Source organism: Prenolepis imparis, unplaced genomic scaffold (genome assembly GCF_030444845.1).
Source record: "Prenolepis imparis isolate NDT839.2.m4 unplaced genomic scaffold, iyPreImpa1.0 SCAF_1, whole genome shotgun sequence".
Classification (NCBI taxonomy): Eukaryota; Metazoa; Arthropoda; class Insecta; order Hymenoptera; family Formicidae; genus Prenolepis; species Prenolepis imparis.
The window spans coordinates 23,164,521-23,741,236 of record NW_028141159.1 but is presented as its reverse complement, the minus strand read 5'-3'; the positions used below and the strand labels follow the sequence as shown (position 1 = coordinate 23,741,236).

At 30.0% G+C, this 576,716-nt stretch overlaps 22 protein-coding genes and 2 long non-coding RNA genes across 67 annotated transcripts in view; 12 read left to right on the top strand and 12 right to left on the bottom strand.

Moving 5' to 3' along the window:
- The window catches only part of LOC145936913 (uncharacterized), a 111,775-nt gene extending 69,330 nt beyond the window's left edge, over positions 1–42,445 (top strand). For 3 of the 4 annotated variants that reach the window (XM_083039587.1, XM_083039594.1, XM_083039577.1), the window contains 6 exons: positions 13,435–13,559; positions 16,823–16,901; positions 24,601–24,693; positions 25,880–26,184; positions 27,613–27,886; positions 39,873–42,445. In XM_083039587.1, coding sequence (XP_082895713.1) covers positions 13,435–13,559; positions 16,823–16,901; positions 24,601–24,693; positions 25,880–26,184; positions 27,613–27,886; positions 39,873–40,077 — 1,081 coding nt within the window. In that variant the 3' untranslated portion in view covers positions 40,078–42,445. The remainder of the gene's footprint in view (positions 1–13,434; positions 13,560–16,822; positions 16,902–24,600; positions 24,694–25,879; positions 26,185–27,612; positions 27,887–39,872) is intronic. The other variant, XM_083039569.1, reaches the window with a different exon arrangement.
- Positions 42,446–43,287: 842 nt separating this feature from the next.
- Positions 43,288–46,502, top strand: LOC145939839 (major facilitator superfamily domain-containing protein 6-like). Its single transcript, XM_083044465.1, has 10 exons — positions 43,288–43,380; positions 43,448–43,593; positions 43,993–44,294; positions 44,481–44,817; positions 44,970–45,160; positions 45,298–45,434; positions 45,550–45,665; positions 45,791–46,036; positions 46,166–46,312; positions 46,410–46,502. The coding sequence occupies exons 2-10, from the start codon at positions 43,536–43,538 to the stop codon at positions 46,478–46,480; spliced, it is 1,605 nt and encodes a 534-aa protein (XP_082900591.1). The 5' UTR covers positions 43,288–43,380; positions 43,448–43,535; the 3' UTR covers positions 46,481–46,502.
- Positions 46,503–57,475: 10,973 nt separating this feature from the next.
- LOC145936870 (uncharacterized) lies at positions 57,476–62,006 on the bottom strand. Its single transcript, XM_083039528.1, has 9 exons — positions 61,860–62,006; positions 61,361–61,494; positions 61,045–61,190; positions 60,619–60,781; positions 59,950–60,208; positions 59,542–59,682; positions 58,176–59,422; positions 57,965–58,054; positions 57,476–57,839 (listed from the first exon to the last, which is right to left on the bottom strand). The coding sequence occupies exons 1-9, from the start codon at positions 61,882–61,884 to the stop codon at positions 57,789–57,791; spliced, it is 2,256 nt and encodes a 751-aa protein (XP_082895654.1). The 5' UTR covers positions 61,885–62,006; the 3' UTR covers positions 57,476–57,788.
- A 3,016-nt stretch (positions 62,007–65,022) lies between these two features.
- LOC145936890 (uncharacterized) lies at positions 65,023–68,645 on the bottom strand. 2 transcript variants are annotated; one of them, XM_083039561.1, is made up of 3 exons: positions 68,516–68,645; positions 65,934–68,208; positions 65,023–65,841 (listed from the first exon to the last, which is right to left on the bottom strand). In XM_083039561.1, the coding sequence occupies exons 2-3, from the start codon at positions 67,614–67,616 to the stop codon at positions 65,605–65,607; spliced, it is 1,920 nt and encodes a 639-aa protein (XP_082895687.1). In that variant the 5' UTR covers positions 67,617–68,208; positions 68,516–68,645; the 3' UTR covers positions 65,023–65,604. The 2 variants fall into 2 exon arrangements, with proteins under 2 accessions (XP_082895687.1, XP_082895686.1); XM_083039560.1 differs by having other exon boundaries at positions 68,497–68,636.
- Positions 68,646–68,736: 91 nt separating this feature from the next.
- Vps51 (vacuolar protein sorting 51) lies at positions 68,737–85,879 on the top strand. 2 transcript variants are annotated; one of them, XM_083039542.1, is made up of 12 exons: positions 68,737–68,866; positions 70,351–70,525; positions 70,928–71,062; positions 71,161–71,382; positions 71,482–72,074; positions 72,935–73,148; positions 73,564–73,788; positions 74,086–74,417; positions 74,589–74,766; positions 75,374–75,486; positions 75,570–75,700; positions 85,869–85,879. In XM_083039542.1, exons 2-11 carry the CDS (start codon positions 70,442–70,444, stop codon positions 75,676–75,678), a joined length of 2,205 nt encoding a protein of 734 aa, XP_082895668.1. In that variant the 5' UTR covers positions 68,737–68,866; positions 70,351–70,441; the 3' UTR covers positions 75,679–75,700; positions 85,869–85,879. The 2 variants fall into 2 exon arrangements, with proteins under 2 accessions (XP_082895668.1, XP_082895677.1); XM_083039551.1 differs by lacking the exon at positions 68,737–68,866 and adding an exon at positions 68,957–69,138.
- Positions 85,880–101,829: 15,950 nt separating this feature from the next.
- On the top strand, positions 101,830–104,325 carry LOC145936859 (uncharacterized). 2 transcript variants are annotated; one of them, XM_083039515.1, is made up of 6 exons: positions 101,830–102,046; positions 102,136–102,336; positions 102,413–103,036; positions 103,103–103,230; positions 103,306–103,519; positions 103,581–103,756. In XM_083039515.1, the coding sequence occupies exons 1-6, from the start codon at positions 101,936–101,938 to the stop codon at positions 103,614–103,616; spliced, it is 1,314 nt and encodes a 437-aa protein (XP_082895641.1). In that variant the 5' UTR covers positions 101,830–101,935; the 3' UTR covers positions 103,617–103,756. The 2 variants fall into 2 exon arrangements, with proteins under 2 accessions (XP_082895641.1, XP_082895633.1); XM_083039507.1 differs by having other exon boundaries at positions 101,831–102,046; positions 103,597–104,325.
- A 2,231-nt stretch (positions 104,326–106,556) lies between these two features.
- LOC145936763 (uncharacterized) lies at positions 106,557–155,221 on the top strand. 16 transcript variants are annotated; one of them, XM_083039303.1, is made up of 39 exons: positions 106,557–106,853; positions 107,368–107,587; positions 108,371–108,548; positions 108,676–108,867; positions 109,149–109,382; positions 109,575–109,821; positions 110,079–110,196; positions 110,515–110,708; positions 111,553–111,791; positions 112,317–112,803; positions 114,075–114,336; positions 115,736–117,196; positions 118,241–118,402; positions 118,955–119,081; positions 119,262–119,476; positions 121,021–121,145; positions 123,936–124,745; positions 128,038–128,182; positions 128,512–128,615; positions 129,248–129,881; positions 130,101–130,277; positions 130,425–130,637; positions 131,157–131,441; positions 132,201–132,686; positions 133,577–133,740; positions 136,298–136,441; positions 138,192–138,540; positions 139,064–139,251; positions 139,361–146,837; positions 147,932–148,372; positions 148,485–148,770; positions 148,882–149,108; positions 149,197–149,414; positions 149,511–149,882; positions 150,025–150,375; positions 151,377–151,942; positions 152,468–152,933; positions 153,682–153,864; positions 154,465–155,221. In XM_083039303.1, the coding sequence occupies exons 2-39, from the start codon at positions 107,437–107,439 to the stop codon at positions 154,555–154,557; spliced, it is 18,771 nt and encodes a 6,256-aa protein (XP_082895429.1). In that variant the 5' UTR covers positions 106,557–106,853; positions 107,368–107,436; the 3' UTR covers positions 154,558–155,221. The 16 variants fall into 16 exon arrangements, with proteins under 16 accessions (XP_082895429.1, XP_082895491.1, XP_082895448.1 ...); XM_083039365.1 differs by having other exon boundaries at positions 107,368–107,593; positions 119,262–119,341; XM_083039322.1 differs by having other exon boundaries at positions 107,368–107,593; positions 123,945–124,745.
- Positions 155,222–157,675: 2,454 nt separating this feature from the next.
- Positions 157,676–193,247, bottom strand: Efa6 (Exchange factor for Arf 6). 5 transcript variants are annotated; one of them, XM_083039458.1, is made up of 14 exons: positions 192,392–193,246; positions 175,835–175,901; positions 174,145–174,198; positions 170,191–170,533; positions 168,829–170,020; positions 168,501–168,745; positions 167,590–167,783; positions 167,220–167,412; positions 166,762–166,934; positions 166,421–166,637; positions 164,742–164,886; positions 163,835–163,978; positions 161,913–162,106; positions 157,676–158,008 (listed from the first exon to the last, which is right to left on the bottom strand). In XM_083039458.1, the coding sequence occupies exons 1-14, from the start codon at positions 192,545–192,547 to the stop codon at positions 157,978–157,980; spliced, it is 3,348 nt and encodes a 1,115-aa protein (XP_082895584.1). In that variant the 5' UTR covers positions 192,548–193,246; the 3' UTR covers positions 157,676–157,977. The 5 variants fall into 5 exon arrangements, with proteins under 5 accessions (XP_082895584.1, XP_082895566.1, XP_082895558.1 ...); XM_083039440.1 differs by lacking the exon at positions 157,676–158,008 and having other exon boundaries at positions 161,376–162,106; positions 168,841–170,020; positions 192,392–193,247; XM_083039432.1 differs by lacking the exon at positions 157,676–158,008 and having other exon boundaries at positions 161,377–162,106.
- LOC145939829 (putative tubulin polyglutamylase TTLL9) lies at positions 179,447–188,493 on the top strand. The gene is made up of 6 exons (XM_083044461.1): positions 179,447–179,635; positions 181,992–182,281; positions 185,545–185,729; positions 186,836–187,159; positions 187,872–188,086; positions 188,236–188,493. Exons 1-6 carry the CDS (start codon positions 179,447–179,449, stop codon positions 188,488–188,490), a joined length of 1,458 nt encoding a protein of 485 aa, XP_082900587.1. The 3' UTR covers positions 188,491–188,493.
- Positions 193,248–194,704: 1,457 nt separating the features above from the next.
- On the top strand, positions 194,705–197,422 carry Cisd2 (CDGSH iron sulfur domain 2). Its single transcript, XM_083039492.1, has 4 exons — positions 194,705–194,857; positions 195,014–195,108; positions 196,462–196,578; positions 196,918–197,422. The coding sequence occupies exons 1-4, from the start codon at positions 194,761–194,763 to the stop codon at positions 197,005–197,007; spliced, it is 399 nt and encodes a 132-aa protein (XP_082895618.1). The 5' UTR covers positions 194,705–194,760; the 3' UTR covers positions 197,008–197,422.
- A 655-nt stretch (positions 197,423–198,077) lies between these two features.
- LOC145948863 (uncharacterized) lies at positions 198,078–201,001 on the top strand. Its single transcript, XM_083058412.1, has 4 exons — positions 198,078–199,033; positions 199,447–199,907; positions 199,967–200,110; positions 200,190–201,001. The coding sequence occupies exons 1-4, from the start codon at positions 198,242–198,244 to the stop codon at positions 200,356–200,358; spliced, it is 1,566 nt and encodes a 521-aa protein (XP_082914538.1). The 5' UTR covers positions 198,078–198,241; the 3' UTR covers positions 200,359–201,001.
- A 702-nt stretch (positions 201,002–201,703) lies between these two features.
- Positions 201,704–205,733, bottom strand: LOC145936850 (STAM-binding protein-like A). The gene is made up of 8 exons (XM_083039479.1): positions 205,349–205,733; positions 204,658–204,756; positions 204,260–204,481; positions 203,694–203,864; positions 203,292–203,598; positions 203,000–203,112; positions 202,717–202,819; positions 201,704–202,313 (listed from the first exon to the last, which is right to left on the bottom strand). The coding sequence occupies exons 1-8, from the start codon at positions 205,465–205,467 to the stop codon at positions 202,248–202,250; spliced, it is 1,200 nt and encodes a 399-aa protein (XP_082895605.1). The 5' UTR covers positions 205,468–205,733; the 3' UTR covers positions 201,704–202,247.
- A 2,232-nt stretch (positions 205,734–207,965) lies between these two features.
- On the top strand, positions 207,966–210,292 carry Ercc1 (DNA excision repair protein Ercc1). The gene is made up of 5 exons (XM_083039269.1): positions 207,966–208,407; positions 209,096–209,211; positions 209,380–209,574; positions 209,793–209,978; positions 210,081–210,292. Exons 1-5 carry the CDS (start codon positions 208,326–208,328, stop codon positions 210,273–210,275), a joined length of 774 nt encoding a protein of 257 aa, XP_082895395.1. The 5' UTR covers positions 207,966–208,325; the 3' UTR covers positions 210,276–210,292.
- Positions 210,293–210,981: 689 nt separating this feature from the next.
- On the bottom strand, positions 210,982–226,932 carry LOC145936747 (uncharacterized). Of its 3 annotated transcripts, none has more exons than XM_083039247.1 (6): positions 226,559–226,932; positions 220,014–220,376; positions 216,533–216,653; positions 215,960–216,141; positions 215,508–215,588; positions 210,985–213,300 (listed from the first exon to the last, which is right to left on the bottom strand). In XM_083039247.1, the coding sequence occupies exons 1-6, from the start codon at positions 226,623–226,625 to the stop codon at positions 213,224–213,226; spliced, it is 891 nt and encodes a 296-aa protein (XP_082895373.1). In that variant the 5' UTR covers positions 226,626–226,932; the 3' UTR covers positions 210,985–213,223. The 3 variants fall into 3 exon arrangements, with proteins under 3 accessions (XP_082895382.1, XP_082895373.1, XP_082895363.1); XM_083039237.1 differs by having other exon boundaries at positions 210,988–213,300; positions 215,502–215,588; XM_083039256.1 differs by lacking the exon at positions 215,508–215,588 and having other exon boundaries at positions 210,982–213,300.
- Positions 226,933–231,265: 4,333 nt separating this feature from the next.
- Positions 231,266–233,511, bottom strand: Vps24 (vacuolar protein sorting 24). Its single transcript, XM_083039222.1, has 4 exons — positions 233,354–233,511; positions 233,239–233,299; positions 232,544–232,938; positions 231,266–232,361 (listed from the first exon to the last, which is right to left on the bottom strand). The coding sequence occupies exons 1-4, from the start codon at positions 233,396–233,398 to the stop codon at positions 232,197–232,199; spliced, it is 666 nt and encodes a 221-aa protein (XP_082895348.1). The 5' UTR covers positions 233,399–233,511; the 3' UTR covers positions 231,266–232,196.
- A 1,322-nt stretch (positions 233,512–234,833) lies between these two features.
- On the bottom strand, positions 234,834–240,443 carry LOC145948800 (uncharacterized). Its single transcript, XM_083058379.1, has 3 exons — positions 235,367–240,443; positions 235,119–235,295; positions 234,834–235,039 (listed from the first exon to the last, which is right to left on the bottom strand). The coding sequence occupies exons 1-3, from the start codon at positions 240,441–240,443 to the stop codon at positions 234,834–234,836; spliced, it is 5,460 nt and encodes a 1,819-aa protein (XP_082914505.1).
- A 6,734-nt stretch (positions 240,444–247,177) lies between these two features.
- LOC145936718 (uncharacterized) lies at positions 247,178–258,696 on the bottom strand. Its single transcript, XM_083039183.1, has 11 exons — positions 258,503–258,696; positions 257,918–258,060; positions 256,351–256,533; positions 255,930–256,137; positions 255,522–255,646; positions 255,153–255,286; positions 254,557–254,825; positions 253,193–253,340; positions 249,570–253,126; positions 248,517–249,234; positions 247,178–247,713 (listed from the first exon to the last, which is right to left on the bottom strand). Exons 1-11 carry the CDS (start codon positions 258,682–258,684, stop codon positions 247,309–247,311), a joined length of 6,072 nt encoding a protein of 2,023 aa, XP_082895309.1. The 5' UTR covers positions 258,685–258,696; the 3' UTR covers positions 247,178–247,308.
- Positions 258,697–259,524: 828 nt separating this feature from the next.
- Positions 259,525–473,631, bottom strand: Cpx (synaptic transmission protein complexin). 3 transcript variants are annotated; one of them, XM_083039196.1, is made up of 5 exons: positions 473,250–473,631; positions 416,547–416,643; positions 294,093–294,256; positions 282,640–282,769; positions 259,525–279,825 (listed from the first exon to the last, which is right to left on the bottom strand). In XM_083039196.1, the coding sequence occupies exons 2-5, from the start codon at positions 416,599–416,601 to the stop codon at positions 279,752–279,754; spliced, it is 423 nt and encodes a 140-aa protein (XP_082895322.1). In that variant the 5' UTR covers positions 416,602–416,643; positions 473,250–473,631; the 3' UTR covers positions 259,525–279,751. The 3 variants fall into 3 exon arrangements, with proteins under 3 accessions (XP_082895322.1, XP_082895328.1, XP_082895337.1); XM_083039202.1 differs by lacking the exons at positions 416,547–416,643; positions 473,250–473,631 and adding an exon at positions 315,554–315,649; XM_083039211.1 differs by lacking the exons at positions 416,547–416,643; positions 473,250–473,631 and adding an exon at positions 315,286–315,442.
- A 3,415-nt stretch (positions 473,632–477,046) lies between these two features.
- Positions 477,047–488,273, bottom strand: Put (activin A receptor type 2 punt). Its single transcript, XM_083039173.1, has 9 exons — positions 487,510–488,273; positions 485,793–485,986; positions 485,008–485,185; positions 484,757–484,893; positions 484,297–484,676; positions 483,989–484,175; positions 483,774–483,911; positions 483,112–483,243; positions 477,047–482,653 (listed from the first exon to the last, which is right to left on the bottom strand). Exons 1-9 carry the CDS (start codon positions 487,556–487,558, stop codon positions 482,468–482,470), a joined length of 1,581 nt encoding a protein of 526 aa, XP_082895299.1. The 5' UTR covers positions 487,559–488,273; the 3' UTR covers positions 477,047–482,467.
- Positions 488,274–489,768: 1,495 nt separating this feature from the next.
- Positions 489,769–492,029, bottom strand: Slu7 (Pre-mRNA-splicing factor Slu7). Of its 2 annotated transcripts, none has more exons than XM_083039161.1 (2): positions 491,881–492,029; positions 489,769–491,808 (listed from the first exon to the last, which is right to left on the bottom strand). In XM_083039161.1, exon 2 carries the CDS (start codon positions 491,770–491,772, stop codon positions 490,015–490,017), a length of 1,758 nt encoding a protein of 585 aa, XP_082895287.1. In that variant the 5' UTR covers positions 491,773–491,808; positions 491,881–492,029; the 3' UTR covers positions 489,769–490,014. The 2 variants fall into 2 exon arrangements, with proteins under 2 accessions (XP_082895287.1, XP_082895279.1); XM_083039153.1 differs by having other exon boundaries at positions 489,770–491,805.
- Positions 492,030–494,851: 2,822 nt separating this feature from the next.
- Positions 494,852–517,549, bottom strand: Wnk (Wnk kinase). 9 transcript variants are annotated; one of them, XM_083039113.1, is made up of 21 exons: positions 517,050–517,424; positions 515,165–515,695; positions 514,791–514,933; positions 512,893–513,154; positions 512,455–512,722; positions 511,196–512,373; positions 510,100–510,272; positions 509,636–510,014; positions 507,512–509,391; positions 507,205–507,433; positions 506,406–506,603; positions 505,504–505,578; positions 502,102–504,548; positions 501,423–502,002; positions 500,783–501,139; positions 500,352–500,381; positions 500,183–500,279; positions 499,950–500,038; positions 499,759–499,823; positions 499,426–499,592; positions 494,852–498,426 (listed from the first exon to the last, which is right to left on the bottom strand). In XM_083039113.1, exons 2-21 carry the CDS (start codon positions 515,390–515,392, stop codon positions 497,726–497,728), a joined length of 9,546 nt encoding a protein of 3,181 aa, XP_082895239.1. In that variant the 5' UTR covers positions 515,393–515,695; positions 517,050–517,424; the 3' UTR covers positions 494,852–497,725. The 9 variants fall into 9 exon arrangements, with proteins under 9 accessions (XP_082895239.1, XP_082895258.1, XP_082895212.1 ...); XM_083039132.1 differs by having other exon boundaries at positions 500,183–500,381; positions 515,165–515,282; positions 515,363–515,695; positions 517,050–517,423; XM_083039086.1 differs by lacking the exon at positions 517,050–517,424 and adding an exon at positions 517,445–517,549 and having other exon boundaries at positions 500,183–500,381.
- Positions 517,550–519,597: 2,048 nt separating this feature from the next.
- Positions 519,598–541,228, top strand: Rh50 (Rhesus blood group-associated glycoprotein Rh50). 6 transcript variants are annotated; one of them, XM_083039019.1, is made up of 13 exons: positions 523,062–523,268; positions 524,151–524,258; positions 527,053–527,188; positions 527,459–527,521; positions 531,951–532,137; positions 533,236–533,386; positions 533,783–533,930; positions 535,835–536,053; positions 536,980–537,062; positions 538,859–539,002; positions 539,963–540,128; positions 540,720–540,918; positions 541,024–541,216. In XM_083039019.1, the coding sequence occupies exons 3-12, from the start codon at positions 527,056–527,058 to the stop codon at positions 540,881–540,883; spliced, it is 1,458 nt and encodes a 485-aa protein (XP_082895145.1). In that variant the 5' UTR covers positions 523,062–523,268; positions 524,151–524,258; positions 527,053–527,055; the 3' UTR covers positions 540,884–540,918; positions 541,024–541,216. The 6 variants fall into 6 exon arrangements, with proteins under 6 accessions (XP_082895181.1, XP_082895145.1, XP_082895161.1 ...); XM_083039035.1 differs by having other exon boundaries at positions 524,134–524,258; XM_083039028.1 differs by having other exon boundaries at positions 523,062–523,273.
- Positions 541,229–542,518: 1,290 nt separating this feature from the next.
- On the top strand, positions 542,519–543,207 carry LOC145939813 (uncharacterized). The gene is made up of 3 exons (XR_014425907.1): positions 542,519–542,680; positions 542,844–543,018; positions 543,136–543,207. It is a non-coding gene; the product is annotated as an uncharacterized LOC145939813 (long non-coding RNA).
- Positions 543,208–543,730: 523 nt separating this feature from the next.
- On the top strand, positions 543,731–545,040 carry LOC145939808 (uncharacterized). The gene is made up of 3 exons (XR_014425906.1): positions 543,731–543,872; positions 543,940–544,113; positions 544,208–545,040. It is a non-coding gene; the product is annotated as an uncharacterized LOC145939808 (long non-coding RNA).
- The last annotated feature ends 31,676 nt before the right edge of the window (positions 545,041–576,716 follow it).

The window sequence follows — 576,716 nt, the reverse complement described above, 5'->3', positions numbered from 1 at the left end:
TATACATAATTGACGATATATTCAATTAATTTCTTTTATGTTTTTTATTCAGAACGAAAAGTTATTTTAATACTTTTACTTCCATCATAAATACGGGAGATTTAAAAATAAAAATATTGCGAGCAAAACTCGTCTCAATGATGGCCATGAGATATTTTTTATTTAAAATACCAAAAAGAAATTCAAGCAATTCGGATAATTAAATTTTCGATGATTTGGACGTATAAACGTATAAATGCATAATTGAAGATGTTCAATTAATCTCTTTTATGTTTTTCAGAACAAAAAGTTAATTTAATACTTTTGTTTCCATCACAAATACGGGAGGTAAAAATAAAATTAAAAATAAAAATATTGCGAGCAAAACTCGTCTCAATGATGGCTGCGAGATCCTTTTTATTTAAATTATTTTTAAAAAATTTAAGCAATTCGAATAATTAAATTTTCGATGGTTTTTGGACATGACAATGTGTGGGATATTGAATTGTTTTATATATAAATTTTTATTTTATATCTATCTATCAATTTATAAATAATCTGAGGAAACACACAAAACGTATAGGTATAATTGAAGATGTTGAGAGAATAATCTCTTTTACGTTTTTTTCTCAGAATAAAAAGTTATTTTGACTTACTTTTTTTCCATCAAATAGGAGATTTAAAAATAGAAAAACTTAAAAATCAAAAACATGTTTTCAGCTTTGCAGAGAGATAAAAAATTATTAATAGATTTTGTACACTAATACCTATTTTTCTCGCATCACGTTTCTTAAATGTTTTATTTTCATTACGAATTGTTTTTATGACACGCGCATCAACAAACACATCATACACACAACATATACAATATTCATATTATATGTAGGTATATATATTTTCGATTTCACAAAAATAACGTTAAGGCTCCTGGCTCCTTGCCGACCATGTCGAAATCGTGACGTCAGAGGCGAGAAAACACACGCTAAAATTTCTTAGATGCCATTTCGAAATAAAAAAATATTTCGATGAAACAGCACTTCAGATGGCTTTAGCACACTCTTAAAAAACCCCGAAAACTATCCTTTCCCCTTTATAATCAATCAACAGCTGTAAAATGTAATATTATGAAGCCCAGTCCGTCTGGTCTTTGCACATGCGCAGTCATTCCGCATGTCAAAATCTGATATCTCCATCATTTTACAGATGTTGATTGATTATAAAGGGAAAAGGATAGTTTTCGGGGGTTTTTAAGAGTGTGCTAAAGCCATCTGAAGTGCTGTTTAATCGAAATATCTTTTCATTAAAAAATGGCATCTAAGAATTTTCAGCGTGTGCTTTCTCGCCTCTGACGTCACAATCCAATATGGCTCCGGTGAGCACCCAGGAGCCTTAAGTAATATTGTGTAAATTGTCTTCCCAATATTCTACTTTTTCACAAATTCACTCCAACGCAAACAATTTGCAAATATTTTAAAGAAACAAACGAAATTGAAATATACTTTTTAGAAAACCATTGTGTTATAAATGTGTGTGTTCCATATAACTAAAATATAATATAAAATATAATTCTATATAAGAATGCAATTAATATCGGCTACAATCGGTTAGTAAAGAAAAGTTTCTATGAAAACTAAAAACAAAATTGGGGAAATAATGGAAGTAAGAAAGAATATTTACATATTGCATCCTTTACTTATACCTAGCATTTAATAAACCTGTTAGTAATATCCATACCTATATATTTTAATGTAGATTAAGAAAAAGGAATTATTTGCGACATTAAAGCATATTTTTTTAAAAATAATTTAAATATGTTTTTGCAAAAACACTTTCTCCTGTCATCTGAATTCACCTGTTCGCGACCAAGTTATAGTAGTTGAATTATTTCTCCGAGAGAGAATGGCAAACTCTCCTCTCACGTTTGTATATCGTATTTCCGTCATTAACAATTCTCATGTGTGTGTCTTTGCATAAGTGTGTGTATATATGGTACTTGGGATGCATGAGTATATTTGCATCTGCAATTGCACACGGAAAGAAACTGCACTTTTATTCATTTTCAAATTTATTAATCTGTTATTAGCATAAATATGATTTTTATAGAAATAAAATAACTTATTGTTGCCGTTCAATTATGTCGACTTGTATACAGTTTTTTGTGTTCAATTGCGCTAATGATGGGAATATTAACACAACTATTATGCCATTTTGATTGCTTATTATTTAATTTCAGATTTTATGCGCAACATTTATTAATTTTAAATATACTTCATAAGATACTTTTTCGGTATTTTTTTACAGTTAGAATTTTCTTCTCGGTATTTAGTATTTATTATTATCCACATTATATATTATTATATCATATTACATATATTGCATTAATATAATAATAACAATTATTATTATTACTATTTTTATTATAATTATTATTAGTGTATGTATTTATAACGCTTTTAATGAAGTAAGTATTCTACGGTTTATCAGTAGAGTCCGTATATTTATAGTACGATACGAGCCATTGCTAATGATGTAAGTTATGGTAAATCAGGATAATTAAAATGGCTGATAAAGTCGGTCAACGTTAATAGTGGTTGACTAAATACTTTACCACAATTCACGTTCTAAAGTAGATGCTATGCTTCTATGAGCATAATTTCATATACTTGATCTATATAAGCTATAATCCTATTGTTTCGTTTAAATAAATTATGTATATATATATATATATATATATATATATATACACATATATACACACATATATTTGTGTCTTCTGATTTTTTGTAGGAAGATAAATTCAAGAAAGTACCCGGTTTTGCCCCACTTTCTCCTATACAGGGTGATTCACGTAACGGTCGCCACGATTTTTGGGACATTTCCGCCAGTTTAAAAAAAAGTTTATACAGTGAAAATCAATCTGCTTTACGCGAGCTTTAACATGCAATAAAAAATTTAAAAAAAAAAAATTTTTTTTATAAACAAATCAATATCACCTTGAATTTTTTAAACGGAACCATCATATTTTTTTTATATAAATTGATTCCTCACAATATTCTGGATAAAAAATTATAAAGGTAGGATGGTCAAAAAGTGAATAATTTACGAGATATTTTATATTTTAATCTTATAAAGGTGGTTCTCGTAACGATCGCCACGATTTTTGGGGTACTTACATAATCTGACAAAAAATGTCATTAATCAGAAATTTACCAATTTGTAACCGTCAACAAATTTAACAATAATTTAATGATTGCATACAATGTTACTTTATGTTACATTTTAATTATGTTAAATTATATGTATATATATATATATATATATATATATATATATATATATGTATGTATATATTATACAAATTGTTTCTAAATAACATTCTAAATAAGTGGGAAAAATTTTAGGAGATGATTCTTTGTCGAAAATCAAGGGGGGTTTTTCATATAAACATATACTCCTACATATATCTCTTCCTGAGGAGTTACATTTCTTCAAAGGAGGAGGTGAAAATGAAGTTTTTATTTTTTTTCTTGAAAACTATTGATTTTACGAAAAAAGAAAAAGAAATAAAAAAGTTTCTAAAGGAATCAAGCTTTCTAACGCATATTTTTAGATGGTCACATTCCGGTTGGTTAAAAAGTTCTAATAAAAAATTGAATAGCGGTTGTTAGTTTCATCCCCTTATAACGATACGGGGGAAGATTAAAAAAATATTAATGAATATCCTTTTTTACTAGTGGAAATCCACCAAATTTCATTTTTTTAATTTGTCCAAAATTTGAAAGAAATTAAAAATCTAATTTTCATCTCCCCCTTTGTAGGAGTGTAATTCTTCAGGGAAGGATATAGAAAGGAGTATGTTTATATAAAAAACCCCCCTTAATTTTTGACAAAGAATTGTTCCCTAAAATTTTTCACACTTATTTAGAAACAATCTGTATATGCATGTATTTATGTATGCATGTATATTTGGAGCTGATATATAAAATTTATTGTAGCTTAATAGAACTTATATTTTAACATCAATTTTTTTGCGGTACGAATTGAGGGGGCATATCGAAATATTTCGAAACGTTCGGTACATCGAAGATAGAATCCGCGAATCGAGGAAGTGACATCTCAGAAATCCGCGATTCGCTATTGATATCCTTTTACGGGATTGATATTCTCTCCGATGGCGTTGTGGGGCGATCTTTCCTTCCTCCGTTACGAGATCACGTGAGAAAGTGCATCGAATGCATTATGCATCGCGGCAGCGACCGAACGGACATCGGACTTGAAAATCTCTCGACGTGGACCACATTATTTTCCACAAAAACTAGATAACATTGCTTTATTCTTTATTCGGATAAAAAATTATGTGATAAAATTTTGCGTTGTTGAATTTCGAGAAACCATTACTATATAATTACAATTTTATATATTAATACTTTATATTTTATTATATTTAATAAGATCTTTTTTTATAAGAAGAAAGAGTAGCTCGCTAAGTATTATATGAATTAATATATTATTTACGATATGTAACCCCCTTCCCTATAATTATATTAATTTATAATATTTATTATTATTATTATTATTATTATTATTAATTTGAGTACATAAATAAGTTGAATTATTAATTCGTGTTTATATTAACATTATTTTCTAAAAAATTGGATAAAATTGCATTATTCAGATAAAAAGTTATGTGAAATTTTGCGTTATCGAATTTCGGGCGCTATAGTGATGCTCCCCCTATACAGGGTGTCCTATTTTAATCGATCAAAATGTTTCAAATGAAAGTTGCTTGATTTAAAAAGGGACAGAAAATGATCCTACTGCCTTTTTTCTAAAGAGCACTTTTCAAGGTTATTTGAAGGTCATTTAAAGGTCATGTTTCTTTAAATGGAACCACCATATCTTTTTTTATATAAATCGATTCCTCGCAATTTTTGACATAAAAAGTTATAAAAGTAAGATGACTAAAAAATAAAAGTTTACGAGATATTTTATACTTAAATTTGACATAATTTTATATAAATTATAAAATATCTTATAAACTATTCATTTTTTGCCATCTTACCCTTATAACTTTTTATGCCGAAAATTACGAGGAATCGATTTATTATAAAAAATTATAGTAGTTCCATTTAAAAAAACACAAATGACCTTTAAATAATCTTGAAAAGCGCTCTTTAGAAAAATGTCAGTAGCGCCATCTTCTGTTCCCCTTCAAATCAAACAACTTTTGTTTGAAATTTTGTTGTACAATCAAAAATAAAAAAGTTTTTGGAGGTGATTAATTAAAATGGGACAATCTGTATATAATTACAATTTTATCGATACTTTATATATTTATTATATTTAATAAAACCTATTTTTTTATAGAAAGAAAGAGTAGCCCGCTTTATATTATGTTATTGATGATGTATGCACTGTGCAATAACTTGTAATTATATTGATTTATAATATTTATTATTATTATTATTATTATTATTAATTAATTCGAGTACGAAAATAGTTGAATTATTGATTCGTGTTTATATTAACGAATTACGCTGGGGGGGGGGGGAGAAGGGATATGTACAGTGCACAATCTCGCTCGCTTTCGTTCTCAATATGCACGCGATCGCTAATGCAATTTCACGGGCGTATACATGTGCAATAACGAAGGCTTAGGTCAGCCTTTCATGTGTACACTGCTGCGACTGATTACGTCTTGTCCACACGCGATTCGATTAATTTGGTTTACCGCTTATACATATATTTTTGCATACCTCATCGTTCGCATTTCCGCCTCTAATTCCATTTCCGCAGTTTCCGAACGTACGTCTCGAACGTAGAAGCGAAGAGTAAATGAAGGATTGGTTATTTCGTCATAATATTATTCAATTATCTAGTTGTTCTTTTCTTTTTTACTCAAAAAGTCGGAGGGGGGAATCTAAAAATCCAGAGAGAGATTCATGATGGATTTGGGAAAACTAGAGAAGCTAAGGAAAGAAGAATCTAAGTATCCTAGCGAATCCAATAATACTATCGGTAGACACCTCTCGTTTCTGGGCTAATTTCGGGATCGCTACGCGTTATACATGAGAACCAGACTTAAGACTCAGTCTCGACAGAGTTCCCGACATCGACATCGAGAAAGGAATAGGACGACAGAATGAGAAGGGTGGCAGAAGGAGGGGAGGAAGAAATCGCGGATTAGTTTCGCTCGCACGTGTGTTCGCCGAGAACTCAATCTAGAGATTCGGTTTGTAGCTCAGAGAGACAGAACGACGTTGCGACGACGTCGTCGACGTAGACGACATCCCGAAAGGAAGGGTGGGAGAGAGTACTCTAATCATGAAATCCCTAATCAGCCATCACGCGCATTTGTCCGTGTAGCTTCAAAAACTTCTGAAACTTCAGATTTTAATAATTGATAATTCTTTGATCAGACACAAGATAACACTAGTTTATAAAAAATATATTTTTTTATTGTTTTAAACCAGACAAGGTGTTTCTTTGATTTTTCGATGCGAGCCAGTTTTCACTAGCATGTCAGGTTTTCGAAATAAATGAGGTTTATGCAAAAAATTGCTTTTTTGCGAAAAAGGTTAGGGTATCCGGAAATTATGATCAGGTGTCATGAATGTATCTTCATTCCCTATAAAATGCATTTTTTTTATTTCGATATCTTTCTTTTTAGTCGTGTTAGGAAGGATTTAAATGCAGAGTTTTGCTGAGATAGCAAATATGCTGCCTATGATGATGAAGTCATATAATTTTACTCATAATTTGTAGTTTAAGGCTATCGATACACTATATAGTGTAACTTATCGTGATAGATTCCACTAAATGTATATTTATTGTATATATGCATGGTGTCTCATTTTAATTGCCCGCCTTGAATTTTTCGAAAAAAAAGTCCAGACAAAAGTTGTATGATTTAAAGGGAGATAAATAATGGTAAAATCAAAAAATAATTTTTTCCAAAAATCTTTTTTTTCAAGAGCATCTCCATATGAGAAGTAATTCCCAGCTTTAATCTTTCATAACGTGGCTAAAAAGTAAGATATTAAAATTAAAAAAAAAATACATTTATAAGGGATGAACATTCATGATATTTGATCAACCTTTCCAGATATGTTAACCTTTTTTACAAAAAAAATCTTAAATATCGCCAAAAAACCATTTTTTTTATATATTAAACCTTAATTATTTTGGAAATCTGACGTGCTAGTGAAATTTGGTTTGCGACATCGTTTTCAACACCCAAAAATCTATAAGAAACATTTTGTCTGGTTTAAAATAATTTTGACTGTAAACTAGTGTAATAGTTAATCGAAAATTTTTAATAATAAACTCAAATCTCTCTCTTTCTCTGTTTTTAAAATTTATTATTTTTTGTGACAAATACAACCCTGTACTCAAAAAGCGAGGGACTTGATAAGTCATAAATATATTATAATTGTATACTATAATTATACTGTACTTTTATATATTCTGATTTTGATTATCAGTTACATTTAAATATAATATTTAAATTTAAATATAATGTTATTTTTGAAATACAATTAAAATATATTTTATTTTAATTTATATTGATAAACTGTATTAATATTGGTACCCTACTTTTATACTTTAAATTGCACATATACAATATTAATTTTTCGTATTAAATACATATACTAAATATAGTATTTAAATTTCAATATAAAGTTTTTTTTTTAAATAATTAAAATAATTTATATTGATAAAATTAATTAATTGATTAATTAATTGATAAAATTAATTAATTGATTAATTAATTGATAAAATTAATTAATTGATTAATTAATTAATTGATAAAATTAATTAATTAATTGATATACAGTATTTAAATTTTAATATAAAGTTTGTTTTTTAAATAATTAAAATAATTTATATTGATAAAATTAATTAACTGATAAAATTAATTTATATTGATAAAATTAATATTTTTACCTTAGTTTTATGTGATTTATTTTAAACATACATACATATATATATATATATAATCATTTTTTTCACATTAACATACTAATAATAAACTTGTTTTATTAATATAATTTTAGTTTTATTAGATAGATATAACTAAAATTATATAATAAAACAAATTTTTTTATAATTAATTTATGTATAAGAAGAGATGTGTGTGTGTATGTGTGCGTATGTATGTATGTATGTACGTATGTATGTACAATTTATTCTCGTTTATATCGCAAATTGCACTTGTTTTTATTCTCTCTTTTATTTTTTCACATGATTCTACTTTTTCACACGAAGTTTTGATAGATGGATTTGATATAACAATTTTGGACAATTATTTGTTTTAATGAACACAGCTTGGATGACCTTTGATTTTTAATATTGACCATGATCCCTATGAAGATCAATAATCTTGATTTTAACCGTTGATCGCGTATTCTTAAAAAATTATGTGATGTCATAGAAATGATCAAGTATATAAAAATATCAAGTTTATCAAATGACGTTTATTCGTTATCATTTCCACCTTGTAACACATACTATTTTGTAATAACGTTAAAGATAGCATTTAACTTACATCCATTGTTTGCTGTTATCTAAATAAAATTGTATAGATGATCATCTAGATGAAATTTTGGCGTTATCTTATCTTTATATAGATAATAAAAAAATGTATTATCTATATCTGCATCTTAGATAAAAAAAAGTGTTATCTTTACTAAATTATCTAAAATAATATTCAGATAATTTGGTTTAGAGTTTCATAGCACATGAAAATATTTTAAGTAATAGAACTTGAGCAGTAAACGATAAAAACTTATAAAACTATAAATATATTTTTATATCTATAATTTTTATTTTTTTATTTTACATTACATTTTTATTTATCTACATTTTTTAACTGTTTACATAAGCGATTTTAAAAATAATATTATCTTGAAGTTATCTAGATGAATCGTCATATAATTTTATCTTTTATCTATATATATTTAAAATAAAATCATCTTTATCTTATCTAAGATGAATTTATATATTTTTATCTCATCTTTATCTAGCTAATTTTAAAATCATCTAAGCACAACACTGCTTACATCCAACCTACTTACGTTATTATTCACATAATTACATCCTTTATGTGAATAATAATGTTTAACCAAGAACTTAGTTAATATAATTTTTATAATGATATAAACAAATGTACCAAACTTTTAAATTTCGCCATAATCTCTCTCCCTATATTTTGAATGTCACATTATGTGTCAGGAAAGCACGAAGCAAAGTCCATTTTACATTGCCCGATGCTTTCAGTATGATGAGGTCTATAATTATATGATTCCATATGAGTTTTCAACTTTTAATCCAAAGCGAGATTTACACGTGCAGAAAAATAAATCTCTAACATATGTAGAAAGTTACAGTTATCCACCGACAACTTTTATCTAGGTTTAAATTAGGTTTATTCACTGAATTTTGTTCGGCTTGATATATGTATAAAAAATTATTAGAAAATTATTTCACTTTATGACGTCATAATTTCTTTTTTTTTTAGAACCGCCGCTAACGTCATTGATATTCATGAGAATCAACTTAAGATCCAAGTAAAGTCATTTTTAAGTGTGTGTGTGTGTTTAAATCAAAATAATGACATTAAGATTACACGAGACGTCATTGACAAATGTTTACTACGCACAAATATTTGTGCTATAAAATATAGTATTATACATTTGTCTTAATATTTTTTCGTAACATCATCGTTTTCCATAAGTAGATATATGCTCTGTTATTAAATTTAATTATTATTAAAATAAAAAAATATATAAAAATATAAAATAAAATATGAAATAAAATATAAAAAATATATAAAATAAAAATATTTTATAAATATTAACAATATTGAACTGAAAATATAAAAAAAATATATATTTATAATAAATATAAAATACCTTATTTTATAAATTACAATATTGTTAAATACATCTAGTGTTGCAATTTAAAATTAAACAATGATATATACATATATATACAATATATACACATGTATATGTATAACTGTTAAATTATTTAATGAGTGAGAATTGAAAAATATCAAATTATTTTTTATACATTTTAAAATTATATTCTCTCTTTCTCTCTCTCTCTCTCTCTCTCTCTCTCTCTCTCTCTCTCTCTCTCTTTCGTTCTTTCTTTCCCTCTTTTGTGACGATGAAAAATCCGTGTCTAGAAGTATCATATCAACTTTTCGTCTTCAAGAAAGATGAAGAAGCATCATAGCAAAATCCTTGTGGCATACTAACTACGGCAGCAGGATCTCTTCCTTATTTTTAGGCCATCATCTAGGTCTAAACGATTTTGTGAATTATAATACTGAAGAGAAATTAAATTGTAAATATATATCAAAATTGAGAAACAAAATTAATTTTAAAAAAATAATAAAACAAATTTATTTATTTAGTTGACATTAGATTAATTTTATATTAATTTCATTAAAAATAAAGAAATTGATTAAAATAAATTGATATTATAATAAGAATATAGTGATATAAATGTGAATGGATATCATTAGCAATATAAAATTAATATACACTTTATAATCTTTTTATACACATCTAACAAATCAAAATTAGAGAATAAAAGTATATTCTTTTAATTATAAATCTATCTGCGCATTTTTCATTGAAATTCGATGGAAACATCGAAAAATTGGAACGTGGCTGAAAGTTTCAGCAACTCGACGATATGATGATTTATTTAGCGAAAGTGGTGGATTTTTATTGGAAACACGTCGTAACTGGATATCGACAAGTGTTCAGATTTTAGGTTGGAGGTGAAAATGGGATTGGAGGTAGGGGGATGGCAACGAAAAGGCCATGAGATGAATTTTAATAAAAGACTGCCGATGTGCTGGCAGTAAATTAATCGATTTGAGATTGATGCCGTCGAAAGTTTTCTCTACGAAAAGAATTTAATAACAAATTTTGCAAAATAATTATTTGTAATTTAATAATAATTTATAATTCAAAAATTTTATATATAATTTAATCATACAAAATGCATTTAATCATATTTTTTATATTTAACGCTTTATTATATATATATATATATATATATATATATATATATATATATAGGGAAAAGTATGCTAAATCGTATCCCCTGTAAGGTAAACATTGCAATAAAACTATCAAAAAAATAACAAAATTTTTTTATTCATTTGAAAGTATGGTTTTTTTTGTCAATGACATACATTAACACAAATTTATCATTGTTTTATATCGTAAATTAAAAATGAAAAAAGTAGTATTTGGTACGATTTACAATACCGGTTTGCTAAATTGGAATTTTTAAATCGTACCAACTAACAATAAAATTAAAAAATTATAATAAAAATGAAGTTTCATTTTCTACAAACGTTCTCAGTAACAAAACTTATCTATAAGAATGTTATATTTATAATCATAAATTCTCTTCAAAAATTTAACAAAAATACTTTTTGTATCACACAAAAAATATAAATATGTAAGTATTATCGATACGATTTAGCATATTTTCCCTTATATATGTTATTATGCTGATATTTGATTATATTAGTGAATTTTTTACACACACATTGATATATCTCTTTCCCATTAATTTGCATACATATTTAAAAATAAAAACAACATTAGGATGGGAAAACGCGTGTCGCGCATGTATATAAGAAGATAACAAAACGATATCTTTCTCATATCGGATAAGGGCTTCCTTACCCTTAAGACATAAAACGAAAGTCGAAGGCCATCGTCGTCGTGAACGCCATTCCATGCATTTTGAAATGGCCAAATGACGTCTACGAATTATGTTTTCGCGATCGTCCCTTCCATCTCTCTTTGCCATCCTGTGTAAGAGCTCAATATTGCGTCATAAAATTCTGATGACTATTGTCGTAGGAGATCTTATCTTGGCAAAACAATTGTGAATAAAGTATCAAATAATACATCCGATATCTACTTTTATTATTCTTTTATATAATATTAAGTGTATTGATATATATGTATATGAGACACATCTATAAGTATGTAAAAATATGATACATATAAAAAATATGTTTATATAAGAGCTTTCGGCTTAAAAAATTAAAAAATTGAAATTTTACCTAAAAAAATTAAAAAATTGAAATTTTAATAAAATAAGAGAAAATTTTGTCTTGTAGCTCGTGAAAGTATTTTTTAGATAGGTTTGTTTTAGAAATATTGACATCTAAACATGTAGTTGAATAAACTGTCTTAAAAATAATGAGTAATATAAAAAAGCAGTATAATTTTTATGTGGTAATTTTATTTGTTTAATAATTAATAAGAAAATTTTAATTTTATTTAAATGTTTGGAATGTTGATTTACTCAAATACTAATAGTATGCACTTTTGCTTGACTGTAACAATCTTATGCGGAATTTGTGTTTGCCTGATGCATAAAATTAAAATGTTATTTTACTTTTATTTCAGTTTTAGAATATTTTATCCGCTTGATTATAAATATTACTATCTCTACAATACAAAACATTTGCGAGGATGTTTCTAGATAATTTTTTTTTGTTTCAACGCGACATTAATTCAAATGTTAAGTTTAACAATTTAGAACATGAATACCTTGCATTTATGTATATAAATAGTATTATCATATATAAATGTATGCACATTGTATATGCATTGTATATGATAATCCCATTATATAAATAATATTTACATTATATAAATAATATTTAAAATTATGACATTGTATTAAAATTAAAATTAAAAAAAAATTTTTAATTTAAAAAATATTTTTTTCTTTTCCAATTTTCTGAAAAATTTAAGAAAATTAAAAGAATGAGAAATTTTTTCTTATCTTTCAAAAATGTTTCATATTTTCTGACATATAATAACTTAAAAGTACAAACTTTGCTAAATTATGAAGAACACAAAGCAATTTTGATATATTTTTATGTATTTATGATCAGATTTATTTAAGGCACTTGTAATATTATCTATACACTTTACTGTGCCGTTCCTTATCTTTTTCTTTTATCTTGTCACATCGAGAAAAAATGACAACGGGAATTGCATTTTTATCGTTTTGTCCTCGTTCGCACGGAAATATTTGCCGAGAATTTTTCCAACGTTTCATAAACGTTTCTAGAATTGATACCTGTATCGATTGGCATTCGATCTTTTTTTCATAACGAAATGTTATTGTCAATTTGTTGTTAAAATGTTGCGATCAGTAAAATAAATTGTCGAGTTTTGAAAAGCTTATTTACTTCAAAAATTATTTTACATCACAAATCTATATTTTAGAAAATTAAAGCTGTTAGGAGAGATTTCTAAAAAATCATTATGATTATTAAGAAGCATCATGTAATTGCTAAGAAGAAGCAAATTAATTTTTATAGTATGATACATACGTATAATATATTTTTTTTACGTTAAAAATACGTTGAATGTGGATGCAAATATTTTTTTATCGCAGAAAAAATGGCACAACCTTGGAGAAGTTTCATCTGCAGATCTCAAGATTAGAGTTATATCCTAAGAACTCGAAATACGTGGACCAGTTGCTCCACGAGATGGCGACTAAGCCGATTCTTCATGTGGGTGAGTATAATACTATTATAATTTAATTATATATTATAATTAATTGAACAGTTTATAATTCTCAAATAGTGTCTTCTATAAAACAATTATTTTGTAATTTTTTTCCGTTCAAAAACTTTTTTAATATTATTAAATTATATTAAAATATATTAAATTATATTAAATTATTAATTATATTAAATTAATTATATTAATTATATTAATTATATTAAATAATTATATTAAATTATATTTTATTTTCTAATATTATTTATTGTATGTCATTTAAGTTAAAATATTACTTATTCTTTTGCATTTTAATTGGAATTATATTATTATATATATTATTTGATATTATTATTGAGTTTATTGTGATATGCATAATATTTTTATTTATGTTAGTTAAAATATACGGGATTGTTTCAAAGGATAATATCTGCTTTATAAAATCGAATGCTCTATAAATTCACATGGCGTAATAAATCTTGGAATAACAATAATAACGAAATTATGAAATTAAACGAAAGAAGACGAGGAAATAAAAATTATAGTAAGACAAATGAATATAAAACTTTCGCCATAATAATTGAAACTCCGCTCCAATTCGATTGAGAATAACGAAGACTGTATTTAATTAGTCATGGTAATTAGTCTAATTATTCCACGATGGCGGCAATTATACATAAGTTGACACACCGTCACTAAGTCGTGAGATATATTTGACTGAATAAACAGAAAAGTGGTACAAAAGAATTATAAGCTGCTGTCTCACAATATGATATTAAATTATTTCCTGAATTAATTGCTAAATATTCTAATTTGGAATTTATTTTTCATTATTAATATAAAACCATAGTTAACACATTTACTATATACAATTATTTCGCAATAATAAGTTGTAAAATACAAATACATTGAAATTAGATAAAGCAATGTCCAAATTTATTAATATTTTAAATAATATTAATATTATTGATATTATTATTTCATAATATTAACAATATTTCAAAAAGTAATTATTACGCTCAATTTCACTTTATTCTTAAAACAAATTTTTCATAAAATAAAATATTTTATAAAATATTTAATAAACAAATTAAACAAATAATTAATTTTGAAAACTTGTAGAATTTTCGAGAAATTTGTTTTACTGTTAAAACAAGTTTGTATGAAATATCATATAAAGTGGGAATTTTTAATTCTTATATAATTAATTTAAAGAATTATGTATAAATCTTTAGATTATTATTTATGTTAGAATTCTCTCGCTTTATGATATTTTATATATTATATGATATATGTAGATATATATGTATAATTATTAACTCTATAAATATTGTATTAAATATTTCAAAATTTATCTATAATTTCTACAATATTTTATATGCATCCTCAGTGTTTGCTGTTATCTAAATAAAATTATATAGATAATCATCTAGATGAAATTTTGGCGTCATCTTATCTTTATATAGATAATAAAAATATGTATTATCTATATCTGCATCTTACAAGAATGAAAAGAAGTGTTATCTTTACTAAATTATCTAAAATAATATTCATATAATTTGGTTTAGAGTTTCATAGCACATGAAAATATTTAAGTAGAACTTGAGCAGTAAATTATAAAAACTTATAAATAAAAGTATGAATATATTTTTATAATTTACATTTTTTTATTTTACATTACATTTTTATTTATTTACATTTTTTAACTGTTTAAATAAGCGGTTTTAAAAATAATATCATCTGGAAGTTATCTAGATGAATCGTCATGTAATTTTATCTTTTATCTAGATATATTTAAAACAAAATCATCTTTATCTTATCTAAGATGAATTTACATATTTTTATCTCATCTTTATCTAGCTAATTTTAAAATCATCTAAGCACAACACTGTGCATCCTATTACATAATATGTGATGTAAATATGTGATAATATAATAATGAAAATGATAATATGGTATATGTAGATGATGTAACAATGTCACAGTTACACTATACTATTACATAATATATTAATTACTACCATACTACATTACTACATTACTGCAAAAATAAGTAAGCAATTAGTTATACAAATAAAAAATTTGTAATAAATTTGGAATTAAAGCAACAAATTAGCATTTATAATTATATTTGATTAAGCCATATGTTTGATTTCTCATGGTAGAAATATGCCAAGTTAATAGAAATAAAATTGTTAGAAATATTCTGTGTGTATGTGTGCGTAAAATATGCAAACTCTCGATTGGTCGATTTATGTTGACTGAATTTATAAATCGCCCTGATGACATTCCTAATCATAGAATCACGAATAGTCGCGAGTTTGCATTTGTTTATTAACACACTATCGCAACGCGCGACATTTCAGAATAAATCTGGTTCCATTTTCCACCGAATATATCGATTTCGCGATATCGATTATGTCAATTTCTTAAATGTTATACACTCTAAATTCGGAGATCGTAAACGACGGACGTTTTATTATTTGGTCGCGACGATTTATTACCGCTTGATAAAAGTCGATTTGTGTTTTATTTAAAGCTATTAGTTGCGAGAGTTAAATAAATCGCTCCATCTAATCGCGATTTATAATATTAAAATTGTCATAATTACTTTATAACATTTTAATTGATCCAATAGATACCACGAATAAACAATATTGTACGTACATTTTATAAAATGTATTCTTAGCAGGTTCATTTATTAATGTATAGTAAATCGAATGGACGGTGGAGGGACTCTGTCCCCCCCAAAAACTAACTTAATCTCACCTATTTCCAAGTGAATCTTTATTTTAATAATTTATCCCTCACAATCAGATATACATAGGTCAGGTTAATTTTTTCGGAGAACTTCCCCCGCTTACATGTTCGATTTATTGCGCATAAATAAATGAATGTATAAAGTATATTCAAATTTTTTGTTTTCTTTGAATAGATTTTTAATTAAAAAATGATAATAAAGAAATATGTTGATGTGTGTGTTTACATAGTTTATGATTTTTGTTCCAAATGAAATATTTTTGTTAATTTTTCCCATTTTAAAATTCAAATTTTATACTTTGTAAAATATTCATATTATTGCTATATTTTGCAAACTATTCCTAGAATTTTTTTATTATGTTTCCTTGCTAAAAATCTCTTCGAAAATTACTTTTAGAGATCATACCATTATTATTATACTAATTTTTATATGAGAAAGTTTTAATTTTTTATTTAAATTTTAATCAAATATATGTATTATTTTGTAATGTAAAGATTTATCGATTGTCTTGTTACAGTTCAAAAGGACGGCGGCACGCAGCTAAAATTGATCATTGATTATGGCGATAACATGCAAGCACTGTTTAAACCAATGCGGTAAGTACGCCATTGACGCATGTATAAGAACATATATACATATATACATATATTTAACTATATTGTGATTTTTTTATTTTATATCTCTCTCTTTAGAGAACATTCTAGGGTGTCTCATTTTAATTGACCCCAAAAACTTTTTTATTTTTGATTGTATATACAACAAAATGCTTCAAACAAAAGTTATTTGATTTGAAGGGGGACAGAAGATGGCGCTACTGACTTTTTCTGAAGGTCTTTCAGGTCATTTAAAGGTCATTTATGTTTTTTAAAGTAGAATTACTCTAATTTTTTTATATAAATCGATTCCTTGCAATTTTTGGTGTAAAAAATTATAAGGATAAGAGGACCAAAAAGTGAATAGTTTATTTAAATTTGACATAATTTTGCATAAATTATAAAATATCTCGTAAAATATTCATTTTTCGACAATCTTACTTCAATACTTGGTAAATATGCATAATAACGGACCCAGCCCCAATCACCTTGACCTTGACATATGTTGTCAAGGTCATAGGCCTGAGTAACCTCCAACAAATTTTAGCCGTCGCTTGTTGTTTAATAAAAAGTTATTAACAAAAGAAGTTGCAAAGAAAATATAAAATATCAGAAACGTATGTGCACACACACACACACACACACACACACACACACGGGAGGGTGCAAGGGGGGCCTTTGGCCCTCCTCCCGCACCCTCCCCGCCAGTAGGGGACGCATTGCGAAGAGTTCTATTACAATGGACACATGCTGTAAGTTGTAAAGCGAGGTCCACCCTGCCTACCAGCGGGGAGGGTGCGGGAGGGGGGGCCGAAGGCCCCCCTTGCACCCCCCCCCCGTGTGTGTGTGTGTGTGTGTGTGTGTGTGTGTGTGTGTGTGTGTGTGTGTGTGTGTGTGTGTGTGTGTGTGTGTGCACATACGTTTCTGATATTTTATATTTTCTTTGCAACTTTTCTATATATAATGGAAAAGTATTTATTATAATGTTATTATAATGTCATTACAATGGATATGCTTTGCTCATTATATCGAAGAAAGCATCGAAACGCTGTTTATTGCAGGTTAGATTTATAAATTCGTAAAGCAACATTTTCCGTTTAATTTCTATCTAGCCACCAAGAATGACGCAAATCAACTGAGAGGGATTTGTTATGATATGTCTTGTTATGATTTATCTTGAAGGGCATAGTATTATTATATGTAGTAAAGTAAACGCGTGAGCGGGGGAGGGGCGGAGCCCCTCCCCCTGCACCCACTCCCCACAGTACATTCACTGTACAGTATATTTAATGTATATGGTGTCACAAATATTGGTTTTATTTAGTAAACTTTTTTTGTTAATAACTTTTTATTAAACAGCAAGCGACGGCTAAAATTTGTTGGAGGTTACTCAGGCCTATGACCTTGACAACATATGTCAAGGTCAAGGTGATTGGGGCTGGGTCCGTTATTATGCATATTTACCCAATACTTTTATGCTGGTCACAATTAAAATGGGACGCCCTGTTTATATGTATATTCAAATTAAATATGTATAAGAAAGTGATATATCAAATATAAAATAATTTTTCGCGTGTGCTGTATAAGCAAATGGCGCTAATTAGTGGTGATCGTGTGCAAATTACGAGGAAGAGGTCAGCTTCCATGACTTTCGCGAATAAAGACAGACCACTGAGTGTCGAAAAGTTTTTGGTATATCTTGGAGTCGCAGGCAGGCAACGTGCGAAATTACTTTGGCAGTTTGTCTCAATGGGCGTCGCGACACCCTACCATGGGACATAGTTTCGATAGCGCCTACATTAACGCTAAGATATACAAGGTGGCCCACGTAAAATGTTACAAGTCAATTACTCAAAAAATATTAGTCAAATCAAAAAGTTGTTCATGAAAAAGTTTCATGTGTATTCCAGGTGCTTTTCTAACTACGTAAACATATACTAGTCGCCCGCCCTTTTCCCCTTCAAGAGAGGAGTAATTTTATAATGTCAAATGGATACCCCTATAAATTATATATTTGGATTCTATGGAAAAAGAACAAGTAAATTTTATTTGGAACATTTCTTGGAAAAATGCTTATATCAAAAGTTGTAAGCATTTAAACTTTAAAGTAGAGTTAGCATAATGATAAAATCGTAAGTTAAATGAAAAACTTTATAGTTTTTGTTTTTTTGTACTTAATATTATATATTTTACTTGATAGAAAAATTAATATATTATAAAATTTTTTAAAAATGTATACCAGGTATCCCATTTTAAAGGACCCACTCAAATATCTCATTGTCAGAAACACTGCGTTAAATCGAAAAATGTTTCCTACAAAAGTTGTAGGGTTTCGAGGGAGACATAACATAGTAATATTCATTTGACCTTGGGCGGCATCTCCAAGGTCAAGTGAAGGTGAGAATTTGAAGGTGAGAAGGTGAATTTTGAAGAAAATAAAAAAATGCTTCAGATAAAAGTTGTTCAAATTAATTAGTAGAAAAAGATGTTATAATAAAAAATTATAACATAAAAAGTTATGTCCCCCTCGAAACCCTACAACTTTTGTAGGAAACCTTTTTTGATTTAACGCAGTGTTTCTGAGATATTTGAGTGGGTCCTTTAAAATGGGACACCCGGTATATTATATATTTTATATTATATATTTTTAAAAAATATAAAATTATATTAATTTCTAGGAAAATAAAAAAAATTAAAGCTTATTTTTAAGAAAAGTAAAATAAAATTATTCTTAGTAAATTAAAAATATTTTATTTAATATAAAATAATTGAAATTAAAAGTTAAAGAAATTAAAATTAAAATCTCCTTTCACGAGATCTTTTTCACCTTATGACCGTATTGTGTGCAATTTTTTCATTTTTTAATGATTTTATTATTAATTGCGTTCTACTTTAAAATACTTATAACTTTTGATATAAGCATTTATTAAACAAATGTTCCTAATAAAATTTACTTGTTGTTTTTCCGTAAAATTCAAATATGTAACATTTTATAGCGGGATTCATTTGAAATTATAAAGTTACACGCCTCACTTCTCTTGAAGGAGGAGCAGTGACTTTATATTTACATAGTTAAAAGGCTCCTCGAATACATGGAACTTTCTCTTGAACAACTTTTTGATTCGACAAATATTTTTAGAGTTATTGGCTTTTAACATTTTTAGGTGAGTCACTCTATATATACGAAATTTCTCTCTTTCTCTCTCTCTCTCTCTCTCTCTCTCTCTCTCTCTCTCTCTCTCTCTCTCTCTCTCTCGACCGGAAAGATTTTTATAATTGGAATTTAAGTAATTGTAGTAAAAATTCTAAAAAAATATCTGTGCACCGTTCTGACTCTTTCGAGATTGATAAATTCCGATAAGCGGACACACATATATATATATTTATATATTTATATACATATAATCACTTCTCTTGTCTGGGTTTTTTTTCCACTGACAAAATTACGCGAATTCAGTTACGAGCGCAATTATATAAATGGTATCTTGAACGTATCCCCCTCACATGAGAGCTATGAGAGAAACACTTTCGAGCAACTTCACAGTTTCCTTTCGTCATGTTCCCTCTTCTTTTTCCATTCTTCTTTTCCCTTCGTACCGTTTCTCTCGTCAATGATACGTCACACACTCTATTGTTACCGAGAGCGTGTCTTTTTGCCTGATACTTTATCAAATGCGACGAATTCAACTTTAATTGATGTTTCATAATTCATGATATTGACAATTCAAATTTAATTAATATTTTATTTCCGACCATTTTTATTTTAAATTATAAATTACGCTGTGTAATTATTACTTCTAATATTTTTATATATATATATATATATATATATAATATTTTACATATATATAGGTGACTTTGTCGTTTTCTTATTTTTAAATCAATATTTATATGAATAAAATAAAATATATTTTATTTAAAATAAAGAAATATATATATATATGTATATATATATATATATATATATATATATATATATATGTATATATATCTCTGTATGTATATGCATGTGTGTATATAAAATGAGAGATAGAATAAGGTCCTTTAAACAAGTTAAATATACAGGGTATATCATAGTTACACCCTATCTCTGGAGAATGAATCAAAGTCAAAATAGGTCGAAAATAAAGAATGACGAAATGACGTTTGAGCCTTCTTTCAAGAATTTACAATAGAAAAATTTATTTGGATTATTATTTTTATTGGAATTAAAAGTTTGTAAATTGCTTTGATAACAATAAGTTAAGAACCATAATATTAATTAATTAACAAATAGACAGTGAGGTTAGAATACAGAAAGTATTCAAATAATATCCACCATTATTGTTTGTGACAGAATCTCCAGATAAACATTTAAAAACACATTTTTTTATTTTGATTGTAATTCTCTAAAGAAAGCTTAAACGCGTAATTTCGTAATTGTTTATCTTCGACTAATTTTGACTTTGTCGATTCATTCTCTAGAGAGATAGGGCATGATTTATAGCCAGTGTTTGCTGTTATCTAAATAAAATTATATAGATGATCATCTAGATGAAATTTTGGCGTTATCTTATCTTTATATAGATAATTAAAAAATGTATTATCTATATCTGCATCTTAGATAAAAAAAAGTGTTATCTTTACTAAATAATCTAAAATAATATTCAGATAATTTGATTTAGAGTTTCATAGCACATGAAAATATTTTAAGTAGTAGAACTTGAGCAGTAAACGATAAAAACTTATAAATAGAAAACTATGAATATATTTTTATATCTCTTTTATAATTTCCATTTTTTTATTTTACATTACATTTTTATTTATTTACATTTTTTAACTGTTTACATAATCGATTTTAAAAATAATATTATCTGGAAGTTATCTAGATGAATCGTCATATAATTTTATCTTTTATCTAGATATATTTAAAACAAAATCATCTTCATCTTATCTAAGATGAATTTACATATTTTTATCTCATCTTTATCTAGCTAATTTTAAAATCATCTAAACACAACACTGTTTATAGCACACTGTATATGTAATGTGTGTCGCACATTGCGTTTTTTTTTTTTAGATCCTGAATAATGTAAGTATAATAAAGAATAACTATAATGATGATCATTATTCACACATAATTACTTTTATCTTATAATAATCAACATCCGGAAAAATTTTTTTGTGACACGCCAAAAGTGGAGAATTTAGGGATGGCGCAATATCTAGAAAGGTCGAGAAGAATTTTCGGACAAGCCTGATATTACTTATATCTATCTTCTCTCTCGTTCTTCTCTTTCTCCTTCCCTTCCCATCTCTCTCTCTCTCAATGATCCACACGAGTCCAGAACCCTTTAAACTTTCAGTGGGCCGAAGATTTCACGATAAGTGGCCGCCGCTCGCGCGCGGCTTAAACTCCGGTAATAAGTTCGCCAATAAGTTCCTCCGAAAGTTTGCGACCCGTGAGTGAGAAAGGAAGAGAGCAGTAGTAGCGAGAATTTTGGGGCCAGGCTTGGTCGCAATAAGCTCTCGTTACTCGCTTGGACAAAATTTACTCCATCTAAAGGAAGAATAAAAACACACATTTTCTCTTTACGGTATATACTATATTCTTTATGTGCGATTTTTTTAAATCTATATATTTTATAAGATAATTACACATTTCACATAATAATCATTGTATATTATTGAATTGTCGCATCAGATTTTCTAAAAGCGGCAGCTTTATGTGGAACACTTATGTATGAAGCAACGACCCATATATATTTTAGAGTCTAGGTTTTAAGCGTCTCCCTTTGTAACATTTATAATTTAATCTTGAGAATTTAGAAAGTTATAGGTCGAAGTTCCCTTTATATATAGAATATATTAAATTAACTGTTCGAATGACCCGATTTCTTAGATTTTTCTTTCCCTATTTCCTAGAGATTGATCAGATCTCACTTGCGCGCGTGTGTGTTTTGTGTATGTGTTTATTGTCCTATCTCATGTGTATACATATATGTATATATGTATATACACATATAACGCGCGGCTCGTAAGCCCGCACTAAGATCATCGAGTAAATATTTGATCGTGCTCGAGTTTGCGGAACTCCTGAAGCTCTCTCTTTCTCTCCTCTCCTCCCTCTCTCTCTCTCTCTCTTTCCTCTTCCTTCCTTCCTCTTTCGTCCTTCTTTTCCCTTCCCGCTCGTCTCGAAAGAAATTCTCAAGAGAAACTCGGGGACCAATAAAAGCCCCAGCTTTCGCATTGTCCCTTCGCTGCACTTCCCCGGCGAATAATTTTGATTTTTCTTTATCATACGATGTATTCCGCACGACTGCACGTTGCACAATTTGAAATTTATCATTCCAGGATGATAAAATATTTGACTGACTGAGAAGATATGTAAATATATATAGATATAATATTACAAGATAAAGAAGCTATCCCAAATAGCAAACTGATGTCATTTGACGTTAAAATGACGTACGCTTGCTACCTGGGACACAGAAGAAGTTTTTATTTTTCTAGATAATATTTATTTATCACGGAACAGTTTTTTTTTCATTAATTTAAATGTGCAATCCTGTATATTTTTGATAATGTCCTTATTTAGCTATCAATGTATATGAGATAATTATCAAATATAGCCAGCGATTGATAACGAGCATGGATTTATAATAATTGGATATTAGGATACTGATACAAATATATATATACACTTGTTTATGTGTTGTACAATTATATTAATTTATCTACTAAATGAATAATTACAATGTGTAGAATCTACAAGTTATTAATAGAAACGAGATATAATTAAACGTAATAAATAAATAAATAAATCCTTTTACAATATTTAAAGAAGTATTAAGAGAAGAAGAAAGATCTCTTTTGTTAATTTTAATAAAGAGTTTTTTATTTAAAAACAAAGTTATTTTGTTAATGTAAAATTAAATAATTTTGCAGTTTATTTTGTATAATATTTAAGAGATGACAATCTAGTAAATACAATTATATGTGTATACATACATACATACATACATACATACACACACACACACACACACACACACACACACACACACACACACACACACACACACATACACACATACACACATACACACATACACACATACACACATACACACATACACACATACACACATACACACATACACACATACACACATACACACATACACACATACACACATACACACATACATACATACATACATACATACATACATACATACATACATACATATACACATATATCTATAGTATGCATACATATATATAATTGACATGATTATTGAATTATGCAATATACGAGGGCAAGTCACCAAGTCACGCGACAGATATCGATCGATTGATGCCGCAATTCGCTGTAATCTTCCGTAATATAGCAATTTCGGATAATCCCTGCAATATTACGCACGCGAGCTCTCTTTTGAGCACGTTCGTATATCTCTTCGTCGATTACATAAGATGTTTCAAAGCAAAAAACTATTTTGTATGGATTTTCTAAACTCTCTCAGAGCCATAATTAACGTGGTAACAAGAATTTTAATTAGGACTTGTTTTTTTTTATATTTTTTAAAATAATTTCTTATCCTGTTAAATCGTAGGGAACTTATAGATTCTAAACTCTCATCAAACTCTGTCTTTTTTTTTAAATATGACGATAACCATAAGTATATATAAGTATATATAGATGAGTCATTATCATGCACAGATTTCCGCGAGAGCAACAGACTTTGCCGAATCATTTCTACTTCACGGACTTTGAAAGACATACAGCTGAAATCGCCTCCTTCCATCTAGACAGGTATTGTTACATTACTTCTTTTTTCTTTGCACAAATACATATGTTGAGATCAAAATTTTATCTGATTTTATACCAGAAAAAGAGAGAGAATAAGAATGTAAAATCAATTGTTTTAGAAAAAGAACAATAAAAAATCTCAATTGCCTATAAAACATTAAAAATATAGATAAAATATATATAGAAAAAAAATTCAAAGATATAATTCACAATATACTGTAAATTAATTGTATTAAATTGAATCCAATAAATATTATAAAAATTTATTTTCTCTCTCTCTCTCTCTCTCTCTCTCTCTCTCTCTCTCTCTCTCTCTCTCTCTCTCTCTCTCTCTCTCTCTCTCTCTCTCTCTCCACATACATATTTTAAAAGAATTTCAGTTGAGTCAATTTGTCAAGACAAATCTATAGTTTTGGCTATCTAGAGAATAATATTTAGAAAAATTAATTTTCTTCGTGATCTAAAAGATTGAAGGAATTTTGCATTTTGCGGAATGGACCTTTTTTGGTTTTAAAAGCTTTTAAAAGCGAAGCTTTTAAACTAATATTAATATTTAAAATTTAAAATTAATATTAAAATTTTTTTTAATATCTTAAAAATCAAATAATATTTAATCAGTAACATTAGTTTACAAAAAAATTTTTTTTTCATTATTTTAAACCAGACAAATTGTTTCTTATCAATTTTTAGATGCTGTTACAAGTTAATTTTCATTAGCACGTCAAGTTTTCGAAATAATTGAGGTTTAATATGCCAAAAAATGGCTTTTTTGCGATATTTAAATTTTTCTTGTAAAAAGGGTCAACGTTACTTTGAAATTCTGATCAGAATTTTATAAGGGATAAACAATACATTCATGATATTTGATCAGACTTTTCAGATAACGTTAACCTTTTTTATAAAAAAAAATCTCAAATATCGAAAATAAGCCATTTTTTTACACATTAAACCTCAATTATTTTGGAAATCTGACATGCTAGTTAAATTTAGTTTGCGGCATCCAAAAATCTATAAGAAACACTTTGTCTGGTTTAAAATAATTTTTGCTTGTAAAGTGTAATATTCATCTAGTGTAATATTCATTATTTAAAATCAAAAGTTTAATATTTAATTTTATAATCTAATTTAATTTTGTAATTTTTTCAACGCAAAAAAAGAAAGATCTCATGGGTTTTTTTTTTATTTACAGGCTTTTGGGGTTCCACAGAGCGATGCCGGTAAGCGGCCGAACTCTGAATGTCACTACAGAAATTTATCAGATTGCGGACGGCGAGCTGCTCAAGACGTTCTTTGTAAGTCCAGCCGGCAATCTGTGCTTCCATGGCAAATGCAGTTACTATTGTGACACCGCACACGCGGTTTGCGGTAGTCCCGACACCCTGGAGGGCAGCTTCGCCGCCTTTCTGCCCGACAAAGCCTTCGCGGCCAGGAAAGCTTGGCGACACCCTTGGCGTAGGAGTTATCACAAGCGGAAGAAGGCCCAATGGGAAGACGGTGAGAGACGCCGAGCATTTCATTTCTTGAAGAATTCTGTTCTAAGAGATTCTAAGGATTACAAAAGAAAACATAAGATGTCTTTTTTTTAGCTGTATTATCTTATATTCAAAGTAAATGACTCACTTTTTCATTGCACCTTACTCAACTTTATTTATTACTATTTATTTGCTTCAACATCCTTTTTCTATTTTTTGTGTGTGTTATTATCATATTCTTATTGATAATAATCTTTTACCTTTTGATTTTACCTTTTACAAACCTTTTACAATCCAAGTAACAAATTGACGTCATTTTGACGTCTAGTGACGTCATTCGACGTCAAAATGACGTATATGCTTGCTACCTGGGAAATTTTCTCATCAACTGATTCCTTTTATTATTTTATACATAAAAGTATTGAAATAAGATCATCGAAAAATGAATATTTTTTGAAAACATAAATAACCTTCAAATGACCTTGAAAAGCGCCCTTTAGAAAACAAATCAGTAGCGCCGTCTTCTGTCCCCCTTCAAATCAAAGTCTCATTTAGTTCGAAAAGTTTCCTTCTGAAACTTACAAGTTTTGAGATATTTGAGTGGATAAATTAAAATGAGCCACTATCTGTATACATATACAAATATGTATACAGGGTGTCCTATTTTAAAAGTGACAATTAAATATTGAAATGACGGGGTTTTAGAAAAAAATGTATCAGACAAAAGTTGTAGGGTTTCGAGAAAGACATAATATCGTGACTTAGAATTGCTTTTGGGTGATGTTTTTAAAGTTCAATTTAGTTTCTTTAATTAGAATCATCCTGGTTTTTTCTATATGTATAAATCGATTTCTCGCAATATTCATAAAAAGTTATAAAGATAGAATGTTCAATACTTTTATGTACAAAATAATAAGAGAGATTGACTGCGGTGTAAAGAAAACATATAGTTGTTTGTAAGAAAAAAGTATGTAATTTGCAACTAGCAGCTACATTTTTTTTTTTTAAACAACTGTGTTTTCCCTATACTAATTGATTTCTCTCATTATTTTGTCCATAAAAGTATTGAAATAAGATCATTGGAGAAGAGATATTTTACGAGATAGTTTATGTAAAATTATGTTAAACTAAAGTATAAAATCTCGTAAGCTATTCACTTTTTGGCCATCTTACCCTTATTTTGCATAATGAATATTGCGAGAAATTAATTTATATAAAAAAAAATATTATATGACTGCACTTAAAAAATTTAAGATAATATTGTCCAAGATCAAAGTGTTAAGATCAGTAAATAGATATTTTAAAACTACAAATTTTTATCTGAAACATTTTTTTTTAATGCATTGTTTTATGACTTATTCAACTGTTTTCGGATTTTTGAACCACCCTATGTATGTCTTCGTTGCATCGAATTTATTAATAAATAAACTTTTTTTTTGCAAACTTACAGATTCCGATTATTGCTCGCTGGTAAAAGAAATCTCACCATACGACGAGGGTCGAAGATTGCTCGATCTGATGGACATGGCGGTCTTCGACTTTTTAACGGGCAATATGGATCGCCATCATTACGAGACTTTTAGGATTTTTGGAAACGATAGCTTCACGTTGCATCTGGACCACGGAAGAGGTTTTGGAAAACCCTTTCACGACGAGACATCTATTTTAGCACCTCTCTTACAATGCTGCATGATTAGGCAGACTACTTTAAGTACTCTACTTCGGTGAGTCACATTTTTATTAATATTGTAAAATACTTGCATGCTGTGTAATGTGTAATATAATAATAGTGCACAACAATTCGTGCGATTAATTATTCTAATTTTATATCTTTTTAATGTCAAATCTTTCCATAAATTGTTAAAAATTATTATCATACAACTATAGCTACGCTAAATATGAAATACATGTATACATATATGTATTATGTATAGATATAAAAATATATGATATAATAATAATAATAATAATATAAAATTATAATATTATAATATTATATTATTATATTATAATGTTATAATATTATAATATAATAATATAATATATTATAATTTATATATAATATATTTTATACTAATATACATATATATTTTATATTAGTATAAAAATTGTAGCGTTATTATTGTAAAATAATGCGTCCATAATTCTTTTTAATCTTTTTCACAAGAGTATCAAATGTTCCATGTTCCATTAATCATTAAAAAGCGATTATCGAATTTATCGTTACGAAATGTGGTGTAGCAATCACTCCGATAACATACAATTTAATCTTCGAAGTGTCAAATGAATGTGTGTGTTTTGATGGCGAGGGGGGGAGGGGGGGGGGGAGTATTTCATGATTAGAGTAACTAGATGGATCCGATAACGCGGAAGCGAACGCGATTTGATTAGAAGCGTTTTAATCTGATATCCAGAGTGTTAATCTCGCGCTTGACATTATTTATCGATTTTCCATTTTCGATACTTTGCGTGCGTCCGTGAAAATTCGGTCGGCTGAGCAACGAATTTATCGCGCGGCCCCGTAAAAACGCGGCGAATCGGCGAATCAAAGCGAAGATTCACGAGCGTGCCCCGACAATTCTGGATAAAACGCAGATTGGCCTTATCGCCAAGTTTTTGCCGTTTTCTTGTTTTTTTTTTTTTTTTTTCCGATAGGATCGAATTTATAGCGTCGAATCTACTCTGTCGACGACTATTCTGAATTGGAAATTCGGCCGATCGACAGACACCGTCTATCACGCGCGAAAAATTCGACGACTCGAAATAATTGCTCTTATATTTCTATATCATATATGTATGAAATTTCAACTTTCTTCGAGAGGAGGAGGCGTGGAGAATACAAAATTTCTTTAAAAATATATACAGGGTGTCCCTAAAGTCCTGCAACAGTCAAATATCTCGAAAACAAAGGCTTTTTGAAAAAAGTGTTTCAAATAAAAGTTAAAGGACTTTAGATGGCGCATTAAATAATAATGTTAGTGTGACTATAAATAGCATTGTTAGAACCATGTAAAACTTACTTTGAAATTTCTAAATGGAAATCTCTATTTTTGATTACATTTTCAAAACATATATAATAAAGTTTCTTTCCATTAAATATTTTTCGAGTCATGAGGCTTGAAAGATATAGTATTTTTTTTACATAAAATACAGAATATCTTGTAAAACATTCAGTTTTCAATAATCTCACCTTAATACTTTTATGCATAAAATAATTAGGTTGTAAAGAAAATACATAGTTATTCTTGAGAAAATGTATACAATTTGCAACATATTTTTTCTTATAAATTATATGCGTTTTCTTTATACCAATTAATTGGTCTCATTATTCTGTGCATAAAAGTATTAAGATAAGATTATCGAAAACTGAATGTTTTACAAGATCTTTTGTATTTTATATGAAAATACTATATCTTTCAAACCTCACAACTCGAAAAATACTTAACAAAAAAATACTTTATTATATGTTTTGAAAAGCTTTTAAGACAAGCTACATGAAATGATGTAATCAAAAATAGGGGTTTACATTTAAAAATTTTTAAGTGAATTTTACGTGGCCTTAACAATGCTATTTATAATCACACTAATATTACTACTTAATGCGCAATTTAAAGCCCTACATTTTTTATTTGAAACATTTTTCTCAAAAAACCTTTGTTTTCGAGATATTTAATTGTTGCAGAACTTTTGGGACACCCTGTATATTATTGCGCTATATATGGAAGACTGTTTTTAATGGTATATATATTAAGTTCTTTAATTCTTACACGCACACATATAAGTAAATCATATATGTAACATTGTATAAATCATAGAAAACTATCGATTCCTTTTTAAACTCAGCATTTCTACTAAGATTGTTTGAGAAATTTATACGATTTTTTGTGTATAATTTTGTCAAAGAGATAGTGCACTAAATTTGGACATTTAAAATATTGTTTGACAAACTTCTATTGTATTAATAATCTTATAAACTTATATTAATAAACTTATATTATTATATTAATTATATTAAGTCATTAGCTAACTGTTATTTTTTAACAGGAAGGAAGATTGATTTTTTCATACTTCTCACATTCAAAATGCTTATTAATGGGTTGCCTTATTTTTTAGTTATTATACATATAATATGAATGCATGAAACTATATTTTTATCTCTTGCGTTTTATCTACGTTATACTAAAAATTACTGTTATTTTTTCTAACAATAATTATTTAATAACAGAAAGAGAGAGAGAAAGAAAGAGAGAGAGAGCTTTTAAAAAATCCTAAAAATTATATCATATGAGATAAGATTAATAGAACAAAAATATTTTACAAATTGGTCTTTAAATAGTTGCTGCTAACAATAAGGATTAAACTATACATGTACTTATTTAAACATCTTAAATGTCCAAGTAGTAGTCGAGAAATAGAAACACATACACATATACACAAACACATAACAGAATTAAAAAAGCCCACACGTCTATTAAGCGCGTTATTGCAGGATAATTGCTTCCTGCTATACTTGTATCGTGTCGCATGAACTGCTGATTGTGACTTCTTCTCTATTAGTTCTTTTTTTTTCTACATTTTGTGCCCGGCGACCGATCGCTCGATCAACCAACGTAATTACGGTAACAATAAAGCGAAATTACTTGCTTGCTTCGCGCTGGCTATCAATTAAAGGGTAGTAAATTTTCAGAACGGTAAAAATAATTGAAGAAGAAAAAAACGCTTTCTTTAAATCAATAATAGGTTATTTCTAAATTGGCAAATCGCGCTAGTATATAGCGACGACTGAAAATAATTTTCTAATTATTAATTAAACATACATTCTTCAAGAAAACAATATTGAGAGTTGGAAGGTTTTTCGGGATTGATAATAGCCTGGAGATGCTTTTCAGAGTGAACGTGGGTTTTTAGATCAACAACCAGGCGGTTGGAAGCTTTCAGAACGATAATGGAAGCCTCCTGGAAGGGTTGGTTGGGACTGCCAATGAATAAAGTATCGGCTTGAGCAGACACTCGACTTGGGCTCTCTATTTATACGAGGTGACACACACACACACACACACATATGCGCGCGCATACATATACGCACACAACGTGGCGCGTCACGTTGGATAAAAGTAGACTCTCTCTCAAAGTACTTTGCTTTGCCACCGGTTGGCTACTCACCGGGGAGTCCTCGGGAGAGGACTTTCTTTCAGGATTAAGGAGGAAGGATGAGCCTCGAGATCGAATAACCTTTTCATCCCGAGACTTTTGTTTATCCGGTTGCTCTCATTGTCAATGCGAGAGTTTACACATGTATAAAAAAAATTTAACTTACATATTTTACAAAATTATTCTACAAGATTATAAAAAGTGTCGTTCTTCGCGTATTTTAATAACAGACGTTTCTCTGGTCGATTTAAATCGATTTATCTTTGGCAAAAATGTCAAATATATATATATATATGTATATACAGGGTGTCCCAGAATTAGTAGTACATCTGTTAATGGCAGATTCCTGGGATCATTTGGAGACGATTTTTCCTCAGCGAAAATGTCGAGAGAGGCCATCATTTTTTGCTTTTGCCATCATGTATCTTTGTAACTAAATAAGTCTTAAGGCTCCTGGGTGCTCACCGCGGCCATATTGGAATCGTGACGTCAGAGACGAGAAATAACACGTTGAGATTTCTTAGATGCTATTTCTAAATAAAAACATATTTGCATAAAATAACACTTAAGATCTCTTTAATACATTTCTAAAAAACCCCGAAAACTATCCTTCTCCCTTTATAATCAATTAACAGCTGTAAAATGATCGAGATATCAGACTTTGACATGCGGAATGACTGCGCATGTGCAAAGACCAGACGGACTGGGCCTCATAATATTACATTTTACAGCTGTTGATTGATTATAAAGGGAAAAGGATAGTTTTCAGGGTTTTTTAAGAGTGTGCTAAAGCCATCTGAAGTGCTGTTTCATCGAAATATTTTTTTATTTCGAAATGGCATCTAAGAAATTTTAGCGTGTGTTTTCTCGCCTCTGACGTCACGATTCCGACATGGTCGACAAGGTACCAGGAGCCTTAAATTAAAATTCTGTTAAAGTAAACTCTACTTGAAATTAATTGAAGAATATGGTTTTGTTAATATTTTATTTTCACAAGGCTTTTGTTAGTTTGCGGAAAACCCTTTATTTACAATCGCTTATAATTCGAAAATTATTGGTGCCTCGACATTTTTACTGAGAAAAAATCGTCCCCAAATGATTCCAGGAATCTGCTATTAACAGATCATCCGCTAATTCTGGAACACCCTGTATATATACATATAACTACATACAATAATAACAATTAATAATTTTTTAAATCATAGGTGAGCATAGAATTATTTGAAAATCGATTAAAAAAAGTTTTTTTTAAATTAAATTTTACAAACTTGATAGTTATATTAAACTTTACAAATAGTAAAATTCAATAACTTAGATTGTTTTTTATTAATTAGGTAATTATTTTTTCAAATGCACAAATATATTAAATTTTTAATACATATTTTTATATTTTTAATATTATAATATATGTATATAATATATGTATATTTTATATAGTGTGTGCATATAATTTTCAGTAAATATATATGCAAAAACATAAATATTTTGGACAAACAGATATATTTCTCGTCCAATTGCAAGATTTAGTTTATTACAACTTTAATTTGAAACTTATTATTTATGAAAATATGAAAATATATGGCATTAAAAATTGAAAAATAAGGATAAATGATAATCTTGTTTTTCTTGAGAAAAAATAGATTTCAAATCACAATTTTAAATATCCAAAAAATTTTCTATCATTAAAAAATAATGTACGAAAAATGCAATACTCTGATATTAAAAAGAAACAGACAGACAGACAGATAGATAAATAGATAGATATAGATAGATAGATGGATAGATAGATAGATAGATAGATAGAGAGATAAAGAGATAGAATGATAGATAAAGAGAGAGAGAGAGAGAGAGAGAGAGAGAGAGTGCTGATTATTTTCGATATTATCTCGCTTCAAATAAAATGACAGTCCTTCAAAAGAAACTTTGATCATTTATAAACATGCATACTTTGCTCGAAACGATTTTAGACAATCATTCATCTGTAAAAAGATTCTATAAATAGATTCAAATATCATCACCACTTAAACAGCTATTGTTTTTTGCATGTATACATTTATATATTTATTGAAACATTTATTGATGCATATATGTATAATTTATTGAAGATTATACGTATTATTATGTGAAATACATAAAGCGTGTATTTAAAGAAATAATCATTTAATTAATATAAAAATGTAAATTATTAAAAGTCAATCAATTTGAAATATTTTTCCGAAAATAAGAAAAATATGTATGTGTGTGTTTTTAAACAAAATCAGATAAAATATATATCTTTGTATACCTAGATATGGGGCAAATTTCATGTATTTAAATTGAATAATCTTAAATATAGTAAGAGTAGTTAAATAGTAAATAGTTTGTAAGATAAGATATATGTATAGGATGTCCTATTTTAACTTTCACATTGAGACTTTTCGAAAACCATACATATTCATTTTTCGATAATCTAATCTTAATAATTTTCTGCATAAAATAATGAGATAAATCAATGGTGGAAAAAAATTATAGTTATTTCAGAAAAAGTATACAGTTACACATTACAAACTGAAAATTTCTTTTAATCACAGGAGTATGTTTTCCTTACACCGATTGATTTATCTCATTATTCTATGCAGAAAATTATTAAAGTAAGATTATCGAGAAATGAGTGTATTACGAGATATTTTATATTTTTTGTCACAATGTGTCAGAATAAAGCATAAAATATCTCATAAACCATATACAGGGTGGCCCCGAACGTTCCAGCCAGACTTTGAGATCTTATAGGAAATTTAATTCTGAACAAAAAATTTCCTATAAACATGGGTCGAAAAATGCTTCCTTAAGAAGTTATCGCTCAAAAACCTCTGATAAAGGAAGAGCAAAAGGTGAAAAGAAAATGAAATAAAAAGAAAATGAAACTTAAAAGGAAGAGCAAAAGGTGAAAAGAAAAGAAAATTTAATAAATTTCTTGAAAAAAACGATAAAAATAGAAAATAAAAATTTTTTTCTTTTATGAAAATAAAATTAATTTTTTTAAACTAAAATAGCACGTAATAGTAGAAAATGAATAAAGACGTGAAAAAACTAACTGTTCTCAAAATGTCCCCCCCTAGCTTTAATACACTTTCGGCATCGAGTAATGACCGATCTAGTCGCTTTACGGATTTCCTCCCGATTCAACCTCAATCGATCAAAAGTCGTATTTATTTGTTGGATCAGATGTTCACGAGACTCGATTGGCGTTGAGTAAACTTCATTTTTCACTCTTCCCCACAAGTAAAAATCTAAATGGAAAAATGTGTAAAATAATCACGATTTCAGAGGTTTTTGAGCGATAACTTCGTAAGAAAGCATTTTTCGACCCATGTTTATAGGAAATTTTTTGTTCAGAATTAAATTTCCTATAAGATCTCAAAGTGGGCCACCCTGTATATATATATATACACACACACACACACATATATATACATATATATTCTATCTGATTTATACATGCAAAAACATTATATAGGAGAAAGTATTATATGGGGCAAAACCGGGTACTTTTTTAAATTTCCTACAAAAAATCAGATGACAAAAGAAATCTACTGACCGTTAGTAGTGTTAATAAGTGAACCTTAAACTGCGAGAAAATAAGGCTAGAGTTGCTGAAAAAAAATATTTGCTTACCAAAGACAACAAGATTTTTCGAAGTAATCAAAATACCCGGTTTTGCCCTACCGGTAGGGTAAAACCGGGTACTCATTTAAAAGCGTGTAAATTACCGTGCAATAACGAAATCTTGATTTATTTAAATCATAATACAATACAAAAATGCACAGAGAGAATTTTCTCTTAGAATTTATCCTAAAAATCATGGTAATCATGGGACAATATGGTATGAAAAGAATTTTATGAGAATTTTTCTGATTAATATTTATCACAATAAAAAATAATAATATCTATCACAATAAAATATAAAATATGTTTGATTAATTGTACTAAAAGTATAGTTTCACTAAAAGTATGGTAAAATTAAACAAACATATCTTTAAAATTCTTTCCATACCATATTGTCTCACGATTACCATGATTTTCAGGGTAAATTCTAAGAGAAAATTCCCTCTGTGTGTATTCTATAAACAAAAATCACAAAAAAGCAAATATCTTGCTCTACATAGCTGCAGAACTCGTGGACCCACTCTTGGCATGTAATGCACTGTAACCAGCCTTCGATTGATGTTAAGTACAAATTATTGCAAAAGATGCAGGCCACATCTTTTTTTTTCTTCTAAAGATAAACTGTCTTCTTGTTTTTTTTATTATTTAATTTTTTAATCCTATATTTTTTGTACCCGGTTTTGCCCCACACGTAGATACCCGGTTTTGCCCCAACACGAGGAAAATAATAAACACGGCTGTATATTCCAACGTAAAAGAAACGATGGCAACTAATACGATCTATATTTTCTGATATGTACAGAATTCAGTTCTGCATTTATCAAAATAGATGCTTTTGTGTCAAAATAGAAAAAATCCTCGACGACTTGATATCGTTGCTCCGATATCGATCTTTTTTGTTTCGAAAACTTTAAACTTCTCTCAAAAAAGAAGTATCGTGTATACGTGGACACGGTTCATCTCAGAATAATAATGGCGTCAATTTACAACTAATAACACGAATTGGTCACAAACGACAATACTTATCACGAAGAAATAGGTACCCGATTTGTGACCCGCCTACCCGGTTTTACCTTACTTTCCCCTATATACATATATATACATATATATACACACATATATATATATATATAAAATTATATATATAATATATACCGGGTGTCCCATTTTAAAGGACCCACTCAAATATCTCAGAAACACTGCGTTAAATCAAAAAATGTTTCCTACAAAAGTTGTAGGGTTTCGAGGGGGACATAACATAGTAATATTCATATGACCTTGGGCGGCGTCTCCAAGGTCAAGTGAAGGTGAGAATAAATTTTTTAAATGGAAACCCATATTTTTTATTATAATATCTTTTTGTACTAATTAATTTGAACAACTTTTATCTGAAGAATTTTTTTATTTTCTTCAAAATTCATTCTCACCTTCACTTAAGATTAACCTTCACTAACCTTGGAGACGCCGCCCAAGGTCAAATGAATATTACTATGTTATGTCCCCCTCGAAACCCTACAACTTTTGTAGGAAACATTTTTCGATTTAACGCAGTGTTTCTGACAATGAGATATTTGAGTGGGTCCTTTAAAATGGGACATCTGGTATATAATATATATATAATATATAATATATATATATAAATAATAATATTATATATATATAATAATATTATATATATATATAATATTATATATATTATAAATATTATATATATATAATATATATAATTTATTAATTATGTTAAATTATATAAAATTATGTAAATTATGTAAAAAAAAAATAAATTAAAAAATAAATAAAAATAAAAAACATACATATATATATAAGAATAGGATCAGATAAAATAATATATTTTTGTGCTTCATCAAATCAATTGAATGCTATATTATATGAAAAGACTTGTAAACTTACCGTTATCCAAATATCTCTCTCGATTCAATAGCAATCATCTACTACAATCATTAATACAGCAATCTCTCGATGATCCTCGATAGTCTCATGACATTGCAATGTTTGATTACCATTTACAATTCATGCAAAACATACAGAATATATTATATAATGCGGATACGTGTGCGCAAATACATTTCCTTAAAGAAACGTTATTATCGAGGTATTGATTGTCGATTGCAATTAAATTGACAATTAAAAAAATACAAAATACATAAATAAGTGGGATTGCATAAATTAATTAGCATACTAATACTATTTATTTCACATTTCCGACACGCATTATTTCCAACGCGCTCTCGCATCCGATACTCTCATCCGAAAATTCGAAATGTCAATACTATAATATAATGGCAAATGCGAGCGACGACTTTATAAATACAGTAAACACGCGTGAATTAATCACTCTCATCGCTATTGATCTCAGTGCTTTGCTTGCAGAGTTTTATTACTATTCTGAGTTTCACTCATAATGTTCATTGAAGATTAAATGATTCGAAGCAGTTTATCACGCAGCGACAATTATTAGTTATTAATTAACTACAAAAAACTACGAATATTATTTACATAGATTAATTAATATCCAAAGGTTAACTGCTGATTAAGGTAGTCAAAATGTGACCTCATCTTTAAAAAAAAGCATATATGTGTATATACTAACAACTAAATTTTCTATAACGTCCCTCCACCACCTTTCCTTCCCTCATCTCCTCTCCAATAACGCAAAAAATCACTAAGAAGAGTGTCAAATTTGAGTCGATTTCTGTCCATCAGAAGTAACTTTAGTAGACAATAAATTTACATTATATTAGGTTATCTCTAATATACAAAAATCATAATTATATCACTGCTAGCCCGTGGGAACATTTTAAAAATCGCCCTGTTATATAGTCCAATAATAATTCGCTGATATGCGTTCTCTATGACTTATTTCTCATTCGATATTACAAAAATTGTTACAAATATAATTCAATATTCTTCTTTTAGAGGTTTCCATTTGAATTTATAAGATAATATGAATGTTAATTGCATATATAAGTCAGAAAGGTGAAGACTCCGCGTTGTTACCTCGTGTATTTATAAATTGCAAATACTTTATTCTCGATTATGTCTGGGAATAGGAATAAATTACAATTGAATATGTCAGTAAATATATTTTAGGAACACTATTGAATCAATGGAATAATATTATTATAATTGAGATCGTAATGATTGAATCTGAGAAATAGAGGTATAAGAATCCCATTTAAAGACTCAAAATCCTTTCTACTTTCGATTATAATTGGAGAAACAATTAATTATCATTGACTAAATCTGTAAATATTTCAGTTTCTGAAATCCAAAAACATTAAAATTCATCATAAAATAAAATTCAGAAATTTAGAAATTTCTTTAAATTCCACATGGTTTCGCGCTGAAAGCACGAGATGATGGACCTCGTTTCGCGTGAAAAGTCGCAAACCCATGTTGAATTTCGCAAATATAGACCTCGTTTCGCACTGAAAGCACGGGATGATGGGGGCCCATACAGCACACAAGTTTGCAGCAACATTGCAATATTGTATATCGCATTGCAATGTTGCAGAAATATTGTATAGGCATAAATTTGCAATATAGTTTAAACAATGTTGCAGTAACATTTCAAAGTATGTATATATTCATAATATATATATGTGTACATTTTTCGCTTAACAAAACTCTACGTGCCGTTAGTGTCGGTCTTCAAATGCAGTCTCAAGACACCGACAGTAACAGCACGTAAGTTTGTTAAGCAAAAAATGTACATAAATTCACGCGAAAAATATTATTAGGTACAGAACATTCAGTCCGATCATGTATTGACACATTTCCAATAATCCAATAGTAATATTGCATATATATTTTATTGCATTATTGCTGCAATCTCTTATATAACAATATTTCTAAAAGCGGACATTTTCCCATTGCTGCAATCTTGCATCAATTCTGCAGCAACATTTCACAATGTTTATGCAATGTTGTAATATTGCAATGAAATGTTGCCACAATGTTGTTGCAATCTTGTGCTGTATGGCGGTGGACCTCACTTCGCGTGAAAAGTTGCAAACCCACGTGGAAATTTTGCAAATATAGACCTCATTTCGCGCTGAAAGCACGGGGTGATGGGGGTGGACCTCACTTCGCATGAAAAGTTGCAAATCCATATGTATGTACATGATATCAGAAAAATTACGTTTTATTTAGTAAACTTTTTTGTTAATAACTTTTTAATGAGCAATGAGCGCCGGCTAAAATCTTTTGCATGTTACTCAGGACAGTGACCTTGACAAGGTCATGTCAAGGTCACAACCCTATCTCGTTGCTCCGTTCAACATAACATTTACCCATATTTTTTCTTAAAAACAATTATGCGTTTTCTTTACACCAGTTGATTGGTCTCATTATTCTGTGCATAAAAGTATTACCGAAAACTGAATGTTTTACAAGATATTTTATATTTTGTTAAAACACTATAGCTTACAAGACTCATAACTCGAAAAATACTTAACGGAGAAAACTTTATTATAGTGTTTTAAAAAGCTCTTAAAATAATAAGCTACATAAATAATCAAAAATAGGGGTTTCCACGCATTTAAAAATTTCGAAGTGAATTTTACGGTTTTACGTGGCCTTAACAATGCTATTTATCACTAATATTACTATTTAATGCGCCATTTAAAGCCCTACAACTTTTATTTGAAACATTTTTCTCAAAAAGCCTTTGTTTTCGAGATGTTTAACTGTTGCAGGACTTTTTAGGCACCCTGTAAAATGTATTATATATGTGTGTGTATACACACACAAAAAACACAGACACACACATATATAATTTAATAGTAAATCTGGTTGGCACAATCAGATTTATGTGTGAACCTACCATACTGTTTTTTCCGTGTACATACATACATAAAACTTTGTCGGTACAATTTTTAATTTTGATTGCAGCTTTCACAACAGTTCTACGCGGCTCAGCACCGCTATGCGACAAAGCATGGCGAAAGATCCCGTGGCTCCTGTTTTATGGGAACCCCATCTAACCGCCTTGGACCGACGGATAGGCATCATCCTGCAAGCTGTCCGCGGTTGCATCGCGCGTGAAACCTCTTCGCAACAGGTTATTCGCAGTGACGAAATCGACACGAGATTATAGTCTTTGATTATCGCGATTGAATAATTAATTGCGATGTAAAAACGTGTAAAGAAATCTCTTTTTGTAAAAGCTTTGATTGAATTTCGAGAAGAGGATTTAATTCAATTTTTGCTTTTGTATTTGATATCTCGAATATTTTTTCTCGGTAAATATGCATCAAAGCTCACCGATTTAATCACCACTTGCAATTAGATATGTTGTAGGTGGCAGTGTTTTGAGTAATTCTCTGGAAGAATGACAATTAAATCGGTGTGACTTTTTATGAAGAGATTTACCTTTTCCTCTATCAATTTATAGATAGAATTTAAATTAAACCGTTTCTAGAAATTAAATTAAATCGATTGAACCAAATCAATCAGACAAATAAGTTGTACAAATCAGGTTTCATCAAAGTTTATTTTTAATTTATCAATATAAGATTTGCATTTTTAAATTATTTTTTATTTATTTTTTTTTTTCTTCCGATTGAATCGGTGAAAATTATACCAAACATTTTAATTTATTCAATCATCAAAAATTATACAATATTAAATTATATGTTAAAAATTATATTCTATACTTTTTCTGGAATTAAAATTAATTCAATTTTATTTTAATTTAATTCAGAGGTTATTACATTTGCTACTGTCTGTATTTACTAATTCTCAAAAAAATTGTATCGTTTTTTCAAAGATTTTAGCGTTGTTATATATTAATATTTTAATATATTAACTGTTATAGAATCGGAAATACGATTAATTAATGTTGGTTGTTTATACATACAATATGTTTTTTTGCCTCAGATAAAATTATGATGGCGCACAAAAAAATTAATAATATTTATTAGAAATTTTTAGTTTTGTTAGACATAGCATTAATATCTGTTAATTACTAATTACTTAACCGTTAATGTTTTAACAAAATGTTGCTCAATAATGTACCAAAAATAATAAAAATATAAACATTGTGTCTATAACCGATTAAACAAATATTAAACAAATATATTCTTTACATCTTATATATTCTTTATAAAGAGAATTATAAATAATTATTTTATTGCAGTTAAATTAATATTTTTAAATTATGATCTTTGTAGCTTTTATTACATATGATTAGAAACAAAAAATACATAATTTTATATAATAGAAAAAAATTATTTACAATTATTTAAGAAAAAATTTAAAAGAAAAAACTAATATGCATTAAAAAAGGATATTTAAAAACAAATAAAAATTCTTGATATCTGTCGTCTTTAAATTTTATCTTAAGTAATTGAATAATTGTTCTCAGAATAGTTGTTCTTATATTTATTCTTTTAATTACTTTTAACAAGAGGAAATAATAATAATTTTATGTACTTTAAATAAGTTGAATTGTTGTTAATTATCTTTTGAAAAGAAAAGAGAATATTCAAACATATCATAAAAATCTTGCTAAGATTATTAGTTTCATTTTGATAAGAAAATTTTTAATGTACAAAGAGGCTATTATACATACTGTGTGTGTTGTATATGTCTAAGTATGTGTATACATGCATAATACTTATAAATATACAATTTACTCATATATGCGATATATATGTATATATTCATATTTTGATTGCAATTTAGCGATAATCAAAAAAGGTTTTGTCAGCGCATGCAATAAATGTAAGTGTAAATAACTTTAAATGGCAATGTTAGAAAATTAATCTATATATATTATCGGCCAAAATTCCATTTTTAAAACAAAGATTTTATTACTTATATATTTTTTATATATTATAAAAAAATAATATATAAAATAAAAATAATTAATTGATAGACATTAATAATTTATACATAAATAATGATCTAATAATAATAACTTCAATGATTTGATTACTTTTGTATTAATTAAAAACTTTTAAAAAGTAAAAATAATTGTGATTATATATATATATCTATATATATATATATGTATATATATATATATATATATATATATGTTTGTATGTATGTTTGTATACATGTATGTGTAGAGGGAGAGAAAGAGAGAAAGAAAGAGAGAGAGAAATAATTATGTATAAAAATGATTAATAACTATTAGTTACTAATTATTATCAACGCAATTATCAATAATTGTTAATTATTATAATAATTATAAAAAATTGTTGAAAATTATTAAGTTATTTATATTATAATTTATATGACTTGCGTAATAAGTTAACAATAAGTATAACATTTTTGTAAATAAAACAAATTAATTGAGAGCGTGGATGGAAGGGGAGTGTAAATGTTTATATCATCCGCATGAGCGAAATGTATATAAATGCATAAGAGAGCTTTTGTAAATCACTTTCCATGTTTTACTTTCCCTGCATACGCACTTGTACGCGAAAATAAATGCATTAAAATGAAAAATAACACTAAGACTAGGCATTATTTTGAATTAATTATTTAATTAATATTCCCTTTTCTATTCCTCAAACAATGGAAATATGCGCGCGCACATACACATATGCCACTAATATGACACATATACAAGGTTTTCCATTTTAAATGAGCCAGGCAAATATCTAAAGGCTAAAGCTTCGAGTATCGCGACGCGGGCATGTGCTCGACGCGCGATCAAGGAACGACATTATGCATAAAAACGAAACACGAATCATACCACGTTCCGCGTGATCTCCAAAACAACAGAATCCTTCCGAATTCCATCGCGCGGCACGAAACGGGCACTCTTACAGCGACGCTCGAAGCGTGAGATTCACCTGACCACGGAAAGTAGTCGTGGATTTTCATAGTTGTTCGCGTCGTTCGAGGCTAATGTTTCTTTCGGTCTCGCGAAGGAAGTGACCGGTACATTTTATATCTCGAGCGACTCCGTCGTGATCGCTGCGGCAAACGGAATTCTCGTCGATACTTAACGTTTCGTCGAGCACGTGACTCTCGCGACGCGACACCGACTTCGTGCAAGAACTGCACGCGACACGATCGCTCAATCCAGTTGTGTAAGTCTACGAAACCGACAAGAGGACGATCTACGCTACAACGAGCGATCCCGATATTACCAAAAATAAACGATTATTTTTTCTCAAAAGTGACACGCCCGTGCTCATTTTCTTCCGTCACCGATCCTTTCAGCGGATCTTCGGATCCGCGCAACCCACCGTTCTCGCGCTCAACGCTGAGTGGATCCCGGCATCTCTATCTCGCCCGTGCGTGACGATCTCGTCGAGATTGAAACCCTGTCGGGCGCGAACAGATATACTGTGAATCGAGACGATATAAATGGCGACAATTCAAATTCAAATGCATACGTGATATATATGAAATATATAATTTTCACGGAAATGCCAAATACGTTTGTAATATTTTCTTATCATATGTAATATATTTATAGAAAATTTTACATGAGATTATTTTTACAGGTAATGTTTATTTTGATGTAATTTGAATTTCGCATTCAACATTGCCAGATTGTAATTAGGCACATCAGTATCTTCTTATCCGAATATCATGAAAATCAATTATAAGCAATTGCCTGTAAAGGCGCATTATTTCTTTTTTATGGCAGGTAAATAATTATTTTAAAATATATAATATATATTTCAAATATATCTTAAATATACCTATATAATATATATATTTGGCTTATATACTAAAAATTCTTATTTAATTTGAAAAACCTCTTGTATTCTTCACATAATACAAAATATAAAAAGAGACACATTTATAATTTGAATAATAAATTATATAAATATATAATATAAATTTAATATATAAGGGAGATCTTTAAAATACACCTTATATAAATTAACTTATATAGAAAATATATATACTATATATATTATTTGTGCATATTATAACAATCTTTAAAATATTGAAAATTAATTATTAATAGTTTAATCAATTATTATTAATTATCTATATATATATTGCAAGAAGATAATAATAATAATTTTTCTTATTTTAGCTATGGGCCCTATTTTACCATTTCTTTCAGTTTATGGCAAACAACTGGGTGTTTCACCATTAATTATGGGTAGCATAACTGCGATTTTACCTCTGCTATTTCTGATCGCAAAACCAGCATTCGGTTTTGTCGTAGACTATTTTCGAGCCTGGAGAAAATTAATATTTATAGCATTGCTGGCTATAACGAGTGGCTGTTACATTTTGATGTACTTTCTACCAATATTGCCGGGTCCGATGCTACCAGATCATCAGTTTCAAAACATCTCGTGCGCATCCTTGCCGTCGTGCGATATAGATTATGTAAGTTTTAATTTTTTATAATATATTTTTTTGTTAATAACACAATAATAGTAAAATTCCTATTATGAAATATCACTTGTTAAAAAAATTTTACTTACATGAATTTATAAATTTATTTTTATACATCTAAACATATTTCAGACATTTTTAACTACGTTTTAAAGTATTATTTCTTGTTTATTTAAGCATAGTTCAGCAATCGTATCGTGTAACGGTACAAAAGATACTACGTGTCATTGGATATGCAAGGATACAAATTTTTCCACGCGACTATCTTTTTATGCAATTAGAGGAGAAGCATTCATCTCACCGGATACTACATGTCTATTAAATATCAACGAAACGTCATCGTGCCAACGAAATACATCAAATAATTGCAATGTTACCTGTGATAATTTCGAGGATACTCATTGTCTATATACTTCCATTACTTTCTGGGGATTTGTCCTCTTAATGTCTCTTGGAAATATCGGTTTTAATGTTGCCAATTGCGTAAGCGATGCAATTTGCTTTGATATACTGGGTAAGTGTTTTTGTAGTATATTTTAAGTCCAAAGATATTATCTGCATGTAATTTGCAATAATTTTGTAATAATTAGTTTTGCAATTCTATACATTTAATATATCACAAAAAAGGAGACATATTTTTCTCATTAAATTTATATGCGCTCTCAGGTGAAGGTGGACAAATGGGATACGGTAGGCAACGAGTATGGGGTACAATCGGTTTTGGTGTCACAGCATTTCTAGCCGGCTACACGGTAGACTTGTGGTCGCAAGGAGATATCTATAAGACTTATACGCCAGCGTTTCTTCTTGTGCTTGCATTTACTTGTGCCGATTTAATCTGCTGCAGAAAACTGGAGGTAATTATTATTATTCTATAGGCATTATGAATTAAGAGAATAAATAGAAAAAAAGAAACAATAAAGAACAAAAAAGAGAGAAAGAGAATTTCATACATATATTAAATTTCATGTCTCATTATATGTTTTTGTTACAGCTGCCACTCATGTCAAGTTCGACAAGTATATTGAAGGATGTATGTGCGCTTTTGAAATTGAAACCTATCGTTATATTTTTGTGTTTTGCTACCCTCGCTGGTATTCTTGATAGCTTCATGATTTACTTTTTATTTTGGTAAATTTTTATTTCTATCAATTTGTTTCATTACATTTTCACGTCTTTTTGCTGTTATTTAATAGAAATATAAATAGAATTATAATTATATTATTTTGTTTCTTTTTACTTCTAGGTATTTAGAAGATCTTGCAATGGCAACTGGTTATATGGGTGAAATTAAATTAATAGAGGGTTTAACAGTAGCCGCAGAAACTCTTGGTGGCGAGATAATATTCTTTTCATTATCTGGTAATGTAAAAAATTTTTGTATTTTTGTATTATAATGTTTGTACACTACGTAAATGACAATTGTATAATTGAATTGTACATATTTTACGCTCATAAATATAATATGAAATTTCTTCTTTCCTCAGGTAAAATATTGAAGAAATTTGGATATGGTTACACCTTTACATTCTGCTTTGTATGCTACGCATTGCGTCTAGGATTAATATCTCTTGTGCCAACGCCATGGTGGGTGCTTCCAGTGGAATTTTTCATGCAGGGACCAACATACGCGCTCTGCTACACGACAATAGTAGCGTACGCGAGTGCAGTTTCACTACCCGGTACGTCAGCTACTGTTCAAGGAATTGTGGCAGGGATGGACGACGGTTTTGGTAAGAATTTGTTGTACTCATTGTCAATTATACATCGAGAATTGTTTTATAACATAAATTTTTTTCCAATAATATGGATTTATATTTTCGCAGTTTTAATAATTCTTGAAATATTTTATATTTTTTCAGGGTTTGCGGTTGGTAGTTTAATAGGAGGTATCTTGTACAAGAAAGTCGGTGGTGCAATCACTCTAAGAATATTTTCAGCGCTCGCAGCATTTTCCGCATTAATGTATCTCATTCTTCACAATCTGTACTTAAAACATAAAACACCAGGTAAAGATATGATTCATAAGTAATTTTTAAATCGCCAAAATGTGTTCAAAATATTGCGAAAAAAGTGACAGAGAAAGACTCTTATCTTTTATTATAGACACACGAAATAATGTTGAATGGAGAAAGCCTGATGATGCACAGAGACATTGTGATGTAGCAGAAACGTAATCCTTTATACAATTTTTTGTTTAAATAATTTTATAAATATAAAAAAAATAAGAAAAACATTTATTTTCTTACATAATATATATTATCTTAAGATAACGTTTATTCTTCAAATTTATTTCTACATATCTTAAGTTAAGATACTTAACGCAGGAGATATTAGGATTATTAAAATGTGAAAGTAATCTTACAAAATTAATTATGTAATAAATTTTATTTTTTACTTAATTAGTGACTATCAATAATTATACGCAGCTTGAGCATTGATTTTTAAGTAGTTTAAAAGAAAAATATCTACTATTATCCATATGTGCCTTTTGAAGCACGTGTGTGATTCCCCCCCCCCTCCCTCTTTTATTATGGCATGACGTAAATCTAAAAAAATATGAAAGATTTGGAAAAACGTTTCAGACAAAAGTTGTTTGGTTCGAAGGGGGACATAAGATGGTGCCATTGATGTGACCTTGGATAATTGTTTGAAGGTCACATAAAGATCACTTTCAATTTCTTAAATGGAAACTCCTATTTTTCAATGCATATTCTTGCTTGTAGCTTATCTCGAAAACTTTTTAAAACACTATAATGAAGTATTTTTTTATTCAGTGCTTTTCAAATTATAATGCTTGAGGTTTACAGTATTTTTTGACATAAAATACAAAATATCTTGTAAAATATTTAGTTTTCAATAATCTTATTTTAATACTTTTTTATGCATAAAATAATTAGACAAATTAATTTAATTGGTGTAAAGAAAATGCATAGTCGTTTTTAAGAAAATGTATACAATTTATTGCAACATATTTTTTCTTAAAAACAATTATACGTTTTCTTTACACCAATTGATTTGTCTCATTATTCTGTGCATAAAAGTATTAAGATAAAATTACCGAAAACTGAATGTTTTACAAGATATTTTGTATTTTATGTCAAAATATTGTATCTTTCAAGCCTCATAATTCGAAAAATACTTAACGGAAAAAAACTTTATTATATAGTGTTTTGAAAAGCTCTTAAGATAAGCTACAAAAAAATATGAATATGCATTGAAAAATAGGGATTTCCATTTAAGAAATTGAAAGTGACCTTCAAATGATTATCCAAGGTTACATCAATCGCACAATCTTATATCTCTCTTCGAACCAAACAATTTTTGTCTAAAACGTTTTTTCGTATCTTTCATATTCTTTGAGATATTTGCTTAGCTCATTTAAAATGAGACACCCTATATGTATGTACGTGTGTGTGTGTATGTGTGTAAAATCATAATATCGATCAGTCGCATTATTAAGAAGCAAGGAAGAAAACGCTGTTTATTGATCCTCTCAGAAAATCCATCGTTAACGTCTCCTCGAAGGAAGTTTTCTCCTGCGAGGAGAAGAGGAGCAAAGTTTAAGCCTTCGCTAAAGGCGAATAAAAGTTACGTGGAACCACAAATTCCCAAGTACAACAAACGCAGAGATCCGGCGGATACATCAAGGCGCGAAAAGTCGCGCAAATATTTAATGAAGTGCGAACCGATAGAAAACGCGAATGGGAAATTAATTCGTCGATCGCGCTTTACTTATTCTAATATAACCAAAAATAAACCATCAATTTTGTAATAATTAAATTAACAGAGTAATTAATATTTTTGTAAAATAATATTTGAAAAATTTTTTTTCCCACACGTTTATTTTATCGAGATTTATAAATTTAATTTTCTCTCTCAAGATTTGCAAAATAAAATTGCAGAAACCTGTTACAGATTTAGATAAATTGCACGTGTCTGGATTTTTCTTTTATTTCAAAAAGTATTATATAATTAATAAATATTTTCTATATTTATTATAAATATTTTATTATTATAAATATTATAATTATTATATTTATTATAAATTATTATATAATTAATAAATTAATTGTTTTATTTTTCTACATTCACTTGCAGAATGAAAATTTCAAGACTGAGGATTTTTCAACTTTTGGATGAATTTGCAATGATAATAAATATTAATAATTTCATCAATGATAATTACTTTTTTATATATTTTTTGTTGTCAATATATTTTTATAAATTATTAGTATAATTATGGATATTGATTTATTTTTATTCATAATAAATTTTTCTCATGAACGAAAGATCGAAGTATCAACACTATCATAATAATCGATAATTTTTTAGTCAAAACTAATTGATATATATTTTCGTAAATTAAACTTCGGAGAGAGAGAGAGAGAGAGATAAATATATTGCACGAAAGTTTATTCCTTATTATAAATTTTAAATAGATCACTGCCATCAAGCTAATTTGTTCATTAACGTCAGAATAATGAAGATAATATGCACGTCAAATTCATTTTTGATGCCACTTCAACATCGCGAATCTCGCGAATCTCGCGAATTCGCGCTTTTTTCCGCGCTGGCAGATTTTTCCGATTTTCGTGGTTGTAGCTGACAGACGAGGTGGAGATTTCCAGATCGCGAATAAATTTCGCAGGCCTGTCTATCTCGCAAACAAATGTCCGCGGATCGTGAGACTCGAGCCCATGATTTTTCTCATAAATTTATCGATTACACACGCTGTTTTCATCTATTGTACAACTTTTAAATATAATAAAGAGCATTTATTATAGTAGCCAAAATAATGAAAATTAAAAAGAAATAAAAAATAATTGAAAATTAAAATATGTGAATTACAATACATATTTGACAATATAAATTTTCATAATGATCAAAAAATACAATACAAATGTTGTGATTGCTAACTTAAAAATTGAATATCTCGGAAATTATATATTAGTTTTGGAGTATATGCATTTTAATACTTTTTTTCCTTAAAAAATTTGCCATTCTATTTATATAATTCTGTCGTGAAAAAAATTGTCATTTAAAAAGTTACGATATTTCGTTTATAGGTAGAATTAACCATCCTTATATATGTATAAAGGTCTCACATAAAGTATTATAACCTATTTTCTCCACCGCTGCTACAGATATTAACTTAATTTTTTTGTAATTAAATGGGACAAGGTGCCTTTGATGGATAAAAAAAAATGTTGAAGACTTTTAAGAAATAAAAGAAGATTCCCCTCTTTATTTTTTAATATAGAACCACTATAATATTTTCATATTATGTGATTCTTTGCAATATTTAGCATAAAAAGTTATAAGAGTAAGATAACTATAAAAAGTGAGTTTACGAGATATTTTGTACTTTAATGTGGCATAATTTTACATAAACTATAAAAATATTTCGTAAAATATTCATTTTTCGATGATCCTATTTCAATGCTTTTATGCACAAAATAATGAGAGAAATCAATTGGTGTAAAGAAAACACATAGTTGTTTGTAAGAAAAAATATATGCTAGCTACTATAATTGCAAATTACATATCTTTATAAACAACTATGTATTTTCTTTACACCAATTGATTCCTCTTATTATTTTGTGCATAAAAGAGAGTATTGAGATAAACGAAAAATGAATATTTTATAAGATATTTCATATAGATGTATAAAATTATGTTAAACTAAAATATAAAATAACTCGTAAACTATTAATTTTTTTACTATCTTACCTTTATAACTGTTTATAGTGAATATTACGAGGAATTGATTCGTATAAAAAAATTATAGTTTCATTTAAAAAAAACATAAATGACCTTTAAATGACCTTGAAAATTGTCCTTTAGGAAAAAGTCAGTAGAGCTAACTTCTTTCCCCCTCGAAATCCTACAACTTTTGTCTTGAAACATTTTTCTCTAAAATTGTTCAAGAGATATTTTTCTGTGTAAGTTAAAATGGGACGCCCTCTGTATATAAGATTTTACTTATATATTTATATAAATATTACACAAACACACACACACACACGTTAGCACCTTCGAGCTAATAAATCATTTTTTTAACCCAATATTACACGATAGCATATTTTATCAAAGATCAAGGGATAAGAATTGTTATTTTGGACTGGTTGTGAGATTACACGATAGAATCTTATTGCGATTTATGGATCGGAAGACAGGAAGACAATTATTATTAATTGCCCTAATATAACGCGAAAAGCAACTCAATCTATCTGTCAAGGAACAGACGTTCTGTTCAAGACGTCTAACGTCACAAGCAAATTCGAGATCGTAATTAACAGGATATACGCTCTCTCACCCACGCCGCCCTCCCGCATGCCAATCCGTTCCTTCAAAGGGAGACTGGCTCTGATTCTGTTGCTGTCGCAGACAGGATCAGATTCCGGACTGCTAATATCATGGAAGATATTCGTCAAACACACAATATTCGTCCGCTGTGTATATATTCGTAAATCTCACTTATTAATTCTGAGAATTTCATGGTGAAGTACGAAGAATTATGATATTTGCCTAAAAAGACACGTTTAACGTGAAAGGATATACGAGAGGTGACCCACGTAAAGTTATGTTATTACAAGTAGTGTTTGCTATTATCTAAATAAAATTATATAGATGATCATCTAGATGAAATTTTGGCGTCATCTTATTTTTATAGATAATAAAAATATGTATCTATATCTTATTGTTAGATGAAAAAAGTGTTATCTTCACTAAATTATCTAGAATAATGTGTTTAGATAATTTGGTTTAGAGCAGGGTTTGAAAAAACCCGGGTTTTTTTTAAAAAGCTCAGTCCAGTGGGTTTTTTGGAGTTTATTGGGTTTTTTTGGGTTTTATTGAGTTTTTTGGGATTTTGTTGGGTTTTTTAATTTTTTAAATTTAATTTTTTATAATTCGCTAATGATTAAGAAAATTGGCTATTTAATTGGCACAATTCCTTATTATGAATTAATTTTTATTTAATTTTTTTTATTTATTAATGTAATAGACCTTCTATTACATTAATAAATAAGAAAAATTAAATAAAAATTAATTAATATTAAATACTTCATTTATAATATTATTAAATTTTTAGCATTTTTGGATGGGTTTTATAAATGGGTTTTTAAATAAGTTTTTTAAAGTGGGTTTAACCCAATAAAACCCGGTGGGTTTTATTGGGTTGGGCCCACTTAGTCAAACCCTGGTTTAGAGTCAGCACATAAAAATACTTGAGTAGTAAAACTTAAGCAGTAAGCGATAGAAACTTATATATAAAAGTATGAATATATTTTTATATCCTTTTTATAATTTACATTTTTTGATAACTGTGTTTACATAAGCGACCTTAAAAATAATATTATCTGGAAGTTATCTAGATGAATCGCCATATAATTTTATTTTTTATCTAGACATATTTAATACAAAATTATCTTTATCTTATCTAAGATGAATTTACATATTTTCATCTTATCTATATCTAACTAATTTTAAAATCATCTAAGCACAACACTGATTACAAGCTATAATAATTCTAAAAATATTTGTCGATACAAAAAGTTGTCCATGAGAGAGACTTTCATTTATTCTTTTTAACTACGCAAAATCAAGCAAATAAAAGGTGAAATAAAAGGTATAACTTTATAATTTTAAACCCTCCCCTGTAACTCTCCCCCCTCTATAAAATACATATTTGGATTTAACGGAAAAAACAAGTAAATTTTATATGAAATATTTACATATTTGAAAAATGCTTCTATGAAAAGTTATAAGCGTTTAAATTTTAAAAAGTGTATTTTTCAGTGCAAATTAATAATAAAACCATGAAAAAAATATAAAAAAGATCTCGTGGAAGATTTTAATTTTAATTTCCTCAAGCTTTTAATTGTAATTTTATTATAATTAGATATAATTTTTTAATCTTCTAATTTTATTTTATTTTTCTTAAAAATAAGTTTATTTTAATTTTTTAAATTTCCCTAGAAATTATATGTAATTTTATTTTATATTTTCTAAGAATAGTTTCAATTTGATTATTAAAATTTCCTAAAAATTTAAAAGTTTTATATTAATTTTTTTGTTAAATAAAATATATAACATTAATTTTAAAAAAACGAGAAGAAAAATTATAAAATCTTTTATTTAATTTATCTCTCTCTCTCTCTCTCTCTCTCTCTCTCTTATTAGTTTAAATAATAACTCTACTTTAAAGTTTAAATGTTTATAATTTTTGATAGAAGCATTTTTCAAACAAATATTCCAGATAAAATTTACTTGTTTTTTTCCGATAAATACAAATATGTAATAGTTTTTAAAGGGGTTTTATTTGAATTTATTAACAACAATTTTATGTTTATATAATTAGAAAGGTCTCTTGAATACATGAAACTTCTTCATAACAATTTTTTAATTCGCAACACATTTTTAGAATTATTAATTGGCTTGTAGCATTTTATATGGGTTATCTGTATATTATAGTATTTGCCTAAAAATCTTTTTCTTCAAATGTAATACATTATCTAAATTGTGACAATATTTAGTAAACAATAAAATAATTATATAATTATATTCATAGGTTTGTGAATAAATAAAGATATTTTTATAGAAATATTTTTCTCAAATCACATGAAAATGCGAGAAATTGAGAACTCAAGAAAAATTTGCTTTATCAGCACAGGAAGAAGTTGTAGAGAGCGATCTGTTTCCCCGAATGATTCATATATGATAAAAATTACGTAAAAACTTATGTTAGTTGGAGAGCGGATATATATTTATTTGAATGCTGTAGATTTCTCTTGTGCACTTTTTGCCATAAGTCAACTCTCGATTGCCATCATCTCTTTATGATTCGACTTTCTTCGTCTGCAGTTTTGCAGACGAAGAAAACTTGAATGAACATTTAAAAAGTTTCGTCATGCTATATATCCATTCTCGTCGATATGTATTTTTTTCGCGAAAAATCGCGAGATATTGACAATGACGATTCGAAGACTCGATAAAAAAAGGATCGTGAATATAAAGAAAAAAATAAAAACAGCCCTATAAGAAAAGCTCTGTACAGATTTATAATATATACGAATGTCTCACTACGCATATATTCTTTATACTAAATCTAACAATAAGTCTCTAAGAATATACATATGTATTTTGAATTTTTACTTATTTGACTGAGAAAATAATTTTTATATTTTTATGTTTCTTGAATTGTCTGGAATTTGCTTAGCTTATATAAAAATTTGCTTATAACAAAAATTGTTTCATTAGATGATAAGAAAAGTTCGTGCATTCTCTCTAGCATAAAAATCACATAAACTTTTTTGTTTTATCTGATATATTATATATATTGTTTATTTATTAATATTACTGCTAACATATTTAATAATAATTTATTTATACAAATAATAATTTATTAGAATTTATTATTATTATTAATAAAGCATATTATCACTAACATAAAAAATAATAGTTAAAAATTTATAATTTTATTGTATTTAACAAGAAAATTTGCATTACCAGTGTCTTCTTTGAGACAGACATTCGCAGTCTTTCGTCGTAAACAAATTTCTCTACGAGGAAAAGTCAGTCGTGGGAAATCAGCCAGCATTTCATAGACAATCTTTTGTACAACTCGGCAAAGTTTCGAGCAAGAACTTTCTTCGAGTCGCTAATCGAAGCTCTTCGGTAAACAAACATTAAAGCACAACAGCTGGCCTTAACCGAAAGGTGAATCGAGGAAAAATCTTTCTTGTGCCTATTATCAGTAGCAAAATAGCAGTTTTCTCGGCAAAAAAATAAAATTTTTTCAAAAAAAATGTTTGTATGTGTGTAAAGATAATATATATGATAAATAAGTATATGTATATATATGTGTGTGTGTGTAATTTATATAATATATAATTATAATATATTAATAAATATTAAAAATATATATTATAAAAATATTACTACTACCAGATGGCTCACAGAGTTATAATCTAAAAAAAAGATAATAAAATAATAAGATATATTGAATGTTATATATGTATACACATACATACATATATACATGCGCGAGTATAAATAAATAGAACATTCTATAATTTATACTGTTTGTACATTATATTTTAACATTTATACATTATTAAAAATTATATTAATTAAAAAAGAGAGAAAGTGAGAGAGAGAGAGAGAGAGAGATTTGATATAGCAACACAATAAATATGTGGCGATGTATTATATAAATACGATTGATTTACGGTGCATCGTAAAAACTATATATTTATACACGATCGCGTGTACATTAGCGATGCAATTGCAGACAATGAATTAGGAGATGGGAGAGTAAACCACAGGCGTAAATGTAAAAGCGTCACGACGCCGCCTTTCGTGTCATCTTTCGCCGAATAGTCGGAGATTTTGATAGAATGCATTTTAATGCGAAATTTGCATAATCGCTTGAATTCACGTGCGCATCGTACGTGATGCAGCTGAATAAAGAACCTGAACTAAAGTGAAGCTTTCTTCCGCCACATTCGTTTCCACCCTCTGCAAAAAAAACCTCTCGATTCTCTCTCCAAGTTATTCTTTCATTAGAAAAATAGAGGTCAACTCTGATTTATAGATCCGCAATTGTTAGAATTTATATAACAAACTAAATAACTGTACACAATTAAACCTTTGTTATTTTGATTAATATTTTTACTATTATTACTGAGTGAGTATTGAAAAATACTTGAGAGTTGGAAATTTAAATGGATGTAATACATAAGATAAAGATAGAATTTTCATGTATGTAACACATGTTTTATTATACAGGGTGTCCCAAAAGTCTTGCAATAGTCAAATATCTTGAAAACAAAGGCTTTTTGAAAAAAATGTTTGAAATAAAAGTTATAGAGCTTTAAATGGCGCATTAAATAATAATGTTAGTTATAATAGCATAATTTATTTTGAAATTTTTTAATGAAAACCTTTATTTTTAATTACACATTTTTGTAGCTTATCTCGAGAGTTTCAAAACGCTATAATAAAGTACTTTTCCATTCAGTGCTTTTCGAATTCACTTGAAGTTTACAGTATTTTTTGATATAAAATACAAAATATCTTATAAAATATTTAGTTTTCGATAATCTTATTTTAATACTTTTTTCTATGCATAAAATAATTAGACAAATTAATTGGTGTAAAGAAAATGCATAGTTTTTAAGAAAATGTGTATACAATTTGCAACATATTTTTTCTTAAAAACAATTATGCGTTTTCTTTACACCAATTGATTTTGTCTCATTATTCTGTGCATGAAAGTATTAAGGTAAGATTACCGAAAACTGAATGTTTTACAAGATATTTTGTATTTTATGTCAAAAAACACTATCTTTCAAGCCTCATCATAACTCGAAAAGTACTTAACGGAAATAAACTTTATTATAGTGTTTTGAAAAGTTCTTAAGATAAGCTACATGAATTACTATTTAATACCTTATACTTACAATTAAAGTTTTACAACTTTTATTTGACAATTTTTCTTAAAAAGTCTTTGTTTTCGAGATATTTAACTGTTGTGGATTTTTGAAACACCTTCCCAAGGAGAACAAATAAGTCAAAATGATGTCAATTTGACGTCATATTGACCAAATTTGGACATAAATCTGATGACAATTGTATATATATTATATATAAGTATCAATATCTTGTAATAATTTTGAAATATTATTTATTTTCTTTATTTCTATACCTTTTTATATATAACAACTTCTATTTTTGCCACGAGTGTCAATTAATCGCAAAAAATCGAGTTGTTTATTACTACGATGTTCTAAAAATGGTGACAAAGCTCGATTTAGCAATCGCAGACATGATTCACTATCTTATTCAGAAATAGCAGTATTAAGCTTCACAAAAAAAGAACGCTTACAAATACCGAAATAGATTTTAAATAGGATATGTATGTAGATACAGATTTCAAAATACATTTTTCGTGTAATTTATTTATTTGAGTATTCGTGTATTTATTCAAAACAAGAATCGAAGTGACAATAATCCAAATTATAATAATTATCATTTCGTTACGATCTCTTTATTGCTCTTTAATCGATCGCGACAATTAATTTTGTAAAATTTGCAGAATTTGAGATATAATTTTTAGAATTAACAATTTTTGAAGAATATTTCATTTTAATAAACGATATTTATACGATAACAAACTTGGTAGGGTTTTAAAATTATAAAATTTTTCTTAATAAAAATTTCTTAAAAATAAAATAATTAAAATTTTTTAAATAAAAGATAAAAAACTTATTTTATAAAATTGTTTATTATTTATTTTATAATTTTATTTCTTTACAAATTCTTTTATAAATTCATGCAAAATATATATGTGATAACTCATATTCTCTAATTTTATTATATAATTTATTTGAAAAATAACATACATATATATACACACATATATAATTTTGTGCTATTTTTTATTTTTTCTTCTATTTTTTAATTTAATATTTGAAGGCGTGCTTTATACACTCATATTCAAGACATACGATTTATGACGATGATATTGATTTATGATCCATAAACAAGCAAGCGTTCGTCTTATTACGACAGAATTTATACGACGATACAGTTTCGTTATTCAAATTCGCTTATCGCCATCTCCCGTAACAATAATTAATTTAATTTAAAAAAAGTATCAAGAGTTTCTCACTGCGGCAAAAAATTATTTTCAAAATTGATAACTCTGATCAACAAAGTCAAATATGTTTTATGTAAAAATACGTATCTTTCTTTTACAAAAGTAGAAAAAGCTGTAGATTACAAAATCAAAGTAACGTCTTGTCGCATAACTTTTTATAAATAAAATTAATACATGATTTTATACAAATTTTTATTTGGTATTAAGCATTATATATAAAAATATCACAAAAGAGGAACAAAATATATAGTATATACATTGTTAAAGTTGTTATATAAAATTCTTAATATACGTATATTATTTATTTATTCAGAAAAAGAACTTTTTTCTCAAAATATTTTAAAATGCTATATCGCCCTATAATATCAATTCTTATGTAATTTGTTGAACTTTTTTTACGTTATTTTAAAAATATTTTGAAAATAGAAAAGTATATATGATGTTTAGATATTATATTTTTTATAAATAATTTGAAATAATTAAAAACCATTCTTGTGCGCGCGCACAATTTCAAGTTCCAATTAAAATGAGACTTATACATATAAATAAAAAACAATTCAGATTTATTTTTAAAGTAATAAATTCAATTTTTATTATATTATTTGTATTATTTTTGATATGTATTTAAATATTTTAAATGTTTACATAACATCTGCATTTAATACAGATACATTTATGCCATTATACAAAAATAAATTTTGAAAATATATTTAAATATTTTTAAAGGAATGTCTTCAATTATTTTAATATCTATAGTATTAAACTCTTTCGTTGTAGAAAATTATGTACTTGAATCATAAGAGGAATCATAAGATGAATCATAAGAAGTCGTTCGCCTTCAGTATCTTCTCAGGAATCATAATGGGCTTCTAAATTAATTAAAAAATTATTAAATCTTACATAGATTACTTACTTTTTCAGTATATTATATATGTATATATTATACATATTTTACATTCTACATTAAGTATCGTAGGATAAGATTTTTACAAACCTTTGTAAACCTTTTGCCACATGGTATGTCTTTCCTCAGTATTTCGTCCGTAAATTCTTGGTTTAGATATCTTTCGTACCAATTAGCTCCCTATAAACATTATATTTTATATTATAACATTATATTTTATAAACATAATGGCAACATTTTAGCCATAATTAATTCAATTATTATTTCAATTAATATTACTTTCAATTATTATTAAACTCACTTTTCTTTGAGGCTCTTCCTTTCTCTTATAATTTTGTATTTTACTTTCTTTTACTTTTTGATCTTCTCGATTACTTTCAGATTTGCCGACTGAATCTAATTTTGATTCTTTCAATGAATTCTGCGATTCTTCAACTGTAAAACAATTTTTTCCCGATATACTTTTTTTCTTCTCTCGTCGTATATACATTTCATTGTTATCAATTTTCTCTATCGATACAATTCGTGGATGTTCCAAGTTTTTAGATCTTTCCAATCTTGCACTTTCAGATTTATCATTATTATCGTTTAAATTATCATTTTCAACATTCAAATTTTCTTTACAATTCAAATTACTATTCTCAGAAGTCGAATTATTATCTTTGTTCGTAAACGTATTTCCCAAATGCTGGTATTTATTTTCTTCTAATATATCTTTTCTTTTATTATTTTTTCCAAGAACAGAATTATTTTCTACAAAAACTTCCTTTTTTTGCAATTTAATATTTGTTTCTTTTTCCACAAGATTGCTTACAATATCTTTTTCCTTAAATTTACAAGTGTCGAAAATAATGTGAGCTTGCTTATTATTGCTTTTATTAGAAAAAATAGTATTCGCACTTTCTTCTGAAGAACAGCAACTCTCGGGAATAATTTGAGATTGTTTAGTGATCTTTTTAGATACAATATCGCTCTTGTTGTTATTAGAAATATTACTTTGGCTTTCATTAGAACAATTAATATTTTCTAAATTATTTTCGTCGTTTTGAATTTTCACCGCAGTGTTATCTTTACTAATGAAAATATTGCTTTGCTCATTTTCGTCGGAAAAGCGAATTTTTTTCGAAATGTGCTCATTTGTTTCATTGTGGGAACCGCAAGTTTCGGGAATTATTTTGCGTTTGTTTTCTCTATCATTCTGCTTGTCTTTTATCGTAATATTACTCTTCTTAGCGTTATATATACTTCTTTCCTCGCTCTCGTTAGGAAAATAAGTCTTTTTTGAAACAATATTATTTGGAGAATCGCAAGTTTCGGGAATAACATTTCTTTTTATTTGCCTCTTAGCAGTATTATTATCAGCAACTGCGTTTTGCGTATCCTCGACTATTATTAAGTCGGATGGAGAAAATATTTGCGTCTTTAATTTTACAAATGTAGCAAAGTCGAATTTAGGATTGCAATACATTTTCGTGGTGCAATATAGAATTGCGAGAGGAATTTCCGTATCAGAAACTATTCTACGTTTGACAGCTTGCAACTTGTTATCTACAATATTAAAAAGTTATTATTAACCTTGTGTTTTTACTATTATTAATCTTGTGTTTTATTTTTTCTCTCTCTCTCTCTCTCTCATTTCTTTCTTATAATAATATTCAATCACTCACAAATGATTGGATAATCAACTGCGAAAACTTGAGTCAATTGCGAGGAATCATTAGCAGGTTGTTGTATAACAATAGCATTTTTTGCAGTGAGATCTCGAGGAGTCAAGGGTCTCTTCGTAGGATACACGCATGACTTGCCACCTAAAAATATACATATATAATCCCACTTTTAAATATTTATATAAATTAAAATGAGAAAATATTAAGCATGGTAATAAAAATATAAATATCAAAAATTAAATTGATTAAAAAGAAAAAAATTTGAACAATAAAAAGAATATATCTAATATTATTATGTTATATAACACACTATGTTGTTTATGTATTTTTTTCTTATATTATTATGTATTTTCTATATGCAAAGTTTTATTTTTGTATACAAACTTCAAAATTAATAGTATTCATTACCTGCCGCAGCAATTAACTGCGCATATGTGAAATATTGCTTCGCACAAAAATGTACAAAGGACAGGCCCTTGAATAGTGTTTTACGTTTTTCATTCGGTAAAAACAATCTCGGACAAACTTTCAGCCAATCTTCTTTTACGCTCGGTAGAAAGTCCGATTCAATTTTTGGTAATTCCTTGGATTCTTTGACAGCTATATTTACTGCTTCCCAATACATAATTGTGACAATAGACTTAGCAGAGGCCAACGCACAAGCCAACTAAACATAATATAAGTGCAAGTGTAAATTGATAAAGAAATTTGTTTTTCGCCTAACTTTTGTTATAAAATGTCTTGTAATTTTCTGCTCAATATAAGAAATCACACAACATAGAATTAAAAGTAAAACTCACAATATAATATCATCAAAACTAATAACAATAACGTCAAATGAAATATTTTTTAAGTGCATGCTTTTTAACTATGCAACAAATTTAGTTGTATAAATAATAAAACTATACTTTTGTAATAAATTTTTTAGCCTGCAAAAATTCTTTAATCTCTACTGCTCGAAAAATGTATGATATAAGAATTTATAAAACAGAATTATAAATAATACAAACAATAAACCTATTAAATTATAATTTTCAATAATTAAAAGGATCTATGTAAAATTGTATAAAATTTTACTTTTGTGGTAAATAGAACACTTTCAGCTACTGTCAAGTGTGTGCAGGAATTATCCCAAGTTTCAGATAATCTTCCCCCAAAATAATCCGCAATATTCCTCAATCTCTCTGTATCCTCTTCATTTAAACCAGATTTTACAATAACAAATAAATGGCATATTACACTGCGAAAGAAAGTTGTTATAAAAATAAATCAGTTAGATTAAAAACAAATATTAAGTAAAAATGAAGTTTTAAATATTATGTAACAACTGTTCAACTATAACAAATTATATATGACAAATATTATTACTAATTAATATTTAATATTATTACATATACACATGCATGTATGAGTAGAAATGTAAATAAAAGTTTATAAACCTAAATAAAAAAATTGTATAAAAAAAATATTGCTTATACACATATATATATACAACATTCTTACACAAAAGTATACTTCTGACCAAATTGCACTATATCACCAGGTCTCAAAGTAAATTTGTCACTTCCAGATAGTTTTTTCTTCTTCTCATCTCTTGCAATAACTGTTCCATATTTAGATACATTGCTGATAACACATTTATATTGTATCTAAAAGAAATTTAACATTCTTAGGCTACATTACAAAATTCACTGGAATTTATAATATATGTAATGTGAGCTACAGATTTATTGGCAGCGAATATTTTGAAACGCAGCCTTAATAACGATATATTTCTAAAAGAAATAGAATTGAAGATCATTAATAAGAATAGATTTACGCCTGATTCTCTTGTCGATTCCACAGAAACCACTGCATGGAGTTCACTAATTGTGGTATCTCTTTCTAGCTTGATATCACTCTGTGATTTGCCAAAGGATTTTTTCTCATTTGGCAAGATGTAGACGCAAAGACCTACAAAAATAAATTATCATGTTTCAACATTTGTTATTAATTGATAAATGCATATGCAATAATCATCATAAAATGATAAAATTGTAAAATAGAGAGCTAGAATCTTTCAAATTATACACACATATATATTGGTAATTTTAATTAATTTACCATTTCACTTTTTATCCTTTACAAAACTGAAAAAATTTGTGCTTATTGTATTTAATTCGTTATTATACATATTTGCTTATTTCTTTAGTTTAAAAAATAGATACTTGATTATATTAATAAAAAAATCAAGATTTTAATAAAGTATAAAATATAACCTATAAAAATATAGAATTTAAAAGTAAAAAACATTTTTTTATTCGTAATCACATATATACCTTCGTCCGCTTTAAGGCACCACATGTTGAATATAATTTAATTTATGTCCGCAATTAATTAAACACGCACACAAAATAGAAACTAATATATTTTAATTTTATGGAACATTTTCTTTCAAAACATCGTCGACTACCCGCGACAATAAACTGATACACATTAAAGTTAAAGCCTGGTCCACAATAAATGATAAGTCTTAAGAAATTGACCAATCACAGTCGAATATTCTCCTCATACTTGACTGTGATTGGTCAATTTCTGTTAAGACTTAAATCACCTATTGTGGATCAAACCTTATTCTTCTCACATTCAAAAAACTTATATTTTTTATATAGATAATAATTTTTAAAAATTATATTTAAGGCTCCTGGGGTACTCACCGCGGCCATATTGGAATCGTGACGTCAGAGGCGAGAAAACACACGCTATTTTTTTTAGATGCCATTTCTAAATAAAAACATATTTGCATAAAATAACACTTAAGATCTCTTTAATACACTTCTAAAAAACGCCGAAAACTATTCTTTTCCCTTGATAGTCAATCAACAACCCTAAAATGATCGAGATATCAGACTTTGACATGCGGAATGACTGCGCATGTGCAAAGACCAGACGGACTGGGCCTCGTAATATTACATTTTACAGCTGTTGATTGATTATAAAGGAAAAAGGATAGTTTTCGGCGTTTTTTAGAAGTTATTAAAGAGATCTTAAGTGTTATTTTATGCAAATATGTTTTTATTTAGAAATGGCATCTAAAAAAATTAGCATTTATTTTCTCGCCTATGACGTCACGATTCCGACATGGTCGGCAAGGTACCAGGAGCCTTAATAAAACATATAAAAATATAACTTTTTTAAATATTATATATTTATATACAGAATGTTTCCTAAGTAAGCACAAAATTGATAAGGGGATATCCTTGGCTTATTTTACTTATACCAGAGGGTGTCCCATTTTGATCTATCACCCCTCGTAACTTGCAGGAAGCGATCGTAGAGATCATATGTGTGTTTTCTCTTTACACCAATTGATTGGTCTTAATATTCTGTACATAAAAGTATTACAGTAAGATTACCGAAAAGTGAATGTTTCACAAGATATTTTATATTTTGTCAAAATACTGTAAACTTTAAGTCTCAAAGTACTTAATAAAAAATAACTCATATATAGGAAAGCTCTCGAGGTAAGCTACAAGAATATGCAATGAAAAATAGGGGGTTTCATTTAAGAAATTGAAGGTGACCTTCACATGACCTTTAAATGACTATCCAAGGTCAAACCAATGACACCATTATCTTATGTCCCCCTCAAAGTCAAAAAACTTTTGATGAAACATTTTTCTCTACGATCGCTTCCTGCAAAGTTACGAAGGGTGATAGATTAAAATGGGACACCCTGTATAGTAATTTTTTGAATTTGTATTAATATTTTTTTATCTCGTTACAATTTTTATTATCTATTAAAATCCGTTTTATAAATACATAATAAAATAATTTTTTATATAACTAAAACTAATATGTATGTACATGTGTGTGTGTGATATGGAAATCAATTTCTTTCTTCTTTTACAGATTTAAAATGCTAATGGAACGCGCGCGCGCCTATGTGAAAATAATTATTATAATTTTAATTATAATATATAATATGTGTGTGCATATTAGAAAGTTATATTATGTAATCATTTTTTTGCATACCTATAATAAGTAAGCTAAATATGCAAATATAATTCTAAAATATTAAAACTTTATTATAAATCATTAATAAACAAAGATTTCACTATTTTAATATTTACATTAAAATTACAGTGAATATTAGGATCATAATATAAATATTAATTAATAAACGGGCCGAACATAAAATATAAATGTTTTTATAAATAATGATTGTGATTTTATCAAACATCAATAATTAAATCATGAAAAGTTTTATAATTTCCTAATAAATCGCAAAGAGATAAATCTCTATACTACAATCCAACTTCACTAATTTTTTTAAAATTCATATATTTTATATATTTCGAAAAGCCTAGAAACTGAATATATGTATGTGTATTAGAATTGATTTTTTTAAAGGCAATAATTTTACATACATAACATACATTTTTTTTTTTAAATAAATACTAAGATTTATAAAGAGAAAGTATTCATCTCTATTAATAAAGTAACATTTTCATGCTTCAGTATATATATATATATATATATATATATATATAAAGTAATGTTTTTTATTATTTTTATATATTTCTTGCAACAATTTTATTCTCTCTAAAGTATAATATCATATTATTGTGTTCTAAATTTGAGTAATAAATATATACTGTTTAAGAAGAGACAAAGAGAAAGCTATTTCAAAATTTCATGAAATAATATTCCTTATTTCTCTTTGAACACTGCTTATATTCATTGTCAATGCAAAAAGTCTCTGCTTTTAAAATTTGCAAAGGAGTAATTTTCTCTTTCTTCCCCTTCCCCCTCTTTCTCTTTGTTTCTTCCTAACATCAATAATTCTATACTTTTGAAATAAATAAAGTATACGAATTTCAAAAAATTGATAAAAGTCTAAAGGCTAAACATATTAAACATTTATCCAGAAGAGTATATTTTTCTATTAAACTTTCTTTTTTTTTTAAGCTATTTCAATATTTTTTAAATTGATTTCTAAAAAAAATTAATTTTTTCGATATTTTTGAAAACTGATCAACTGATGCAATTAAAGAATTTTCTTAATAAAAATTCTTAATAATGCCTTAAAAATTCTTAAAGTAAAGAATTTTCTTTCGCAAAATTAAATATTTTTTTATAATTAGAGATTATAAATTAAGATTTATGAAAAGTTATGAAAAATACTAATTTCAAAAGATAAATTCAGTTTTTTCTTTTTAATATTTTAAATTTTCCACAATAATCAAGACAAAAATTTGTTGCTAAACTTCCAAAATGATTAATAGGAAGTATAAGTTATAAATAATAGTTACTATAAATTATATCATGAATTACTAAAATAAATAAAAATTGTAGAAAATTTTTCAATATAAACATTTCAAAACTTTAAATTAATATTTTGGAAAATATTAAATGACCAATTAAACAATTTCAATCAAATAATATAATAGTATATATAATATATAGTATAAATAATAATATAATAGTAGAATTCCTATTCTGTCTCTCACCATTCACTTATATAACAAATTAGAATTTTCTTATGTTATTCTCCTCTATTACACATATTTACATATTCCTAATTAATTTCATGTAATTCTATGTAATTCATACATTTTTCTATATAATTTACATATTATTTTTAAGTGAAAAAAAATTCAGTTAAAAACAGAAAGCGCCAATTACAGTTTTATTCTACGAATAAAAAACTGTTTCCAAAATAACGCGAGACCTCGACCATTCCAAAATAAAGGAAAAATTCAAATTTTAACGTAACATAATCGATTATAGTACCAATTTTCATAAGATTATATATAAAATTAGCGGAAATTTAAATTGCAATAACTTTTAAATGAGTTAGTGAATTAAATCCAAATTTTTTAACAATAATTTTAGTATCAAAGTAGAAACGATCTATATAATTTTTATGAATTTTGTACCATTTTTAGATGTCTCCCATACATCCTTAAAAAAAAATTGTATTCTTCGAATGTTTACTAATCAGTCGAGAAGGAATTCCAAATCTACAAAATAAAATCGTCAAAAAAATCCTCAAAAATTTCCAAAATACACTTTACAGCTTCAGAGCTGATCGATCACCATGTTAACAATCGACAGTTTTAACGTCGCTCTGGCCTGCGTCGGTAATCGATGCATCAGTGGTGCTAATTTTCTCAAGAAATGTCTAATCTCACTTCCGATGGGTAACATGGTCCTTCTCATGGTTCCTGTAATTTTCTTCCGTCGTCTTGCTTTCTTCCTCTTCATCATATTTTTCTTCAAACCTTCCAATTCTTCAAAATACTGTTCCTTTTTTACCTGCAATATTGAAAGTTATTTGTGAATAAATAATTATTACTTACAATATAAATAATTATTACATACAATATATTCTGCCCAACTTTACTGACCTGCACTCCATCTTCGTCCTCAAAAATCTCCAAAGAGTGCGGAAGCGTTATTTCTTTCTGCATTTCTTCTTTATTAGAATTTAAAATCTCCTGGGTAGATTCTGTAGACATCGACAAAATTTCCATTAAACTTTTGTCCATGTTCTGCTTCGTTTTTTGCAAGATAACAGAGCTTTGATTGTTCTTTTTCGCCCAAATTTGTTGTTGTTCACTCGAACTACTCGTAAAGCTTTTCGTCTTGCTTTGTTTTTTTATCTTCTGAGTTTTCTGAAGATTTTGTTGCTGTTGTTCCTGCTCCGGCAGATTGATTTTGATCAACAGTCCCGGAGGAATGCTCGACAAGCTATGAACTGGTATCGGGGCGCCAAGCGTCGATATATCCCCGGTAAACGGCACTATAATCTTCTTGATTCCTCCCTGAAGATTATTCGCAACGTTATTTGAAACGACACTGTTAATCGCAATCGGTTGAAATTGATCTCCCAACTGGATCTTCCAGTTGCTCGTGGGCGGAAGAGGTAGTTTCTTGTTCATTTGGTTCTCCACATTGTTAGGATCGAGTCTAGGAATATTGATAGAGGTTGGTCTTCGGGATTTCCCGCGTTTCTTCGCCAATGGCGCGGGTTTATTGTCAACCTTGGGCTTCTTGCTAGACACAAGTGGCCTGGAGACTTGTTGGCGCTTGTTACAAACCTTGGAAGGGTCTTTATTATCTTCTCCAAGATACTGATCATCCTCATTTTGCTCGAAAATATCTTCACATTCTGAGATATCCTTTATCGTGGGCACCGCGTCGCACGGGCCGACCTTGTCGAAGCTCTGCTTAGCCTGAAAGTGCTTGGAGCACAACACGAGCTTGCGTATCTGATTGGGCGACATCTTGAGCAGGTCCTCCCGGCCGAGAAACTGGCACCAACGTAAGCAACGACCTATCTCGTACGCCGGGAACGGGTGAAACTTGTAATGTTCAACCTTATTTCTCGGATCGGATCTCAACCGACCGCAAGCTGCGCAAGCCTGACTCTCCAGTACTTCGGTAGGCAACGGTTCCGGCTTCTTGCACTTGTCTGGAAAGCTGAAGAGTTTCGATTCAGCCTGCGAGTCGTTGACAGATGACTCCGATTGGTCCAGTTGGTCTACATCGCGATACTTAGGAATAGCATTTTCCACTAGTCTTCCCTTGAATCCTGGAACAAACTGGGAACGATCAAAATGCTTGGAACAGATGTAGCAAAAGAGGATTTCCTTCCTCGTTAGTCTGTAATAAGAGTCTACGCCAACGAAATCCAGCCATTTGAGGCAGCGGAACTCTTCCCCAGGAAAATGATGGAAGGTCGTTCCGTCGTAATCCGCAGCAGATGGATCTCTTCGCGTTCTTCCGCAAAGAACGCACGTTATATTGTACAAGCTCTGCTTAGGGTCGTACACTGATGGTACTGCGGTAGAATTTAAGCGGTCCAGATACTCGTTGAGAAAGTCTTGAGGCTGGAAATGCTTGGAGCAAACCATACGCTGAAGAAGTTGTTTCTTTGTGAGTTTATAAAGGTCCTCACGACCACAGAACTCGAGCCAGTAGCGACAACGAGCCTCGTCGTTCACCGGAAACCCAAAGAACATATACTCTTCCTCGCGATTGTTAGGGTTCATGCGCGAACGACCACAAACAACACAAGGATGTGGCATATTTGTGATATTGTAGCTCTTAAAAATAAGGTGAACCTATAGTTTCATACTTCAAAACTAAAGTTATACATTTCAAAGATCAAATAGTCTTTGTATCCTTCATCCTCGTAATCCTAGCTTAAGAGAGAAGCTGTAACTCTTTTAAATTCTTCTTCTTCATAATTAAATTAGTTGACTTTGAATATAAGAGAGTCTTCCTTTCCATGATTTGTTGTAGTTGATGCTGTACTTTTCAAAATAGAAATAAACATATAAAAATCTTCTTTTTAAAAATTCAAAGTCGAAATTATAATTGTCGAGTAGCTTTTGAACATTCGCTTTTCATAACTTAAGCTTGAAATCGTAGCTGTCTTATTCTTCCTCTTCATAATTCATAATTAAAATTATAATCCCTGAATGTCAAGAGATTTTTAAATTCTCTTTTCTTCATAGTTTACATTGAAATTGTGATTTTTCAAAGATCAAACCGTCTTCAAGTTTTTCCGCTTCACGGTGCAATTTAACGCAACAATTAACTCATAATTTTAGAAATTTTTATAAAGGTATATTTTATATATCTGCATCCTTCTTTCGAAATATCCTTTTAATACAGCTGAAAAAAATTGAAGATATGTTAAAGATATGTTAAAGATATTTACAACTAATTAAACTAATTGAATTTATTGATAATTAATAAAAGATGGGAAAAAGAAAGTTATATATATATATATATATATACTTTTATATATTTATATTTTGAAATAAATTTAATTTTATCTTCTTGTTTATTACACCTGGAAGAGGTTAAGTTGGAAAAAAAATTTAATGAAATTTATTGACAGATGATATTGATAGCAACGAGTTAGATTAAATTTAAAATCAATTGTATTATTTTTCTTACAATTGTATAAAATATGTACTTATGACGAAATTCCTGTCAGATCACTTGGTCACACTTTCAAGTACTTTGAACGAGCAAACGACGTGTAGCAACATAAATTTTAAAATCTTTCGAATGACGAATAAGATTGAAAGAGCGCTTAAAAATTGTATTTTACTGGAATTCACAAAATGCTTGAATTATTGAGAAGATATTGTTGAATTTATTCAAGAGTTGTGGATGTACTTGTTGCGATGACGAGTGAGGTTATGTTGTTCTGCTCGGAAATCTAACCTTCAAATCGTCACTGGACAACTTGACGGCAGAAGTGACAGATAATTTTAATTGTCAGCGCGGTATGAAAATAAAGTAAAATAATATAATAAAAATTGTAAGTAGAAAAATTAATATTGTTTAAAGTAAAATATTGTCAAATAATAATAATAATATTAATATTGTCAAAAGTAACGAAATACGAGGGCAGTTCGATAAGTCAGTGACTTTTACAAGATATGGCACTCAAATCGCAATCTAATTTTATTTCTGATATTTACCATCTTATTTAAGTATACACACCAAGTTTCAAGTAGATCTGTCAAATAGAAATTTTTTGACAGCGTTCTAAAGCGGATAAGTTTGTGTTTTTTGCTAAAATGGAAAAAAGTGAATTTCGTGTGCTAATAAAACATTACTTTTTGCGTGGAAAAACCATTAAGGAAACTGAAGAAAAGCTAAAAAAATATTATGGGGACTCTGCTCCGTCGCATGGAATTTTTGTTATATTTGTTTAGAAAATTATATCAAAATATTATTAGTTTTATAATAGAAAATATATAATTATATACATAAATAATTATACAAAAAAATTATATACATAATCTGTATTTTTAGAAAATATTTAGGTTAAAAGAGTTTTATGTGTATAATAAGTAGGGCAACCAAAAATAAGCAGTGAAAATCTTGTTTTAAGCGCTTAAAATATGCTCCATAAAATAAAAAAAAAAAACTCTAAAAACAGAGAAATATGCTCTTAAAAAATTACAATTTAAATTAAAATTAAAATAAACTTAATGAAAAATTGTTTACATTGTATATATTCTTATTTTTAGATTTATTAATTAATTCCATTGAATTTATAAAAAACACAAAGCACATACATTTAAATTAACGCATATAAAAACGCATAGTCATATTAAAGTCAAAAGTTTAACTCTTTTAATTTATATTTTGATTACAGTAAATAATAAACATTTCACTTAAGTTTTCAAACAAAAAGCTTTGCCTATTTGCTCGCAGAACATTTTTATACATTGAAAAACTTGGTTCGACATCAACAGAAGTTATAGGTGCATATTTAAATGCCAAGGTTTCTTGAACGCTGTACTTGTCCGTTTTTGTAGTATCCATATTATCAGATTTTCCAATCAATCGTGCTGAAAGTTCCTTTAAAACAGTAAATCCACTATTCTTCGCAATAACGTTTGCACATTTTTTCTTAATAAAATTCGCTGTCTCGCCGTTTACATTATTAATTGCTTCCATAGCATATGTTACAACTTCAATCTGCACACTAAGTAAAATAAAAAAATATAAAAAGTAAAATAAGCAAAAATATATGCACTTATAGCTAAAATATGCAAAAATAAGTACTTACGACTAAAATATGCAAAAATCTGCTGTTACATATAGGGTTTAAAATGCATAGTTTCTTCCGAAATAAATTTATATATAATCTATTTCTTTATTAATCAAATTTAAAAAAATATGCTCTAACATATTTTGGTTGCCCTAATAATAAGTGTGTGTATAAAATAACTCTTTAATTCCTTCATCAAATATTGTAATAACTTAATATTTGTATTGTTTTTTTGTTAGCAAAGAATCCAATAAAAATTAGCAGTCACAAAGACGAATCAAGAATTAAATAAAATTTCTTATATTGTTTCTTGGAAAAAATACTTAAAAAATGGCAGAAAGTGCCAATAATAATCCATATGATATTAATGGACAAAATTTCAATGTCGATATGTATTTTCAAAAGCTATTGAAGGTGAGTTAATTTTAAATAAATATGTTTAAGGAATAAGTTAAAAATGAATAAATGACAAAACTAATTATTTATAATATCATTAAGATACAAATTAAATAAAACTTTTAATTTAAATTAAGAATTATTTTAATCAATTATTTCTTTTTCTTCAATTACAAAAAAGTTTTTGTTGTATATAAATAATTATATTTTACACAGACAAGACACGAAATAATACATACTATTTACATCTTTCTATATATTATAATTATTGATATACAAATTAAAATATGTTCACCATATTATGTGTTTTTATTTGCTAATTATAAATTTTTATACATAATTTAGTTTTTTCTAATTTTCTGTTTCATAATTCTTAATTTTTAAAAATGTATTATTTTTATTCCTTTTTTTTTGGCACAGGAATGTACACTGAAGCAAATTATGGATCACGAAGCTGAAATTATAAAAAATACCCAGATTTTACATTCAGATATGCAGACTTTGGTATATGAAAATTATAACAAATTCATATCTGCTACCGATACCATTCGTAAGGTAAGCCTATATTAAAAAAAAAATTAGATATATTTTTAATTTTAAATACTATTTTGAATAATTATTTTTAATTATTTTTAATTTTAAATTTGATTTAGATGAAAGCAGACTTTAAGGAAATGGAGGACAGTATGGATCTTTTGGCAAAGAATATGGATAGCATCACTTCTTTTTCAGAGCAAATCTCTTCAACTTTACATGGAACGAGACAACAAATTGCTAAGTTATCTTCTGTGCATACTCTGTTAAAAAAATTGCAGTTTCTTTTCAAACTGCCTGGAAATCTCAAGGATAGAATGAATGAAGAAAATTACAAACAAGTATGGATTTATATAAAATTTATTTATACCCGAATATTTAAGATATAATAATATTATCTATTTTATATATGAATTTTTAAACGAGCCATTTATTTTCAGGCAGTTAAGGATTACGTTCATGCGCAAAGAGTTTTAAATCAATATAGTAATATGCCATCCTTCCGAGGTATTCAGAAAGACTGCGAAGACATTTTAGAAGAACTCAAATCCAAGCTCAGATTACAATTTCAGAAAAGAGACACTTCCATTAAAGCTTTAGCCGAAAATGTCGAGCTTTTATTACAATTAAAAGAACCAGCTGATTCTTTATGCGTTGAATTCTTGATGCACACCGAAGGAAGATTAACGGAACAATTAGAAATCCTGAAAGATATGTGCGAAAACGACATTATAGAATTTATGGACATGGCTTCTTCGGGATTTCTTAGTGACTTGTGTCTTATCGTGGCTTCCTACAACGATATGTTCATAAATCGATTGCTGGACGACAATGATTTAGTTGATGATTTTGAAACAAAAGCTACAAATCATTTGAATAAGTTTGTTGTGAACAATATGAAAAAATATTTTGATTTAGTAGGCAAACGAGTAGAAGATGTCAGTGATACAGCACTTTTGGTGAGAGCTCTTGACAGATTTCATCGCAGGCTGCAAGCAATGAATATATCATGCAAGGAAAAGGACTTTGCCAGGTGATGAAGAAAAAGGAAAACATATTAAAATAAATTAAAAGTAGTTTTTGGAATAAAATAATAAATAAAAATCATATATATATATATATATATATATACAATATATATGATTCTTTTAGTTAAATTGCCCTAAACTTAAAATGTGAATTAAATGACAAAATAAGAAATTTATTAATAGTATATATACCAGGTGTCCCATTTTAAAGGACCCACTCAAATATCTCATTGTCAGAAACACTGCGTTAAATCGAAAAATGTTTCCTACAAAAGTTGTAGGGTTTAGAGGGGGACATAACATAGTAATATTCATTTGACCTTGGGCGGCGTCTCCAAGGTTAGTAAAGGTTAACCTTAAGTGAAGGTGAGAATGAATTTTGAAGAAAATAAAAAAATGCTTCAGATAAAAGTTGTTCAAATTAATTAGTAGAAAAAGATGTTATAATAAAAAATATGGGTTTCCATTAAAAAAATTTATTCTCACCTTCACTTGACCTTGGAGACGCCGCCCAAGGTCATATGAATATTACTATGTTATGTCCCCCTCGAAACCCTACAACTTTTGTAGGAAACATTTTTTGATTTAACGCAGTGTTTCTGAGATATTTGAGTGGGTCCTTTAAAATGGGACACCCGGTATATATAAAGTAGTATAATAAGTACATTTTGTTGCAACATTTTTTATAAAATCAGTCTTTACAAAAAGATTTTATAAAGTACCGAATTTTTTATAAGATAATTTTATAAAAAATTAAATAATTATCCATAAAATCTGCAATATACACACAAATCAATAAGTGTATGTGTATAATATAATAAGGTAATATAATATAGTAAAAATAATTAAACTAATTATTTTACAGAATTGGGACTGATATTGTTATGAACGCTGGCCGAAAGCAATGTCGCAATCATTTGCACAGTCTGAAGCAACACTTGAGCGAGACTTTAGTAAAAGTGAGGCAAACATTGGCTACTAAACTTACACAGAATAGCGATGGGAACCTAGCGGAACTTCAAGCGATGCTCATTATGCCTATCATTGAAAAAATTAAAGGAGTTTTGCAGGATTTATCGGTTTGTATATCTTCTTCCTCCTTCATTTATTTATTCAGCTCTTTAGAATTTTTATATTATTTAGTGTACCTTCAACCTAATTTTTTAGTCAAATTCTTAAGTACATTTTTTCATTCAATCTTAATTTTTAATATATATTAAAACATTTTTAATATATTATAGATTACAATTTTTAATATAATGTAATTCTTAATTATGCATTTTTTGCTCTTTATTTTAATTGTTTTTGACATGAAATAAAATTTTTTCTGAAATTCAAAAAGTACTCAAAAAATAAAAAATTTTATTTTATTATTTATATTTTTTTTTATTAGAGTAGAAAATTCAAAAAGTACTTTTTTTCTAATCTATTAATATATAAATAATAATAAATGTGGACAATAAACACTCAAATTAATTACAATTGTTCTTTTAGGTATTTTTACAACTGGACTTGTCGTTCAGTTTAAAAACACAGTTTCTGGAAAGTTTTTGTGTAGATGAAGTGAGAGAAGGATTAGTGATCGGTTTCTTACATCATCTTACAGCTACAGCAGCTGGATTCTGCAATGGATCTGATGTTCCAAAATTTCCGCCGACCCTATTACTTTTGCTTAGTAAAATGTGCATTGATTATAAAGAGAGCAATGTTCGCTATTTGGTATATTTTAAGAAATATTGTAGTTAACTATATATAATAATATATTATATAATAATATATAATATAATATAAAAAATATAATATAATATTATATAATATAATATAATATTATATAATATAATATATTATTATATAATTATATAATAATAAAATATAAATATATACCGATACTAAAATTAAAATATAAATATATACCGATACTAAAATTAAAATATAAATAAAATAAAAATAAATAGTAAATAAATAGTAAATAATATATAAATAAATAATATGTTAATATATTTGTATACTTTGCAGCTGACGACCACCGACGAGAGTTTCAATATTGATCAATATGCGAATTCAGAAAACATAACTTCCGCATCAGAAATGTGCAATCACTTTCAGGATGCTGCTCAAAATCTGTTGAATCATTATGTGCGAATTCAAGGACTAGCAGTTTCTCAAATGTTAAGGAAATCCGTAGAAACCAGGGATTGGTTGCACACAATTGAACCTAGAACCGTGAGAGCCGTGATGAAAAGAGTTGTCGAAGATGTAACAGCTATTGATTCCCAAGTTGCTGCTCTATACGATGACAATGATGGTCAAGTAGATAGAAGTAGCGACAGCAGTAGGAAGACTCATAGGTAAAAAAAACTGAGGCTTTTGTTCAATTAAATACATCTTATTTTTTTGGAAATTATATCTGACGATTAATATACATGCATATATCTCTGAATTTTGAAATGTTTTTTGAATTTATTATTTCTGAAACATTAAATTTTTAGATTTGAGATAAATAATCCAATTTTTTTTAGCATTAATATCTCCAGACATCAGTACAGATCAAACTGGTCGTCCTATACACCCAGTCACATCGATTCCTCTCTGGTGTCGAATATTCATAAACTATTCTCTGAACGAATCGAGATTTTTTCGTCCGTGCAATTTAACAAGGCGTCTATTCTAACAGGAATCATCAAAATAAGCTTAAAAGTAATATTAACAATAATATATTACTCTTTAATAAATATTAAGGAAATTTTTTTAAGAATATTAAAAATGATAATAATATAAAATATAATATCTAATTTAATATAAGAATTTAATACTTGACTTTCAATCTATGTAATTATTGATATTTCGATTAAATTTCTCTTTATATTTTATTTATTATTCACTAAATCATTAATATATTTGTTATTTTAGTTCATCTTGTGCATTTATTTATTTTTTAATTATTTATTCATGTATTCCTTTATTTTTTGCGTATTAAATAATTATTTTTTTATTATATAGAGTGATAAAAATTCTTCTGGATTAATACTTTTAGCAAGTAATGTACTATGACATGATCGCGCGCTCAGGTGCAGAGTGGTCACAATGATAAAATAGCACAGCTATTATCCAATTTGCAAAGTCGATTCATCTTTTCAACTTTGCCATTGTTCACTAATAATACGCAGTATATGTTTCATGGTTTTGCCGTTGTTTACAACTATAAAAAAATTGTTACTTAATAAATATCCTTTTTAATGACAATTTTTTATAATAAAATATAATATTTTTTAATAAAATATATCTTTCTTTTTTGTATATATAGACTTTCTTAGAATGCGTGAGATTGCGAACGTTCAGTAAATACGGCTTGCAACAAATCCAGGTGGACACTCATTATTTGCAGCTCTATCTGTGGAGATTCGTGTCGGATGAGAAGTAAATTTTTTACATCTAATTCTTTCTCAGGATAAGTAAAAAGAATAGTTTTATATTTACGCTAATATTTTTTTTTTTTATAGCGTGGTCCATTTTCTACTGGACGAGATTTTGGGTAGCGCAGTGCACAGATGTCTGGAACCAGTTTTGATGGAGCCCAGCGTGGTGGATATTATTTGTGAAAGGGGCTAAATTATGAATAAAACTGCAAATTATTGTACAAAATTGCATACATACTATATAATGTCGTAAATGATAAAAAAAAAAAAAATATATATATATATATATAATTTATAAATATAAATATAGATAATTTATATAAATATTTAAATATGATATTAACAATTATAATATGAGTATACATATGTATAATAAATAAATAATTATAGTATATATAATAATAATTATATGTGTGTATATATATATATATATAATTAATATAATTATATAAAAATAATTATATAATTATATAAATATTATTATAAAAGACAAATATACACTTTTATAAATAACGAGATAAAATATATATCATAAATTCTCTATTTTCAATAAATTGGTAATTTGTATAAATATTGTATATATTATATTTCTCTATTGTATTAATTAAAGCTTAAATTATTATCGCAATAATATAAGGGTCTCAATTTCACATACTGTTTTTATCATTTTCCATTGTACTGTGTGTAAAGCCGGTTTGCTATTTCTTTCTTTTCTGTGGTCCCCACCTATATCTTGCTCAAAGCATAAAGCTATTAAGGTTTAGTGCACAGTAAGAAGCAGCACAGGGTCAAACGATTTTAATAAGTCTTAATTCTTCCTCGCCACATTCTGTACTTTCGAACTGTTCCGCTCATCTCACTTCTTTGTTTTTTTAAAATTCTTTTTTCAATTTTTTTTTTATATATATGTATATTTTATAAATAAATTAAAATTAAAACTAATAGATTTTTTATATACTAACATATTTAATATATTTTAATTTTTTCTATAACTTTTAAATTTCGTTTATATTCTCTCTCATTTCTATTTATTTTTATTATAATTATATACTTTTTACTTCTGTATTTATTATTGATTTAATCTTTCGCGTCTTTTTTATTATTTATTATTTTACAACTATTTGATACGCAATATATTATAGATATACTATTTTTACTATATAACGACCTGCTGGGATGTGATCGATCAATTAAGAGATGAACGGGGTCACGATAAGTTCATATATTGTATGGGATATCAGGGAGAACTTGGTTGTAGCCCCTTGACAGTGGCTACTCTCAGCTTAATTCAGACTTCCTCTCTCTTGGGATGAGATTCATTCGGCGAGTATCCGGCCTGGGCCCACGCATCGCATTCTATCCAATTTAATAATATTTGCTCCTGTGAATTTTGCTCTTGGCAAGCCATGACATTGTTGAACTTCGATTTTGAGTTTTATCGAAAATATTTTTTTTCTAATAATTATTGTATCTTAATATATACATTATATATTAAATATATATATAAATATATTTAGTCTTAATATTAATATATTTTATTATTTTATAGTATTTAGTATCAGATGAGTGTTTGCTGTTATCTATAAATAAAATTATATAGCGATGGTTCATCTATAGATAAAATTTTGACGTTATCTTATCTTTACATAGATAATAAAAATATATTATTATCTATATCTGCATTTTAGATAAAAAAAAGTGTTGTTTTTACTAAATTATCTAGAAATTATCTAGATAATGATCTAGATAATTTCTAAATAATGTTCAGATAATTTGGTTTAAAGTTTTATAGCACATAAAAATACTTAAGCAGTAAGCGATAAAAACTTACAAATAAAAATGTGAATATATTTTTATATCATCCCTTTTATAATTTACATTTTTTCTTATAACTGTGTTTACATAAGCGATTTTAAAAATAATCTGGAAGTTATCTAGATGAATCGTCATATAATTTTATATTTTATCTAGATATATTTAAAACAAAATCATCTTTATCTATCTAAGATGAATTTACATATTTTTATCTCATCTTTATCTAGCTAATTTTAAAATCATCTAAGCACAACGCTGACTATATATAGTATATATGTATATCCACACAGAAGATGTAATATATATATTATATACAGAGTTGTTTAAATGTCAAAAACGGTTGTTTCTTATATGTCAAAAAATCAAGGGGTGATTCCTGAGATCATTTTATGAAAATTTATACTTCTGATGATTTTTCGAAAATCGCTTTGTTTCGAAGATATACAGAGCGATAAAAATTTACATACAATATTTTTATTATATTTTTATTTTTATTAATACAATATTTTTATTCTGGCATCACTGATAATAACAAACAAGTTCTTTGAACACAATACATTATAATAACTTTTTATTTATGATATTAGGCCCGATTGCACCAACGTTATTTTGGCTTTAAGCGGGACTGAAATATGTGTCTATCTTTATCTTTCTTTCTAAATAAATAAAGACAAACACATATTTAAGTCTCGCTTAAAACCAAAATAACGTTGATGCAATCGGGCCTTAATTATTTTCTTATAAATTTTTATTGCCATGTATCTTAAAACAAAGCGATTTTCAAAAAATTATCAAAGGTATAAATTTTCATAAAATGACCCAAGGAATCATCCGTCCTTAAATTTTCGACATATATTTAAGAAACACCCTATATATTTCATATTATTTTTATAATATTTAGCCGTGGAATTTTTTTTTTGCACATAAAATGTCACATTTCAAAATTTTCAAAGTATATAAAATATACATTCTTATTTATAAAGTAAACGATTTTCAGTAATCGATTATTACATATATATAATTATTAATACATATATAACATGTTGAAATGTGCATAATTGTAAGTAGTAAAAATATCACTTTTTCTAATTAACTTTGTCAAAGAAATATCTTAAATTGAAAAAAATAAATGATATCTAAAAATTAAACATCTGGAATATTGCGAAGCTGCAATTGTGTTTTTTATTTTTAGTTTTTACCATATTTAAATTTCTTACATATTAAATAAAATAAAATATAATTATAAAATTCTGCTTTCTTATTAAAAAATATGAGAAACGTTATCGAAATATTTATATATAAATTATTTTTTTTAGAACTTATTTGAAAATCATTCATACGAGAGATTGACATTTTACAACAATATATATACCTATATATATATGCAGGGATGTGCATTATTTGAAATAGATGCATTTAAAATAGAAATATAAAATACTAATTTTGTATTTTGCATTTAAAATACATGTTTTCAAAAACTATTTTACACTTATATTTAAATGGTTTTTATTACTCATTTTTTATTTTAAATGCATTTTTCTTGCAAACTAAAAATTAATCGAGATATCAATATATGTATGTATAACAATCAAAATTGTTATTAAAGAAATCATTAAGTAAATGTCTATAACAGTAATAAACATTTTTTGTTCCACATGTAAATGTACTTATGTAATTTTTTCTTTTTGTTTATATTAAAAATATATAAAGTTTATAAAAGTTTAAAGAATTCATATTAAAGTTTATAAAAATTTAATATAGAAATAAGAATTTAAAGTTTTTTAAAAATTATAAGTAATAATTGTGTGCGTGTGTATAAGAAGTAAAAATAATAAAAAATAAAAATTTAAATATATATATATATATGTAAATATTAGAAAAAACCATTTTTATATTTTAAAAAACCATTTAAAAAATGCTTATTTTCCATTTTCTATTTTAAATGAGTGTTTAAAAAGCATTTTGTATTTTGCATTTTCAAATGAAAAGCTTAACTATTTTGCATTTTCTATTTTAAATGGGTTGTAACATTTAAAATAGACACCCATTTTGCACATCTCTTATATATACAGGGTGTCCCATTTTAAAGTTTACAGTGCTATATATATCTCGCAAATCAATGATTTTATGGAAAAATGTTTCAAACAAAAGTTGTATATGGCTTCAAGGAGGATATAAGATAGTGGCAAAAATTTGACCTGGATAGTCATTGACGTTGGATTGACGTTTGAAAGTCATATGAAGGTCACCTTCAATTTCTTAAATAGAACCTACTATTTTTCATTGCATATTCTTGTAATTTATATCTCGAGAGCTTTTCAAAACACTATAATAAATTATTTTTTAAGTTTTAAGGCTCCAAGTTAACAATTTTTCTACATAAAATGTAAGATATCTTAAATATATTTATAGTTTTCGGTAATCTTACCTTAATACTTTTATGTATACGGAATAATAAGACCAATCAATTGGTATAAAGAAAACACATAGTTGATTTTAAGAAAAAATACGCACAGGTGCATGTTGCAAATTATATATATATGTATATATTTTTTAAACAAATCTGTTTTCTTTACACGAAAGAATTGGTCTCATTATTCCGTGTATAAAAGTATTAAGGATAAGATTACTGAAAACTGAATGTTTTACAAGATATTTTACATTTTGCATTTTACATATGTAAAAAAATTGTTAACTTCAAGCCTTATAACTCAAAAAGTACTTAAGAGAAAAATAATTTATTATAGTGTTTTGGAAAGCTCTCGAGATAAGCAAGAATATGCAATGAAAAATAGTAGGTTCCATTTAAGAAATTGAAGATGACCTTCACGTGACCTTCAAACAACTATCCAAAGGTCAAATCTTTGCCACTATTTTTATGTCCTTGAAGCCATACAACTTTTGTTTGAAACATTTTTCAATAAAATCAGTATTTGCGAGATATTAGCACACTGTAAACTTTAAAATGGGACACCCTGTATATGTATAATGTGTACATGTATATGCATAATCATATATTTTACAAAAATAATGCAAGACTAAAAAAAATTTCATAATTGAAAGATTATTTAAATTATGCTATTTGAGGAAACGGTGGGAGAGAGACATCGAGCAAATAGAGATGATATCAATAAAGATAGAAGTGACAGACAGACATATGTGGCAGCAGATACACGCGATATCTTAAGAAACACCTGTGCATGCGTAATTTGTCTGAAATTTCCCGTGGCATTCCGTCTGAAACTGCTGCCACATATCGATATCAAAACGCATCGTCCTCCTACGTGTCAAAGTGAATCGTTTAGTTATGTGTGAATAAATGTTCGTGTCAAGATTGAAGGGATTGGGAGGGAGGAAATAAGCTTCCAATTTATAAATTATTATCTACGCGTAAGTATTTTTAATATAATGTATGTACATATATGACATATATACATGGGACACATATATATATATATATATATATTTTAGATATACACGTTTCATTCTTTGAGAACAATCAGAAATATTTTGATTTTTGACTTTCTAAACTTTATCTTTGACAATTTTTTAAAATTGATATTTCGCACATAAGAGTATGAATTAATCATACACTCGAATAAAAAATGATAAGTGTAGAAGAAAGAACACTATTAGGAGGGAATAATCGGTACTTGTGTAGTAATAATCGCTTCATTGAGGTAAAATAAGCCCGCATGGGAAAGCCATGGCAGCATAAAATTATAGCATTTCAAAGTGTCTGAATATAAGGGCACAATATTAGAGTTTTTATCCTTGTATAATCTTGTTTAAAAAAAAAGATAAAATTTTATGTAAACCTTATATTTATTTCACACACATATCATTTCATTGTCACAGTAAATAAAATTACCGCATATTCTTTTTTTATCACGCTTAACTTTACAATGAGATAAATATCACAATGAGATTACATGCAATTATATTTTTTTAAATAAATTAATAAATAATTTAATACATTAATTTACATGTTCTAAAAGTATATATTTATTTTTATATGTAAAACTCTTAATTTATTATTATTATTATTATTTGAATTTAATCTTTTTCAGATTTTTAAAGAAGCAACATCAATTATCATGGAAATTGCAATAAGGATATTTTAATTTGTGACCGTAACAATGGGCGAATGATTATTTAAATGCTCGTTAGTACGTTCACAAATTTAACTATCTCTTTTACGTCTGCTAATATTATAACTGTATATATTTACAAAAAATAACAAACACATAAAAGGGAAGAAGGCAAATCTGATTAAAATTAATTCAAAAGTCTTGATATTTTCTACAAATATGCTTATATACTTTTAAGTAATTAATGTGTATAATTTACAATATACGTATACATATATATAAATTTATATATAATACATTTACATATATATGTATAAATTTATATTTTTTATTTCAAGACATTTTATTTTGAAATATAAACTGTGACAAAAATACATATAGAGGAAAAGTATAAATTATTTTATTTTATTTATTTTATTCAAGATAAAAATAGATATATAAACTTTTGTAAATCTCATCTCTCTTTTGATCTTGAAAATATAATTTTACAAAATATTGTATAAAATTTAGAAAATTCTGTCAACAAAAATATTATCGCTTTAAATTAATAAAATTTATTTTGTTAATTTTTTATTTCTTTTTAATATTTTTTATTTTTATTTCTATTTATTCTTTATATACATATTTATTACATAACTTGCATATTTTATTTAATATTTTTCTCACATTTTATCTATTATTTCTATGTAGTAGTATTTATCGAAATCTTCTATTACAATGTTATAACAATAACAGGGATTTTGAGAATGCGTATTTTCGGGAAAACAATCTTTATTCTTTTTGTATAAAAAAACCATATTGAGTATTCAAAAGCAATCAATCGATTAAACTGATGTAGTTCACATTAATAAAGTAATTTGAAAAATTTAAGTTTTGCAGCTTATTTGCATGATAAGTAGTAGTGCCGTAGGTGATAATCTACAAAATTCACTTCGACACGATTACTTTACATGCTAGTAGGCGCGATCAACGTGGAGTTTTACGAAATTACAACATTTGAAATTAAAATCTCTTATGAAGAAAGCTGGAACTAATATTATTCTTGGTAAAAATGTCAAGGTAATATATTTATTATATAATTTTTAAAAAATTTTAAATTAATTTTTAATTAATTATATATAATTTAATTATATATTAAAATTTAATATTTTATATTTTAATTAAATTATCATTTAATTAGCAAGTAGATTTATTAAATTAGTTTAAATTAAAAATATATTCATAATTTATAAATTAAGAAACTTTAATATATAACTTTAACATATACATATACATATGTATATAATAAGTTAAATTATCATTTTTTTCAATTAGTATTTAATTATGAAATATATGAAACCTGTTTTAAACTATATATTTACTCATTTGTTTACACTACCTTTCTCTGTCTTCACATTTTTTTCTTCTTTTAGAGAACTTTAAATAACTTTTAAAAAATAAAAGTATTAAATTTTTGAAAATATAAAACTTTTTAAGTCTTAAATCAATTTTTCCAATAAAATTAATTAAAGATGTATACCAATTAATAAAAGGTAACAATAGAAAATAAATTTTTATTTTAAAAATATAAATAAAAATTTTATTTTTTTCTAAATTAAATGTTTAAAAATTTCTGATTTATTTTTTAATTCCTGAATTAAATTTATCGAAATTTATTCTTTTTTTATTTCGGTTTTGATTAATGGGATTATGCGATTTAATTTGCGATGAGAGCGCGCAATCTTATCGCAAGATTTGAATGAGGGCCTTACCGGACTGGTGAATAGTTTGATTGATAACAGCTACCCTCTTGACGGGAAAAGAGAGGAGAGACAGGATCATTTGCCGTCGGTTGGTGGACTATTCAGTGCCGTGACCGACACTGATTTCAATTGGTAAATTGATTCAGAACGAGTGGGAGAGAAAAAAATGGCGGCACGGAGTGACCGACGCGATGACGTTGCGGAAGTAGGGAGAAACAGTGGCGTAATTAACACCACAAAGAATGTTTAAGATTTTAAAAATATAAAATTGTAATATCCAAACACTATATTAATATTTTTGTCAATTGAGTAAATATTTATGTATTGATTAAAAAGTAAATGGATTCCTTTATTTATATATATACACCCCCGCAGAAAGAAAGAGAAAAATTTTTTTATTATCTTGCTTAAAAAATTCCAAATCTATCATTATGCCGCTAATAAGAAGAAAAGAATTTTGGATCTAGTTTGAGAAGACAACGCGAGGCAAGATGGCAGAAAACACTGTCAGAGAATAACGTTCGCCGTAGCTGTCTCCTCTCTCATTATCGGGCAGTTGGTTAATAGGCAGTGAACGCTGTTTGAATGCTTAATGCGGCGCGCATTCTAGGATTAAATTGACCAATCATTTCCCGCGCAGCACACCGCGGAGCCAATTGCGCCGCGCGCTTGCGCGCCCCAACTATATCAAGCCAATCAACGACACTTAGCGGTCAGTTGCCGTCGCGCCGCCGCGTAATACACGTCGCGGATAGATAGTGCTGTGTGAATACTTGCTACTACATCATCTAGTCAATCAAGGGCATACAACGCTCGGTCGCTGCGCGTTTCATTAGTGGAATTTGTTTCTTTTTTTTGCTTTCGTCGCATGAAACCGCACGCGCGAGAATAAAGCTGCGATTCAGCGCATATTCAGTGAACGAATAGACAGAACGAAGAAATGCACATGAGAAAAGTTGCGGTTATATTAATTTATAATGAGTAAGAGAAATTGTTCTATTGGCGCTCTTGAGAAAAAATATTATATATACTCTTATAAAATTTATAGTAATTTTGCTGTAGAAAAAATATTATAAAGACCTCGATTGATTCGGAGTTTCTCGAGATGTTGAATCCTTGAAGTTTTACAATCAAAAATCCATTAACAGAGTTATATTTAATCGAATATCCTTTTGTTTTCTTTAAATTAATTTTTAAGATTTTTCAGATTAATTACAGGATTAATTTATAATATGATTGATGATTTATATATAATAAAATAGAGTTAATATACAATTTAAAAAATTTAGAGATTAAAAATTAAAACACTTGTTATTTAAAAAAATATATGAGTGAAACTCGCAATATATATATTTATTAAAAATATTTAAAGTTTAAAGTTAATTAAAACAAATTATTAAGTAATTAAAAATTGGTATATGTAGATATAGATATATAGATTAATTAAAACGTAGATATATATATATTAATTAATATTTTAATATACATATATACTGGGTGTCACTTAAAGACCGCTCACTAATTGTAAGTACATAGCGTTATTCCTTATCAAAAAATAAGTCGAAAAGTCCTGAACAATTTTTCTTTTTGAACACTTAATAATGGAGTAATAATTCAGTAAATCCTGATAATGTGTACTTACGCACACTGTGCGACTCACTGATGTGCGCGAGGATAAAGTTCGGCGTTGTTTGGCCGTTACTTTATTGAATTATTACTCTATTATTAAGTGTTGAAAAAAAAAAAATTGTTCAGGACTTTCCGACTTATTTTTTGGTAAGTTTTTAAGTGACACCCTGTATATAAACGTCTACAAAATTAATCAAAGACGATAAATTAAATGCACTATGTAATAGTATTTCATCAAAATTTTTATTTATCTTATATGAACATAAATTATATATTAACTTTGTTAAAATTTTTATTTATTTTTCTATTATATTAATAATTTTGTAATTATATACATAAAATTATTCTTATCATAAAATTATTTTTCTTTATACGTTATCTGAAATATCTTATTTACATTCCATGTATGTAAGAATAAATCTATAAAATAGATTGATAGATACATAGATACAAAAATAAATAGAACGATAAATAAATATATAAATAGATAAATAGATAAATCGATAGATAGATGGATAGATATAGGTAGAGAAAGAGAGAGAGAGAGAGATAGGGGGGAGAGAGGGAAAGAGGGGGAGAGAGAGAGAGAGAGAGAGAGAGAGAGAGAATGATGAATAAAATAAAGATTTTAAAAAAATACAAAGCTTAGAATATATATTAATAAACAATAAAAAGTACAAGATGTGTATGTAATAATATAAATTATGTAAAGATTATAGAAAAGTCTAAAATATATTAATATTAATAATTAATTTATATATTTAATATACTTTTAATACATATATATAGCTTTATATATATTTTTTTTTCTCTTTCTATATTAAAATAAGTAATATATTTTATAGATAGAGTAAACTAAAATATCTATCGTTCTATAACCCAAGGAGAACAAATAAGTCAAAATGATGTCAATTTGACGTCATATTGACCAAATTTGGACATAAATTTGATCCAAATTTGATCAATATGACATCAAATTGACATCATTTTGACTTATTTGTTCTCCTTGGGAATAATATCTATTAAATCAAATATAATAGATATGTCTATTTCTTTTATATATATACATTTGTTGAAAAATTTTGATTATAACAGAAAATTAGTACGCATACATACAATGCGGATGAAACGGGGCGAAGGTTGCTTACGATTTCCTGTGATTGTTTCGACAAAAATGCTACATTATTGAAATTTATCATGGAAAACAACTGTTAATTTATGAGGTAATAACAAAAGTTTAAATTAACGATTTTTAAAATTAACGAATTTTTTTCTTATTTGTTATTAATAAAATAAAATAAATTAAATTATTATAATAATTATTTTGTTACTTATATAATTATTATTTAGAGTTCTATTTAGATACTTTTGCATTTATAGTGAATTTATAATGAATTAGCGAAGTGGTGTAAAAGCACATATGTACAAATCTTGAAATCTTGAAAAAAATTAATATACCTTTATTGTATTAATATTAATGCATTAATATTAATTAATGTAAAACTAGAAAAGAAATATATACATATATATGTTACTTGACATTATAATAATAAGAAAAAAAAATTATATTTTTACATTCTTAATTAATTTGTACTTCTTTTTTACTTTCTTAATTTTATTTTCTGTTTAATTAATCTTAATTTCAGAATTAATCTCTTAAAAATTTCCCGCTTTATAATTTCTAAATAATTAATAATTTTATTTAAAAGATATTTTTAGAATTCCTTTTTTATTTATCTCTCTTTTATCTCTCTCTCATTTCTTAAATTTTAACTCCTTTTGTTTAAACTTTTATTTTGAAGAAAACGAGAGTTTTCAAATTGGAGAAGGTATTTTGTAATTCTGAAAATATAATATACTCTGCTCTCTTCATGGCTCTTCGCTTTTTATCACGATGACTTCTTGACCTCGCATGGACGATAGCATAATGTATGAAACACAAGAGAGAGGAAAGATACGAATTATAGGGTTAAAATATCAATAATACATTTTATGAGGAATAGGTGTGAATGAAAAGAAGTGACATCAAAATATTATCTTTTTAATAATTATTCTAAATGCGCCAATCAACTCAATTGCATAATATTTATTGATTTCTTTCTAGTTATTCTTTTTATTTCAAATTAAAAATTGAATATCAATTACATAATATTACTTATTTATCATATTTATTAAGATGAGCAAAAAACTTTTATTTCTTATATATCTTCTCTCTCTCTCTCTGCAAGATTAAAATTTTTTTAATACTGACAGTAACAATATTGAGTTAATATTGACTAAATTGCGCATATGTTCTCCAACTAACTTTATTCCAATAATACTAACATTGAACAATTGCTGTTATTCAATTATTATTAATTCGAATGCATTATTTTGTTGCATCAAAATGTCAAGTGCGTTGCATGAATTATATTGTAAAAAAATAATTAAATAAATTAATAAAATTAATAAGTTAAAATTACATTAAAATATATAATTACCCATTACAGAAACACTTATGAATATATAATATTCTATGGAGAAATTTCTTGTTATAATCAAAATAATTATGCTTATTGCATTATTTTTAAATAATTCTTAAAGCATTCAAGATAAGAGAATAAAAAAATTAGAAATCTTTAAATATTAATTAGAATTAATGAAAATTTATAAAGTTATAAAATTATAATTATTGTGCAATTAATTAGTCAATTTATTAATTAGAAGAAAACAAAATTAATATTTTTATAGCAGTCATTCTTCTCATAAGTTTATTTCTGTTACACATCTTTTCTATCATAGAATTTTTTAATGTATTTATAAACATTGATATCATTGTTAAATGCTCTCACAAAACCAAATGAGATTGACAGCTTTCGAGGAAAATCGATAGAAATTATCATTATTAGTGAAAATTAACGTTAATAATTGATAATCCCCTTCACCCCTTTTCTTATCTTATTTTACTGTTTTTTATCAATCTTTTTTTCGCATTTTTGGCAATCGCTAGCACCACAAAACTAACTATTTCGTCTACAAGAATATTTTCATTAATATTCGATAAATTTAGAATAAACATTTTTTATAGAAAAAAATTTGCCGAACAAAATTTTTTTAATAGAAAAAAACAAGGAAAATCTTTTAATTATTAAAGAGTTATATAATAATATCAAGATTAAATTAAATCAATTAAATCATGAGATTAAATAAAATCAAGTTTAAAAGTATTTTTTGGTGGGCAAATTTCTTGACATTTTTTTTGTATTTTTAATTTTCTGAGGGGTGTGTGTGTGTGTGTGTGTGTGTGTGTGTGTGTGTGTGTGTGTGTGTGTGTGTGTGTGTGTGTGTGTGTGTGTGTGTGTGTGTGTGCATATAATGCATATGACATGCTATACATTGCAATTAAATCTGCAATGGCAATCATTTCTAATCCTCTTTAGAGAATAATTAAAATTTAATCCGAACGACGTAAAAAGATAATAAAAGCAACATAGCGTGTATTGCTTTATTAACCATTTCATTATATATACATGTGTTCTATTATGTACATGTGTTTAAAAAACTGAAAACTTATTGGAATTATAACTCTATCATAATTTTTTTCTTGTTAAGTTATCAATAATGAATAGTAGGATTATTGATAAAACGAGAAATACAATTGTGTGTGTGTGCCAAGCAAAAAATTCAAAAATTTAATTCAATTTTCGTGATATTATACATGCGTTATATTATACATATATCTCATATATAACTTATTTATATTCTTTATCTTTTTTAAAAAAGATATTTATATACGACATGTTATTCTATTATTTTAGATATATTTTTGTAAATTTAATATATTATTCTTAATATAAAAAAACAGAAGATTTAGAAAATAGGATGTGAATAAGGTTTAAAGATAATTTGGTAATCGAAAAATAGCTTTTGTATTTAGATAAGAACGCAATAACTTAAAAATTTTTAAAGGCAATGAGGGTGAAAGAGGAAAGGAAGGACTTGAGAAGAAAAGAGGAATACAGTAGGCAACTCTTTAATGAGCTCTCGAGGTTATTTCAATAAAATACGACTCTGTCTACCGTTGCATCATCGCTATATACCGGGTGTACTGCTAATAATAAGTTTCTTAATAAATTAATAGATTATTTTCCTTCAGAGAAGATATGATAAAAGATTGTATTTTTATTTTATTAAAAAAATTTTTGTAATTATTTTTATCATTTTTAAAAGTTACACATTACACAAGTTATTATTTTCTTAAATATATTATTATTATTATTAAAATATTGAGATATATTTATTATGTAAATATAAAATGTTATAATTTTTGTTGTTACTTTATAATGTTTATTTTAAGTAAAGACAATAATCAGAGAGACGCAGGAAATCCTAATTAATCCTAATAAGTCCACATATTGTCGGTAATATTTGGCGAGATTAGATAATTGGCGAAGGAACTCAGTAATACATGTTGCGTGATATGCTTTCCTTTCATTATTTCTTGAAAAAAAACCTTATATAAGAATATATTCCGCTATTATCGTATGTATTGTTAATGACAAATGTGTTAGTAATGAAACGTATAATGATATATGTGTTGCAAAAATTGTTAAAGGAGATTTTGACGGAAAAGTAACACAAGATTTATGTGTCGTGTGTGTGTGTGTTGTATTCTATTTTTAAACTTTAAAAACTATTATTTTATATTTCACTCAAAAAAAAAATTCTATTCTTTAATAGTTCCTTCTCAATGTTAGAGGATTTTCCTCTGATATACAGTCTCAAGAAGATACTCTGCGAAATTTAGAGGAATATCCTCTGATCAAAAGATACTGAATTTAAGATTATAATTCTCTTAAGGCTCCTGGGTGCTCACCGCGGCCATATTGGATTGTGACGTCAGAGGCGAGAAAGCACACGCTGAAAATTCTTAGATGCCATTTTTTAATGAAAAGATATTTCGATTAAACAGCACTTCAGATGGCTTTAGCACACTCTTAAAAACCCCTGAAAACTATCCTTTTCCCTTTATAATCAATCAACATCTGTAAAATGATCGAGATATCAGACTTTGACATGCGGAATGACTGCGCATGTGCAAAGACCAGACGGACTGGGCTTCATAATATTACATTTTACAGCTGTTGATTGATTATAAAGGGGAAAGGATAGTTTTCGGGGTTTTTTAAGAATGTGCTAAAGCCATCTGAAGTGCTGTTTCATCGAAATATTTTTTTATTTCGAAATGGCATCTAAGAAATTTTAGCGTGTGTTTTCTCGTCTCTGACGTCACGATTTTGACATGGTCGGCAAGGAGCCAGGAGCCTTAATGCTAGAGCATTTTCTCTTGTTATGAAACTAATATTATTCTTATTTAAAAGATTTATAACAATAATTTAAAACTAGAAATCTATTAGCGAGAGAGCAATTAGCCATATCTATGAGATATAATGCGGGCCAGTAGTCGCCTAAATGTGCTTCATTTAAAAATTTGTTAACTTCGTTCATTTTCTTTCGAAGAATACTGCACTGAAATTTGTCACGACGTGATATGTGATGGCGCATACGCGTACGTGGCGCAAAATAAATGACAATAAAATTTTTTTATAAATGATAATCATTTTCTAACAAATACACAAGTCGTGAGTATCTTGCATATCCTCTTATTTCAAGAGACTATTCATGTTACTGTAGTGGAATTTCCTATAGAGGAATTTATTCTTGATCATAGCTCACACATCCTTTTTTTATAGATAGATATATATCTATGTATTAAAGAGGAATATGCTTTCTGTAAAATTTTCTGCTTAGAGGAAATGTTAAGAGGAATTCCCCGCTTGTACGAGTAGAATATTTTTTTTGGGGTGTTATATTTATACTATATTTATATTTTTTATGAATATTTTTTATTTTCGCAGAAAGATGCTGAATAACGATCTTAAAGAATTTTTTATTTTCGTAGAAAGATGCTGAATAACGATCTTAAAGAATTCACGATAGAATTTATATTTAAACTATATATTTACTATATTATTTTATATTTATATTTGCTATATTTATATATTCTTTTTATGAATATTTTTAATTTTCGCAAAAAGATATCTGAATAACGTTCTTAAAGAATTCACGATAGAATTTATATTTATACTATATATTTACTATATTATTTTATATTTATATTTGCTATATTTATATATTCTTTTTATGAATATTTTTAATTTTCGCAAAAAGATATCTGAATAACGATCTTAAAGAATTCACGATAGAATTTATATTTATACTATATATTTACTATATTATTTTATATTTATATTTGCTATATTTATATATTCTTTTTACGAATATTTTTTATTTTCGCAAAAAGATATCTGAATAACGATCTTTAAGAATTCGATAGAAAAAACAAATGACTTTTGTTCTACGTCTTCGGGAAAAAATAGTTTATATATAATTAAGGTAGTTTGGCCAAAAATAATGAATATACAGATTTTATTTAAACTTGCAGCAAAACTAATTTAGATATTAATACGTATGTGTGTTAAATTTGGATTCAATTTACCGTATAGTTTCCGAGATATAATCGTTTAAAATTGACTGTTTTTCTATATTTGACATTACGTTTAAGTAGAAAAATTAATACTTGGACATGTATTTGTTAGTAGCAAAGAACCTATAATAATGATTAAATCGAAAATTTGAGCAAAATTAATTGAAGTTTTAAACAAGTGCATATTTTAATTTCAGCGACACTGACCGTACGGTATCAGAGTACGATAAATCCAAAAAATTAAATTTGGTTGATTTTTTTCATGCGCGGCCAAAATATAATAATAATAATATAAATATAAATAATATATGTTCTCTTCGAGGTTTTCTTTCTCTTGTATACTCTTTATCCATTTATACAGGAATATAATATAATAATAAAAATATAAATTAAAAAATAAATTAAAATATATAAATTAAAAAATAATTAGAAGAGAATAATTTTCGCATTGTTTTTTTTTTTTTTTCCAGAAAAAGTAACGTTTTTCAACAATTCTTCTTATTATTTTTCCTGTACGGACAGAGAGAAGATAATATAAGAAAAAGAGAAAACATATATGACATAATATACATCTATAAATATAATAACACAGTAACACATATATGTATATAAACATATTTTATATGTAGAATAATTATATATATTTATTTCTGATTATAATAAATTTTATTTCTATTTTACTCGAAATTCCAATCAAATTTTAAATAATAAATTGGAAGTTTTATAAATCTTAATTAATTTTTTCTGTTTTATCATTTATATTTTGTTCTTTATATTATGCACTTTATTTGCAGAAGGTGTTGAGGGACGATCCTTGAAGCTTTAATAAGGAATGGGAAGATTGAGTTCTGTCCTGTTCCTAAGTACTAGTGCCGCAGGAGTGATTAGGCTGGGCAAGACATTACCATATCTCCTGCTGCTCAAGTGCTTATCAACAGGTCGGGACACGTGTCAACTTTTGTTTGATATAAAACGAGGGAAGATTTTTGGAGACTTTTCCTTAATTCGATCTTATATTGGAAACGTTAATCTAGAGCACATTTTTAATAATATAATATGTAATAATTATATGTACATGCACACATATATCAAGTAACCAAAGTTCGGTTTTCGGCAGAAGTCACTGTAAAAAATTATTTTATTTTGTAGTAATTTGCAAAGCGCAACATTTTATGTTATAAGCACCTATATATATATGCATAATGTTTGCTGTTATCTAAATAAAATTATATAGATGATCATCTAGAATCTAGATAAAATTTTGGCATCATCTATTTATATAGATAAATAAAAATATGTATTATCTATATATCTGCATCTTAGATGAAAAGTGTTATCTTCATTAAATTATCTAGAATAATGTTCAGATAATTTGGTTTAAAGTCATATATAGCACATAAAAATAAAAATACTTAAGTAGTAGAACTTGAGCAGTAAGCGATAAACTTACAAATAAAAGTATAAATATATTTTGATATCCCTTTTATAATTTACATTTTTTTTATATAACTGTGTTTACATAAGCGTTCTTAAAAATAATATTATCTGAAAGTTATCTAGATGAATCGCCATATAATTTTTTATCTTTTATCTAGATATATTTAAAACAAAATCATCTTTATCTTATATCTAAGATAAATTTACATATTTTTATCTCATCTTTATTTAGCTAATTTTAAAATCATCTAATTGTAAGCACAACACTGTCTATATGCATCAAATCAATCGGTGCACTTTTTAATGTCTATTCTTTTTTTTTTTATGAAATTAAAAGCCTTTTAAAATGTCAGTTGAATCTGGTGTAATTCAGGCTTGTTTGCTTTGTTAATTTAAATTCGATTCAAAAGTTGTAGAGGCCTATCGTAAGATGTGTATGACATTTGGAGAAGATGCGGTAAAAGAACGTATTAGTCACACTCGAAGTAGACAATTTCGGAATAAAACAGAGATTGAAGCGGAGGTTAATTCTAAAGACACAATGTTTTTTTTTATAAAAATGCCGGGATTTATAAATTTATATATCGTTAGAAAAGGATTATTGATTGTAAAGGTGATTATTTTAATGAATAAAACATTTTATGAAAATTTCTGCACTTGTTTAATTTTTAATATAAAAAATCGCACAAACATTTTTTGTTATCTTTTGGTTAATATATATATATATACATGATTTTTATTATATATTATATGGCAAAATATTTAATAAATATTATAGTTCATAATTAATAGTTTAATTATAGTTCATAATTAATATCTCTAATATATTATATATAATCTATCTTATTATCCCAAATAGCACAGATGATCATTATGAGCTCAACTTTATGAATTCGCGTAATCTGTTCGAAAAGGACTCAAAAAGGATTTAACATTCTTATAGAGTATAAAATGAATTTTATATGCATTTGAAAAAGGACTCAGAATTGGTGACACATAAAAATAATGAATTCTCTGTGCTATCTGGAATAATATATTAAAATTATCAATAAAAATGTTGAACTACTTAATGTAAAATTCATATATTATTTGTACAATGTACTTATTTTTTATCTTAATATTGTATATATTAATAAAAAAAATTATATTATTCTACAGTAGAATATCATCTCTATTATGAAATATATTGAAATTGAATTATGTCTCTATTCTAGAATCTCCCCAGACAGCACCATGTCCAAAATTGGAGCATAAGACTTTCGGACCGATATTTTTATCGCCTACATCTCTTTAGGGGGGTCAGAGGGGATCATCGGAATTAAAATCTCGAATTGAGATTATTCCGAAAAAGTCTTGGCTGTGTACCAAGCAAAATTCGTGCCCCGTGCACAAGTATTTAATTCCAACGAAAAATTAAATTTCGTTGGAATCGACGCACCGACATCCGCGTACGGCTCTTATAGCCAATTGATTTCTAAATATTTATATTTAATATAGAAGAGCCTTTAAAATTTCTTAGTGGAGCATAAGATATCTTTAAGAAATCTTTAAGACATCTTTAAGTCTTATGATATGATATCCAAAAGACATCTTAAAAATATCTTAAAGATATATATCTTATGCACCGATTTTGGAGATGGTGCTGTCTGGGTCCACTCAATCTCTATATTACTTAATCGTTTTTACCAATGTGGTTTAAACCTTTAACTCGTCGATTAATTTATGGAATCAAATATTTAAAAATTCAACGATACAAATTATGGTATATATATATTGCAATAGAACTTTTTTAAAATACTTTTTAATGTTTTTATTCAACAAATTAACGATTAAATTTTTATTCAGCAAATCAACGATTAAATTTAACCCACAATGATAAAAATGGGTATTAATTGATTCATTTTTATAGAACAATATAATCAATATATATTAGTGTATAGAATTTAAGAATCTATATATTACATATGAGAATTAAATCGTTAAAAATTTTTATATTGATTATCTTGTAAGTTAATCAATGATTAAGTTGATCTCGTGTAGACAATAAAATGACTGTATATTATTGTTTAACGTTTTGCTTCTTATTAATATTTATTGGAGGACTTAAAAAATTAAGCATTTTAAGATACGTAATATATGGACAGATATATTATATTATTATAAATAAAGAATAAAGAAATTTATTGTGTCCTCTATAATTTCACAGAGCTATATGTTTATTTTGATCTTTATTCAAAGCAGAAAAAGATTCCCGTCACTATATAGAGAAAATGACAAAGCCGTTAAGCTGACTTTTCATGGGCAGTAAAATGCAGATGAGCAGCAGCGAACAGCAGTTTAATAATTTCTAGATACAATTTGATGATTTCTACGCTAAATCAAAGAAATCACCAAATTGTATCTAGAAATTAGTAAACTGCTGCTCGCTGCTGCTGCATTTTACTGCCCATGAAAAGTCAGCTTTACACCGACCGCGTTCATTGAAACTAGATCATATATGAATTTGGGGTTCTCTATTTATAATCAAAACACCATAATTCGATTAATAATGTAATAATGTGAGATTTTATAGAATTATTTTTATCTCTTGAAACGAAACTTAATTCTTATTAACAAATTATTATTAAAGGAAGATTCCATAAATCATAATTATAGTAATTTCAAGCAATGCAATATATAATGCACCTATATATAAGCAACCAGAAAATATATAAGACTACAACTTATCAAATTCTATATTTATACGAAACCCTGCTTTTACGATATAATTTTTATACAATATATATATATAATCAGAGTTGGAGATTACATTGATAATTTCTTGAATAAATAATAATCATGCTTATAGAATAAGGATTCTGTAAATGTGATTGGGACGACACATATATATTATCATATACTTTTAAAGTGTGTTATTTATATAAATATTAATTTTATTCAAAGAAACAAAAGTCTCAATATTGCATTAATAAAATTATGGAATCATAATTTATAATAACTTAGAAACCTTCATTATTATTACGAATAATTAGAGATGAGTATTTATTATTTAAAATCTGTATAATAATAAATATAAATCGATTATTTTAACGATTTCAAATCTTCGCACAATATGAAGGGATGATTCCATAAAGTTTAATTAATATATTATTAATATACATATAATTATATGTATTCTTTAAAGTATTAATAAAAAACACAATATCTATACTTTTACGTGTAAACATTTGCAAAAGATAATCGAACGGTATATTTTAGTAATAAGTAATAAAAGAATAGAATTGCGTCATCTAGAAACAATTAACGGGCGACTTGTTCTCTTTGTTTGCGCCGCGAAGACTGATATCTAATAAATTGCCGAGCTTCCGCGAATTGACAACAGACATCCGGATTGAAAAACATATGAAGAAATCTCTGGCATTATTTTAACTTTAAATTATAAATTATAATGTATTGCATCTTGTGATCTTTATTCAACTTTTAAAGCTATAAAATTAATGCTTAAAATAAACTGCTGCTATAATAAGGGTATTGTATATATTAGCTCGAATCTTTTTGCAAATTATTATATCCCAGGTAGAACATAAACTCATAATGATGTCATAATGACGTTATTATGATTTTATTCGTCACTTAAAAGTTATCTCTGGACAAAAATGATTTAAAGATGACAAAAGTAATCATAGATTTAAAGCCCCTTAATATAAGATAATTGCACTATATGACTTTCAAGAAATTTATGTTGCTTGAATATTGCTAGAATATGTGTGAACAATAGAATAAACAAATAATAATATTGTAATATATAAAAAAATTTTTCCAAAATCACTTTTAGGTGTGTGTGACGTCATGATGTCATATTATATGAGTTTTATGTTCTACCTGGGATTGGATACATTTTGTAATATTATAAAAAATAATTATTATAAAAACCATTACGGTATAAAATATTATTATAATAATTACTTATTTTGGATTCTAAAATTTTGCAAAGAAATTTATACATATTAGCATGCATGAAGCATGTAATATAACTTTTATTTATTATAATTTCAAATTCTAGTTCTGCAAAAGATGTGCATTTTGCAAAATTATTGTAAAGGTATTCATCTATCTGGGCGGCATCTTTTATTAATAAGATCATATGTCACAGCTAATTTCGCCGCTGCCGAATTGCAATCTTCGGAATAAGATAATTTAAAATTCTTAGAAAAGCTACGTTCGATTAAAAGAATTATCTGCACACGACGTTTCAAAGAATATATAAACCGCAAATTTTGCGCTCTGAAGGATTATATATTGACTGACTATACTCAATAAGAGAGACTTGTTCAATTAAGGTATTTAACTGCGAACTATGTTGGTCGTCCGATTTCTTTGCTTTTTCGATTTCTCGCAGCAATAATGCTTTAAATTCATCTATTTTCTCTTGTAATAATTTAATTGTGTGGTTCTTTAATATAGATTAAAGATGAATATCAACGTGTCGCGCTCACAAAGGAGAAGTAATCATCAAAAAAGATTCCCAGTGACTCTGGAAATCAACTTTACTTTAGATGTAAGTAACTTCTTACATTAAATTACAATGTACTCATTTGGAAGTATGTATATGTATTATATTAGAGTCACGTTGCATGTCGCGCGTGTTTGATTTATAAATATTGACTCGGGATGAATTAAATTTATAGATGTATATTATTATTAGCATTTCTATTATATTTTATTAGTATTTTATTATTATATTTTATTAGTATTTTTATTTTCTTTATAATTTAAATAGGATAATTTAAAATTAGATGTAAGTGCGTAGCGTTACAGAACCCAAGGAGAACAGAAAGTCAAAATGATGTCATTTGACGTCATATACTGACAAAATTTGAACCAAATTTGTCATAAATTTAGTCAATATGACGTCACTTTGGTCAATATAACATCAAATTGACATTATATTTTGATTTTCTGTTCTCCTTGGGAATTTTTTGCGCTTTCTTTTCCTCTTTTGTGTATGTGTGTGTGTGTGTGTGTGTTTTATAACGATAGGATTAATTAATTTTTATTTCTCTTTCTAGCCCAGTGCCCTGCCTGAAGTGAGGAGATATATTGTATACGAATATCAGACATTGGAAGAAAGGGAGGCTCGGCGCGAAGAAAAACAACACCAAGAAAGCTCCTTTGGGAGGAGGATATATGCGGCCGATATTTTCGGTTTCAATAGATAACTGTTTAAGGCTCCTGGCTCCTTGCCGATCATGTCGAAATCGTGACGTCAGAGGCGAGAAAACACACGCTAAAATTTCTTAGATGCCATTTCGAAATAAAAAAATATTTTGATGAAACAGCATTTTAGATGGCTTTAGCACACTCTTAAAAAACCCCGAAAACTATGCTTTTCCCTTTATAATCAATCAACAGCTGTAAAATGTAATATTATGAAGCCCAGTCCGTCTGGTCTTTGCACATGCACATATTAGTCATTCCGCATGTCAAAGTCTGATATCTCGATCATTTTACAACTATTGATTGATTATATAAAGGAAAAAGGATAGCTTTCGGGGTTTTTAAGAGTGTGCTAAAGCCATCTGAAGTGAATCTCTGTTTAATCGAAATATCTTTTCATTAAAAAATGGCATCTAAGAATTTTCAGCGTGTGCTTTCTCGCCTCTGACGTCACAATCCAATATGGCCGCGGTGAGCACCCAGGAGCTTTAAGGAGCTCGAAGGCGATGATCTATTGTTGTGGGAAAGGTTCGAGGTTCGAGATATCAGAGAAGATATATGTTTAGGATCGAGTAAGCTTCCCTTTCAATTTTCACGATGCAGTACATTGGATTATTGTAAGTGATATTGTATTAATATGCAATGTGTTCTTTAATTCAGATGAATCCTATGAGAGTCGTCCCGAAGTGCATCTCCTTTTGGAGCCCGGATGAGTTGGGGAATCGGACTGGGAGCACGACATGAGAGTCTTCGAGGAAGTAAAATATTGGGATGGACCACGATCGAGATGAATGTATTGTATATTATTAGCGAGAGATGAAGTTATTGTTAAAGTATTTGACAGACAACTATCATATGTATAATAGAAAGTAATATATAAATCTTCACCAAAATGTATATGTTATTATATATATAAGAGGCCACTTCGACCAACTCATATCCGATTAACTTAATTTATAACCTCTATGGTTAAACTATTACGCTGGGTCCACAATAGATGATTTAAGCCCTAAGGGTGCCGTCACATGGGGCGTTACTTGCGTAAGCGTAACCAGCGGATCGCCAATCACCGAGTTATTCCGATAGAGCTCGACGAAGGGCTCTATCGGAATAACTCGGTGATTGGCGATCCGCTGGTTACGCTTACGCAAGTTACGCCCCATGTGACGGCACCCTAAGCCTTAAGAAATTGATCAATCGCAGTCAAGTATGAGGAGAAAACTCGACTGTGATTGGTCAATTTCTTAAGGCTTAGGACTTAAATCACCTATTGTGGACCTACTGTTACGCTGGGTCCACAATAGGTGATTTAAGCTCTAAGCCTTAAGAAATTGATCAATCGCAGTCAAGTATGAGGAGAAAACTCGACTATGATTGGTCAATTTCTTAAGGCTTAGGACTTAAATCACCTATTGTGGACCCAGCGTTAGGCCGGATCTACAATAGATGTAGTTAGCCCTAAGCCTTAAGAAATTGACCAATTACAGTCAAGTATGAGGAGAAAACGTGACTGTAATTGGTCAATTTCTTAAGGCTTAGGGCTTATTACACCTATTGTAGATCCGGCCTTACGCTGGGTACACAATAGGTGATTTAAGTCCTAAACCTTAAGAAATTGACCAATCACAGAGTACGTTTACACGTCACCCTAATGCTGGGTCCACAATAGGTGATTTAAGCCCTAAGCTTTAAGAAATTGATCAATCGCAGTCAAGTATGAGGAGAAAACTCGACTGTGATTGGTCAATTTCTTAAGGGTTAGGGCTTAAATCACCTATTGTGGACCCAGCGTTAATCGGGTTTAATAACATCCGTAGTTCTAAAACTGGCCAATCACAGCCATTCCTCTGAAGAATGTAACGGCTGTGATTGACCAGTTCTAGAACTACGGATGTTATTAAACCCGATTAAGGGTGTAAACGTACTCACAGTCGAGTTTTCTCCTCATACTTGACTGCGATTGATCAATTTCTTAAGGCTTAGGGCTTAAATCACCTATTGTAGACCCAGCATAACGCTGTTATACCTTTCTCTTTTCAGATACGTTCTTAAGGCTCCTGGGGCTCGATTCTTGAATTCATTCGCAAGAGAAACGTATGCGCAAATTCGGCTCTTACAAAAAAGTTGCAAGTTGATTGGCTAAAAGCTATGCGATAGCTTGTACCTTGCCGACCATGTCGGAATCGTGACGTCAGAGGCGAGAAACACACGCTAAAAATTTTTAGATGCCATTTCTAAATAAGAATAGAGATAAGGAGGCCGAACTAGAGATACTATAAGAGAGATGAGACAAGATGTCGTCGTGGGGTAAAACCGGATATCGGATATAACGTTTTCGATGGCGCTTTATTTTGATTGTTGAATAAATGCAAGAATTTTAATTCGAAGTTATTGATATTTTTTCATAAAAAAATGTGAATAATGAATATTAAAACACAATATATTTAAAAAAAAGGCTTACAAACATATATATTTCATTACTTTTCCCATGTAAGGTTAGGTAATATAAATTGACTATTAAGAAATTATATATTGTCTATATATTATTATATATTTACATTATGTATTATTATAAATATAATTTAAGCATTGTATTTAGACTCGTAGAAAAATGTGCAAATTCTAGAATAACAAATTGCAATATTCATAAAAAATATGTGAACAATTTATTTCTCATTAATTTTTGAATGTTATTTTTATATACAATTGTTTATTACTTATTTCTTGTCGTTTTTATTTACTTATGTATAATTACCTTATAATTTGTACAAATGTTAACACTACTTTCACTTTATATTGACAGGTGACAGGTTAGGGTCGGGTAGGCTTTCTTTGTTAGTTATATATATCTTTCTCTCTCGCACTTCCGGTTATACCCCAAGCGACGGAGCCAATCAGAAATCGTTACCGCACTGTCTCATCTCTCTTATAGTATCTCTAGGCCGAACTAGCATTGAGGAATTATCGAAATGTGCGACCAAATGTCGAGCCTAAGGGTGCCGTCACATGGGGCGTAACTTGCGTAAGCGTAATCAGCGGATCGCCAATCACCGAGTTATTCCGATAGAGCCCTTCGTCGAGTTCTATCGGAATAACTCGGTGATTGGCGATCCGCTGGTTACGCTTACGCAAGTTACGCCCCATGTGACGGCACCCTAATTGTAGTTTATCAATGCTCCGCAAGGTTGCGCTTTCGTCTCACGGGACTCTCACATACACATAACTTCTCTCTGCACCAGTGTTAGGATCCGTACGATAATTATCGTATATGTACAATAATTTTAGCCATTGTACGATGTACGATAGCACTTTGGTATCGTACGTAAATTTACGATAATTTGAGAAAATTATAGAATTTTTCAGCTGACAACACAAATTGACATATGGCTCCTGTACACAGGACGCGGTAAAACTTGCTGCGCGGCAAGAAGCGACGTGGGCTGCGTTCGGAAACGTCACCCGAGTGCATTCCCTCTCTTTCTATATCACTGAGAGAGTAGTGATATAGAAAGAGAGGGAATCCACTCGGGTGACGTTTCCGAACGCAGCCGTGGTGGCCAATCGAAAGTTGAATTCAACTTTTCTCGCGCGGCGGAAGTTATTTCCGAAATAGCAAACATTTCATATTCACACACACACATATATGTATGTGTATGAATTTAAAGAATAAATAAAATATAAATAAATAAAAATTTTTAAGAATAAAGATTTTTTTCCAGCGTCTAATATTGATAACGAACTTATTTGCGATTATCTCTAATATAAGAAATAATATATAAATGATTATTTTATTAATATTTTTAAAAATACGATAATTTTAGTTCAAATACGATAATTTGGCGCCACGCATACGATAAGCGCCCTCTCGGGACCTGGGGCTGCTCTGCACGTACACGGTGGACTTTTGTATTAGTTGTTTTGGTTTTCGTTCCTACGTTGCAGTTTCTCCATTATTTTTCGATAAATTGTGAGTTTTTATTAGTGCAAAGAAAAATGACAAAAGTGTGTGCATATCCTGATTGCAAATCAGGGAGAGCCTGTGAAAAGAAAAAAAATAAATTGCTTAATATATGTAATAAAAGTTTGTTTAAATTCCCAAACAAGGTTCGTACTTATTTTAATATTGAATTATATTTGTATCGAATTCTTTGGGAAGAAAGATCACTACAGAACACTTTCCCAATTTTTATTAGAGTCTTCCTCTTCGGACAAAATGGGAAAAAGTTATCGGTCGTGCAGCCAAAGATTCTGATGTCCTTTGTGAACTTCATTTTCGTGAAAAGGATATCATAAAAAAATATGAAACAATTTTACCAGGTGGAATAAAACACGTCATGAGTCGTGGCAAAATTACTTTAAAAACCAATGCGATTCCATTTGCACACATTCCAATTGTAAGTATAAACTTGCTGTATCACTTTGAATGATACTGCAGAATTTCACTCTACTAATATTTTCAATATTTTTCAGAACTCATCAACACATGAAATTCTTGATGAAAGAGACATCAATTCCTTAAATGACAGACAGTCAGATATGTCAAGCAGTGAAAAAAGAGAACGCCGAACCATTTTCATTGATGAAAATGGAATCACCAACAATATGTCTGATAGTCACAAAGTAACAAAGAAATCATGCACTTATGAATCAACTGATAAAAATGTGATAGTTTCATCAAAAATTCTTAAAGAAAGAGACGTATGTCTCATACCACATGTAACAAAAACATACAAGTCTGATACTAGAAAGACTATTTTGGAGATTGTTTCAACAGATGAAAATCCAACTGACAATGTTCTTAATCCAAAAACTAAGGAAGGATGCATTCATCCATCATCTGACACAAATGTCAACGTTTCAAAAGAAATACCAATAATAAATCAGAACGTTTCGTGGACAAGTAGGATCTCACAGGAGAGTGAAACGTCAAATACTTTTACCATAAAATACATGTATAAACAATTGGAAGCAAAAACTTTACCGGACAATTGGAGTAAGGCTCTTTTGAACAATGCTTTAATGATTGGACACTGGGGCTCTTTTGTTAGTCCACCGAAGAAACAATTTTATATCAACAAAGATGGATCCATTGAGGTAAGTTTGTGATTACTAGAAGACGAACTGGTACCAAATTCCCTAATTCTTTTCATTTACTGTCAGGTTTTCATAAATGGACATTCTACATCTGTACCCGGGTTGAAACCTGGTACGACTGTTAATAACATATTAAAGAACATAGAACTCCTTCAAAAATTACTTATATGCGATGGCACTGGATTGAAAAACGGGTAATTTTATGAAAAACTTTGTTTACTTTGTGAGTATGCATTAAAAATATTATTGTTATTACGGTAATGTTATAGGTATTCCAATTTGTGCACCAGATACGTTCAGCCTAAACAAATGCATGTAAAATATGATTCAGTTCGATGTATTTTTTGCACAAAATTTCGAAAGAGAATTGTTAGCAACAAACAAAAGGCATTTAAACGAGCACACAAACAAAAAATTCGAAACAAAGAGAAGCAAAAAGTGATAAAAAATCAAAAAGCTAAAAATGAAAGGCTAAAGAAAAAGGTACAATATTTTTTCACTTATACGTAGTATGTGGATTTCAATTATATAATCTTATGGATAGTTTTTCGCTGTTGCAGTTAACGAAGCTCACTACTGAACTGGCTAAGAAAAGAAAAAAGTGTGCCAAAGTAAAACAAGCAATAATTGATGAAGAAATGTCCAAATTACCTCCAACTCAACAAGAAGCCTTCAAGGCATGCTTTAATGCCGCAAAAGTTCCTGCTCAAGGTCGAAGGTACACACAACAGTGGATCTATGAGTGTCTATTGATGAGAATCAAAAGTAAAAAGTTGTATGATCACTTAAGGTCACATAAAATTTTATCATTACCTCACGAAAGTACCCTAAGTAAATAAATATTTGAAACGTATAGGGAGTGCCTATGGATTTAATCCCACGACATTCCACTTATTGAAAAAACAATCAGAACAAAAGAAACCTGCAGAAAGAAGAGGTAAAACAATGTCATTGGAAATAATGAATCAAAATTTTGAACATATGGAATTCTTGACGAAGTCCGTAGTTAGTTTTTACATAATAATTCGTGCTGAGTTTTTAGCGAAACGTTTTAATAAACTAAAATCTGCTAGCAGATTGAAAACTCAAAATCGAAAAAACGCCAAACTTTGAGGACTGTTAACATTAATAACTTTTTATATTAGACATTTAATAAGATGTGATGAGTTTGAAATGTAATTAATATAGTGCAATAATATAGTGCAATGAAATTTATTATTAATATTTTATTGTTTTTAGTTTCGAGAATATGAAAATTAAATATATCTCAAACATTTATTGATAATATATATAAATTGTATGAAAGGAAAAAAAATATAATAACAGATGTTTATTTAAATCCTCATAGTTCTTATTACAATTTTAGTCCTTCTAACAAATGTATTATCCCTGATATATCTTCAAGCGCTTTAATTCTATCAAATACTATCCAGGATATGAACTTATTATTATAAAATATATTAATTTGTAAAGTGTTCATTATGATAATTTTTATACCTTCTTGGCGATTCTCTAATATTTCTACGAACGAAACGCACTTATCATACCTAATGTCTGCCCAGTTACATGGTTTTTTTATAGCTTTTATATTATTATATAAGTCAGTGAAAGTGAATTTTTTAAGAATGGAATTGTCCTCTGAGTACGTACAATTATTATCCATAGTCCTTAACTATTGAATATAAATAATCGATTATCAAATAATTAAATAATAAAATATATGTATAATGAGTGGTAGAGACTACAGAACGTTACGCTACAATACATTTGCAATTATAGAGTTATTATTTACAATTCAAATATTATGCACGTACAATTTTCATTTGGAAATTCTTAAATATGGGCAATTCAATGAATTAGATTTTATTTCTCATACGACTCATATATCAGCTGACGGAAAAAAAAAACATTCTGCTTCAATTCCTCACTGAACTTTACACTCAAAAACTATCATTAACAATACTAACAAATCATGTATTGTAAGGGATTTTCTGGAGCCGCAATTTACTTAAAAAAAGCTACGCTACTGCTCCAGACCCCCACCTGGTCCCCGGCTCTACTCCCACCGATCGACGGCTCTCGCGCCCTGGCGCGAGGATACGGAGAGCGCGGATCGACATCGACTCGACACTCGATTTACGGTAGTTATAAGCAATTGACATATATTTTCGGGAATTTAGGCAAGATCGTGTTTTTGAGAACTTTGTTCGTTTGGCCGATACTTCGCATTCGTTCCGGATATTTCGAACCTATTGTTCAATTTGAAACTATTATCTTTATATTGGATTTGTACATCTTTTCTTATCTTTTCTTTTCTTTTGTAAAACTTTTACAGTATCGACTCAGTTGAGTCGAATACAAATTAAATATTAATCCATTAAAATGTATCTCTGCTTTCTTTAGTAATAAACCTTTCAATTTATAAACTATCCTGATTCGGGAATATTATCACAAAGTATTTCTTACAGTATCGAGATTATTGTCATTTAGGAGTCTTCTAGGCTCGTCGGAGATAAACATCTTTTTTGGAACAACTGTACTTTTTCCATTTGAATACTGAAAAAAAAAACATTGGCCGCGTTCAGCAGAAAAAGCAGCTTTGCAACTGTTGTAAAATTCGTGAATCTGATTGATGTATTCTCTTAGGTTCAGCTAAGATGAAGAGAATACACCAATCAGATTCACGAATTTTACAACAGTTGCAAAGCTGCTTTTTCTGCTGAACGCGGCCATTTACTATAATTTGAATAAGTTTAAAATAAAATTTGTACGTAATATTACGCAATAGAGAACAAAATGTACCAGTTGATATACTATTCCACAAAGTTTCAATAGATATAATAATGTACAAAAATATATCAATACTAACCTCATGAACCAACTGGCTTTCTTTACTTCATTTATATCGACAATCTCTTTATTCTACTCATGAAGAAGTACAGAATCTCTCCTCCTCCTCAGGGTTGCGTTAGGAAACGTCACTGAGTGCATTCCCTCTCTTTCTATATCATTTCTCTCTCAGTGATATAGAAAGAGAGGGAATGCACTCGGGTGACATTTCCGAATGCAGCCAGGCCATCAGGCACCTTGTGTTTACAACGCCACCTATAGGTACCTATAGGTACTACTATCGGGCCTCGGTTTTGGTCGCACATCCCAAACACATAGTTCGGCCTCCTTATCTCTATTCTTCCTGGGACTCGATTCTTGAATTCATTCGCAAGAGAAACATATACGCAAATTCGGCTCTTACAGAAAAGTTGCAAGTTGATTGGCTATCGCATGGCTTTTAGCCAATCAACTTGCAACTTTTCTGTAAGAGCCGAATTTGCGTATATGTTTCTCTTGCGAATGAATTCAAGAATCGAGCCCCTCGTCACAATCAAGTCGACCAATCGCAATTCAAGCCTTCTCATTACGTCACGAGAATCCTCAACCGCGATTGGTCGATCGTCGATTTGATCGCCCAATAAACTCTCTCCATCGTAATTGTCACTAGGACTAGAATTCTAGGGAGAAACGTCGCGACGGCCTGTCCACCCATATCCGTTTCTCTCCGCGATCTTCTAGTGCGTTAGTTCGCGTTGCGGTTGTAATCTTTCGTTCGCGCAGAGAGAGAGACCTTGTCCGCGTACGGATCTCCTCCGTCTCTGTGTGTATGTAGCGATTTTTTTCCACCATCCGATCATTCGCCCTGGCTGCAACATGTTTACCTGGCTGGATCGCCGCCGCCACGATTACCAGCAGTCCGCCGTTGATTCTACCATGACGCCCAGGTCATCGCCTTATCAGCGGCGTTAATTCTCTCTCTCCTCAGGTAACGTGGATCCGAACGCTGCTCTTCGGTGCCGAGGCCGAGGGCGACCCGCCAAGGGCAGGCGACGCGCCCTCACGGGTCTCTGTGTTTACGTAGTAATGGCGAACGTTATCCTATCCTCATCATCGCCGCCGACGCCGATCCTCCTTTTCCTCCCCCTCTCGTTCTCTGTAAAAGGCTCTCGGTCGAATGAGAGGAGAAAATCCGGTATTTCAAATTTTATTTCTCCCCTCGAATTAGGTACGCGATTGTCAAAATATTCGATTATTTGACACCAGAGGGAAGGAGCCGTGTTTTTGTCAACGAAATTCTCTCAACTCTGTTGTAGTGATATTTTGACAATGTAGTTTTCTGCAGTTTTGTGAATGTTTCGTAATTGGGAGATTTATTTTATTTCGTTGAATCAATTCTAATTTTATTTACCAGAATTGAAAAGTAGAATTTTTATATGGATATGATATAATAAGAGTTTTATGTCGAAACATTGTATAATTTTTTTATATATTTCTTTTAGATCAGTATAGAGTAAAGTGGGTGGAGACAGAGCGAGAGAAAGAGCGAAAGGAAGAGAGAGAGAGGTGCCATGGATGATGAAGTACGTCTTGAGGGTGAGGAAGAAATGGAGTTGGATGAAGCTTCCGAAGGCGAGGACGAGGATGAAGAGACTACAGGGATCCCGGTGTCTCCAGCCAATTCGGACCAATTGCTTGGGCAAGCTACTCCGACAACACCTGGTAACAGTTAGTACCTACATATTGACAATTTCAAAATTGTTTTACCTCTTTTTTTGCTATTTTTGGAATAAGAAGCGTTACAATTTGTAAGAATTATTTATTAAACTAATATAAAGTTAATTATAAACCGATTACAAATGTATTAAAATATAAGTATTAAAATTTTCAGATTTGAAACATTAGAAAAAAGATAAAATTGATAACAAAAATCGAAAGAATTGAAAAATTGATTGAAAAATAAATTTAGTAATTTAAAAATAAATAAATTATGTAAATTTATTAATGTAAACTATTTTTTTATTCGATTATATAATTTTTTTTCTTTTAGTTCAGCTGTGTTCTATTACTAGATTAATTTTCAGATTAAATTATAGGTTATTAATTTTGTTTTAAAATAAAATTTAGAAAATGTAATCTTAAATTTATATTTATAAAATAATCTTAAATAATTTAGTTTATTATGTATGTATATAATATGTATGAGTGTGGATTTAATTGTTATAATATTTATATTATATTTATTATTAATTAAAACGTAAGGTCTTGCATTTTAAAATTTTTTAAAAACAATATAAATATTATATACTTGTATATTCAATTTATTCAATATATATATATATATATATCAGTACATTGAATAAATTTATATATGGAACTCACACACATTAAACATATATGTGTTCTTTCATTAATCTTTTTAAATTATTTCTTGTATTTTTATTCAATATTTTCTTTCAAAGCTTATATTTCTGTTGATATTTATTTATTTTTTTCTTTTATTAGTCACACCAGATGAGGCTTTTCATGATCCATTGCGGTATCAGAAATTCCCATTGCCTGGTGGAAAGCCTTTGAACATTCGTCGCGGACCTGGCAGACCCCGGAAAGAACGACCTCTTGGTATCACTCGTGGAGGTGGCAACAGAAGACCTTTTGGAAGGGGCGGTGCCAGAGGCAAAGGGTTTGTGTTTAAGTATTATAATTGTTATTAATTATGACGCTATGTATAGTATATGAATAGTATATGTATAGCATATATGTATATGAATTGTTTTATAATATTTTTCTGCATTTTATTGTATTCATAGACTAGGATATGCAAGAGGTATACCGCGTCGTACCAAAAGCAAAGACGATGATACACACTCAGAGTCGCCAAGTCCTTTACGCACCAGCGGGATGGACGACCCTACTATCGACGGTAATGGCGAATCGGGAGGGAATATAACTGAGAGGTCGATGCCGGCACCAGAGGAGCCTCCTTATTTTCCTGAACAATGGTAAAAAAAACTCCGCGTAACTCTTCCTTAATTATTATATCCAAGTTTAAGTAATAATTATGTACTGTTCTAAAACTTACAACTTTTTTTTACAATTATTTGCATATCATTGTATTTTTTAAAAAGCGTTCTTTATTAATATTTTGCAATATAATATCATCTCTCAATGAGTTAAACATGAAACAATTTTTTTTTGAATTTTCTAAAAAATAAGAAAAAATCTAATGTGAATTTAAGTATCTTATAATTAATATTTAAATCACAATTATAAATATTTCCAGGCCGGGCAAGGCATGCGTATTATGTAATTTAGGCGAGAGGAGTCAGCTGGGCCAAGGTGAACTTTTGCGCCTAACGTGTCCGCCGGGCTTTACTCCCGAAAAGTCAACAAACCGCGATGAAACAACTACCGATCGTCTTATTGACATTACTGTCGCTGGAGATAAAAGTCCGAGAGCGGCTGGACCTGGAGCTGCTGTTACCTGCCGTAGACAGAAGAGTCTGGCCAAATGCAGGTACATAAGAATTATATAAATATTAAATACCTATGGATTATCCACATACACTATATTTTATGTTAAAAATTGTGTGTGATACATCTTTAATGCTAAAAAATATGTAAGCAATGTCGATCACTTACAAAAAATCCACAAGTAAATTAAAAAGTTTATATATATATATATATTTTTTTTTTTAATTTTTTATAGGAATACTAGTCTAACAAATTTTACGGAGCCGGTAGAAGAACTGACAATAGTGGGCTATTTGGAAGAGCCAGAAGTTGGGACTTTGTTTGAGCCATTAACCGGCCATTACTACGTTCATCAATCGTGCATTATTTGGTCCAGCAACAGTCAAGATTTGGCACCAGAATTGACATGTCGCACAGTCTTGCAAGCTTCCTGCAGACGTTGCGCCTACTGCTCACACTATGGTGCTGGAATTCCTTGCAAAGTAAGTTTTTTAACTTAATCATCATTATATCATTAATAAGTTATTGATATGAAATCTAATCAAGAGATTTAATATAATAGAAATAAAAAATATAAATAGTATTTATATTTATAAAAAATTACATATAAAAGTAAATAATAATTATTATAAAGATTAAAATTAAAAATTCACGATTTTTTTCTCTTATTTCAAAGTATTTACACACACACACACACATAATTGCATTTTCTTGATTATAACCAATTGCGATTCGACAGGTGGCATCGTGCAATCGTTATTTTCATTTCCCGTGTGCAGCAGCCAATAGTTGCTTTCAGGATACGAAGAGTCTGTCACTTTTTTGCAGCCAGCATCTTGGTCAAGTTCCGCTCTTGCGTAAGTTCTTCATTTTTAAACAGTTAAAACAAAAGTTTTATTCTTATCATTTAATCTTTAGTCAATCTAAATAACAAAAGAGAAAGCAAATATTATAGTGATAATGTAACTATAATAAATAGCAGAAAAAATTAATCGTTACATATAAACAAAAAATCATTTAAATAAATTCAGGCAATTTTTATTACTCTAATATCACCGAGTAGCATAAGAAGAGAATCTAATTTTACAAGAAAAAAAGCAATTGACTCGAAATAAAAATAACTTATTAATTTATAATCTTGTGATTATTAATTTCACTAAATCTTGCATTTGCAGTGAATGGGGAAGTGACTTGTGTGCAATGTTATGGAATGGGCGATGTATCAAATTTAGTGATGTGCTCTGTATGCGGCCAGCATTATCACGGCAGTTGTGTCGGCTTAGCCTTGCTGCCTGGAGTACGTGCTGGATGGCAATGTGTGTCTTGTCGCGTGTGTCAAGTCTGTCGACAACCTGAGGATGTCTCTAAGGTTACAAAAATCACAAGTCTTAAGGTCATAAAAGAAAGAAAATTAATATGCTGAAAATTTTTAAAAATGCAGGATATAATTATGTGAGAAGAAAAATTTTAAATATATTATTATATATATATAAAATATGACTTTTATATATATATTACAGTAGGCTTGTTTAAAATTTTATAGAAAATTTCAATTACGATTATTATAATATAAAAAAAAATTGTATTTGTAAAAAGTTATTTTTTAAACTTTAATGCATTTAGTATTTAATATTTGTAAAAAAGCATTTATATATGTAAAAAGTAGTAATTAATACTGCAATTGTTCTTATTTTAAAATTTGTTAATGCATTTGGTAAAACTATTAATGGAAAAATAATTACTGAAAGTTATTTTTTAAATGTCTTATATTAAAATAATTTATTAAATAGATATTTCAAAAGAAAAATGTGCTTTTTACACACTAATTATGCTTTTAAATTACAATTTTCTGAAAAAATTAATATTAGAATTGGTTAATACTAAAATTATAAATTATTTAATTATTCAATTAATTAGAGATTGATTTTTAGCTAATTGATTTGTTAGCTAAATATGTTTTTAGCTTATTAAAATTTTTAAAGATTTGTTATTAGATTTATATATATTTCATATTTTCATTACATGTATCTCATAAAAATGCATTGTGTAATCAATATTTTTAATTTGATTTAATGTGTACACATACACATACATAATTGTAATTGTATATGATTATATTTTTTTGTATTTATCAATCTTGTATTTATTAATTTTTTTAATTAATATTTTTATAAAATGATTTTTACAATATATATGTATGAATGAATATATAGGTGATGCTATGTGAACGATGCGACAAAGCTTATCACCCCGGCTGTCTGCGACCTATCGTCACTTCCATTCCGAAATATGGCTGGAAATGTAAATGTTGTCGCGTGTGCACCGATTGTGGTTCACGTACTCCTGGAGCCGGACTCTCTTCCAGATGGCATTCTCATTATACTGTCTGTGATTCGTGTTACCAGCAGCGCAATAAAGGTTTTTCTTGTCCACTCTGCAGAAAGGCTTACAGGTAATTGGAGAATATCTTCATTATTTTTTCAAATATTTACATTGTACATGCTAGACAAATTTTGATAAAAATATAAAGTATAATATATATTATAATTTTTTATATAAAATAAATAATATATAATATAATTTTATATAAAATAAATTTTATATATTATAATTATATATAAAATGTATAATCTCAGATATAATTAATATGTCTTGAGATATTAATAGGAAGAATTGAAAATAATTATGTAAATAATAAATACGCGATTATTTATTATAGTTTTCAAAAATATTATTAAAATTAAATAAAATTGCCAAATATAATAATAGACGATTAAGCTTTTAAATTCTTGTGTCTATAATTTTCATCATAATTTATTAATTTCTTATATGATATTATGCAATTTTATTATAGGATTTATATATTTATGTTACATTAGATATATTACATTAAGAAATCAATATTATTTTTTTTCCTTTTCTTAGATATTAAATATTTCATCAATGTCTGTAAATATTTATTATTTATTATTTGCAGAGCCGCAGCGTATCGCGAGATGGTGCAATGTTACTCCTGCAAGAAGTTTGTACACGGCACGTGCGACTCTGAAGCCGATCCGCTCATCTATCAGCAGCGCAAAGAAGCAAAACCCGATTACGAATATATATGCCTTCACTGTAAAAACATTGCCATAGTAGCCAGACGAAAGGACAGTATCGACGAAAACGATTTAAATCTAAGTGCTTCTCAAGAGAGCCTCGACGGCGAATCCTCCGAATTAGATTATCAGGGTGGTAGTTCCGAGGAAGCTCTTTATTCGGTCGGATTAGGGAAAGGAAAACCATTTTGCGCCACAAAAATTGCGAAGAAAAGATTGGGGATTAGTGCTGGGATTCTTGGTAGGCCTAAAGGAATCGGTAAACTGGGCTATCAAAAGAGGCAGAAGATGACGGAGTTTGGTAGAAAGAGAGGACCGAAGGCGAAAATGAGAGGACTCTTCGGGTTGCCCGAAGTGGGCTTGCAGGTATATACAGTAAAATTGAAAGTTTGTAATATTATATTATACAGGATGTCCCAAAAGTCCTGCAACAGTTAAATATCTCGAAAACAGAAGCTTTTTGAGAAAAATGTTTCAAATAAATAAGTAGTAATATTAGTGTGACTATAAATAACATTGTTAAGGCCATGTAAAATTCACTTTGAAATTTTTTAATAGAAACACCTATTTTTGATTATATGTATATTCATGTAGCTTATCTTAAGAGCTTTTCCAAACACTAATAAAGTTTTTATAAGTTAAGTATTTTTCGAGTTATGAGACTTGAAAGATACAGTATTTTTTGACATAAAATACAAAATATCTTGTAAAACATTCAGTTTTCAGTAATCTTACCTTAATACTTTTATGCACAGAATAATGAGATCAATCAATTAGTGTTGATTAGTGTTGAAAAAAAAAACGCATAATTGTTTTTAAGAAGAAATATGTTGCAAACTATAAATTTTCTTAAAAATAACTATGCGTTTTCTTTACACCAATTGATTTGTCTAATTATTTTATGCATAAAAGTATTAAGATTATCGAAAACTAAATATTTTAAAAGGTATTTTATGTCAAAATACTGTAAACTTCAAGCATTATATATATATATATATAATTCGAAAAACATTGAATGAAAAAATACTTTATTATAATGTTTTGAAAAGTTCTCGAGATAAATTACTAGACTGTGCAATCAAAAATCGTGATTTTTATTAAAAAATTTCAAAGTAAATTTTACATGGCCTTAACATTGTTATTTATAGTCACCCTAACATTACCATTTAATGCGCTCTATAATTTTTATGTAAAATATTTTTTCAAAAAGTCTTTGTTTTTGATGTATTTGACAATTGCAAGACTTTTAGGACATCCTATATACATTTATATTGAATTTTTTTTACTCTATTTTGTACAATGAGTTTTGTAATTTATTAGTCGAAAAAAAAATTATTTTATTATTTATATCGATAGGAAATTGATTTATTAATAAGTATTATTTTATTTTATATTTCTTTTTTTTCTTCTCAAATTTGTTAAAAATAATTTTAAAAATAATAATAGAATTTTTTTATAGTAAAATTATAGTTTTTAAATATTTTAATAATGGAATGTATAAATGAACTGAATTAAGAATAATGGAATTTAATATTGAATTTTCAATTTATTGTAACACATATATTTAAAAAATATTTTTTAATCTATTTTCTGTAAATAAATAATAAATTAATTTCTTTTTTTTTCAACTGTTGTAGAGTCCTGTATTAGATTCGTCTGCATCAAAGGAGGAGGAGCCTGGAGGGGAGAACAAATTAATTCTCTGCTCCGCTAAGGATAAATTTGTTCTAACGCAGGATATCTGTGTGATGTGCGGCGCGATCGGCATCGATTCAGAAGGTTGTCTGATCGCGTGTGCACAGTGCGGTCAATGCTATCATCCATACTGCGCTAGTGTCAAAGTGACCAAGGTCATCTTGCAGAAAGGCTGGCGATGCCTTGATTGCACCGTCTGCGAAGGTATTGAAAAATTAATTAAAATATATTAATTATTTAGATAAATAAGTGATAACTAAAATGTTAAATATTTGGCCAAATTTTATAATGCTTTTAACAAAAATATGGACACTTCACATATTGATAAATATAAAAATTAAGATTATATTAATGTAATTAAAGATTTTTTTTATGAAAATAATTTATAAAATTCTGCTAATACCAGAAAGTATAAATTTGTGTTATATATAAGGTGTCCCAAAAGTCCTGTAACAGTCAAATATCTCGAAAACAAAGGCTTTTTGAAATAAATGTTTCAAATAAAAGTTGTAGGGCTTTAACTGACGCATTAAATAGTAATATTAATGTTAAATAGTAATATTAATTATAAATAGCATTGTTAAGGCCATGTAAAATTCACTTTGTAATTTTTCAATGGAAACCCTTATTTTTGATTATGTCTATTTTTGATTGATATTTATGTAGCTATTTCAAGAGCTTTTCCATTGAAAAATTTCAAAGTGAATTTTACGTGACCTTAATAATGCTTTTTATAGTCACACTAATATTACTACTTAATGCGCTACTTAAAGCCCTACAATTTTTATTTGAAACATTTTTCTCAAAAAGTCTTTGTTTTCGAGATATTTAACTGTTGCAGAACTTTTGGGACACCCTGTATATAAAACTTCTGTATACTTCAAAACTGTAATAATAGTGCCACTTTATACAGCATAATATGAGACTCCTCTTATCACATTATGTGAGTTATGTTAATGAACAATATGGTCCCTCTTATCATTAATGCATATTCTGTGTGACTAATGCATATGCTATGAATCTTGGGGTATCCAAATTAATTCAAATTATTATTCAAATTTTCCTATTTGTGTATGTGTGTGTCCTCGAGATGCCTAATAGCTTTCTGATTAATAAAATTATCATATATCTCGCCGTAATATCAGAGAAAGTTGCATTGCTACTGTTGTATGGGGCGCATTTTTAAAGTAAAGTGCGTTTTAAAATTAAAAAAGATCTTAACACATATAAAAATAATTATAGTCAAGAAACTTCTACAAGCTTACTTTATTTTTCCACATAATCACCATTGACTTTCACCATTGACTTTATTTTTGATATTGTTTCAAGCTTCCTAATTCCATTGTCGTAAAAGTCCGCCGCCTCTGTCTTGAACCGGTTAGAAGCTTGTAGAAGAGTTTTGGCAATAATAAATTATTTTTATATGTTAAGATCTTTTTTATTTTATTTCAAAACAGACCTTACTTTAAAAATGCGCCTCGTAAAAATCGAATAAATCGAATTGATGTACGCTTTTAGATTCATCCAAGATTAAGACATCTAAAAATTTTAAAAATAAATCCATCAAGCACATTTTCTAATTGTTATTTTCTATTTCTTTAAGGTTGTGGCGAGCGAAATGATGAGGCTCGATTGATTCTCTGCGACGATTGCGACATCAGCTATCATATCTACTGCATCGACCCGCCTTTGGATCACGTGCCTCACGGGACCTGGAAATGCAAGTGGTGCGCGCAGTGTCAAACTTGTGGCTCTAACAATCCCGGTATTAATTCGTCCTGGCAGAAGAGTTACACTCAGTGCGGACCCTGCGCTTCCCATACCGCTTGTATAGCGTGTCAAGAGGCTTATCAGGAAGGCGATCTCATTATTCAATGCGTACAGTGCGAGAGATGGCTCCATTGCAGTTGCGATTCGATTAAGAACGAAATAGAGGCTGAACGTTGCGCCGCAGAGGGTTACATTTGCCTCCTCTGTCGTCCGAGAGACGTTCCGCCTCCTCATCTTCTCTCGAAACCTTCCCCGAAATTTGCTAGGTCGTCCCCTCCGCCGCAAAACCGAAGTCCGGAATTGTTTAAATCGTCTTCTTCGCAGCAATATCTCTTAGACGGAGTTTATCTTTCCGAAGCTGGAATGAATCATATTAAATCCTTGACCGCGGAACATCAGCAAACGAGGAAGAAAAGAAGAAAACTGCTTCCAGTAGTGGATAAAGAGGCAGATATTATGGCGACTATCGAATCTGTCGTTGCTGGAGGAAGTTTGGACAATTCTTTAGAAGAGAATAACAAAATGGAACTGATGGATGTTAAAGATGAACCGGAAACGGTGCTGAAGGAGGGTATGGTATGGAATCAGCCGCCTCCCGAAGGCTTCAGTATCTGCACTTCGGAAAGTGGACTTCCCGTTTTGCGAAGAAAACGTCAGAGAAATCTGCAAAAGTTGGGAATTGGAGGATTTATCGTAAGATTGAGGGGTACTAGAAAGGACAAAGAAGAAGAGGGAGATGCGGAAAAGTCCGGAGAGTCTTCGATGGGAGTCGGAATGGGGGATGATAAACCCCGAAGAAAACCTCAAAGAAGGAAGCCAAAGACGAAACTGGCAGAATGTTTTCCCCTTTATATGCAAGAAGCGTTTTTTGGGAAAGATTTGATGGACACGACGAAGGAGAAGGATCTTGAAAGCAGCAGCGAGTCTGAAGAGGAACGCAAAACTCCTGGAAACGCTAATACAATTCAGTTATCTCAAGACGAATTAAAGGCGATGGAACAAATTAAAGCGAAACAAGGAAAGGAAGACGTAAAGGGTCAAGAGCAAATCAAACAAGAGGAAATTGTGGAGGATGATGGTAGCGATACCGAAGCGCTTGGTGATATTTTACCAATTTCCGGGGATTTATTGGATAATGATCTAGTGAATACGATAATGAATGAAAACGACGAGGATTTGGCAAAAGCTAGTGAAGCGTTGGATGAGTTGGATGATACTCAAGGTGGAAATAAGGATGAATTGACGGATATTTTGAGTCCACACTTTAATTTGGAATCGATGGTCAGAGACACTGGTAAGTTCTTATAAATAAAGAATTCATTATAAATTGAGAAGTAAATATATTTAATTTTATATTTATATATTATATATTATATAATATATTAAATATATAATATATATTAAAGAAACAATGAAATTATTCGACCAAACTGGTAAATAGATATTTTTTATTTAATTGAAAATCACGACGTTTCGACCATATGGTTGTGGTCCTTATCAGGTGATATAAACTGAAATAATATGAGTAATGAATAGCGCTTAACAGTTTGAAATAATATAAACAAAAATAAGCGAATAACATTTAGAAATTATACATACAAAATTTAACAATACAATCAACTTACAAAAGGACACAGAATTTAAATAACATTTATGACAAAATAATAAAGGTCGTCCAGTCCTTTTAGTTTACTATAGACATTTTTCGACGAAGTGGCATATTGACACGTTTTCTCTCTTTCAATTTGACAAATTTAATCTTTAATCGTTTGATCTCGAATATGCATAGATTCCCAATTGTTAATTTACCCAACGCAAGTATGTAATTTGTAAATGTTATTCGCTTTTTTTTGTTTATATTACTTCAAACTGTTAAGCGTTATTCATTACTCATGTTATTTCAGTTTATGTCACTTGACAAGGACCACAACCATATGGTTGAAACGTCGTGATTTTCAATTAAATAAAAAATATCTATTTGCTAGTTTGGCAAATAGAATAATTTCATTTGTTTCTTTAATTTTTCTACTGGCGAATTTAATGAATTCCAATTATTAATATTTTATATTTATTATTATATTATATATTATATTTTATATTATATATTATCATATATTATATATTATATTATATATTATATAATATATATTATATATTTTTTATATTTATATTAAAATATAAAAATTTTATATATTAAAATTGTGTGTATATATAATTTTAACTTGTGTTATATATACATATTATTAGATATATATTATTATTGTTACTGATGTTATTAGAGAATTACAATGTGGTCAAATAACTATAAAATTAAAAATGTTATGTATTTTTTTTAAAGGATTACCAAATATGGACAGTAAAGATATCGAGGAGATATTTAAGGGCGTTTTGACTGACGAATCTCAAGAGTCTCAAGAATCATCAGTGTTTTCTGTTCAAGCTCAAACTTCACACCCTTCTTCGTCTACTACCCCCTTAGTGTCACCCTCTCCCCATCCTGGTAAGTACATAATTGCTGAGCATATTAATAATTAATGAAAATATAATTTAATCTACAACATTAAAGAATTAATATAAAAATAAAACACAAAATGCTAACAAAAAAAATTGAATATAGTAATTAACAATATAAAGTGAATTTATGTGATATATACTTGAATATATCATTTTGTTATAAAAAAAAAAAAAGAATAAAAGTCAAATTATTTATTTCTAAGAAAAATTATTCTCTAAAGAAAATTAATAAAAGGTTTTAAAAAATTATTTTAAATATTATTCTTTATATTTATTCATTATTATATTCATTATATTTCTTTTCTACTATTATTATTCTATTCTAATCTTAAAAACAATTTAAATATTTTAAATTGTTTTTAAGAATAGAGCATCACAAGAATGAAAAATTAAAATATATGCTTAAATAAATTATACATGTACTATAAAGATTGTCTTTCTTAAACACATTTTATATTTTATAATAAAAAAATTGTATACAGATATGTACTTTATAATTCTTATTCCTTTTACTTTATTGAATAAAATTCTTTTATAGGTATTCAAGCAGCAATGCCCTTGGTGAGACCTCAAGTACCTGGTAGCCTGCCTTCAGTTGGTCAATCAACCTTAAACTCTCCGATGAGTTTTCCACCGCCTTCACCATATCACTCCGAGTATAGCAAGTAAGAATGAATAAATAAATAAATTATATATATAATATAAATAATAAAGCAATATCAGAAAAATAATATCAAAATTAAAATGTCAAAAACTACGTAAAATATGTGTATATATGTATATGTACTATTTTGTATATGCAATCTCAATTTAATATTAATTTAATCTTAATTTTGATTTTGCAGCAGTCCGCAATTTAGTCCAGCGTTTTCAGAGCCACCTAGTCCATGGGTAAATTCCGAAGATGAGGGAAATACGACAACAGGTAATGCTACTATCTCATATAATCAAAGAAACAGTCCTAAAATGGAGGCTGACGAAGCATTGGGTAGTGGAGCTACGATGTCAATGGTGCTCTATGCCAATCTCAATCATCCCGAATGGAAAACCGAATATCCAGGTGGGAGACTATGGGGTGGGATCCGTTTGACCACGTTGATATTGACCACGAAGCCTTTCCGGGTTGGTTAATGTTAGCAAAAAACCCTAAGCACCGGCTATGATTGGTTGTGTGTCAATATCAATGTGGTCAATCGAGACACTCCCCAGACTATGTCCTCCAATAGATATTTCTAACATTCTTTTTTTACCTTGCGATTGTTACTTTTATTAGAACTTCCAAGTATTTCTCTCATCTTTTCCGTTGATGCAATTTGTATGCAAGAAACAGTGTGCAAATTGCAACAGTTTGCAGTAAGCAAGCTGGTTTTTCAAGTTTTTGGCTTTCTCATAGAAGTAAAATTATGATATGAGGAAGGAATGTGCAAATTTCTAATTTGCACAATTTTTTCACATAAAATATTTTTTTAAAAATTTTCAAAAATTTATACATTTAAAAAAGGAAATAAAAATTCAAAATTTTATAATAAACCCTTTTATCAATTTTTACCAAATTCTTTTTACCAAAAAAGAATACCAAATATTTATTTGATAATACTCTATATTCGAGTAAAAAAATTTACCTCGGTATCTGAAAATTTGCGAACGTCAAAAAGTGCACATTTCTCAAAAAATTTAAAATTTAAATATTGAAACATAAGAAATGAATCCTTTCACCGATCCTCACCAAATTTCAACAATCTTTTAATAACATTCTATTCAAACTGTAGCTCAAACAGTTCTTGAGTTATAGACGTTTGAATCTTTGAAAAGTGGACACACACAATGGGACATTTTTAAAAAATGTGGTTTTTCGATGTGTGATTTTGGAACATTCTGAACACATTGGCATCTGATTGGCATCTGATTGGCATTGAAATTTGAAAAAAAATTTTCACCACAAAATTAAAGCTTCAAAATTCTGATTCGTAATTGAGGCCATTAATGGAAAAAGGGTACATAGGCTTTTGTGCCCTTTTTCCATTAATGGCCTCAATTAAATCGTCTAAATCAACTCAGGTATGTTATATTTATAATATACAAAGGACATGTTTACTTTTCTAATGTAACAATATTATATATTATAATATTATATAATAAATAATATATAATATTATATAATAAAATTATATATATAATTAAATGTGTGCATATATATTATAATATTACATAATTTTATTTTAATATTTAAACAATATATAAAAAAGTTATGTAAATTAATTATATTTAATTAAATAATTAATTATATTTAAATAAAAAAGATCACTTTTTTATGATTTTACCTCATTTATGGAAAAAGAGCACATGAACCAATTTTTTTAAACTCATAATAAAAATAAATATTATCTTCAAATCATGACCTCTGCTTTCAAAATGTTTGAAAGACATGTTACACCTTTAAAAAAAATGTTAATTGCATTACTTTTCATTAACAATAAGTATAATATTTTAATGAAAACTTTGAAGCCGATTTTCTCGAAATAGCATATATGCCCTTTTTTCATCAATGGCCTCAAATGCCTCAATTTCTATTGGTTTAATGAATGTTGCTTTCAATTTGCGCAGCGTGGGCCGACAGGTACAAGCAGATCGCGAAGAAGTGGCGGACTCTTCCGAACGAGATAAAGGCTCCGTATTTGAATCAGGCCCGAGAGAATCGAACCGCCTCTCGCATGAAGAAAGCGCAACAGGTAATTGACATATGTACATATACATACATATATCTCATAGTGAAAAGAAAAATGCGGACTTCAATTATTATCGCACTAGTTTTTTTTTTGTTTTTTTTTTCATGCGTTAATTCCTCCAGCAAAGATTTATATAGCTAAGAAAACGCGATAATTTATTGGGATATCCGTATTTCTGGATCTTTTATTGGGATTTTTATTTGTCTTCGAACGTGTCTTGTGCTAACATTCAAGTGAGACTAACAGCTCGAGTTCTGTGTGTCGCAAACTATGTTCCTACTATGAACTTTAAGATTCTTAAAGCATTATTATGGTTAAAATCTCTGACGACTAAAACGAAATAATATCTATACTTTATAAAGACTTGATTATATATTTGCATTGTTTGTTTTTGCTATATATAAATGTTTGGAGATAAATACTAAATTTAAAATAATAATGAAAATAATTAGATAGATAATGATTTTAAAATAATTTTTAATTAGAATTATAAAATAATGGGCACATATTTATACTTATATGCACATTAATTCCATTATAACATATATGTATAAACATGCATTTTATTGTGGAACGATGGAATTTGATGTCACAGATGATCATGCTTTATAAAAAAAAGAGCAAACCGAGAAATGAATAAAAGTAAGAAAAATTCTACAACGAAAATGAAAATAAGTAAACATCTCAGGGTTAAAATTTCTTTAAAAAAAAAATCGAGATTTCTTAATCTTTGCAAAATATTGTAATTAGTGAATCCTTATTTACATCAAGTTCTTGCGATAAAAGATATATATTGTAAGCCACTAGTGATATAATGATAGATCCGACTCACGCTCAAAAATACATAGAATTGAACGTGAACGGGCCTGTATGTAATGGGCCCAAATGAGGTGAAAAGGGGGGCGGTTTATAAATTTTCAATTTTTTTTCTTCCTGTATAAAAATTCAAAATAGAAATATTCACACAATTACTCGTAAAGGTATTTTCCAGACTATGCACACATGAGTTTAAGAAAAAAGAATAATACTATTATATACACAAGTTCGATTTTAATAGTAGATCTATATATATTCAGATATGGATCTATAAAATCGATTTGTGTGAGTTTATAATTCATATAAATTTATAGATTTGTAAGTGTAGATGAATGTTATTCCTTCTGTCCCTTTATCTGATAAATTAAACACACACACACACACACATATATGTACGTATGTATGTATATACATAATATATACAGGGTGTCTCATTTTAAATGAGCCAGGCAAATATCTCAAAAAATATGAAAGGTACGGAAAAATGTTTCGGACAAAAGTTGTTTGATTCGAAGGGGGACATAAGATGAGGCCACTGATGTGATCTTGGATAGTCGTTTAAAGATCACATGAAGGTCACCTTCAATTTCTTAAATGGAAACCCGTATTTTTCAATGCATATTCTTGTAGCTTATCTTAAGAGCTTTTCAAAACACTCACAAAGTTTTTTCCCGTTAAGTATAAAGCTTGAAAGATACATATTTTGACATAAAATACAAAATATCTTGTAAAACATTCAGTTTTCGGTAATCTTATCTTAATACTTTTATGCACAGAATAATGAGACCAATCAATTGGAGCAAAGAAAACGGATAATTGTTTTTAAGAAAAAATATATTTAAAAAATTATATACATTTTCTTAAAAATAATTATGCGTTTTCTTTACACAAATTGATTTGTCTAATTATTTTATGCATAAAAGTATTAAAGTAAGATTAACGAAAACTAAATATTTTACATGATATTTTGTATTTTATGTCAAAAGATACTGTAAACTTCAAGCATTATAATTCGAAAAGCACTGAATAAAAAAATACTTTATTATAGTGTTTTGAAAAGCTCTCGAGAGATAAGCTAAGAATAGGGAAAAATAGGGGTTTCCATTTAAGAAATTGAAGGTGACTTTCATGTGACCTTCAAACAATTATCCAAGGTCACATCAATGGCATCATCTTCGAAAGGTCCCCCGTCGAACCAAACAACTTTTGTCGGAAAGGTTTTTCCGTATCTTTCATATTTTTTGTGATATTTGCCTGGCTCATTTAAAATGGGACACCTTGTATATAGTTATATAAATATATAGTATTATAAAATTATAACCAGTAAATATATATACGACATATTATTTAGATATTTATTTAGATATTTATCTTTAGATAGACATCCAATAAAAATCCTCACAGAGGTTCATGAATCCGCGGATCCATAAATCTACACAGAAAATCCATATATCCTGCTTCTATGTGTCTTTTATGTATTCCGTATAAATACAAAAGTGACAATGTCATATACGTTAACGATCGAATTTCATATTGAACGCGTTCTTATATCGCCTCGTTCGGGCCCATTATATCATTTTTTTACGTATAGAGTGTTTCTTCTCGCGTAAAGCTTATTACTACTATATGTACTATATGTTATTATAGAATTCTATTATATAACATTCATGTTTAACTCAATCACATTTTTAGTTTCATTATTATTATTATTATATTATCATATCATCATAAAAGAAATTCTTGCTTAGACTTATAATGTAAATTATTTTATTAGAATTTATTAATATTAATTTTGTCTTTTTAGAGAAGATATATTGAACGATACGATTTTACAAGTAACAATTGTTGAGTGTGTTTTTGCAAAGTGTTTGTTCCTGTATGAGATATACATATATATAGCTTCGTGCGACGAGACACTCTTATATACGTAATATACCGCATCGTGTGACCGCGAATCGCCCGGTGTTGATCCGACAGTTTCCCAAGGAGACACCACCAAGCACCACCAATACTATCATCACTACCAATATAACCACCACCAACACCACCACCATCAATATGACCATCACCACTACTACTACCGCCATGACCAACACCAAACCCGTCGCTATGACGGCCCAGCAGCAGCAGCAGCAGCAGCAACAGCAGCAGCAGCAGCAGCAACAACAACAACAACAGCAACAGCAACAAGCAGTGAGCCTGAAGCCTATGGAGAAGCAGTCAGGAATGTTGATGACCAGTGGAATAACGTCAACCGGCAGTAATCAGCATCAGGAGGTGTGTGGGGTGCAGGAAACCCCGCCTAGTCCTTCCCTCTCTCCCGAAGATGCTCCCAGAAACCTGCAGTCATCTGCCTCGCAATCTTGCACAACAGCAGCTTCTTCCTCCTCTATGTCTTCTTCTTCTTCGTCTTCTTCTTCTTCGTCTTCTTCTTCGTCCTCCTCCTCCTCTTCTTCTCTTTCTCATTGCAATAATTCGGGTGAAGGGCAACAACAACAACAACAACCACCACCACCTCTCCAGCAACAACAACGCCCACCACCCCCGATTGTCGTTAACAATAGCGGCGGGAGTGGTAGCGTAGATCAGCATCAGATACGAGTGCTCACTCCATCCGAGATCATGCGCACCCTCCCGTCCCTCAGCCAGGAGCACTACGACCCCCCACCCCCGCCACCACCACCACCACCCAGTGCAATTGTTCACACTGTACCTCCCGTACAGAATCATCACCAACACCACCACCACCACCACCACCACCAACACCACCATCCGAATAACGCCATGGTGAGAGCCTCTGTAGTGTTTTCTCTTACCTTTGTGTCTAATCGAGACTTAGTGTTCTCCCTATATATACGCATGCACGCGTGCGAGCGCGTGTGTATGTATGTAATATGTACACGTGTATGTATTTTTTATATATTACATTTATATATATTTGAGCGAAATTTTTTTACATATCTCTCTAAAGTCTCCAAATGAGGCTTCAGTTATTTAATTACTTAAGCATATAGTCATTTGCGACTGATATACAGAATGTCCAATTTTAATCGACCACCCCCAAAAACTTTTTTGATTGTACAATGTTTTAAATAAAAGTTGTTCGATTTGAAGGGGAACAAAAGATGGCGCTACTGACTTTATTCTGAAGAGAACTTTTGAAGGTCATTTGAAGGTCATTTAGTTTTTTTAAACGCAACTATAATTTTTTTATATTAATCGATTCTTCGTCATTTTTGGCATAAAAAGTTATAAGGGTAAGAATCCATAGTTTACGAGATATGGCCAAAAAATCTCAATAGTTTACGAGATATTTTATCACAATACTTTCATGCATAAAATAATGAAAGGAATCTATTGATTTAAAGAAAACACATTGTTGTCTGTAAGAAAAAATGTGTAATTTGCAACTAGTAGCTGCATACTTTTTCTTACAAACAACTATGTGTTTTCTTTGCATCAGTAGATTCCTTTCATTATTTTTTGCATGAAAATATTGCGGCAAAACCGTCACAAAATAAATATTTTACGAGATATTTCATAGTTTATGTACTTTAGTGTCATATTAAAGTATAAAATATCTCGTAAACTATTCATTTTTTGGCCATCTTACCCTTATAACTTTTTATGCCAAAAATTATGAGGAATCGATTTATTTAAAAAAAATAATGGTGGTTTCATTTAAAAAAACATAAATGACCTTCAAATGACCTTGAAAAGTGCTCTTCAGAAAAAAAGTCAGTAGCGCCATCTTCTGTTCCCCTTCAAATCAAACAACTTTTGTTGGAAACATTTTGTTGTACTATCAAAAATAAAATAGTTTTTGGGGGTGATCGATTAAAATTGGACATCCTGAATATGAATCGTATTATATATATTTTGTATTTGCTATCTTCAACATATTATTAATGTTTGCATTATGAAGAAGAGTTAATTTAGATACGTATCAATTTTTTTAGTTAATTTGGACTGGTGTAGATACAATTTTTTATTTTGCGTGTAATTACATATTGTTGGGATAATTATATAGGTTTTTTTTTTCTTATATATTTTTATCTCTCTGTTAACATTTCTTTTATTTAAATATAAAATATTGAACTTTTTTGTTAGATTATTGCTGTGACAGAGAGTATTATGGTGGTAATATTTTGCATTACAATCTAGATTTCAATGCATGTTTATTATGATTGGCAGAGTACATATTGTTCAAATCCGTTGTTTATTTATCCTCTTCTTTCCTATGAATCCTAAATTATAAATTATCATCATTGCTTGTCCTTTAAATCCACCGATATTGCTTACAATTTTTGTGCTGTCGTTTTGGGTGATAGATCAATATATTGGAGTATATATTGTTGTATAATTGTTTCGTATGCAATAGTGTTTAGTTACTAATTTTATTACTTTATATTCTTTGAGAGACTCTTTCCTCATAAAATTATTACAAATATATAATTCGAGTTTTGTTGAATTGTTTTAGTATAATTTAAAATCTTTTCTCACTTTTCTTACACATTTGTCTTAAAATTAAATCTGTTTAAAATAAAAATCGTGTAAATTATTAACATGAAGAGAAAGAGATATAAAACAAATAGAAATAAAATATATGCTAGACATTTATTAAACAAATAGAGATACCAATTCTTTCTACTTTCTCTGTCGAAACAAGATCTTGTATCTTATGTCTCTTTATTAACTAATACATGTACAATTTTTAACATATATGTTTGTTTGTGTGTATGTATAGTTATTATTGTATTTTGTTACTGTAATGGATTAGATAGTTGGAATTATTAACACTGATATGTGCATGGATGTGAAATTGTTAATTTTTGATTATGAGATTATGGTGTTTTGATTTTTGTGGATGGATGAAAATTTTCTTTGAATGAATTAATTTGTATATATGTGCTGTATGTAGGATGTATGTATGTATATAAATGTTAGTATATTTGTATGTATGTATATAATTATATACTATATATAATAATTATACTCTAATATATATTATAAATTAATTTTTTTAAATTAATCGATGATGACATAATTGCTTTAGTGTGTTTGCACATATATATATACGAGATTATACAAAATCGTATCAATTATTATTAATTTAGCGGCGCCACAATGTTGTTATTTTTAAAAATATTTATGCAAACTTTATATAATATCGACCAAGAGTCTGAAAAAAATTACGTTTGTTTTTTTCTTATATAGAATGTCTTAAAATCATCAAATGTTCTTTGAATGGCAGATTCTTTGATTAATTTGTGAAATGATTTTTCCTTATTGAAAACATTAGAAGCAATAATTTTCGAGTTATAAAATTTTGAAAAAGAAGGGTTTTTCACAAATGCAACTTTATGGAGTTAATAGATTAACAAAACTATATTTTTCAATTAATTTTAGGTGGAGTTTATTTTAATAGAATTTTAATTTAAAGTTTAGTTACAAAAATATTGGATGGAAATAAAAAATAACAAATTTTTACGATATTTTTGCTAAGGAAATATTTTAAATTATACAAAAAAATCTACTACTAGAAGAAGATTCGATGATTTTGGGATACCTATATAATAGAAATTATGAGAAATTATAAAGAATAAGTATATTTAAATATTTTTGTGTTTTCTGTTTTCAAAGTTTTCAAGACTTATTGTAATTTTTGTTTTACTTTTAATATTGCTTTTTGTGAAAAAACAGATTATATTTTAGGATTATTTGATTTATTTATAATTAGTGTAACATTTTATATGAAGTTTATATATCATATATAAATGTACATGGAATTATAAATTGTAAAAACATTTTTAGAAATCTCTTGAATATATGTTTATTAAATCTTAATTGAATTTGTAAATGCAATTAATATTTAACAAAAATAATAATAATAATGTTTAGTCGGATTTATTTTAATTAAATACAAATTTAATAAGAGATTAAATAAAAATCTAATAAAATTAACCATTTTAATAGTAGTTCTAATGAAAAGTATTGTTATAGAAAGGAAAGGCTATGTTAAATATAATAAACTTTTTTAATAGTGATTTGAAAGTTATATCGAATTGATTTTTGACAGGAACAGGATAGACTTTCGAACAGAGATCGGTCCAGCAGAGAGGCTGAACAAGAGAGACAATGGAAACAGCTGCAAGCTTTACGTCAGCATCAAGCGCAAATGCAGCAGCAAGTTATTATTGAGCAACGCGTGCATGGTACATCCGGTATACTAAATTTTTATACAGCTTAATTTTTTTTTTTTATTATAAGGAAAGCATCCTACGTGTGTTTACAGTTAAAAAAACTAATATAAAATTATATTAAATTCAAGTGAACAGAGAAAATAAAAAAAATGTTTATGATTTTATTGCGATTTTTATGAATAAAAACACAAAAATTAATTTATCAATTCATTGCAAAATAAGTGAATGCATTGATAAAAATTGATAAATTTTTTTGTTTTAAATTAAAATGTTATTTAACTATCATTTATGTAAAAAAAATTTTTTTATTGTATTCTAAAATTTTTATATCTTTTCTCTTTTGTTAAAAGCGATTGCCAGAGTACACAGACAGATCAGTGAGGAAAATACACCTCAACTGAGCGGCGATATTACTTCCGGATTGACAACACAATTACAAGTTTCCACGGCACAAGTAAGTATCATAATCTATTTAATCCCTTTCCGCTTAGATCGTAATCTAAATATTAATATACACTATAGAGTTTTTCCAATCTATAGATTACACTAGTTTGTGTGCAGCCAAAAATTATTTTAAATCAGACAGTGTTTCTTATAGATTTTTGGGTGCCGAAAACGATGCCGCAAACTAAATTTTACTACCACATCAGATTTCCAAAATAATTGAGGTTTTAATGTGCAAAAAATGACTTTTTTTGCAATATTTGAGATTTTTTTGTAAAAAAGATTAACGTTATCTGGAAAGTCTGATTAGATATCATCAATGTATTGTTCATCTCCTATAAAATGCATTTTTTTTATTTTAATATTTTATTTTTTAGTCATGTCAAGGATTTCACAAAAAAAATTTCAAAAATATCGCAAAAAAGCAATTTTTTTGGAAACTTGACGTGCTGATGAAAATCGGCTTACAGCATTGTTTTTCAGCATCCAAAAATCTATAAGAAACGCCTCGTCTGGTTCCAAATAATGAAAAAGGGGGGGGAAAAAAAATTTTTAACTAGTGTTTTATATATATATATATATACATATATATATATTTACTAATATCAATAAATATAATAATATCCTAAACTCTTATTGCAGGATACGAGTCAACTGACCTCTCTAGCCTCCCCTTCTCCAGGTTCCCGCAGCACCTTTGCTACGCCTTCGCTAAAGGCTCCACGTGGCCTCACGCCTCAATCTCCCCATCATCAGTCCATAGTACGTCTTCCCGCGCCAACCCCTTGCCGAGGGGTACGCCCGGGGTTTCCTCAGCCGCCGTCTCCGTTCTCGCCGCAGGCGCCCCAGTCGCCCCACGACTTCCCTCAGTCTCCTGCGTCCTCTCAGCCCGCTCAGGAACCCCATTTCCAGCGGCAATTCGAAGGCAACGTCGGTTCGACCCCCGCGTCTCCCTACTCGTCGCCTCAAACGCCAGGTACACCTCGCGCCGCCTCTGTATTTAATCCACCGCGGCCCCCCGTTTACGCTCCCCCTCCTTCTCCTGCAACTTCGCGAACTCCTGATCCTTACAGTCAACCACCTGCTACTCCCACGTCCGCCTCCACGGCTTCTGGCTATTCGTCGCCGAGGAGTTCCGAAGCTCGTACACCTCAGGAGCAAGAAGTGACCTTTGGACAGCAAGGACCGGAGGTTAACAGACAGCTAAGGGATTTACTGCAGAGGCAACAGTTTACCAAGAAGATTGAGGGAGTCGGTACGGGTAATTGGAGCCAAGGTATTTTAATCTTATATATATTTCTTTTTATAAATATAATATCTCAAATAAAGATACATTATATTCAATAGTATATAATATTTAATAACACGTACTATTATTTTTATATATTTATAATAGGAATAATATACAAGTCACATTAAGAGTAAAGAAAGAAAAGAATATACATATAAAGTCTTAAATTTGATTAAAACTAATTCTTTAAATTTTGTGATTTAGATGGACAGAATAATACAGAGAATAATCAGCACTTCGAAGCGAGCCATGTGCCTCTTCAGCAACATTCTCAAATACCGAGTAATACTGGTGAGGGTACATTCAGACATCCGCTTCCGCCGGGCATCATCAGGCCCAGATTGCCCATCCAACCGAACATCTTAATCAGAAATTCCATTGGTAATACTAGAGTTTGCAATATTTTTGGTATATATTATTTTTATATATTACGTAGAAATTTAAAAAAAAAAGTTAATTTATTTTATTATTAATTTTTTTGATAAAGCCCTTGATTTTTACATAAAATTTCCGTATATTCGAATCCAGGAATAAGTCCACGACATCCTGTAGCAGGGAATATTCAGGGTTCGATCGACCATCGTACCAAAATGTTGCTGCAAAATAGGCCCCAAATAACCACCAATATATCACAACAGCATTTTCAAGGATCTCAAAGCTTACAAACGCGAATGCCAATAGTGAGAAATGCCATTCCCGAGCCCTACGATATTTTACAGCAACAGCAGAGACAATTTACAGGTAAATTAATACAATTTTGAGAGAGAGAAATATTATTTTTTTTTACCACTTTTTTTTTTTAACACTTTAAAAAAGTGAAGATATTTTATAAGATTTAATCTTATACACACATCTTATACGTATTACTCTCTTTTATTTCATTTTATTTTAATGCAATATCAATTTTGTTTTATTGTAGAATATTGTAGATAATTGAGTAAAAAAGAAAAAAGAAAAGAGTATATTTTCTTTTTCTGATTTCGGCAAAAAAAATCAGGATTTTTAAATTCCAATTTCTTATATCAGTATTTCTTTTCTCACAAACATACAATAATTCTTATATTTTTTTATATAAATTTTTAAAATTTTATAAATTTAATAAATATGAAGACACTTTTGAAGGTTTTGGTAGTTTTAAATCATAATAATTGCAATTATTTTTTTTATTAGATTAGTTTTAGGGTTTTATAACTTATAATCTGAAATGTTGAAGACGTGCTCAAATTTTAATATTTTAACAAAACCAAAAAAATTGTTTAGACACAAACCAAGGGCAGAATCTGAACCAGCGCATTGCGCGGACGACACCGGACAATTTGAATCAAAGTATTCGCATGTTGAATACCGTCCCGATCCGTGCACCTCTCATTCCTACAACGATAGGCGACACCGCAGGAGTGACTACTTCCGAGGCGTCCGAGATCCCTGATAACGTCACGGCCGAACTGGAGAAGCTGGAGCAGGAAGGGGCCGGACCGATGGTCGAGGTCGAGGGTGTCAGTGCAATATTAGGAGATTTAGCAGACGATGATGACGAACTGCTTGGTAAGTCGTATGTTATGAAGCAAGTAAGAAATCTTATACAGGGTGTCTCATTTTAATTTATACTCCCCCCTCCATAAAAACTTTTTTATTTTTGATTGTATAACAAAATTTGTAGAAGAAAAGGTATGTAATTTTGCAACTAGCAGCTACATATTTTTTCTTAAAAATAACTGCGTTTTCTTTACACCGATTGATTTTTTTTATTATTTTATGCATAAAAGTATTGAGGTAACATTGTCGAAAAATGAATATTTTACGAGATATTTTATAGTTTATGTAAGATTATATTAAACTAAAGTATAAAATATCTCGTAAACTATTCATTTTTGGCTATCTTACAATTGTAACTTTTTATGCCAAAAATTGCTAGGAATCGATTTATATAAAAAAATTATAGTAGTTCCATTAAAAATATAAATGACCTTCTCAAATGACCTTGAAAAGATGTAATCTTTTTTCTTTCAAAAAATGTCAGTAGTGCCATCTTCTTTTCTTCTTCAAATTAAACAACTTTTGTCTGAAGCACTTTGTTTTACAATCAAAAATAAAAAATCTTTTGAAAGGGGGAGGTAAATTAAAATGCAACATTCTGTATAGTAAGATAGAATCGAAAATGTTACCTCTATAGCAATGTAAAAAAAAAAAAAAAAATTGTATAAATGAATTAAAGTTTAAATAAATTACTATAAAGTTTAAAAATGTTGAATTGATAAATAATGAATATGAATTAATAAAAAAAAAATTTTTTTATTTCTGAAGCTGAAATGGGAGCGGATTTCAACATCCTGGAATACGCTGATCCTGAGTTAGGCACGATTACGGGCGGGGAGAAGACCAACATCCTTGATCTGGATCTCGAGCAGGTTGAAGTCGATCCCAAAGACGAGAAGCAAAAGAAGGAGACTAAAGACGACGATCAGAAACCAGAAATACCCACTCCGTCCGCTGAGATGTCTGCTGCCGATTCCTGTGCGACGAGCACGAGTTTGACCTTAACGGAAAATTCCAATGTGCCGACGATAACGTCGACGCAGGCGACGTCGCAGGCGATACAGGCGCAGGTGATGCAGCAACAGATGCATCAGCACGTGCAACAAGCGGCGGCGATGGGTCGGCCGATGCCACCGGGAACGAAATTACTGTCGCCGGATGGGGCGGTAGGAGTGGTGACTTCCACGAATACGGTAACCGTGAGTTATCCGACGAACTTTCCTGGACATCAACAGAGAATCTCGCAAATACAAGGTAAGTGATTAAAAACATGTATATAGTATTATTTTTTATATAAAGAGCATTGTTTTTTTTATATAAAGACACTTTGAATTTATAATAATAATTGTGATATAATAATACTAGTTTACAGAAAATTATTTTTTTTTTTATTCAGATTTAGGAAGACGTTTCTTATAGATTTTTGGATGCTGAAAACGATGTCGCAAGCCAATTTTTACCAGCACGTCAGTTTTTCATGAATGTACTGTTTATCCCCTATAAAATGCATTTTTTTTAAATTTCGATATCTTACTTTTTAGTCATGTTATGAAAGATTAAAGCTAGGAACTACTTTTCATATGGAGATGCTCCTGAGGGAAAAAAGATTCCTTCTTTATAAAAAAATTTCAAATATCGCAAAAAATCTACTTTTTTATACATTAAGGCTCCTGGATCCTCGCCGCAGCCATGTCAGAAGCAATTTGTCATGCGCGAATGACTGCGCATGTGCAAAGATTAAACAGACTAGACCTCATATTATAGTCATTTTACAGCTGTTAATTGATTAAAAGGGAAAAGAATTGTTACCGAGGTATTTTAAGAGTGTTCTAAAGCCATCTGAAGTGCTGTTTCATCGAAATATCTATTTATTTTGAAATGGCATCTAAGAATTTTTAGCGTATATTTTCTCACCTCTGACATCACAATTCCAGCATGATCGGCGAGGCGTCAGGAGCCTTAAATCTCAATTGTTTTGGAAATCTGACACGCTAGTGTAATTTGGTTTGTGGCATCGTTTTTAGCACTCAAAAATTTATAAGAAACACTGGTTTATACAATAATTTTTGGCTGTAAACTAATGTAATTTTATAATAATTATAAATTTTTGCGTCTATATAATAAGTCTGCCTCTCTTATCGTAGTCTCGCAGCAACAACGATTGGGGATGCGAGTAGCAGGAGTGCCAAATAGACTGGTCGCCGTAAATCATATGGTCGGTACTCGAATGCCGCTTGCTCCGCCACCCCCTCCCCCTCCGCCGCCACCGTATCCGGGACCGCCACCACCGTATCCTGGACCGATACAGGTAAGCACTAAATCTTTACATTATACTTTTAAAAATTTATTATTTATTATTATTTATTATTTTTAATTATATCTTTTAAAATGTACGCTTTAATATTTAATATTATATGAAAAATTATTCGAAGATTAAATTATTAAAAAAACTTAAATAAAATACTAAAATTTATTAATGAAAAAAAATTAAATTTGTGGATTAAATTTACTGAAGTATTATTATTACATTTTTTAAAGATAATTAAGTATGTAATTTATGAAAAACATTTTAAGATACATAAACATACACGTACATATACACACAATATGCATATTCACATACGCATTTAGAAAGAATAATAATGATTTACAAAATAGAAAACTCAAAAATTTGTAAATGAATGAGATAAAATATCGATAACTTTGCTGATGATATTAACGTTGATAATAATGCTATAATAAAATTTGTCGAGTGACATTTGTTTAATTATATAACACGGTTTGCAAGATGTATAATTAATAAAATGCTTCATGATTGCATGTATAATATTTGTGTCAGTCAATATCTCAGGTTTTTGCTAAATTTATTTCAAAAATATTTTGCGCGGTTGCAGTTTCAGATATACACGAAATAATGTTGCACAGTTTGTTGGGCTGTATAATTTTAAAATTATATATTATATTTTTGAAACTTATGCGCGCGCTAAAAAGTCTTTATATATAATCTAATGAGAAAAATAATGTATTTTTACACTGATGATGATAATTATTTTAAATTATACAAATTAAAGTTTATTTAATAATAATAATTTCATTTAAAGATATATTTACAAGTTGCATATTAATATTTACGAGAATTTTTATTTTATTACATATTATGAGATATACATATAATATATAATTATATAAATTGGAAGAATATTAAAATTGGGGGGAGTAAAATATACAGAAATAGATTATTTAAATTTAAATAATATATATTTTTATTATATAGATATATATCCATACAATAATAGAATTATTTTGTAATAAAATAATATTTTAAATACTTTATCTTGCTGTGATTTGACCAGAAAGCGAAACCAAAATTTGTTGTGATTGTAGCAATATTAACACTTTCAGTGCCAAGAAGAATGTTTTTTTAATTTAAGTTACAAATAATTACAACGTTTTTTTGTTACGAAACAGATTTTTTATTCAGTTAGAAGATAGCGAATTATTCTTTTATTTTTCGAGCAGACGAGTCGTAAACTTTATCTGAAAACCTATAAATAATTAATTTATTTAATAAAAAATTTTGCTTTATTTTACTTATATTCTCATTCTTGTCTTATTTTTCAGTCGAGCTGTCAAGATTTATGTGACATTTTCTAGAAAAAAGTCTGTAATCTATAATAAATAGTGGTCTTAAACAAATTTTGTAATCAAGAGAAATTTTTTTAATATATATATATAATACATATATATAATAATATTATTACAATAACAATTGAGAGTTTAATTAGATATATTTTTTCATTTTAATATATCTTGTTTACCGTTGTATGTTGTTCTTCCATAACAATTGTTGTAAACATAAAATAATATGGAGAGCTTTTTTAATTAAAATACTATTACTAAGAAATAACTATTTTTTAAATCACATAGTCTCTAAACGGAGATATTTTTTAATTTTATTAATATACATATATATATACATTAATAAAACATTCATTTTATTAATATTTTCTTTGCAATTCAATGGATTATCAAAAGAAATTTCAGTATACAGGGTGTCCCATTTTAAATGAGCTAGGCAAATATCTCATAAAATTGAAAGATATGGAAAAACGTTTCAAACAAAAGTTGTTTGGTTCGAAGGGGCATATAAAATGGTGCCATTGATGTGACCTTGGATAATCATTTGGAGGTCACATGAAGTTCACCTTCAATTTCTTAAATGGACCCCGCCTATTTTTCAATGCATATTCTTATAGCTTATCTCGAGAGCTTTTCAAAACACTATAATAAAGTATTGTTTTATTCAGTGCTTTTCGAATTATAATGCTTGAAGTTTAATTAGACAAATCAATTGGTGTAAAGAAAATGCATAGTTGTTTTTAAGAAAATGTATACAATTTACAACATAATTTTTTCTTAAAAAAGAATTATGCGTTTTTTTTTACACCAACTGATTGGTCTCATTATCTTTTTCATAATTCGAAAAATACTTAAATGAAAAAACTTTATTATAGTGTTTTGAAAAGCTCTCGAGATAAGCTACAAGAATATGCATTGAAAAATAGGGGTTTCCATTTAAGAAATTGAAGGTGACTTTTATGTGACCTTCAAACGATTATCCGAGGTCACATTAATGGCACCATCTTATATCCCCCTTCGAAGCAAACAACTTTTTGTCTGAAATGTTTTTTCATATCTTTCCTATTTTTTTGCAATATTTTCCTAGCTCATTTAAAATAGGACACTGTTAGATCTAGAAAATATTGAAATGGTACTGAAAGGGTTGCGATAAAAATATTGGCTGGTGTTTTTGGCCTGGGTGTGCAAGTTTGCAATATGCATTTGGTGTTGGTGCATGTGTCTAGATGGGGCTGTGCCCAGGTGGTGGTGGTAGTGGGCGAGGTATGATACGTCCCCCGGTCCATATAACGGGGCACCAGGTGCCGGTGGCGGGCCCATCGATGGGCCCCGTGATGCCGCACCCTCACCGAAGACCCTTGCTTTTGCAGGTGAGCAAGATTCGGGTCATTTCATTAATATTAAAATAGAATAAATAAATTTGAAATATATATAGACAAGAGCTTCAGTTTTTTTGAAACTAAGTTTATGAAAGACTTATTTCTTTTCTATGGAGATAAGAATATTTTTAATTTCTTTTTTTTTTTTTAAGCGAACATTTTTTGCCAAATCATTTTCCATAATATAATAAAATCAAGACGAAAAATATATATTTGATTAAAAAATTTAGTTATATTAGAGAAAAAATAATATAATTCTAAATAAAATAATATATAAAAATAATATGTTCTAAATAGAATGATAAATTAATTAAATAACATAGAAAGAATATATTTACTTATTTAATTAATTCATTTATGTTGTAAAATATGATATATACTGCTGGATATTAAATGCAGTGTTGCAGTTTTAATGGCCAGTAGTATTATATCTCCTATCAATGGAAAATTATTTAAACATTGAGTATTTGATTATATAATACTAATTGAATTTAAAAAATTAAATGTTTATATTATGTTATACTGTGGATTAGTTTCATTATCCTACTGTAAAAGTGAAAACAAGTCATTAACACCTGCACTTTTTATTCCCTCTCCTCTATTTACTTTATTATAAAATTTAATGCACTTTTAAATATGTTTGCATGTATATTGCATGATCTTAATTTTATAAATATTGAGTAAAAGAGTTTTTACCAAATTTTGCTGAATTTTTTTTTATTCCAAAATATCAGAATATCGCTTTTTTTATGATTGGTATATCATTAAATGTGTTCAAACCGTTTTGCATGCGTATGCGAGTGCGTGTATATGTACACATATATGTACAGGGTGTCTGGAAAGATAAGGTCAATCGAATAGGAGGTGAAAGAGGAGCATGAGTAGAACACATAATGTAAATAAAATTTTTTCGTATTCGCTATGGTTTAGAAAATACAGCGCATTTTCGAGAAAAATGTTTTATACAAAAATTGTAGGGTTTTAAGTGAAGCATTACACAGAAAAATTAGTATGACCTTGAATAGCGTTCTCAAGGTCACGTAAAGATAACCTAAAAATTTTTAATGGGTATCCTCAGTTTTTATTGCATATTATTGTAGCTTATCCCGAGGACTATTCAAGGTCATACTAATTTTTCTGTGTAATACTTCACTTAAAACCCTACAATTTTTGTATAAAACATTTTTCTCGAAAATGCGTACTTTTCGAAATATTAAGGGCTTTCAACACTTTTTATGCACCCCTATAAAGCGCTGTATTTTCTAAAATTCTAAACCATAGCGAATACGAAAAAATTTTATTTACATTATGTGTTCTACTCTTTCACCTCCTATTCGATTGACCTTACCTTTCCAGACACCCTGTATATGTGTGTATGTATGTATGCATAAATGTTTGTGTGTGTGAATGTGTATTACTAATAGATCATACATAACAATTTTTTTTTTATATTTATATATAGTAAAAAGTAAATAAAAAAATTTTACTGCGTTAGAAATATTGTTATTATTAATATAAACCAATTTATAATCCAACATAAAGTTGCATTTTTCTCAATTATCACATGTATTCTTTTTTGCGCACATTGCACTCAACTTTTTATATATATGTATGTTACACGTACACAATTTTACCTGACTTCGCAATTCACAAACTATTTGCATTCTATTTGCAATCGCGATCTTAATTCCTGAATTCCGAAGTAGCATCCCTTATATCCGAAATCGACTTTGACTGGCAGCAGTCGTGTTCGCAGGAGCAGCCGTTGTTGTTAGAGGAGTTGCTGGAGCAGGAGAAACGAGAACAGGAGAAACAGCAGCAACAGCAGCAGCAACAAACCGAAAGTGCCACCGGGGGTAGTATTTTGAGCGACAGCGATTTCGAGAGATTCAGAGCTGACGTTTTGGGCGCCACGTCACCTCCTCAGAATATGGTGCCGGTGGCGAGGCCGCCTTGCGTAGTTAGACAGGCGTCTTCGGGGTCTGATACCAATTGGCAGCAGGGTGCTGTGGCTGCTGATGGGACGGCAAAGTTGACAGCGGCGCAGGTGGGAGCGAGACAGCCGATCGCTACGCAGACCCCGCCTGAATGTTAGTAATCTTCTATTATCTATGTTTCTCGATTCATTACACTAGCTACTTTACAGCCAAGAATTATTTTAAACCAGACAAAGTGTTTCTTATAGATTTTTGGGTTCTAAAAATCATGTCGCAAACCAAATTTCACTAGCAGATTTTCAAAATAATTTAGGTTTAAGGATCCTGACTTCTCACCATGTTGGAATTGTGACGTCAGAGATGAGAAAAGTGCTTTCTCACCTCTGACGTCACAATCTAACATGGCCGCGATGAGGACTTAAATTGTAAAAAAATGACTTTTTGCGATATTTGAATTCTTTTTTTTTTTTTTTTTTTTTTTTTTAAGATTGCAGTGTTTTATAATTTAATACTCTATTATATGTATTTAATATTCTATCTAAAAAATTTTCATTATTGATATATTATTTGATGTTCCCTTTAGTATTTATAATGAGAAAACAAATGTATGAGATTTATTCCTCCTTAAAGACACTATGCATTCTTAGTTTATCTCAAAACTGTGTTATTTATTTAGCGAGGGTAGCTACGTTCAACGTTCCTCAGTTACCAGCACCACCAGTTCCACCAGAAAATATAGTTAACGAACAAGATCGACAGATACAATTGCAATATGAGCACTGGCTTAATAATCAAGATCAAGTATTGAAGCAGCAGTTACATTTTTATGAAACAGAAATCCAAAAACTTCGCAAAACAAGAAAGGTAAATAAAAATTAATTAGTTTCTATACATTAAATAAGTAAATATTTTTACACACAAAATACTGAATCGTTTTAACTTCTCATCTCATGTAATTTTTAACTCTTTCCAGTCTCTCAATAGCAAGCAACGCCAACTTCGAAAATCCGGCAATGAATTGACAGAGGCGGACGCTGCCGAGCTGCAACGGGTTACCAGTGAACAGGCTATTTTACAAAAACACTTGGATCAATCGCGTAAACAAGGTCGTCAACACAACATGACGATCCAGGAATATCAAAGCAAGCAACAACAACGACAAGCTCATGCCCAACCAAACGAACCCTGTTCTCCACTGATGTCACCTTCTCAACATTCCCCGATGCATTCTCCAGCGGCCTTAGTTTCTCAGAGTCCTGGTCCTAACATGATTCAACATTCACCAGCGACTCCGTCAATTGTACAGCACAGTCCAGGTACACCGCTGCTTCAGCACAGTCCAGGTAATTCTCAGTCAACCAATCTGGGAACAATGTCACCTCATAATGTTCAGCAACAGTCGCCGAGAATTGGAACTCCTCATTCTCAAGGTGACGAAAGTCCCTTTAGTCCTGGACCAATGCCTTCTCCGGGTTTATGCAATCCCAATACTACGCGGATGACATCACCGCAGCACAGAGCCATCATTGGTGGAAGATTAGCGACTTCTCCTGGTGCCTTTACGCCAGAAACGCGAAATCCGCAACAAATGATGGCCGATCAGAGTGTGAGAGTTCATAATTTGGCTCAGAGATTCGTTAGGCCGCCAGAGGGGGCGCAGAGAAGGGGCGGCATCGTTTACAGTCCCCAACCAGGACAGCAACAGTTGCTGAATCAGCATCAACAATTATTGCAGAGGCAGCAAATTATTCAGCAACAACAGCAACACGAAAATATTGCTCAGGATCAGGGACAGAGCGCCATTGCGCGAGGGACATTGCAGCGGCAGCAGGTTTTCACTCAGCAACAGCAACATGAAAGCATTTCTCGACAACAAATTCTTCAGCAACAGCAACCACAACAACAGAGTGATATTTCTCAGGATGGACAGAATATTATTGCTCAACGAAATTTGCAGATGGCTCAACAGAGGCAGATTCTTCAACAACAGCAGCAATCAAATGATGTTGTTTCTCAAGAAGGACACAATGCTGTTGTTCAAAGAAATTTACAAATGGCTCGGCAGCAAATTATCCAGCAGCAACAGCAAGAAGGAATTTCTCAGGATGGACAGAACATTATTGTTCAAAGATCGATGCAAATGACTCCGCAAAGACAACAAATTCTTCAACAGACGGAAAATGTTGTTCAGGAAGGCCAAAATTCTATTAATCAAAGAGCACTGCAAATGGTTCCACAACAGCAACGACAAGTTCTTCAGCAACAACAGCAACAGAATGATATTATTTCTCAAGAAGGACAGACTGTTGTTACTCAAAGAAATTTACATCTGATGCAGCAACGACAGCAGATTCTCCAGCAACAACAAATTGTCCAACAACACGAAGTAATGCCTCAAGGCATTTCTGCAGAAGGACAAAGTTCGATTGGACAAAGAACAATGCAAATGGCGCAGCAACGACAGCAAATTCCTCAGCAGCAGCAGCAACAGGAAGATACTTCTCAGGATATGCAAAATGTTGCTGCTCAAAGAAATTTGCAAATAGTGCAACAACGACAAATTCTTCAACAACAGCAGCATGAAGGGATTGCACAGAACGTTTCTCAAGACGGACAGAACATTATTCAAAGAACATTACAAATGACACAGCAGCGTCAACAGGCCCTTCAACAACACGAAAACATTTCTCAAGATGGACAGAGTGTTGTTGCTCAAAGAAATTTGCAAATGGCTCAGCAACGACAACAAACCCTTCAACAACAGCAACAAACCCTTCAACAACAGCAACAAATTCTTCAACAACAAATTCAGCAACAACACGAAGATGTTCCTAAAGATGGACAAAGCACTATTACTCAGAGATCACTGCAAATGGTTCATCAACGACAACAAATTATTCAGCAGCAACAACATGAGAATGTTTCTCAGATTATTTCTCAAGAGGGACAAAATTCTATTGCTCAAAGATCATTACAATTGGTGCAACAACGACAGCAAATTCTTCATCAGCAGCAACAACATGAAGCCATTTCTCAAGAAGGACAGAATTCTATTGTTCAAAAATCTCTTCAAATAGCTCAGCAACGTCAGCAGCTTCTACAGCAACACGAAGGTGTTTCTCAAAATATTCCTCAGGAAGGACAGAATACTATCGGTCAAAGATCACTTCAAATGGTTCAGCAACGACAACATATTCTTCAACAACAGCAACGACAGCAGTTTTTGCAGATGCAACAGCAACAACAACAAAAGCCGCCCAACTCACCGATGATGTCTCAACCAGCTAGTTCCCCAAGTCCGCAGCTTCATCAACAGCTTCAACAAGGTTATAGTCAACCTCCAAGTTCACCCATGGTGCAACAGGTGACGATGGGGTCTCCAATGCTTCAGCAGCAACTGAATCCGATTTCACAGCCTCCCAGTCCGATGAATAGGATTTCGCCGATGCTTCACGGTGGTCATCACCATTCTTCAACAACAAATCAACCACCTAGCTCGCCTATGATGCCTAGAAGTCCTATGGTAGCCGGATCTCCCATGCAGATGCAACGAAGACAATCTACAGGAAGTAGTCCGGCTATGCCAGATAGACCACAAAGCGTGGAAAATCCTGGAACACCAAGAACACCCCATACACCTCATAATTTTATTCAACAGAGTACTAATTTAACTACGACTTCAAATGATCAAATGCAAATTCTTCAAGATACATCCTCTTTAGCAGAAAATTCTTCTAGAGGTGGAGGAAACCCCAATAATCCTTTAAATCCAATTCCTTTTCCTAATTTTGGAAAGTCTGGGTATTTTAAATTAGGGTTAAGAGGCGGCTCGCCAGGTTATCAGCAACAAGTTTTCCAAGAACGAGTTTGTTTATTAGAAAATACTACTATGAATAATAGTGAAAATCACAATAAGCTCGCAAAACCAATGCCATTTTTTGGAAGATTTGGATACTTTAAATTGGGTCTAAGAGGTGGATCGCCTATGTGGTCGAGCAAAGCGGAAAGCAGCAAAAGCGGCAAAGAGTCAGAAATATCTCAGACGAAGAGAGAACAGCCCGTAGAAGAAAAAGCAAACATTTCTGTGAATCGGAAAACCGCCAGGATTGGCTCATTAGTTTGCGCTGATTACAACGACTTCGACGATGACTCGCATACTCCGCCGCAGGCTTCGCCGACGACTTTGGAAGTGAAACCGGCTGGTCAAAACCCTTCCTTCATCTCTTCAACTTTAGACACTGAACCTTTAGTTTTGGAAAGTCCTGGAGTAAAATTGGAACAGCTTCCAGACACGACAGATTATGATGATGATAAAACTATAGTAAACACCGAGGTAACCTTGAGCTCCGCAGCTCAACGGGATAGTGATGATATCACCGTCATTGAACAGTTCGGTGACTCGGAGCTTGGTGATGTTATTTCAGGAAGTCTGGAAGGGGATATGCAAGAAGCATTTATTCTCTTTGAAACTGAAATGGGTCTTTCTCCCGTTAGTAATGATTCACTTTGTCAAGCTTTAGTAAATAACGCTGGTCAAGGTCACGATCTAGCGCAGATTTTGCAGATTGAAAATACCGAATCACAATCAGAAGAACCGATTTTGAGTGACGAAGATCTAATTCCGTCTCACTTGAGGAACAAAAAGGGTCTTAGACTCGATATAGTGAGAACCCTGCAAGCTGGAAAGAAGCTAGTTGCCGTTACTGATGATACTCCAGAATCTCCGGATCAAGAGGAACTCCGGGTAAGTCCTTCTCCGGGTTCTTACTTGGCTCAATCTCTCGATCAAGCGCTCATGGTGTCTTTAGTAAATGAATCCGAAGTAGTTATTATCGACCCTACGACAAAATCTCCTGAAGATAATCTCTCTAAAGGATCAGGCGATGAGGACGCTGAGAAAATTGATTCCAACGTACAAACTGACGTTTCTAAGGAGAATACAACTAACGAAGGCTCGATAGATGATCAAAACAAGTTGAAACAAAACAAGAGTCCCACGAACTTTGTTTTTTCAGATAATAAAACTTTTCATAATAAAATTTCACCTTCAACTATGCATCAAACAAATATTAGTACAATAACGATCTCAAATTCAGCGACTTCTTTAGCAAATACTGCAATTTCTTCAAATTCAAGTACGATTCTAGCTTCTATCAGTTCCGATTCTCAACTGAACCAAATCTCAATTCAGCCAGTTGCTACAGAAACGAAAACGATAGATCAATTTGACTCGAAGAAAGCTTCTTCAAGCTCTTTCATCAGTAATAAAAAAGATTTCGCATTATCATCGACGATGGCAAGCATTGTGGAGGACGCAAAGATTGCTGCCAAACTTAGTCAAACCGCTATAGTCTCCAACCCTCAGCAAAGTAAGTTAGATCTGAAAATCGGGGTATTCGCTGCCGAAACACCTAAAACATTATCTATAGTAAGGCCTTTGATAACTTCCTCGGATTTACCGACGAGCAAAATGGAATCTTTAAGCAATCCTACGAAATTAGTATTAAGCGTGCAACCAACTTCTGTTACGCTGCTGACTCCGAAAATGTCAATTCCGGATTTATCGAAGAAAAAGGGTATTATGAAAAATAAGGAAAAACAAGTGGAGGATCAACAAGGTGAAATAAAGACAGAGAAAGAAGAAATGCATGGTAAAATAAAAAACGAGAGCAAATCTTCGGAATTAATTGCCGAAGAGAAGAAGATCGATCCGTTAAATACTACAGATGAGCTCGAGAGCATGCTAGAGGCTATTCACAATCCTGCGGAAAATGCCGAAAATAAAAATGATACTCCAACGACGACTCTGAAAAGGATGTCACCCGTCACCGACGATTTATCGCTCGTCAACATCTTGGAGAACGATTCTGAATTAGTGGAAAACGACAAAGAACAGATTTTATCAAGCTCCGAGGTGCAAAAAGGTGCCAACAAATCGAAAGAAACCGAAAAAAACAATGAAGAAACTAATAATGACAAAAATACTCTTTCCAATGACAAGAATAATCAGAAAGAACTGAGCGGGACCGAAGTGGAAAGTTCTAAACCATTTCTTCAACATTGTTTGAGCGAAGAAAAAAGTTTGATGGAGGAATCGTCAGAAGATATTTTAGATATGTTGCACAACATCATCTCATCGAAGCCGGAAATGGCAGACAGCGGCGATCTGAAACCAAGTCTTATCTATCAGATGCCAACTCCGCTCGATACTTTGCCCTTGAATATTCTTCAGGACTCATTGATCGATGTGGAGCAAGAAAATCTGGAAAATGATCAACTTTCTTCTTCAACTGAAACTAAAAATCAAGTGAAAGATCAAAGTTCCGAAGTGAAAAAGAGTCCTCCAACGACGAGCAGTCAAGCTTCTACTTTAGTCAGCACTGTGGCACAATTACAGAAAAGTACGACGACAGTTCCTCACTTGTCGCCACTCTCAAAACCAACTGAATTGACCTCCAACGTGGCCAACGTGTCTCATCAGCTAAGATCATTGCTATCGTCCTTGCAAAGCAATCAGAATACGGTGAATCAAACTGGAGTAGTCGCCTTGCTATCTTCAGAAAAGACTGGAAACGTCTCGTCTGCTTCTAGCATCCTGTCAACCTTAAATTCGTCATCAAATATCGTTGCTCAAAGTGGAGTTTCGATTTCGACGAGATCAGATCAAAGTCGCTCTCAACCCAATACGATCAATAATGTTATTAAACACTCGGAATTAACTATGAAGGAACCGATGAAAGAATCTAGCGGAATGATTACTGCGAAGATTAGTAATGGCGAGCAGGTTTTCAGAGTGACTTCTTCAGCTACAACTATCCAGTCTACACCAGTTTCTAATTTTTCCAGCACTACTTCCGCAATGATAAGCACTAGAACCATTACAACTTCAATCTCCATCAGTTCGAACGCCATGTTAAACGCCATGCTGGCCGATACTACTTCTTTGAAGCCTTCAGTCGCTGGTCATGGTAGAAATAACACGGTGCCAACCCAATCTGTCAATTTTTTTAATTCCGTCTTGCCATCGACTTCGATACAACGCTCGCAAAGTCTTCAAGCGATTCTACAAGTCAGTTCAGGATGCTCCACACCCGCTCGAGTACAAGTAAATACCAATTCAGCCGTAACTAGCTCAATGCAGTGCGTTAGGGCCATCGTATCACCTTTAGCGACCTCCAGCGGAATCTCTGGTACCTCTAGCATCCTTCAAACAACCTTATCACAAGCTCCAAACCATCTATTGACTCCTAATCAAAGTCAGTATAAATCTCCTGGTCTTCTACCCATCGATAATAAAAATAACGATCTTGAAAATCAATCTACGACTTTGGTGAAGGATTCTGAAGAGTCCAAGGTACAAGAGAAGAAAGAAATAGATTCTAGCAAGAATTCTAGTTCATTGAGATTGGAGGAATCCCAAAATGTATTATTGAAACAACTGTTGCAAAATACAAATATGTGTTCTACGACCTCAGTACCACAAAACCCCAGTCTACCAATAGTTTCTTCGTTGGAGGCTCAATTAGCCCGGCCATTCGTACCCACAGCGCCATCTTTGGTTCCTCAATTGGTAAACGAGACACCAACACCGAAACCAGCAATAAATAAACAAGTTCTTACGAGGGAAACTTCCTTCTTGTCGCACTCGGTGCCACACATGAAGATTCAAAGTTCACCAGTCATTAAGGAAGAACCTTCTAAACCTTCTCCTCCATTATCCAGCTCGATCCCGATAACGTCACAAAGAAGCCACGCGGAAAGCTTCAAACAGCAAACAACAAAATCAATTCCTACTCCCTCGGGAAGTTCCGTGGTAACTTCTTCAGCAAATTCTTCGGCAAAACAACAGTCAGTTTCTTCGACAGTAACGACGACGAGGACGTCTCCGGACATTTCTACGAATCAGCAAGAGACTCCTGGTCAGGGAAAGCCGGGGACCGATGTCGACGAAGAGCCTCAGACACAGCAATGTGTCGCCGGTTCTATTCCAAAAGTTAATTTGCAGAGTAAACCGTTGGTGACTTCCGGGATGACTTCGAAGAACGTTCAACCGCCGATAACTAATAGCTCCGGTAACGTTCCTGGACCTCAGATCCCGCAACAGAGCCAGCAGGTTCAAAATCAGATCCAAGTCTCGCAAAAACCAATAGTGGCCCAACAAGTTTCTTCTTCGACTTCCTCCGTTCATCAACAATCTATTCAACAAGTGCCTCAACATAGCCACGGAACTATCGCGGGGCTACCACAGGCTACTATTACGGGTCCAGCTGTAGCTCCGTCAGGTTCCAAGATAGTGCCTTTCGAGGTCGAGGTGAAGAAGGAGCTTGGTCTCGAGGAAGTTTTAACCGCTACTGGTACAACTGGTACAACCAGCCACTTGCAAACTGATACCAAAGATTTTCTTACTGCCAAAGAGGAGCCCGTAGACAGCGCGATAGACGATAAAACTGGTGAGTAACATTTGGCAACAGTTTTAGTTTTTTTAAAGGACAATCAATCACAAGTTTATGAAAATTTTTTTATTCAGAGCAGATCAGAATGTTGGGACTTACTAGTATTGCTGAGATTTTTAAAAAGCTATAATTTAATTGATCCTTTTCTTTTTTTATGGAATATACAGTGTCTTATTAAGATTAACCATCAAGGGAAAAGAATAATTTTCGAGATATTTTAAAAGTGTGCTAGAGCCATCTAAAAATAGTGTTTCATCGAAATATTTTTTTATTTAAAAATGGCATCTAAGAATTTTCAGCGTGTGCTTTCTCGTCTCTGACGTCACAATCTAACATGTTCGCAGCATAGACATATTAATATAGACTGCTCATAAGGTGGGGGGGGGGGGGGGTTCTCCTGAAGGAAAAAGGCAGCACGAACAGTTTTGGCTTGCTGTCTTCTTCTAATGGTATACTGCGCATACTGGTGCGCAGATTACGTCATAAGCCACGTCCGCTAGAAGAAGACAGCAAGCCAGGATTGTTCGTGCCATCCTTTTCCCTCAGAGGAGGACGCCACCACTTCCGATTCCACTGCCTCATGAGCAGTCTATACTAATATGTCTATGGTTCGCAGCGAGGACTCAGGAGCCTCAATTAAAATTTTAAAATTGAAATTAAAATTTTTTAATAATTAAAATACTTTTGAGTCGCTAGTCGAAGAAAAAATAAAAGGTAACAAAATTAGTCGACCAAACTAGCAAGAAATATATTTATTTGAAAATCACGACGTTTCGACCATGTGGTTGTGGTCCTTATCAAGTGACAATAAATTTCGTGTAGAATTAGTATTGACGAATATGTTAAACAATATGACAGTTTCTCTCTTTCAAATTTGACAAATTAAGTCTTTTAATAATGGACATTTATGATAATTGATTTGTGAGCTTTATATTCTACACGAAATTTATTGTCATTTGATAAGGACCACAACCACATGGTCGAAACGTCGTGATTTTCAAATAAATATATTTCTTGCTAGTTTGGTCGACTAATTTTGTTACCTTTTATTAAAAATTTTTTACTCTATATTTATGTTATATGCTTTTCAGATCAGAAGAAGTTGAAGAGAAGGCAGTACCAGCAGAAACGAAAGCAGAGCCAGGGAAAGGACGCTATGACGGCACCTCAGAAGAAACGCTCCCGCAAAGTCTCGCGCCTCGACGAGGATTACGAGACCTTTGTGGAGAACTTGATGACGCAGTTACGTCAGCTGCAACCGATGGTGGTACTGGAGCCTCTGCTGGGACGCAATTACGGAGTGTGTCCGATCTTTGGATGCGGGGATCTCGCCAAGATTGGAAGTCAAAAGGATTATAACACGAGAACTGGCGATTTGATCGGAAATTACGGATCGGCCAGTTTACCCGGAGTTTCCGATCATTATAATACGCAGCCTTTTGGAGAATTAAATCCTCTGTCACCTCAGCAACCCGCGACCACGCAGAGAGGATTTTACGAGCAGGAATTTCCGCCTTTGAAACTTGATGATTGTGAGCAATCATTTATTTTATTACAAATATTTATAATATAATATAATATAGCAAATATTTTATAATAATAAATATAATTTTTAAAAATTATAAAAACACTTATTAAATAAAGATGCTGTTTTAGCTGATGATAAGAAGGAGACTATGGCGACAATTCGCGATGTAGACTCTCCTGATACCATCGTGAGTTCATCCTCGCCTGAATGCGTTATACCAGAATTTATGCACCATTTCCCCGGATTGCGATTGATTGAGGAAGAATCTGACGAGGAGGCGGACTGGTTAAAACGCGTATCACCCGTTATACCTTTGATCTCGCCAATTCCAATCAGGCTAAAGCCTGCTTACTCGAAAGACGCAGCTAAACAACAAGACAAAGAGAACTTGGGAATGCCCAAGTATGTACATTTATTAATTTCTATTATTATTATTAGATATGTACATTAGATGTTATTATATTATTTGTTATTATTTAAGATATTATTATTTATATGATATTATCTCTTCAGACTTGGCAGATCTCCTCCGATTCCTTTACGGGAAAACGGAAACGTCACCGTCACTTTAACCCTGAATAGTCAGGCCGCCGATGATATAATGGGCGTACTCAAAGATCTTGCAAATATTTTAAACATAGCACCACCTACTGGCTATCAAATAGTCGAACGCACTTCCACTCCTCCTAGTCAGAAGTTAGGATTGTACAGAACGAAGGGGAAAGATGGCAAAGAAGGTGGTACGTAGTTAATAAAAAAATCTATCATTAAAAGCAGTTTTTTAATAAAATTTATGAATTGAATATCGATTCCAATTTGTTTTTTCAGCTCCAGTCGATATACAAAGTATCCTGAATGGTGCAGCAAAATTTTGTCGTCATTGCGACGTCGTGATTCTCAACAGTCTGATCCGGAAGAAAGTATCAGATCTGCCGTTCTTCAGCAAGGAAGAAGCCGAACCCGGCGACGAACTTTGCTTCTGTTCAGCGGCTTGCTATATGCAATTTGCTCTCATTCATCGAACACCTTCAAATACTCAGGATAAGGTTTGCATACAATACAAATACATCTTTCTTATAAGAGAGTTTAAGTAAATATATACATATCTAAGTTATATGTCGGATTTTTTTATTACTTTGCAGGCTGCGGCGATAGTGGATCATCTATGCCATAAAGCAGGAACAAAATTATTAGACGACGAGATGAAGGGTTTGAAAAAGTTCTCCATCAAGCAACAACAGCAGCAGCGTATGGAAAGACACGGGAGCATGGAAATTGATAATGAATCAATAACTGAGATTAAGATAAAAACTGAAAAGTTAGATAACGCGGAGATTGCGGAGAATGATGAGAAACGGCCGAAGAAACACTCGATTGCCGATGAAAGTGGTGAAATTACCGAGTCCCAACCACCTGCGAAGATATACAAAGGTGTGAGGTATAAAACCTGGTCGATGGGAACCATACAACCCGGTACCAAGTTCAAAAAACCCACTGAGAGAGAAATTACCGAGGTAAAATGTTACAATTTACTTATTCGATTATTTAGGAATTTATATACATGTAAATAATTCTATAATCAACATCAAAAACATCAAAATTTAATTAATGAATATAAATTTACGAAAAGCAAATATATCAAATCTCTTCTTCTAGATGTTGTTTCGCATGGGAGTCACTGTGGCCCCTGCAAAAACCGAGGACAGTCGTCGTTGCATATTCTGTCAGAATCAGGGCGACGTGACAGCCGATGGACCAGCCCGACTGCTCAACTTTGACGTGGACAAATGGGTGCATCTCAACTGCGCATTATGGTCCAATGTAGTATACGAGGTGCAGAGTGGCGCACTTATGCACCTGGACGATGTGCTGCAAAACAATCTCATGCAAATTTGTATCGTTTGCGAAAAACCTGCTGGCACAATCAAGTGCTACAAGCCGAGATGTACTAATTGCTATCATCTGATGTGTGCTATCAAGGATAACTGCGTTTTCTACAAAGACAAGGTAATTGGAACTATTTGTAACATTGTTATTTATTCGTCCTCGCGTCGTAAGACTATGCTTGCGTCTTACAACTTTTGTACGAGACATTTTTCAATGGAAACCTTGGTTTTCGAGAAATCTCAATGCGAAAGTTGAAATGGGACACCCTGTATATTAGATTTAATGATTTAAAAGTATACAGGATGTCCCATTTTAAATGAGCCAGGCTAATATCTTAAAAAATATGAAAGATACGGAAAAATGTATTGAATGTGACCTTGAATAATTATTTGAAGGTCACATGAAGGTCACTTTTAATTTCTTAAATGGAAACTTCTATTTTTCAATGCATATTCTTGTAGCTTATCTCGAGAGCTTTTCGAAACACTAATAAAGATTTTTTCATTCAGCGCTTTTATAATTATAATGCTTGAAGTTTACAGTATTTTTTGACATAAAATACGAAATATTTATCCTGTAAAATATTTAGTTTTCGTTAATCTTAGCTTAATACTTTTATGCATAAAATAATTAGGCAAATCAGTGTTGTAAAGAAAACGCATAGTTATTTTTAAGAAAATGTATTACAATTTACAACATATTTTTTCTTAAAAACAATTATGCGTTTTTTTTTACACCAATTGATTGGTCTCTTATTAAAAAAATACCGTATCTTTCAAATCTCATAACTCGAAAAATACTTAACGGAAAAAGACTTTATTATAGCATTTTGAAAAGCTCTTAAGCTACAAAACTACGCATTGAAAAATAGGGATTTCCATTTAAGAAATTGGAGGTGACCTTCATGTGACCTTCAAACAACTATCCAAGATCACAACAATGGCATCATCTTCGAACCAAATAACTTTTGTCTGAAACGTTTTTCTATATCTTCCATATTATTATAGATATTTGCTTAAAATGGGGGACACCTCCTATATAACTAGATTTTCAGAATTCTCTTAATTCTCTCTCTATAAAATTTCCTTACAATCTTTCTGAATTTTCAATTCTTCTTCCAGACCATGTATTGTCCTCAACATATTCTGAAAAATGAAAAAGATAAGGAATTGCTCACGCTATCCGCTTATCGTCGCGTTTACGTGAATCGCGATGAAAATCGTCAAGTTGCCGCGGTGATGCATCATTCCGAGCACAATCATCTGCTCCGCGTGGGTTCCCTCATTTTTCTCAGCGTCGGCCAACTGCTTCCTCATCAGCTGCAGAACTTCCATACGCCGAATTACATCTATCCCGTGGGCTATAAAATCGTGCGCTTCTACTGGAGTATGCGCAGACCCAACAAACGCTGCCGCTACGTTTGCTCGATCCATGACGTTTCCGGTCGTCCAGAATTTCGCGTCCTGATTCAGGAGCCTCTTCAGGAGGATGTCGAACTGAGGGACGCTACTCCGCGAGCCGTTTGGAGCCGGATTTTAGAGCCGCTCGCGGAATTGAGGAGAAGCACCAATTCCGTTCAGTTGTTTCCGAGATACGTCTCGGGAGAGGATCTATTTGGTCTGACGGAGCCGACGGTGGTTAGGGTATTGGAGAGTTTGCCTGGGATTGAGACTCTGACTGACTACAGGTAAGAACTTGTGATTCTCAAAGTGGCTCCTAATTTCTTTTTTTGCTTCCTCATAGAGGAAGCTTTGTTTTCGTGAAAAAAATTGGAAATTTGCACATTGCTTCCTCACCAATCTTATTTCGTTCATTGATGGTTTTTCAATTATGGCTTCCTCATAGAGAAAGCTTAAATTTTATTTCGCTCATTGATGGTTCTTCAATTAGGCTTCCTCATAGAGAAAACTTTATGAGCGAAATAAAATGGTGAGGAAGCAATGTGCAAGTTAAGCTTCCTCTATGAGGAAACCATAATTGAAAAACCATCAGTGAGCGAAATAAAATGGTGAAGAACCAATGTGCAAATTTCCAATTGCACAATTTTTAATTAATTTTAATTTAATTCCTAATCTTGGAATCTTCCATTCTAGATTCTTATAGTATCCCAATTCCTGTGATCATGAGACTCTCTTCTGGTCTTCCTCATCAGTTTGATAAACGTCAAGCTTCCTAAAACTAGAGACAATAGCTAATTTCTCTCTATTTCCAGATTTAAATACGGTCGTAATCCATTGCTGGAGCTACCGCTGGCCATCAATCCGACCGGAAGCGCGCGAACGGAAGCGCGCCTGCGCAATCAATTGCCGTGGAAGCGTCCGCACACGCAGCGTACAGGGGGATTCACGTCACGCGGGGTACCATTCGGACTGTCGACGTGCAGCGTCGCCGCCGCGATGGGTGGCGGAGTTTCCTCGACGTTGGTTGCCGCCGCCGCCGCGGTTGGCGAGACAGCTTCCTGTCCATATTCCAAGCAATTTGTACACTCGAAAAGTTCGCAGTACAAGAAGATGAAGCAAGAATGGCGCAACAATGTTTATCTGGCGAGATCCAAGATTCAAGGTTTGGGTTTGTACGCGGCGAGGGATCTGGAGAAGCACACGATGGTGATCGAGTACATCGGGGAGATCATTAGGACGGAGCTGGCGGAGACGAGGGAGAAACAATATGAGGCTAGAGTAAGTGTCTAAGTTTATAATCGTAATTTTATATTAGTATTATTCAAAAATAGATTGCTATTAATAAAATATTTAATTTTTTTTAAATTGGACTTTTCTCTAATAATTTTTTGAAAATAGAAAAAACGATTAGATAGAGAAAATATTGTGTCTTCAAGAAGTTATTAGAGAAAATTCCAATTAAAAAGAATTAAATATCTTTAAAGAAATTGATTCTCTGTTAATAGTGATATATTTTTTAATAATACTTTTAATATAGAAAAATAATTTATTATATAAAATGTATATAAAAATGTGTATAAAAATTACATTAGTTTACAACCAAAAATTATTTTAAATCAGACACAGTATTTCTTATAGATTTTTTTGTAAAAAAGGTTAACGTTATCTAAGAAGTCTGATCAAATATCATGAATGTATTGTTCATCCTCTATATTTGAGATTTTTTTGTAAAAAAGATATTTGATCTTTTCCAGATAATGTTAACCTTTTTCACAAAAAAATTTCAAATATTGCAAAAAAAACCATGTTTTGCATATTAAACCTCAATTATTTCGCAAACCTGACATGCTGATGAAAATTGGCTTGCGGCATCGTTTTCAGCATCGTTTTCAGCATCCAAAAATCTATAAGGAACATCTCGTCTAGTTTAAAATAATGAAAAAAATGTTAGGTTTTTTTTGTAATTTAGTTTTATTTATCATTCTCTGCCCTTATTTATTAATTATTTAATATTACTTGTTTGCAGAATCGCGGTATATATATGTTTCGATTGGATGAAGAACGTGTAGTGGATGCGACTTTATGTGGTGGTCTCGCTCGTTACATCAACCATTCTTGTAATCCTAACTGTGTCGCTGAAATCGTCGAAGTTGAGCGCGATCTCAGGATTATCATTTTTGCCAAGCGTCGAATCTCACGCGGTGAAGAGGTAATTATATCATAAAAGTCCTTTTTAAGGCTCCTTTGTTTTCGCCGCGATCATGTTGGATTATGACGTCAGAAGCGAGAAGATACACGCTGAAAACTTTTGCGTGCCATTTTTAGATAAAAAGATATTTTGATGAAACACAACTCCAGATGGCTTTAGCACACTTTTAAAATATTCCGAAAACTATCCTTTTCCCTTTATAATCAATCAACAGCTGTAAAATTACTGTAATATGAATCCCAGTCCGTCTGGTTATTGCGCATGCGCAGTCATTCCGCATGACAACGTTTGATGTTTCAATTATTTTACGGTTATTGATTGACTATTAAGGGAAAAAAATAGTTTTCGGAGAGTATTTTAAAAGTGTGCTGAAACCATCTGAAGTTGTATTTCATAAAAAATATCTTTTTATCTAAAAATAGCACGCAAAAATTTTCAGCATGTATCTTCTGACGTCATAATCCAACATGGTCGCGGCGAGGACCAAGGCACAAAATCATCCTTTATTTTAAAATCCTTCCTCTTTATCTTTTGTGTCAAATCCACTCTAAATCTTGGATATTGTTATATTTATCTATATTTTTTCTTTTTCTCTTCCAGTTGGCATACGATTATAAGTTTGATATCGAAGATGATCAGCACAAAATTGCATGTGCCTGCGGCGCGCCCAATTGTCGCAAATGGATGAACTAAAAAGAAAAAAACTCAGGACCAAAACAAGATGAAACAAAAATATGTGAAGGAAAACTTAGGACTCTTTCTATCCTGTCTATTGTTATTATTGTTGCTGCGTTATACAAAAAATAGGAAGTTATATAGAGCTAGTTTTCCACATAGGAAATGAAGAAGAGAATAGCAAAATAAATTCTATGTATAAATATATAAATATAAGAAAACAAAAAATTTATACATATTATATAAATAAACACACATATACACAACATAAACACAAGATTAACAAATAAACCGTTGTAATTTAATTTACATAAAGTGCCATCGCGCAATATTATAATTATAATACCGGATTTATTATTATTCATTATTTAATAATCCACGAAAATATAATTTAATAGTTGTGTGTATGTGTGTATGCGCGCGTGTGTGTGAGTGTATATTAAATTATGTAATAAAATTATACAATAATTCTCTCCTCTTAAAGGGCTCTACAAAAGTTTGTACATTCTTTATTTATATTCTTGTACATATAAATATATAATTTTTTTTTACTTATTAGATCTAACAAGGAAGGAAGTATAAAACTAAAGAATGAATTATGTAACAATATGTCTAAAAAAAGGATCTACATAAAACAAACTAAAAAAGAAGAGAAATATATATTATATAATATAAAAATATACACATCTCTGTTTTTGTTAATTAATTAAGCAACCAATATTTTTATTTTCTACTTAATAATAAGTTAATCAATTATATATGCATAAATTTACTCATTCTTCAAATTCTAAATGTTACACTTAGAGAGAGAGAGAGAGAGAAAGAGTTACGATGGTGTCTTCTTTTCCTTTGTTCGTAAGAGTAATTCAGGATCTAATTAAGAATTAATCGAAGAGAAGAATGGTGCTCATCTCAGAGATGCCATCACATTCCTCCAACGTGTTGTACAATATATATGTTATAATTGTCGTTATATATATATAAAAAAAAGAGAATGACAAAGAAAGAAAATAGGTGTGTATGTATATGAGAAGAAGAGGAAAAATTTTGTAACGGATGATATTTTGTTGTAATATATCGTTCATTGCATTATTATTATTATTATCATTATTATCATCATCATCACATCAAAATTAATTATGATATAAATATTACACAGTGTACACTGTGTTTTTATGTATATCTATATATATGTATGTATCTGTGTATGAATGTATATGTGTTTGTATATACATATATATATACACATATAATACGAAATAGTTATTTTTACGAATAGTTATATTTGCGATATCCTATATATCTATGTGTAAAGCCGAATTTGATATCTATCATTTGGAAGAATTATATAGAATTATTATACCGATTTCATTACCGAGTTATTCTTTCAATAATAATCTTACTTTTCTTTCTGTTGTTTTAGCATTCTTAATTTTCAGTTATATATTGCATATATAATTATTTAAAAAATATTTATACGATAAAATATATACAGTAAAGCTATACATATATAAAATAATATTATATAATTTTTTATTTTTATATCGATAATCTCATTTTTGTGATAAAGATACATAATAATAAGAATACATAAATAATATAAAAGGTCATTTCTTTAATATTAATATTAATAATGCAACACTATACACAACACATGCATATATAGGCTGTTCCAAAACCATATAGGATGTCCTTTTACTTTTTAACAGATTATTTGACTTGAAGTCGATTTTTCTTCTCAAAGTTATTGAGCAGTAAACAATTAAAAATAAAAAGTTTTTTACAAACTACACTTTTGAGTCAGATAAAACTATATTCTTCAATTACTTTGAGATAAAAGTAAATAATTTAATAAAATAATAGTTTAATAAAATTTTTATTTGAAGATTATTGCGAAAATATACGATGGAAAAAGTTGGAAACTTTTAATATATAAATATATAATATATTAATAATATATACAAATATCATTAATATATAAATATATTGATGTATAATACATAAATGATTTTTCTCGATATTTTCACTAAACAAAAATTAATTCCTTCAATTATAGTCAAAAAATTTGCTATTAAAAGAACAATTTACAATGTTTTTGGGATATCCTGTACGTATATATTATATGTATACACACACACACATACACGCAAATACAGACATATACATATATGTATATATAAAATAATGAAAAAAAATCGATATTTACAAATATATATTTACAACTCGGTAATAAACCAAACTATACAAATTGTTTTCACTTTTAATTTATATCTGGATTACTCGACAAATGAAAAAACTATGCTATCTTAATAAGTTTCAACAAGATACAAACTTATGCCAATATACTATATATGAATATGAATATAAAAATTGTAAAGAATATGCAAAATTTATAAAAGAGATGACATATTTAACAAAATGTATATAAATGCAATTCTTAGGCCTCTTTTTTTGCAATTTCATTCAACGAATTTATTATATACAATTTGAAAATTACAAGAAAAAATGATTAATTTTAATAATTTAATATTTTTATTGTGTTTAACACAAACACACATACTAAAGAATTAATAATTCTTATCATCATCATTGTTATGTTAAAACTACTTTTTGTGTCCTGATAATTTCCTTTTAGGAGAAGGAGGATTCGATACATCGAATATATATTATGTTGTAATCAGTCTTAAATAATGCAAATACTTGTGTAAATACAGAAAAATTTTAGCGTAATTTAAATTTATATCAAGTATTATCATTTTTGCTAGGAAACAAAGAAATTATTTAAGCGGGGCGAAATGCTTCGTCTATTTATTTTTCTCATTTCGAAATATTTTCTACAAAACGTTTACCTAATTACTCTCTCTCGTTTTACTTTAAAAAATTTTATGTAAATAGAAAGAATGAAGATTGTTAAGATTAACATTTGTTGTTGGTTATATCTTCTTTATACACATTAATGTAAAAAAATTTTAACATTGTAAAAAATTCACAAATTAATTTTATTTATTTTAATTTAAATTTATATAAACTGACATATATATATATATATATATATATTAATTAAAAAGGAATTATATTAATTATTTAATATCAATATTAATACCAAGCAAGGAACATTAAATTAAAATTAAAAATTATAATCCCGAATTATTTAACAATTAATAGTTTAACTATTATATATATTTACATACAGACATATAAATAATTATAAATTCTATGGAAATATTACTTGCAAATTATAAATTTGTTTCAAATAATTAACTAATACATGAGATTTGCCAACACACAATCTTCATTCTTCTAAATATAAATCTTTCGCTGGAAAATTCGGGTAATAACGAATTGTCTATTTCTCATTTCATATTGATTATTTCGTGTAAAAAGAAAACTTTCCTGAGTATCATCCTGAAAACTGGATAATAATCTTGCCCATCTTGTCTACGTTGTTTCATTTGTTGATAGGTCGACTCTATTACATGCAACAAATAAAGATGATTTTTTTAACTAAAAATTCTTTCAATATTTACAAAAATTTATGCGAAAAAATAGATTAATAAAGAAAAATAATTTCGACTTTTTTTAACAAATTATTTCATTGAGTTAAAAAAATCCAAAGCTACCATAAAATTAGTAATAAAAAATTGAATCATTATTATTATTTATTTATTATTACCTATTATTTTTTTTATTATTACCATTTTTATGATGTTATTGATAATGAGTCATCAAAACATTATACATATCAAGCGATTATTTACCAATACATGCAACACATGCATTTAATTACCAATTTAAAAAACCAAAATAAAATATAAAAAAATAAAATAAAGAAAAATAATTTTATAAGAACAAGCAAAAACAAATAATAATTAACCTATAATTACAATAAAATCTCGATTCAATCTTACAATAACAAATAATGATTAATTGTGTACTAATAAAATTAATTAATATAATATTAACATTATGTTGATATCTTTTATATATAATAAATATCAACAAAATGGAAATAAATAAATATATATTTATATATCATATTAATTTTTTTATTTATTTCCATTCATTAACATAAATACCAAAGCATGCAAAACTAAAAACTACACAAAAGCTAAATCATAAGATATTTTTATATTATATAATATATACACACGTACATTTTTGTAATTATTTTTAAATAAAAACAATTATTTTGCATTGTATGTGTATGTAAAAAATAATTGGGGTATTCTCATAAAAAATCGATTTTACAAGTGAGATTTGAAGATCGTTGATCTTTATTATTATATTATATGTACTTTATAATAAGTATTTATAAGGTAAGTATCCACATATATTACAATTTTATGTACAAAGAGTTTACTATAAACTATTAATGGGATAGTAATTTTCTCTAAAAAAAATTAGAAACGAGAAAAGAAATAAATAAAATAAGAGAAACAAAAAAAACAAAAAAGAAGAGAAAAATAGAATGAAAAAGATTATTAAATGTAAAAAGTTTAAGTGACAAAAAATAGTGCCTATAACCATGGTAAATAAAAAGAAAATAGAAAAAATAAGATTATCTTTAATAAAAAAATAAAATTAAATAAACCAAATTGCTTTATATTTTTCCATTAAGTTAAAAAAAATGTCTACATAAAAAATCCGCCTGTATATTTGCACATATTCATATATCCGATGAAACATTCGTATGTTTAATTCTTACATGATGATTTATTTATGTAATAATTTCTATTATTTATAAGTTTTTATCTCTCGATCTATATAATTTCGTATATGACACTATATAGTATATAAATCACTATATAATTTCTATAAATTCAGAAATTGCTATAATTATATTATCTTTATCAACTTTCTTAATTGTTAACCAAGTCGTTTCGCTTATATAATAGGGTCCTGCTTGTTATAATTAATTTTTTTAACCGAGGAATTAATTTTATTCACACTTAACAATCTTTAATCAAAAATTAACTCTTATTATAAAAATAAATGTTTATTGCGGATTTAAAATGGGGTAATGTTTGTACACACAAAGAATGTTGTAAATCTCAATCATACATCAAAAGTAATTTATTATATGTTATGTGAAACTTAGGAAGGCAAAAAATTTAATTATATATTTAAATAAAACAATTTTATATCTATTATTTAAATATATATATATATATATATATATATATATATATATATACATAATACAATTAAATATTTAATAATTAAAGCAAAAATTTATATTTAACATAATATATAAATAATTATTACAAAGATATTTCATTAAGAATAAAAGAATAACAATCTTATTGTTGTATAAAAATTAGGAAGACAAAGGAATTTTAGTTATATGTTAAAATACAAAATATACATTTTATATATAACTAATATGAATATATATTATATTAAATATAATCACACAGTTTAAATAAAAAATATGATTTGCTTAATCATGCTTATATTTTATAAAATAAATTATTCTTTAATTGATATATTTCTCTTTAAAAGAAAAAAAATATTATAATTATCCACGATGTTTATAAAATTTAATAAAATATCATTAAGCACATATTGTGTACAATAAATAAATTATTAGTCAAATATAATATAAAATCACGAGGAAAATGTATAAACCTAAATTTTAATTTAATATTTGCATAAAATTGTTAATAAAGAAAAAATTTGTAAAAAATTTGTAAAATTTGTTCTTCTAATCACAAAATGGCTGACATTTTCTTCAACTCTATATGACAGCAATTTGAAACGCGAAAACTTTTTTTTATCCAGTCTTAACAGGCTCTCAACTTTTATATAATATATTTTTCTTAGTTTGCATAATTAATATTTGTACGCAAACTAACAATATGATGAAACAGCGAAATATGTTTACTGTCTAGTTAGATATTCTCTTTTTACCTCTTTCTTTACCCCCTTTTATCTATTATTACTTTCGATAATGAAATTAGATGCTTCCTATAATAAAATAAAATCCGCTCTCTAAAGAAAAAAAAAGAAGAAAAAGAAAAAAGAGAGAGAAGGAAGAAGAGGAAAAAAATAGAAAAATAAAGATTTAAAAAATCATTCAGAATTATATCCTTATCTCGATTTAAAAATTTTTTATAAATTAAAATTTATAATAAAAATTTAATTGTGAGATGTGTTTAGCAATATATCATTTTTTTAAAATATTTAAATATTTAATTTTCAAACAATTGTTAACTAAATTATTAAGTTGTCAATTTTAATGATTCTAGCTTGAGATCTTTAAAAAATAAAACTACTCATGTGTGTATGTGTGTATATAAAATTAATCATACATCATTGTATTTTTTAAACACTAAAACTTTAGACATAAAATACATTACATCACATGAGAAATAAAGTATGATAAGAAGAATCAACAAATATAAATCAACAAAACAAAAATTTGTATCAACAGAAATATAAAATTGAAACAGTAAATATTAATTTTGTACATCACAAAAAATTTTATCAATATTAATAAAAATTATAATAAAAAGGTTGAATCTATTCAAATAACTGCAATTAAAAGATACAAAAACAATATAATATAATAAAATTGGTGATGTAATTCCTATTAAATGAAAAAAAAATATAAGAAACAATTTAAAAGTTGAGTTCTTTACTCAATTATATAAATTTAAAATATGAACCTTTGTGAATCATGTGAATTAATACTTTCAATGTACAAATGTTTATAAACTTTTTTCTCAATCAAACAAATATCTATAAAATATTTTTTAAGATCTCAAATTCGATTAAAAAATTCTAATTATTTATTTATATTTTAATTCTACTTAGTTTTTTCAAATAAAATAGAAAAGAGCTATCTTCACATTATTTAGAGGCTAAAAATGTATAAAATTCTGTTATAGAAGTTTCAAAATTTCGAAAAAATGGAGAATCAATCCTGTAAATATTAAAGTGAAAATAAAAAGTATCAATTAAATTTAACATTATTCGTATTTATAAATTATCTTAATAATACCTCATATACTTCTTATTGAAAACTCAGTTTAGTTATTATATATTTTATCAGTTCGGTATGATTTTCAACAATTTTGCGCCGCAGAATATATCACTTAATATACCATTAGATAGTATATATGCGCGATGCGCCGTCAGGTATATCGTTAGTTTGCGTCACCCTTGTCTATATTGTTAATCATCAACGTCATCAGCAACACCAACACCAGCACCAGCACCTGGGTCAGACCAACCCGCACCACCCGAAAGCGTCGCGTCAACCAATGTTACCACCAGTTGTGTTATAGTCTTGATGACCGCCGTTCAACATATTGCGACCACCCGGACCAGCGCCGCCGCCCCCGCTGTAAATAGCGGTCCGATAACTATACCTATTGGCTGCCGTCGAGCGTTCCGGAACCGGCGGTGGCACCAGAGCCCCCTCCGCATTTATCATCGCCCCGGATCCGAGAAGAGCGCCCTCGTCCACCTCGCCGATGCTGCTCTCCACCAGCGACGGCGGCTCCACTTCGCTGAACGCCAGTCGGGAACGCAGGAGATAAGAATACATCTTGTACCGCTTCAGCTGGAACGAGCACCGTATGGGTTGCTCTGTAGAGTATGATGAAGTGAAGGATAGTGGTTTCAGATGAAAGAGAAGAGAATTAAATTTCTTTCTTTAATTTAGAACGGAAAAGGTCATTATTGAGAGAATATCCTAACTGATAACTTTTGAGGGTAACCCAAAGATCTTAATTGGGTCGTTATAAACATGGATTAGTAAATCCTTTATTTTTTTATATTAATGAATGATTACACTAAAAGATCCCGCATCAAATACATAGAATTTTGGCTTTCGGTGGAATTGATTTTTTTTTTCATATATTGTAGCTTATGTCCTGCTGAACAAAAGATGTAATAGCTTCAAAGCTAAATATTGGATAGTTATTGAGTTATAGCCAGTCAAACAACTCGTAGAGCTCAAGTTTTTCGTATTTGACTGGCTGTAAATCAGTAACTATCTGTTACTTAGCTTTGAGCCTATTTTTTGTTCAGCAGATCTGCTACAACATATGAGAAAACCAGCTGATCTAACCAAGATTCAATTTTATATGATTAGTACGCGGTTTCTGAACCTATATAAAATTCCTAGATGAAATTAAATCCTGGTAAAATTAGTTGATTTTCTTACATATTGTAACTTATGACTTGCTGAACAAAAAATGTAATAGGCTCAAAGCTAAATAATACATGGTTACTGATTTACAGCCAGTCAAACACGAAAAATTAGGACTTTGCGAGTTGTTTGACTGACTGTAACTCATCAGTAACTAATGAATATTTAGCTTTGAGGCTGTTATATTTTTTGTTCAGCAAGTCATAAGCTACAACATATGAAAAAAAAACAGCCAATTTCATCGAAAGTTAAAATTCTATATATTTGGTGCAGGGTCCTTTACAGCCAAAAATTATTTTAAACCAGACAAAGTGTTTCTTATAGATTTTTGAGTGCTGAAAACAATGTCGCAAATCAAATTTTATTAGCACGTCAGATTTCAAAAATAATTGAGGTTTAATATGTAAAAAATGGCTATTTTTGCGATATTTGAGATTTTTTTTTTTTTTTGTAAAAAAGGTTAACGCTATCTGGAAAGTCTGATCAGATATCATGAATGTAATTCACCTCCTATAAAATGCACAATTTCAAAATAACGTTAACCTTTTTTACAAAAAAATTAAATATTGCAAAAAAGCTATTTTTTTGCATATTAAACCTCAATTATTTTGGAAATCTAACGTGCATCGTTTTCAGCATCCAAAAATCTATAAGAAATACCTTGTCTGATTCCAAATAAAAAAAATTTTTTTTGTAAACTAGTGTTATGTATTGCGTGTAAAGAAACGAAGGAAAAATGATATTATTAACAAAATTATGAATTGATTAAGATAGGAATTTTAATCCTAGGTGAGAAAAAAAACGAATTTTTTTTTAATAGTAAATTTGTGTAGAAAAAAAACTTTCGCCATTTATATGCAACAAATCATTATTTTATTTATAAATTCCCAAGTAGCAAACTGACATCATTAAACGTCAAATGACGTCATTTTAATATCTGATGACGTCATTTTGACGTCTAATGACATCATTTTGACGCTTAATGACGTCAGTTTGCTACTTGGGTTGTTACAAAAATTTTCATTATTTAATTTTATGTGTATGTGTGTGGGGGGGGGGGGAGAGAGGATACTATAATTTTAGTTTCCGAAGTTACAAAGAGACTTGTATTTCACACTTTGATTGCTTAAAAATTACCTCGTAATGTAAATACGCGTCTTTCTCCTTATAATTCTGTACAGTGAGAGCTTTCGCGCCTCTTTCCGGAGGATGTCGTCTGTGCTCATCCAATTCCGCTTCCAGTCTGCTAACCCTATCTTCATGGTCCCGCAACTGCTCTCTCTATCAACAAATCAATTTAACTCTCTCTATCTTCACTTCAACTTTAACAAGTTGAATATAAAAATATTATCTCAAAATGTCGTTATAATTTCAATATTCCAAAATAGATGAGCAATATATTAGATTAAATGCCATAATTATTCGTCACATATAAAAAGATATCAGAGATAGAGAGAGTGAAAGAAAAAGAAAAAAAGGAAGAAGAAAGAGAGAGAGAAAGAAAATTATAACGCTCTATTTTTAATATTCTTTCCTCACAAATTTACGGTGCGAGGAATTAAAACCTATTATTTTTAAAAAATGGATTTAGTATATAAATATAAATTGATTCTCTTAATCATGTTAATATTTCAAGGGATAAATATAGAATCCAAAACAAAAGAGAAATATTATATCAACATCAGTCATATGTCATTCAAGTTTTCCGAAGTAATTGATCTTAACATATTAATTTATATATGTATGTATGTGTGCATATATAAATCAATCTATGTTAGAATCAATCACTACTTATGATTTAATTGGCAGGATTTACACAGATAGTTTATCTTATCATAAAGCTTTTTATCCCTCTCTTATAGTGTTTTCGAACATAGCAGATTTGTTCGCTCTGAGAGCGATTTCTCTGAAGAATAAATGGCTGTGATTGGTCAATGACGTCATTAATCGCTCTCAGAGCGAGCAAACCTGCTATGCTCGAAAACGCTATTATTAAACTCTCTTGTATGCTTAAAGAAAACTAAAAAAATGGGATAATACTCACGGAATTTAATTTAGTATGGCTACATGGCAGCAACGGACGCTGGAACTTGCGCTGAGAGCCGACAGCACCTGCTAGTGGTTGACACGAAAAACTGGCGCACACGAAATTGATCGTATCTATCCACGATTGCAGCTCCTTCGAATCACTGTGTAGATATATATCAATAAATTATATATACATATATTCATCTCTTAAAATCATATAAAATTAAAAGTCAAACTGAATTATAATCAGATTACGATTACACAATTACAAATATAGATATAAAAATAATTATACAGAGTGTCCCACAAATCCTGCAACAGTTAAATATCCCGAAAACAAAGGCTTTTCGAGAAAAATGTTTCAAATAAAATATAGTTATAGGGTTTTAAATGGCGCAATTAAGTAGTAGGTAATATTAGTGTGACTATATAAATAGCATTGTTAAGGCCACCGAAAATTCACTTTAAAATTTTTTAATGGAAACCCCTATTTTTTATTACATATTCATGTAACTTACCTTAAGAGCTTTTCAAAACATTATAATAAATTATTTTTTCATTCAGTGCCTTTCGAATTATAATGCTTGAAGTTTACAGTATTTTTTTGACATAAAATACAAAATATCTTGTAAAACATTCAGTTTTCGGTAATCTTAATATTTTTATGCTTAAAATAATTAGACAAATCAATTAGTGTAAAGAAAACGCATAGTTATTTTTACTATGCTACAAGAATATGTATTGAAAAATAGTTTCCATTTAAGAAATTGAAAGTGACCTTCATGTGATCTTCAAACGATTAGCCAAGGTCACATCAATGGCACCATCTTATGTCCTTCGATCAAATAATTTTTGTGTGAAACGTTTGTCTGTATCTTTCATATTTTTTGAAATATTTGCCTAGCTCATTTAAAATGAGATACTCTGTATATTCGTCTCTTAAAATCATATCAAATTGAAAGTCTTTAAATTAAATTAATTTAAATTTAAATTAAAACAGAAACTGAATTATAATCAGAGAAAATTACGATTATACAATTATACAATTATAAATATACGTATAAAAATAATTATATAATCAAGCACAATCATTATAAGATAACCAATCCTAATCTCTGATATAGTCACAATTCAATTCAATTTAAAATTTCATTTAATCCTCTGCTATAAATATTTTGCATATTAAGGCTCCTGGGTGCTCACCGCGGCCATATTGGATGTGACGTCAGAGGCGAGAAAGCACACGCTGAGAATTCTTAGATGCCATTTTTTAATGAAAAGATATTTCGATTAAACAGCACTTCAGATGGCTTTAGCAGACTCTTAAAAAACCCCGAAAACTATCCTTTTCCCTTTATAATCAATCAACATCTGTAAAATGATCGAGATATCAGACTTTGACATGCGGAATGACTGCGCATGTGCAAAGACCAGACGGACTGGGCTTCATAATATTACATTTTACAGCTTGATTGATTATAAAGGGAAAAGGATAGTTTTCGGCGTTTTTTAAGAGTGTGCTAAAGCCATCTGAAGTGCTGTTTCATCGAAATATTTTTTTATTTCGAAATGGCATCTAAGAAATTTTAGCGTGTGTTTTCTCGCCTCTGACGTCACGATTTCGACATGGTCGGCAAGAAGCCAGGAGCCTTAACGTGTAGACATTTTTTTTTTAAATCAAGAAAGTATATTGACCTCGTCTGAAAAAGGTACTCGGCCTGGTCGGCCGTTTGCAATCGGAAGACATGCTGCTTCTTCGTGTAGTCGGTCGCTTTGGTAGCCAGCGCATGATGAATACGTATGGCGTTGTGTAAACTGTCGTTACGGAAGCCATGCTCGTCCTTGTGTAAGTATAGCACGAGCTCGCGCAGTGTACAATAGTACATCTTCCAGCCTCGTTTGCCAAATGGAGCTGCAACATTTGTTTTATGTAAAAAAAAACAACGTACGAGATTATTATATACGAGCAGCGTTTCGAGTGCTTAATATTTTGTTATAAAAAATAAATAAATTTAAGAAAAAATGCGTATATGTACTTTTTTTGCCGTTGGAGTCGTAACAACATTTGCGCATAACGTAACCCTTTTTGAATTCCGTGGCACCCGTTACATTTGGCACATCGAGGAACGGATTTCCGGTACCGACGATCGCCGTCGTACCATCGCCCTGCTGAATCATCTGGTTCGTCGTTTCATCCCCCTCTTCGTCCCTAAATTAATAGAAAAAAGTAAAGTTTATTTGAAAAATAAGTTAAAATCCCAAAATTTTAGTTATTCTCACTTTCTTTAAAAGATATAAATATATAATATTATAGATATAAATATATATAAAATATTACATTATATAATATTTATTATTTCTCAATATCCCACGAGAAATTATTTGGAACTTAATCGCGCCGAAGAATGTAATTAATTATTATTTTAAACGAGACAAATTTATTATGTAATAAATTATATTAAATATTTTATATATGCGCTTCTTAATTGCTTACAGGGCCCATTCGAGAGGAAAGGACTTGATGGCATTGTAGAGCTGCTTAAGAACCTCGCGCGGAAAGTTATCGCCGTCATTGAGCGCCGATAAATTATCGATAAAATCCGAGCAAGACATCTTTCGGCCGATATTTTGACCATGCAGATCCGTGTTGAGCAGCATTATCGCGCAAGTCAATGTGTGAACCGCATCTAAATATCAAATATTATTTAATAATTTTAATCTATAAGCTAAAAGAGTGTATTATTTAATATTTCTCCATAAATATTTAATATTTGTTTAATAATATTTTATCTCTCTCTTTTACATAGGAGACAAATAAATATATCTAATTATTTAATAATGTAATATTCCAAAGCATATTTTACCTTGAGAGTTGAAACTACCGAGATTGCAGTCCAGATATCTTTTGGAAAAATGTACCAAGACTCTCTCCCTTTCCTGGGTTTCTCCCATCAGAGAGAATTGAGCGAGAAACTTTCTGAGAGCTACATCCAACGTGTCCCTTTCAAAGTTGAAATAGCGCAGATATTCCTCTGCCACAGCTCTGCTAAAATCGTTGCTACAAACACAGAAAAAAATATCACGTATTCATTATCAAAATTGAAAGGTCCTTCGAAAGGATCTCGCACTAATTCAAAATGGAAAATGGCTGAATTGGCTGAATTTTTGATATGTTTTGTAGTTTAAGGCATTCTGATCAAAAGATGTAGTAGCTTCAAAGTTAAATAACGGACAGTTACTGAGTTACAACCAGTCAAACAACTCGCAGAGTTAGAGTTTTTCGTGTTTGACTGGCTGTAAATCAATAACCATCTATTATTTAGCTATGAGCCTATTACATTTTTTGTTCAGCAAATCATAAATTATTACAACATATGAGAAAACTAGTTGATCTTACCAAGATTCAATTTTATATAGGATTAGTGCAGGGTTTTTTGAACCTATATAAAATCATTAGATGAAATTGAATCTTGGTGAGATCAGCTGGTTTTCTCATATGTTGTAATTTACGATCTGCTGAACAAAAAGTGTAATGGGCTCAAAGCAAAATAATAGACGGTTACTAATTTACAGTCAATCAAATACGAAAAACTCGAGCTCTGCGAGTTGTTTTTCATGTTTGACTGGCTATTACATCCTTTGATCAGAATACCTTAAATTACAACATATTAAAAATTCGACCAATTCGACGGAAAGCCATTTTCCATTGAATTAGTACGGGGTCCTTTGATGTTTTATGTGCCAGAATCCTATAAGATACGCGTAGAAAGCTTACTTTTTGCTTAAATGCCTAGAGACGTCGGATTTTTTGAAGCCGTCCAGAGAATAAAGGCGTTTGGCTAGTCGGACAGCAGAGGGTAGGTCTACTGCTTTTGGGCTGTAGTGAAAACTGTGCAGACTCTCGATGTCACTTTCTTCATCAGCCGACTGCGGAGGCGACGCACCTCCGTGTCCCTTTTGTTCGTCGTACGTGAGTCCACTACTCAGGACCTCTTTCTCATCTTCGCACTCCTTCAATTCCTAAATTTTCGATGATAAATTAATAATAAAATATTATACACACACTAAATAATATACCTATAATAATATACTAAATAATATACCTGATAACCTACGCATTCGGGTGCTACAGATCCTGCAGTGATATTAGGGATCCCCGGAACTCCGGATTGATTTCTTTGCAGGTTTTGGGATGTAATAGGCGGCACCAAATCCCCGACAGGGTTTCCTCTTCTCCTTGCCTGTCTAGGACTCGTATTCCTTGGAGTTTCCTTATCGGGCCCCTTTACCTGAATCACTATCCTATGTTCCCCAGCATCCTGAGGATTAGCTTTTAGTCTCCTCTGAGGTGGTTCACTCGCCAAGATGGTAGAATCGCTATCGCTGGGGTCGCTAACCATCATGATATCCCTCGCGCTAAGAATATCCATCGTTTCTTCGTCATTGTAATCCGGGCTAGACATGTTGCTGATGGCCTCCGACTGACTGAGATCGCCATTAGCGGGAAGATGACCTCCTGGAGCGCCGGAGATCCCAGGAATTGTCTGCACCAGCGGAAACCTGCGGGAGCCAGAGTTGGAGGACATGACAGAGGACGAGACGGAGGTGGGAGAGGCGGGGGATAGAGAACGCTGAGGGCTCGTCGAAGAGGATGAAGAGGAGGAGGACGAGGATGAAGAACCGCCGTTTTGACAACAAGAGGCGACTGGTGAGCTGACGGGCGCGTTGTACGTCCAGACGATACGTTCATTCGGCATTAGGCCTTCCGGCCGCGGGTCTAACAGCGTATTCAAGCTCGAGGTGACATCGTCGTCGATGTCGATGTCCACGGCGCTCATCGAGGGATCTTTCTGGAACTGTAGATGATCCTCCGATCGTGATGTACGGACGAAACCGAAGCTCGAAGGAGTATTCTTGCTAGGATCGACCTGGACCAGGGCTCCCGAGGTGCTCTGCATTCCGTCACGCCTGGCGGCGCTCACGGGTGACGTGCTGGCCGAACTGGAAGCTTTATAAGCGCTTCCTCGATGATGATGGTGATACTGATAAGCCAGCTGAGTCTCATTGGGACTGCTGGGTACTGAGTTGTGATGGCGATGATGGTGATGGTGATTGTGATTATGATGAATACTGGTGGTGGTGACGGTGGTGCTGGTGGTATGTTGGTGACTGGGTTGGTTGTACCTAAGAGAGTCGATCTTGCGCTGCTGATGCTGCTTGGGTAGAAGATTACTGCTTTGTTGAGTGCGCGAGAGATTCAACATTAGGTCGCCGGTCATCATGTATGCCTCGAACCTGATAAATGGATAATGATGCGTCTTATTACTGGCACGATATATCAGTACCATCGAGTTTCCTTAATTTCATATATATAAATAGGATATTTCTCTTAGTTTTGATCGATTCTTCTCTTTCTTCACTTATAAGTAAAATAAAATGCGTGTATAATCATTCTAAATTGATACCTAGGCGTATTTTTTTGCCGAGGAAATTTCTCAGCGGAGAGGGGCTCCCATTGGGTTCTCTCCTCTTCCTTAAAGTGGTCCACGGGCGGCAAGAGAGCCTCCAATTCCGACGAGATAGAGGCATCGCTGTACGAGCCGTTGCTTCTCGTCGATGCTACCGGCATCGACGACGAGTCCGCAGACATTTCCGGCGTCTTGCCGAACTCCTTGCTCTCTACATTGCCGGAAGATGCGGCGTTCTTGGGGTTATTCGTCAGGATAGCGTTCGAGGATTCTGTGTCCTCATCGTTTGAGGGTTGCCCGGGAGAAAGAAGGCGACGGACGTGCGCCTTCACCGCAGGATCTATGTAATTTTTCTTTTATATACATATATGCATACATTTGAATACATAAATGCGCGCGCGCACATACACATACACACAAAACACACTTTCAGTATTTGCTGTTATCTAAATAAAATTATATAGATAATCATCTAGATTGATAGAGTTTTATCGGCATCATCTTATCTTTATATATAGATAATAAAAATATGTATTATCTATATCTGCATCTAAGATGAAAAAAAAGTGTTATCTTTACTAAATTATCTAGACGTATATGTTCAGATAATTTGGTTTAGAGTCATAGCACATAAAAATACTTAAGTAGTAGAACTTAAGCAGTAAGTGATAAAAATTTATAAATAAAAGTATATGATTATATTTTTATATCCCCCTTTTATAATTTACATTTTTTTTATAACTGTGTTTACATAGCGGTCTTAAAAACAATATTATCTGGAAGTTATCTAGAGATGAATCATATAATTTTATCTTTTATCTAGATATATTAAAACAAAATCATGTTCATCTTATTTAAGATAAATTTACATATTTTCATCTCATCTTTATCTAGTTAATTTTAAAATCATCTAAGAACAACATTGCACACTTCTAAAAATCTTTACATTATATACAGTAATGGCAAAAAATTCCGTAATGGTCAGATATCTTGGAAAATAATGACTATGGAAGAAAATGTTAAATACAAAAGTTTTAGAAAATCAAATGGTCTATTATGTGGCTATATTGATATAACTTTCACGTGACCTTGAAGGACCCCGTGAAAGTTATAAGGGGATGAAACTAACAACCTCTATTCAATTTTTTATTAGAACTTTTCAACGGAGATCGAAATGTGATCATCTAAAAATATGCGTTAGAAAGCTTCATTCCTTTAGAAACTTTTTTATTTTTTTTATTTTTTTCGTAAAATCGATAGTTTTCAAGAAAAAAAATAATCTAATTTTCACCTTTCTCTTTGAAGAAGTGTAACTCCTCAGGGAGGGATATAGGAGTATATGTTTATATAAAAAAAACCTCTTAATTTTCGACAAAGAATCATCTCCTAAAATTTTTCGCACTTATTTAGAAACACCCGCTGTATATGTATAATGTTATTATATTTATATTACATAAGGAATACTAAACGTATATATTCTGTCTAAATAGATTTCGCGATTTTTTATATCGGTATTTTCTTAGCAAAAATATCAAATAATTTTCCAATTATATTTTTATAATCGGATCACAAATTCAAATTCTATTAAAGTTTATTTAAAATTAATTGTAAAATATTTAAATATCTCTTCACTCTGATAATTAAAACTTAGTTTGCCTTAGAATAGTTCTTCTTTTATCTCAATCACTTGTAATTAAAAAAAAACATGCCTTGGAAATTTTGCTATAGATTTGATTAGAAATTCATAAAAAAAATATAATATTTAGTAAAATCATTAAAATTAATCACCATTATTGTCAATAATAATACCATTATATATTACAAAATATATTACATTGATAATATTACATTAAAATTATTATTATATTATTTTACAAATTAATTTATCTAATAAAAATAATAATGTAATAAAAACTTTTATGAAAACTGCAACAAAATGCGAAAAACTTAATAACAAGATCTCTCCGCTCATTATCTGACAAATAATTATTGTCAATAAAAATTCAAATTAACCAATTTTAATAAATCTGCTTCAAGCTAATTGAATAAAATTAATGCAGATAATATAATATAAGAATAAAATATTCTATAGAAAAAATTGCAGGAAAAAAAGACATGAAAAAGAGAGCATCTCTCGAGGGATCGATGTACTCGTCTGGCAGAAAATCATTTATCACTCTCACGCATCGATTGAAGGTCGTCTATGCGGATAATCGCGCGCCTTTGGTCATCGGTCATCCCATTCCCTTCCACAGGGTGGGCGCGTTAACTTCCTCCGTTTATCGCATTAACCGCGACAGTTGTTACAACATTAATTCTATTATTATTACGGTGTCAGGTTCAAGAACACGTCGCGACGGTGTGTAATCTATCATTAGATCGCTCTCTCGATCACGAGACAGTTCATCAGCCTCTCGTGATGCATAGTGTTTGTTTTTATTTTATGTTTGGTTTTATTGTAATAAACAGCGTATGTGTATTTGCATGATATACGTTAAAAAGAAATTTTATAAAATAAGAGAGAAATATACAGGGTGGCTCATTCTAAATGACGCAGGCAAATATCTCGAAAAATATAAAAGATACGGAAAAACGTTTCAAACAAAGTTTGTGGCAAATTACATACTTTTTTAAAAACAATTATCTGTTTTCTTTACACCAATTGATTGGTCTCATTATTCCGTGCATAAAAGTATTAAGGTAAGATTACCGAAAACTGAATATTTTGCAAGATATTTTACATTTTATGTCAATAAATTGTTAACTTCAAGCCTTATATAACTCAAAAAGTACTGAGAAAAATATTTTATTATAGTGTTTTGGAAAGCTCTCGAGATAAGCTACAAGAATATGCAATGAAAAATAGTAGGTTCCATTTAAGAAATTGAAAATAACCTCCACGTGACCTTCAAACAACTATCCAAGGTCAAATCTTTGTCTTTATCTTTGTCCCCCTTGAAGCCATACAAATTTTGTTTAAAACGTTTTTTCCTTATCTTTCATATTTTTCGAGATATTTGCCCGCGTCATTTAAAATCGGCTACCCTGTATAATATTATATAGGAATAAGTATAATATTCACCTTTACACGATCAGGCCCAAAAGACTTCCGGCTGTCATATGTTGGTAAGGCCACGATCCTGAATAATCTTTAAAAAAATTTTAGCCGTCGCTGATTGTTTATTAAAAAAATTACTAACAAGTGAAAATTTAGCCATTTGAGTGAATAAAAAAAAAAATAACTGACAAACGAGATCTGTAATTGTATAGTTTACAAGCCACATAGAGATTTGCAATTATTACACGCAAAACATATTATTACGTCAAATGATATAGAATGAACCTCGTTTTCCGATCGAGAGCCGGGATTTTTTCTTTTCGGCCTGATTGTCTAAAGATAAATATTTATCGAGAAAAGTATTATATAAAAAGATAATGAAATATTAGATAAAGAAGAAAAATTCTTATTTACAGAATAAAGTTATACACACATGCGAATATAATATATATATATATATATATATATATAAAATAATATAAAAAAAATTATATTAATTTATTAATATAATTTTTTTATATTATTATATTTTATATTATTATATAATTTTATTATATATATATATATTATATTATATTTTTTATAATATAATATATATATTATATAAAAAATATTATATATATATATACATATATATATGTATATAAAATATTTAAATAATATAATTTGAATTTTAATATGAGATATATTAGCAGTTTTAATATATAGCATACACACACACACACACACAAATTAATATAATTATATGTCAATATAATTAAATATAGTTAAATTAATATATATGGACATATTAATTATTTATATATCCGTAGACAAATTATTTTGCCGTATAATAAAAAAACTAAAAGCTTCCTTAAATCGTGATCGAGTGTTATTCAAGAATTCTGACTTACCCCTTCGTAGTTTTAGAGTGACGGGATCCGAAGAGAGCCGCAAACATTTCAATACTGAAACAGATCAACAACAGAAAATGGAAAACAACTTTCAAATCTAAATCTACATTTATATACTTTTCCTCTCCTTCTCTTCTTTTTTATATTTTATGTCTTATTTTATGTATGCAAATGTGTGTTTGCGCACGTGTGTGTTATTTTAAAACATTAATAACAATTTATTTCTTCCATTAATAAATAATGTTATTTAGTAATAATATATGATCACACATTCTTACCAAATTCTATTAAATATTTATGTTGAATTATTTTCAGCAGATAATGTAAGAAAGTTTATAAAATAAAATTTATTTTGTAACAAAGACAATTTATAAGTTATAGATAATTTAAGACTCTGTATCATATATATTGAATACAATATAATAAATACAATTATATATAATATAATATAATTATTCAGTAATTAAACGAAATTATATGTTTAACAAATTATCTTACAAATTCTATTTTCTGACGTATTATCAAGTTCGATTTCGATGGTCATGTCACGATTGACGAGACTAAAATCTTGATTAATTCATTATCGTTTATATTGTATTATGTCAAATTGTGTTTCATGAATAACGTCTAATTTATGACAAAATATAAACGCAAAAAAGAAGATGGCTCTCAAAACATGCATGAAAAGATCGCATCTAGAGAATACCAAGAGTGTCCCAAAAGTACAGCAAAATAAATTTATGAAAATTTACTTATTTTGTATTATATTATTGAGACGTAATAATAATAAAAATAACAATGTTTTTCTTCAAACTTTCCTTTGATAAAGTTTTAATATAAAAGTCATTTGACAAACACAAAAATCAACATATTACAATTTGTTTTTGAGTTCTAAAACTTCAATTAAAAGTTATATCTGTAAATATATTTTTTGTTAATAATTGCTTTCTATCAAATTGTGACAGTTTTGAAATATTTGTTTCATTAATTTTTTATTTTTTGGAAAACGACTATTTTTAAAAAGCTGACGAAAATATGGTACAAAACGGTAATAAAAAGATTGGAAAGAAGATAAAATAGATTTAGAAGCACATATGTATAAATTTTTTTACGTAAAACAAAATAATATTACGAAAAAAATATTCCGCGATTGTAGTTATTTATAAATAATATTATTTGCAAAAAAGACTATCGAGGTTCAAGAATTCTTTATTCAAGCCGATTTAACAAATAGCGAAATTACAAGCATTTTAAGAAATTAGCTGGCTTGCTATCTTTTTTCGATAAATTATCATATCAATATTACATATCTATCAATATTAAAAATCTTTTAATTATATTATCTTTCTGTATTAAATAATTTCCATTGTCTGATTTTAATAATAATTAGTAATTATTTTAATTATATATTATAATCTTATTTTCATTTAATTATATATATTTATAATTAAAAGCAAAAAAAAACACGATACCAAATTTATATTAATTGCTGTTCTATATATTATAAATAATAATAAAAGAAATAATAATATTGATGCGATTCAGACACAATATTTAAATAGCAAGTAAATTTGTGTATCTTATATGTACAGGAAAAAAATTGATAATAAAATAACAAAAATTAAATTAAAAATGAATAAATTTTTATGATTTAGAGATCAATCATATAGATTTATTATAATGTTCTCACCTTCTTTCGTACTGAATCGGTTGACATCGACTTCGTTCACCCTGAGTATGACGTCACCTGCTTCAACCTGAAAATCAAGCAAAAAACAATCTTACAAAAGAGATACGTTATAAGTACATGCAATTAATGACTGCATTTATTTAATTCGATTTGCTCAACATCAATCTGTTATTATTCAATTGAGTTTATTGAAGTAATTAACAGTAATGATATTATGTTCAGTAATAATAATAATATAATAATTAAGGCTCCTGGCTCCTTTCCGATCATGTCGAAATCGTGACGTCAAAGGCGAGAAAACACACGCTAAAATTTCTTAGATGCCATTTCGAAATAAAAAAATGTTTCGATGAAACAGCACTTCAGATGTCTTTAGCACACTCTTAAAAAACCCCGAAAACTATCCTTTCCCCTTTATAATCAATCAACAGCTGTAAAATATAATATTATGAAGCCCAGTCCGTCTGGTCTTTGCACATGCGCAGTCATTCCGCATGTCAAAGTCTGATATCTCGATCATTTTACAGATGTTGATTGATTATAAAGGGAAAAGGATAGTTTTCGGGGTTTTTTAAGAGTGTGCTAAAGCCATCTGAAGTGCTGTTTAATCGAAATATCTTTTCATTAAAAAATGGCATCTAAGAATTTTCAGCGTGTGCTTTCTCGCCTCTGACGTCACAATCCAATATGGCCGCGGTGAGCACCCAGGAGCCTTAACTCTGATAATATCCCTGAATATAATAACGTACAGATATTTCTTCACATTCGTCATCAATATCTTATTATGAAATATATCCGACTACAAATGCATGCGCGTGAAAGTTTACAACCAAAGCGAGTCAAAAAAATTTAGCGAAAGGACTTTAGGACTTTATTTGCACTACCAGTTTATTTCTCTTACCACAGTTCTGTAAGATTTGTCCAATCTATAATATATACTATATACAAAAATATTCTACATTATTGCACATGAAATTATTACATACAAATATTATATAAGAAAAATAATACGTGTAAAAAAAATTAGATGTTTAATTTTTAATAATATATAGTAACTCTTGTAGAATATTAAAATAATTCAATTTTTTAAATTAAATTAATGTGTAAATTAAATAGATGTGTATACAGGGTGTCTTATTTTAAATAACGCGTTATGCTATTTTTCGGAAACCAAGGTTTCCGTCAAAAAACGTTTCATATAAAACTTTGAAAAATGAATAGTTTATTTTATCCTACATTCTGACAAACACATTTAAACAAAAAATATGAAATAACATGCTTTTGTGATAAAAAAAATTTCAATTTGCAATGTGCAACTGCATACTCTTTTTTAAAAAAAAAAAAGTAATTATGTTTTTTTACACTAATTGATTTATTTCATTATTCTATGCAGAAAATTATTAGATCACATTAACGAAAAATATTATATTTCATATTTTGTTAAAATGTGTCAAAATGAAACATAAAATATCTCGTAAACCATTCGTTTTTCAACTGTTTACTCTGAAAAATTTGTATACCAAATATTACGAGGAATGAAGTTATGTAAGAAAATTATGGTTTTGTTTAAAAAAATAATAATAATCTCAAAATCTCAAAAATATTTAAAATAAGATGCCCCCTTAAAATCAGTTTTTGTATGAAACATTTTTCGATGAAAGCCTTGGTTTTCGAAAAATAGCAGTGCGTTATTTAACATCTTGGGACACCTGTATAGGATTATAAAATGTTAATAGTATGATAAAAAATTTAAAAAAATAACAAAAGATAAAAAATAGATAAAAAAATAATTCTACAAAAAAACAATAATATCTAATACGTATCCATAATAATAACAAAGGAAATATTTTTACATATAACGTATTCATTTATATACATATAATTGTTATGTTTATTTCTTTTATTGTTACGTAAAATTTTACATGAACTTTTACGAAGTGTTACAAGAGAGATTCACCTGATAGAGCGGTATATATTCGATGTAATCGTATCTATCGTTCCGAGAGTATTTTCCTAAGAAGAAGTTAAGAGGTTGCAAGCAACACGACAGACAAAATGCGAATTTGGGCATTCAAAACACCTTCGATACACCTTACAGAACGATTTTAAAGTCTACAATCTGTATTTGACACTGAAAGTGCACCGACGACTAGAGATGGACAAAATGCGACTAATTGAATGCGAGTTGGAAAATACAGGATCTCGGCCAGTGGCCAATTATATTTTCAGACTCGCAATGACATTGACTTTCCTTAAGCCAATCTCCAATGAGCTATGAGTGAGTTATGTATATGAATATACAGGGTGAACAAAAATTGTTGAAGCCTCTTAAAACTATGCATTTTCAAAAAATGTGACAGACAAAAGTGCGGTTTAAAAAGGTTTATTTATTAAGTTTATTAGTTTGACCTCGAATGACCGCCAAGATCAGAACAAGGTCTTGAATTTTTTAAATGGAACCACCCTATTTTTTTTTACATAAATTGATTCCTCGTAATATTTGGCATAAAAAGTTATAAGAATAGGATGGCCAAAAAGTGAATAGTTTACGAGATATTTTATACTTTAAGGCTCCTGCATACTCGATTGCCAAGTCCGTAAAATTTGTACGACAGCGCCACATTTGGCAAAACTATAAACTATAAAACGTGAAAATGACATAAATTATTCTTGCGACTTACAGCGTCATTTATCATTTTAGTGCAGTGTTTCTATTTTTAAAATATTTGTTATAGTGTTAAAATATACCGAAGACTCTCGTTTTGTTATAATTTAATTTGTAAAAGCAAATATTTATTTAATTTCGATACCTGTCAAACAGCGGGTTTTCGTCCTTGATTAGGCTCAATTCAATTCGAGATATACAATGTTATTTATTGCTTACCCAAACAAAAGGTAAGTTTTCAGTATATTTTACAAGTCGGTTCTATCGGTTACAAACCCTATTTTATTGAAAAACATTTTTATTTTAGCGTAAGTCGCAAGAATTTTCATCGTATATTTTCTCGCTTCTGACGTCATCAATTCAAGATGGCTGCAGTGAGTATGCAGGAGCCTTAATTCGACATAATCTTATATAAACTATGAAATATCTCGTAACATAATTCATTTTTCAATAATCTTATCTCAATACTGTTTTATGTACAAAATAATGAGAGGCTCAATTAATGTAAAGAAAACACGTAGTTATTTTCAAGAAAAAATAGGTAAATTGCAACTAGCAGCTTTTTTTCGAAATATGTGAATTGCAACTATGTAGCAGCTTTTTTTCGAAAATGTAGTTTTCGTAAAATTAAGGGGTTTCAATAGGGATTTTTGTGCATCCTGTATACAGGAATCAATTAATAAAATGTTTTGGAATTAAAAATTTATAATTAAAAAGATATTATAAAATTCTTGGAAAGATCGAATTAATATATAAAATAATATTAATATATTATATTATATATTAATTCGATTATATATTAATTCGACCCAATATTAATATATAAAATAAAAATTTGAATTTACAATTTAAAGCACAAAGACGAATCGAATTTCTCGAGACACGCTATATTAACGAATAAATGCGAATCATTCTCAATATGTCTAAATAAGTTCTTCCGACAAGTCATGAATAACAGACAGGAAATACCGGAAAAACTGCGAGTTATTTCCTCGGGGATGACCAAATTATCCCGTAAAGAAAAAAATTCTTGTGACTCAAAGAAGAAGCAGGACGATGAAGACAAAATCGTCAAATTCCGCTGTGATTTCTCTTCGACTCAGCTCAAGGTGATGTTGGCAAGAGGTTGGACCCAGGTAATTTAATCAAGTTTTTAATGTACCCCATAGAATCTATTTCATTCAATAAAAAGAGAAAAGAAATAGAGAGAAAGAAAAGAGACATTTATTAAAAACATGTGCGGAGGAATAGAAGAGGAGAAAAGATTTTAACATATTAGTTTATTTTATATAAGGAATTTTAACCTTTTTATTTATTGCATTATTAATTACACAATTATAGTCTTTTAGACTAGGGCCATCCTCATATACAGAGTGTCCCATTTTAAATGAGCCAGGCAAATATCTCAAAAAATATGAAAGATACGGAAAAACGGTTCAGACAAAAGTTGTTTGGTTCGAAGGGGAACATAAGATGGTACCATTAATATGACCTTGGATAATCGTTTGAAAGTCACATGAAGGTCACCTTTAATTTCTTAAATGAAAATCCCTATTTTTCAATGCATATTCTTGTAGCTCATTTTAGAAGAGGAGAAAAGATTTTAACATATTAGTTTATTTTATATAAGGAATTTTAACCTTTTTATTTATTGCATTATTAATTACACAATTATAGTCTTTTAGACTAGGGCCATCCTCATATACAGAGTGTCCCATTTTAAATGAGCCAGGCAAATATCTCAAAAAATATGAAAGATACGGAAAAACGGTTTAGACAAAAGTTGTTTGGTTCGAAGGGGAACATAAGATGGTACCATTAATATGACCTTGGATAATCGTTTGAAAGTCACATGAAGGTCACCTTTAATTTCTTAAATGGAAATCCCTATTTTTCAATGCATATTCTTGTAGCTCATTTTAGAAGAGGAGAAAAGATTTTAACATATTAGTTTATTTTATATAAGGAATTTTAACCTTTTTATTTATTGCATTATTAATTACACAATTATAGTCTTTTAGACTAGGGCCATCCTTATATACAGAGTGTCCCATTTTAAATGAGCCAGGCAAATATCTCAAAAAATATGAAAGATACGGAAAAACGGTTCAGACAAAAGTTGTTTGGTTCGAAGGGGAACATAAGATGGTACCATTAATATGACCTTGGATAATCATTTGAAAGTCACATGAAGGTCACCTTTAATTTCTTAAATGGAAATCCCTATTTTTCAATGCATATTCTTGTAGCTCATTTTAAGAGCTTGCCAAAACACTATAATAAAGTTTTTTTTCGTTAAGTATTTGAGTTATGAAGCTTGAAAGATACAGTATTTTGACATGACATACAAAATATTTTGTAAAACATTCAGTTTTCGGTAATCTTACCTTAATGCTTTTATGCACAGAATAATGAGACCAATCGATTAGTGTAAAGAAAATGCATAATTATTTTTAAGAAAAAATGTAAATTGTATACATTTTCTTAAAAATAACTATGCGTTTTCTTTATTGATTTGTCTAATTATTTTATGCATAAAAGTATTAAAGTAAAATTATCGAAAACTGAATGTTTTACAAGATATTTTATATTTTATGTCAAAATACTGTAAAAGCATTACAATTCGAAAAGCTGAATGAAAAAATACTTTATTATAGCGTTTTGAAAAGCTCTCGAGATAAGCTACAAAAATGTGCAATCAAAAATAGAGGTTTCCATTAAAAAATTCAAAATAAATTTAACAATGCTATTTATAGTCACACTAACATTATACTATTTAATGCGTCACTTAAAGCCTTATAACTTTAATTCGGAACATTTTTCAAAAAGCCTTTGTTTTCGAAATATTTGACTGTTGCAGGACTTTAGGGACACCCTGTATATTTATTACATTGTTTTTAGGAGGAATATAAATACCGTGAAGTTGATATATTTTATTTTTTCTTTTTAAGACAATATACAGGGTGTTTCTTAAACATATGTCAAAAATTTAAGGGATGATTTCTTGGGTCATTTTATGAATAAATTTATATCTTTGATGATTTTTTGAAAATTGTTTTGTTTTGAAGATACAAGGCGATAAAAATTTATAAGAAAATAATTAATATCTGTAAGAGTTATTAAATGTAGTGTTCAAAGAACTTCTTTATTGTCGTTATCAGTGATGCCAGAAAATATTGTATTGATAAAAATTAAAAATATTGTATTTCTTGTAAATTTTTATCGCCCTGTATCTTCGAAACAAAGCGATTTTCGAAAAATTATCAGAGGTATAAATTTTCAAAATGACCTCAGGAATCACCTTTTGTATTTTTGACATATGTTTAAGAAACACCCTGTATACGTATATACATATATTAAAGATTTTTTAGAAGGGTGAGATAGAGAGAGAGTGAGGGGGGGGGAGGGGTAATCTTATTAAAATCATAAATTAATTCATATGCACAATGAAAGAGAGAGTAACTGGAGTGTTGTTTTTCTTTGCTTTTCGAGATAGTCGATTCCGAAGATATCAGCTGGCATCTGTGGTGGTGCGATACGGGCGACGTCTTACGACAGGCTTTGGACGGCGAGCGGAAAAAACTGCTTCCTCACCAGCGGGTACCGCATTTCCGCAACCATTATGAGCTCACGCGTAAAAACTACTTGTGCCGCAATCTCAAACGTTACAAGAAAGCCCTCACGAGGGCCGGAAAAATAGCCGAGGCTCGCATCTGCGAAGTTATGCCTGTGACCTTCGAGCTGCCCAGCGATTATCGGATGTTCGTCGAAGAATATCACAAGTAGAATTACTTATTCTATGATTTATTATTAATTAAATCTTAATTAATCACCATTAATTTTGATTTATTTCAAATTTGATTATTAATTTTAATTAAAAATATCCTATTCCAACTAATTGACTTTAATTTAATATCCTCTTTTTATCTTAATATTATATCGTATTAGAAACTTTTGTTTTTTTGTTCTAAGAAATGGATGGAAAAAAACAGAAAATGAGTAGGTATTGATATTATTCGTCTATAATAAAGTATCAAAATAGATATACACGTATGTAGATAGATTAGATAGAAACGCATGTTAGATAAGCTTTTTTATCGCTTAAATATTTATTTCAAAAATATTATAATATTTTTTTATATATATCTCAACTGCATAAATTATTTCTATAATAATTTTTTTCTGCTATAGCATCAAACGCTTTCATAGTTGTATATTTGTTACATAACATATATATTCATATTTAAAAATCATAGGAAAATCATAGAAAATTTGATTTACAATATTACAAAAATTGTAAATCAAACTTTCCATGATTTTCCTATAATTTTTAAATATGAATATATATGTTATATAACAAATGTAAACAAATATACAACTATGAAAACGTTTAATGCTATAAATAGAAAAAAATTACCTACAGAAATAATTTATAAAATTACAATTTCATATTCGTATTCAAATAATAAATAGAAAAAAAATATTCAAGACACATAAATAAGATTGTCAAATTTTGTGATTTAAATACGAGATTATAATCAGTGTGATAAAAAAATCGCAGGCAACGCGGGGCTATATGGGCTTAAATATTTATTTCAAAAATATTATATTTTTTTATGTATATCTCAACTGCATAAATTATTTCTATAATAATTTTTTTCTGCTATAGCATCAAACGCTTTCATAGTTGTATATTTGTTACATAACATATATATTCATATTTAAAAATCATAGGAAAATCATAGAAAATTTGATTTACAATATTACAAAAATTGTAAATCAAACTTTCCATGATTTTCCTATAATTTTTAAATATGAATATATATGTTATATAACAAATGTAAACAAATATACAACTATGAAAACGTTTAATGCTATAAATAGAAAAAAATTACCTACAGAAATAATTTATAAAATTACAATTTCATATTCGTATTCAAATAATAAATAGAAAAAAAATATTCAAGACACATAAATAAGATTGTCAAATTTTGTGATTTAAATACGAAATTATAATCAGTGTGATAAAAAAATCGCAGGCAACGCGGGGCTATATGTTATGTAACAAATATACAACTATGAAAGCGTTTGATGCTATAGCAGAAAAAAATTATTATAGAAATAATTTATGCAGTTGAGATATACATAAAAAAATATAATATTTATTTCAAAAATATTATATTTTTTTATGTATATCTCAACTGCATAAATTATTTCTATAATAATTTTTTTCTGCTATAGCATCAAACGCTTTCATAGTTGTATATTTGTTACATAACATATATATTCATATTTAAAAATCATAGGAAAATCATAGAAAATTTGATTTACAATATTACAAAAATTGTAAATCAAACTTTCTATGATTTTCCTATAATTTTTAAATATGAATATATATGTTATGTAACAAATGTAAACAAATGTACAACTATGAAAACGTTTAATGCTATAAATAGAAAAAAATTACCTACAGAAATAATTTATAAAATTACAACTTCATATTCGTATTCAAATAATAAATAGAAAAAAAATATTCAAGACACATAAATAAGATTGTCAAATTTTGTGATTTAAATACGAGATTATAATCAGTGTGATAAAAAAATCGCAGGCAACGCGGGGCTATATGGGCTTAAATATTTATTTCAAAAATATTATATTTTTTTATGTATATCTCAACTGCATAAATTATTTCTATAATAATTTTTTTCTGCTATAGCATCAAACGCTTTCATAGTTGTATATTTGTTACATAACATATATATTCATATTTAAAAATCATAGGAAAATCATAGAAAATTTGATTTACAATATTACAAAAATTGTAAATCAAACTTTCCATGATTTTCCTATAATTTTTAAATATGAATATATATGTTATATAACAAATGTAAACAAATATACAACTATGAAAACGTTTAATGCTATAAATAGAAAAAAATTACCTACAGAAATAATTTATAAAATTACAATTTCATATTCGTATTCAAATAATAAATAGAAAAAAAATATTCAAGACACATAAATAAGATTGTCAAATTTTGTGATTTAAATACGAGATTATAATCAGTGTGATAAAAAAATCGCAGACAACGCGGGGCTATATGGGCTTAAATATTTATTTCAAAAATATTATATTTTTTTATGTATATCTCAACTGCATAAATTATTTCTATAATAATTTTTTTCTGCTATAGCATCAAACGCTTTCATAGTTGTATATTTGTTACATAACATATATATTCATATTTAAAAATCATAGGAAAATCATAGAAAATTTGATTTACAATATTACAAAAATTGTAAATCAAACTTTCCATGATTTTCCTATAATTTTTAAATATGAATATATATGTTATATAACAAATGTAAACAAATATACAACTATGAAAACGTTTAATGCTATAAATAGAAAAAAATTACCTACAGAAATAATTTATAAAATTACAATTTCATATTCGTATTCAAATAATAAATAGAAAAAAAATATTCAAGACACATAAATAAGATTGTCAAATTTTGTGATTTAAATACGAGATTATAATCAGTGTGATAAAAAAATCGCAGGCAACGCGGGGCTATATGGGCTTAAATATTTATTTCAAAAATATTATATTTTTTTATGTATATCTCAACTGCATAAATTATTTCTATAATAATTTTTTTCTGCTATAGCATCAAACGCTTTCATAGTTGTATATTTGTTACATAACATATATATTCATATTTAAAAATCATAGGAAAATCATAGAAAATTTGATTTACAATATTACAAAAATTGTAAATCAAACTTTCCATGATTTTCCTATAATTTTTAAATATGAATATATATGTTATATAACAAATGTAAACAAATATACAACTATGAAAACGTTTAATGCTATAAATAGAAAAAAATTACCTACAGAAATAATTTATAAAATTACAATTTCATATTCGTATTCAAATAATAAATAGAAAAAAAATATTCAAGACACATAAATAAGATTGTCAAATTTTGTGATTTAAATACGAGATTATAATCAGTGTGATAAAAAAATCGCAGGCAACGCGGGGCTATATGGATCGTCAAACCAGCAGCGAGGTCTCGAGGCAAAGGCATCTTTTTGTTCAGGAAGCTGAAGGATCTGGCAGAATGGAAAAGTAGAGAGACCAAGTCGCAACAGTCGGGAACTCCAACTGAGATTTATGTTGTTCAGAGATATATAGATAATCCTTATCTCGTCGCAGGTTTGAGTTTAAATCTTCTAATGCGATATTATGTTTCATTAATATGTCAATATGTTAATTGTAATAATTATAACTTTAACACATATCCTGTGTGTGTATGTTTGTGCACATGATAATTTTTTTAATATTATATTAAATATGTGCGTGCATGTATTTTTTTTCTCATCAAATTGCTCTAATAATATAATAAATATGTAAATATACATAATATAAATGCTCTAATATAAATAAATATCTAAATAGAGCAGATAAGATACTGAAAAAAACATAGCATACTTTAATTTTTAATTTTATTTTGCACAATTAATGGTAAATGTTACTAATTAAGTCTCAAGATTGCCACTAAAATGATTTTAAACATTGTTAATTGTATTATCGATATTATTATCGATCATTACAAATTAATTTTAAAAATTGCATTAAGTTCTCAAGATTGTGAAAAATTACTTAATTGATATTAATATTAAACTGTTTCAATTTGATTTTATTTGTCTCAGAACTTTCAAACATTATTGTTCTACATATAAGATGTTTCTAAATAAATGCGAAAAATTTTAGATGATTTTATGAAAAAATAAAAGAAATAAAAAAGTTTTTAAAGGAGTCAAGCTTTCTAACGCATATTTTTAGATGATTACATTTCGGTCGATTAAAAAGTTCTAATAAAAATTTAAATTAGGGGTTGTTAGTTCCATAGGGATTGTTAGTTCCATTCCCTTATAACGATACGATTAAAAAGTTCTAATAAAAATATAAATTAGGGGTTATTAGTTCCATAGGGGTTGTTAGTTCCATTCCCTTATAACGATACGGGAAGATTAAAAAATTATTAATAAATATCCTTTTTACTAGAGAAAAATATCCACTAATTTCATTTTTTTAACTTGTCCAAAATTTTAGAAAAAAAATTGAAAACCTAATTTTCACCTCCCCCTTTGGAGAAGTGTAATTCTTCAGGGAAGATACAGGGAGAAATATATGTTTATATGAAAAACCTCCCCTTAATTTTCGACAAAGAATTATTTCCTAAAACTTTTCGCATTCATTTAGAAACACCCTGTATATCATCTCCATTCAACAACGGAGAATAAATTTTTTGATTTTAGGGCGAAAATTCGACTTGCGTATATACGTGTTAGTGACTTCATTTCACCCTCTGAAGGTATGGTTAGCTAGAGAAGGTTTTGCTCGTTTATGTAGCCGATTATTCGATCTGGAAAATATTGAAGACAACAGAGTACACTTGACGAATATGGCGATACAACTGAAGGCCGGTCAAAATGTTGAAAATGTCCCTTTAATAGAAAATCAAAATGGGAAATGGGATGATAAGTGGGATGGTTGCAAATGGGCTTTATGCAAACTCAAAGATTATTTAATAGCTGAACACGGAACGGAGGTAGTTGAAAACTTGATGCAACGTATCACAGGTAACTCATAGTGATATTATTTTGTTATAAAGAAAATATGTAATAATTATAAAATAATAATCTATAAACAAATTATAAAATTACTAATATAATAATATTTTATAAATATGTGTATCGATCGTTTTATATTATTCATCCCGTATATTTTCGAAAAAAAAAAAAAATATTTCAGACAAAAGTTAGGTTCAAAAAAGTCTATTTACTAGGCGTATCAGTCTGACCTTGGATGACGCCATCAAGGTCACCTTGATTTTTTTTAATGGAACCACCCTATTTTTTTTTATTACATAAATCGATTCCTCGTAATATTCGGCATAAAAAGTTATAAGGGTAAGATGACTAAAAAATGAATATATTTTTATGTATACCCTTAGTGTCAAATTTAGGTATAAAATATCTCGTAAACTATTCATTTTTTGGTCATCTTATCCTTATAACTTTTTATGTCGAATATTACGAGGAATCAATATTTATGTCCAAAAGATTAGTTCCATTTAAAAAATTCAAGGTGACCTTGTCCTGATCTTGACGGCGTCATCCAAGGTCAAACTGATAAGCCCAGTAAATAAACTTTTTAAAACCCTATAACTTTTGCCTAACATTTTTTCGAAAACGCGTAGTTTTCGTACAACTAAAGGGTCACTACAACTAAAGTTTCAACGCTTTTTTGTGTACATTCCATATATTTCTACTTGTATTTATACCTATTTAGGCGTAATAATGGCAAGCCTACTGGCAGTGCAGCCAGCCATGATGCAGGATCGCAACTGTTTCGAGCTCTACGGCTACGACGTGTTGCTCGACGATGATCTGCGACCTTGGCTGCTGGAAGTCAACGCGTCCCCCGCCTTAACAGGCACCGACAACGAGGACCACCGCCTCAAGTTCGACCTGATCGACGACGTCCTCAACGTCCTCGACTTTGAGGTACAACCAATTTTTTTACAATGGAGAAAAAAATTGCGCGTATGTGTGATATAAAAACATTTTGTTTTAATAAAAATATTTTTATATGAAAGTCTTAACGAAAAGAAGGATATTTTGCACAAATAAATCGATAATTCTTCTCTGGGAAGGGTCGCTTCAGCGGTCGCGAGACCAGAATCGGAGGGCTAGATCTGCTCTGGGATGACGGGCCAGTTTGGACCAGCTGTCCTTATTTCGAGGTTCACACGGAAACGATACTTAACGAGGCTCTTAAGAGGCTTAATATCTTCCTCGGAACGATTAACGATCGTCAAAAACAGCTTTCTTTATTAAAGAGTCAGCTGATCGAACAACGTAAAACGAACCAAAATCAGTCTTCTATGGTGCAATATTGTTTGAAGTGAAATAAAGATAAACAAGTTTTAAAAAGCGTCAATGTTTTTTAATTAAAAAATTAATTTTATAATTTACCGCTTTAATTAAGGCTCCTGGCTCCTTGTCGACCATGTCGAAATCGTGACGTCAGAGGCGAGAAAACACACGCTAAAATTTCTTAGATGCCATTTCGAAATAAAAATATATTTCGATGAAACAGCACTTCAGATGGCTTTAGCACATTCTTAAAAAACCCCGAAAACTATCCTTTCCCCTTTATAATCAATCAACAGCTGTAAAATGTAATATTATGAAGCCCAATCCGTCTGGTCTTTGCACATGCGCAGACATTCCGCATGTCAAAGTCTGATATCTCGATCATTTTACAGCTGTTGATTAATTATAAAGGGAAAAGGATAGTTTTCGAGGTTTTTTAAGAGTGTGCTAAAGCCATCTGAAGTGCTGTTTAATTGAAATATCTTTTCATTAAAAAATGGCATCTAAGAATTTTCAGCGTGTGCTTTCTCGCTTCTGACGTCACAATCCAATATGGCCGCGGTGAGCACCCAGGAGCCTTAATTAATTTTTCTAATTTTATTTTTCTCTAATATCTGTGTCTAAATATTTTTTAAGTGTTCCCAATCTTTCGTAACATTACTGGTGGACGCATTTTTATTAAAAATTCATAAAATTGAGGAATTAATATTATAAATAAAAAATTTTTTCATACACTTTATAGCAACTAAATTTAATTTCATATTTTTGACAGAAATTAATTTTAATTTACTGTTTCAGTTATTCAAATTGTGTCTCAATTTCTCTCTCTGCGAAAAATTATTTATAAAACTTTTGATCAATTATTAAAAAATTATTGCCAAATTATTCGCGAAACTGTGTCGCCATGCAGAAAGAATGCAGCTGGTGCAGCTCTTGCTTTTATATACATCGTTCATCTCTTGCCTTCGTCATTTTTTCTTCGTTTCCAACGTCAAAACTAAATTTAGCCAAAGACTAAATGTGCAACTTCATAATCCCATTTTCCATTCCATCGTATCAAAATATTCATTTAGTTAGGTATTCATTTGTTTATTTATAATGATAGAAAGTAGTCGCGTATTTAGTTACGTTTATTAATCTATTTTTCCTGCATTTAATAGAAACGTTTGGTAATTATTTTAAGTTTGTTATTTTAAATTTATATTTATGTGTCATTTTCCGTCATTTAGAAATTTTTTTAAAAATTAATTATTGAATATTGCTAAGTAATGTTATCAATTTAGTAGAAACTTTATTTAAGGCTCCTGGTACCTTGCCGATCATGTCGGAATCGTGACGTCAGAGGCGAGAAAACACACGCTATTTTTTTTTAGATGCCATTTCTAAATAAAAACATATTTGCATAAAATAACACTTAAGATCTCTTTAATACACTTCTAAAAAACGCCGAAAACTATCTTTTTCCCTTTATAATCAATCAACAGCTGTAAAATGTAATATTATGAGGCCCAGTCCTTCTGGTCTTTGCACATGCGCAGTCATTCCGCATGTCAAAGTCTGATATCTCGATCATTTTAGGGTTGTTGATTGACTGTCAAGGGAAAAGAATAGTTTTCGGCGTTTTTTTAGAAGTGTATTAAAGAGATCTTAAGTGTTATTTTATGCAAATATGTTTTTATTTAGAAATGGCATCTAAAAAAAAAATAGCGTGTGTTTTCTCTGACGTCACAATTCCAATATGGCCGCGGTGAGCACCCAGGAGCCTTAAGAATTGAGAATTTTATTCGAAAAATAAAATTCTGTGTAAATATAATAATTTTATTTAAGAGAATATAAAAGCAGAAAGCTTTTAGTTTTTAATATTAATTTAAATTGAATATTTATAAAAAAATTAATATAATATTTAAAAAATTACAAACAAATAATTCTCTAAATTTCTCAATTTTTTAGTAAACTCCCGAGCAACAAATTATACGAAAATTGATAAAAATGCTAGTGTAACAAATATTGTTAATTTACTAATTATATTATATTAGGGATTTATTACATAAAGGATAAAAAATTCAAGGAAACGTAATAAAGCAATATTGTATTGTAACAGAACGTCGAGTTTAGAACCGAAATATATAACGCAAAGCATTTTTTCCCCACTCAAGTATCGTTGATTGTTTAGGATGTACTTAGGACTGATCGATTTTTATCCCTGTGTATCAAGCGTGTTTTAAAGAAGAACAAATCGAAGAACAGCATCGTGTCGTCCTCTTGAAAAGTGCCAGAGTGCACTCTTTACATTCACACACTCTTTCTCTTTATAGATGCATAGTGTTCCGAAGATACATAGCCGCAATCAATACTCGCGATGCATTCCAAGGATACTCTTTTAAAAAAAAAGAAAAAAGAAAAAAGGAAACAGGATTATTCCATCAGCTGATCGAACTGTCAATTTTCTAGTCGATATTAATGTATTTTAACATTAGCGAGAATAACATTTTCTCTTAGATCAACATAATGTCACTTTGTAGAATTCGTCTTTATGACAACTTAATTTTTATCTTTTTTTTTTATTTGTTCAATCTTTTACTTCAAATTTCTTTATTTTAATGCTCAGATTTGTTTATTTTTAAGATTTTCAATACAAATTAATATCCTACATTATACTTATATTATAATTGTGTTTTTATTTATATTATATATTTATAATATGTATAATATACAGGGTGTCCTATAGTATTGCAACAGTAAAATATCTCGAAAACAAAGACTTTTTGAAAAAGTAATGTTAGTGTGACTATAAATAAATAGCATTGTTAAATTTACTTTGAAATTTTTTAATGGAAACCCCTATTTTTGATTGCACATTCTTATAGCTTATCTTTTCAAAACACTATAATAAAGTATTTTTTTCATTCAGTGCTTTTCGAATTATAATGCTTGAAGTTTACAGTATTTTTTTTTTGACATAAAATACAAAATATCTTGTAAAACATTCAGTTTTCGGTAATCTTAATATTTTTATGCTTAAAATAATTAGACAAATCAATTGGTGTAAAATGCGCATAGTTATTTGTAAGAAAATATATATTACAATTTGCAAACATATTTTTTCTTAAAAACAATTATTTCTTTTACACATTGATTGGTCTCATTATTCTTTGCATAAAAGTATTAAGATAAGATTACGAAAACTGAATGTTTGACAAGATATTTTGTATTTTATGCCAAAATACTGTATCTTTCAAGCTTCATTATAATTCGAAAAATACTTGACGGAAAAAAAAAATTATAGCGTTTTGAAAAACTCTTAAGATAAGCTACATAAATAGGGGTTTCCATTAAAAAATTTATTATAGTCACACTAATGTTACTATTTATTTATTTGAAACATTTTTCTCAAAAAGCCTTTGTTTTCGAGATATTAATTGTTGCAGGACTTTTGGGACATCCTGTATATACAATATACATATTATATATATTTGTTTATACATATATGTAATATATATTATTTATATACTTATAAGAATTATTTCTCCTCTCTCTTGTATCATATGCACGAAATCAACATCACGGAAAATTACAGCTTTTCGTTGACCATTTGCAATTTAATTTTCTCATACTAAAGTGACAAAAACAACTTTATTAAATCGTTTATTGTTAAGAGTCAATGTTTTTGTCGAAAAAGTGTGCGACAGGTAACTAGCAAAATCGCATCACGAATTTCATTCATTCGCCGGATAATCTTTCAACTATGGACACACACAACCCTCGGAAAAAAAAAAAAAAAACACATGCGCGCGCGAAGATCGATCTTACTCGAATTGTTTATCCGTACGGATCAATTTCCTATACGTTCGTTAAATGAAAATCGACCTTACGGCAAAAAAAAAAAAAAAAAAAAAAAAAAAATACTGGACTCTCTCGATCGCTCCATCTTACCTTGCCGCTGTTGGCAGCCGGTGAATTCTCGACGATGTCGTAGATAACGTGGGCGGCCGGCAGCCCCGCCGACGCCGAGGTGCCGAGCAACGAGAAGCCGAACGAGCCACCGGAGTCGCCGCGGCACAGGGTGACCAGCAGCTCCTCCTCAGCCATCGCGGCACATTGATCCTCACCTCCTCCTCGCTGTCATCTGCCCGTGCGTCACGTTTCTTCTCCCTGTCTCGCACTCACTCGCACTCACTCGGCCGCACTCACTCGCGAGAGAAGAAAAAGAGATCCGAATCGCGCGAGGGATCTTTTATTCCCCCGGATAGTCCTCTCCGCCGTTCTGTCACTCGGCGACGACGACGGCGACGTACCTATCCCTCGGGCGCACGCACACCCACGCGCGGGACGGGGAGGCGCCCTCCCCCCTTCCTCGCGCCGCACTGCGAAACGATCGTCGGCCGCGTTCGTTCTCTCTCGCTCCCATTCGACGCCGAGGAGGGAGGAAGGGAGGGAAGAGGAAGGCGGAGAGACGATAGCGCCGCTCGAGGTAGAGAGGTTCACACTGTTCGCGCGGACGATACGTCGTTTCCTCGGAAGAGGAGATTGAAATAATCGAGGCGAAGGGTACGGATGGATGGGGTACGTCGGTTACATATTTTCCAGTGAACCAACGACACGAGAGACGACGCCGCGAAAGATAAAGAGAGAAAGAGAGGCAGAAGTGTGTATCGGAAACAAATCTCTCCCCGTCTGGCCGGCAAATACCTCGCGACTGATTGAACGAACGTGGCGGCGCCACTTTCGCGCGAACCACCGGTCCTTCACCTCGTTACCTCCGTATCTATATCCTCGTTACGAATCGTCGCGCCATCTATCAATGACAGGAGTTGTATTGAACTGCGTTAGAATGAAAGTTCTGCTTTACCGACTGACGGTAAGTACACTATTGACTGATGATAACACTAGTTTACCGCCAAAAATTATTTTAAACCAAAGTGTTTCTAAAGGTGCCTTTTCATGCTGACGCTCGACGCTCATTTTTAGCGTCAAAAGACGTCACGTGACCAAAAATAAAGATACCAATTCGTCAATTTTGGTCACGTGACGTCTTTTGCCGCTAAAAATGAGCGTCGAGCGTCAGCATGAAAAGGCACCTTTATAGATTTTTGAGTGCTGAAAACGACGCCGTAAACCAAATTTTACTAATACGTCAGATTTCCAAAATAATTGAAGTTTAATGTGTAAAAAATGGCTTTTTTTTGCGATATTTAAGAATTTTTTATAATAGAAAAGTTATCTGAAAAGTCTGAATAAATATATCATAAGAATGTATTATTCATCCCTTATAAAATGCATTTTTTTATTTCAATATCTTTTTACTATCTTATGAAAGATTAAAGCTACGGGAACTCATATATATGGAGATGCTCATCCTGATAAAAAAAGATTTTTTGGAAAAAAATTTTTTCGAAAATTGATTTTACCATTATTTGTCCTTCTTTAGATCATACAACTTGTTTATTTGGGACATTTTTTTCGAAAATGCATTTATTTCGAAAAATTCAAGGTGAGTAATTCAAATTTTTAGTGGAATCTATCACGATAAGTTACACGTACTATATGTGTATGTGTATCGATAGTCCTATTAAACTATATATGACTTCATATCATCGCATAATAAGCGGAATATTTGTTATCATCAGCAAAACTCATATCTGTATTTAAATCCTTATTCTTTTATAATAACACACACATGACTAAAAAGTAAGATATCGAAATAAAAGATATGCATTTTATATAGGAGATGAAAAATACATTCATGACATCTGATCAGAATATTTCTAGATAACGTTGACCTTTTTCACAAAAAAAATCTCAAATATATCGCAAGAAAAGCTATTTTTTGCATATTAAAACCTCATCAATTATTTCAGGTTCTGATGATGTGCTGGTAAAAATTTTGGCTTGCGGCATCGTTTTCATAAAAAAACATTGCCTTGTCTGGTTTAAAATCATGAAAAAAAATTTTTTTTGTAAACTCGTGTAATTTGATAAATTGATGTTCATTAGATGCGATGATATATATTGAATCATAAATATACACAAATTATTATCTTATCACGATGGGTATCATCCCGTGATTAATCGTACATAATATATATGTATGATATTTTTTTTATAATTCTGGATTCTAATTATATAATTTTTTCGAATTTTTTAATAAGTGAAAATTGTTACAATAGAATTTTGAAAATAAACAAAAATTATATTCTCTCTCTTTCTATCTCTATCTCTCTCTCTCTCTCTCTTAAACTTTGCCCTACATTATTGTTGGCAGATACTGGCGATTGGTGCCGTCTCCAGTCAGCCAAGCGAACATGGAGTCGATTTCACATCTCGTCAAAGTGTCCGTCCCGAATTATTTGGCCGGGCTACCGATTCCAGGTTCCATAGGCGGATGGTTTCGTTTAGGAAGTAATTTCCACGTTATACTTTTTTTACGCTTTAATCTCACAGCACGATTAATTTCACATTCCATGCTCCGACATAACCTGTCAACATTTAATGTATTGCGAAATTCTTACTGATGACAAGTCATTATTTTTTTCCTTTTTTTTTTTTTTATATCAGTACGAGATTGGCTCGCCCTTGTGCCACCTGCCGCCCTTCTCACAGGATTGGGATTTATGTCCTATAGAGCCTTCTGTCCTCACGGTAGACCCGCGGTGAGTATTTCGTGCTTATTCGTTGTAGAAAGTGTCACGAGGTTGATAAGAATAATCTGCGAAGTATCCATATTACATTTATGTATCGAATTCGGCGAGTTATTACTTCCAAATGTTGTCCTTTCTTTTGGAATTCGCTTCAATTCATGTCATTTTGAAGTTTCTCCTAACTATAAATTTGCCGTTAATCTCTTCACTAACCGAATCTATGATAAGTCGATAATTTCAAGTGTGTACATTTTTATTGCACTTTCTGCACTTTTTGCTTCGCTCTAATTTCTAAGCAATGCCGTAACTAGCCTGCCTTGCGCCCTTCTCCTCCCCCTTATATATTTACAGTGTTGTTCTTACAATTAGATGAGAGATTTTAAAATTAGCTAGATATAAAGATGAGATGAAAATATGTAAATTTATCTTAGATAAGATAAAGATGATTTTGTTTTAAATATATCTAGATAAAAGATAAAATTATATGGCGATTCATCTAGATAACGATTCTTCCAGATAATATCAATATTATTTTCAAAACCGCTTATATAAACACAGTTATAAAAGAATGTAAATTATAAAAAGAATATAAAAATATATTTATACTTTTATTTGTAAGTTTTTATCGCTTAGATTCTACTACTTAAGTATTTTTATGTCCTATGACTCTAAACCATTTATCTGAACATTATTCTAGATAATTTAGTAAAGATAACACGTTTTTTCATCTAACAATAAGATGCAGATATAGAATAATACCCAGGTAGCAAGCGTGTACTACATCATTTTGACGTTGAATGACGTCATTAGATGACAAAATGATGTCATTTTGATGTTTAATATCAGTTTGCTACTTGGATGCATATTTTTATTATCTATATAAAGATAAAATGATGCTAAAATTTTATCTAGATGATCATCTATATAATTTTATTTAGATAACAGCAAACACTGTAATAGAAAAATCAAACTATTGAACTAGAAAGGACGTTTATTTACCGCAAATAAATATATTTTTTTCAAACTTTTCTTTTATCGTCTTTCTAAAGCTTGTACCCCATATAGGGGACACCAATGTTTATAACATATTTATATGTATGTACATTTAAAAAATGTAAAAAACTTACATCTTGATATGGATCGGCAATTGCTCTACATATGTAATTTTTGCATTAGAAGCAGTATATGTTATAGTTTATGAAGGACACTCATAAAGAGAGAAGTATTATTTTTCTCTCTTCAACCTCCATATATTATTAGACATAGCTTATATTCTTCATTGTATCGTTCATATCTATAATGTTTCATAACATAAACTTTATTGATAAAAGCAATAAACATATTCTTATATTACTTTTATTGCAGCCATGTGGACGTGTTAATGTCAAAATAAAGCAGGACGTCCCTAAAGTGGTAGATGCTGTTGATATTGAAGATATCTCTGAAAAAGCTGTGTTCTGTCGCTGCTGGAAATCCGATAATGTAAGCTCTTTTATTATTTTTAAAATTAGTGCAAAGAAGTAGTTTTAAAAATATAATTTTAAAATTACAAAAATATATTACAATTTTTATATACGTAAATATATAAATTTTTTTATAAATATATTAATATTTATATTTATAACGTAAATACTAAATATTTTTTTATGTAAATTTGAAAAAAATTAAAATTATAAGAGTTGTGTAAGAATAATTATGGAAGATGTACAGTTATATTTATATATGGATATTTTTTTACACACAGTTTTATCTCTTATGTTCTAACAATAAGTATTTTATATACATATATATATAATTTTTTAAAACACTTTTCATATACAGTGGCCCTACTGTGATGGTACTCATGGACGTCACAACAACGAGTTTAAGGACAATGTGGGTCCACTCATTGTTACAAACAAGAAAGACTAATCTTTACATTGGTCGCTGTAAAATATTTACACCCTATATATTGTAGATAAATATATGTATAATGAGAGCTCACAATTAGATAAATAAATTTATCTAACCCTTTGTAGATAAATTTTATGAAAGAAGAACACACTTTTGTGTTGATCAATTTGTTTTTTAAAAATATCTTGATTCTAAGTGCGAAATTTTATAAATAAATAATTTCTGAAATATATATGTATATATATTCCCCCGATAAAATTTTAATATATATTCTGGTGGGTTTTTTATTGTAATGAATAATTCTTATCTATCAAGCAATTAATAACATAAAATTGACAATAAATAGCTCCATTTGCAATATATTCGATGTTAAATTTGATAGTGATTTGGTTTCCAAAATGTTATTTTTTTAATAAAATTGATATATACAGAACTTCTAACAATGTAATTTTAATCAATATATTTATATTTTTATAATTTATTATGTTAACATATTCTTAATAAAATATATATAAACCGCAAGAAATAATTCTCTAAATTGTGTCTCTAAATTGATAGAAAATAAATATTAATCTAGTCATTGAAATCTACATGTATTTTTGCAAGTATATAGTATTTATAAAAATAGTCTAATAATTTTAGTAATATACATTTGATTAATATAAATATAAAAATAAAACGTGTTACTATTGTACAAGAATTAAAAAAATTTTTTACTTTATTTAATTATCAAAAAATTTTCAAAAATATATATTTAATTTTTTACAAAAATTTAAGATAACATGATAATGAAACTATGCATTATTATAAAATATATATATTTAGATATATAGATATATATATAATATAATTATAAGCGAGATGTATGGATGGAGAAAGAAAAGTGGAATCGGTGGAAGTGAAGGAGATACGGAGAACGAAGTAGTAATGGGAAAATGGATAGAAGAAAATTTTGGAGTAGCTGATAGAAAGGAAGAGAAAGGCGTGATGTGGCAAAGAAGAGGATGGAGAGGGCGCTGGATAGTGGCAGAGAGTGTTCAGGAAAGAGATGGAGTAGAGGGAGATGGCGCCACGGAGGAAGAAGATAAAGGGCAGGTGATAGCATGGTTTTGGATCTCTAGGTTTGGAAAAGGATCGACAAGTGCCGGATCGATGTCGATAGATAAGGCGAGTAGAGGTTAGAGACAGTTAGAGAACCTGTAACAGCTGAGAGATAAAGAAGTTAGAGAAAGTGAAAGCGGACAGTTAGAGAATGTGTGGTAAGAGAAGGACGATGGAGGTAATGGAGAGGAAGGAAGGAGTAAAGGAATTAAGGGAGATAAAAGAGTTACTGAAAAGGATAATGGATTTATTGGAAGGAATGACAGGAAGGAGGTTAGACGGATCGAGAGAGAGGTATAGTAGCGCAGAGGAAAGGAAGGCGGAGAGAAAGGATAAGATAGTTGCAGGAGATGAAGGAGGAAAGGAGAATAAGAAGAAAGAGGTGCTGGATGAAGTGACTGGTAGGACGAAAGAGGAGAGGAAGGAGGAAAGACAGGGGGACGAGGAAGAAGAAGAGAAGATGGTCGAAGGTAGGAGAAAGAAGGAAGAGGCGGATCGTAAGAAGGAAGTTTACATGCTGGGAGCAGCAGGAGAGGAGACGTCGGAAGAAAGTCTGGAAGAGTGTACGGAAGGGTTATACAGACAAAGGAAGGAGAGGGTTAGAGAGCGGAAGAAGATTCGAAAGGAGGAGGAAGAGGAAGTGAAAGGGTTAGAAGAGACAGAGGAGGCGAAGTGGGCAGAGAGGAATGAGAAGAAAAGGAGGGAGGAGAAAGGGGCAGAAACTGGCAAGAGGAAAGAGATCAGAAAGAAGGAAGAGGAAGGCCGGAAGGTAATTGAAGAGAAGAGTGGAAGAAGGTGGGACCCAGAGAGGGAAGAGGAAGAAGATGAGAAAGGAAGATTAAGGCAAGGAGCTAGTGTGAAGAGGGGGATGGAAGGGGTGACAAGGGGTAAATGGTCAGAAGGAAGCTGCGGAGAGGAAGAAGAGGAAAGGGAGAGAGAAGGGGCTCAATGAAAAGGCATACAAGAAGAGAGGGGACAAAAGATGGAAGGTCGAAAGCAGAGAGGAAAAAGGGAGAAGATGGAAGAGAAGGAAGGAAGAAAGGGGAAGGAGGGAGAGAGGAAGAGGTAGTTCGATGGGGGAGCTCAGAGGAGGAACTGGGGAGCAAGGAGGAGAGTGAAGAAAACGGGGGAAGAGGAAGAGAGAAGGAGGAAGGAGAAGAGGAACGGTGGAGGTTAATAGAAAAAGAAGAGAAAAGGAACGACGGGGAAGAAAGATGGAACGTGAAGGAAAGAAGAGAGAGTGAGGAGAGAAAGGAACAGATAGATAAAGGGGGAACCAGAGAGGAAAGAAGAGAGAAGGAGCAGAAAAAAGAAAAGGGGGGCGAAAAAGGAAAAAAAATGAAGATATGGAAAAAGATAGAAGAGAGAGAAGAGAAGTGGAGGAGGGAGACGGAAGAAAGGGAGGAGCAGGAAAGAAGATGCAAGAGAAGAAGAAACTTGATATGGAAACGAGTAGATGGAGAGGACCAGGAAGAGAGGAGGATTTTTGTTGAGGAAATTGTAGGACGAGTGTTAGGGAAGGAGGCAAGGATAGAAGGAATAGTGGAAAGGATAGGAGAGGCGGGAACACGGGTGCTGATTGTGGAAATGAGGGAGGAGAAGGACAAAGAGGAGATGCTGGAAAGGTGCTGGGAGATATATTGGAAGTGGAAAGTCCGTATAGATGAAGATCTGACGATGGAGGAAAAGAGTGCAAGATGGAGAATAGTGGAGAAGGCAAGGATAGAGAGAAAGAGAGGGAGAACAGTGGTAATAACGAACAGGAAGATTCGGATAGACGGAAAGGATGAGTGGACGTGGGACGTAGAAGGACGGAGGTGGATAGAACGGCAGAAAGAAGAATAGAGGAAGAGGAAGAGGATGGACTACGGAGATGAAAGACGGAGATAGGGGGGAAAGATGGAAGGAAGAGAAGGAGGGAAGAGCAAGGCAAGGGGCTGGTGAGAAGGGACGACGGGGACGAATTGGTTAAGAAAGAAGTTGCAGCGACGAACAGACGAGGGGCTAGAGGAGAGAAGAGGTTCGTGAAAGGGAGAGGAAGTGGTTAAGGAGAGAGAGGTAAATAAAATGGATAATAATTATTGTTTTATCTTTGTAAGGGAACCGACAGGGAAGGTGGAGAGAAGGGAGGTCAAGCTGGAGAAGACAGAACAGGACGAAAGACGGGAGAGAAAACGAGTAGAAGGAAGGACGGAGAGCAGAGAAAGGGAGAGAGAGAGGAGAAGAAAAGGGAGAGAAGGTGGATTACATGTACTAGTCAAATTGTGAGGTCGCTTATGGCCAGGTTGAGTGGAGAAGGGAGGATTGTAAAAGGTTTGGGAATGCTCCTTGAAAAAGCACCTTTATAACCCTGAGGGGAATAAATATCTTTATCTATACAATAATTATAAACGAAGTTTGTAAGTTTGAAATCTTGACACTTTATTTCAAAACTCTATTATATTACATTATCAGAAACAACATAACAAATTCTCTTTCTCTCTCTCTTCCACTATTATTTTTTAAAATAAATGTTTATTTCTAATTTAAAAGTAGGGAAGAATGTAGAATACAGTTAATAATTTATTAATTTATTTATAATTACAATTATATTGTGTATATGTACCTACACACATATACACATAATATATACACTATATTTGAAGTTACATGCGCATGACTAGCATATACTACTTACATAAATGTATGCCTCAAAAATCTCAAAAAAATTTGTTTAATGACTACTTATAATCTGCATCATTGATCCCTATATCTTGCTGCTTTTTTCCTTGCACAATTTTCATTGCAATATATAGTATAATATAGTACATAAATATATACTTAATAACATAATAAATGTATAGCTATTTAATGCAATATGTAATATATAACTCTCTTATTAATAATAAATTTATATATATATTCATATAATAAAAATTTTATCTTAATTACAAAGCATTTAATGTATCTTCATAATTATAGAATGATTATGCTCTATATCTCTATATATATTTGCATATTTTAAATTATTATTAATTATTATTAGTAGAGAGAGTGCAACATTACAATATCATTAGAATGTAACATTTTTGAACACTCTTCTTTTCCTCAAAAAGGCACGATAAATTTTATATAAGCAATTTTTATATTTAAAAAATTAAGATATTTATCTTAGCTTTAAAGTTTCTAATTATTTAATTTACCAATATGTATCTTATTAATGGAGAAATTGAATAATTTTAACAAATAAATTATTTATATTAAATTTGACAATATAAAAACTTATCCATATATCATAGAAAGATTAATATTTAAACTAATTTAATAATTAATAAGTTAAAGTACTTGAAAACAAAGTTATATTTTTTGATCAGTTATAGGATTATATAATGCTACTATTCTTTGATTATTGTTGAATGTTTTGAGCGTAATATAAAAATTTGAAAAATCTAAAATAATATTTCATATTTTTTGAAATATCTGCTTTAAATAAAGAGGATTATAAAACATTATGAAAGTAATAAAATTAAAATAAAAATAATAAAATTGAAATTATAACAATTTATAACAAATAAAATTATAACAAAATCAAATATTAATATAACAAAGTTTGTACGACATACACAAACAATTTAATTTTGTTTGTTTGATAATATTGCAAATGTAATTACAGATAAGATATAATATAATAAGATTATAAATTATATAAACGTTATAAAAGATAAGATTAAAGATAAATACAATAGCGCATTTATATTTATACTTTTACTGTTATTATTGATTATAAAATAAATATTTTTTTTCTTGTAAGATTTGAAAGTTAATAATTATTTAATTAATAATAATTATTCTTCGTAATGACTCTTTTGGTATAATAATAATGATCTCCCTTTTAATTCTTCTCTTTAATTCTTTATCATTGTCTTCCGTCTGCAGAAATAATATATATTATAAATTTTTTACCGTAAGTTTTTTTTTAGATTATTAATATAATTTATATATTTTCAACATAATTATATAAATTCTTCAATGATTGTGCATTTTATCATTAGCGCATTTATGCGCTAATCATGTAACATGATTCGCGCATAATTTTTATTGTAAGTTGCATCTGTAAAAACTAAAAAAATTTTTTTAATTATTTTTTTCAAATATAATTATCCCGCATCTGACATGTATCATTTTCTTTGTAAGTTTATGACTTCGATGAATGCAGTTACATCCAATTTGCAGTGTCCTGCTTTCTGAAATAATAAAAAGGTAAAATAAGTATTTATACACATAATGTTGTAAACAAAAGTGACGTTAATTGTCATTAAAATTATATTATCAATTATTATTATTTATGTTTTAATATATTAATGTTTATTTTATATTTTCTTTATATTCTCTCTCTATAGAAATTTTATATATGTATATATGCATATATATATATATATATATTTATATAATAAATGAGAGCGTGATCCTACAATAGACTTTTGATCCTTATGTAGGTTACTTTTCAATTTTTTTTTAAAAACTTTAGTGGATCTTTTATACATATATATAGACACAACATTTGATTATTTATTATTAATTGGTCAAATTAATTATCTATTGCTTAAAATGTTATTATTGTATTAAATAATTGTAATATATATCTACCATATATAGTGGTGGTTCAGTAGGATGAGGATGAAATCCCGTTTCCCTGCAATTTGCGATAAAATCCAAGCCGTAATCTGGCGTTAACATAAAGAATCCTGTTCTGTAAAGAATCCCATTCATAATAAATCACAAAAAATCAAGATAAATTCTTAGTTTTAAGTTAATAATGCAAAAAATTATTTCAATTTATTTATTATTGCAATTTTTAAATATAATTAATAATATATATATATAATTTTTCTTTTTTCTATTTTTTCCCCAGTTATTTTTATTTACTTACTCATCATATTTGGGTGCACAGACTATGGCTATCGCCTCGGCCATCATAAGCTGATAAGCGCAGTGCGTGTGCAGATCCACGCTTGATAAGAATGCAGTTTGCGTAGGGTGTGTCTATAATATATATAACACAGAAAATATAATAATAGTTATAAAATATAAAATAATATAATATAAAAAAAATATAATATAGATAATATAAAAATAATATAAATATAAAAAGAATTTTTGTAATATTTTTCTAGCAATTCTTTTGAAGAGAATTAGAAACAAATAAGTGAGAAATTACATACGTGAATCCAACCAAGGGTGATAAGATTGTGCTGATCCTGATAATCAAAGATATCCTCTTCGTTGTGTGTTGTGCAGGAGTCAGGAGTGCCAGTTTGTTCTGGAATCAGTAGATGTGTCACCAACAATTTATTTCGTTCCAATCTGCCAGCCAGAATACCGCATGTCTCTTTATTGCTCATCGTGTTGGTAAAGGCGAGTTTCAGAAAGTCGTGCATTAATTTATTTGGCAGGATGACATCGCGCAAGGATAATCCGTCGCTTGTCAATAAGGATGGTTTTGTAGAACGATCGACCATCGGCCTTTTTCTAAATAAAGTTTTAAATTTATTTTTATCACTGTCTCTACTTAAATTTAAAACTATAGAATTAATTATATTGATAATCATTTTAACAAAACTTACATGTCTTTGAATACTTTATCATTTCTTATAGGACTTCCATTCTTGGATGTTATGGAAGGCAGCTCTTTCACATCCTCTGGCATGACCATATTTACACTGACTGCAGCTTTCGCTGCTTTAACAGCAGCCAGAGCAGCCATTTTATTTCTTTTTTCTTCCTCTTCCTTTTGTCTGAGCAAAAATGTTATACTAACATTTAATTCCTCGTAATAAAAATTGGAAAAATAAAATAAAAATATAAGAAAAAAATTATTTAATTATTTATTTGAATTAATTATTAAAAATATAATATTGAAATTTTTAATAAAACAAATTAGAAATTAAAAAAATAAATATAATAAGCTATATTTTAGAAGAAGAAATTTGATAAAACATTTTTATCATAGAAATTAAGATTTCTTATATACAAAAAATACTTTTTCTTCTCAATTAGTTAATTATTTATTTATTATAATACTTAATCATATATATATATATATATATATGCAAATACAGTAGTATATCACAATTATATTTGCATATAATTATTTTAATTTATATATAAGAAATAAGTAAAAAATATATACCTTTGAAGCTCTTCTTGTCTCAAACGCTCTTTTTCGATCTTTTCTCTCTCTTTCACGTCTTCCAAATACTTGCCCAATTCTGCCTGATATTGCTCCAGCAATTGTTTTTTCAATTCTTCAGCTTTAGGAATGACAGTTCTTAAAGCATGCTTATTCATCATTTTATCTTTGGCTGGTATACTGCCATATTGTGGATGGCTCCTTATTTTGTCTACAAAAAGCCTATCATAACATAAAAATATTGAATATGATTATTATACTTAATATTTGGTAATATAATTTTATGAATAGTATATATATACATATTATTAATATGTAATAATTTATTAATAATTTCATAAATAAAAAGGGAAAAATAAAGAAATGGAGTTGAATGGTTCTAATTAATTATTACCTACGTTATAAACTTCATGTATAATATGAAGGCGTTCTCGTAGTTGCTATCTTGCATATTCATGTTTGCCAATCTAACCATTTCCACTCCAGTACGATAATACCTCAAATTTAAAAATAGAATCAAAAAATGAATTACATATTAATATAAAACTGTTATGTAATATTAAATCTAATTTTTTTAGTTAAATTTAAGTAAATTTAATAAATGTTATTTATAATTGTATATTACGTTCACTGTGTGTATCCTGAATATTTTATAAAATATTTTTTAAATGTGTATTTACATATAATGAAATATATTAAAATATTGAAAATTAATATCAAACTTAAAATGTAATAAAATATTAAACAATTAGTTTAATTTGTGATTTGATGATAAATTTTGAGGCCTATTTTTCTTACGTTTCTGCTATTATTTTCTCAATCTACAGGACATCGTGTATGCGCATGATTTTTCAATCGAATGGCAGGTTTTATTATAGAACATAAAAATGAAATGAGCAATTTTAATTTGACAACAAACACAATTTCGAGCAGAACTTTAATTTTAAAACTGATAGAGGTGAAACATTTTAAAAAGATTGTAATTTCTCGTGGATTATCTTTAAAAAAAAATTTTTTTTCAAATTTTATGGAGTTTCAAAGTACCATTTTATTAATATATTTTATGATTCTATATAATGAATTATTTACCTTCCAGGTGGAATATTGGGATCAATTTCCACCTTCGAAGCGTGTTCAGAAAGAGCCTTGAGCCTTTCCTTGGGATCTACAATACCCGTTTCCTTCCAAAATTGCTTGTTCTTGTCCATTTTTAGGTTATACAATTATCCTGCCAATATTGACAGGCGTTTGTGAAGAAAAAAAAACACATTCACTTTCTCCAAATTTTCTAGTCTCGAAGAATTTTTCAGATATCTTTCACGGTGTCATTTTCATGCTCGAGATGGGCAAAAAATAATAATTGCTCGAATTCTCTCTCCGATCGAGATTCGCCATACTTGACAATACTTATGTATATATAAATGGTAATTTGAGTCGGGTTGAAAGCACAGTATATCCAGTAGCGCAACTCTCTGTCGGCGCCTTTGAAGTAGGGAAGCGCGATATTGACCGATTAATCGAAACGTCCGATTTTTTTTTGTCGATTAATCGATTTTTAACTGCCGATGTTTTGAGGTCCGATATATCGATTTTTGATATTTTTTGGTGAATATCGATGAGCACAGCCTCAGGCCGTATTACTAGATACAATTTGGTGATTTTTGTGCTAAATCAAAGAAATCACCAAATTGTATCTAGAAATTACTAAACTGCTGCTGCATTTCACTGCTCATGAAATTTCATCTGAAGGTAACCACAGTAACCACACGCATAGAATGAGAGGCAAATAATATAGATCACTCTTTCTAATAAAGTCTGATTGGTTAGCAATGAATGCTGATTTTTTGCCAACCAATCAGGCTTTATTAGAATGAGATGAAAGGTGAAAGTAATCTACATATATTATTTGCCTCTCATTCTATGCGTGTGATTACCTTTTCCACTGCCATTAGTCCATTCTATATGTCAATAATTGTAAATGCGTTCTAATGTTGGTTGCATTCTGAATTTCACTGTCCTTATGTAAATTTAATAATTTAATAATTTAATATTAAAAAAAAATTATAACAGTAATTAGATTTCAAATATTAAAAAAATAATGAAACTGATATATCGATTTTCCGATTTTTTTTTTGCAATAATCGATTATTTAGTATCGGTTTTTTTTATTTTTATCGATTCTTTTCGTATCGGTTTTTTTTTTCAAAATCGCGCATCCCTACTTTGAAGTTAAGCCCCTTGCACAATGCTAAGCGATAGCGATAACGATAGAAAAATATCTATTCTCTGTTCTTATTGGTGGAATAAAAAATATTTACCAATAGGAACAGAGGTTAGATATTATTCTATCGCTATCGCTATTCCTATCGCTATCGCTTAGCATTGTGCAAGGGGCTTTAGTGTTGGCCAAAATGGAGTGCGCATGCGCGAGATAAGCGAGTTGCGCAGTAATGCCATCTGAACTTTTCTCTCGCTCACTCTTGTTTGTTCTCTCTCTAACTATTGCCGCCAATTTCTGCCATCAAATGTACACATAGGCCGGTATTCATAGTCCGTTCTTATATTTAAGATCGTCTTAAGACCTCGTTTAACCAATCAAATGCTCGCATAGCATCTCTTGATTGGTTGAACGAGATCTTAAGACGATCTTAAATATAAGAACGGACTATGAATACCGGCCATAAACATTTAAAGAGAGCATTTAAATGTGTTGAAGCATTTAAATGAGACTGAGAGAGACCGAAACAAGTAAGAGTGAGTGAGAGAGAAGTTCAGATGGCACTACTGGGCAACTCGCTTACTTCGCGCATGCGCACTCCATTTTGGCCAACACAAAATCGAGAGAGTTGCGCTACTGGATATACTGGAGAAGCCTTCATTTACGCACAGTACAATTGCACACGTTGCAATTGCACACCGTGCTATTAGACAGATAAAGTTGCGCACAGTTCTTTTGCCCACAGTTCTTTTGCGCACAGGGGCTCGATTCTTGAATTCATTCGCAAGAGAAACGTATGCGCAAATTCGGCTCTTACAGAAAAGTTGCAAGTTGATTGGCTAAAAGCCATGCGATCGCCAATCAACTTGCAACTTTTCTGTAAGAGCCGAATTTGCGTATACGTTTCTCTTGCGAATGAATTCAAGAATCGAGTCCCAGTTCTTTTGCGCACCGTTCGTTTGCACACCGTGCAATTGGACACGAAAATGCGTGACACATACTCTATTCACACACACACACACACACACACACACACACACACACACACACACACACACACACACACACACACACACACACACACACACACACACACACACACACACACACACACACACACACACACACACACACACACACACACACACACACACACACACACACACACACACACACACACACACACACACACACATATATATATGCGCGCGCGCGCGAAGGGGGGGTTGCAAGGGGGGCCTTCGGTCCTCCTCCCGGCCCCTCTCCGTCGGTAGGGGTGCCAACCTGCACGGTGCGCAAAAGAACAGTGGGCAAAAGAACTGTGCGCAAAAGAATTGTGGGCAAAAGAACTGTGCGCAACTTTATGTGTCTAATAGCACGGTGTGCAATTGCAACGTGTGCAATTGTACTGTGCGCAAGTGAGCCTCTCCCGATATACTGTGTTGAAAGTCTATTCTCATTTCAGTCAGTAGGGTAAAGTGACGTTTAATTGACCAATCGGGACAAAAGGAGCAGAGACTTCTTTGTCCTGATTGGTCAATCGAATGCTACGTCACCTGATGAGCAGGATTTTCGAACGCACCCCTAAAGTGAATTCTCTCTATTCTAAAGTCCCCTTATTTTGAGATCCCCCTTATCTTAAGTCAGCTGTTTCGACCAAATTCCCTCTAAAATTATATTTCGGTCTATTCTTCTGTGTATTGTGAATTGTGTATTATTTGCGCTTATTAATTTTTTTGTTCGACGTAAACATGGAAAGAGAGGGAGGGAATTAAATTGGGAATAATGAATTAAATAGAAGTTTTTTATTGTAAGCAATTCTGCTAGTTGAGTTAATATAGAGAGATTATGAGTGAACCTATTGCAGAAATTACAGAAGACCAGAATGATGTGTCTCTACCAAAACAAGCTAGAACTACATCTTTCCAATGTAAATTATATCTGTTTATACAATTTTATATCATTATTTAATCTATTACAATTTATCTATAAATTATAATTTATAATTTATCTATAATTAATAAGTTATAAGTGTTATAATTTATTTATAATTTATATATGTCTTGTAAACAATGTTGTGCTTAGATGATTTTAAAATTAGCTAGATAAAGATGAGATAAAAATATGTAATATCATCTTAGATAAGATGAAGATGATTTTATTTTAAATATATCTAGATAAAAGATAAAATTATATGACGATTCATCTAGATAACTTCCAGATAATATTATTTTTAAAATCGCTTATGTAAACAGTTAAAAAATGTAAATAAATAAAAATGTAATGTAAAATAAAAAAATGGAAATTATAAAAGAGATATAAAAATATATTTATAGTTTTTTATTTATAAGTTTTTATCGTTTACTGCTCAAGTTCTACTTAAAATATTTTCATGTGCTATATGAAACTCTAAATCAAATTATCTGAATATTATTTTAGATTATTTAGTAAAGATAACACTTTTTTTTATCTAAGATGCAGATATAGATAATACATTTTTTAATTATCTATATAAAGATAAGATAACGCCAAAATTTCATCTAGATGATCATCTATATAATTTTATTTAGATAACAGCAAACACTGCTTGTAACTTTGCTTTTTCTTTTTTTGATCAGCTGCTTTCAGTAACTTGAAGAAATCCGAGTTTTTCAAGGAACAATTGCCAACTCCTGAGACTTCCTCAGCAACAATTTCCCATAGAACACATACTATTCTAGTCAGTCCAAAGCAGGTAATAGTAGTTTTACTAGAGTCAATAAAGTGTTTTTTTTTAATTTAACTGGAGTCAATAAAGTGTTTTTTTTAGAGTAAATTAATTGACAAACTTTAAGGCAATTATTAAAATTTATAAATAAAATTAAAAAAATTTATTAAAGAATATTATTAATGTTTTTTGCAGAAAGGTAATCCATTGCTGAAGTTTATAACAAATGTCTCATGGGAGTATTCCGATATTGTACCAGACTACGTAATGGGAAAAACTACATGTGCTCTTTTTTTATCAATTCGTTATCATCAGCTCAATCCTGATTATCTTCATGAGAGACTCAAATTGTTAGGCAATGCTTACAATTTGCGTGTACTTCTTGTACAGGTATATATAATTTATGTATACATATGTATGTGTGTGTGTATAATTTTTTTATAATTTTACTAAATATAAAAATATAAATATAAGTGTATATATAATTATATTATTCAAATACAAAATTACATAATTCCTTGAGTTTTGCACATGTATATAAATTAAATAGTTTGTAATCTTCTGTTATTAAAATTAAAACTATGTTAATTTTTATATTATGTAATTAGATTGACGTCGCTGACCCTCATTATGCTTTGAAACATCTAACAAGAATATCCATTCTGGCAGACATGACAATAATGTTAGCATGGAGTGCAGAGGATGCAGGAAAAATTATTGAAACTTACAAAATATACGAGGCTAAACCTCCTGATGATATTATGGAACGCAGTAATACAGCACCTCATCAAAAAGTAATTATTTTATATTTTTATTGTAGTAAAAAAAAAAAATGATATATATATATATACATATATATGCTTAGTAAAAAAAAAATATATATATATTTGTTGTAGTTGGTTAATGCTTTAACGGCAGTAAGATCTGTCAACAAAACTGATGCAACAACTCTTTTAACAACTTTTGGCACATTAGCTGATATTGTGAAAGCACAACCCAATACACTGGCCTTATGTCCTGGATTTGGATTACACAAAGCTCAGAAACTTCATAAAGTTTTGCATGAATCTTTTCTACGTACCACAAAATAAATAATATCAATATATATATATATATAGATATTAGATATTATTATATATATATATATTATATATATATATTATATATATATATATATATATATATATATATATATTATATAAAGAATTTTATTGATTGAAATTTGTACTGATTAAATAATAATTAGGTATAGTCACAAAGAGATATTTAAATTGTATGTAACATTTTATACAAAAATCATACTGAAAGTAGTTCATAATAATTTCAATCTTAAATTTACTTTATAAATTATGAAAAAAATGAGATATATAAGTAATTTTAATCTTAAATATTTTATATTAAAATATGAAACTTGTTTAAAATTGAAAATTAAAAAAAATAGTTTTGAAGAATTAAAAAATATTATTTAAGGAAAAAAAGGACCAATTTATATGAAAGAGAGATAGCTATATTCTTTTTCTTCTATATTCTTTTTTCTTAAAAATATATATATGTATGTTTTTTATGGAATAAAATATATTTATATTCTTATTTAAATTATTTTTTTTTTTTTAAATATTTCAATTGAGATATTTTTAACTAATTTCTTAATTTCTTAATAGACAAGCATTGGAGGAGAGGAGTGAGGAGGAAAGAGGGGGGAAGAAAATAACTGTTAAGTATTATTATTTTGGCAATATTATTCGATTGCTTATATATGCACATTTGAATACAATAAATTCAATGTTATTTACATCATTTGTAAAAATACGACTTATAAAGATACAGAATTTTCAGTTATGTTTATATGATAAAATTGTCTTCCAAGTTCTTATATACAATTGATCGTCAATTAACAATTATAAAAAATTATAATAACAAATGTATTACATTCCATTTTACGCACGCTCTTTAATAGTTCTCTAATATTAAATATAAAAATAAACTGAAATAATTTATATTCTTATATTTTATATTAGGAATAATTTATTCAACCATACACACATAATATATATGCGTACATTCCTTATTTATGTTTTTTATATTTTTTTAGATTTTTAAAATCTTATTTATATATATATATTTATTCATTATTATATATATTATTGTGACAAAAAGCGTTCTTTGGTATTTTAATATAAAATATAAAAAGTATGACATATAGTCTATATATGTGTGTGTATTTACGTGTTGTGTATATGTATGTATATATATGTATATGTGTGTATATATAGATAGACTACTATATATTCTTTTATATTTTTCATTTTTAAGCCTCCTGTTTTCTTATTGCAGTCATATGGAAAATTATGACATTAGAAATTATGTAAATCTTTTTCCCACATTTTATGCATAAAATTAAATTAGTTTTGTCCGTATTTTCACACATGTTTAATAATATATAGATTATATACTGAAAGCATCTTTTTTTATATTAGTCTGCATTAATAAATATGTATAATTCAATCTGTCCTACATTTTAGCGAAAATAACTTTATAACATTTAATTAAGATTTATAATTATATTTTTAAGAAATATTTTTATCGGCTCTCAGTATTTAATAAATAAATAAATATGATTTTTTAAAACGACCAATAGAGCCAAGCACGAAATTTATAATTATATATTAATTCATCAACCGGAAAAAGGGTTCACGATATATCTTACTAATCTATGCTATCGAACGTGCGTACGAGAAAGAGAGAGAATAATGGTATAATTACACGAAAAAAAACTAATTTAATTTGCAAGAGAAAGAGATTCACTTCAAAGATTGATTTCTTGCCTGAGACGAAACGTCACGAATCAATAATATGACTGCAGTAAAGAACTCAGGAGCTTTATAAATTAGATTTTTATAAATTTATTATTATTATATGTTATCTTCTCTCTAAATGCAAAAGGATATTTAAATTAGTACGAGTCGTGATATACTCATACGAGGCCTAAATGTAATAACAATAATTGTTCATGTTAATACTTAAAATACGTCATTTGTAGTATTTTTAGAATTTGTTCCAGCAGTACAGAATCACTTTTGACTCGAGTCTTCTCTAGCCTTCATCTTTATTGATTATTGCTACTGTTGATTATAGTCAATAATTGGCTAAAGAGGACTCCGGCAAAAACTAAAACAGATTCTATCGTTGAAGGTGAATTCTGAAGATATTACAAGTGATGTACTTTAAATATTATATAAAGGGTATATATATATGGATATCTCTCTCGCATCTCTCGTACTGGTCCAAAGATCTTCATTTAAATTCTTTTAAGAAAACGAGTCTATCCTTTACTTTATAGATTTTTTACAATATACAAAAAAAAAATGATTAAATATACACAATCATTTATTATGTATATATTTTTTATATTTTACATTAGATTTCTTTTAATATGTTTCACATGTTTTGTTTCGCCTCAGAAATCTTACAAGCTTAGGCCGCAACAATAAAATTTTTCACAATATTCATCATTTTATAAATCAATCAAATTTTAATTTTTAATTTTATTTTCAAATCTGTGAGGCGAACAAAAAGTCACGTAACAAGATGTTTTATACATTTGTGGAAGATAGTTTTCTTTTGTTTTTATATAAATACTCTCAATTAAGGAATATTAATTCAACCGAATTTTAAGTATTATTTTGCAGTCATATCTTTTTCAAATTTAATTCTTGTTTCACTTTTTATGAAAGCTAAAAAAAAAAATATTTTAAATTTATATATTTTTAAATCAGAGAAAAACTACGTCTCTCTATATTTTAAATATTTTTTTTCTAATTTTGAAAAACTATGTGGAAAATTTATGTGGAAAAAAGACATTTTTCAATAACACATAATCTCTATTTTTCAAAATTATGACTAGAATATATATTATAAAATATTTTAGAAACATGCGCGCGGTTTAGAAAATTCATAAATTACAATTTGGAATATATCGTTATTTCCTAAAAGTCATCGAAGTCCAATGTCGATTTAAACTTACCTATCGATTGCATTATTAATGAAACAGAATAAGAATAGCCGAATGTATCAGTAACAGGATAACATTGATCGATGCGCACTCGACGAAGTTGCCTACAATTAAATTAAAATATATATTATATTAGGTCAAAAAATATTCTTATATATATATATATATATATGTACCTGTTTTAAAATAGTTTTGTATTATTCTCTGTCTTTTTCTCAATTTCTTTTGAAGTATAATCGATCTGAATTATATACACACACATATATACATATATATATATTTTTTATATATATTATATATATAAATATATTTATAATTTATATTATTTATATATATAATATATATGTATATATATATATATATATATATATATATAAAATAATATATATCCCAAGTAGCAAACTGATGTCAGTAAATGACATCATTTTGACGTCTGATGATGTTCATTCGACGTCAAAATGACGTATACTTGCTACCTGGGTATATTATATATATATATATATATATATATATATGTATATAAAATATATAAAATTTAGATCGATTTTACAATAAAAAAAAATTGAGAAAAAGAGCAGAAGTAAAACCGAATGCAATATTGCACAATGTTTACAAAACTATTTTAAAATACGCAATTGCTACAACACAAAGTAACAGCAAAAATTAAATCTCTTTTGATTTACTATTAATTTTATAAATTATTATATTTATTATTACATTTTTGTTTTGTTGTATATTTTATTTTTGTCTCCTTGTTAAGTGATAAAACAAACCGAAAGTGACAATGAAATGTTACGTTCTATAATATTGATTATATAATAATATACAATATGTTAATGCTTCCGTTTCCCCCCCCCCTTACTCTTTTTCTTTCTGCTTTTTCGAATATATCACATATATTGTAATATAATGAAAAATGTTTTCCGCGTTTGAGGATTTTTGTAAAATTAATGGGGCCAATAATTGAGCGCGTTACAACGGCCGCGGGTAAGTTTCATAAATATGCATAACCATAATGAAAGCCACTTGAGCGGAATGCATATGCATTAATGCATAGACATTAGTATATGTATATGAGGGATGCTAATATTGCGCGAGGATAATTCTCCGCTGAAAGGTATAATACTAATGGGCTTTCGCCCGTTTTGACTTTCATTGGATAATACATGATATATCCGAACGATATTAAGTGTCAAGAAGAGAAGAAGAAAATATGATAGAATGTGAATAATTAATTGAATTCTCTGCAATCATTGATATCAAATAGAAAAATTAATAAGAGCTCATCGGTGTCATATATATATATTCCTCTACGCAAAAAGATGATAATTTAAGAAATGTATAAGAAGAAATACTTTAATTTTTATTAACAAATAACAAGTAATAATTCGATAAGAGTCAAATAATAAAGAAAACAGAAGAAGATAAAAAATAGAATAAAATGTGAATAATTTATTGAGTTCTGTCATAAATTCTGCAACGTATCATATATCATTGATAAGAAATAGAAAAATTAATAAAAGGTCTCATCAGTGTCATATTCCATTACGCAAAAGATGAACGTAAAGAAACATATATAAGAAATGTAAATAAGAAAAAATACTTGGATCTTTAATAACAAATAATAATTCGAGAACTTTCATAAGTGCCAAATAATAAAAAACGAGAAAAAAAGAAACTATAAATATCATAAAAAAGTAATGATTTCCTAAAAATCCATTCGTGCATGCTATCATAGATTTTCGTCTGTTTTAACTTTTTATTGGATAATACATAATATCCAAATAATATTATTAGTGCCAAGAAGAGAAGAAAAAATAGAATAACAAAATTGATAAAAAAATATAATAAAATGTGAATAATTTATTGAGTTCTGTCATAAATTCTGCAACGTATCATATCAAATAAAAAAAAGAACAATTAATAAGATCAGCGTTCCTTATTACGTAAAAGATGATAAGAAAATATAAATAAAAGAAAATACTTCGATTTTTAATAACAAAGAAATAATTTGAGAACTTCCATAAAAGAGTAAAATAACAAAACGAGAAAAAAACTAAATTAATGTTAAAAATATGATGGTCCTAAAAATCCATGCGTACATGCTATCAATTGATAAATAAATATAAGAATCGATGGGTTCTTTGAAGTACAAATTGGGCATATTTGTTTAAAAACGAGCATGAAATGAATACACAGGTTTCGAAAAATTCTAAAGATCTTCGATCAAAAAAATGGTGGTTAATGGTGATGATTTTTTTGGTGCCAAATATGTATTTTTAACAAAATTTACGATTGATCTCACCATTACCGGAGTTTGAGCTGTCTAGGGCCTGGATATCCATTTTATGCTGCGGTATCGTTGTAACAGATGAAGTAGTAGTAGCCGTTCCTGTACAACACAAAACCAAGCATAGACATTTCTACCTAAGCGTAGAGATTGATTAGATAACAGCCCAAATAGCAAGCATACGTCATTTTGACGTCGAATGACGTCATTTGACAGCAAAATGCTGTCGTTCGACGTCAAAATGTCGTAATTCGACGTCAAAATGTCGTCATTCGACGTAAAAATGCAGTCACGACATCAAAATGACGTCATTTTGACGTTTAATGACGTCAGTTTGTTACTTGAGGGTCCAATAATTAAAAAAAAAAAAAAATTTCGATTATTATGCATTACTATATATATAAAAAAAAAAGTCAACATAAATCGGCAGTGTGTTAGTGGAAATATTTAAAGCGTAAAAATACACAACTAACTGGAATAGTATATGGTTTCTCGAGACACAGTGTAGTTTGCTCTCGGGATGTCGAGAGTACATCTAAGTTCTGCAGCTTCTGGTAGTTCCTCGTCTAGCAAATCTACTCGTGATAAGATGTTATACAATCCATCTTCACGAAGTATTACTGTGGGTCTTGAAGTTTGTTTCTCTGGAAAATCCCTGTAAATATTATCCATTATTATACATAATAAATTTGTTATAAGAAATCTTTTCCTTTGTTGGATAAAAATTTTTTACCTTACAAATTTCTTACGAAAGATTTTTTCTTGAAATTAAAGAAATTTAATAAATTCAAAAATTATAAATTAGATTGATAACAAAATTTAACAGATTTAAAGAAAATTATAAAGTGTAAATGTTATATTTAGTAGTATATAATTGATAAAAAAAAAAAAAATATTTGAAATTTTAATTTTTTAAACAAAAGTTGTGGAACAATACGCTAAACAAAAATAATGTGCTAATCTGGAATAATGTACACAATTAATTATAATGTAAATCCTTGAGGCATCGATAATTGGAAATCTCTTATTTTTGTAAAAATACTTACTTGACTGAAATATCGAGAATTGGCTGAGGATAAACACCTTCGGCTACACATGTCGCTTCCAACCCGTCTTTGTCATCTATACTCTTTCTTTGATGTTGAAAATCGAACTTTTCCTCCGTTGCTAAAACAAAAATCATATATGTAACGTTGACATATCACATATTATATTGAAATTATTTTTTGAGGTAACATTACGATTTATTTTTTTTATACTATTACATTTCATATTATATAATTATTATATTTATTATCACACAAGTTATATATTACATTATACTTTTTATATTATTTTTTCTTCATATACAGAATATTTAATGAACAATTTAACATTTATTAATTTACTTTGCAGCAACTGATCTCTTTTTATTCATTTAATTAAAAACATATTTATCTCTGCTATTTTTTTTACCTTAAAAACATATATTTTCGAAATATGAGAAAATTATGCGAGGTGAATATTTTGTGAAATTTAAATGCCTCGTGTTATATATATACACATAAATTATTTGTATTTATATAGATTAATATATAAGTATATATATTTTTATACATATATAATATATAAATAAATAAATAAATAAATAAATAATATATAAATATTATATATATATATATAATAATCACATAAATTAATAATTTATTATTAATATATTTAGTATATTCAATAAATAACTTTAATATATTTATATAATAATATATTAATTATTATAATAATAATTTATATGATAGTAAATAAATATAATATATTTATGTAAATAATATGTATTGATTAATATTTATATATAAATTAATTTAACATAAATTGTAGGAAATACAGAAATAAAATGTTTCGCAAAATATAAAAAAATAAATAATAACACAAATGTCACAGAAGTAAATGTATTTAATAAACTATGGAAGAAAAATAAAAAAAAAATAATGTGCGAGCACAGCGTTAAAGCGTTTGCTCTAAAAAGGGTGTGGAAAAGAAAGTACATACTCCGCTTTACCGCGTAAATTGAAACCTGAGCGTAAAACAGGAACCACGTAAATAAAAAGCGCCCGGCGCAAATTGAAGGATTTGCGAACGCATAAAAGTGGAACAACACCAAAGAAAATTTACGCTACAACGTGAATTGAAAAACGGGCATTTAGAGAGAAGTAAAGCCGTCTGATTTTTTAAATCAACGATTTTTTAAATCCTGTATATTTATTTTCTATATTTCTATTATAGGTATATATACGAAACAGTTATTTTATCGCGTTAAAGTGTAGAAGCATAATTATATTATAATAATAATATGGTGTAATGCATAATAGTAATAAATTATGTGCGCGCGCGCGCGCGTAAAATGTGATTATCTATACAGCTAAACTAAATTGCAAATTAAAATGAAAACTCAAATTAAAATAAAATAACTAAAAACATATACTCGGGAAAGATATGGAATAAAGGGAGAATAAAGAGGGTGAATAGGGGGAGTTAAAGTGGATTGATGGAGTCGTGGAGAATGTGTATAAAGAGTAGGCTAGAGGAAAGTGGAGAATGCCTCTGCTTAAGACAGAGATAAATGGAGAAGTATCGTCCGGGGCGAGATACTTTGAGATCAACGGCGAGATCAACGTTTTACGATAGATAAAAAGATTACCAAAAGCGCAATAATCCCATGTGAAATAATGTTAAAACGTAATAAATATTAAAACAATTAAAATTCTGATAAATTGTACCTACATACATTTGATAATTTTCGTTTGTACATTAAGTTGGAATTTTAATACCATCAAAGTATAATTGAGAAAGAGAAAGAGGGGGAGAGAGAGAGAGAGAGAGAGAGAGAGAGAGAGAGAGAGAGAGAGAGAGAGAGAGAGAGAGAGAGAGAGAGAGAGAGAGAAAGGGAGGAGAAGGGAGAAAAGTAATTAAATTCAATAGTGCATTATAAATGACATTAAGAATAATAATAATAAAATTAAAAACATTGTTTTCAATCTATGTATTAATTTGAATTTTTTATTTTTAACAATGACCAAAATTTTTACAAATAAAATTTGATTAAAATTATTTCCACGCAATATATATTATAGGAGAAAGCATGCTAAATCATACCCCCCTAAGGTAAATATTAAAATTGCAATAAAACTATCAAAGAAATGACAAAACTTTTTTATTTATTTGAAACTATATATGGTTCTTTGTCAACGCGATATACGCTAAACATTAACTCAAATTTATCATTTTGTTTCATATCGTAAATTAAAAATTTTTTTAAGTAGTATTTGGTACGATTTATACAATACCGGTTTGCTAAATTGTACCCATGAGTTTTTAAATCGTATTTCTAACAATAAAATTAAAAAAATTGTAACAAAAATGAAGTTTCATTTTCTACAAAAGTTCTCAGTCTGCAACAAAACATATCTATAAGGATGTCATATTTATAATCATAAATTCTTTTCAAAAATTTAACAAAAATATCTTTTGTATCACATAAAAATATAAATAAGTATTATCTCAATATAATTATAAAATTTGATAATATTTTCTTCGGTTGTCTACCTAATAAATATATAAAGAAAAAAAACTAATGCCTGAGTAAACAAATTAATTCAGTAAATCGTACCAGTACGATATAGGAAAAAGTTAGTGGTACATTTTACCGAACTTCCATTGCTTTGTCAAATTTGTGAGTGAAAAAATAATCTTAAAACATTTTGCCGATTTTTCAACGCTTCCATATACAGAATTAAAAATAAGATGAAAATAGCTGCGATACAACAGCGTTAATAAGGCTCCTGGGTCCTCGCTGCGGCTATGTTAGATTGTGACGTCAGAAGTGAAAAAGCACACGCTGAAAATTCTTATTGTTAGATGCCATTTTTAAATGAACAGATATTTCGATGAAACTATTTCAGATGGCTTTAGCACACTTTTAAAATACCTCGAAAACTATTTTTTCCCTTGACAGTCAACAATCGTAAAATGATCGTGATATCAGATTTTGTCATACGGAATAAGCGTATGTGCAAAGACCAGACGGACTGGGGGGGCCTCATATATTACAGTCATTTTACAGCTGTTGATTGATTATAAGGGAAAAGGATAGTTTTCGAGATATTTTTAAGAGTATGCTAAAGCCATCTGAAGTGCTGTTTCATCGAAATATATCTTTTTATTTCTAAATGGCATCTAAGAATTTTTAACGTGCGTTTTCTCGCTTCTGACGTCACAATTCCAAAATGGTCGGCGAGGAGCTAGGAAGCTTATATTAACGCTTTAAAATATTTTAATTCTGTTTAAGAAACGCAGTAGAGGTACGATTTAACGAACGGTATGATTTAGCATATTTTCCCCTGTATCTATTGCAAAACATGATTTACATATGCAGTATGCAATTATATTTCTTTTATAAATGAATAAATTATTTTATTGATAAAAATAATGTAAATACATTGCGACACACACACACACACACACAAAACAAATAAATTAAAAAATAATACTCACAGTAAATTATCATGGAGGTGTTTGCCGTCTTCTCGTCCTCAAACGTCGATATCACGCACGTGTAATCGCCCGTTAGATCGATCCCCGGCTTATCCAGCTTCATGGCTCGATACTCTGTGAAAGGATCATCGCTCGCCTTATATGTCAGATCGATATATTTCCCAGCCGGCTCGTCAGCTAAGGGATGCCTGCCGTGAATCCACTGGTAGACCACTTGGTCGTCGTTGAAGAACCACTTGACCACTAACCCTTGGCTCGAGGTGTTCTCCAGATCGTAGTCGCAGTCGAGGATCACGTGATTGACGTCGCCGACCTTCACGGCGGAGGGAACATTGATGCTCTTGATGACGAGTTGTTGGGATTCTGCGATAAAGGATATCGAAAAGCGATTTATTTCACTTTCTTTCGACACCTTATTTATTTTTTTGTAAGTTAAATTCTCTTTTGTGTTGATATTGAGGGACAGAGAGAGAGAGAGAGAGAGAGAGAGAGAGAGAGAGAGAGAGAGAGAGAGAGAGAGAGAGAGAGAGAGAGAGAGAGAGAGAGAGAGAGAGAGAGAGAGAGAGAGAGAGAGAGAGAGAGAGAGAGAGAGAGAGAGAGAGAGAGAGAGAGAGAGAGAGAGAGAGAGAGAGAGAGAGGGAGAGAGAGAGACTCTCTTATCTAAAGGTTTTTGGGAGATATGAATTGTATATTTCATTCTCTTAAAAATAATATTACACAAATTATATATTTTATAATATACAGAGTGTTCCAGATCTACCGTATAATCTGTTAATGGCAGATTTCTGGGATCATTTGGAAACGATTTTTTCTCAGCAAAAATGTCGAGAGAGGTCATCATTTTTTACATGTTCCCAATTTTTGTCATCATGTATCTTTATAATTAAGCCTTAAATTAAAATTCTATATTAAAGTAAACTCTATCTGAAATTAATTGAAGAATGTGATTTTGTTAATATTTTATTTCCACAGGGCTTAGTTTGTGAAAAACCTTTATTTTCAATCGCTTATAACTCAAAAATTATTGGTGCCTCGACATTTTCGCTGAGGAAAAATCGTCTCCAAATGATCTCAGGAATCTGTCATTAACAGATTATACGGTAAGTCTGGGACACCCTGTATAATACAAGAATTCACATTTTATTATTACGAACAAACATATATGTTGAAGATTCATAATATATTTCTTGAAATATACTATAATTTTCGGAACATATATATATTCTTAAGAAAATGATTTACAAAGAGAATAATAATGATAAAACGAATTATTGCTGCATAATCAATATTTAATTATAATTAACATTGTATAGTAGTTGCGATAAATGGGAATAAATGTGATACGAATGTCGTCATTACTGTAATAATACGATAATATGGTTTTGCATTTCCTGTACGCGCAGTTTTGCCTGGTCAACACACAGAGGCTGGACGCTGGTGTATAACCATGGGGTAAATCCGACCCTTAGTATTACACATGGACATGTGTATAGAGAAATGCACACAACACCGGTAACGAGCGAATAGCGAATAAACATTGCGGGTACACAACGAGAGCGCCGTTAAATAATCACGTTAATTGTAGCGGATTCTCTACTCTCTGTAATGCAACTGCAATTGCCTGCAATAGTACGCTTGTTCTACTCTGTAAACGATATCGACCAGGCCACTTAACGGAATTATCCAATTCTCGCATGCGACGACTAATTGATAAACTTATTTCCAAAGATTGTCTTAAAATTACATTTCCCGAAAAAAAAAAAAAATAAAGATTGTACGTCATAAAACTATCGTGTTGTTTTTACATTTTATATATACACAGTTGAAAAATTTGTGTTAAATTTAACAAATATCACATGTCCCAAACGGTCCACAGAAATTTTTGTGTTAATTTAACATAATATGTTAAATGATGACACGAATATTGTGTTAATATTTTAACATAAAATAAAGTAAACTTAAAATAAATTTTGTGTTAAATTAATATAGTTTTAATGTAAAAATTAACTTAAAAAATTGTTAATTTTACATTTTATCATCCCCACTTATATTATTAAGTAAAATTAACATTTTTTTCTGTAAATTTTAACAGATAAATCTTGTCACTAATAATATCGAACATATTTATTGTGTAAAATTAAAAGTAAATACACATTGTGTTATTTTTACACTTTTTTTCAGTTATTTTAATAATTTAACATTTGAGTTCAATTAACATAACAGCAATATGTTAATTTAACACACGAATGTGTTAAATATTTAACACAAAAATTTTAACGGGGACCGTTTTTAACAAGAAAACACAAATTTTCCAACTGTGTACGTATATTGTATAATCTATATATACAGGATGTTTCTCTGAAACTATGTCAGAGATTTTAAGGGTGTATTAGGGGTTAAAATAAGATAAAAAGTTCCTATAAACATATATAGGTCCAAAAATGCTTTCCCTCCGAGTTATAGCCCCTTTTAAAGTTGTGGAAAAAAATCTAAAAATGTATTGTAACTCTCGGAGACTTTTTCACTGTATATATATATATATATATATATATATACAGGATGTCCTGCAACAGTCAAATATGTCAAAAACAAAACTTTTTGAAAAAAATGTTTCAAATAAAAGTTGTAGGGCTTTAAGTGGCGCATTAAATAGTAATGTTAGTGTGACTATATAAATAGCATTGTTAAAGCCACGTAAAATATACTTTGAAATTTTTAAATGAAAACCCCTATTTTTAATTGCACGCAGTCTTGTATAGTTTATCTCGAGAACTTTTCAAACCACTATAATAAAGTATCATTCAGTGCTTTTCGAATTATAATGCTTGAATTTTACAATATTTTTTTATATAAAATACAATAAAAAAATATAAAATATAATATCTTGTAAACTATTTAGTTTTCGATAATCTTACCTTAATACTTTTATGCATAAAATAATTAGGCAAATCAATTGGTGTAAAGAAAACGCATAGTTATTTTTAAGAAAATGTATTACAATTTGCAACATATTTTTTCTTAAAAATAATTATGCGTTTTTTTTTACACCAATTGATTGGTCTCATTATTCTTTGCATAAAAGCATTAAGATAATATTACCGAAAGATAAGATTATACCGAAAACACTAAGTGTTTTACAAGATATTTTGTATTTTATGTCAAAAAATACTACTGTATCTTTTAAGCCTCGTAACTCGAAACTTTATTATATAGTGTATTGAAAAGCTCTTAAGCTAGATGAATGTGTAATGAAAAATTTAAAACATTTTTCTCAAAAAGCTCTTTTTTTATATTTGACTGTTGCAGGACTTTTGAGACACCCTGTATATATGTAGTATATGTGTGTATAAAATATTATATTTGACACATATACACACACATGTATAATATAATTCGAATTTAAAAAATATTTTAAAGTCTCTTTATTTGAATTTTTAATTTTATCAGGTTCCATCTCTATATATATATAAAATGGAATATAGAACTATAGATTTTCACGTAAATTTAACCGACCGACCAACGAGAATATTTGACCGTTATAATATTCATTCAAATTCCAACTTAATTGCACATCTGTGAAATTTTTCACTTGGTTTAAGCTGATTCTTCCGACTAATGACCAAGCTCTTTGCACATGATGCACATTAGAAATTTGCACTTTGAACTTAAAAGACCTACTGAGAAGCGAAAATGCACGCAGTTTTAAATACGCGTGTAAATTTCAAAAGAAAAAGGAAGGAAACCTAACCGGTATCCTGTATATGCATATACAGTTCTACAACCAAATAAGCAAGTGACCCACTTTGTACCTCCTTTGTAGATCAGCTTCAAATGCAAGCTTTATACGCATTTTCGCTACTCGCTTTTTTTACCCTTTTTAATTCCAACTGTTTGTACATCGTATAGTGAATGAGAAATATATATACATATATATATATATATATATATATATATATATATGTATATAACTGTGATTTATTTTTATTACAGTCGTTTTTATATATGAGTTATGATAATTTATATTATTATTTTGCATAAAAAACTATTGTTTCATCTATTTAATTATGTAATATATATATACATATATGTGAGAATTTTCTCTTAGAATTTACCCTGAAAATCATGGTAATCTTGGGACAATATGGTAGGGAAAAAATTTTATGAGAATTTCTCTGATTAGTATTTATCACAATAAAATATAAAACATGCTTGAGTAATTTTACCATGCAGTTTGGTAAAATTAATCAAACATATTTTATATTTTATTCTGATAGATATTATTATTTTTATTGTGATAAATACTAATCAGAGAAATTCTCATAAAATTCTTTCCATACCATATTGTCCCACGATTACCATGATTTTCAGGGTAAATTTTAAGAGAAAATTCTCTCTGTGTAGTTATATATGTACATATAATTGATATATATATATATATATATATATATATATATATATTATTTATCACAAAATTAATTTTTATTATTATTTTTTGTTTTACTTTTTATATGAAACAAAATTTAATAAATATTTGATTCATTTATTTATATAAATATAAGTAATATACACATTTTTGATATATTTATATATACACACACACATACTTTATTTATTAAAATTTATTTTATTCGAATTTGTTTACTTGAATACTTTATTATTCGATATTTGCTTTTCACAATATTTTTTATCATCCTTATTAGGTGTATAGTATCCTTTTTTATTTTCCTTTACATAACTTAATTATTATAATGTTTGCAATTATCTTTCAGCTTCTGTTGCAGAAACCTCGTCTCGCAACAAAGTGCACTTCATTATGCAATATTTGGAACCGAGCTCGTTAGCGATGTCGCGGAAAACAAGCTCGCGGCAAGTAATCGAACAAAGGATGAAAGTTTACAGTATACGAGAGAATCGTTGAAGACACAGAAATCAGAAATTCCGACGAGGAAAGATAAGATTGTCAATCTGATAAGAATGAAAATTGGAAAGAGCAGAGCGATAATTCTCAAGCTCGAGCTTTCGTTGAAGTTTCGATTATCGCAGATGATTGTAATTATATTGTCGCAAGGAATGCAAATATATTGGACTGCTATATAAAGTATCGGATTCCGAAAGTTTTAACTTTTTACATATTGCGTTAAAGTGACAGGAAAAAAATGCACTTTGCAGAAATGTCAGCGATTTTTGGCGTAAAAATTTTCCAGTAAATTTGCGCAAAATGTAGCCACTGGAAAAATTTGCATTAACGTTAGAATTTTATCGGAAATGATGTTATTGATGAAACAATTCCGCTGTGTTCCGCATATTGGAATGCTGCAAAAAAATAGTTTAAAGAGGATCATCTGCGATCTCTATAAATACTTTAGTCGCATATATATACTTCAAATTCGATCTGTTCAACACGTGTTGCACATGTCGCGGAAAATTTCGAGCTTAAAAACAGGTCAACTCTGACGAAAAACCGATACCAATATATATATTTTCAAATGCGATTTATTATTTAAGTAAAGATATAATAAAAAGTCAAAAATTAATAATTTATTGTTTTCTTTTTTATAATAAAAAAGAGAAAATAATCCAGAACTTATCGAGACATTACATTGCTCATTTATTTGTTTAATTATTTTCAGATTTACATTATACACGAATAAATGCAAGTATATTATTTTATATACAACACGTGTTATATATATATATATATATATATAGTAAATTCCGATCCAACTAGTTAACAATTAACACTTGGCTGCGCTCTTAAGCCACTCATCATCATTAAATTTGTATTACGAATAATTTCATTAATATTAATTCTAATTGTACATCACAAGCTTTGCGCTCGTAAGTTCAAAGCTTACTAGGTAAAGATAAATTTGCAAACATTTCGCAGAGAGTCGCATATTTCAACAGAAATATCATCATTTTCAGGAACGCGTTCATTTTGTTCCACGCATTTCGCAAATATTTCGTAACTGCATGCACAAATAGATAAAAGGCATCTCTGCGCCTCTCCGTGTGCGTCTCTCTAAATTTTCCTTCGATTATAAAAATTCTAGATTTAATAATAATTTTGGAAAAATTAGATATCTATTTTTTATAACCGCGTTCATAATATTAAACATTAACCAAAATATATGTACTATTGGCAAGTAAATGCCGTAATAGTATTATTACAAAACACACGTAAGCGCTATATTAAGCGACCAAAAGTACTGGGTCAGAAATAGTGCACGTGGACAGGCTCACCGATATACAGGGTGATTCGGAAAGAAACACATGTAGAGGATATATTATTTGCCGGATATTATGAGTTTTAGCGATAAACAATCTCTATAAATTTTACGTGCAATTTTTGCTAAACTAGTTTTTCTTTCGTTAATTTTACGCGGGCAAAGGCAGAATTTTAAAAAGAAAAAGAAAGAAAAGTCGTTGGTGACAGATGGAGTAATAAAGTACTTTCAAATATCTCATCTCCAATTATATACAAATGTATAATAATATATAATAAATCGTAAACTATATATATATATATAATATAAATAACAAACCTAGAATGCATCCGAATATTAGCAACAACGATACCAACAGCATCCAATGATATTTCGTCGTTGTCATGATTATCCATCCACGACAAATTGTTAGATTTACTCCAAAAAGCGAGCAATAAACGGAGAGATTATCGCGTTTTCCACTTTCTTTTTATGTCACTCTTTTTTTCCCTTTTACGTAACAAAACGAAAGCGAAGTATAAACTTTTGTGTAACGAATTTTTTTCCCTTCTCTTTGAACGACACACGGATCACGATGAAGACAGCATAGAGAGACCAGGTGAGGAAGGAAGTCGGAAGTGGAGGGTGTCTCCCGGGGGGAAATATAGCACCAAGGGGATGCGAAGCGTGACTTGGCGCAAGGTCGTACAAGAGCAAACTGAGCCAGAAGTAACTCCCTCTCCGAGTTTCTATCAAACTCCCCACCCAGTCACCCTTTTATACACAGGGTGTTCCGTTGTTATCGGTGTGTGTGTAAGCTGATTATTATTCTATATAAGAAGAAAAATATAAATCGACATAGTGTGTTTGTTGTTCTAAATAAAATTGAATAGATTAAATATTAAATAGATAATTTAATAGATTAAAATTAAATATCTAAATAAAATTATATAGATGATCATCTAGATGAAATTTTGGCGTCATCTTACATTTATATAGATAATAAAAATATGTATTATCTATATCTGTATCTTATTGTTGGATGAAAAAAAAGTGTGTTATCTTTACTAAATTATCTAGAATAATGTTCCGATAATTTGATTTATAGAGTCATAGCACATAAAAATACTTAAGTAGTAGAACTTAAGCAGTAAAAGTGATAAAAATTTATAAATAAAAGTATGAATATATTTTTATATTCCTTTTATAATTTACATTTTTTTTATAACTGTAATTACATAAGCGGTCTTAGAAATAATATTATGTGGAAGTTATCTAGATGAATCGTCATATAATTTAGATATATTTAAAACAAAATCATCTTCATTTTATCTAAGATGAATTTACATATTTTCATCTCATCTTTATCTAGCTAATTTTAAAATCATCTAATAACACTGTAAATCGAGAATATATTTCGCGTGAGAAAACTTTTTCGTCACACAGATGGAAAATTTGTGTTTTCTTATTGTTCAAAAAGGTCCCCCGTTAAAATTTTTCTGTTAAATATTTAACACATTCATGTGTTGATTTAACATATTACTGTTATGTTAATTGAACTCTCAATAAATGTTAAATTATTAAAACAACAAAAAAAGTTTAAAAATAACACGATGTGTATCTATTTTTAATTTTACATAATAAATACGTTCCGTATTATTAGTGACAAGATTTATCTGTTAAAATTTACAGAAAAATAATGTTGATTTTATTCCATAATATGCTCTCTCTCTCTCTCTCTCTCTCTCTCAAACTGAATAAGCGAAAACGTCGTCGATTAAAGCAGTAACGAAATTTCATGGAATATCAGTAAGTAAATTATTGATATTCAATGAGAGAATATCTATATTTTGCTTCTCCGTCTTATGTTTTACTAATTGCGGCAAGAAGATTTCGCTAAAAAGTCTTTTGATTCTTGTCGGTGCGATATTTCTTGTCGTGTTATATACTTATAATTCAAAGCACTGCTCAAATACGATTTTATTTTATTAAAAAAAAATACATAATATAAAAGTTAAAATTGGACAAGATAAATTTTATTTACTATGTAAAAATAATTTTATAATTTAAGTTCTTTGGCTGTAATCACAATTTCAAATATTGAGAAGCTTACATATTTATAATTATGTTTCTCTGTTATTCTTATATCTCTGTTTAATCCTTTATAAAATTTAACTCGCGAGAAAAGAGGATTCTTTTCTGAATTACTTTTCTCTTTCGGTTAATTAATAATTATTTAAAAATTCGATATAAAAGTTGCATCTTGAGAAAGTTAGAATTATAATTAATAATCGCGAAAATCATTGATTCTCGAATATTTTCATTAAGGACACCCTGTAGGCTAAATGAGAGACAGCGAGAGATTTCGAATGTCCCTCTTTCGATAAATCAGGGTGGATAATTACTTTCGAGGCTCACCTCTCATTTCACTTCTCATTTCTGCAAGAGGCATTAAAGTCGGGGTTTCTGACACCCTAAAATCCATAAATAAAATCGAGATATTTAACGATCTACAGCCGTGCTACTGACAGATTTAAATTCTATTCTTATCAAGCTTCTCAGCAAATGCCATAAATTTTATTAAACTTTTAGTATTACTATGCACTATATACCATATATCAATGTTAGTCTTAGATGATTTTAAAATTAGCTAGATAAAGATGAGATGAAAATATGTAAATTCAACTTCCAGATAATATTATTTTATTTTTAAGACCGCTTATGTAAACACAGTTATAAAAAAATGTAAATTATAAAAGGGATATAAAAATATATATTTATATAGTTTTATTTTATAAATTATTTTTATCGCTTACTGCTTAAGTTCTACTATATATTATATACTTAAGTATTTTTATGTGCTATGACTTTAAACCAAATTATCTGAACATTCGTCTATATATAAATAATTTAGTAAAGATAACACTTTTTCTCATCTAGATGCAGATATAGATAATACATATTTTTATTATCTATATATAAAGATAAGATGATGCTAAAATTTTATCTAGATGATCATCTATATAATTTTATTTATAGATAACAGCAAACACTGACTATTCCCATAGATAGCCACATACAGTAATTATTATGATATCATTATATGACGTCAAAATGACGTAATTTAACGTCAAAATGACATCACAATAATTCTGTAGCTATCTATGGGTTATGTATATATATATATATATATATATATATATATATATATATATATATACGAATAAGGTCTATGTATATAGTCAAAAGCGGTGTTCTTATCATTTTATATGTATATATCTATATTTATTGTGTGTATTTATATATACGACTTATTTTTATTAATTAATTATATTTTTTAATTTTATTAATAAATATATATGATTAATTTTATATATATATTAATTAGTGTGTATGTTACATTTCTCTATATATTTCCTGAAACATTGTTCTATGAATTTAATTTTCCTTCTGTGGTATGCTTTTACAAGTTTGTGATATGCGATTATGAATAATAGTCCGGTTGTCACCATATTTGAATATTCTAAATTGAATATTCCGCTTTTGCTACTAAAATATATATACATATATATATATATATATATATAGTTGTGGCTCCAAGTGGAACCGGTGAAAAATGTTTCTATAAACAACAATTGGAATTATATTCTATGAATAGAAACAAAAAAAAAAAAAAATACGCGACATGTTTTAAAATTAAATATATCTAAATTAACTGTAAATTTATAATTCCACTATAAAAGTTCAATATCATTTATTTCAATATATATTCCTCTCAACATTATATTTAAGAAATAAAATAATTCTTTACATTTTATATATATGTATATGTATATATACATATACCTTGTAAAAAACTGTTACCTCTTTTAACTTGTTGCACGTTTTATTATAATAACTTTTTCAAAACTTATTTAAATGCAATATTAGTCTTACACATATAACATTTTTTTAGATACGCTGTTTCTTAAGGCTCCTGGCTCCTTGCCGACCATGTCGAAATCGTGACGTCAGAGGCGAGAAAACACACGCTAAAATTTCTTAGATGCCATTTCGAAATAAAAAAATTTTTCGATGAAACAGCACTTCAGATGGCTTTAACACATTCTTAAAAAACCCCGAAAACTATCCTTTCCCCTTTATAATCAATCAACAGCTGTAAAATGTAATATTATGAAACCCAGTCCGTCTGGTCTTTGCACATGCGCAGTCATTCCGCATGTCAAAGTCTGATATCTCGATCATTTTACAGATGTTGATTGATTATAAAGGGAAAAGGATAGTTTTCGGGGATTTTTAAGAGTGTGCTAAAGCCATCTGAAGTGCTGTTTAATCGAAATATCTTTTCATTAAAAAATGGCATCTAAGAATTTTCAGCGTGTGCTTTCTCGCCTCTGACGTCACAAACCAATATGGCCGCGGTGAGCACCCAGGAGCCTTAAGCTGCGTCCGTCTTGACGTTGAGTTTGACTGACCAATCAGAATAAAGAAATTTTTGCCCCGATTGGTCAATCAAATGCTTTATATACATACTTACAGATTCAAGACGAATGCCAGCTTTTATATTAAATTTTTATTGTAAATGCTGTCATATTTAAAATATATTTTTTATATTTTTTCAATTTTACATGAAGTCAAACTTGTATTATAAATCTATAACTGTAAAATCAGCGAACAATTAAATCTAAAAAAATAAATTTTAATTAATCGTTAATTTTTTTATACAGCATGCTATGCAAGATAAGTAAATAATTAAAGAAGTAACTTGATAATTAATTTTTAATTAACGATAATATAAATATAATTATTAAAAATATTAAAATAAAAATAAATTTAAATTAAAATAAAAAAAATAAAAATATTAATATAATATATATGTATATAACTAAGAATATATATTTGGTATAATAACAGTAATATATTGATACATTTTTAATAATATATTAACATTTTTGGTAATATTAATTAGTACTAATATATATAATATTAGTATTTTTAATAATAAATACTGATTTCAATAATAACTACTGATATATATTATATATTACAATTTATTTATTTGTGTTAACAATATTCTTCAACGTAAAATATATTCTTCATTCTTTGCTACCCTGGGTAACATTTCATTGCAATTCTACTGTAAAACTGCGCGAAAAGTCGTCTTCTTACAGCAGACTGCTGCAATAGTACAGTAAGTACTCGTTTAATAACAGATATTATGCACCTCTGTCGCAATTTGGACTGTTTTTTTGCGCACTTCTTCGGGACGTATCTGAACTATCAGATTGTGTTACCAGGGTAGTAGTTACTAAAATACTGTAAATTGAAAATTGTTTAAATAATTAACAGCAATTAATAATTATCAACACTGTATCGAGTTTGTTATAATTCTATATCTTTTCTCCCTTTTCTTTCAAAAATAGAATTGGAAAATTTAGTATAAATAGTTGAATACTATATAAATTACAAAAAGGAAAGTACAAAATAAGGATGGCACATTTAAAGCCATACAAGATAAATCTTTTTATTATATTTATAAATATAAATTTGTGTGAAAGTTATAACAAAGTGCAATAGCTAAAAGTTATTTGAAATTTTGAATTTCCAATTATTTCTATAATCTTTTGATAATTAAACTGATAACTTTTTAAAATTTTAATTACATATCACTATGTGTTTAATTTGTTTTACATAATATTTCTTAATTTAAATAATAATTCAAATTAGAGTTATAAAGAAAATTATTATTTAGTGATATGAATGTAAAAATAGATATAAGCGTTTAAGTACTCTACAAAGCAATAGTACATACAATATTTACATATAAATAGCATAGCAAAATAACACATTATAATAAATAGGCAAACGCTATTTATATAATTTGTGTTATTATTTATTTAATAATTATGTTATTATTATGATACTTATTTTTCCCTGACATTTAGCGCAAATATATTTAAATTATTTAGTTGCACATCTAACTGCGAAGGCTCTGCAACCTGTTTTTCATTTCTTCAAGTTCTTTATCATCATCTTCTACTACTTCTTCTTCTGCAGATGTAGAGGCTGCAATTGATTCAGGATTCTCTGTGACAACTGCAGGAGCTGTACCCAACTGACCAGCTGTCACCTCCCATAAAATCTATACAGAGAAATTTTATTATACAATTTATATAGAATATTTTATAATTTATACAGAATATTTATACAGATTACTATTTACAATAAAAAATATCTAAGAAAGTATTCACCAGAATTTTCTCAAAGTACTCATAATTTGATCCGTAACTATGAAATATAAAGTAAAACAAAAAAATGATCTACCTTATCAACTTCTTCGTCGGCTTCATCCTCCATATCCTCAGAATCCTCGATAGAATCCATTGTTTCATCTAACATCTCTTCGATAATTCCTGCTTTCATCATTTCCTTCGACATTTCTCTCATAGTCGCAGCTACTTCGGGTACTCTTACCAAAGATTGCATCGCTTGCATCACTTCCGTAGACTTTGAAACTGAACCGGCAACTCTGATTGTTGCCAATTGATTTTTCATTTGTAACGATACAGAATTTAGGTGTGCCTTGGAAGTATAAATTTTGTTGCAGGCTTTATGAGCCCTTATAATCTCCTTTGCAAGGATCTTGCACACATCTTTATCTCCTTTCTTTGCTGCTTCTTTTAAGGAACGTTTTACTTTCTCCTCCTCTCTTTGAATTGCTGCTCAAAGAAAACATTGATTATACAAAACTATATTTAGAATAAATGTAAAAGAAGAGAAATGAAGAAGATATTTAAACTGAGGTTAAAAAAATTTTTTAATTTATTAGAATACTAAGAATGTTATAAGAATATTCCTAAAATCTTTTAGATTTTTTAAACTCTCTTTCTTTTCTAAGATTAAATTCTAAGTTGAAGAATTTAGGATAAAGATTAAGATTTTTGTTGATTATAAATAAATCAATTATATTTCTTACGGTCTGAAAGGTCTTTCTTGAAAATTTTCCTTTTCAAACTCACCTCTAACCTGTCTGTCAAGCTGATAACCTTCCTTCCTTAATTTGTGAGTCCATTCTTGAACCTGCAAAATGATTAATGTTAATGATAAGTCAAACTACACTTTCTAGAGACTCACCATTTCTTTCGGATTCTTTTCCTGCGATTTTCCAAACAAACCCATGTCCGAATCCTCTAGATAGAAACGTCAAAGCATTCAATCTCTGGTTAACATAACCTTACTATCCTTCGTTAAGTCAATTTTTCGAGGTTATGTTGATGCTTCATTTATGCGTCACTCAATAAATTCTATAGTATATGAATACTGAAGTAAGACCTACCTATATTATACTATAGAAAATCGAGATATGAATTAAAAAGACAGGTATATTTTTGATTGTCTCTGTCTCTTCTTATCGAAACTAAAACATTTTGCATCAGATATTTAACAATAAAAGCGATATATGCAGTTTCTAGGAAATGTTTTTGGTTTTATTTATGAATTTAAAATATATATATAGTGAAGTATTTTGGAAATGTGTGGTTGAAAATGATTTTTTTTCAATTTGTAAAGTATAATTAAGTCAATGTTTTTGAATATATATAATACTATAATAAATATATCAACCAATCAGGTAATTCTTGACAAAGATGGCGATCCCTCAAATAATAATATTCTATTAAATTAATATGTTATTTATTATATAATTATTAAATTATGATGTGAACACATTGTCTGAATTTAATTACATATTGTATAATTATAATACATCACGGAGTATGCAGTTTATTTAAAAATTTTATAATTACATATACCAGGTGTCCCATTTTAAAGGACCCACTCAAATATCTCATTGTCAGAAACACTGCGTTAAATCGAAAAATGTTTCCTACAAAATTTGTAGGGTTTCGAGGGGGACATAACATAGTAATTTGACCTTGGGCGGCGTCTCCAAGGTTAGTGAAGGTTAACCTTAAGTGAAGGTGAGAATGAATTTTGAAGAAAATAAAAAAATGTTTCAGATAAAAGTTGTTCAAATTAATTAGTAGAAAAAGATTTTATAATAAAAAATATGGGTTTCCATTAAAAAAATTTATTCTCACCTTCACTTGACCTTGGAGACGCCGCCCAAGGTCATATGAATATTACTATGTTATGTCCCCCTCGAAACCCTACAACTTTTGTAGGAAACATTTTTTGATTTAACGCAGTGTTTCTGAAATATTTGAGTGGGTCCTTTAAAATGGGACACCCGGTATATATATACATATATATATATATACATATATATATATATATATATATATATATATATATATATATATAGTTAAAAAGTGGATTATTTTTGTATTTTATATCTTTATACTAATATTAATATAATAAATTTTTGATATTTTTCTATAAAAAAAGAGATCTACAAGAAAAATTTATAAGTTAAAGAAAATTTTAATAATGTTCAAGAATATTTTAGAGAAAATCTAATTAAAAAAAGCAAATTTTTAAAAAATTTATAAAAAGTAATTTTATATAAAATGAATTTATTGATACTTGAAAAAATTAATTTTATTTTAAGAATAAAGATTTTCAAAGCTTATTATCATTTCATTATCCTTGTGATTTATTTATCTAAGAGAAGGCCTTTAAGCCAATAAAGCACAGATTTCACTAATTCTACTCTTTTATTTGCGACGTTATTCGCATTTCGCTGAGATCGATATGGCTTTTTACTATCTTCTTCAGCAATTTTAATTCTTGGAACATTCTGCTTATTGTCCATCATATACACTTTATACTCCTTTTTCTTTTTTGTATGATAAACGTTTTCTAAAAATAGTTCATTAGAATTGTTCATTATTGTTTATCATATTTTATTTACTTATCAGCTTTAATAAGTGATTATTACCTTCTCCAATATCTGTTAATTCATCCCAATTTGTTTCTTCGCTTTCTTCGCTTTCTTCGATGTTGTTCTTGTTTCTGGAAATAATAATCCTCGAAATAGGAATTCTCTCGTGATTTTCAGATCCTATCGTTTGTCGAGGTTTCTTTTCTTTTTTCTTCCTGAAATCTTTAATATTTCCTAAAATAGAATTTTATTTGCATTCTTCTAACATTTTGATTCTTTTATTATAAAGTTTATATGATAATTACCTTTTTCGACATCTGCTATTCGGTATTTATTCGATTTTATTTCTTCAGTCTTCATTTCAGTGTCTTCTTTAGAACTATTATTAATTCTTTTTAAAATAGGATTTCTTTTTTTATTTTTAGAATTTATTTTTCGTTGAGTATTTATATTTTGAATGTCTTTTTCAGTTTCCGATTTACGCAATTCTTCAGTTATTTCAAATCGATTTGCTTTGGAATTTTTCTTCCGTGATTCAATTTCTATCGAATTCTCCGAATTATGAAAATTTCGAGAAATTGAGGAGGATCTTGGGAAATTTATGCTCAAGGTATCTTTTCTCTCCCGAAAATTTACCGAATTTTGTAAGTTATCCGTTGCATCTTTAATTTTACTCACAAATTCATCCTTTTCCTTCGTTTCAAAGATATCATTGAGATTTCTCTTTTCTAACTGATCATTATCAGATTCTCCGACTGACTCCATTAATGACTCATCATAGTTTTGCATTATTTCAGTTTTGTTAGAATCGAGCAACAGATATTTCTTCGCAAAATCAATGACTGGCATCAAAATCGTTATTAGATTATTATCATTCAAGTTTCGCTTCGAAAGATCGTGCGCCCTTATTCTTTCTTCTTCTTCTTCCTCTGATTTTTGCACTCTCAAGGCGTTTTTCCCCGTAGTCATCAAAGTCATCATTACGCTAGGCGATTCAGTCGAATGATAATTTTTTTCACCATTCTTCATATCTTCTCGATCTGAAGTCATCATATGTATATCTTTTTGGTCTTGATTTTTGTTACACGATAGAATCAAGTGTCCTTGCAGTGGCAGACAGCAGGAACATTTTCTTTCCAGAATCTGCTCGCATATATTTTTGGTGATTGACAAGGCGTAAGAATCGTCTTTCAATTTTTCGATCTCCACTGGCAGTTTTATACTATCTGAGGGAAATAGCTGAAGAGGATAGATATTGCCGAGGAAACACGATTTGGGGCATGAAATAGTTCTTTGTTTATTTGTTTCCGTATTATCGGTGTTATACATCTTATTACCAATTAGATTGTCATTATAATTATCGCTATTCTTGTCCTTATTATCGTTGCTATTTGTGTCAGCATAAGTCGATAGAGACGAACTGATCCTTCTTGGACTATCGTCAGAAGAAGGCTTTACCTTGAAGTACGTAGTTTTTGTGTAGGTTCGTTGAACTTCCGTAGTAACTTGGTGGATTTTGTCAATAATGTTTCCTTTTGTTATAAAATTATGCTGCTGAGAATCTAAAATATCTTTATCCATCGAGGGAGTGATTTCGGATTCGTAATTTCCATAGTCTACATTTAGAGGTGAAATTACATTATCGGCTGAAGTAGTCAATATTTTGTCATTTAATTTTATTACATCGTCCGACATTTGTGTATAATCGGGAGAAGTTTCTTGCGTAAAACTTGTCGTTGTAACTTGAACATTTATATCATCATTATCATTATTATTACGATGACTTTTTATGTATTTTAAAATCTCTGGCGAATAATATTTTATTGGCGATAAATTATGTTCGATTCTTTCCAATATTATCGCCGGATCAATTTCATCCGTCGAAGAAGCGATTTTTAATTTTTCATTTTGATATTTTACGTTCGTAGGTGACATGAAACTGTCAGTTGACTTTGTCAATATTTCGTCATTAAAAATATATTTGTCTCCGATATCTTCCATCATGTTTTTTGAAATTATGCCGTTCGATGTCTGCGCGAAATTTGGTGAGGTTTCTTGTATAAAGTTCGAGGGTATTGTTGTAACTTGGATATTTTTATCATTAGTACGATAATTTTTAATGTATTTCAAAATTTGATTATCTAGTGAATAACGAATTATTGACGATTTATTATTGTCATTGATGTCCTTTATTCTTGGCGTCAGGTTAACCATATTTCTTTCTCTTTCGTCAAAATTTTTAGTCATAATCGATGAAATTGTAGTTGTCAATACATTTTCTTCTTCTTCATTTAATTCTTCAACTTCTGTTAAATTTGGTTCTACAGAAATTGCTGATATGAGATTATTTTGTGAAATAGCTTTGTGATATGTCACTGCAATTTTCGACGGTTCAGCTAATTTTAATTTCACTTCATCATCTTGCATATCCATCTTCCGTATCCCATTCAAGATTTGATCTGTGACATTTTCATTAATTTTATAAATAGGCATGTTCTTATTGTCTATTTCTGTATTGTTTTCTATGTCAGCAGTCTGTTTATAGATTGGTATTAAATTGCCAATATTTATTCCTTTTTCATAATTGTCTGCTGATATTTTTTGCGGAAAAGTCACTTTTTCATTATCAATAAATCTATTTTTTCCCAAAACGTCCATATCTTCCGAATCTTTTGATGTCCGAAGTATATAATTCAACTCATGTATTATCGAATCTTCTATTTCTTCTTGTTTGTCTTTAGTCAAACTTTTCACGCTCTGCACAATCATGTTTCGCACAACGTATTGATCTATCTGCGATGCGATTGCTGAAGAGTTTAGAAGGTTTCTGATGCTTTCCCGTAAGTTTTCCGGATTTGCTAATGATACTTTCCTGTCTGGAACTGGTGCTAAGATTACCGAATTGATTATCCATTGTTCGTTCTTAAATTGATGATGCTCCTCGACCGTCGTCGGTGGGAATTTTCCGTGAAAACCTGAAGAAAGAGCCTCTAATATGCTACGAAAAGCGTTTCTGATCACGTCATGCGACCAATCATTCGTGAAGTGTCCTCTGGAAGTAGCTGCGATATCGGATAGAACATCTTTTACCTTTTCCACGATCGTGTTTTCTATCTGCGGAATTAACAGGATACTCTCGAGATTCGGAATTTGTAAGATTTCTGGTAGTAAATTGCTACCTTGTATATGAAGAATATTTTCGTCAAGATCTTTTGTCTTGGCTGAGGAAGCATTCGATGCGAAGTCGTTGATGACCTTTCTGATGGAATTTAAAAGTAAAGTGTTGTCGTAGAATGGTAATCTTTCCGATGACGAATCGATGATTTCGAGACTATCGGTGATATCTTCTTTATTATTTAAATAATCCATTCCTTCGTGATCAAGGTATTGCACTTCGAGTTGTTCTTGAAAAATCTTATCTCCAGGATTAACGGTTTTTATTCCTAATATATTATTTTCAGTTACTTCTTCAGCGTCATATTTGGTGTTAGAATCAGAACTGATTGGTATAATTTCTTCGTTAAACTGTTTTTGAAGTATTTCTTGTTCAGGATCAAAATCGGTATTTAATTTTTTCAAATCGTGCATACTTTCTTCCTCAAAATTATACATTGCTTTAGAATCATGACTGATAGTTGTAATTTCTTTGGATTGTTCTTGAATTTTCCTCTCACGAGAAGTATCGAGCCCTGATTTACTCAATCTATTTATGATTTCCTCTTCAAAATTATGTCCGGTTTCAGAATCGTAACTAATAGTTGTAGTCTCTTCTTTACGAAGAATGCTTAAAGTTGGAGTTGTTTCCTTATTATTTAAACTTAACAATGATTCATCTTTATGACTCTTACCCTTTCCTAACTGTGTATTTCTTGCAGCCTCCATAGTCTCATCAGTTATCCGATCCATCAATTCTTTCTTTGGAATAAGCGTATTTTCTTCAGAGTTAAATAATTTATTCTCATCATAGTCGTCGTTTGGTTCATCAGTGTGTTCGATAGATCCTGCATAAAATTCTTGTGAAAAGTTTTCATCATCATCAATATTTAATTCCGTACTTGTTGATTCGAGATACTCATTCGAATCAACATTTGACGTTTCGATTCCATTAGTGGACGACTTCGATTGTACGTACGTATCGGTTGTTCCGAGTTTATCCGAATAATCGACATTATTTGACGTTGTTCCTTCTTTAGCGGACATTCGTACGATATATTCCGGAATTTTAATCGTGGAATATTCATTTATATTCTTTTGTGCCTCTTTTGAAGGTACTTCTGGTGACGCACTGAGTACGCACACGTCGCGACCGAATAATTTTATACACTCTTCCATGTTTATCAATTTTTCATCATGCATGATTGATGGATAGATGACGGATGGTGTTCCGCTTCTATCGACATAATTTGTGGAGGATGACATTAGCCTAGAAAAATCGTCACCTTGATTTCCATCGACGCTTTCTGTAGAATCGTCTAATTTATCCATTGTTTCCGAATTGGAAAAATCAATAGTGCTGCTCTCTTCACCTACATCATTCGAATAGTTCGGATAAAAATTAGTTTCCATTTCTGAATCAATTGACACGTCTACATGATCGGTCGAAGTTTCTGTAGTTGGCTTGAAAAAATCTTCTTGATCTTTTTCAGTCGTTGATTCAAGGTCACTTTCCGTTTGTGTAATAGTTGTTGATATGACGGGACTTCCAACTCGATTTTCTTCCATTTTACGTGGACAGGGATTTGAATTTTGACGAGTGAGCGGTCGATATTGATTGTAATCGTTACTTCTGGCTAGAAAATTTGGTCTGTTCTCAAATGTAGTAAATGGAACTCCGATATTGACAACTTTTTTCTCGTTTTCTACCATGTGAGGCAAAATATTCGGTGTTTTTCCATACAGAATTGATACACGGGGGATATTGCGTATTTGATAAAATCGTTTCGGAAAAGAATTGATTAAACTAGGAACGCGTAATTCGTGACGACTCTTATGGCATAATTTTGGCGATGTTTGCTGTAGGATATTTGATTTTGTGTTTTCCTCTTTAGCTAGTCTCTGATGATTTGTCTTTTCAGGATTGTCTTTTCTGGAAGAACTTAATAATTCCGATGAACTTTTCATTAATGATTTAGATGCACAGTTCTTCTCTTTACAATAACAAATACAATTTTCCTTATCACTCTTCTTTTTTCGAGATTCTAAATTTTCTGCATTCAAGTTATTCTTACGGGCTTGTAAAAAGGTATTTTTATGTGTTTCAACTTTCATTCTGTTTGATGTTGCAGGATTTTCCTGCAAATATTTTACGTCTTTTCCGAGAGTACGGGCATTTGAATTTTGCTTGGGAATTTTGATATTTCTATTAAGGCTTCTTGTATTCATCTCTGCTTTGTTAGAATCTTCCTTTCTCGTTAATGAGGAAAATCTGTTTTTCCGAGGCAACGATCCGCAACGCTTCGTTTTTTGGCTTATTTCTTTTGGCTTTTTGTATTCATCTCGTGTCTGTGATTGTATTGATAAATAGAGCGATCTCTTTTCGTTATCCTTTGTGAGATCTTGATTATTTTGAAATGATAAGTACGGGAGAATTGTCGATAATCTACAAGTAATTAAGTATTCGGTCACAAAAAACTTGCTATTAAGAGATTAGATATTTCAAATGTACATAATTTGACAATCAAGCTAAAAAAGTACGCTAAAAATTAATTTACAATTCAATTTTATTTGCACAAATTAATTTAAATAAGTACAAAACTATAGATAATTTTTCTCTATGAAACATATTATATTTCTATTCTATTTTTAAATCATATGCATGTGTTCTACAAACGTTGTTCTGTAAGTAATAATCTGACAACCTCAAAGTTTTCAATTCAGCAGTTTGTTGTGTGCACGTAATAAAAATGATTAACGATGTGCTGACATAAACAATTAAGCAATTAAGATTAACATACTTTTAGACTCTTTAAAGTTGAATAAAGTCCCAAAAATCAAATTCGGAGTATATCACATTTAGATCCCAAAAAAGTTTCAATATTAATATATATATTTATATTTTTATATATTTGTTTGTCAATCAATATATACAAAAGGGATATCATTTAAAATATGTTTGATAAAATCAGATTTAATGAAAAAAAATTTATAGAATTTATTTAACTAATATATTAAGAATCTAGATTCATTTTATTTAGAATTTCTATTCATTATACTGAATTATAAGGATCTAACATTTTTCTATAATTAAAATTCTTAATTTATTAATTAATTAAGAGTTTTTAATTACCTTAAATTTAAGAAATTTGTTTGCGTCGCATTCTTGGCAGAAGTTTCCTCCGAGCAGACAATCACAAGTAACATCAACACGATCAAAATTATTTTCTTATACATATTGATCACATTCACTGTTAACCACTTCTTGATGTCATTATGCTCCTTGATTTTGGACACAAAATTTTTATTTTACATCCAAAATATAATATTTATAATAGTAAAAATATTATTTATAATATCCATTAGATAGTAATTCTTTCTCCTTTCTACTTTTATAAAATTAAATATAATTAATAAAAAATTAAATACTAAATTTAATTTTTAAATAGAAAGATATAAAAAAGAGAGAAGAGAATAGAGAACAGAGAGGAAAATATTATATAAAATAAATAAAATTTAAATATATATAAAAATAAGTTAAATTGTTAAATAATTAATAAATTAATTTTAATTTTAAAATACAAAATTAAATATTAATAGTTGAAAAATTATTAATTATAATCAATATATATTAGATCGAAATTTATATACTTTGTTCTCTGCTGTCTCTAAAGACGAACTGAATTCAATCGTGATCGAAAGCGCACTAAATAATAATTTAGCGATTCATTGATTACATATATCTCTTGTCATCACATCGTTATGAAATTTAGCTCGTCCATTATGTCGTAATGATATGTGTATATATATATATATATATATGAGCAGCTTTCGATTCAATTCATTAGTGACCTCATTGTTTTAAGAATCTCTTGCGGTTATAATTTCTCGTGATGCTATGAATATAAATATATTTTTAATTGTTATGCAATTATAAATATCTATATATATGCAATTATAAATGTATTTAATCGTTATGTAATTATAGTGCAAAGCTACTTGCATTTGTATTTAAAACAATTTAAAATACGACAGATTTAAACAATAATGCAGACAGAATAAACGACTTTTTTTCAATGTACCGCGCGTACCGATATTTTCTAAATAATTTGCACTTGTGATCGATGACTTAAACTTTAATTTGTATATGTATATTTGTTGATTTAACACAGTCGCTAAAGATAATTCAAAAATTGGAACCAAAACGTTTGACGTAATAAACAATTTTAAACAAAAAGGAAATTATTGGTGCACTTTTTATCATGTCTTGCTCTCAATTTATCTCATCAATTTATACACACTAAAAAAAAATTACGACTAATAATCTTCAAATAAAAATTATCATGACAATTCACAATTATTTCGTAAAGAACGTGAAATTTAAAATTTATAGTATTCAAAGTGTAATAATTTACTATTTTTTGCGCGCTAGATACACAGAACATGTGATACACAAACGTTTATCTTCTTTTTTAACATCACGTTTATTATAAACTCTAGCGTTCAAAATGTTTCATACTTAATTCGTATTATTATTATTTCGGGAAATTATTATTTTGGGATAATCGGGTTAGCCGTATCGAAATCGCAAGAGGTAATAATATATTTTAAATTTATATTTATATTTATACTTATACTTGCGTATTTGTACCTATACTTGTATCTGTACTTGTATTTGTATTTATATTTATATTTATATTTATATTTTTAATTATTTATAGATAATATTAAAGGAGAGCTCCGTCCTCTCCGATTTTATTAAAAATTTTATAATATTGTGTACTTTTGTGCGTAAAATACAAATCTATAAATTAAAATTGTCGCTCTCAAGTAGGAAAAAAGTTACAGTAGGTTCCGCCTCCCTACACGGGGGAGGGAGGCTCCACTTCTGGAAGATATGACCTCTAACTATGCAAACCTATTTTTGATTTAAAACTAAAATTTGGTTTGAGTTAGGTTACATCTTCCGGAAGTATGTATCACGTATGTACTTTGAATACATACAGGATGTCCCAGAATTAGTGGTACACCTGTTAATGGCAAATTCCTGGGATTATTTGAAGACGAATTTACCTCAGCGAAAATATCGAGGCATCAATCATTTTTGAGTTATAAGCGATTGAAGATAAAGGGTTTTTTGCAAACAAAGTCTTGTGGAAATAAAATTTAGATACATGACAAAAATTGGGAACTTGCAAAAAATGATGACTATTCTTCCCGATGATCATTAATAGGTGTACCACTAATTCTGGGACATCCTGTATATATAATATTTTAAATTTTAATTACATATATACAACAACAAAAGAAGAGAGCGACAATTTTAATTTACAGATTCGTGTTTTACGCATAAAAATACACAATATTATGATTTCGGAGAGGAGAGGATGGAGAGCTCTCATCTTTCTCCTATTACTCCGAAAACAATATATAGCGATACTTTTACGCGGTGACGCGGGATATTAAATATAATTCGGCATCTCGACAAATAGATTTGCGTTCTATTATTAATACGTCCTATTATTACACTCGCAAAAGGTCTTTATCTTTGATTTCTTTTTATCTCTTTTTATATATGTAAATCGTTTATTAATTGCAATGCGTATATTATTAATTTTTTATACTTGAAGTTAAAACGATGTAACCCAGACAGCATCATGTCCAAAATTGGAGCATAAGATACCTTTAAGAAATCTTTAAGACATCTTTAAAACATCTTCAAGAAGTCTTATGATATTCAAAAGACATCTTAAAACTATCTTAAAGATTTCTTTTGCACCGATTTTCGACATATAGTGCTATCTGGGAAGAGAAGAGAGAAGGGGAAATTATGCTTAGAAAGGTAGAAAATACAGCTCGGAAGAATAGATTTTGCTACAACTTGTATCACGAAAGATCTATGCGAATGAAAAAAACAATTAACAATTACACGAATCATCGATACGATGAGACCCAAGTAGCAAAGTGACGTCAGAAGACGACATTATGACGTCTATTTTTAGTCATTTTTGGTCCATGACGTCAGTGACTAATATAATGGACGTTTATAAGACGTTATTTTTTAGATCAACTACAGACGTTATTTTGAAGATGTCTTAAGACGTCTTAAATTCGTCCAAATTTAGTTCTTTCATTTATCGTATTTAATTTATTATTATCGTATTTAAGTTTTAGTCATGGAATTATATAAAGCTGGCAAACAACTGCTATTAAAATTAAAAGTATCATGTAAGTACCAAGTACCTCTAACTATAAGGTACACTTGGCAACAGAAGAATGCCTTTTTAACAAATAAATTTAAGTATGCGCGTAAATTTATTTGTTAAGGCTTTAATTTGTTAAGAATTTAATTCTTCTGTTGTCAAATATACTTAAAACTTTTATATTCTAATTGTTTAATTTATCGAATATGTAATATATTTATCGAATGATTTATTCTTACTGGGCTAAAACTGATGCCATGTATTAATTGTTAAAATATCGAAGTTTTGTCAATCTTAAGTATTATATTCGTCATATTATGTCGTCAATAAGAAGTCAGAAAATGACGTCTTGTGGATGTGACATATCGACGTCATTTTCGGATCTTATAAGACCTAATTAAGACGTCTAATCGGTCTTTTTGTGATCAAAATTTACCGTCATTATGACGTCATTTTGCTACTTGGGAAATAACGTGACGTTTGATATAATAAAATCGAAACAATATTCTCGTTTCAAATAGAATATCTCAATTAATATAAATACAGTACAAAATATTACACACACAACGCGAATTAATAAATAAAGTAATTTACTCACGATGGATAACTCAAAAGCGATTCGTAAATGGCGCCATATATTACGAGAGAAACTTGAGGGTTGCGTTCGGAAATCCGTCCGTCAAAGTGCAGAATTTGACCGACCAATCGGAGACCGAGGATCTCTTTGTCCTGATTGGTCGATCGAGCGCTTCACCCTAGGTGAATATATTTCTGAACACAATTTAGAATGCTGCCATCTGGTGCACTTTCGCATTGTTCGCGGCCAACGTTCGCGCGCTCATCGCCGGTCTGTCAAAGCATACACGAGTGTGACTATTATTAATTAGTGTCTTTACGTCGTTAATTGTCGTATAAATCGCGCCGCATGTACTGACATCATAATCGCGATCGCACGCGCGAGATTGATCTCGTCGACCGTGAATCTCCCTCAATAATCGTTCGTTCCTCCGAAAGCGGGTGACGCCACAGCTCCGACTCGAGCCGCCGAAGTTCGCGCGCGCGAATAAGCTCTCGCGATGATTCTCGCGTTTTACCGAAACGCGTGGAAAACGAAAAAAAGTAACGCGAGTGCAAGTGTTTCGAAGCTTTCATGCAATGAGTGCGCGTCATATGCGACTAACGTCGGGAGTGCCGTGCAAATAAATGCCGCGCGATCGTAATATTCTCGTGATTAGAGTACGCGCGAAGTTGTAATAAACTATTAGCGTTTTCGCGAGTGAATTTCGCGTGTGAGTGCCATAAGGGAACAAGGAGGAAAAAGAGAGGAAGAGATGAGGAGGCCCGGGGTGGCATTGGGCAACGGTGGGACAACTATATATGGTGAATAATTTCTTTATTATTTATTTTATTATATTATTATTTATTTCTTATTCTTTATTTAAGCTTAATTAAATAAATCTCATATTTGTGCAAGGTATATTTTTTGTACATTATTTTGTAATATATAGAGAGAGAGTATTTTATATATATATAATATTTGCTTGTTTTATTTTTAAAAAATGTTTAAAATTATTTGTGTTTAATATTTATGGATTTATAAAATATTTTTATATATATTTATAAAAGAAATTATTATTCAGATTATTTATAAAAAATTAAATTTTTATTGACCAAATTTTATAGAAGTTTATATCTAAAAAAAATTTTGATAAAAATAATGTAATATTTTTAATTAAATATCTATTTAATAAATTGAATAAAAAAATTAATGTAAATAATAATTTTATTTTTCGAAATATTAATTATTTTAAATTTGACTATATAATTTCCATATTTTTTTATTTTACAGTTTACAACTTTGCTGCTGCGCATCGTATATCGGTGAGTCTCATCAATTTTTACTTAAATTTTGGATAATAATTTGGTGAAAATCATGTATGAGAGAGAGAGATGTGTATCGCAAACAATATGAGATTGCAAGTCTTGAAAAAAATGAATATAAACTCTCATACATAATCGTGATCGAGCATCGAAAATGTCGGAAATGATAAGAAATAAAGTATCGCTAATGTCGAGAAAAAATATTAGGCAATTGTTATATGAATTGTTGTAATTGTTTTATTGCAATCGAAACAAATATTTCGTAATAAACAAAGTTTTCAATAACGAAAATGATAGTATTTTGTAGTTATTGCAATGACAATAATTTCGTTTGATATAAAAAAAATAATCAAAGCCATAAATATCAGCATTTTAAAAAAATGACTCTTTTGGTTTGAAAATAAAAATAATATATGATACATCTTACAATTAATACAAGAATCGTTTGTAATGGTTTGCAATGATTTTTTTTTTATTTGTAATTTCACTATTTAAAAGTTATAGTACAGAAAAAATTATAGTACATATAATCGGCGTTAAATATTTAGAATATAATATGTACACTCTATATATATATATACTATATAATTATATATATATATATATATGTATATATATATATAATACAATTTGAATATACATATACTACAATATATCAGATAAATCTTTTTTTTATCAATTTATCGTCAAATCTTTTTAATCTTTTTTTATTTAAGATTACTTAAGATTTATATAAATAAAAATATATAAAACAATTTATATTAAATATAATACAATAAAATTACAAACAATAAATTATAATTTCTGAATTATAATTAATATAATAAATTATATGATAAAATATATAATTTTATATAAAGAATTGATAAATTCCTGACAAAAATGCAATAAATCTTTTTATACTTATAATCGCAATGTGAAAAGGGTTGCCGATAGTTTCGGAAGTTTTACTTTTTAAATACTTTTCTTCATCCGAAGCCAAAACAGTCTTGTTGAATTTCTCTTCGAAATTATCGACAAACGGTTCTACGAATTTCGTGAAATTTTGCGTGTTTTCCAAATCGTCGATAATCGCATTTTGTAACTTTGGAGTTACTTTTTCTAATCATAAAAGATGGTAATTCTTTATCGTTCTGCAAGATATTGTTTTTTACATTTTTATCTTTTTCTTTGTTCTTCATGAAAAAGGTTTTCTTTTTATTTGAGTAATTCTTCTGATGAGTTTTTATAAAGTCTTCAAGCAGATCGTCATGATTTCCTTGGTCTATTTGAGTCTGTGAAAAAGTTTCTGTATTTTTTTCCGTTATTAGTTTTTCTTTTTCTTGTTTATCAATATTGTTTTTATTTGAAGAATTTTCGATCTTTTCGTCTTTGATATTATCAATCAAAGAAAATTTATTTGATTCTGACTGCATCTGATAAAAATAAAATAATATTTATTAAAAATTTATTAAAATAGAACGATACTAATATTATAAAGAAATATATTATAGCAACATATTATAGCAAAAAAATGTACATAATATAATTATCGAGAAATAGTAATTACCAAGTTTCCAAGCTATATTAATTTATAGCTTGCTAATATAAGTTCTCTGACATTAGTATAATTTATAGCTTTTAGCTCATATTGAGAGAATCTATTTTATATAATATATTGCCTGATAGTTACGTAAAACATGTCTTTTTTCATCTAAAGATAAATCGCATTTTCAACAGGTTGTTATTGCGTTAAGGCTCCTGGCTCCTTGCCGACCATGTCGAAATCGTGACGTCAGAGGCGAGAAAACACACGCTAAAATTTCTTAGATGCCATTTCGAAATAAAAAAATATTTCGATGAAACAGCACTTTAGATGGCTTTAGCACATTCTTAAAAAACCCCGAAAACTATCCTTTCCCCTTTATAATCAATCAACAGCTGTAAAATGTAATATTATGAAGCCCAGTCCGTCTGGTCTTTGCACATGCGCAGTCATTCCGCATGTCAAAGTCTGATATCTCGATCATTTTACAGATGTTGATTGATTATAAAGGGAAAAGGATAGTTTTCCGGGGTTTTTAAGAGTGTGCTAAAGCCATCTGAAGTGCTGTTTAATCGAAATATCTTTTCATTAAAAAATGGCATCTAAGAATTTTCAGCGTGTGCTTTCTCGCCTCTGACGTCACAATCCAATATGGCCGCGGTGAGCACCCAGGAGCCTTAAGAGAATATTTACCTCGCCTCCTATTTGATTTATGCCTTCATTGATTCTGTTTCTGATCTCTCTTCGCTGTCTTGTTCTCTCGTTTTCTCTCCAGGGAAATAATAAAAACATTCCACATTTATCAGATGATATTTGATTTTTCATTTCTAAACATTTGATTTTTTCGTTTTTATATTGCTCGTCTTCCATTTCGGATTCACGATTAATTTCAACATCTTCGACATCTACAGAAATATCTTGCATACTTTCCGACGAGTAAGCTTTTTTATCTGAAGTATTTTCTGTACTCTCATTTACCAGATCCGAGAGACCTTCATATTCTTCTGAAGATTCATCATCTGAATATCTGATTATCGAATCTGATATCTTTTGTGATAAATATTGACTCTCGGAATGAGGAATCTCGAAACTTTCTAACGAATCGTCAAAATCTTTCACTTCTAACATTTTATACGAATTCTCATTCTTAGTCGGTATAAAGACGATATACTTTGGTGACTTGTATTTTTTCTCATCTTGCTGATTGATTTCCAAGTCTTTCTTCGAGGAGGCCAAGTAGGTTTTTAATTTCCGTAACAGGATGGTGTTTAATAGCGATTCATCTTTTTTTGTCAACAAATAGAGCGGGATTTGCTGTTCGCTAAATATTTCCTCTGATTGTGAGTCTTCTGTCAAGGAATCGTACATATCAGAATTTGATTCGTCATTTTGTGTATCTTCTCTCGTTAATCTAAAGATCAAAAGAATAGATTCAATTAGTACTATAATAATAAGCATAAAAAAAGAAAAATTTTAACACTAATTGTGAAATTTCGAAAATATTTATGTTTTTTGTCACTAAATTAGTAAATATGTAATTGCATATATAAGTTAGCATTTAATTGCTCTATAATTATAAACTTTATAATTATAGAGCAATTAAATTGTGTGTGTCGACTTATATAAAAATAATAAAATAATTATATATATAATATGCATAATTATTTATTATTTTTTAATTATACATACTATATACATATAAAAATCTTATTTAATAAAAAAATAAATAACAATAAAATACGTTACAGAGAATGTAGCAGGTGCTTTAAATATTTGTCTCTCCTTTGTGTATTAACGTCTCTTTGTTTTCTTGCATTTCTTTTTCCAAATTTGCTTAATTTAACATCGTTTCCAATAATTTTTTCAACATTTTTGGTTGCTTTATTGTTGTTAGGCATCTCTATATTTATATTATTTTGTATCTCCTTATTTGAATCGTAAGGTTTAATAATTTCTCGAGAATCTTTAGCTATTTTATATATATCATCCGCTATATTCTTTCTCTTATTATTCAAATATTTCGCTCTATATTCTGACTCTGTAATATGATTGAATCTTTTTATATTTAACATTTCTTCTTTATCTGTACCAATATTTTTAGGAATCATATTTTCTTCAGTTTTTTTAATATTCAATTTATCTTCTTTTTCATCATGATAATTGACAGATTTTTCATTTTTTGTGTATTTTTCAATTCTCGCATCTTTTGTCAATTCCATATTTTTATCTGTTATAGACATGTCTGAGCTATCATGTTTCGCTTCAAGATTTTTGTTAATATTATTTAAGTCAGCTTCTGTTTTATTATTTACAGTTTGATTGATATTCTGTCGATCAAGAGGATTTTGTGCAAATCTCGCGAGATCATTCGGTCGATTATTTTGTCTTTGTGTCTTGTCAATGTATACGACATTAGCATTTCCTTTCTTCATGTGTTCTTGTAACTTGGAAGCTCGATGTTGATCTTCGCTAGAAGTCGATTTCGAAAGAACTTGATAGATTTTTTCAAGAATCCATCTTGGAATTTGATTTAGATTTTCCAGTTTAATCTTTGAATATTTCGAAAGTTTTGAATGCTTTTTGTGCAATTGTAATATCGGTTCGCCGCCATGATATGTTGAAGGATCGATTGCAAAGATCCTACGATCATCAGATTTGGAAGTTTCATCTGATTCTCGCTCATCTTCAATCATATCTGCGGAATCTTGATTATGTTGATGATCCGAAAATCTAGACGCTTCTGCCAGTTCTTGTTCGTCTTTGATCATTTTTGGCAGATGCTCATAATGTTTATGATATTTGATTGATTCTCCGTCATCTTCAATTACTTTTAAGTATCGAGGAAACTGATAAACTTGATTATATTTCGGATAACGTACTTCTTTTACAAATTCAATAGGAATTTCATAATTTTCATTATTAGTATCTTTGTAAAGAACTTTGTCGTCATCGATCAAAATTCCAATAAACTCTCCCTGATCGGTCAGATGACGAGAATCATCGTTTTCCCAAGTTTCTCTTCTCTTCAGATTCCGCTTCTCTGCGTCGACAGTCTTCATTAATTCATCGTAATACCGTTGCAACAGCCTCTTCACGAGCCTTTTGTTCAGCTTGCTCATCTGCTCGTGCTTATTTAAGTTCTTCGCATATCTGGCGTGTCCTCCTTTGCGAAATATGGTTTTCAATTTCTTCGCGTCGATATTTTTCTTTGACTGCGTCGAAGCTTCGGATTCAGTATTTCGATCATCTTCCACATTCTGTTGTACATTATCATTTGATTTCATCGAATTGTCAATTGTTAGCTTAGGTAAAATTGTTTCCGTCGTCGTCTGCTCTTCGGCGATTCTCCTCGTTGTTTCGAGAGAACTCATTGACTTCCTCAATCTAATTTTATCGTTATTGTCGCGCCATTCTTCGTCCTCTTGCTTTTCGGTGGCTGTTGGATAACTTGTACTATCGGCTTTTTCCTCCTTGCTGATGAGGATTTGCGTTTCCTCGCGGGTTGTTTCCTGTGCGATCTCAGTCGCGGAGGAAACAACAAGTCCCTGACGATCGCTTTTATTATTAGTCGAATAAATCTTAGACACAATTTGGGAAGGATCATACGTCGTTGTCTCGACGTCCGATGGGTTTTCGGCACGAAAAAACATTTCTTTTGTTACGTCATTGTTGGCAATATTTTTATTCGAATCTTCTTCATTGATTGGAGAAAATTCCGAATTCACGAACCTCTTGATGTTAGAGTTGTTTATATTATAATGCTGCTCCGAAATATCATTTACTTCTGAATTATCCATTATTGGTGTCGAACTTGCATCGATCGTCTGCGTTTCATAGCTTGGTCTATATTTCAACGTGCTTGACTCTGTGGTTATAGTTTCTGCAGTCGTATCACGTTGCTCATAATCGGATTCGATGGAATTAGTTATGGAGTTAGTTACGGTACTGGAGAGTATCTCTCCCGCCATAATTTTCTCGTATTCTTCTTTTGTCAGCATAGAATCTTCAATATTTCTCCTCGATTGCGCGCTTTCTATTTCTGAAGAAGAATCCGCGAAGATTTCACTATCGCGTTTTGCGCGACGAAGCTTCTTCGACAAGTGGGAAGCTCGGTTGATTCTGCAATTTTTCGAATTTTTCTCGTTTTCTTTAATTCTTTCATTAGTAAGAATTTTTTGAATCTTTGCCTCGGAATTACTTCTTTTAGCTCTTCTATTGTGAAGAATGGGATATTGGATTTCGTGAATAGAATATTCCGTATTTACGTCAGCAGGTCGAGAAAGTTTGATCGTTTCTGTATTAATATTGTCTCTACCGTTTGATATATTCACGTCAAAAATCTCCTCTTTATTCGATCTGTTTTCCTCATGTTGAGGAGGTTGATAGAAGAAACTCGGAGCTCCTGATTGCATTTTCAGTTTTCTTTCTTCGGCTTTTATATTCGACGCTTGATGATTGATATAAAGTGGGGTTTCGATAACTTGACTCGATGGCATCGAAGATCGTCTTAAAGCATGATTTTCGTATTTTGTATCTTGTTCTTTGGAATCGTAGTAATTAATCAACTTTTGCATCCCTTTTTCTACAGCTCGTTCTTCTTCTTTCTCGACAGGTAGCTGTTCTTGAAGAACTCTGCTATTTTCTTGAGGGAAAATTTCTGCTTCCCACAGATCGCTATAATTTTTCGGCTTTTCTTGGATTCTTGCATTCAACACCTTGACATTTTCAAAGAACTCATTCGGTATGTAATCATTTTCCATTTCCAACCATGTATCATCTTCTGTGTGTTCCTGCGTCAATTCTTTTCTACGTTGCATATTCTTCTTTGAATCGTTCTCGTTGCTTTCATCCTGAACGTAATGGTAATCTTTGTTATTTTGCTCCAACGATGAGTCTCCCGTGGTGATAAAAATGTCGCTTTCGGGAAATCCTTTGATAGGCTCGCGTCGAAAGAAGCCGTAGAAAGTGTTCTCGCCGCTGTCGGTGGTCCTTGGATTAGATGGTATCAATAACTCATCCCTTCTAGAATCATCCCTTCGCTTCGTCTTCCTCTCATTTGTATCTTTCACGTCGAGTCTCGAACGTTTCTTGAGAACATTGTCCCTTTTCAGGCCTATCTCGACTAATTTCTGGCCGACATCTCTCTTCATTCTTCCAGATTCTTGGACTGAATGCTGATGATTGTCCGTGTCATTAATCTTCTGTTCTTGATTGTCTTGCCGGATGATATTTTTATGTCGTTTCGATAATTTCTTTTTCGTCATATTCTCGGTTTCCTCCTCAGGATAAACGCAAGCTTTTACCTATTAAATTGATAGTATTTCAGTTATTTTTAAATTTGATAAGCGAAATATTTTATTATAGTTTACCTTTGCATTAGGTATCACCCAGAAACCTATGTTCCCAGAAGATAGTTTTAATTCCAGGTCGTCAGGCTTGATAACGATTTCTGGATTTAGATTAGGTAATTTCTTATCGTTTATTAAATCGAGCGGTTCGTTATTTAATAAGACTTTCCTGAAAAATAATGTTTTTTGAAATTTGTCACTACACATCTACAGTAGATAAAAAATTTTAAGTCAAGACAAAATTTGCATAATTTATTTATTTTTAAACAATTAAAATAGAAAAAATATTTTTATTACAAGTGTTAATGCTAGAAAATGCAAATATTGCTCTCTCTCTCTCTCTCTTTCTCTCTAAATAACGATTCATTTTTTCATTCTCTCTTTCTTTTATCTGTTATTAGTACATTAAATAAAGCATTTGATAATAAATTTTTTTTACATTAATATTATTATTATTGATATCATACGTTAATACATATACACGGTGTACAAAAAGTGTCGAAGCTTCTTTATTTTACGAAAACTACGCATTTTCGAAAAAAATGTTTTATACAAAAGTTATAAGGTTTAAAAAGATTTATTTATTAGCCTTATTAATTTGATCCTGGGTGGCGTTTTTCAAGTTTATTTTAAGTGTTTTATGTAAATAAATTCCTCGCAATATTCTGCATAAAAGATAATAAGGATAAAATAGCCAAAAATTAAACAATTTACGAGATATTTTATATTTTAATCTGACATCTTTTCAATATAAAATACAAAATATCTCGTAAAATATTTAGTATTTAATAATATAAAATACTCTTACCTTAATACTTTTATGCATAGAACAATTAGACGAATCAATTAATGTAAGGAAAACGCACAGTTGCTTTTAAGAAAAAGTATGCAGCTGCATGTTATAAATTGCATACTTTTTCTTAGACCAATTAATTTGTTTAATTATTCTATGCATAAAAATATTAAGAAAAGATTATCGAAAACTAAATATTTTACGAGATATTTTATATTCTTCTTTATCAAAATATGTCAGATTAAAATATAAAATATCTCGTTCAATTTTCTGCTATTTTACCCTTATAATTTTTTATGTAGAACGTTACAAGAATTCTATTTACATAAAACACTTAAAGTAGTTCTATTTAAAAAAATCGAGTTGATTTTAAAATGACCTTGAAAAACGTCACTTAAGATCAAACTGATAAGGCTAATAAATATACCTTCTTAAATCCTATAATATATTTTATATGAAACATTATTCTCGAAAATGCGTAGTTTTCGTAAAATTAAGAGGTTTCAACAATTTTTGTACATGTATATAATATTATTAATATTTAAAAAATCTTACTGTATTATATACATATACGTTATAAAGTTATACTTACTCTGATAACATTTTGTTGGCAGTTTCGAAATCTGGCGACAGAATATATTTGTGAAGCGTTTTAATTTTGAGGCCTTTTAGATTAGCAGTCACTTCCCTCGGTGTCAAATTTACACCAAAAATCGTAATAGCTCCTTTATCGTACAATGCAGATGGTTTCGTGCATTGGCTGTACAAGTGTACGTAACTTTCGTTGTTTTGTGATTGAAGTTTTAGTCCCAAAACTTGGCGCCCCACCAAAGTCTTGTGCAATAAAGATACCCAATAATCCTGATAAAAAGTGATATTGTTAATAATGTCTTATAATTTTATTTATTTTATCTTAAATACGTAAATCCATCTCACATACAATTTTTGATATATAAAATTCACACTTTTTTACATCAATTACTACAATATATTAAATTATAGTTAGATTATTGTGTGATTGTTTTTGATAATTATGTGCCTATATGTATGAGACAATTAAAATTGTAGTCCATATTTAATTTGGAGAATACTTGAACACATTTCAATTAAATATTGAATACATATCGAATATATATCCAATACATATCACATATATTATCAAAGATATTTATGACGTAAACGACTTACAGGAGTTGCCTTATAAAAGTTTGATGGTTGTCTCATTACAACTTGTATGCCGAGTTTTGCAGCATTTCCGAGTCTAGTTGTCCAAATAAGCGCTCCTAGATATTTCTCTTTAAACTCTTCGGGTTTTGATTCCGCTATCATATAAAACAATTTTATATATAATAATTTTATATTTAAATATATAAGACTATAAATTATATATACACACACATGTACATATAAAGTCTATGTAATATAATATTTAAAAATTAGATAAATATAGCATATAAATATAAAATTTTAGAGTATACACAATATATAAATATAATTATAAAAAAATAAACTCTTATAAACATTATTTGTTTATTTAAAACTTTATAATGTTCTTACCAATCCATAACGGTTTTTTGTCCACTATACGATTGATAATTTTGTACAGTTCGTTCTTCTCAGCAGCCATATTATCGTAAGGCATGAAAATGCTGTCATTGTTTAAAGAGATACTAGCAAAATCGCTGAAATAATATTAAATCCATTGAAAAAGTTTGATGATTTTCGTTTGTGTTTCTCATTATTTTATTTATGTTATATTTTTATGATATTTAATTTAATTTATTTTAATTTATTTAGTTTAATTTATTTATATTAAAATGTGTGTGTGTGTTATGTAGTAGTTTTATTATATAATTATCATAAACTATAAAAATGGAGAAAAAATATATTTATCAATTTAATGCAAATTTCTTATAGAATTTTTATGTATTTAATATATTCATAAGATTAAATAAAACAACTTACGGATGCCATGTAATCGCTGAAAGCGCAACATCTGCCGAATTTAAATAATCTTGAAGATATTTCTGTTGTTGCGCTGTTTCATATGCCACAATATCTGGTCCTGTGATTAAACTATTTGAATATCTCGGGAAAATCTTCAGCATTTCGCGGAAATTTGCGACATATTGTCCTAGATCTTCACCGGATAGATTGCATTTAGCTTGGCATTCTGTGAAAAAATATTTTATAACAATTAAAAATTAGACATATTTGAAAAATATGTTGTATTTTTTATAGAGCAAACTTTCGTAAACTCAAATATATTTAAAAAAATTTATTTTTCAAAAATATTTCAAAAATATTAAAAATTATCATTTTATCTCTTTTAATTCAATCTTATTTGTCATTGTTTTGAAAATATAAGGTTTTTAGAGATTTTCACCATAACCCAATTGCCAGCTGACGTTGTATCCCATGAGATCGCTAAAAGGAAGAAGCTCCGTCATGTTTATCGAATTTTTGGAATGCAGTTTTGATTCATTCTCGATATATCGAGGTGCGATGCATACAATTAGATCTAGTCCAACGTTTTTCGCCCATTGATATATTAATGTCCATTGCTTTTCTGCAAAATTCAAACTTAGAACGATCTTAATAGAGAATAGTGATAAGCCTAAACACACACACATCTTATATATAAACTTATTATCATCTTTATATTAAATTATCTTTTTACGAAAAATGTAATTGACAATATCCTGAAATATGCGTGGTTTTCGAAAAAAAGGTTTTGTATGTACATCTTCAATATTTTTCAATTAATTTTTTGCAACTTTTCTACACGCATGCAAGACAATAAAAGTTTAATTCATATTTAATACAAAATATACTCGTGAATAATGAATGATTTAAATATTTTTTTTATAAATTTGCAAATATTGTAATTGCAAGTATGATCGTAATAAATGCAATTGGATTAATTAAAACAGAAAAATTTCTCCTCCAAATAAATTAGCTACTTAAGAAATAATTAATCTAGTTATTTTCTACATGCAGCTTTAGTTTTTTAAACGAAAACTTTTAATTAAAATAGAGAGAGAGAGAGAGAGAGAGAGAGAGAGAGAGAGAGAGAGAGAGAGAGAGAGAGAGAGAGAGAGAGAGATTAATAAATAAAAATTTATAATGATTAACCAATAACTTATCAAAAATGATTTTATATTTGCAATTGCATCAGCAAATGATTACTTATTCAACACCGCTTTATGTATAATATTTTATTTGAAATCACAACTCGCCAGGCACTGTATATTGCTTTCTTAATCTGTATAAATATCAATTGATTCGTTACATCACAGCTATATCATTACCCATGTGTAATAATTTAAATATTACATCGACGCTTTTGCAACTCGGGATCATACTATTATCTCGGAGCTTGTCGACGTTGCATTATGACACTCGCTCTTGCCATCAAGGCTAATGGACGTGCATATAATTACTGGCAACCTCAAAATGAATTAATGACATTAGCATTACGTCACCGCGCCATCGTCCTCATCCATTGACATCGTCCTTGCTATCCTTTCAGTCTGTTCGCCACGATTAGTCATGTGATGAGCAAATTAGAATATTGATATATCCATTAAAAACATATTGACACAATTAATCTTTAATTTTTTGTTTCAAGATTTTATTTATCATTGTGTTTATTTTTGTAACGCAATTTTCGGTGCAATCGCTTAGTCTTGCTTTTTTCTTATATTTACATAAAGCATACTATTGCATTAAATTATGTAATAAAAATATTTATTTTTATAATATTTTTCTTATAGTATGATATATAAGTTTCATTGTCACATAGTTATTTTTAATTAACCTGTGATAGAATATCATCTTTTCTTAAGAGATTTATAGATTAATTAAGATCTACAGAGAATCTCTCTCTCTCTCTCTCTCTCTCTCTCTCTCTCTCTCTACTTAAGATAGAATACTTTAATATAATACTTTACCAAAAAACGTGTCCTTTGAATCGATGTCAGCGTCATGCGAATACGCTTGTTCGAAGATATAAGAGTTGCTTTGTGTTCCTCCAAGACGAATGTAAGCAGGCACCAAACCTCGAGCCATATTTGTGCTTCTCTCGATATTCTTGCTGAATGATTAATACAGATTGTGTGATAATATACATTTCTTTTTTCATACAAACGTTCAATTATAAAGAGAAAGATATAGATTATAATAAAATATAATTCAAACTTTATGATTATAGTTGCATTATATTGTGACTATATATAGCAATACTATATATGACAAAAATCCTAAAAAATTGATATTTTGTTGGCAGCAATTAAAAACTTTTAATAGTACTTTTCTATGTTTAGAATATCTGATGAAAAATTAAAATTTTAATTAATAAAATTGAGAAATTTGTGAAAAATTAATTTTTTTTCAACAGATTGACAAAATGTTAACTGAAATTTGATTATCAATTCAATAAAATATCAATTCTTGCAAAATAAAATGATTATTTTCAATTAGTATCTTTTTAATGCGTTTGTAAATTTTTTTTGTTTTTAATTAATTAAAATACTTACGTGAGTTCGTCGATGTTATGCAGCAACGTTGCCGGATCCAGTGTAAAACTGAGAAACGCATTGCTAGTTACGGCAATTGGCTTTTTGTAATTTACATTAAGTATTAAATTTTCCGCGAGGCAATTCGCGATGAAATAAATTACTTGCAAAAGCAAGCAAATATATCGTCGGTGTGAATTCATCTTTACTTTCAGTTGCTTGTTACATTTAATTAATCTTGATTCTTATTCTACTCCGCGTATTAATTTGACACAATTAAAAATATGTTGCCTTTTTTTGGCCAGGTCTTACATTTTTCTTAAATATAAAAAAATATTTAAGATATAAAAAAATCAATGCGTATTAAACTGTTAAATAATTAAGAAAATTTAAAAAATATAAGAAATATATAAAAAATTGAAAAGTGTGTAAAAATTTCGATTATGTATTCGTAAAAGTTCACGTAATATGCGCGTAAAAAATCAACACAGTAATTCGAGAGACTTTGTGAGTACTGAGATGTCAGATGCGGGTAAATTCGATATTTCTGAAATTGTGTCACGATGAAAATTGCTTAGCGCAAGTTTTGTAATTGGAATTTGATCGCATAAACAGATAATGCGCACACACAGCAAACATGCGCTAATTGTATTTCGATGAAATTCTCAATTTCAGCAATACAATAATATTATTATTTAAGCCTTTTTTGACAAGTATCTCTAACGTGCTAAAATTTTTAATTCTAATCTCTTAAATTCATGTTCAAGAGTTGTGACTTAAAAAAAGTAAAATTTATAGTGCGTACAAAGTTGAAAAAGTCTAATGAGAGTTTTAGGTATAATTATATATGTATAGTATCTAACTATATAGTAAAAAACAAAATATAAGGCTAAACATTTTCACTTTGACTTTTTAAAAAATAGTTTATCGAGAAGAAAGATGTATTATAGAGAGCTCATTGAAGAGAAGAATATTTATTTTTAATTTTTGTCACAAATGTAGGATCTGGTGAGGGAAGTATTGGATGAAATAAGAAAATAAAATGCGTTTAGTTATATATATTTTCGCTTTTTATTAATTTTCAACAAATATTTCGGATTAGAATCGCTAGAAAAAAACAAACGTAAAGTTTACTCGAGCAGTAAGCGTCTCCTCTACTGGGATACATTTTTTTTCGAGACACCCTGTATATCCTGCGAGAGTGTATACTTGTGTGGGTGAATGTTGGGTGGTTACTTAATACCTAAGAGTTATATACATACATACATACATATATATATGTATATATACACATATATGTATATATATATAATATATATATCTAACAACAATATAATATTATCATCGTTTGCCTCCTTCTTTTCTCCTTTTTTTTACTTTGTTTTTTTTTTAATGTTACATAATACATTATTATTATATTCAACAATAAATCCGTTTGTGTCATTCCTTTATCGATTAGATTAGCCGCTACGCACTGCTACTTTATACAAGAGTTTTACTCCTCTGCTATTTCATCTTTTTTGCTTTGCTTTCCTTTGTTCACGCGAGCGCTCTCTGTTCTTTCTTCAATCTTCTTTTCTTCATCCGCAAAATAATTCTCTGACGCGATAATTTCAGAATTTCTGGTCTTTTATAAAGCAAAAGATGCACACAAGTTATGAATGATCTAACAATTAAATTTGTATAAATAGAATTCATTTAAATTTTAATACAATTTATTCGTTTACATTAATACTATTTTGCTCAAAGTAAAATCCTTCTCCATCTACATATTTATCCGAGCGATGTATTTGATGGATTCTTGGAGAAACACTCGTATTATTGGAACTTTTCGATTAAAATATTATTGAAAATAAAAGATAGAACATTAACACGTATGCATTTAATTAAATTACGTATTTTGTTCTGTTTTTATTACGCTCTTGTATATTTAAAAAATAAAATTTCTTTTTAAATTCAATTGCCAGATATCACATGAATACAGATTCGAATAGGCCATCAGAAAGTTATAAGTGAATTTAATAAAATCACAGTTTCTTAATATTTTTTACCAAGATATTCAATACGTTGCAGATTCTATAACAAAATATAAGATTTGGTTTACCAATTAAAGTTTAAAATATGTCAGCAATTAAAGATTCATACATTTCGGAACTCGATTATTAATTTTATGATGCAAAAAACCCAAGAGATTGAAAAAAGTGTAGGGAAACACGATGGCGAAAGGTTCTACAAACCGATGAGTTTGTTCGCGAGTTTCCTAAAAGTCCAGGCTTTTTAGATCATTCACGACCTTCCCATTCATACTCCGAGCAAGCTTCGTGCGATTCTCGTTCATTTCCTTTTTTCTCACTCTCTACTCGATGCTGCTAAAATTCCCAAACAATTTTATTCTAAATCGTTCTAATTTAAGGGCACCTTTTCGCAGATATCTGCTAATAAAAGAACATAAGCTCAGATTTACTTTTAAGATATCTCAAGTTACAGGTTAGATTAACCCAAGCTTAATCTTTTATGCAATTATCTCTTCATTTTTTCTCTCTCCTTTTATCATAACATTTCTGAAATAAAATATTCAGTTTTGTTTTGCGGAGATGTTATAGATCTCTCTCGCTATCTCTCTCTCTCACTCTCTTTCTCTCTCTCACTCTCTCTCTGCGAAAAGTTGTCACGAAAGTTTTCAGATTTTTCGCTGTTAATCCTAGAATTCTAGTTTCTCTCTCAATATATAATAACCAATATAATATTATAATTTAAAATACTATTATAATATAAAATATTATTTTTCTCGAGAGAGATATACCGGGTGTTCCATTTTAAAGGACCCACTCAAATATCTCAGAAACACTGCGTTAAATCAAAAAATGTTTCCTACAAAAGTTGTAGGGTTTCGAGGGGGACATAACATAGTAATATTCATATGACCTTGGGCGGCGTCTCCCAGGTCTCTCCAAGGTCAAGTGAAGGTGAGAATAAATTTTTTAAATGGAAACCCATATTTTTTATTACAACATCTTTTTCTACTAATTAATTTGAACAACTTTTATCTGAAGCATTTTTTTATTTTCTTCAAAATTCATTCTCACCTTCACTTAAGGTTAACCTTCACTAACCTTGGAGACGCCGCCCAAGGTCAAATGAATATTACAGTGTTTCTGACAATGAGATATTTGAGTGGGTCCTTTAAAATGGGACACCTGGTATATCTATACATATATACATACATACACATGTTGCGTATGTGTGTCTATGTATATATGTATGTATGTTATGTGATAAAGTATTATAATGTTAAATTATAATTTTGTTTCTCGTTATATATATATTTTAGAGTGAAATGTGTCTAATAGTTTTTTATAATATGAAACATAAAACATGAAAGCAAAGTTGGTCAATAACCTCGTATTAGAATCCCGGAATGAGGTTGATCATTATTTACTTAAGCACTCGATTGATAATAGTAATTGTAGGCATCGATAGTATTGCTTCTCGGTTTAAAGAAATGACGAAGAGTCTGGTCCGCAATAACAATATCGAACATACGCTACCGTCAAGAACAAATACGACAATTATTAACATTGAATAAGGCAAAAGATTCTATTAAAACCGTCAAAGAAGCTTGTCACAGTTTTATAACCTGTTGAGGATCCCTATATCTCTCATAATTTTATTCTTTATTATACTTTATTATACTTCAAAATGTTGCGCATGCGCGCGATAATGTTCAATTCTAAAAATTAAAAGAGAGAGATTACCCTCCCCCCCATTTCTTAATTTCAATATTTTTTGCTATACTTTTAGCATCTCCTTTCTCTCTCTCTCTCTCTCTTAAATTCCTCTTCATCAAATTTGTTTGTTAAATAAATTTCTCCATCTTTTTTTTTATTCCACAATTGTGACAACTTGTTTGATGGTTCAGCACTCCAATAGGTTATAATAACAGAAACATACTAATATCAATCAACATTAGACAAGTTTTTAATCTAAAACAATTTATACAATCTTCAAACATTTGAATTGTACAGTTCAAATGTTTGTTGTACAATATTACGAAGTTAATATAATAATTTCACGCATTTAAGAAGTGATCACGTTTACAAAAATGCGATTTTTAATATAATAATAATAATAAATTCTAAAAAGTAAGTGCAACGTTCAACAATATACAGGGCGATCTTAGATCAATGACATTTTCTTTTTGACCTAATCATCGATTTTATTGTTAATATTAAATTAATTTTGGCAAACATTTAGCAAGCAATAATATCAAGGCATCAATATATTTTTTTTTATATAAGCAATCGAAAATAAATCTTTGAAATTGCTGTTAGACGACAAAAGTTTATTTCATATTTACATTTAAACAATTTTGAATAGTCTTTAAGCTTAAATCAAAAGCTTTAATTTGAAATGGATTTTGAAAAGGTTTGGTTATTTATAATATTGAAAAATTTTTTTATAATATATATTATTATTTTATAATATATATTTTTTATAATATATTATAATATTATAATATCATAATATTTCAATATTATAATATTATAATATTATAATATTGAAAATTTTGAAAATTATAGAAAGTTAATTTGATATTTGAGGATAAGGAAATATAATGTTAATTAAATTAAATTCTTGAAATTATAATCTGAAATTATTCCCATAAAAATTCTACAAATCGATAAAAATGCGATTGATCTAGCTATCTTGTATATACGATTCCGATGACAGCGGCAATAACAATAACTCGTTTCCTACAAACATCGCACAAGTTCGCTCGGACATGTTGGTATAACGTATCATTCCTAACTCGAATGGCAGTCGAAAAATGCGGAGTCTTTTTAATACTTTTCCTTTCGCAATTCATTCATCAATCAATTAATCTCTCTCTCCCTCTCTCTCTCTCTCTCTCTCTCTCTCTCTCTCTCTCTCTCTCTCTCTCGTTTCCATAAATATTCTCTTAGCACTCTTTTATATATAAATCTAAAGTACCTACTAACCTACTCATCTTAACCACATTTGGTTTGTTAATTTCATTCTTAATGATGTATCTTGTTTAACGCCTAACTTTTCTAGTTACAAGTGTCCCTGAACTATCATGCTTCTCATAATTTTAGAGAGAAAATGGAGGAGAACGACTCTTGTTTGAATGTCGGGAGAGAGAAAGGATGGGAGGGAAAAAGGGGAAAGAGGAATTTTCATTCAAACATTTGTACATAGTACCTTCTTGTCCCGCTAAAATCGAGAGAAATGTGATAGTTGGTGGACAAACCTGTACAAAATGATCATCATCGTCATCACCTTTCGCGATGTGAGTGATCGTATATAGTATAATCGATTAACGTTAATTATCATTATTACTTTATAATGCGTTGTGTCGTTGTCTCTGAATAGCCAAGTCGGTGTTGGCGAATTTCCCAAACGTTCCTCGAGATCCCATATCGATCAATTTAAGAAAACAATTGATTTGTTCAACGAATAAATTATAACTTTCGAATAGTGTAATACTAATATTTCGGTTGACGAGATTAATTGTGACGAAAAAAGTTTCAATATATCTTGAAATCTGTGTTATATCACAGAATCTAAAACTTGACGAATCCTCGGATCTAGGAATTCGAGGATCTATATATAAATCCTATGAGAGAGAGAGAGAGACGCGCATGCGCGAATATCTAAGAGTTTAACAATCTACATTTCCAAGGATATAAGAATTCGTAGATCCGAGAATTCGCTTAAGATTCAGATTTAGTAATAGGATTTAATATACCGGGTGTCCCATTTTAAAGGACCCACTCAAATATCTCAGAAACACTGCGTTAAATCGAAAAATGTTTCCTACAAAAGTTGTAGGGTTTCGAGGGGGACATAACATAGTAATATTCACATGACCTTGGGCGGCGCCTCCAAGGTCAAGTGAAGGTGAGAATGAATTTTTTAAATGGAAACCCATATTTTTTATTATAACATCTTTTTCTACTAATTAATTTGAACAACTTTTATCTGAAGCATTTTTTTATTTTCCTAATATTTTTTCTTCTTTTCAAAATTCATTCTCACCTTCATTTGACCTTGGAGACGCCGCCCAAGGTCATATGAATATTACTATGTTATGTCCCCCTCGAAACCCTACAACTTTTGTAGGAAACATTTTTCGATTTAAGGCTCCTGGGTGCTCACCGCGGCCATATTGGAATCGTGACGTCAGAGGCGAGAAAACACACGCTATTTTTTTTAGATGCCATTTCTAAATAAAAGCATATTTGTATAAAATAACACTTAAGATCTCTTTAATACACTTCTAAAAAACGCCGAAAACTATTCTTTTCCCTTGACAGTCAATCAACAACCGTAAAATGATCGAGATATCAGACTTTGACATGCGGAATGACTGCGCATGTGCAAAGACCAGAAGGACTGGGCCTCATAATATTACATTTTACAGCTGTTGATTGATTATAAAGGGAAAAGGATAGTTTTCGGCGTTTTTTAGAAGTGTATTAAAGAGATCTTAATTGTTATTTTATGCAAATATGTTTTTATTTAGAAATGGCATCTAAAAAAAAATAGCGTGTGTTTTCTCGTCTCTGACGTCACGATTCCGACATGGTCGGCAAGGTACCAGGAGCCTTAACGCAGTGTTTCTAATAATGAGATATTTGAGTGGGTCCTTTAAAATGGGACACCTGGTATATTTGTGTCGAGAGACCTATATATATCAAAGACCTATGTGTGTGTGTCAAAATGTTTCTAGGGTCCTCGAAGTTTATTTAAGGCTTTATCTATGACCTAACAGGACCTATTTAGGAACTTTTTCCTTCAAAACACGAATGTCGCGTCTCGAGGAAGTGAGAAACCCGCGCGTATATTGTAAACTTCCCTTTTGTCGTATTCGCTCTCTGTTGCGGTTTCATTCACGATAAAACTATTATTGTAAAAACGATAACGAGTTAAAATGTAAGTCGAGATGTTTCCTAGAGAATTTATATACATGAGAAAAACATAACCGTCTGCCGCCTTGATCCTTAAAATTTTCGCCGCTATTTGCGACTTAACGAAGTTATTTCTTCTTTTTTTACGAATTATTAACTGTTTTTTCCATCCTCTTAACAGTTGTCTTGATTATTAAGAAGGATTCGTATCTGTTTATTAGATGCACGAAGAAGACGGAGGAACGGAATAAGTGACGATTTGCATTTAAAAAAATTCAAGTCTTATCGAAATTTCAAATTTGTTAACAAGAAAAATAATTGGCACTTTTTGTGTAGGTTGATTAAATTATTCAATTATTTAACTTTTTTATCGAGTATATATATATTTTGCACTCGATAAAAGTTATTATATTTTTTTTACATATTATTATATAATTTTTTTACATATTATTATTTAATATATTAATTTTATATATATATATATATATATATATATATATAAAATAATATATTAAATAATAATATGTAAAAAATGACATATAGGAAATTGTTTATGATATTAAGATCGAATGCTGAAATTTCAAGATTTTTAAGATTTCTCTGAAATATAGATATAAATGTGTAATGCAAAGTAAACTTGTTCAAGTTTATTTCGCTATTCCATTCCTCCTTCCTATTTATTCTTCGACGAACCAATCACATTTGAAATTTATCCGCTCTATCGTCAATCTATGATCGGCATGGAATCGTTCCTTGAACGACTTTAACATCGACGGAAACAATTGATTCGAGGAACGATCGAGCGATCAACGAGATTCCGTAGTCTACGATCAGTGAAGGGGAGTTAATTAATGGCCTCGACGCTTCTTGCGTGACTGCTGAAGTTAAATACGATTTGTATTTAGTCTAAGTACAGCGTAGAAAATTCGAAATATCACCGTGTCCGTGTATATATGTATGTACGTAATGCGAGTAGACAAGTGTATAGAAAGTAGTAGCTGCATTGTTTTCTTTCTTCTTTCTTTTGTAAGAAAGAACATACCCACCCCACGTTCTATTACTTGCCTACTTTGATCGTACATATAAGCCATAATTTTTAGATATTCTCTACGTCGGCGTTTGTACTAACAATAAGTAAATGCAATGATAATCGTTAATTAAATTTGCTGGATTATCTATATTATTCTATATAATCAATCATCTGCGCGTTTATGTTCCCTCCAAGTCACGAAGTGAGACAAAAACTAACTTCACTTCACGGTAGATCAGCCGATAGATGGATCGTTTTATTAGCTAAATATTCAGTACGTCGAAGTATTTGCGGGATGAGCCTTGCATTATATATTTTTCGAGAGTATTTCGTTTTTTTCTTCTTCTTTCACATCACGCGAAAATCTACGAAAAACACGAATCATCGAGTAAGCTTAACTCGTTTCCCCTTCTCTTTCTGTATCTTCTCCTCTTTTTTTTTTGACATGTATGTATATAGTATATATATCACGTGCCACGTGCCGCGCGAAATTGGCTTAGGGTGGCTGAAGGAAAAAGGGGGCGAAAAGTGTTAGATTCTTTAGTGTGTGGAAAAGTTATGCACTTGTTTTGTAAGTAGATACTACATGCTATGCAGCACGCACGGGAGACAAATTTAAAGATTAATTTGAGCAAGTCCGAGAGTATTTCAGAGATACAAGTATGGCCATAGAGAAAAAGACGCAAACTTTTCTGTTCTTTTTCTTTTTTGAAAATGTCAGAAAATTACGATTAAGAAATAATGACAGAGGAATAGAAATTAATGATCAAATTTAAATAGTATAATCTATTTTAAGTATTAAACGTGCGTAAAAGGTATATTAGGAATAAAGAATAAAGATTTAAAATAATGGCAATAGTAGTCATGTATGTGTTTAATTTATGCTAGATAAATATAAAGATCTGACTTTTGTTAATTCTATTCTAAAGTAACAATACTTGATAATAATTTAATAAAGAAAATATATTTTAAAATTAATAAAAGATCAAACGTGAGATGGAAGGTAGAACAATGAGATTCAATTTTATGTTAATAAAGCTTAATATAAGCGATTGTTAGCGAGTAATAAAACTCGACACAAATTTCAATGTGATAATTTGTGAGTTCTATGTATATGAGTTTCTAATTTTTATTTCTAACCGCTTCTTCTAATCTCTATGTTTGCAATTCATAATAAATCATGATTATAATTGAAGCGACAGATGATTATAATTAATGAGATGGATAAATGAAGAGAGAGAGACGCAAGATAATAATGTGAGATGCGTCAGGATTAAGTTTTTTTTTTTTTTTTTTCATTTTCACTGTTTAGTACATCAAGCTGTCGTGCAGAAAATTTCTTCGAATTGCAGAAATTTTCCGACGATTCTTTCGTATTAGCGACATGGCGACGAGCATTATTATCCCTAAACAATATAACATTTACAATTTAATTGTAAATTCTATTCTAATAATTTATATTATAGACATCTGATTTCATTGACCTTTTTTTTTCAAAGAAATTATTTTATTACTTAACATAATTAGATTTGATATTAAACGAATAATATATCTTTATCAATTATAATAATAAATACATAATAAGTATTAATATTTAATAATAATTTATAATTAACGTTTTTATATATTTTTATATATTTTTATATAGAGTTTGTAATATTCTTGGAGAAATAACAGTCTTATATTGTTTAGGGTTAATGTTGATTATTAAGAAATAACAACGACACACGACATTAGTCAGCAGTAACATCAGCATCAGCGATAACATCGACACTCCGATGTTTCTCTACTTTACACGCGCCATATTTTCCTCTATTTCACTACATAGATTATTAGGTATAGAATAGAGAAATAGGGTGCAATGCACACGACATATATACGCGTTACATGTAAGAGTAATTATATATCATAAGTGATAGTATACTACTAGAGAAGTCACAGAGATAGCTAAATATTTAATAAAGAAGAAAGTACACTACATTGCATCTCATTTCCAAGGAATTGAGAGAAAGAGCATACGATTTTTCCATTGAACAACGATATTTCGATGTAAGCAAGATATTTTTCGCCCTCGAGATTCCAGACTCCTTCAACAGTTATCGTGAAACGATTCGCTGTATATTGATATTTTTCGTAAAATTTTATGAATTTTATTTTTCTACTCGTAAATGTTGCGCGAGTTTACTTATTTATCTGACAAATTAATTATCAGTTTATCATTGTAATTCTCTGATAATTAAATAATTAATATTTTTCAAAATTAGTCAAAATATATATATCTCGAGGGTGAAAAACAATTTTTATTTTATATTACTTCGAAGAAAAGTTGGCGAATGCATCAATCAGTTTAGCAAAATTTATTTAAACTTTGCACTTGACGTATAAAATTCAAATTGTTTTAATTTAATCACGTTTTAGATTTAATTAAATGAATCATTTCCAAATATTTTTAATATCAAAAATGTCAGAAAATATTAATCCAATGAAACAGCTTTCCTCGGCTTTTGGCAACATTACTTACAACGGAACACGATATATTTCATATCTATTTCTTTGATATCGAGCTTAATACTTTTTTAGTAGCTTAAAGAAGCAAAGCAAAACCGATCAAGAGAGAAAAAAATATTATGTACTTGGTACATGATAATATATATGTGTGAAATTCGGATAAGTGCAAGTACATTAGTTGATCGATGCATTTCACTCAGGTTTACATTCATGTTCTTTGAATAGCAACAATGACATATCGTTACGACATACGAAGATTGCATGCATATCACACACATCTTACGTAATATGGGAATCAAAAATTGTGAAAATTGTTCATTCAATTTTAAATCGAAGTATCAATTAATATGAAGTAAGCGAAAATTTACATTAATAATAATAATTGTAAGATTTCTTATTAAAAACATGTAAATCTCATATTTCTCTTCATGATGATTTAAAATTAACAAAAAATAAAATATAATTAAAAAGGAAAGGTAACGCATTAAGTAGCAGAAATCTTAATTTTCTTCTTATTTTTAGAGAGAAATGGAAAACAAATACATTTAATCATACATTCTATCACAATGTTTATTCCCATATTTTTAAATGCTATGTAGAGACACAGTTTTCTAGAACGATAGCAGCTAAGAAATTAGTACACAGAGATTAATGCAGGGTGATTACGATTAGAGGAGAGTAAGTCGCGATAAGTGAGACGAGAGAGAGCGATTAAGCAAAATATTTTATGTCACTGTTAATTACTGCGGTTTAAGTGGTCATTACAATTAAGTAGATCAAGGATAACGTCTCATTGTCAGTCATGATGAATCTATCTATTTTTTTCGTTAGAAGATTTAAATTATTGGGTGTGTTGACGTGGTTTTAATTACACAATCCGCTTTTAATTGTTGATTAAAATTTGTTCCGGGGAACATTCCTGGTCCTTTAAGTGTATCGCCGCATCTCTTTATACAAGCGAGAGCATTAAAATTTCAATTCTAAGAAATTTCAATGTTCTAATGATTATTAGAAATACACCGAAATTTTTAAATTTTTTATTAACCGTTTTGTTTTTAATAAAATTATAATTTAACGAATTTGTCTCAGAATTTTAATCTCTCCGTTCTTCCTGAACTTGTAATAACTTTTTAATGTAATTTTCATAATAACTTCTATTATTATTACGTCGATCATTTTATATATAAGTCATTATAATGACTATAAAATGGAAATAATATAAAGGATAATAAATCTTAAAATTTTATTTAATATATTTTATATTAAAGTATAAATATAAATATAAATAAGAATTATTTTAATATAAATTTTGATATATTAGGAAAAATTAATGCTCGCGCTTGCACAATTTTTAATCAATTCCATGGATATACTTGTGTGGTTCACACATCTATAGCGGATAAATACATAGTATGTATCGAAAATTATACGAGAAAAACTATGCATATATCTTCCATGAATCGATTTACATTGAGTATTTAATTGACTTTGAGTATAACATCGCTTCGGATAAAATCTGAATCTGCACATCGCGAGGATGTTTGAAGAATATAATAGCGATATCATTGCACACACACACCATATACCGGTGTCCTAATTCAAAACTCATAACTACACAACTCCGAAAATTCGGAAAATATTATTTAAGCTTATAAATCAATAAAATCTTTTATAAAAAAAATTGTTTTCGCAAATAAAAGATTTCCACTTCAGCTTGAAAAATTTGTTCACTTGCACGAAACGTTTTTGTGCATAATTATATATATTAAAATTGCGGATTCTGAAATTTTTCGGGATGTGGAAAATTGAAAGAAAATATAATCTAGCCAATGTTATTAATTTGACGATAAAATAAAAATATAATTTTTTTTATCGTATGTAGTTATGAGATTTAATTAGGGTAATTAAACGTGCAAGATGATTTATAGAGGAAAGAGCATAAAGTTCGGCCGAGATCAGATCTTCGAAAATGATCTCATTGTCCGTTTGTTTCTTTATCTCTGATAACAAAATATTTAGATATATGTGTATATGTACGTACACACACTTGCACATGCATATTATATATTATACATACACGTACACATATATGCATGCGATATCTTTTTGTATATATATACATATATATTTTTTCTCTTTGATTATATTAATCCGTATCTTTTAAAATTCTAAAAGGCTGACGAAAATTCAGAAAATTATAAATTTTTTGTAACAAAAATATATATACATATATATATATATATATATATATATATATATATGACGATTCTAAAATACTATAATACTAATAATGACAATAATGATAATAATACTAAGTACGTATTTAAATTATTTTATGACTCAAATAAGCTTATAAATAAAATTAATAATATAGAATTATATTAATAAAGCAGATTAAAATGAAAAAATATATTATTTTTGTTATATATTTATTTTTTATATATTTTATATGATAGAGTTATTATATATACTTTTTATTCATAATTTCACGAATAAATAAAATACAATGTAAAAGAGAGAGAGTTGTACACGGGAACTATAGCTCGAATAAAACGCACGACAAATTTTAGTGTGTTTTTGAAATTGTGGTAGACACATCATATATTATACATATATTGATTGCGCCATTTGAGATTAATTGCGGAACGAATTACCCATCACAGGATAATTTTCGAAGATCTTTAGCTAGACAAATAGTAAGACGAGAGAGCGATAAGCTGTGCGACGAAGATGACCAATCAAACAGCGACATTGATGAAGAAGAAGACACGATAAGTCGAGCAAAGATTCCACATGCACATCGATAGATACATGAAAGAGATTACATATCGAATGCACGTCAAGAATATATTGTAAAAAATAATTTCTTGTTTTTTCTCTGCATTCTGGATATTATATCGTCCATTGATTCTTGTGCGTGAATCGTTGGAGATTAAATTGCCATTTGACATTTTTCTTGCATTATTAAAAATTAAAAAATGGAAAAACAGTATATAACAGGAGAGCGAGCGAGCCAGCGAGCAAGAGAGCGAGAGCGAGAGCGAGAGCGAGAGAGAGAGAGAGAGAGAGAGAGAGAGAGAGAGAGAGAGAGAGAGAGAGAAATATTATAAATAAAAAATAGTTTTAATTGAACTAAAATATATGAAGAACACTTTTGCGATCTGACACAGTTAATTTCACAATTAATTTCCTCGTATTTAAATAAACTCGCATTTTATGAAATGATATTAGCATTTAATTTAAATAAGAAAATATTAATTAATTAAATATAATATTAATTACTAAATAATTAGCTGATGATAATACAATATTAATAATGAACTAATAAAATTGATAATTAATAATGAACTAATAAAAATTTTAAACAAATAAAAAATATAATATATTAATAAGAGTAAATTAATATCAACTAAAGTGAAGAAAAGAAAATTTGTTCCAGATTTTTGTATGAATTTAATGAGAAGTAAAATTTGCTACAAATTTTGTGCTAATATAATTTCCTGTCTATGACATTTTATTACAAATATAATCACAAGCAATTGCTTGATCATCCCTTATGGTATTATGTATTCAATAATCTTTTGAGAAAGGATTAATTTTTTTCATCTATTAATCTGTGATTGGACATCAATCACTCTCATTGAAAATGCGCCTTTAAAAATTGCAAATCAAATTTTTACGTGAAAGCTTTAATGAAAATACTTATCCGTCTCCCAAGCAAAACCGAAAAGGGAATAGGGGTAAGTCAAATGCTGAAGGAAAAGTTTTTCGTTTGCTTTTCGCGGGCAAACAGCTGCGGAGTCGCATCGAATGACGGACTTTTCTTCTCTAAAAATCATGAGAGAGAGAGAGAGAGAGAGAGAGAAAGAGAGAGAAAGAAAGAGCTGAAAGGGATAAAACTGAGAGGAGGAAAAAGGAAGAATAGTAGCGCGTTGTCAGCGATTTTTCCGAAACTTTTGACCGCCATCAAACTTCGTGATCTTCAAAAAAGGTGATTTTGTTGTTTCGGCGAATTGCGGGAGAAAGTTCGCGGTCTTTCGCAATGAAAGTATAGAATGAATGTGCAGAGCGCGCGAAATGTCCTCCTGACTATTTATGCTCGTAAAATAGTGCTGTGTTTATTTAATGATAATTAATCCACGGATAGCAGCCCCGTCTTTTCTCGGATTTATATTTTTTATATAAGATCAGATTCTTTTAGAATATTCTCTTATTTTAAAGACATTCTCTTATTTTTATTAATTGATTTATTTGTATACTTGGTTTTATTTTATTAATTTTTTAAAAAACATGTTTTTTAAAAGAAGAGTTTAAAGAAACACAATCAAAAATCAAAATCAAATTGTTTGTTAAGCAAAGAGTTTACTAAATATTTACTATGGATTTTATTGGTTTTGGAAAAAAAATTATTGATATCCCCTCCCCCTTTATTCTCTCTCTCCCTCTCTCTCTCTCTCTCTCTCTCTCTCTCTCTCTCTCTCTCTTTCTTTCTCTTTACATGAATAATACAGTTAAAACACAATATGAATATAATTACAAGATTAAAATATAAAATATGAATAAGAAGAAAAGATAGAAAAATAGGTAAAGAGATAACAGCGAAACAAGTAAAAGATAAGAAAGAGAAAGATGTGAAAAAAATAAGAAATATAGAATGCAAATAAAATTAAAATAATTTAAAAATTCCTAAAATGTTAGAAATTTATTTATTTTGCCAATAGAAAGTAAAATTTCTGTAATATCGAGTTTGTAAGCGGAAACATTAAGTAGTAAGAAAGTTTAAGTTTAAGAAGAAGATAGAAAGTGGAGTTAAATTGAATGATTATACATCTCTAGAATAGATGATAATTTAAAATAATTATTTTTAAAATTATAAGCCAATAGAATAACATTCAGCTGATCTGTAGTCATTTCTCTATTTTATTATTAAATTTTTCCGATTTGTCACGTCTTATGAAATCTAACTTTTGTATCGAGTTAATTCAGATAACAAACTTTTTTCATTTCATTTTGAGTTACATAATAAAAAACTTGAAAGTTATCCACAAAATTCCATTATCGATTAAGTTCGAAAAATTAGAAAACGTTTAACAAGATGATTAAAAAACCAACACATTAAAATTGAAAATAAATAAATACTTGTCATAAAATTACTTTGATATTGTCTTATCAAAACTGTGTTTGTTTCAAACAAATTTATCGCGTTATTATTTGTCATTTATTATTTACGAAACGAATGCATTAATTTATTATCTTACTATCTTACTTCCGTCAGGATTAAGAAAACGATGTGAAAAAAATTTAACGTTTCCAAATAAGAAAATACATCTTGCTTCTCTCCGTCTCCCGTACAAAAATTGTTCTATAATATGTATATATTAAAACTTCTTTCCCTCTCTCGCTTTTTATATATATTCCCATTTCTTGCCGCACACAAATTTCATATGTATTTCGAATGTATATATATATATATATATGTATATGTATGAATGGTACAAGACAGTTCTATAATTATTGCGCTCTAAATATATAAATTTAAAGCCTTTTTAATTCTTTTAAAAAAAATTATATTAGAAAAAATTTTGAAGATATAATTTTCAATATTAAAAATTAAATAAAAGATATTTAACAATGATAAAATTAAATGCAAGTTAGATATTTAACATCAAAAATTGGATGCAGTTTGATGTATCAAAATTCTCATGATGTATGCGGATGTATATATGTGTGCGTATGTATATATGCGCGTGCGCGTGTAAATTGAAAAATACACAATAGATGCGGAAAATATAGAATTCTGTATGATGATAGAATTGATTGATGCAAATTAAATTTACAAAGTTTCCAGTTTCGATAAGTGAGAGAAGAGTATCACATAAATATGTATATCCTTAAGTCACACATTGATTGACGCTTGCAGTCAATGCTCTGTTTAGCTTATCAATTGTCTATACACTCATATTTAATATAAAAATAAGAATCTAATAATATATAGGAGTCTTAACTATCTAATAAAACATATAAAATATTAAAAGAGATTTGGTGTATAAAATTTGTTCTGATATAGAAAACAGAAACAAGGATTCAAAGATATTTTAACGTTAATTATTAAGCAGTGTAATTAAATAAATTTGATTTACAATTAAATATTAAATTAATGCGATAAACTTGGAGAACAATAACTCTTATATTTAGAGATTATTTTTTTATCACAAACATTAAATTATATATAACGGAATGTTTAAAAAAATATAAGAAAAGATTCTATATAAAAAAATTTCAAAAATTTAGAAAACAAAAACAAGTCCAATAACCCTCTCCTGGCTTATATGTATTGGTTTTCTTCTTCCTGGTTTCTAAATTTAATAAAATTTTATGCGATCTTTTCTTGATATTGTTTCTTGTTATTTGATTTCTTTAATTAATTAAATCTTATTCAGCTTTTGAATAGCAGAACAATGTCTATAGTTATCTTCCATGGTTTGCGATAATCGTTTCCGTGGCGCTCTCGAAGTTTTGCCTTTAAATATCGGCTCGTAACAATAATTAGAAGAGAGCGTATTACTAATAATGACAATAACAATATAATAAGAACTCTTCCTTTCGTCATATCGCCCTCTTCTCTTAAGTACAGTTAAAACAGTCGTCGAACGAAGTTCTAGCAACTATATAACTCACACAACTAGTTATTATTATTTATTTTTTTTTCACTATCTCAATAGTTCTTCTTTCTAAAAACTTAACGTGCTAGCGTACGTTTCTTTTTTTGCTTCTTTCGTCTTTTTTTATTTATTTACCTACTTTATTTATGTGTGTATATATATATATATAAATATTTATGTGTATATATATTTATTTATATATATATGCACGTAAAGATTTATCGTCATTATGACGAGCATAAGAAGCTACACTTTCTGCATCTTGCGTTTTCGAGCACGTGATATTTGCAAGCATATACAGGGTGTCCCAGACCTACCGTATAACCTGCTAATGGCAGATTCCTGGGATTATTTGGAGACGATTTTTCCTCAGCGAAAATGTCGAGGGAGGTCGTCATTTTCTGCATGTTCCCAATTTTTGTCATCGTGTATCTTTGTAATTAAGCCTTAAATTAAAATTCTATTAAAGTAAACTCTACCTGAAATTAACCGAAGAATATGATTTTGTTTAAATTTTATTTCCACAAGGCTTAGTTTGCGAAAACCCCTTTATTTTCAATTGCTCGAAAATTATTGGTGCCTCGACATTTTCGCTGAGGAAAAATCGTCTCCAAATGATCCCAGGAATCTGCCATTAACAGGTGTACCACTAATTCTGGGACACCCTGTATTTGCTCCGAGAGCCGTATGCTGCGCGACCAGGTGATGCTATGCATTGTTATTGGATCTTCGAGATGCTAAAAGGGTCCTAACTTTTGACCATAAAACGTTGCCAACTACTAGCGAAAATTAAAAATTTCTTTGCTGATTTATTTGTCGATTAAAGAGCATAACTGCATAATTAAAAAAAAAATTTGTCATTGACAGATGTTACTTTATCATCTTTATCTCTTTCATCGTTAATCTATTTCATATTTCCTGTGCAAGTCAGATCAGCAGATTTAAATTTCAAATTTGTTATTTAACATTGATGAATCATGAACTCGACGTAAGTCATTCGTTGATATCTGTCTTCGATGTTTATTGCAAAAGAATTATGGAGAAAGAGAAGATGTAATGTAGAATGAATGTCAGGCTAATAAAAGCAGGAGCGCAGAAATCAAAGCGCTAATATATATATATTCAATGTAGTTTAAATAAAACGTTTCGTTCTCGTTTCGGGCCATCTTTAGCAAATGTCAAAATTTACATAAAATTAGAACATTAATTTTGAAGTGAGAGATAGTCTGAAATTTTTAACGTTAATGTTCTAATTTTATGTAAACTTTGACATTTGGTGAAGATGGTTCGAAATAGAATCGCGAAATCTATTTGTATAATTAAACTATACTGAAGATAAACTTTTGAGTTTTCTTCATTTTGACTCTTATTTGCCCGATTTGTTCTATATTGTATAAATAGAGAGCTATATCTATTATTGATAAGATATAATGTTCCCAGAAATTCATTGGATATATAATTATATAATAAGATAAGATTGATTTTTCAAATAATTAAAAAATTAAGTTATAGTTATGCCAATATTGATATCAATCCTTAAAATGTTAGGATTAAAATTCTCTTCATATATAATTTTTGCAAATTTTACCTTTAATTTAACATTTTTATTAGTATCACATTCTAATATCAAGATTTTTTACATCCAGCCATTATTATGCGTGATGTTATTATACATCTTGTCTTTTTACATCATGATGGAAGTAATTTGCATAACTAGAGAGAAAGCCGTCGTTTTATAGTCAAAAGCTGCGACAATTACTGTCTAAATGAGAAGAGTTTATAAATACCATAAAAAGATACATAGCAGATAAATCAGAGATAATTAATTCAGATTGTATATGTGTGTAGCGGTATAAATGTCAGTATACAGTTTTTTTTTTGCATGAGACGAGTACGTTTTTGAGCTGTTAATTGACAATCTAAAATAGGGAAGTTTTGAGGTTTATATTCCAATATCCGACTGGGTCCGATATTTTCTTTTATATTTGACAGCCAAGTAGATCCGATTTACTAACCGTAGCGAGTTCCTAAAAATGCCATTACATTTCTTTTCGCACGAATAGTATTTATCGAATATACCTGCGCCGAAACGTGTTATTAGTTGTCGGAAATTTAAGAAGCCTCGATGATTCCCCTCCCCGGAAAATTTTGCAAAGACGTTCCAAAATTATTTCGCCTCGGAAATGTTATGTATGATAATAACCATCATATATCTTTATCCGAGACTGCTATTCGTCAGGATTTCCCCTATGGAACGTAAACGTCGCGCCATTTCTCTTCGAGAGAATCAATTAACATGCCTGAAACGTTCGTGGTGTGTACGACAATCGATCTTAGAGCATAGAATAACTAGATATTCCATAAAATATCTAGAGGGAAAAAGAAACCGTCTGATATAATCATTAAACGATAAATCTCTCATTAATTTCCCCCAATAATCAATGGTTGATTATATTCAAACCACGGCCAAATTGCGCCAAAGATTCTCTGTAACTGTAGAATACCTAGACGAACTATAAATAGAAAATAACTCATCAGTATCTACAGTTGGATACTTCACTCCTGCCATACCAGATTTAATTGATTCGCGTTATAAGCTACACTACGACTAAACACATTCTACAGAACACCTAATTATCCTATATAAAACGTCATTTCGCACTTGGTTTTATATAACTGCAACAATTACATAAAAAACTCACACTCTGGTCGAGCCAGCATTCTCTCCCTTTCTCTCTTCGTCATCATTTACATCATCATCACTCTTGTCTTCTGAATTTTTTTTTTCCATCACAATATTTCGATCGTATATATCTCGCTCTCGCTCTCCTCTGGAAGTCTTTTTCCGTCTTCTCGTCACGCGGTTTGCTGATTCTAATCATGATGAGATTTAGATTTTGAGATTTCTAATTCCTTTGACACTAGTTGGTCTATATATGCAATCTTCTCTTCTTCCTTGTTCTTTCAAGAAACATATTTCTCACTTATTTCGTGCTTCTTCAAGGCGGCAAATCATCAATTGTGTGTCGATTTTTCTCTAATGATTTTTGGCTTTATTTTTTTGTTCTTCAATGTCGTCAATGCTTGCGTCTCTTCGTGCACTAGACAGGGAAATATCAGGATATTCATCGAGAATTTTTTTATGTCCATCTTTCTTGTGGATTCTGGATTTATAGTCGTTTATCGTGAGAAAGAATTAATCTTGATATATTTTCTTAACAAGTCTCTCTTTCCAATCTCATTCTTTTCTCATTCCGTTGATTTATATAAAGATTTCTTCCTAATTTGTTTTATTTACTGTATAAATATACATCAGCAGTTTATTCGACTATTTGATTAATTGTCTTTGTTGAAATATTTATAATTGTTATTTATTTAAGGTTATCTTCCAAGATTTTGCGTTTTTTAATTGATACTTTGTGTTTATTAATTTTATTAGTACTTATACTTTCTCTTGTTAGATTTTGATACTTCTTGAGAAGCTTTCTTTCTCTCCAGTATTGCATTCTTCCTTAAGTGTTAGTTTTTTATTTTTAGTTTGTAATTTTCTTTCACAATTCTAGTTACCAACATTCTTTCAAGTTTCTTTCAATTTCTCTTTTTTTTTTAGTAAATTTATAATTTTCTCAATATCTTATAACTTTTAATCTTCCTTGTATGCGAGAGAGAAACTTCATTCCGTATTTCTCTGCAAAAATAATATTTTTCTCCCTCTCGATTATCTCTGATCCGGTAATTTTCATGCAAGACGGAATTCTCAACAGAATCATCATCGTCACTTTTGATTTCTAAAGGCTGCATCCAAACGTGACGGCAATGAAAAAAAAAAAATCCTTTAGGAATCTCCTGAAAATCTCCGCGGGAAATAAATATCGTCCTCGTTCATTTTGCTTTTGGAAAAAACAACGATCGACTAATCGATTGCTGGATCTGGAATCAATTTATGATTGGTCGACACGGCGATGTGTCCAATGCTGATGACTACTCGGCATCGTATCGTTTCTCTTTCTCCCATCTTTTTTGTTACCACTCCCTTTTTTATTCCTTCCGGCAGCAGGGGATGACAGACGGACGCGATTCCGACGACGACGTACGGCATCGTCGTCATCTTTCTCGCAAACCGCGCGATACGATAGGCTCATTGGAGGCTACACTTACTTTCGATTTGCGATTTGAGCTCGTTCACCTGCGTTTCTATCGTATTTCTCAATTCTGAAACAAAAGGGGAAAAAACATGCCTAACAAAACATAGTACAGTAAAGACTTGAATGGAAAAATAATGGGAATAAGATATAAAAGGTCGAGGTAATTATTTACATTAAGGCCGATTTCGCAGATCTCAATGATCTTGATATATATTATTAAGGACGCGATCCTAAGCAACTATCGAAAGGTTTTAACCGTCGCTTATAGTCTATTAAAAAGTTATTAACGAAAATTTAATTAATATAGAACGTAATTTTCTGACATTAAGGCTCCTGGGTGCTCACCGGAGCCATATTGGATTGTGACGTCAGAGGCGAGAAAGCACACGCTGAAAATTCTTAGATGCCATTTTTTAATGAAAAGATATTTCGATTAAACAGCACTTCAGATGGCTTTAGCACACTCTTAAAAAACCCCGAAAACTATCCTTTTCCCTTTATAATCAATCAACATCTGTAAAATGATCGAGATATCAGACTTTGACATGCGGAATGACTGCGCATGTGCAAAGACCAGACGGACTGGGCTTCATAATATTACATTTTACAGCTGTTGATTGATTATAAAGGGAAAAGGATAGTTTTCGGGGTTTTTTAAGAGTGTGCTAAAGCCATCTGAAGTGCTGTTTCATCGAAATATTTTTTTATTTCGAAATGGCATCTAAGAAATTTTAGCGTGTGTTTTCTCGCCTCTGACGTCACGATTTCGACATGGTCGGCAAGGAGCCAGGAGCCTTAATACTAAAAAGTACACGCATACAAACACACACAATATATACAGGGTGTTTTTAAATAAGTGCGAAAAATTTTAGGAAATGATTCTTTGTCAAAAATTAAGGGAAGTTTTTCATATAAACATATATTTCTCCCTATATCCTTCCTTGAAGAACATTCTTCTAAAGGGGGAGGTAAAAATTAGGTTTTTAATTTTTTTCTCAAATTTTAGACAAGTTAAAGAAATGAAATTTGGTGGATATTTTCCACTAGTGAAAAAGATATTTATTAATATTTTTTTAATCTTCCCGTGTCGTTATAAGGGGGTGAAACTAACAACCTTATTCAATTTTTTATTAGAATTTTTTAACGAACCGGAATGTGATCATCTAAAAACATACGTTAGAAAGATTGATTCTTTTAGAAACATTTTATTTCTTTTATTTCTTTTTGTAAAATCAATTGTTTTCAAGAAAAAAAATAAAAACCTAATTTTTACTTCCCCTTTTGAAGAAGTGTAACTTCTCAGGGAGGGATATAGGAGTATATGTTTATATGAACCTCCCCCCCCTTAATTTTCGACAAAACTAATCATCTAAAGTTTTTCGCACTTATTTAGAAACACTCTGTATATGGTGTATAAATTCCCTTCACCTCTCTCTTAAAAAAATTCTAACTTATATATACAACCCAAATCTAATTTTAATTTAAAATTAGAAATGAGTTAGGGGGGTTAAAATTTTTTGAGATTAGGTTAGGGACGCAGAGGAGGAACAAAACCCCCAAATTATATATTCTTTTTTAAGCGTACATAATGTCAAAAAAATAATTATACTTTATTCTAGTGAAATGTGTGATCTGCTCTAATGTAAATAATTACCAAGTCGATGAAAATTTGTTTGTCTAAGGTTGACCTATTTATCGAATAAAATATAAAGAAGAAAGAAAGAAGAAAGAGAATAAAGAAAGAAAAAAAAAGATTACGTTCTAATAGAAACAAAATTTTATTGAAGAAAATTGTTGATTTGAAAGATTATAATTCTTTCCATATGCAATCTTTACAAAGAAAAAAGAAAAAGAAAAACATATGACGTATATTTACATGGCAATAATGTTATACATATAGGAAAAGAGTAATTATGCACAAAATTTATTTTTTGCGAATTTTAAAAATTGTTACAATTAAACATTTATATGATAGAAATGAAAATAATAATTAAAATTGTCGTTATACGAATTACAAATAAAATAGAACGCACTCGTACATATATACATATTGAATAAAATTCTTGTAGAAGAAAGGTCATCTTATAATGTGGCTTTGATAAGAAAAAAATGATATTGATTTTTATATTTTTAAAACTGATTTTTCTAAAAGTTTGCAACAAATATCTTGTTTATATGTATATAAATATGTATATGTATCACATATACATTAGGTGTATGTGTATGTGTGTATGCACGTGCGTCATAATAAATAACAATTTATTAACTATACATAATTAAATATATTTGAACGTTACATATTAATACGAAAATGATTCAACATTCTCTCAGTGCCTACATAAATAATAAAATGGAAAATAGTTGCAGTGTCGTATTTGCAAAATTAGAACAAGTTTTATTTTTACAGAGAGAACTGTATTCCACATATGCGCAGAAAATCAATAGATTGACATAGTTGCAAACTTTTATATAGGTTTTAAGAAACATGTAATTTTTTCAGTTTGAATTACATCCCCGTGAAACATACTCTTTTATTCGTGATATTATTCATATGTAATCAAATGTTTCTAAAAGAAACTTAAGACAATTTCTTCTGAAAGAGAAAAAGTAGAAATTCTTGATATTCTTGTTCATATCGCGCTAAGTAAATTTCCAAGTAAAAGTATAATTTTACTGCAAAATGATTAAATAATTATGATATAACAAAGAAGAAAATGATTTTTCATGAAAAAAATAAATCGAAAACTAGTAAAATATTAAAATATAAATAGTAAAATATTTTTACGTTTCTTTTTAGTTTAAACGATTTTTCTAATTTGTTTTATTAAAATAGTTTTATTAGATATATGTCGAAATGAAATTATGTGTGAATATTACATACTGGTGAATTCGTCCTCATCCTCGGCTTCGGCCTCTGCCGCTAGTTCTTCCGGCGTTTTCTTCTTTCGCATCAGAGGATTAGGCTCTTCTTGTGGCATCTCCTGTATTTCTTCCCGTTTCTTTATGTTATACTGTAAACCAAAGAAAAACAATATCAAGCGAGATAATAAAATTTCATTCGATGTTGAAAGTAATCAAATATTTGATGTGTAGTTTGTGTTACAAGAGAGACTTTGTTAGGTAAGTTTAGAAAGCCAAGGTCCAATAAACAGTAATAAAATAAAAAAATATTACTCTCTCAGTATATGCTACAATATATCTCTTTTGAAACTTTAGTAATTCAACATATATATATATCTGATATACATTATATATTATTTACAATAGAAACTGCTATTCTCGCATATATATATTATCAGTTTTGTACTCTGGCGACAAACAATAAGCTCGATTTGCGGTGCAAGCCGGACATGACATTAGTCGTACAAGTACTGCTATCGTATGTGTATGTATATACGTGTATGTATATATGTATAGGTATTACCATTATCTGTGAAATACGCGCATCGTGATTATACCACTGACCAAGACCTCATTAATTATTAGTGCCTTTCAGTAAATGATTTGTTTTGCAACGAATGATAATGCACAATTAATTTCCCGAATGTCTTTGCTTGTTCCCGAATTGTCGGTGTTTTGAAAAATAAATAAATAAATAAATAAATTATATATCCGTATTATTCACAATTTGAAAAAAACAGGACACATTTAAAATCAATATTCAATGATATTTAATATATAAAATATATTATGTTTACGAGTTTGTGTGTATAATGTATCGTGGTGATTGTAAAATTTATATGATTTTCCTACCTTTATTGTTTATTCTATAATTCGTTTAACTAAATATATGAATTGTCAAATTGAAATTATATCAGACAGAATTATACATTTCAAATCTGTAAGTGTTTATTAAATTTATAAATATATTTTTTCTCCTATTCTCTCTCTCTCTCTCTCTCTGTATATGTATATATGTATACATGTATTACAAGTATTTATTAAAAATTTGTTAAAAACAATTTCAATTATTTCAATTATTTCATTATTTCAATGAATTCGCATTTCAATTATTTCAATTCCGGGAATGATTCTAAAAATAGAAACATTACTCGAATATGTATACATATAGATGAATCCTTATTTGTTTGTATACAATCTTAATTATTTGATCACACGTTCGGTCATAGAGCGCTCACTTTCATTCAACTCTCAACTCAATTTCTCAATATACGTGCCGAGGAGACAGAGCAAGGATAAATGAGCACTGTTTCTCACGGCACAGCGTCAAATCTGATGCTCTGATTCTGACATTAATTAATGTCCCCTCCCGAACGCACGTACGCAACATGTGCATTCTCCTGCATCTAGGTGTCTGCACTTCTGTCCATTCATGTTCGAAATTATGAGAACATTATACGTCGGATTAGGGCCGCGTAGCGATTTATCATGCGCCGCTTTTGACTGACGTACCTTCGCACAAACTTGTTTTGAAATAAATCGGACAATTAAAATAAAAGAAAAGAAAAATTTGCGCGAGAATAAAAAATGGAGAAAGGTCAACATATATATACCAGGTGTCCCATTTTAAAGGACCCACTCAAATATCTCATTGTCAGAAACACTGCGTTAAATCGAAAAATGTTTCCTACAAAAGTTGTAGAGTTTCGGGGGGACATAACATAGTAATATTCATTTGACCTTGGGCGGCATCTCCAAGGTCAAGTGAAGGTGAGAAGGTAAATTTTGAAGAAAATAAAAAAATGCTTCAGATAAAAGGTGTTCAAATTAATTAGTAGAAAAAGATGTTATAATAAAAAATATGGGTTTCCATTTAAAAAATTTATTCTCGAAACCCTACAACTTTTGTAGGAAACATTTTTTGATTTAACGCAGTGTTTCTGAGATATTTGAGTGGGTCCTTTAAAATGGGACACCCGGTATACTCGTAAATATTTGCGATCAAATGTACGAATCCTTCGAAATATTATATTAGAAGGGCGGAGGGGGGGGGGGGATAACATTTATCGTGTCTTAGAACTTTTTTTCTTTAAACATACATATATGTATAAACGAATAATAATTATACTTCAAGAAACGACTACGAATGTCGGTACAACATAAAAATTTGTTGCTGCAACATAAAATTTTCAATCATAGACGTATAATATAATCACATCTATTGATAATGATGATTGATGAATTAATTATCTTACACTACTTGATTATTTCAACAATGTTTTATAATATAATATGCTGCTTTTTCATGAAACCCGCAAAGTGACTCGCACTGCGACGTTTTTAAAGCCTGCATCCTTTCACATGCGATTCTCATTTCTATGTATTTTTCATCCTTATATAACTATTCTTATATATTATATAAGATTGCGCAAGAATGTTCCCTCTTCGCCTTCTTTATTAGCTATTAATATCCGAAAAAGTTATTAAATAGACAATTTTTTTAATAACTAGATGATTTTTTAATATATCTGATCGAATCTTTTAAATATGGACAATTTTGTATTTCGCGAAAATATTTTAGCAATTGGATAAATTTTGTATTTTCAAAATTCGGTGAAGTCTCGAAATATCTACGACTATTCACCATTATATTATATATACATATATACAGGGTGTTTCTAAATAAGTGCGAAAAACTAAAATGATTTTTTGGTGAAAATTAAAAGGTGTGTGTGTGTGTTTTCATATCACCATATACCTCCTCCCTATATCCTCCCTATAGGGGGAGGTGAAAATTAAATTTTTAATTTTTTTCTCAAATTTTAGACAAGTTAAAAAAATGAAATTTGGACTTGGAAATTTGGATGAAACTAACAACCCCTATTCAATTTTTTATTAGAAACTTTAACGGATCGGAATATGATCATCTAAAAATATGCTAAAAATATGTCAGAAAGCTTGATTTCTTTAGAAACTTTTTTATTTCTTTTATCTTTTTCGTAAAATCAATAGTTTTCAAGAAAAAATAAAAACCTAATATTTTCACCTCTTTCTTTGAAGAAGTATAACTCTTCAGGGATATAGGAGTATATGTTTATATGAAAAATCCCCCCCTTTTAATTTTCGACAAAGAATTATCTCCTTTTTTTCGCACTTATTTAGAAACACCCTGTATAATGTGTGAATGTAAGCATTTATTAGTTTGCATTATAACGTTATATAATATATTAGGGAACATTATAAATAATATAATATATATTATATATATATATATATATATATATGTATATAGTATAATATATATAATATATAATATATAATATATAATATATAATATATAATATATAATATAAAATAATATATTAGAGTAAAAGAAATTGCGATATTCGACACTTTTCCCCCCTCGTGTGCATTATAAATTTTGTCGATGCTATAAATAGATTGTATATTTGATACGGTGTCATCTTATCGCCGTGACAGGAAGATTGGAATCCGAGATCTCTGTCGGGATTTGGAATTGTAGAAGGTTTTAAAGAACATATATATTGCGTTATGATCGATATCCTCTTTTCAGCATCTATTTTATATAAAAATTAAATTTTTTATTCACAGATATATACAAATATAATTGTTAAATCACGGATCACATATTCTGTAAAGGATATTAAAAAATATGTTTTGGACATATAAGACTATTATATAAATTTTTTAAGCTTTTATTTTTGATTATGATTTGTGTACTGATTTAAATTGATATAATTTATTATATATCACGTATCAGACAGACTCAATCAGTCCCATCACATGCGACATTTTCGACTATCACGCTGTTTTCCATAAATCTGTAGATGTGGATCGCTCGCGACACTTTCATCTCAATATTATTAAATTAACTAACGCTTTGTAAATTAAGTGGCCTTAACTTCGTTTAAAGCGTACGCTCTTAAGTACTTCCTCGAGACGGTTCCTCGTCTGGTGAACGTCTTAAAAGGAGTCAGCCTGACTCTATTAGGAAGTCGCCATATTGAATGCAGGGACTCCCTACTAGAGTCAATTTGACCCCAGTTAAGTTCAATCTTCACTCTTCCTATTTCGCTTCCTCGTCGTCTCTTTTTCTTCTCACCTCCGTTGTCTCTCCTTTTGATGCCTTTCTCCCTCGAAGATTATTTATTACAGTATTTAATAGAAATGGATTAATCATCTAGATGTTAATTGCGACATTACAATTGACGTTATTTACGTGATTATGGCTGCTCTGTTTTTTTATCTAATAATAAATAGACTTTACACATAAAACAAATATTCCGATAAAATCAATTTATTATTATTGTTATGTATCTCTATTTATTATTATAGTTATAAGTTATAATACTATTTGTTCGTATTGATTTAACGTGTAATGCTTACTTATTGTTAGTGCGAGACACACAAATACCTACATATATGCATTATTATTGATTCTTTTTTATGCAATTTACGAACATGAATTTTTTCGATCTGAAAAATGTGAAAATGTTGCGAAACTGGATATGGTTTGATTTATGTTTTGGTTGCATTGAAATTTTTGTCGAAATCACTAACAATAAGTCGGTAATAAATTATTTTTATAATCCTTATCATTTTTATCATCTTGACTATTTTTTTCAAGAACTTTGAGAGATATTTTTCTGTTTCTTTAGAATATTATTCGATTATTCAGCGCATTATTCAGTACATTATTAATATTAATTAACTTAATTACATGTTTTAGTAAAGACGATTATTTACATATTTTGTCACATTTTTTAAATGTTGTCAGTTAAAAAAGATATATATATATATATATATATATATATATATATATACACAATACAAATTTAATATACGAATTAAAGAAATATGTATATATAAAAAAATTTAATTATCAGACCTCATACTTTTTATAATTATTAAATTTTATATGAATCACTACTATAGTATTATCGAAAAACAAAAGTATGAAAGAAATGATTAAGGAATAAAAAATAAAAACTATATGAAAACACACAGAAGACGAACGATGATACATACAACAATTCGATAAGTATAATAGATACGATAAGAGAGTACAATATTGTTGCGACAAGAACAATGATAGAAGAGGGGGGGGGGGGAGAGGACGGGAATTTATCACGACAATATGTGCAATAATGTCGTTTCTTCAGCAATTTTTCGTCAATATATCGCCAAAGACCAAGAACAGAACGATTGATGGACGAGAGAAGAGGCGGAAATAAAGTACTTGATGTAATATCGAGTAATATTTTCTTCGAGATATATCGTGTGTGTATATATATATATATATATATATATATATATATATAATTTATTAAAATTTAATTGCTTAGTTTGAGCAAATTTAAAGAAACCAGTAAATCGTAAAATAATACTCACAAAAAGTCCAGTTGAAAGTTAGACAGATGTAATAACGAAGAAATCGAGTTTTAGCAGTTTCATTATTCTGTGAAATCCGGATAAGAAGCGACAGTATTCAGATTTTTCATCTTCTTGCTGTTTCATGCGTAAAGCAATAAGATTTTGACAGAATATATTATATATATATGTATAAACACAAGCGATATTAAGTCGATAGGTGAAATTTCGGATGGATTTTTTTAGAAATCTCTCTCTTTTTCTTTCTCTATTATCTATTTCGCATTAATCAATATCTGCTTTTTAATATAATTTTTTTGAATTGTTATATAGTGATAATATATGCTTAGAAATGGTTCTAATCGATAATTCTGCTAAATTCGCGATGTGCTCTATCAATCTTTCTTGATTTTCTTACTTTTCTTTCACATTATCTTACATTCTCTTTTTATCGTGATTTTTTTTGTAGGAATAGTTTACTAAACATTATTTATACCAAATATGTGTCAACATTTAAATGTTTTAATTATTTTCAGTATAATGAAAAGAGATATATATTCAGTGTTTCTTTTATGCTTTTTTTTAGGATTTGCATACTTTATGCAAGCTAATATTATTTCACAACACAATTCTCTCTATTTTAAAAATTCTACAAACCGATTGTTTAGCAACGTCAGTAGAAATGTAGCAATTGCACATCATGGGTATAAATGCTCTTAGTGGATATTAATCGGATTTAGTTTACTACTGGTCTGTAGCTTTGTGGTATATAGTAATATTTACATTAATAGAATATTCATATATAAAATACTACGTAAACATATATAATGCAATATATAATAAATATAATAAAATAATAACAGTAGATTATATATATATATATATATATATATATATAATTTTTTATATATACACAGTTGAAAAATTTATGTTTTCTTGTTAAAAACGGTCCCCGTTAAAATTTTTGTGTTAAATATTTAACACATTCATGTGTTAAATTAACATATTGCTGTTGTGTTAATTGAACTCAAATGTTAAATTATTAAAATAACTGAAAAAAAGTGTAAAAATAACACAATGTGTATTTACTTTTAATTTTACACAATAAATATGTTCGATATTATTAGTGACAAGATTTATCTGTTAAAATTTACAGAAAAAAAATGTTAATTTTACTTTATAATATAAGTGGGGATGATAAAATGTAAAATTAACAATTTTTTTAGTTAATTTTTACATTAAAACTATGTTAATTTAACACAAAATTTATTTTAAGTTTACTTGAAGTTTGCATTTATTTTATGTTAAAATATTAACAATATTCGTGTCATCATTTAACATATCCGTATTATGTTAAATTAACACAAAAATTTCTGTGGACCGTTTGGGACATGTGATATTTGTTAAATTTAACACAAATTTTTCAACTGTGTACATATATATACATATATATATATATATATATATATATATATATAATTTATATGTGTACAGCTAGATATGTTGCTTCTCTCGACGAGCTCTGAAGATTAGTTTCTAAATAAAGCAACAAAGAATATTTTTAAATTGCACAGGGACCTTTCTATAACAAAGTCCCACTTGGTTCATTAGTCGAGATAGAAAATCGGATTTGATCTGACCCAATGCGATTACCATGCGAAAGCCTCTTCCACTACCACGCAGAAACAGTGTATATGCTCTATTCTCACGAGAGATCACGCCGTCTCAATTTTTCCGCTCGTTTTCGAAGAATCACGTTTCCTCTCGACGAGGAAAAGAAGGATCCGATGTAGCTCTTCCTCTGCTTACGACGAAGCAGCCATTAGTGTTAATTATATTCTGAAATCTTCCTTGTTTTACGTATGAAACCGCAGAAGGATGAAAAATCTGAGGAATACTGTCCGTTCCTTATCCGAATTTCGCAGAATAATGAAACTCGATTTCTTTCGTTATTACATCTGTCCAACTTTCAGCTAGACTTACTTTTTACTATTTTAAGATTTAATGGCTCCTTTCAAATTTGCTCAAACTAACAAGGGAACCTTGCGGAATCCGAAAATTCTGATCTTGATGAAACTTTACACATGTAGGGGATAAATTGATGAATTTAGAAATTTTTAGTTATGGCTCAAAAATAATTCTAGAGGATAAAATCATCCCTCATAAGCGGCTCTTTACTTTTCTCGAGATATCTTGAAAAATATTCGAGATATAAAAAAATATTTTATACAAAAATTTCATGGTAAAAATTATCTTTATTTAATCACATTAATAATATTTTGAAAAAATAATTTTTAAGATTAAAAAAAAAAAAAATTTTTTTTTTCAAAAGTAGAGATCTCAAATAATTATTTTAAATGTTTTAAAAATTACTCTTAAATATTATTAATATGCTTAAATAAATGCGTTCTTATCATGAAACTTTCCTATAAAATATTTTTTGATATCTTGAATATTTTTCAAGATCGAGAAAAGCGAAAAGTCCTTCAACATATAAGGAGTGGTTTCACCCCTTAAAATCGTTTCAGAGCAGCAAGTAAAAATTTCTAAATTCATTTATTTATCTTTATACGTGTGTGTAAATTTTAAATTTTGATATCGATTTTAGTGCTTCTATTTCTCTAGTCTAGATCTTTACACATTTTATGTGTTCTTTGATTTCAATGTTTTGTGATATTTTATTTAGAGAAAAAGGGAAGGGGAGAAAAAGGGATTAAAAGTCCTCGACTCGATCGTTAAATCCAATTTCGTTGAAGCCCATGCGAATTATCAATTTAATGATCCAGTTGATCCAAGATATCTCCTCTATATTCGGTTCGTTATAATGTCGCTATAATAGTTACAACATTCGACCACTCGGCGACCATTTCCGCATGTAGAATTACAACTGCAGCAGTGCGGTCGGTATGGCCCACACACGAACACGTAAACGCATACATGTGCACGCGTGCACGCACACAAATCATTAAACTGCATCCGACAACGTCGAATTACGCGTTTAGTACCTTCAACGATATCATTTCCTGTTTACGTGCGAGAGATAATCGCGTTTCCACTCCAATAAACGTCACGCAAAGCTCAACGTTACTAACCTAGTTGGACAAATGTCGGTGAAGGAAAATGTTAATCAACTGTCTATCCTTTCGCCCAATAATTTTTACGATTTTATTTATATAAAATAGAAAAGTGCAGAGAGAACCATCGTACTGGTATAATTTATTAAATTAATTTTTTTACTTAGGCATTCGTTTTTTTCTTTATATTTAGACAATTGAAGAAAATATTATCTAATTTTTTTTATTGACATAATACTTATTTATATATTTTTGTGTGATACAGAAAGTATTTTTGTTAAATTTTTGAAGAGAGTTTATGATTATAAGTATAACATTCTTATAGATATGTTTTGTTCAGGGTTTGACTAAGTGGGCCCAATCCAATAAAACCCGGTGGGTTTTATTGGGTTAAACCCACTTTAAAAAACTTACTTAAAAACCCATTTATAAAACCCATCCAAAAATGCTAAAAATTTAATAATATTATAAATGAAGTATTTAATATTGATTAATTTTTATTTAATTTTTCTTATTTATTAATGTAATAGAAGGTCTATTACATTAATAAATAAAAAAAATTAAGTAAAAATTAATTCATAATAAGGAATTGTGCCAATTAAATAGCCAATTTTCTTAATCATTAGCGAATTATAAAAACGAATTCATATATTTAAGAGGCCAACTTTTCGAGCCATTATTAGGGTGTTATATTAAACTCAAGTTTATTCAATTTATTATACAAAACATAATAAAATATAAATGGAAAGTATAAACGTTTCATTATGTTTTGTATAATAAATTGAATAAACTTGAGTTTAATATAACACCCTAATAATGGCTCGAAAAGTTGGCCTCTTAAATATATGAATTCGTTTTGAACATTACATGAGCGTAGAAGACTTTCTCATTTGAATCATAAAAAATTAAATTTAAAAAATTAAAAAACCCAACAAAATCCCAAAAAACTCAATAAAACCCAAAAAACCCAATAAACTCCAAAAAAACCCGGTTTAAAAAAAAACCCACTGGGCTGGGCTTTTTAAAAAAAACCCGGTTTTTTCAAACCCTGGTTTTGTTGCAGACTGAGAACTTTTGTAGAAAATGAGACTTTATTTTTGTTAAAACTTTTAAATTTGATTGTTATAGGTACGATTTAAAAACTCACGGGTACAATTTAGCAAACCGGTATTGTAAATCGTATCAAATACTTTTTTTAATTTTTAATTTACAATATGAAACAATGATAAATTCGTGTTAATGTTTAGGGTATATCGTTGACAAAGAACCATAGTTTCAAACGAATAAAAAAATTTTGTAAACAAATTTTCAAAATTTTTTCTATTGCAATTTCAATATTTACCTCAGAGGGTACGATTTAGCATACTTTCCCCCTAATATAAAAATTATGATTACAATAAACGCGAGGAATTGTTATTAATTCTTGAATCAACCATTATTAGAGCCGATCCGATCAGAGTTGTTCCACTTGACATTTTTTCTGAGGAACAATACAATCGGGGGATGAATCACTTAGAAAATAAAATCCGTCGAGGCATTGATCAGACGGGATAGAACAATGTACGCCAACGGTATTTCGCAAAAACTTCCAACGCATTCACTAGTTTTGCGGGAAACAAACGTGTGGATGAAAAGAGGAAATAGAGGAGGAAAGGGACTAGAGGAGAGAGAGAGAAAGAGAGAGAGATGTAAAATGCATGCTGGATCGCGCCATTATCAATCCTGATGTATTGTCCTGTCAGGACAGAGTCAACGAGGCTGACATGACCCAGATGAAATCGAGGACTCTCGTGGAAAATACGTATGGCAATATTTCTAGATTTGCACTCTAATATTTATAAAACAGGAATAAAACCCGCCTGCAATTAACTGGAAGTTATGCAGTTTTCAAATAACGCTAACTAACGGTAAAACCATGTCCAAATTACAAGCAATTTCCGGTTTCAGCCGAAAAATTGTTTGTAAAACACTTTTTGAAATATTTGGAATACCATCTCATAATGTGTATACAAATTAGATACACACACACACATATTATAAAAGATATTATATTATATATACATATATAAAATATAGGTCGGGAAACAAAAAGATTGATTTCTCACTATATGTTTCCTGAGCCATATGAGCCATCCTTTGTATATATACATATTATCAGTAAAAACGTTTATGGATAAAATTTTTAAATTCAGAATTATGACATATTTTTTGCAATTAATAGCATTTTCGATTGAAGAGAGCGAACTTTAAATAACTACAAGAGCCATTAATGGCGATTGTAAATCTATCTCTGATTAAAAAGCAAAAAAAGAAACATGAAATATATATATTGATATATATAAATAGATGTTGTTTGATCTTTATTCTTACCTTAGAATTTATCTTGAGAAAGTAATGATTTGAGAAATAATTATGCATTTCTTTATACAAGCTGTTTACGAAATATTTGGACAAACTTCTAAAACGTTTTCCTCAAAATAAAGAAAAATTAAATATATTATAGTATATATTAAATATATTAAATATATACATATAAAATTAAATATATTAAACAAATTTAAATATATTTATAGTAAAATATAAGTGGTTGCGAAGTTATAATAAAAGAAAGTTTATGTTAACATTATTATTAAATATAATCATAAGTAAGAAATATCCAAAATGATCATTTGATTGAAGACAGCCGGATTTTTATCTTCAGGGACATTTAATATTATTATATAAATTATTATCTAATAAATTATATATAAACTCTTTTTCCTTTATAATACACCCTAGAAGTTTATATCCAAGTACTTCGTAAACATCCTGTATATCTATTAAGAAATTAGTATGACAGATATAAAGAAATACATTTCTAGTCAAATATGAGCTTATAAAAATTACACTTAGTCACATTCTTCTATAAAGCAATTTAAAAAAAGTGCGTCTGGATCGAAAATATTATGACATAATTATCATCATTAACCTTGTCTCTGATCTCTTGTCGCATCTTCTCCCGTTCTTCTTCCATTTTACGATGTTTCTCCTTTCTTCGCTCCTCAGCCTCCCTAATAGCCTCCAGCCTCTCTCTCTCGGCTTCCTCTTCCTTCTCCTTGTCATCCTCGTCACCGCCTTCTCCGCCTACTGCTCCTGTAAAAATAAAGAAAAAAACGTTTATTTATAAAGCCTTTCTTCGAGATGTGTCCTATTGCTATTACAATTAGCAATAAGCAATGGCTATTACAATTAGCAATAAGCAACGGATTTTTTGCAACTCTCAAATTTAATTCGATGGTCTCTAGGCACACTTTCATTTCAAAGTCCCCTTATTGCGACTGATGGAAAATCTGCCACTGGGATTGAGACTACCATTGATATTGATAACTTAATGTTCAAAATTGAATTTTTATAGTAAAGAATCAAAAAATTGAAAAATCCTAAATAATTCGTTGAAATTTGTAATTATTTGATATTTATTAATTGATACTATTAATATATCTCTATTGATATCTTTAATGCAAACATAATTGAGAGATAGATTTAAATAAACAATTAGCACATAATTATTTACGCAGTGAAGAGATAATAAAGATTTCGAGAGAAAATGAATTATTTTGATGCATTTCGAACTTATTAGGCCAGCAGAAAGAGATACATATTTTTAATTTAGAGTATATGGTTTAATTTCTCGAAAATCAAAAATTTACTTTCCGTGTGTAAATGTTTAAATTTTAATAAAAGTCCATTCATTCAGTCTGATTTTCTGTGACTGGCGAAATTGGTTACGTTATGGACAAAGGAAAGAGAGTAAGAGTAAGATTTCAAAAGAGAGAAAGAGAAGCTGAAAATGATGCTGCGGAATCTCCGCGTACTTTGAGAAAATTAATACTACTTCTCTATCCCAGTGTTAATTCACCGTTTTCTCTTTCTCTCTCGTCCTCTTTGTCTTCATGCTGACGCGTATTTGCGCTACTTTTCGCGAGTTGCAAAAGGTACTTTGAAGTTCGATCTATCTTTCTGCTTTAATCCTGTTCTGTTCTTTACTCATCGTCAACTAAAATTCCGACTTTGGCGAAAAAAAATGACGGATCCGCAATATATACTTTAGCTAATATTCGATAGAAATTGCACAAATGGAATAATAATTAGCGACAGCGCATGTAATACCATAATAGCGATAAATAATACATTACCGACAATGTCGATCGAATCATCAATTGCCAATATCAATTAATTAGTCATTATTAGATTTACAATAGGGTACAATACATTATATACATGCAAGTCGTACAATATACTGCATTTATATGCTTAAGGCTCCTGGGTGCTCACCGCGGCCATATTGGAATCGTGACGTCAGAGGCGAGAAATAACACGTTGAGATTTCTTAGATGCCATTTCTAAATAAAAACATATTTGCATAAAATAACACTTAAGATCTCTTTAATACACTTCTAAAAAACGCCGAAAACTATTCTTTCCCCTCGACAGTCAATCAACAACCGTAAAATGATCGAGATATCAGACTTTGACATGCGGAATGACTGCGCATGTGCAAAGACCAGACGAACTGGGCCTCGTAATATTACATTTTACAGCTGTTGATTGATTATAAAGGGAAAAGGATAGTTTTCGGTGTTTTTTAGAAGTGTATTAAAGAGATCTTAAGTGTTATTTTGTGCAAATATGTTTTTATTTAGAAATATGGCATCTAAAAAGTTTTAGAGTGTGTTTTCTCACTTCTGACGTCACGATTCCGACATGGTCGACAAGGTACCAGGAGCCTTAATGCGAGTCCTAAAAAAATCACACATGTTTTCTCTCCTTTTCTCTCTCTTAAAGGCATTTGGTTTATTTTATACATATAATCTGATTTGATGTATTTTTTATATTAAAAAATATTATACTTAAGTAAAAAAATAAATTGAAGAAAAATAAAATTATAGATAAAATTAAATAGTGAAGTTAATTAAATAATTAATTAATTAATTAAATAAAACACATGTGTAAATTTAAAAATTATATTAGAAATATATAGTTGAAAAATCAACTAAAGAAATATTTGTACCAATTTCTAACATGGACTGGTAACATTGATATTCGGCTAGTGGTTGACATTTCAAGTTTAAAGGAACTATTATATTTAAAAAGGTAACATCATAAAAAGGGATCGCTCTTCGAAATTTCGAGAAGCTCAAAGGAGTTTTGCATCTATGAAGAAGTTACGTTTCCGGCGAATCTAATCACATCGAAAAGTAAGTTCGCGGATGAAAAAGTTCTGCGTTTAGCACAGAAGCCTCGAAAACAAAGTCTCGGTTTAGCAGAGCGAGTCTCGAAAACAAAGTTTATCCGCTCAAGTTTTTCACAAGAGAGAATAAATTCTAAAGTCAAATGAAAATATTATCCTAAGGGAACATTATGAATTCGTAAACATCTCTACGGTCAACTTTGCAGCCGGCACCACCTTTTTGAGACCGCTACCAACTTTTAAACGCCTGTTGTTTGTGCGATACAGAAAATTAATTTCAATGTCCTTCTTTTATTTAAATATTTCATTTTGTTTCTGGAATTAACGAGATCTTGCGAATGTTTAACTCGCGAATTAAGGAGAGAATAACGCGATAATAGATAAAGAGAGGTGTTTCTGTTTGGATATATTTTTAAAAAATCTTGCTAGGCTGGCGAGAAAATACTCGGCATATTTGAAAATTGCGTGCTAGAACACGTTCCGTTTTGTCTCTGAAAAAGATTAATAACAGAATTCCTGCGGCTTTTCCTCTTCCACTCACTCCTATGTCCGGCAAAACTGTCCACGGACAAGTTTTATTTGACAAAATGAAATTCTCCGGTGGTTATCCGGAGAATTTCATGACGTCGCTAGCCAGAGGTAATGTACAGACCATTTTATCACAATGGACGAGAAAAAAAATTTTTTTTACGAATTTCAAGCTTCTTCTTAATGTCATTGCATCATTTTAACTACTCTCGAATTTTCAACATAAAATATTTTCAACATAGAATCTGTTATCTATAATCGTAAACACATATAGGGGGAAGTATGTTAAATCGTACCTCGTAAGGTCAATTAAAATTGCAATACAACGATCAATAAAATGACAACATTTTTTTATTCATTTGGAACTATGATTCTTTGTCAATGATATAAATATTAACACAAATTTATCATTGTTTTATATTGTAAATTAAAAATTTTTTAAAGTAATATTTGGTACAATTTACAATATCGGTTTGTTAAATTGTACCCATGAGTTTTTAAATCATGTCTCTAACAATAACATTAAAAAATTGTAACAAAAAGTTTTATTTTTTACAAAAGTTCTCAGTCTGCAACAAAACATATCTATAAGAATGTCATATTTATAATCATAAATTCTCTTCAAAAATTTAACAAAAATACTTTTTGTATCACACAAAAATATAAATAAGTACTATCTCAATATAATTATAAAATTTGATAATATTTTCTTCGGTTGTCCATCTAAATATTAGGTTGGCCAAAAAGTAATTGCGTTTTTTTTCCAATAATGGATATACATGTCTTGAAATGTAACTAACTTTATTTTAAATCGCAAATTCATTATGTAAATTGAAAACTGACAGTTCAAGCTTGTTTTAGAAAAAGAAAGTGCACGATTTCGTTAACAATTGTTTGTTTGCCGTCAATTTTAAAATGGAAAATCGAAAAGAACATTTTTGTCATATTTTGTTGTATTACTTCCGAAAAGGAAAAAACATTGCAAGCTCATAAAAAGTTATGTGATGTGTATGGTGAAGATGCCTTAAAACTACGGCAGTGTCAGAATTGATTTGCTAAATTTCGGTCTGGAGATTTTGATGTTAAAGATGCATCACGTTCAAGAAAGCCAATCGAAGTTGATGATGACAAAATTAAGGCATTAATCGAATCCAATCATGAAGTTGCCTGAAAGATTGGCAAAAGATAATCGAACAAAGTAGATAATATATTATTTAATAAAGTTTTTGTTTCCCATAAAAAATTCGCCTCTCATTTACATAGAAAAAAATGCAACTACTTTTTGGCCGAGTTACGATTTAACGAACGGTATGATTTACTTCGTAATTAATCTCTTATATCCCTCGACTGCATTTCAAAACATTTTATTCCGTTGATATGGAAAAAAATATTCTCAGTAATTTTGTTTAGCTAATAAAATATCTTTCTGCAAAATATCAAGTAATATTTTCAAAGAGCGGAAAAAAAATATTTTTATTAAAACATGCTGTGAGATGATCAATTGTTAAAGATGTCAAAATATATTTTACGAAGATGCATTTATGGAGAGAAGAAATGATGCACGTTGTTGCTTCTAATTGTAAGTCATACATGGGCATCTGCCAAGTTGAAAAAGAAATTGCAGGTAGAGTTGTAAGTTTCAAAAGAGAGTGCTTGTAATAATAGAACTGGAATAAGCCTAAATAAATTCAAAGGGATGGTATTTTGACGAGAATTAATTTAAACAAGCTCGCATTCGAGCTCTAAATCGTTTTGTCTACAAACTTGGTTAGACTATGTCTCGTATCGTAAACCGTAATCCTATAAGGGTTAATGGTATGACAACATCGTACACAACTATCCATGCTCATACTGTGTGTTCCTGGTGGGAAAATAACAAGTGTGATGATACTTGCATGTGTATCTCCGAGTCTGACATCTCAGATCCTGCATTAAAGGACTTTAGACAACAACGACTATCTATATCCATCAAGTATTATTCATAAGTTTATGAATTGGTGTGACAGGAAATCAAATCATTGTATATACACCTATGTATGTTAAAAATATAGGTAAAGTTTAAAATAAAATTGAAAAGGTCTCGCAAATTTTTCTATATAGTCATTTCAAAACACTGAAGCTTTTTTCACCATTGAAATGCAATGAAGGCCTCTAATTTGCCAGGATTTAGCTTGACGAATGAGCTGCTTTCATTATTAAAGTTTACAACATAAAAGAAGTGATCTCCCTCCGACATGCATATAAATTTGAACATAATGTGTTTGCTGTATTTTTTTCAGTTTACGCACAAAGACGTACATTAAATGAGAAAAATGTAGAGATGTACATTGTCGGGAATAGTGGCGCATCCTCCTCGAAAGGAAGGTCGGAATAATCAATAATAGAAGTACGATGGCGATTGTTGGAAACGCGTTCCGTGTAACGCGGGTCCGAGTGAATTTTCCAACCAATCGCTAGTAGTAAATACCATTTCCGAACACGGAGAACTGGTCGTTGGAAACACCTGCGGCCCAGTGTCACGAACATTCGCTGCTCTACTCGGCATCGTCATTGGTATTTAATTGAATCTGCATTTCGCAGCACAAATTGCTAACGACCTCTATTACAAATGGGACCGGGAAATTAAAATGTCGCTTGTGAGCGATAAACAAATGCGCCGCGTTATGCGGGATATCCGTAGGAAATCGAGCAATAAGCGGTAAGCAGATGCGCGATTTGTCCGTACAGATCTCCGTCAGAAAAATATATCTTCTTGCTTCATCCAAACGTTATGTCGGATTTTATTCATCAGACGATACCAATCGGACACTTTTCATTATATATTATGATAAATATTAATCATTAGCTATATCACAAATGTACATCTCTTATTATGTATATATCTTCTTATTTTAGCCAAACATTATATTGGGGATTTTACTTGTCAAACTATACCAATAGGACACTATTTATTTTGTCTGTCGAATATTTTTCATCATATATTATGAACATTTTATTTATTAGCTATATCAAATGTACATCTCTTATTATGCATGTATCTTCTTATTTTCAAGCACACCTAACTTAATCCAAACACCTAACTTAACCCAAACATTATCAATAGGACACTTTTCAATGTATCTGTCGAATATTTTTCATCATATATTATGAACATTTTATTTATTAGCTATATCAAATGTACATCTCTTATTATGCATGTATCTTCTTATTTTCAAGCACACCTAACTTAATCCAAACACACCTAACTTAACCCAAACATTATCAATAGGACACTTTTCAATGTATCTGTCGAATATTTTTCGTTATATATTATGATAAATATTAATCATTAGCTATATCAAATGTATATCTCGTAATTTTGCGTAATGTAGAGAAAACGGATCGGAGGGAATAATACGGTGTCGTTTGTTCACCAACTCGATTTGATCAACATCTCTGTTTTGCGTTGAAATTTTATTTCCCTCGAAGGAATGTAATTTTATATATCGCGTTTCGGTCGCGAAGTGTGCATGCCAAGCGTGTCTTTATTCGAAGGGACTGATAGAATCTGCATTTTAATTGACTTTTATAAGAACAAAATCGCTTCATTCCGACGCGGACAAGCCGTGAAAGAGAAAGTCCCCGGCCCTTTCCCGACCCTTCTCCTAAACCCGCTGCTTCATTTCATTCGCCCACCCACGAGTTGGATACTAACGCCGCTTCATCGAACAATCCGCCGTCCAATCACCACCGTGCAGATGTTGAGGAAACGAGTTTACTGCGAGATTTCAAACGGATTGTCGTATCGATGCAGTCACCTCGTCTCCGCATTTCTCTCATTGGACCGCGATCGTGTATTGGCTGTTTCACCGGTTGAGTAAAAAAAAAAAAAAAGAAAAATGAATAACCATCTGAAATGGACAGATTATCCGTTTGCATACAAATGCTTCTCTCGTTGCGAGGATAGTGAGCACAAAATTCTATACGAAGTATATTCTATCGCCGCATATATACGGTCGATCATAACAACGATAATACGATCCGAGAACTGGATTTGCTAGAATTTTTATTCCACAATTGGAATTAATTTTCGATTGCCGTCATTGTGTGCGCAAAGTTAGGATAGAAACGATTGTTGCACGTATCATATAAATAGAGAAAGGTATGCTAAATCGTATCTACTAAATATTAAAATTGCAACAAAACTATCAAAGAAATGAAAAAAATTTTTTATTTATTTAAAACTATGTTTTTTTGTCAACAATGTACTCTAAATATTAATACAAATTTATCATTTCATATAATAAATTAAAAATTAAGAAAGTAGTATTTGGTACGATTTACAATGCCGGTTTGCTAAATTGTATAATCCCTAACAATAAAATTAAAAAAGTGTAACAAAAATAAAGATTTTTATTTTCTACAAAAGTTCTCAGTCTGCAATAAAACATATCTGTAAAAATATCATATTTATAATCATAAATTCTCTTTAAAAATTTAACAACAATATTTTTTGTATCACACAAAAATTTAAATAAGTATTATCTCAATATAATTATAAAATTTGATAATATTTTTTTCAGTTGTCCATCTAAATATAAAGAAAAAAACTATGCCTAAGTAAAAAAATAAGTTTTAAATCGTTCCAGTACGATAAGAAAAAGTTAGTGCGGTACCGAACTTCCATTGCTTTTAAATTTCTGAATAAAAAAATAAATCTTAAAACATTTTGCCGATTTTTCAACGCTTCTATATGCAGGGATAAATAAGAAGAAAAAATGCTTTAATAACAAGTTGAATTGCTTATCCTTCTCAATGATAGCTTAGGCACGGGGTGGCGAATATTACATGAAAATCGCACAAAATAAATTTATAACGTCACTCATTAATGAGTCGGTTGAGAAGAAAACATTTAGCATACTTTCCCCTATATCGTACAAATATGATTATTGTCTAATACACAAAATATAGTAAAAAAAATCTTATGATTTTATAAGCACATTTATTGTTTAACTTACTTTATCTTGTAAAATAAAGCAATCTATTGCGATATGGAGATATAAATATGTACAATTGTCGTTTCTATAATTACTGTCGAATACTTTTGTTCAATTATATCGAAAAGTTTTTCAGATTTGCATACAAATCGCAATAGAGATAAATATTTAATTTGAACTCATTTTCAAGGAAAATACTATTACGTTTATTTTAATCGATACAATTTTAATGTTTTTTTACCCGTGTTCTCCTATCCTTATTTATATTAGATCAATATTGTATCGAGAGAAATGTTTCAACGTGATGTGTTTTATAAAATTAAAAAATGCTTTATAATGCGTATCGAAAGAAATTTCTTATAATTCTTGATATGCAACATGATAGAAATTACATCACATATTTTTTCTTAAACTTTCCAGCTACCTTAATTAAATTAACAAAATGACCTATATTATCGATAAAATATTTCGACTTGAAAAATGTTGAAAAAAAAATACTTTCCTTGACATAGATGCATAATATGTTTCGATAACGTGGTGCCACGCGTTCAGAATTGCATACAAGTATTCTCATTTGTTGACATTCTTCGTGCGAGCTTAGGTTCGGCACAATTGCGGTTTTGTAGCACACTACGATAGGATCTCTCTCTTTTATATAGGCTCAAGGATGCCTCGCGTGCAAGTAATGCATGCGCAAGGTAGACGACTGCAATTCTCTGCTATCATTCTACGTAGTAGGTTTAATATTTTTATCGAATTTCATAGAAAGGAACTGTCTATATATTTTTTTGACGTAACAAAGTTTCACAATCGCATGCTGTGCATTTTAAAAACTGTAAATATTGGAAAGAGTCGAGTTCAGACATATATTTTTTCCTCCTAATCCTATATATTAAATATGCTTTTAATATTTTGTCGAAAAATATATATTCTGTTTTTCGCGCGGCTCTTTGTTCCTTGAGAAATTTCGAAATAATTGAATCGCAGATATAAAATATTGAATGCACATTTAAAAGCGCTATTAATTCTTCATACACACCGGAGTCCGATGTCTATTTGCATTATCATTCAACAATGGATGCCATGTTTTATGCATGAACGCAAAAACGTTTGGACAATTTGCCCGGCGGATCAATCTACAACGCTTTCTCCGTCCTTTTCGGTTCTCCCGTTTCTCTGTCGAGATTGCACATTGCGACAGAAAGAGAACAGAACAGAGTATCAATCCCAGGTGCGTCGAAATAATTCGCGAAATCGGCCGCGGTCTCAAAAAAAGAGAGACCGCTTCCAGATTTTACCTTTCGCGGGATCCGATTTGCATGCAAATCTCTCTGAATCCGGATCCATGCCTATTCACACGATTATATTGGCGCAAATTTGTATTGTCCCTCTCGAGATTTTAATGCGTGAAAACTTACCGCTTTAAGAGGGAAGAGAAAGTTATACTACAAAATTAGATATTTTTACAAAATTTCAATATATTTTGATTAGAATATTATTGAGTAGAATATTGGAAGATATAATGATATAATATAATTGTTTTATGCGTTTTGTTTTTACAAAATAACTGTGAGATTTTATTTTATATAATATATATTTTATTTATACATATAACATACACATATACAGGGTGTTTCTAAATAAATGCGAAAAACTTTAGAAAATGATTCTTTGTCGAAAGTTAAGGGGGGTTTTTCATATAAACATATACTCCTTCTTAGATCCTTCCTTGAGGAGTTACACTCCTTTAAAGGGAAAGTAAAAATTAAGTTTTTAATTTTTTCTCAAATTTTGGACAAGTTAAAAAAATGAAATTTGATGGATATTTTTTACTAGTAAGAAGGATATTTATTAATATTTTTTTAATCTTCCCGTATCGTTATAAGGAGATGAAACTAACAACCCCTATTCAATTTTTTATTAGAACTTTTTAACGAGCCGGAATGTGATCATCTAAAAAAATGCGTTTGAAAGCTTGAGTTCTTTAGAAACATTTTTATTTCTTTTATTTTTTTCATAAAATCAATAGTTAAAAAAAAAATAAAAACCTAATTTTTACTTTCTCCTTTACAGAAGTATAACTCCTTTGGGAGGGATATAGGAGCATATGTTTATATGAAAAACTCCCCCCTCCTTAATTTTCGACAAAGAATCATTTCCTAAGATTTTTCGCGCTTATTTAGAAACATCCTGTATATACATATGTATATAATTATATATAATAATTATATAAAATACTAGAATAACACAAGCGCGCCATTCTTCGGTTTTGTGTTAAAAAAATGATGCTTTTAAAAAACTAATATAAAGTTTATTTAAACTCGATTAATATTTTTTCACAGAAATTAGCTGATTATAGCGTTAATTTGCTAATTAAATTTTAAAATAATAATATGTTAAAAAATTAAAATAGTAATATATTGTAAATAATATGTTATATCTTACTCTTGATTAATATTTTTTGACAGAAATCAGCTGATAACTGTCAAAAATATTAATCGAGTTTTAAGTATAACATATTATAACATATTATTTAAAACATATATTATTTTAATTTTTATAACATATTTTAAAAAGTAATTACCAAATTAACGCTTTAATCAGCTGATTTCTGTCAAAAATATTAATAAAGCGAAAATTTGCTAATTAAATATTTTAGCTTACATATTTATATTTATATTGTGTATGTTATAATGCGAAATAATAAGATTATTCTAATATTCTAATATATGTATGTATTTTATTTGTTACAGGTAGCATTGCGATTCACGCGTCGTGTCGGGAGTGCCGTATAAAGTGTCGGATAATCGTAGTTATTCGTATTTTGGCGAGTGTCGTGAGTGCTACGAAGGAGCAATAACTGTGTACTACAACTCCGCTATTGTACGTATCGGTGAGTGAGAAATTGTTTATTTTATAACATTTTTCTATAGCGGTAATGGGAGTGCATATAATATGTATGAGAAAATATTAAAATATTAATATATTTTATATAATATGTTATAATATCTTATCCGCGATTAATATTTTTTGACAAAAATCAATTGATAATTGTCAAAAATATTAATTGAATTTAAAATATTATAACATCCCTTTCTAAAAGAAGGTATGTTAAGTCGATTCTCGCGAGTATTGTTGCATCTTTTCCGCGACGCTGATTGACTGTTTCGATTCGCATTGTGCGTTACATTCGTAGCATCGAGAGGCTGTCATCGCGAGAGTTAGCAGTTTGATAGTATGTTCAAAATAAAATAAAATAAAATAATATGTTTGAAATAATATGTTATAATACTTTATCCGCGATTAATATTTTTTGACAGAAATCAACTGTCAAAAATATTAATCGAGTTTAAAGTATTATAACATATTATTTAAAACTAATATTATTATTTTGAACAAACTGTCAAATTGTGATAACAATAAAAAGCGATAACAATAAAGTTCGATATATGCGAGTATATATCGATATATCGACTTTACATATCTTTTTTAAAAAAGGATATTTTATAATGTATATAATATTTATAATTATATATACATATATATACATATATAAAATAAAACTTATACTTCTTTATTAATTTTTAATTTATTATTTTTATTTTTTTAATGTTACTTTAAATAAAGATAGAATTAAACATTACTTTATAATAAGGTTTTTTCCTTGAAAAATGGTGTCTCTCTAATAGATAATTCCTTCCATTTTTATATCTGTCTTAATTATTCCGTTTTTTGTTTTTAATCTTTCACACAAAGATACATTGTTACGAAAAGTAATAAAAAGGAATGATATGCAAAAGCAACGAAATTCCAATCTTACGAAGAATAATTTTTTCGTATAATGGCATTATTCGCAATATTGTGTAGATTAAAAAGGAAATTGCTTTGAGAACGACAGTAATTAATTGTTCTTTATTAAATAAAAGATATTGTATGAGTAATTTCTCTCTTTCTCTCTCTCTTTTGAAACAAAAAATAATATTTAATAAATAAAAATGTAATATTTATAACTTACGTAACTATAATCTCACATTATAATAAAACTTAGTTTGAATAAAATTAACTTTGTTAATAATTGAATATTCAGAGAGATTGAATATAGTATAATTTAGCACAACTTTTCGCATACACACATTAACACATTTATGCAGTCTACTTGTAAACCAGTTATGCTCGTTACGCTACTTGTAAGCATAACCAGCATCTGATTACCATGAGCTTAGAGTGGCTTAATCAAGTAGTCTTGATTAAGCTACTCCGACATAATTGACTGCATCGCCAGAAATCTGCTTTTATCGATACAATTCAGTTCGATTGTGAACATCCATCACTTAACATGTTGTTGCAATTTGATTCGATCATCGAGAGTGTGTCGCATATTACGATTAATTTTTATTATACGATTAATTAAATATTATAATCTTAATATTTTATGATTTAAAGACTTCCTCATTTCTAAATATGATAAAAGAATCAATATTATAAAAAAAATATTCCAATTTTAAATTAATACATATTTTAATAGAGTTGAAACTAACACAAAGATTCTTGACGTTTAAGTTTTGAGATTGCAATTATTTTATAATTAATTTACAAGTCTTTCTCTCTCTCTCTCTCTCTCTCTCTCTCTCTCTCTCTCTCTCTCTCTCTCTCTAATTACTGAAATTAACTCTAAAATAAGGCTAGCTTCTTTTCATCCCATATCAGTTGGCAAGCGAGGCCATAAAGTGAAGGCTCTCGAAAATCGGTTCTCGAGCGGCACTTGGTTGTTCATTTCCGGTATGGGTTAAGATGGTCGTATCAGTGCTTCCTCCGCGTGGTGGAAGTGTCATGAAGGAGAGCGAGGGTTCTCGTGTTAGAAGTTGATTGTTCCGGTCTTGCGCGGTATGTAAATCTTCCCAATATGAGCCAGAGATTCTCTCTCACTCTTGCCCCCTTCCCTCTCTCTCTCTCCCCCTTCTTCTCCCTAGCACCCTCTTTCCTTTCATTTCTTTCTCTCTTTTTTTTTTCTCTTCTGAAATTCCACAACCTTCTGCTACTTCAGACTCTTCAGCTTTTTTTCCTTCATCAAAATTTTTTCCCCGCAATTTACCGACGTCGAGAATTTTCGCTATGATATTGACGTGGAATTTCTCCGCTTAGTGAGAGATTTATCGCGTGTTAAGATTAATGATCGTGGTCATACACACTTAGGTAAATGTTAAAGGGGACGCACATTTAAATGGTTATAAAGAGAGGGGCCAAACGATTTTTCTTTTTACAGAAATTTGATAAAAATTGCAAACGCAGTGTGATATAAATTTTACAACTTAATTTAATTATTTGTTCAATATGAATGTATATATATAGTTCTTTTTTCAAACTAATAATTGTAGTATTAAATATACAACATATATAAATTAAAAAAAATATAATAGAAAGAAAGTAAAAAGAAACAAATCACTAATGGACGCAAAATGAAATGTTCAATTTTTAAAACATTTTTTATCAAGATATCTCACAACACACTATATGTGAAAATATTCTGTTCTGTTTGAGAAAATTGATAAAAACACTAATTTACAAAAAAATATCTTTTTCATTATTTGAAATCAGGCAAAGTGTTTCTTATAGATTTTTGGATGCTGAAAATAATGTCGCAAGCCAATTTTCACCGGCACATCAGGTTTCCGAAATAATTGAGGTTTAATATGAAAAAATGGCTTTTTTGCAATATTTAAATTTTTCTTATAAAAAGGGTCAACGTTATATTTTGAAATTCCGATCAGAAGTCATGAATGTATTGTTCATCCCTTATAAAATGTATTTTTTTTTTATTTCGATAATTTACTTTTTAGACATGTTAGGAAGAATTTAAATACAGAGTTTTGCTGAGGTAGAGCAAATATTCCAAATATGATGATGAAGTCATATAATTATACTCATAATTTGTAGTTTAGGGCTATCGATACACATACACAATGTAACTTATCGTTATGGATTCCATTAAATGTATATTTATACATATATAGGGTCTCATTTTAATTGCCCATCTTGAATTTTTCGAAACAAATGCATTTTGAAAAAAAATGTTCCAGACAAAAATTGTATAATCTAAAGGGAAACAAATATAATGATAAAATTTTGGAAATATAAATAAAAAATAATTTTTTCCAAAAACCTTTTTTCCTCAGGAGAATCTCTATATGAAAAGTTGTTGCCAGTTTTAATCTTTCATAGCATGGCTAAAAAGTAAGATATTGAAAAAAAATGCATTTTATAGGAGATGAACAATACATTCACGATATCTAATCAGACTTTCCAGATAATGTTAATCCTTTTTACGAAAAAAATCTCAAATATCGGAAAAAAAAAAAAAATTTTTTTATACATTAAGCCTCAATTATTTTGGAAATCTGACGTGCTAGTGAAATTTGGTTTGTGGCATCGTTTTCAGCGCCCAAAAATCTACAAGGAACACTGTCTGGTTTAAAATAATTTTTGCTACACTAGTAAACTAGTGTAATTTAAAATAAAGCTTAACTCCTGATTTATTAACCGATCTTTCAGGATTATCCGGAAAAAAATTCATTGCTATAACATCCATATTCTGTGTTTAGCAGTTATTTTTATTTTTATCCTTGCTCTTTTATAATAAGCTCGTTACGGTTAAGGTATTCCGTACAGAATTATGTAACTCTATTGATTATTTCTTTAATAGTAATAGCGTGCATTGATTCGAGCTCATTTTAGATTATACAATGGGGAGGTAATTTCTCTTGCAGTTAAACCGTAGCATAGCAAGTTCACATCGCACGTTTGAAGTTACTTGGCGAAATTGTCGAGTCGCACGACAACCTGCTTCGAGCCGCGATATCTACGCTTCGTGAGCCGATCGTGATTGTCTCGAGAAGCGAAATGAGAGGAGTATTTCAATGGCCGCCAGCTTTTGTGCAGTTATCGCATAGTGCTTAACCTTTGTCTGAAACGTACAAGGCATAAGCTTGGCAGTAAATTGTATAAAATGATTTATTTAACAAATAAACGATTTATAATAAAATAATAAAATAAATTATAATAAAATAATAGAATAAATTATAATAAAATAAATTATTAAATTCATAAAACTTACGAAGAAATGTCTGACGAAAATGAAGAAGAGTAAAAGAACATATTCATATTTATATTATAATGAAAATTTTGTCAGCTTCGAGTATATTTAACGAGCTTAATATAAAGAGTAACAATAAAAATAAAAATAACTGTTAAACACAAGATAAATAATGGATAAATAATAAATATTGAATTTTATAAATATATTTTCCTCAGCAAATAAATTGCGTAAATTCCTTCATTTGTTGCGATATGTAATTATCACTGAGACGGAGCTGAAAATATTACGTAATACGTGATATTAAATTACGTGTCTTGCAATCGAACATTGATCTTTCACTTGAATTATTTCAGAGATTGTTTTTGATTGTCGAAAAAATAAAAGACTCGCAAACAAGATATTTGCAACAGATTTTCGAAGCGATCCCTCTTTAATATTCTCTTTGAATTTAAAGCATTGAACTCGTCTTTTTAAACCGTCTGATAAGTTACTTTCTGCAAGATTAATTACGTCGAGATAAGTTTTTAGCAAGTTCGCTTAGAAGATGAAAGTTTTGATGAATGTTTTTTCAAAGAACGAAAAAAAGAAAAAAAAAAAACAGATTAGGAGAGAGCTTCGGTTAAAAAAAAAGTTATCTGTATTCTAAGGGCACACATAGCATTCGCAGAAAGCATTGCTATTTTTACAAACGGAAACACCGCCAGAATAAATGTATAAGCACACAGAGGAGTTCTACTTTGAAATAAATAGCTTATTTAGACGAATGAGTTGTATTTGAATTTAAATGTATCTTTTCTACGAACGAACTCTCTATTCTCTATTTCTTTCTCCTTTTTCTCTCTTTTTCTCTCTTTCTTTCTCCTTTTTCTCTCTTTTTCTTTCTCTCTTAATATCGTCAAAACCATGTACGATCGGGTGTGCGAATATTTGTATACGTGGCTGTTTTGCCTTGTAGCTCGTTGTTAGTATTGTAATGGGTGGCCCCATCACACAATCACACACCACACACGGCAGATTGCTGAGTATGTAAGAACAGATTTGTCGAATAAGCGAAAAGAGGGAAGAACGAAGGAACACTCAGCAATTTTGCACGTTGCAATTGCATTTCATTTAGGCGTGTCACAGCCGTGTATAATATTTCCATGAAAAGTGTCCCTCAACAATCCCACACATCTTTTCAAGATTCATTTTTAGAGACATCATCGATATTTTAGGCAAAAAAAATATTGTAGTTGAAAATTAAAGAATTAAAAAAAATATAAGCATAATATTTCGAAAGTTTAATGCATATAGTTGAGGTATATTTAATTATAAATATGTTTATTTATGTGACGTGTAAATCGATTCCTGCTTTATAAACGGAAGATTGAAGCACAGCTAACTTATAATGAAAAAAATTATAGAATATAGCACCTTTTATCGGCCATATTTGTGTAAGAGAGAAGAGATAGAAGAGGATGTAGTTTCTCTTTGGTTTCCAGAAGCGCAATAATTTACAACGAGCGTTGTTAACATGTATGTATGTACATATATGTTATCCGCTTCCGACAGGAAGGTAGGAAGGTGTCAGACTGTTTTGTCAACGCGTTATTTATGGCTGTGCTAGTAGTGTATTATATTGATTTGCTTATGCGATTGACTTCCCTTCTTAATTTCACATACGCTTATGCATGCATTCTCTTCTTAATTAAAAATTTGAAAGAATAACGATAAATTAGTCTATATATTTATTATGCAGTTACTCGTGAAATTGATGAAATATTTCGATAATTTTAACAAATTATTTAGAAAAATATATTACTTTAAAAAAATCTTTTTTATTTGTATATCTGCCTCTGATATTATGTAAATATGCAAACCATGAAAGTTTATTTCTATATATATTTGTTCCTTTTTCCTTTTTTAATTATATTTAAATTATATTTTGTATTTGTTATATTTTTTATTATATTTTATTTTTTATACATTATATTATATATATTAATTTTATAAAATTTTTTACAAAACATTTTATTACAACCGAGTGACTGTAACTAATGCAGAAGGAAGATATCATAATAAATAGAGCAGGAAACAAATAATTCAACATGAAAAAAATTAATCGGAAATAAAGAAAAAATTCTGGTTTCTTTACCAGATGCACTATAAATTATATTAAGTTTGACATCTTGAAATTATTACCTTGGGTTGTCAAATTTATGTAAAGGCTAATGCGCGCTTGATATTTATTTTAATCATATTAATCCGAAATCAAATTTCTCTTAATAATATATAGTACAAAATTTTGTATCACTAGAATATTGATAGAAAATCAATATAAGAAAATATTGATGGTGTAAAATTAATTTTTTTTTGTCAAATTAAACTTTATGAATACATTATATGTAAATAACTAGGAAAATGTTTCTTCTTATGTTAAAAATGTATTTGATCATGATATGGTCACTAAGCTACCACCATATATCTAACAATAATAGAGCCATCTCTAAACGACTCCTTCGAGAGTTCAGAAATATAAATTCACAATGTGGACTCTCTGTCTCTTTTCCCTCTCTTTCTCCATCTACTTTTCTTGGCTGGACTTTATCGCCTGGCAGACAAAGCCAAGAACACGAAAGTGGCATAGAAAAGTTTCTGTTTGAGATAGAAAGCAGGAACGATAATGCTGTCGCGTTCAATGTTAAATAATCCTCGCAGATGGAAAACGTTGCGGTGTAAAATGTCTAATAAGATTATGTTTGTGCTATATTTTACAAATTTTTTGTTTTATTAACCCAAGTCATCTGGTATCCACAGAAAGAATAGTTAAATATGAATTTTTGAAACATTTCATTATATCCATCGATTTTAATATGTATATTAATCAATATTTTCTAGTTTTATTATATTTTATATATATTTAATATATTAAATATAATTTATATATTAAATATATTATATATTTAATATATATATTTAATATATTAAATATAATTTAATATATATTTAATATATATATTTAATATATTAAATATAATTTAATATATATTTAATATATATATTTAATATATTAAATATAATTTAATATATATTTAATATATATATTTAATATATTAAATATATTAAATATATTTAATATATAATATTTAATATATTAAATATATTTTATATATATTAAATATGCGAAAATTCAATTTCTTTTATATAATTCGTAGTTCTTAAGGTAATATATACCACATATCACTGCTTTATGCGGAAGATGTTTTGTCGGATCGAAAGAAATTGTGTTCGCTAAACATTGGAAGTTCTCTTCTCTTCTCGTGGAGATTGATACTTTGATGCTCGGTTAAACAAGATCGTTTGCGAGAATATTAGTTTCGTGTTCGTACAGCGCATGCCGCAATCAGTCGCCCTTTTACTTCGACATTTCCATCCTTGATTTCGTTTACCTTGAATAGAAAGGTTCAGAGAGCCGTGTCTGTTCTATTGAAATTTTAAAGTATCAAGGGAACACGGAACATCTCAAAAGCATACAGTCTTGAAACTATTTGGAATTGACTTTTTAAGAGAACAGTTTCAATTGACGATTTTATTCTTTTTCTTTCTCTCTCGTCCTTCTTGTTTCTTCTTAATTTTTGATTTTATTTTTATTACATTGTTTGTCGGTTTAATTGCAAATAAGTACAATTATATAGAAATCTCCAGTGTATTTCCGTCGCAAGTAGATAATTGAATATCTGAACTACAGAAAAATATAAATAATTTAGTAAATAGTAAATCGATTTCGTAGAAAGATTATTTAAATTCTACATTTTATTCACCTTTCTATTTTCTATAAACTTATCTGTTTTTTTTTTAAATTTAGGGATCGCGTAAAATAAAAAGTAGGTCGAGTAACGATATGACCCTTACAAAAAAAAGATGCAAGGGCAGGTTGTACTCATTAAAAGGTGAGAGGCCGAGCTTATTTAGAAGCGGCAGAAGGGGAGGGATGGGGGCTCCTAAGTCGATGATGTGAAATTCAATTATTCTTCCGGTGTCTGGAAGAGAATTATCTCGAAAACGATCTCGACACTCAAGATTTTCTTTACAAATTGAGTTACAGCGGAATTTCAATCTCCACCATCGATAATCGAATTGTAATCGCAATGGAGATGATGTGAGAGAGTCCGTTTTGCTAATAAAGATGTTTCTCCCTGTGTAATAAATATAAAGATTCCGGGTGATTTTATTACGTCAGGGCACCAATCAGTCAAATAATATGGATAAATATTAATTTCTAGATTAAAATGTATTATTGGTAGAAATCTGATAAAAATCTGATGATATGTAATTATAATATAATAGAAAAATATTTTTGTTATTGTGCAAACTCGTATTTTTTTCAGTGCGCGAATAAGAATGTTGTAGAACATGTACGTACATGTATTTACTCATTCTCGTAAAAAAAAGTTTGAAAACTAAACGCTGTGATTTTGTTTCTTTCTCCCTCTTCCCTCCCCCCATTTTTCTCTATCTTTCATAGAAAATTAACGCGTATTTTCGTCGAAAAATTGTAAAAAACTAGATTGTGCGACTGTGTTTTTGTTTCTCTTTTACAGAAAAAAAAGTAATATATCAATGTTTTCACAAAAACAACAATAGACGACTGACGCGGATGAATAACCGCAGTTTGTAGAACACAGTTTTATTCCCCATACACACGTATATATTTTATATTCAAAAACTGGTATTTTGTATCTATTAATATTTTTAATTCAAAAAACCGCGTACACACAGAATATTTCTTATCGTAGACAACGTTGCGTCTGTCGCATCATAGAGGCACATCATTGCTTTTTTTATTGTAAGAGTGAAATATGTTCCTATTTAAATTATTCTTTATTGTCCATTCAGTGTCCCACATGGACGACCTTATTCGAAAATCTGTATCAGGGATTAATTTTATTTTTTAAATAAAAATTAATTTTCTTTTATACAAGTTTTATATATCCTATAGGGGAAAATATGCTAAATCGTACCTCTACTGTATTTCTTAAACAGAGTTAAAATATTTTAAAGTGTTAAAGCTGTTGTATCGCAACTAGCCTCACTCAAATGCGCAATGTTTGTTTCCTTCTCAAGCGATTCGTTAATGAGTGACGTTCATAAATTTATTTTGTGTGATTTTCATATTCGGCACCCGGTGCCTAAGTTATCACATTGAGAAAGATAAGCGATTCAACTTATTATTAAAGCATTTTTTCACCATGTTTAATTCTGTATATAAAAGCGTTGAAAAATCGGCAAAATGTTTTAAAATTGGTTTTTATTCACAATTTGACAAAGCAATGGAAGTTCGATAAAACGTACCACTAACTTTTTTCTATATTGTACTGGTACGATTTACTAAATTAATTTGGTTACTTAAGCATTAATTTGTTTTCTTTATATTTAGATGGACAGCAAAAAGCATTTTTGTTAAATTTTTGAAGAGAATAATTATAAATATGACATTTTTATAGATATGTTTTGTTGCAGACTGAAAACTTGTGTAAAAAACTTCATTTTTGTTATAATTTTTTAATTTTATTGTTACAGGTTTAAAAATTTATTTTTGTTATAATTTTTTTATTTTATTGTTATAGAGATTTAAAAATTCATAGATACAATTTAACAAACCGGGATTGTAAATCGTACCAAATATTACTTTTTAAAAAATTTTTAATTTACGATATGAAACAATGATAAATTTGTGTTAATGTTTAGCGTATATCGTTTGAGAAAGAACTATAATTTCCAATAAATAAAAAAATTTCGTCATTTCTTTGATAGTTTTATTGCAATTTTAATATTTACCTTAGGGGGTATGATTTAGCATACTTTCTCCTATATAGTCTTATATATTTGTGTATAGGAAAATGTAAAAAATTTAACAAAATTTCTAAAAGTTTCTTAATAAAATAGTTCCTTCTCTTTGTAATTATAAATGATCTTTCGATGTAGACGTATCTCTCAAATAGATTATATGATAGATATTTTTATAATAGCGAATAGCTTGTTCTGTCTTTTACTGCACGATGCGACAACGCATGCGGTTATCTTATCTTGTTGTTATATCTATAAGAACCAAGGCAGACTAAACACACTTATACATATATAGAAATTTTAATTTATATTTTACATATATGTATATATATATATAATATGTATATGTATATATATATATATAATATGTATATGTATATATATATATATGTATATATACATAATAAAAAAAGTCCGTTTGCGCGCGAAAAGATAAAGAAGAAGAAGAGGAACACAATCAATCTCCCATAATTTTTGAGACATTTTTCCCCCGTTCCACTCATAATACCTTAATCCTTCGATGCAGACGAAGATTCGCACGATTAAAAAGGGGGTCGGAACCAACCAGTCCCACCAACACTCGCGTTTTTTTTCTTTTTAAAGCACGCGGTCGCGTTTAGAACGTTTCTTTCTTTCTCGCAAAATTCCGCAAAGGTGAACAGCGGCTCGAGAGATTGTCGAAATCGGACGAACGACGTATATCGAACCAACTACCAGGATCGATAGGCAGCGACTAAGTAGAGTGTAGTTTAGCTTGGCTTTTGAATAGGACATACCCAGTATGTCCATGACTGAGTCCCGTGATGACCTGCGCTCGTAATAGTGGCGACAGTAGTACTGGTGCCGTATCGGTCAGACTTGGCCACGGAGACTTCGCCACCACCACTACCGCAACCCTCCCCCTCTCCCTCCCCCCACCTCCGACGACTTCTGCAAGGCGCGCACACACCTCCCACCCCTGCCACCGGGATGGGCGTGGAGAGAGTGAGAGGGGGGGAGGGAGGGAGAGGGAGGGATTGGAAGAGGGAGTTGGAAAAATGTTCAGTTCCTCTCTGGAAGTACCGTTAGTTCCCTCTTCCTCTTCCACCCCCTATCTCTCTACTGCCGCGCAATATTTTTCCTGTCCCTATAACCGACATGATCGGCCTTTCTATGGAATAGGACAGGATGAAACGCGACACGGACGCCTATATATCGATATATAAAGAACGAAGAATGGAATGTCAGGGGGAGGGAGGGTAAGCGACGTCAAAAGCTTGTACGGACAGTTAAAACAGCCTCGACTAGGTCACCGGGAATGAAGTGCTGGTGTATAAACGCGTGCGGTGTGCCGGGATTAAGAGGTGTGGAGTACTGATTTAGAGTTTCGCCTAATAACGATCTCTCTCTCTCTCTCTCTCTCTCTCTCTCTCTCTCTCTCTCTTTCGCAATTGCAGTGAAAATAAGATTTTGCAGCAATCGCGAAGAAATTACAGGAATGTTGGGGCATTGAATTTATATACGAAGGGAAAAGATGGGGTACATTTCATGTGGTGCTATTATTTCTAACTATAAGCATAAGCAATACAATAAGTGTGTGTTGAGTTGAACAAGAATGATATTTTGAATAATAGTTTAACTGCTATCTCTTCATTAAAGAGTTTATGGTAGGGTAGGATATGAAAATATAAAATAAAAATGTATAAGGGCAAAACATTTTTTTTCTTAAGAGAAATGACATTAACTTGGATATTCAAGATATTAAAATTTAATTTTTAACGCGCTATAGAATTTGTCCAAAGTTTTTTTTGCAATCTAGCTTTTATTTGTAATGAACAAATCATGATATTAATTTCGTAATACAATAATTCTTTCTTTTCTTTTGTATTTCTTAGATAATGCAGATAATTAAAATAATTAACATTATGTTTTAAGAAAAGTTCAAATAATTTAAAGAAGAAATAAAGGAATTATGTATGAGAAATATTCTGCATCTTAATCATGAGTCACTAGTTAAGAATTAAGTAATGATCAGTTAATTGTGAAATGCATCTAAAAATATTAAAAAAAATTGCATTTGATGTAAGAATTAACAAAGTGGAGAAGTTGCAAATGTAATTAAAAATAACGAGAGATAAAAATTAGCGAATACACATATGAAACACTTAATATAAAGTTTCTAAACTTGCTAAGTTTGAGAATAGTATGTTGTTTGTAAGCATATCTCTCTCTCTCTCTCTCTCTCTCTCTCTCTCTCTCTCTCTCTCTTTCTCTCTCTCTTTCTCTTGTTATGTAAGTAGCTTAACAGAGAAATTACTCTGTAACTTAGAATTATGAAGGATTATATATTACGTATTACGTTATAGTGTGTTTTATATTTTGTATTTTTATTTCTTATATTGCTGATCGAGAAGAAACGAGAGACTTATATGTCATCTTATATAAAGATTTGAAATATGACTTTTAAGAACTACAGTGATAAATATTAGTAGTACACATAAAGTTATGAAATATATATATATATATATATATATAATGTGGAATGCGAATGAAAGAAATAATGGAAGTGTGAGCTTAATTTTTTGTAATTTTCCTCGATATTTAATGGATCCGTAAAAGAGATTCCTTCTTGAATTTTCCAATCAAACGTGACATTTCAAGTGTTTATTTCCGAATCTCATTTGTATGCGTAGGGATATTCGGATAACTTTGAGATTCTCGTGCAATTTTGCACACATTTGTTGAAAAATTTTTGGGGATTCGATTTCCTACTCACACCATAGCATATACATAACATATGACAGATGTTTGCCGACGATATCTCGCAATCAACCTTCCGGTTAATGGGTCATAGGTCGCAGACCCTATTAACTACTCTACCCGGACTAGACACAATAAATTATATCGCTCATTAAGTGCGCTCTACACGTGGGAATATTCCTTAATGGCTTTCCGCCTTCACTCGAAATGCTCGCGTGCAAATGCTTCCGCCTTTTCCTAATTACAATTTCTCCCGTCCGCAAAAATCGTGGTCTTATTCCCGCGATGTGTATAAATATCCCATTAATATTGAAAATTAAAAGAAAGTTACGAAAGCTGTCTTGCGAAATAATCAGAAAGAATACATTTGCATTTTGGAACATTTAATATAAGATATTTATTATTCCTTATTTGACATCAGTTTGGCAATAATTCTGAATGGAAACACAAATTGAAAAAATATACGTATACAGATAAATTGTTTGTAAAGTAAAATTGTTTCGTCTTTGAGAAAATCGATGTTGAAGAAATTGAAAAATTAACATCTTCTCTTCTCAATTCTAGAATTAGTTAGTACATATATATGTGACACTCTACGCTCTATGATTCGAAAAGAACTTGGAGAAAAATTACCATTTATTTTGCTTTTTTTTTCTTACAATGTAATATCTATGCTTTTAGCCAATTGCAACGGGGAAAAAGAAAGAAAGGCCATCCATAGGAAGCGATTCTTGGTAAAGGTCCAACCATCGTTTACTTGTTCTTGTGCGCGTTTACGTATTATTCGTACGTGTTGCCACCCTACTTGACTATCAGCTTGATAAATATGGGCGGCTGTTGAATAATGCAACTCGGCTGCTCCGGCAGTAAACAAGTAACGTAACACCACGGGTTACCGATTCGCCTGAACCACTCTGACTGACCTCCTCGCTTATGCGATTCGCCACATTTTCCGCAAGCCATCTGTGACGTATTTTGTAGACAATGTTTCAAAATATGTTATTCGCGAGACATAACACTAGTTTACAGCCAAACGTTATTTTAAATCAGACAAAGTGTTTCTTATAGATTTCGATACTGCAAGCCAAATTTCATTAGCACGTCAGATTTTCAAAATAATTGAGATTTAATGTGTAAAAAAATGACTTGAGATATTTGAGATTTTTTTGTAAAAAAAGGTTTACATTATCTGGAATGTCTGATCAAATATCATGAATGTATTTTATAGGGGATGAATTGTTCATCCCCTATAAAATGCACTTTTTTATTTCAATATCTTACTTTTTAGCCGTGTTATGAAAGATTAAAGCTGAGAAATACTTTTCATATGGAGATGTTGCCGAGGAAAGGTTTTTTGAGGAAAAATTATTTTTTCTAAAATTGATTTTACCATTATTTGCCCCCCTTTAGATCGTACAACTTTTGTCTAAAACATTTTTTTTCGAAAAATTCAAGGTAGACAATTAAAATGAGACCCTCTATATATAAAAATATACATATAAATATACATTTAGTAGAATCTATCGATAAGTTACACTGTGTATGTATATTGATAACCCTAAACTACAAATTATGAGTATAATTATATGACTTCATCATCATAGGCGAAATATTTGCTATCTCAACAAAACTGTATTTAAATCTTTTATAACACGATTAAAAAGATATAAAAAAAAATATTTTTTTTATAGGAGAACAATACATTTATGACATCTGAACAGAATTTCCAGATAGCATTAATTTTTTTCACAAAAAATCTCAAATATTGCAAAAAATGCCATTTTTTTGCATATTAAACCTCAATTATTTCGGAAATTTGACGTGCTGATGAAAATGCAGTATTGTTTTCAGCATCCAAAAAATAAGAAACACCTTATCTATTTAAAATAATTAAAAAAAAAAATATTTTTTGTAAACTAGTGTAATTTATAGGAAGTGATTCTGTGAAAAGAAAGAAAGTTACAACTCTCTCTCTCTCTCTTTCTTTCTCTCTAAGATAGAAATGAAACTTTTAAAGAGCACAATTTAATTTAATCTCATCTTACATTAATTTGTTATTAAATTAAATAGCTAATTAAATTCAATATTTTTCTTCCTTATCTATTTAGGATCGTACAGTGAATATATGTAACATTGAACATTCGCGCAATGCGATTTAATTTTGACAAATTAGAACGAGATTTTTATTTAATTCTAATAAACTAGGAGGAGAGAGAGATTTTTGTACATATAAATGGCATAAGAATTAGAAGGATAAAAAATGTAATAAATCGCGGTATTTCAGCTAATAATGGGTGAGAAGTAGAGTCACGCGATCTGTGTGTTTGATGTGGGTTATTCCGTTAGTAGTGTTTAAGTACGCCTTGATGGCTTCAATCACGTCAAATGCGCTGCGTTTGATTGCGTCGAGAATTCCGACATATACGTGATTCTGTACATGCACGCACACATACACAGTATTATAACAATGGAACGTGTAGAGAGGATTGATTAAATACGAAAGCTTTAAGCACCCCAAATGTTTAATTAAATTTTTAATGCAGTTTATTTAAATAAAAAAAAAAGAAGAAAATATAGAATTTTAGCGTAAGAATAAAAATATGATAAAATAAAAGTTATCTAGTTCTTAATTTTAATAAGGAAGATATTAAAATTAAAAGTATTAAGATAACAAGATTGAGAAAATACCGGTACATAAATTTCCGCTGATAAAGCGCAATATTTCAAAACTGCGCTTCTTTATTTCGTTTGTAATATTTTAAGCGCTACTTCAAAAAATGTAATATTGTGAGTTCTTCGAGTAAGTAGAGAGATTAAGTTGATTTAAATGAGATTAAAACTTAGCTCTTTTTTCCTCTTAACATTTGATAACTTAAGATGTCAATATAAAACTGATTGATTACTTATCAAAATAAAATATATGTAGATTGAAAGATTTCTTAATCGTGAAACAGCTCACATTTTTATTAAATTTGTGAAAAAATGTTAAAAAAAATAGTTGTATTTTAATAATATACATATATGTGTACATGAATTATTTCAGAATATTGTAATTTATAGAACAAATCAATAATGGCATAAATCATTTCATTTCTTTTTGAAAGATGGTTTATTTTCTGATTAATTCATTTATATATATAATTATCAAATCTCTACTCTTTCTATACTCATATAAACTGTAGCAAGTTTCCAAATTTAATGAGTCTATCTCTTTTTTTTCTTCTTCCCTCTTTCTCTTGTGCAATTGCCAAATTATTATACGCGAATTCTTTGGCATTTTTTCAACCGCTTATTATCCTCCAGTATATTCTCAGGGTGATCTCACGTAGTTTGGCTCGTCGGGTAGCTTGTATTCGCTTTTGCGCGCCAATGAAGGGAAGAAGAGGGTGGACGATTTCTGAGGAAGAGATCTCTCTCTCTCCCGAGTCGGCAGACTTTCGTGCTATAAAGTTGTTCTTGAAGTATTCCTATATCACCCACACCGTTGGTATGCCAATATAGTGCTCGTCCTTTGTCACCCACCCCCTCCCTCCCCTCATTCCCGAGAGCGTGCTCTCGTCGACCACTCTCGTCACATCCTATGCCGCGCTGCCATATTCCCTCATCGACCAGCAGAACCGTCCCCTGACCCTCCCGCATACTCCGTTTCGCACGCGGTGGTATGTTCGCATGCCGGAGATATAATGATTGGCAGCGGACTGTCTGCAGTCCGACCGCGGCGATACGTGGATTATGTTCCCCACCTAGTCTTCGCGGATAGCTCTTGTCCTCGGTTGATAAAAATCGCATCCAACTCGCTCTCATTATTATGAGAAATTAAGTTTCACGAATTACGGAATTGTACAATCGGATGCACACGTTAATAAAATGTTTGGGACATCCTAAAATCAACTGGTTTTCTCATATGTTGTAGCCTTTGACCTGCCGAACAAAAGATGTAATAGGCTCAAAGCTAAGTAAGGAATAGTTATTGATCTACAGCCAGTCAAATAATACTCGCAGAGCTTTTCATGTTGATCCAATTTTATGTAGGATTTTTTTTAACCCCGCACTAATCCTGCATGAAATTGGATCCCGATAAAATCACCTGATTTTCTCATATGTTATAGCTTATAACCCGTTGAAAAAAATGTAATACCTTCAAAGCTAAATAATGGACAGTTGTTGACTTACAACCAGTCAAACACTTCATTATTTAACTTTGAGCTTATTACATCTTTTATTCAGCAGGTCAAAAGCTACAATATACCAGAAAACCAGCTGATTTTATGGGAATCCAATTTTATATAGGATTAGTGTATATTCTCGCTTTACATGTAAAATCCTTCATTTTAATTTTTTACAAAATAAAAAATATTTATTTCTCGACTATATTCTCGCTCCAACGGGGATACAATAAATTATTTCTTTTAAGAAGAAAATTTTACGTCCCGTAAATTCGCGCTGTTAGCGGTATTTGTAATGGCGAATTAACGAACAACAACGATCTATGTGACGTGGCAACGAGCTTAAGTTAAACGTATGGTTGCTGATAAGGCTCGTTGTAACGGCTGTTGGATGCCAGTAGCGTTGCTTGTGCTATGAGAATGTATGCTCGGCAATTCACGTCTCGAGATGTATATCCGTTCGTTTGATTGTAAAATAATGACATTGCCTATGTCTCTTCTATGTCTGATCGTAAAGGGGATCTCGCGCCATCGATTCTATTCTATTTCTAGTCCTACTTTAAGGAATCATTATGTGCTCAAGTCTATCTATCATTCATCAATATGACGCCAAATTAAGTATATGTCTACATCTTTCATCGTTAAAAAGTTTGTGTTGAAGGCAATTTATTCTCAGGACGAAATAGGATCTCGTAGATCTGCATTAAGGAATTCGAACGTAAACATTATTTGTTTACAATACCGAATACCTCATTCATGTGAAGACATTGAATAGTTGAGTAGAGAGAAGATTATATTGTTAGAAGATTTTTATCGAAATTTTATCAAGTTAGTTGTCAATCTTTGGCTAAGAGCAAGACCTGAGTAAAGCTCGGAAGTCTACTACGTAAAGAAAATACTACAAGAGATGTAAGGTACTCTATAGTACCTGTGCTTCGTTTTTTAACCTTGATGTCTTCACTTAAATTTATCTAAGAGAACAGGCTATTTATCATTTAGCTCCTTGCGGATCTTGATGTCGATAAGGGAGAGGTTTCAGCAAAATCATTTGGTTTGATATTTTTCTTATGGTATCGGACTTAGCTTTTACTCCAGGATCAACAACGTGAAACTTCTGATCCTATTTTTACTTTTTTTTTTTACATACTTTTTTTCATTATTTAAATGATTGTCCTCGAGTTCTGTTTAATCTAACTAAAACATCTTCAATAGACGTTAAATCATGAAATCAGTAATATGAATTGCAAATTATAGAAACTTCTCTCTCTCTGTAAAGTATATTATTTATAATAAAGTCATAAAGGGTGAAATATATATTACTCTATTAAACAATGTCGCGCAAGTCAATTTACACACACACACACCGGCAAAATATGTCAGCGCGTTGCGTAGCACCACTACTCGCCTGCGGTTTTCGCAGGGTTGCAGAGGTAGACGACGCGTTTTGACGTTAATACGATGCGGCCGCCCGCATCCGAGATTGACGCATCCTGCAGGCTTAATCGGCTCTTCTGTGCCACCGCTAATAGCGCATGATCCAATCGTTAATCTCTCCCCCGCATCGTATGCTTTTTGCACGACTACTAATTTCCTCTCCTCCCTTTCTCTTCCCCCTTTTCTCATCCCGAAAGCTATTTGTTCTGTCGACGTCTAAATAGCGGCGGTCCATCTAATCTCGCGCGTTTCGGATCGAGTATCGCGTATCACCCACCCACTTCTTTCCTCTTAGCAGACAACTACTCTCTACAACAACCACTTTCAGACAGGATCATCCCTTTAAAGAGAACTCAATCGTCTAATTACCGTGGCTTCCTCTTTTTCTCGCTCTTTCAGCTTACTCGTTTCTTTTTTTTGTTTTTTTATTTAGCCTTCTTTGTCATTCACTCTGAACTTTTGCCTTTTCAAAACATTTCCTCCCTTTTGTAGTTCGATACTTTCTTCCTCCTCTCCCTATCGCAGTTCAATTATAAATACGTCTCCTTAATTAAGTTAATTTAAATGTTGCTTTGTTTTATTAAATGCGAGAGATGTCAGATTACAGTTAGACTGTGAGCAGCGTTGCTTTTTCACTTCGTCACAGATTACACACAAAGATAATAGAGATGGCGTGGAAAGTAGAATAAAATAAATGAAACGTCAAATTTTTTATAAATTCTTCAAACGAATTGTTAATCTACAAAATTATCGTAAAGTCCGTCTATACATGTGAAATATCGCTGTGGAATATTGCAAGTCATTCTATAATTTAATTCGTTTAAAATGATACTCTGCAGCGAGATCTCAATATTATTGAAATTAAGGAGAAAATACAAATAAGCAGTTATTTATAGATTTTGAAGAATAATTTGAAGAACATTCATCTTATTATTAATATTCAAAGATAAAGAAGTTTATACTAAATGAATATCTCGGATAAGATTTATACAATTTTTTGTAAATATTAAACTTTAAAGGTTCAAAGTTTAATTTATTAACTTAAAATCTTTAAAAATAGTAGTTAAATTAAAATTGCACATATAATAATGAGTAAAGACTAAGAAATTAAATAAATAGAAATATTTTTTAAATAAAATAAAATGAGAAAAATAAATTAAGTTAAATTTAGTTTGAAATGAAAAAAAAAAATCATCAACGCTATATTAATGTATTAAAATGAATGAACGAATTATTATTAACATAAAGATGAAAAATAAATTAGAGTGAAATAACCGAAATTGCACGATAAGAAATGAGTGCTTCTCATGCACAGAATTTCTCCTTCCTTATGTATGGGCGTACACTTAGAAACGACTCTAACTCCATTAGAATCCCGCGAGAAATAACTCTTGGACGGCACATTACGAATGTGGTTTCCGGAAGTAAAAGCCGAGATTGCGTGTGAGTGGATAAGAATGGAACAAACGTGGAGGGGCGGAGGGGGAGGGGCAGGTTAGATGGTATGTGTGCGCTTTATGATCGTAGATATATTCCATTTTCGTCTTTCGCCACTTTATCCGTCCGCCTTGGGCAAAGCCAGCTAAGTACGTTTGATTGTAAGCTGCCTACCCAGGTTTAAGGCTGATTTACAGGCGGGTGGTAGCCTGACACTCTCACGCACGTGAGTGGACTTTACGTGGCTTCTATTCTCAAGCCGCGTTAACTTCCACGCAGCGCGACCCTTTTCTATCCGCTCGTCTCTCCTTCAGTCAAATCCACCTATTTTTGTCTCTTAAACCTTTGCGCGATCTGTTAATATTTTAATTTATTGCGAAATGTAGTTTATTTCGTATTCGTATTATTTTATCGATCGTGTTCTCTGGGATTATTCGGTTGTTCGGTCTTACAATATCTGCAAGATCTCTTTTTTTTTACAGTTTTACCTGTTTTATTACTGATGAGAAATGATAAGTACTTAGATAATTTTTGCATTCTATACTAGTCTTCTTTTTTGCTAATATATTGACTGTTGTCAAGATTTATATATTTTACTTTAACTTAAATTTCTTGAAACTTGTAATTTAATATTTCACTTTAATAAAATATATTTTATATACTTATTAAATTGTTATAATAAACATTTTAAATAAAAATAAATATTAAATATTATAAAATCGGCTCAACAATCGAATAGTATAATGTTTCCTACATCAAATTGTTTTCCTCTCTTTTGTTCTCTCTCTCTTTAAAGAGTACATATATTTTTATATAATTTCTTTCAATTATATTTTACAGCAATATTTGCGCTCCAATTAACTAAAACCCCTTTATGTATGTATAAGATGTTAAAAGAGTGCACAAAGAAATATTGACAAATATTTTTAAATGAAATTGTTTTGAAATCGTTTAAACAAAAATAAAAAATTTTTGAAGCTTTATTTTAGTTTATTAAAAAATGTTTTAATCAAAAATTCTTATTTTCTCGTCTTCTCGAATATGTTAGATAAGAAGCTTTGAACTTCTAATCAGTCAGTAATAATAGCAGTTGCTCAGGGGGAGATCGAGATCCACAAATCAGCTTTTAGATGGAAATTGTACGGAAAATTAATAAGATTAGCTTCTCTAAATTGTCAAATGTTTTCCCGATGGAGGATTTTGTAGGAATAAGGCGACAATAGTAGTTACGAAAGATCATTATTTTAGGGTTGTACTAGCTTAGAGAATATGCTGGCTGATACTGGGTTTCAAGGACCCAGATTAGAAAGATCTAATTGCTATCTAATCTACCAGCGAATATCGTTATCAACCCGCATATTCGATCTACATAAAGCAGATCTGATATATATGCATATATATACGAATTCAATTCCTGAAGCGAGACAACCTATTTTTAAGAAGAAATAAATTCATACAAAATAAAGTCTATCTTGTTTTTGCATTCTTTCATGAGACGAATAATATATATTTAATAATAATAATATATAAAATATTTATATATAATTTATATATATATATAATATATATTAATGTAATATTTATATTATTAGTTTAATAATTTTTTAGGCAAGTCGAAATACATAAAAGGGTTAAATACATGTAAAGGGGTTAAATACGAATATTTAAGCTTAAGAGCATGTCTTTAAAAAGATGTTCTCACCGTAATATTGAAAATATCGCATTTTTCATGCATTATGGCGGCAAATTAAGCCATCTAATGTAATGCCCATATTTTTCACGCTTCTTTCCATTTCCATACGGAACGTTATGCAAAGCTTAGAGAGAGATCCCTTTATCACTTTTCCCTTTAACGACTTCTTTCTCCGCTAGTCTTTCCGACGCCTTTAAGGAAACCATTTTCATATCTCTCTTGCCCATCTCTTCTTCGTCCGTTGTCTTCGTATGTTGTCCATGGCGGTACGCGATGTATGGTATGTTCTCTCGTGATATCATCTCTATCGTCAAATTCTTTTCCTTCCGGATATTTATTCTCGCTAGCTTATATACATAATATAACGATAGATGTATGAATGTATAGATAGGAAAGAAATTAAATATTGACGATATCATTTTTATTATATTTTATGTACAATATATATATATATATATATATATATATATATATACATATATACTCGTCAAAAAAATTATCGCAACACGTAATTAATATCAAAATTTAGCATAAATTCAAATAAGCGTATCTCCGCGAAAAATTGTCGTATCACACGATGGGCAAAATCCGACCAGCAACCTCCCCGTAGTGCCCATCGGGTAATGCTAATGTTGGCGGTAATTTATATATAGGCAAAAATGCATAGGTAACTTTGATATGCTGTAACTTCGCGAAAAAAAATCGTATGGTATTCAATTTTTTTTTTAATTTGTAGAGAAAAGTCCATATTTTACGATAGTTATGATAATATTTGCGAAAAAAATTTAGTACACTCCGTGGAGTTCGTCAAACTATGCAATTTTTTGAATAAAAAACACGTCCCTCCTTTTAAAGGGATAGAGAAAGGGGGAGAGAATAAAATCAAAATCGAACGAAAGTTCCTTAAAGTAGAGACTTTACCCTTTAAAACAAAAAAAAAATTTTTGAAATACGACAATTTTTCGCGGAGATACGCTTATTTGAATTTATGCTAAATTTTAATATTAATTACGTGTTGCGATAATTTTTTTGACGAGTGTATATTAATTTTCCAACATCTGATATTTAAAATTCATTATATATTTAACTGTTTAATTAATATATTCGGTTAGTTTATTATAATTTGGCGAAATTTAAGCTCTTTTTATACATTCACATTATTATCCATATTTATCTTTCACATTATTTGCAATTGATTAAAGATTATTGAATTTTTGTGTTTCAAACATAATCACAATTTAAGCAACTCTTTTTCCTCTTATTAATAAATAATCCTTTTTTAAAAAAGGCATGTTAAGTCGATTCTCGCAAGTATTGTTGCATCTTTTCTGCGATGCTGATTGACTATTTTGATTCGCATTGTGCGTTATATTCCTAGCATCGAGAAGCTGTCATTGCGAGGGTTAGCAGTTTGACAGTTTGTTCAAAATAAAATTAAATAAAATAATAATATGTTTTAAATAATATGTTATAATTTATAATACTTTAAACTCGATTAATATTTTTGACAGTTATCAGCTGATTTCTGTCAAAAAATATTAACCGAGTTTAAAGTATTATAACATATTATTTAAAACTAATATTATTTTATTTAATTTTATTTTAAACAAACTATCAAACTGCTAACTCTCGCGATGATAGCCTCGATGCTACGAATATAACGCACAACGTGAATCTTGGCAGCTAATGAGCATCACGGAAAAGCGACAACAATAAACTTCGATATATGCAAGTATCGATTTACATATTTTTTTAAAAAAAGAATACATAATATATAGCGTTAATTTGCGAGAAATAAATTTTTAAATAATAATATACCGCCGAACGCCGAACCGAGCCGAGCTCCGAGCTCGCACGCCATTCTTACGCTCGACCCCCACCACTACGACTTGGGACTTGGCCATCTTGTCGCACGTGTCACGTGTTGCGCGCCATGCGCCATACTTACGCTCGACCCCCACCACTACGACTCGGCCATCTTGTCGCAACGTGTGACGTGTGCGCGTTGCGCGTCCCGTAACTGGCAGTGCCAGTCCGGCAGTCCGACACTCGACATCAGTACTGCTGTTGCTAGGTACATTTTCGGTTGTTCGCGATCGACGTTTGCGCGCTCATCGCCAGTCCGCGACAGTACGAGGGTGAATTTAGTGTTTTTAAGTGCTTAATTATCATATAAATCCGATCGCGTCGCGAAATCATGTACCGACATCGTGATCGCGATCGCACGAGCGAGTCTATTACATGGGCGAGTTTACTACACGGGCGGATCGAATTATCTGCTGCGACGTTTTCGACGCGAATTTCCGGAGTTTTTCGGCGTTGGCGATCCGCGATTTCTACGTCGTTGAATTGTGAAATATAAAACTGTTGGAATATCGTCGACTCTTGACCTAACCTAAGTACGTCGCGGGGGAGTCGCCGCGCATCATCGTCGTTCGATGATAATAACATTTTTTTTAAGAAATAATTTTTGTTTAAGTATCTCTATATATATGTATATATTTTATTTGTTACAGATAGCATTGCTGATAAGCTGCACGCGAGTTTGACGTTGATTCGTATACGATTATTATTTTCGCATCGTTTTTTCTCATTGTGCAATGTACGCGAAATACGCGTCGCGTCGGGAGTGCCGTGTAAAGTGTCGGGCGATCGTAATTATTCGTGTCTTCGCGAGTGCTACCATGGACCAAGAGAGGAGGAGGAGGCCCAGGGAGGCATCGGGCGACAGCGAGGCAACTGTGAGGTATGCAAAATGAAAACTTTTTTTATAAATTGCATTGAGGTATTCGACCGTTTCCAGACTTTTAAAACACCCTGTATACACACATGTATATACATAATTTGAATATTTTGTTTATTTCAGATCAATGTGATGCTGTACTACAACTCCTACAACTGCTATTGCACGTATCGGTGAGTGAGACATTATTTATTTTGATTGAATTGAAAATATTATAACATCACTTTCTAAAAAGGCATGTTAAGACCATTCTCGCAAGTATTGTTGCATCTTTTCCGCGATGCTTATTGACTGTTTCGATTTGCATTGTGCGTAAAGCCTACACAGTTGGAAAATGTGTGTTTTCTTGTTAAAAACGGTCCCCGTTAAAATTTTTGTGTTAAATATTTAACACATTCATGCGTTAATTTAACATATTGCTGTTATGTTAATTGGACTCAAATGTTAAATTATTAAAACAACTAAAAAAAAGTGTAAAAATAACACAATGTATATCTATTTTTAATTTTACACAATAAATATGTTCCGTATTATTAGTGACAAGATTTATCTGTTAAAATTTACAGAAAAAAATGTTAATTTTACTTTATAATATAAGTGGGGATGATAAAATGTAAAATTAACAATTTTTTTAGTTAATTTTTACATTAAAACTATGTTAATTTTACACAAAATTTATTTTAAGTTTATTTGAAGTTTGCATTTATTTTATGTTAAAATATTAACACAATATTCGTGTCATCATTTAAAATATTATGTTAAATTAACACAAAAATTTCTGTGGATCGTTTGGGACAGGTGATATTTGTTAAATTTAACACAAATTTTTCAACTGTGTAGTGTTACAAAAAATAGTCAGTCATATATTTTTCAAAAAGAGCTTTTCCTTCCAATTATTTATTCTCGCTAGCTTATATACACAATACAACAATAAATGTATAGATATAAAGGAAAGAAATTAAATATTGATGATACCATTTTCATTCGATATATTTTGTAAAATATTAATTTTCCAACATTTGTTTAAAATTAATGCTTATATATTAACTGCCTAATTAACATATTCGGTTTATATTATATTATAATTTAGCGATAGATTTGAACATATATAAGCGGACTCTTTGTATACATTCACATGATTTCCCGTCCATATTTATCTTTCACATTATTTGTGATTGTGACATTATTAAATTTTTTTGTTAAACATAATTATAATTAAGCAACTTTCTCCTCTTATTAATAAACAATGTTACGAAAAATATCAATTAAGTCATATATTTTTTTGAAGAGGGATCTAAAATCAGAGCAAAAAAAAAAAAAAGAACACCAGAGTTCATGTCAATGTAGAGATTGGAGACATCACAGTTAAGCGTTTGTCACGCAAAACAATATATTTATCCTTTCAACACGACGATGTCATAACGGTATGACAAACAAAAAGCTTCGTGGGTAAAAATGACAGTGGCCAATCAACATCTAGAGATAACTCCTGTGCGATCCATGGGACGTTATCGCACAAAGCCCGTTTGCCAAGTCGTGAAGAAAGATGAATAGTTTTCATCGTCCCGCTCCATAAATCCTCGTAAGAGAGAATTCCGCGCGGCGATAAAAAAAAGGATAAGGAGGTACCATAGGGAACTGCCATCTTGTTTTGAGACGTGAGAGGGATTGGGAAAAGAACATTCGTTCTTTTTTCTCGAGATGTTTTGTAACATATGCAAACGCGAAATGGAATAAATTGATTGTAATAATTTTCTAATTAATAAATTAAGCGTAATTAGGATTTAATCGTGCTTTGTTCAAAAGCATTCGAGAGCGTGATGTCTGGATTCTCATTTCGATAGATTCTGAAAGGCGACGCTAATGTTGTTCGTCGATAATTCCATAGTTCAAACTTGAATAGTTCTTGAATAACGTAGGTGATTAAAGCTAACGTGAGCGATTAAAGCTGAGACTAAGAGTTAAATTAGGATTAGGTGGTTGTCATAGTTGGTAGCTGATAATGACAATGGAAGAGTGTAAATATGTCTCTTTATAATTTTGAATAAAAAAATTGAATCGATAACAAAGGAAGAAAAACTTTCATATTTATTACGCATTTTTATATCGCGCCAATTGAATTACTTGAGAATACAAAGTTTTATCACAAGTCACGCCCCATCTCTGGAGAATGAATTGACAAAGTCAAAGTAAGTCGAAAATAAAGAATGACGAAATGACGTTTGAATCTTCTTCAGAGAGTTAAAATCAAAAGAACGCGTTTTTAAATGTCTATCTGGAAATTCTGTCACAAACAATGATGGCGGATTATTTAAACACTCTTTGTAATTTTAACCTCACTGTTTATTTGCTATTAGTTATAATTAATGTTTTAGAGGAAAGTTTGCTAATCGTATCCCCTAAGGTGTAAATGTTAAAATTGCAATAAATTATCAAAGAAATGACAAAATTTTTTATTAAATTTTTAATATTTAATAATATATAATTTTATATTTTTTTATTTAAAAATTAAATAATAAGTAGTATTTGGTACGATTTACAATTCCGGTTTGTTAAATTGTACTCAACAATAAAATTAAAAGATTGTAACAAAAATAAAGTTTCATTTTCTACAAAAGTTCTCAGTCTGCAACAAAACATATCTATAAGAATGTCATATTTATAATCATAAATTATCGTCAAAAAAATTTAACAAAAATATTTTATGTATCACACAAAAATATAAATAAGTATTATCTCAATATAATTATAAAATTTTATAATATTTTCTTCAATTGTCCATCTAAATATAAAGAAAAAAAGCTATGCCTAATTGAAAAAATAAATTTAGCAAATTGTACGATAGGAAAAAGTTAGTGGTACGTTTTAGCGAAATTCCATTGTTTTGTCAAATTTGTGAATAAAAAAATAATCTTAAAACGTTTTGGCCGATTTTTTAACGCTTCCAGAATTAAATGAGATGAAAGAATGCTTTAATAATAAGTTGAATTGCTTATCTTTTTCAATGTGACAGCTTAAACACGGAGTGCCGATACAACAGCATTAACACCTTAAAATATTTTAACTCTGTTTAAGAAATACAGTAGAGGTATTATTTAACGAACGGTACGATTTAGCACACTTTCCCTTAATTTCGTCATTCTTTATCTCCGATTTATTTTGACTTTGTTAATGCATTCTCTACAAATGGGTCGCAACCCATGATACACTCTTATATTAATAATGACACTTGGAGAAAAATCAACGCTCGAAAGAAGCTTGGGAGGAAATCTGTTCGGCGAGTGCAATCCGCACCCTATGTCGGATTATACAGCCCGAAAACTCGGACGATAAAGGCGCGGGCGCGTCGCTAGAAACCCTGGTAACCTCGATTTACTAAGTACGTAGCGGGGGTGTGGAAGCGAAGGATAGATTTTGGCGAGATGCCAACAACGGCACTGCGGATGTCGATGGTGACACTGTGGTGGGGCTTCGTTTCATTCGTCCCCGCGACAGCGTTACCAGAATCTATTTACGAATCTAGGACGCATTTAGATAACTATTTATGTTATAAATTGTTATTGACTCTGTTAATATTTAATATTAATTGCGTGGTAATGATAATTACATGCATTGCAGTATGTCGCACAATATTTTGTGTATAAAACCACTGCGGCCCAGAGCGGAAAATTATTTTGCGACGAAAGCACATAGGAATTTTTATCCCGCGTTATTGTCTTTTAAATTGTATTCATTTCATTAGCATTTTAAATAATGTGTGTATTTGTAAGAATATATCCCATTTCGTTTACATTTTTATAAATTAGGAATATCTGATACTAATCTTTGGGAATAAGGGATTCCCTTCTTAAAAAGTAAAAGAATCCTTTTAATGTTATTTTTTTCTAGAAGAGGTTATTCTAAAAATAAGTGGGCAATTCTTAAAATAAGAACACAATTTTTTCGACGATGCAAGAGTTTTGTTTTTAATTTTAATCTTGACCAATCATGTTCCAAAATTTCTGTATTCGATGCAATGAGCTTTTGATCGACAATATAAAAATAGAATTTAATCCATTAAGTGATAAGAATAGAAAGTTGACATAAAGAGAGTTGATTTATTACCGAGATTAAATTCTTAACGCACCAAAAGTATTTTATCTCACAACATGAACAGAAATTTGTGTTTGGTCAGAGTTTTCTTCGCAATCTAACTTAACGTCTGCATAAGGAAAAGAATAAGGTAATCGATTAGCTGTTCGTGCAAGAGTTTCGTTTATAATTTTAATCTTGACCAATCACGAGCTATACTTAAAGAATCGTTTGTTTGTGAGTCACCCACAATATGATAATGTTCCAAAATTTTTATACTCGATGCAATGAGCTTTTGATCGATAAGCTAAAAATAGAATTTAATCTATTATACAAGCGATAAGAATAGAAAGTTGACACAACGAGAGTTGACTTTTATCACCGAGATTAAAATCTTTATACACCAAAAGTATTTTATCCCACAATACGAGCCGCAGAAATTCACGTTCAGATTGTTGATTTAAGAGAGGGGTCAGAATTTTCCTCGCAATCTAACGTAACGTCCGCGCAAAGGGAAGAGAATATGGGGTAATCGATCAGCTGATCGCGCCAAGTAATAGCGAAATAAAAAAGGAGAGCACGGGGAAGCCTTGCGAATGTAGCCAGGCGTCTTATCCGTCCGTAGCAGAACCTAATATATACCTGTATAGCTCATATTCGCCATAATATAACGAATCTTCCACTCACTCGAAAACGATATAAACCCCGACGCGACGGATATTTAACGTTGCTGGCGATGTCACGACGCTACATTTGCTTTTCGACGCCATACCGAACGTGTGTATGTGTGTGTATTGTGAATAACGCGTTTCGTTATGGCAATATTAAGGCGCTTTCGTTCACTCCTGCGGAAACGCGATAGCTTATGCGGCAGCCCATGTGGATGCGCACACTTATACGCGTCTACACGCTTGACCGAGCGAATCGGACGTAAATTGTATTTTCTGGACCGCTACGACAGACGACACGTTCGATTGGCTGATCGCATGCCGTCCCCGACATTTCTCCTCTCGTCAGATTTCCCCTCTGACGTAGATCGATTTCGACAAAAAGGTTTATTCAATTTTTGGGGATTTTTTCTTCTTATTTCAAATCATTCCCCCACACGTGTGCGCGCGAAACATTATGTATTCAATATTATTATTATTATTATTATACAATATATTATTAAGGCTCCTGGTACCTTGTCGACCATGTCGAAATCGTGACGTCAGAGGCGAGAAGACACACGCTAAAAATTTCTAGATGCCATTTCTAAATAAAAACATATTTGCATAAAATAACACTTGAGATCTCTTTAATACACTTCTAAAAAACGCCAAAAACTATCCTTTTCCCTTTATAATCAATCAACAGCTGTAAAATGTAATATTACGAGGCTCAGTCCGTCTGGTCTTTGCACATGCGCAGTCATTCCGCATGTCAAAGTCTGATATCTCGATCATTTTACGGTTGTTGATTGACTGTCAAGGGAAAAGAATAGTTTTCGGCGTTTTTTAGAAGTGTATTAAAGAGATCTTAAGTGTTATTTTATGCAAATATGTTTTTATTTAGAAATGGCATCTAAGAAATCTCAACGTGTTATTTCTCGCTTCTGACGTCACGATTCCAATATGGCCGCGGTGAGCACCCAGGAGCCTTAAAGTGATAAAAGTGATGAAAATTATATTTTTCAATCAGTTTGTTTTTTTTATATCAATTTTTCTCTATTCATCTTTGCTCAATGTCAATAGTATGTTTAAGAAATTATAGTAAAATGCAATTTTTTGGGGGGGAGAGAGAAAAATATATGAAAAATATTATATTACGTTCAATTTTATTTTCTACTATTTTTGATATTTACAATTACTTCATTATGCATTTATTTAAAGATCCTGAAACATCTAGTTAACTTTGTAATAAACTTTTCTTTTGACATAGATCGATTTCAACAATAATATTTCCTCAATTATTGGTGAATTTTTTTTCTTTTAATCATTCCTCTACACGTGTGCGAGAAACATTATTCATTCATCATTTATTCATTCAATTATTATTCTAAAATATTATTATGATAAAAGTTAGTCACATTTTTCAGTCAGTTTGCATTAATATTATTTTTTGAATATTAATATCAATAATATTCTTAAAAAATCATAATAAAATGCAATTTTTTTGGAGAAAAAGAGAAAAATATTATATGATTACGTTCAATTTTATTTTCTGCTATTTTGATATTTGAAATTATGCATTTTGTTATGCATTTACTTAAAAATCCTAATACATCTATATTAATTAATAATATTGTAATAAACTTGTTACATAAAAGACTTTCCTTTTGGCAACGATCAATTTCGACAAAAATATTTACTCAATTTCATTCAGTTATTATTGTAATAAAAGTTAGTCATATTTTTCACTCAATTTTTCTCTCTCTCCTTCTTTGCTCGATAGTTAAAAAAATCATAGTAAAATGCAACTTTTTTGGAGGGGAGAGAGGAAAATATTATCTATATGATATGTATAATCTATATGATATATTAAAATATTATATGATATATATATGAAAAATATTATTCGTTTAATGTTCTGTTATTTGGATACTTGCAATTATTTTGTTATGCATTTACTTAAAGATCCTGACACATCTATACTGATTAATAAATATTATAATAAACTTGCTAACATATAAGACTTGATAGATAGACTAGGTAAAACATTAAACTCATAATGATATCATCATGACGTCACTTAAAAGTGATTTTGGAAACAAGTTTTTATATATTACAATTTTTCGAAAGTCATATAATTCGATTATCTTATATTAAGGGGCTTTAAATCTATGATTACTTTTGTCATCTTTAAATCATTTTTGAATCATTTTTGTTCTGATGATTTTTAAGTGATGAATAAAATCATGATGACGTCATTATGACCTGTGATTATAATCACATTAGTTGCAGCTAGAATTTTAGCATCGACCGTTATGTTCGTATGAAAAATGTAGCGAGAGTTTTATCGATTGTCCTCGGATTCTCTCTCCTCGAATGCTCCTGCATCTGACGCATAACCGGAACCGTTAATTTCAGCGCGGAAACTTTGCTAGAATCTCTCGATGAAGGAAATATATCTAGTCGCCAGATAAAGCCGTCGAATCGGACATTAATTTGCGGAAGAATTGAAAGAGATGGCTCGCTATCTCGTGCTCTTTTTCTCTCGCTTTCCCGCCGTTTACTATATACATTCCCTTCTCTCCTCTTTCACGCTCATACATTTTTCACTAGAAATCCGAAAAGAGCCATTTGGATTGATGGAGGATAACTTATTCCCTTTCGATAAAATGAGTAAAAGAAAAAAGAAAAAAAAGAAGATGGAAGAAAACAAAGATAATTGGATGGACAAGAGAGAAACCGCGGGATTAATATAATTTCGAGTATATGTTTTATTTTATCAACGTCTTACTTTAAGATGTGGTTTATTGAAATATTTAATATTGAAAATTTAACGAATTGTACACTTGAGCAGTTTTCCCATGGAATTTTTGACAAGCGAAACTCTCACTTTGTCTATACAATTTTAATTTTTAATATAAAAGAATTTTAATAATCAAATCTCTTAAAATATGCATATATTAGGAGGTGCTTCTTTGTCAAAAATTAAAAATGTTTCATACACTGAAAAAAATTATTCAATTATTCAAATAAATATTTATTTCAATACTTCTTTATACATCATTTATTTGAAATTAACAATATTGATTTGCCTTGAAAAAATATTTATTTGACGTAAGAAATATTTTTTTAAAATATAAATATTTACTTGGTTCAAATAAATTTGTAAAGGGACCTATTAAATTAAATATTTATTTGAATTCAATAGTTTTTTTTTCAGTGTATAAACATATACTTCTATATTATTACTTTTCTTGAAAACTATTGATTTTATAAAAAGAAATAAAAAAATTTCTAAAGAAATCAAGCTTCTAACGCATATTTTTAGATGATCACATTCCGGTCCGTTAAAAAGTTCTAATAAAAAATTTAAAAAATATTAATAAATTTTCTTTTTACTAATGGAAAATATTCACCAAATTTTATTTTTTTAACTTGTCCAAAATTTGAAAAAAAAAATTAAAACCTAATTTTTCACCTTCTCTTTAGAAAAGTATAACTTCTCAGGCAGAGATATAGGAGTATATATTTATATAAAAAAAAACCCCTTCATTGTCGATAAAGAATCATCTCCTAAAATTTGTTGCAGTTATTTAGAAACACCCTGTAATATGTGCTCTTTTTATTTTTCATTTTTATTTTATAAATTGATTCAATGTCGAGTTGAATACATTCAATGGAAAATTGACCCAAGAATTTTTTAGGTCAGAACACAAAGTGCGCGGTTAATATTGGAGAATATCTACTGTAGATCGCATCAATATTGAACGGATTTAAGGGATATGCGCACGATTCTCTCAAAGCAGTCGAAAATAAGATCGCGACGAGATGGAGGATATTTTTCCAAGTAAATAAGTAACGACTCCTTATTGCGAGATTCCATCTTAATTTCATTGGTTCGTAATTTGCGCGCGACAAAGGGATTCCTGCAGCTTCTACCAATCTGTCCTTTAAATGGTAATTACGTGGGTGTGATCCCTTTTCTCTCGCCTCTCCCTCTCATTTTCGCTATCGAAGGAAGGAAGTGATTTTGTAGAATTAAATGTACTTCTCGCATTTATGCGAGTTGGAGAAATTAGATTTGGCTGGCCTGTTAGCGAACGCATTTGGTCGAATCAGAAATATATCTATGAGAAAAGAAGGTCTTGTAAAGAGAGAATTTAATAGGATTGTGAGTTACACAATCCCGATCGTGTATTTTTACCGAAAGAAAAAACAAGAAAAATAAAAAACAAGAATCAAATTTTAAGAGACTTCAAAATTGTGTGGCGAAATTCTAATCCTCCTGATTAGTATCAGACTTTAAGCTCCTTATTTTATTCTGGAAATCGATCCAGATAGAGGTTTACCTCTCGATTTTATTCAAGCTTTTTCCTTGTCCCGAGAAAAATACTGAGTAATGATGAATGCAAGTTCTTTCTTAATTTAAGAACATCAAATGCTTTCCCAATAAAAAAACAAAAAAACAAACGAGAAGAAACGAAGGACCGAATAAATAATCGCAGAAGAAAAGATATACCGTAATAACATTTTTTGATGTGAAATATCAAAATAGAAATTCGTGATGTTTGAAATAACAGTTTGAAATAACATATTTTGGTTAATATTTCGAGATTTAATATTCTAAATGTGTGTTGTGTGTATGTGTGTTTTTGAGTTTTTGAGAGGAATAAAAGGATCGCATCTACGTATTAATATAACAAAAGCTGCATTCAACAAATCTGTTTAATTTTAGTTCCACAATTCAAATGCATTATAATTATACACGTACCAGATTACATACATGACATTCGTGAATTTTCTAGAGGCTGCAAAAGTTTTCGCAACTTTTGTGAAAATATATAGAGGTCGATTTTTCATAACTTATTTAATTCATATTAATTTATACAATATTTATAATTGCAAAGTTAAAAAGATAGAGAAACTCAACATCGATATATCGAATCACACGCTAAACTAAATTCATAATCCCGCATGAGAGAAAATTTCTAGTTGCGAAGAATCAAAGATATCGAATCAAATGTAAAATAAACGTAACTCCGTTAATTGATGATGATTATTATTAACACGCAAGATAATACGTTAATTAATGGAATATATTGCGGTTTTCGCATTTGTCGTCAAATCCTTGAAATATAATTGCAAATATTAGCACCCGCGTTTGTAATCTAATAAAGTGCATCCATCCCGCCACCGGGGTATGAGATTTAAACTCGATGTAATGTTTGCCTTGTTTCTGGGTCGGCAATACGATACAGGGATTAACCAAGGATAAAGTTATACCGCAACGCGTGTAAATTTTAATCGAAAATAAAAGACAACGTATTCGCGGAAATTACATTACTTCGAAATCGTCGAGACTTATACAAGGGGTGTTCCATTTTAAAAAATCAGTTCAAATAATTAAGAAACATTGCATTTTTTTTTTAAAAGAGTATTTAAAACAGGGTTTGACTAAGTGGGCCCAACCCAATAAAACCCACCGGGTTTTATTGGGTTAAACCCACTTTAAAAAACTTACTTAAAAACCCATTTATAAAACCCATCCAAAAATGCTAAAAATTTAATAATATTATAAATGAAGTCTATACAGTGTATAGACTATAGACTATAGACTATGTAATGTCTATTACATTAATAAATAAAAAAAATTAAATAAAAATTAATTCATATAATAAGGAATTGTGCCAATTAAATAGCCAATTTTCTTAATCATTAGCGAATTATAAAAAATAAAATTAAAAAAATTAAAAAACCCAACAAAATCCCAAAAAACTCAATAAAACCCAAAAAAACCCAATAAACCCCAAAAAACCCGGTTTAAAAAAAAACCCATTGGGCTGGGCTTTTTAAAAAAAACCCGGGTTTTTTCAAACCCTGATTTAAAACAAAAATTATTTTATTTTGAGGAGGAATAAAAAAGATCTTGAATTTTATTTAAGATCATTTAAAGGTTAACCTAATTTTTTTTAAATAAAACTACCTTAATTTTTTTATATAAATCAATTCCTCGCAATATTTAGCATAAAACGTTATTAAGGATAAGATAGGCAAAAAGTGAATAGTTTACGAGATATTTTAATTTGACATAATTTTACATAAACTAAAGTAAAATATCTTAAATGTTCATTTTTTTCGATGATCTTACCTTAATACTTTTGTATACAAAATAATGAGAAGAATCAATTTAAGAGAAAATAGGTATTTTACAATTAGCAGCGCCATTTCTTCGTAAAACTGCATACAATACACAATAATGTAAATGCATTTTAATAACATAAGTAACTTTTTCGCGCATAAATATTATTATCTCGTGTGAAATAAAATTCATAAATTATTCGTATAATGAAACAGCGTGACAAACTGTCGTGGCAGCAATAAAATATATTATAGTTTGATTAGATTAGATTAGGAAAAGTTGAAACTTTATACATGTAAATACAGAGAGTCACGCACGAAATTTATAATTAAATACCAATAAATAAACCTGTTGATGCAGTTTTGCGCTGTTCATTTATATTATTATATTAATTCACAAACTGTATATTATGATGACTATTGGATTAAATCTTAACATATATTATATACATTATTAAATACGACCTTTTCATTTTATAATGTTTAATTATCTTGCTCTTTCAGATGACTTTTTGATAGAATCATATCCTTGTTGCTATTTAACATATACCGCGATAGAATATAGAGTAAGAAACGTGTCTGATGTTAAAACATAATTAAATCTTTTTTGAAAAATACATTTAACTTTATTAAAAATATGTTTAAAAAATTGATAAAATTTTTATTAAAAATAAACACAATATATATAAAAACAAGTTATTGTTTTATAAAATTACAATAGAAAATAATAAATGAACAAAATAATTAATAATTAAAGACGATCAATTTAAGATAATAATTATAAGATAATAACTTTTTTTAAATTAAGCTTATTGAATTACATTTAAGATACAAATAATTTTAAAAAAATTTTATCTTTGATAATATATTAGAAGATAATATTAAAAAAATTGTTTGCATGTTTTAAAAAAATTTATTATAATCTTCTGCTATCGATAGGGATACTTAAAAATATTCTCGAGTTTTTATTTCCACTAAAGAGATATTTCTACCTAAGAAAATTTTGGATAATACCATCATTATATGAACAATGACGGCCTGGAAGATTGAAAACATATATACCACATGGTCGAAACTGATTACAATAGAAAATAATAAATAAACAAAATAATTAATAATTAAAGACGATAAATTTAAGATACTAATTATAAGATAATAATTTTTTTTTAATTAAGCTTATTGAATTACATTTAAGATACAAATAATTTTTTAAAAATATTATCTTTGATAATATATTACAAGATAATATTTAAAAAATTGTTTGCATGATTTAAAAAAATTCATTATAATCTTCTTCTATCGATAGGGATACTTAAAAATATTCTCGAGTTTTTATTTCCACTAAAGAGATATTTCTACCTAAGAAAATTTTGGATAATACCATCATTATATGAACAATGACGGCCTGGAAGATTGAAAACATATATACCACATGGTCGAAACTGATTACAATAGAAAATAATAAATAAACAAAATAATTAATAATTAAAGACGATAAATTTAAGATACTAATTATAAGATAATAATTTTTTTTTAATTAAGCTTATTGAATTACATTTAAGATACAAATAATTTTTTAAAAATATTATCTTTGATAATATATTACAAGATAATATTTAAAAAATTGTTTGCATGATTTAAAAAAATTTATTATAATCTTCTTCTATCGATAGGGATACTTAAAAATATTCTCGAGTTTTTATTTCCACTAAAGAGATATTTCTACCTAAGAAAATTTTGGATAATACCATCATTATATGAACAATGACGGCCTGGAAGATTAAAAACATATATACCACATGGTCGAAACTGATTTCCCGGGAATACATACTTCTTAATCGCTAGCACACAGCCCGGCGAATCGATTCTCTCCGTCACCATCCATGAGTAATTGTCGGAATTACTCCATTTCTCCATTATACAATGTGATAACGAAGTTCCATTATGCGTGTAACGTAATGTGCACAAAGTGATAGTTGCATTAATAGATAATATAGTGTGCTAAGAGATGGGTTATCTCATAAAAATACTATTATATGGCGATTTTATAGAACGGTAACTCTTGTATTTATATTTGTCTTTATTTTTACCAGAAAGATGTATATTAACTTTTCTAGTCTATTGTTTTTAAACAAAGTTAAATTTATTTGTAATCTGTTCCTTTGACGGATATATTAATTTGAAAATTAATTACGAAGGCAGTTAACGTTAAAGAACAAAAGAAAAGAAATGGAAAATAAATTTTTGTTTATGGAGGATAAATTTTGAATTTAGAAGGAAAATATGTTTTTCGCGGAGTTATATCGCACATGTACGCGACGGTACTCAATGGTTTCTCTGTTAGTTTTTAATCCAACGACATTTTGAAAAACAATTGAATTGTTTGCACTTTTATTCGAGTTTTTTTTCACTTTCGCAATATTAATGCGATTTGCTTTTTATTATCGAATTTCTCATTCCGCTTTCGTGTTCAGTATTATTACTCGTATACGTTTCTATCTAACAGGCACTACGTTGTACGTGTTAAATATGAAAAGACATTTATTGGAAAACTGTATCTGATATTAGACCAAAGAGAGAAAAAAAGCGATTTTATTCGGTAAATAATAATTATAGTGTTATAGTGATTAAATATAATAAAAATAAAATATATAAAATGTAATAAATATAATAAAAAATATAATAAATATAATAAAAGTTAAATATAATGGAATAATATTAAGATGCAGTTTAGGATTGTGCGGAGGTGATGAAATAGTTACATTTTCCGTCTCTCAAATCGATTCACCGATAAATATAATATAATGAAATTTTATGACATTTGTGCGATCGCAAGATGGATTTTTATAGGAATGTCTAGGACGATTCACAATTTCCATTTTTCGAGATTTGCCCCGAAGGAAACGGGGAAATTCTACACGAGGCAAGAGAAATACGCTACGTTTGCAGACAATACTCGTCCGCGTATTTTTCCGGAATTTCCCCGTCGGCGAAACACCAATCTCTTTCATTTTGCCATTTTTACATAGATGTCCTCGGTGGCATGAAACTTTACTACTCGTGCTCGTTAACAGATTCCTGTTTCGCTGAATACGCAGAATTCTTCATGTGAATGTGAAGAAAACGAGAGAAGATCTCTCGCATCGATCTTTCTAAGATTTATGTCTGCTTAAATGTTCGATTTCTTTTTAAATATATTTTATATATATTTATTATATTTAAATATATATTTATATATATTTATATTAATATTATATAATAAAATTTATATATTAAATTAAATATATATATATATATATAAATATACAACTTTTGTATAAAACATTTTTCGACGGAAGATTTTTATCGAAAGAAAAAACATAATTATTTTATAAAATGTGTATATAGTTATGAATTGCAATTTTTTTAAATCACAGAAGTATGTTTTTCTTACACCGATTATCTCATTATCATTCTGTGCAGAAAATTATTAAGATAAGATTATCAAAAAATGGGTTTATTACGAGATATTTCATATTTTTTGTCAAAATGTGTCAGAATAAAGTATAAAATTAACCATTCATTTTTCAACTATTTCATTCTAACAATTTTTTACGCCAAATATTACAAGAAACTGATTTATGTCAGAAAATTATGGTTCCGTTTAAAAAAGTAATAATGACCTTTAAATTTCAAAAATGCCTTTACCTGAAATAAGACTTTGCTTACAAGACATTCGAAATCCTACAACTTTTGCATGAAACATTTTTCGATGGAAGCCTTGGTTTTCGAAAAATAGCGTTATTTAAAAAATAGGACATTCAGTTTGTATATAGAGTAATTCTAAATAAGTGTGGAAAATTTTAGGAGATGATTCTTTGTCAAAAATTAAGAAGGGTTTTTCATATAAACATATATTTCTATATCTCTCCCTAAGGAATGACACTTCTCCAAAGGAGAGATGAAAATTAGGTTTTCATTTCTTTTTCTCAAATTTTAGACAAGTTAAGAAATGAAATTTGATGGACATTTTCTACTAGTAAATACTTATTAATGATTTTTTAATTCTCCCGATCGTTATATGAGGGAAATAAAACTAGCAACCCGTATTCAATTTTTTATTAAAACTTTTTAACGGGTCGGAATGTAATCTATAAAAAATTTACGTTAAAAAGTTTGATTCTTTAAGAAACTTTTTTATTTCTTTCATGTTTTTCGTCAAATCAATATATAGTTTGCAAGAAAAAAATTAAAACACACTATCATAGCACGATGCTAAATGGCTAATAGGTTTCAAATTACGAGAAGTTGAATTTGAAAATAAAAAAGCAAGGAAAACAAAATTATAGTAAACATTGAAAAAAAAATGGAAGAAAAACAAAATTTGAGGAAAAAATAAAAACCTAATTTTCACCTCCTTTGGAAAATTCCTCAGGGAGGATATAAAAGTATATGTTTATATCAGGGTTTGAAAAAACCCGGGTTTTTTTTAAAAAGCCCAGCCCAGTGGGTTTTTTTTTAAAAAACCTAATTTTCACCTCCTTTGGAAAATTCCTCAGGGAGGATATAAAAGTATATGTTTATATCAGGGTTTGAAAAAACCCGGGTTTTTTTTAAAAAGCCCAGCCCGGTGGGTTTTATTGGGTTGGGCCCACTTAGTCAAACCCTGGTTTATATGAATAAAGACCCCCCCTTTAATTTTCGACAAAGAATCATCCCCTAAAATTTTTCCCACTTATTTAGAAAATCACCTTGAATATCAAAATTTTGTCACATCAAATTATATCGCGCTACTATAAATTTCTTTTTAATTACGAGTCTCCTCTTGATTCCTCTTTCATCTGATTAGCAAATTTGCCTGGAAACTTGGTAATCGGATCGACATTACCTCAATATGTCGCGAGAAACTGGCAAGAAACCTCCGTAAATGTGTTTATCGAGGACTCCATTGAGCTCTCTCTCTCCATTGAGTGCTAGTTAAATCACATTTCCATCAGTGTGAACAATGTATTTCGTGAACGATCTCAAACAATACGCAACAAATTGAACGCGGAGACGCGACGTTTCGCGTCGGACAAAACATTAACCATTCCCTGATTGGAGATATCTCACGAATAGAAACGAACTAATTAGCTATCGCGACGTTCGCCGATGATTCTCCCTGGAAGACGGTAGGGAAACGAACCTTATCCGATTCTCCAGGTTTCGCCGAGGTAAATCCATTATGAGAAAGATAGTCGTCTTAACTCGGGTCAGGATCGGGTGATCTCTGTGTGAATTTGCGTCTCGCTGAGAGTTAAGATCTATTCATACGGTTTAGCTTTAAGATAAACTAAGTAAACTAGGACGAAGATTATTAACGGGGATGTGTGTAGCGAAAATGCCAAGTTTGAAACGCGCGTGTACAAACTCTATCAATCTCAATATTTTCCAACATTGATTTAATCAATTACACGCTTTACCTTAATTAACGTCCGTCTTATGAAACTGAATTATTGAAAAGCTTGGGAAAGCATTTTTAATCATTCTGATTAGATAAGAAGTAAAATAACACACCTATCTCTCTCCTGTAAGTTTTATAATATTTTTATTTTAAATTTTTCATTTATATTCCAGGATGAATAAAAAATTTTTTATTTTTGTATTCTGATCTAATTAATATTTAAATATAATAACGCTAGTTTACAAAAAATATTTTTTTTCATTATTTTGAACTATAAGGTCTATAACTAAAAGGTGTTTCTTTTAGATTTTTGGATGCTGAAAACGATGCCGCAAGACAATTTTCACCAGCATGTCAGGTTTCCGAAATAACTGACGTTTAATATGCAAAAAATAGCTTTTTTTGCGATATTTGAGATTTTTTTGTGAAAAAGATTAACGTTATCTGGAAATTCTGAAATGTCATGAATGTATTGTTCATCTTCTATAAAATGCATTTTTTTTTATTTCGATACCTTACTTTTTAGTCATGTCATGAAAGATTAAAGCTGGGAATTACTTTTCATATAGAGATGTTCTTGAGGAGAAAAGATTTTTTGGAAAAAAATTATTTTTTCCAAAATTGATTTTACCATTTCTTTATCGAACCATATATTCATATTTGATCAGACTTTCCAGATAACGATAATCTTTTGTTTACAAAAAATATCGCAAAAAAGTCATTTTTTACACATTAAATCTCAATTATTTTGGAAATCTGACATGCTAGCAAATTTGGTTTGCGCCATCGTTTTCAGCATCCAGAAATCTATAAGAAACACTTTGTTTGGTTTAAAATCATTTTTGGCTGTAAATTAGTGTAATAATAATAAACAAAATAATAAGTAAAATAAGTTAATAAGTACTTATTAAATATTAAAAAAATACTTATTAAATATCTCTTAATAATGATATCTCAATATAAAGATTATTAATATATAATATATAATTTTATTTATAATTATACATATTTTCATTAAAAATTTTTCATTTATATGTTAGGACGACAAAAAACTTATTATTTTCGTATTATAGAGACAGGCGATTATTTATGGATACGCATCGTTCTCTAACATTATTACAGTATCCATAAAATTAATCTAATCAATTTCCCAACCGGTCGACAAAAATTTAGTTACATCGTATATATCCAGATGGGCCTTTATCGACAATATTATTCGATTCTCGTTGGAGAGGCGCTATTGTCCTAGGATAATTTCGACGAAATGGATTTCCTCGTTCACTATCTCTCGCTAACGGTATTTCATTGCCGCGCTCGATACACGTGCTTTGCGTTATACTCACAGATAACGGATGATGTATCTACGTATATAATATATATATATATACACACATGTATACATATATGTATGTACATGGCGCGCTACTGCTCTCGGTACAAGTTTCACTCTCTTGCACGCATTAATTCTGAATGTAAAATGAATCGGGTGTCATTAAATGCAAAACGCCGGTAAGAAGTACATTATAGAAATGTCGCGCTGAATTATACATCTTGCGTTAATTTATTTCAAGGATGCGTGAAAGAAAGCGCGTGATTAAAATAATTCACTCACTTTGATAATATTATTTTTTTATATATAATATATATAATATTATTTTTTATATACAGGGGGTAATTCTAAATAAGTGCGAAAAATTTTAGAAGATGATTCTATATCGAAAATTAAAGAAGGTCTTTCATAAAAACATATACTCTTATATCTCTTCTCCTGAGGAATTACATTCTTCCAAAGAGGAAGATGAAAATTAGATTTTTATTTTTTTTTCTCAAATTTTTTTGTTCCATTTTTTCCAACATTTATTATAATTTTGTTTTGTTCTCTCTTGCTTTTTTTTAGTCTTTAAAATTCAACTTCTCGTAACTCGAAACCTATGCCATTTAGCAACCGTGCTGTGCATGATAATTTATTTTAATTTTTTTCTTGCAAAATATTGATTTGACGAAAAACATGAAAGAAATAAAAACGTTTCTTAAGGAATCGAGCTTTCTAACGTATATTTTTAGATGATTACATTCCGATTCCTTAAAGATTCTAATAAAAAATTGAATAGGGATTGCTAGTTTCATTCCCATATAACGATATATTAAAAAATATTAATAAATATCCTTTTTACTAATAGAAAATGTCTACCAAATATTATTTTTTAACTTGTCCAAAATTTGAAAAAAAAAAAAAAAATAAGAACCTAATTTTTACCTCCTTAATTTTTAATAAAGAATCATCTAAAATTTGTCACACTTATTTAGAATCACTCTGTATATTATAATTTTAATTCATTAATAATAATTTATCTTTTCATTTATTTCAAGTTTTGTTAAATAAGGAGGAAGAGAAAGAAAGGATGGGAGGGAGGGGGAGAGAGGAAGAGAGAGAGTTATATATTTGCATATAATCGCATATGACAATAAAGGGAAAATTGAGAGAATTTGTTCTCCGGACAACTCGGGAAACCCTTTCGGTCAACCTGGCTTTCTAGTTACAAAGTTCGGCAGTTTCACATCGCATTCGTGGATTATGCGAGAGTTCACGGGTGCACGAGCGTGTTTACAGTTTATAGGCGCGCTGCCAATAGTTTATGTGGCGCCTCCCAAAAGTTTGCTCTCGCGAGAAATGCAAAGTTTGTGAGCCGGAGAATCCCAAAGATAATCAAGGTATATCCGATTATATTGTTCGAGAAATTTCATTTTACACGGGATAAATCCCCGTCTCATTAAAGTGCAACGAGCTGTTTAAATTAATTATTTTATTCCATCACCGTTTTTAGTAAAAAATGATTGGAAATTCGCGCGAATCTCCCTCATCTGTCGCCCTCCTTCATCCCCCTCTTCTTGAAAAGCCCCTTCAACCCCATTAATAGCCACGTTTATTGTCCGTGCGTGTAAATGCACGGATGGCTTAGTGCATGCGGGAAATAAATTTTAACATCCGGTCATGTGCAATTTCCGCGAGTAGAAAAAAATTTTCGAATGCGGGTCGTTCGATGCAGTAACGGGATATCGCGATTTTCAGCGGCACCATTATATCGTACGCTCGGTTTGAATAAAAAAAAAAAAAAATTTCGATATTAAAAAAATATATATATTAATTTATATACTTAATCTATGCTTATTTGTACAAAAATAATTTTTTTTTTTAATAATACTCTTAAAACATTTTAAATTAATATTAAAATTTGTATATAGACTTAAAAAGAATATATTTCTTCAATCTGAAATCTCTCATCAATTTTAAACAGTGCATTATAGGAGATACATTATTTACATTTTTTGCTATTTTTTTGTGCTCATATTAATTTTATAATTAATTTAATTTAACATATTGGTTTTGACGTATTATTATTTTATGTTTGATAAATATGTGTAATAACATTAATAACATTAAACAATATGTGCGTAATATAATATATAGGTATATCTTTAAAATATTGAATTCCATTCGATTTTTTTTATACAAAGTTTGCCTACGGGCAAAAGTAAAATGTATTTACAAAATTAACTTGTGAAAACAGGTAGATTTATCGTTAGAGGTATTTTCTGAATAAATATCGCAAACGTAAAATATGCGATCAGAATTTGCGGTTTGCAATATTTCGTTTTTATGCTCGGTATCTGCACTGTTTTTCTTTTCAATTCTACTGCACAATTTTGTTTGCGACATAATAATTCGACGAGTCGTCAATCACCGAAGAAAACAAGAAGCAATTAAACGTGTGTATTAGGTATAAAAAATATTTTTAATGTAATTTGATAGTATAAATATATAAGTATTACGATATAAAGTATTCTCTTATTTTATACGATATGATATTCGCTTAAGGCTCCTGGTACCTTGCCGACCATGTCGGAATCGTGACGTCAGAGGCGAGAAAACACACGCTAAAATTTTTTAGATGCCATTTCGAAATAAAAACATATTTGCATAAAATAACACTTAAGATCTCTTTAATACACTTCTAAAAAACTCCGAAAACTATCCTTTTCCCTTTATAATCAATCAACAGCTGTAAAATGTAATATTACGAGGCCCAGTCCGTCTGGTCTTTGCACATGCGCAGTCATTCCGTCATGTCAAAGTCTGATATCTCGATCATTTTACGGTTGTTGATTGACTGTCAAGGGAAAAGAATAGTTTTCGGCGTTTTTTAGAAGTGTATTAAAGAGATCTTAAGTGTTATTTTATGCAAATATGTTTTTATTTAGAAATGGCATCTAAGAAATCTCAACGTGTTATTTCTCGCCTCTGACGTCACGATTCCAATATGGCCGCGGTGAGCACCCAGGAGCCTTAAATGTTTCCATACGATAGCTTAGGTTACGTAAACGCTTTAGTGCACAAAAATACCATAAAGATTTTTCTAAATCTTTAAGGATGTAGGGAGAATTAATCTCAGAAAAATACGGAAACTTTGCCTTTATGCGGGGTCATGCTTTCGATCGGACGAAAAAGAAAAAAGATGCATAAAATATTACAAACGTATACTGCAAGTGAAACGAACGCTTTTTATATCGGTCTACCTTTTCCTTCTCTCTTCGCGTATATATTTCTCCTTTTCTCGCCTTGCAATTGCAGCTTTTGCAGCTTTGCATCAGCGGCTGCAGTAGAAACTGCGCAGTGTTATATACTGTTCGGAATAAAACGAGGCGCGAACGCCTTTCCTTTCCCTCCCGGAAATGTTTTATACTCGGCTATACTACATTTTGAACATTTGACGGCACAAACGAGCGCGCAAGCTGAAAATAAGATTAGCCTTTTTTTGGTAAGTAAATTACAAAATTGAAGAAATAGTTATTATAATATGTACGATAAATGTACGCGACGAAATAACACTAATTTACAAAAATATATTTATTTTATTATTTTTATTACGCCGCGAACACCTCAAATATTAAATACTTTTTTTATTATTTTAAAGAACAGACAAGATGTTTCTTTCATTCTTTCTCACTTCGAGATAATTTCTTTTTAAATAACGTTAAAAAATAAATCCAAGAGAATTACACTACAATTACAAAAAAATATTTTCTTTTATTATTATAAATCAGACAAGCTGTTTCTTATAGATTTTTGGATGTTGAAAACGATGCCGCAAGTCAATTTTCACCAACACGTCAGGTTTCCGAAATAATTGAGGTTTAATGTGCAAAAAATGCTTTTTTTGCGATATATGAGATTTTTTGTGAAAAAAGTTATTTTGGAAATCTGACATGCTAATGAAATTTGGTTGGCGGCATCGTTTTTAATATCCAAAAATCTATAAGAAACACTTTGTCTGATATAAAATAATTTTTGGCTGTAAACTAGTATAACTAAAGCTAAAATTCTAAAAATTAGAATTAATTAATTTTTCTTATAAAAATTAGATACTCCTAAAAATTAGCTTTTTTTAAATAAAGGTATTACAAAATTCGAAAAAATAATTATTATAATATGTACGATAAATGTGTATGTGATAAAATAGTTAATAAATTAAACTAAAACTTAAAACTCTAAAAACTCGCCACAAAGGACGTTCATAAAAAAATTTGTTATCAAGATCAATTTCCTCACAAAATAAAATACCTATAAGGCAAAATAGAGTTCATCGAGATTAAGAAGTGAAAATTCATGTTTGGAAAAAGAAATTGTTAATCTAAGAAGTTATAAAAATTAAATATGCCTGAAAATAAGATTGGCTTTTTTTTAAAAATAAGAATATTACAAAATTCGAAGAAACACATATAGTTATTATAATATGTACGATAAATGTATGCGATAAAATAGTCTATAAATCTAAAATCCTAAAAGCACGGGATAAAGAAAGTTTTTATAAAAAAATTGTTATCAAGATTAATTTCCTCACAAAATAAAATGTAGGACAAAAGAGAGTTCATCGAGATTAAGAAGTGGAAATTCATATTTGGGAAAAAAATTGTTAGTCTGCGTATCTAATTTCGCCAAAGAGAGAGGAGAGGAAATCACGTTGTTTTGCTGTGAGCTGCTTTTCGCAGCTCACAGTATTCCCAAGATTTTTTAATATCTTCCTGAAGTAAAGGCAGATGATAAAGCAATCTCGGGTTTTTTTTTCTACTTTCTTCAACAGCGCGACAAAGAGACGGAATAGCTATATGATCCGCCTGAGAGATTTTAACGATGACGGGAAGAGCAAAGAATTTACTTTCCAAATTAGTTAGGATCGCGCAAGTACTATTTAAGCGCCTTTAATGTTGTCCCTTTAACAATATATGGGAGGTTTGATTGGTCGCCATCTAATTGGAAGGCCCAACAAAGTTCATTTCGAGACGGGGGAACAATAAGGCGAGCAGTTATATTCCAACGTTAATTGCTTCGTTCATTGTAGCTATATGCACGCGGCGACCTTCTCTCATAAGTCATCGTTAATTATCGCGTTAATGTCGACTTGATATATCGTTCGCTCCGTTAGCCGGGATTACGATTATCCTCTCGTTTCGAAACGCGGAGTGGAAACTTAAACTGCGCTTTATAATAATAATACATTTAGTTGAATTATGCAAATACAAAAGTACTAGTTTCAACAAAATTTCGAGCAAATGCGCCCTGAATTGTGTGCAACGAAATTGTCGAGATGCGATTATTAAAATTCGCGAGATTACATGGAATATCTTGTAAGATAACTGAAACAGATTTTCCGCTTTGTTTTCGTATAATACGACATAGATTGAGTGTTTTGGAAGAAAAGAAAGGTAAATATTCAGAAAAAGGAACTTCTCACCGATTTTGTTGAAACTGATATATGTTATGAAGGGTGAATTTTTGAGTAACTTTGATTTAATAACTATATGAGGGTTACAAGCAGTTTTCGAGATATATTAATTTACAATATGCTCAGTATTGACATTAATATTAACAAGTACACACAATATACAGGATGTTTTTAATAAGTGTGAAAAACTTTAGGAAATGATTTTTTCTCAAAAGTTTTTTAAGGGGGGTTTTTCACATAAACATAAATATATATACTTTTTCCTATATCTCTCTTTGAAGAATACAAAGGTAAAAACTAGGTTTTCAATTTTTTTCTCAAATTTTGGACAAGTTAAAAAATAAAAGATGGATATTTTCCAAAAAGATATTTATTAATATTTTTCCGAGGGGTGTCTCACTCATCAAAAATTTATACATGTATTGCGAATTACCGAGAATTCTAAATAATTCCATGTAATGCGCCGTATAATTCTAAATAATGCGTGTAATTATGTTAATTCTTTTTCTAAAATTAAATACAATATTTAAATATTAGTACTGTTTAATTTAGTAAGAAAAATGTTATTAGAATGATTATAAAAAGAAATGTGAAGAAAAATTATTGTAAATGTAAATCATATAGTTCCAAGTTGTATCATGCAAAAAATTTTATATTAATATTTTTTTAAAATTAATATTGCAATTATTTAGTTGGAACACACCTAAATTAAAATATGATATTATAATAAAGATATAACAAAAAGTTACGTGTTCCCAATTATAAGTTTCAAAAAAATATTGTTTTAAACTTGGTAATTAAAAATTCAGAAATTTTTAAAAATCAACTTAAAAACCATATTTAATAAAAATTTCTTTTATATAAACTTCAACACACACAAAATACAAATAAAATTATATTAGATCTGAACAAATTAAATATCAAATATTAATAATTTCATAAATTATAATATTTAGTAAAATATATATTTAAAAAACGTCATAACAACATCATTTTTACTTTTTAAGACGTTTTTAAGTTGTCTGGATTATTGTTTTATGCTTGAAAATCAATGCGAAGTAATACGAAGTAATATGTAATTCCAGAAAAAATGTACACGTATTGCGACAGTGAGACACCCCTCGTATTTTTCTAATCTTCCCGTATCGTTATAAGGGAATAAAACCAACAATCCCTATTCAATTTTTTATTAGAACTTTTTACCCGACCGGAATGTGATCATTTAAAAACATGCGTTAGAAAGCTTGATTGCTTTAGAAACTTTTTTATTTCTTTTATTATTTTCGTACACTCAATAGTTTTCAAGGAAAAAAAATAAAAACCTAATTTTTAAATCCCCCTTTAGAGAAGTGTAACTCTTCAGGGAAAAATATAGGAATATATGTTTATATATAAAAAACCCTCTTTAATTTTCGACAAAGAATCATCTCCTAAAATTTTTTGCATTTATGTAGAAATACCCTGTATACAGGGTGTCCCATTTTAATCTATCATCCCTCGTAACTTTGCAGGAAGCGATCGTAGAAAAAAATGTTTCATACAAAAGTTTTTTGACTCTGAAGGGGACATAAGATGGTGTCATTGGTTTGACCTTGAATAGTTGTTTGAAGGTCACGTGAAGGTCACCTTCAATTTCTTAAATGGAACCTCCTATTTTTCATTGCATATTCTTGTAGCTTACCTCGAAAGCTTTCCAAAACCCTATATATGAGTTATTTTTTATTAAGTACTTTGAGACTTGAAGTTTACAGTATTTTGACATAAAATATAAAATATCTTGTGAAACATTCACTTTTCGATAATCTTACTGTAATACTTTTATGTACAGAATATTAAGAACAATTAATTGGTGTAAAGAAAACACATGATCTCTACGATCGCTTCCTACAAAGTTACGAGGGGTGATAGATTAAAATGGGACACCCTGTATAGTGTTTGTGTATGTATTATAAAACAAAAACGTAGGCGGCTCAGATTCTAACCTAACGCAAATCTAATTTCAATTTAAAATTAGAAATATATTTGGGTTAGATTAGAATTTTTCCGCCCCCTCGCCGCCCACGTTTTTACTTTGTGGAAATTTATATAAATATTTATAATATCTAGAATTATGTACATATCGAAATTTTAAACTTTGAAATAATATATCTCGGAACCCACATACGACTTTTCTGTAGTTGTTAAGTAACTCAGGAATTCATTCTTTATAACATATATCATTTTCAATAAAATCGATGAGATGTCTCTTTTTATATTTACTTTGAATATTTACTGTTTTGACAGATGGCGAATATATTCTAGTAAGAATTTTGAATTTATCCGTAGCAAAAGAGAGATCAGATTTCTGATAACACGTTTGTTGAATTATTTTCCTCATGTTTTCTCTTTTGTATCGAATTCTTGATCCTTATTACAGAGAGTGTCTCGCTCGTCGCGCGCATTTTCAGTAGTAAAACCTGCGTTTTCGCCGTCCGTCGGACCTCTCGTGCATATTTCTCCCGGGAATACGTATGTATTTTTTGAAGCAGGATAAATCGCGATGAACTGGAATGAACATTTCGCGTGTATAATCTCTTAATGTCGTATTGCATCCCTCAGTGTCAATTCTATGTACACACATGTAATATTCTAATTACTGCATGTGTTATTTATAACTGCGCGGAAATATTTTAGTACATTCGTCATTCAAAGATAAAAACTATTTTTATATAAATTACAATTATACAATTATCCAAATATCAATTATAAATTATATAAAAAATATTTTTATATAAATTCAATTCAATTATATTCAATTATTATAAATTATATTAAATATAATTGGAAAGAGATTGAAAAGAGGGGATCGAATTTAAAATTTATTTTATTACATTATGTATTACTTGGGCATCCTTTTTCTCTAAAACTCGCAGGCAGAAAAAATCGCGAGATATTTCGCGAGTAAATATAAGGCAGCGCCATCGGATTTTATTAGTACATTACTTAAGCTGCATTAAAGAGAACGGAAAGGGAAAGCTTTGTCGCGCACAGTACGTCGGAGAGTTAATACTAGCGAATTATTCCATAATTCACCGCAAAGGGTTCTATCGAATATATATATATATATATATATATATATATATATATATATATATATATGCGTACGTGCACACATACGTATATACCACTGATCTGAAATTCTATAGCTTAGTTTACCTTTCTACGCAGCTAACTTACGGATTTATTTTCCGCGTATCCTTCTTCTTCTATTTACTACTTTCTTGCACGAGGGCTATAACGTTATAGATCGAGACTCACCTGAAACAGATACAAAGACATAACTTAATTTTTTTCAACGATAGAATGTTTGAATAAATTTTCGTCTATTTTTATAAAACGCAGCAATTTATATGCTAATAATCACTAGACATATAAATAGTATAGTATTATATATCGGATGCTTCTTTTTTAGTAAAAGATATATTACAAGATATTTTTCTTCTTTGATCAATTTAGAGTAGATTTTTCTTTATCGAAAAATATATTAGGGACATCAGTTGTTGCTACTTTCCAATTTTTTGCATCATACATCTTTGTAAGAAACTTTAAATGAAAATTCTAGTAAAGTAAATCTAAAAATTAAGAAAAGGAGAATATACTTATTATTCACTTAACTCTCCAAAGTTTAATTCGCAAAGTCTTTCTTTTTTAATCGCTTATAATTTGAAAGTTATTGAATTTCTCAGTTTTTGCTAAAAAAATTGATTTCAAATTGATTAGAGAATCTATTATTAAAAGAATATTTAAAAATTTTAATATTATATTCATATATATATAATTTTAATATATAAATTTAAATATATATGTATATATATTTATATAAATATGTAATAAGTATATAAATATATAATATAAATATATAAGTATATAAATATAAATATATAAATATAAATATAATATAAATACATAGGTATATAAAGTATAATATAAATACATAAATACAAAAGTATATAAATATATAAGAATATAAATATATAATATAAATATATAAGTATATATAAATATATAATATAAATATATAAATATATGTATTAAAAAATATATATACATATAATATTAGAATTTCCATCTGTTTATTGTCGAAAGGCAGTAGTGTAACGAAAAAAATATAATATTTGCAGGGCATTCCGTAAAACTTCTCTAATAATCTATCGCGGTCACAAATGTCTTTCCACGAATACTAATGAGCGGCATCTGCGAATTGGGAAGAAACTACAGCAAGAGTGCAGCATCCGTGCAAGGAGAAGCGAAATTGCAGTCTCACCCTAGGGTAACATAAATGCTGACACACACTAACCCCTCCTTCTTCCCCCCTTTCTCGTGTTCTTTCCTATCTACGAAGTTGCGAAGTTCTTGTTGTTTCGCGTTTCCTATTTCGTATATAGTTATCGTAATTTCGCGTTATCACATGCGACTAATTTGATTTCTTATCTTGCGCGGAATATTTAATCTGACCCAGCTCTTTTTTTTTACAATTTTTAAGTGATTTGACAATTGTGTATATAAATCTTATTTAAATAATTCGTTTAAAATAATGTACGAGACAAATTACATCTTTAAAAATGGTCTTTTTATATGCTTATTTTGCGCCCTAACAATAAAGGACCCCAATTCAATGGAAAATGGCTTTCCATCGAATTGGCTGAATTTTTGATATGTTGTAAATCAGTAACCATCTATTATTTAGCTTTGAACCTGTTGCATTTTTTATTCAGCAGATCATAAATTACAACATATGAGAAAATCAGCTGATCTTACCAAGATTCAATTTCATCTATGACTTTATACAAAAACCCCCGCACTAATCCTATATAAAACTGAATCTTGGTAAGATCAGCTAGTTTTCTCATGGTTGCAACTCAGTAATTTTTCATTATTTAACTTTGAGCCTATTACATTTTTGCTATTGCATCTTTTGACCAGAATGCCTTCAAAAATTCAGCCAATTCGACGGAAAGCCATTTTCCATTGAATTATTAGTGCAAGGTCCTTTCCATCATTAAAATTATTCGTGTAACTCTTCAATTGAAATATAAATCAAGTGGTGTCAGTACGATAAAAAAATGCAAACGAGATTTTCTTCCGCCATTTTAAAAAGTCTTGTTTTCGTAATAACATATAATAATACAAATGTCGCAAATTATATCGAGCTTTATTTCCCTCGATGGATTAATTTCGAGTATCCTTACTCAAGCACTCTCGGATGCTTTTGTGTGTTTGTTTTCTCTCTTTATTTCCCATCAAATATGTGCTATTTTAGGTAGTATATATTTTCATTTCTCGATGCATATGCAACAAATGCATAATTGGTATTGTATAATTTTACCAATACATTGTCGAAAATGAAGGTGGAGGTGGGGAAAATGCGATATTATAATTATAAATTCAAATTTTTGTTCAATCAATCGATATGATGGACCCTATCAAATTGATAAAAGATTTTACTTATTAGTATAGAATCTCTAATAAAAATGTGCGATTAGTGAAAAATAGTTTAACATTGTATCGACATTCGAATTTGGGTTAAAATATTGTGAGACTCTTTTTGCTTTACAGATTACTTTTTATTGGATCTATTAATTTCTAAAATGAAAATAAAGAAGAATAACAATTATATTAAATTATTATATTAAATATACTAAAGATATTTTAGTATGTAAAATTGTTGCATTAAATTTAATAAAAATATATCAAGTGTACTAATTCTATACAAGGTGGCCCACGTAAAATATTAGAAGCTAATAACTCGAAAAATATTTTTGCAATCAAAGTTGTTCACGAGAAAGTTTCATCTATTCGAGGAATCTTTTAACTACGTAAACACGGTAAGTTATCCCTTCTTCCCCTTCAAGGGAGGGGTGTAACTTCATAATTTCAAACGAAACCTTTTATAGAATGTTACATATTTGAATTCTAAGGAAAAAACAAGTAAATTTTATCTGGAGCATCTCTTTGAAAAATGCTTCTATAAAAAGTTATAAGCATTTTAATATTAGTAGAGTGTATTTCAACCTAATGATAAAATCATAATTTAAATAAAAAACTTTATAGTTTTTCTGTTTTTTGTTTTACTTAATATTATATATTTTACACATTAAAAAAAATAATATAAAATTTTTTAATTAATTTTTTTACAACAATTTTAAAAATTAAATTGAAACTATTCTTACAATTAGAAAATATAAAATTAAGTTATAATTTTTTCTTAAATTAAACAAATTATATTTAATTATAAAAAAATTAAAATAAAAAGTTAGGCAATTAAAATTAAAGTCTCTTTCCACGAAATCTTTTTCACCTTGTATTACCATATAGTATTGTGTGCAATTTTTTCACTTTTTTCGTCATTTTATCATTAATTTGAATGCATTCTACTTAAAAATTTTAATGCTCATAACTTTGCTCAGAAGCATTTTTATTCAAACAAACATTCCAGATAAAATTCACTTGTATTTTTCCCCTTGAAATCTAAATATGCAATAGGGGGTCTATTTGAAATTATGAAGTTACCCTTTATTCTGCTTGAAGAGGGAGCGGAAATAAATTTTATGTTTACGTAGTTAAAAAAGCTCCTCGATTTATTGGCTTGTAACACTTTATGCGTGAACCACCCTGTATATACAGTATCGCGAATTGAATTTACTCGAAATTAGAAAAAATCACGCCGGTACTTTGACAAATTACTGCGAGATAATCGGTTGAGGAAGAACCGCCTCGCGAAATCTCGATCAAGCTCCAAGCATCCGCGTATTATCTTCTCGCAATGGCTGCCTGCGAACTTAGCTGCCAGCGGCACGACGTCGAAATAATTCAAAGATACAAATTGCCCGCAAAACGAGCTCGCTTCCTCGGAGAGATCGATGCTTGCTGCGCTAGGAGTATATTCGCATGTATATTCGCGCGCGAATACACCTATTTGTTTGCACCGCGATCGAATATATTAAAGAAATGTGCGGAATTGTGCGAAGAAAGAGATATGTGTTAGTCTTTTTTTATTCCCGCGAACATAACTTTTCCCCTAAAAAGCTCAGTCATGAGAGACGAATTGAGAATTTGAAATTTTTCCTCGCAATATTTTTGCGCCGCGATATATCTGACGGGACCCCGTTGTTTTTGATTGCCATTGTTTTTCAACGATCGAGGCATATATATCGTTCGTTTAACCAATTCGCTGTTTCGGCGGACAGCAGAATGCAAATTCAATATATGTATAACTATATCATGACGGAATTTTTTTTGCAAAAATAAAAAAAATGCGCATTTCGCGCTTCATGCTATCGGTTTTATCGTAAGTTAGTTTGCATGTAGCGATAAATCTAGAAAAATCTAATAATATAGCCATATATATTGTATTTGTGTGTGATCTTGTTATTACTTCTCTTAGAAAAATTCACTCTTTCTAGTCTCGTTAAGCTCCAAAGCTTTTTTTTCTTATTGCACGCCTATTAAATCGGGATTTATGGAACATATATATTCTCTAGGGTAAAACTTTGCAGCTTGTCGAATGCGATATGGTACAATTAGGAAAGTTCAATCTAGAGAAAGGTTCTTCTATTTTTTTTTGTTCAGTATGAAACGTTCGCGAAACTGCGCGATCCTTTTTCTTTCTCACAAAAGATCTAACAAACTTTAAAAAAGAATGAGACAATTAGGAAGCAGCGGCAGGTCTTCTCGAAGCAGATTACAACATGATTACGCGTAAGAATATTAGGCGGGAGGCTTCCTCTTACAATAACACAATCGATGTGTGTTAGCTGAAAAATATCGAGAGAAGGAAGAATCAATATATGTATATCTAAAAAAACATACGAAATAATTGGCTCAAAATTTCAGACTACCAATTACTACTTTACCAGAAACTACAATTTTAATTTAAGGCTTAGTTACAAAGATATATGATGGCAAAATGATGACCTTCCTCGACACTTTGAGGAAAAATCGTTTCCAAACAACCCCTTAGAAATCTTTCATTAACGAGTGATAAGTCCGGTAAGTCTAAGACTTGTATATAAGCTTTTTTTCTTTATTTTGACGTGAGGAATAAAAGTTTGTCCAAGTTCCTAGACCCTAGAAGTTTGCCCAAAGTATTTGGCAAACACCCTGTATATTGTATACATAGATATGCGATTGGAAAAATCACGTCGACACATTCCCATCGTCCCAATGAGGAAGAATGTGAAGAGTCAGGGCTTGAGAAAGTTAATACGAGCTCCTATTATATATTCGGGTACAAAGTGGGATCGATGTTTGCACACGACCAAGATTAATGGGCGTCGAGTTTGACGGCTGACGGAGTCTTCGAGGTCCCTTCGTGGCCTTTTCTCTTCTCCTTCCTTTCTCCGTGGCGCTAACCTTCCGACTAAAACCGTCAGAGTTCATCGTGACGATGGATGATTTGCATGTTAGCCGCTGGAAGTTATTTTGCGATTTGATCTTTGGGCTCGCCTAAGGCCGCAAAGCTGATTCCTCATACATTCTTCTTCTCTTTACAAGATATATGTATAATTGAGTATAAGTGTAAAATTTATACTCTATAGTATAAAACGTTAGTCGGCAGTAGATTAAAGAAAAGAATGAATAAAAATTGATTTATCGAGCATTACTAATTAATAGAAGCCAACTCGATGCAGCCAACGGCGTATAAATATTATTACGGAAAAATGTACTGGATCAAGTTACAAGTCGTTATATGCGGAGTATATATGCTCATTGAATGTGTTTGTTAATTAAGGACGAATTGCATTCATTACTGCAATGTAATAATGAAAACAACATGGAATAATCCAGTTTGTCAAAACTCGCTCTGTAATATACAATTTACAAGGGTCTGTTCATTAAAAAAATATTCAATTATACTACACATTTTTTTATTATTCCGTATTTTGTCGCGACACACTGAATAACGGTATATACATATGTATATAAAGTGTTTTTTAAACATATGTCAAAAATTTAAGGGGTGATTCCTTGGATCATTCTATGAAAATTTATACCTCTGATGATTTTTCGAAAATCGCTTCGTTTCGAAAATACAGAGCGATACAAATTTACAAGAATTTTTTTTATTATATTTTTATTTTTATTAATACAATGTTTTTATTCTGGCATTACTGGTAACAACAAATAAGTTCTTTGAACACTACATTAATAACTTTTACAGGTATTAATTATTTTCTTATAAATTTTTATCGCCCTGTATCTTCGAAACGAAGCGTTTTTCAAAAAATCATCAGAGATATAAATTTTCATAAAATGACTTAAGGAATCCCTTGAATTTTTGACATATGTTTAAGAAACACCCTGTATATATACAGTGTTTCTAAATAAGTGCGACATATTTTAGGAGATGATTCTTTGTCGAAAATTAAGGTTTTCCATATAAACATATGCTCCTATATCCCTTCCTGAGATAAAAATTAGGTTTTTATTTTTTTTTTCTTGAAAACTTAATTTTACGAAAAAAGTAAACAGAAATAAAAAAATATCTAAATGAATCAAGCTTTCTAACGCATATTTTTAGATGCTCACATTCCGGTCTGTTAAAAAATTCTAATACAAAATTGAATAGGGGTTGTTTCATCCTTTTATAACGATACGGAAAGATTTAAAAAAACTATTAATAAATATCCTTTTTAGTAGTGAAAAATATCCACCAATTTTTTTTACTTATCCAAAATTTTAAAAGAAAACCTAATTTTCACCCCCCTTAATTTTCGACAAAGAATCATCTAAAGTTTTTCGCACTTATTTAGAAACACCCTGTAGATATAGTCTGACAATATTCAAAGATATATTGTTCGACTAGATGATTTATCTTCTGAAAATTTCGACAATAAATTATATTTGTGTTGTACATACACACATACATTTTTTTGGTCGTGCAGTTTATTAAGTAATATATTGTAAAGTTCAGTTAAGCAACAGCCCATAAACTATACAGCTGTAAGGTATAAATATATGTTTCATTAAACAAGATTACGCGTTCACGCGTTACTGAAATTTGCACCGGGGCGACGAGGACATTTAATAAATGTTGAAGCCTTCAATAATGTGTCAGCAAAATCGAAATGCTTACTCCTATATCTATAAATCAAGGTAGTTAACCGTAGTTATTGATAGTGCACTCCATCATCGACGTCAGCACATAAATTACATAGGATAGCTGGCAGCTTAGCTAATATTGTCGGGATATTACAAACGCTGTCTGTTTATTCTCAGTGTTACAATAGAATGCTTTATTTCAACGACTATTATTTAATCAATATTATAGTATTAGCATATTAATATATCTTACACTTTACTATTATAATTCACTACACAAAATTTATTTTTAAATTTGAATAATAATATTATAATAATTATAATTTATAACGATAATTATAATTCATTTTTTTTTTATTTAAATTTTTTAAATATAGAATTCTATATTTCTATATGCTCTCTCTTATACGTTTATTGTTTATTCCAATAATATTTTTATTGTTGAAAACATTATTGAACAATTTTTATTTATTTTTTATTATTTTAAGAAATATAAGAAATAAATCTACATAATTCATATACTAATTATATCTTTATTGATATAATACACAAGTATATGTAATAAAAATAATATTTAATAATTATTTGTGTCAAGAAAGAGGGGGGGGGGAGAGTATATGAGGAAACAAACAACATTTCACGAGAGATTAAGAAAATTTATAATTTGTGAACTTATTTGACTTATTCTCACGGAGTAGACGCTAACCTACTTTTGCAACTCGAAACTTTCCCCTTCTGCCATTATGTGTCACATGGCGCGTCGTTTTCGTTTCGTTACACGGCTGCGTATTACATTACTTAAAGTGCGAAGGGTGGAGAGAAAACAAATTAATCACTGCCCGAGAGAGAGAGAGAGAACAGGACGGGCTTTTCAGATTTTTACGCAAATAACTTCCCCCCCGGAGCGGTTCCCAGCTTCGGTCAATGCATTTATACGTCGTTATCCGATGACAAATTATGGAGATGGAGAATTGGCCGTGAGAGGCGAAATTTCACGACGTAATTTCTTCCCGCAATTTCTATCGCCGAAGATCACTTTTCCATTTTCTCCTTTCTCATTACGTTTCCATTATATATTTTTTTTAATGGAGAATAAAATACACATTTAATCATCTTAAAAAGTTACTTTTCTAAAAAAAAATTATTTTCAATGAATCTTAATATTTAAAAATTTTTGTGACCTTTAATATAGTAGAGAGAAAGAGAAAGAGAGAGAAAGAGGAAAAAGAGGCGATTACACAACGATTTATGAATCATTAATAGAGTTGCGCATCGTGAAATAAATATTTAACTGCAAATCACTTGGTCGTAATTGAATGGATGCAGAAATTAAACCAAGGGAGGTTGGGAAATATTACACAATAATTTGTTACACGAATTTCGGCGATACAAAACCGATTTGTTGCAGCTGGTAGCATCATTATTAAAACAATGAAATTTTTCCTTGAAATTCTAGCCTGTTACAAAAATGTGATCGTATTTTAATAATTTCTAAAAAAAATGGATAAATAATATATATATATATATATATATATTTATAATCACATAATTAAATAATAAATAAATAAATAAATAATAATCAAATAAATATATTTTGAGATATCTTTATTAATCATATTGCTTGGGATGTTTCGTATCTAATAACAAATTTCGTATGTAATAACATCTTTCGGGAAATTCTCCTCATTGGTGTGTCAAGCTGCAAGGATGATTTACGCGAATATATATCGAGACTTTTGCGAAACAAGCGGACATAGACGGATGCGCGCGATCTGAATTCTAATGAGACGACTTTCTTCCTTCAAATCAGTTGTACCACGTGTTCGATGGATCAAATCATACTGAAAAATGTATGTAGGCATATCTAGGCACTCGGTTCAATATAAATGCAAAGGCGATCAGAGCGCGCGGGCACACACATACATACACATGTCAATGGGTTAAAAGCGAAAGAGAGTTCCCTTTTCATCGATATTCTACACAGCATGGTCGAAAACCGTCAGTCACAAAACCCGGTTGCCGAATTTAATACAAAGTGGATGAAATTTTCGAGACCCGCTTTTCTTGAAGAAGCTTCATTTTTACGACATTTTGCCTTCTTCCTTTTTGTCAAGCTTTTCCATCTTAACGTAATGAAAATGGAACTTACGGAATTTTTTTCTCACACAATAATAATTATTATTATGTGAGATAATATATTATATTAAACATAAAATTATAATAATAATTATAATATATTATATTAAATATATAATTATAATAATAATTATATTTAATATATATATATATATATGTTTAATAATTATAATTAGTATATTAAATATATATCAATTAATATAATGTAATTAATATAATTATAATTAATACAATTAAATATAAATGTTCACATTGATTGTACAATGAAATAGAAATGTAATACATATTATGATTATAATTACTAATTGTATACGTAAAATATAAATCTAGTTACACATACACACGTATGTATAATTAAAATCGAACAAAATTTTTGTAATACATATTTTTAAAAATATAAAAAAATTTTTTAATGAATCTCTGACCTTTTAAGGTATTTGTGGTAAAAAAAAAATTTGCTGTATAATGGGTTTTTTTTGGAACACTGAGTATATTATACGTGCTTATATATATATTTGCGGTTATAAATTTTCCATAAATATGCGGATACATAAAATATATTTTCTAGCTACGTGTGTTGCAATATCGAACGCGCAATATATTTTAGCGCGACAGTGGCATTATTTCGTGCACGTTGCCTGGTCATAAATCTGAAAATGGCGCTTCTAACTGCACATGCTTTTCCGTTATGCATGAAATTCGAATCAATTTGATTCTAAACTAAAGTTGCGCGCGAAAGAAGTCTGCATCATCAAATCAACATCGGATGAATAATGTACAAATTTTGGATATCTATAAATTCAGTCTAAAAATTTTGAGCGAGACATATTTTCAAATCAAAGTTAATAAAATTATTCGAGATTAAAATAATATATAAGCATTGTATAAATTTGTGTTATCAATTAAATATATGTGTATATAAAGAATTAATCCTATATGAAATTGGATTTCGAAAAATCAACTGATTTTATTATATATTGTAGCTTTTGACCTACTGAACAATAAATGTAATAGACTGAAAGCTAAATAATTCCAACATTTAGCTAGGGTTCTTCGGGGAAATCTTAAGGCTCCTGGTACCTTGTCGACCATGTCGGAATCGTGACGTCAGAGGCGAGAAATAACACGTTGAGATTTCTTAGATGCCATTTCTAAATAAAAACATATTTGTATAAAATAACACTTAAGATCTCTTTAATACACTTCTAAAAAACGCCGAAAACTATTCTTTTCCCTTGACAGTCAATCAACAACCGTAAAATGATCGAGATATCAGACTTTGACATGCGGAATGACTGCGCATGTGCAAAGACCAGAAGAACTGGGCCTCATAATATTACATTTTACAGCTGTTGATTGATTATAAAGGGAAAAGGATAGTTTTCGGCGTTTTTTTAGAAGTGTATTAAAGAGATCTTAAGTGTTATTTTATGCAAATATGTTTTTATTTAGAAATGGCATCTAAAAAATTTTAGCGTGTGTTTTCTCGCCTCTGACGTCACGATTCCGACATGATCGACAAGGTACCAGGAGCCTTAAGGCTTTAATATATTCAGTGCTTCTTTCCTCTGTTTTTCAAAATTGGACATTTTAATTGGATCAATGCGCGCGTATCAAAACTCTCAAATTAATTTAATTAATTTTAATTAATGTCTCTCGAGCTATATCACTTCTCGAAGCGATACGCTAGAAAATCCAAGATATTAACATTCCTCTCTCTCTCGTAGAGAATACATCGGTGTGATTTTATGGCATCGGTCTCTTCTACAAGACGAGATCGAGTGCCAGCGACGCTCCGAAGGAATTACATTTGAAATTGTAATACCTCCTCTTTTTTATACTCCGGAGAGTACATGCTATTCACCTTTCGGATTTCCTTCGAAGGTCCTTGTTTTCAAGGATCGCTCTTTACATTCGCTCTGAATCCCATGTGCATCATAGCGAGATTATAATTTGAAAATTTATGACATTGTTAGAATTAAAAGAAATCGCAGAAATTACTCATATCGTCCGTGAACATCTTGTCGACGGTTTTATTTTTTGAAATTTTATTATATATATGTAAATTATGCTCCCCCTTCCGATTAATTAGAACTCGTTTCCGAAACTATTGTACTAACAAAATTACAAAAACAGTTTTTTTTTTTCTTAAGATGTTGCTGCATGTTTTGTCTATATGCTTGTGTGAAGAAATTATTTATAACATTACTTAAAAAATATATTTATTAAAAAAATATATTAAAAAAAAGTATTTTAAAATCTATTAATTAAAAAATATTAAAAGCACGCGCATAAAAAAGACATTTAAAACAAATTTGCTTTTCGCGAGAGAGATACATCTGGGAAAATTTATTTTCAGTCTTATTCATCATTTGATGGGAAATAAAAATGGCAAGATGTTGTTGATAAAGTTCCTTTGATGTTTTTAATATTTCCCTAAAATGTGCTCGAATTTTACGTCGAAATGATTTGGCGCAGAAAAAGATTTCTGTGTGTGTATATATGTATATGCATATCGTGTTTACTTCATCTCAGAAACTCCGCTTGGAACTATCGGAATTGCCGGGATGAAAAAATAAGGTCTCTTTTTAATAATAGAATATTATGCAGGCAAAAACTATCAGGAACTACTTTTTAAATTTTTTATAGATGTCAATTCGAGAAAAAAAACAGAATTATTATCTAATATTTATTATATAGATAAGTAATAACTATTAGAAATAATAATAATAATTAATAATTATTACTTGTATTGCGACTCTCTGTCATATCTGTTTTACATTCTTGTTGTATATTTCTCCATTTTACGACTTTGGATTGTTCTCTGTTTTTTTGGTTTTTCTATTTTTTATTTTTTTATTTTTTTAAAAAATGATATTTAAAAAAAAATAATATAAAGTTTATTTAAACTCGATTAATATTTTTTTACAGAAATCAGTCGATTAAAGCGTTAATTTACTAATTAAATTTTAAAATAAAAATATGTTATAGAAATTAAAATAGTAACATGTTGTAAATAATATGTAATACCTTATTTTTGATTAATATTTTCTGACAGAGATCAGCTGATAACTGTCAAAAATATTAATCGAGTTTAAAGTATTATATAACATATTATTTAATACATATTATATTTTGATTTTTATAACATTATTTTAAAAATTAATTAGCAAATTAACGCTTTAATCAGCTAATTTTTCTCAAAAAATATTAATAAAGCGAAAATTTGCTAATTAAATATTCTAGCTTACATATTTATATTTATATTGTATATGTTATAATTTGCTAATTAAATTTTAAAATAATAATATGAAAAAAGTTATAAAATAGTAAAATCGAGTTTAAAGTATTATATAACATATTATTTAATACATATTATATTTTGATTTTTATAATATTATTTTAAAAATTAATTAGCAAATTAACGCTTTAATCAGCTAATTTTTCTCAAAAAATATTAATAAAGCGAAAATTTGCTAATTAAATATTCTAGCTTACATATTTATATTTATATTGTATATGTTATAATTTGCTAATTAAATTTTAAAATAATAATATGATAAAAGTTATAAAATAGTAATATGTTGTAAATAATATATTATAATACCTTATTCTCGATTAATATTTTTTGACAGAAATCAGCTGATAACTGTCAAAAATATTAATCGAGTTTAAAGTATTATATAACATATTATTTAATACATATTATATTTTGATTTTTATAACATTATTTTAAAAATTAATTAGTAAATTAAAGCTTTAATCAGCTGACGCTTTAATCATATATGTCACATGTAGAGCTTCAATTAATTTGTTTTCAGTAGTAATATATGACATTAATCAGACGTTGTAATTGCTCGGTAGATACACTGACAAATTATCCAAATTAATTATTATACAACAAATTAATTATATAACAAATTAATTATTTTTTACAATAATCAAGCTTCAAATACACAAGACGTCTCGAAAACATTTCTATGAATACGAGAGAGAAAATATTATTGCGGAGAAAGAGACATTCTCTCTCTCAATTTCTCTTAATCAGCTGATTTTTCTGTCAAAAAATATTAATAAAATTTGCTAATTAAATATTCTAGCTTACCTATTTATATTTATATTGTGTATGTTATAATTTGCTAATTAAATTTTAAAATAATATGGTAAAAGTTATAAAATAGTAATACGTTGTAAATAATATGTTATAATACCTTATTCTCGATTAATATTTTTTCTTTCTAAAGCTATATCTTTTCGAACGAATCTCCTTCGAGTTTTAATTAATTATTAATATTAAGTCATGTATGTATATAGTATCGCGCGCGCGCTATTAGAATGAAGTTGCCGATGTTCGTAGCGAATAGCGGCCATTACCGCAACGCCGCGAGTATCAGGCAGTTGGAGCTGCGTCCCGCTGTGATTAATTAGTAAGCATAATCGTTAGAAACGATTTCTAACCTTTGTCTTGTTTATATTTATCAATCGCATATCATAATTTCAACGTTAATATGTAGTCGTAATTGTTCGAAACGCATATTTCGCGAAAAATTCGATGCAAAATCTCTTGCCAACATAACCCAACTTAATCTGTTGTCGCGCGCGCGAATGTGTTGCAATTCGTGGATATATATATCGTTAATTCTAGCTTACATATTTATATTGTGTATGTTATAATGCGAAGTAATAAGATTATTCTAATATATGTATGTATTTTATTTGTTACAGATAGCATTGCGATTCACGCGTCGTGTCGGGAGTGCCGTGTAAAGTTTCGCGCGTCGGGAGTGCCGTGTAAAGTATCGGGCGATCGTAATTATTCGTATTTTCGCGAGTGCCGTGAGTGCTACCATGAACTAAGAGAGGAGGAGGAGGCCCGGGGAGGCATCGGGCGACATCGGGGCAACTATGAGGTATGCAAAATAAAACATTTTTTCTAAACTGCAACTTGTTTATGATATTCGACACACATATGTATATACATAATTTGAATATTTTGTTTTCAGATCAACCCGCTGTGTACTACAACTCCGCTATTGCACGTATCGGTGAGTGAGAAATTGTTTATTTTATAATATTTCTATAGCGATAATGGGGATATATGTATATAATATGTTGAAAATATTAAAATAGTAACATGTTTTAAATAACATGTTATAATATCTTATCTGCGATTAATATTTTTTGACAAAAATCAGCTCTGATAATTGTCAAAAATATTAATTGAATTTAAAATATTATAACATCCCTTTCTAAAAAGGCACGTTAAGTCGATTCTTGCAAGTATTGTTGCATCTTTTCCGATGCTGATTAACTGTTTCGATTTGCATTGTGCATTATATTCGTAGCATCGAGAGGCTGTCATCGCGAGGGTTAGTAGTTTAACAGTTTGTTCAAAATAAAATTAAATAAAATAATATGTTTAAATAATGTTATAATATACTTTAAACTCGATTAATATTTTTGATAGTTATCAGTTGATTTCTGTCAAAAAATATTAATAAAGCGTTAATTTGGTAATTAAATTTTAAAATAAAAATATAGTAAAAAATTAAAAGAGTAATATGTTGTAAATATATTGTTATAATGTCTTATCCGCGATTAATATTTTTTGACAGAAATCAGCTGATAACTGTCAAAAATATTAATCGAGTTTAAAGTTTTATAAAATATTATTTAAAACATATTATATTATTATTTTATTTAATTTTATTTTGAACAAACTGTCAAACTGCTAACCCTCGCGATGACAGTCTCTCGATGCTACGAATATAACGCACAACGCGAATCGAGGCAGCCAATCAGCATCGCGGAGAAGAGGCAACAATACTTGTGAGAATCAACTTAACATGCCATTTTTAGAAAGGGGACTAATTCTGTATTTTCTGCGGTTTGAAAATAAGTAAAAAATTAAGAGACTTTGATCTCGGGATATTTTGTCTCTCTTCTTTTGAGGTACTTCCTTTTATTTATAAGCCTATTTATTTCCGCTTCTCTTCCCCTTCTCTTCTTTTCTTGAATTTGCGTAAACACATGAGATTCCGTAGAAATTTATGGATTGTAATCAATCAAATTGCGCAAAACTTGGAGGTTGCAACTGAAATTTATGGTTTCCTAGAATTCCGCATTAGTTGGTTTCGATGTTTAAGAGGGATGTTGAGAAGGAGAGAAAGGAATAGAAGGAGGCGAAGGGAAGGGACAAATATATCGCTACCGCCATTATTATTCCTCCTTCCGAAGGAGATGGCTTATCTTTGACAAGCAGGAAGAAGCTACCTAATAACGGAAACCCTTTCCGTATATAATATATAGGATAACTCGGTGCGTCAGCCGTCTTAAGCTAAAGATAATAAACAGCCAAACTTGTTAGCTTGTCAATGAGGGCTTGTTTGAATTATGCAAAAGCAAAAAGAAAGGGAGAAACACTATTTAATACTATTTAATAATGAAAACTATATAAGCTGTGTTCTGAAAAATTAAATTTCAATAATGTCGATAATAAACCTCAAGTCGACTTTAATCCGATAAAAATTTAATTGCCTTAGTGCTGAGTCCAGAACATTTATAATGAAGAAGAGGCTTTTTATTACGAAATCCCGAAATTTATTATTTTTAATATATATGCTAGCGCTTTCGATATCTGTAAATATATTAAATGATTTTACAGACTCGTACAATTTTTCATTATTTAAAAAAAAGTTATCATCTTTGACACAGGTAATACAATAAAAGTAAATATGAATACATGCAACTTTATTTGTGAATTTACAGCCGGAAAGCGTAAAATAATGAATACACAATGTAATAAAGTGTTCGGCATTTATTTGCAACAATTTCAAAAGTATCGAAATAAATTTCAAAGCAGTACAGTTTATCAACCATTCACGATAAAATAATCAAACTTTTTTTTCTTTCTCTAATTTTGCAGTAAGAATTTTCTTTTCTTAATAGAGATTTTACAATTATCGTTAAATTACAATACACTGCGAAAGATATATTTTCAAATTTTATATTAGGTAGATCTCGTAATATATTTGATATCTTAAATAGTTATTAAATATTTTCGATATATATTTTTTAAATGTTTTATTAATTAATAAAAACCCGTACATCGTTTTTGGAATTATTTCTTTATTATAATATTCATAAAGATATAAATATTACATGTTAATATAAAATAAAAAAAATATTGTTATTAGACGGATGCACAATTTTATGCCTTTATTATTTATCTTTATCATAAAATTCATGATAAAGTGATCAAACTTTTTTCTAATCTTGTGATCAGAATTTTCTCTTCTTAATAGATTTTGCGATTATTGCAAAATTACAAAATACAACACTGCGAAAGAAAAATATTTTGACATTTTATATTAAGTAGATCTCATAATATATTTTCTGTCTTAAATAATTATTAAATATTTTTTCAACGTTTTATTAATTAATGAAAGGATGAAATGTATGTCGTCTTAGCTTGGAATTATTTCTGTATTAATATTCATGAGGATGTAAATATTACATATTAGTTTGATATAAAATATCGTTATTAGGGGGACGCACATAATTTTATGCTTTTATTATTCCTTTGCATCACGAAAAGCTTGGGAAACCTCGCGTGAGAATCGTCTCCGCGAGTCTCATTTACATATCAGTTACGCGGCAGTAAAACATCCCTTCTTACAAGCAGCTCCGTATCACCCCCAACCCCTCCCTGAACCCTTTCCCTACACTCAACTACGGTTCTGACATCATAGTACGCCACGGTCTTACGCCAACCACGCGCATGCAATCTTCTCGCTGGGGTTACATCGTTAAAATACGCCGCCGAGAATTGGGGTAGACTCCAGCTTTTATCTCGCGCTTATGCCGTTTCTGACGAGAAGGATCGGCTTAGAAATTATTCGCAGTTTTAAAAGTTAATTTATTAGCGGTTTAAATAGAATAGTTTTAAAAGTCAGCTCGAATATAGACAAGTCTGTTCTATAACTAAATTTCAAATACGTCCATTCTTGTTATTACATTTTCTCACGTCGAAATAAAAAAAAAGTTTATACAGGGTGTTCTAAATAAGTGTGAAAAATTTTAGGAGATGATTCTTTGTCGAAAATTAAGAGTTTTTCATATAAAGATAGCTTTTTATATAAAGACTTCTCTCTCTCTCTCTCTATAAAGATATCCCTTCCTAAGGGGAGATGAAAATTAGGTTTTTTTTCTTGCAAACTATTGATTTTACGAAAAAAATAAAAGGAATAAAAAAGTTTCTAAAAGAATCAAGCTTTCTAACGCATATTTTTAGATGATCACATTCCGGTCGGTTAAAAAGTTCTAATAAAAAATTGAATAAGGGTTGTTAGTTTCATTCCCTTAGAACGATACGGGAAGATAAAAAAACTATTAATAAATATCCTTTTTACTAGTGGAAAATATCCACTAAACTTCATTTTTTAACTTGTCCAAAATTTGAAAAAAAAAAAATTAAAAATCTAATTTTTTCTTTCTTTGAGGAGGAATGTACTCTTCACAGAGGGATATAAAAAGGAGTATATATGAAAGGAATATATATATATATATATATGTATGTATGTATGTATGTATATATGAAAACCTCCTTTAATTTTCGACAAAGAATCATTTCTTAAGTTTTTTGCACTTATTTAGAAACATCCTGTATAAAATTATAGTCAAGAATGAGTGGTTGTGAATTATTATTTTTTTTAAATAAAATAAAGTTTATTAATGTTATTATTAAATAGTGGGGAATACGTCCTAGAAGTTTGTATTTCGTAAACACCCTGTACGTACACTTCTCGTTTAAATAATGTGGAAACAGAGCACTAAATAATTTCAAGTTAATAAAAAGTCTAATAGGTTCAAAAAATTAAATAACATTTTAAAAGAATAGGCAACATTAATATCAAATTAAAAAAAAAAATCTTGAATAAAGAAATTAGTTATTATTAGCAAATTTTTAATTAATAATTATTAGCGAATAGAGAAAGAGACAGAGGGAGAAAAATTTTTTATATTGAAAAAGAAAAAAAAATAACGAACGATGGTACCTGTTATTATTTTTAAATGGAACACATGAGCATTCGTTGAATTGAAAATATCTCGACTGTGAAAATTCGCGATTGATATTTCCTCTTCTGATATTTATTTTCTGACGAATTACACGTATACACGTGAACATGAGAATTAATAAAAAAATAGCGTCAACGTTGAGGTTGAAAGGGTTTGAACGCGGAGGCGCAAATACTTTCAGACACGCTCGAGAAAGGATCGTGGAAAATTTAATACCGCGCGCCTATCGCCGCTCCAGATCTTCGCGCCTCGACCTCGCCATTCTGGGTTAATCTCTTTTTAGCAGGGCTCCATCGCTCTACAACTTTCTTGCTCGATATATCCCATAATGTTTAGTACCTTTCGAACGTCAAGCGCTCGTTCGTCCCGAAATAGGCCATGACGTACTTGTTACAGCGAAAAAAAATTATCAATAAATTCTTCAAAATTGCTTCATTAAAATACAATTAGTGCATGTGTATGTATATGAAAATATTAAAAGAAATCACAAACAGAAAAAGGAAGGATATATATATATATATATATATATATATATATATATATATATACATATATATGTATATTGATGTATATATCAAGATTACACTAGTTTTAGATTATACAATCAAAAATTGTTTTACATCAAAGAAAGTGTTTCTTATAGATTTTTGAGTGCTGAAAACGATGTCGTAAACCAAATTTCACTAGTACATTAGATTTCTAAAATAATTGAGGTTTACTGTGTAAAAATGATTTTTTTTGATATTTTTGAGATTTTTTGTAGAAAAAATTAACGTTATCTGGAAAATATATTCATGACATCTGATCAGAATTTTCAGATAACGTTAATCTTTTTCGTAATATCAAAAAAATTTGAAATATTGCAAAAAAGCCATTTTTTGCATATTGAACCTCAATTATTTTGAAAACTTTTTGTCTGGTTTAAAATAATGAAAAAAATTTTTTTTGTAAACTAGTGTTATTTTTTTTCTAACGCGATAATTAAATTTTAGGAAATTAATAAAGAACATAAGCAGAAAAGGGAAGAAGAAAGAGAGAGGAGGGAGCGAGAGGGAGATATGGAGGGAAGAAGAAAGAGAGAAAGAAAAATATACATATATATATGTATATATATATTTTTTCTCTTTTTTGTTCTTCCCTTTTCTGTTTGCATTTCTTATTAATTTTCTAAAATTTGTCCATCACGCTAGAAAAATAATAATAATCTCGATATGCCTCAATACCATAAGCTTGTGGTTTCAAGTTAAAAGCTTATCCCAAAACCCGTTTTTTTTTTTCATCAAACACCAGGGAAATGAAAACGTGGAAAGAGATTTCGAAACTATTGATTCTGAATGACACATTGACAGTTTGGTAGATTTTGAGCGAGGATCCCCCGACGTGACGCACATGGAAAATTTCACCTCTTCTCTTTCCTATTCTTTCTTTCTGTTATTTCTTTTTCGTCTATTATATTTGTTTAGAAGTGCATGAATAGATGTACAACGGAACTCCATTTACTGCATACTGCATATATACGCGCGATAATGTTACTACTCTCTTTTTTTTATTTTTATATAAAAATATATTTATATAAATATATTATTAGCTGCTGATACAGCCTAAATGTGCTAAAAGGACAAAAACTATCCATTTTCTGCGCGGGATTACGATATTATTAGTTGTAGTCAAACTAACGATGGTCAAAATTAATAATTTCTGTACTAATCTCGCGTCGTGTCTTCGTTGTAACCCTGATGCCCTGATGTACAGTAACCCTGACATCCCTTTCGATCGAAGCGAAAGCTTTGAATGGCATTAAACCGAGGGTGTGCCATGTTGGCATTATGCCAGACGTGTACGAACTGCAATAGAAGGAAAAACCGATTGACTTTCGCGTATCCCGAGAAATACAACATTAAAAATTTACAGGTTGGATACAACAGATTGATGCGTAAAGTTATTTTGCCAATATTGCAAAGTTTGATATATTAAATATCATGAAACGAATTGATTTAAATATATAAAATATATTTAAATATATTTAAATATATTTAAACATATTTAAATATATTAAATATATTAAATATATTCAAATATATTAAATATATTAAATATATTCAAATATATTAAATATATTAAATATATTCAAATATATTCAAATATATTAAATATATTAAATATATTCAAATATATTAAATATATTAAATATATTAAATATATTAAATATATTCAAATATATTAAATATATTCAAATATATTAAATATATTCAAATATATTCAAATATATTAAATATATTAAATATATTAAATATATTCAAATATATTAAATATATTAAATATATTCAAATATATTAAATATATTAAATATATTAAATATATTCAAATATATTAAATATATTCAAATATATTAAATATATTTAAAATATATTTAGACTTAAAGATATTAAAATATATTAAAATATATTAAAATATTAAATTGTGTATTTAAATATATTAAAAATATTAGACTTATTTAGACTTAAAAATAAAATTGTGTTTCTTTAGAAATTTATTTTCTGCTTTAAATAAATTTAGAGAGATTACTTTTATTGTAAAGAGACAGCGCATGATATATTGTTATTCGTGTAATAATTTTTCACGCGTTACGTCAGATCGTTCGATGCGTCGATGGAATGCAATAAAGAGCGAAAAGATGAGGAGATGTCTATTATTATTCAGAATGCATCTCGTATTCTCATCAAGCGATATTCCAAAGCTATTAAACGTTCAAAATTCATTAGGCACTCGTCAGCAAGCTCCATTTTCCAAAGATAATGAGACCAGCATGAAGGGTCTATTACGAACAGGATAATTTTACAGCTGGACGGCTGTTTCATTCTCTTATTGAAATATCTTTATGTTGATTCGCACAATATATAGATAAGTTATTATCAAACTACTCGCGTAATATGAATACGCTGGATATTTTAAAAGTAGGTACATATATATAAATATATGAAGTTCATTTATATTACTTACTAGAGGAAATTGTTTTATACTGCGTGCGCTGGAGTTGTCTCTCTGGTAAAATATTTCTCATTATTTGTATGTACACTGTATTGTGTCCGCAAGTTCATTCATTTATATCACTTCCGCGAGTACTAGAAGGAATTGTTTCATAAAATAGGCAGTTGATTGTGCAGGCTGTGTATATATTTGGAACAATATCTTTCTTTATTTGTACACTGCACACTATAAGAGAAACTATGACTCGAAACTTAAAGAAGAAATTGCGCGATCCAACATCATCCTTTCATTCAAATTTAAATCCCCAACATTCTGTCTCACTTCGAGATCATTTCTTTTTAAATAACGTTCTATCGTAAAAGAGCGACGACGATTATAAAACCAAGAGAAAATTACATTACAATTACGAAAAAATATTTTCTTTCATTATTGTAAACCAGACAGGTTGTTTCTTATCTATAGATTTTTGAATGCTGAAAACGATGCCGCAAGCCAATTTTCATCAGCACATCAGGTTTCTGAAATAATTGAGGTTTAATATGCAAAAACTAGCTTTTTTGCGATATTTAAGATTTTTTTCTAAAAAAAGGTTAAAGTTATCTAGAAATTCTGATCAGATGTCATGAATGTATCGTTTATCCCTTATAAAATGCATTCTTTTATTTCGATATCTTACTTTTTAGTCATGTTAGGCAGGATTTAAATACAGAGTTTTGCTAAGATAGCAAATATTCTACCTCTGATGATGAAGTCATATAATTATACTCATAATTTGTAGTTTAGGGATATCGATTCACATACGCAGTATAACTTATCGTGATAGATTTCACTAAATGTATATTTATATACCGGGTGTCTCATTTTAATTGCCCACCTTGAATTTTTTCGAAACAAATGCATTTTCGAAAAAATGTTCCAGACAAAAGTTGTTTGATCTAATGGAAGAATAATAACGAGAAAATCAATTTTAAGAACAATAATTTTTTTCCAAAAGAACCTTTTCTCCTCAGAAGCATCTCTACATTATATAAGTAGTTTTCAGTTTTAATCTTTTATAACATGACTAAAAAAATAAGATATTGAAATAAAAAAATGCATTTTATAGAAGATAAACAAGACAATCATGATACATGATCAGAATTTTCAAATAACATTAACTTCTTTTACAAAAAAAATCTCAAATGTCGCAAAAAAGTTATTTTTTTACACATTAAACCTCAATTATTTTAGAAAATCTGACGTGCTAGTAAAATTTGGTTTGCGGTATTTTAAAAAAATGTAAAAGAACACTTTGTCTGGTTTAAAATAATTTTTGGCTATAGATGCAAATATGGGAGAAGATGACACAAGCATAACGCATAGGACAATTATTTCGTATCTCTCCGATGCTCTGTCCTGCAAAATAACTAATGTCCAACTGTTATTGCATTCCAACTGGCTGCGCTATTATAACGCCCTGTTGTCGTCCATCTCTCTTAATCCTGCGAAAGCATTTTTTTTCCTCGCGCGACATCCATTAAGCTGCGCGCGATATCCCAAGGGTGGAAGGATATGGAATTGTGTACCGCTATACGAACTAAAGAGAGAGACAGATAGAGATTCCGCTGTTGCGCGGAACAGACGTACAAAAGGCGTCCTCTTTATCGAAAGAACGAGCTTTGCTATTTCTCTACGTCTTTGCCCCCTTTACTCTAAATCACTGTATACTCTATACGCGTTTTCTCCCGCAGGTATAATTTTTATATGGAAAAAAAATAATTCGAGACGCGCCAAGTACTCCGTGGCGCTTTAAGTTTATGCATATATTTAAGAGAAGAAAGAGGGAGATGACATATAAAGAAAATGGAAAAGTTACTTGAGGAATTATTTTTTAAAAATTTGATAATTAAATTTAAATTTTTTATTTGGAAGGTATATCTCTCAAATTATTGTTTTGTAAGATTATTTTAGACCAGATTCGTATATTATTAATGTATACATAACGGCAACTGTCAATGCAGAATTTTGTTAGAACTTTATTCCAAAATAATAAGTTTTTATAATTCTAACCCAACTCAAATCATTCAAATTTCCATTTCTATTTCAACTAAAATTTCTATTTCTTGAATCAAAATTAAATTTGAGTGTGGTTAATTTTTTTAGTGGTGCAGGAAGAGCTTCTCCGCCCACGCATTTGCTTAAATACTTAAATATATGATTAGTATAAAATTCATGTGCTCGAAGAAGTTCGGATTATCATATTTAATACTTGTTCTTATCGTACAATATGTTAATAACTTTTTAATAAACAATGAGCGACAACTAAAATCTCTTGGATGTTATTCATAATCAGGCTGATGACCTATATTGTTATTATCTCCTAATAAGCATATTTACCAAATAAAATCTTTTATTTAAAGATATATTTCTCAAATTTTTTATTCTCTTATTTTTATTTCTCTCTCTTTTTTAAGAATTTTTTTTAACCCGATGCGTTTATCATTTAAATATACAAAGCGGCAGCTGTGAACAGGATTTCGCTAGAGTAACTCTACTCCAAAAGAAAGATATACCGGGTGTCCCATTATTTAAAGGATCCACTCAAATATCTCAGAAACACTGGGTTAAATCAAAAAATGTTTCCTACAAAAGTTGGGCGGCGTCTCCAAGGTCAAGTGAAGGTGAGGTAAATAAATTTTTTAAATGGAAACCCATATTTTTTATTATAACATCTTTTTCTACTAATTAATTTGAACAACTTTTATCTGAAGCATTTTTTTATTTTCTTCAAAATTCATTCTCACCTTCACTTAAGGTTAACCTTCACTAACCTTGGAGACGCCGCCCAAGGTCAAATGAATATTACTATGTTATGTCCCCCTCGAAACCCTACAACTTTTGTAGGAAACATTTTTCGATTTAACGCAGTGTTTCTGACAATGAGATATTTGAGTGGGTCCTTTAAAATGGGACACCTGGTATATCCAATAATTCTTAATACATAGACTTGAATTTTGTCCTCTATATAGAGCGTCTTTGTCTCTTGCGTCTTTCCTTCTCGTTTCATTGTCTCCTTTAACCTTCGATCGGTGTTTAGTATTCAAGAGGGTATACGTAAAAGCTTTAAAAGGATCAGCAATAAAACTCGCTGACTGGGGACTTCCTTCTAAACCGAAGATAGATTCCATGTAAAACACATTCATGGTATATTGAGTTTACGAGCGGCCATTTGTGTCAATTATCGCGATAGATGTACTAGTTAGTTCAAGTGAGGCTATCGGCATTCACCGGTAATCGGAGATTAGCATTAGCGACGCGTGTCAAAGATCTCTTGCGTAACCGATTGGACTAATCGGTTAATTAGAATGCTGAATTCCACCTGCGGTGTATATCCTGCAGTTTCCCCATTAACATTACCGATCATTTTAAAACGGATATCGTTACTTTTCCTAAGACAAATCTATCTAAACCTTTGTTCTCGCAAATTTCTTTTTTCTTACGAGTTAAAAGTTCGTTCGCGTAAAATAAAATGAATGAGTTTCCTCCTCTCCATCTTAAATTAGACATAAAAATAAAGAATAGATTAAAAAAAACAAAACAGTCTGAAATTTTATTCATAGATTATTATATCAAAAATACATGCATTATATTCAATTACTACAATCAACTATTGGAGGGAAAAAGATTTAGTTAAGAAAAAGAGAGACAGAGAGAAAGAGAGAGAGATATATAAATCTCTTTTTTTGGTATCGCTAAACAATTTGTATGTATGTTAATATAATGAAAACAAAACAAAAGTTTTTAAGAATATAATCAGTTTTTCTCTCTCTTTTATTTAATTCGTATACTCAAGTAATTATGAAAGAATTGTAAATCTTATATTTTTTAGTATAGAAAGCGAGAGATACACAATATTCATAATAACTCTAGTTTACAGCCAAAAATTATTTTAAACCAGACAAAGAGTTTCTTATAGATTTTTGGGTGCTGCAACGATGCCGCAAACCAAATTTCACTAGCACGTCAGATTTCCAAAATAATTGAGATTTAATGTGTAAAAAATGCCTTTATTAGGATATTTGAGATTTTTTTGTAAAAGAAGGTTGACATTATCTGAAAAGTTTGATCAAATATCATGAATGTATTGTTCATCCCCTATAAAATACATTTTTTTATTTCATTATCTTACTTTTGACAGATTAAAGCTGGGAACTACTCATATGGAGTGCTCCTGAGAAAAAAGTTATAATTATATATAAAAAGAGTATAATTATATGACTTCATCATAGGTGGAATATTTGCTCTATCTTAGCAGAACTCTGTATTTAAATCCTTCCTAACATGATTAAAAAGTAAGATATTAAAATAAAAGAGAGCATTTTATAAAAGATGAACATTCATGACATCTAATCAAAATTTCCACAGATAACATTAACTTTTTTCACAAAAAAAATCTCAAATATCTAAAAAAAAAGCCATTTCTTGCATATTAATCCTCTATTATTTCGGAAACCTGACGTGCTGAAACGTGGTGAAAATTGGCCCGCGGCATCGTTTTCAACATTCAAAAATCTAAGAAACACTTGTCTGGTTTAAAACAATGAAAAAAATACTTTTTTGTAAACCAGTGTAATTAAAAGCATTAATTTAATCGAAAAATTCCTACGCGCTTCTTTCATCTCTGTGATCTCCTGTATTTACCTTTAACTGTTTTAAACGAAATACATATAATCTCAGTCTCTCTCTTAGAAAAGTCACCGTGACATGCAATCGGATTGCTTGAAGAGTGTAGTGCAAATACTCGCGTGCGTTTTTCGTTGATTGGTCAAACACTCGTGCGAAAGGGACCGAGTTAACACAGGTTCTTTTTCTCTTTCTTTTTTATAGAAAGAAGAAAAATGGCAATGGGGGCGCATTAGTCCTTCCGGAACTTTTCGTAGAAAATTACAGAAGCGCTCTATCTATCGGCGCCTGATTGGAAACGTTTTTCTGCGGTCAATTTCCATTAACCGGACAAACTTGGTCGCGCTTTCAGAAAACTTCATCACCTCGCCATTTAATTCTTCCGTGTACCACACATTAACGTGGATTACATCTTCTCGATATAAAATGATTCGAATTTTTTAAAACTATTTAAATAGTCGGATTATATGGATTGTTCAGCGCTGATTGCTATATTATTGCAATCAAAGTTACGCGCTTATTAAAATATAATCAGTTTCGACAAATCAATTATCGATCTTGGAAATTAAAAATTATATCGTCGCTCCGTTTCTCCCGCTAATAAATATCTATTAAGGTAACGAATATGAAATAATTGCGTGCTATTCCGAATAATGCAATAAATAAGACTTTTGTATGAATAATCGTTAACCTTAATTAGAGATTTTATAAGGAATATTTATTTCATGTTCATTTCACCCTATAACGTGAATTATCTTGATATTCTTCTATGTCCTGTGTAGATTTGATTATTTTTCCGATTATGGTCTCCTATCTATTCTGAGAAATATGATAATTTACGTTATACAAAGACACATGATAAATAAATCAATCACTAAATAAAATTAAGCAAAATATGGGATATTGAAAACTAGTTTTATAACAAATACAAAAATGTGTGTGAAGTTGGCGTATTTTTTTTCCTTTATCTCATTTGCAATTTTTTTAATTTTTTAAATTTTTTTGAGAAAATGTGTATAACAGTTGTAGATCGCATGTTAATTGCAAGCAATTAGCCATCTGCGAGATTAATTGTAACGAACAAGAAAAAGAATAGAACAGGATATTTCAAAATGAAGGCTCGCAATACTTGACGACGACAAAAGTTTCTGCGAGTATTTCGCGACAGAGACGGAAAGTCATTTTCAGTTTCGGAATCTGTGGGATCCTCATCCGTGACGACACTCGTTAACTTGAGCTCTCGAGAACCTGTACATATGGTCTCTCGTAACAAGCGCGATCGCGTCTATTCGATTACATCTCGCGAAAATCGACGTGGTAAATTCTCGAATGTGGTAAATCCGACGTCCGTGCGAACAACCGGAATATTCGATACTCTACGTAATTGGAGTGGCGATACATAACTCGTTGCTCTAATTCGCGCCGAAATATGGTCCGCGAGCACGCGCGCCTTATAAATCAAATATTCTCTGCGGAATAATCTATGTGAATATTATAATGATTGTCATCTCGGATGATTTTACGAAATCCTCATTGACCTCCCTTTTCACACCCAACTGAACGAATCCAATCTATCATAATTTGCGGGTAAAGTGTAATATGTAAAATATAGCAAACTGTATTTTTATGTATTATATTTATTTAATAATTATTTTTATATAATATAAATAATTATTAAATAATAATATTTTTATTAAAAATAATTATATATTATTATTATTCATTTAAATTATTATTATAATTAGAAATAATTATTAAATAATGAAATTATTATTTTTAATTAAAAATATTATTATTTAATAATTATTTTGTTTAGAAATAATTATAAATAATTATATTTTTAATTATTATTTTAAATATTTAATTTATTTTAAATAATTATAGAAATAGATTTGTTTTTTTTTTTTTAGATTTATAGTTTAGAAATTTTTAATAATATTTTTGCGATATATATAATATATCAAAAGATATTAAATATATGAGATACAACTTTAATTTTTAGAAAATAATATATCTGTTCATGTCAGTTCTTTTGTACAAAATATCACACTGTCATCACACATAACCAGTCTTGGTTCTCGTGTTGTAGCCTTTTTCCTTCCCGCTATCAGTATCGTTCCACGTGATCGGTCGCAGATATGCACCGCATTGCATTAAACTTTTCCGATAAAAGTAGCGAGGTAAAACGCTCAACATTTTCATTCTTTCTCACCCGAGAAAATTCATATTATCTTTATAAATCTTAAAATTTGATAATCTGGATTGATAATCTGATTTGCAATTTATATAAGATTTCTCTCTTTCCAAACATCGTCATTTATCGTGTCTGCTTGTTTTTTTTTCGACCCATGATGAACATAAAATTTTACACCTTATGTACATCGACTATGACTACGATAACAAGACACATTCTCTGAATCACTTTATGCATCACGGATATTCCCCGCGATTTGAAATATCGCGGAAGAAATATGGCGGACAACCTTTCCCATGATTTTCGCGAAGAGTTGGTCTGGCTGACGCTATATTCTCTCACCGTCTGTAAAGTTTCGTATTAGATAGCAAGAAACCTTCTTGGCAAATTCGGGCTACCACAACGCGCAACCTGATACCCGTCCAACTTTTCATTGCGGCGTGTCGACGATGCCATTAAACTTCCACAATCCTGTATTCGAGTTTTAATCTTTGTCTCGAGAGGAACTTATACGGGATGTTTCTAAATAAGTGCGACAAATTTTAGGAGATGATTCTTTGTCGAAAATTAAGGGGGATTTTTCATATAAACATATATTCCTATATCCCTTTCTGAAGAGTAAAAATTAAGTTTGTTTTTTTTCTTGAAAACTATTGATTTTAGGAAAAAATAAAACAAATAAAAAAGTTTCTAAAGGAATCAAGCTTTCTAACGCATATTTTTAGATGCTCACATTCCGGTCCGTTAAAAAGTTCTAATAAAAAATTGAATAGGGGTTGTCAGTTTCACCCCTTTATAACGATATATGGGAAGATTAAAAATATATTAATAAATATCCTTATTATTAGTAGAAAATATCCACCAAATTTCATTTTCTTAATTTGTCCAAAATTTGAGAAAAAAATTAAAAACGTAATAAATAAATTAATTTTCACCTTTCTCTTTGGAAAAGCGTAACTCCTCAGGGAGGAATTTAGGAATATATGTTTATATGAAAAACCCCCCTTAATTTTCGACAAAGAATCACTTCCTAAAGTTTTTTGTACTTATTTAGAAATACTCTGTATATAACTCTTCTTTATTGTGCCTCTGCGTGCCGCTTGATAAAATTGTCCTATTCATTCGAGTTCTCATTACAATGGGAGAACATTTCTTCCTCTTCTTCATCTCTCTTCCACATTTCTAATCTCTACATTATTCTCTTTCGAACTAAATCAGTAAAAATATCACTGATTAAAGCAAGACTTCACCAATTAGTGTTTTTTCACTGATTTTTATATACAATAATTATATGGATGTAATTTTTCTATGATTCTTTCTATCAAGACATTCCATGTTGAAGATTCAGAGTATTTAGGACACGACGAAATATTCTGAAAATCGTTTCCAACAAGATTTTCGACCCACATAAGTCGATTAAGTGTTTTATTGAAAATACAAATACTATATGGTTCTTTTAGATTCAACAAATCTTTTTTTTAACATCATATAGTATATAATTCCACATTGAAACACCAAATTTTTCTCCGCAAACCGCAGATATAACGAGAGCGCAAATCTTACATCTTTTTCATCATATGTATAAGGCTTTCTTCTTGCGGGTTATTTAGGTCGGAAAGACCTTCGTTGAAGATAATCTCGTTGGCCGAAATTACACGCGAAATGCGCCGAAATTGCATCAAGGCTCGTCGAATATACACATACAGTTTGCTAGAACGGGAGGATGGACGAAAGTGGCCGAGTTTTATCGGGTAATTTACTGCGAGAGCGCAGTACCTCCGATAAGTATTATCATAGCTCGTCTTTATTATGCTTTCTTTTTGTTAATTCCGGGAGTGTCGGAGGACGAGGAATATCCAACAACTGGGTAGCACAGGGTATAACATTTTTATGACGCGATTTTACTTTAATTTATTGCACTATTCCTTTTTTATTGTGCGAACCTAGCGCCTGCCGGAGATTACCTATGTTTTTTTCCCTAAAGAACGGTTTCTTTTGTTGTAAACCTCACATCTGATAGATATTCTATACATATGTATGCTCGAAATTTATATTTATATTGATTTTAATATTTTTCAGAATATATCGTCGTATTTAAATATACTCTGAATTTTTAACATGAAAAATTATATCTCGTTGAGAAAATTAAATATTTAACTTATATCAGAGAGAAAAATTAGTCTTTATAAACATACGGAGCAGTCGCGAATAAAAATGCTTCTGAGAACAAAATTTTTATCACGATATACTCTTTTTTCTTTTTACTATAATATTTAAAATATCGAGAAAAAACGCTTCGACGATAAATAATTCCATCGGGATTGAGATTAAAAGCTCTCTAGAAAAGATACTATTTTTATGCGATGGATATACTAGTCGATTCTCTTCTCATGTGTGTTTGCGGTATATATGACAAATCCTAGAGAAGCTATTTGATATTTATGTTTGAAGTTAGATGCTTTATATTAAGTTGCGGCTCCCGATTTCTCTCGGTGGTTTTTCTCTATCCTGTCAAAGGAGCCTTCCACTTCAGTTGCTATCATAGTTCGAATATTTCTCGAGGATACTCTATCTGAAGAACCTTCACGTCGGAATTTCCGATGTAAGCCTCTCGACTACTTAGCGAGTGAGCGATCTCAAGAGAAGAGAGTCCTTCTTTGATTTTCCCCGCTGGATTTCTTACTGGAAATCAGGTCTGCAATTATCCACTCAGCCTAATCTATCTACAACTGTATCGTTGCGATTTTATCGCCGTTCTAGAATTTCTAGATATTTAGAAAATAGAAGTAGGTCACGATATTAGAGTTCAAGAAGTTGGAGATGTTAGAAGGGAAAAGATCAGAACAGAATTAAAAGAGATCGAGTTATTTCAAATATGTATAATATATTTAAAAATATGTAAATATGTAATATGTGTAAATATTAGAAAAGTATAAAATTTTGCATTGAAGTGTTTAAAGAAGAATCTGTAAACAAGTGAACTTCTTCTCTACAAAGTATTTCTCCGGAAATGGCGAGGTCGAAGAAATTTTCCTACATTAGATTTGTTATAGATATTCACGTTCTCTCGTTCAAACACAGAAGCGGAAGACAAATGGAAAATAAACGGACTTGTACATTTTCTTACAAACGAAGCAAAGTAGCTTGCAGAGACTCGCGGCACGAATTTACTGCGGATAACCGATGTCGGATCTTGGAAGTCACGGCATAAGATCGATTTGCTAGCGGTTGTCTCAGCATTATTTCAGCTTGCAAATGCACATCGTTAAAATTGTCTGGATGGGATCGTGAGGAACAACAGATAAGTTTTAACGAGTCTTTCCCGAAGACGGTTCTGAAGCAATTGATGTAGTAGTTGTCGTACTTACTAGAGAAAAAGTTTCGTTCCTGAACAGAGATATCGATTGCTTTACATATTTCGCAAAAACAAACGGTTCTTTAAAAATACTATTCCGCTGAAAAATTGTATTCTCTGTAAGAATTTTCTGCTTATATATTTAAAGTAGGTTTAAAAAAGGCACCAGAAGGATCCTCTTATCTTAAAAAAGGAATCCTCTTAGATTTAGCATCAGATAGTCTTAATTTATAAAAACATAAACAAAATGGGAGTTTATGTTTACATTAACAAAAAGGTACATTATTATTTTACGGTAAAGGCAAAGAAGATATAAGTACATATACAGACCGAACACGAGGTACGAGATCCTAGACGATTAAATTAGGTTATATTATACGTTATGTATTCGTAAACATTTCTTTTAAATCTTCTTTTTTGAGCCGTTCTTATTAACTTCATATTTCTTCTAAAATAGACTAAAAATACATTCAGTAACAAACACTGCGTTGCACTGTAAATTGCAACATTACATACGTTGCTGCAACAATATGATCATATATAACGCGAAATGAAAATTCCACATAAAAAAAAAGTACGACGAGAATAGAATTTTTCTATGTTTACTATTTATACGGACAGAGAGCGAAGCAGAAAATAAATATTGCAATAAACAAACTGTATATTTTTTTGCAAATAGAACGAAGATTACAGTACTTTTTAAACGTACAATTATTGTACATAGTATATAGTACGTCAAATTTGTGTTTGTCATTTATTATTGAATCACGTATAAATCACAGAAGAAACTTGATATGTTGTTGCTAGTCTCGCAATTTTCTCTCGAGCATCCACGACGCTACCTTAATTTCCACTCAGGCAAAAGAGAAGAAATAACAATCTGCTCGTGATTGTAAATTAATCAGACACATTTTCGCCCTATTCGTTTCAGCTTCTTCCGTAGGAGCGTATAGAGAAAAATCTTTATAGCCTAGTCGTCGAAGTGCAAGATTTATCGGTCGCTCCCCACGTGTGCCTGTGCATGACAGCAACTCGATAAAACAGTGTAATGAACAGATTGAACGCAAATTTATATCCTATCCGGTCGTCAGACTTCCATTTATGGACCATGCGAGAATCCCTCGATCCTATTGCTCGAACTAACTACTATTTCAGACTTTGCCCCTTATATAATGTGTTTGCGACGTAGAAAGGACGTTGCAAAAATGAGGAAAAAGAAATAAAATTGATCCCATCAATATCAATCTTAAAAAAGCGTATGTAATTTATTATTTATATATATATTTATTATTCAATATATGATCCATATATGATGATTAAACTCTCCTTATTATTTAGTATGGTTCTTATGAGGTCTTAAGGCTCCTGGGTGCTCACCGCGGCCATATTGGAATCGTGACGTCAGAGGCGAGAAATAACACGTTGAGATTTCTTAGATGCCATTTTTAAATAAAAACATATTTGCATAAAATAACACTTAAGATCTCTTTAATACACTTCTAAAAAACGCCGAAAACTATTCTTTTCCCTTGACAGTCAATCAACAACCGTAAAATGATCGAGATATCAGACTTTGACATGCGGAATGACTGCGCATGTGCAAAGACCAAACGGACTGGGCCTCATAATATTACATTTTACAGCTGTTGATTGATTATAAAGGGAAAAGGATAGTTTTCGGCGTTTTTTTAGAAGTGTATTAAAGAGATCTTAAGTGTTATTTTATGCAAATATGTTTTTATTTAGAAATATATGGCATCTAAAAATTTTTAGCGTGTGTTTTCTCGCCTCTGACGTCACGATTCCGACATGGTCGGCATGGTACCAGGAGCCTTAAAGCAGGGTTTGACTAAGTGGGCCCAACCCAATAAAATCCGGTGGGTTTTATTGGGTTAAACCCACTTTAAAAAACTTACTTAAAAACCCATTTATAAAACCCATCCAAAAATGCTAAAAATTTAATAATATTATAAATGAAGTATTTAATATTAATTAATTTTTATTTAATTTTTCTTATTTATTAATGTAATAGAAGGTCTATTACATTAATAAATAAAAAAAATTAAATAAAAATTAATTCATAATAAGGAATTGTGCCAATTAAATAGCCAATTTTCTTAATCATTAGCGAATTATAAAAAATTAAATTTAAAAAATTAAAAAACCCAACAAAATCCCAAAAAACTCAATAAAACCCCAAAAAACCCAATAAACCCCAAAAAACCCGGTTTTTAAAAAAAACCCACTGGGCTGGGCTTTTTAAAAAAAACCCGGGTTTTTTCAAACCCTGCCTTAAAGACTTTTCTTTCAATTTCAACCCCTTCAAACTTAGAAATCTTCTTAATGTTAAATTCCTAAAAAATTTTGATCAGGGTTTCGTGAGATCCACGTATGTTTTTGGAGTTAAAACTCATTTTCTGCACAGTATATCACGATCTAATCGTTGGATGTGATTGAATGGAATTGGAATTAATTAGAGGGACCCGCGTCGGTCGGTCCATTCCATCTGCTAATTTTATTTCACTATTGATACGTCCGATCCGAATAATTCAAGTCAAGCCGATCAATCATTCACTTGCCCCGACATTCCCGCGGGACTAACCTATCTACCTACCGGAAGGAGTGATGATCGATCGTCGACGCGCACGACGAGATGTAAAATGCATTAGATAACTTACTCGCGGCCGCGATTCGTCCTTAAGCGATTGCGATCTCCATGCATATATCCCTGCTATAATTAAAATGAGCATTGAATCTTTATATCATTGCAGCGGTGAAAAAAATAACGCCAATTAGGAATAGCGATCAGCGATGGTGATACTTCTTTCAACTGCATTAGACTTTGAATTTGATTTTTTTAATATACTTTTTACATCACAAAAGGGTGCACATTTTTCGATCTGATGTATTTAATTTGATATTATTAATCGATAAGATGGTGCGATATATTTTATTATTACGATTTTATAATATTCGAATCGTAAAAATGTAACTAAATTCGAAAAATTTTCGTGTCCGAAGAATATCTTTATCGATCAATCGTAGATATAATCGGATATCGTCCGAATCTCTCTCTTCCCCCCTGGACGCTTCTGGAAATCGCGGAAGTGGCTATTTCCGACAAAGTTTGTCAGCAGAGACGACAGCGACGTGCAAAGTCCACCGCCAATCATTTTCGGATGGCAGAAGGGGAGGCCAAAAGTTTCGGAGTTTACACCAGCCAATTACAATTGTTCTTCGCGTTCGATCACTGGGTTGGAACTTCGTCTGAAGCAGAGTAGAATAGAGCGGAAAAGGAAGAGGAAAGGAGAAGAGAGGACACGGTAGAATGAGGATGCTGAAACTATTTCGTGGTTTTTAGAGGATGCGATACAATGAGAATCGTTTCCTTTGCAGATGCAATTAGGGAAAGACATTCAGCTTTAAATCTGCAGGATTTTGCCTTTAGATTCAAAGTTAGAAAGTCTTTCTTACTTGCAACGATTATTATATCGTAGTATTATCCCCGATCCTATGGGAAAAGATTATAAATAATCAGGAAATATTCACATAAGGTCAGTTTAAAAGTCAATGACCTTGACATATGTTGTCAAGGACATATCTCTGAGTAACTTGAAAAAGTTGAACCATCGCTTATTAAAAATAAGTTTAATCAATAGAACGTAATTTTCTGACATTATAATACTAAGAAATACATACATATACAATTTATATATGGTATTTGTAAAGTGAAAGTGCTCCTGCACCTTTACCCCAAAAACCTTTAACCTAACCCAAACCTAATTTCAATTTAAAATTAGAAATATATTTTGATTAGGTTAGAATTTTTTTAGGATTAAATTAAAGGTTGCAGAGGGAGGGATTCTGTCTTAAATGAATATTTACCGTATAATTCAAACAATGACAGACAAATATGCAATACAACTTTGATAAAAAGAAATCTTTCGTGCGAAGTACGTTTGATAAATCCTCAAAACATTGTTAGTAATAAAAAAAGGGCAGAGAAATAGAAATAATTGGCTGAAAGCAGTTATACAGAGTCGCCATGTCGATCATGTCGCAATAGAGCAATTGGTGATGCAAGTAAACACGTAGAGATAGATAGATAGATAGACAGATATGTATGTATAGGTAGATTCAAAAGGTCGAAGGGTAGCGAGAAGGGCGGGAGAGTGGCGAGAGGGGAGGGAAGAGAGATGGCCGATGGTGCGCGGGGCGCACTATTATAATCTTCGCAACAAAAGCCACCACAATCCGAAATCAATAGCTCGCGCGGCCTGTTAACGCTATCCATTATACAGCTAGCTATATACGCGGGCGGTATAAATATAGGCGCGTTAAACCGACTATATTTCCGACATGTAGCCGTTCCTCCCTCCCTCGTTCGAAATCACAATACGGCATTTCCGGGCAAACCTTCGCGCTCCAGCTTCACGATTAGACCCGAGTTTTATTAAGACCATTCCGAGTCAGAATTTAGAACTCTCTCTCGCGCCCTACATCTTTCAAGTATACGTAGAACAGATTGTTACAAATAGTACACTTAGGAAGGAAGTGAATATAGAAATTAAATTGAAAATAAAATTAGGAGTATAATTTCCCGAAATATACAAAATCATTCTCGAGAAGGTTGAGAATTTGAAAATCAGAAAATTAGTGATATAATTTTTTACTTTAAAAGCTAAATTTCGATAAAATCTATTTTTTTCCACATTTAAAATAAATATCCTTAAAGATTTCTTCAATATATATATTTTGTTTTTCGAATTGTTTCTCTCGTAACAACTATAATCCGTAAATGTATCTCAAAATAAAACTATTTTTCAGAAAACAAATTTTTCAACAATTCAAAATTACTTCAAAATTTCATTAATAATTTGTCCAAGTAAACAAGTAATTAGTAGAAAAAATTTTCCGAAAAATATAATTTTTAAATTTGTAATTAATTAAAATAAATATCCTTAAAGATTCATTCAATATATACATATATTTTTTTCAAATTGTCTCGCTCGTAACAATTATTATCTGTAAATGCATCAATATTCTCAAAATAGAATTATTTTTCGGAAAACGAATTTTTCAACAATGACCTCAAAATCAATTATTTGTATAAGTAATTAGTAGAACAAATTTGACGAAGAAATTAATTTAAAAATTTGAAAATAATTTCAAGTTGAAATTTGCAATTAAATTCGTAATTAAAGAATCGATAAAACATTTTAATTTCTTACGAAAGTGTCTCTCCTCGGAATTTTCAACAAACATTTGCTTCTCGCTGCTATCAGTGCTTTCATGTTTAGTATATCGGAAAACGATCATTTTTCAGGCGATGACTTTCCAATTCTCGTTATTTCAAGATTCAATCAGAACTCGGCAAATTGGATCCCCGCTCGATCGAGCCACTCTCTGACAATTTTCACCGATTGTCATTATTTTTCATCGAAAACTGCATTTATCTACTAATAGTAATATTAATTTGTTTTCCATTAATAATATAATTTTCCTTTTTATTTTCTCATTTCCGTCTTGCGTAATAGCTATTAGATGCGGATAAATATATTCTCCCTTTCCTCTTTTTTTCTCATATATATTAAATTATCAACACGTCGTTTTTACATGCATTATTCCGAGTGAAAAGTTAATCCAGGGTTAGAATGACGAACGCGATATATGTACAATCTTCGCTATTCCCAAAGTATTTCGGTCTATTATTTCTGTATCGATTACATCCCCCTCTTTCCACGCTCTACCTTTTACATCGTTACGACATTCTTAAGAACTCGTCCTCGACCGTGGTCGATGAAGCCGACTAATATTTCACCGTCGAAGCGATGGCTGAAAGCCAGGACTTGATTAACCGACCTGTCATAAGAGAAAGTCGAAGTTGTCCCTTCCACCCTATACTGTCGCTCCTAGTTATGCTTATGAACTTGTCTACAAGACCTAATAGAAAAAAAACCAATGATGCGCGACGATGGTGGAGAATTAATTGAGCAAGCCCGATCAATAAACGATCATGCTTTAACTAGTCGAGTGACAACTAGCTGTGATTGAATAGATTCAATTATTGTGTAAATAGTGTATTTATTATAGTAATTAATTAGAATTTACACTAACCTAATTCTAACAAGCATTTGTTAGTAATGAGAAATACATGTAATATGCAGGGTGATTCTAAATAAGTGCAAAAAGTTTTTTTTGTCAAAAATTAAAGAGGGTCTTTCATGTAAAACATATTTAATATTTTTTTTTTTCTTAAATTTTGGACAAGTTAAAAAATGAAATGTGATGGACATTTTCTACTAAAAAGGATATTTATTAATATTTTTTTAATCCTCTCATATCATTATATATAGAGATGAAACTAGCAACCCCTATTCAATTTGGTATTAGAACTTTTTAACGGGTCGGAGTGTGATCGTCTAAAAATATGCGTTAGAAAGCTTGATTCCTTTAGAAACTTTTTTATCTCTTTTATTTTTTTTGTAAAATCAATAATTTGCAAGAAAAAAATTAAAATACATTATCATGCACAGTATTGTGCTAAATGACATAGATTTCGAGTTACGAGAAGTTGAATTTTAGAATAAAAAAGCAAGCGAAATAAAATTATAGTAAATGTTGGAAAAAATGGAAGAAAAACAAAATTTGAGAAAAAAATAAAAACCTAATTTTCACCTTCCTCTTTGGAAGAGTGTAATTCCTCAGGGAGCGATATAGGAATATGTTTATTATAATTTAAAGACCCTCCCCTTAATTTTCGACAAAGAATCATCTCCTCAAATTTTTCGTACTTTTGTACTAAAACATATTAAATTTGTTTTTTCTTAAATTTTGGACAAGTTAAAAAATGAAATATGATGGATATTTTCTACTACTAAAAAGGATATTTATTAATATTTTTTTAATCCTCTCATATCATTATATATAGAGATGAAACTAGCAACCCCTATTCAATTTGGTATTAGAACTTTTTAACGGGTCGGAGTGTGATCATCTAAAAACATGCGTTAGAAAGCTTGATTCCTTTAGAAACTTTTTTATCTCTTTTATTTTTTTTGTAAAATAAATAGTTTGCAAGAAAAAAATTAAAATACATTATCATGCACAGTATTGTGCTAAATGACATAGATTTCGAGTTACGAGAAGTTGAATTTTAGAATAAAAAAGCAAGCGAAATAAAATTATAGTAAATGTTGGAAAAAATGGAAGAAAAACAAAAATTGAGAAAAAAATAAAAACCTAATTTTCACCTTCCTCTTTGGAAGAGTGTAATTCCTCAGGGAGCGATATAGGAATATATAATATGTTTATTATAATTTAAAGACCCTCCCCTTAATTTTCGACAAAGAATCATCTCCTCAAATTTTTCGTACTTATTTAGAATCACCCTGTATATGTGAAAGTACGTATATCATATAAAATGTCCATCACGCTTTAATTATCAGGGCGTAATCGTGCAACAAAACTATTATCTGCCTAAATGTAAACAACATATTAGATAGAGTTTCTCGATAATTTGGAACCTGATAGATCACGCCCTATATACGATTGCAAAATCCGAAATTATATAGCGCTCTTTGGCGAGCGCACAATGTTGGTGGTCCAATTTCATTTAAATTTCGTTAAATTAGAATATTTCGCCCGAATAGTTTTACATTCCTATCGGCCGCCTGTAATTAATTTCCATCATTCCGCAAGCTATTAATGATAGCGCATTCCTGTTCGCAATTTCTGTAATTAATTTTCATAATTCGCGATATTTTTGCGAGCGATGGATTATCAAGAGAATAATAATGAAATGTGCGAGATGTAAATTACGGAAAAAGGAAATTTAATTAAATTTTAATGGCGAAATTCTAGTTTCCATTTATTATTATTTAGCTCGATCATTATTATATATTTATTAAAAATACAGACTCTCGATTTAGAATCTATATAAATAATAAATGAATAGCTAGGCGGTGAATATATCAAGTTACGTCTCGTAAGCAATTATTTCAATTAGAAAGGATGTTGCGTCAGCTTCCGTGATTCAGGACGCCAATTTTGCGAAAATATCTTTGTCGGGGGACTTTGTAATTAGTAGTGGCGCGCGGTACATGTTCACAAATAATGTCGAGTAATTCTGGTCGCGATTTATCCTCTTGTGTGGTTGCCACTAGATTACGATGCCGTGCTTTCGTTATGCAAAGGTAAAGACCAATGTTTCTTCTTCTAACCACGTGTACTTTAATTCAGAGAAAAATGGCAATGAGTATAAAAAGAAAAAGTTTATCGAATCAATATTGAACATAGTAACAAAATCCGTTTATGTAAAAAAAAAAAGTATTTTTTTTTTCTATAATCCATTGTGCAGATGCACGTTTCTCTCTTCTAACAATATTATAAAATTATTTTTCTACAGTTTCGGTCACATATATAATCTATTCCTTTTAGGCAAAGTGGAAAGAGAATATTTTATATATCTAAAAAGCGATATGAATGTACAAGCATCTCTCTCAAAGACACTTTCCTCAAAGAAGCTTTTTTCTCAAAGGCATTTTATGACTTTTATGACTTTTATGACTTTTATGATTTTTATCTTAACAGATACCTATATGTGTAGCTGTTAGTTATAAATTATATATTTTTTCTTAAAAATAATTATCTGTTTCCTTCACACCAACTAATTCCTCTCATTATTTTATGTTTATAAAAGTATTAAAATAAGATTGAAAAATATTTTACGAAATATTTTATAGTTTATGCAAAATTATGTCACATATTAAAATACAAAATAAACTATCATTGTAAACTATTTACTTTGCAGCTATTCTATCCTTATAACTTTTGATGTCAAATATTGTAAAAAATCAATTTATATAAAAAAAATTAGGCTGATTTTATTTAAAAAAATTAGATTGACCTTCAAATGACTTTGGAAAATGACCTTAGTTAAAATTCAACCTATTTCTCCTTGGAAAAAAAAAATTATGAAATATTTTTTCATTAAAGCCATAGTTTCAGCAATATTTGATTATATTATTAATTAAAACTTAACTCTGTATATACATATATTATATAAATATATAAAGTGTTTTATAATCGATATAATAACGAGCTACCGTTATGTAAAGAAAGAGAGAGAAGCAGGAAAGGGAAAAGTTTGCAAAATATAAACGAACTATAAGATGAAAATGGAAAAGTTGGAGAAATTCGATGGGAGTTTAACTCTCACACGAAGTTGGTGCTGGCAATTCATAATACAGTATAATAGAGGCTATTGTTTCTCGCAGCGGGAAAACTTTTTTGAAATGTTGAAACATTCAGAGGATGCTGGAGAAATAGCCGGGCGAAGGATAAAGGCGCGGCCTGTGCATTATTAATGTATAACGATGGCCGAAAAGGTTGGGTAAAAGAGAGGCGCAACTTCGATTTTGCGTGCTCGCTAAATCTAATGAAATAATAAAAGAAGCAGGCGAAGAGGCTTTTACACAATGTGACCAGAATTCCGTATCATTTTTAACTCTCGGTCCGTAACATAATTTTTGTATCGTCTAAGACAATATATATATAGCGTTAATGGTCGCGTTAATGTTTTATTAATCAAAGAGGATAATCAAGATAAAGAGAGGAAATGTAACAGAAGCGATATAGAGCTTCTAAAAATCGTCGCATCTACTAGTAATTAATTTATGAAATTATTACAGAATTTTTACAGTTATAATTAAAAATTATTTTTTCTTTATATAATATATAAATAAAAATTTCTATAATATATTTCTATAATATAAAGAAAAAAACAGTTCTGTAATAATTTCATAAATTAATTACTGGTAGATGCGACGATTTTTAGAAGCTCTATATCGCTTCTGTTACATATTTCCTCTACTTATCTTGATTATTCTCTTTAATTAAAAATTCTCTTTTATATAAAGAAAAATATTTTTTTTTAAATATTAGAAATTTAAAATATATATTTTGCACAAGTAATTATAAAAGGTACTGCGCAAGTCAAAGGATTAAAAACGTTTCACGTAGAATGCTCATAAATGAGTTCGGCTTTTGTGTAATATATAACGCTAATTAAGTCTGATCGTAAACCTGCTATGCAGCTATTTCTACGATGTAGTCTTGCTTATTCAAACGCGCAGCAGCAGCTCGTAGGAAATTAATAAAAACTTTTAAGACAGCAAAAACAGTGGCATTATAAATGTAATTTTTACGTCACGCATGTAATACATCGGATACTAGATAATCGGCGATGCTATGTAATGACGTCGATTATACTAATGGCGGAGAAGCCATTAAAATCTCAACATGTACAAACATTTGATACACATTTTGTAAAAAATATCTATCAATCGCAAACGCAAAAATATAAAATCCGACATTCGCGCCAATAATGTGTGTTTAAATTTTTTCATTCGCATTTCCTTCATTCTAGATAAATAACCAATGAAATTAATATTAAAGTTATATGTTATAAGAATTTGTCGAACTAATAATAAATAACAAATAGTAAATAATAAATAATAGTAAATAAATAAATGAATATATAATAAATAATGGTAAATGAATAAATACTAAATAATAGTAAATAAATAAATTAATAATAAATAAATTGCACTACTTTGTTGTAAGCTCTTGTGAAACAACAAAACTTGGCGAGATCGTCGATATATGTCTACGTAAATCAAAGAATGTAAGATGACAAAATTTCGTATAAAGATAAAGATCGTTAGATTTATACCGAAAGTATATGATAATCGCGACAAAAAGCTCGCGCTATCGAGATTTCTCTGGTAAAAAAAATCGAGATACGTAAACGTAATCGGGGATTGTTCGTGGCCGAGGACGGATGTCTCTAGAAGGGCCAGAAGCAATTTGCGGGATAGCGCTTCAAGACAGGGTTCCCTTATCCTTCCTTTTTTCGACTTTCCGTTCTGCTCATCCACTTCCGCCGTTCGAGAGACGAGTTTTCTAATTCCTTCGACGAGCTTGTGGCGGCGACGATGGCGAAATTCTATTCCACGCCGCAATTCAAACTTAATAAAGCGTCATGCACATCGGCTGACATTTTTCCAAGTGCTTAACAGAGGCGGAAGGCGTCGAAAGGGAGGAGGGAGGCGAATTGAATGCGTTGAATGCTCATTTAATGGCATTGCTGCTGCATTTCGAGTCGCTAGTACCTAGGAAGAAGGGAGAGAGACCCATCGTCATCCACAACCGCTATCCTTGTGGAATCCTTAATATAGTGCGCGCGGATAAGAATAGGAGAAGAGGGTTGGGGGGAAAATGGCCAAGAAAGGCTGAGAATGGCACGCGGTGAAGGGAGGAAGCTTCGTTTAGGGCTGAAAATTGCGCGCCAGCGATGCCGAAGTGTGAGAAATTCCACGTCGGAAATCGAGATAATGGCCTCGTGGCGATGATGTCTTAATATATATCGCCATGAATGAATGGTAATTAATTAGATCCGGTAATTGAAAGATCTCGAATATTGAAAAATGACGAGAATCATACGCGAGAATCTCTCTGTATATTGTTTAAATTCAATGTTTTTGCCGCCTGGGGAAGAGATATAAATTTTTATCTCCGTTGTCTGATTGATTAAAAGGAAATTAAAATTTTAATTAATTTTTATTATATAGATATATCGGTTTATAATTTTTTTTACCACTAGTTTCATTAAACATAAGTAAAGAATTCTATAATAAATAAAGCGAAACAAGAGAAAAAGAGAGACAATGAAAAAACATTCTTTATATTATATCGTTTACTATAATAACATTAGTTTACAAAAAAAATTTTTTTTTCATTATTTCAAACCAGACAGGTGTTTCTTATAGATTTTTGCATGCTGAAAACGATGCCGAAAGCCAATTTTCACCAGCATGTCAAAAAGGGATGAACAATACATTCATGACATCTGATCAGAATTTCCAGATAACGTTAACCTTTTTCACAAAAAAATCTCAAATATTGCAAAAAAAGCCATTTTTGCACATTAAGCCTCAATTATTTTGGAAATCTGACGTGCTAGTAAAACTTGGTTCGTTTTCAGCACCTAAAAATCAATAAGAAACGCTTTGTCTGGTTCAAAATAATTTTTGGCTGTAAACTAGTGTAATTAAATTAATAATTCAATTAATTAAATAAAATAATTCTTAAATAATGTGAGAAATTTTATAAATTAAAATATGTCGCATACACATATTAGTCGCTTAATTTAGTTTAAGGATAATAGATTCATTAATCACGCGATTAGGGCGGTACCCGAGCTGAAAATTCGGATCGCACATGCAGATGGGCCTCACGTGTTTATTCCGCTGACCCAGCACGCGGTCAAAAGAAACTTCCGCTTGACTTGTCAAGTAAACCAGCGCGGTATGCGGCTATGGCCTAAAGCGGTTTATGCATCGATTAAGTTCTTAGTCCTTTGAGTATCGTTCACATGCACGAAAATCTCTCGTCGTCCCTCAAGTTATTTTTTTTGCAAAGTATATTGTAGATTTTAATTTTTTTTTTCTCAAGAGAAGCTTCTTTTTTAAAAAAAAATTATATAAATTATTAAAAATTTACTTAAAAATTTTTAAAAATATTTTTAAATATTTTTTTTTTAATTTAATATAAAGATTAATCAATTTTTAATTTATTATTAATTTAATTTAATATAGAGAGAATTTCTCGAAAAGGAATTGTTAAAATTATTACTGATATAAATGTATCAATTTCTCAGGATATATTTATATTTCTCTGTGAGAAGCAATAATTTTTTCAATTACAATTTATAATACGCATAAATGTGATATTTTCAACATAGAGAAATACGGTAGTTAATACACGCCGAGGTCGGCCGTAGATATCGGATTTGTAACAAGTTTGTACAGTCAAATATCGAATGTGCGCCTGCATTCGACACTTTATGACACATATTTTCATTCTTTACAAATTCAAAACGAATACATTAAACCGCATAATTAATCATGCCAATATATATATGCATATAAAAAGATATCTCGAACAATATACACATATAGAGAGAGAAATTTAATCGTTAATACGGCGAATAACAGATAGCATTAATGCACTCGACTGTACATGTAGCCTAAATTCCGTATTTTATTGCTCTCGTGCCTGCAGTTATATCGCGCCATGCAAATGATCCGGCCGAATTAGTGGCATCCAATTAATTAATGCTACCCTAGCCGCATCGGAACGATCGATCGATTCACCATCGCTGTCACGCAGAGCGATTGCTGCTATTGCAATTAGCATAATCGTGGTGGTGGCGGTCATCCCGACGTCGTCCAGTATTTTCGTTTGCTCATAGTCTCGCTGTCTCGTCTCGTTTCGCTCGGCTGTTTTGAGAAATGATTGGCCGAAACAAGTATACCGAACCGAACAAGGGCTGTTTCTGCTTTAGTCAACACTTTTTCAGTCACACTTATGCAGGATTCGAATAAGGATTTTAATGTTTCGGAAAAGGAAAATATAGAAAATGTGAAAAATGGCCTTTTCTTTGCGATATTTAAATTTTTTTGTGAAAAAGATTAACGTTATCTGGAAATTCTGATCAGATGTCATGAATGTGTTGTTCATCCCTTATAAAATATTATCTTTTTATTTCGATATCTTACTTTTTAGTCATGTTAGGAAGGATTTAAATACAGAGGTTTGTCGAAATAGCAAATATTCCGCCTATAATGATGAAATCATATAATTATACTCATAATTTGTAGTTTAGGACTATCGATTCACAGTATAACTTATCACGATAGATTCCACTAAATGTATATTTATATATAGAGTATCTCATTTTAATTGCTTACTTTGAATTTTTTGAAATGCATTTTCGAAAAAATGTTAGTTCCTAGCTTTAATCTTTCCTAACATGGCTAAAACAAAAGATATTAAAATTTTTTTAATGCATTTTATAGGGAATAAACAACATATTCATGATATTTGATCAGACTTTTCAGATAACGTTAACTTTTACGAAAAATCTCAAACATCGCAAACAAAGCCATTTTATTACACATTAAACCTAAATTATTTTGGAAATCTGACGTGCTAGCGAAATTTGATTTGCGCGATATCATTTTCAGCATCCAGAAATCTATAAGAAACTCTTTGGTTTAAAATAATTTTTGGCTGTAAACTAATGTTATTTAATAATAACATTAACATAAACTTTATTCTACTATAACTTCGTAACCACTCATTTTTATTATAGCTATATGTGTATAAACTTCCATCTTTATTTTGACGCCGTAGAAGTTTATCCAAATATTTCATAAACGTCCTGTATAGAAGATATAAAAGATATATTATAAGATATATATAAAGATCATTTTATATCTTCTTTTTTGTGTCTTTTATATACTTTTTTTTAATTATCGTTTTATGCATTTTTTAAATTATATCATGTCCTATACATTATTTTAATTTAATTATTTAAAATTTGTTCGACTCTCTTCTTTTTTCTTCGTAATTATAACTTAATTTTGCTTTATTATTTATTGACCAAGAGTTATGTTAATTAACTGAAGTTTGTCTTAAACCTTGGTCGTTGCATTATCTCTGTATGTATTAGTTATCGCACGGCAAACTCTTAAAACACAACACGGAGAGCTCGATCCAGGAAAATCCTACGGAAAAGCCATATACTATCTCCGTAAACTTCGCGCCGGAGGCCGTCGTCTTTGATATTCTCATCTTCGTTCGATCCTTATAGTCGGTTTATCTCTTTTTTTCTTCTTTATTCTTTGCTTTTTATAAGTGTGTATAATTTCGTCTAGAAAGTCTCACCTCTTTCAAACCTCGCAGCATACGAAGTCATAAGAGAAAGGAAAAAGAAGCTGAGAGATCGAGTTACAATCGACATTTAGCATATTGTATTTCAAAAAACCTTGAGAAACAGACGGATGATTCTTTTTTTTCTTTTTACATGTACGCGAGGTAGAAATAGAAATCTTAAGGCTCCTGGGTGCTCACCGCGGCCATATTGGAATCGTGACGTCAGAGGCGAGAAATAACACGTTGAGATTTCTTAGATGCCATTTCTAAATAAAAACATATTTGCATAAAATAACACTTAAGATCTCTTTAATACACTTCTAAAAACGCCGAAAACTATTCTTTTCCCTTGATAGTCAATCAACAACCGTAAAATGATCGAGATATCAGACTTTGACATGCGGAATGACTGCGCATGTGCAAAGACCAGACGGACTGGGCCTCGTAATATTACATTTTACAGCTGTTGATTGATTATAAAGGGAAAAGGATAGTTTTCAGCGTTTTTTAAAAGTGTATTAAAGAGATATTAAGTGTTATTTTATGCAAATATGTTTTTATTTAGAAATGGCATCTAAAAAATTTTAGCGTGTGTTTTCTCGCCTCTGACGTCACGATTCCGACGTGGTCGACAAGGTACCAGGAGCCTTAAGATTTATTTTCGAGCTTCGAAAATTATATGCACGATCGATTCTCGGTTTGAAACCTTGATTTGAGATTGAAATGTCGGGAAAAAATGAATACAGTTGGAATTGAACGAGAAAGAACGAAATTAGAGAGTTTGGCACGTGACATTTGGCGAACGTGGTTACATTTCTACGAAATTTTCCCGGCTTTGGCTGCCAATATGTCATCATTATGGTCTATTTCGCGAGGTGGAAACGAACTGGATTCCGCCATACATCCTTCATTCGGAATTGCTGTCCCTCCCCCCTCCCTCTCCACCCTTCTCTTGCCATCCCTAGGATAACACTGTCTTTTTTAGATTATTCACAAAAAGAGTTTTGATATATATATATATATATATATCTGAAGTGTCTCTCAATTTTATCATTTCACAGGAGATTCTAAAATAAATCGCTTTCATTTTAGCCTTCATGATGCTACTGTTCTATATAAAGGGGATTTGAAAATCTTCTACATATGTTTCATTCAAAATTGTCTTGCGCGTGCGAAAACATTCGAGGTGTCCCAAAAAGTCTTGCAACAATCAAATATCTCGAAAACAAAAGCTTTTTGAAAAAAAATGTTTCAAATAAAAGTTATAGGGGTTTAAGTATTAAATAGTAATGTTAGTGCGACTATAAATAGCATTGGTAAGGCCGTGTAAAATTTACTTTGAAATTTTTTTATGGAAACTCCTGTTTCTGATTGCACTTTCTAAGGTATTTTTTTAGTCAGTGCTTTTCGAATTATAAAGCTTGGAAGTTTACAGTATTTTAAAAAATAAAATAAAACATAAAATACACAATATCTTATAAAATATTTAATATTCGATAATCTTACCTTAATATTTTTATGCATAAAATAATTAGACAGTTAATTATTTTTAAGAAAATGTATACAATTTATAACATATTTTTTCTTAGAAACAATTATGCGTTTTCTTTACACCAATTGATTGGTCTCGTTATTCTGTGCATAAAAGTATTATAGTAAAATTACCGAAAACTGAATATTTTACAAGATATTTTATATTTTATGTCAAAATACTGTATCTTCCAAGCCTCCAACTCGAAAAATACTTAATGGAAAAGAACTTTATTACAGTGTTTTTTGAAAAGCTTTTAAGATAAGCTACATGAATATGTAATAAAAAATAGGAGTTTTCACTTAAAAATTTCAAAGTAAATTTTACGTGGCTTTAACAATGCTATATTACTACTTAATGCGCCACTTAAAGCCCTACAACTTATATTTAAAACATTTTTCTCAAAAAGCCTTTGTTTTCGAGATATTTAACTGTCGCAGGACTTTCGGGACACCCTGTATAATAATAATAATAACATTCTTGTTTTTGCTGTATACAGTTATGAAACTATTATTTGATCTTTTTAATAAAATTGTGTAAAAATGAAACAGAGGAAACAACACTTGTCATTTTATGTCATTTTAGAGTAATTTACTACAAAGATTGCTGTGAGCTAGAAACGCATTAAAAAATCTCCATCACTGTAATTAGATTGGCATATTAAGCAGTATATTCTTGCAATATATTACTGCAAAATCATTTATTGTTGATATTTATTATTACGAGATATATTTTCGTGGAAGAGAATTGATTATCACCAATATTGATATTTTATTATTAGAAGTGTGCTCCTAAAATTCCTCTTTAAATTTGTTGCTTTAATGCTTTTCCACATTCTATATTCATAACATAGAGGATGGCTCGCGTAAAATGTGACAAGCCAATAACTCTAAAAATATTTTCAAAAAGTTATTCTCATAAAAAAGTTTCATGTATTCGAAGGGCTTTTCTAATTAACGTAAATATAAAATCACCCCTGTTTTCCCTTTAAAAGGAGCGGGGGGTAACTTCATAATTTCAAATGGAACCGCCTATAAAATGTTACATATTTCGGTTCTACAAGAAAAAGAACAAGTAAATTTTATGGATCATTTGTTCGAAAATTGCTTCTATTAAAAGTTATAAACACTTAAACTTTGAAGTAGAGTGCGTTCAAACTAATGATAAAACCATAAAGTGAATGAAAGACTTCATAGTTTTCTTTTTTACGTTATTAAATGTTCAAACTGCTGATCATTCTCATCTAAACACTCATTAATTCTTTCTACAAAATTTCGTCTAACTTTAAACAACATTTCTGGAGTCGCGCTAGTGCAAGCTTTACATACTCTTTGCTTTAAGTCTTCTTTTGTCGAACGATACATTTTTGGACTATTTTTTATGAAGATATATTAAAGAGTCATGTCCAGTGTTTGCTAAATAAAATTATATAGATGATTATCTAGATGAAATTTTGGCGTCATCTTATATTTATATATAGATAATAAAAATATGTATTATTTATATCTGTATCTTAGATGAAAAAAGTGTTATCTTTACTAAATTATCTAGAATAATTCAGATAATTTGATTTAGAGTCATAGTACATAAAAATACTGAAGTAGTAGAACTTAAGCAGTAAGCGATAAAAACTTCTAAATAAAAGTATGAATATATTTTTATATCTCTTTTATAATTAACATTTTTTATATATAACTGTATTTACATAAGCGGTCTTAAAAATACTATAATCTGAAAATTATATCTAAATGAATCGCCATATAATTTTATCTTTTATCTAGATATATTTCAAATAAAATCATCTTCATCTTATCTAACATAAGTTTACATATTTTCATCTCATCTTTATCTAGCTAATTTTAAAATCATCTAAGCACATTGATTGCTTCTGAATCACAAAGTAAAAGAAAACAAAACTTAAAGAAGAAATTTTATCATTAGTTTGATTTCACTCTAAAGTTTCAATGTTTATAACTTTTGACAGAAGCATTTTTCAAAGAAACGTTTTAGAACAAATAATTATATATATATGGCTCGTATGTTGCAAACGCAAAAATGTATTATAAAAGACCCAAAGTAACGAGCAATTAAATGGTTGTCAAATTATTAAAAGACTTTTAAAATAAATCAATTTCTTTAATCAAACATTCTTAAATCTGATATAAACGTTTCGACTTTACTTAGTCTTCTTCAGTATAAATTCAGTAAAAAAACATGTAATCATAATAAATAAATAGTCGCTATTAAAGTAGTCACATTACGGTGTATAAAATTCATGGTGAAGGTTAATCAAACGTGTAACAATTCATAATTAAAATGTAATAGAGTAAGAGTCAACGAACAGACAATAGATCGTGACACACATGTAAGAGATTGGACAGAGCACAATAGTATGAACATCTCCATATAAAAAAATATATTGTCTTTTCTCATTTTATGAAACTAATTACGGACACTTGAGATTTTTATAAAAAGAAAAATTCATCGTTGTGAAGCGAGAAGTTATCTTTTTTGAGATGTCAATTTAGCGATAGTGTAGTTCCATTAAGCTGTTGATAAATTAAGAAGACTATTAATACATAAAAACATTAATTAGTTCATTAATTAAACTTACAGTTATGTCGAAAGATATAAGGACAAATATCATAAGCGATGTAATGTGTGTCAGTGTGATTTTAATCCAATATGTATGTAAATAAACAATGACAAGCAAACCGGTATTATATTACAAAGCAAAAAACTACAAAACTATAATTTCGATAATTCGTTAATAACATCAAAATATGCACTGTCAAGCAATTCGGTGTCTGTTTTTAAATTGATTCCATTTTTTTGCTCTTTAATGTGAATCATCTCTGAAATTAGTCTCTTATGAAAATTATTTTCTATGTCTAATATTTTGACTTTATTCCAATTAAATGTGTGTTGTAAGTTTAAAATGTGTTCAGAGACAACCGAATGTCTTGAGGAATCAAGTTTGATGTTATTCATATGTTCCTTAAGTCTAGTGTAATTGTCTTTTCGTTTGTCCTACATATGAAGCGTCGCAATTATTACAGTTAATTTTATATATTACATTGCTGTTAGACCGATGGTTATTTTTATCTTTTTGTGTTTTTATGATCTTGTCAAGTTTATTGAGACAACGGTAACCCACCGCAAATTCTGATTTCTTAATCGACGATGCAACTAGTTCAGATATGTTATTAATGTATGGAATTACAAAGTAATTTTTATTAGTTTCATTATTTTTATTATTGCTTTTTGTATTTATTTTATTATTGATGATAGTTTTAATTCTGCGGTTAATAGTCTCGAATATCAGATGTAAGGGATATCCATTGCTCAACAAAATGTTTATAACTATTTCTATATTCTTTTTGTGGAATTGAGGATGTGACAAGATTAATAGCGACTATTTATTTATTATGATTACATGTTTTTTTACTGAATTTATACTGAAGAAGACTAAGTAAAGTCGAAACGTTTATATCAGATTTAAGAATGTTTGATTAAAGAAATTGATTTATTTTAAAAGTCTTTTAATAATTTGACAACCATTTAATTGCTCGTTACTTTGGGTCTTTTATAAAACGTTTTAGATAAAATTGATATGTTTTTCCCGTAGAATTCAAACTTTATAGGGGATTCCATTTGAAATTATGAAGTTACCCTTCCGCCCAGTCTCGAATATATAAAACTTGAATTCATGCTTTTGTTTCAACAAACATTTTTAGAGTTATTGACTTGTCATTAATCATAAACTTTACGTGGGTCGACCCTGTATATCTTTCTCTAACCAGGGGCTCGATTCTTGAATTCATTCGCAAGAGAAACGTATGCGCAAATTCGGCTCTTACAGAAAAGTTGCAAGTCGATTGGCTAAAAGCCATGCGATAGCCAATCAACTTGCAACTTTTCTGTAAGAGCCGAGTTTGCGCATACGTTTCTCTTGCGAATGAATTCAAGAATCGAGTCCCTGATTCAATTTAGTTTCTCCGAGCGTATTTTTATTCAATATCCTCCGTTGTGCACAAAGGGAAAAAGTGACTCGAACATTATCTGAGGGAACACACATTCTGATTGGCTCTCTAAATAACGGTTTTGTACTCACGTGACCATTCACGCCGCGAGCCGATGGCCGTGGTAAGAGGGTGGTTGCAAACTGTTTCAAACTATCGACAGAAGTTTCCGCCCAGCAGACGGTATTTAATTAAATATCGCTAAACGCGCGCAGCAGCCATATATATGTATATGTAATGCGGAATCTCTATAAATCGACTCGCGCGCGCATAGAAAATACATGAAACTCGGTCGCGGCGGAAAAATTTCAATACTCGCGCGGAAAAAAAAGCGACGCGTTTCAAATTGGATGAAACTTCCGCGGTAATGCACATCCGATATAAAAAAAAAGTTACGTTCGCAATATGAGGAATTCCATCATCGCGTTTTCCGGTTGGTCAGCAGCAGTATGTAACAGTTGTATATTTAATCTTCTGAAATAAATTATTCGCGGTGTGTGCGAGAGAGAAAAAAAGAGAGATAGATAGATAGATCAAATGTAATATGTAGAGGAAAGTATGCTAAATCGTTCGTTAAATCGCACCTCTACTGTATTTCTTAAATTTATTACTGTATTTCATAAATTTATTTTGTGTGATTTTCATGTAATATTCGGCACCCCGTGCCTAAGCTATCGTTGAAAAAGATAAGCAATTCAATTTATTATTAAAGCATTTTTTCGTCTTATTTAATCCTGGAAGCGTTGAAAAGTCGGCGAAATGTTTTAAGATTATTTTTTATTCACAAATTTAACAAAGCAATGGAAGTTGGGTAAAACGTACCACTAACTTTTTCCTATATCGTACTGGGATGATTTACTAAATTAATTTTTTTATTTAGGCATTAGTTCTTTCTCTTTATATTTAGATGGACAACCGAAGAAAATATTGTCAAATTTTATAATTATATTGAGATAATTTATTTATATTTTTATGTAACACACAAAAAGTAACACAAATTTTTATTAAATTTTTTTAAAGAGAATTTATGATTATAAATATGACAGTTTTATAGATATGTTTTGTTGCAGACTGAGAACTTTTGTAGAAAATAAAACCTCATTTTTGTTACAATTTTTTAATTTTGTTAGAGGTACGATTAAATGTTAATATTTAGCGTATATTGTTGACAAAGAACCATAGTTTTCAAATAAATGAAAAAGATTTTGTCATTTCTTTGATAGTTTTATTGCAATTTTAATATTTATCTAGGGGGTACGATTTAGCATACTTTCCCCTATATCTCTCTCGAATAGGAATGCGTGATCATCACTGTGGACCAGATTTTTAAAAAATGACAACTATGTTCGACGTTTAGACGCGACAGGAATTGTAAAAGTTCGCGAATGAAAGAATCTCGCGTCCACGGTTTTCCATTTTTTTTTTTTCCCCCGCGCTCCCGGAGTTATTTCTTGTAAAATCTCCCGTGTGAGGTTTTTAACGAGCCAAAACTGGAACGATCGATACGTTCCAACCGCAAAAACGCAAGCAGGAAATATATCGGGCGAGCTTTTTCGCTCGTTTCTCCGACAGATTGCACCGCCATACGTTCCTCGTTTTCGTCCTTCTATCACGTGACAAATTGTTAGTCGAACATTACGTGATCGTGTACGTAAATGAAAATGGGTGCGCGTATCTCAATAATAAATGGCGCGGAACAGACGATTATACGTTGGTAACTTTCATCCGAAGAGAATCGCATTCTTTTTTGTATTATCGAGTGATGTTGCGCAGCGAAAAGTCGGCTTCGCTTAAAAATAAAAATCAAAAATTTACATGGCAAACGAAAAGGTAGATTTATGCTGGAAACGCAATATTTTCATTTAATAGAATCCAATTAAATTACACACATGTATATATATCTCACAAATCTTTAAACGTTTATTCATTTTAATCGACGTGTGTTCACGTATTTTATCAATAATATTCGACGCGTAATGAATAATTAGTGAATAATTGTAAATGCAACAACGTCAAATATTTAAATTATTAAATTAAATCGTGTTATATTGATATGATATTTAAAATTTTGTGTTGTTGATGCTATTTTATACACAGAAAATATTATAATACAATATTTGGTACATCAATTTTATCACAATTTTATAACTTTCAATATTTTTTTTTATTTTCAATATCAAATGGAATTGATGATGAAACTCTTATTAAATTAAGTCTTTAATTGAGCAAATCAAACTTCTATTTGAAATTTAGCGAAGAGTATATCGTTTTGTTATCTGTATAAATTTTCTGACAGATATTTTTGTAACAAAGTAGTCACATTTATCAATAGAATGGTCAGTTTTTTAAATTATGCATGCAATTTCTTAGCGAAATATCGCGTTCAATACAATCAATGACGTAATTGTATCGCCATTGCATTGTAACAACTATGTCGAGGCTTAAGGAAATTATTAACGACGCGAGCGAAAGTTCCGCAATTAAGCTATCCTGTTTGCTCCAGTGTGTGAGTGTATAATTGTGTGTGCGTGTGACATCATTACGTTAATTATCTCAGATAATTGTGTAATTGTATTCGGCGCATTAATTACCATCTACAGTCGAAATTATCCCGAACGTTTCTGTCCCGAGAGGGATGTTGTAATAGAAACGATTCGTGTTTCCGAATATTTTCTTTTTTTTATTATTAATTAATACAAGACGCGGTACTCGATGAGTACCGCGTCTTGTATTAATTAAATTGTTTTGAAAAGCAAATTACTATCAGACGAGAGGTATAGTCACGTTATCACGATTAACTCGTCGAAATGCGTATATACCTCTCGAATAAATCACGAAACGCATAATTAATTAGGACAATTGCCTATCACATTGCGATATCTCGATAGAGTCCAATGTATTGACTGAATAGTAATGCCCCTAATAAACATCCATTATCATTCGATTCAGATATTTATTAATAATATCGAAAATTCGGAAACTGTGACAAATCATTTGTCAAACAATAAATTTCGAACGAAAGCATTTATATTAAATATAATTTTACATATAAAAAATATATAAAAAATATATAAATATATATATAAAAAATATATAAATATATAAAAAAAAGTTATTAAATTAAAAGTTATTAAAGTCAAATTTATGAACTAAATAGTAAGATCTTTAATAAACACCCATTATTATTAATTCAGATAGTTCTTTCTTTAAAAAAACTGTGTTTTCTTTGCACCAATTGATTCCTTTTATTATTTTATGAATAAAAGTATTGAGGTATGATCGTCTAAAAATGAATAATATTTTACGAGATAATTCAAGTTTATGTAAAATTATGTCAAGTTAAATATCAAATATCTCGTAAACTATTCATTTTTGACCATCCTACCCTTATTATTTTTTATGTCGAAAATTGCGAGAAATTGATTTACATAAAAAAAATTATAGTTCTATTTAAAAAAACACAAATGACCTTCAAATGACTTTGAAAGGCGCCCTTCAGAAGAAATCATTTGTCTCCCTTCAAATCAAACTTTTGTTTAAAACATTTCGTTGTACAATCAAAAAGAGAAAAGTTTTTGGGGGTGGTCTATTAAAATTGGACACCCTGTATAAAAAAAAGTTATCTCTCTTGTGAGTTTTACGTTATAAATCAGGGAGAAATCTCACAATCCACTGCTCGTATCTATTTCCCTCTCGTTTCTCAGCGCTTTATCGACTCGCAGTAGTTAGGTTTCGGTATCATAGGTCGCGGTCGATCGATTAGCGGGATTTCAATTAACCTCCGCAGAGGCAACGAAAAAGCTGCCGAAGGTCCGGGAAGGGGTGGGAGAGAGAGAGGGAAAGGGGGCGTGTGACTCAAACTTCTAAATGCGGCTCGGTTTGCAAAACCGTCGTGGGTTTTCATTGAACTCGCTCGCTGCAATTGAGGTCTCGGTTGCCGATTCATCCTCCTCCTCCGCAATCCGTCCTCATTTCCCCTTTATACCCCTTTTAATCCTTGTCGTGCTCGTTTACGTTCATCTCAATCTCCATCCTTTGTGTTTAGGATCCCTATCCTCGACCCGTATTTTATATATACGGCTGAGACTCGCACGTCAAATTTTCCCACGTGTTTAAAAATATTTTCTTATTGTATTAAATATTTTGTAAAAGAAAAACATTTTACATATTATTATTCCATTTTATTCTATTTTATTACACTATCTCTCTCTCTCTCTCTCTTGGACGGAAGAATTTCGAAGAGATTCGAAGTAAAAGTCGAGTTCGCGGTTTGAGGAGAAGCCCTGTTTCCACCTTCCCTTATTATGGATTCCTCGCGACACTCTTCCCCGCTTCGCCGCACACGAAAGCTGAAACTTTCGCTTAATGACAGAAGTTTTATTGCCGGCCATCGTTCAAGCCGCCGACATACTAGAAGTGGGCGATAGGATTCGTCGCAAGTACGTATCTCTGTCGTTTTCACCCAACTTTCAGACCACAATTCCTGGTCACAGTCAAAATTTGAAAACATCGTCGATTTCTACCCTTTTGCTACATAATAAATGTTTTTTTTTAATATCTCGGAAATTCGCGTACTTGCGTATTTTTATATCTGTACTTAATATAAGGAATTGGAAACAAAAGTAGAAGGGCCAAGGTATCTGAAAAAATTGGTGCAGAGGAAGATATTATAGAAGATAATGTTAGGGCATTATTATATTAAGTGTAAGGTGCAGAAATATAGAGGAGAGAAATAAGTATTGGTTGGAGGAAGAGGCGACATCATATATTTTGCAATGAATATTGTATAAGGCATTTTGTAAAAGACTGTGAAGTGAGCAAAGATTGATTTAAAGATTTAGGTGAGAATTGTAATATAAGAGAATAGAATATGAAGTAATGAGAAAATAGATAACACGAAAGAAAGGATATTGAGAAAACTTTAAAAGGAGAGAGAAAGAATAATTATAAGTAAGAAAAAGAAAGCAAAAATATATAAGCTAGGCCTAAAGTCCTAAGCTAGTATTAAAGGTATGTGTGTGAGTATAGAAGGTATGAATGAAGAAAATTTTGTAAACCAAATCCATTTCTTGGCAAAAAGCTGAAATTATATAAATTTATATTATATTTGTACTTGTACTTATTTTGTGTATTTTATATTTGCGTATTTATATTTGTATGTTATTATAATTATAAATATACACATGCGCACATTATTTTGGTACCTAAATAAATATAAATACGTAAATTTGCACTGCGAAACAAAGATTTCATCGTGTTAATTATAACGTGTTCTATATTTAATCGAAATTAAAAGTTCTGATATTATTTTTTCCGATACTAGAACCAACTCAAGCGCGTGCTACGCGCGCACCATTCTTCGGTTTTGTTAAAAAAAAATAAATTTAAAAAATGGTATTTAAAAAAAATAATATAAAGTTTATTTAAATTCGATTAATATTTTTTTACAGAAATCAGTTAATTAAAGCGTTAATTTACTAATTAAATTTTAAAATAAAAATATATTACGAAAATTAAAATAGTAATATGTTGTAAATAATATGTTATAATACTTTATTTTCGATTAATATTTTTTGACAGAAATCAGCTGATAACTGTCAAAAATATTATTCGAGTTTAAAGTATTATAACATATTATTTAAAACTAATTCCCTTTCTAAAAAAGGCATGTTAAGTCGATTCTCGCAAGTATTGTTGCATCTTTTCCGCTGATTGACTGATTTTGATTCGCATTGTGCGTTATATTCGTAGCATCGAGAGGCTGTCATCGCGAGGGTTAGTAGTTTAACAGTTTGTTCAAAATAAAATTAAATAAAATAATAATATGTTTTAAATAATATGTTATAATATTTTATCCGCGATTAATATTTTTTGACAGAAATCAGCTGATAACTGTCAAAAATATTAATCGAGTTTAAAGTATTATAACATATTATTTAAAACTAATTATTATTTTATTTAATTTTATTTTGAACAAACTATCAAACTGCTAACCCTCGCGATGATAGCCTCGATGCTACGAATATAACGCACAATAGGAATCTTGACAGCCAATGAGCATCACGGAAAAGTGACAACAATAAACTTCGATATATGCGAGTATTGACTTTACAATCTTTTTTAAAAAGAGATTATATTACATTATTTTTATATAATAAAAAATTGAAGGTATGCTTGTAATATTTCACGCATCATATTGCGTGTATTTTATCAATCCAAGATTATGCATAATCATCGTACTGTTTAAATATACCGTAATCTTAAATTTTGGACAAAGAAATTTTGCATCGAATAATAACTTTTCATCGTATATCAGATTCCATATTTGTAACTGAAAGTGTTTGCATTCTTACACTTTCGTGACACATTGAAAAAATTGTATCCTTATTTCAAGAATTTCCCACTTATTTCTAGAATATTTCGTTTTAAAATAGACGCCAAAGGATCCTTTTACCTTGAGAGGAAAATCCTCTAAAAATTAGAATCAGATATTCCTAATTAGTGAAAATGTAGATAAAATGAGATTGATTTTTACATTAACAAGAAAGTATGTACATTATTTTGTAGCACACATACAAAGAAAGACCATAAAAAAACATTTATAGACATAGTACAAATAGATAGAACATCGAGGCACAAAAGACCTGAGTTCTGAACGATTAAATTAGATTATGTTACACTTTATTTACTCGTCAACACTTCTCTTAAGTCGTTTGAGTCTTTTTTTCGAACCACTTATTAGCCTCCCCCCTCCCTCATCTATTCTTCTAATAAACTAAAAAAACCATCCAGTGACAAACATTGCACTACACTGTAAATTGCAACATTATATACGTTGCTACAACGATATGGCCATATAACGTAAAATAAACTGTCCTCATAAAGAAGAACATACAACCGTTTGTTATTAAAGGAATATATTCTTAGTTTTAGATGTCCAGAAACACTTACAAATATCTGTCAAAAGAGATTTTATAATATAGAGTTCTCTCTTACTTCAGGAGAATACAATTTTTTTTTTGTACCCTTTCTTTCTGGCAACAGTTTGCACATTTTCAAAAGGATTGCGTTAAAAGATGTATTCATTGGTAATAGTGTTTGCTGTTATCTAAATAAAATTATATAGATGATCATCTAGATGAAATTTTAGCATCATCTTATCTTTATATAGATAATAAAAATATGTATTATCTATATCTGCATCTAAGATGAAAAAAAGTGTTATCTTTACTAAATTATCTAGACGAATGTTCAGATAATTTGGTTTAGAGTCATAGCACATTTTCAAAAGGATTGCGTTAAATGATGTATTCGTTGGTAATAGTGTTTGCTGTTTATCTAAATAAAATTATATAGATGAAATTTTAGCATCATCTTATCTTTATATAGATAATAAAAATATGTATTATCTATATCTGCATCTAAGATAAAAAAAAGTGTTATCTTTACTAAATTATCTAGACGAATGTTCAGATAATTTGGTTTAGAGTCATAGCACATAAAAATATTTAAGTAGTAGAACTTAAGCAGTAAGCGATAAAAATTTATAAATAAAAGTGTATGAATATATTTTTATATCCCCCCCTTTTATAATTTACAATTTTCTTTATAACTGTGTTTACATAAGCGGTCTTAAAAATAATATTATCTGGAAGTTATCTAGATTCTAGATGACTCATCATATAATTTTATCTTTCATCTAGATATATTTAAAACAAAATCATCTTCATCTTATCTAAGATGAATTTACATATTTCCATCTCATCTTTATCTAGCTAATTTCAAAATCATCTAAGAACAACACTGGTTGGTTAAAAACGCCGCAGGCGCTTCGCAGCAGGGAAATTACTCGTATGGAGAATTTCCGAAACGTAATGGTTCCGCATGCGGTGCACTCCAATAAACACGAACGGAACTCCACATCCCCGGCCGGCTCAGAGTTTATACGCGAGTATAGCGCAATTTTATTCCACATCCTCCGCGATCATAACTGCAGGGATCGCTATGGTGATTGCATGTGCTGATCCGTCCGGTTTTACGATAATTTCATAGGTAAAACGTGCTGATAACCCGAACGTGCCAAGGTACGATGTGTAAACGCGCTGTATTTTTATAATCTCGAAGATTTTGCATCAGTCAGCTCGTTACGTTTGTTTTAATAATGCCGTCTTTTTTTCTTCTCCTTCCTTTAAAGTCGGAATAAGAGCACCAATTTTGGTTTCTGCGCTTTGCTCGAATTTGTGTTACATAGTACAGTCAAGAATTAATATATAGGGTGACCCATTTTTAATAACGCCTGGCTATTTTTTGAAAACCAAAAGGCTTATATCGAAAAATGTTTCATGCAAAAGTTGTAGGATTTCGAGAGAGACGTTTCCGTAAGGATTGTTTTATTTTCCAAGGGGAGACACCTTTGAGATTTCGAGGTTATCATTACTTTTTTAAACGGAACCACCATAATTTTCTCATATAAATCGATTCCTCGTAATATTTATCGTAAACAATTTTTAGAGTGAAATAGTCGAAAAATGAATGGTTTACGAAATATTTTATGCTTTATTCTGACACATTTTGACATAAAATGTGAAATATCTCGTAACATACTCATTTTTCGATAATCTTACTTTAATAATTTTCTGTGTAAAATAATGAGCTAAATCAATTGATGTAAAAAAACATATAATTATTTTTAAAAAAGTATGCAGTTACTTTTGTGATTAAAAAATTTCACACTAATTGATTTATCTCGTTATTCTATGCAGAAAACTATTAAAAATTATCGAGAAATGAATATATTACGAGATATTTCACATTTTATGTCAAAATGTGTCAGAATAAAACATAAAATATCTAATAAACTATTCGTTTTTCAACTGTTCACTCTGAACATTTTTTATGCCAAATATGTGGAATGGGTTTATGTAAGAAAATTATGGTAACTCCATTTAAAAAAGTAATGATGACTTTAAAATCTCAAAAATTACTTAGAATAAAACTATGCTTATGACGTCTCCCTCCTACAACTTTAATATGAAACATTTTTCGATGAAAGCCATAATTTTCGAAAAATAGCAATGCGTTATTTAAAATGAGACATCCTGTAGAACTGTGAATTGTTAACAATATAATAAAAAATAAAAAAATTAACGATAAGATAAAAAAATAATTCTGTAAAGAAACAATTTCTAATATGTTTCTATGATACATAACAGCTTCATTGTCTGAATTCTTATTTTTTTTTTTTTTTTTTGGCAACGAAGAAGGAACAATGGATGCTTTATATCGAGATAATCGAGCGGTATAACTTTCCGTTTAAAGTCTATTCGAAATGGTGGCGAACAAATTTGCGACGGGTCACGTTTCGGTGAAACTGGTTCAGATAGAAAAGAAATTCCGTGGAGTCTTTAGAGCGTTCGTTTTATTTTTACGATTGAATTTTATTGTGAAATTGGCGTTCGTGATTGCGATAACGTTTGGTATGCGCGAAATATATTCGCGTTTTCAGATTATCGATTCTTACACAAACATTAAAGATTGTGAAGCCTCTCCTTTTTCATTAATTGTTAGAATTGATTTTTTTTTGCTTTTGTAATTTATAGAATCGCCGCAAAATAAGATTCGAGATATGAGGAAAAAAGAGATAAAGTTCTTTAAGAATATTATTTACCTTTAACCGCATTGAGCTTGTTCCCGACCATCTGCTTCGCCACGAATGCAGCCATCTTGGTACTTTGTAGTTATCGCACCGCTATCAAAGTCACAATCTGTAATGAAAAATTATTACTTTATATATTTTTTTTCGCGAGATAGAAGATGGTGGGAAATGATGAAAAGTCGAATCGATTTTCTGAGGAAGAGAAATTCGGTAACATTACCATATTTCTGAAAAATCGCGATTCTTAGAGTTCGAATCATCTATTTTTCTCGACGATTGTTCTCTGAAAGCAAGTTTTACGGAACAAGAATAATCTTTCTGCGTGATATTTTTATTCCATTCATTTCTTTATACGGCAAACTATCGAATTTTTTCTCGTTTGTACGCTATATTCAGACTTGGCATCACGATTGTTTCCAACATAAGGCTTAAAGAATCTTTTTAATACTGGTATACGTGTAATTTCTCTTGGATTTAATAATATAATATTTTATAAGAATTCATTGATGTTTAATTTTCTCTCTCCTATGTGATTAACTTGTCTGTCTTGAAAGCTTTACAAGGTAATAAAACTTTTTGTTTCACATCATCAATGTGAAGAGTTAAAATTTCTAATTAAAATCCTTCATAATACTACAGAGAATGATTACTTGATTCATAAGGTTTTATGAAGCTGTCATCCCGATTATCATTTATTATTGAACTTTTGCCATTCTCAGATTGAATTGGACGTTCCTGTCTTTCCTTTTTAACCAAGTTCTTTAATATGTTTTATGACTAAAACCTTTAGCTAATATATTTCTTTTATTATTTATCAGTAATACAACAATTGCGAAAAAGAGAAAAAGAGAGAAATAATATGATTTGTATTCTTATAAATCTTTGCATTGTTTTAAATCTTGAAACAAAATTTTCAGTAAATTTATTAATTAAAATTTTATAATATATCAATTAATATATTAATTTCAATGAATTATTATTTTTATCGAAATAATTAAAGAGGCGATTGCAATTATAAAAAATGCGCACAACTTTTTTTCTCTACGTATATTTCCTTATAACCGCGTCTTCCTTTCCTATCTTTGCGTGTGCGAAAATGATATACGTTTCTCGTGGGATGACGTCGCCCTTGATGTGCCGTCGACGATGAAAGTATTTTAATCTTACGCCATATTCATACATCACGCACGTCAGAATACCGGAAGAAAGTAACGTTCCTCGCTTCCGTTATCTTAGCATTAAAAAATTTAACAATGCATAAAATAAATTTTGCGTTGCTGAATGCGCCGAAAAAAGTATGCATAAATTAATAATTATTATTATATTATTATGTATTTTTGATATCAATATAAAATTTTTATATTATTAATATAATTTTTATATTAATAAATATTTCATATATTAATATAATAAATATTAATATTAATTTAATGCATATTTATATTAATATAAATTATAACAGAGTTATAAAAATCTTTTAAATTGCAAATGATTAATCTACCCAAGATTAATGCGCGAGTTCATATGGAGTCTTCATAAGCGAGTGCTCAGGAAAAGAGAAGCGCGATATTTTGAACATTAAGCTTATAATTAGTGTGCTCATGTCATAATTTTAGTTTTCTAACATAATTACGAAAGAAGCGGTAATGGCCGAAGAGAGTAGATCGGTCTCGGGTGATGAAAGAAGGGGATCGATAGAGAAATATGAGGGAAATACGCACAAGAGAAAGATAGAGAATGGGAGAGGAAGAGAGCCGGAGTCTGGAGAGAAGACGACGCCAGTGAAACAGGCGTCGAGACGTCTCGGCGCCTCTTCCCCAACCATCGACCTCCGTGATTTTCCAACAACACGCGACAATTTATCCTGCCGTTCGTAGAAAGAAAGAGAGAGAGAGAAAAAAAGACAGGGTTGCTATCCGCGCGTGCACACACTCTTTTCCCTTTCCGTGACGTAACACACTTTTGCTTCTATTATCCTAGCGCTAATGGTATAACTTAATCCTCTTTTTCGGTCTCCGATCCTTACTTTGTAAGTACAAAATCTCATTTTATTTATAATGTATTATAATCTTATATATTTAATACAATTAATTAATATATTTAATTTAATAATAATAATTTAATTTATATATTAGGGGAAAGTATGCTAAATCGTACCGTTCCTTAAATCGTACCTCTACTGTATTTCTTAAACAGAGTTACGATATTTTAAGGTTTTAACGCTGTTGCATCATAGCTAGCCACACTATAAACTGTCACATTGAGAAAAATAAGCAATTAAACTTATTATTAAAGCATTTTTTTATCTTATTTAATCCTGTATACATATGGAAGCGCTGAAAAATCGACAAAATGTTTCAAGATTATTGTTTTATTCACAAATTTGATGAAAGGAATGGAAGTTTGGTAACTTTTTCCTATATCGTATTGGTACGATTTAATAAATTAATTTTTTTACTTGGGTATTAACTTTTTTTCTTTATATTTATTAGATGGACAATTAAAGAAAATAACAAATTTTATAATTATTTTATTGAGATAATACTTATTTATATTTGTTTGTGTGACATACAAAAAGTATTTTTGTTGAGTATTTTTTAAGAGAATTTATGATTATAAATATGACATTCTTATAGATATGTTTTGTTGCAGACTGAGAACTTTTGTAGAAATTGAAACTTCATTTTTGTTACAATTTTTTAATTTTATTGTTAGAAGTAACGATTTAAAAACTCATGGGTACAATATTTAGTAAACCGGTATTCTAAATCATACCAAATACTACTTTTTTTAATTTTTAATTTACGATATGAAACAATGATAAATTTATATTAATGTTTAGCGTACATCGTTGACAAAGAATCATAGTTCTATCTTTCATAGCTTCATCGAGTTAAGCTTAATCGAGTTAAACCACACGACCAAACGTTAGTTTAAATTTAATTATCTCAAATTTTTAATTGTCTATCGCAATGAACACAAAAGAGCGTTATAAGAGATAATAAAAAGATTTGAAATCAAGTCGAATTAGAAAGTACAGGGACAGAGTGCAAGATTTTCAACCTTCGTGACTCATCATATAATTTTGGACAATGTCAGAATCTCTGTATCGTTGAGGACCCAAGTGGAAACTTGCTGAAGTGCCTCTCTGTTTTAGAAAGAGTGAGAGAACGAGAGAGGGAAAATGTGAAAAAGAGAAAGAGATAAGGAATCATAAGGGAAAAAGTTACTTTTCGTCTTAGAGAAAAGCGTATGCCTCGTTAGAACAGCGACAACCTGAACGAAACTAGATTCACCAGCTTCCATCTGTTTAATGAAAGCGACAGATAAAATCTTCGACCCGATTATATAGTTTCAGCTGATGTATACGAGAGTTAGAAATATCTAATGGATTTTTGAGATTACAATTTGAAGTCCGCATTTATTTTAATTTATTATTATTTGTTTTATATAATTATTATTATTATTATTATTATTATTTGTGTTATATTATTTTACTATATTTTATTATTATATTTGTTACTTTAAATTCTCTTAATGATATGAAAATCACACATATGTATTAATTATAAATAGAAAGGAAAATGGCAAGAGTCACTCATAGAATGTTCACTCTTGCATATTTCCTCAATTTCTGCACCATATTATGCATAATATGAAAGATAGCTACTAGGAATGCGGACGATTCGTATATGGCTAGATGTATCGGTAAAAGCAAACAGCTCAAAGGATTTCATGCTTTAGTGACTACTGGAAAATTGAGAGCATAATAGGCAACAAGAGCTGGAACGCGCACTAGTAGATGATGCAAAGGGTTGATTGGCAACCAGTAAAAACTGAATGGCTCGAGAGTATCGCAGGCATCCACGAGGTATCCTCAGCCTATGATCGGCTACGAGAAACCGCTAGAATAATTTAGCGCAACATTGCTTTAAATTAATTTTAGATTGCACTTGCAACATATATTGTGTATCAAGCTCAGAATCCTAAATAATTTAATTGTAAAATGCATATACAAAATATGATAAAATATATTCATGTTTTGTATGTATTTTATGATTAAATTATATACAGGGTGTTTACGAAATACTTGGACAAACTTCTAGGGTGTATTCTTTACGTTGAAATAAAAAAAATGTACATACTCGTAATCGAAAATGAGTGGTTAGGTTAGATTAGATTAGATTAGGTCTTCAATTAAACGGTGGCCATTTTGGATATTTTTTTTATGATGATTACACTGGCTAAAAAGTAAGATATTGAAATTAAAAAATACATTTTTACTTTCAGGATAATTTAAAAAGGATTAGCCTTTTTTACAAAAAAGAGCAAAAATCGCAAAAAGCCATTTTTCACACATTAAACCTCAATTATTTTGGAAACCTAAGGCTAGTGAAATTTGGTTTTAGCATCCAAAAAAATCTATAAGAAACAGTTTGTCTGGTTTCAAATAATTTTTGCCTGTAAACTAGTGCTATTTAATAATAACGTTAACATAAACTTTGTTTTACTATAACTTTGCAACCACTTATTTTTGACTATAATATATATAAACTATCTTTTTTTTTTATTTTGACGTGAGGAATACGCTTTTGTCCAAGTATTTCGTCAACACACTGTATATATCTGTGCAAGAAATCTAATTTATTAAAATGATAAAATATGTTTTGTATTTTACGATTAAATTTAAGATTTTGATCTTGCACTTCTATAGTGTTGTGCTTAGATGATTTAAAATGAGCTAGATAAAGGTGAGATGAAAATATATTAATTCATTTTAGATAAGATAAAGATGATTTTCTAGATAACTTCCAGCTAATATTATTTTTAAGACCGTTTATGTAAATACAGTTATAAAAAAAATGTAAAATATAAAAGAGATATAAAATTATATTCATACTTTTATTTATAAGTTTTTATCGCTTACTGCTTCAGTTCTACTACTTAAGTGTTTTTATGTGCTATGACTCTAAATCAAATTATCTAAACATTCGTCTAGATAATTTAGAAAAAAGATAACACTTTTTTAAAATCTTAAATGCAGATATAGATAATACATATTTTTATTATCTATATAAAAATAAGATGACGTTAAAATTTCATCTAGATGATCATCTATATAATTCTTTTTAGATAACAGCAAACCCTACATGTATAAAAATCTTGACAGCTTGTAATATTGCTGGTACAGTCCGCGGAAAGATTATGAATTGAACTCTAAGATACTCGATTCATCAAGTTGACATTAGAAGCTAATACGACACGTTCAAATACTCTAGTATGATGCTCGATCAAATTACGTCGCATCATCTTGCGTAAGTAAGAAGTCATGTAAAGAGGGATCATCTGTCAGCGCAATCAATCGATCCGTCACATGGATTCTAGGTCAAATTATTGTTAGTTAATGGCAAAGAGAGTCCCGAGACCATTTTATTCTTCACCTTTCTTGTCTGGATAATTAAAAATTATATATAATAAAATGGCAGGAGAGAATGTAACAACGCACAATGCATGTGAAAACAATACAGCTGCTCCATCATATTAACATTTTTTTTATTCCGCGCAAACCGTATTTTATACTCTATGTATTTTATATCGGTTTTTCTTCGTTCGCGGAATTTTTTTTTTTCGTACAGATGTGATACGAAAAGGTTAAAGGTTGATAATAGCGTTCTCGCTAGAGAAGGAATGTTTTTTATTCAATTCATTTTTTTTATCGAACTTTAAAAAACTCGGACGTATTTTAATATTCGCACACGTGGAAAAAAAAAAAAAACCAGTGAATTAACAACGAAACGGAAGGCTTGCTTGTTTCGAAAAATACAGGCAACACGACAACCCAAATTGACGCAATAGCAGAGGGTAAAATGGAAAGAGACTCGGCGCTGGAGTGAAAATTCGTGCACTCGAGAACGCATTTCTTATTAACGCTGTGTTCTCATCCTGTCACCGGGATCTGGCCGGAAATTCGGGTCAGATCCCGGAACGTCCATGCATCTTACGCGGCTGACTGCAAAACGAAAAAAAATCCTCTGCTTGCGTCATTCGCTGTCGAATTTTCAATTCTGTGCCTCGCCGTCGACGAGTTTTCTTTCTTCCTTTCAAATGTTCCTTTTCCTCGCGCAAATACGTCTGTCCGTTTCGTCTATTTCATAAAAAAAAATTGGTTTTTTTTTCAGATTGAAATTTATCTGAATAATATAAAAAAGGGAATAAATAAAATAGGAATAGTAGCTTAAAAAAAAATAGCTGCTTTTATATATGCAACAAGATTTTTTAAACCAAATTTTTTAAGTAAAATATTTCTTTTTATACAATTTTTTAAATAAAATTCTATTATTCTTTGCTTGCCCTTTTCACATATTTAAGAAATTGTAACAATGATTATGTAAAAATAAACGCGTAAATACGTTTGCCCTTTTCATCTCTTTTCTTTGCGTGAGAAAAATATTAATTTTTTTCTCGGATTGAAATTTAATTGAATAATATAAAAGAGACAAAAAATAGAAATAGTAGCTTAAGAATAACTGCTTTTATGTATGCAACAAGGAAATTGATTTTAAATCATTCTTTTTTTTAAATAAAATTCTATTAATCTTTGCTTGCCCTTTATATTTCTTATATTTAAGAAATCAACGATTGTTAAAAATAGAATAAAAATAGACCTCCATCGAGAGCAAAGTTGAAATACGCGAAGCGTAATTCCTCCTATTAACTCTACTTGCAGTTTCCAAAGTAAATGAATTCACCGATGCGTGAATAATGCAGCAAACATCAAAAAATCCCTGAAACTGCTGACCATCGCGGAAACGAGCGTTCCATAATTAGCATAAATTTTTCAGCGAAGCAAGGAAAAGCAGATAATTGAATTTATGAATAGATAGAAAAACAATGAACAGACATTCGAATAATCGTTTCGATAGTCTTCCCCAATGATTGTCTCTCAATGAAATATACGGAATACTATCTCTCAATTTGAATTTATTTACACGAAGAAAAAGAAGAATAAGCCTATTCCTCAAAATGTTGAAGCAACTAAAGAGCCCGGTTGAAAAGTAAACGCCTTGGAATACAATACAAATACTTTGTAATAGGATATGCTTTTCTTCGTGTTTTCTAGCTAGAAATACACGCCTCTCCTTCTTCCATCAAGAATGGATTTTTCCGTCTCTTTAATTGGTCCATTATTTTGATCGATAAAAATGCTCGTGGTTATTTTTATTACAAAGAGTTCCTGTATATATTTAAAATTAAAAATTATTTTTTTTTACATGGTTAATGCATTTTTTTCGATCCAATTTTCTTTCGTCGAAACAGAACTGTCTGTGAATATTAACAGAGCTATCGCGCCATGTAATTTCCGCGAAGATATAAAGGAAAGTATGCTAAATCGTACCCCCTAAAATAATTAAATATTAAAATTGTAATAAAACTATCAAAGAAATGACAAAATTTTTTTATTTTCGTTCTTTATCAACGATATACGCTAAACATTAACACAAATTTATCATTGTTTCATATCACAAATTAAAAATTTAAAAAAAATTACTACTATTTACAATACTGATTTGCTAAATTGTACCCATGAGTTCTTAAATCATACCTCTAACAATAGAATTAAAAAATTGTAACAGAAATGAAGTTTCAATTTCCATAAAAGTTCTCAGTCTGCAACAAAACATATCTATAGGAATGTCATATTTATAATCATAAATTCTCTTTAAAAATTTAACAGAAATACTTTTTGTATCACAAGAAAATATAAATAAGTATTATCTCAATAAAATAATTATAAAATTTGTTATTTTCTTCAATTGTCCATCTAAATATAAAGAAAAAAAAATTAATACCTAAGTAAAAAACTAAATTTATTAAATCGTACCAATACGATATAGGAAAAAGTTACCGAACTTCCATTGCTTTGTCAAATTAATGAATAAAAAAATAAAACATTGTGCCGATTTTTTAACACTTTTATATATACAGGGTTAAATAAGATGAAAAAATGCTTTAACAATAAATTGAATTAACTTATTAACAGATCACTTGAGAAAAAAATCAACATTGCGGCATTCAAATGAATTTAGCTGCGATACAACAGCGTTATTGCCTTAAAATATTTTAACTCTGTTTAAGAAATACAGTAGAGGTACGATTTAACCAATGGTATGTGATTTAGCATATTTATTTCTCCTATACCCCTGATTTAATGAAATGATAACTCCGCGTTTACGTATTAGCCTACGTGTAACCCTGAATAAGATTACGAGACGTGCAAACACGAATTGTGCCGGCAAACGTGAATTCAAGCGTATTTGAAAATCGAACGAAAGCGGAACGAAAGTATTAATCCGAAAACACGCGAGACACGAGACCGCTAACGTGTGTGAAACGAGGGCGACGCGGTCGACGATAATAAAATTTATCAGCGGTGTTATCCGGATTCACGCAGCACGAGCAAATCTGTTGGACTACAATTGCACATTTTGCGCGATACAAAAGCAATTTCCATCGATAGTCTCCCTACCGTTTTCGATTTTGCTCATTCGGGATGGGAATCTCAATTGAAAATCGCTTTGAAAAATAGCTGTTAATTAAAAAGGTCAAACTCGCCTATTTGGTACGCGGTGATGCAGAAGAATTCCAAAGTATAATCGGGAAATGTTATTATATTATCTAATCGATCGTTCGAGTTCACCCGCGAAACCCTGGAACCTTCCTATATATCCGCGAAGGTAAGATTTAGGATTTTATAGTCCCCTTAAAGTTCGCATCGTGAAAATGACACCGCGATGCTTTCATTGTAATTGATAGCGGGATAAGAGCCAGAGTAAATGACGTCGCCGTTAAAAAACACGACGCGGAAAAATTTCAATTCGTCACATTTTCATCGACGAAGCGTTTAATGTAATTGCATCGCGAGGGAGGATAGAGCGAAACATGTGTATACAGGGTGTTTACGAAATATTTGGACAATCTTTTAGGGATGTATTCCTCACGTCGAAATAAAGAAAAAACCTTAGATATATATACTCGTAATCGAAAATGAGTAGTTAGGTTAGATTAGATCGGGTCAAGTTAGGTCTTCGATTGAACGGCGGCCATTTTGGACATTTTTTCAATGGTTAATTTTTCATAAATGCTTATTTATGATTATTTAATAATGTTAACATAAACTTTTGCAATAATCTCACAACCACTTATTTTTTACTATAAGTATATGTAAACTTTTTTCTTTATATTTCGATATGAGAAATAGACCCCTAAAAGTATGTCTAAATATTTCATAAACACCCCTTATATGTATATAGAAAACAAGAGGCGACGACGAATCTTTTAGGAATGTATTCCTCACGTCGAAATAAAGAAAAAACCTTAGATATACTCGTAATCGAAAATGAGTAATTAGGTTAGATTAGATCAGGTTAAGTTAGGTCTTCGATTGAACGGCGGCCATTTTGTACATTTTTTCAATGGTTAATTTTTCATAAGTGCTTACTTATGATTATTTAATAATGTTGACATAAACTTTGTTTTGTAATAATCTCACCATTAATTTTTGCTATAAGTATATGTAAACTTTTTTCTTTATTTCGATATGAGGAATAGACCCCTAGAAGTCTAAATATTGGCTAAATATTTCATAAACACCCTGTATATGTACATAGAAAACAAAGGCGACGAAAGATGCGAGAACACTTAATGGCGAAGCGATTCTTGTGATATAAAACAGTCTTCTTTCGCTTCGTCATTTTCCGAGGAAACAGAATTGAATGCAAATTATTTATATCAGTCCTGGGAGCTTTTTCTCATTGCAAATGACAAGCTTCGATCATTGTACCCCATATTGTATAATTACTCTTGCTGCTCTGACATAAGCTAGTATTACTGATTTATACATATAATATTACATGGCGTTTATAATATCCGATAATGTTACATTCTATCATGTACAGATACATGTATGATTAATCCAGACGCCTATTGTCCTATATGTGTATGCATACATATAACATACAATATATACACAAAATTATAAAGTTATATAATTATATAATTACATAGTTATATAATCATATAATTAAATTTTTAAATGTATCGTTTATAAGATATACAAAATTTATTATATAATGTATACAAAAAAAACGGAAAAATTGCATTTCAGAATAATCATTGCGTCATTACATGTAACTAATTTTGACTAATTTTTTACATATCGTTAGATGATATTGATAAATTTTTGATTCCATCTTTGGGAATGTATTTTAAAATCTGAATGTAAAAGACACGACACAGCATCCCTTCTTATTCAGAAAAGATAGAGTTTTTTTCTTCTCTGCATATATTTTCCTTTAAATATACCCGCTAAACTTAGAAAAAAAAGAAAAAAAAGGAAAAAGGAGGAAAAAAATTACTCGATTTTCGAGGAGGAAAGAAGGCAAGATACTGATCGAGCAGTTATGTATATATGCTCAATATTTTATAAGCAGCATAACCTTTGCATACCCAGGGTGTCCTACTCCCGTAAACTTGATATGTATCGAACACATAAATGTCTCTTGCTCTTATTGGTTTCTCGCAAAGGTTTCTTTGCTACGAAAAGCTCCGACGACGACGAGCTCGTGCCAATCGACTGGAGCGAGGGGAAAGACGTGGGGAGAGAAGAAACGTAGTTGTGCTACTACCAGCGCGTATTGATCTTTACTATTATTAGTCCGTCGACGGCCCCTATTAGAATTGTCAGAAACTGTTACTGGCTGCTACAACCAGCTCTTACTGCAGCCATATATGGAAGTCACTCGCAAACTTAGATATAACTATTTAATATATTATCGCTCTTCTCTCTCTCTTCTTTTTATCGGTATAATTCATTAATGAAGCTACGTTAATTATATTCGTGATATACAGGGTGTTTCTAAAAACTGGAATAGAATTCTGCTGTTTTGTAAGTGAAGATAGAAAAAAATGGTAGAGGAAAATATTGCATGACGTGCTGAGGACCAACTCATCGAAGACGAGATATGTATTTAATGTCCTTTCGTGTCGGTGGATGACTTAAAGAGCGTCAAAATGCATTGTTAGAATGTAAATAACAATCAGCTTAAAAATGTTATGAAAATAAACGCAATGAAACGTGTCTGAAAATGTGTAGAATTTAATGATGTACATTTGAACACTTAATGTAAGAATAATATTAAAAGCATTTAGAAAAGAAATAAAATGTCGAATATCTCGCGATATAATAAATATTGATTTTTCGATTACTTCACTTTCATACACAATAATGAGAAGAATTGATTTATGCAAAAGAATGTATAACTGTCAGAAACATATGTGTATATGTACATATAAACAGTTTACAACAGTTGATCATCTCACGGTGACTGTTTAAAAATTGACAATTTAACGGAGAATAAATATCTATTTATATTTTATAACTTTTTATTCCTTTTTTGCGAGATAAAATTAATATTCTGTAATTTTATTCATACGTGAGGATTTAAAAAGTTTTTAATTTATTTTTTATTAAAATACATAAATATCATAGCTAAATAAATATTATCACATATAGTGGCCATCAAGAAAGAAAAGACACAATAATAAATGCGAGAAAAATGGTTACCAACTGTTCGACTAACTGTATTCAGAGTGACATTAAAGAGAAAATATTACGATGTCACAAATGTCGCTATGAATTTATATTTAAACGATATATTCGTAGTCGCGATGTTTTACGCAACCTTAAATAATCGCGGAGCTGTAATTTATGGCGACGTAATACATTTTCTGCTACATTTCACGACCGATTGGCAATTGGTAAATTGGAAATGACGTAATCCGCTGCAACTGCGTATATCAAAGTTAATAAAATTTGTATATCAAAGTTAAGAAATAAAATCGTACATATTAGTGTGATCATCAAGAAAGAATAAAAGACATAATAAATGCAGAAAGAAAAATGGTTGCCAATTGTACGACTAACTATATTCAGAGTGACATTTAGAGGAAATTATTATACGATGTCACAAATGTCGCTATGAATTTAATATAAAACGATTTATTTGTAATCAAGAAACTTCACGCAACCTTAAATAATTGCGAAACTGTAACTCATTTTCCGCTAAATTTGATTACCGATTGGCAATTGGCAAATTGAAAATGACGTCGGCATCTGTACACCTGGACACTTTGCGATCGCGTGAAGATTATCGCAACGCAATTGCAATCGAAGCTGCGCAACCTTTAGAAGGAATTAATTCCATCAGAGATGAACTGCTTTTTTTCTACTCCAACATTGTAAGATTTTTCATTCAAGTCCACAACACGTATAGAAAGATGCGCAAGAAAGCAATCGAATTTAGCGCGCGTGTATGAAAAATCGCAGACTTTCTCGTCATATATACAAAGCGGGGCGCAAATACGGATTCTGGTGGTGCATTATTTGAATGAAACCTCGGGGGAGGGAGCAGAAGGGGTGGGGAAGAAGAAACGCGAGCAGCGAGAAGGCGGAAAAATGCAAAAAGACAGGGGAAAAAAAGATAAAGCTCCGCGGATAAGAGAAAACTTTCCAGCAAACGATTTCGTAACGGAATTCCACTCGCGGCGCTCGCTGAAGGGGACAGCTATTGAAAGCACGACGCGAGGAAACTGGAAGGGTGGGAAGAGGGTGTAAGTAAAGGGGAGGAATGCCGCGTATTCTTACGGGGTCGATGTCTCTTTACACGCGGCAAGTATTTCACGGGCGAGGATATCTTTATGCATTCCCGAATCTGTGAATCGAGGAAGATAAAAAATTAGCCTATTTATAGCATTTATAGGGGAAAGTATACTAAATCGTACCCCAAATATTAAAATTGCCTGTACTTTCTAATTCTACTTTATTTCAAATCTTTCAAGGGGTGTCTCACTGTGGCAATACATGTACATTTTTTCTGGAATTACTTACGCATTACTTCGCATTACTTCGCATTACGTCGTATTATTTCACATTACGTATTACTTCGCATTGATTTACAATTTTTTTGAGAGTCAAATTTATGATTATTTATTAATATTTCAGATAAATAGGGGTAATAATCGCAGAAAAATAATTTTTTAAATTTAATAAAATAAGTTTTGTATATGTGTTGTGTGTGTGTAAAATCAAAGTTTATTCTTGTATGTACTGCGTACATATGCACTCAGTGCTTCGGTAGTAGTGCACATGTACGCGTTCTCGCTTCTTTTATTCGCCTCTTTTTCCATCACGCGAGGAAGAGACAGAAGACTATATAAAAAAAATTAATTGAAAAAAAATACAAAGAACTAAAGAAAATATATAATGACTAACTATGTAATAAAAATGTATAATATATAAGCTAACTAATATATAGACCTACCTATATAACATGCTACCTAACTAAATATATATATGTAAACACAACTCTATACAAATATATGTAAAACAAAATATTATAATTTATAAAATCATTAATAATTGATCAGATCAGTATTAAAAGTTTGTATTTTGTGTTTAAATTCGTATAAAAGAAATAAAAATTTAATATAAACATAAATAAATTTTTATTAAAAATGTTTTTAGTTGACTTTTTAAAAATTTTTGAATTTTTTAGTCAGTTTAAAATAATTTTTTTTCATTTATTTTTATTTATATTCGGAAACGTCTTGTTATATATTAAGTATTATACATATAGGGATATCTTAATTTGGGTGTTTCAACTAAAAAAATATTTGTATGATAAAAAATATTAATTTTGAATTTTTTGCATAATATGTATATCGATTACATAATTAATAATAATATCTTATAAGTTTATTTCTCTTAATATCTTTCTCCATTTTAATTGCATTTTTCTTTACTAAATTAAAGTTTTAGTACTAACATTTGAATATATTGTATTTTATTTGAAAAGAGTTGATGTTATTTTCGATGAAATCAGAAACGATACATAAAATTTTATAAAATGTTATTACATATCCTATAATATTCTGACATTTTGCAAAACTTCTAAGTAGTGTTTATTTTAGTAAATAAAGAGGAATATTTAATTGGAAAAAACTGCAAGATACTCTATATATTACTTACTGTATTTGTAAAACAAAAAATTATAAACAAACATATTGAATTACTTTAGAATTACATGGAATTACTTTAGCATTACATGGAATTACTTTATATTATCTTATGTTGCATAGTATTACATGGAATTACTTTATATTGTTTAGTATTACACGTAATTCCGTCGCATTACTTATAATTACACGGCGCATTACATGGAATTACTTGGAATTCCCGATAATTCGCAATACATGTACAAATTTTTGGTGAGTGAGACACCCCTTGAAATCTTTTTATTGCCTCTTATAACGCTCTTTGCGTTCATTGCAATAGACAATTAAAAAATTTGAGATAATTAAATTTAAACTATATAACGTTTGGTTGTGTGGTTTAACTCGATTGAGCTATGAAAGGTAGCTTTATTTAAGATTAAGATTATTTAAGGTAATACAGAAAAATTATAATAGGGGAAAGTATGCTAAATCGCACTCCCTAAGGTAAATATTAAAATTGCGATAAAACTTTTCAAGAAATGACAAATTTTTTTCATTTATTTGAAACTATGGCACTTTGTCAACGATAAATTAACACAAAGTTATCATTGTTTTATATCGTAAATTAAAAATTTTTTCAAAGTAGTATTTGGTACGATTTACAATATCGGTTTACGAAATTGTACCCATTTTAAATCGTACCTCCAACAATAAAATTAAAAAGATTGTAACAAAAATAAAGTTTCATTTTTTACAAAAGTTCTCAGTCTGCAACAAAATATATCTTTAAGAATGTCATATTTATAATCAGAAATTCTATCACAATAATTTAACAAAAATACTTTCTGTACCACACAAAAATATAAAAATAAGTATTATCTCAATATAATTATAAAATTTTATAATATTTTCTTCAGTTGTCCATCTAAATATAAAGAAAAAAAACTAATGCTTGAGAAAAAAAAATATTAAATCGTACCAATACGATATAGAAAAAAGTTACCCAACTTCCATTGCTTCGTCAAATTTATGAATAAAAAAATAATCTTGAAACATTTTGCCGTTTTTTCAACACTTTCATATATGCAGGATTAAATAAGGTAGGCGGAAGGTAAATGTGCGATAGAAGAAAATCGAAGGATCGTAATCTTTATTACTTTACGAGGCTGCAAGAGAAAGAGAAGGGCAGAACAAAAAGGAGGCAAATAATAAGAGATAGTAAGAGTAACGTGAGAGGAGGCTAAGAAGTTGTGGACCAGAAATCGAAAACCTCTTCCATCTCTGGTGAAAATAAGCAGCGAGCTGGCGATAAATTATTTTAGCAATTCTATCGCGGATCGATCGGTCGCAGATAATTAACCAGAGACTTAATGACGCGCAAAGAAAGATAACCCTTTCTTTGCTTCTCGAATTGAATATAGTCATTCACGATCGAACATTCTTAAACAATAGATTCTCTTCTTTTTTAAAAGCTTGACGATTGATTTTAGCTCTGGGTAGAGATGTAAAAAAAATTGTATTTTTTCTAATAGAAAAAAACAATTAAAAAATGTCATTTTCATTGAAAAAAAAAATTTGTTTTTAGATTAATGAAACTTTTACGACAAATTTCATCGAACTCTTGACATGATTCGGGTAATTTTCAATTAGATGCATAACAAGAATTTTTATTATGCATTTAATTAAAAATTATTCGAATTATCATTAGTCAAAAGACTTGTTTTTTTTTTCTATTTACATCTCTAACTGTGTATAATATATTTATGAAAAGATTAACAGACATAAATCAACAGACACACGTTGCCGACTTCAAATTCAAAAAGTTCTTCAATATAAAATCACATTGATAAAGAAAGAGATATTGAAAACTTAAAAATATAGTGATTGAAATCATCGACCAAAGAGTATAAAAAACATATTTAGCTTCACTTTGCATCCTCTTTAATGCTAACAAAATTGTCAAAGCAAATTAAATCGAAATACATGCATCAAGAGAATCTTATATAAGAGAGATTTCAATTTATTCGGAATAGGGGGGGAAAGGGGGATCTTGGAATGTTAGAGCAGTAGCGAGTGGAAATAGTGCCTGCAATCTAAGACGGATTCTTCTCGTAAGCAAAGATTTTCTACGAATCCGCGAGAGGATTAATCGTCCTCCGTGGAAACTGTAATAAGAAGGCTGTAATAAGAAGGCGAAGAAATTACAGAGGATGAAGGAGACTTTGGGGATTTGTGTGACGTTTCTCAATAGCACCAATTAAAAGCTATTCGGATGGTATCCTAATACTACTCGTCTCGTTAAGAAATATTGCCTCTACAATTCACGCGTTTTATTGCGCTGGGGGTGCATTTTATAATCACACGCAATCGAGAACTCTCTATTCCGATTATACAGGGTAACTCAAAAGTCACTTTCCGATCTCTTCCGATTGTAAATTTTGTAAAAAATAAATAGAAATGCAAACCTTAATTAGGAAATTATTTATCAGTTCAAATAGATTTTTCTTAATTAAATATGGAAAATTGCCTTCCGACTTTTCATAAATTTTAGCATTTGTCAGATGATAGATTGTTCATTTCTTCAGTGATATTGTGTTTTAATTCATTCAAAAAATGCAAAAATTACATTAGATTACAAAAAATATTTTTTTTCATTATTCTAAATCAGACAAGGTGTTTTTTAATAGATTTTTGGATGCTGAAAACAATGCTGCAAGCCAATTTTCACCAGCACGTCAGGTTTCCGAAATAATTAAAATTTAATATGAAAAAAATGGCTTTTTTTAGTGATATACGATTTTTTTTGTAAAAAAAAAGTCAACGTTATTTTAAAATTCTGATCAGAAGTCATGAATGTATTGTTCATCTCCTATAAAATGCATTGTTTTTATTTCGATATCTTATTTTTTAGTCATGTTAGAATTTAAATACAGAGTTTTGCTGAAATATCAAATATTCCGTCTGTGATGATGATGAAGTCATACCAGGTGTCCCATTTTAAAGGACCCACCAATATCTCATTGTCAGAAACACTGCGTTAAATCGAAAAATGTTTCCTACAAAAGTTGTAGGGTTTCGAGGGGGACATAACATAGTAATATTCATTTGACCATGAGCGGCATCTCCAAGGTCAAGTGAAGGTGAGAATTTGAAGGTGAGAAGGTGAATTTTGAAGAAAATAAAAAAAAAAATCAGATAAAAGTTGTTCAAATTAATTAGTAGAAAAAGATGTTATAATAAAAAATATGGGTTTCCATTTAAAAAATTTATTCTCACCTTCACTTGACCTTGGAGACGCCGCCCAAGGTCATAACATGGTTAAAAAGTACTGAAATAAAAAAATACATTTTATAGGGGATGAACAATATATTAATGATATCTGATCAGACTTTCCAGTAACGTTAACCTTTACAAAAAAATCTTAAATATCGCAAAAAAGCTATTTTTTACACCTCAATTATTTTATTTGGAAATCTGACGTGCTAGTGAAATTTGGTTTCCGGCATCGTTTTCAGTATCCAAAAATCTATAAGACACCATGTCTGGTGTATAAAATAATAAAAAAAAAATTTCTTTTTGTAAATCAGTATTATTAGAAGTAAAATATACGAGATTTGTCGAAATGTGGAAGTAATTTATGGCCCACCCAGTACATAATAACGAGCGGAGAATCCTATACCCGAGTGCATGCGGAATGCAAGTATCGCGAACAGTCTCTCTCGTTAAACTTTTGATAATAGGTGCATTATACGTAGATCGACGCTCCGGATACCTACACTTTCGAAGATATAGCATTCAGTGTTGGCCCGATATTACGTCGGTCCGATTCACGCTATAATGTCCGTTTACAACGGATCGCAACGAGACTGTGCACTATTGCAGCGTCCAGTTCTCGCATTCAGAGCCCGACAGCGTCCAATAGCGCGAACAAGTCCCCAACTTGTGTAAATTAACCGGTCCACTCTCCGGTCTAATCGATACGATGACCATTCCAACGTGCTTCAGGACGCTGCAATATCGTTCAAACGGCATTGCCATCGACACAACGCAATTCCGACGGTGCTTTACAAGTAATTTACAATGCCACTGACAGTTTGCCAAGCTGAAAATGCTTATCCGAAAAGCGCGTTCCTTATATATATATATATATATATATATATATATATGGCAGAGGATTACAGGATTATTATGAACTCACAACAGTGCGCATTCTTTTCAAATCAACAAGATCTTTTTTTATTCAAACCTATTAACAACGCAACGCGAGATATTGTGCCATTTATTTTATTTTATTTTTTATCTTTAATTTATATATAAGTAATAGTTTTAATATATTTTTTATTCGGATATAAAACATCAGTAATAGCCCATTTTCCCCCATTATTTTTTGATATAAAATATCAGTAACATATAAAATCATAACAAAATATAAAATATCAGCGTTAATGTCTCTTAAAGAGTGTTTTTATTTTTTTAAATAATTTATTTTACTTTATATTTAAAAATATTTTTTTATTTTAACTTATTTTTCATTTTTTATTACATATAATTCTTGTAATATAATGATCGCTCTTTTGTTTTATTTTTAATTAAATTGTTTATTAAACTGTTTATTAAAAAATGTTTAATTATATAAACTTGTTTAATTAAACTGTTAGCTAAACGTTTTCTTTTTATTTTTTGTTGTATTTTTCCCAAAGTAAATGCGCATAGTATAAAAAATTAGAATATAATAAATCGCAGGCTATGTATATTAAAAATCTTTCAAAGTAAAACGTGATATGAAAGTATATAAATATGAAAAATACGAAAAATTGTTTTAGAACAATAGTATTTATTTGTAAATATTTTTCCATTAAAGTTTATTATCTAAATTGAATATCAATCATCCATAAAATCCTGCTGTGCAGAAATCGAACTTATAATCTTTTTATCAAAGAGACAAAAAATATTTAATTATCTATTTTTTCAATTTAATAAAAACTTGATAATTTTATAAAATTTAACATTTTATAAAAACAAAAATATTATAATTTTTCATAAACACATCGGCTCTCTGTCGAAATTTTCGCTAAAGGAAGAAATCGAGTTTCAAATTAGTCTGAACATAAGCACGAATTAAAGATAATCGCATCAGCTGCTGGATTCCATGAATCTCGGATTAGATCGCCTAAAACTAAATGGGAGGAGCGATAAAATTTAATGGCGGGCGTTCTTTCTCTCGCGGATATCGATAAGCGTTCGAAATACTTTCGAAAATGGATCGTGGGACGCACAGGTGGGATACCGGCAGATTCCGACGTGTATTTTATACGTCATGGTAACGTCGAAATGGGATGTCGCCGTCGCATTTTATCGCGTTCGTATATAAATAAGAAGCGCATTTTCCCGACGAGCGACAGGCTCGTTCGTTTTCCGAAAATCGAATTGCGACTAATGTGTCCAAAATCGGAATTTGCGCTCCTTCGTTTCATTTTGTCGCCCGAAATACATGAAAAATATATTTTGAAAAACGATTTAATCTAATGGGCAACCTCAAACAAGGCATTTCGATTTAAGGTGTCGTGTCGCGCATAAAAAATGACCTATTTTCGAAATTTGTTTTTAATAAATAACATAGTGTTAATGCAGGGTTTTATTATTTTATTAAACAAATTTTGTTTTTTTTCATTATCTTTTTAAATATAATTTTTATTTATATTTTTTGTTGACGTGAAAAAATTGAAGTTTTTATATTTTTAATCTATTATTTTTCGAAAGTAATTTTAATGGATTAATGAAACTTTTGCAATAAATTACATAAAATTCGATATGATTCAAATAATTTTATATTAGTATTTCAAAAACATTTATTATGCATCTGATTGAAAATTATTCGAATTATTATCTATATTATTCAATTCTATCATCTAAAAAGTTAAAAATAATTGAAAATTAATTTGTAGTAATAAAAATATTAAATATAAAAATATTTAATATCTAAAAAAAACAAAATTAAAAAAACAAGGCTTGTAGGTTCTTTTCATAAAAAAACATTTTTTATAAACCTTAACACAGATCCTCATTAATCGTACACTCATGTTTCATATAATGAAACTGGATGATATATTTGAGAATACCTTCACACATTATTTCCACGATCGATCTCTTTTTATCTTATTTTATAAAGTACAAAAAAATCGTATTATCGGAAAACCATCAAGGTTTTCTCGCGGTTAGATTAGAATCACTAATGAGAGCATTATTAAAAATCCACCTGACAAATATGCGAAGTCTTTCAATACTATGGTACACTGATACTCTTTGTTTCAGTTTGCGTAAATTAATATCTACAACCGAAAAGAACTTGTTAACATTTCTCGCGAAGAATATTAAAAAAACTTTTAGTTGGAAGAGTTTCGCGTGCTTTCGTCCCTCGTTCAACGGATATCCATTTTTCGAGCTACCTGAGTTTTGCTTCACAATTATGTTGCACGGCACGTAACTTCCGATTTAGCTCTAAGAGTTCCCGAACGCAAACCAAGTTGCATACAGTCGATACTACGATGAGTACTTGGAGAAACGTGCTAACAATAAGTACAGGAATCGCAACAATTTGTATTCTTTACTATTATGTAAAAGGTTCATCCGCTCACACTCCCTCCCTTTGTCAGAAGAGCCAATTTTTTTAGTTTTAATGGCATCCGGAAACTTTTTTGCAAAACGCGAAGATCAAGAATCCGAGAGAACTGAGTAGCGAAAAAATAACAAATACACGATCCAATTGCAAAAATAAAAAGTATGTTATTTTCCATAGACTTATAAAGAAGTTAAAAGAGATATGGGGTTATTTTAATGTTACAAATTAAAAGAATAAAACTTAACAAAAATAAAAATAAAAATAAAAAAGGTGCGTATTAAAGGTTCAAACAATTAAGATAATGAAAATATCTTAAAAATAGACTTTATCTTGCTATGTAAGTTATTTGGGGATTTGCCGTAAAATGCCGCGTAACGTAATACTTTGTGGCATGACAAATATTATTTATGATTTATTACATCAAGTTAAAAGCTGACGTAATCGTCAAGGAAATTCTTGTTAAGAAAAGCTTACTTGACCCATATATTTATGAGGGTGAATAATATATTTCTATTACATATACAGGATGACTCATGTAAAGTGTTACAAGCTAGCCAATAAATTTAAAAATATTTGTCGAATCGAAAAGTTGTTTATGAGAAAGTTTTTTCCTTTATTAATAATATATTCGTTAATTACGTAAAAATAAAGTCGCCTCCGCTTTTCCTTCAAGGGGAGCGAGAGGTGATTTTATAATATCAAATGGAACCCCTTATAAAATGTTACATATTTGGATTAAAAAAAAATAAATAAATTTTATTTGGAACATTAATTGGAAAAATGCTTCTATCAAAAGTTATAAGCATTTAAATTTTAAAGTAGTGCATTCAAATTAATGATAAAACCATAAATTAAATGAAAAAATTTTTGTTTTTTTTTATTTAATATTATATATTTTACTTAATAAAAAAATTAATATGAAATTTTTATATTTATTTTTAGGAAAGTTTTAAAAACTTAATCAAAACAATTCTTAGAAAATATAAAATCAAATTATTTTCTAGGAAAATTAAAAAAAATTAAAATAAACTTATTTTCAGGAAAAATGAATTCAAATTTATTTCTTAGGAAATTGTAAAAAAATTAAAATTGAAAGTTAGAGGAAATTAAAATTGAAGTCCCCCTCCACGAGATCTTTTCATCTTATATTACCATATCATGTACAATTCTTTTTTTCATTCTTTCATGGTTTTATCATTAATTTGAATGCATTTTACTTTAAAATTTAAATGCTTATAACTTTTGACAGAAGCATTTTTCAAACAAATGTTCCGGATAAAATTTGCTTATTTTTTTCAATAAAATCCAAATGTAACATTTTATAGGGGATTCCGTTTTGAAATTATGGCGTTACCTTTTATTTTTGTTTAAAGGGTGAGCGGGGGAGATTTTATGTTTTTACGTAGTTAGAAAGACCCCTTGAATACATGAAACTTCTCGTCAACTCTTTTCGATGCGACAAATATTTTTAGAATTATCGGCTTGTTACACTTTACGCGTGGGCTATCCTGTATTATATACATATATACAGGGTGTTTCTAAAACTATATCAGAGATTTTAAGGGCGTATTCTAGGGGTCAAAATATGAAAAAAGTTCCTATAAACATGGGTCCAAAAATGCTTTTCCTCCGAGTTAGCCCCCTAAAGTTGGGGGAAAAAATCGAAAAATGTATTACAGGAGACTTTTTCACAGATCGTTGAAATTTTGCACAGCGTAATAATTAATAGTGACCTTCATTTTTATATTTTTGACAATTTAATCCGATTTTGAGATGGGAGGGGTACTAATTTTCATTTTTGGACCCATGTTTGTAGGAATTTTTTTTTCTTATTTTGACGTCTAAAATACGCCCTTAAAATCTCTGATAGTTTTAGAAACACCCTGTATATTTTCCATCTTTTCCAGACTAAAACGCTATACTTACGCGGGAGTGAAACGCGAGCGTGCAACAGTGAGATAGATGTTGGAATTGAGCTGCCGAGGCTTTTGTTGGCATAAATGGATTTATGTTGTGCCATCGATCTCGCATATGGCTTCGTTATGATGACACGCGATTCGAGTATCTCCACTTGAAACGTATTCCGCGGCGAGTTTCGCCATGTCACTGCTGTTGTCACGGCGATATAGCGTTTTTCGGAAAATTGCTGAAACGCAGACATAAATCTGTCGTTGATGGAGATGCTCGATCGGGAAATATTTTCGAGTCGAATCGAGGACAGGGTGCGCCGACGTGTATTCGGCTGCAGCGAGAAAATTCGGCTGCGAAACAAAAACAAAAAAAAAATTGAAAACCCGAGAGTAATGCAAATATAAGTGAAAAACGTTTCGTTTAATCGACACGTTCGAAATAATGTTTCGCAATGTTGCAAATATCGAGAGATAATTACACTAGTTTACAAAAAATATTTTTTTTTCATTATTTGGAACCAGACAAGGTATTTTTTTATAGATTTTTGGATGCTGTAGCACGTCAGGTTTTCGAAACAATTGAGGTTTAATATGCAAAAAATGACCTTTTATTTGGCTTTTATTTGACCTTTTACATCAAGTGAAGGTGAGAATAAATTTTTTAAATGGAAACCCATATTTTTTATTATAACATCTTTTTCTACTAATTAATTTGAACAACTTTTATCTGAAGCATTTTTTTATTTTCTTCAAAATTCATTCTTACCTTCACTTAAGGTTAACCTTCACTAACCTTGGAGACGCTGCCCAAGGTCAAATGAATATTACTATGTTATGTCCCCCTCGAAACCCTACAACTTTTGTAGGAAACATTTTTTGATTTAACGCAGTGTTTCTGAGATATTTGAGTGGGTCCTTTAAAATGGGACACCTGGTATATAAAATGTCTCATATTGCCTACCTTGAATTTTTCGAAAAAAATGCATTTTTGAAAAAATGTTCCAGACAAAAGTTGTATGATTTAAAGGGGGATAAAAATGGTAAAATCAATTTTGGAAAAAAATAATTTTTTTCCAAAAAACCTTTTTTTCTCAGAAGCATTTCCATATGAGAAATAGTTCCCAGCTTTAATCTTTCATAACATGACTAAAAAGTAAGATACTGAAATAAGAAAAAAAGCATTTTATAGGGGATGAACAATACATTCATGATATCTGATCAGACTTTTCAGATAATGACGTTAACCTTTTTTACAAAAAAATCTCAAATATCGCAAAAAAAGTCATTTATTACATATTAAACTTCAATTATTTTGGAAATCTGACATGCTAGTGAAATTTGGTTTGCGGCATCGTTTTCAGCACCCAACAGTCTATAAGAAACACTTGATCTGGTTTAAAATAATTTTTGACTGTGTCAGAGTTTTAAACTACTTTATTATCGATATTTCGTTGCAACGTCGAAGCTTTATTATATTATTTAATAACGAACGAGCAACGCGCGAGAATGACAGCGATCAATAATCTCACCCTTGGTTTAACTTTCAATATTGGATTTACATATATAAATATCACACAGATTCGCGAGATTTGTTTCTATATATCACTCTTAACGGATCGATCGGTATGAAATACGTGTCAAGTCTGCGATGACATTAAAAATATCCGTGTAAAACCGCGCTCTTGTCAGATATCCGATATTTTCTTAAAATTATTATCTTCCGCCTCATTATACTCGTACTTCCCCGGTCGAGAAGAAGAGGAAAAACCGTGAAGATATTCCGAGATGCGAAGTGGAATACGAAAAGAAGGAAGCTTACCGATCTGACGGATGAGAGATGGCCGAAAAAGAAACCGCAAAATCATCCATCAACGTATTTTAAAGTCCTTAAGGAAATTACACAAAACCCTAAAGCATCCTTCGGGGAGGGATATTCTGATGGGGAAGTGTCGGAATTAGGTAATTTCACGATGACACGTGTTATCAAACTTTGAATCGCATCGAGCCTGATTGCTCCATCTCATAATCTCGAATTTAATTCAAGCAAATATAAATTAAAAATTTAATTTAATAATAATTAAATTCTGAATATAATTTTTTTATAAATTCTAATTAATCTCAAATTAATTAAATTCTAAAGACGACCTGCATCGGAAGGAAAATACGCCAATCGCGAATGCCTCTGATTCTCCAGCAACAATTTTCCATCAATTTACAATAATTTATATCGAAGGACTAATGTATATAATGGAAGAGAGTATATGTATATATATATATATATCTCTCTTTTTTTGTAGATCCATTTTGACGTAGTCGTAATTTATTCGCGACATTATAGCTTCTCTTCTTAATGTATATTAATTGAAAAATTTCAGCTAGCTCGATTTCGAGTCTACTTTTTCTCTTTCCCCTTTGATGTCTCGATCTCGAATAAATACTTCCTTTGGATTTAATTTCGTCGAAGGCGATAGAAACATCGCGAGCAAGAAGTCAACCTCTGGTTGACGAATATCGCATACGATTCTCGAGATAGCAGTGACAATTTATTCATATATGCGCAGATATCCAAACCGCGACATACCTTAACTATGATACTAATACTACTGTCCTTGTCAGAGTCACTTGCGACAAGATGACGGCGTGTAGCGAAATGTTAAATCTAACCATGTGTGCTCGCAGCAGCTGTCACTTACAATTACACGTTACACGTACCATTCTGCCGATTCCTAAATCGATACCTTGCATTGTGCTTCTTACAACGGATCCTCCCAGTTTTCGTCATCTGTACGTATGTACTAGTGTATATCAAAACTCTATATTATGTGTATAATATACTATTGTGTGTGTATATATGTGTATGCTCTCAACTCTAAATTGAAATAATAACACTAATTTACAAAAATATTTTTTTTTCATTATTTTCAACCAGACAAGGTGTTTATTATAGATTTTTGGATGCTGAAAACAATGCTGCAAGTAAATTTTCACCAGCACGTCAAGTTTCTGAAATAATTAAGATTTAACATGAAAGAAATGGCTTTTCTAAGTGATATTTGAGATTTTTTTGTAAAAAAAATTCCTTATAAAATGAATTTTTTTTATTTCGATGATTTACTTTTCAGATGATACACTTTCAGATTAAATAGAATTTCAATACAGAGGTTTGCTGAGATAACAAATATTCCGCCTATGATGATGAAGTCATATAATTATACTCATAATTTGTAGTTTAGGGCTATCAATACACAGTGTAACTTAGCGATAGATTCTACTAAATGTATATTTATATGTATATATTTATATATAGGGTGTCTCATTTTAATTGCCTACCTTGAATTTTTCGAAATAAATGCAATTTCGAAAAAAATGTTCTAGACAAAAGTTGTATGATCTAATGGGGGACAAATAATATGATAAAATCAATTTTGGAAAAACAATTTTTTTCCAAAAAACCTTTCCTCAGGAGCATCTCCATATGAGAAGTAGTTTCCAGCTTTAATCTTTCATAACATGGTTAAAAAGTAAGATAGTGAAATTTAAAAAATGCATTTTATAGGGGATGAACAATTACATTCATGATATTTGGTCAGACTTTCCAGATGATGTTAACCTTTTTTTCAAAAAAATCTTAAATATCATAGAAAAGCCATTTTTTACACATTAAGTATCGTTGTCAATTATTTTTGGATTATAAGAGACACTTTGTTTGGTTTAAAATAATTTTCGGTTATAAACTAGTGTAATTATATCGATCCTAAAAGTTTATAAATTTCATCATATAAAATATAAGATGTAAGTGATTGATTGCAAACAAATTATCGTGGATCTGTGTGTATAACCAGATAATGATAATCTTAAAAAGTTATCTATATATTATATTTTACATTATTTTTTATTATATTGTATTTATTCATTATAGTTTATATTATTTTATGTTAACAATTAACATACATTAAATTAAAAAATATCTTTATTAAACCAATTATAAGAGGATCGAGAAACTCAAGATATTTGATTGGTTCCCTGTGTAAACGGTCGGTATAATGTCCGAAACCACGATCTAAAGCTATTACTTCAAAAAGAGCGCTAAAGGAATTAGTGACTCCATTTACCACTTAACCTCTGGCCTTAATTTGTCCTCTCGCACCGAAAGCGTCGACTCCTGCGCCCTCGAAAGTCTATTTGCCGCGAGAGATATCAATAGCGAGAAATTAAATATGAATCTACAACGTATAAAAGAAATGTACTAATTGATAAAGAGAAATAAGAAAAGAGTTTCTTTCCTCTTAAAATTCGATATATATTCGCTGCAATTTAATCATAGGAAAGATTCTTCACCGAAAAAATTGTATTCTCATTTTAAGAATTACTCACTTATTTTTACAATATCCTGTCTTCTCAAAAAAGGCATCAGAAGGATCCTTCTATCTTAAGAGAGGAATTCTTTAAAGATTGGTATCAGATATTCCTAATTTATAAAAATGTAGACGAAATGGAATTGATTTTTACGTTAATAAGAAAGTACAGTTAATAAGAACTTCACTTCTCTTAAGTCACTTATTAGTTTCCGTTCTTCTAATAAACTAAAAAACCATTCAGTGACAAACACTGCACTGCACTGTAAATTGCAACATTATTAACCATATACGTTGTTATTAACAAAAAATACATTTTTAGTTTCAGAGGACGTTCTAGAAACACTTAGAAATATCTGTCAAAAGGGCTTTTACAGTTCTCTGAGAGAATACAAAATTTTTTCGGATAAAGATACAAATGATTCAAAAAGAACTCTGACAAATGATGGGATAAATATTCCACGTGCTTAAAACTTTTAAATCCTCAATACCTATGCGATTGAGCATGGTCAAGAAATTATTCATCCTTCGAACTTTACACAGCGAAGTACTTAATATAATTACGGTCGCCGTTATGCAAGGTTAACGAAATCTAGAGGGCAACCGACGGCAGCGGTGCACGTCGAGCTTCATTGCCATGGACGCAAAACTTCATTGGCATGAGAGATTCCGGAGGGACGGAAAGCTCGTCGTCGCTAAAAGCTCGAAACATTAAAAGCACCGTGTCCGCCATACCTAGCTCCGTTTTACGCCGGCCGCGAGCTGCTTTAATTAAGCCAAATATGAGAAGCTTTTATTACCTGCCTGTCTCATCATCGGTTAAGAGAAAGGGACTGTTTATGAGGTCGGAGAGAGCTTCTATTCGTGCACGCAAAAGATATCTCGGCACATTGATATCTTTTTGCGATGATATATTTCAAAGAGAGGCCCGAATTGTTTCCATTAGAAACTGTGGTAATTATTAAAAACTACACTGCGAATAACTTATGGAAAATGTAAATAGAAACAGCATATTGAACGCAATATTATTATTACTATGTATTGAACACATATTCCATCATATACATATATTCCTTCAACATTTACGGTGTCAGAAAATTAAGTTCTATTCATTAAACTAATTGGTAAATATGCATAATAACGGACCCAGCCCCAATCACCTTGACCTTGACATATGTTGTCAAGGTCATAGGCCTGAGTAACCTCCAACAAATTTTAGCCGTCGCTTGTTGTTTAATAAAAAGTTATATGACCTTGACAACATATGTCAAGGTCAAGGTGATTGGGGCTGGGTCCGTTATTATGCATATTTACCAACTAATTTTATTTGTAACTTTTTAATAAATTGGGAGCGACGGCTTAAACCTTTCGAAAATTTCTCAAGACTGTACCTTTTTGATAATGTATATCAAGGTCATTGAAATTTGTGAGATCGATATTAATATAAATAACACTAGTTTACAGCCAAAAATTATTTTAAATCAGACAAAGCGTTTCTTATAGATTTTTTGGATGCTGAAAACGATGGCGCAAACCAAATTTCACTAGCACGTCAGATTTCCAAAATAATTGAGGTTTAATGTGTAAAAAATTGATTTTTTGCGATATTTGAGATTTTTTCGTAAGAAAGGTTAACGTTATCTGGAAAGTCTGATCAAATATGATGATTGTATTGTTCCCCCCTATAAAATGCATTATTTTAATTCAAATTTTTTAGTCATGTTATGAAAGCATGGATGAAAGCTGGGAAATTTTTTAGTCATGTTATTAAAGCTGGGAACTACTTCTTATATGGAGAAAAGGAAAAAAGATTCCTCCTTAGGAAAAAGGATTTTTTAGAAAAAAATTATTTTTTGCAAAATGATTTTACCATTATCTGTCCCGTTTTAGATCATACAACTTTTGTCTGGAACATTTCTTCGAAAATGCATTTGTTTCGAAAAATTCAAGGTGGACAATTAAAATTGACAATTAAAAGAGACACCCTGTATATAAATATAGATTTAGTGGAATCTATTACGATAAGTTACACTGTGTATGTATCGATAGTTATTAAATTACAAATTATGAGTATAATTATATGACTTTATCATCATAGGCGGAATAGTTACTATCTCAGCAAAGCTCTGTATTTAAATCTTTCCTAACATGTCTAAAAAGTAAAATATCGAAATAAAAAAAAATGCATTTTATAAGGGATGAACAATACATTCATAACTTCTCATCAAAATTACTAATTAACGTTAATCTTTTTCACAAAAAATTTTAAAAATCGTAAAAGAAGCCATTTTTTGCATATTAAACCTCAATTATTTTGGAAACCTGATATGCTAGTGAAAATTGGCTTGCGACATTATTTTCAGCATCCAAAAATCTATGAGAAACACCTTGTCTGGTTTAAAATAATTTTAAAAAAATATTTTTTTGTAAATTAGTGTAATTATCGAAACTGTTGATTAGAAAGAAAAAATAATGAAAAATTGCAGTATAGCGGTATTTTACAATTGATTCTTAAACATTCTCTTTGACGAATCTCTCGATACAATTTTGACGTATACCAAATTCTGACGTAATTGTCGAGTACTACTAATTCGCCGATTTGCGTATGGTTGATTAATGCAATAAAGGTGGGTGAGAATTTCAAGTTTATGCAGATGTGCGCGATTACGTGCTGTCTGATTAGTGGTAGTGCGACACCACTTATGTACGCTGCCACCCTACTCCATGTCTCTCTCTCTCTCTCTCTCTCTAGAGTTCTCTTTCTCTCTCTCCCTATCCCATTGCACCGAGATTAGATTATTAGATTGCAAGCACGGTTCAGACTTTGCTAGTAACGATATAAGTATGGAAATGGAGATGAAGATGAGCCGCATAACGCGCATAAACAGGAAATCTCACGGCAACTCGCGTATTACTTGTGTAGCAATCACCGTGCATTATGCAGCTTTGCCGTGGAAATTTACAATCACCACGGCGGAATCGCGGCAACATGAAAATTTAATTAATATCGTGGAATTCTGAAATAAAACATTTTTTAAAAACATTTGAATTTCAACAGGCAAGTGAAAACCAGACCGCGGATGTTGATGCGCATCAATTTTAAGGAAGAATTAATTTTTTTCTTCAAAACTGATTCTTATTGTGCACAGAGGCATTAATTTTTTCTTGTACGATATCAAGAAATTAAATAAATCTTAATTCAAGATTTTTTATTTCTAATAAATCCCTCTGAATCTAATATTTTTCTTGCACTTCTTTAGAAGGAGTTTCAGAAAATTCTTTTCATCTCTGAATACACCTATATATATTTTTAACACCGCAAATTTGAATTTTAGTTTAACAAATTTTATCTTAGAAAAAGTGATAAAGATTTATTAAAGTGTGCAAATTGGAAACTTGCACATTGTTTCTTCACCATTCTATTTCGCTCATTAAGCTTCTTCTATGAGCAAAATGGTTTTTTAATTTTGGCTTTCATCATAGAGGGAGCTTAATGAGCGAAATAAAATGGTGAGATGCAATGTGCAAGTTTCCAATTTGCACACTCTTTTCACATAAAATAACATTTTTTTAAATATTACGTATATGTATGTGTATGTGTGTATGTATGTATCCATTCTCGTATGTTTCTTTCGTAAAATTCGAAAATTTACATTTTTTGAAAAATTTAAAATTTTATAAAAAATGAATCCTTTCACCAATCTTCGCCAAATTTAATGCTAAATATTAATTTAATGATACTTTATTCATGTAAAAAAATTTAACTCGATATCCCAAAATTTGCGAAAATTAAAAAATGCACATTTCTTAAAAATTCAAAATTTTATAAAAAATGAACCCTTTTACCGATCCTCTTCAAATTCAATACCAACCATCCTTTAATTATATAATCTATTTATGTAAAAAATTTATCTCCATATCTTAAAAACGGAAGTTAACCACAAACATTTCTTGAAAAATTAAAATTGTATTAAAATTTAAAACACTATGAATTTTTATAAAAATGACAATAAATAAAAGTGTTGTATTATCTTATTTATGTGTCAAATTAGAGCACTATAAGTTAAATAGTTCTTGAGATATTTAAATTTTCAGAAAAATGGATGAGCACATACACCTACATACGAACATTTTTTAAAAATGTAATTTTTCGATATTTTAAAACATTGTGAACACATTGGCATATAAATCTGAAAAAAAATTGTTTACGAAAACAAAAGCTTCCTCTATGAGGAAGTAAAATTGAAAAAAAAGAAGAATTCTTCCTATTTCTCTCTTTCTACTTTTATAAATCATAAGATATAAAATGAAAGAAATAATTCTATCATATTAGTGTCGCATTAATATAATTTATAAAATTGATTTTTAAATTATTTCTTGCATAAAACAAAAACTTTTTTTATATATAATTAGAGAGGGAGCGAGAAAAACATTTATAGTATCTAGAACATCTCGCGTGTAGAAAAAATATCGTAAGATAAATGAAAAATTGTCAGTTCTCGCGCATCTAAACATATTTTTTTAAACACGGTTACCTGAAAATATCGAGTTGCGAAAATTTCGACGATTTCGACGAAAATACATCGTAGTCGCTCAGTCACAAGCGAGAGTTGTTAACGTGTTAAAGGAATCGTTAATTGTATGACACGTCGTCGCACACCGTTGCTATACGCGGTATGGACGACCGCGAAGTTCAGACGGGAGCTAAATAGAAGATTGGAGGAAATTTGGTGGAGAATTGCACTTTGCCTCATAGCGGTGGCAAGAGTTTTGCCTTCCAGCCTCGCGTGAAACTCTACCAGCATAGATGCGGCAAGAATTTCCCGGGAGTTACTAATGGTATTCCAACATTTCGCGCCGCCCAACGAAAATTCCATTAAGGCATTTCAATAATATTCGCTTACATGTTTCGCGAAGCCGAGTAAATGTTAAATTATAAATACAGAGAACCCTTATTCTGTATTTATCTTTCATACTTGTTGAGGGCGTTTAATAATATTATCAATATTAATTAAAGCTAAATATTACATGTCATCTCTCTTTATATATTATGTCTTTAACGATAATATTTCACGTCTCTCTTTATATATTATGTCTTTAACGATAATATTTCTTTATGATAATCACAGATATACATATATGTATATAAACTAAAAAATTATTTTCTTTTACTATATTCGGATTTTAGCATCTTTATATATGTATATATAATATTTATTTTTCCATTAATTATTAATAATTTTTATTCTACTTCTCAAAATTTTTAACTAATTCTTAACTTTTACTTCTCACTTATACTAATAGCGTTTTTCACTGGGAGAACTAGTGCGCACTGAGTGCACATAAAGGTTATCACACACAATTTCACAATGATATAAGTAATTAAAAAAGTAAAATAATTCATAGTAAGAGCTATTATTATTATTATTGTTCAATATGAGTAATGATAATAATAGCTTTTACTATTAATTATTTTACTTTTTTAATTACTTATATCATTGTGAAATTGTATGTGATAACCTTTATGTGCACTCAGTGCGCACTAGTTCTCCCAGTGAAAAACGCTATAAAATTAAAATGAAACACTATCCTTTATATTTATATCTTGAGACATTTTATTTATTTTTTTAACCATCAAAAATTATTCCATTTTATCTATTCTCTGTAATTAAAATAAAAATTTTAATTTTATTATCTTCTTATACATATCTCAATCTTTAAAATAATAAACTTACTAAATTTCGAAATTTTATTAACATATTCATATTAATCAAACAAGATAAATACTATTATTTTCTTTTTAATTTTAGAGATCATTTATAAAGATTAAAAATAAATTTCATTGTGCAGGGATTTGCAATAATCGTAATTATTTTCTTTTACTATATTCGAGTTTTAGCGTCTTTATATGTATATGTATATATAATATTTATTTTTCCATTAATTATATTAATAATTTTTATTCTACTTTTCAAAATTTCTAACTAATTTTTAACTTTTATTTCTCACTTAAATATACTAAAATTAAAATGAAACACTATCCTTTATATTTATATCTTGAGACATTTTATTAATTTTTTTAACCATAAAAAATTATTATTTTATCGATTCTCTGTAATTAAAATAAAAATTTTAATTTTATTATCTTCTTATACATATCTCAATCTTTAAAATAATAAACTTACTAAATTTCGAAATTTTATTAACATATTCATATTAATCAAACAAGATAAATACTATTATTTTCTTTTTAATTTTAGAGATCATTTATAAAGATTAAAAATAAATTTCATTGTGCAGGGATTTGCAATAATCGTAATTTAATTTTCGAGATAGACACTCATCTTTATACAATTTTAAAAAGTTTATAGAAAAATTGCACACGCAAATTTTGATATGTACTGCGCTAATGATGAAAGGGAAAATCGAATGCTCAGACGCGTTGATGTGAAAGCGTTTGATATCCGGTAACATTTAATCGAATATCTAGCGCGCCCCGTACCGGAAATGGCAACGGAAACGGAAATCTTAGATCAAGGGGAGCGGTTTACCTTGATCATGGAAGAGGATCGCTAACGGAAAGCGAGTGTCGCGCGATGCTATCTGTCTGCAATGTAATATGGTGATGTCTAAAGTGCTCAAGAGTTTGGTATCTGGAATGTTGCAAGCAACCAGAATTCAATATACCTCTCATTCTGAATCCCGCTTCAGCTTTTCCACTTGCTCAATTTGCAGTCATTTTTGCGGAAAACAAAATTTCTGCCGAAACTTTGTTTTCTGCAAAATTTCGATGTTATTTTTAAAATCGCGCGAAATGGTGCTGCGCCCGCAATAAATTCACGATCACATACTTAAGCTTAATCGATTTATTCGAATATATAATTTTATTGTACATTAATAATGCAACTGCGTTTATTTAAATTTAAATTTCATTTGTATTTTATATTATATTCTATTTAAATTTTATTATATTACATTTTATTACAGTTTATTTTTATTTTATTCTATACATAAACCTATAGTGTTAGCAATTCGAGCAAAAAATTGTCAAAATTGTTAAAATTGTGATTAAAATATCCTTGTACTAATAAAAGAAATATATTAAATTATTTGCACGAAAAGTGCTATATATTTAAAATATTAAAATTTTCACAAGTTTTGCTAACTAATACGATACCGATCTGTGAGGCAAAGCATGATGTGGCCTTTCTCGAGATAACAAAGGGCGTCGTATGTATCAAGACTGCCTATCGTGACTTAATGAGAGCGAACATTGAAATGCTTTTGTAATCGGATATAGTGGCTGGCATCTTTTGTATACGTTTAACGTTGCAATAACATTCCTCTTTTGTGCCGAGATATTCAACGATAGAGAGAGAGAGAGAGGGCTTGTAAAAAAAAATTAAATTTGAGCAAGCAGAATGTATATTATATAAATTTTCATTCATTTTTTTATTGCTCTTTATATCTATCGTTTTAAAGTGGAGCTTCAATATCAATAACTGTATATATATCTTCCTCTGAATTGACGTTATTCCCACTTGTAAACATTAGTGCGATGAGAAACGATGCCATCTGACTGATGATAGCCTCTTGACTATTAATTAGTCGGACTATCCCTCAATTAACAGAGAGACTCAGATAGATGGAGAATTACAACGTACGACGATGGCCAATTGCTCGACAAATATTTGTTCGTCGACGGTCCTCGCTTTGATTTTGGTAAATCATATGTATAAGTGTAAATTATATAGAGAAGAGTCGTGTATGTTCCTTTCCACGTTAATAACATATTTGATAGAAATTTATATTCGCTTTAATAAAATTTATTTCTCATATTTAATACTTGGACAAACTTCTAGGATGTATTCCTCGTATCAAGATAAAGTAAAAAGTTTATATATACTTATAGTCATGAATAAATAGTGGCGAAGTTGTAGTAAAACATAGTTTATGTCAACGTTATTGTAAAATAATCGTAAGTAAGTACTTAACTCATAAGAAATGCTCAAAATGACTGCCGTTTAATTGAAGACAGCCAGATTTTTATCTATAGAGATATTTAAAACGTCTGACATATTCGCAACCTATTAATAACAAAAAATGTTACTCCAATGCATTACACTAGTTTACAAAAAAATATTTTTTTTTATTATTATTTTAAATCAGACAAGGTGTTTCGTATAGATTTTTGGATGCTGAGAACGATGCCGCAAGCCAATTTTCATCAGCACGCTTACTTATAATTATTATTTAATAATAAACATTGACATAAACTTTGTTTTACTGTAACTTTTCAACCACTCAACTTTTGACTATAGGTATATGTAAATTTTTTTCTTTATTTTGACGTAAGAAATAATGAAAAAAGAGTTTGTCCATTTCGTAAACACCTTGTATAAAGCGAGACACAGAATTTAGAAAATAATCATGTCGACAGCTACGATAATTTGCATGAGAGTAAACAAAGTCTGTGAAATCGATAATTCGAGACGTTCGTGTCCCGATTTATTGAGCGATTTCGAAATGGCTCCTCCGTAGGAAAAAGTCAAGAGCGATGGCAACTTATCAATATGGATGTGTTTAACTTGCTGCATAATGGACGAAGTTGGCATTCCTCTAACCGGATTGATATATAACGGAGTAATTATTACTCGGAACATTCGGACGGAAACTCGGTTAACTTTGGATCTCCACTCGAGAAACTAATTGAAAGAATCCTTTCCTCCTTCATTCTCTCTCTTTGGGCTTCCTTCCTTCTTAACTATTTTTATCCTCTAAAGTTTTTTTCGCCTTTTGCTCTTTGTACGTTTTGATCCTTGCTAGGAACGGGATAAATTTGTCGGGATGATTTGCAGAAAATCTCATTGTAGAAATACTTTTTCTTTGCAAGTTTGGAGAAAAGATATTTCCTTGACAGAAATTTCAATACAATTTTGAACATATTTTTAATATTAAAAATTGAGAGGGAAAGAGAGAAAACAAAATCGAAGGAATTAGATATTTTGTTAAAGGAGAGAGAGAAAGAGAGAGTGAAAGCCTAGTGCTCTTTTTAACACTAAGCAATCTTTTTTCCTTTTTTTACAGAGTTTAAATATATTTTAAATATGCATTCACATATAATACCATAATATGAATATGCACATTATATATTCAATGATTAAAACAAGGAAAAAAAATATTAGCTACTATAGCTAAATTTTAGGTGTCCTTACATTACACCTGAGATTTAATTACCGTGTCTAAATTTTACACGTGATAATATTAATATTTTTAACTATAATTTAAGAAGGAATTCCCTACAAAACTATAACTTAAAGCTCCTGGCTCCTCGCCGACCATGTCGGAATCGTGACGTCAGAGGCGAAAAAGGACATGCTAAAAATTCTTGCGTGCCATTTTTAAATAAAAAGATATTTCAATAAAACAATACTACAAAATTCTTTGGCACACTTGTAAAATTGTCCGAAAACTATCTTTTTCCCTTTATAATCAATCAACAACTGTAAAATGACCGTAATATGAAGTCCAAGCCGTCTGGTCTTTGCGCATGCGCAGTCATTCCACATGACAAAGTCCGATGTTGCACTTATTTTACGGTTGTTTATTAACTGTCAAGGGAAAAGCATAGTTTTCGGACAATTTTATAAGTGTGCCAAAGAGATTTGTAGTGTTGTTTGATCGAAATATCTTTTTATTTAAAAATGGCACGCAAGAATTTTCAGCGTGCATTTTCTCGCCTCTGACGTCACAATCCAACATGGCCGCGGCGAGGATCCAGGAGCCTTAAAAATATTAGTTTCCATAGCTAAAATGTAGACATGCGGTAAATTTCAGATGTAACACAGACATACCTAAAATTAAGCTATGATAGCTAAATGCACATCTGTCGTATCACACTTTGTGCAATTCTATTTAAGAATATATCTTAATAATTGAAAGGGACTATTAAAGAGCTGCACAAAAATTGTATTGAGCAATCTTGGAATCTTAATATCTAAATTGAGCAAAGATAATAATCTCCTATCTTATACGGGATGCGTGCTTAACATCACAATTCATGCCGTGGAGAATTCGTAAAGAACGCGCGAGCCAACCTAGATTTAAAATTGCAATTTTAAGGATCCGCGCAAGGTACTGCACATATTAAAATATTCTCCGGGTTCCCGCCCTGTGCAGTACCTTTCTGCAGTATTACTTGTTCTAGGCGCATCGCTTGAATATTTTACTTATTGAAGTAGACGAGGCGCAGTCACGTGACGCGCGATATACACATAGCTGTGCGTATGCAGAGAACTTGCCAAGTCTCCCCTTGAAACTTGGGTAATCTTCATCCGCGGCGGTTGGTGCCACCGCAGACGCGTCTTCCGCCAACTTGAAAATGAGTCTTCTCCGGAAGAATTCACTTGGCGGACTCGAGATGGAAAAAGAGAGGCGCAAGAAAAGATATGCGTATCAAAAAATCCCCTGGATGTACAAGCGATTCTTGAAAAGTTTATATTTTTTTCTAGGCGTAAGCACACAAAGAATGCTAGGACATTATAGTTTTCATTAACGACGTAGCGACTTTCATAAATAGTCAAAGAGCCTAGACGTTAAATCGATGCGAGAAGCTCGCGCTCATGATGATGTAACGGGCGAATTTCCTAAAACATATTCTATAAGATCTTATTAATTCTATAGTTTCTCTGCCGAGAGAACTATATCGATGCGAATCGATTCCTTGTTGCTTTCAATATTCCCCAAGCACTTACTTTGCGACGCCAATTTTATGAAGCAGTTAGCAGCGCTAACAAGTTATCGAAGTGAGATTGAAGGAAGATACCCAACGGCCCGAATATACCGTGGATAGAAACTGCGCTACAGTTTGATCAGCTTACTGAAACTCGCCCCTCGGCTATTTTGATTACACCATGCTAGATTTCTATCATACACACAAGACGCCTCGAAAATATACTGATACCCCTTTACGGTAAATTTTAAAGAGGAGAGATCGAGAAAAACATTGTCAAAATTGATTTAAAATTAAAAAATTTTTACAAATAACTTTTTTACAAGCTAGATTTCTATCATACACATGAAACGTCTCGAAAAATATACTGATTCCCTTTTATGGTAAATTTAAAAAAAGAGAGAAAATCCCTAAATTAATTTCTAAAAATTTTTACAAATTTTTAATGCTACAAACATTTGACATGTCAATGATAAAATTTGGAGATCTATATTATATCCGCCGAGAGTTTAATCTCTCTATATGTATGATGAGACATATTTTCCGTATTATCATCTTCAATGATTGGAGTGCGAAATATTAAACTTCTCCTATTTATCAGAGATGCAATTACACGACAAGTGAATTACGAATGCAATCGAAAAGCCAACTGTGGCAAGAAATCTTGCGGTCCATGGCCGTTAAAATGAAATGTGCCCAGAGTTGTAGCCGGCGGCGGTATGGCGTCGCATCGCGAGTCAGCTGATAAAATTCTCGGTTATTCGGGAAAGTTGGCCCGAGGGCTTTGGTAGGTTTTACAAATCGAGCGAATGGACCGTCGGTCTCGTGTCGAAACGACCGATTTTACGTACAGCTGTAGTTATAAATGGCCAAAAGTCCGCGGGAGGTTTCCATTATAAAGTACCAACCTAACCTAACTTTACGCTTTTCGATGTAACCGATTCGGAGACATGTTTATTTTATTCTCTCTCTCTTTCTCTCTCTCTGAAAGAATGAATAAGATGAATACTTAACTACTTTCTACGTCGTTTGCTCTTCTACGAGTATTGGGATAAAGACATGTACGCCACGAGAGAGCTGTAGACAATCAGATTTTATCTATTTCTATGGTAGATGATCGTAAAATATCGTACAAGTAAGATATCGCTGTTGAACTCCGGCCATTGAGCGCCTCGTCTGAAAGATGAAAGTCATATATGTATGCTCCACTTTCACGGACACACTTATGACCCATATTCCTCTACAGTTTATGACGCAAGTTGTAAAACCGACTGTGTACTGAGGAAGCCTCTAAACTTGATAAGAACCTAAGTCACCGGAATGTCGAAATGTTATGTAAAAGTTTACTCTGATCTGACATGTTATATTCAGTACAGTGTTATAGTGTCCTATTTTAGACAAAACTCACAGGTGGGACACAGATATATACTTCGAGGTTGCTTTTTGAACTCGCTCGCAACCTTTGGACACGAGATAACATTTCGCGTCCAAATTTCGTACATACAATTTTTACTTTTGCTTTTATTCAATTTGCAAATTTTGTTTAATTCGCAAATTTTATTTAACTTTGTTTTTTTATCGAGGAATGGCTTTCTCTGGTTATAAATGGTAAGAAAAGAGGGAAAGGGCAGAAAACTTCGACACAGTCGTCGATAAAACGTCGGTCGGGGATAAAAGCGGCTAAGCAAGGCTAAGCATTTGTCGACGCGTGAAGTCGGGCCACGGTCCTATCCGGAGAGAAAAACTTTCTAAAATATTGAGAGACTTCTGAGAGATTTCCAATGTTCAATGCGGATACTGTCTGTACGATCTCCGGTTTCTTCGTTTTTCCAGTTCTTTTCCCATCTCCACCATCTTGTTGTCAAAAAATAATTAGATTATCGGGTTCTCAGTCTTTGTTTAACAGCACACATATACCGCATTAAAGTTAGATTAATCGTTTAAATGCAGTTTAGATGATAATCCAATTTTCTAACGTGAAACAGAGAGGATCGATTAATATGTATATGTATATATAAATTAATAATTTATTATAAATCGATCATCTCCGTTTCACGTTAGAAAATTGAATTATCATCTAAATTGTATTTAAATAATTAATATAACTTTAATATACTATATGTGAGCTGATTTTATTCTTATACAATTATTATCAAATTTATATATATACATATATATATGATAATAAATATATAATTATAAAATCAAATTAATTTAAACATAGCCAAATAATCCACAAAGGACCCCTTGTCTGCTATTAAGAAACATCTTGTGTGTGTGTGTATGTGTATCGTGTACTATTTATTTTATAAACCTATACACACACACACATATCTTAATTTGTGTGCGCACACAATGACCTGCTTTTACCTTTATTTAACTTTACCATAATTTATATTATGGAATATATTACAATACTATATGAAAAATATATTAAAAATTATTTTTAATTAATTATATTATATTAAATATTATTTCTTCACGAAACTAACAAAATAATGTTTCATACTAACAGCTTTTTATAACTAAAAAGAACCAAAAAGGATAGATTAAAGAGAAGTGAAGCCACTTATGTTTAGCTGTAAATTAATTGTACATGGAATCTTTATTTATATGTTCGCTAGTAATATTGAAAGTGCGATCAAGTCTTGGTCGGAATTTGCAACTTGTGCGATCAAGAACCTACCTAGTACCAAGTATTTCCAACAAGGACTCACGACGAAATATGCTCTAGGCACTTTAACCGGATGTTTCTCCATAGTGTGTACTCCAAAGAGCTTAGAGCACTTTCATGGATGTCGGAAAAACTTTTCTTATTATCGGGCGTTTTATCGTTAATGCATCCTCTTCGCATAGCATTTGACCGTAAGCTTAACGTATTTTCACCGTTGACTTAAAACCTATCGAAATTTTTTCCCGTTACACGTCAGATTTTCAATGGTTATATATAAATGCGATATTGATAGAACGAAAAGGAAAATCTGCATTTAAAGGAAACATGCAAACTAAGCTTCTAGTTATAAGAAGAAAGATATAAATTTTATCAAAGTTAGTTTTTTAAACAATCTTGATACACAAAAAGACTTTTAATAATTTTAATAATTTTAAGAAATTTTGTCAACTAATTGCGAATCATATTTATTTACATCATTGCATAACATGGCTTGAGAAAAATATTTTATCAATTTAATTCCGAAGAACGATAGCAGGTGAAATAAGTATAAATTAGGCAAACTTTATGTCAACTTTGATACAGTGCAACTTTTAATTGTTCTAAATTATTATAAATTAGAAAGATTGATGAACTTTATTAAAGCCGATACAATCTCTCTGATTAATAAAGATTTCTGAATAAAGATTAATACATTCTATCAATCTAATTCTTTGCATATTTATAAATAACAGTATCTACATTTGAAAGATGTGAACATACAAACTATAAGCTTCTAATTATAAGAAAGAAACATTTATTTTAAAGTTAGTTTTAAAGAATTCTGATACAAATAGTCATTTTAATAATTTCAAGAAATTTTGTCAACTAATTGCGAATTATATTAATTCACATCGTTACATAACATATGGTTTGAAAGAAATATTTTATCAATTTAATTCCGAAGAACGAGTGAAATAAGTATAAATTAAGCAAAACTTTATATCAACTTTGATAAAGTGCAACTTTTAATTGTTCTAAATCATTATGAATTAGAAAGATTGATGAACTTTATTAAAGCCGATACAATCTCTCTGATTAATAAAGATTTCTGAATAAAGATTAATACATTATATCAATCTAATTCTTTGCATATTTATAAATAACAGTATCTACATTTGAAAGATGTGAACATACAAACTATAAGCTTCTAATTATAAGAAAGAAACATTTATTTTAAAGTTAGTTTTAAAGAATTCTGATACAAATAGTCATTTTAATAATTTCAAGAAATTTTGTCAACTAATTGCGAATTATATTAATTCACATCGTTACATAACATATGGTTTGAAAGAAATATTTTATCAATTTAATTCCGAAGAACGAGTGAAATAAGTATAAATTAAGCAAAACTTTATATCAACTTTGATAAAGTGCAACTTTTAATTGTTCTAAATCATTATGAATTAGAAAGATTGATGAACTTTATTAAAGCCGATACAATCTCTCTGATTAATAAAGATTTCTGAATAAAGATTAATACATTCTATCAATCTAATTCTTTGCATATTTATAAATAACAGTATCTACATTTGAAAGATGTGAACATACAAACTATAAGCTTCTAATTATAAGAAAGAAACATTTATTTTAAAGTTAGTTTTAAAGAATTCTGATACAAATAGTCATTTTAATAATTTCAAGAAATTTTGTCAACTAATTGCGAATTATATTAATTCACATCGTTACATAACATATGGTTTGAAAGAAATATTTTATCAATTTAATTCCGAAGAACGAGTGAAATAAGTATAAATTAAGCAAAACTTTATATCAACTTTGATAAAGTGCAACTTTTAATTGTTCTAAATCATTATGAATTAGAAAGATTGATGAACTTTATTAAAGCCGATAGAATCTCTCTTGATTCATAAAGCTTTCCGAATAAAATGATACATCCTATCCATCGTAATCCTTTGCATATTTATAAATGACAGTTTCTGCATTTAAAATATGTGAGTATGCAAACTACAAGCTTTTAATTATAAGAAAAATTTATTTTATCAAAGTTAATTTTAAACGGTCCTGATATAAATAGTCATTTTAATAATTTAAAGAAATTTTGTCAATTAATGCAAATCATATTCATTTACAACATTACATTGGATTTGGTTGATATTTTATTAATTTATTTTTAACGAACAATATGTAAAAATTAAGCAAAGTTTATATCACTTTTGATAAAGTGCAACTTTTAATTGCTCTAAATCATTATGAATCAGAAAGATTGATAAACTTTAATCAAAGCCGAGACAATCTTTCCGATTGCTAAAGATTTCCAAAGAAAGATTGAAACATTCTATCCATCTATTTACAGATAACAGTCCCTTTATATTCCAACATCGTTTCTCCGAGTCTCGTACGATTTCTCATTACTTTGCCCAATATTATTTCAGTAATGTTCCGAATGTCGTAAGCAATTTGAGACGTGAGTGGGCTTCCTCGGAGCCCGGAGGATCCGTAAATAATCTCCACCTATCTCTCGCGCCTATATCGATCCGAAAGATAAAGAGGAGCAAGAGCGCAAAATGCCTAATACGTGAGAGAGTTTTTAGTGAGTCTGATGGGTTTCGGGGAGGGCACTTTATTCGGTAGACATGGCCGTGCGGCGCCAAGAAGAACGAGTGGTAAAACCAGAGCTATGAGCAAACAGTAATATGAACGGTTTTACGCTCAGCCGAGAAAGCGGACAGTATACGTCGGGGAAAATCCAGAAAAATCGTTTTCTCTTTTGTACCACCGCGGCGCGGTGGATAAAAATACGATGAACGTGCAATTTCGCTTTCGCACTCGCCTTTGTGGTAACCACTTCATACCTCCTCTCTATCTCGCGCCACATCTTAAAAAAAAAAAATTCTGCATTGAAAATAGAAAAAAAATCGCTCACTTACGCGAGGCTATTCTGTCGTCTACCTCGAATGAACCGATAAACAACAATACTTTGCCAACGACATTGTCCGACAATAATGTAAACTGTAAACCGTGTTTTAGTTGAAAAAACTAAAATTAGAAAATAATTGACATGTCAGAATTTTTATTTTTCGTGAGACGCTGATGTTTTTGGCGCATATTTTATTGTTTTTTATTTTATTGATGGAGACTCGAGTCTTTCTTTGACGTGAATATCTGTCAGTTTTCGTTACTATGTAATGATGTAATTTGTTCATTTCTTAAAATTATTACACGTCAAAATTGTCCTTTCGCATTTTTCTTAGAACTGTTAATTTTTTTTTAATTTTGACCAAATAAATCTAATATAATAAAAAATAGGCAGATAATAATTCTCTAAACTCATCTTACTAAGCGTACGTTAACTTGAAAAAGTTGTTGAAGCGTTAATGAATATATTTTGACTTTTTTTATACGTTTTTTTTTTCTCACCTCCCTCTTGTTCTGCCCTCCACAAAGTTATAACGTCTAACTGACGAGATAAAATAATAACTCAATAACCATGTGCGGTTGGGAATTAGTCGTCGGATGTGTTCAATTATGCGCATCATAACGAATGCGTGTGAATTTTAATTAATCCGGAAATTTCCTCTCAAACGACGGCGATGAATGCAGCAACGCGACGAAAAAAAAAAAAATAACAGCCGCGATATATCAATGTCGTATACGGCCACACAAAAGCATCCGTGAAATCCGGACAAGACCATGTTTTTACGAACGTTCCCTTTTGCTCGTGAGAGGCAAATTGCGGAATGTACGCCCTGGTTCTCTTATTGCGTCGCGCCGAAAATACATGCATGTTTTCTGAGCAGTGCAAAAGCAAGTAGTTGCGTTTAAAGCAGTAATTCTCTCTCCTTCTCTCTCTACCTCCCTCGAGCTTTTTTAGGTCACAGATACCTTTCAGATCCTTTAGGATCTGTAACCGAAATGTTATTCTGATGGAAAATTAATGAGCATGAGTTAGAATATACGATGTTTTTAAAAACTTATTACTTTTTTACAAAATATAAAATTAAATTGAAAACATTATACCTCATGTTTTGATCAGAGACGAGAGAGGAATCGTTCAAAATACTAAAAAAAATATTGCGAATTGTATCTACGATTTAAAAAAAAAATTTTTTTTTATTTTTTTATTCTTTTGGGAAATTTTGCGTTTAAGAAAACAAATAAAAAAATAAAAACAAATTGCATTTCTTACTGTAAAATATAAACAACCGCAATGAATGGTGCCAACTCGAACTTTTTTAGGTCACACATACTCTTTAGACCCTTTAGGATCTGTAATCAAAATGTTATTCGGATGGAAAATTAATGAGCATGAGTTAGAATATACGACGTTTTTAAAAACTTATTACTTTTTTACAAAATATAAAATTAAATTGAAAACATTATACCTCATGTTTTGATCAGAGACGAGAGAGGAATCGTTCAAAATACTAAAAAAAATATTGCGAATTGTATCTACGATTTAAAAAAAAAATTTTTTTTTATTTTTTTATTCTTTTGGGAAATTTTGCGTTTAAGAAAACAAATAAAAAAATAAAAACAAATTGCATTTCTTACTGTAAAATATAAACAACCGCAATGAATGGTGCCAACTCGAACTTTTTTAGGTCACACATACTCTTTAGACCCTTTAGGATCTGTAATCAAAATGTTATTCGGATGGAAAATTAATGAGCATGAGTTAGAATATACGACGTTTTTAAAAACTTATTACTTTTTTATAAAATATAAAATTAAATTAAAAACATTATACCTCATGTTTTGATCAGAGAGGAATCGTTCAAAATACTAAAAAAAATATTGTGAATTGTATCTACGATTTAAAAAAAAAATTTTTTTTTATTTTTTTATTCTTTTGGGAAATTTTGCATTTAAGAAAACAAATAAAAAAATAAAAACAAATTGCATTTCTTACTGTAAAATATAAACAACCGCAATGAATGGTGCCAACTCGAACTTTTTTAGGTCACACATACTCTTTAGATCCTTTAGGATCTGTAATCAAAATGTTATTCGGATGGAAAATTAATGAGCATGAGTTAGAATATACGATGTTTTTAAAAACTTATTACTTTTTTATAAAATATAAAATTAAATTAAAAACATTATACCTCATGTTTTGATCAGAGAGGAATCGTTCAAAATACTAAAAAAAATATTGTGAATTGTATCTACGATTTAAAAAAAAAATTTTTTTTAATTTTTTTATTCTTTTGGGAAATTTTGCATTTAAGAAAACAAATAAAAAAATAAAAACAAATTGCATTTCTTACTGTAAAATATAAACAACCGCAATGAATGGTGCCAACTCGAACTTTTTTAGGTCACACATACTCTTTAGATCCTTTAGGATCTGTAATCAAAATGTTATTCGGATGGAAAATTAATGAGCATGAGTTAGAATATACGACGTTTTTAAAAACTTATTACTTTTTTATAAAATATAAAATTAAATTAAAAACATTATACCTCATGTTTTGATCAGAGAGGAATCGTTCAAAATACTAAAAAAAATATTGTGAATTGTATCTACGATTTAAAAAAAAAAATTTTTTTAATTTTTTTATTCTTTTGGGAAATTTTGCATTTAAGAAAACAAATAAAAAAATAAAAACAAATTGCATTTCTTACTGTAAAATATAAACAACCGCAATGAATGGTGCCAACTCGAACTTTTTTAGGTCACACATATTCTTTAGATCCTTTAGGATCTGTAATCAAAATGTTATTCGGATGGAAAATTAATGAGTATGGAATCAGAACATACGATATTTTTTTTAAAGCTTATTTGATAAAATATTAAAAACATATCTACTCATGCTTTGATCAGAGGCGAGACAGAAATCGTTTAGAATAAAAAAAATATTACAAATTATATCCACAAATAAAAGCAAGAATTTTTCTATATTTTCTCTTCTTTTAGGATATAGCATTTAAAAAACAAAATTTAAATTTCTTACTGTGAAATAAACAATTCCAGTGAATGATACTAACTCGAACTTTTTTAGGTCACACACTCAAAAAAATGTTTTGCAGATGTAGATAGATTTCTAGATGTCGCAACAAAAATGTATCGCTATTTTTTATATTTGATAGAATATCGTTTGTCACAGATAGAATTTTTGAATTCTGTCTCTGTTATTTAGATTGATTACGTGCAAAATATATACGATATTACAATATTTGCTGATCGTTTATCTATCTCAGTTAATTTTTCGCACCTAAAAAATTTTTGCTACAGTTGCAAAATCATTTTTTTGAGTGCAGATACCTTTTAGATCCTTTAAGATGTATAATCAAATCTTATAAATTCATTCGGAAAATTAATTAGCATGAATTAGAACATACGATGTTTTTAAAAGCTCATCAATTTTTGATAAAATATTGAGAACATTATATCTACTCATACTTTGATCAGAGATGAGAGAGAAATCATTCAAAATCCTAAAAAAATATTATGACTTGTATTCATAATTAAAAGAATTTTTTTATGTTTTCTATTTTTTTAGGATAAAGTTTGCATTTAAAAAACAAATTGAATTTCTTACTGTGCAATAAACTATTGCAGTGAATGATACTAACTCGAATTTTTTTAGGTCACGATACCTTTTAGATCTTTTAGGATCTATAATCAAATCTTATAAATGTTATTCGAAAAATTAATTAGCATGAATTAGAACATACGATATTTTTAAAAGCTTATCAATTTTTGATAAAATATTGAAAACATTATACTCATACTTTGATCAAAGGTGAGAGAGAAATCGTTCAAAATGGTAAAAAAATAGAAAAATATTATGAATTGTATTCACAATTAAAAGCAAGATTTTTTATTATATTTTCTATTCTTTTAGGATAAATTTTGTATTTAAAAAACAAATTAAATTTCTTGGTGTAAAATATAAACAATATCAATGAATGATTTACTCGAACTTTTTAGGTCATCACAGATACTTTTTAGATCCTTTAAGATTTGTAATCAAATCTTATAAATGTCATTCGGAAAATTAATGAGCATGAATTAGAACATGTGGTATTTTTAAAAGCTTATCAATTTTTGATAAAATATTGGAAACATATTTTCTACGCTTTGATCACGCGAGAAAAAAAATCGTTCGACTTGCTAAAAAAAACATGAGTAGTATCCGCGACAATTAAAAACAAGAATTTTTTTATATTTTCTATTTCCTCTTTTATATATATATATATATATATATATATATATATATAGGATAAATTTTGAGCTCTCACGAAATACAGTTTAACTTGGCAATGGAAGCGTTTAAAAAACAGGTTGAATTTCTCACTGAAATAAACAATTGTGCAACGAGTGGTATTAACTTTTTTAGGTCACAGATACCTTTTAGATCCTTTAAATCTATAATCAAATCTTATAAATGTTATTCGAAAAATTAATTAGCATGAATTAAAACATATGATATTTTTAAAAGCTTATCAATTTGTGATAAAATATTAAAAACATTACATCTACTCATACTTTATCGTTCAAATTGCAAAAAAAAAAGAACTTATACCGGGTGTCCCATTTTAAAGGACCCACTCAAATATCTCAGAAACACTGCGTTAAATAAAAAAATGTTTCCTACAAAAGTTGTAGGGTTTCGAGGGGGACATAACATAGTAATATTCATATGACCTTGGGCGGCGTCTCCAAGGTCAAGTAAAGGTGAGAATAAATTTTTTAAATGGAAACCCATATTTTTTATTACAACATCTTTTTCTACTAATTAATTTGAACAACTTTATCTGAAGCATTTTTTTATTTTCTTCAAAATTCATTCTCACCTTCACTTAAGGTTAATCTTCACTAACCTTGGAGACGCCGCCCAAGGTCAAATGAATATTACTATGTTATGTCCCCCTCGAAACCCTACAACTTTTGTAGGAAACATTTTTCGTTTTAACACAGTGTTTCTGACAATGAGATATTTGAGTGGGTCCTTTAAAATAGGACACCTGGTATAAGTTGTCCACGATTCAAAGAATTTTTCAAATATTTTCTCTTCCCTCTTTTAAATTAAATCAATTTTTTTTAAATGTAAAAAAAACCAGGTTGAATTTCTCACCGAAATAAACAATCGCGCAATGAATGGTGCCTAACTCGAACGTCCGTTAAACTTTGGAAAACTGTGTACGGCGAAGTAAGGGGAACAATAACAATATTGTTCGCTTTTGATGCGCGAGGACCTAGGCGCGTGCAATCTGCACAGGCCCGGGCATTGTCTCGTTAATTAAACGGATAAGCCGTCGGCGTCGCGTCGCGAGACGGCGAGATGGCGACGACGACGACGTCCGCGACGACGCGGACCATCGGGAGTTGACGTCGGCGGAGAGAGGAGGCGAACGCTCAGTGTACGACGTGTCGCGCAACAAAGCGGCGGAAACGTTTGACGGGGTTGACGGACGTAGCCGCAGATAACAAAGTTGCGACGAGACACGGTATATAGGTATCGGCCAGCGGAGGGTGAAGAGAGAGAGAAGAGAAGATTTTACAAAGCTTAGGTGGAGGAGAGAGAGAGAGAGAGGGGGGTGAAATCATACATGTGGAAAAGAGAAAAGGAGCAATCTATTTACATACTGTATGGCTATCCAAGATCCTCCCCTTTCTCTATCAAGCGCGACATACAATGTGCGCTGACTACAAATATGCAGTGTGCTTATTTACAGCGTTATATTGCTGTTTAATCTGTGTCAACGAAAAACGGTGAACAAACACCGCGTAATGATTGAAATAATCTCCGGTGAGAATTATTGAAAATAGAGGGTCGTAGTATATACAGGGTGTTTCTTAAACATATGTCAAAAATTTAAGGGATGATTTCTTGGGTCATTTTATGAATTTTATATCTTTGATGATTTTTTGAAAATTGTTTTCTTTTGAAGGTACAAGGCGATAAAATTTATAAGAAAATAATTAATATCTGTACAAAGTTATCAATGTAGTGTTCAAAGAACTTCTTTATTATCGTTATCAGTGTTGTCAGAAAATATTGTATTAATAAAAATAAAAAATATAATAAAAATATTATATTTCTTGTAATTTTTATCGCCTTGTATCTTCAAAACAAAGCGATTTTTCGAAAAATGATCAGAGGTATAAATTTTCATAAAATGACCTCAGAAATCATCCCTTGTATTTTTGACATATGTTTAAGAAACACCCTGTATAATAAAATATGTAATAAAATATATAATAAAATATAATATAATATATAATATACAGAGTGTTTCTAAATAAGTGCGACAAATTTTAGGAGATAATTCTTTGTCGAAAATTAAGGGGGGTTTTTCATATAAACATATGCTCCTATATCCCTCTCTGAAGAGTTACACTTCTTGGGGAGATAAAAATTAGTTTTTTTTTATTTATTTTCTCTTGAAAACTATTGATTTTATGAAAAAATTAAAAAATTTCTAAAGAAATCAAGCTTTCTAACGCATATTTTTAGATTTTAGATGATCACATTCCGGTCGGTTAAAAAGTTCTAATAAAAATTAAATAGGGGTTGTTAGTTTCATAACGATACCGGAAGATTAAATAAATATTAATAAATATTCTTTTTACTAGTGGAAAATATCCACCAAATTTCATTCTCTTAACTTGTCCAAAATTTGAGAAAAAAATTAAAAACTTAATTTTCACCTACCCTTTGGAGGAATGTATTCTTTAGGGAAAGATATAGGGAGTATATTTTTATATGAAAAACCCTCCTTAATTTTCGACAAAGAATCATTTCCTAAAGTTTTTCGCACTTATTTAAAAACATCCTGTATAATATAAATACAATAAAAAAATATATGGTAAAATATAATAAAATACAATATAATAATATAATAATATAATATAAAAAATAATAATAATATAAATATATAAATAAAATGTATTATAATAATATATAAAATATAGAATAATAAATAAAATAATATAACAATATAAAAATAAAATAACATAAATTAATATAAAAATAAAATAATCAAATAATTAAATAGAGGGTTAAATAAATATACAGGGTGTTTCTAAAATTATGTCTGAGATTTTAAGAGCGTATTCTAGGAGTCAAGAGTAAGAAAAAAAAGTTCCTATAAACATCCAAATATACTTTCCCTCCGAATTATAGCCTTCTAAAGTTGGGAGAAAAAAATCAAAAAATGTATTACAGCTCTCGGAGACTTTTTCACAGAACGTTAAAATTTTGCACAGCGTAATAATTAATAGCGACCTTCATTTTTATGTGGTTTTAACCATTTTATTCGATTTTGAGGGGAAGATATGAGAAGGTGCTAATTTTCATTTTTGGACCCATGTTTATAGAAACTCTTTTTCTTATTTTGACCCCTAAAATACCCTTAAAATCTCTGACATAGTTTTAGAAACAGCCGCAGTATATAATAAATAATAAATAAAATATATAAAATATAATAAATATAATATATTCGCAAAGAGGTAAATTACGCCTCTAGAGATCACGCGTGCTCAGGCGGAAGGAAATCGAAAGTATATATTTTTCCTCTATCTCAGCTATCTTTCTCTTCTTTGAGGGATTCCCGAAGTGCGATCGAGTACACGGGATATGCGCCGGATGGAAAAATAGGTAGAACAAGGCTGGTCCTCCCGCGGGAGGGCGTACAACGCTGTCAAACCTCCGATCAATTTTTCACACACGTAATTCCTTCGCGTGCCGTACAATTTTCCCATATATTATTTGCCAAGTTGAATCCGCCAGGAGGAGAGAAAGAGAGAGAGAGAGAGCAGGATCGGTTTGAAATTCCTCTTCTCGTTCAAGCGTGTCCCCTCGATCGGGACATGTTCGGACCCATTCTCGGTCTTATTTCTTCGCGGTAAGTCGAGGACTGGTGTTGATAGTTCACGAATAAAAGAAAGAAAAGAAAATAAAGAAATTGATTACAATAAGTATATTGGCAATATAATATTAGGATTATAGTATTGGGTCAATAAGAATGGGATTACAATACATATATAAGTATCGAACGCTTTCGAGCAGAAACAGCGATTCTGAGACGAGAAGAAAAGGATTGCCTGAGATACTAAGCACAACTTCTCTTTGACTTTCTGAAAAATTAATTATATTAATTAAACATACTTTTCTCTCTCTCTCTCTCTTGATAGTAAATTCTCTCATTTTCTTCATAATAATTTTCGCGAAAGCGACGTTCTCCGAGTTAATCTACGAAGGTATACCAGGTTTTATGAACACACGCAGAGCGTATTTAATTTACTGTAATACGTCGAGAGCACATTATTGCTCCTCCTGTATAAAGTTAGTAACTGCATTTTCTGCGATCCTTTGTTACTCTTCTGGCATACACTGGTCTCTCTCTCTCTTTATCTCCATCTCTCTTTCTCTTTTCGCCGTTTTAACGCAGATATGCGAATATCGAGTATATACGTGGCTGCGAGTACGATGCTGTAGGGCATCGCTAATAGATGCTAAATACAATTTTGCTGATAGGGTACGAGCCGCCTTCGGAGGAACAGATTTTAGCCGTAGAGTAGAATATTAATTAACGTCGCGCTCAATTCCATTAAAATGGCGCGCTGTGTCTAAAGGATATATCCATTAATCGTTAATAGGCTATTTAGCGCGACACGTGTGGGATTTATCCGAACATCGTCACGTTCTTTGTGTCACGTTATAACCTTGCTGAAACGAACAAATATATACGCCGCAATACGTAATAATTATGATTTTATATAATAAAAATGTTAAATATGTTAATTAATTATGCATGGTGTCGCTTCGTTGTAACGAAATTCATATATTCCGACGTATATATGCCGTGAAATTGGCAATTATAATCCGAATAATTATTATAAAACTTATGAAATATACATATATTATTATATATATTATTATTATTATATATATATATATTATTATATAGCTATATTATTATAAAAGTATCTCTTTTTCTATGTAGTTAGGTTGATTTTTGAAAAGATTTCTTTTTTGAACGAATTTCTATACGAGATGCATTTGCTTCGAAAGTAGATATAGGGGAAAGTATGCTAAATCGTACACCTTTAACAATAAAATTAAAAAATTGTAACAAAAATATAAACTTTTATTTTCTAGAAAAGTTCTCAGTTTGCAACAAAACATATCGTATAAGAATGTCATATTTATAATCATAAATTTTCTTCAAAAATTTAACAAAAATATTTTATGTATCACACAAAAATATAAATAAGTATTATCTCAATATAATTATAAAATTTTATAATATTTTCTTCAATTGCCCATGTAAATATAAAGAAAAAAAACGAATGCCTAAGTAAAAAAATTAATTTAGCAAATCGCACCAGTACGATATAAGAGAAAATTAGTGGTATGTTTTATTAAACTTCCATTGCTTTGTCATTTGTGAATAAAAAAATAATCTCAAAACATTTTAAACCGATTTTTCAACGCTTCCATATACAGGATTAAATAATCGGTATTGTAAATCGTATCAAATACTATCTTTTTTAATTTTTAATTTACGATATGAAACAATGATAAATTTGTGTTAATTTTAGCGTATATCGTTCACAAAAAAACCATAGTTTCAAATAAATAAAAAAAATGTTGCCATTTCTTTGATAGTTTTATTGCAATTTTAATATTTACTTTAGGGGGGGGGGGGTACGATTTAGCATACTTTTCCCTATGTATTGTAAGAATCAATAACCCGACGTCTGACTAAAATAACGCTGTTACTACTGATGTCGATGCTGTTTGAAATTCTATGTAAATTTTGTACGCCTAAATATATTTCTATATATTGCAGTAATAGTTAATAGTCATTATATTCGAAAAAAAATACGTTGCCACGTATTCTTGGATGTGTAATTTCACCCCTGAATCGCTGCGTATACGAGAAGGAATGAGATAAAATATCTCGGGGGATTCTGCAAAATGGCACGGAGATATATATGGTGTGATTTAACGTTCGTTTTATTTTCTCCCAAAAGATCAACTCTCTTGAGCAACTGCAATATTAACTCCCACTAAACCTTACGATTTCCCTGATTAATTATGAGATTACGATTGATCGTGTGAAAAAAAACGAAACATATGGCTATAATAAATCATATGCGGCTGAACGAATCGTGTGGACATAATCTCGTTCTATCTCTATCCGTTCTCTTTTTTCCCCTGTTTTCTCTCTCTCTCTCACGCGTAGTTGTAGTCCTTAATGTGCAAAAACGAGGAAATGGCTTGAAAGCGGCCAATGGAATGACAGTTTAGGAGGGCTGGCGCGATCTAGGGAGAGAGAGATTCGCTTGCGAGACATTTCTCTTCTCGCAAAAAAAAAATCTAGCACGAAGACGACGGTGGAGCACATTTGGAAATAAATTGCGTATATAAATCTCCTTATGCCATATGGAAATTAAAAGGATTGAAATTTAAATTGATATACAAATGCACGAAAACTATTTTAATTTTAATATTTCGCATTATCCAATAAATACACATAAATAAAATCTTCGATTTGAGAAAAGAATTTTGAAATTATAAGTAAAAATATTTTTTTTTACATAAATCTAATAATATAATCATAAATTGTTAATAATTTTATTTTTCAAAATAATTTTCGTGTGTGTTATCAAGAGAAACGAGTCTACTTTCAAACAGAAAATCTGGTTTATTCAAGCGGTTCTTACAGCTTATGTGATTAGAAAATCCGAACCGCATCCTCTTTCAAAGTATAAACGCTTGAGCAAAAAACTAGATAAATTCTCTTCTTTTGCAAAGTCGGACATTTCGTGCGAAATAAATTAAACGCATGCACATTCTTAGTAACAAAGAAGTTCCTGCTGCGTTTCGTCTTTCTTTCCAACCCTTTTCTTAGACGAGATTAAAAATAAAACACATTTCTCTCCCTATCTCTTCCCTCAAAGATATATAGGGACGAATAAGCGGAGAGAGATGCACGTTATTCTCTCCATTCTATCTTCTCGACAATGTATGTCGAGTATACGCAATCATCAGTTCATACACAGATTAACCTGAGTGGTAATTTAGCAGTCTGCGAGCGAATCGTGACTACGAGATTTACTTGTCCTTGCACGCACTCATCAGCATGCACTCACTTACATATTTTATGCACTGAATAGCAAGAATCGCAACATTTGATACTTTGTCAGTGGCAGAGTACGATAATTTTTACAAGATTAATGCAATACGCGATTATAAACCATATATGTATAATAGAAAATATAAATACCCAGGTAGCAAGCATACGTTATTTTGATGTCGAATGACGTCATTAGACATCAAAATTTTAATCATGTCAGGTTGCTACTTGGGTAGCGTTTATTTCTAGCATTTTCTGCAAAATATTAAATATTTCACGTCGTCTCATCTTGCTTTTAAAAACAGATGCTATAATATAATATGAAGTAGCACTAAATAAAACTTTATTAATCATTTCTCTCTCATACATCCTAATTTTTTGTTTTATAACTTTTATTTCACGCACCACAAGATGATATAAAATATCGAAAACTTTTTTCTTAGCAATATTTGACGAGTATGATTTCTGTATGAAAAGGTTATTATTTTCATTAAAATACTAAATAAATTTCTGTACAGTTAGTGCAGAGATAAGATTTATATCATATATATATTTGTAGATATATTATATTTAAATAAACTTTTCTGTCAACAGATGACAGCACCTTATAAGACCAGAAACCACAAACTCTAGTAAACTAATATATATAGTAGAAGCAATATTTTTAAAAATCCGGAAAACGTGAAAAAATAAACAGCTATAGAAAACTGTATACACACACTCTCTTCGTTTGCATTATTTATTAAAATGCATTTTGATTTAAAATAAAAGTTTTACACATTAAAATAAATCAACCGATATTATTCTAAATTCCTCGAAAAGGTCATTATTTTTTTGCAATAATTTAAAATTTCTAATTTATTAATATTATATATATGACGTATATATATATATTAATATATTGCAAATTTTAGATTATTGCGATAATAATGACTTTTTCGAGGAATTTAGAAAAATATCGGCTGATTTATTTCGATGTGTACTACTTGAATAAATCAGGATTTTCTCTTAAAAGGTAATTATACAAAAGAATTGTATAAAAGTTCTTAAAGTGCATAAAAGTATACAAATTTACGACATCAAAATTTATTTTTTCAAAGATTTGAAGATTCTTTAATGCACACTTTGCAGGTTTGCAAATTTTTGTGCAAATTGTATAATTATCAAGTAAATACAAATACATAGTATAATATTTTCCCATCACCACCGAGATAGGCTCATTCGAGCACAGTTGTATAAAAAAGATATAAAAAATATAAATTCTTTTACTATATATACATTAAATAATTCCAATATTGTATACAGAAGATAAAATAAAATATTTTGTTTTTGATCAAAAATCTAATTCATTTTTATAAGAAATAAATATTTAAAAATTTCAAAGAATTTTAAGATAATTTTTCTTTGTTTATTTTTGCCGTATTCCTTTATAATTATAATAGAAATAAAAATATATTACGAATATATGTGTCTATATTAGTCGACTTTCGAAATTTGAAATTTATGCCATTTCAAAGTTAATATAATCTAAACATATAATCAACATTTTTCAAAAATAAATTTACCTTCAATTTGCTTCTAATTTGCATAATTGTTAATTTAAATTTTCAATATTGTCGAAAGCTACACATATCCAATTGCGATGCATGGATTTATGTGCTTAAAGAGAGAATTAAAAGAAACTTATGTCCAAATTATGTACAAAATCTAAATAAATCCGAATATACATTGTACATCCGTAAAAGTATCTTATATACAATTTCAAATTCGATTTTTAAATACGGATTTGCAGCTCTGTCTCTCACAATAATACATAAAAATTTCCATTATTTGCAGAAGAGGGGAAAAGAGAGAAGGGATGTAAAACTCCTTGGGAAGAAATAAATCTCTGTCGTGATAAAAAAAGCGTCGAAAAAGTTTTTTCAAAAATAAAACTTCCATCGCGAAAAGACAAATCCAACTTTAAGTCCGAAAATTTCCACAGAATGATAGGCAAATACACACACACACACACACACACACACACACACACACACACACACACACACACACACACACACACACACACACACACACACACACACACACACACACACACACACACACACACACACACACACATTATACACATACATACATACATACATACATACATATATATATATATATATATACACACACATACATATATATACATCATATATATGTGCACAAAAAGCCTTAAATTTGCGGAAGCTAGACCTGTGTAAGGCTAGACGCGCGCTGGGTCGCCCACTCACCTCTCTCGCTGCGCCGCAGGTAGATCCGCAGCCGGTCGAAGCGGACGAAGCAGCGGGGGTTGCACGACGGCTTATACGGGGCCGAAAGTAACCGAAAGCACGAGGTACTCTCTACGGCAAGGGTACTTCCGTTGACGTGTGGACGTGGTTACTACGCACGCCTCCCCGGCTCTCTCACCGCTTGGCCTTCTTCTTCCTCTGCCTTCTTCTTCCGCCAAGCGGGGAAAAGGAGTAAAAGAGCGGAGAGAGTGTGGAGTAGTATACAAGAGGCGGGTGAACAGAAAGAGAGAAAGAGAGAGATAGAGAGATAGCGTATGTGCGATGACGGCGAGAGATCGAAGTCTCGTGGCAAACGTTCGTAGACTGAGTGAACCCTGAGTTCAGACTGAGCGGCGCTTGGGCGACGTCAGCGCCGCGCGGCGGAGGGCGAAGGAGTCACCATCGATCCGCCGAGGGTGGTATGGGAAAAGAGTCCCCGAGAGAGATAGAGAGGGGCTGCCGAGTGGGGAGATTCGTGCCCTCGCACCGGCGGAAAGACGAGGATGAGAAAGGGGGTGGAGGCGAGGTTACGGGTTTGAAGACGTGTATCTCGTCGAGACGAGGTGGCGAGGATTCGAAGAGAGTCCGACGAGATGATGGTGATGATGATGATGATGATGATGAAAAGACACGGAGAAGGGTTGAAAATTATATCTGTCTCTCTCCGCCGCTTTTACTCTCCCCTACGATTTCAATCATTTTTCATCTCTCCGTTCCTCTCACGAATATGCCCTCCTCTTCCTCTCGCTCTTTTCCTCCACTTTCAACCCCTAGCTCTCTGCTCGAGCTCCCTTGCCGCCCACCGCCACGCCTCTCTTCTCATCTTCGTATCCTTCACGATTCTCTTTTTTATTTCTTTCTCTCCGAATATATATATATATAATATATAATATATATAAATATATATCTTCATGAAGATTATATACACACATATACAAGGTGTTCCAAAACTCATAATTGACCTTTCAGGGGCAGATACCAGGGATCATCTGGAGATGATTTTTCCTAAGCGAAAATGTCGAGGCACCAATAATTTTCGAATTATAAGATTGAAAATAAAGAGTTTTTCGCAAACTAAGCCTTGTAGAAATAAAATATTAATAAAATCACATTCTTCAATTAATTTCAAGCAGAGTTTACTAATTTGTTAGTTGCAAAGATACATGATGGCAAAAATTGGGAACATGCAAAAAATGATGGTCTTCCTCGACATTTTCTATATAACTATATTAAATCATCATGAAAATATTATATATATATACATATATAATCTTCATGAAGATATAATATATATATATGTAAATTAGTTAATGTGGTTGATTAATTTTTCAATAAAATTTTACTATTACATTCAGTGAAAAATAAGACGGAGGTACAAACTGTGAGTATTTTCACTGATTATCGATCAAATCTTGTCATTCTAATTAGTGACATTTTCACTGATTTGATTTAGGAGAATGTGCACCATGTATATAATAAATATATGGAAATTAATTAATGGTTGATTAATTTTTCAATCAAATTTTACTATTACATTCAGTGAAAAATAAGACGGAGGTACAAACTGTGAGTATTTTCACTGATTATCAAATCTTGTCATTCTAATTAGTGACATTTTCACTGATTTGATTTAGGAGAATGTGCACCATATATATAATAAATATATGGAAATTAATTAATGGTTGATTAATTTTTCAATCAAATTTTACTATTACATTCAGTGAAAAATAAGACGGAGGTACAAACTGTGAGTATTTTCACTGATTATCGATCAAATCTTGTCATTCTAATTAGTGACATTTTCACTGATTTGATTTAGGAGAATGTGCACCATGTATATAATTAATATACGTAAAATTATTAATGATTGATTGATTTTTCAATAAAATTTTGCTATTACATTCATTGAAAAATAAGACGGAGTGCACAAACTGTGAGTATTTTCACTATTTATTTATATATTCTTCTATATGTATCAATATCTTTATATATATATATTTTTTTTTTTTTTTTTCATAAAAAATATATATTTATATATATAAAATTTTTTTGTACAATAATATCTTCATGTATATAAACAACATATTATATCATTACAGATGCTTTAAGTTAGTGCGATATCAGTGATATTGGAATATATCAGCAAATTTATAAAATAGAAAAAGACTTTATCGCACACACACACAACTGACCTTTATTTCTTTCTCTCTCTCTCTCCCTCCCTTGTCTGTCAATTCAGACATCCCTCCAGATCAAAGCGTGTTATATCATGTTGACTGATCAAATTGCATTGGATTTAAGCGTACTCTGGCGGACAAACGTCAAGTACATGCTGCTGACCGAGAATATACCAAATGCAAGGCGAAGAGGAAGGTTCTTTGAAGTTCCTTCCGGTGTGACCGGAAATTGTATAATTTCCTCATATTCTGCATTTAGAATAGTTTGCTTTGCTGGGAATATACCGATATGCCGTGATAGCGCACGTATGCATTTATTAATGTAAGCTGTATAAAATTTCTCTAGAGTAAAATTTAATTTAAAAATATATATATAACATAAAAAAGATTTAAAAAATTTATATTTTAAGATGAAAATTTTATTTTAATCATTACAGATAATTACCGTACATGAGGATGCATGCAATGAGGTGTTTTAAAAAAAACTACACCCTGTCGAAAAAAACTCTTCAGTTTCTTCGTCGGTTGTCTGAATGGCTTCTACATCGTCAAAATACTTCCTCTTTCTAATTTTTAGAGAGAGATAATGAACTCGACTACTAGCAATGAACAAGTCAAATATTGCAATATTTTACAAAATTTATCTCTCTTCGCAAAAAAGTTTTAATGCAGAAATAAGACGCAAATAAGAGAATCTCTCGTCTTCTTTTCCTCCGTATATATTTCTTCAAGATTTGTCGAGTCGTTTCTTTTAGTATTTCGCAGATTATTCAAATTATTATTCGTCGATCTTACGCGATTAACCCTACTTCCTAATATTTCCTTCCATATAATTATTAAAATATTATTTATAAAGACTATAATATATTCAAAAAGTTTAAATTTGATTAAATTGAGAAAATTTCATGTATATATCTCTATATCATGTTACGTCACTTTTAAATAAAAATTAAAAATATTATGTAAAGTTAAAGTTAGAATGTATTTAAAAAGTGCGAAACTTGTCGAAAGAGAGAACATATAATATTCTAATTAAATCGATAACTCAAACATCGCTCGATTTATTACTGTCGAAATACCATGAATGAATCGTGTTCGCTGACATAATTCTTTAGGAATAAATATTAAATATTAGGAGTAGGAATTATTTTAAAATAGGGCTCTTAATTAAGAACACTTTATACCCAAATTTGTATTTGTATATCAGAGTCTTTCCGATTTTATTATTTTAAAATAATTCCTAATATTTAATATTTATTCCTAATATTTTCTCTATCTATTGTGCGCAGGATCTTTAAAATAAATATATAAGCATGTGATTTTGCGATGAAAAAATCTCTTCGCCGAATTAATACAGCATTGATGAGCATTGATGAATAATTCGTAAGATGATTAAAAGATTCGGGATCGAAGCTGTGGAAAATTTATTCGTCGAGCTCACTCGTTTCGATGGCTATTAGCAAACTGGAACAAGGTGGAGGATCCGTCAATACGTTTTGCATTATATAGTTTCAAATAAATATACATATATATATACGTATAATATGAAAACATATGCAAATTAAATAAAACACAAATTAATTTTTACCAACATTATATACTTATATTTTAGCAATATATAAATGTTTTTTTTTCTTTTTTTTATAAGAGCAGAAAAGCAAAACTAATATTTTCGTGTTTTAAATAGGTTTATATTGAAATTGCTGCTTTGGGGTTCTGGAATGGAAAAAAAAAAAAAACGACACTTATTTCATTGCTTCTTCGATAGATTGCAGCATTCATGCCGCTGATAAATGTGAATAATTTACATTCTACATGACCTTATTATATATATTATATATATTCGCATTATTACATATGCATTAATTACTTCTATTGGTAAACAAAACTGTTGCAAAGTTTATATCGATATTAAATATAATGTTAAGCTTATAAACGCGCTTAAAAAAAGAATCAAATATACATTATTTAGTAGTAAAGAACAAGTAAGATAAATATATATATAATACCTATATATATATTAGAGCCACATAAAAAAATTTATGATTAGTATATATACTCGCCACTCCGATAAAGTAAAAATATTATATATTTAATTTGTAGCACTTTTGAATAAAATTTAAAATTAATTACGATGTTTCCTCTCTCTGGTGCAAAAAATCCTAATTAATTTCAATTTGTTAATTCGATTGTTAATTCGATTGTTGATCTACCAGGTACTTTGTAATAAACAGGACTCGGGCAATCATCATTGCTTATGCCTGAATAAGGGTAACGCATCATCATTTCCCCGTATGTTTAAAGCATCATCGCACTCTCCCTTTCTCTCTCTGCAAATTTATTTCCAATCAATGTGCTTAGATTAAAAGTAAACAATGCCTAGAGCATCGTATTGCGCGTTTCTCGCTTTAACAAGTTGTCTCGGGCATAAGCAATAGCAACTCATTCAAGTCCAGCTATAATAAGATTACATTATCCACTTTATAATGATATACACATGACGTGACTTTACAAGAGAAATGCTCCGCTGAATTCTATTTGGCATACTTTGCGATCGACATAATTACTGCATGGTTCTCCAATAATCAATGAGGAATGTCAGTGGCACATATTACGTATGAGTATGTATACAATATACTTTGTGCGTTTTAACGTATCAGTGATATATATATATATATATGTATAATATACATACCAGGTGCCCCATTTTAAAGGATCCACTCAAATATCTCATTGTCAGAAACACTGCGTTAAATCGAAAAATGTTTCCTACAAAAGTTGTAGGGTTTCGAGGGGGACATAACATAGTAATATTCATTTGACCTTGGGCGGCGTCTCCAAGGTTAGTGAAGGTTAACCTTAAGTGAAAGTAAGAATGAATTTTGAAGAAAATAAAAAAATGCTTCAGATAAAAGTTGTTCAAATTAATTAGTAGAAAAAGATGTTGTAATAAAAAATATGGGTTTCCATTTAAAAAATTTATTCTCACCTTCACTTGACCTTGGAGACGCCGCCCAAGGTCATATGAATATTACTATGTTGTGTCCCCCTCGAAACCCTACAACTTTTGTAGGAAACATTTTTTTATTTAACGCAGTGTTTCTGAGATATTTGAGTGGGGTCCTTTAAAATGGGACACCCGGTATATATAACTATTTCTCGAATCTTGAAAAATCAAGAATTTATCGGTTTCACAAGAAAGCTGATGAAAAACAAAGTGTTGATGAAAAAAATAAACATTTCGTAACATTTCTTCTTCCGAACTGTCTTATCTATGGAATATCACAGCGTATTTTATAATATTCGATTTCGTTTATTATATAAACAGTTCACTTATAATATACTAAGCCAATGAAAAACGTATTCATGCACGCATACACGCATATACACACACAGAGAAAGTATATATAAAACTGATCTCAATTATAATATCGATATTATATACACCTTTTTTTCGAAGAAAGAGTACGATATACTTCCAAACAAATATAATGTGTTGTAAAGCTTTTTTTCCTATCTAGCTTTTCTTCTCTCTATCTCGAAAATATCATAATTGTCAACAATTCGTTAATCCAACTACCCCTGTCATCGTCCAAGTGTGAGAAAAGCTTTGTTTTATTTTTAAGTGATTTTTTTTGTTTCAATGTTTCAACGATTCAACAAATAATCCAGCTGAAATAATAAAATCTGATTCAATCTCTCTCTCTCTCTCTTTCTATAAACTTGCTTTTTTAATAATATTAAAGATTAAAAAGATTAAAAAATATCCCAAATAGCAAACTGACGTCATTAGACGTCAAAATGATGTCATTTGTTTGTAAATAAATAAAATTTTTGTTCATAAATAAATAAAATCTCGTATGTAAAGTATTAAAATCTCACGATCAGTTCCACTGATTTTTACAATCGGACACTGATTTTTTTTTTTTTTTAACATAAGATATATAATCTTATTCCCTAATTGAGAAAATAAAAATTTTTATTCTTCAATTCTAAGAAAATCAGTGGAAAGAATCAAGTATTTTCTCCTTTTTCACTCTAAATAATTTTAAAACTTATTCATAATAATAGATAATAAAGTTTTTGAACTTTATTTCATATAATTGCAATTAATTAATTTTAGATAGAATCCACATTTTGGTTACTCTCTGATTGCCTATTGTTTATTACTTCTCTTGCTCTACTTTTCTATTTTACACATTTTCATGATTATATATGATTATGAAGATTTGGATTACTTAATGGACAATCATTTGATAAGCAAAAGACTCGGATTCAATCATTTTCGATCTAATCAGATGAATAATAAGTAAAATAATGTATTGAGAGGAAACAATTAAAGTTAAAATCCACAATTATATATAATGAGACAAACAAGAGGAAAAACTGAAGATAATTTTCTTTGCAAGTAGAACTATGTATAATATTTTATGCCTCAATAAGGCTAGAAATCCAAAAATAAGAACAATAGAGAATCAAAGAGAATTGCAATTTCGTATGTATTTTCGCTGTGAAAAAAAATTTTGCTTTCTTGTTATAAAAATCCACATGATACAGTCGTCTACCCATACAGCAATAAAAATTTGCGAGATAAAGATATTAAAATCATCTTGTTCCAAAAACACATATCGCAATATTTTCTTACAAATATATCATCAGTTTATTATAATAAATATATCTCTGAAATATATTCTGATAGAGGATGTTTAGAAAAGGGAGGGGAGATATCTTAATATATCTTAAGAGGATATCTAAAGATAAAAATTGTGTAAAAATAATAAAGAGAAAATCCGTGCAACATCCCCGAGAATATTTTAGACGTTATAGTAAAAATATACCTATATACGTATATATATCATTATAATATGCATAATATATGGCAGTGGTTACATTAGCATATTTTAAAAATATACTTTAGATATTTTTTGTGCTTTCTCTCTCTCTCTCTCTCTTGCTCTTAAAAATATTACGATTTTCCAAGATATGTTAATGTGAAATTTCGTAGATTTTTGTTTCTTTTACTGTGTGGGTAGCCAAGCAAATCACAGGTTCGCCGATTTTCCATTTCAAAACTACGAGTTAAAACCGATATATCAGTTTTTCATAAAATATTATACAATGTCGTCTGCTAGTTATTGCAAGGATCGATAAAATATTTAAATATCTATGCTTTTTTCATTTATGCTTTTCAAAGAGAAAGAAATTTATATATACAAAATATAATATCGTAATATAATTTGGTATATAGATAGTTGTGATTTCATATTTAACTTGTTGTTTACCTTGCAATTATTTGTAGTGCCTTGTTTGTATCGTGTCTTTTAGTTTATCCTTTAATTTAAAAAGAATTTTTTTTAAAAATATTAATTTAACATTAATAAACCTATTTTCAATGCACCAAAAAGACACTAAAAATATAAAATGCAGTATGGTTCACATACTTTTATTATAAAATTCTAACTAACAATCATTGGCGTAGGATCAGAGGAAAGATATTTTAATAACACAGTTCAATAAAAAAAAAAATCTCAAGAAAAATGATTCCTTATATTTTTCTTGACGTTCAATACGAGAGATTTTGGACTGAGAAATGTTCTATCATTGTTATAATTTTGAGAAATTTGAGATCAATGTTATAAACGACTTTATTATGTTACAGTTATGACGTAAATAAGCTAAAAAAATTTGTTCAAATAAGTATCTTGCTGGAAGTTTCAATTCTTAAAAAGAATCGTTGTGAAAAAGAGTTAATAAGATTTTCATAATCATATCATACATTATAAATATTGAGTATATAATAATAACAGTAGCACAGGAAGATTGTAATTATCTATTTTATGGCCATCATATTGAATCCATTATTTTAAATTCGTTAATTTTTGTAATTTGTTACCACACATATACACATACATACACAGTATTAAAATCTAAAAGATCTCTACATATAAATTTCTGCAAAAATTAAAAAATTATCTAATTTTGACATTAAATTGTTATTTCGCTATTTTGGATTTGTTAATTTTGACATAACATTTAATGACTTGAAAAATCTTCAAATTCAAATTAAAAATATTCAATGAATCGTTCATCTTCGATTGACAGCTCAAATTCAATCTACGTCTAAATATATAATTTAATCATTTATGAAAATCTCATTAACATTAATCCTTGCAACAAATTCTTCTCAAAAACTGTGGTACCTTTTTTACAATTTTAATTTTAAAATTGTGATACAATAGAACATTTTTAAGACTGAAATTGCATTCAGAAAAGAAAAGTTTTTTTACAGGGACTAATTATTTTTTTCTTAGATTAGAAAAAAAAACATTTTTTTGTTGAACTGTAATTATTCAATCAAATAGTAAAACATAAAAAAGATGAGATATATGCTTGTCTTTTTCTTTACTATTATTTAACATTCCTCATTGATATGAACAATAGTTAAAAAAAGTATTTGCACGTTCCAGATTTCTCGCATAATTTATTATAAAGGAGAAATGCTCTTGTAAAATACTTTATTGGATAAAAACTTTAACTAAAGCAATGAAAAATTAAAGTAGATTTGTCAAAAGGTCAATAATTTACAAGATATTTCATAATTTAGCTTAACATATTCAAACAAGAAATATGAAATAGCTCAAAATGTTCTATAAATATTAATAAACAACAATAATAATAATATCCCTTAATTCAGACCCGCCCTTTTCCAAAAGAGAAGATACTTAACTGAGAGACTGCTTATCTGTTCGGGTCTCAGGAAGGCTGAACCCGGTATTAAAAATAAATACAGAATATTTGTAACGATATTTAATAATATAATCATCTGTGTATTAGTATAAAAGAGCATTTTTTAGCAATAACTTCATTTTTCAAGCAACGTTATTCCGAGAAAACGGAGCGTGCAGATATTTATTTTATCCACTGTATAACAAAATTATGATACAAAACTTGGTGGTTGTCATTGAATTAAAACTATAATAATAATATGTATAGACGCGCTAACTACATGCTAGACTCCTTGGTAGTAATAATCTCGTTGGTATTATCAACTCGAATCAAAGTAGATGAATTTAATACAAGAGTCCTACTGAGAGTAGCAACTCGTTCTACTACGCACGAAGCTGAAAGGCGTGCTTCGGCATCGTGATCCCAACATTCTTCCATTGTATCACAAATTGATAAAAGCCCCTGAAATAACACACATTTCATTTGTATCTATCTATATACTTTTTTCAACTCCATAACTTTTCCTTTTTTTTTTTTTTTTTTTTTTAGATAAAATTATTCTTTATCAAGGAAAAGTTTTTCATCTCTCGCAGCTTTTATAGATATTAATATATAAAGAAAATAAAAGCTTTTATATGAAATATCTGAAAAGTCAGAGTATAAATCTCGAAAATATATTTCGCAAACTTTTTGATACTTTAATCTTAGATTGTCTTATGATTTATAATTTATATCATTCCATGCTGTTATAAAATTTTTACGAGTTTTTTTTCTGCTCCGAAAAGGGATTTTTGTTGCATAGAATAATGTGTATGATATACATATGCATCAACATAGAATTTCTTCATTATTTGTTAATATTAAATAATAAAGATAATTAGAAAAAAATAAATATTTCTTTTCTCTGCATTTTTACTTACTGGATGTTTACGCCAAGTTTCTAAAGTGAGCGGTCTTTCTTTTTTATGAACAACGCTTTCTTGCATATCTTCTAGAGTAGGATGAAGGCCGACTTCGTCCTCAAATGGTAGTCGATATTCTCCTATTGGTCCCTAATATCAAAATAAAAACAATTAGCGATTCTTTTAAATATGATCAACTTACATTTTGCAATTTATTATAATAAATTTATCAAATAAACACACAAAAATTTATAAAATAATATCCATGTACTAAAGATTTTAAGTACATACATGTTTATTTTCTATGTATGATTATAATAAGACATGTATTAAAAATATTATAAAATGTATTCATTTTATTATCACTTTAATTACTTCAATTAAATAATTTCAATAAATTTCGAAATATTATATCGTGTTTTGCAATTAGTTTTCTATCTGGTATATCTGATATAATATAATATGGTATAATAGATATAATAATTATAAAGAATTTGAATGGATTTGATTTTTCGAATATTAAAATATATTCGAGGAATCACGTAAACCACGGAGCTAAATTTACAGTTATCAAGTTAATTGAGTCTCCAATATTCCAACAACTACACTTCTGAACACTTGCAGCTTAGCAAAACTACATCTTTATAAGACACATATTGCACATAATATACAATACATACATCTTGTACAGTACATCTTGAAGCTAATTCCCAAAGCACTAGCCCACATGCATACATATCGATCCGTAAAAATGAATCTCTAGTAAAATTTATTGCCCCTTCTAAAACTTCTGGTGCCATATATCTTCGTGTCCCAACCTGTAAAAACAAAAATGTTATTTTTCATGAATTGTTATTATAAGAGAAAAGAAACGTGCTGATATATTGTGCATTACCTGTCCATGCGTATCGCCACAAGGTTTTCCTGGGTGAAAAATAAGCGCCAAGCCAAAGTCCGCTATACAGGCATTCATGTCAGCCTTCAGTAAAACATTTTTTGACTTAAAATCTCTATGGGCTACAGCTGGTTTATAACCATCCGCTTTATTAGCCGGGATTTCTTCGTGTAAATGCATCAAACCTCTAATAATAATAATTATTTTCTTAAGATTTGAATAAAAAATTGTAGTACAAAAGTATTTTATAATTCACATGCTTATTCCCAACAAATTATCATACTGCTATTATGAATTGTAATTATTACCTTGCCATGGATTCTGCAATTCTACACATCTCAGGCCATGTTACAACATTTGCTTTAAGGTAATCGCACAGTGAACCTTTCTCATGATATGCTGTGATTAACCAAAACTCAGCTTGTAAATTGTCCCCGCGTTTTTCGACACCTATAAAATGTAGTATGTCCTCGTGATCCATATGTGCAAGCTTAAAAATCTCTTGTTCAGTCTGCCAAGACTGCTTGTCTTGAATAGGAAAAACTTTAACTGCTACAATCTCATTTTTCAATTGAGCCTTCCAAACAGCTCCGAAACGACCTCGAGCTTTAATCTCAAGAAGCTGGATCGGACGCAAACCTAAATTAGGTGACGGTTGTGGCAACGGAAGTGGTTCCAATGTTGGTACCTAAAAAAGGGATTTATATTAATCTCATAAATTGGAAATAATATAATTTACTTTTACTACTAATTTTTAAGATATACAACCTCGTTAAAGTACGTCAATCTTCGACGACGACAGAACCACCACAAAGAAAGTGAACCAAATGTAAGAAGCATAGGAATTAGTATCAATAATGTGACTGTTATTGCTTGCTTCTCTCTATTGCATATAGAATCGGATTCTAAAAAATTATTATTAAATGTTATTACAAGAACATTGTGAAACAAATTTATTAACTACCTTCAAACAAGGATAAATATTGGAGATAACACATGATAATATATAAAATACATACCATTAATAACAGATGGTTGTGTAGGTTTCGAGGATGTAGTCGGATGTGGATTCCAAGAAAAGTTTTGGTTACATATATTACCATCGCAACAACAAAAATATAAATCATTTCTTCGTTCTCGATTCTCCTCTATGCAATGCGGCTTGTCATAACAATCATTGCTGTCCAAAAAGCAACCCTGAAAATTTGATATATGTATAAATTGCATAGACAGTACAATTCAACAATAAAAAAACCCAAAATACATAATAATTTATTAATTTCACAAAAACAGAAAAAATGGACAATATGACATTTTCTGTTTTAAAGAAGATATAACAATATTAGATATTTTTGGCTAATTTTGAATATGTTCTATAAATATAGTATCGTTAGAACGATTTGTCTGTCAAAGATGTTACTACATGGACATTATTTTGTTCTGCCAAATAAAACGGAACAATTTGTTTTACTAAGAGGTGCAATTTGAAGAACAATTTGCAAAAAAATTCACAAAATCACAGTTTAAATTCAAATATAATATAATATTGTATTATTTTTCAACAAAAACTGCATTTTAAATTATTTAAGTTGAAATTAATGTTTGATATTGCAAATATAATTTGGAAAAAAAACTTTGAAAATATAATTTGAAAAGAAATATAAAATTGTTGTCAGTGCATATAATATATAAATATCTTACTCTATTTATGGCGCAATAATTTTTCAAACCTAAAAATCTGCCACATTCTAGACACTTTTATAATACATAAATTATATATAATAAATTATTAATTAAAACTAACCTTCAGTTTAATTACTGTTTTTTTAGTAACATTGTTGACCGACCAGAGTACGTAACAATGATTACGTTTGTCTGGATCGTGCATGGCACATTCTTCTCTCCCCGAACACTCCTGTTGGGATTCTGCGCACATTGTTTCATTGTAAAATTCACAGAAAGCTGAACCTTTATTAATTGTTTTCCCAAATATAGTTCCTAGAATATAATTGATTAAATTCTATTATCTTATTTATATATTTCACATAAAACTTGGTAAATTAAAGTATCATTAAATGTTTTGTCCTAATGTATTTATACATATACACAATATCAAGTACAACCACTTCTTTCATCATAAATTTTTCTCAACAAGATAATTTTTAACAATTGTCAATAATTTGTTAATTTAATCATTTTTCATACTAATGCATATCATATTACTGTTTTGATATTAATTATTAATTTTTAACAGTTTTCAACAACATGTTACGTCAATAATTCTTAATTTTCTACAATGAATATTTTAATAATTAAATCTCAATCAAGAATTTAATTAAATTTACTTTATTAAATTACTTAATATAAAAATATGAAGAATAAAATTGTCTAATATATTAATATTCTTGGAATTTAATTCAGTTAAAGCTTTAATTTATAATAAAAGAAATAGTTGTTTTAACAATAGCACTTGTTCATTTGCAATTTGATATATAACTGAAAGATACATAACATTAATATATGTAATATAACAAATGTATTTCCTTAAAAGCAAGAATCTTTGAGTATTTGTTTTTATAAATATTTTACACATACTTTTATATTCCCTATGAAAGATATCGGCAGACTTTATAAATCATAGATTGTTAAAAATGGAAAAAATCAAGTAAATCTATGTTCAAAATAATTTACAGTTTTAATAAATTATTAAAATTGAGGGATATATACAATATACAGTAGATATAGTGTAATCTCGGTTTTTAATTAGTTTCTCATATATATTCTTTTTATTTAATATAATTTTAAAATTTATCAAAAAAACATTTAAACTAAAAGTAAAAAAAATATTAGAAAAAAAAATATTCAAAAAAGAATTTTTATACTAAATAAAAAGTAAATTAATCGTAAATTGAAATTCAATTGAATTTTCAAAAAATCCATAGTACAATTTCGTTTTTAATTAGTTTCTCATGTATATTCTTTTTATTTAATATAATTTTAAAATTTATCAAAAAAACATTTAAACTAAAAATAAAAAAAATATTCCAAAAAGAATTTTTACACTAAATAAAAAGTAAATTAATCGTAAAGTGAAATTCAATTGAATTCAAAAAATCCATAGTACAATTTCATTTTTAATTAGTTTCTCAAATATATTCTTTTTATTTAATAAATAATTTAAAAATTTATCAAAACATTTGAACTAAAAGTTTAAAAAAAATTAGAAAAAAAATTACCAAACGAGAATTTTTAATAAGGAGTAAATAAATTGCAAATTGATCAAAAAATTCATAGTCAATAAAATATAATAATAATATTATATATAATAGTATCATATATATTATAAAGTTTACAATTGAAAGGATGCATCAAATCTGTAGCATTAGCTATTGAAAAGTACAATGATAAAGTGCAATAAACTTTTATATATGGCGCTTTTGCTATACATGTGTGCACATTTTATGTATATGTGCGTATATATAGGATATATAAATATAAAAAAATATATATATAAATATTACCTAATAATCCCAAGAAAAAGAGAGGCAGTATCGTCGTATATACGAACATCGTAAACGAATCGTAAAAGCATACCAGTAATTTTGAGTCTATTAGCTATTAAGCAAATTGTAGTAATTTATCCACCGACACATCTCTCTTCCTTTCTCTCTCTCTCTCTCTCTCTCTTTCTCTCTCCGCGTTTCTCTCTCTCTCTCTCTCTCTCTCTCTCTCTCTCTCTCTCTCTCTCTCTCTCTCTCTCGCTCTCTCTCTCTCTCTCCTCTCAGTTTTCTTCTCACTTCCACCTTTATATGGAAATACGTGCGGCACAGATAATCCTGATCATTTTCGTCGTTAAATCATCGTCGCGATTCTTCGTAACCTCCGAGCGAGAGATATATTTTTCTCCTTTTTTTTTTTTGTTTCTTTTTCGGCGCGTTATACAACAGCACTAGCGACAAAATGAACTCGCAGAGATTTCCTAGTTAAATTACGAGAGAGGAGAAATTTGTATATATTTTCGGTCGCGGAGAGAAAAAAAAACACAAATTTTCGCGACACGAAATTCGGAGGCACGAGAAATGATGGCGCGATGGACACTTATTATTACACAAATTGTGCGCACTTTATCGGCACGAGGATATATTAAAACGACGAGATATAATAATATCGCGAGAACAAGGTCCGACGAATAGAAGACATTTGATGTCTAAAGTCACGGTCTGCTTCTACATAATATGGCTGTCTAGCGATTTTCCTTCCCTTCGGTCATCGACTGAATGATGTTCGGAGTTCGGAGCTGTCAAACTTCCATATGATTTCGGATCGCTTAGGCGCTCGAGGCGCCATCTGTCGGTGGCTCGGCGAGTCGTAACAATTCGATTTCGATTGATTCAATTTTTCGCGACCGCCACCCATTAGTCATCGATATATGACTATGTTTCCACCGAGGGTTCAAATCGGGTCAGAGTTGGGTCAGAGTAGGGTCAGAGTCGAGTTGGCTTGCCTGTTTCCACTGAATCAGAGTTGATCAGAGTTACATTAGGGTTACGGCAAGGTTAAACGTGACCAATTGTACAAAATAAAAAATCAGCTATAACAGTATCCTGACATTGGTTATGTTAACTCTCATAACAAAATATAGATTCGAGAACGATAATGTTAATTTCGCAGTATCAAAATAATATGCAGAAATTATTTCTTATTTTACAAGAGCGGCGACGTAAATACTACTGTTGGCAACACTACAACTAACTCGACTCTTGTCGTTTCCACCGAACCTCATTTGGACTCTACCTTAAAATTTTATTGGGTAGGGTTCAACTTCAAGTTTGGTGTTTCCACCGTAAAAACGCTCACCCCAACCCGACTCTGACCCGATTCGAAACCTCGGTGGAAACATAGTCGATGATGACGTAATATTAAAGAACGTCGATATTTTTTGTATAGAAAATTGCGCGCGAGTAAACTTGAAAAGGAATCAAACAGAATATTTTTTTACTTTGCAAGCGAGACTTAACTAACTGAAATCAATCATTTAAATATATATATATATATATATAAAACTTTTATATAAAAAATAAAATATATATATTTTTTTAATTTTTTATATAAAATATATATATTTGAATAATATATATACATATCTATATATACATATAATTATATTTACTGTATGTTTAGTATGCGTTAAATTCGTGTAATTATTTGTTGTAAATATTTTGTTATAAATGTATGTTAATTTAACAGAAATTAATTGTTATATAATTGTATATTACAATATGTGCTATGTAATATGATGTAATAAAGTTCAAAGTTATAATTTAACTATAAATGTTATATACTTTTAGAGTGATTTTTAATACTATTGATTAATGTTTATGAATTTTTGAACAGATTAATACAATTTCTCAAAAAAATACATATATATATGCATATTTATTGCTATTATCATTTTGTCATTTGCCTTAAAATTCGTTTAAAATTAAAAAAATTAACATTGTTAGAAAAAGTAGTTTCATATATACTATATAATTCAATAAAATTTAAATAATAATTTTTTTAGCCCTCATATTTAATTAACATTGTTAAACCGCTAAGTTATATATTAATATTTTACATAGAATATCTTATGCTTTCATCAGATAAGAAATAATGTTGCACAGACATACATATATTTATACAGTTATGTAAATATATACAGCTTTTTATTTATTTATAGTATTTATTGTATACATTTTACTTATTTATATTTATATACAAAAAAAAAAAAGAAAAAAAAATAGTTTCATATATACAACTCGGTAAAATTTAAATAATAAATTTCTAGAAGTCTTTATATTTAATTAACATTGTTAGGTCGCTAAATTACGTATTAATATTTTATATAGGACATCCTATTCTCATCAAATAAGATAAATAATGTCGTAGAGACTGCACATATATATATATATAAAATATATGCGTAGCATTAATTTAATTCTAATCATATATCTATCGCAATAACTCGATCATTCTCAATATTATTTTCAAAGAAAATGAGCCATCGGATCTTCGTCGCGTTTGCGTTTCATCTGATAAGCCTCTATCTCCTCGGCCGACAGCTCCTTCGTTTCATACATGCTGTTGTACGGACGCTTCTTCTCGCTCATCCTCAACAGCTGATCCGCCTTCCTTGCGTTCTCCTCCTCCTTTCTCAACGCCTCCTTCAGTTTGTCCTCGTCCTGTTTCTCGGCACTTTGCTTCTTACTCTTGCGGTTTTCCTTCCGCTTCCGTTTCTTCACTTTTCGCTTAGCCGCCTTGCTCTGTTTCTCCGTTTTGCTCTTCTTCGTATCCTCGTCCTCGGACGAGGACGAAGATGCTGAACTGCTCGAGGAACGATCCTCGTTCGCCACCCTGTCGTCTTGTTTACATTCCGTCTTTTCTTCCGTTTCACTTCTCGCCGATGATACTTTGTCCAGTGTCGAGCCCTCGCTTATCGCCTCCGCAGCTCTCTTCCCAGACTCTCCTGTGCAATAAGAATTTTTAATGAAGGAATAGCAACACTTGTAGCCCCATTTACCGTCCTGCCAATAGGAACCCCAGACCAACGTGTGATTGTTGGGATAAACGTCCTCCTCGTACTTGGATCGTATCACCTGCCTGTCCTGACCTTTGATTATTTTACCGTATCTCGAATATTCGACGTAGTGCTCGGTTTGTGCTAATAATAGGGACTTCGGTAGCGCTTTCAGGTGCTCGTCACCACCGTAACACTCGATTATGCTGTCGCGAGCCTTGTCCTTCAATTCGTCCCGCTTCTTGTCGTATTCCTGCTTCAGCAATTCCAGTTTCGTCGGCTCGGCCAGCAAGTGCACGTCGACTCCCTTCTCGTGGGCGTCCCAGGCGAACAATTGCGCGTTGGCGTGTTGCTGAGTATCCCCGGAGAAGCGTACAAAGTTCTCGCCCTTGTAATCCACCTCTCGTTCCGTCCCAACGTAGGGATTGTCTCGCATGGATCTGGTCTTGGGGTCGTAGTACGCCGAGTTCGGGTCCAGATTGCGCAAATACTTGGCGGTGTCCTCTCGAATTCGCAGATTTCTCACGGTGATGCGCTGCTTGGAGTCTACCTTGGTCCCAGGCATGTCAACCTCATCTACGTACTTGTCCTCATCCTTGTCCGAGTCTTGCTCATCGTTCTCCTCCTCCTTGTCGAGCTTGTCGGCGCGCATCTGCCTCTTGGCCTCCTCTATCTTCTGATACTCCTCCACTATCGCTCTATGCTCCGAAGGATCGTAACCAGCCCATCTGTCCCTCTTGCCGTCGTAGTCCATGGATAACTCAGGCTGGGTAAACTCGTCCGCGGCTATCTTCGCGTTCGTGAACTTGGCCCCGACCTTGCGCGGCCTCTCCATGCAATCCTTCCTCTTGTGCGTCAACGCTCCGCAGTTCTCGCAGGCTCCCTTCCGGTACTTGGTCACCGCCCGGCTGCTGTCCACCCCGCGATTGTACCAGGAGTCTATAGAGCTATACTGCGTCTGCTTCTCCGGCTGCGGCCTCTGGTGCTTCAGGGTGGGACCCTGGGATCCGAAGTACCACGGCGTCGCGCTGATGTACTGCGGAATGTGGGGGTTGATGTCCTTACCCTCCTCGTCGACGGCGGCCGGGGCGGTTCCGGCCTTCCTCGCCTCCTCCAGCTCCTTCGCCTTCCGCCAATCCTCCCTGCTCTTCTTCCGCGGCTCATCCTCGAACGAGCTCTTGTTCTTCAGGATGCTCGACACCGTCACGTTCGCCGACGAATTCGCCATGATCGGGAAATCCTGGCGGGGACTCTCTTTCTCCTTCTCGAAGAAAACACAGTCGTTCGATTATTACGTTCTCGCTTTATTTATTTATTTATTTATTTATGTACTTACCTATTTATTTAAGTTCTTCTCTATTGAGGTTATGTTTCGAGACCCTCATCAGTGAGCGAAAAAATCCGGATTGGTCGATCTAGCGCTTTCAGTGACTTCTTACATCTATATAAATGCGCAGTCCATGTCGAACGTGTTGATTGGCTGTCGGATAGAGAATTTCTAGTTACTTTCTAGAAAGTTTCTTGCAGCCAATCAATTTGTCATATGACGGATAAAATATTATTCTATTATTAAATATTATTATATTAATATTATATTATATATTTTATATTATATTATATTATTTATATTAATAATAATATTAAATATTATTATATTATATATTTTATATTATATTATATTATTTATATTAATAATAATAATATTACTAAATATTATTATTATATTAATATTATATTTTATATTGAATTATATATTATATTATATTATTATATATATTATGTTATATAATATTGTATATTATATTATATATTATATTAATATTATTATTATATATTAACATTATATATAATATTATTATTATATTAATATTATATATTAATATTATTATTAATAAATATTAAAATATATATTTTGTATATCGATTCAAGGACTCAAATGCAGATTGGCTATTCAAGTTGAAAAAATTAGCCAATCGCAGTAAAGGATTAAAGCTCTTTGTCCTGATTGGTTAATTATAATTGGCATCAAAATAAATTTTTCTTTTACAATTATTTTCTTTTTAAATGTATCTAATATATGTAATGAGAATAAAATTTGCTTATCAACAATAATAAAAAAAAATTTTTTTTTTATCAGATATCCAGAGATGCTTTTCAAGTTCCAACATGTATTGTAAATATAGGACTCTGCGAGCTAGCTGTGGATCGCCATTTTGTTTATTTACCAAGTTTAATTTATAGTATTTATACACATACATATGTGGTACTGAGGAATTTGATCAAATTGTCATCATCGATCGTTAATATTTTATAATATCTAGCACAAACAGTGAAGATAATCCAACACGTAATTATTTGACGTATTCGGAGACGAACTTGCAGTGCTTGATGTCAAATGTCAAATGATATGTCAAATTATAATTGGGTTATAATCGCACGATAGAAAAGACAGTGCAGATATAATAATTGTATATACATTTTTGCATACTCTTATATGATTTTTAAGAAAAGAATGTGGATTTATTTTGTACTCGCCTTGTTTGGCATATTCGATTTTGCCATGGCTTCCAATAATTTTGATTTTGGAGACACCTTGGCATTAATCCTGGGATTAACGATTGGGATTATTGCATTTTTCGCTTGCATGGGGGCTTATGCGAGGAGACGAGGTCACTTTGAATCCTTGTAATCTTTTTTTTTTTTCAAATACATCTATTGGTGAGTAACGTACAACTAAATATGTAAATATTTGTCGTTTTTGTAATATGTTATGTTAAAATCAAGTTACGATGTGATATATGCAAATTATAAAATGTATACATAAGAAAAGAAATTTCTCTTTATATTACATTCAGAAAACTTCATACATTCACATGTATATATTTAAACAAAAAAAAAATATATATATATATTTAATATATTATGCAATATATTAAATTTTACTATTTTATTAAAGAGATACGCTCCTTGAACAGAGGAACTTATACTAATTTATATTTTCCATACCTAGTTCTCTGTTTTTATTCATTTAAATATTATTTAATTGACGTATATTTTTAAGATAGCACTTGAAAATGTACTTGTTTAATTTGTTATAGACACACAAACATTGCTATCCTATTGTATAATCATGGAATGAAGGAAATATGATCTGAAGAAATATGATAATAAATAAAAGAAATATTTTAAGATTTTCCATACAGAAAGAATATAGTTTGTAAAGAGATTCTTTTAGAAAATGTTTGTTATATAAAATATGTTATAACAATTTTATAGAATTCGTGTGTAATATATATTGTGTATATTTCTGTTATAATAAAGAAAGTAGTTGACAAATTGTTCTTTTATTTAGACAATATTGCATGTAAGAAAATATTTATCTATACTGCATGTCAATTTATTTATTTCATTAAGTTTACAATTGTTGCTAGTGATTTTAATATTTAATGTCTTTTTGCGATAATAGCTATTAATAAAACTTCAGCCTGTTTTATAACATTGTATTAAAGACAACAATAAATGATTAAGTTTTTTGTTTCAATAAAAATAGCGATACTGTCAAATAGATTTTATTGGAAAAAAAAAGATTGACGGATTCTTTCAATGTGCACATTTAATTGCATGATTAATGATTATTCATTGCTGTATTTTTTGTAATATTTCTTTACGTTTATGAAATCATTATTCACATTATATATATTCTTGGTTTAAGATTTTACATTTTTTCTCATTGCAAGTAGAATAAGAGTTTTGAAAAATTAGTCTTAATTTAACAGATAATATAATGGAGCGTAATTATAAATATGCTATGCAAATACATATTGATTTCAAGTCTCTGTGAGAATGAAATACTACACTAATTTTTCTCTCTCGTTTACTGTTAAATATATATATATTTCTTTCAAATATTGGATAAAGTTATATTCAACCTGTTTGTTTTTTTTTCTTTTCTTTTTTTTTTCTTTAGTAGATATACAATTAATAATGTGATACGATAATATATAAGAAATACGAAAAAGAAGTTACTACATCTTTGTCATATAAATTTAAATGTACATGGTTTTTAAATGAAATTTTTCACATTTACCTTGAAAATTATCAACTATTATTTTTCGTTTTACACCTAATCAGTCTTTAAGCCTTTCCACAAGAACTCTTTGTTCAAGGTGCTTTCAAAGATTTTGTTAAAAATATTTGATTGTTTTTTAACGTGTAAAAAACTAATCGCCATTTATTTTTTATTTTGAGATTTTGAGAAACAAAAAGTTTATTAATGACATAAAATTATTTTTAGGAGTATTTACATGCAAAATAATTATATAACTATACAGCGTTTTTAAAAATACTTGCATATTTTACACATTTTGAAAAATTTGAAACCAAATTAAAATTCATAGAGAGATTATATACACACAAACGATAGATATGTGCTAGATCTCTATATGTCACATAATATATATATATATATTTTTTTTATCGATGAAATCAATGGCGTAACTTTATTTGATTGCGTATCCAATATTTCCTTATTTTTACATCTGCAATATTTACAAATAAGTGAAAATTTATTTCTGTTTTATCATTCGTGATGTGTATAAATGTCACTAACAATTATTTGCCGTTTGAAATCAACATGTAGAACATATCAGCTGTACATATGAATTAGAGAATATAAAAAATTATTGGCTATTGTTTGCATCGCTTTTAAGAGCAGGATATCCAATTAATGTCACATCAGTTTAATTAAACTTTATCAAGTTTGATAATAAACAAATTTAGTATAAAGTCTATATAGAGAATTTTTTGTTGCATTACTTAATATTTTCTTTGGCAAAATAATGAGTTTTACAATAAAAAGCGTAACAATTTCTTGTTAATTTTTTTCACATATGGATATAATTATATATTATAAAACCGTATTTATTTTGTGAAAATTTTTTAAGAATCGTTCTCTTTTTAAATAAAGTTTTGTTTATTAACTACTTACTCTCCGTTTCTTATAGATGGCAACAGGGTTTGACATGATAAGCAGTCATTATTATTAAATTACACGACTGAGATTTGTTAGACGTAATGCAACATTGATATTTAAAAAGAATGTATATGTATATATAGCCGTTTATGTCATGACAAAATGAATTGGCGAGGAAATCCCGCAATAACTAAGGATCCAGTTGATCCAGTATATCTATTAAACTTATACCCTATATGTAATGATGACCATTAGACGAGTATATATTTATCGTCTCCTTTGACAATTATTATATAAGAAAATAATCAAGTCTCAAGTCAGTGTAATATAATAAACTATTGCAATTCCTATAAAAGAACGGACTTTAAACATAATATTGTGACTTAAAAGCACCAAAGAGAAGCCTTAATATACTTGAAAGAAAATTTAATCTCAACACAAAATCAAGCTTTTTTAGGATAGCCGTGAGTTTTGTATTCAGCAATAATTTAACGAAGCATTTCTCTCTCTGAATGATAGTCGCAGCAATAATAAAATTGATAAGCAATTACTATACGTAATAATCGCATGTAAATAGTTTTGAATATTATTACGTGAATAAAAAATCCGTAAATAATTTTAAAAAATGATAATTATGAATTGCATTGTTAATTATATAGTTGTTTTTAATTAAAATTGTAATTAAATGTTTCACTGCCATAAGAGTGGCATGTCATTAAGATTATCAAAAACTAAATAGGAAGTTTTTTAATACATTGCTCTCTAAATATACGTTGACAATAATGTATTGCTCAGATCGATTAGAAAGGGTAATGCTTTGAATTGTGTGTCAACCTTCGTCAACATGGTCTATACCAAAATGGCATCAGAAATTTCTCAAAATTACACTATATTTACGTGTGTCAAAATAAACAGTGGTAGTTAAAAACGGCTTTACTACCGGATTTTTAAAAGAAGACATAATCATCAATAGTAAACGAGATATAATTAATATATATATATATATATATATATATATATATATATAATATATATACACACATACATACATATATATATATATATATATACACATATATATGGGTTTTGCTAACTAGTAACACATGACTTTTCTTCTTTAATTGAAATAGGCAAAATCGCTAGAAATACATTAAAGCATAACAGTGACTATATTACTCGTAATATTCTCTCTCTCTCTCTCTCTCTGTCTCTCTCTCTCTCTCCCTCTCTTTCTCTCTGTCTCTAAATCCGATACATACATATATTTGCACAATCGTATGCATACATACAGAGATATTCGTACTCTACATTCATCGCACATACATACATACGTTCGTTCCTTTTTTTGCTCTCTTCCTGTCTCTTATATTCTCTCCTTCTCCCTCTCTCTATCTTCCTCATCCTTTTGCCCTTCAATTTCCGACTCAATCTCTACTTCGCTTCCTTCTTCCGGACACATTCAAGCATACAGTAACAGTTATACATATATATCGCGAGCAGAATGGCCATGTGCCATTTCGATCGTAAGACTAGCGGAGGCCTGTACTAATGAGCTGTGCTATTAAAGGAATATCGGGCGATAGAATCCCTTAGCAAAGGAAGATTTTTTTTTTCTTTTTTCTTTAACGCGTCTCACAGAAGCACAGTACACGTAAAGGCCTCTATCTCTCAAGTTCATGCGTTACATTCGGAAAGTTTTAGATACTTCGCGCTTCCTTGTCGCAATAATAATTAATATCTTCTCGCATAATTTCCGCTTCACTTCCGCTGCGAGGCACATATCAAAGTAAACATTATCATGCACACGCTTCAGATATTTATATTTAGCGAGAATATTTGATATCTTGTTTAATATACGCAAGAACATCATCATACACATCGAAAAAACATTATATATATTTTTCCACTCACGCTCTTTTTCCTTTCTCTCCCTCTCTGAATCCGTCTCTTCACACTCCGTTTTCGTAGTAATGTCTAGGCGACGCAAAGTGCGCGCATTTCACAGCAAATTCTATATACATATATATATATATATATATATATATATATATATATATATATTATATATATTTTAGAGTTACATTCGCGATGATAAAAATACGAAAACCTCGTACTAGAGACGATATCGAACGCATGAAGAAACTTAAGAAAGAATGAGCACAAATCGACCGGAAAAGATACAGAAGCGTGTTGTGAGCAGAGTATCGCATTATAGATTATTATCCAAGAGTGGAGCCGTCGAGTTCTCGACGGTGTAATGCAGCTCCGCCGTCGGAGGGGTATCGTTATCGCGCGAAGAAGAATTTGCTAGGTGATGAGAGGCGGCGGGGGTCGCCGGCTGGGTCGGAGTCGTCCCCGGAGCCGGGGTTGGTGCGTAAATCAGCCGGTATCCAGCTGGCAAGAAGAAACTACCGTGAGGCGGGCAGCTGAAGGCTTGGAAATTCGTCAACGGCTGCTGGCCGCTCTCGTGATACTGGATATAAGTCGTCCCCGTCGAGTTGGATATCGATAAGGGCGCCGGTCCGGTCGACGTCGACGAAATACTCGTCCCTTCTGATGATAGTATAGGGGCGAACTGGTACTGCATACTACTCGGATTGCCGTGCATCGAAGAATCGATGATCCCTTCGGATACATCATTCGTACAGTTATTCGTACAGTTACCCTGCTGGGAGACGACACTTTGCATATTCTCGGAAGGCACTACTGGAATCGGGATAACATAAGCATGCGGTATTCCAGCCGATGCCTGCTGCTGCGGTTGAAGCTGCAGTGGGGTCTGCTTCAGTTTTTGCATGGCTAACCGTAGGGTTTCGTCCGTGTCCGGATAGTTGTTCGGAGCTTTTTGTAATGGGGTCTGCGGCGCCGTGCTGAACATGAAGTAGTCCTCCGTTCCTGGAATTCTAGATCCTGTCAAATGATAAAATGATACTTTGTTAATTATACATACGTTATACATACATATATAATACATATATACATATCTAAAATATATATATATAATATAAATAATATATAATAAATATATATATATATAAATTTAAGACAAAAATAAATACATAAACTCAATTTATAAAAATTTAAATATAATATATATTTTAATATTATATATATATATTGTTTTTATATCAAGCACTTTATATATAATTCATTATACAAGGTGTTCAAAAAATTCTGGAACAATCAAATATCTCGAAAACAAAGGCCTTTTGAAAAAAAAAAAAATGTTTCAAATAAAAGTTGTAGGGCTTTAAGTGGCGCATTAAATAGTAATTTTAGTGTAACTATAAATAGCATTGTTAAGGCCATGTAAAATTTACTTTAAAATTTTTAAATGGAGATCTCTATTTTTGATTGCACATTCTTGTAGTTTAGAGCTTTTCTAAACACTATAATAAAGTATTTTTTCATTCAGTGCTTTTCGAATTATTATGCTTGAAGTGTACAGTATTTTTTGACATAAAATACAAAATATTTAATTTTCGATAATGTTACCTTAATACTTTTATGCATAAAATAATTAGACAAATCAATTGGTATAAAGAAAACGCATAATTATTTTTAAGAAAATGTACACAATTTGCAACATATTTTTTCTTAAAATATGTTCAAAATATGTTCAAAGTATGTTCTCAAAAAATACTGTATCTTTCAAGCCTCAATTCGAAAAATACCTAATAAAAAAAAACTTTATTATAGTGTTCTGAAAAGCTCTTTTAAATGAATATGTAATAAAAAATAAGGGTTTCCATTTAAAAATTTCAATTTGACCTTAACAATGCTATTTATAGTCACACTAATATTACTACTTAATGCGCTACTTAAAGCCCTACTTTAACTATTGTTCCAGGACTTTTGGGACACCCTGTATATATAATATAATGTAAAATTAAAATTAGCGTCACTGACCAGCAATATTTGTCGCAACAGTATGATAAAGTAATGGGTGATGCTGATGTTGATGGAGGGCGCTTGCTTGCTGCTGCTGCTGAATAAGCAATTGTAACTGATGCTGCTGGAAACGTTCCAACTCTTCCCTATGTCTTCTCTGCAATGTTTCCAATTCCAGAGTTTGCCTGCGTGCGACAAAGATATTGTTTTACATTGTAAATAACTTATGAGTAAGTTCTGTGATTTAATTTTCATTTCAAATATACATATAATATTTGACTATCGTGCATCAAAGACAAAGTTTAGGTGTTTTATTCTTTAAATAAGTAAAGTTTCAATTTAATTTTTTACCTTTTTATAAGCAGTTGATATTCTTCACTCGGTGTAAGTGCTACAAACCTTTCTTCTTTCTCAGGCTATAATGTTAGATAATATGTTAGTGATATTTTTATTAAAATTGCTGAGCTAAAATTACTCTACTAATTTTTACGATATATCTTGATTTGTCACAATATAATAATAAAAAGTTGTGTGAAACTTACCTCGAGACTTAAAATATTAGTACCATGAACTGCTTGTACAGTTGGCGGAACAGAATTCTCTCGGCTATGAGGTACTTGTACAGGTACACCTGTAATTAGTAAATACATGTCATGCTACGTTATATAAATGTCGAGTAAAATTTGTTACATACATATATGTAAGAAATGTTAAAATATATAATTCATTTAATTAGTTTTTATCTGATTTATATTATTTGTGAGAATTCTCTTACCATGCAGATCATCTGTTTGATAAGAAGGAACTGTTTGCCGTTCTGAAGTTTTTAATTCTTCCGTTTGTTGCAATTGAGTTCTCGCAGCGTCAGTAACCTGTTGTTGATTAATAATAACATTACTATGAGCAGGCGGACCTGCAACTTTGGAAACCACGAATCTCGATACCTTTCGGATAGGTTGGGCAGGATTTGCTTTCTGCAAAATTTACATTCCAACATTATTAAAAGAAAATAATATAAAATAAGTAAACTTATATATATATATATATATACATAATAATATATAATATTAATATATATTATATAATATTATAATATATATTATATAATATGTATATAATGTATAATAATATATATAATAATAATATATAATAATATAATATATAATAATTTAATGATAATATAATATAAGAATAATAGTCTCTTCCGGATATATTATATCTAATTTTCTTTTCTGAATCGATAATTTTTTTTCATATATTCTTATATATATTTTTGATTTGTTTCAATAAAACATTCGACATCAAATATCGATGAAAAAAATAAAAACTGTGTAAGAACAAATTATTAAAAAAAAACCTAAATAATGAAAATTACCTCGTTACTGTCTTGGAAGTCTGTTTGAATCGGTGTATTGGTATCAGATCGCGGCGTTACAACGTTAGGAGCGACAGTGGCTACAGATATGCAAGTCGACACCGGCAGAGCGGTCGTTAATAAATTTTGCGCGAGCTGTTGCTGCGTTTGTATAGGTATCGGCGGCGTTAAAGGCTGCGTCGGAGCAAAGATCGAGCCTCTGTGATGAATCTTTGCCAATTCCTGCTCCAACTCCTGCAAACGAGATCCCGGTCTTTGAGCCCGCATTTTGACGTTCTCCTTACTCGGACTCATAGTTTCGGGTGCCGTCCCGGGAGCCACTCCAGGTATTGGACTATCGAGGGAGCATTCCACATTCTAGAAACGAATTTTATGTAAAATCTTTTCTCGCATATAAAATAGAGATTTAAAAGAAACATTAAAAAAATTTTTTTTAAATATAATATTTTATATATTATTTTTTTTAATATTATTTTAAAAATATTAAAATATATATTTTGTTAACATGTCATCTAAAAAGTTACAAATAATGAAAAATCACTTTGCAGTAATCAAAATATAAAGATATTAAATATTTGGAGATAAAAACCGAGACTTATTCATATCTCTACGTGCATATAATACTCTGTAAAGGACTCACAGTTTGAGAAAACGTGCCAGAACTCTCTTGGGTTACAGCGGAGCCCTCGATGATAGTAGCATCACCGACCTGGGTATCGGTGAGAATAGCAGAGGAATGTATCGTCGTCTGAGGAGATAAGGGACACCCGGCGACGTTCGTGGACAGGACCGGCATACCGATATTAAAGAGCTTCTGCTGCAAACAATGCATGTACATGTCGCATCCCCCGACCATCTGATGATTGTGAGGCGTGGCGGGATAGCTTATAGGCGGTGTACCGACGTTCAACGCTTCCGACGGCTGACTAGTCAATTGTACGAGTTTCTGATGCAGATCGGCTATTGTCTGGGGTCCCGCGCTGCTTCCGATACTCCCGACACTGCTGATATCCGACACCTTGTCCAGCGAATTCTGTTGACTGAGCTTGCGATGCTGCTGCTGCTGTTGCTGCTGCTGATAATACGGCTGCGACAGTTGTTGCTGCAAAATCGACGTGGAATCGATGGATTCGACCAGGGTGTGCTCGGGCGTCACGTCGTGGCTCGAATTTTCATTCTCGGATGTGAGCAGCTGGCAATCGGAACTAGCGCGACGTATGCTGAAACGATAAGTAAAATCTTAATGAAGAGATACCATTCGTTTTTTATCAGTCTATCAGTTTTCATCAATCTTTGTCGAGAGTGATAAAATTACGCACCAATTTAAATTTGAAGCTTCCAAGTTCTCGGCCTCCAGCAGTTTTGCCGGCTGCTGCTGCTCCAGAAACCTCAAATGCAAGTACTGCGACTGATCCAAAGCGATAGAAGACTCGCTATGCTGGTCCTGCATAGTCTGCTGTTGCACTTGGGACTGCATCGGGATTTGTTGCAACTGTAATTGACTTTGGAACGGTTGACCTGATTGTATATGTCGCAATATCGGCTGCTGTTGCTGCTGCTGCGCAGGATGAAGAGGAGGATTAGACTGATTAGTCGCGATAAACCACTTTCCTTGAGCGGAAGTTGGCTGTCCTGTTAAAATAGCCGATTGCATCAATTGCGACTGCAGCTCAATCTGCTGCGGGATCGTCAACGGGATCGATTGCAGCTGAATTGGTTGCGCCTGATTCTGATGAATCAGCAACTGCTGATTCGGAAACGTCTGTTGAAAGTTCCCCGGCTGTCCCTGATATCCCTGATGCACGATCTGCCCCTGATAATTGTGCTGAACGGGCGGTTGAATCTGCAGCTGGCTCACTTCCGGTTGTATCGGTTGAAAATACTGCTCGGACTGTACTGTGGGTTTGTAGTCGACTAACGTGGAAGCGGCGGTGGCGACGGCGGCGACGACATTCGCTGAATTAGGCACGGCGGTCGGTTCGTGGCTGTTGGTCAGGGGATGAGGCGTGACGGATTTGGATTTTGGGTTCGAAAGTATGTTCGCCAGGTTTTGCGCGAGGTCCGGAAGCGTCGAAGACACCTCTTTCGTCTTAATCGTCGCGACCTTGGACGTGGAAACGTCTGCGACGACCGGATGTACCGGCATGCACGACGGTATAGGTACAGAGGTTGCTCCCAAAGCGTTGTGCTGCACATTCTGGCTAGAGTGAGCGGTCTGAAGCGTCTGCTGAGCAGTCTCCAAGTTGGGGTTCTGCTGCTGCATCGCCATCGCACTCGACATATCTTGCGGAACAACCTGTACGTGTTGAATGTGGGTCGCTACAGGTATGTTACCCGCGGTCACGACAGCCTGCCTCTTCTCCTCGGGTATATTGAACGATTCCGAGACCTGAGAGTCCATAGACACGTTGGAGGCGATAGATATATTCGACGCCCTACGATTTCGATCGTCGATCGTCGGTTGTATCGGCTGCAGTATGACATATTGTTGGGTGGGGGCTGATTGCACCTGTTGCGGGACGAACTGTTGCACCGTCGAGGCTGCACGCTGAGCCTGTTGCATCTGATGATCCGCCGCCGCTTGCATATGGGACTGCATTACGCTCTGTTGCATGGGGATCTGTTGTTGCTGCGGCTGCTGTTGCATCACGACGGCGGGTGACTGCATTATCGTCTGACTCGGATACTGTTGCGCTTGTGCTGGAGCTATTCCGTTCGCGTGAAGCGGCGGTGGCTGCAGCTCCTTCTGCGAGTTTACCGGGACAAAGTGCTGCTGCACGTTGCCAGCACTTTGCGGCATCTGTTGCGAAGTTATCGTAGCCCCCTGCTGGACGATGATAGTGTGCTGCTTCGCTTGACCGATGGTCGTCGTGGTTTGTTGCACGTGTCCCGCCACTTGCTGCATAGTCTGCACCTGGATGATACTCTGCTGCAGCCCGACGGACTGCTGCTGTTGTCCCGGCTGTTGCAGGATCTGTTGAACGCTATCCGTTTGTTCCGCGTTTGCACACGGAACAACCTCGTTGTTACCAGCCTGTTCGTGCAGATTCGCGCTCGGAGTTTCCAAAACGCTCGCGTCCGCAACCTGTTCCTCAGTTTTCAAGACAGGTTCCACGACAGACGACTGGTTTATCGATTGCGACGCGCGATTCGCGCCTTCGTTGACGACGGACGATTCCTCCTCCCCGGCCGCGATGTTCTTCTGTTCGACCACAGGACTGACCAGGAAGCGAGAGACTTTGCGCGCCGGCGCACCGGTTGGCACCGTCAAGGTAGATATTTCCGCCATCACGTCGGACGCATTCGTTTCCTTGGTCATTCCGGATTCCTTTAGATCCACCATATCCTGCTGTTCTTGAGATTCCTTCGATTCGCTCATCATCGTAGTATCCTGTTGTATCTGCATCTGAGCCTGTATCGTGGAGCTTTGATAAGATTTGAAAGCCGAACTACTGGCATCGTTTTGAATATTATGGTGAGCCTCCACCACTGTTTCCGCAGATGTTGCGGAGGCGACAGTTGCCTCTTGTTGGTTGTCCGTAGGATCACTCGGTATATTCGTAGGAGTTAGGGTATCGGTGTTTTGCGTAGAAGTAGATGATCTCCTGGAGGCCTCCGCTGACGTACTATTATTTTCGGCGCCTGTTTGACTGTCGGGTGTCTGAGCGACTTGTTGTTTCTCCAAGGTAGTGTTGGCGATGTGAGAAATAATCTGATCGATCGGCAATAATTTTGTCGGGGTAGAAGTATTTGAAGTTTCGTCTCTCTGGAATTAATAAAATATTTGTTTTCATTTCAATCGTAAAAAATACTTATTAGTAGCTTATTAATAAAGAACACAATAATGAACATCTCTATAATAAAAATAAAATGTTAATAATTGTGCATTACAAATTCTGAAATATATATATTCTCACATTAATAATAATAATTTTCAGCATATTTTAAGAATTTTATATAATATGGTGTCTTTAAAAAAAATCGTACAATTTAAAAATGTCTACAAGAAGAAGCTATTTTTTAAAAAAGAGATTCTACGAAAGCATAAAATAACGTCTTGACAGATCATGCAGCCTGTAACGTTAATAAACTTTAAAAATATATGACACAAAATATCTATGAGTAAAATAAATATCTTGTTACATAATACGTTTAAAATGGTTCTAATAAAAATGTTGTCCTAGAACAGCAATACATTTCCATAAAATAAAAATATGATGTGTAAATCAGCACATATTTAAATACACATACAAAGTAGTTCTCAATGTGTACATACATGTACACACAATACAATACAATGTCGTAATATAATAATACAATTTAATCTGTAAAAAAAAAAAAAAAAAAAAAAAAAAGAAACGTAAAGATATTGTGACATAAATATACAGAGACTTCTAAAAAAGTTTTGAGATTTTCAAAAAATTTCTCTCTACACACAGAAATAAATCTCTTGATTTCTTCAAAATTATGCCATCAATAAGAATCATTTCTGGATCTGCTACAAAATGATATGGTTTGTCGGAGAAAGGAATTTTCTTTTGATCTCAAAGCTTTCTTAAATTTGTGCATGTACATAACGTGAACCTATAACAAAACAAAATTATAAATATTGGGCAAATCTGGACGGGTGTAAAATAATAAAAACGAGGCAAGCGTCCACGATTCTGAAATATACAGGGAAGAAACGATGGGAGAAGGTACGGTGGGATCGATGAACTCACCGAACGGTGTCTACGGTGGATTTTGTACGACGATCGGTGGCTGCTTTGACGTGTTAGCGAGCCATGTCTCACCTGCTGCGTCCAAAACCATATACACCAATTATATATGTACACCCTTTACGTTTAAAATATGTGTTCAACACACAAATCCTCCTACACTCCTACATATCTTGGATCATAGTTCGACATTTTGAATGAGAAAAAATCGATTTGAAGAAAAAGAAAATAATAATTGCACTATTTGCAATTATATTAAACACGTCTGTGGATGCATATTTAAAAACTGCACATAAAAGTTTTATATGCGTAAAAAAGTGCCTAAAGGAAGATAAAAATATCAATCGTAGACTTCTGAAAGTGCTTTTTACATCATACATACAACGCACCTTTAATAACGAATTTATTAGCTCTTGATTAGGGCTCCTGGGCCCTCGCCGCGGCCATGTTAGATTGTGACGTCAGAGGCGAGAAAGCACACGCTGAAAATTCTTAGATGCCATTTTTAAATGAAAAGATATTTCGGTGAAACACTATTTCAGATGGCTTTAGCATTTAAAATACCTCGAAAACTATTCTTTTCCCTTGACAGTCAATCAACAATCGTAAAATGATCGTGATATCAGACTTTGTCATGCGGAATGACTGCGCATGTGCAAAGACCAGACGGACTGGGCTATTACAGTCATTTTACAGCTATTGATCGATTATAAAGGGAAAATGATAGTTTTCGAAATATTTTAAGAGTATGCTAAAAAAAGCCATCTAAAGTGCTGTTTCATCGATATCTTGTTATTTCGAAATGGCATCTAAGAATTGTTAGTGTGTGTTTTCTCGCCTCTGATGTCTCAATTCCAACATGGTCGACGAGGAGCCAGGAGCATTAATAGCTAGAAAAATTATACCTTAGCTGTATCGAGACTGTGGTCGCGATCCCGAGGACGTCGACTCGTAACTGGACTTCCACCTGCAGACTGATCAGGTGGACCGTGTGCTACCAGAGGTAGGCTACGCGTGGGATCCAAACGTAATTGCTTGACAATGTCTTCGATTAATTCTACAAACGTCTCACACTGAGATTGAGGCAATAGATTTTCCGCGACCTGAGAAAGAGAGAAATATATGAGATAAAATTTCTAAAAGAATAAATAAGAGATATATATATATATATATATATATATATATATATATATACAGGATGTCTACTCAAATTTTAGAAAATTTTAAAATAAAAATATAAAACAAAAAATAATTTATTATAAACGTTTCAGGAAATACTAATTTATTAAAATTAATTATTTATTAATTTATTATTTATTAAATAAATAAAGAGTATTAATTTATTTAAATATTATCTATTAAAAATTTGAACAATTTTTTTAATGAAATTTATAATTTATATAAGATCTTGATACTAAAACTAGATTGTCAATAAAAAAAAATCACAAAATTTTAATAAAAACTTAAATATTGCCAAGATATGTTAGACATATGTTTCTGAAGTGCTAAATAAAAATAAGATTAACAAAAGGATAATTTTTTAAAAAATTCCCTGAATCCAAATCAAATTCCCTGAATCCAAATCAAATTCCATGAAAATTCTCTGATTTTTCAAGGTTGAAGTTCCCTAAGAATACCAGGTTTTCAAGGTTTTTCCCAGGAGTGTACACCCTGTAAATAAAATGCCAAAAGATATATTCTTACCAAATTATTAGCAATATCCGTAGGTACCATATCATCTCGATCAAACTTGAAAGTAACAGTCTTTTGCTTGCTCGTATCTAACTGGCATTCGACAGTCATGGATTGTCCCTCGCCGCTGCTGACAGACAAGACTGTCAGTTTGATGCCCGGCTTCTTACGCTTCGTCCCTGAACGTTTCACCCGGTTTCTCTCGGAAGTAGTAACGGTTTCCGAATTTTCCGGCGTAACTCTAGAGAAATAAAATAGTCGATTAAATTTACGTGTACTCCCTTTTCTATTTTATTTTATTTTTTTTTTTTCATCTCACCCGTCGTTCAACGTTACAGGCTGCTGCGCGACGTTGGTTGCAACCGGAGCGGATGTTGCGACGATTTGATCTTGATTGATCGGAACATCCGGTGGCAGAGACTGTATCGAATCCATCGTGTCTTGTTTCATCAATAAAGACCTGTTGTCGCTCGCGTTGAGAGGACATTGCTCCGTACTGGAGAGAAACAGCTGATGCTGTTGCTGCTGCTGCTGCAAATTCGTAGACGATTGTGCGACGTTGGGTGTCATCGAGATAGAGCTAGGCATGACGTTCGTGTTCTGCGAATATTGCATTTGTACGAGGATATTTTGCTGAGACTGAGGCTGATTGCCGAGTAAAGGGGCTGCACTCTGCATATTGGGAATCGTCGAAGACTGTGCTTTTGGCATGTGAGTGACAGCCGACGAGTTATTGACGTTTATGGCTGACGGTATGGGTGCCTGAACCTGTCCCGATTGTATGTATTGCGACTGCGACGATGCCGCGGGAATTGCAGCGGGTAGACTCGCGTGAGAATAGATCTGCGTCGCGGTTTGGGTGGACGACAGAATCTCGACGTGGCCGGAAGGATTGGTAGATGTGGTATAAGTATGAAATATTTGTTGCGGCATAGTCTGTTGATACATGGGACCGGCTGACACGTATCCCGAAGCAGGGCCAGTGGAGTTCTGTTGATAATATTGCTGATTCTGAACGGGCTGCGAACCGACCGAGTGCTGATGCAGCTGTTGAACGTGCTGGATTTGCGACTGCGTCGCGTATTGCTGCTGCTGCGGCTGAAGCTGCTGATGCATCGCGTGTTGCTGCTGCGACAGCATCTGTATCTGGGGCTGCATCTGTTGCTGCATCTGATGAGGGATCTGTTGCGGAACACTCATTTGATTCAATTGTATATATTGCTGTTGCACGTGTTGTTGCTGCTGCTGTTGCTGTATCTGTTGCGGTACCTGAGGAAACTGAGGCTGGCCCTGAACGTTTTGCGGAGTCGAGCATTGTGGAGAATTTGCATTTAAACTCTGCGGAACATGCTGAGCGTATTGAGGTTGCTGTTGCTGATATTGCTGTTGTATTTGCTGCTGATACTGTATCTGCTGCGCTTGTTGAGGTTGCACGACCGAGGTTTGCTGTTGTATTATCGGCTGCTGTTGGACCAACTGAACTTGCTGCGGTTGTAGATTGTGTTGTTGAGTCTGTTGACTAGTCGACTGCAATTGCTGCTGTTGAATGGGCATTTGAGTCTGTTGTAACTGCATCGGGACTTGATTTTGCATTTGCATGCCGATGTTAGATTGAATCTGTTGTTGTTGCTGCTGCTGCTGCTGTTGTTGCTGCAACTGCATCTGTTGGAGCAACAATTGTTGCTGCAATAAATTTTCAGAATTTGCGGCAGCATTAGTCGCGATATCTGTAGCCGTAGCAGCGGTTTCTCTGTCCAAACGTTCCTTCTCCTCTTTGGCTTTACGTTCCTCCCTCTCTCTCAACAGAGTTGTAATCTGCGACTTCAACATTTTGGCCACCGCTTTAGCGTCCTCCTCCAATATCAGGCTGGATTTCGCCATTTCTGACGCTACCTCTTCCGCGTTATCAGCCTGTATATCAAAGTCGAATTGTATCGCCTCGTTCTCTTTGTGCTTGTTGCTGCGTTTCTTAGGATCCAGCACGCGCAATCTAAATTCGACGCGGGACAGTTCGGTATCCGCGACCGCCGAGTCTCGCGATACCATTTCCAACTTCAATCCAACGTCATCAGCAAAGAATTCGTGATTGAGCAAATCCTTAACGAGCGGTCGTTCCTCCTTCTTCAGACGTATACACATTTCTATGATATCGCGTACCTCTGGGTTTTCAACTTTATCATAACTTTGCGGTTTCACGCCCTGTATAATTTATAAATAAAAATTATATATTAATTATATATTAATTATATATTAATATTATTTTAAGTTATATATTAATATTTTGTCGCGCACTAGATTATATTTAGGATTTAAAAACATAAGCCTTATCTTTCCTAAAGACACGCCAGAACATTATTATTACAAATTACTGAAATTGTCTTGAAACCGACCAAATGAACACACTGACGTAAAGTAATAAACACATACACTGACATACACTTACCGAAACTACGCGTTTGTATATTTGTGCTGGTCCTGTACACTCCGAATATGGATATTCGCTAGTAGCCATTTCGAGCATACACATACCAAAGGCGTAAACGTCAACCGACTCGTCGTAATGTTCCTCGTACATTTCAGGTGCCATAAATTCTGGCGTGCCGATAACGCTCTTTGCAAAACTGCGATTCTTCAATGTCGCGAGACCCAGATCGCCAATCTTTACACTTCCCGTTGTACCGGTGATAAAAATATTGTCGCACTTTAAATCACGATGGATAATGGGCGGTGATCTAGAGTGAAGAAAGCTCAGACCCTTCAAGATTTGTCGACACCAAGATTTTACTACTTTGGGATTGATCTTCTTAAACCTCCTCAGATACCTGTTGTATGTATAACCAAGAATTAGTCTTTTAAAATATGTCTTATACAATAATGCTTTATAAGTTTACATTAAAAAAAACTTACGTTTTTAATGTTCCTGATGTCATAAGTTCAGTGACTAGTACAATATATTTTCTACGAGTAAGTGTAACTTCCCAATAATCGTAAAATCTTACAATGTTCGGGTGTTGTAATCCCTTTAGCATTTCAGCTTCTTCTCTAAATCGCAATCTCTCTGTTTTATTCAATTTTTTCTCCTATAAAAATAAAAAATAAATTCTCTCCTCAATTATATGCAATATATAATTTTCTATCGTAAATAAATATGTATACTAAATTTTTAAAATTAATACAAGTCGAATAAAATAAATGTTATATTGTACAGCTATTTATCTGTATATAATATATATTACTAAATCACGATCTCTGTTTTATTCAATTTTTCTCTATAAAATATAGAAAATAAATATTCTCTCTTCAACTATATGCAATATATAACTTTCTATTATATAAATAAATATATACTTAATTTTGCAATATATAATTTTCTATCACAAATAAATGTATACTTAATTTTTAAAATTAATACAAATCGAATAAAATAATATACGTAAATAATGTTATTTATCTGTATGTAATATTATATACAGGATGTCCACAACAATCAAATATCTCGAAAACAAAGGCTTTTTGAATAATAGCATTGAGTTATTTTTAAGAAAATGTATACAATTTGCAACATATTTTTTCTTAAAAATAATTATGTGTTTTCATTACACAATTGATCTCATTATTTTATGCATAAAAGTATTAAGATAAGATTATCGAAAACTGAATATTTTACAAGATATTTTGTATTTTATATACCAAAAAATACTGTATCTTTCAAGCTTCATAACTGGAAAAATACTTAACGGAAAAAAACTTTATTATAATGTTTTGAAAAGCTCTTAAGATAAGCTACATGAATATGTAATCAAAAATAGAGGTGTCCGTTTAAAAATTTCAAAATAAATTTTACATGACCTTAACAATGATATTTATACATCATACTAACATTTAATGCGCCACTTAAAGCTTTACAATTTTTATTTGAAACATTTTTCTCAAAAAGTCTTTGCTTTCGAGATATTTGACTGTTGCAGGACTTTTGGGACATCCTGTATATCATCGCACTAACCTGCAATTCGCACCAAGCTACAGCTACCCCCGTTTGGGTGTCTAAGCCACGATAAACAGTCTTGAAACTACCACGACCGATTTCTTCTTCAAACTTCAAGAATCTTCCGTCCGGCGAGATACCAACAGCCTTCTCTTCGTCGTCGTCGTCCTCCACAGTTTGCACTTTCACTTTCATCAATAAATTTTGCACCTCCTCCATCGCCATAGTCTTTTGCGACAATTTCTCATCCGCTTTAAAGTTTTCATCGAGCAACGGACCGATAAAGCCCTCCACCGTTTCTTCCTGCGCAACCAAATCCTTCTCAGGATGCTGTTTCATCTTCGCCTTCTCGTCCCGCAAATCTGCACCTTGCGTCCCTTCTTCCATTTCCGTGTCTAGAGGCGGCGGAACCTTGCCTAGTTTACTTAACGATTCATGTAACGCTTGTGCCGCTACTATATCGCTGATACTGGTGCCATCGTCATCGTATATTGTCACTCGTTCCTCCTCTTCTACTTTCTCTACATCCGCCGTCTTGCTATCCGCTTCAGTTACTTCTTCTAATACTTTCGATGTGACGAATCTCGAGCTCTTAATTATTTCCTCATTCGGACCCGCATTATCTTCCGCTTTCTCTTTCTTCTTATCGCTGTTTATTGTTTTCGAAGCATCCGTGATTTCTTTATCATCATCGCCGCTATCCGTATATTCGATAGATTTCCCTCTCTTCGTTTGTTTATCCTTGCTGTTACTATCTGTGGAATTCATTTCCGTCACCACTGATATCGTAGTATCATCCAAATCTTTATCCACGTTGATCGCTTCGATATCCTTACTAGTATGATGCTCAATCATTTTCTCTGTAGAATTTGTATTCTTGCGCTTCAAAACTTTTTGATCGTCTCTAATACTAATGAATTTAGCATTGTTGGTGGAGCTTGACAACAATTTTTGCTTATTATTTGTAGTACTTTCCTGATTGATTCCATGTGACTTGGGTACTACAGATGATTTTGTTGGTATAGCATCTTCTTCTTGCTCAAACTTATTCAAAATAATATGTTGTTGTACATCTGCAGCATTTTCCGACACATTATTACACTCTGCGTTACTATGTTCCACATTTGCTTCCTCATTTTTGCTGTTACTCGTCGCCTTCACTTTATTAATTGGCGTAGAAGGTGTAGAACTAGACCCTGTATATGATATAATAATAAGATTGTAATCGATTTTGCTTCTTGTGGATTTTTTTAAAACTTGTATGAAAATATTCTGACCTTGTGCCGCATTTTCAATTGCCGCAATTGCTTCTTCAGCATCACTAAAACTACGATCATTTTCATGATCTAAGGATAATGAATTCACGCTTTGGGCAGACGACCTATCGGACAGATGCAGAGCAGATAATACTTTCTTTTTGGAAGATGGCGAATTACTCGCGAGACCGTTACTAGTTATAGATAAAGAATCAGCATTCTGTTCGTGTCTCTGCGTTCGTATTTGCTTTTTGGAGATGCTAGTGGAACGATTTGCGGTTGATAATACCTATATGAAACAGAGCAACGTAACGTTCTTCAATCACATGACGACTTAAAAAATATGTGACATATTCATTGATCGTATTTACATTGTATTTATCGATTTATTGATATTATATCAGTACGTTGTCACAAATATGTGTCAACTATTTGACTAATTGATATGATTTAACTGACCTTTTTATCACCAGTATTGTTGGCACTAGAACCTGCCTGTAAAATAGATATCTTTCTTTGGCGTCTATGATTATGTGCGTTACTGTGAAGCCTTTGAGTCGTGGCTGCGCAAGTGCTTCCAGTTTCCTGGGAGGCTAAGTGGCCCACTGCCAAATTGATGCCACTCTGACTGCCACTACCTCCACTGGCCACCAACTTAGGACATAAACTAGACAAACCACCGCCAGTTCCGCCTGAAGAACGTTGCCTATTTGTCTCATACCTGAAATTTTATACACAAATCATATTTTACATTAATGTGACGCAAGATTATTTCATACAAGTCAGACAATACTGATTTTAATCTAATACATAACATGTATTTAATTCAAAATTTTTAATTATTTTTACATTTTTATTACATTAACAGTCAGTGAAAATAATTTTTTTAGTGAATAAGAGATTATTTTTATAGAATTTAATTAAAAAAACACGATATTTTTGCATATCTATAAATAAGAAATAATTAAAGATAAGTCTCACATAAATTCTTAAAAGAAAATTACATAGATCTAACTTTTACATCTAAAATATATTTTTATTTCTAAATATAACACCTCTATCATTTCAAGTCTGCTAAACGTATATGCCTATTTCTACATTGTGTAATTAGTGTTATTTGTAAAAGCAATTATTTTTATGCTAATATTGATATTAGTGCATAACAAGCTTATTGTGTAATTATAATTAGTTTAAAAATATATCCTCGATTATCTGAATATATTATAATTAATCTACTTGCACAGAATAATATTTATATATAAACAATTATCTTTTTAATTTCGTATATTATCGATATATGAATTTCTTTGATCAATATTTTCATTTTTTATATTTAAAAAGCAACAATTTCTTTGTAAATATATTATATCAAGTCATTCGCGATATACATATAATGTGAAAATTTGTTCTCTCTCTCTGCTGAGATTTTGTTATATTTTTAATAACTTTGTAAAAAAAAAAAAATTTATGGATGTAGATATAATTCTATTTTGTTCTTTTTGAAGTAGTAGAGCACTGAACAATAGAACAATAAAACGTTGGACACAATGTTTAGTGAAGGTTTCATTGTACCTAAAAATAGAAAGTTTTAAAATGTTCGAAAATGAAAGTTTTATGGTTCTCGAAAATTGATATCTATGGAATGTATGAAATATAATATATCTCCCGGCGTTCCTTATCGCTTAAAGCTAGATTAATGGTTTGGAAACAGAAAAATTATTTTTCTAACAGAAAGAAAGAGACACATGTTTTTAGACGTTTAGCTCTAACATTAATATTCTTTTTAGAAAGTGTATTTTTAAAGTGATTTGTAAAGATAAAAATTTCAAAGAAATTTGTGTAAAGATGTTAACCATTGAAGGGTTTTTTCAAGAAATACAAGAGAAAAGACATTGTATAAGACAAGGATTCAAGAATTGATGAATTTTTTACAACCTCACGCCGGGATATTCCTTTGTCTCGCGCGGTTGGAGACCGCGAAGGGTAGAAAAAGAAATATGAAAAAAGAAAAATCGACAGAAAAGTTTCCAAATTTCACATTATTTGTATGAGAAGACTTGATATATCCGATGTTGATTGAAAATTGTTGCTTAGTCGATCTGAATTTTGCAATTACATGGAGATTTTTAATCTCAAAATTATTATCCTAGATTATCGAGAATCTATTGTATTAACCGAATCACACAAATGCATAATTAATCATGTATTTTATATAGAAAAAAGCAGAACATTCCAACACATCAAAATAAAATTTTGTCGTAAGAAGAAAATAAGTAATAATAAAAAAAAAATTTAATAATAGAGTGTAACAAATGACAATGTAAGAAGCATGATTTTTGATACAGACATCATTATACCTGTCCTGCCTGCTGTGGCCAGATGAGAAGAATCCACGCAGTGTATTGCCTATAGCTGCTCTCTTTTTAATCTCCCTATCTCTTTCTCTGCGCCCCCCAAATCCAGTGCTCACCTGGTGATCCTGACGAGTGTTCTTGTCACTCTGCGACAATGCAAGAAAGAATTAATACCACATTGGAAATATTGAAATTGTATTTCTAATATTTTAACGCTGCGAATCTCTAAAATCTTTTCTTTTCGCATACTACTATTTAAAATTACTATTTATAATTTGTCAAAATGTAAATTGCAAAAAAGACAATACAATATATATATATATATATATATATATATATATATATATATATATTATAAGAATGTGTATCCATCTTACCTTTAAACCGAAAAACTTGATGTTAAAGTTAGAATTTGTTGGAACGGGACTTAGATCACAGCGAAGCCGCCTGTGGGATTTTTCAACTATCGGTGGGTCTTCTTCTACATCCAAATGACTTCCAATCGAGAAAGCATGTGATTGCGTTAATACAATATCGTCTGTATTATGTTTATGATTGCTGTTCACTGAACTCACTGTCTTGCTGTCATTGTAGCATCTCGGCATTGCACATAACCAACTTTATTTAAAACTTTACTTCACAAAATTACTTCACCTATTTGTTGCGCCCTTTCTTATTCTTTAGTTTTGCTCCAATAAGTAAAGTTAATAAGAGTCACATTCTCCTTTCTCTAGATAGATAATCGAATTTAAAACTATTCCGACCAAAAAATTACTTTCTTTAACCAGCAGTCTTTGTTGTCAAATTTAAAATATCCATAGCCATCCGTGATATATTCTGGGCTTAGGTTGTATATAATCTTGCCATACCAACTGCCAAATTTCTAGTTCCCAAAGAGCTAAAAGAATCTGCAATCAGAAATACAATTTAATCCATATTATTGCGTGAAAAATTAATATTTTTACTTTGAATATATTCTTTTCACTCTTTTTTCAAGTTGGAGAGTCTATTTTGTTAGGAGAAATATCTCAAAATAAAAGGAAATTAATTACTACGCTTCAATTTTTCTTAAAAATACTGCAAACACCTGTTGCGTGAAACTTGACAGAATATATTAGAGATATAATTGATATAATCAACAATATAATTATATAGAATTATTATATAGAAACATTTGGTGTATAGATATATAATATTTAATCTCGTGTATCAGCAGACCCTCCCATCCTCAAGATTTATGGCAATATTTTTAATTCCTGCGATAAATATTAAAATTGAAGTAAAATCGAGAGCGTGTATACACAATCGAATCCTAAACAGGACATTAGCCGTAAATCGATTTGTTTTCAAACTATCGACATCATCAATCAAGGAAATGCAGTCGATGGGAGGGGAAGGGGGGGGGAGGAGAAAAGGGAGAGACGTGGAAAATATTTCGATCGGAAAGAGAGAGAGAGAAAGACAGATTATGCCGTTAAAGGCCGCGGAATCTGTTGTCAAGCGTATCCCATCATAGAATCGCGAGAAAACGTGACGTCGTTAAGAGAGTCACGTATATCGCACGCACATATATATACACACAGACACACCTCACCAACGTCAATTTAAAGGGTTGACACGAGAGAGCGAGAAGAAGTCGCTCGGGAGATTTTTTATATATGTATATGTGTGTAGACACACATGCGCGCACGAGATGTTTTGCAAATCGAATAAACGCACGCACACGCACACACACACAGGCAAACGCGCACGTAAGCAGCGAGAGAAGGAGCGAAGTAGACAGAGAGAGAAAGAGAGAAAGAGAAAGAGTGAGGGGGAGGGAGGGAGGGAGGGAGGAGAGAGAGAGAGAGAGAGAGAGAGAGAGAGAGAGAGAGAGAGAGAGAGAGAGAGAGAGAGAGAGAGAGAGAGAGAGAGAGAGAGAGAGAGAGAGAGAGAGAGAGAGAGAGAGAGAGAGAGAGAGAGATAATGTGACATCTATCCCAAAAATATCGCTTGGACTTTTCGCGTTGAAGGAGGAGGAGAGGAATACTTATATACGCGAGAATTTCCAAGAGAGAAAGAGAAAGAGAGAGAAACGTCACCGAGTAACGGAGTCGGTTATTTCCGACTGACAGGAACAGGCTTGTCCGAGGGTCCTTGCGACAGTATTAGAGCACCTTACATGTGTCACGCGGGGATCATGAGAGAATGAGAGAATGAGAGAATGAGAGAATGAGAGAAAGAGAGAGATAGACGACGCATGAAAAGCAGCAAACACAGTACCTCTACATACTTTCGGGTACTTTGGTACGGGGGGAAGAAGAACGAAGTCGTGTCGTCGTCCGCAATCCACCCCGTATTCCCGTATCTATCTTCGTCAGGGACATACTAGGCTCGCGTAGCATCGAGACAAGTTAAACGCAGGCTCAGACAGGCCAGCCGGTGTGTTACTCACATTCGTGTCGCAGAAAATTCGCCCCGACTACACCCAAATAACCACCATTTTTTTCACTGAACGCTACGCACTCTCACGGTGCTATGCGCAAAACGCGTGTATATACGTGTACGTAGATATATATATATATATATATACGTATGCACGGTGCACATCTGTATCGATGTACACGTATACGTATATTAATCGCGACGTAGAACGTATGTATGTGGATATGCAGTACCTCGGCGAAGACTTCGTACTTCGTAAAGCCTCGTGCGCACGTGGTACTAGACAGTACTCTTGTCCACGGATGACGAATGACTGAAGCGGGACAGCCAAGCAAGGCCATAGACGTAGAATGTATATATGAGTGTGGATGGTGCAGATCGTGGAGCGAGGAGGAGCTAGAGGGAGCACGTGGGTGGGAGAGATGACAGCCAATCGCGCGGCTCGGCGCCTAGGGTGACTGACGACGAGCGGACCAATCGGAGAGCTCCGTTTGGAACTGACAGTTGGGCGACGCGTCCAATCGGACGTCGTTTCGGGAGAGGCAGTAATATTTTAGAACCGACCTATGACTATGGTTATTTCTATGAATCACGTGACGTACCGCCATATTCTTGGTTAGATAAAGTGCTGAATTTCAAGAATGTAAATTTATTGTAATATTAAAGAACATTATTGAGGTAAGATATTAATATTTTTACAATGAATATATATTGTAAATAAAAGAATAAACATTTTAGAGGTTTATTTATAATTACACTTTATATTATATTTATAAAATATGTAAAATAAAATGATAAAAATTTATTTATCGGAGATGCAGCCTAAAAATGCTTTTTGCGTCATAAATATATATAATAATATATGAGCATTATAATTTATTAAGAGCGTTTTCCTAATTGTTAACTTTATTTTAGTACTAAAATATTAATATTAAAAAAATTAAAGAAGTGTTTAATTAAACTTTGAAATCAGATATTTTTCAGATATACAAAAATTTCAATTTTGTTTACACAATTTTTATTTATTTAAAAAAAAATCTGTTTTCTTCTTATTTGTATATTTAAATAACATAATGTGTGTAAAAGATGAAAAAAATTGATCTCGTTATTATTTTAAAATTTTGAAAAATTTTATTTCTAATTTCTAATTATTAAATTAGTACTTTTATAATTCTCTCTCTCTCTCTCTCTCTCTTTCTAATCAATATATAGATTTTATAAATAATAAAAATATTAGAAAATTAATTAATATTTAATATAATATAATTTATAAAAATAATAACAATAGAATAATTTTTTATTTAAATTCCGCTTTAGTTTTATAATATTCCTAAATTTTATATGTATAAAAAATATTAATGTATTTCCGTTTTTGCATATATATTGTAATATTCTTGCTAGTTTTACATCAATAAGCTATATTATTATTCATTATGCTTATATGTATAAATATTATAAGAAAGAGCATTTATAAACATTTAAATCTTTTTTATCGGAAAATATAAGAGCGTAGAATAGCGGAGAATATAAAAGCCGTTCAAGGCTTTGAAAATACCCTTTAGAGAAGTAATATCTCGCTAGGTCGCTGAAAAATACAAACACGACTTTTTCCGAAGACAGAGCGCACGTATACATGTTGGACATACAACTGCTTCGTCGCTACGCGTTGAATAATTAAAATGCAATTTACTCGAACAATAGGAAGAGTACTTGGTATTTTTCCGTCCCCGAAAATACCTTCATATTTAAGCCGCAATGAAGTTTTCTTTGTGCATTCTTATCGCAGAGGTGAAAAGTACAGACAACCGTATTTTATTCTGTCTGATTGCACGCTAACACTTCACGTGCATCTTCTTTCTTTTAAAGTTATTTAGATGTATAGTTGAAATTTTATTTGGAATCAGAGGAAAATGATATCAATAAAGAAAATCTTTTTTACACAAAAATATCGCTTTAGAATTTAGAATAATAATTTATTTCCTCCAGTAATAGCATATACAATTTACAAATCACTCTATATATAAATTAAATAAATAAATAAATAATTAATATTAATAAATTAAATAATAAGTCAAAATTAAAAAAAGTATACAATAAATTAAATAAAGTCACACAGTACTTTCAAAAAGCTACATGTTTTATTATTGAAAATAAATTTATTTTTTTTATGTTCTGTATTGTCATATTTCACGTAAAGTCATGTATATTTTTTTTGTGTTTGCTTCGGCTCACGGTTCGCTTATGTCGTCAAATTGAATTGATTTAGAACGCGATCGTGAGATTTCGTGGGTTTTCGGAATCTTAAGGTCTCGCTCTTTAAGATCTATTGAATATATAATCCTCTCGGAGCTGGTGAAAATATCCATTGTTAATCTTACCGTTGCCTCGAACTCTTTCTTTTGACTACTAAAGACGAAACGTTGGCCGCAAAAATTCGAGCAAGAAATAATAAGGTAATAAGTTTTATTAAGTAATATTAAATATTACTTTTTTTCGCGCGTTAAAGTTTGGAAGATTTTTTAATATTCACGTACAATAAATTAGAGAAAAATTATTCTTTAAATCGATAAAAATATCTATAGTCTCATATAAATAATCTCATATAAAAGATATCTATATATTTAAAAGATGAAAGGTTTCTTATCGCTCATAAGTATTTTCTCATCTATCTTTATATATCTTCATGTAATGATAAAAAATATTCAAAAAGATACGACTAATCTTAAAATTTTTAAGTAAGTGTACCTAACATGAAGTCAATAAAGAGAATTTCAAATTTTTTTTTATGAATATATACATATAGATATTTTTATGAACGGTGTATACATAAGATTTATCGAAAATATTATAATTTCGGTAAAAAAAAAAGTACAGCATAAAATTGTCGGTTATTATTTCTATACATTAATTACATTCATTAATTGATTATGTGAATTTGTTCGAGCAACCTCGAAAAAATTTATTGACATTTGAAAGTTATTCGCTTGATGAATAAAAACTCCGATTGAGAAGTATTTTCGAGTTTGTCGATAGGAAGCAGTCAGAGATAGGTCGAAAAGTGCAAAGTATTAATATATAATAAATTGAAAATAAAATATCCGATAACGTAAATCTTTGATGTGCGCACGATGCATTAAATGCAGAATCGAATTTATTATAGATTATTTGCGAAAGCTTTGCAATTTTTTTCTGGGGATAATTAAATTATTTTTTACTTTGCAGAAAGAAAGTAAAGAAAAATGTGCATTAAGTGCATTAAGAAGAATAAATTGAAAAAATAAAAATAATATAATTTATTAGACATATAAAAATGTTATATATGTTTCTAGAGATATATTAAAGATATATTAATAAAAGTTTAATAAAAAATAAAAAATCTAAAAAATATAATATGGTTCTTGATGAAAGAAATCAAATAATTAATTTTTTTTATTATTGATCTTTTTTAATAAGATGTCCTAAAACTTTTGAATTTCTTTTTAAAAGCCAATTCTCTAGTCAATTTGGAGATAATTTTTCCTTAATAAAAATATTGAGACATTGCAATAATTTTCGAGTTATAAGCGATTGAGAAAGAAGTTTTTTGTAAATTCCACTTTATGTATAGTTGAAAAATTAACACAACTACATTCTTTAATTAATATAACATACCTATTATTATATTTTATGATTTCTGTGTAGAAAATATAAAAAAAATCTTTAAGTTTGAATTTTTCAAACCTGAAGATTTATATAATTGAATATATGATTAAATATAACTGTCTGGAGCATAAATTAAAGTTTGAAATATTCAAATATTATTAAAATTTAACTTGCATACAAATGAACATAAGTTAATCTCAAATATAATTTTAATCTTTATTATAATAAATATTAATGTATATTTTTATATTATATTAATAACTGTGCATGCTGTATTAATATAAAAAATTGCGCGTTTGATTACCAAAATAAAATGTATGCAATATCTAATAAAGAGAAAAAATATAATTTTTTTGACCATCTTAACTAAACTACTTTTTTGACTATTTTATCATTAAATAATCTAATTATTAATTTTGTCAACATTGAAATTGAATTAATTGATAACCTATCTCAAGATCGATATATTACTGTTAAAAAAAATTATTTCCATATTAGAAGCAAAGATTAAAAAAAACGTCTAATGTTATTTTAATGTATAATTTGACTGATTTAATTTGCCAAATTTACAGAAGTTACTGTAATATGTAAAGGAAATCTCTTTCTCTACCTTTATACGCTGAATACTAACAGTTCTTCTAAATCAGTTTTATACATCACACGTCGAGGGAGGCCATCATTTTTTGCATGTTCCCAATTTTTGCCATCATGTATCTTTGTAACTAATTGTAAGCCTTAAATTAAAATTCTATTAGAGTAAACTCTACACAGTTGGAAAAATTTGTGTTTTCTTGTTAAAAACGGTCCCCGTTAAAATTTTTGTGTTAAATATTTAACACATTCATGTGTTAATTTAACATATTGCTGTTATGTTAATTGGACTCAAATGTTAAATTATTAAAACAACTAAAAAAAAGTGTAAAAATAACACAATGTATATCTATTTTTAATTTTACACAATAAATATGTTCCGTATTATTAGTGACAAGATTTATCTGTTAAAATTTACAGAAAAAAAATGTTAATTTTACTTTATAATATAAGTGGGGATGATAAAATGTAAAATTAACAATTTTTTTAGTTAATTTTTACATTAAAACTATGTTAATTTAACACAAAATTTATTTTAAGTTTACTTAAAGTTTGCATTTATTTTATGTTAAAATATTAACACAATATTCGTGTCATCATTTAACATATCCGTATTATGTTAAATTAACACAAAAATTTCTGTGGACCGTTTGGGACAGGTGATATTTGTTAAAAACACAAATTTTTCAACTGTGTACCTGAAATTAACCGAAGAATATGATTTTGTTTAAATTTTATTTCCACAAGACTTAGTTTGCGAAAACCCCTTTATTTTCAATCGCTTATAACTCGAAAATTATTGATGCCTCGACATTTTCACTGAGGACAAATCGTCTCCAAATGATCCGAAGAATCTGCCCCTGAAAGGTCAAGTATGAATTTTGGGACACCTTGTATACTTATGTATTGTATTATAGATATTAATGTAAATTTGAGGCTTAAACGTTTAAACTTGAATAGCCAAATCACGCGTATTATGCGATTTTGCATATCAGAAGTCTATAGACACATAGACATTCATAACACGATCGCAAAGGTTGAAGAGCTTTCAGGAAGAGGTGTTAACCGGTAGAGGAGCAGACTACCACGCCCAGTTCGTAAAATTTCATTTCTAACTGATTAAAATCTAATATGGGAATACGCCTACCCTAATATAGGAGTCTGCTAAACTGTGTTGCGATGTGCCATCTCGATCCCTCGTTGTCTCTCACTTCTGCCTTCACAGTTTAGCTTCAACTCGATTTCTCTTCTTTCAATTAAAAATTTGACATTTTTATTATACTCTTTTTTTCCTCTACAGTTAATCTTCTTTTAATAAAATATTTTAATATAATTTTGTTAACAAGTTATATTTTATAGAGATGCTCGGTGTAATTTTCTTCTAAAATAAAACTCGAATTTTACTTATCTTATTAATATTTACTTTTATTAAAATTTACATGCAAAAAGAATTTAATGGAATATTCTTACCCGTGTTGTTTATAGATTTTTTTTTTCGTTGCTCAGCGCATTATTTTGTAGAATATCGTATTACTACTTCGGATCGCGACTTGTTTGTCTCGTTCTATAAACGGTCTAATTATATCAGTACATGTTGACCATGTATTTCCTTGAGCAGAACAAATCGATCGCGTGTCATCTTCATGCCAGCATTGAACGATTTCTCCTCGTGTCGACAAGCTCCGTCTCTTATTCTTATTCTAGTTAGAGATCCCTCGTGATTTCGTTCGCGAAATCATATGATTTCTCTTCCCGCGCGTGATTTGTGTACGTCTGTGTGTGTGTTTGATTGAGTTAAATCTTTAATTCTCTATACCGATACAAGTAATGTAATACTGTTATGTGTCAAAGAGACGATATAGTTAATCTTATACAGTATACAGTGTTCCAAAAGTCAAATATTTCGAAAACGAAGGCTTTTTGAAAAAAAAATGTTTCAAATAAAAGTTATAAGACGTTATATAAGCGCATTAAATAATAATATTAGTGTGACTATAAATAGCATTGTTATAAGGCCATGCAAAATTTATTTTGAAATTTTTTAATGCAAACCCTTAATATTTTTGATTGATTTCTTGTAGTTTGTCTCGAGAGCTTTTCAAAACACTATAATAAAATATTTTTTCATTGAGTGCTTTTCGAATTATAATGCTTGAAATAATTTACAGTATTTTGACATAAAATACAAAATATCTTGTAAAATATTATTTAGTTTTCGATAATCTTACCTTAATACTTTTATGCATAAAATAATTAGACAAATCAATTAATGCGTAAAGAAAACGCATAGTTGTTTTTAAGAAAATGTTTTACAATTTGCAATATATATTTTCTTAAAAACAATTATGCGTTTTCTTTACACCAATTGATTGGTCTCATTATTCTATGCATAAAAGTATTAAGATAAGATTACCGAAAACTAAATGTTTTAGAAGATATTTTGTTTATGTAAAAATCTTTTAAGCTTCTTAATTCGAAAAATACTTAAAGGAAAAAAACTTTATTATAATGTTTTGAAAAGCTCTTAAAATAAGCTACATGAATATGTAATAAAAAATAGGGGAGTTCATTTAAAAATTTCAAAATAAATTTTACGTGACTTTAACAATAATATTTATAGTCATACTAACATTTAAAGCTTTACAACTTTGATTTGAAACATTTTTCTCAAAAAATCTTTGTTTTCGAGATATTTTACTGTTGCAGGACTTTTGAGCCATTCTGTATAAATATCCTTAAGAGACAATCTGTGAATTAGAAGCAAATTCTTTGCATATCACCTTTATTGTTTCTCTTTCCTAATTAGCACAAAAGGTAAGAAAAGTGACAATTTTATTATAAAAATTTTATTTTATGCGCGCTTTGAAAAAGTATGATATTTCTTTTCTTTCTCTCTCTACCTCTCTAAATAATTCATTATATTATAATTATATTATAATTAAATATAAGTTTATTTTTATGTTGGTAAATATTCACTTTGTAATTTATTTTTAAAAAACTTGGTCCATTACGTAATAAATAATGCTAGTCTCTAGAATACAAAAGAAATTATTAACATTATTAGTCAATAATAAAAGTTTTGAGTGCTTAAAAGTAACACTTTTTAAAATCAAAAAGTTTATTATATATTGACGAAAAACAGTAATATAAACATATACTAATTATATAGTAATTATTTATATTAACGGACACACATTTTTCCGATGATTTTGATGTTGATGCATTGTAGAGGAAAGGTATTAACATTTATTTATGTCTTAATATTTATATATTAATAATAATAATTAAAAGAAAGATGAAAATTTTAATATTTATATAAGTACATCTCCAAAACTATATTAGACTATGTCTTAAGAATCTAATATAATTTTTTAGATATACTTGTATAAATAATATTAAAATTTTCATCTTTCTAATTTTATTATTATTCAATTTTATTATTATTATATAATCTAATTTTATTATTATTATATAATATTTATTTATTATTATATAATCTAAATTTATTTTTATTGTTATTTATTTATATCATTATTTGATTATTTCTCTGTATAAATATATATGATAATGCATCGAACATATATTTCAATTAAATGTGTCAAGTTTATTTCAGGCTTACGTGTTTATGTTTCAATTAGATTGAATTCTCTTACTGTTAGGCGTTAATTATATTTGCACTGTTACCATGCATCTTTACGAATTTCTCAGCACCGTATAAATGACAAAGGAAAATTGATAGATTATTTAAATTCCAGCATTATGTCATTCGTTATGTTATAAAACTACAAATTGTCTACGATGTAATTTTTGCGTTTTATTAACGCGCGACTTCAACAATTTAATTTTTATTGCCACTCTGGAAGAAACTCTATACACTCTACGTGTCATCATTCTTAATTACAATCTCTATATTTGCCAATCTTTAGCACGTGTTGCTCCGCTCGTTTCATTACAAATATTTTTGAAGCTTGAGCGCTTCCGGCATGAAAATACGTGGCGTGCTTTTTAAATAAAGGTCTGATTGGACATTAAAAACAAAGGACACAAAAAAAGAGAGAAAACTTTTGTTACTTTTATTACTGGTACAACACTTGTACGTATCTACTTTATTTTCCTACGTAAGTCATCATTTTTCTTTTTCTCAATAAAAAATCTTATTTCTCGGTTCCAAAAGTACTTAGAAAAAAAATTATAACTAGAAAAATATATTCAAAAAAGGATGAAGGAATGGGTTAATAAGAGTCGGTGCGTCGGAAATAAGAACGCAAAAGTTCGTACACTTATCTTTATTTCTTTAGAACGTTCCTTTCTTTGGACCATCTTCAGCTTAACGTGTGATACAAATAATGTATGTTATAATACTGACAGTCGTTAGATCATAAATTGATTATAAGTGTAGAGTATAGGCGGTCATAAAAGTGATTTATAATGTAAACGCAATAATGAACGCTGTCGGGTCACAACAGACCATAAACGAGAGAATCCGAACACTATAAATTTAAAAACAAACTTATGTTTAAAAAATTATTAATTAAAAAAAAACAATATAAATTTATAAAATTATCTTTATCTTTATCGTTTTAGATGCAGATATAAATAATAAAAATATGTATTATTTATATCTGCATCTAAGATAAAAAAAGTGTTTTTATTTTTATATATAAAATAGAAAGTAAAGTAAAATGTTGTAAAAATAGATACAAAAAAACTCGTGAAGAATCTCTACACAATCATGTGTTTTTTAAAACATGTTTTTTTTTTAGAAGTTACGTATAATCATTCTCATTTCTTTTTAGATCTTTCAGATTTTCTATTATAACATTTATAGAAAATAGAAAACGAAGTAAAATGTCAGAAAATTGGAAACACTTGTAAAGAATTATTTTACACATCGTGTATTTTTTAAAACTTTTTTTATGTAGGATGGAATTTATTTGATCATTTTCATTTTTTTTTTTAAATTGGAAATGTGATTGTTTGTGGATTTGTTATGAGATTATCTACAGTCTTTTATCTACTTATTTTCGTTTTAAACTACACAACGTTTTCGTTTTTAACACAAGTCTATTGTGTCTATGATTTTATTTTATTTTGTTTTGTGTCCAGAACATTTATTTAGTCAAAACTCAATATCTGCAATTCAAGGAATTTTTAAGTTAAAAATTTATTTGTTTCAAAGTAGTTGCAACTCATTTATTAGATCTCACTTGATTTTTTTCTCTTAAAATTTAAAGTTATTGAGATATAGAGTAACGATGAAAAAAAACATGATGTTCAAGAATATAAATATTTATCAACATATATTTTTGAAAATATTGCGAATTTTGCAAAATATTACGTACAAATTTTTAATTTTTTAGACAATAATTATATTTCAAGATAATCAAGTCTCAGAGGCTATTTAATATACATAAAAAAATAATTTTCAAATAAAATAGCCGATTATTTAAAAATTAGCTTTAAATATAAGATAAACTTGTGCAATTTTATTTTTAAATAAAAGGCAACAGAAAGACAATATTTTTTTTAAACAACAAAAACGAATATCTTAAATATAGCAATATAACTATTTGAATAGTAATCCAAACAAATCTTTGCGTTTTTGCAGACAATGTATACATCGATCATCGAGAAGCAACAAGTGATGTTGCTGTTTCTGACAGAGATTCTTTTAATTGTTCTACTTGGGACGATGATGACGTATGGCCCGGAAGCAAATTCTAATTTGCTAAAAAATCACACTGGTCAGTATACAATACATATATATATATATATATATATATATATATATATATTTTATATTTCTTATATTATAGAGACAGTTTATAATCTACAGAATACTTTAATTTCTTTAAAAAAAAAAAATAAAATTACGATCGAATATTATTATTATTATTATTACTAGTTGCAAAGTACGGAATGTAGTTATTATCAATTAAAAGATACTTTGAATGAGCAATCAATCTCTATATATTTATTACTGTTGTATCTTAACAAAAATATTAAATTTGCAGGTTTTACCGACAAACATAAACAAACGATGAAGAAACCAGAAGATCCATTGCGGATTTATCCGAGTAAGTTTATTAAAGTTCAATCATTTATTAACTGGTTTAAAGGTGTAAAGTAATTTTTTTTTTAAATGCATTTACTTTTTCAGAAGCAATTTTTTCAAAGTAGGTTAATTGAGCGCAATATTACAATTAAGCAACAAGTGACAAAATTTTAAAACTTTATTTAAAAATTAAAATATTTCTGTTTTAAAAACAATAAATACACCATAAAAAATTAATAGTTTAATTTACTTGTAAAATAATAATTTATAAAAAATAAATTTGACTTCTTTCTACTTTTATAATAGTAATCTCAAAGTGCTAATTATAAATAATATAACAACTTAATATAATTGCAAAAAACATCCTTGTAGTTAATATACAACTTTTAAAATCAGTTTATCAGTTTTTAAAATTTTAATATTAAAAAAATGTATCTGATTTATATATAAACTATAAAAAATCATAAATCACTTAGCTTTAATTATAAATTAGATACACAAAATTACGAATGTATTTAACAAAAGAAGAAAAGCTGATACGAAAAGACTGAAATCAAAGGGTGGTATAGAACTTTGAGACAGTTCGAGGAGGAAAAAGAGCAAGATCGCATTATTGCTTATTTTATAAAGAACAATACGTGCATCCATCAAAGACTAGATTATGTATAATGTGTGCAAATTATGAGCAATGTTATTTTATATATATCATATCTTCTTTTCTCCTTCTTAATTCTACAACGTTTATCCAAAACATTTTTTCGTATCTTCTTTAATTTTTGGAAATATTTGTCTCAAGTCTACTTAAAAAGAGACACCGTATATAAAACAATGTTTCAAACAAAAGTTTTATGAAAATATAATATTTTTCAAAATATCTCTTGCTTTACACACTTTACTTATTTTAGAAATTTTGAATATCTTATTTATTAACTGGTTTAACACAGAAGTTAAAATACGTTTGACACTGAATTCATTTATATACAATTATATTATTATATCTTATTATATTATTATTATATCTTATTATATTATTATATATATTATATATATTATTAATAATATTATTAAATCAAATTAACAATATATATATATATATATATATATATATAATCAAAATAAAACTTAATTCTAATATTATTATATTTTCCAAAATATATATTTATATATTCGAAATACTTTTTAATATAATATATCTCATAATTTCGATGATATTCGATCGAAATCGCATATATCAAATTATTTCTAAAGAATTATTTTGTTTCAATCTTTAATAAATACGAGAAAACATTGATAAAAAAATACGTGATTCTTATTTTAAGTTGCTATATGTCTCATATACAAAGTCTGTCACAAAATCGGAGAGGGATATTTCTATACATGTTTTATTGTTTGTAAAAAACTTTCAAGAAAGAAGCTTGCAATTTTTTAAATAACTTAACCTGTATGTATGATATATATATTTATATATATATCCGTGTCAGCTCCCAATGTGCGTCACAATCGCACAAAAGAAATAATAAAAAAAAAAAAAAAACACATTGTCAGCACATGAAAGACAGAGTTACGACCCCCAATGTCTTGACCTTTTCTATATTTTGAACAGATTGCCGATCACTATCTTTTGTGCATTCGAAAAATTTCAGTTGTGTTAGTCATCAGAGACAGTACATCTTTGGCATTTGTCGGCAAATGTTGCCGTTCCGAACGAATTTAACTTTGAAAGTTAACCATATTTTTTTGGCAAACTCGGTATATAACTTATTCAGGTGTATAACTCGATATAGCGTCACGTGATCTTCATTTTAAGACTAGGCGATGCAAGAAGTTTGCAAATCGAATTTTATTAAATACGAGTAAAATTAAAAGTCTTTATATCACAGTTGAAAAATTTGTGTTAAATTTAACAAATATCACATGTCCCAAACGGTCCACAGAAATTTTTGTGTTAATTTAACATAATACGGATATGTTAAATGATGACACGAATATTGTGTTAATATTTTAACATAAAATAAATGCAAACTTCAAGTAAACTTGAAATAAATTTTGTGTTAAATTAACATAGTTTTAATGTGAAAATTAACTTAAAAAATTGTTAATTTTACATTTTATCATCCCCACTTATATTATAAAGTAAAATTAACATTTTTTTTGTGTAAATTTTAACAGATAAATCTTGTCACTAATAATATCGAACATATTTATTGTGTAAAATTAAAAGTAAATACACATTGTGTTATTTTTACACTTTTTTTCAGTTATTTTAATAATTTAACATTTGAGTTCAATTAACACAGCAGCAATATGTTAATTTAACACATGAATGTGTTAAATATTTAACACAAAAATTTTAACGGGGACCGTTTCTAACAAGAAAATACAAATTTTCCAACTGTGTAATATTAAAAAAAAGAAAAATATGTGAAAAAAATTGTTTTCCAAACAATAAATGTGTCTCGCGAGTCCGATGACTATGTTGATTAATTTGAGCATAATATATTAGTTACTTGTGTATACTAATTATTTCCTATCTTTATATTTTATAAAGTAAATTTTTTTATTGTATAATAAATACATTAATTTAATTTTATTATATTATAATATTATATTATATTATAATATTATATTATATTATAATATTATATTATATTATAATTATTATATTATAATAAAGCCATTCGCGATTATGCATTCTTTTTGTAGAAATGAAATATTTTCTTCGTCTTAGATCAGGCGATTTCACATCAAGTTTATTGTACGTGTGAATGCCCGGAAATTAATATTAGATTTAAACTAAAACACAGAACAAATCGGATAAGTATTCATTAAAAAAAATGTCATGTAACGGCAATAATAAATTTTGAAGAAATCACATTGATCGAGTACGATATGGTACGACGCACAATGTTTCATTGGTGGATGTGCGACGGTCTGATGCATGCGATTATGCTTCTGTTTATCGAGGGCATTTTAATGTGCGCTTTTTTTGCTACGTATTACGCCCGAAAGGCGGATGCCGCCATTCGAGAGAATAGCGTCGCACCTCATTTGAATGGAGAATCAAATTCTCTGCCGTACTCGTATACATGTAAGTTTAAAATGTTTTAAAAAAAAGAGTGAGTAAAAAAAGTGTTAACTCAACCCGCCTCCTCAAAAAATTATTATAGAGATTCAATATTAGATTATTAAAGTATATCATGTATTCTTTGATACAGGATATCCATAAAGTCTGTCGCTCAAAATTATGAGAAACCGTGAAATACGTGCTTGATCAAATGGAACCCCTCATATTGTATTATATCGTTTGAAAGGGCATAAAGAAGGAAAATTTTTGGCGTAAACAAGAATTCGACCCATTCAGGAATTATTTAGGGTTAAAATTCCCCAAAAAGGCCAATTTCAAAAAATCATTATTATTTGGAAAATCCTAAAAAAATATTTGAGATGTGAAAGTGTTCGTCTTTTTAAGTCCATTCCATAAAAAATTCAGACTTGACCTTGAGGTTTTTTTTTCAGTTTAAAAAAATATAAGTAACTTGTTAAATTCATGTCTAGCTTGCAACATTCTCGAAATAGCTTTATGATTATGAAACGAAATAAACATGAAGCAAACAAGCATAATGCGTTCTTTAATTAAGAATTCTCTTTAAAAGAATTTAAAAAAAGAGAGCTTGTAACCAGGGATCGGCATTCGATTATTTTTAGTAATATTTTCAGCTTTGATTAACGATAACATGATTAATCAGTAATCAAATTCGAAAATTATTTGACTATTCAATTGATCAGTAATCAATGTCAGAAGTTATTTGATTACTCGAAAATCAAAGTCGAAAATTATTTGATTACAGTAATCAAACCTAAAAATTTTTTAATTACTTTTTCATCACTGAGGGTCAGATGTTTCTTGATTAATTAGTTAATTAATAATCAAACCTAAAGCAGCAATTACACGCAGAAAAAAGGATTGAATGAAATATTTCTGTGATAAAATTAGTTGAATTGGATTTTTTTAATTACAATATCAAGTATTTTTTATATTTTACGTGCTCTTAAAAATACAGTTTGCTTTTTACAGCACTCTTTTTTCAAAGTTTTGTCATTTGTCAGACGATTAAATTTCGAAAACTTTTAGGTTTGATTATTGTAATCAAATAATTTTCGACTTTGATTACTAATTAATCGAGTAATCAAGTAATTTTCGACTTTGATTACTGATTAATCGAGTAATCAAATAACTTTCGATTTTGATTATTAATTAATCGAGTAATCAAATAACTTTCGACTTTGATTACTAATTACTCGAATAATCACATAATATTTTTTCTGATAAATAATTAATTAAATAATCAAGTAATATATATTAATTTATTATTAATTTTTTGCCAATTTCTGTTTGTAATAAGCTTTCTTTTTTTATATTCATTCCTATCTAACTTACTAAAATGACACAGTGTATCAAGACGTCCACGTGATGATTTGGATCGGCTTTGGCTTCCTAATGACATTTTTAAAGCGATATGGTCAAAGCGCTGTAGGCTTGACTTTCCTTATTGGTGCGATACTCGTCCAAGTGGCTCTAATCTGCGACGGCGTGATGCAAATGACATTGGGCAGCAAAGCTTATCTTTCTTTAGAAAGGTATCATATTTTAATATTTTAATATTTCATGTTTTAATCCATGTTGAATATTTAAATAAAATAAGATAAATATATATGTATATGCTAACAAAGGAAACCTCGTAAACTCGAAGATTCTGATTTTGATGAAACTTTACACACACACGTAGGGGGGAATAGATGAATTTAGAAATTTTTAGCTATAATTTAAAACGATTATAAGGGGTAAAATCATCCTTCATATGTAGAACAACTTTTTGCTGTTCTAAAAAAATATTCGAGATATTAATAAATGTTATATAGAAAAATTTCATTATAAAGAACATCTCTAAATTATATTAATAAGATTTTGTGTGAAAAAACAATTTTTTCAATAATTTAAAAAATATTTTTTAAAATTATTAAAAAATTCTTTTTATTAATATGATTAAAAATAGATGTTCTTACTATAAAACTTTTGTATAAAACATTTTTTGATATCTCGAATACTTTTCGAGATATATCGGGATGAGTAAAAAGCCGCTTAACATATGAAAGGTGCTTTCATCCCTTAAAATCGCTTTTAGGTCGTAACTAAAAATTTCTAAATTCATCTATTTAGCTTCTCTACGTGTGTGTAAATGTAAAGTTTCATCAAAATCAGAATTTTCGAGTTTGCAAGGTTTCTTATTAATGGGGATGTGTAAATATTAACTTTTTCTTATCAATATAAAGAACTTAAATATTGTTAAAAATAAAGAAGAGTCTAAAATAAATGTACACAATTTGGGGAAACGAGTTAATTGAAAACCATGCATTGATAATAATTAATGTGCAATTTTGTTCTTCAGATATGATTTATTAGTTTTTTTATAGTAATTTTTATTTCAATCGCGAGTTTTTCTTTGTCGCTAACTCAATTATATATTGTTTACAAGGTCATTATTTATTATTTCTACAAGCAAAGCATCGTTATGGAATTTTTGTAATGGCGCATTCCTTCGACAAGGCACGAATATTAAAAGCAATTTCTTTCTGTTCAGTTTTTTTTATTAATTTATGATATTCATCATTAATGTTACGATTGTTATTGATTTTTATTTCATCTCATATAATTCTTCTTTATGTAAAATTTTTCAGTCTTCTTGATGCCGATGTTGCTGTTGCTACACCGCTTATTTCTATGGGTGTAATCCTAGGTAAAGTGACCTACATGCAACTAGTATTTATGGGAATAGTGGAACTGGTCATGTTTACCATCAACAAGTATATAGGGGAGAATTTATTTATGGTAAGTTTATCTCTAGTTTTAGCCATTCGTAATTATTTACAAAGACATATGTATAATATTCATTATTTATATATTGTTTCTCGCCTTTATCAAAATATATAATGTTCTTTAGTAAAAATATTATCCTAAAAAAGTAAATAGTAGTATTTATATAAGTGATATACACAAAAAAAAGTATAAATTTATCTTCAACGCTCTTAATGATATGAGAAATGCTTAATATGCGCTAAAGATAAAGTTTATGAGATGCCAATATACGATCTAATTAATATAAATATATTATATTTTTATATATTGATAAAATATAATAAATATTAATAAATACACTTATTTATGTATATTACACATAAATATACATAAAATATATATACATATATATTTTAAAAATTTTTATAGGCCGTCGACGCTGGTGGTAGTATGTTTGTTCATGTGTTTGGTGCATACTTTGGATTAGCTATCAGCTTTGTATTTGGAATGAAGGATCGACCAAAAGAAGATGAACTCGAGGGATCATCTTATCAATCAGATATATTCGCCATGATCGGTATGTGCTATATAAGTTACCAATTTTTTCGTGTATTAACTAACTATTGGATTAATCTAAAGTGTCCTGATATTTTTTAAATAAATTTTTATGAAAAATTCACAATTTTGAAATTATTCTAATTTAATGCATAATTGGTTCTGTATTTTCTTAAGATATTTTCTTAAATTTCTTTGTGTGTGTTTACTATTTTTTAAAATTAAATTAACATCACACAGATGATTATAAATATTAATCTAAAGTATGGTTATTATTTTCAGTTTTTTTTCATTTCAATAGTTAAACAAAATTGCAAAGTTATTTAATTCTCGATAATAATGAAAATTAGACAATTTACTAAATGCTTAATAATATTTAAACTGCATTTTAAATATTTATTTGGATTTTCAAAAGAATTACATTCCTGATAAATATACTGATGTTCTATTTTAAAGATCACATTCAAATATCTCGAAAAAAACATTTTCAAAAAAGTGTTTTACTAAAGTTTCTTACTTTTTAGAGAGAAAAAGCTATGTTACATTTGACTTTGGATTATAATGTAAAGGTCATCTTGAAATTTGTTAAATAAAAACTTTTATTACATATTCTTATAGCTGATATCAAAACGTTTACAAAACACTATTTGAGGATTCCATTTAAATAAAAATTCCCTAACAAAAGCTATTCAAAATATATATTTACAATATTAAAGTTAGACAAAATGTATTATGAAGAAGTTATTACGGACGGATTTATATCTTTTTATGTGCGTATCATTTCTTGATTTATTAGAACAATTTAAGTCAAGAAATGATACATACATAAACGCAGATGTAAGTCCGTTCTATAATAATCTTCTTGCGAAACACTTTGAGTAACACACGCTAATGTCGACAATACTTTAATCTTATTGGCTTATATAACTCAGGGACTTTATAGTTAAAGCAGTTCTCTAAATAGCGTTTTGTATACGTGACATTTAGCTAGAAGAATATGCAATAAAAACGAGGCTTTTTATTCAACACAAAATTCAAAATGACCTTGACATGATTTTTACATCATCGACTGGCATAATAATTTTTTTTTCCTTAAAAACCAAACAACTCTTGTCTGAAATATTTTTTTTGAAAAATACGCTTTCCAAGTATTTGAATGTCCTTCCAAATACATATATATATATATATATATATATATATATATATAAATAACTCTATACACAACATATAAACGATTGAAACTCTTAAAGTCATTCATAAACGGCTAATTTTTTAAGTGTTTTACAATATTTTTATTTTTTAAACCCTATATCTTTTCTATTTGTTGTAAAAAGAAACTTTTTATGTACTTGACATGTGTGTTTCTTGAATGGATTCTTTTAGACTCTTTCATATTTTGAGAAAAACGCAAAACATAATTAATAGGATTTTAAGGCTCCTGGGTGCTCACCGCGGCCATATTGGAATCGTGACGTCAGAGGCGAGAAATAACACGTTGAGATTTCTTAGATGCCATTTCTAAATAAAAACATATTTGCATAAAATAACACTTAAGATCTCTTTAATACACTTCTAAAAAACGCCGAAAACTATTCTTTTTCCTTGATAGTCAATCAACAACCGTAAAATGATCGAGATATCAGACTTTGACATGCGGAATGACTGCGCATGTGCAAAGACCAGACGGACTGGGCCTCGTAATATTACATTTTACAGCTGTTGATTGATTATAAAGGGAAAAGGATAGTTTTCGGCATTTTTTAGAAGTGTATTAAAGAGATTTTAAGTGTTATTTTATGCAAATATGTTTTTATTTAGAAATGGCATCTAAAAAATTTTAGCGTGTGTTTTCTCGCCTCTGACGTCACGATTCCGACATGGTCGACAAGGTACCAGGAGCCTTAACAATCAATCACTATTTTTCAGGTACGATGTTCTTATGGCTATTTTGGCCGTCATTTAACAGCGGCGGATTGAAAGGAGACGATCAACAGCGAGCTATAATCAACACTTTGCTATCGATATCTGCTAGTTGCGTTATCGCCTTTGCCATATCCGCATTTGTTTCCAAAGACAACAAATTCAATATGGTGCACGTGCAAAATTCGACTTTGGCTGGTGGTGTAGCTATCGGTACAGCTGCAGGTATGTTAATCAATGAGGGATGACCGTCAAAAATCGCCCTTGATGTCTTATTTCATTCACGAAACAAGATATTTTATTTATATATTTTATTTAATTGCAAAAACGTTGCGGGAATAGGTAATTCTTTTGTTTCTCATCGATATGTTGGCTTTTCTTTTTTATAGAGTTTATATTCTAATATTATCATAATGATTTATCTACATTTTTAATTGACTGCACGATTAAAATCAACATTTTTGGATACATTTTTTTCTGGAGATATATTTGATATTACTTCACTTTTTACTCTATACGACTTGAATTTAAACTTCAGTCCTTATATTGATCAGTACAGTATTTTGATATGGACAAGAAAGAAGTGGAAAGAAATGCATTATGAATTCGACTTTTAGCAGATTTGCAGATCATTTTTTTTTCATTTATATACACAAAATCGCTTGTAACTTTGTCATTATCTGATTATCTCTCGATGTTATATTAAAAATTTGAATATTATATTTTTTTTAGTTGACGAAGCAGTAATAAGTGTAAAAACATCTCGGATATTGTTCATTGTTAGCACACTTTATTATTTTAAAACAAAAAATCCAAATATTGCTCTCTGAAGTCACTATTGATTTTATTTGTTCTAAGAAGCTAGAATTTTTGAATTTATGCAATGTTCTTTTTTTTAGGAATGCAAAACTATACAAAACTAAAAAAATTATATTTAATTAATATATAAACACATAATATTATTTGTTTTTTTTATATACTATATCATATTTTTTATATAAGAAATTCAAATGGCTTTAGGCGAAAGATTGTTATAAAATACTTGTTCAAGAAACAAGTGCAATAATGTTTTTTATTAGTACTATTTTGTCCTTTAAGAGTTAAACATGTCTTTTTCTAATCCTATATAATCTTCTTTTTTTAATGCACAGGTATGATGTGTGAACCAGTGGGTGCTTTGATTATCGGCGCTTTATCCGGCTTTATTAGTGTACTGGGATACAAATACCTTACGGTAATTATGATTATTAACATGCAATGGGAGAAATTAGGAATAAAGAAAAGTATCAAAAAAGAAATCGAGCGGTTGAGAGAAATACAGTACAAATAAAGAAAATAGCTTTAGGAAAAGATATTTTGAAAATAGTAACAACATATAATAAGAAAAGAATAACTGAAAAAAAATCAAAGATTTATAATATTTGAAGATAATATTTGAAGATAAATTTAATAATTATTTAAATAATCATTTATATCTTATTTCAGCATTAAAAAATCTGCTTCTATTAAATTTCCTTCATTATCTTCAAATATTAAAAATCAAGATTTATAATATTTGAAGATAATGAAGGAAATTTAATAGAAGCAGATTTTTTAATGCTGAAATAAGATATAAATGATTATTTAAATAATTATTTGAGGGGAATGATTAAAACAAGAGAGGGTAGTAAAAACATAAAGGACAAGAAATCTCTGAAAAAAGAGAAGAGATGAAGTATTTTTTAAATCAAAATATAAACAGAGGATAGGGAATAAATTTATAAAATTTAAGAAAATAAAATCAGGATTTTTAAAATTATTGCGAAATTCAGATGTGGAGACGGAGAACTCTGTAATAAATTTTAGCGTGTGCAGGTATAGAATGTGTGTAGGATATTGTCAGAGTGAAGCTCGAAACTTTCGAGTACTTAGTAACAAATTGTATCGCAGAGATAAGGAAAAGTACAAGTATGAATCAACTATTAAGGGAGAAGGGAGAAGGAATCAACAGGATGAAGAAAATTATATAAGGACAAAAGGGGGGGGGGGAGAGAGAGAGAGAGAGAGATAAACAAAATAAGGGTAGATTTAAATAGGAAATAAAATATAATTTTAAAGATAATATTTTAAATTTTACTGCAATGTAATTAAGTTATCAAATCAAAGTTTTTAGATAAGGAATTAAATTAGATTTTATGTCAAATATAATTTTACACTCGTGTCATTATTACACTTTTGTAAAGTTTATTAAAACTTTTTATTAAAACCCTTTTCTTTTAAAGCCGATAGGCAAGAAAGTATACCTATTTTTATATATTCTTCTTTTGCAATAGTTATTACTTATAAAAGAATCATCAAAACGCTTTTCTGCTTGCAATTATCCCATCTAATATCTTAAGTATATTTATTCTTAAATTCAATTTTATTAATTACACAATATGCATTTATTAATTCAGCTTTACTGTAAACATAGATGAAATTTTTATAATGAAAAAGAAGGATTTCTGTTTTCAAACTCAATCTCATGAATTAAGAATGAATGCTTTCAACCTAGATCTGTGTTACTTGCCAAATGCTGACGTGATTTATGTAATTTTTTTAGCTTAATATATATCTCAAGCTTCATAAATGATGTAAAATTATTCTGATCAAGCGAACAAAAATAATTGAATAATTATTATTATTTTATATAATTAGATAGCTTAATTAAATTTAAAAATCCTATTTCTTTTTTACTATTTTTAACGATATTAACTGCCATGTTTTATTTACCGTAACAAAAAATACATTATACTCTGATTATAAAATATTAACATAGTCGATCAAATTAGTAATTTTTAATAGTGTTGCCAGACTTGATACAAATATATTAATTTAAATAGCACTAAAAATATAGCACTGAAATAAATTAATCTTACCGTACAAAATTCTTACACAAAAATTCCATAATAATTATTTCTTCATATTTCTTTTGTATTTTCAAACCAAAGAGATATTTAATTTTTTTTTTTAATGAGTCATTCTATGTATTAAATTTTTGTTTTTTTACAGCCAATTATACAGAAACGACTTCGAATCCATGACACTTGCGGGGTGCACAATTTGCATGGGATGCCAGGCGTGTTGGCTGGACTTTTCGGCGCATTTATGGCAGCCTTGGCCTCGGAAGATTCTTACGATTACTCTCTATACGAAGTATGTAACTCTGTTGTCACGAATTAATCATTCGATCATTTAATGATTTTTCTCGTTTCAATTAATTTCTATTTACATTGACGCGTGGAATAGTAAATATATTTCTATTAAAATTTTTAGCGAATATATTTCATCTAACCGCAAAACAATATAAAACTCTGAATATTTAAATATAAATAATTATAAAAAGTGAGAAGTTAATTAAGAATCAAGCGCATCTCATAGATTAATAATTGCCAAATAATTCTATTTGTCAATAGAAGATGCAAAATAAATATTGCATGCAAAAAAAATATTATATGTATGTATAAAAATGCGCATTTTAATTCTAGTCTTGTCTTTGTGGCCTTGTTTCTCCTTAAGGCTCCTGGGTGCTCACCGCGGCCATATTGGAATCGTGACGTCAGAGGCGAGAAATAACACGTTGAGATTTTTTAGATGCCATTTCTAAATAAAAACATATTTGCATAAAATAACACTTAAGATCTCTTTAATACACTTCTAAAAAACGCCGAAAACTATTCTTTCCCCTTGACAGTCAATCAACAACCGTAAAATGATCGAGATATCAGACTTTGACATGCGGAATGACTGCGCATGTGCAAAGACCAGACGGACTGAGCCTCATAATATTACATTTTACAGTTGTTGATTGATTATAAAGGGAAAAGGATAGTTTTCAGCGTTTTTTAGAAGTGTATTAAAGAGATTTTAAGTGTTATTTTATGCAAATGTTTTTATTTAGAAATTGGCATCTAAAACTTTTTAGCGTGTGTTTTCTCGCCTCTGACGTCACGATTCCGACATGGTCGACAAGGTACCAGGAGCCATAAGTATACGCGGTTGGGTAGCAAATTTTTGAAAATTAACAAGGAACGTCTTTACTAAATATCTTCTATTATATTTTTTTATTACGACAAATTATATTTTATGACGATCTTTAATGATATTGATCAACAGATCTTTCCTGCGCGAGCGCCAAGTTCGGCGGGAAAACTCGACGAGATGAGGGACATTTATGGGATATCAGCAGGATTTGATAGGACAGCTCATCAGCAAGCAGGATATCAATTACTGTCGTTAGTGGTCACTCTTGGAATCTCCGTCGTATCTGGATTAGTAACTGGTACTTTCAATCAATTTCTACGTCATACATTGAAAAATCTGAAAGAAAAACTAACTTTTTAATTTTGTTACAAATCTATATAAGCTTTTGATTGTTGGCAACTATATATTGGATTATTTTCTGAGAATTGAAAAATTGCATACATTTTCTTCTTGTATTATAAAATTCGAAATAAATCAATTTTATTTATATGTCATTCATGGCATCTTGTCATCTCGTGCTAATTAAGTATATAAAAAATCTAATCTAATTAAGTATATAAAAAAATGTTAGTTATCCTTTATTAATGTATAAACGTTTAATTCAAACTATCCAATCAGTCAAGTTTGTTCTGCAAAATGTTTGCTACAAATTTAATGTCTGCTAATTTCGATTATATCGACAGGCTATCAGCAGAACTGTAACATAGCTTGTTATATAATCTGACGTCTGGCTTTCATTAATCTATTTCCTATCTGAATTTTGAATCGATGTCAGAGCGTTTTCGTTATGTTATTCATTAATTTTGAACAACATATCTATTTGACATATAGTATATATATATATATATATATATATATAATAACGTATGTATATATAATTTTTAATCAGGTTTACTTCTACGTACGAAAAAGTGCGGTTGGGTCAGCGATAAACAGAGATTTGACGATAAGTATGTTTGGGAATTGGGAGAAGAATCTCAGGACGAATCATCCGGGAAAATACGAAAAGATAACACTCGTGCCAACGATCAAATAGTGATGGGACATATTTAATATATGGATAACTCCTGAATTATTTAAACTCGCATGTAAGTATTATTAATCAATATAACGCTACATTTTTTGATTCTATTCTAAATTCTTTAATGACTTTCCTTTTGATTCTATTTATATTTTCCAAAACTTTATTGCAGATAATTATAGAAAAACCTTGTTATTTTATGGAATCAAATATATATAATTCCATCAAATATAAAAAATGTGCAAAATCAATAAGAAAATATAATAGGAGTTTTATCGATAAAATAAATTTATCTCGTTTGTAAAATAGTTTTACACAAAAAATATTGTTACAAAATATTTCTTGATTAGAATATGTATAATATATTTCCTTTGCATTAAAATATTAAAACATGTTGAATAAAACTAGTTAATGAATTTATTACGTAACAATTATGTAAATATATTAGCAATTTAATAAATAAATAAAAAATCTCAAACATATATCGCATATTGTGTTATATATATTATAGAGCATTGTATTATATATATAAAATATATATAGGTCTTTTGTGAAATTGCAGATCTGCAATTATAATTGTAATTTTTATTAATATTGGCAAAAAGGAGTTTTGATTCAACGGAAATAAATTATTCCGAAAAGAAAGAATACAGTTTAGGTACAGTTTCTTTGTTTTTCGACAATTTATTTTCATGATTCCCTTTTCTAAAAAGTGCATGTTAAGTCGATTCTCGCAAGTATTGTTGCCTCTTTTCCGCGATGCTGATTGGTTATCTCGATGTGTGCTGCGTTGTACATTACTTCATATTGATAAAAGCCTGTCAAGGTTGAGCGACGCATTTTGACAGTTCAAATGTATATACGCATTTTGACAGTTCAAATGTATTGAGAGGTTAATAGTGTATTCAATTTGTGAATGCAATTATTGTGGTTTATATTATGATATACATGATATTATGTGTACATATCATTAAATTAAATTAAAGAAAATATAGATAAAGAAGACGAAGAAAGGAGGAAGAGGAAGTAGGAAAGAATAGAGAGAAAGGTATGTGTAGTAAAGTATATATATTTTATAAATGTAATAAATAAAGCATTATTTAATCCAATTTACATTATTTTATCAAGAGTTTTATGCGTTATTGTTGTGTAGATATTATTAATAAAGTACTATAGTTAAATATTATTAATGTTATTTAATTTTATTGATAATTAATATTATTTAATTTACTTATAGAATATTAAAATATTAAAATATTACTAAATTATATATTACTTCGTTAATGTTTAAATATTATTAGTTTTAATAAATTTTTTTATGTTTTATTTAAAGTTATACAAAAGACCAATTATTTTTTTAATTATACCATTAATTTTATTACTCATAGATAGAGAAGAATAGAAAGAGAGAAAAAAGAGTAGGAAAAAAAAGAGAGAAAAAGAGAAAGGAGAAGAAGAGAAGAAGGCTTTTTAATTAAAATTGAAGAGAAAGAATAAGCAAAAGAAATAAAGAAAAAGGATTGATTGAATGACTGAAGGAAAAGAGAAAAGAAAAAATATAATATTAGGTAATATTTTTATTAAATTTTTTAAATGTTTTAATATTATTATATCTTTAATAATTTTTAAAATATTTTATTTATAGTTAATATAAAGGAGAGATGCATTATATTATTAATAGACAAAAATAGAAGAAGAAAAAGAGAAAAAGATAAAGGGAGAGTAGAAAAAAAAGCTTTATTTAAGATTAAAGAAGAGGATGAATAAGCAAAAGAGAAAGAAGAAAAGAAAAGAAGAAAAAGGAAAAGGGAGAAGAAGGAATATATTAAGTAATAAAATTTTTACTGAATTGTTTAAATGTTTCAATAGTATTATAATTTTAGTAACTTTTTAATTAATTTATTTTTGTTTTATTTTATTAATGTTAAAAAAGAACCTAATTATTAATTATTAATTATTAATTATGTTATTAATTATATTATTAATAAATAGAGAAGAATAGAAAGAATGAGAGAGAGAGAGAGAGAGAAAAAAGAGTGAAAAAAGGAAGAAGAGAAAAAAGAGTAGAAAGCTTTATTTAAAATTAGAAAAGAGGATGAATAAGTAAAATATAGGAAGAAAGAGTGAAAAAGGGTAAAGAAAAAGAGAAGAATGAATTTAAAATTAGGTAATAATATTTTTATTAGATTTTTTAAATATTTGAATATTATAGTTTTTTAAAATGTTTTATTTATAAAGTTCTTAATGAAAACATAAATTATATTATTAATTATATTATTAATAGATATAGAAGAATAGAAAGAAAGAGACTAAAGAGAAAAAGAGTGGAAATAAAAGAGAGAAAAAAGAAAAGGAGAAAAAAAAAGAAAGTTTTATTTAAAATATAAGAAAAGGAAATAAGAGAGTGAAAATGAATAAAGGAGAGAGAAAGAAAAAGGAAAAGTAGAAAAAAGCGAAAAGTTTTATTTAAAATTAAAGAAGAGATGGAGAATAAAAGAAAAATGGTAAATGATTGAAGGAAAAGAGAGAATAAGGAATATATCAGATTATAATAATTATTAGGTATTAATTTTTTAATTGTTCGAATATTATTGTAATTTTAATAATCCTTTAAATATTTTATTTAAAGTTAAATGGGCTACTTTCGTGACAGAATTAAAATGTTCAGTTTAAAATGATCCGTGGCTATGATTTGTTAAATTTGAAATTTTATTAGAATCATCATAATTTCAGATTTGATCAATCACAGCACACTAATCACAGCGTACAATTCATTTTAATTTGAATTATTTTAATTTTGTCGTGTAAGGGCATAGGAGACGAATTATAATTATTAATTATATCATTAATTTTATCATTTATAAATAAAGAATAATAGAAAGAGAGAAAAAGAGGGAGATAGAAATACAGAGAAAAAAGAAAACAAAGCTTTATTTAAAATAAAAGAAGAGAAATATTAAGCAAAAGAGAGGGAGAAAAAAAAGATTATAGAAAAAGAGAGAAGAAGGAATATAAAATAAAGTAAATTATCTTTAAATATTTTATTAAAGTTAAAGAGATGAATTGTATATTATTATATTATTAATAGATAAAGAAAGAAAGAGAGGGAGAGAGAGAGAAGAAAAGAAAAAAAGATAAAGGAAAATGAAGAGGAAAAAAGGAGGAAGTTTAATTTGAAATTAAATAAGAAAAAGAGAATAAATAAAAGAGAGGGTGAAAGAGAGAAAAAGACTGAAATAGGAAAGAAGGAATATAATATTAAGTAGTATTTTTTCAGAATTATAAAATATATTATTAAATATAATTAATAAGTTTTAAATATTATTTATATTATTTATATTATTTAATTTTTTAAGGTTCCTTGGCATTTGCTGCGGCCATGTTGGATTTTGACGTCGAAGGTGATAAAATACACGCTAAAAATTATTGCGTGCTATTTTTAGATAAAAAAATATTTTGATGAAACATAACTTCAGATGGCTTTAGCAAACTTTTAAAATAGTCCGAAAACTATTCTTTCCCTTCGAAAATCAATCAACAATCGTAAAATGATCGTGATGCAGATTTTGTCATACGAAATGCGCAGTAGAAATGAGTTTCGACATATTACCGCGATATATGCATGCAGTCACGCATAACTCGTGATAATGTGCAGACAATGTACTGTTAAAATGTATATAAGATTAATTTTTTGCACGTTTTGAAATATCGAAAATTAAAATATTTAAGTCGCAAATCCCATACGGCGCAGATTTATATAACGTATATTGGACCAAAAAGATAGTACGCTGGTATGCTTATGGTACAAAGATAATCTGCAAACAATACATTATTGAAATATATATACGATGAATTTTTGGCTCGCCTTAAAATATTAGAAATCGATACTTTTTTACAGTTGACCTAGGCGACGCAATCTTATTCTATGTATATCAAGTTAAAACAATTGTACGCTGGTGTCTGTTTGGTACCAAATGATTCTGTAATCAATGTACTATTAAAATGTATAATCGATGAAATTTTGGCTCGTCTTAAAATATTAGAAATTGATACATTTTTGCCGCTGACCCTATGCGACGCATACTTATTTTATGTATATCATATTAAAAAATTTGTACGCTGGTGTCTGCATGGTACCAAAAGATTCTGCAATCAATGTACTATTAAAATGTATAATCGATGAATTTTTGGCTCGTCTTTAAATATTAGAAATCGATACTTTTTTGCGGCTGACCCTGTGCGACGCATCCTTATTTTATGTTTATCAAATTAAAAAATTTGTACGCTGGTGTCTGGTTGATACCAAATAATTCTGTAATCAATGTACTATTAAAATGTATAATCGATGAATTTTTGGCTCGTCTTAAAATATTAGATATCAATACTTTTTTGACGCGGACCCTGTGCGACGCATAATTATTTTATGTTTATCGTATTAAAAAATTTGTACGCTGGTGTCTGTTTGGTACAAAATGATTCTGTAATCAATGTACTATTAAAATGTATAATCGATGAATTTTTGGCTCGTCTTTAAATATTAGAAATCGATACTTTTTTACCGCTGATCCCATGCGACGCAATCTTATTTTATGTATATCAAGTTAAAAAATTTGTACGCTGTTGTCTGGTTGGTACCAAAAGATTCTGTAATCAATGTACTATTAAAATGTATAATCGATGAATTTTTGGCTCGTCTTAAAATATTGGAAATCGATACTTATTACCGCTGACCCTGTGCGACGCATCCTTATTTTATGTTTATCAAGTTAAAAAATTTGTACGCTGGTGTCTGTATGGTACCAAATGATTCTGTAATGAATGTACTATTATAATGTATAATCGATGAATTTTTGGCTCGTCTTAAAATATTAGAATTTGATACTTTTTTGACGCGGACCCTGTGCGACGCAATCTTATTTTATGTATATCAAGTTAAAAAATTTGTACGCTGTTGTCTGTTTGGTACCAAAAGATTCTGTAATCAATGTACTATTAAAATGTATAATCGATGAATTTTTGGCTCGTCTTAAAATATTGGAAATCGATACTTTTTACCGCTGACCCTGTGCGACGCATCCTTATTTTATGTTTATCGTATTAAAAAATTTGTACGCTGTTGTCTGCTTGGTACCAAAAGATTCTGTAATCAATGTACTATTAAAATGTATAATCGATGAATTTTTGGCTCGTCTTAAAATATTAGAAATTGATACCTTTTTGACGCGGACCCTGTGCGACGCAATCTTATTTTATGTATATCAAGTTAAAAAATTTGTACGCTGTTGTCTGTTTGGTACCAAAAGATTCTGTAATCAATGTACTATTAAAATGTATAATCGATGAATTTTTGGCTCGTCTTAAAATATTAGAAATCGATACTTTTTTGACGCGGACCCTGTGCGACGCATCCTTATTTTATGTTTATCGTATTAAAAAATTTGTACGCTGTTGTCTGCTTGGTACCAAAAGATTCTGTAATAAATGTACTATTAAAATGTATAATCGATGAATTTTTGGCTCGTCTTAAAATATTAGAAATCGATACTTTTTTGACGCGGACCCTGTGCGACGCATCCTTATTTTATGTTTATCGTATTAAAAAATTTGTACGCTGTTGTCTGCTTGGTACCAAAAGATTCTGTAATAAATGTACTATTAAAATGTATAATCGATGAATTTTTGGCTCGTCTTAAAATATTGGAAATCGATACTTTTTACCGCTGATCCTGTGCGACGCATTCTTATTTTATGTTTATCGTATTAAAAAATTTGTACGCTGGTGTCTGTTTGGTACCAAATGATTCTGTAATCAATGTACTATTAAAATGTATAATCGATGAATTTTTGGCTCGTCTTAAAATATTAGAAATCGATACTTTTTTGACGCGGACCCTGTGCGACGCATCCTTAATTTATGTTTATCGTATTAAAAAATTTGTACGCTGGTGTCTGTTTGGTACCAAATGATTCTGTAATCAATGTACTATTAAAATGTATAATCGATGAATTTTTGGCTGGTCTTTAAATATTAGAAAACGATACTTTTTTACCGCTGACCCCATGCGACGCAACCTTAATTTATGTATATCAAGTTAAAAAATTTGTACGCTGGTGTCTGTTTGGTACCAAATGATTCTGTAATCAATGTACTATTAAAATGTATAATCGATGAATTTTTGGCTCGTCTTTAAATATTAGAAAACGATACTTTTTTACCGCTGACCCCATGCGACGCAACCTTAATTTATGTATATCAAGTTAAAAAATTTGTACGCTGGTGTCTGTTTGGTACCAAATGATTCTGTAATCAATGTACTATTAAAATGTATAATCGATGAATTTTTGGCTCGTCTTAACATATTAGAAATCGATACTTTTTTACCGCTGATCCCATGCGACGCAATCTTATTTTATGTATATCAAGTTAAAAAATGTGTACGCTGTTGTCTGGTTGGTACCAAAAGATTCTGTAATCAATGTACTATTAAAATGTATAATCGATGAATTTTTGGCTCGTCTTAAAATATTGGAAATCGATACTTTTTACCGCTGACCCTGTGCGACGCATACTTATTTTATGTTTATCGTATTAAAAAATTTGTACGCTGGTGTCTGCATGGTACCAAAAGATTCTGTAATCAATGTACTATTAAAATGTATACTCGATGAATTTTTGGCTCGTCTTAAAATATTAGAAATCGATACTTTTTTGACGCGGACCCTGTGCGACGCATACTTATTTTATGTTTATCGTATTAAAAATTTGTACGCTGGTGTCTGTTTGGTACCAAATGATTCTGTAATCAATGTACTATTAAAATGTATAATCGATGAATTTTTGGCTCGTCTTTAAATATTAGAAATCGATACTTTTTTACCGCCGATCCCATGCGACGCATCCTTAATTTATGTATAGCAAATGAAAAAGTTTGTACGCTGTTGTCTGCTTGGTACCAAATGATTCTGTAATAAATGTACTATTAAAATGTATAATCGATGAATTTTTGGCTCGTCTTAAAATATTAGAAATTGATACTTTTTTACCGTTGACCCTATGCGACGCAACATTATTTTATGTTTATCGTATTAAAAAATTTGTACGCTGGTGTCTGCATGGTACCAAAAGATTCTGTAATCAATGTACTATTAAAATGTATAATCGATGAATTTTTGGCTCGTCTTAAAATATTGGAAATCGATACTTATTACCGCTGACCCTGAGCGACGCAACATTATTTTATGTATATCAAGTTAAAAAATTTGTACGCTGGTGTCTGTTTGGTACCAAAAGATTCTGTAATCAATGTACTATTAAAATGTATAATCGATGAATTTTTGGCTCGTCTTAAAATATTAGAAATCGATACTTTTTTGACGCGGACCCTGTGCGACGCATATTTATTTTATGTTTATCGTATTAAAAATTTGTACGCTGGTGTCTGTTTGGTACCAAATGATTCTGTAATCAATGTACTATTAAAATGTATAATCGATGAATTTTTGGCTCGTCTTTAAATATTAGAAATCGATACTTTTTTACCGCCGATCCCATGCGACGCATCCTTAATTTATGTATAGCAAATGAAAAAGTTTGTACGCTGTTGTCTGCTTGGTACCAAATGATTCTGTAATAAATGTACTATTAAAATGTATAATCGATGAATTTTTGGCTCGTCTTAAAATATTAGAAATTGATACTTTTTTACCGTTGACCCTATGCGACGCAACATTATTTTATGTTTATCGTATTAAAAAATTTGTACGCTGGTGTCTGCATGGTACCAAAAGATTCTGTAATCAATGTACTATTAAAATGTATAATCGATGAATTTTTGGCTCGTCTTAAAATATTGGAAATCGATACTTATTACCGCTGACCCTGAGCGACGCAACATTATTTTATGTATATCAAGTTAAAAAATTTGTACGCTGGTGTCTGTTTGGTACCAAAAGATTCTGTAATCAATGTACTATTAAAATGTATAATCGATGAATTTTTGGCTCGTCTTAAAATATTAGAAATCGATACTTTTTTGACGCGGACCCTGTGCGACGCATCCTTATTTTATGTTTATCGTATTAAAAAATTTGTACGCTGTTGTCTGCTTGGTACCAAAAGATTCTGTAATAAATGTACTATTAAAATGTATAATCGATGAATTTTTGGCTCGTCTTAAAATATTAGAAATCGATACTTTTTTACAGTTGACCTATGCGACGCAATCTTATTCTATGTATATCAAGTTAAAACAATTGTACGCTGGTGTCTGTTTGGTACCAAATGATTCTGTAATCAATGTACTATTAAAATGTATAATCGATGAAATTTTGGCTCGTCTTAAAATATTAGAAATTGATACATTTTTGCCGCTGACCCTATGCGACGCATACTTATTTTATGTATATCATATTAAAAAATTTGTACGCTGGTGTCTGCATGGTACCAAAATATTCTGCAATCAATGTACTATTAAAATGTATAATCGATGAATTTTTGGCTCGTCTTTAAATATTAGAAATCAATACTTTTTTGCGGCTGACCCTGTGCGACGCATCCTTATTTTATGTTTATCAAATTAAAAAATTTGTACGCTGGTGTCTGGTTGGTACCAAATAATTCTGTAATCAATGTACTATTAAAATGTATAATCGATGAATTTTTGGCTCGTCTTAAAATATTAGATATCAATACTTTTTTGACGCGGACCCTGTGCGACGCATAATTATTTTATGTTTATCGTATTAAAAAATTTGTACGCTGGTGTCTGTTTGGTACAAAATGATTCTGTAATCAATGTACTATTAAAATGTATAATCGATGAATTTTTGGCTCGTCTTTAAATATTAGAAATCGATACTTTTTTACCGCTGATCCCATGCGACGCAATCTTATTTTATGTATATCAAGTTAAAAAATTTGTACGCTGTTGTCTGGTTGGTACCAAAAGATTCTGTAATCAATGTACTATTAAAATGTATAATCGATGAATTTTTGGCTCGTCTTAAAATATTAGAAATTGATACTTTTTTGACGCGGACCCTGTGCGACGCATTCTTAATTTGTTTATCGTATTAAAAAATTTGTACGCTGGTGTCTGTTTGGTACCAAAAGATTCTGTAATAAATGTACTATTAAAATGTATATTCGATGAATTTTTGGCTCGTCTTAAAATATTGGAAATCGATAATTTTTACCGCTGAACCTGTGCGACGCATCTTTATTTTATGTTTATCGTATTAAAAAATTTGTACGCTGTTGTCTGCTTGGTACCAAAAGATTCTGTAATCAATGTACTATTAAAATGTATAATCGATGAATTTTTGGCTCGTCTTAAAATATTGGAAATCGATAATTTTTACCGCTGAACCTGTGCGACGCATCCTTATTTTATGTTTATCGTATTAAAAAATTTGTACGCTGTTGTCTGCTTGGTACCAAAAGATTCTGTAATCAATGTACTATTAAAATGTATAATCGATGAATTTTTGGCTCGTCTTAAAATATTGGAAATCGATAATTTTTACCGCTGAACCTGTGCGACGCATCCTTATTTTATGTTTATCGTATTAAAAAATTTGTACGCTGTTGTCTGCTTGGTACCAAAAGATTCTGTAATAAATGTACTATTAAAATGTACAATCGAAGAATTTTTGGCTCGTCTTAAAATATTGGAAATCGATACTTTTTACCGCTGACCCCATGCGACGCAACCTTAATTTATGTATATCAAGTTAAAAAATTTGTACGCTGGTGTCTGTTTGGTACCAAATGATTCTGTAATCAATGTACTATTAAAATGTATAATCGATGAATTTTTGGCTCGTCTTAAAATATTGGAAATCGATACTTTTTTGACGCGGACCCTGTGCGACGCATCCTTATTTTATGTTTATCGTATTAAAAAATTTGTACGCTGTTGTCTGCTTGGTACCAAAAGATTCTGTAATAAATGTACTATCAAAATGTATAATCGATGAATTTTTGGCTCGTCTTAAAATATTAGAAATCGATACTTTTTTGACGCGGACCCTGTGCGACGCATCCTTATTTTATGTTTATCGTATTAAAAAATTTGTACGCTGTTGTCTGCTTGGTACCAAAAGATTCTGTAATAAATGTACTATTAAAATGTATAATCGATGAATTTTTGGCTCGTCTTAAAATATTGGAAATCGATACTTTTTACCGCTGATCCTGTGCGACGCATTCTTATTTTATGTTTATCGTATTAAAAAATTTGTACGCTGGTGTCTGTTTGGTACCAAATGATTCTGTAATCAATGTACTATTAAAATGTATAATCGATGAATTTTTGGCTCGTCTTAAAATATTAGAAATCGATACTTTTTTGACGCGGACCCTGTGCGACGCATCCTTAATTTATGTTTATCGTATTAAAAAATTTGTACGCTGGTGTCTGTTTGGTACCAAATGATTCTGTAATCAATGTACTATTAAAATGTGTAATCGATGAATTTTTGGCTGGTCTTTAAATATTAGAAAACGATACTTTTTTACCGCTGACCCCATGCGACGCAACCTTAATTTATGTATATCAAGTTAAAAAATTTGTACGCTGGTGTCTGTTTGGTACCAAAAGATTCTGTAATCAATGTATTATTAAAATGTATAATCGATGAATTTTTGGCTCGTCTTAAAATATTAGAAATCGATACTTTTTTGACGCGGACCCTGTGCGACGCATCCTTATTTTATGTTTATCGTATTAAAAAATTTGTACGCTGTTGTCTGCTTGGTACCAAAAGATTCTGTAATAAATGTACTATTAAAATGTATAATCGATGAATTTTTGGCTCGTCTTTAAATATTAGAAATCGATACTTTTTTGACGCGGACCCTGTGCGACGCATCCTTATTTTATGTTTATCGTATTAAAAAATTTGTACGCTGTTGTCTGCTTGGTACCAAAAGATTCTGTAATAAATGTACTATTAAAATGTATAATCGATGAATTTTTGGCTCGTCTTAAAATATTGGAAATCGATAATTTTTACCGCTGAACCTGTGCGACGCATCTTTATTTTATGTTTATCGTATTAAAAAATTTGTACGCTGTTGTCTGCTTGGTACCAAAAGATTCTGTAATCAATGTACTATTAAAATGTATAATCGATGAATTTTTGGCTCGTCTTAAAATATTGGAAATCGATAATTTTTACCGCTGAACCTGTGCGACGCATCCTTATTTTATGTTTATCGTATTAAAAAATTTGTACGCTGTTGTCTGCTTGGTACCAAAAGATTCTGTAATCAATGTACTATTAAAATGTATAATCGATGAATTTTTGGCTCGTCTTAAAATATTGGAAATCGATAATTTTTACCGCTGAACCTGTGCGACGCATCCTTATTTTATGTTTATCGTATTAAAAAATTTGTACGCTGTTGTCTGCTTGGTACCAAAAGATTCTGTAATAAATGTACTATTAAAATGTATAATCGAAGAATTTTTGGCTCGTCTTAAAATATTGGAAATCGATACTTTTTACCGCTGACCCCATGCGACGCAACCTTAATTTATGTATATCAAGTTAAAAAATTTGTACGCTGGTGTCTGTTTGGTACCAAATGATTCTGTAATGAATGTACTATTAAAATGTATAATCGATGAATTTTTGGCTCGTCTTAAAATATTGGAAATCGATACTTTTTTGACGCGGACCCTGTGCGACGCATCCTTATTTTATGTTTATCGTATTAAAAAATTTGTACGCTGTTGTCTGCTTGGTACCAAAAGATTCTGTAATAAATGTACTATTAAAATGTATAATCGATGAATTTTTGGCTCGTCTTAAAATATTAGAAATCGATACTTTTTTGACGCGGACCCTGTGCGACGCATCCTTATTTTATGTTTATCGTATTAAAAAATTTGTACGCTGTTGTCTGCTTGGAACCAAAAGATTCTGTAATAAATGTACTATTAAAATGTATAATCGATGAATTTTTGGCTCGTCTTAAAATATTGGAAATCGATACTTTTTACCGCTGACCCTGTGCGACGCATCCTTATTTTATGTTTATCGTATTAAAAAATTTGTACGCTGTTGTCTGCTTGGTAGCAAAAGATTCTGTAATCAATGTACTATTAAAATGTATAATCGATGAATTTTTGGCTCGTCTTAAAATATTGGAAATCGATAATTTTTACCGCTGAACCTGTGCGACGCATCCTTATTTTATGTTTATCGTATTAAAAAATTTGTACGCTGTTGTCTGCTTGGTACCAAAAGATTCTGTAATCAATGTACTATTAAAATGTATAATCGATGAATTTTTGGCTCGTCTTAAAATATTGGAAATCGATAATTTTTACCGCTGAACCTGTGCGACGCATCCTTATTTTATGTTTATCGTATTAAAAAATTTGTACGCTGTTGTCTGCTTGGTACCAAAAGATTCTGTAATCAATGTACTATTAAAATGTATAATCGATGAATTTTTGGCTCGTCTTAAAATATTAGAAATCGATACTTTTTTGACGCGGACCCTGTGCGACGCCTCCTTATTTTATGTTTATCGTATTAAAAAATTTGTACGCTGTTGTCTGCTTGGTACCAAAAGATTCTGTAATAAATGTACTATTAAAATGTATAATCGATGAATTTTTGGCTCGTCTTAAAATATTGGAAATCGATACTTTTTACCGCTGACCCTGTGCGACGCATTCTTATTTTATGTTTATCGTATTAAAAAATTTGTACGCTGGTGTCTGTTTGGTACCAAATGATTCTGTAATCAATGAACTATTAAAATGTATAATCGATGAATTTTTGGCTCGTCTTTAAATATTAGAAATCGATACTTTTTTACCGCTGACCCTATGCGACGCAACATTATTTTATGTATATCAAGTTAAAAAATTTGTACGCTGGTGTCTGTTTGGTACCAAAAGATTCTGTAATCAATGTACTATTAAAATGTATAATCGATGAATTTTTGGCTCGTCTTAAAATATTAGAAATCGATACTTTTTTGACGCGGAACCTGTGCGACGCATCCTTATTTTATGTTTATCGTATTAAAAAATTTGTACGCTGTTGTCTGCTTGGTACCAAAAGATTCTGTAATAAATGTACTATTAAAATGTATAATCGATGAATTTTTGGCTCGTCTTAAAATATTAGAAATCGATACTTTTTACCGCTGACCCTATGCGACGCAACATTATTTTATGTATATCAAGTTAAAAAATTTGTACGCTGGTGTCTGTTTGGTACCAAAAGATTCTGTAATCAATGTACTATTAAAATGTATAATCGATGAATTTTTGGCTCGTCTTAAAATATTAGAAATCGATACTTTTTTGACGCGGACCCTGTGCGACGCATCCTTATTTTATGTTTATCGTATTAAAAAATTTGTACGCTGTTGTCTGCTTGGTACCAAAAGATTCTGTAATAAATGTACTATTAAAATGTATAATCGATGAATTTTTGGCTCGTCTTAAAATATTAGAAATCGATACTTTTTTGACGCGGACCCTGTGCGACGCATCCTTATTTTATGTTTATCGTATTAAAAAATTTGTACGCTGGTGTCTGTTTGGTACCAAAAGATTCTGTAATCTATGTACTATTAAAATGTATAATCGATGAATTTTTGGCTCGTCTTAAAATATTAGAAATTGATACTTTTTTGACGCGGACCCTGTGCGACGCATTCTTAATTTATGTTTATCGTATTAAAAAATTTGTACGCTGGTGTCTGTTTGGTACCAAATGATTCTGTAATCAATGTACTATTAAAATGTATAATCGATGAATTTTTGGCGCGTCTTAAAATATTAGAAATCGATACTTTTTTACCGCTGACCCTATGCGACGCAACATTATTTTATGTATATCAAGTTAAAAAATTTGTACGCTGGTGTCTGTTTGGTACCAAAAGATTCTGTAATCAATGTACTATTAAAATGTATAATCGATGAATTTTTGGCTCGTATCAAAATATTAGAAATCGATACTTTTTTGACGCGGACCCTGTGCGACGCATCCTTATTTTATGTTTAACGTATTAAAAAATTTGTACGCTGTTGTCTGCTTGGTACCAAAAGATTCTGTAATAAATGTACTATTAAAATGTATAATCGAAGAATTTTTGGCTCGTCTTAAAATATTGGAAATCGATACTTTTTACCGCTGACCCCATGCGACGCAAACTTAATTTATGTATATCAAGTTAAAAAATTTGTACGCTGGTGTCTGTTTGGTACCAAATGATTCTGTAATGAATGTACTATTAAAATGTATAATCGATGAATTTTTGGCTCGTCTTAAAATATTGGAAATCGATACTTTTTACCGCTGACCCTATGCGACGCAACCTTATTTTATGTTTATCGTATTAAAAAATTAGTACGCTGTTGTCTGCTTGGTACCAAAAGATTCTGTAATAAATGTACTATTAAAATGTATAATCGATGAATTTTTGGCTCGTCTTAAAATATTGGAAATCGATACTTTTTACCGCTGACCCTGTGCGACGCATCCTTATTTTATGTTTATCGTATTAAAAAATTTGTACGCTGTTGTCTGCTTGGTAGCAAAAGATTCTGTAATCAATGTACTATTAAAATGTATAATCGATGAATTTTTGGCTCGTCTTAAAATATTGGAAATCGATAATTTTTACCGCTGAACCTGTGCGACGCATCCTTATTTTATGTTTATCGTATTAAAAAATTTGTACGCTGTTGTCTGCTTGGTACCAAAAGATTCTGTAATCAATGTACTATTAAAATGTATAATCGATGAATTTTTGGCTCGTCTTAAAATATTGGAAATCGATAATTTTTACCGCTGAACCTGTGCGACGCATCCTTATTTTATGTTTATCGTATTAAAAAATTTGTACGCTGTTGTCTGCTTGGTACCAAAAGATTCTGTAATCAATGTACTATTAAAATGTATAATCGATGAATTTTTGGCTCGTCTTAAAATATTAGAAATTGATACTTTTTTGACGCGGACCCTGTGCGACGCAATCTTATTTTATGTATATCAAGTTAAAAAATTTGTACGCTGTTGTCTGTTTGGTACCAAAAGATTCTGTAATCAATGTACTATTAAAATGTATAATCGATGAATTTTTGGCTCGTCTTAAAATATTAGAAATCGATACTTTTTTGACGCGGACCCTGTGCGACGCCTCCTTATTTTATGTTTATCGTATTAAAAAATTTGTACGCTGTTGTCTGCTTGGTACCAAAAGATTCTGTAATAAATGTACTATTAAAATGTATAATCGATGAATTTTTGGCTCGTCTTAAAATATTGGAAATCGATACTTTTTACCGCTGACCCTGTGCGACGCATTCTTATTTTATGTTTATCGTATTAAAAAATTTGTACGCTGGTGTCTGTTTGGTACCAAATGATTCTGTAATCAATGTACTATTAAAATGTATAATCGATGAATTTTTGGCTCGTCTTTAAATATTAGAAATCGATACTTTTTTACCGCTGACCCTATGCGACGCAACATTATTTTATGTATATCAAGTTAAAAAATTTGTACGCTGGTGTCTGTTTGGTACCAAAAGATTCTGTAATCAATGTACTATTAAAATGTATAATCGATGAATTTTTGGCTCGTTTTAAAATATTAGAAATCGATACTTTTTTGACGCGGACCCTGTGCGACGCATCCTTATTTTATGTTTATCGTATTAAAAAATTTGTACGCTGTTGTCTGCTTGGTACCAAAAGATTCTGTAATAAATGTACTATTAAAATGTATAATCGATGAATTTTTGGCTCGTCTTAAAATATTAGAAATCGATACTTTTTTGACGCGGACCCTGTGCGACGCATCCTTATTTTATGTTTATCGTATTAAAAAATTTGTACGCTGTTGTCTGCTTGGTACCAAAAGATTCTGTAATAAATGTACTATTAAAATGTATAATCGATGAATTTTTGGCTCGTCTTAAAATATTGGAAATCGATACTTTTTACCGCTGATCCTGTGCGACGCATTCTTATTTTATGTTTATCGTATTAAAAAATTTGTACGCTGGTGTCTGTTTGGTACCAAATGATTCTGTAATCAATGTACTATTAAAATGTATAATCGATGAATTTTTGGCTCGTCTTAAAATATTAGAAATCGATACTTTTTTGACGCGGACCCTGTGCGACGCATCCTTAATTTATGTTTATCGTATTAAAAAATTTGTACGCTGGTGTCTGTTTGGTACCAAATGATTCTGTAATCAATGTACTATTAAAATGTATAATCGATGAATTTTTGGCTGGTCTTTAAATATTAGAAAACGATACTTTTTTACCGCTGACCCCATGCGACGCAACCTTAATTTATGTATATCAAGTTAAAAAATTTGTACGCTGGTGTCTGTTTGGTACCAAATGATTCTGTAATCAATGTACTATTAAAATGTATAATCGATGAATTTTTGGCTCGTCTTTAAATATTAGAAAACGATACTTTTTTACCGCTGACCCCATGCGACGCAACCTTAATTTATGTATATCAAGTTAAAAAATTTGTACGCTGGTGTCTGTTTGGTACCAAATGATTCTGTAATCAATGTACTATTAAAATGTATAATCGATGAATTTTTGGCTCGTCTTAACATATTAGAAATCGATACTTTTTTACCGCTGATCCCATGCGACGCAATCTTATTTTATGTATATCAAGTTAAAAAATGTGTACGCTGTTGTCTGGTTGGTACCAAAAGATTCTGTAATCAATGTACTATTAAAATGTATAATCGATGAATTTTTGGCTCGTCTTAAAATATTGGAAATCGATACTTTTTACCGCTGACCCTGTGCGACGCATACTTATTTTATGTTTATCGTATTAAAAAATTTGTACGCTGGTGTCTGCATGGTACCAAAAGATTCTGTAATCAATGTACTATTAAAATGTATACTCGATGAATTTTTGGCTCGTCTTTAAATATTAGAAATCGATACTTTTTTACCGCCGATCCCATGCGACGCATCCTTAATTTATGTATAGCAAATGAAAAAGTTTGTACGCTGTTGTCTGCTTGGTACCAAATGATTCTGTAATAAATGTACTATTAAAATGTATAATCGATGAATTTTTGGCTCGTCTTAAAATATTAGAAATTGATACTTTTTTACCGTTGACCCAATGCGACGCAACATTATTTTAAGTATATCAAGTTAAAAAATTTGTACGCTGGTGTCTGTTTGGTACCAAAAGATTCTGTAATCAATGTACTATTAAAATGTATAATCGATGAATTTTTGGCTCGTCTTAAAATATTAGAAATCGATACTTTTTTGACGCGGACCCTGTGCGACGCATCCTTATTTTATGTTTATCGTATTAAAAAATTTGTACGCTGTTGTCTGCTTGGTACCAAAAGATTCTGTAATAAATGTACTATTAAAATGTATAATCGATGAATTTTTGGCTCGTCTTAAAATATTAGAAATCGATACTTTTTTGACGCGGACCCTGTGCGACGCATCCTTATTTTATGTTTATCGTATTAAAAAATTTGTACGCTGTTGTCTGCTTGGTACCAAAAGATTCTGTAATAAATGTACTATTAAAATGTATAATCGATGAATTTTTGGCTCGTCTTAAAATATTAGAAATCGATACTTTTTTGACGCGGACCCTGTGCGACGCATCCTTATTTTATGTTTATCGTATTAAAAAATTTGTACGCTGGTGTCTGTTTGGTACCAAAAGATTCTGTAATCTATGTACTATTAAAATGTATAATCGATGAATTTTTGGCTCGTCTTAAAATATTAGAAATTGATACTTTTTTGACGCGGACCCTGTGCGACGCATTCTTAATTTATGTTTATCGTATTAAAAAATTTGTACGCTGGTGTCTGTTTGGTACCAAATGATTCTGTAATCAATGTACTATTAAAATGTATAATCGATGAATTTTTGGCGCGTCTTAAAATATTAGAAATCGATACTTTTTTACCGCTGACCCTATGCGACGCAACATTATTTTATGTATATCAAGTTAAAAAATTTGTACGCTGGTGTCTGTTTGGTACCAAAAGATTCTGTAATCAATGTACTATTAAAATGTATAATCGATGAATTTTTGGCTCGTATCAAAATATTAGAAATCGATACTTTTTTGACGCGGACCCTGTGCGACGCATCCTTATTTTATGTTTAACGTATTAAAAAATTTGTACGCTGTTGTCTGCTTGGTACCAAAAGATTCTGTAATAAATGTACTATTAAAATGTATAATCGAAGAATTTTTGGCTCGTCTTAAAATATTGGAAATCGATACTTTTTACCGCTGACCCCATGCGACGCAACCTTAATTTATGTATATCAAGTTAAAAAATTTGTACGCTGGTGTCTGTTTGGTACCAAATGATTCTGTAATGAATGTACTATTAAAATGTATAATCGATGAATTTTTGGCTCGTCTTAAAATATTGGAAATCGATACTTTTTACCGCTGACCCTATGCGACGCAACCTTATTTTATGTTTATCGTATTAAAAAATTAGTACGCTGTTGTCTGCTTGGTACCAAAAGATTCTGTAATAAATGTACTATTAAAATGTATAATCGATGAATTTTTGGCTCGTCTTAAAATATTGGAAATCGATACTTTTTACCGCTGACCCTGTGCGACGCATCCTTATTTTATGTTTATCGTATTAAAAAATTTGTACGCTGTTGTCTGCTTGGTAGCAAAAGATTCTGTAATCAATGTACTATTAAAATGTATAATCGATGAATTTTTGGCTCGTCTTAAAATATTGGAAATCGATAATTTTTACCGCTGAACCTGTGCGACGCATCCTTATTTTATGTTTATCGTATTAAAAAATTTGTACGCTGTTGTCTGCTTGGTACCAAAAGATTCTGTAATCAATGTACTATTAAAATGTATAATCGATGAATTTTTGGCTCGTCTTAAAATATTGGAAATCGATAATTTTTACCGCTGAACCTGTGCGACGCATCCTTATTTTATGTTTATCGTATTAAAAAATTTGTACGCTGTTGTCTGCTTGGTACCAAAAGATTCTGTAATCAATGTACTATTAAAATGTATAATCGATGAATTTTTGGCTCGTCTTAAAATATTAGAAATTGATACTTTTTTGACGCGGACCCTGTGCGACGCAATCTTATTTTATGTATATCAAGTTAAAAAATTTGTACGCTGTTGTCTGTTTGGTACCAAAAGATTCTGTAATCAATGTACTATTAAAATGTATAATCGATGAATTTTTGGCTCGTCTTAAAATATTAGAAATCGATACTTTTTTGACGCGGACCCTGTGCGACGCCTCCTTATTTTATGTTTATCGTATTAAAAAATTTGTACGCTGTTGTCTGCTTGGTACCAAAAGATTCTGTAATAAATGTACTATTAAAATGTATAATCGATGAATTTTTGGCTCGTCTTAAAATATTGGAAATCGATACTTTTTACCGCTGACCCTGTGCGACGCATTCTTATTTTATGTTTATCGTATTAAAAAATTTGTACGCTGGTGTCTGTTTGGTACCAAATGATTCTGTAATCAATGTACTATTAAAATGTATAATCGATGAATTTTTGGCTCGTCTTTAAATATTAGAAATCGATACTTTTTTACCGCTGACCCTATGCGACGCAACATTATTTTATGTATATCAAGTTAAAAAATTTGTACGCTGGTGTCTGTTTGGTACCAAAAGATTCTGTAATCAATGTACTATTAAAATGTATAATCGATGAATTTTTGGCTCGTTTTAAAATATTAGAAATCGATACTTTTTTGACGCGGACCCTGTGCGACGCATCCTTATTTTATGTTTATCGTATTAAAAAATTTGTACGCTGTTGTCTGCTTGGTACCAAAAGATTCTGTAATAAATGTACTATTAAAATGTATAATCGATGAATTTTTGGCTCGTCTTAAAATATTAGAAATCGATACTTTTTTGACGCGGACCCTGTGCGACGCATCCTTATTTTATGTTTATCGTATTAAAAAATTTGTACGCTGTTGTCTGCTTGGTACCAAAAGATTCTGTAATAAATGTACTATTAAAATGTATAATCGATGAATTTTTGGCTCGTCTTAAAATATTGGAAATCGATACTTTTTACCGCTGATCCTGTGCGACGCATTCTTATTTTATGTTTATCGTATTAAAAAATTTGTACGCTGGTGTCTGTTTGGTACCAAATGATTCTGTAATCAATGTACTATTAAAATGTATAATCGATGAATTTTTGGCTCGTCTTAAAATATTAGAAATCGATACTTTTTTGACGCGGACCCTGTGCGACGCATCCTTAATTTATGTTTATCGTATTAAAAAATTTGTACGCTGGTGTCTGTTTGGTACCAAATGATTCTGTAATCAATGTACTATTAAAATGTATAATCGATGAATTTTTGGCTGGTCTTTAAATATTAGAAAACGATACTTTTTTACCGCTGACCCCATGCGACGCAACCTTAATTTATGTATATCAAGTTAAAAAATTTGTACGCTGGTGTCTGTTTGGTACCAAATGATTCTGTAATCAATGTACTATTAAAATGTATAATCGATGAATTTTTGGCTCGTCTTTAAATATTAGAAAACGATACTTTTTTACCGCTGACCCCATGCGACGCAACCTTAATTTATGTATATCAAGTTAAAAAATTTGTACGCTGGTGTCTGTTTGGTACCAAATGATTCTGTAATCAATGTACTATTAAAATGTATAATCGATGAATTTTTGGCTCGTCTTAACATATTAGAAATCGATACTTTTTTACCGCTGATCCCATGCGACGCAATCTTATTTTATGTATATCAAGTTAAAAAATGTGTACGCTGTTGTCTGGTTGGTACCAAAAGATTCTGTAATCAATGTACTATTAAAATGTATAATCGATGAATTTTTGGCTCGTCTTAAAATATTGGAAATCGATACTTTTTACCGCTGACCCTGTGCGACGCATACTTATTTTATGTTTATCGTATTAAAAAATTTGTACGCTGGTGTCTGCATGGTACCAAAAGATTCTGTAATCAATGTACTATTAAAATGTATACTCGATGAATTTTTGGCTCGTCTTTAAATATTAGAAATCGATACTTTTTTACCGCCGATCCCATGCGACGCATCCTTAATTTATGTATAGCAAATGAAAAAGTTTGTACGCTGTTGTCTGCTTGGTACCAAATGATTCTGTAATAAATGTACTATTAAAATGTATAATCGATGAATTTTTGGCTCGTCTTAAAATATTAGAAATTGATACTTTTTTACCGTTGACCCAATGCGACGCAACATTATTTTAAGTATATCAAGTTAAAAAATTTGTACACTGGTGTCTGTTTGGTACCAAAAGATTCTGTAATCAATGTACTATTAAAATGTATAATCGATGAATTTTTGGCTCGTCTTAAAATATTAGAAATCGATACTTTTTTGACGCGGACCCTGTGCGACGCATCCTTATTTTATGTTTATCGTATTAAAAAATTTGTACGCTGTTGTCTGCTTGGTACCAAAAGATTCTGTAATAAATGTACTATTAAAATGTATAATCGATGAATTTTTGGCTCGTCTTAAAATATTAGAAATCGATACTTTTTACCGCTGACCCTATGCGACGCAACATTATTTTATGTATATCAAGTTAAAAAATTTGTACGCTGGTGTCTGTTTGGTACCAAAAGATTCTGTAATCAATGTACTATTAAAATGTATAATCGATGAATTTTTGGCTCGTCTTAAAATATTAGAAATCGATACTTTTTTGACGCGGACCCTGTGCGACGCATCCTTATTTTATGTTTATCGTATTAAAAAATTTGTACGCTGGTGTCTGTTTGGTACCAAAAGATTCTGTAATCTATGTACTATTAAAATGTATAATCGATGAATTTTTGGCTCGTCTTAAAATATTAGAAATTGATACTTTTTTGACGCGGACCCTGTGCGACGCATTCTTAATTTATGTTTATCGTATTAAAAAATTTGTACGCTGGTGTCTGTTTGGTACCAAATGATTCTGTAATCAATGTACTATTAAAATGTATAATCGATGAATTTTTGGCGCGTCTTAAAATATTAGAAATCGATACTTTTTTACCGCTGACCCTATGCGACGCAACATTATTTTATGTATATCAAGTTAAAAAATTTGTACGCTGGTGTCTGTTTGGTACCAAAAGATTCTGTAATCAATGTACTATTAAAATGTATAATCGATGAATTTTTGGCTCGTATCAAAATATTAGAAATCGATACTTTTTTGACGCGGACCCTGTGCGACGCATCCTTATTTTATGTTTAACGTATTAAAAAATTTGTACGCTGTTGTCTGCTTGGTACCAAAAGATTCTGTAATAAATGTACTATTAAAATGTATAATCGAAGAATTTTTGGCTCGTCTTAAAATATTGGAAATCGATACTTTTTACCGCTGACCCCATGCGACGCAACCTTAATTTATGTATATCAAGTTAAAAAATTTGTACGCTGGTGTCTGTTTGGTACCAAATGATTCTGTAATGAATGTACTATTAAAATGTATAATCGATGAATTTTTGGCTCGTCTTAAAATATTGGAAATCGATACTTTTTACCGCTGACCCTATGCGACGCAACCTTATTTTATGTTTATCGTATTAAAAAATTAGTACGCTGTTGTCTGCTTGGTACCAAAAGATTCTGTAATAAATGTACTATTAAAATGTATAATCGATGAATTTTTGGCTCGTCTTAAAATATTGGAAATCGATACTTTTTACCGCTGACCCTGTGCGACGCATCCTTATTTTATGTTTATCGTATTAAAAAATTTGTACGCTGTTGTCTGCTTGGTAGCAAAAGATTCTGTAATCAATGTACTATTAAAATGTATAATCGATGAATTTTTGGCTCGTCTTAACATATTAGAAATCGATACTTTTTTACCGCTGATCCCATGCGACGCAATCTTATTTTATGTATATCAAGTTAAAAAATGTGTACGCTGTTGTCTGGTTGGTACCAAAAGATTCTGTAATCAATGTACTATTAAAATGTATAATCGATGAATTTTTGGCTCGTCTTAAAATATTGGAAATCGATACTTTTTACCGCTGACCCTGTGCGACGCATACTTATTTTATGTTTATCGTATTAAAAAATTTGTACGCTGGTGTCTGCATGGTACCAAAAGATTCTGTAATCAATGTACTATTAAAATGTATACTCGATGAATTTTTGGCTCGTCTTTAAATATTAGAAATCGATACTTTTTTACCGCCGATCCCATGCGACGCATCCTTAATTTATGTATAGCAAATGAAAAAGTTTGTACGCTGTTGTCTGCTTGGTACCAAATGATTCTGTAATAAATGTACTATTAAAATGTATAATCGATGAATTTTTGGCTCGTCTTAAAATATTAGAAATTGATACTTTTTTACCGTTGACCCAATGCGACGCAACATTATTTTAAGTATATCAAGTTAAAAAATTTGTACACTGGTGTCTGTTTGGTACCAAAAGATTCTGTAATCAATGTACTATTAAAATGTATAATCGATGAATTTTTGGCTCGTCTTAAAATATTAGAAATCGATACTTTTTTGACGCGGACCCTGTGCGACGCATCCTTATTTTATGTTTATCGTATTAAAAAATTTGTACGCTGTTGTCTGCTTGGTACCAAAAGATTCTGTAATAAATGTACTATTAAAATGTATAATCGATGAATTTTTGGCTCGTCTTAAAATATTAGAAATCGATACTTTTTACCGCTGACCCTATGCGACGCAACATTATTTTATGTATATCAAGTTAAAAAATTTGTACGCTGGTGTCTGTTTGGTACCAAAAGATTCTGTAATCAATGTACTATTAAAATGTATAATCGATGAATTTTTGGCTCGTCTTAAAATATTAGAAATCGATACTTTTTTGACGCGGACCCTGTGCGACGCATCCTTATTTTATGTTTATCGTATTAAAAAATTTGTACGCTGGTGTCTGTTTGGTACCAAAAGATTCTGTAATCTATGTACTATTAAAATGTATAATCGATGAATTTTTGGCTCGTCTTAAAATATTAGAAATTGATACTTTTTTGACGCGGACCCTGTGCGACGCATTCTTAATTTATGTTTATCGTATTAAAAAATTTGTACGCTGGTGTCTGTTTGGTACCAAATGATTCTGTAATCAATGTACTATTAAAATGTATAATCGATGAATTTTTGGCGCGTCTTAAAATATTAGAAATCGATACTTTTTTACCGCTGACCCTATGCGACGCAACATTATTTTATGTATATCAAGTTAAAAAATTTGTACGCTGGTGTCTGTTTGGTACCAAAAGATTCTGTAATCAATGTACTATTAAAATGTATAATCGATGAATTTTTGGCTCGTATCAAAATATTAGAAATCGATACTTTTTTGACGCGGACCCTGTGCGACGCATCCTTATTTTATGTTTAACGTATTAAAAAATTTGTACGCTGTTGTCTGCTTGGTACCAAAAGATTCTGTAATAAATGTACTATTAAAATGTATAATCGAAGAATTTTTGGCTCGTCTTAAAATATTGGAAATCGATACTTTTTACCGCTGACCCCATGCGACGCAACCTTAATTTATGTATATCAAGTTAAAAAATTTGTACGCTGGTGTCTGTTTGGTACCAAATGATTCTGTAATGAATGTACTATTAAAATGTATAATCGATGAATTTTTGGCTCGTCTTAAAATATTGGAAATCGATACTTTTTACCGCTGACCCTATGCGACGCAACCTTATTTTATGTTTATCGTATTAAAAAATTAGTACGCTGTTGTCTGCTTGGTACCAAAAGATTCTGTAATAAATGTACTATTAAAATGTATAATCGATGAATTTTTGGCTCGTCTTAAAATATTGGAAATCGATACTTTTTACCGCTGACCCTGTGCGACGCATCCTTATTTTATGTTTATCGTATTAAAAAATTTGTACGCTGTTGTCTGCTTGGTAGCAAAAGATTCTGTAATCAATGTACTATTAAAATGTATAATCGATGAATTTTTGGCTCGTCTTAAAATATTGGAAATCGATAATTTTTACCGCTGAACCTGTGCGACGCATCCTTATTTTATGTTTATCGTATTAAAAAATTTGTACGCTGTTGTCTGCTTGGTACCAAAAGATTCTGTAATCAATGTACTATTAAAATGTATAATCGATGAATTTTTGGCTCGTCTTAAAATATTGGAAATCGATAATTTTTACCGCTGAACCTGTGCGACGCATCCTTATTTTATGTTTATCGTATTAAAAAATTTGTACGCTGTTGTCTGCTTGGTACCAAAAGATTCTGTAATCAATGTACTATTAAAATGTATAATCGATGAATTTTTGGCTCGTCTTAAAATATTAGAAATTGATACTTTTTTGACGCGGACCCTGTGCGACGCAATCTTATTTTATGTATATCAAGTTAAAAAATTTGTACGCTGTTGTCTGTTTGGTACCAAAAGATTCTGTAATCAATGTACTATTAAAATGTATAATCGATGAATTTTTGGCTCGTCTTAAAATATTAGAAATCGATACTTTTTTGACGCGGACCCTGTGCGACGCCTCCTTATTTTATGTTTATCGTATTAAAAAATTTGTACGCTGTTGTCTGCTTGGTACCAAAAGATTCTGTAATAAATGTACTATTAAAATGTATAATCGATGAATTTTTGGCTCGTCTTAAAATATTGGAAATCGATACTTTTTACCGCTGACCCTGTGCGACGCATTCTTATTTTATGTTTATCGTATTAAAAAATTTGTACGCTGGTGTCTGTTTGGTACCAAATGATTCTGTAATCAATGTACTATTAAAATGTATAATCGATGAATTTTTGGCTCGTCTTTAAATATTAGAAATCGATACTTTTTTACCGCTGACCCTATGCGACGCAACATTATTTTATGTATATCAAGTTAAAAAATTTGTACGCTGGTGTCTGTTTGGTACCAAAAGATTCTGTAATCAATGTACTATTAAAATGTATAATCGATGAATTTTTGGCTCGTTTTAAAATATTAGAAATCGATACTTTTTTGACGCGGACCCTGTGCGACGCATCCTTATTTTATGTTTATCGTATTAAAAAATTTGTACGCTGTTGTCTGCTTGGTACCAAAAGATTCTGTAATAAATGTACTATTAAAATGTATAATCGATGAATTTTTGGCTCGTCTTAAAATATTAGAAATCGATACTTTTTTGACGCGGACCCTGTGCGACGCATCCTTATTTTATGTTTATCGTATTAAAAAATTTGTACGCTGTTGTCTGCTTGGTACCAAAAGATTCTGTAATAAATGTACTATTAAAATGTATAATCGATGAATTTTTGGCTCGTCTTAAAATATTGGAAATCGATACTTTTTACCGCTGATCCTGTGCGACGCATTCTTATTTTATGTTTATCGTATTAAAAAATTTGTACGCTGGTGTCTGTTTGGTACCAAATGATTCTGTAATCAATGTACTATTAAAATGTATAATCGATGAATTTTTGGCTCTTCTTAAAATATTAGAAATCGATACTTTTTTGACGCGGACCCTGTGCGACGCATCCTTAATTTATGTTTATCGTATTAAAAAATTTGTACGCTGGTGTCTGTTTGGTACCAAATGATTCTGTAATCAATGTACTATTAAAATGTATAATCGATGAATTTTTGGCTGGTCTTTAAATATTAGAAAACGATACTTTTTTACCGCTGACCCCATGCGACGCAACCTTAATTTATGTATATCAAGTTAAAAAATTTGTACGCTGGTGTCTGTTTGGTACCAAATGATTCTGTAATCAATGTACTATTAAAATGTATAATCGATGAATTTTTGGCTCGTCTTTAAATATTAGAAAACGATACTTTTTTACCGCTGACCCCATGCGACGCAACCTTAATTTATGTATATCAAGTTAAAAAATTTGTACGCTGGTGTCTGTTTGGTACCAAATGATTCTGTAATCAATGTACTATTAAAATGTATAATCGATGAATTTTTGGCTCGTCTTAACATATTAGAAATCGATACTTTTTTACCGCTGATCCCATGCGACGCAATCTTATTTTATGTATATCAAGTTAAAAAATGTGTACGCTGTTGTCTGGTTGGTACCAAAAGATTCTGTAATCAATGTACTATTAAAATGTATAATCGATGAATTTTTGGCTCGTCTTAAAATATTGGAAATCGATACTTTTTACCGCTGACCCTGTGCGACGCATACTTATTTTATGTTTATCGTATTAAAAAATTTGTACGCTGGTGTCTGCATGGTACCAAAAGATTCTGTAATCAATGTACTATTAAAATGTATACTCGATGAATTTTTGGCTCGTCTTTAAATATTAGAAATCGATACTTTTTTACCGCCGATCCCATGCGACGCATCCTTAATTTATGTATAGCAAATGAAAAAGTTTGTACGCTGTTGTCTGCTTGGTACCAAATGATTCTGTAATAAATGTACTATTAAAATGTATAATCGATGAATTTTTGGCTCGTCTTAAAATATTAGAAATTGATACTTTTTTACCGTTGACCCAATGCGACGCAACATTATTTTAAGTATATCAAGTTAAAAAATTTGTACACTGGTGTCTGTTTGGTACCAAAAGATTCTGTAATCAATGTACTATTAAAATGTATAATCGATGAATTTTTGGCTCGTCTTAAAATATTAGAAATCGATACTTTTTTGACGCGGACCCTGTGCGACGCATCCTTATTTTATGTTTATCGTATTAAAAAATTTGTACGCTGTTGTCTGCTTGGTACCAAAAGATTCTGTAATAAATGTACTATTAAAATGTATAATCGATGAATTTTTGGCTCGTCTTAAAATATTAGAAATCGATACTTTTTACCGCTGACCCTATGCGACGCAACATTATTTTATGTATATCAAGTTAAAAAATTTGTACGCTGGTGTCTGTTTGGTACCAAAAGATTCTGTAATCAATGTACTATTAAAATGTATAATCGATGAATTTTTGGCTCGTCTTAAAATATTAGAAATCGATACTTTTTTGACGCGGACCCTGTGCGACGCATCCTTATTTTATGTTTATCGTATTAAAAAATTTGTACGCTGTTGTCTGCTTGGTACCAAAAGATTCTGTAATAAATGTACTATTAAAATGTATAATCGATGAATTTTTGGCTCGTCTTTAAATATTAGAAATCGATACTTTTTTGACGCGGACCCTGTGCGACGCATCCTTATTTTATGTTTATCGTATTAAAAAATTTGTACGCTGTTGTCTGCTTGGTACCAAAAGATTCTGTAATAAATGTACTATTAAAATGTATAATCGATGAATTTTTGGCTCGTCTTAAAATATTGGAAATCGATAATTTTTACCGCTGAACCTGTGCGACGCATCTTTATTTTATGTTTATCGTATTAAAAAATTTGTACGCTGTTGTCTGCTTGGTACCAAAAGATTCTGTAATCAATGTACTATTAAAATGTATAATCGATGAATTTTTGGCTCGTCTTAAAATATTGGAAATCGATAATTTTTACCGCTGAACCTGTGCGACGCATCCTTATTTTATGTTTATCGTATTAAAAAATTTGTACGCTGTTGTCTGCTTGGTACCAAAAGATTCTGTAATCAATGTACTATTAAAATGTATAATCGATGAATTTTTGGCTCGTCTTAAAATATTGGAAATCGATAATTTTTACCGCTGAACCTGTGCGACGCATCCTTATTTTATGTTTATCGTATTAAAAAATTTGTACGCTGTTGTCTGCTTGGTACCAAAAGATTCTGTAATAAATGTACTATTAAAATGTATAATCGAAGAATTTTTGGCTCGTCTTAAAATATTGGAAATCGATACTTTTTACCGCTGACCCCATGCGACGCAACCTTAATTTATGTATATCAAGTTAAAAAATTTGTACGCTGGTGTCTGTTTGGTACCAAATGATTCTGTAATGAATGTACTATTAAAATGTATAATCGATGAATTTTTGGCTCGTCTTAAAATATTGGAAATCGATACTTTTTTGACGCGGACCCTGTGCGACGCATCCTTATTTTATGTTTATCGTATTAAAAAATTTGTACGCTGTTGTCTGCTTGGTACCAAAAGATTCTGTAATAAATGTACTATTAAAATGTATAATCGATGAATTTTTGGCTCGTCTTAAAATATTAGAAATCGATACTTTTTTGACGCGGACCCTGTGCGACGCATCCTTATTTTATGTTTATCGTATTAAAAAATTTGTACGCTGTTGTCTGCTTGGAACCAAAAGATTCTGTAATAAATGTACTATTAAAATGTATAATCGATGAATTTTTGGCTCGTCTTAAAATATTGGAAATCGATACTTTTTACCGCTGACCCTGTGCGACGCATCCTTATTTTATGTTTATCGTATTAAAAAATTTGTACGCTGTTGTCTGCTTGGTAGCAAAAGATTCTGTAATCAATGTACTATTAAAATGTATAATCGATGAATTTTTGGCTCGTCTTAAAATATTGGAAATCGATAATTTTTACCGCTGAACCTGTGCGACGCATCCTTATTTTATGTTTATCGTATTAAAAAATTTGTACGCTGTTGTCTGCTTGGTACCAAAAGATTCTGTAATCAATGTACTATTAAAATGTATAATCGATGAATTTTTGGCTCGTCTTAAAATATTGGAAATCGATAATTTTTACCGCTGAACCTGTGCGACGCATCCTTATTTTATGTTTATCGTATTAAAAAATTTGTACGCTGTTGTCTGCTTGGTACCAAAAGATTCTGTAATCAATGTACTATTAAAATGTATAATCGATGAATTTTTGGCTCGTCTTAAAATATTAGAAATCGATACTTTTTTGACGCGGACCCTGTGCGACGCCTCCTTATTTTATGTTTATCGTATTAAAAAATTTGTACGCTGTTGTCTGCTTGGTACCAAAAGATTCTGTAATAAATGTACTATTAAAATGTATAATCGATGAATTTTTGGCTCGTCTTAAAATATTGGAAATCGATACTTTTTACCGCTGACCCTGTGCGACGCATTCTTATTTTATGTTTATCGTATTAAAAAATTTGTACGCTGGTGTCTGTTTGGTACCAAATGATTCTGTAATCAATGAACTATTAAAATGTATAATCGATGAATTTTTGGCTCGTCTTTAAATATTAGAAAACGATACTTTTTTACCGCTGACCCCATGCGACGCAACCTTAATTTATGTATATCAAGTTAAAAAATTTGTACGCTGGTGTCTGTTTGGTACCAAAAGATTCTGTAATCAATGTATTATTAAAATGTATAATCGATGAATTTTTGGCTCGTCTTAAAATATTAGAAATCGATACTTTTTTGACGCGGACCCTGTGCGACGCATCCTTATTTTATGTTTATCGTATTAAAAAATTTGTACGCTGTTGTCTGCTTGGTACCAAAAGATTCTGTAATAAATGTACTATTAAAATGTATAATCGATGAATTTTTGGCTCGTCTTTAAATATTAGAAATCGATACTTTTTTGACGCGGACCCTGTGCGACGCATCCTTATTTTATGTTTATCGTATTAAAAAATTTGTACGCTGTTGTCTGCTTGGTACCAAAAGATTCTGTAATAAATGTACTATTAAAATGTATAATCGATGAATTTTTGGCTCGTCTTAAAATATTGGAAATCGATAATTTTTACCGCTGAACCTGTGCGACGCATCTTTATTTTATGTTTATCGTATTAAAAAATTTGTACGCTGTTGTCTGCTTGGTACCAAAAGATTCTGTAATCAATGTACTATTAAAATGTATAATCGATGAATTTTTGGCTCGTCTTAAAATATTGGAAATCGATAATTTTTACCGCTGAACCTGTGCGACGCATCCTTATTTTATGTTTATCGTATTAAAAAATTTGTACGCTGTTGTCTGCTTGGTACCAAAAGATTCTGTAATCAATGTACTATTAAAATGTATAATCGATGAATTTTTGGCTCGTCTTAAAATATTGGAAATCGATAATTTTTACCGCTGAACCTGTGCGACGCATCCTTATTTTATGTTTATCGTATTAAAAAATTTGTACGCTGTTGTCTGCTTGGTACCAAAAGATTCTGTAATAAATGTACTATTAAAATGTATAATCGAAGAATTTTTGGCTCGTCTTAAAATATTGGAAATCGATACTTTTTACCGCTGACCCCATGCGACGCAACCTTAATTTATGTATATCAAGTTAAAAAATTTGTACGCTGGTGTCTGTTTGGTACCAAATGATTCTGTAATGAATGTACTATTAAAATGTATAATCGATGAATTTTTGGCTCGTCTTAAAATATTGGAAATCGATACTTTTTTGACGCGGACCCTGTGCGACGCATCCTTATTTTATGTTTATCGTATTAAAAAATTTGTACGCTGTTGTCTGCTTGGAACCAAAAGATTCTGTAATAAATGTACTATTAAAATGTATAATCGATGAATTTTTGGCTCGTCTTAAAATATTGGAAATCGATACTTTTTACCGCTGACCCTGTGCGACGCATCCTTATTTTATGTTTATCGTATTAAAAAATTTGTACGCTGTTGTCTGCTTGGTAGCAAAAGATTCTGTAATCAATGTACTATTAAAATGTATAATCGATGAATTTTTGGCTCGTCTTAAAATATTGGAAATCGATAATTTTTACCGCTGAACCTGTGCGACGCATCCTTATTTTATGTTTATCGTATTAAAAAATTTGTACGCTGTTGTCTGCTTGGTACCAAAAGATTCTGTAATCAATGTACTATTAAAATGTATAATCGATGAATTTTTGGCTCGTCTTAAAATATTGGAAATCGATAATTTTTACCGCTGAACCTGTGCGACGCATCCTTATTTTATGTTTATCGTATTAAAAAATTTGTACGCTGTTGTCTGCTTGGTACCAAAAGATTCTGTAATCAATGTACTATTAAAATGTATAATCGATGAATTTTTGGCTCGTCTTAAAATATTAGAAATCGATACTTTTTTGACGCGGACCCTGTGCGACGCCTCCTTATTTTATGTTTATCGTATTAAAAAATTTGTACGCTGTTGTCTGCTTGGTACCAAAAGATTCTGTAATAAATGTACTATTAAAATGTATAATCGATGAATTTTTGGCTCGTCTTAAAATATTGGAAATCGATACTTTTTACCGCTGACCCTGTGCGACGCATTCTTATTTTATGTTTATCGTATTAAAAAATTTGTACGCTGGTGTCTGTTTGGTACCAAATGATTCTGTAATCAATGAACTATTAAAATGTATAATCGATGAATTTTTGGCTCGTCTTTAAATATTAGAAATCGATACTTTTTTACCGCTGACCCTATGCGACGCAACATTATTTTATGTATATCAAGTTAAAAAATTTGTACGCTGGTGTCTGTTTGGTACCAAAAGATTCTGTAATCAATGTACTATTAAAATGTATAATCGATGAATTTTTGGCTCGTCTTAAAATATTAGAAATCGATACTTTTTTGACGCGGAACCTGTGCGACGCATCCTTATTTTATGTTTATCGTATTAAAAAATTTGTACGCTGTTGTCTGCTTGGTACCAAAAGATTCTGTAATAAATGTACTATTAAAATGTATAATCGATGAATTTTTGGCTCGTCTTAAAATATTAGAAATCGATACTTTTTACCGCTGACCCTATGCGACGCAACATTATTTTATGTATATCAAGTTAAAAAATTTGTACGCTGGTGTCTGTTTGGTACCAAAAGATTCTGTAATCAATGTACTATTAAAATGTATAATCGATGAATTTTTGGCTCGTCTTAAAATATTAGAAATCGATACTTTTTTGACGCGGACCCTGTGCGACGCATCCTTATTTTATGTTTATCGTATTAAAAAATTTGTACGCTGTTGTCTGCTTGGTACCAAAAGATTCTGTAATAAATGTACTATTAAAATGTATAATCGATGAATTTTTGGCTCGTCTTAAAATATTAGAAATCGATACTTTTTTGACGCGGACCCTGTGCGACGCATCCTTATTTTATGTTTATCGTATTAAAAAATTTGTACGCTGGTGTCTGTTTGGTACCAAAAGATTCTGTAATCTATGTACTATTAAAATGTATAATCGATGAATTTTTGGCTCGTCTTAAAATATTAGAAATTGATACTTTTTTGACGCGGACCCTGTGCGACGCATTCTTAATTTATGTTTATCGTATTAAAAAATTTGTACGCTGGTGTCTGTTTGGTACCAAATGATTCTGTAATCAATGTACTATTAAAATGTATAATCGATGAATTTTTGGCGCGTCTTAAAATATTAGAAATCGATACTTTTTTACCGCTGACCCTATGCGACGCAACATTATTTTATGTATATCAAGTTAAAAAATTTGTACGCTGGTGTCTGTTTGGTACCAAAAGATTCTGTAATCAATGTACTATTAAAATGTATAATCGATGAATTTTTGGCTCGTATCAAAATATTAGAAATCGATACTTTTTTGACGCGGACCCTGTGCGACGCATCCTTATTTTATGTTTAACGTATTAAAAAATTTGTACGCTGTTGTCTGCTTGGTACCAAAAGATTCTGTAATAAATGTACTATTAAAATGTATAATCGAAGAATTTTTGGCTCGTCTTAAAATATTGGAAATCGATACTTTTTACCGCTGACCCCATGCGACGCAACCTTAATTTATGTATATCAAGTTAAAAAATTTGTACGCTGGTGTCTGTTTGGTACCAAATGATTCTGTAATGAATGTACTATTAAAATGTATAATCGATGAATTTTTGGCTCGTCTTAAAATATTGGAAATCGATACTTTTTACCGCTGACCCTATGCGACGCAACCTTATTTTATGTTTATCGTATTAAAAAATTAGTACGCTGTTGTCTGCTTGGTACCAAAAGATTCTGTAATAAATGTACTATTAAAATGTATAATCGATGAATTTTTGGCTCGTCTTAAAATATTGGAAATCGATACTTTTTACCGCTGACCCTGTGCGACGCATCCTTATTTTATGTTTATCGTATTAAAAAATTTGTACGCTGTTGTCTGCTTGGTAGCAAAAGATTCTGTAATCAATGTACTATTAAAATGTATAATCGATGAATTTTTGGCTCGTCTTAAAATATTGGAAATCGATAATTTTTACCGCTGAACCTGTGCGACGCATCCTTATTTTATGTTTATCGTATTAAAAAATTTGTACGCTGTTGTCTGCTTGGTACCAAAAGATTCTGTAATCAATGTACTATTAAAATGTATAATCGATGAATTTTTGGCTCGTCTTAAAATATTGGAAATCGATAATTTTTACCGCTGAACCTGTGCGACGCATCCTTATTTTATGTTTATCGTATTAAAAAATTTGTACGCTGTTGTCTGCTTGGTACCAAAAGATTCTGTAATCAATGTACTATTAAAATGTATAATCGATGAATTTTTGGCTCGTCTTAAAATATTAGAAATTGATACTTTTTTGACGCGGACCCTGTGCGACGCAATCTTATTTTATGTATATCAAGTTAAAAAATTTGTACGCTGTTGTCTGTTTGGTACCAAAAGATTCTGTAATCAATGTACTATTAAAATGTATAATCGATGAATTTTTGGCTCGTCTTAAAATATTAGAAATCGATACTTTTTTGACGCGGACCCTGTGCGACGCCTCCTTATTTTATGTTTATCGTATTAAAAAATTTGTACGCTGTTGTCTGCTTGGTACCAAAAGATTCTGTAATAAATGTACTATTAAAATGTATAATCGATGAATTTTTGGCTCGTCTTAAAATATTGGAAATCGATACTTTTTACCGCTGACCCTGTGCGACGCATTCTTATTTTATGTTTATCGTATTAAAAAATTTGTACGCTGGTGTCTGTTTGGTACCAAATGATTCTGTAATCAATGTACTATTAAAATGTATAATCGATGAATTTTTGGCTCGTCTTTAAATATTAGAAATCGATACTTTTTTACCGCTGACCCTATGCGACGCAACATTATTTTATGTATATCAAGTTAAAAAATTTGTACGCTGGTGTCTGTTTGGTACCAAAAGATTCTGTAATCAATGTACTATTAAAATGTATAATCGATGAATTTTTGGCTCGTTTTAAAATATTAGAAATCGATACTTTTTTGACGCGGACCCTGTGCGACGCATCCTTATTTTATGTTTATCGTATTAAAAAATTTGTACGCTGTTGTCTGCTTGGTACCAAAAGATTCTGTAATAAATGTACTATTAAAATGTATAATCGATGAATTTTTGGCTCGTCTTAAAATATTAGAAATCGATACTTTTTTGACGCGGACCCTGTGCGACGCATCCTTATTTTATGTTTATCGTATTAAAAAATTTGTACGCTGTTGTCTGCTTGGTACCAAAAGATTCTGTAATAAATGTACTATTAAAATGTATAATCGATGAATTTTTGGCTCGTCTTAAAATATTGGAAATCGATACTTTTTACCGCTGATCCTGTGCGACGCATTCTTATTTTATGTTTATCGTATTAAAAAATTTGTACGCTGGTGTCTGTTTGGTACCAAATGATTCTGTAATCAATGTACTATTAAAATGTATAATCGATGAATTTTTGGCTCGTCTTAAAATATTAGAAATCGATACTTTTTTGACGCGGACCCTGTGCGACGCATCCTTAATTTATGTTTATCGTATTAAAAAATTTGTACGCTGGTGTCTGTTTGGTACCAAATGATTCTGTAATCAATGTACTATTAAAATGTATAATCGATGAATTTTTGGCTGGTCTTTAAATATTAGAAAACGATACTTTTTTACCGCTGACCCCAT

Bases quoted from the DNA above. Each gene is read 5' to 3' on its own strand.
- LOC145936718 (XM_083039183.1), bottom strand. From the start codon at position 258,684: ATGAATTCACACCGACGATATATTTGCTTGCTTTTGCAAGTAATTTAT. The intron at 255,647-255,929 runs GTAAGTTGTTTT...ATATTATTTCAG, and splicing joins TCAGCGATTACATGGCATCC to CGATTTTGCTAGTATCTCTT. The intron at 249,235-249,569 runs GTAACGTATTTT...TTTGATCTTTAG, and splicing joins AAGCACCTGCTACATTCTCT to ATTAACGAGAGAAGATACAC.
- Slu7 (XM_083039161.1), bottom strand. From the start codon at position 491,772: ATGGCGAATTCGTCGGCGAACGTGACGGTGTCGAGCATCCTGAAGAAC.
- Wnk (XM_083039086.1), bottom strand. From the start codon at position 515,392: ATGCCGAGATGCTACAATGACAGCAAGACAGTGAGTTCAGTGAACAGC. The intron at 512,723-512,892 runs GTCAGTTAAATC...TGTTTCATATAG, and splicing joins ACAATACTGGTGATAAAAAG to GTATTATCAACCGCAAATCG. The intron at 499,593-499,758 runs GTAAAAAATTAA...TGTCGCACGCAG, and splicing joins TATCAACTGCTTATAAAAAG to GCAAACTCTGGAATTGGAAA.
- Ercc1 (XM_083039269.1), top strand. From the start codon at position 208,326: ATGAGTGAACCTATTGCAGAAATTACAGAAGACCAGAATGATGTGTCT. The intron at 208,408-209,095 runs GTAAATTATATC...TTTTTTGATCAG, and splicing joins TAGAACTACATCTTTCCAAT to CTGCTTTCAGTAACTTGAAG. The intron at 209,212-209,379 runs GTAATAGTAGTT...TGTTTTTTGCAG, and splicing joins TTCTAGTCAGTCCAAAGCAG to AAAGGTAATCCATTGCTGAA.
- Vps51 (XM_083039542.1), top strand. From the start codon at position 70,442: ATGGCAGAAAGTGCCAATAATAATCCATATGATATTAATGGACAAAAT. The intron at 72,075-72,934 runs GTGATGAAGAAA...ATTATTTTACAG, and splicing joins AAGGAAAAGGACTTTGCCAG to AATTGGGACTGATATTGTTA. The intron at 73,789-74,085 runs GTATATTTTAAG...TATACTTTGCAG, and splicing joins AGAGCAATGTTCGCTATTTG to CTGACGACCACCGACGAGAG.
- Vps24 (XM_083039222.1), bottom strand. From the start codon at position 233,398: ATGGGTTTGTTTGGAAAATCGCAGGAAAAGAATCCGAAAGAAATG. The intron at 233,300-233,353 runs GTGAGTCTCTAG...ATCATTTTGCAG, and splicing joins AAAAGAATCCGAAAGAAATG to GTTCAAGAATGGACTCACAA. The intron at 232,362-232,543 runs GTAGATCATTTT...TTCTCTGTATAG, and splicing joins CCGACGAAGAAGTTGATAAG to ATTTTATGGGAGGTGACAGC.
- LOC145936747 (XM_083039237.1), bottom strand. From the start codon at position 226,625: ATGACAACGACGAAATATCATTGGATGCTGTTGGTATCGTTGTTGCTA. The intron at 216,654-220,013 runs GTGAGTATTATT...TTTTTGTTTTAG, and splicing joins CACCTCCATGATAATTTACT to CAACGGAGGAAAAGTTCGAT. The intron at 216,142-216,532 runs GTAAGTATTTTT...TAATATTTACAG, and splicing joins ATTCTCGATATTTCAGTCAA to GGATTTTCCAGAGAAACAAA.
- LOC145939839 (XM_083044465.1), top strand. From the start codon at position 43,536: ATGAAAATCAATTATAAGCAATTGCCTGTAAAGGCGCATTATTTCTTT. The intron at 46,037-46,165 runs GTAAGAATTTGT...ATATTTTTTCAG, and splicing joins AGGGATGGACGACGGTTTTG to GGTTTGCGGTTGGTAGTTTA. The intron at 46,313-46,409 runs GTAAAGATATGA...CTTTTATTATAG, and splicing joins CTTAAAACATAAAACACCAG to ACACACGAAATAATGTTGAA.
- LOC145939829 (XM_083044461.1), top strand. From the start codon at position 179,447: ATGAATAACAGACAGGAAATACCGGAAAAACTGCGAGTTATTTCCTCG. The intron at 187,160-187,871 runs GTAACTCATAGT...ATACCTATTTAG, and splicing joins CTTGATGCAACGTATCACAG to GCGTAATAATGGCAAGCCTA. The intron at 188,087-188,235 runs GTACAACCAATT...TTCTCTGGGAAG, and splicing joins TCAACGTCCTCGACTTTGAG to GGTCGCTTCAGCGGTCGCGA.
- LOC145948800 (XM_083058379.1), bottom strand. From the start codon at position 240,443: ATGAATACAAGAAGCCTTAATAGAAATATCAAAATTCCCAAGCAAAAT. The intron at 235,296-235,366 runs GTAATTATCATA...ATTCTATTTTAG, and splicing joins AATAGCAGATGTCGAAAAAG to GAAATATTAAAGATTTCAGG. The intron at 235,040-235,118 runs GTAATAATCACT...AACTATTTTTAG, and splicing joins ATTAACAGATATTGGAGAAG to AAAACGTTTATCATACAAAA.
- Efa6 (XM_083039432.1), bottom strand. From the start codon at position 192,547: ATGGCTGAGGAGGAGCTGCTGGTCACCCTGTGCCGCGGCGACTCCGGT. The intron at 174,199-175,834 runs GTGAGAACATTA...GATCTGTTTCAG, and splicing joins CCGATTCAGTACGAAAGAAG to TATTGAAATGTTTGCGGCTC. The intron at 168,746-168,828 runs GTATATTATTTA...TCGAAAATTTAG, and splicing joins CCGAATGCGTAGGTTATCAG to GAATTGAAGGAGTGCGAAGA.
- LOC145936859 (XM_083039507.1), top strand. From the start codon at position 101,936: ATGACAAAAGTGTGTGCATATCCTGATTGCAAATCAGGGAGAGCCTGT. The intron at 102,337-102,412 runs GTAAGTATAAAC...AATATTTTTCAG, and splicing joins CATTTGCACACATTCCAATT to AACTCATCAACACATGAAAT. The intron at 103,037-103,102 runs GTAAGTTTGTGA...ATTTACTGTCAG, and splicing joins ACAAAGATGGATCCATTGAG to GTTTTCATAAATGGACATTC.
- Rh50 (XM_083039010.1), top strand. From the start codon at position 530,389: ATGGTACGACGCACAATGTTTCATTGGTGGATGTGCGACGGTCTGATG. The intron at 533,387-533,782 runs GTAAGTTTATCT...AAATTTTTATAG, and splicing joins TAGGGGAGAATTTATTTATG to GCCGTCGACGCTGGTGGTAG. The intron at 539,003-539,962 runs GTATGTAACTCT...ATTGATCAACAG, and splicing joins ACGATTACTCTCTATACGAA to ATCTTTCCTGCGCGAGCGCC.
- Put (XM_083039173.1), bottom strand. From the start codon at position 487,558: ATGTTCGTATATACGACGATACTGCCTCTCTTTTTCTTGGGATTATTA. The intron at 484,894-485,007 runs GTATGTATTTTA...ATAATTTTTTAG, and splicing joins ACAACCATCTGTTATTAATG to AATCCGATTCTATATGCAAT. The intron at 484,176-484,296 runs GTAATAATTACA...TATTATTATTAG, and splicing joins ATTGCAGAATCCATGGCAAG to AGGTTTGATGCATTTACACG.
- Cisd2 (XM_083039492.1), top strand. From the start codon at position 194,761: ATGGAGTCGATTTCACATCTCGTCAAAGTGTCCGTCCCGAATTATTTG. The intron at 194,858-195,013 runs GTAATTTCCACG...TTTTTATATCAG, and splicing joins CGGATGGTTTCGTTTAGGAA to TACGAGATTGGCTCGCCCTT. The intron at 196,579-196,917 runs GTAAGCTCTTTT...TTTCATATACAG, and splicing joins GCTGCTGGAAATCCGATAAT to TGGCCCTACTGTGATGGTAC.
- Cpx (XM_083039196.1), bottom strand. From the start codon at position 416,601: ATGGCTGCATTCGTGGCGAAGCAGATGGTCGGGAACAAGCTCAATGCG. The intron at 294,257-416,546 runs GTAAATAATATT...TTATTTTTACAG, and splicing joins CAAGCTCAATGCGGTTAAAG to GAGCAGTAGGCGGAGAAGGC. The intron at 282,770-294,092 runs GTTAATGATGAT...TTTGGTTTACAG, and splicing joins GACAAGAGATCAGAGACAAG to TATAACATAAAGAAACGGGA.
- LOC145936850 (XM_083039479.1), bottom strand. From the start codon at position 205,467: ATGGACAAGAACAAGCAATTTTGGAAGGAAACGGGTATTGTAGATCCC. The intron at 204,757-205,348 runs GTAAATAATTCA...TTTAAATTTGAG, and splicing joins CCCAATATTCCACCTGGAAG to GTATTATCGTACTGGAGTGG. The intron at 204,482-204,657 runs GTAGGTAATAAT...ATGTTATGATAG, and splicing joins TTATACATGAAGTTTATAAC to GCTTTTTGTAGACAAAATAA.
- LOC145948863 (XM_083058412.1), top strand. From the start codon at position 198,242: ATGTGTGGTAAGAGAAGGACGATGGAGGTAATGGAGAGGAAGGAAGGA. The intron at 199,034-199,446 runs GCTCAATGAAAA...ATATGGAAAAAG, and splicing joins AGGAAAGGGAGAGAGAAGGG to ATAGAAGAGAGAGAAGAGAA. The intron at 199,908-199,966 runs GTGGATAGAACG...ACTACGGAGATG, and splicing joins TGGGACGTAGAAGGACGGAG to AAAGACGGAGATAGGGGGGA.
- LOC145936870 (XM_083039528.1), bottom strand. From the start codon at position 61,884: ATGTGGTGCCTTAAAGCGGACGAAG. The intron at 61,191-61,360 runs GTAAATCTATTC...AATTTCTTTTAG, and splicing joins AATCGACAAGAGAATCAGGC to ATACAATATAAATGTGTTAT. The intron at 60,209-60,618 runs GTAAAATTTTAT...TATTATGTTTAG, and splicing joins GTGTTCTATTTACCACAAAA to TTGGCTTGTGCGTTGGCCTC.
- LOC145936763 (XM_083039284.1), top strand. From the start codon at position 107,437: ATGGATGATGAAGTACGTCTTGAGGGTGAGGAAGAAATGGAGTTGGAT. The intron at 138,541-139,063 runs GTTAGTAATCTT...TTATTTATTTAG, and splicing joins TACGCAGACCCCGCCTGAAT to CGAGGGTAGCTACGTTCAAC. The intron at 152,934-153,681 runs GTAAGTGTCTAA...ACTTGTTTGCAG, and splicing joins AGAAACAATATGAGGCTAGA to AATCGCGGTATATATATGTT.
- LOC145936890 (XM_083039561.1), bottom strand. From the start codon at position 67,616: ATGCCACATCCTTGTGTTGTTTGTGGTCGTTCGCGCATGAACCCTAAC. The intron at 65,842-65,933 runs GTCAGTAAAGTT...TCAATATTGCAG, and splicing joins AGGACGAAGATGGAGTGCAG to GTAAAAAAGGAACAGTATTT.